The 576,716-nt window shown below is 45.9% G+C and overlaps 1 protein-coding gene across 1 annotated transcript; it reads left to right on the forward strand.

The window, feature by feature from the left end:
* The first annotated feature begins 16,632 nt into the window (after positions 1-16,632).
* LOC146868563 (dual specificity testis-specific protein kinase 1-like) lies at positions 16,633-355,715 on the forward strand. Its single transcript, XM_085611282.1, has 9 exons — positions 16,633-17,311; positions 210,484-210,683; positions 236,047-236,168; positions 239,738-239,786; positions 260,267-260,416; positions 306,629-306,802; positions 317,295-317,378; positions 326,538-326,624; positions 354,110-355,715. Exons 2-9 carry the CDS (start codon positions 210,495-210,497, stop codon positions 354,209-354,211), a joined length of 957 nt encoding a protein of 318 aa, XP_085467408.1. The 5' UTR covers positions 16,633-17,311; positions 210,484-210,494; the 3' UTR covers positions 354,212-355,715.
* Positions 355,716-576,716: the final 221,001 nt, after the last annotated feature.

Raw genomic sequence — 576,716 nt, forward strand, 5'->3', positions numbered from 1 at the left:
ATGGGAGAGTTTAATCCCTTAATGTTCCAAGTGACCAATTTCAATGACATAAGCAATTAAAAACAGATTGGACCAAAAATGTAAAACAGAAGTCCGATTCATTGTAACAACAATATAGAATTTGAAATAAGGAAATTAGAAAGAAAATTATATGTACAATATCAGAGGAAAGAAAAGCAAACAGATCAAATAGCCAAAACGAAGAATGGGAGTAAAATACGAGACTAAGAGAAAGGAAAAACCAGATAGATAGGTAACTAGAAGTCGAAGGAGTAAAGATATTCATAATTGTAATGACCGAAAAAGTGATAGAAATAGAAAGATAAGATGGAGTGAAAAATAGAAGACACCGGCAAGAGAAAAAATACGAACTAGCAAAGCAAGACAAAAAACAAAAGACACTACGATGAATAAACCAAAGAAAATACATGGAGATAACATACCTACAAAAAGAAGACTCAGGGATACACTGGAGGGGGGATGGAACCACACGGAATAGGCAACGCATCCGGGGAAAGCCAGACGGAGGATCGAGGAGAAACCACGATGTGGGGGTAAAAAATCTGTGAAGATGACAAATAATAAGGATATGGGTAAATATTAGAACCTATAATTGAAATATATATTGGATCAATCGGTAACAAGAATATCAACGATAAGATTAAGCACTTTTGAGCTGAAGTGTAACTTTGTGAGCACAGCAAGTATAACAAAAACTATATAGGAACATTTCTCAAATAGCCGGATACCATGGGAGAGAAAACAGAGTCAGAACAACATGTGAAAGAAATTACATTCATCATGTGTGGAAAGAAGACGAGGGCCCAGAAGATTAAATAACATCCGTTTTGCAAGAATTGATGAAGCTTTGTAAGCGCGTTGGATCTTCGTACGTCGTTGTTCTATTGTTATATGTGACTTTAAAAAGACACGGATGAAAGAGGCCATATCGGGCTCCCATGGAATGTAGATCAGCTCTCATGTTGAGGAAAGCCCTACGCCTGTTAGCAGTAGCTTTAGCGTAGTCCTGTGAGAAAAATAAAGACAAACCTGACCACGTAATTTTGGAGAAGCTCTGACCGCCGAGAGAACTTTCAACAAATCTGTATATTCCAAGAAGTATAAAATGACTCCTCTTGGTCTTTGTGAGGGATTAGCGTGAGATGGAGCACGCCCCAGCCTGTTAGCTCGTTGAATGTTAAGAGTGGTTCCTTCTGGCATGTGGAGTAGTTTAGGGAGAAATGATTTAAAGAAGGTGAGTGAGTCCGGTCCTTCAAGTCCTTCTCCTAGGCCATAAATCTCCTAGGCCATAAATACGTAAATTGTTCCGTCTGTTGCGATTTTCGAGATCTTCAACCTGTTTCTGAAGTGTAGAGACCTGAGAATGTAATTGAGAAACATTAACATATATGTCTCTTTTAATGAAGAAACTGTATTCTCGACAGCAGAGACCCTCGTGTCCAGTTGAGACCAATTATCTGTTAAGATTTGCAGCTTGGTGTTAGTCTCTTCCATAAAGGGTCGCAGGACCCTAATTTCCTCTAACAGCAGTTCCATAGATACAGGCGAGATTGACTAAGGTGGCGAGGGAGGGTCTTTCTTAAGATGTTTAGTGACAGATTTCCCAGAAGCACCAGAGGAAGGATCCATATTTGTCTTTAAGTGCTGAGGCGTGGAAAGAGAATCTTCAAATTTAGAAAATTCAATGAAAACTTTTGAATGCTGTATAAAGATAGGCTTCTTGGATGAAGACGGACAAATTATTTTTGTTCTGCCCATATAACATTAACCGAACAGTCTCTTTTCCAGTCAGCAGTAAAAAAATAAAAAATAAAAGAGAAGATTGTTCTCTAAAAGGGCTCGTTGAAGAACACAAAATGGCCGCTAGACACCTTCTTCACAAAACCCTCAGTAATCTTTTGATGACAATATATAGCGTTGTACCCCAAAATTCTGAAGAGAAATACTGCAATGCTGAGATGCTGGAGAATGCTGGGTACATCATGAGACACTTAGTGTAAATATTAGCTGACACATGATGCTCACTTCCAGTCAGCAAAATGAAAATGAAGGCAAATGTTCATTATGAGGGCTCACTGGATAACGTAAAATGGCCGCCAAACACCTTCTTCATAAATCTTGCAAAACTCATGCAGCAGCACTATTGAACAACATATCTCAGTGCTTTGAAGAAGATTCATGCAGTGTACAAGTGCTGGGATATACTGGAAATCAACCAAAATTGCTTTGTAGAAATTCGGTTCCAATTATATTATGACCGCGATCGCGGTAAAAAAATCTAAATTGCGGCCGTGAAAATACGCGACCGGTTCTGAGCGAAGTTTCTGAAAATAAAGCTACTTGCTGATTATGAAGAGGAGTGCCGAGAGTCTCATATTTTCCAACCGACCTTCATCTGCGCTAAAGTGTCTTCACTGCGTCGCGGCACGGTCTAGAAGCATGTTACCTCCGAAATCCACCGGAGAGCTTCACCCGAGCACCACCATCTCCGTTGGGCGCCAAGCCACGTCCCCGGCATTAGTCATTGTTAATGTATATTATATTAATAAACAGCTGTTGTTGTACTCGTACCTAAATTAGGCAGATAGAGTCACCATGTGGCAGACAGTCATATGTGCCCGGACCGAGCACCGCAAACCACTGGCTCAAATTAAACACTGGAAATTAAGCACGGGATAGGGGAATCCCAGAGCGTAAAAGGCCTGTGAGTGATGAACAGACAGATTCCTATCAGGAGAGATGAAAAATATTAGAAATCTAGCAAAATAACAGGAACAGAGATTGTCTACGGGGCTTACAAGCATGTTTCAGGCAAGTGAATGAATTACACAGCCTGCATGTTACTGAAAGCCAAGGGATACATTGTAGATTTGAACAGTGCCTTCTTTCAATGCAGCTGCTCCAGAATAGGGCATTAGATACAATTAAGACTCGGGGGGGTCGCCAACCTATACACCCACTGACTTATTGCAGCTTTGCTTCTCTTAGATGTAAAATGTCTCACATGCCGACAGATGAAGCACAATTGTGTTCTGCAACGCCACTGGTAACATATGGCTACATTCCATTTTCTGCAAATTTCCCTTTAGCTGCTGCCTTATATCTTGTTTAAATAAGAGAATTGTTCTGAAAATATATCTGACACTTTTAGAATTTACACTTATGTTTGATTTTCTTTACTTGATTTAATTTCCAAAGCAAGTAAATGTCTTCTCAAGACTACAGTGCATGATAGCACTAGGCAGGCAGTGAAGGAAAGGACCTCAGCCCTAGCTGTATGGTGCAACTGGAAAGGCTTTAACTCCTTTACCTCCACTTAACTCCTTTAAGCTGAGTTGCCTGGGTTAGTTATTCACAACATGTTCCTACTTCATTTGTGGCGGAGGGCCCTGGCGCTCATTTCTAGGGACCAGACGTTGACTCGGAGCAAGAGAGAGAAAAGCAGGAAGGGAGAAATAAGAATGCAAAAAGAGTGACAAGGGGTAAATCAGGGATGAAAAAGAACATTTATGTGTGATATAACGCAATAGGAAGTGTAGGGTGGTGGAAAAGAGAGGTATGCCGTGGAATAAAACTAGTCTGACTTGGAATTTTGCAAACTGGATTTAGCAGTGCCATGGCCGGGTCCTAAAAGATTCTTTGGGCCACTTATTTTGTTTTAACAACACAAAGGCTGGCTCCTAAACCCGACACTTAACTTCAACTCCAGCGATTGATACCTACTAAAACTTTCTCGACCGCTTCACAGAGCCAGCCGAGTGTGCATTGGTCCACCTTCATTTCAGGCCGCAAGCAGCAATGTAGTAATGTTCAGCAAATCCTATAACTCTGCCCTTTCTGACTGACGCCTCCACAAACAGCTTGTCGTATAGAGAAACCACGAGACTTCGGGGCAAACTGTTGCCTCTGAAAGCCAAGTCGGGCTAGGGGCAGTAAGTCAGATGCCTAGCTGCACCGGGGTATGGAATTGATACTGTGTCTGCTCAGTCATCTTTTTAGGAGGCTCCAACCCAACCTCATGGAAAATACTATCAAATGCCCCATTCTGCTTGTAAGTGCTACAGTTGTGGTCTCCAGACACTGTCTTCAGGCAGCGCTGGACTCACGGAGTTTAAATGGGAGAGACTCCACTTTTGTATCCTTTTTCAGTTAAATGTCATGAGTGAATATTTCCATTGGCTATTGTAAACACTGGAAAACACCGACTCTGGTAAAATGCTTGGTTGCCAAAATACCTAAACACTTAACCAATGTTCCTCTGAATTTAGGAAAACACAAAAAAAAAAGCCCTGGAAATCACAAAAAAATAGGCACCGAAAATCCTAGATATATGTTATTGGCCTTTCATTCATTAAATGCGCAGAAGAGACTTTTCGGGAGAGCGTTGAGCTTGCAGACTGATTCTTTTGTCATTGATTAGAGGGTAAGAGTGGAATGAAGCGGGGACAATTGCTGCCTTGGTGGTTGGAGTTGTTGGTGTCTCATGCATGTCTGGATGTGCTATTGATTCATCTAAGCAAAAATGACCTTGTTAAGCTCGCGGTTTTAGGTTTGTTGAAAGTGATGCAGTATTTGGACAGTATTGTGAGGGCATGGTCGGGGACTCCTGTAGCAATGACAGAGCTGGTGCCGAGGAGAGTGAGCTGTGGAGCTTTGAGGGACACTTCCAATGAAAAAGCCAGACAGATGGTGACCATGGAGATGTTGCATTTTTGTATAGAGAAAGGCATAGATATATTGCAGCACAGTAACATTGTTCAAGATGATTTTTCACTTTTCGGGTAAAATGGGGTGTACCTTTTTAGGTACTTGGAATCAGGGGTGTGTTGGCGAAACGTTAATAGTTTGTTCGTGGTGATGAAAGAAGGTTAAGAGTTGGTTATTGGAGCAACAGCTGAGGGAGGGAGTGGGGAAGAGTAGAGGAAGTGAGGGGTTTGATTTTTCAGTAGAAATCAAAAATGTAATGACAGAATTTTATGACAGCCGGTAGGACTAGAAAAACTTATTTTCTGGGTTTTTCTGGGTGGCAGGGAAGCACAGGCCTGAGCCACAAAGAGAGAAGGCTTGAGAGGTCGTCATGGGTGTTGAAGGATGTGTCACTTTGAAGCCAATGTTTGGGTCAGGTTGAAAGAACGGTGATTAAAAGGATATTTAGATGGGATGTTTCATTGGGGGAGTTTCCTAGTCTGTTGAAGGTTTAAGGGGGCGGGGGGGGGGGGGGGTAGGTTTTGTCAATGTATTAATGAGGTGGGGTTTTGCTGATTGTATTATTTTTGGAATCTCGATGCAGACCTGAACTAATAAAGCGGTATTTTGCTCTCTAACAGTAGTTCTGTTTCTTATGTACCATCTTGCCCGATATGGGATTTAGGCAGAGAGGAGCCCAGGGCATTACCCCCACCCCAGAGGTTTTTCAAGCCGGGGGCACATTCCAGGTGGGAATATAGAGGGATAGGATAGGCTGCCAGGCAATGGTAAAGACTGCTTGGCCTCTTTCCCCTGGTGCTGAGGTTCTTTGTGGAGGGGATCTCACCTGGCATTTCGGGGTGGAATGTTCCCATGAGGAGCAGTGTCAGTACTGATTTGGATAAGGCGGGCCTTTGTCTCGAGTGGTTTGGTGGGTATAGTATGATGAACTGCAATGCGGCCCGAGCGATTGCCAGTGGCTGAAATTAATTCAAGGAATCCATCATCACCGTGATTATTTTGCAGTGGTTACTCTTAAGTACAATGGGTATGCCCAGACGTGGGACCAGTGCTGACTGTACCATAGGGCTCACGCCATGTCCTACTGACGAGCCCCACGAAGGGTGAAACCTGTCTGGGGCTGCTTATGGTCCCTTCTGGAATGGGCCTTGTCTGGAAATTCGGGATGAACTGTTCTCATGATGCGCAGGGTGGTCCTTTGTCTAAAGTGGCATAGTGGGTGAAAAACGATCGATTGGTATGCGTTCCAAGCAAATGCCATCCATCACCTTGTTTTGTAGCTGTGATCCTGGATGGAGCAATTTTGGGACTGGCCCTCCCACTACAACCCCCCCCCCCCCCCCCCCCCCCGTTTTCAGGTTTTCGTTGTGGATCACAGTGGGACTTTAGTTTATCCGTCATGTTCAACGGGTGCTTTGTGGGGGTTTTACCCTCCAGGTGTGGGGCTGGTTTCCTCGTCACTGTCAGCACAGGTGCTAGGGAAGGACAGGCCTGGGCCATAAAGACGGAAGGCTTGGAGGTTCGACTGGTGATGGGGAAGCATTTGGAGGATATGACACTTTGAAGGCGATATGTGGGTGAGGTTGAAAGGATGTTTGAATGGGATTGGATATTGGGGTTATTTGATTGGGGGAAATTATATTTGGGCGGAGGTTTAAGGGTGGGAGAGGAAAGGTTTTGTCATTGTATTAATTAGGGAGGTGGGATTTTGCCGATTGTAATGTTTTTGGAATCCAGCTGCAGACCTATCCTAAAACGTGACCTTTTACTCTCTGAGAGTGCTCTTGGTTCTCATGCGCCATTTTACCCGATGGTCACTTGACACTTGTCAGATGATGTGTGTCTGTGTCTCCGTGGGCTCCTGTAGTATTGAGGAATTTAGTAGCTTTTCTTTTCCACTTACCACAGCGTCTGAACCATGGAGACCTCCTTTAGCACTGTTGCGTGCACGTTTCTCAAAATAACAACACAAAGCCCATAAAAGCAGTAACAATTGTTGTGACAACAAGAGTTGTTACATAGAGCTAATCTAACGTCTATAATTCCTTCGATTTCCCTAAACTCTATAACGCACTTTTTGGTCCTGCCACCAGGTGGCGGACATTAGCAAGATTTGGTGATGAGTGAGCGCAGAGTCTAAACCTATTTTTTTTCACCATGGAAGTGAAAATAATGTATGACAGTAGTGTATTATATCACTCCAGGGGAATGTGATGTTACTAGGTATTTGTATAGATGTTCCCCCGATTAACATAGCATTATGGGCTGTCTAGGGTGTGGTTGGAAGTAGGAATTCTTGTAGACGAGTTTTATTTTCATGAGCTCTCTTTCCTATTTCCAGGGCCTAGGCGTCTCTGTTGTTAGGTTACACAATGATTATCCCTGTGCCAATATGTCCCTGCCCACTTTTAGTGTCTCCCTGTCCAGTTTTGGGGCTGGCTTTGTGGACCGTCAGAGCCGCATCAGTGCTTACTTTCTGAAAGAGCCAGTGCTGGAGTGTTGCTCAGAAGCGACCGGCGCTAGGGGCGCCAAACACCAAGACTGTGCGGTCTCGATTCCATCTCACGCTGAAGGCCACTGGAATTACGCGACAGGGGAGGGCCAAATTATACTTCGGATTTGAGTAAATTATGCTGTAAGAAAAGGCTAATTATGTGGCATACCACATTTTTTGACAGTATTACTTCATTATTTTTTCATTTTTGTGGTCTGGCTTGGCAGCGCAGCGGTCGCCAGATAATTATGTGAGCATAATTAGAGAGGGCCTTTGGCCCACGCCCACACGTTGGGACCTAGGAGTACATGTTTTGATTGGGCAGAAGTTGTGTGCTTCCACAACAAATAGATTGCCCTCCACACATCTATGATAATTATGTTTATTTTTCTGGCTACCAAACTTGAACTTTAAGGGGCATCCACATGACATTGGAATGTCATTAAAGTGTATTAGATAACTAAATGATTTATGTTGTTTTTCTCTGGTAGCAGCACAGATGGGAGGCATGGATGTTGATTCATCAAAATGCCAGGGGTAGCGGAAGTGACATCACATGCCATGTAACCCCCCGCATTATGTCACAGGAAGTGACATCACATTAACTTTTGCCTGGTGACATCACAGGAAGTGACATCACCTGCCCTGTGACCCACCCTGACGATGTCACAGGACATGACATCTCAAGGCATTTGATCTGATGACATCAACGGAAGCTACATTGCATGACCTTTGGCTTGGTGCTATCGCAGGAAGTGATTCGATACTAACTCTTTGTTACTTACATCACATACAAGGGCAGGAAAATCTCTACAGATACAAAAGAAGAACCCTATAAACAGACAAACTTAAAATCCTATTGAAAATGGAGCTGCATACATTGTTTCAGGTACTATCTTCTGGTATTCAATTAAGATAATGTAGCATTGATTAAGAACCTATCACATAGTGTACAACAATGGAAAATACGCTAGTCAGATTGAAATCAGCCATTATCGATATAAAATAACTTATAAAGGGAGAAGGTTGATGACTCTACAATGTTCCAAACAAGTTCACTTTATCATTTGTTTTAGAAACCAAGATTTTCCATGTAATTAAATCTCAATCTTGGAACGTAAGTAACAGTGCTATATAATGCAAGTCAAGTTCTCCCAGCTACCTTCCGTCCCATGACATGGAATACATACGTCGAAACCTGTGGAGCCATTTTCCCTTTCCAGGTTTACTATCATTAATTTCTTCTACAGAAAACATGCACATCACTGGTATAGTACTTCTGTTGATCAATAATATGCTTGTTCTGCATTAGCACACCTTACCAGCAACACACATCTTATCCTACAGCCAGAATGCCCAAAGGCATGAATGCTTGCTTTACAGATGCAGATCTCACAGTCCGCATTTCAAAATGACTCAATTAATCACTGCTCCTAAAGCAAAACTTTCCACATTTTCAAAATCCATCACACACACACAGTGAATCATACATGTGTAAATCAGTGTATAGAAAATGTTACAGAAGGCAAAGGAGACTACAAGGTGTAGGATTCACAGGCCATCCATACTGGTAGGCGCTTTTTAAGAGTGCTTGGTCTGGAGAAGCACAAACTCAGGATTCAGAACGTAACACAGTGGTTGGGGTTGACTTTAATAATAAGAATTTATTCATATCCGAACAAACTTTTCTTAGCAACATCAGGCTAGAAAGACTGGGAACAAAACATAACTTTCTAACCTGTACCATGCATCTCTTGGATGGCAGTTCATAGTTCACTGTGCTAGATTACAAATGTAACTTATTAACTGCATAGTAACAACAGGATCTCTGTGACAAAAGCAGTAACCCACTATGCTATCCACATAAAATATTTTTCTTTGATATGCATGGTACACGTTCTTAGCAGCAGGCATATTAACACTCAGCGCTACCTTAGATAAGTGAAAACTGCCACTAGACAAAACTCCCCTTTGTCTCCTGCAGGAACATTAATAAATCACCAGAGTTAACATGACACTTTTATTGTTGCCAGAAAACATCTGACTATACAGGGAACTTTGCATTGCTTTTAAAACTGCTGCACTGCTATAAAACTGTCCCCCACTAACAAAACCTGCTCCCTACCCTTCCAGTCTCCTGGGGAAATACCCACGTGTTGCCCAGTAGGGCCAGTCCGGCCTTGGTAGTGTTCAAAACAGACAATGTCTTGTTGGCCTGTCCACCAGCACTGACCAGTGGGCCCCTGCCGTGGCTACACGGATGCAGTGTTTGACATACAAAATTGCAATTCATGTGTTATTCACAAAGGTTGAACCTGATATGAGTGCTTTTTAACAATCATTTCTGAAGTTTTACAGCAAGGCATTGGAAAATCTTGTGTCAACTCCAAAAATAGATAATCTTATCCTACTTGTTGCTCTTGTTAGAGGTTGGCCTAGGACCCGCAGCGCACAGGATTAAAAAAAACTCGCGCAACAAGGGGAGTCAAAGGGTCCAGATTCTAGTTGAGTCGATGTGATGACTCAATCAGTGTCACTCTTACACTACCTGCCCCGCGGTCGGCCGAGGTTCTACTGTCCGACTCAGTCAGAGAGTGACAACTAAGTGAAGCAAGTCACTCACTGCCCGGTTGGGACTGGGATTCTGTTCCCAAACTTGTGCTGAACCCAGTCATTCACTCTAGAGACTAGTGGCGCCCAGCACCCATGCCACACAGCAGGCACAAGTCTGACTCTGACTCCGAGGCCACGCCGCCTGTCACACGTTCTTTGCAGCAGACATATTAACCCTTTGCGCTACCTTAGATAAGTAAAAACTGCCACTAGACAGAACTCCCCTCCGTCTCTTGCAGGAACATTAATAAGTCACCAGAGTTAACCTGACACTTTTATTGTTGGCCGAAAACTGCTGAATATACAAGGAACTTTGCAGTCCTTTTAAAACTTGTGCACTGCTACAAAACCGTCTTCACTAACACAACCTTCCTTCCACTCTTCAAGCCTCCCGGCAAAACGCCCGCCCATCTCCCAATGTCCGCTATGGCCATTCCAGCCATGGTGATGTTCAAAACAGATAATGTCTTGTGGGCCAGTCCACCAGAGCTCACTGACCGGTGTGCACATGCTGTGGCTACATGGATGCAGTATTCCACATAAAAAACATTCCCTAAACGATGGCTAGACCACTAGGAGGGGTGAACCTGAAATGTGTCCGGTGTAGCAATCATTTCTGAAGTTTTGCAGCAAGGCATTGGAAAATCTTGTGTCAACTTCAAAAACAGATATTCTTATCTCACTTCACTTGTTACTTCTGTTAGAGGTTTGCCCAGGGCCCGCAGCTCAAAGTCACAACGACTGGTACCACAAGAGGAGTCAGAGAATCGAGACTCTAGTCGAGTCGATTTGAAGACTTGGTCAGTCTTACTCCTACATGACCTCACCTACCTTGCGGCCCACCCGAGGTCTAATCATCTGACTCAGTCACGGAGGGACAATTAAGTAAAGCAAGTCACTCATGGCCCGTCAAGAACTTGCGTTGATTCTAGTCATTCACTCTAGAATCTTCACACCCAGCACCCACGCAGCAGGCACAAGTCTGTCTTAACTCCAAGGCCAAGGCGTCAGCATGGCTTTTACTGCTGCCTGGGGGTTGGCCAATTATATATGCCAGGGCCGTCATATTTGGTAGAGCTTTCGCGCTACCAGATTGATGGCCTTGGGACCCGGTCAGTAGTCCCACACACTGTGGTACGCATACTGCACCAGGCACCACGTTTTCCGCTAGGCTAGAGTGCAGCAGGTGTGCGCTTGCACTTGCACACATGTGCTGGTAGCTGCAGCACGTGTAGTCACTGTCCAATCACGCACAGTCATGCTGCGTGCGCTTCTTGCTCATTCACTCAGCTACCTGGCCAAGGCCCGCAGCAGATACATACAATATATCAAATCAAGGACTATGCTGGCCAGCCCGGTATCACCATAGCAACGAGTGAGACAAGTTCTTTGCCCCACCCATGCCCAACTTGTAGGCCATCATGATGTCTCTTCAGGCAGAGCTTCTGCACAGCAGTGCTATCAAGCGCTGCTCACACTGCGCTCGATTTTATGCCACCAGAGTACTTTCCAAGACTGACAAACAGCTGGGGATCTTAAGCAAGGTGGCAAGGGTCACAAGAAGTGGCTTAGGGGGTCGCAGTTAGCACCGTTGGTGATCGTTAATTGATGTCTATGATGGGAGGAGGGCAGTCATTAACGTTAATGGATTTTTAGGTCCGGCTTGACGGTGCAACTTTCACCTGACCTTTAAACCTACACCAATATTATTAGATAGTTCCCTGCCTCTGCACAAATTCATACCTATTCCCAAGCTATTTATTTGTAAGGTTTCACCTTACCATACAACATTCCTTTAAAGACAGACTTAATGGCATTGTCAGTGCTTGTTATGCCTGCTAAGGCTGTATAGGCACTTCATTAGTACCAGTTTAACACCAAAATATAGCAATGAGTAACAGAAAGGTGACCAGTCAACCTCTGCAAATGGATTCTACTGTGCAGCAACATCTCACTGCATTTCTAGTAATGTTTCAACTGTTTGAGCTAGAAACACATTTTTTTTGTTGAAATCTGCAGTTTATGCAACAGTTGGTGGGTTATGTGGCAAATGAGTCAAATCTATAACTATGCACAAAACGCTGCAGTCACACATTTGCATAAATCCAGTGGCCCTGCTCATGCTTCGTTAATCTACCACCTTACACTTTTGCCTCTTTATCTCATTGTTGCAGGTTCTTTTTTTATCCCTGCTCCCCAGGGTCGGACTGGAAAAAAAATAATCCCAGGCAACAAAATAAAAGTGGCCCTCATTAGTGAACCAGATAGCTAAAAAAACAGGGATCCACATTTGAAAATTCGCCCAGTTTTTCACTTGTAAAGTCACGCTGTATGGATATTTTGCTCAGTATGAAAGTTTGCATACATTTCTGCTTGCTGTGGGCAATGCTGGTAGTAATATCAAGGATATCCACATAAAAAAAACAGCAAATCAGGGCACAAAACAGGCCCATAAACTGCTAGAAATTTAGCCCACACACTGACCTGTCAAACCATCCCCTCTGGCACTGCCTGATTACTCTATAGGCCAGTCTGACACAGCATCTCTCTCTTTGTCACTATTTTTCCTTCTTTATAATGAAAATTTATGACAAAGTCAGTAGGTCTGATGTACTTATTGGGAAAAGCATGGTACTCTTCCTGTTCCGGTAGTGGCGGCTAAAAACCTGGATGTGATTTTTGTTAACATCTTGACTTTTGACACCCCGATTAATACAACAGTGAGCTCTTGCTTCTGGATAATTATGATCTTGAAGACAATGTTGCCTTTTCTCCCAAAAGAGCATAGGGTGTCAGTGGTCATTGCATGTATCATTTCCCGCTTAGACTACTGTGATGCCCTGTAACTGAATACAAACCAGTACTTATTAAACAAGCTCCAAATCATCCAAAATGCATCACCATGTTTGTTTCTGGGTCTACCCAAATATTTTTCTGTTCGGGAAGGTTTAAGATCTCTAAATTGGCTGCCAGTACAGAAGCAGGTTTCTTTTAAAGTCCTTAGCTAGGTTCACAAGGCTCTCCATTCTCAGAGGTCAGCCTATCTCAAGATGACCTTTAATTGGTATGCTCCAACTAGGCCATTGAGATCAGTTGGATGCTGTAAGGTGGTAGTTTCTAGGTATAGGAAAGTTAGGTGGGGGGGAACGGGATATCACAGTGGCAGCCGCCTGGCATGGAACTCCCTCCCGGAATACATCAGGAGCGTAAACTGCAGAGCAGCGCTGGGATTGACTGAGCAGGCTGAAAAGACGGCCTGGTCAGACCAGGGAGTCTGTGGGGTTTCTACAGCCCGGCTGCTCAATGCAGCTGGGCTGGAGAAAATCCAAGTGCGCATGTGTGCTTTGATCGGCCTGAGACGACTGGTCAAACACACATGAGCACTTAGGGAGTAGAGTGCACGTAGCACTCCTCCTCCCCCCTCCCATGCCTAGGCCCCGCCCCTCCCTACAGGGCTGGCCAAGAGCTGGCAAATGCTAAATAAAATCATGCAAGAACATAGTTTTATTTTACATTTGCTGGCTCTGAGCCAGGCGGTGAGGTGACGCTCCTCCGCCATTGTGGAGGAGCCGCCGCTGCCAGTCTCTCTCACTTTCTCTCTGACCTAGTGTTTCCATGCCCCAGCCTATTTTGCAGTGTTGTTGTACCCTATCACAATGTCTGTACACTCCTACTGAAGTGCCAGGCGTGTCATTCCCATAAGCATCCTTCTTTACGTAAGTTTTGCGCAGATAGTTCTTGTCTCCCGCTTGAGTTGTGCTCTCTACAAATGTACATTGCAGAACAGGTCTCGTGCTGAGACACAAGGAAGATCTCGACATTCCTAATAGAAACTACCCTGGATAGCGTATCTCCATATCAAATTATTGAACATTTACCAACTTCTTGAAACCAACATTTTAACATACTTATATTTACCTTCAGATATGTTTTGTCTACATATGTTCTTTAAGATGATTTATTAACCAACTAACACTTAAAAATGTTTCTTTTCTTCAACAGGGTTAAGTGTTAGTCAGTCAGCATCAATGCATTTAGATGCTTACTTTTCTTCATCAGGTTCACTCTTTCCAAATGCCCTTTTTTTTCACAATTAGGATTTTTGTTTTGCAGTTTTGGGTGGTTACTCAGTATCCACGGGTTGACAGCTCAAAGGTAGGGGTCCAGTCCCAAGGCATTGAAGTTGTCTAGATTTAGGATGATCAGGGTGTTGTTACTGTCAAAACTCAACTCGAAATCGCAATCAGTGAGTGGTATGGGGATAAGGGATCATGGTTGGAATAGCATAGCCCCTTCAGCTCTGAAAGCAGCCTCTAGCAAGTTAGCTGGCAAATGCAGATTGCCAGATTGGAGAGTCCAGCACCGGCTAGCATAGTTGTAGCAGCATACATTGAGAAGATGCAGAGACCGAGAAGTGGGCTGAGCTAGGTGTTGACGGGAAGAGGTGCAATATTTGAGCCTTGACTGTCAGTGCTGAGCGGGGGTGATGTGACAGGCACAGGTAGATAATGCTGGATCTGAGAGGCAGGTCAGAGTGAATTCAGTCTAGAATGGTTTCTTTGATGCTAAGCCCCTCCAGTCTCAAAAGGAGCATTGATGGTGCACTGTGTTAGAAGCTGCGGCTAGATCCAGTCGAATGATAGCAAAAACTCCATTTCTGTCCACTGTGACCTTCAGGTCGTCCCAGGTGCAAATCTTCTTCTTCATTGATGACCTGGTGGACATCTTGAGGTTGGAGGAGTAGGTGCCTGAGGTTAAATAGTTGTTGAAAGCGGTCCTTGGACGAATGTCAACAGTTGTTTAAATTAGGATGTCCTTGAAGGGTTGAGAAGGGCAGTTGTCTGAGGATAGCCAGCTGGTCTGTTTGCTTTGATCACCTCATTGAATTCAGAGACTGCGAGTTTGTCAAACAGGAGTCCGATGTTTGTCAGTGGTTGGGCCTTCTTCATCTTGATGGGAATGGGTATGATGAGAGCATTTTTGCTTCTGAAATTAAGTGGTCTGCAATGGTGTTATGGAAGTACGAGAAATGGTGTGGGCTTCACAGTGCTGCACTCTGTGCTGGATTCGGCTCCTTGACTGCGCATATGCATAGGAATGTGTTTGGAATAGCGACAATAGACACAGTTTGTCATGTTTGCTGTAAGATTTCTTTCATCGATGTTCGAATACAAAAATATCTGATTTGATCTTTTTTATGTCTTTGGTTGATGATCTGGGCACATGGACATCTTGAAGTGAATACACATGCCCATGCCTGGGGCGAGCCTTTTGTAGAGCTCAGCTTATCTGTTATATTCTGGAGGTCGGATTGCTGGTAGACAGGAGTGGAGTGCTCAAGGGTTTGAGTTTGTCCCAATTCTATAGGAGGAATTGAGATTTACTGTTCATGTACCAGATGTTCTTGTGGGGATGCTGACAATGGCAGAGATGTGGTGGTGGTCACTCCAGCTAAGTCCACAGTTTCCTCCTGCTGTGATGAACCTAGAAGTTCTTTGATGGGAAGTTACACACGTGGACAGTATTCTCCAGAGGGGTTCCTCATGGACTACTTGTGGGTGATATGTCACCTCCCACAAGGATTTAGTAATGAACAACAGGTCCAGCCTTGAGTATGAGACCACGTTATAGATAATAACTTTGTTTTTGTTCATAAATGATGCATTGATCATGAGATGGCTCAGAAGAAGGGGGTAAGGACCCCAGGGGGGAGCGGTTAATGGAGAAGGAAGGACGCTGAAGAGATGTTGATGTGGTAATGGAAGAGAAGGTGAATGAGGAGACCTGAAGAGGAGCAGAGATCAAACATGTACAAATGGGGACACGTTAGGGATGAAATGCCAGCCTTTTTGCTCCAAGAGGTGGAGCAGAGTCTTAACAGGGCAAACGTGGCCTGAAGAGTCCTTGCGATGGGGTTGGTGAGTGAGGCAGGAGAGGTGGTTGCTGAAGAGGACAAAGCGTGTTGAGGTTGTGAAGAGGAGGGGAGGCGGTGGTGAAAGGAGAAGACCGGGTTCAGTTTGGGGTGGTGTGGGAATGATGGAATGACCCACACCTGCATTCGTTAGAACGGATTTGGAGGGGTGCAGTTTGAGTTGAGCTCGGGGGTGGGTTGGGGGGTACGAGTGAAAGGGGCGGTAATAAGAGGCTTAGGCAACACATGAACACTGAAGAATTGGTTAAAGAAGATGAGATTACTTGGTGAAATACTTTCACTACAATCCATCATTTGGGGAACTAGTCAGTTTGTGATTGCCTGACTTGATGGGTTCACCTCTCATGACTACAGGGCCTGCTCCTTGTTTCCCTCTTTGCTCCTGTTCTGTGTGCTATCTAACTTATGGGATGTTTCAGTAATATATTCATGTTTAACAACAAACCTGGGCGGAGTCTGACGAGAATGACAGTGGAACACCTGGAGACAGGTAAATATATGCGCTTTACACTTGTAAACAAGCAATCAAAATGACAATGTATTGAACAAACAAGTTAATATAATAAGACCCGCTGTCTTCCTGTGTATGAAAAGAAAGTACATAACTGAAAGTGCAATGAGACTGTAACTGCGAGCAGCTGGACCACGTGTACCAGAATGCACTGGTGGTCGGTGAAGTTGGATGTTATGTTGCTGCCTCAGAGGGCCTGGTGCTGGGCGTCTGCAGGGCACCAGTACCTCCTCGGGCCGTGGATGCTGGTGACAGCGCCCGGGCTGCTGGCCTCCTCTCTTCGCAGTGGAGGGGGTTTCTAGGACAACCCATCGGTGGAAGCTGAAGCAGGAAGACCCGGGAGCGGGAGGCAGCACAGCCGGGAGAGCGCCTTTCATCGGGAGGACCTAGCGGCTGAGCCGAGAGCACGAGGAGGACCCGACCTCACCTGCGGACACCGGAGCCGCCGAGGCAGCCAGAGGGGAGGAGGAGGCGGGGACCGGCACAACGGGAGCTAGGCAGGGCGTCGGGGAAGGACAGACAGCAGGCAGACACCGCTCCGTGCGCAGCGAAGAACATATCACAGGGGAGCAACTGAGGAGCCACGCTCACTGAGGGTGAATGAGCTGTCAGAGGGCGGGACAGAGGTACACAGACCTGCACAAGGAGCAATACTCCTTCTGGGTCCAAGTGCCACAGAGAGAGAGGAGGAAAGACAGACGGACGCAGTGTGGACTCCTACTGAGCCAAGAGCAGCAGTGGGACGGGGCAAAGGACAGACGGACAGGTGACTGGCCTCGTACTGAATCTCGACAGACCGGAGGAGAAGCCGGCGGACGGTAACCCCCCTAGTGAAGCTCACTAAGCAAGGGGACGGCGATCCGCAGGGGTCAAAACTCCTGCTGGTGTCAAGAGCAGCCGGGATAGGGCAGGAAGGGCAGGCGGGTGAGAGTGGGGCAGACTGACGCCGTCGACAGAACTCCCTCCGCGAGCTGGAATTTACCGGAACATCTGCGCTCCAGTCCGGCGCCCTCCGCTGCTACAGGAAGAGCAGGTGAGTGTATATTACTGCTGAGGTGTGTAATATTCCGCGGAGCGTCTGTGACCGTGTCTTGAACTCTGCTCAGCCTCCGTTACTCCGTACAGTACCACGAACAAGAGACGGTAACTATATTAATATGTTGCCTTTTGCGCACACCTGTTGCTACTGATGTCAACCTCAGTGGTGCAACAAAACCTTAGCCCCTCCCGCCCCCCCGCAAAGAATGGTGAGGGGGGCCGCACAATGCCCATTACCAGGCGGTCGCCACCCACCCTGTAGAAGTACTTGAAGGTAGCCGCCTGCACCCACCTGGCATTAGCAGGGGATTTCAATGGTACGTTTAGTGTCTAAGAGAAAAAAAGTTAGCCTTGTGGGATGAGCATGCTCTAGACACATGCGCACTAAAAACCGAGTTGTGTTCATATTTTTTATTATAATATTGCCAATATTTTTATTAAAATAAAAATTAACTTTAGGGACCGAATGTTTACCGCACTGACGGTTGAATAAGGGGGTAGGTGTGTAAAGGATGTGTGCCTACACATTGAATCCAACCACCAAAGGTTGAAGATGAACCTTGTTATTTATAGTTTGGCATGGCAGGTGACTCATCCATACATTTCAGAGCTCCCATTGTATGAGACTGGTAGTTCCTCTTTCCATTTAATGCCTTAGTCTGAGTATCAGTGTATCTGTGACTTAATGTCTTCCACCCTAATATTCCCTTCTAGGGACACTACTGATAGAGTGGCTAGTGGTATTTTAAACATTGCATATGGTAAAGACGCATAGAGAAAATAATGCAGAAGTATTTGATGGCCCATGCAGGCATGGGTAATATGGGTGTTTGCTGTTTTGAGTAATAAACAGGGCCACTGGAATTATGCGATTCTGTGGCCACATCGTTTTCTGTATTATTATGGATGTGCTGCATTTGCCACATAACTCATCATATGCTGCTTAAGCCACAGATTTTAGCAAAAAAAATTGCTTCTAACTCAAATGGATCAAAAGGTACTGAAATCTCAGTTACACGTGTTGCCGTGCAGGGGGAAAGTCCTAATCAAACGCGAAGTGGTCACCTTACTGTTGCTTTTTACTGTGTTAAACTGGTACAAATTAGGTCAACCCTTTGCCATGGCAGTGTTAATGTGTTAAAAATGTCAACATTCCGAAGGAATGCGATCAAAAAATGTGCCACATCACGCTGCATAGTCTGCTTTTTCTTGATGCATGATTTAGTCAACCCTGCGGCATCATTTGATCCTTTCTTGCCGCGTTTTTCTAATGGCCCTGGTAACACATTCAAATGACTTGTCGAGGGGTTCACGTTTAGTGTAAGGATTGCGGTTACCTTTTCAATGCATCTGCCTGGATTAAAATGAATCGCATGTCCATACAGAACTCGTCCCCTTAGTTTATTGCATATGCAGGGGACACCATGCCTACATTTAACTACGTTAAGTTGTAAATCTGCTTATGTGTGACTTTTTTTGTTTGCAGCAGCTAATGTGTGACATTTTCAGACCTTACATGTGACACTCTGAGTGACACCTTAGGAAAACGTTGTCTTTGACCAAAGCAGATCATTTTTATGCACACATAGTAGGAATTTTCCCTGAGGCATGTTCAAGGACCCTTTGCGGGTAGCTTACCCTAACTGCGTCAGAAATTGTACCTAGCAATCCAAATTGACTCCATTCAGACCTCTGAAACCAAACCCAGACCAGTAAAATCTTGCTTGGTCCCCTTCGTTGCAGACCCCTAGAGACTGCTTTGGTACCACCGACTGCCTTGTTCTGCACAAGAGAATGATTTTATATAGGAAACCCCAGAAATCTGAAATTGCCAGTGCTGCAGTACATTCCTGTTATAGGAGCTACCAGCATGAAACCACACATGCACTTTGTAGACGCAGCGAATGAAAAGGCGTCCATGCTTTATATGTGTACAAGAAATCATGCATTAGACCATACTCCGATTTTCCAATTTCAGTTGTGAGATGTTGAGACATTGTATTCTGGTGCTTTTAGTCCAGTCTAAAATGGGAAAAAGCAAAATAACAACAAATAGGTTGCCAAAAAAGACACATCTGACAAGAGAGAGGTTGAGATCTCTGCTTTACAATCCTTCAACTTAACCTAGTTATTTACATATTGAATTCACTGAATCTGTTCAAGTAAGACAGAGGCCATCTGCTTTGTTGACTTTACTTTGTTAAAAAGAAAACACACAAAGTGCTTTTAAATATTTCAGTAAAGCTGGTCACTTTCGTGTTTCAATGCCATGCTTGTATTGGAATATATTCGTCATTTATTTTTAACTATATGTATTGCATACAGCTTTTAACTTATGCCAGCGGGAAACAAGAATTCTGGGTTTCCTTCCAAAACCTTTAATAGAAACACTGTGAAATCACTTGCAATGACTAGCATTTAATGTCCTGGCGAGTATTGTTCCCCTAATCGGTACATACATTAAACAGATAATGTAAGATAAAACACTAAAATGTGTTCTACAGCAGCTGCAATGACCCCGAACTGATTACTTAAAATAACAAAGACAGAAAGACCATGTTAAAATAAATACAGATTATTTCATATAAAGTTCAATTTAACAATCGTGTGCAGTCCTTTGCAGAATCTTAAAACTTGAAGAGTGGGCAGGCATTCTTCTCTGGGAAAGGTGGCAACCCTACCTTTGCTACAGTCAGTTCTGTACTGCCTGTCCTCTCTAAGACAAGCAGTGCCCTATCAAAGATGGGGGCCCCACCCACTCTTGTAAGGTGCCTGTCAGGCTCAAAGAAACAAATAAGTTATTCTCTTTCTTTCAGTCCTGGGTCAGTGCTATGTCAGCTCAGAGCATGCTGCACACTGCAGCTGCTTTAACCCCTTGAGTGCCCCGCCCTTTCCACTCCCTGTGCCGGGCGTTTCATTAGCGGGCGGGACTCATGACGAGATAGTCTTGTCATGGGCACAGCGCAACCGCGGCCCATGACGAGACCATCTCGTCATGGGCACTCAAGAGGTTAAAGGGACATACATTGCACAGACCAGCTGAGGAGGACCCCCTTTGTGTAGAGAAGACTGCCCCCACAGGGGCTGCGGGTGTGTCCGTTACGCTACTGTCGACTCCACAATCTATGACTCCTTTATTAACGCCAAACTTGGTCTTGCCAAGTGCATCTAATATTATTGATGATCACCAGCTGACTCCCCCCCCCCCCCCCGCTCTTGTCCCCACCAATTGCTAGTTGGTGGCCTCAGTTATAAAGTTGAAATCTCTCCTGTGCTTTAAAACACCATTTCCCTGATGACGAGTGGCCTGACTCGGATGCAGTAATGCTTGCATCCAGTGGAGATCCAACACTGAGGTGTATGGAATTTATCAGATGCAATGCTTATCGCATAATCTGAGCTTTTGGGGACTCCCATTCCCATTGTGGCACGTAGTGCACTAAAATCTGTGTCATGGTAAATACTTTGCACTTTTCCCCTTTTACATTCTGACAGGTTTGACCTTTCAAAATTGAATGAAGGATAAGATCTTTATTGCCCCAGTAATTACCTGGTGTGGTAAATACTACATGACTTGGAAATCCAACCCCTGCTTATCAGGTCTCACCCCTGCCTAATTGAACAGACTGTGGCAACAGCCAATAAGTATGAGTTTTGAATACACGACGACACACAACGCCCATGGACACATTGAGCGGATTATAAGTTATTTTTTAATATAATTTATTTTTTAAACAGTGTCTCCTGCAATCATCCATTTCTAAAAGCTATATCGGGTGCTGCTTTACCCAACTTCTTAGTATTTGATTCACCAATTTCAGAAGGATGGAAGGCTGAAGCGACTTTGTCTGCTTTTGCACTTGTGAACTGCAGATCACCGTGAATGTCAATGTGGAGCATTTAACCCATGGAGCCATCCTGCTTCCGTGACACATACATGAAAACCTGCGGACAGAGCAACGTGCATAGAAATATACTTACACACGCACAGACTAACAATCCTCCAGTTATCCACACACAGAGGCCTACAATCAGGCATCTACGGACACATCAGTACACAGACACATGTCCATGCCCCTCCTAACATGCAGTGTCCCCTACACACAAAGCCATGTGACAGAAGTAATGTTATGTCGGGTGCTTGTCTAGTTTTTTATGCTGCTCGAAGGCCCTTTCAAAGGAAGCACTAGATGTGACAGGAGAGCAGAAAGGTTGGCTCAAAAGTCAGAATGAGGAAGTAGCCTTGTGAACTGAATGATCTTTCCCAAAACTGTACTGTGGTCAGTAGATGACTTGTGGTTCTGTTTGGTGAGGCGGCAGCAGGAGAGGAAACTAGGGAGAAGTAGAGGGTGGGATGTATACATCAAGAGGTGAGAATGGTTGTGGAATCAGGGCCTGTAGGAGGGTTGGGAATCATAGTATGCTGTTAAAAAGATGCCCTGGTCAGCCAGATACTCACGTCCACAAATCAGCATACTGATACTTGCACTCAGGGGAAACAACCATTGCAACGCAGTCATTACAACGCACTACCTTTACAATGCAGCTGTTACAACGCAACTGCCTTTACATCGCATGCCATTACAACGCATGCTATTACAACGCATGTCACTACAACACATGCCATTACAATGCATTCCATTACAACGCATTATAAGGTAAGTAATGGTGATTTTTTAGTTTTAGGGTGGGTATGAGATTTGGGGTACATGGGGATAGTATTTTTACCCCTACACTAACACTTACCCTACTGTTGCACTCACTGCAGTGGGAATAGTAATTTTTACCCCTACACTAACACTTACCCTACTGTTGCACTCCCTGGAGTGGGAATAGTAATGTTTACCCCTACACTATCCAACACTTACCCCACTGTTGCCCCAAAAGTATTATGCGTTGTAATGGTATGCGTTGTAATGCTAGTTTCTAAAAATGCGTTGTAATGGTGGTTGTGATGCAAAAAACGCTTTGTGAAGGCATGCGTTGTAATTGTTTGCGTGGTAACATCATATATTCGCACACAGTCGACAAACATACAGGCACAACTGCATTCCCACAGAGCATGGAGAAAGCCTACATGCAGACACACGTGGACAGACTGGGGCAAACTGACGGTAAGAGAGCTGGATGTGTGGAGAAAAGTTTCATGCCCACTTCGCCTTTAGAACTTTTGCTAATGAAATACAAACAAAGGTATAGAAATGATTGGTGTCTGTTTATTCAATCCTTGGCCTTTCCATTGAGAAATCTCTAATGCTGTATGATGGAATAGTTCACTCTCCATCCCATTCCAATCACTGCCTTCTTTTGAAGGTACCTCTGTTGGTAAAAACGCAGCACTCCCTGCATTTCCATTCCAAAAAAGACCGCTGGCATATTCCTAAATAAGACCACATATCCAGTCCTCCAGAAAGCACTTGTTTGTTAATTTTAAAGGCCACACTCCAGAACATGGTCCCTGGCATACACGGAGCAATCTAGCAAGTTTTTTTGTCTTTCTGTTTTTCCTTTCAAACAAAAATAAGGATTTGTTGCATCTAACAACAAGACGAAAACATTTAAGAACATGAAAGTAATTATTTTGAATTCTTTGAGTGTGTTAAATATAGTTTGTAGTTATAATGCTGCCTTCAAAGAATTTGAATGCTTTTGCCATTTTTAACAAAGCAAAAAAAAAAAACACCAGGTAGACATTCTATTTTTAATTTCGGTACTGTGTTTAGATGCCAGCATCTATTTATTTTTCTTGCTGAAAGTTTCCATGGAATAAACCATTGTAATGTGATGATAGGTTTAACACTGAGAGCCCTACTTTGAAATTTAGGATGTGTCCTTCAGTAAGTAGCCACTGATATGGATCACAAAGATATATTACAACAAAAGTCAAATACAGTATGTGTGCTGTACAGACACTGCCCTTTAGTTCTACCAGCAACGGTGGGTCACCAATGAAAACACCAACAATATACCAGCTTGTGAGAAATCTAAACTTCATTCCTGACCCATGATGCTTGCAGATGTGCTTCCCTCCACCAATCTCAGGGCAATTCTACATTCCAAATCTTTCATTCCTTCTCATTCTTTGCATGCAATAATTTGCTGTGAATGGTGCATGCACCATTACGTCCAACCCAAAAATGCCCTTCTACTTTAAAACTGGGTCGTATCATGGTGCCCTCCCTCTTCTGCACTGCACCAGTGCAGATAGTATATGTGCATTTCTTTTGCCACCATCAGTGCATGCATTCACTTGAAAAGTCTTCGAGTTAATGCATGTATTGCTGACAGCTGAGCTTGGAAACACAAAAAGGCAACTACTGCCTTGCGTTACCAAGCTCTGGTGTGAGCAAAATGTGCATTAACCTAAAGATTCTTCAAGTTCACTTATGCTCTGAAGGGGCCAACAAAGTGCACAGACCTCTTTTTGCACCAGCGCAGTGCAGAAAAGTACATTATGTTACTGTCATCTGCCCACCGTTTCTACCTCCAAGGCTGCTGGCAGGAACAACCACTGCCTCTCGTTTCTGGGCCCTATTCCCTAAAACTAACATGCTCTCACATCAAAACCCAGCTTTACTCTCCATCTGAAAGTCTAACAAAAGCCCTACTTTATGGATATTTCCATGAATGAGGGTTGGTCCTACGATGTCTGCATTCAAGGGATTGCACCTAGAAGCGATATAGTTTGCAGTGTTTGCATTACAAATTCTGTAAATAAAAAAAATAGGTGAAACATAACAGATCCCTGTCTATTATGGTCCGCTTTTGCCACGGAGGGGTTCTGGTTCAATAAACCACAAGGATGAAGTCTGAGTTGTGTGAATCGTTTAAATATAAGAAAAAAAATGTTTTTTATTTGGAAAGTTGAGTTTAGTGCAAACATTTTTGCCATTTTAAGAAACTTTTCTAAGGAGAACTGAAAGCTTTTTCAACTGCCCTTTGCAGTGATCACTTAAAAATGAGTCATGAGGGGTGCACATACGTACAGGAGATGGAGCACCAGAACCAGTGTGTGTTGATTTTCTGAAGACACTGCTATGCTTGGTGATGAAGAGCTTCATTTAATCTGTGACAGACAGCCGCCAGTCGGCCATTTCCTCCACTGCCCCAGTGAAGAGAAGCTAGCTCTAATTCATGATCCATGCCTGGCGGGAGCTCTCTGCCTTCAGTGCATTCAGCATTACGGACGCACTGAGGGCACAGGTGAGTGCCAAGGTGGCGCCATTTTTTTTTTCACCTGCTCAGCATTCTTTTTTAGGTCTTGTCTACCAGATAGCATAAGCTGTCTGGTTGTGTGAGACATTTTGAGGGCATGCCAAAAATGTATACTGGGCTTACAGCCCGCCCGTTGCTTATCATTGGTAACTTTATTGACACGCTTGTGTCTTTGCCTCTTATTCAATGGCTTGCCTTCCTCTTCTTGTGTTTGTCCATGCTCTCGAACATAGCCTCTTTACCAACCTTTTGATTGGCTGACTTGTATCATTCTTCTGCTCACTACTCACTTTTTGGGAGCTAATGCTTCGGCCTCAGTTAGCTGATTGAAGGAAATAAGTTGTGGAACCAAATTTCTGTGACGCCTATTGCATAAAACGTGCTGCTCATGAAAACTTTGTTCCTTCATATTATGGGAGAATGACTCCTAGCTGTACCATCATTCTGTGTAATGTGGGTTTGGAAACATGGCTAACTGCGCAATAACCATAGTCGCCATGTTATGCATTTCCGCCTCGGTATCCATTGCTCTGCCCCGCGCAGCTCACGGCTGCCATTGCTGTGCACGTTGCTCAAGTTGCATTCGATGCACGGACTCCGCCGGCTCTGGGAAAGTCTCGTCATGTATTATTCATCCACTTCATCTGCTCTCCGCGCGCCGCGTGAAGCCCGGGTGGATGTTTCCAGTTCAGACTCATCGCGTGCGTGTTGCCTGCACGTGCTGACGCTCCCGCTCGAATGCTGCTTCCTGGCCCGGTAATTCTGTTTCCCGGGCGGATGTCTGCCCTCGGGGCTGTGATAAGGAGAGAGTGAGGCATGCCGCGGACCTGATGTGGTATAATTGCCGGTGCTTGTTTTGCACCTGACTCCGAAAATCTGAAAGAAGGAACTAGGAATCAGCTGGCGGTGGGGCAAAGGAACACGCTGCAGACACCCCACGCCCACCATGTACATATGGCTGTCTCTCTTCACGCCCTCTCCCACTGTTCTAAAACCACGACAGAGCTGTTATTAGCAGAATACTGGGCTTAATTCCCGTACAGAATGTATTCTACGCCTAATGCTCCTATGACCACGCATACTGTACTCAATGCTTGGACAGCATGGTCACCGAAATTCACGTGCATACCCGCATGTCTATAGAGTGGTTAATGCCCATCTATATGTTAGTACTCTTCGCTGTCATACAGGACGCAAACTGTGCTTAACAGCGGCGCAGGCTCGAAGCAGTGGGCCCGGTTCCCATACCGGCTAGCCTGTGAAGCCTCATTATTGTATTTAATGCACATAAAAGTATACTGTGCTTAATGCCCGTATAGAACATTTAGTGTGCGTAATGCCCGTGCACGATCCGTTCGATGCTTGACCACATTATCTCTCTCTCTCTCTCTCTCCCTTCTTCCTCTCACTGCTTCCCTCTTCCCTTCTCCCCCTACCTCTCCTTCTCTTTCCCTCTCCCTTCCCCCTCTACCTCTCTCTCCCTCTCTCCATCTCCCCTTCTCCCTCTCTCACCTTTCCCCCTACCTCTCTCTCTCTCTCTCTCTCTCTCTCTCTCTCTCCCTCTCATTCCCTCTCCCCCTCTCCCCTCTCTCTCACCCCCCCTCTCTCCCCCTTCCCCCTCTCTCCCCCTTCCCCCTCTTCCTCTCTCTCCATCTCCCCTTCTACCTCTCGCCCCTTCTCCCCCTACCTCTCTCTTTCTCTCTCCCTCTCATTCCCTCTCCCCTTCTCCCTCTACGCCCTATCTCGCTCTTTCTCTCTCCCCTTCTACCCCACCTCTCTTTCTCTCTTCCTCCCCCTCTCTCTCCATTTCCCCCTCTCCCCTATTCTCTCTCTCTCTCTCTCTCTCTACCTCTCTCTACCCCCTTCTCCCTCGCTCCCCCCTTCTCCCTCTCGCGCTCTCTCGTGACGCATGGACATGATGGATGCATACATTTTGCTGGGGAGGTCGAGGCTCCGTTCTCAGTTAATCATTCTTGGACTCCTCGACACGCAGTTTGTGCACCAGTAGCAGTGCGATTACATGCATCTCTCTATGGCTCACATAGGTCACATGCAGGGTTGCCAGTTCGCTTCTGTGCCTCGAACAGAATTTATCCGGGCAAGAGTGCAGAGACATTTGTGTGCACTGAGGACAGGCCGTTCGTGCAGGCAGTACAGGCCTGTGATCACTCCAGGTAGTGCGCGAAGGGAGAGGAGGCATTGGTGCACAAGGACAGGCCGTGTGTTCAGGGTGAAGGTGCCCTGGAAGTGCACGCCCTGTGTGCAGGTCCTGCGGCCACTGCACAGCACAGCCCGTGGTGCGCACCATCGATAGCCCTAGCGTGCAGGAGGAATAGGCCACGTTCGTAGGTTGTGCAGGTCTTATGTGCAGATACAGGTGCATAGGCCTCTTGTGTCGGTAGAACAGGCCATGTGTGCTCAGGAAGCTCCGGTCCTGTATGCGCAGTAGGAACAGGTCCTTTGTGCCAGAAAGGATAGGCCCTTTGCTGCAGAACGGGCCCGTGTACAGGTGTGCGCAGCAAGGATAGGCCCAACGGGTCGGTGTACAGGTGTGCGCAGCAAGGATAGGTCCTGTGCTGCAGAACGGGCCCGTGTACAGGTGTGCGCAGCAAGGCTAGGCCCAACGGGCCGATGTACAGGTGTGCGCAGCAAGGATAGGCCCTGTACTGCAGAACGGGCCCCGTGTACAGGTGTGTGCAGCAAGGATAGGCCCTGTGATGCAGAACGGGCCCGTGTACAGGTGTGCGCAGGCCCCCATTTACAGGTGTGGTACCAAAGGGTTAGAGCAAATCAAACACTCACCCCCAGTCAACTGATCTGGGTTTAATCCATCATCATTCTTTAGCTCACTCCACCACCCCAGTTCAGACATGGCCATATGCAAATCAGTCTGACCCTGTGCATCATGGGAACAGTCCAGCCCGAACTGCCAAGCCATGTCTTCCCTGTACCGGAAACAAGAATCCTGGGTGAATGTATGACATTGTAATACATTCTGTCCATCAACTGTTGGTTTTCCATTTACAGGTGTGCGCAGCAAGAATGGGCCCTGTATACTGCAGAACATGTGTCCGCAGCAAGGATAGGCCCCGTGTGCTGCGGAACCAGCCCGTGTACAGGTGTGTGCAGCAAGGATACGCCCAGTGTGCTGCAGTACAGGGCCCGTGTACAGGTGTGCGCAGCCCCGTGAGCCGCAGGACAAGCCTGGTGTACTGCTGTGCGCAGCAAGAATAGGCCCCGTGTGCTGCAGAACAGGTCCAGTGTACAGGTATAGGCCTTGTGTGCAGGTAGAACAGGCCCTGTGTCCACAGCAAGAATCATCCCTACGTGCTGTAGCACGGGCTCTGTGAACCGGTCTTGTGTGCAGGTAGAACAGGCCCTGTGTGCGCAGGAAGGACTGACCTGACAGTGCGGGCCTGCTGATTCAGCCAGTTACATTATCCATCCATCTTGCTCTCCGCATCTATTCCCAGGCAGGCATCCGTTGCCCTGGAGCCCACCTCTGCTTTAATTGGCTGAAGGTGAAACGCCAGCCCTGGCACTGAGGTGAGACCAGCGAACCGGAACACGGCACAGCCTTCAACAGCAACCCTACCCGCTGCCTATTGTCACCTCCGGGACATCTAACGGCGCCCGCGCCGTGCTGCAGAAACCTCTGCCGGAGAGCGGATTCCTGCACGACTTGCTGGACACGTGTAGCCAAAACACCCATGAAGGTCACCCGATAAGTTTAGCGAGATCCCAACTTGAGGCGGCCATGTTTTTTATTCACACACACCATAATATACGGTGAATAAAACACTCCTCCGTCACCTGCGCCGTGCTGTGGAAAATAAATGGTCGGCGCACGCCGTCCCCGTGTTAGAAGTTTCCCCCAATTGTTTTTTGAAAGAGACAAGAAAGGTTAGTCGGCTGCTCTTCGGTTGCGGCCATGCGTGCATTCTGCCCAAACCGGCTAGAACTCTCCTGCTCCGACAGTCGACACAGCCTTTCAACCCACCCGGTGAAATATAGCGACGAGTTACCACAGCGGTCCTTACTATGTAATATCCAAGGGGCATATGTATCAAACTCCCCTTTAGCGAATCTCAAATTGCGAGAATTTGCGATTCGCAAAATCAGATTCGCTAAACGGGATGTATAAAATAAATCGCTAATCATTTGCGATTCCTTAAAAATCGCAAATAATTCGCAGAATCCCGTATTGCGATTTCTTAATAGCGAAATTCGCTAAATAAGAAATCGCAAAAACGGGAATCTGCAAGCCTGGTGCAGGCTGATGACATCACAAACAGGAAACTGTAGTGATTGCCTGCACCTGCTCACCTGAGCCACACCCAGAGGCTGCTTGTGGAGTGTGAGGAGGCTTTCCTGGAGACAGCAACCAGCAATGGATCCCAAACAAAACCAGCAGGGCAAAGATGCAGAAAAAAGAAAGAGAAAACACAAGTTTTCAGAAAAGGAGCAGGAGGTCCTCATTGAGGAGATGGTCTGCAGCCATGAGCTCCTGTTTGGGAAGAAGGCACTCAAAGTCCCAGAGGCCAGGAAGAGGAAAATCTGGCTGGAAATACAGAGCAAGGTGAATGCTGTTGGAGTCACCACACGCACCATCGAGGAGCTGCGCAAGCGGTGGTATGATATGCGCCAGAGGTCCAAGGAGAGGGTGGCAGCCAGACTCAAGGATGCCAGTCAGACTGGAGGAGGACCATCCACTGCAGAGCAGCCAACCCCCCATGAGGAGCTTGTGGAGTCAACCCTCCTGCCTGAGAGCGTTGGTGGTGTGGCTGCAATCGACAGCTCCGACCCCTCATCCAGCAGACAAGGTAAGATGCATGCCAAATCACCCTGCACTCCTCCCCATCCCTTGCACACTCCCCCAAATGCGCATAGTTAACTCCCAACATGCCAATCCAGCCCAGGTCTTACAGCACACCCAGCAATGCATCATGGTACTCGTAGTACTGTGTCTGACTGTGTGTCCATGACACCATCACAAGTAAATGCAACATATGTGTTTTGGGGATCATTGAATAGAAATGTGTCAGAGATTAGCCGTCAAAGATTTGTAACTTTATTGAGTGCCACATGCAGACAGTAACACAAACTCATATAGTCCCCTTTACATCCACAGCACACGCCATGCCACATGAAGACAGCGCTGAGGGAGAGGAGCCTGCAGACCCTGCGGACTCCAGCGATGAGACAGAGCAGCAGCCAATTCAGCGCAGGAAGCGCGCACATGTGCCCCCACTGCCTCCATTTGAGGATGAAGTCCCAGCAACAGGCGATGACACCGACAGGAGAGAGGGGAGTCAGGGTGTGACAGACATGCCCCGTCATGACGCACCAACACCAAGGCAAAGGGAACAGGCCATTTCCAGGTCAAGGCCCAGGAGCAGCACTGCAACAGAAGGAGAAGGCACCGTGTTCTCCGGCTTGGAACAGTGCATGTTGCAGGAACAGCGCCTGCAAAGCAAGGCAATGCGGTCAATGAGTCGCCAGCTAGGCCGCCTACATCAGGACAATCGCAGCATGGTAGCGGCAATACGAGAGCTCTGTGCCACTTTGAGGGACACCCAAGCTGCCAATGACAGGGCTGGACGACGTGCCAATGCACGGCTACACAATTACACCAAGGCAGTCAACCGCCTCTGCACCACCACCAGCGCACTCACACGCAGAAGCGTCACCATGCAGGTGGACATGGCACATTGCTGCCAGGACATAGCGCGAGGGCTGGCGCAGGTGACCACTGCTGTGGAACAGCTGCAGACAGCCAATGCAGGTGGCAGCGCACTAATGGCCTCTGCTGAGAGTGAGGACACATCGAGTCGCAGCAGCATCACTCCAACCTTGCCAGGTGAAAGACGCCGCAGTGGCAGACAGGTAGCAGGCCAAGGGCGCACCATGGGGGTCAACCACCCTGGACGGCACCGACGGAGGTGATCATCTGCGGGGACACTGACTGCAACACGGGTGCATTAACCCGCAAAAGGCTGTTTGCCCTATTTCTTGTGCCTTCTCTGCACTGTGTGTACAACATGTGCTGGGGACAATTACAATTTCTGTCATGTTAAGTGTGATTAAACACTTGACACATCATCAGGCTTTGTAGTCTCATTTCCTCAACACTCACCTAAAAGTAGTTTTGTGTGATCTCAGTCCGTCTCTGGCGTCCAGCAGCTGCCCCAACTCCTGGTGCTGGTCTGGCAGGGGGAGCAGGGCGCTCGTCATCTGATGTGTCTGTATCGCTCACATCAATTGTGGTGCCTTTCCTCATTGCCATGTTGTGTAGCATTGCACAGCTTGCCACGATTTTACAGCAGGTCTCAGGGCTGTATTGCAGTGCGCCTCCACTCTTATGCAGGCACCGGAAGCGGCTCTTCAGGATTCCGAAGGTTCGCTCAATGACACAGCGTGTAGATCTGTGTGCCCTGTTGTAGCTCCTCTCACTTGCATTTGCAGGATCCAGGTATGGGGTCAGGATGAAGTCGCGCACTGCATAGGCACTGTCACCTGCATGGAAAAAAACACAATAGGTGAGTCAATGTCCCCCCCCTCAAGTGATGTAGTGGATGTATTGATGTGTGCAATGTATTTACCGAGCAGGTACCCCTCCCCAAACTCTCCAGCACTCAGACGTCTGTGTATTCCACTGTGTCGGAAGATGAAGGAGTCATGTGTACTGCCGGGGTATTTGGCTACGATGTCGGTGATGTGATACTTAGCGTTGCACACAATCTGTATGTTGAGGGAATGGTAGCATTTCCGATTCCTGTAGACATATTCAGTTTCTGCTGGGGGTGTGATGGCCACATGGGTCCCGTCAATGCAGCCGATGACGTGGGGGAAACGTGCAATCTGGTAGAAGTCCAGTATCGTTTGTTGTAATGCCTGTTGGGTGGTGGGGAAGTAAATGTGATGTGGGAGCCTCAGTAGCATTGCATCTAGGAAGGCATGGAAGAAGCGCGAAAGTGCACTCTGTGACACACCACCAACCTCCGCTATGACCCGTTGAAAACTCCCTGACGCGAGGAGGTGCAGGGAGCACAGGACCTGCACATGTGTGGGAATTGTTTGTGTCCTGCGAGTAGGGTGCTCCAAGTGGGGTTTCAGCTCCTCAATCAGGTCCATTATGGTCTGTGGGTGCAGTCTGTACTTGTCATAGATCTCCTCTTCAGTGTTCTGTAACAGGGTCATGCGCAGCCTGAAGATACGTTCCTGTCTCATTCTCCTGTGTGCAAGGGCCCGAATACGCAGCCTCCTGGCTATCACGTACATTGCAGCCATTGTGGGTGTGTTTGTTGCATTGTGGGCTGGTTTTTGTACCTTGCACCAGTTTACCACCTGCAAGCAATTGGTGTTAATAGCGATTTCTTAATTAGCGAATTTCGTAAAATCGCAATTTGCAATTTTTTCATACATGTGTTTGCGATTTCTTAGCTAGCGATTTCTTGTTAGCGATATTCGCAACGCTAAGGAATCGCAAAATAGGTATTCGCTAGGAAATTCGCAGTTTTCTTGTTTCGCAGCCTAAGAAATCGCTAATTTAGCGATTTCTTATTTTTCAGTTTGGAAATGTGTCATACATATGAAATAGCGAAAAATCAGTCGCAAACGCTGTTTTTTGCGAATCGCAGCGTTTGCGACTAATTTTTGCTTTCATACATATGCCCCCAAGAGAGGACGCGGCCTGTGATGTGTGCTGTTAAATAGAAATGATCTCAATATCACGGGTGCCCATCTCTCGCTGATAGACGTTGTGTCTGCCTCGCATTTTAATCTCACCTCGTTGCTTTTTTAATCTCTTTGGCGTACATAGCTGGTAAATACCCTTTTAATCATCTCAAACACACGTGTTAAAAAAGTGCCCCTGCTTTTTCATGACTCTGCGTTCAGGATATATTATTATTTACAATGTGCCCTGATGGCTGCTATAACAAAGGACGTAGATACCGTTTATGCAGCAGGTGCAGTAGAACCGAGGCATAGAGGCCTGAGCGGCTTGCTGAACCCCGCTTATTGCTGTGTTTCACAGTTCAAACAGCAGCCGGGGTGTGTGTGTGTGTGTGTGGGGGGGGGGGGGGCAGACCCTTCCTTGCACTAGGGCACACCATACACTGACTTAAATCCTGGCTAAAGTCCGGTGCAAGTAGGATGTCCCAATAGTCGACTGTGAATTTTGTCAAATGTAGAAGCGCTCGAGTAAAGTGTGTACATGTTTCACATCTGAAGTTCACGGTATGTGGCAGAATTAAGACGTGAAGCCGTGTTGTGTTTTAGGTTTAACAATGACTGGGTCAGATATTTTTGATATCTGATCTCTTGTACTCCTGTCTGGGTTCTGTGTCCCTCTCGCAGGTATCTGATCCGTTTCACTCATCTGATTGTTTTATCTCTCAAGCTGCAGTTTGTTCCCCTCTATGATGTGGCGGATATCCATGCCTCTTTTGGCTGCTGTGCCTTTACTTGCTTATCAGTTGTGCAATGCGCCTTAAAGCTAGACCCTGGTACTCGGTGTGCTTTACAAATAATAAATATAAAACAAAGAGATCAAGAAACTGAAATTCTTTTGTCATAATCGACAACTGAGTGCGTGTTTGTGGGTCGATAATTGGCTCTGAATAAATGCCTTGATGACTTGCTGGCAATCTTCATCAGGACTGTAGTGAGGAAGAGCAGGACAAGGCGTGAACCAAATGAATGCTGAGTAATCCAGCGGTGCCTCGATGGCCCTCGCTCTCATCCATGTGTTTATTTATGAAGTGTGCCAGAGCGACCCCGAGGCTTAGGAGAAGCACAACTGAAAGAAAGAAAAGACAACGTGAAGAAACATCAGGCAATCCTGGTTTAACACAAATGACCCTGCACTCGGAGAATACAAATAAACTATTTGTAAAGGAGATTATTGTCCACAATTCGAAACAAAATAGATTATAAATGCATCGCTTCCCAAATGAAAGAGCACAGAGGTCGTGATTTTGACTGTAGAAAACGATGTCTTTATTCTTTTAATCCATAAACGCTTTCTTTAAAATACAGACGCACAATGGACAAGACTGGTTCATACCTCAGGTCTAAAATAGGTATTCCATTAGCCACTACCAGAAGGACTTCAAATGATTGTTTTTGCTTCTCAACCTGAAGGTAGTGGCGCTGGCCCAGGTGTGGAAACATGCCACATAATAAGATGTTTGCTTCAACTCCAGTGGCGGAGTTGGGGCATACCTCTGCTCCCATTGCCTTGGGTGCGTGAATAGGAATGGCCACTTTACGATCCCCTGTATCGAGTGGGAGAGTGTTTGTGTGTGCGGCTTCTTCCTCAAGGGAGTGGGGTAATGGTTGTGCACCCATAGAAACAGGAGGTAACAGGTTAAATTCCCTGGGAGGGCCAGATTATTGACATGCAAGGGGTATGAATGCCAGCAGTCAGGAGAGTGAGAGCAGTCTAGTGAGCGAAGAGGTGTAGGAGAGAAAACTCAGAAAGGAGAGATTTACTGCTTCACACTTAGGGGACACCTCACTGAGACTCCAGGTTAGGACTCACATCAAGGAGTCCAGAAGCTGGAGAGAGAAGACACAAGACTCTCATACGCCACTACCAGATGGTAACGGGCCGCACTGGGGAAACAAAAGCAGTCCTGGCAAAAATGTTCAAACCATCCCAAATCACTCCTTTTCAACCATCCATTCTTTCTTCTTCCTCTCTGATCATTTTCTCTCTGCCTCTCCCTTCCGCCTTCTCTTACTCTCTCTGGAAGCCCACGCCCCCATGCTTAGTGCATCCCCAGCCCTAAAAACGGGCCTCCAAGGGCTCCAGTCCATTGGGGAATTGGCCGGTGGAATAAAAGGCCCGTCCAGCCCTGGCCGAGGTTCTTGCCCTCACCCCAGTAAAATTCTTGTTCTCACTAGTCAACAGGTGCATGAGACCTGGCAAGAGCCATAGTAACCTGGCAGCAAGTTTGGTTCATCACATAAGGCTGGCAACCCATCCTTCAGTTAGGTTTCACAGTCACCTGCCTTAGTTATAGGACTTTGTGAGCCTCTAGAAATTACTGCATTATACCCTAAGTACACCAGGATATCTAGCAAGGACCCCTCACATCCTATTTAGTAGGATCGTCCTCACATTGAGAGTGAGAGTGGTGGTCCCCCTGGTATCCCACAGGCTCAGACTCGGTCACCGTTGACAATTCTTTCAGCTTTAGCGCTACTTTATGACTAAATAGGCGCACTTTAGGCCTGACGATAACCTAGGGGGAATTAAGCACACGTATCTTAGATATTTTACCATTTCTTTTGCAAATGGTCTTTTTTGCTCAGGTATATGTGTAGGTTGACTGCATTTTTATATGACAGGCTTCTCTGGTGGATCCAAATGGGTTCCACCCCATACCTCCAAACACAGCTCTGACTTATTCACAGTGGGGTTAGATTAAGGCTTCTAAATGCAGCTTCCTCATAGTAGCATCACAAGACACTAGAAGACGGTACCGGAGTGCAACAAATGGCCTGAAAATGTCATTTGTGCTAGAATAGGTGGAGCACAGAAAGGGCACATTGTCTTTTTGCTCAGGCTCGAATTTGTTTGCACAAAGACAGCCTTGATTCGTATGTAAATGTTGCTCATACTCATAGCAGTTGCATGCAACCTGCCTGAAAAGCTATATTCTGGGGAAAGCACTTGAAAGAACAAGCATTTGCAATGCAATAGTTCTCGCATTGACGCAAGTTTGAGCTATTGACATTGCAAATAACAATGCCTTTTATTTTTGTTTTCTTTTTTAAAACATAAATAAAAGGCATTGTTATTTACAATGCCAATAGCTTAAACTCGCCTAACTGTGAGACCTATTGCATTTAAAATGCTTGTTCATTATCCTAATAATGCAAAAATGGTTCATTTGGGTAGAAATCGATTCTTATTAGTGAAGACAACCCCCAGCCACAATGGTACATTTTAAATTCTGAGTTTGTGCTTCTCACAATCAATCACTCAAACTATACCCAGTATGAATGCCCTATGACTCCTTTCCCACACCTCTTATGTAACATTTGCTATACACTGATTTATACACGTGGGATTCATTGTCTCTGTGTGATGTAAAGTGCTTTGACACCCTACAATGATACGAGTAGGGCTATAAAACAAAACAAAAGCATGTAAGGGAGTGGTAATGGAGACTTGAGGGTCACTGTTAAAGGGTGGTAAATCTCACTTGTTTAAATTGCTTGATTTTGCTCGCAAGAAAGTGTCACTCGTAGTCATTGAAATGTCACTCATAATTACACCGATATTATGATAATGTCACACACAGCAATCTGAAGCCTTGGCAGCTATGGATTAGTGTTTTTATGTCTAAATTACTAAGTGCTCAAGTGGTATTGTAACCCATTAATGTTCGATCTTTGCCTTTTCCTGCTCGTTTGCACAGACAGTGTTATGAGCTTTGCGCGAGATGGGTACTTACTTTCACTTTCATTTCTTCAGCTCGCAAATCGATGGAACCATTTTATTTCAGTTCCGTAAACAAAAAGGAAACTTTAATGCGAGTGAAAACATGTTTAGCCACGCTTTCAAATACACAACCATTATACGAGCGATGATGTATGGCTTTTAGGTAACCAACAAATAATATTTTGTATGGTGTGATATTTGGAACACTGCAATTATCACATTATTACTGAAAAACGGCTGAAGGCAAAGGGCTCGTACAGGGGTCAAAGGCGTTTGGTTTGTGTCGGTGCTTGAAATGAGAATATAAAAGTGTTGGTACTTACAATCCTAGCGTACCTGCCCGCCATTCCAAGAAATGAAGGTAATCTCCTATTCACATGAAAGAAGCGCAGACTACTTATTCAAACCTGCCCATTTAAAACACTGCAGGGTATATTGAGATGTAAAACATGCCGTTATAACGCAGGTTCTCAAATGCCCCTATAACGTGTGGCAAATTCTAACTCCTTACGTGTTAGCATATAGTACTTTGCATGTACAGGCTTTGTGTCCCGTAACTAATAGGAGGGGCGGGGAGGGCGAAACTACAAGTCCCACAATATAAAGCGCTATTTTAATGATTACAGCTGCATGAAGAAGCCACCTATCTCACACACTTTACAAAGTAGCTCTTGGCTGCTACATACAGAGTAGTATGAAATGCAAGTACAGTTGAAGTAATGCTGGAGGCTCTGCGTTACGGTGAGGTATGGGTAATCTCTCCTGGGTGAGTACTGGGATGGAGTTGTGCAACAGGGGTACTAATAAGGTGAAACCCAGGCTTTACCTTTGGGAAGCAAAATCTGCTTGGCTCTGTCCTTTCTGCTCTCCGATGAGCGCAGTAGGGGTTAAACTGCGTGTGCCGGACTCGAACGAAGGGGGGCTTGGGGGGGGGTAGGCGACCGTAGGGAGTCCCCACCCCCGGGCAGTTTGGGAGGGGGCGTGTGGGGGGGGCGTGGCTGGCCTCGCGCGGCCTTTTTTCAAACTTGGGCTCCTTTTTAGCCCAAATGTAGCCGGAATGTAGCCCAAACATAGCCCAGGTATAAATGCCTTGGGCGCCTGCTCCCGGCCACCATTTTAGGTTTGGTGACCTGGTGGCCGGGAGCTTGGCGTGTGGAGTGTTTTTTGTCAGGGTTTTCTAGTGAAGAAATTGTCTTGTCTCAGCGTTGGCAGCCCACGATGCCGCGTGCGCTTCACCGAAGCGCTCAAAGATGTCGGTGAGTGAGCGGGGCCGCTCGCGTTTGCGAAAGCCGGCCCCCGCTCGTTATGGCAAAATGCGTCAATCGGAGGTGTCAGAGGAGGCGGAGGGGGGGTATTAGCGGAGAACGCGGCTGGGCCTGGGGCGGGATTCCCGTTATCTGCGGCGCGTCCTTGTCATCGTCCGCGGTGGGGGGTAAGCGCGGGGGCGGGCGCGGCTCGAAGAGGCGCTCTTCGTCAATGCCGGAGGTTTCTTTATCGAGCGCGAGGGAGGGGGGACGCGCAGTGTGTGAAGCTCGGTCTGCCGGCTTAGGAATGGCATTGTTTTCAGAGCGCGGGGAAGTTTTGCATGTACGGCCAGCGGGGAGTGGAGCTGTGGATGGTCGTTTTCTCGAGAGGAGTTTAAGTAGGCGGGAGACAGGAGGAGAGTTTGCAGGGGAACAGGTGGCAGGTGGTTTGGGTTTTGAAGGGACTCAGGAGGCGCACATGGTAGACGAGAGGCACCGGGTTCCAAGGGAGGCAGAGCCCAGTAGTTGTTGTTTTCTCCGGGTTCCTCTGTGGGGGCGCGTCTTTTTCTGTGGGGGCGAGCTCTTTAGGGGAAGGGGAATGGGCGCAAGTTGAGGGGTGGGGTTCTCAGCAGGGTTGGAGGTCTCATGGAGCACAGCGGGTTTTCGGAACGCCGCTATCTTCAGATGAGGGGGCTGGCGTTCATTGAGTAAGGAGGCTCTGGGGAGGGCTGGCGATAGGGGTGGCAGGGGCGAGGGTTGGTTTTTAGAGGGAGGGGATTCGGCTGGGGGGGGCCTGGAGGGAGAGGGCCTGGACATATTTCCTTCCTGGGCAGAAGGCGTTCGGGGCATTGATGGGGGGGATGCATCGGTTTTGTCAGGCTTTCGGAGGCAGGATGAGGTGGGGGCAGGTTCAGCGAGGGAGGTCTATGGGGCGAGTGGTCGCGAGCGGTTTGGGTCGGGAGTTTCGCGGGTTCATGAGGAATTTGGCGAGGGTCCTGCGTCTACTGTGGGACATGCTATGTTGGAGTGGAGTGGGGATGAGGAAGAGATGAATTCGCCATCTCATGTGGGGACGGGTTCAGTGGGTCTTTCTAGAGGTAATGTGTCAGGCGAGGGTTTGTTGAGTGGTCTCGGGCCACAGGTGTCGGGTGGTTACAAGTTCCCGGCACACCAGTCCAAATTTTCTCTTCACAGGTTAGGAAGGGTAGCAGAGCAGCGGACTCGGTAGGGCGAGGTGCGGCCCATTATCGCCGAGGAGAAGGGAGGATGAGGCCTTGCGCGGCACATTCCGTACCGGCGGGGGATCCCGTCGCGGCCAGCTCACGAAGGTCCGGCGCGACCTCGCTGGCCCCAACGTCACGACGCTCTTCGCAGGGTAGGACGTGTAGCAGAGCAGCAGACTCGGTAGGGCGAGGTGCGGCCCATCATCGCCGAGGAGAAGGGAGGATGAGGCCTTGCGCGGCACATTCCGTACCGGCGGGGGATCCCGTCGCGGCCTCGCTGGCCCCAACGTCACGACGCTCCAGGTGGACGGAGTTTTCTAATAAGGTGGAATTTTATGTAAATCAGCGAAAGGGGGAGGACCGGCGTGTACAGTCGGCTCCCCCGCAAGGTTTTCTAAGGCCGTGGAGGCCGGTGGTATTAATGCAGGGTCTAGTAAGGCCCGTGTGGTGGATTTTGCTGAGGAGATTTTGCAAGTGGAAGAGCCACTCTTGCTTGATTATGAGGAGGACAGCCCCGAGGACGGGGAAATACGGGGTTATGAAGGGGGGGGGTCACTCTCATGTCTCTCGTAGTTTTTTACAGGTCTCAGGTGAGGCACCCATTCAACAGGCTGTGGTGGCGAAATCTAAGGGAGAACACGGCCCGTCGGTGAGGGCTCATCCTCCAAGGGATTCTTCTGAGAGGTCGGCGAGGCGGCCGGAGTCGGTCCGCACACCCTCTTTAGAGCCAGGTGAGAGCGCTAAAACACAGGCCAGACCTATTATGGTGTCTGTGGGGTCTGGAGTGGATGGGGGTGGGGGTGTGTCGGAGGGGAGGTTGTATAAAGGAAAGTATGTTAAAGATACAGGGGTTTGGCACGAGTACAGAGCAGAGGCGGGGGATTTTAAAGACAAACCACAGAGTAAAGAGTTAAAGATTAAAAAGCTTCCTTATATGGGGGTGACTAAGCCTCTGGGGGCCCCCCTTAATGTTAGCAACAAAGGAGCGTATATGGAAGGGCGATTATGTGGAGATCTTGAAGCTATTACACAGGGAGGTGAGGTCTAAGGAGGGTTCTCGGGAGGAGGAGTTCGAACTTGCTAAGTGCCCTAAGGTGCCGCTGACAATTGAGAATTGGACGGCGGCATTTCTAATATACGCCAGTGTGTCATTTGAGAAGTTTCCCGAGTGCTGCGCGGCCATATTCAAATATATGGATGTAATTCGGAAGGCCCAGATTACAGGTAGCGGGTACGCTTGGGCACAGTATAACGAGGAATTTAGGGCACGCATGGCTGGGGACTGAGAGGCGAAATGGGGTGAGTTAGATAATTATTTGTGGCAACATACCATGGGGGCCGCGCCAAGGGGGTAAGACTAATTTTACGGCTAGTGGTCTGCCTCTAGTTTACCGGCCCTTTCAGGGAAAGCCCACCCGGGGTGGGGTGGGAGGCTCAGCCGCATCGCAGTCTGGGGTTGGGGCGTGTTGGGATTCTAACAAAGGCTTATGCACACGGGAATCTTGCTAATACCGACACGAGTGTTCCAAGTGCGGTAAGCGGCACCCTCTCGTCAACTGCTGGGGTGTTGGACCATCAGGCGGGCAGCAGGGGCACCAGGTGGGTGCAGGGATGTCTGGCAATGCGCAGCAGTCGCGGGGTGGACGGGGGGGCAGGGGCGCACATTGTTCTGGGCCAAAGGGCTCCTACGCCAATTAAATTGGCTCAGCGGGAGAAGGCATTGGAGGGCTACGGGGATCTGGTGGCAAAAAGAGACACTTCTGGATGGTTTTCAGTGGGGTTTTCAGTGGGGTTTTCATTTGGGGTACCACGGGCCCCGACTGAGGAGGTGGGCAGATAATTTGAAATCAGCTTCGGAGCACAAACTGGTGGTGCATGAGAAATTGAGTAAAGAAGTGCAGGAGGGGAGGATGGCAGGCCCCTTTTGGAGAGTGGCCAGTTCAAAACTTGATCATTTCCCCCATTGGTGTGGTGCCCAAAAAAGAGGTTGGGCAGTTTCGGCTGATTCAACATTTGTCATGGCCTTAAGGGTCGTCAGTCAATGATTTTATCGATGAGGACGCTGCTTCGGTGTCATACTCCTCAGTTGACGTCGCCATGTCACTTGTAGTGACCACGGGCGCAGCTGCAGGCAGGGCACAGTGTGAGATCAAATCGGCTTTTAGGTGCTCCCGGTTCAGCCGGACGATTGACCTTTGCTGGGGATTCAATTTGAAGGTAATGGTATGTAGACAAGGCCTTACCAATGGGTTGTTCGGTGTCATGTGCTCTGTTTGAACTTTTCAGCACTTTTTTGCAGTGGGTTTTTCACGATTCGCACTGGCCACACCTTGGTTACACATTAGCTGGATGACTTCTTTTCTGTGGGTTCCCCGGGTTCTTCGGAGTGCCAGCACGCTCTGGACTCTTTTCATGAGCTTATGGAAGAGCTGGGGGTGCCGTTAGCTCCGGAAAAGACAATGGGGCCTGATACGGTCATCTCCTTTCTGGGTATTGAGCTTGACTCAGTTGCAATGCAAGCTCGTTTGCCGGAAGATAAGAAATTCAAAATGTTGGAGTTGCTGGACTCGATGTTGGGTAGGTGGAAAGTGACAGCGAAGGACATCCAGGTTTTGTTAGGCCATTTGAATTTCGCTTGCAGAGTTGTAAGGGCGGGTCGGACTTTTGGCAGGCGCTTGGGCCGGGCTTTGACAGGTCAGCATTTACCGCACCATCATGTGCGCTTGTCGGCTGGTGTGAAGGAGGACCTGCGGATGTGGTCCTTTTTCTTGCGCTCCTTTAACGGAGTACCACTGGCCAGGGACGAGGATGTGCAGTGGGATGTGCAAATGTTTTCGGATGCAGCAGGCAGTGATGGTTTTGGTATTTACTGGCAAGGACGATGGTGTGCGGAGAAATGGCCGCTGGGTTGGAGGAATGGAGGGCGGAGCATTACCTTTTTTGGAATTTTTTCCACTACTTGTCGCTTTGACTATTTGGGGGCAAGGAACTAGGACATAAGTCTCGTTCGCAGTGGAGGAGATTCCGTGGACTGGCCAAGGAGGCGGACGGGACACCGACCCCGATGCCGGAACACCTCTGGTCTGTCGGAAACGTAGGGTATTTCAACTGGTGGTAGGTTCTTTGTCTGCTTCCACGCGTGCTGCGTATGCTTTGGCGTGGAAGGAATTTTTGTCCTCAGGAGCTTGTAGGCGGGAGGAGTCGCGGCACAGTGCAGATGATGTAATTCAATTTATCCTGGACCTCATTGAGAGAGGTTTGTCTAGAGTCACCATTGCTGGGAAGCTGGCTGGGTTTTCCTTTATGGGTAAGCTTGTTTGGGGTTATTCCCCTTCTGCTGGGGAAACCGGACGCGGGATGCTTGAAGGCTGGGCTGGGGAGCGGGGTGGAACCGTTATGTCCCGTTTACCTATCTCCTGGCAGACGTTAGCTCGTTTGTTGGCGGTTTTGCCTGCTGTTTGCAGGGAAGATTTTGAGGCTTCATTCTTTGCTAACCTTATGGTGTTCATGTTGTTTGGGGCTTGTCGGGTTTCTGAGCTCCTCGGGCCTAAGGTAAAGCAGGGCATTTGTTGGCAGGACGTTTTCATTTTGGACACAGGTGTGCACATTTGGCTGGCCAAGTCAAAAAACGGATCAGAGGGGTGTCGGGAAGGGGGTATGGTTGGAAGCAGCAACCCCCAGTACTTGCCCGCTGCGTTTGGCGAAGCAATGGAAGACACTATCAGGGGGAGATGGGGGCGGCTTGGATTTTACACATATGAATGGGTCACGCGCCACTGACTATCAGCTACGTATGGTTTTACGTAAGGGGTTACAGCACATGGGTTTGGACGGGGCCCAGTTTGGGACTCACTCTTTTAGGATTGGGGCAGCGACTGAAGCGCATAACCGTGGTTGGTCTCAGGGTGATATCATGCGCTTAGGGCGTTGGTCATCAGACTGTTTTCGCAAATATGTGAGAGCAAAGGCAACAGTGGCGCATGCGTCCACCTCTTTGGTATGAGTCTCATTCTTTTTTCTTTTCAGGTTCGGTGGCTGGACCCCACTCTACGGAATTGACGGTGTGGATTGTGGGGCATTCCTTCGTCAAGTGGGCACTTTTACAAGCGTGCAAAGTTATTTTGGGGGAAGTTTGGGGTTCAATGACAGCCTGTTTCGGTTGATCTGGAGAGGGAAAGGGGGTATGCTCTGGAAGGAGCTTATTCTAAGTTTAAATAAGGCCTTAGTGCGGGGACAATGCCCGGATATCCTTTTGAGACATTTGGGGGAGACCGAGCTTTGTAGTGTGAAAGGGGTGGTCTTATTGCGCGCCAAGAAAAGGGATTTGGCTGTGTTGAGGGAGCGCTGGTCGGGTTGCCATGTGCTGTGGTCGGAATTGGTCCCGCGGAGGGTGTGGAGAGGGGCTTTGAATCCCAGAGCTATTCACAGGGCTCGGAGGAAGGTGAATGCAGAGATTTCCCGGTTTTGCCGTGGTTTGGGTTTCGGGAGAGTGACACACAAGGATATTCGTTTTGAGACGGTAGAGTTTTTTCGGGGTGACGGGGTGCATTTGTCTAGGTTGGGCATGGACCTTTATTTGTTGGAAATTAGGGAGGTTTTGTCTCGGTGTATGAACGTGCAGAGTCATGCTCGAGGGGTTTAAAGCTCTCTGTTGAGGGGGGGGCAGAAAGAGGGGTAGGTGGTGGTTGCCCTCCCCCCCCTCTTTCTGGGTGGCGGGGGTTATGGTGAATTTTGGACAGTTTTACCGGAGGTTGGTGGAGTTATGTTGTTGAGTTGGGTTATCGACAGGGAAAGGATAGGTTGGTAAGTTTAGTTCGTTTCCACAGTTTGGGGGCCGATAGCTGTAAAGGGGCAGGCAGGGGAGTTTGGTTAACGGAAGGTTTGTATTTAGAGATTGTTGGGGGGGTTTATACAGGAATGTAATGTTTGATATTGTTGTAATGTTGTAATGTGCGGGCTCGAGGGAATTTAGGGGAGGGGGCGGGGGGCGGGGATAGGTATGTTATATTTAGTGAGGTCTAGTTTTGGAAGGCGTTCGGCCAAGGTTTTTAATTGTAATGTGCACCTGTTTCCAATAAAGCGGCCTTTTACACACAATACTTGGTCAGTGGCCTGCTTCCCCCCCTCACCCCTCCCTCCCAAGGGGGGCTTGGGGGGGGTAGGCGACCGTAGGGAGTCCCCACCCCCGGGCAGTTTGGGAGGGGGCGTGTGGGGGGGGCGTGGCTGGCCTCGCGCGGCCTTTTTTCAAACTTGGGCTCCTTTATAGCCCAAATGTAGCCGGAATGTAGCCCAAACATAGCCCAGGTATAAATGCCTTGGGCGCCTGCTCCCGGCCACCATTTTAGGTTTGGTGACCTGGTGGCCGGGAGCTTGGCGTGTGGAGTGTTTTTTGTCCCCACCCTTCCCTCCCACAAAAAACACTTTCTTATTTTGGCACTCTTTTCCTTGGTTTAAAATTTTTAGTTTAATTTTTTCCTCCTTTTTTCCTTTTTGTATTTTTCGGGCGGTTTTTCTTGGGACAGGTGTGCAGGGGGTTCTCAATGCTTGTATTTTTGTCGCTTGGAACAGGTGCTGTGCGGGGGTTATGGTGAATTTTGGACAGTTTTACCGGAGGTTGGTGGAGTTATGTTGTTGAGTTGGGTTATCGACAGGGAAAGGATAGGTTGGTAAGTTTAGTTCGTTTCCACAGTTTGGGGGCCGATAGCTGTAAAGGGGCAGGCAGGGGAGTTTGGTTAACGGAAGGTTTGTATTTAGAGATTGTTGGGGGGGTTTATACAGGAATGTAATGTTTGATATTGTTGTAATGTTGTAATGTGCGGGCTCGAGGGAATTTAGGGGAGGGGGCGGGGGGCGGGGATAGGTATGTTATATTTAGTGAGGTCTAGTTTTGGAAGGCGTTCGGCCAAGGTTTTTAATTGTAATGTGCACCTGTTTCCAATAAAGCGGCCTTTTACACACAATACTTGGTCAGTGGCCTGCTTCCCCCCCTCACCCCTCCCTCCCAAAGCCTAGCAGCTCGGTACTCCAGCACGTAGTGGCTGGCCACCACGATCTCCAGGTGGACGCTCACTATCTGATTCACCAATGTCTCCGCCCCTCACGGAAGAAGTTTCCGTTTCTCTGTGTCAGAGCACAGCTGATTGCCGTGAATGACAGGAGGGAAAATCCACAGTGTAGCGAATGATGTTTAGGGAAACCAGCCCAAACAACCTCGACCCACATAACGACGATATGCAGGCACAGAATAATATTAACATTTATTGTTCAACGCACATTGAAAAACAAGCTTTCGGCATTGTGTGTAAAATATAGTGCATGTGTAACGCCGCAGGTGATAGATTTAATCCCGGTGGGTGGGGCCAAAGGTGGGCAGGGTGGTAACCAGGAGGGACTAGTAAGCCTCCTTTTCAATCCGGAGCCAGTGTTTTTGACGCTAGCAAATGAAAAAGATGGGTGGGGCTTCAAGTCCACCTCTGTAAGCTTCGGAATCCGTATTGATTCCAAGAAGCCCTCTCATGCACGCTGCTAACGCCAGGTGAGACCTAAATACGAGGAACATGAAAACAGTATTGGAAACCTAATTGTACGTCAACACCAGCATTTATAGAAGTGGGTTTTGCTTCATAGATCCTCTCATGTATTATCCTTAAGGCCAATCCTTTAGGCCAGTTACCTATGTGAAGATATTTGAGATATTTCCCAACTAAAAATGTGGGGGGAAAGAACCACCCCAATGTGCTTTGCAAGAAAAAAATACACAAAATGGCAATGTTGCTGGCTCATTTCTTTCAGCAGAGTAACATCTTTAGACGTTTTAAATTATTTATCTAAACCTAAAACCTGTCTGATTTCGAAAAGAAGTTTGCAACTTCGCCAGGTACAAAGGTCACAAACTACGCCTAATTCTGAAAAGGAATAAAAACATGGTTCGCCCACTGATAAAATCAAAAGAAGTTGACGTATTGCCTATTAGGAATGCTGGCTGTGAAACACAATATATTGATCTGCCCAGCATGGATGTACTGTCTGTTTTTTATTGATTTCTTAATGGGTCATGACAATACAAGAAGCTTTTCCTTCCTCTGTATTCCTCCAATTTAATTATGATGTGTTAGAAAGTTGAGACACTTGGTGAGTAGTTATAATGTTAAGTAATGAGGTTAAGTAAAAAGCATCTATGGTATAGTAGTACAGTTTCGAAAAATATATTTCACTGAAAAAAGCAAAAGCAAAACTGTATGAGTAATTTTATGGGTTTCAGTCCAAGATGCTGCCCCAAACCCAACGTCCACTGTGATCTGCATGCAGATCACTCGTCCACCGACCATTAAACTAAGATGGAGAGCCTGGCTGCCGGGTTACACTTGAAGCTTTCCGCAGAAACACGAGTAAACCCAGGCATGTTTGATCTCCTGCACCTGAGAGTAGGTTTTGGACATTCATTTTATTACATTTATCCTGTTTTTTTTAACTTTACAATGATTTATGTCTCATTTGATAAAATTCATATCAAATTAATAATTTCAATAATATAAATGTGCTGCACTGCATCCCGTGTTATTTCTAACCCACAATAGCATTCAACTTCAGAGAATAAAAGTTTGACTACATAAAATGTGACATACTTGGTTCACCAAGAAACAAGACATTGAAAAGTCTTGAACTACGCCGTACCTCTCTTGGAGAAACTTTGGCAAACTTCGGAAAACGCTAGTTACTAGCCTTTAATCTAAGAAAGATTCTCCACCAAGGTACTCACCAAACCTTATAGCCTTCCATGGAACTGGCTCCTCCCACCTTTGTCGTAAGCATTTCCAGTTCAATCTTCATGGCCACCTTGCATCCTTCAAATCTCACCTGCTAATGATCATATCATATGAGTGCTGCTGTAGAGGCCATTGAAGTCTCTTCATACATGTAATCCATCTATGGATTTGTTTCTCAGAACAGCTCAGCTATATAAATTACCACACCTTTCGAAAAACCCTTTAAACCTCACAAAAATGCACAAGCAGGTCTGGGAAGCTGATCCATGAAAGACAAGTTGTATCTAGAGGTGATTCATTTTACAAAGTCCACATTACAAATATGTAATTGGTCAATCAAATGCCTTTGGTCCCAGTTATTGAGCAATCAAAATAGATGTTGGTGCCTTGTCCAACCCCTTCGCCTTTACCTTTACATATATATGTTTACATCTCTTTTTCTCCTGGAAAATCCTAATGTGTGCTGGAGTGTTTCTTTTTGGATGGGTCTAGGTTGGAGCGTAACCCAGATCTGCCTGCCTCTGTGCAAAGCATATGAATGCCAAAAAGGATCACAGAGTTGTCTTTTGCACTGTCCCCTCCCCCCCCCCATGTGTCTCCTGGATCTGAATGTCGTTGGCTGTGCAGTTGTTATTGTGGTTGAGCAGCGCACAAATTACAGCACTCTTTTTACCTAGTACTGAGATAATGGGCAGCAACCACAGACATGGGCGAGAAGAGTTGGCATTGGAAGTCTGGTAAATTATTGCATTTTAAGAAAAGTATTTGAATTGATGGTGTGTCTAAGTATGAGTGTAACTGATGATAGTTCGTCTTTTATATGTTCATTTGATTATCCTTAATAGTTGAAGAAGCAGCCTTATTATTGGTTGCATTAGGAAATTCTTGATATTCTTTTCACTTGTTTTTGTTGCCCTTTATATTTATTAAAAATAAAGCTCAAATTCATTTTTTGTGTGTAAAATATGTATATTGATTAATAAAGCTCAAATTCATATTGGGATTTTTTTTTTATGTGATCTTATGGAGTTTGTTTCACATGCATTCGGTCTAAAGATTTATATTGTTTTGCTCACAGCCCGTGGTACTATTCTGGATTAATTTTCCTTTTTCTGATTCGGAAGCGATGTTTCTACGTTTTTTTTAATGTGATAGTACAATACATCATTCAGTATGCGGACTATAGATTCAGGAATACAGTCGAAGTAATCCTAAAATATGTAAGGAATTCTTTTATGTTCTCCGAAAGGGGTGCATAGTTTATATTTTTCCTTTTAACACTGGGGAATTCAAAAGCATCATTTAGCTTTAAAAAAAAATATGATGTGGAATAGTCACTATGTGTGACTTGAATAACGAAAGATGGACGAGAAACATTTTCTATATGTACACATCCTGAGCCAGCCCTGATCTTTATTGAAATTGTCAATTGAATCACCCAACAGGATTTTCAGAACATCCAACAGTGAGGAAATGGCTAATCATGTTGGTATAATGCACATAGATAAGTCAAAGTTCACGCCTGTGCAAACTCTTCCCGCTAAATAGGTAGTTCAAATGTGTCCTGAGATTGTAGGCAAGATCTCGCTACCAGATGGTGGATAAATGTAGTGTGAATGGATAGTGTTTGTCTACATTCCAGCGTGTATTGCCTGCTGCATCTGACACGATGTAGGCTTCTCTTAAAGTTCAAGTAATGTATAGTCTTAGTTTATTTAGAAGAGGTCTGTTGGTAGAACTTTGTATTACATGAGATACATGCGCTGCTTCCTGTTTGACAGCCATTTGGACGGATAGAGACTTCACTTTTCGGAACCTCCAGATGTCTCATAATTTAATTAAAGGCAGGCACAAATTTGAGATTTTGTATTTGGAAACCGTTAATGCAGCATCGCTGAAGGTCATCTCAATAACAATCTCTAGATCAGGGCTGTCCGATGTTTGGCCTGGAGGAGTCAATTAATCCATTTAGTTGTATGTACATATAGCGTGTAGCAATTCTAAAAATCTGGCCTGCTTTCTCTTGTTCCTAGGTAATGAGCTCATAAAAAGGATGAAACTGGTCTTGGGTTGCTTATGTTCTGGTTCGGGGAAGACCTTCCCTGGCATTTCAGGCTGGACTGCTTCCAATGGAGCAGGATCAAGACTGAATTGCATATGGCTAGGTCCAAACTCTGTAGGCATGGTGTGCAAAATAATGATGAACTGGCCTGTGCTGACAAAGAATGGAACCTAAAGTTGGGCTGACAGGTTGAATGTGTGACTGCTGTCACCGCCTGTGCTGTAGAGGACTGACAGTGGTGGCAGTGATAACAATTTTTCTTGTAAGCGGGAAGGCCTTTTTACTTGACGCCTGCTAGGAGAGCACCCATCAACATCTCCTAATTTTCTTAGTTATGTGTTAGTCCCTATAAACTGGTCCTTTAGTCATCCAGTTGTGAGTCTAATAACAGGTGCGTGGCCATATATGTGAGGTACATTATATGAAGTATTTGTTGTATGCATGATCACTCTGACTTCCATTTTGGATGTGGTCAAATCCAGTGGTAGCTAAGAAGTGGAAGAGAGAGAGACCAGACTGCCTATATGAATTGGAGTGTCCTTTTCAGACAATACAGGGATCTTTGCAGTGGGTCAGATTTAAGAGGGTCTAGGAGAGGAGACAGTGGGTCCCATTGAAGTCGGGGAGTTTTCCCCAGTACTCCCCTGGCCCTTTGTTCTCTGGGAAGGCTCTTCCCCTGATTAACAGGTGGGCTCGTAGGACAGCCCACATTATTTAGGGGCCTTGCTTTGTGTCTCTCCTGAGAGAAGACTCCCAGCTCCACTACAACCCCCCCCACTCACACTTTTGACAAAGATCATAACGATACTAGTCTGCGTGGAGATCACGATTCCGAACTGCCCAGAATTGGTCACAGAACTAAACTACTGGATCACCTCATTTGTCTTCAACTTAAGTATGCCAGAAACTTCCAGTTAGTGTGCCAAGAGGTCCTTACCAGCAGCCTGGTGGCCCACAGTAGTGTGGACCAGGAAATTCATCTGAGCTCCTTGGTTGGAGTACTTATTGTGAACTCCCCTTGGCAGGTACGAGACCAGAACATGCGGAAAATCTGTTTAGCCTGCCCAGACATGATTCCAGCATCCAACTACCAAGGTGAGAGCTGATTGACTGCTCAGCAGGGGCACCAGAGCTGCACATGAACAAAGAAGATCCGACTCAGAAAGAGCTAGGACTGCAAAGGGCTCACTACTGCAATATGTGGCGCCGCCTGCACCAAGCTACATAAGTGTGAGGTCCAGAGCCTGGATGTTTCTTCCCAGTAGTAACTACAGCACACTCCTGTGGCCAAGGGTATCCTAAAGCTCAACCAAAGGAAAGTTCCACTGAAAGTGTAGCACCACCTGCGCAACGCAGTCGTACTCTAGAACCACCAAGTGCCCCCCAAAAAATCCAGTTTGAAGAGGGTCACTGCTGTGATCGGGGGTGGGCACCACTTTGTGTGTGTGTGTCGGGGGGGGGGGGGTTAGATTTGGGACCTAGAAAGACTCAAGCACCAAGATCCCTGTGACCTCAAGTCTACCGCTTCCAATGTACCCTCAACAGACTGGTGCTGCCGATACTTGGAGAAAGGGTGGGGGAGGGGGCATCGCTCTTTGCATGTTTCATTGGCTGGGCTGCAGTTGAAGCCTCGCTGCACGACGGGCAGTGCCCTGCATAGGGAATGGATCAGTCTAACTTTCACTGACAGCAACACAACCGGAATGGCCTGCGAAGAGAACACTCAAATGTACCTAGACAACGGGTACTGTTAACTTGAACCCCGAATGAGAGGGTAGTAAATGTAAGGGAACAATAACCAGTGACTGTGTGTGAGCTAAATAGCTGGATCAGTTCACCCTCCTGATATCAATGTATTCCTCCCTCACTGGGCAACGGGCCAAGGCATTTTACCTTCAGAAACTTTCCCTGTAATCCCTTCTGGTTCTTTCACCTCCCTCTTTCCACGGGATGCCCTTTGCCTGTTATGTTTAGGATAGCGCAACAAAGTACTTTTCGTTTGATAACTCCGATCACTGGCTGGACAACCATTTATTAACTGTTATTTGCTTTTTGTTGCATTCTGGCTCTGTAACCCCAATTCATGGCTTTTCTGGTTATTTTCTCTGTTATTTCTTCTTGCTTCCTATATTTCTTGATAATGCACGGAAGAGTATAGTCTCCTTATGATGTGCCCGCGCTACATTCTTATAACCAGGGAGGTGTGACATCAGAACCAGTGTGTTTATAGGACAATAATGTCACTGGTCGCCATCGATCAATGGGTGCAGTAGACTGGCTCAGATGGCACCTCCTACACACGGGTGCCCCCGCCTCCTCTCACTAACTGAACATGATATGAAAGGCATGTGAGGCTGAGCAGCTCTCCCAGGGACATCTTAAGGATTTGGGGGGCTCCGGGCCAAACATAATTTGGGGCCCCCTGCTTGGATAGCCTCTGAATTTATTTCCAGATTTCAGCTCATTCACGCCCTCCGCATCTACGAGCTGATCATTGACAACCTTCTTTGTTGGCCCCCAGTCATTTAGGGGACCAGTCCTTCAGGGGGCTTCATTCAGTGCAAAGCCTTTGAATATTTATGAAATATTGGAGACCTTTGAGCGCCTTTTCACATTGTGCAGGGTCCCCCTCATTTTCCTGTTATGCCACTGTCTGGAACTATCCTGAAACCTTAATGACGGGGCCCCTAGAAAGGTGGGGGCCCTGAGCCAGAGCCCGCTTTGGCCATACCTCAAAACATCTCTGGCTTTCCCCTGGTTTCTTGTTCCCCGAGGCTGCAAAGGGTGAAATAAACAATCACAGTAAAGAGAGATTGCTGCCAATGTTGAGCAAGATGCGGCCAGAGATGGCTGTGTTTCTCAGCTGCAACAGGACCTGACAGCGAATCTTCTTTTTTTTTTTTTTATTGAGCAGAGCAGGGATAAAAAAATAAAAAAAAAATAAAAAACAAATACAATCAAAAGAAGTCACTCTTCATATATGTCACATTCATATTCCAAATAAAACATAATTGAAAACTTTTTCTATACTATTAGATATGAAAACAGCTGATAAAACCACAACAACTTCAGGCCATATCAAAATAATCAAAAAACTGCCAGGTCTTCTTAAATTTACTCAATGCTCCCACCCTCATCGCATAAGCTTCTTCAAACGCCCTAGTACGCTTCATTTTATTGAACCATTTCATAAATGAGGGTATCTCAGGTGATCTCCAATTTTGCAAAATTAACGATCTTGCCATCAGTGAACAAATCATAACAAAAGCCTTTTCATATTTAGTCAAACCAGAGATAGTTCTAGAAATTCCAAATAAGGCTATCTTTTCTTGAGGATCTATCGATTTATGGATGGCCTGACTTATGGCTCGAAAAATATTTCGCCAAAATTAATTAAGCTCCGGACAGGTATAGAAAATATGAAGCCAGTTCCCTTCCTCTCCAGCTCGACAACGAAAGCATCTACTTTCTACGTCCGGAAATCGTTTACTCAGGGCCGCAGGGGTAAAATATGCTAGCCATCTACTTAGAAAAGCCATCCGTTTAAAATTAGCCGCTCTCAAAACCTTATGGCCTAGCTGAGCTTGAAGTTGCCATTCTTGACTTGAGAGAGCGCACCCCGTTTCCCGCTGAACCTTGACCAAAAAATTATTCAAGATCCGGAGCTCACTATCCTTCCGTAGAAAAAAATACCATTTTCCTATGTCTTTCACTTTAATTTCATATAAAAGGGAAGACAGATATATCGTCGCGGAAGGAGGGGGGAAATTGGCCGTTTGGAGAAAATGAGCAATCTGAGAGTAATCAAGAAAATTAAGCACACTTAGATCTGGAAATTTGTTTTGAATCTCCTGCCACGAGATAATCCTATTATCCATGAAAAAATGTCGCAATTCCACTAAGCCCATTTCATTCCATTTCAGAATACGTCCTGGATGTAGAGAAAAACCTAAAGCCTTGCATTCTTGAAGCTTTAAGTAAAGCCATCCTGGGAAACTATTTTGTTTAAATAAAGATAATAATCTAAAAGAAAAATCCTGTAATGTTTTATACCTAGTTTTTTTGGGCAATTTAATGATTTTCAAAAAAATAGGAAGTTGTACACCTGCCTCCTGAAGCATTTTGTTTAAAAAAAAAATGATCTTCTGAGTTATTAGTGTCTAAAAAACAAGCTATTTTATCGAGCATGACTGCCTCATAATAAGTTCGGATTTTTGGAAGGGCGAGCCCCCCATTTTCTACCTCAAGTTTAACCCTGGATGCCTTCTTGGCCCATATAAAGTTCCTGAATAAAGAATCGATTTCTTTAAAATAACTCGCATTAATTTTTAAAGGTACATTACTGAAAAGGAACAAAAAAAGCGGGAGAATCATCATTTTAATCTGGGACACCCGACCGATTATAGATAAAGGAAGTACAGACCATTTATCAAGAAGAGTTTTTATTTTAGTCAATGTGGCCCTATAATTCAGAGAGAATAATTGATCTATTGATTTAGAAATAAAAATACCTAGATAACGTACCGGGGCTAACTTAGCAGCTTGGATTTGTAAAGTGGGTGGTAAGAAGGAGTTGTCATTTAGATTTAATATAATGATCTCCGTTTTATTTTGATTAATTTTATATCCCCCTATAGATTCAAAATTAGTGACTTCCGCCAACAGATGATCTAAATTAGATTTATCCGGATGTAAATAAAGAATAACATCGTCGGCAAATAATTTCAGTTTCTCCATACCACTTATTGGAGGTCTTATTTCGGAATTTTCTCTAATTCTTATTGTCAGAGGCTCTATAAAAAACGTAAACAACAAAGGGGAAAGGGGACAACCCTGTCTGGTCCCACGTTTAATAGATACTGATCCAAGCTGCTCAGCATTCAAAACTACTCTAGCTTCGGCTCCCGAATAAATATTTCTTAACATATGTATTATTGGTAATGGGAATCCGAATTTATTTAGCCCGATAAATAATGCCTCCCAATTTACCAAATCGAAAGCCTTTTCGGCATCTAGCATCATAAACATTGATGGAATTTTATAACAAGTACAATAGTCAAGAGCTTGAATCAAATAATTGGTATTAGATGACATAAAACGACCGGCTATAAAACCTGATTGATTACTGTGTATTATTTCCTGGGCGGCAGGTGTAAAACGCTGAGCCCAGATTTTCATGAATAGTTTATAATCGACATTAAGCAAACTAATCGGGCGATAAGAGTTTACATCCTTTGGGTTTTTACCTTTTTTAACAAAGCTGACAATCAACGATTCTTTAAAACTCATGGGAATATCTGAGCCATTTTTGATAACATTAAAGAGCTTAGTCAAAAATGGAGTCAGCTCCTGGGAGAAGGTTTTATATAATTCTGCGGGAAAACCATCCGCTCCGGACGCCTTAGCCCCTGAAATGGATTTTATCGTTTGTGAAACCTCTAACTCAGTAATCTGTTGACTAATTAACTCACATCGATGTTCTGACAAGTGAGGGAATGAAACCGCATCAAAATATTCAGCTATTCTTTCCTGTGATATGTGATATTGTGTGGTATACAAATTAGAATAATGGTCCATAAAAATCTGGGCTATTTGTTCTTTTTCGTGCGTTATACTCTCCGTTCGGGGGTCGGTAATCTCATTTACCGATGCGGCTTCCTGCTTAAATTTAGTTGTCCCTGCCAGTAATTTGCCTACCATCTGGCTTTCTTCATACACCCTCTGCTGGAAGTTTTTTGCATGACTAATCTCTTCTAGTATAAAAAATTCTCGCAATGATTGTTTAGCCTTATCCAGGAGAAATCGGGAGTTAGGATTAGCAAAGCCTTGTAAATTATTTAGCGGATGTGAGGCTATTTCAACATCACGCTGAAGTTTAGCAATATTATCTCGCCGTATTTTATTCTGAGCTGATGAATAAGCTATTAATTGACCACGTAGTGTCGCGTCGCTTTAAATGCGCCCCAGACCGCAAATATCCCTGCTGAATCCAGATTGTGAGAAAAGAACTCAGATATCCACTGCTTAGTATTTGACACCCAGATAGGGTCTTGCGTTAAGCGCCGATCCATCTGCCACCTGGAGCGAGACTTTAATTGTTCAGATACCTCAACTTCTATTTTAATAAATGAGTGATCTGAAAAAGAATTGGCCCCTATCTCCGAACCCAAACACTTTAGTGACTGAGATAATAGAAAGAAATCGATTCGCGAGGCCGTAAAGAATTGTCGCGAAAAACAAGTATATTGATGGACGGAGAGGTGTAAATGCCACCAGGGATCATATAAGTGATGCTCCGATCTGAGGGCTTCCAGAGTTTTCTTAGTACGTGGTTTCAACTCTTTTTTATTTACATTAGAAGCATCATTTTTAATGTCTTGAATAAAGTTGAAGTCTCCTCCCATGATTATTTTTCCTGGGACCCCCCTTATTAGATTTGCAATAGTGGTCAAATGAAGGGTCTCGTCGACCACAGGGCCATAATAGTTTATGAAATTAAGTATTGCACCGTCCAATTTAGCGACTACCCAAATCCATCTCCCTTGCGGATCTCTCTCTATTTGAGAAAACTCCCATGAAAGGTTCCTAGAGAAATAAATGGCGACCCCTCTTTGTGCTAAACCAGAAGAGGCAAAAAACGCATGAGAAAAAAAAACAGGGAGAAATAATTTAGGAAAATTGGTTTTTAGATGAGTTTCTTGCATAAATAAAACATTGGGGGAGTAGGAGGCAAGCCATCTAATTAATCCACCATATTTCTGCTTATTTAAGATGCCATTTACGTTAACAGACATTATTATACCTGACAGCGAATCTTCGGCAGACGGCAGGAACTAAAGGAGGAAAAGAAGCAGCTATACTTTACTTTAACTACAGTACACGACTTCCTGTTCTTTTTTTATCCGAAAGGAGACACTATAGACACAAGCGCTACTTGTAGCTGCCATTCTAATTAGATGTTTATTTTGGAAAATGCTTTCCCATCCACTTTTTCACATCAGGGGAATGTGCAGTAGAAATATATCCACCTCTCTATAGCATGTTTTTAATGTAAGTTCGTTATTTTCTGTCTTTACGAGTGTCCACAGTCACTGAATCTTCATACTGCATCTAATAGATGTACATACAGAGTTATTGCATATCTTATTTTTGATAGTTCTCTGTACATGTGCACTTGTTGTATAATCGATGTTTTGTGGTACTTCTGGTTACCTTTATATTGAGCAATTAAGACATTGTGTAAGATCAACGTTTTGTGGTAATTCTCTTTACCTTTTATGTTCAGTATTTAGGGATTATTGTATTATAGAAGTTCTGTGGTATCTTTCCTTATATGTATATTCAGTATTTGAGGATGCGTTTATTATCGAAGATTTGTTGTACTTCGCCATACCTGTAAATTAAGTATTTGAGAATTTGTGGATTGTCAATGTTCTGTGGTACTTCTCTGCACTTGTATGTTCAGTTTTTGAGAATTCGTGTAGTATCAGTGTTTTGCGGTACTTCTCCATAAATGTTTATTCTGTTTTTAAGGAGTCATGCATTATTGAGGCTCTGTGGTACTTTTCTTTACCTGTATGTTCAGTATTTGACGAATCCTATATTATCAATGTTATGTGGTACTGCTATGTACCTTTATTTTCAGTATTTGAGGATCCGTAACCTTTTGATGTTGTGTGGTCTTTCTTTTTATCTGTGCATTCAGTATTTGAAGATGATATATTTACAATGTTTTGTGATACTTCTCCACACCAGTGTATTTAGTGTTTGACGATTTGTATCTTATTGATGTTCTTTGATGATCCTCCTTCCTTTATATTCAGAATTTGACATTTTGTAATCTGTAGTATAGATGTGTGTGGTACTTCTCTGTACCTGTCTAGTCAGTACTGAAGAATCCTCTATTATTTATGTTCTGTGTTACCCCTCTTTACTGGTATTTCAGGGTTTGTGTATTTGTGTATTATTAATGTTCTATGGAATATCTTTTCACCAGTATGTTTAGTATTTGAGCCTTGATGTTCTATTGTTCATGTATAGTCAATATCTGAAGAATCCTGTACTATGTATGTTCTGTTCTACTTCTCTTTATTGGTATGTTCAGTATTTTCGTATTCATGTATTATTAATGTTTTGTGGTATCTGTTTTATCTGTATATTCAGTATTTTAGGAATCCTGTATTCTTGATGTCCTGGTGTTCTCCTCTGTATATTCAGTATTTCAAACACACTATATTCTTGATGTTCTGTGATTATTTTTTTCTTACCTGTACAATTCAGTATCTGAGGATTAACATATGTTGGATGCTCTGTGGTGCTTCTCTTTACATGTATATCCAGTATTTGAGGATGTATATATGTTGGATGCTCTATGGTTCTTCTATTTACCTGTATGTTCAGTATTTGAAGATTCATATGTGTTGGATGTTCTGTGGTGCTTCACTTTACCCCTATATTTAACATTTGAGGAATCCTGTATTCTTGATGTCCTGTGGTACTTCTCTTTACCTGTATATTCAGTTTTTTTTTTTTTAAACGACATTATTGATGTTCTGTGATATTTTTTTGTGCCTGTACAATTCAGTATCTGAGGATTCACATATGTTGGATGCTCTGTGGTTCTTCTGTTTACCTGTATGTTCAGTATGTGAGGTTTCGTATATGTCAGATGCTCTGTGATTCTTCTCTTTATCTGTATGTTTAATATTTGAGGATTCATATATGTTGTATGTTCTGTGCTGCTTCTCTTTACCTGTATATTCAGTATTTTAGTATTCATATGTGTTGGATGTTCTGTTCTACTTCTCTTTATCTCTTTATTGGTGTGTTCAGTATTTTAGTATTCATGTATTATTAATGTTTTGTGGTATCTATTTTATCTGTATATTTAGATTTCAGGAATCCTGTATACTTGATGTCCTGTGGTCCTTCTCTTTACGTGTATTTTCAGTATTTAAAACATACTGTATTATGTCCTGTGATATTTCTTCTTACCTGTAGAAATCAGTATGTGCGGTCTCATTTATGTTGGCTGCCCTGTGGCGCTTCTCTTTACCTGTCTCTTGTATTTGAAGAATCCTGGAGTGTTGATGTTTGCTGGCCGGCATATTGCACAGGGTGAAAAGTGCACTGTAATTGGATTGCAGGCAGAACCTTTGACTGGCTCTTTTCTGACGGCACAGCACGCGCAGGCACATTAAAGGCCCGCTGGGATATCATAGCGCGGTGGTGTGGGGGGGGGGGGGGGGGGGGGGGGAGGGGTTTCGTTATTACAGTAATCCCCAGCCAGCGTCACTGAACTTTGATTAATAATCAGGGCTGAATGCAGTGGAAGTGAATATTGCGTCTCCAGGCTCATTATCTGGCAGGACCTGCGTTCAATCTTTGTGCAGAATGGGCTGCTGGATGCAATAAAAGCGCGAGATGATTGTAGGGAGGGGTTCAAAGCGACTGGCGGAGGGACATTGAATGAGCCCTTCTGTGATGCGGACCGTGCACTAAACCAAGCTGAGAATGATTCGTTACAACGGCCCCCTGAGAAAATAAATGCCCATTTCGCATTAAGGAATTGTATCCGGTTATCTGTGTGGCACCACTTTTGTCACTTTGAATCTAGATGTCACCGGAAATGTTAAACCAATTGACCCCTTCCCTGCTGGGCCTTTTTTGAAAACTTGTTTGTACGTCATCCCTACTTGGGCCCTAGATTTGGGATGTTAACCCCCTCATACCCGGAGGCCCTATTTATGTCCATATATATATCCATGTGGAAATATCATTTTGTTAAACCTCCTTAATATTATTTTTAGTTGTGCTCGTTGCTATCAGTATAATACAATACATGGCTAGAGCTCCAGCATAATTCAAGATGGCGCATGTCCCCTCGGAGGAAGCGGTGGTGGTGGTCTACAACAGACAGACAGGCAGGGAGGTGAGAGACTCGTCCAGTGACCGTAGAGGCACTTTGCAAGAAACACTCCACTCGCGCCAAGCCTTGAAAATGGGGTTCTTTTTTTAGATGGAACAGGTTGGGTGGCAGGAGTTGGTCCCATTAGACCAGGATAACAAAAGCTCTTCATCATGGTCTGTCCCAAAGAGGCCCATAGTTTCAAGGTGACTTTACATCTTGAAACCCAATGCTTCTCCTATGTCATAGCAACTTGAACAAAGTCAGTCGTTCCTTTTCAGAACACAGCTACAGTGTGGAATACATAACTGCTTTGCTATTCGTCATTGTTTCCTTGCGAACATTAATAATACCCTATTTCGTTGTTTTTGTCTTTCCATCACCCACGGACTCTTCAGTGTTGTGTTAACTTATTACAACCATCCTGGTTTTGGTCAATACATTATTTTTGCAACATTAGCATGCAAAAAAAGAAATGTCATGACCTAAACCATATATGCAGATACACCGAGTGTAATATGTTATTTATTACCATTACTGATGGAGGGGCATCATGAATCACGCTCTACGGTGGTAAAACATAGCATATTATACTCTGTGCATCTGCATATACTAAATATGCTGATGTGTAGTAGAGATCATGATCTTGAATTTAACAAACTGATTCATGGGACATTTTTACACATATCTGCTCACTCAGAGTTATTTGGGAGAAATTTGAGGTACCCGGCTCCAGGGTCCCTGTTTTGAGCACACCACTCTAAGGTGGACATATTGGAAAGACATTGCCGCAAGTCACCGCAGTCTTGTGCAGTGCCTGTTTCTGTGACCCAGCTAAATAGGCAAAAGGAGTTGACTCTTGAACAAAAGCCTTCGCCCCTTCTACACCCCCTTGAAAGAACGTGGGACAGAGACCAAAGAAGGAGAGATGGTCCAATCGGTGAAGCTATCTTTGGCCAAAACAATGGCTGACCAGCCTTGTGGGCGATCATGCAACCAAGTCCTAATTGCGTAGATTTATGCCCTGCTTTGCAGTCTGCAGCCAGGTTTAAAAATAAGGATTTAAAAGTGAAACTACTGGCACAAGCATGTTGTTTTCGCACCTTGGGTTCCTGCGCCGCAGCATGGACGTCACTTAGGGGTCGCCAGGGGCTGCAGCTGTGAACCCTTGTTTGCCTCCTGCTTACCTTGGGACTGCTTTTGTGGCCCCTGGCCTCAGAGGTGGCAAAATAAGTGCCTGGAAACCAGGCAGCTCTTCCTAATGGACGCTGGTTGTCGCTCCACTTGCCTGGTTTCTGTCATTGTTTTTATTATACAATTAGTGAGTATTGTTATTCACTATTACTGTAATAAAAATGGAGTACATTAGCTGGAATATGACCCTCTCTGGGAGCTAAGATAAGTAAAAAATGCTGTTAAATGAATGTTGTATGCTTTCTTGCGGGTGAAAGTGTGTGTAGCTGCGTGAGAGAGTGTAAATGTGTTAGTATGTGTAAACGTGTGTGTGAGTAAAGTAAAGGTCAATAGGAGTGCGATGTCACTTTTGCTATCCCTGGCATTTTGGTGAATTGACGTCCATGCACCGCAGACGTTTTTTAATGCAGACGGTAAAACACAAGCACTCATGGAAGGCACTGCAGGAGCCATGCCAGTAATGACCTTCCGGTCAGTTTGTTTTTGTTGTATCTGGGAACACAGATGCCACAAACGTGAGCACCTTTGGAACATTTGGCCTTGCTGCTTCCTGCAATATTAATAACTTTTCAAGATGCCCACGATAAAGTCTGTTTACAGTTTGTAAGACATTCCTATCTTGGCAAAACTGCCGCCTCCTACGAGCCAAGCATCTAGAAAGGTTTGTGTTGGAGCCCCTGGGAGTCTTGGTGCCAGCTGGAAGTCTTTCAAAGTATGCAGGGGGTTTCACTCCTCGGCCTAAGCTGACTCCGTGTCTGCCAAATGACTGCCACCAAGGACCCAGTGCTCTGGGCAGGCTTTTATTGAACAACCACGTGTATTTAGGTAGTTCAGCTCATGAAACATTATTCATTTTTTTTGTTAAAATCATAAAGGTGTACATCTCATACAGCAGCAATAAATATTAAAGAGTACAACTCTTCACATAGCAGCAAAATATCATAATACTAGACATCAGATACAAATACATCGAATAAAAGTTAATAAAGGCTTTAAATTTAAAAACAGTTTGTTGAAAGTGAGTAAAACAGACCATACCATCATGGTCCTAACAAAGGCTAGATCCTAACATCACAGTGCTTAATGGCTAGCAAATAGGGCACCAGAAAGAAAACGCGAAACAAAAAAAAGCACACTTTGCGTGTCGCTAGCAGCTGTAAAGAAGGATTAGCAGGTCTAATTTGCCCAAACTGTTCCAGAATCAAAAGAGGCCTGATGTACTTGTGGCGAAGATAAGAAAACTTAAGACACACAAGAACAATATACATGGTATCACAAGTCGGGGTGTTATCACAGCTACAAACACACAAGTTAGTCGTTTTGTACCAGGCCCTCTTCGGAAACTAAAGCTGATGAAAATTGTCCAACCTCAAAAATGTTAAAAAATGACGGTGACTATTAGAAATATTTAAAAGGAGATAGGGCTCTATTCCACTTACAGACCTAACCAAGACATGCGTGTGCACGGTCTGCTTTATGGGGGCAGAGGTCTCCCGTTCTGTGGTCACCCTTTGGAAGAAGGCCTGTTTAACCCATGCAAGGTCATTGTTCACTATGTCCGTGGGGTTAGAGTATATGCCTGATCTTCCGAATTCATTAAAAGATTTTTTGATATATTGTATCCATGGAATTCAGATTGCATTATGTAAAGCATACAATCCTGAAGTATGAGCCTATTTAAATGCAAATCTTCTTAACACCAGACAGAACACCACAACAGAAGAGGACGAACCTGAATAAAATCAGGAATGTAAGACATGCCTAATTCTTCATGAGTAATTACGGTGGGGGTTTCTTGACTGACGGCCAGTATATTTCTCAGGAATTTGTTTTCTATCACCTGGATACAATCAGTGTTGGCATACGCCAGGTTTCATTATCAAAGATGGCCATCAGGACACATTTAGCCTTATAGACCTCCAATAAAAGTTTGGAGGACTTATGCCCAATGTGCCTGGCAAAGACATGTAACCCAGGTAGTTGTAGTAAATATCCTTATCAGTTTATGATATATGGACTAAACTATTGCATCACAATTAAAAAAAAAAAAAATCAAAGCACCATATGTGCCTTTGGTATTATGGAATCATCTGTTTACCATACACAAAGGAAGATTTTCTTTTAATTTACTCTTTTAAATGTGAAAAGTCCCTAAACAGTTCATTGTTTTCGAGTCCTGGGGGTTTAATATACAATACTTGCAAAAGCCTTACTGCTGGTGGCCCCTATCTCCCTAGCTAGCCCCTCCTCTCTCCTTCTGAGTCCCTTTTACAGACCTGCTTTAAGCAAGCACTCTTTTCAATATCTGGGGCACATTCGTGTAATTTAACAAGATCCTTTAAGGTCGGCATGAGTTGCTCCATAATCTGGGGTTTCTGTGAAGTAACTTCAGAATTGGAAGGCAAAGCTGCTTTTTTAATGGTCCGACCAGCAAGAGCAATTGCACAGGGTAACCCTACTGCATGTGAAACTGGTGTTAAGCATTTTTACTTGCCCAGCTAACACACTAATTTGGTGTGCACTTTGCAGTTAAGGCCTGCCCATGGGAATGTCAGGGTCCAGAACTGGTTCTATGACCTATTGAGGTGCACCAAGGTTGTCCTTCTTTGTTGCTATAGGACTACTGCCCATGTCCAGGGTTGTTGATTTGAAGAAGTGTTGGTAGTGTAACAATCCTTATGAATTAATAGTACTGAGCCAACCTTTTGCTGTGTAAGACAGGAGTCTGGTCCACCAGTCGCACTCGGGTAAAATTTCTACTTTAGTGTGAAATCCATACACTTGCTCTGACATTTCAGTGTGCATGTTCAGTGCATGTGTACATTGTGTAAGCGTGGCACATACATGACAGCAAGACTTTGTGTGCAATGTGAGTATGTTTGCTGGTACAAGTGGGATCCATTTTGGATGGCCCCTGGTTTGGGGCCTCATGCAGCACTTTGATTAAATAGTAACCCTGTCCTGATGATGACGTGTATTGACATCCGGTCGAAACGTCAGTTGTTCCCTAGAGAAATTTTCAGGCGCATCTGTGTTTTGGTCTTTTGAATCCTATGAATTGGTTCCTAGTTATTGTTAAAAGAGATTGGACCATTACTAATGTTTATTGTATATTTTATATCACAGTTTTTTTGCGCCATCCCTCGCTGGTTCACACTTGTCACTTTGCACCGTTCTCTGTTTTCATGAGCACAAACTTGCACAAGTGGTACCGGTGACATGTCATTAAATGTAATACAGTGCTATTTTCCTTGTTTTCATCTAATTCTGAATATAAAATCGCTCTCAGCAATTCTTGTATAACCATTGATGTCTCCCTGTTTTCTTATCCCCTTCTGTTTCTCTTCAACTATTGTGTGCATATTTAACTTTCCCTTAATTGATACCTGTTATTTGTTGCATATCCCTGGTTTTGTATGGCAGAAGATGGAGGTGGGATGTAGCTTCCAGAGACCGTGGAATTCTATTTCTTGCATTACTGCGGCTGGAAAGTGAAGACCCAGAAACTGAAGTGAAGGGAGATGGAGACGGGGATACCCTTAGAAATGCTATGAGGACCTTTTAGCAAGGAATTGATGACTAGATGTTCCTGTGCAATACCATATTACGGATGATATGGGGGAGGGGGTGAGTCAGCACATTTGGTTAATGAGGGAGATGTATCAAGGCAAGGTCTGCCCCTTTATCTGTGTTTGATTGCTGATGACAGATAGGTGCAGCGTCTTCTGATGGTTGACCTGGGCTGGTGTCTTCATAACAGCCGGTCACCCAGAGTGCAGAGGTTACACCACCTGATGCCTGAAGTTTACGCAACTTGCTGGAGAAACTGGGGGTGTGCTTAGTGCCTAGATCACTGCCTGCTTAGAGAGAGAAGGAGAGTGTCTGGCCATGCAGGGGGAGAGACAGTCCAGAAGGAGAAGCCCATCGTGTTCAGTGTGTGGAAAACTCAGAAGGAGCTGACTGCTAGCAGAAGCAAAGCCTGACCTGACCCGTGTCATTATAGGTCTCCCGATGCAGCCAGTAGTGAACTTCATAAAGAAGCATTCAGTCAAAATGATCCTGTGCCACCTGGTTCTCCTCCGGTGAGTCTCAAAGCATTGTCCTGTCGCTGACTTCTGTGGTAAACCCCTGTGAGAAGCCATTGTCACTGCTAAAGTCATATCCGCAGTAAGAGGCTACAACTGTCGAAGATGATCACCCACTTGCAGCAGGCGATAGGCTGCAACACCCAAAGGTGAACACATATCTGCACCTGGCCAGGAAGCTGCAACTACTGAAATGAGCACTAGTCTGCACCCAGCCAAGATGCTGCAATTGACAAAGACAAGCCCCCACGTGGTGGGTCTGCCAATCTCTTCAACCCTATGTCCAGGTGAAGAACAAGACTACTGCCTGTGATCTAGCATCGCCAGAGCCGGTGTCATATGTGTGAGATCGGTAGGTAAGAGCCTCCATTTGACATCGTCCCCCCCCCACTTTTTGCCCTAGTACTCATGCTTTTCGACTGAAAGCGCACTATGGCCCTGCTAACCAGGTCCCAGTGGTTGTTTCCTAAAACACAGTACATGTCCAATTGTTAAACAAATTGGCAATGACTTTAGCATCCCTATAAGTCCCTAATAAATGGTACCCCAGGTACTAAACGGTTCTAAGGGCTGCAGCATGTAATATGCCAACCTGAGGGACCCACACACAAATTGCATGCAGGCTGCGTGAAAGAGTGCAAACTATTTTGAAAACACGACATGTAGCATTCCCTGGGTGCCATGTCCATGCACACTGAATATACTATATGTAAGTCACCCCACAGCAGGCCTTGGAGTCCTAAGGCAGGGTGAATTATATTATATGTGATGACATATATGCATGAGCAGATATGCCTCTGTGATGTCTGGTTTCATTGCCACGACACTGCAAGTGTTCAGGAAGCCAACTTAAGTATATGTACTAGGTACTGGCCATCACGAGTTACCCAGCTACATAAGAGTTTCACTCAAAATAATGGTGTTTGGTATCAAACACCTCATCTTGACAAATGATGCCAGTATCGGATTTGTCCAGACATGCACCCAGAGGTCACCTTAGAGGTTCCCCCTGAATCCTACTAGTCTCTTAGTGTGCTGGCTGACTGGTATCGTCCAGCCTGCTACCACAGGCCAGTTTCTGACTCCTGCTGGTGAAAGCCCGCACTCACTGAGGTCAAAAACCATGCCTGTTCTGGAGGAAGATGCTCACACCTCCTTCAGCAGGACGGCTAGTGTTTTCACATTTCAAGGCCAGAGGCTTCAAAGCCTCTACCGCCTTTAGTATGCAACCCTGGCTTCCCCAGATCCGGGAGATGCCACCCACTGCCCTGAAAAGAGACAACACTGCAGCAGAATGAAAGGAAGAAGTGGGGGAACACAAAGTGGGGAAGAATTCTCACCATTGCTATTATACTGTGTTTAGGCGGAACAATAAAAAGTCAGGTACAGGAGTACCCAGGCTTGAAAGTAGGCCTCCTAGTTCACAGCCCAGAAGTCATTAGTAAAACTGAGGCAGAGACAGTCTGAAATTTGCTGAAGGCTAATGTTTGGGTAAGATAGCCACCAAAGGTGCAACTCTGTGGGGTAGGGTTGAGCCCTCTTTCCCCACAAAAACAGTGTGATCATTCATTTACCTTTCTGATAGAAGGATCTCCCTCTCACTCTCCATCTCCCTCTCCCTCACCTGATGTACCTCCTTCCTCACCTACCAGTTTCAATAGGACATACTGGGTTTAGTTTTCTCCAACCTTCACTACATTTGGTGTGGAGTCATACAAGGTTCTCTGCCTCTCATGAAGAATGCATGTGACAACTTACTATACCGCTGTTTGTTGGCTACACTCAGCACTGCCACAGATCCATGTCATATAAACCAGTCTAGCTGCTCGTTAGCTATAAGAGTTTGCTCAAACTCCCTGGAAGGCAAACTGAAATATTGTATCTCAGTGCTGAATGCAGCATCAATCCCTCCATCCTCCAAGATGCATTTTTAAAGTTCCGTGAGCGCTGCAGCACTGAGATTACAGCATGAAGTCAGAACTGAAACGCATTTTGGATGTGTCATTTCAATACCAGTGTAATCTGCAATATAGTGGTGCATTGTGAATACTCTGTGGATGACTCGGCAAACGAACAGTTAATCTTGCAGGTCAGGATAAATATACCTGCAATAGTTTGGTGCAATGCAAAATAAAGGGGCACTGCGCATATATTTCATGGATTAAAGTTGTAGAGTAATAACTGTTGGTATGGTCAATCTGTGTGTGGGGAGGGGAGAGGAAAGGAGGAAGTTGGAGGTAGGACAGATATATCGCGAGGCACGCCTGATAGGTTCGAAGAGGATGTTTTTTGCCACTTCGTCTCTTTCTTGAGGAGGGAATTTCAGACAGGTGCTTGGCGACCAAGGTTATACAACAAAGGGAAAACGTTACTAAGGGTACAGATTATGTCCACAGTCTCTCCAGGTCCTCCTACTCGGGCTCTTAGACAATGGAACTTCTGGTTGCACTTGGCCTCTTCCACAGGTCCGGATTGGTCAGTCAGCATATGGGGAAAAGAAATTACCAAACCAGGAGGTTACCGATTACGCTGCGGTCTCTTTCTTTCCTGTGCTACCGTCACCAAAAATAAGGAAAGAAAATAGGTGGTGAGGGAAGGGTGTGAGGGGAAATAATTGACATGGTGCAAGCTCACACACAAACAAAAAATATATAGTGATGACCCACACGTGGTTTACTTCCCCGTACCTCCCCACCAACCCCACCAGAAAGCCCCTCCTAACGGTACTCGCCTTAAACCACGGTCCTAGTCCAGGACCGTGGTAAAGGGACCCGGGCGCCTTCTCTCCTTGTTGAGCAGCCGGGCTGGGTCACTATATATGCGGCTCTCTCCTCGGTCTTCTCTCTCTTTCCAGCGTTCTCCTCCCCGTCCTCTCGATCGCCTGCTCTCTCTCCCGATTCTTTGCTCGCCTTCTCTGGGTCAGCTCTCGACAACCCCGCCTCCATTGCAGCGTCTTTTCTTCCGTCCTCTGTTGCTGACGTCAGGTGGTTTTCCGGGTTCCTCCCTGCCGACGCTAGACCGCGCACTTCATCCGGTCTATGCAGTGAGCCGGCACCTTCCGTACTGCAGGTCCGGCGTACCTCCTCCTCACACTGTTGCTTTCTTGTAATGCGTTGCTTTCTTGTAATGCGTTACAGTCCAATATTGTTTTATTTTAAAGTACACCATAAATATAAAACTCTTGTACTCTTATTATAAGTGGCTTCTTAGCTACCATTGGACCAGAAACAGAAGATAGCGTCATCCTTGGAATTATGAGATCTGTGACATCTATAGTAACTCTGTGATTCTGTTCATTTACACTAAGAGATTTCAGCTGCTGGAAGAAGCCCAAGTCTCCAGATGAAAATCTACAGAGTAATGAGAAATTCCCATGGAACTGGACCTGGAATTACTGTTTTCTCCTGAGTTCCCGATTTTCTTTCGGGACCGTCGGGGAAACTAAGGAACCACTGGTACTCCTGAGGCGGAAGCCGGGAGCGGACTCGTATATTTTAAACATTTGAGTGTCACTTGTTATTTAATTGTGCTTTTAATAACCTACCTCATCTTGGGCAGTTCCTAGGACTGGAACCCTTACTTTGGCAACCCGCACAGCGGATCTTATCGCTGATCGCGGACTCTGTCAAAAACAAACATTGACCGACGCCATTGACGGCGTGCACCGAGGCCACGCCCCTTCGAGGCCACGCCCCCCCACCCACGTATAAAAGGCGCAGAGAACTAGCGCACTTTAGAACTGTACTCCTGAGGCGGAAGCCGGGAGCGGACTCGTATATTTTAAACATTTGAGTGTCACTTGTTATTTGATTGTGCTTTTAAAAACCTACCTCATCTTGGGCAGTTCCTAGGACTGGAACCCTTACTTTGGCAACCCGCACAGCGGATCTTATCGCTGATCGCGGACTCTGTCAAAAACAAACATTGACCGACGCCATTGACGGCGTGCACCGAGGCCCCTACTAATAAATATGTGCCTTTGGCGAAAGCGCAGCGGAGGAGCGCAACGGGCGCGCCGTCAGCGCGCCGTCCGCGCCAGGACGAGCCTAGGGCCAGGGACTCTGGAGCTCTCTACTCAAGTAAGGCTGTCATACTCCAGAGACTCCCTGCTCCAACTGAACCAGTCCCTACAGCCTTCCTGTACTAATATCCTTAAAGGTGAGAGCTCGTGTGCCCACTGCCCTCATTGCCCATTCAAACTTACTCCTGCTTCGAAGAACCAAGCACCCCTGACAATCACTAAAATGGCTTTGTTAAATTGCAGATCTCTTCCCAAACATGCGCAGGAAATCCATATGCTACTAGAAGAGGAGCAACTTGAGATTCCGTTTCTCACTGAAACATGGCTCACCCCAGACTCAGACTACGATATTGTACAGGCGCTACCTCAGGGCTACCTCCTGCAACACTTGGACCGAGCGAAGGGAAGGGGAGGAGGGATTGCTATTATCCACAAGGACCAATTTCCATGTAGATTTCACGATAGTCCCCTATTGGATTGTGAAAATGTACACTTTAGCATTCAACTGTCCCCATGTAACTCCCTCTCAGGAGTCCTCATCTACCGCCCACCAGGGCCCCTGGGCCAATTCTGTAGCTCCCTCCTGGAATTTTCTACGGCCCTGTCTAGCACTTTATCCAACATGATAATTTTAGGGGATCTTAATATCCATTTCGACAACAGCGATGACAATACCGCATCAGAACTACTTACAGACCTGGCTGCTCTTCATCTCCATCTTCAGAGCGACCAACCTACGCATACGCTTGGACATTTACTCGACCCCATCATATGCAATATTGATGATCTTAAAACTAATGCCCCGATCCCCCTGCCATGGTCGGATCACCTGCTCATCCCCTTTAGGTGGGAGATCCCTAATATCTCTCCTCCCAACAATCCCCCCGGCAAACCGACGTGTCCCTGGGCCAAACTAGACATCGATAAATGGAAGCAGGTTTTGGAACTCCTTAAACCAAACCATGAAATAGACCCTGTTACAGCAGATATGGAGTTTTCCTCTAGGATTGAAAACTCTCTCAACACGATCCTTCCTAAAAAACCATATTTGACCTCCCGTAAAAAAACTTCCTCCCCATGGTTCACCCAGGAGACTCGCCATCTGAAGAAGCTCTGTAAAAGGGCCGAAAGAGTGTGGCGGAAAGACTTCGACCCTAATAGCAAGAAGGACTATAGATTGTCCATTCTTAACTATAAAAAAGCCCTGAAAATTTCCCAAACCGCTTTTTTCCAAGAGAAAATCAGTGCGGCATCTTGCTCATCTAGGGAGACTTTCCAAATCGTAAAACAACTTCTAAAAACACTAGAACCCACAGGCTCGATTGATCCTTCGGACAACCACTGTGATAAGTTGGCTACGTTCTTTGATCAAAAGATACAAAATATTCTACAGCAACTTCCGCCCCTCTCCCCTACGGATCCCTCATCGCTGTCCGTAATGCAGGTCTACAACCTCAACACGGGACTTGACATACTCGCCCCCATAAGCCCGGACATTCTGTCCCCCCATCCTCCATTCACTCAAAAGTGGCTCACCGTCGGACCCCGCCCCAGTAAAAATTTTAAAGCAGGTAGCACCTACCATTCTCGCACCAATGGTAAACGTGATCAATGCCTCTCTGACAAACGGATTGGTACCCCCTAGCTGGAAGAAGGCGAAGGTTAGGGCCCTACTTAAAAAACCTAATTTAGATCCTCTCAACCTATCCAACTTCAGGCCAATCTCTCTTCTCCCGTGTATCAGCAAGATAACAGAAAAATTCATCAATTCCCAGCTGTCTAACTACCTCGAAATTAACGAACTACTCAAATTTTCACAGACAGGCTTTCGCCCGGGCCAGGGCACTGAAACTGCGATGGTGACGGTGGTCGAGGAGGCCAGGAAGATCATGGATGCAGAAGGATCAGTGGCAGTGATCCTCCTGGACCTGAGCGCGGCCTTCGACACGGTCAACCACCAGATCCTGGCCCAGCGACTTAAAGATCTTGGGATCACAGGCACTGCCCTGTCTTGGCTGAAATCGTTCCTTCAGGACCGTTCATTCCAGGTGATAGAGGGCAATTACACATCTAAAGAGACCCCTATACGTTGCGGAGTGCCACAGGGCTCTTCTTTGAGCCCCACGCTCTTCAATGTATATATGTCCCCCCTGGAAAAGATAGTCACCCCATATGGGATCAAACTCCTGACGTACGCAGATGACACGCAGCTGGTTGTCTCTCTTACTCAGCAGGAAAATCCCACCATCGACCTCTACTCCTGCTTAAGAGACATAGTCAGCTGGATGGACAGATCTCACTTGAAGCTTAATGGCGACAAGACGGAGATTCTGGTGATGGGGAATCAGGCCCACTTTCATCCAGACTCTCTCTGGCCCCCATGCATGGGCAAGCCCCCAACTCCCAAAACCGACATCAAAAGCCTCGGTCTATGGCTAGACCAAAATCTCACCATGCATACCCAAGCTAGAAAAACGGCTGGAGTCTGCTTTGGTCTCCTGCGCTCCACCCGGAAAATCCTACCACTGCTCCCTTTCCAATCAAGGAAACTTCTGATCCAGGGCCTCATTTTGTCAAGGCTGGATTACGGAAACGCACTGTACCTGGGCGCACCGCGGAAAGTTACAACTAAATTACAGGTAGTGCAGAATGCGGCCGCTGGGATTCTGACCAACACTAAGAGTCGCTGTTCGGCCAAACCAGCCATCAGAGCGCTGCACCGGCTACCCGTCGTGGAAAGAGTGCAGTTTAAGGCACTCTGTCTAACGCACAAAATTCTCAATGGAAAAGCACCCCCTATCCTCAAAGACCTGGTGACTCCCTACACCACCTCCAGAACCCTCCGATCCTCTAATGCCCACCTTACTCTGCCGCCTAAGATCAAGAGAGCACGTTCAGGAGGTCGACGTTTTTCATACAACGCTTCCAAACTGTGGAACTCCCTCCCCTCTGACCTCCGCGCACAACCCAACCTTCTGACATTCCGCAAATCTCTGAAGACCTGGCTGTTCCCGTAAGCTTCCCCTCTTGATTCCACCTGTACTTGTTCAGCGCTGGGACGCTCACGGGCAGCCATGCGCTTTAGAAATCCGGTAACATTTAACATTTAACATTTAACATCCCCTTCTGGGTAGTGGTTTGGAAATTCGCAGTAGACCATGGAACATTCATTGGAATGTGAAATGGATTAAACAGTCAGATTTCCCAGAAAAAAAACTTCCAGGCCTTCCAATCCAACTCTCTCAATTGGCACTTGTTGGTTTAGAGGGACAGGACAGTGAAGATGGTGACATAGTTGGCAAATGTGTGTGCTGATAGCATTGCTGACCTTGGTGTCGTTAATTAAGTTACTTATTGCACATTGCTTACCTCATTAGAGATGGGTGAGCCACTTAAGGCTCGAGCCAGAGGCCTGACTCAGATAGAGGTCCTCTTTGACCCTCGAGCCCAAAACGAGCAGAGCTTTAATGTGGCTTCTGCCTGTCACCCACAATCTACCATCATGCGTCAACATTAAAAACAAAGCTTAGTTTAAAGCTTCCGCTCGCGGGTTTGTTATTGATTTTGTCTCCAAGAAGAAGAAACGTTTCCTTCAGAAGCAGAAATCTATTTTAGCCCATATTAAATCTTTGGAGCATAAGTTCTATTCTTCCCCTAATAATTCTGTCTCTCTGGAGCTTATTCGGGCCAAGCTAGAATTCAATAAATCTACTACGGATAATGCTTCATCGATGCTTCTTCGTAGTAGTGCTCGTTACTATGGCGGTCATATCAGGGCGGGGAAGCTTCTAGCTAATTATCTTATGACACGTAAGGAGCGCTCTTTTATTGACTCTATTTATTCTTCAGACAACACTTTACTGCATAAAGCTCAGGATATTCTTGACCAGTTTCAGTTCTTTTATCGTACTCTTTACACACCGGAATCTTCTCCTTCTCCCTCTCTTATCCAAGCTTATTTTGACAACCTTCCTAAACCCTCAACTTCTCATCTTAGTTTCCCAGATCTGGAAGTTTCTCTCTCTTTGCATGAGCTTTCTGCGGCTTTGAATACTCTCACCAAAGGTAAAACTCCAGGTCCTGATGGTTTTTCAGTTGAATTTTATCTGCACTTTTCTGACCTTTTACTTCCCAAACTTCTTTCTCTCTTTCAATCGTTTTGTCTGGTGGGTAAGGCAGAAGGTACATTCCAAGAAGCCACCATATGTCTTATTCCCAAGGACGGTCGCGATCCCAAATTCTGTAAGAACTACCGCCCGATCTCTTTAGTAAATGTGGACTATAAGCTGTTTGCTAAAGTACTGGCTTTACGCTTAGATCCTCTAATGCCCCATCTCATTGGTAAAGAGCAATGTGGTTTTGTTAAAGGCCGGCTTACCTCTGATAATTCTCGCCTTTTCCTTAATGTTTTAAATAAAGTTTCTTCTCTTTCTATTCCCTTAGCGGCTATTTCTGTTGACGCAGAGAAAGCCTTTGATAGAGTTGATTGGTCTTTTCTATTTGCTTCTTTGCGTTGGCATGGTTTTGGCCCTCATTTCATCTCTTTTATTTCTTTGTTGTACTCTTCTCCTAAAGCTTCGGTTTTGGTCAATGGTCAGGTTTCCTCATATTTCCCTCTTCAGAGAGGTGTCCGTCAAGGTTGCCCCTTCTCTCCTTTACTTTTTGTTCTTGCCCTTGAACCCTTTTTGTCTTCTATCCGTAACAATACCTCCATTTTAGGTTTTCCTTATGGTGATGACCAATTGAAACTTTCTGCGTATGCAGATGATATTCTTCTATTCATCTCTGCTCCAGAAACTTCTATTCCTTCTCTACTGTCTGAGTTTGATTCTTTTTCACGGGTTTCAGGATATAAAATCAATTCGGATAAAACCGAAATTCTTCCTCTTACAAAATTTTGCACCCCTCATGCCTTTTCCTCTACTGGATTTGCTTGGAATAGTTCCAAAATTAAATATTTAGGAATATGGTTTTCCAACTCTATTTCCTCTTCAATTACCCTAAACATGTCTGCGGTTTTGTCTCGTATTGAACGATTATTTTCCTCGTGGAGCCCCCTCTTTCTCTCTTGGTTGGGGCGATTGGACTCAATTAGGATGATGATAGCTCCCATTTTAATTTATACTTTGTCTATGTTACCCGTTCACATCCCTGCAATTTATTTTAAACGTATTGATTCTTGTTTATCAGGATTTCTTTGGAACAAAAAGAAATCTAGAATCTCTTTGGCACAGCTTCGTAAACCCAAGTCCAATGGTGGCATCAATTTTCCAGACTTTCGTCTCTATCATAAATCATTTTCTTTTCGTCAGGCGTCCAGATGGCTTACGTCAGTTCCTTCTCCTCTGGCTCCTCTTTGGCTTCACATCGAACAATCATTGTTGCTGCCCTTTTCTTTTGGAGAGGTCATACGCTTCTCTGCCAAGGCTCCACACATGTCATTTCCTTTGTTTAAACATACCTCTTCTCTTTTAAAACCTCTTTTCACTTCTACACCTACTACTCTGGAATCGTTTATTTGTTCTACAGTTTGGTATAACTCGCTCATCCTTATAAATAATAGGCCCATCTTTTGGAATTCTTGGAGATCTAGGGGCATCATATGGGTTAACCAGTTTTTTGACGGAGTGTCTCCTTGTTCCTTTCCCCAATTTCAGATGTCCTTTCATTGTTCTCGTTCCTTTCTGCAAAAGTTTGTCACATTGATTACACTTATCCTTGATATTTTTTATTCTCTTCCTTCTTCCCCTTCCTCTGTTTCCCAAGCCCCTCTTCTCCAAATTCTTTTCACTCTTCCCAAAGCCTCTCTCATTTATAAATTCTTTTCATCTCCTAATCCTGATCGCCTTAAATCCAAACTGGAACTCTCTTGGGAGGTGGACATGGGTTGTGTTTGGTCCATTGCCCTATGGGATAAATTTTGGTCCAGATCTTTGAAAATTTCTCGTTCTGCTTCCCTCACTCAATCTTTGTTTTACCTGTACCACAGATTATATCTTTCTCCACTTTCTCTAGCTCGTTTTTCTTCCTCTTCGGAGTCTAATTGTTGGACGTGCTCTGCCCCCAACGCTAACCTCTTTCATCTTTTATTCTTATGTCCTTCTGTTTCTCAATTCTGGAATAATGTTTGGCTATACATCTCTCGTATTTTCACACTTCCCTGTCAGTATTCAATTTCTACTCTTTTTCTTGGCAGTTTATCTGATACTTTAGATCTTCCTCTACACTCTCGCGGCCTTTTTGACCTTATGCCTGCTCTGGCCTTTCAACACATCTCCTCTAACTGTAAATCCCTCACAAAACTCTCTACACGTTCTTGGTAGAATTCTCTCTGTCACTTTCATAGGCTTGATACTGCTTTTGCCTTTTCCTGTAATCCCACACACAATAGGGATCTCTTCTGGTTGCCTCTCACCTTATACTTAGATCGGATGGTTCGGAAGAGTGCATCACGTACCACTTCTGAAAATTTTGAACCGCCTTGAGGAAATTGTCTCTTCTTTTATTATATTAATAGTACATGATTTATTTACTGTGATAGTTGTTCTTCTAAGCTTTATTTGATTGGTATTCTGCTTTCAGCACTTATGTTTCGAATATACATTTATTTCTTCTCTTTTCATAATACGTTATCACCATTTTCCCTTTCTCCCCTTTTTATTTCTTTACCCTTCCTTTTTCTTCCCCTTTTTCCCTTTTCTCCTTAAAAACTGTATAAAATGCTTTTGCTCGTTTCTATATGATATTAGCCTGCCTATGTTATTTTACTTATATTTGCTTATTTCGTACGCCTATGCTAATGTCTTTGTATTAACATTTCCTTGAATAAAGCTTTTCAAACATAAAAAAAACCAAAGCTTAAGTCTTTGGTGTTAAAAAGGAGAGTAAGAGGTAGCCATCTAGTTGGTAAATTGCATAAAATGACAGCAGAATACCTGGGACCAATCCTGGCTTTCCCAATTGTGTGATCCAAACCAAATATTTTATTTTTAGAGTGTCCTTTTGCGTTGTTATTACATATGAGAGCGCCTTCAAATGCGAGGGTTCAAGGTGAGTACGGTAAAAAACAATCTGATATATGAAGGTGAAACGCTTCTGCATGTTAAAGAGAAATATACTTTTTTTTCAAAGAGACCATCATATTTTCATGTGATGCTAGTTGCATGATTTAGATACCAACTTTTTTCAGGGCTTGGCTCATGCACAGGCTCTTAGCAGTGCTTAATTTGTTAAAGAAAGAGTTCCGGCGCCCGAAGCTCTGCTCAGAATTCCACATTCAGTGAAATTAAATGTTGGTTGCTTCTAATACCGAGACTGGTAGTCTTATATCCTCCTTATACCACTTTAATCTACTTTCGTGTCTCGCGCCCAGGAAAGACACAGACACGGGCGGATCGGGAGGACACGTCTTTATTCCTTCATTCGTAATTCCCAAACTGCTGCTTCCACCTGCGGCTCCTCCCCTTCCTCCCACAACCCAGCCTGACCTTGGGGCGAAGCCACGCCAGGCATGAAGACACGACATCTACTATCAGACACTCCTTGTCTGTTGGGATGGACAAGTCCTCTACATGGCAATGGATGTGTACTCCTGCCCCGAGTGCCCAACTGTCCTGATGTCTGGATCCCTAATGCTGATTTCTGTTGTCATTGGCAAACACCCATCATGCGTGTGTGAGATGACATAGGCCTGTCTCAAATATTGCAGTCTTATTGGACTGGGGGGAGCACCCAAAACCCTGCCCTCATAGTGATCGAACTCTATTGCCCTCACCAGGAGCTAAGCAACATGAGTGCAGTGGTGGTAGGATATCGTCAGTGATCAGTAGTAGTGAACCCGTCCTTTTTAACCTGTGTCACTTGAGAGAGGCCTACCGGGTCACTAATTTTTTAAGTTTCCACTGCTGTGTGCTTAACTCATCCTTGCCCTACATCGGTTTGTTGTGAAGTGCTGCGCAGCGCAGGACGGTACAAATTAAGGATAATGTAGTGCATGCCGGTTAAATACATATGCTGGATGTATGTGTGCCTATGATTGGTACAATACATGAAGGATGTAGTGCTATGCAGTGTGTGCATATTGAATGCATGTGCTGGATGAATGTGTGCCTATGAGTGGTACAGTACATGAAAGATACAGTGCTGTCCAAAGTATGTGTATACTATGTATATGCACTAGGTGTATGTGTGCCTGTGAATGATGCAATACATGGAAGGCCCTGGGTTCCATGTTGGGAGACCCAGGCCAGCATGGTGAAACATGGAGTTGAGGTAGAGAAATCACCTAAACAGTAGGACTGGCGCCATGGGCTGAACGTTTGATCCACCTCTAACTGTGGCTCACCTACAGGTATGAACTCTGGTCACTCCCATGGCCTGTGTTCTGTGACTTTGGAGTTATTCCTGCTGTGACAGACTGCTTTCAAGGGGAAGAAGAGGGCAGAGGAGTGCACATGTCAAAAGAAGCAGTCCCCCAACAGAAACTTCAGAGACTCCGATTCTAATTCACATTTAATGTTTGGAAATGGACTATAAGTCGGAGAGTTTGAAACCCCAAAAATTGACATCTGCCAAGCAGCCAAACAGACTGTTTGAGGAGAGGAAGTTCTGCAAGAATTCTGCTTGTGACTAGGACTGGGAGGCCAATGCATGCTACTCTCCCTGCTGGGTGAGGGGGACATACCAGGGAATCCAAGACCACCTGCCCTGGAGCTGAAGCACCTGACTGCTTGCCCAAACCAGTGAGCCCTGTGATGAAGAGAGGGTTGGAGGGAGACCAGTCCAGTGGGAGCCCTGTCAGTGGACTCTCTCTGTGCGGAACGAAGTCAGTGACCTCCATATGCCAGAAGAGGACTGTTGTAAATTGAGCCGTGTGTATTGCTGCGCTGACTGGCCGGAGCTCTACATAGTGGAAAAGTGGCGACCCCGTGTCAGGAGGGGCCATAGTGAGACGATTGCTGTGTGGTAAGGGCCATCACCCAAGTGCGGTAGTGGACCATGACCCTGTATGCAAGGAGGGGCCACTGCCAAGGACTTCACAGTGTAGATGTGGCCGGATCATGTGTATTGCGAGGATACGGTGACTCCGTATGGCAGAGGGGCATCACCTGGACCAGCAATTCCTGTGACTGGCCAGAGTCTTCACTGTGAGGAGTGAGGTCACTATGGACCCTGCGCACCTGCCAAGGAGGAAGGATTTGTACTAGGAGATATGTATCGTCACTTCCCTTCCCTCTCCGCCCATATCGGGATGAACCAAACACTTTCCCAATGAAGAGAAGCCGTCGAGAATCTGTGGTTTCTACGGAGATGTAATCGAATGTGGAGACTCTGCGACTGCTGAGTGTAACCCGCTTGAAGCCACGTGCAGCTAACTAACCTGAATCGACTGCTGCTGCTGCAGCGCCTTTGGAATGGGCGTTCTGAGGAATGCTGGTCGCTCCGATCCTGGGAGGTGCAGCTAAGACCAATTTCTTTAAGAATAAAGTCATAGTGGACTCTTGAGACTGACTACTAGTGCAGCATACCCTGGCTGGTGGCAGTAGTGAATGGGGAATAACCACTATCACTAATGCAAAGGCTGGCGTTGGACAGGAAATCGCCAAGGGGGCACTAGAGCACTGACCTCAGGAGGATTGTGTACTTGTTTGTGAATGTTGTATTTTTCCTTTGTGTGGGTAGTGGTAGAAATAAAGTACTTCTTTCTTTTATAAAAGTGAGTATTTGTCTGGACAATGATCTATTGCTGCTGCTGTGCGCATTTTTAGTTGTGAGCCTGTGTTCCCCCCCTTTATCCATACCTTCCCCGTCGGGAGCCTTGGACTGCTCGGACCACGCTTACCCCGAGAGTCATGTGCAGAATAGGTACTTGGCCCAGTTGCTGAGAATCCATAGTAGGATGGGCCCTGGGACAGGAGGAGTAAAAGACCTCAACCTCCACGGTTTGGCCCAGTGACCCCTACGTGTCCCGCTGCCCTCTGAAAGGAGTTCCGACACTGCCCCTTTATCTAATTTTTGCATGTTCCTGCTTTCTCCCTTTTTGACGTTTTTTCAGTCTTCTCTTCTTTCATCTATCCAATTTGTTTGTTTTTCCTCTCTTCTTGTCAGTAAATATCCGTGGCCAAAAAATAAGTAACGGTCCTCCGTGAAAAGTACTGGTGGCCTCCACCGGCTCTAATTAAGTAGTGGCATAACAGTTGGCACGAAGTAGAGGCAAAAGGAGAGGGCAGCCACAGGTACACTGGCAAGTGGACCAACAATTGCCCAACACCCGCAGCAGGAAAGGTCCACCACAACCACAACCAGGGACCAGCACAGACACAACGATCTAGTCGTGAATTTGAGTACTAGGACTTTAACATCACTTGAATCACAGGTCCTAAACAAAGGTTTGGGTTATGTTCCAACCAACAAGGGAGATTTGTTCCAACTCAGAGTTGAAATGGCCAAGTTCTTTCGGAAAATCCGTTTACACTTTTTTTTCAAGGACAGGGAACTTACTACATCCCCGGATGATACTTCTGATAAGAATACTGGTCTCAAATTACCATCTACGTTCAACCCTCCGACTCACCTAATACCGGATCGAGTCAAAGTGTTTGAACAAGCAGTTATCCATGACATCACTGGCCTAGGGTCGAGAGAAGAGAAAATCTACCAGAATTTGTCTAAGAGTGAAAAACAAGCCCTCACTACGTTGGCCAATGATGAATCCATCATTATTAAACCGGCCGATAAGGGTGGGGCCATTGTCATTCTTGATACTGTGGACTACCGCAAGGAATGTCTTCGGCAACTTGACAACCCGAAATCATATAAACACTTGACTGTAGATCCCACTCCGAGACTAACAAGAGAAATTCTCGCCCTGGTTGAGGATGCGAAAACAGCTGGCTGGATCACAGAGCAGGAAGCTCGCTTTTTAACACCTACACACCCGGTGATGCCACATTTCTATGTATTACCGAAAATACATAAGAATCAAATACCCACTCCAGGACGACCCATCATCTCAGGGATAGGTTCCCTTCTGGAACCTCTCTCTACTTTTGTTGATTTTTTCCTTCGCCCACTTGTCAAGGAAATGCCAACTTACTTGCAAGACACCAAGGATGTCTTACGGTTGCTACCTGATGTCAACTATGACGTAGCAACCGATCTCCTAGTAAGTTTCGATGTGGAATCTTTGTATACCTCGATTCCACAGAGGGAAACCTTGCAGGCAATTGAGAGCCTACTGGATAATAGAGATTTGGACTCTATAACACCGGTACATTTCATCATGGACTTGGCCAGGCTGGCTATGATGGAAAACTTTTTCAAATTTGAGGAGACTATATACCTCCAAGTCTCAGGCACATCTATGGGGAGCATTTTTGCTCCCAGCCTGGCCAATCTGTATGTCCATCTCTTTGAGCAGAACAATATCCTCATTCAGACTAATCCTTTCCGTGATCGGATTAAAGTCTGGAAGAGGTATATTGATGATATTTTGGTGGTCTGGCAAGGTTCTCTATCCTCACTCCTTGACTTTCATGCTTGGCTGAACTCGAGGAATGACTAGCTGCGGTTCACAGTGACTTCTGACAAAAACCGTCTGCCCTTCTTAGATATAGTGATCTTCCCAAATGAGGGCACACTGGGTAGTGAACTTTATAGGAAACCCCTCTCTAAAAACTCACTTTTGAGTTTTAACAGCCATCATCCCAGATCACTTCGGGAAAACCTGCCTGTCGGACAGTTTCTGCGTATTCGCAGAAACTGTTCCGATACCAATACTTTCAATCAGCATGCAGAAGATCTCTCTAGTCAACTGAGAGATAGACATTATCCGAAGCGCCTGGTGAAAAGGGCTTGGAAAAGAGCCTCGAATAATAATCGAGGAGCTCTCATTGAACCCCCTGTGCCTAAGCCTCCGCTGTCCAGATTGACGTTTGTCAACACTTTTAGCACTTGGTCCAACCAAGTACAGAGAACGGTACGTAGACCTTGGCGGGTCCTCAATACAGGCAGTGAAAGTTTGCCTTATCCTCTTTTTTTCCTTTAAAAGAGGCACCAACCTCAGAGATAGTCTTGTTCACACTAGACCGAAAACCAAAGTCTCTACTAACATCAATACCCTATGGGAGCTGCCCCCTGTCCAGGGTCATTTCCCATGTGGCCAATGTGCAGCATGCCCACAGACACAGGTGACTAAGACGGTAGATATAGGGACTGGCATCCCTTGGGTCCTTAAAAAACATACCAACTGCAACACAGACAGGGTTATATATCTAATTACTTGTCCCTGCTCCTTGCGATATGTCGGCATGACCACACGCAAGGTGAAGACACGCATAAATGAACATAAGAGTACGATCAGACGTAACAAACAGGCCACAAAATTAACCAACCATTTTTTGTCATTCAAACACAAACCAGAAGAATTGAGATGGCTGGTTCTAGAACAACCATTTATTCCAGCCCATGTCACAGATTTCACCAAATTCCTGTTCCATAAAGAACAGAAGTGGGTTTTTAAACTTAAGAGTGACATTATTGGCCTGAACGATGAAATTCCGTGGTCATCATTATAGGTAGATGAGACACTTAATTTTCCATCTGTATTTATGTTTCACATCCATCTAAACCACATCATAATGAGGCATTTAGCATCATATTCAATCGGTAATCTTGTGTTGCACATATAGCGTAATAGCATTATTTTTTACTCTTTACACAACTTTCGTTGACAACTTAACATCTCAGGTCACCTATCTCCATTTGGGTGTTTCAAAATCCTCCTGCATATCAACTTTAGCTCTTTACACTCACTATTAGTGCATTTTTATGCTTGAGTAATGTTTAGATGATGTTAACTACCTGTTTGACTGCTTTGAACTACAACTCCCAGTCATTTCCGGTATTATACTGGATTGACTGACTAACGTGATGACACACTGACCCGGAAGTACCTCTAACGTCGTGACGTTTTCATGCAACCTAACGCGTTATTACGGAGTGAGCTATGCCCGCCGAGTACCTCCCCCTCAAGCTCAGACGACGGAGCGGGGTACCGACGGATAGGTGAGTGTTACATTCTCTTAGTTTCATTCTCTATGTCCGAGCATTCAAAATCTGAATGTTACGCGCCTGAGCGCGAACATCGGATGGTTGTGGTTACCCACTGTGCCGAATATTTACCTCAAAATTAATATCGAGTTAAATTTGGAAGAGGCTCTGTAAGCCCGATGTCTGACAGAGCTTGTACAACGGTTAATCCACATCGGGACTTCACGCTTTTGCATGCCAATGTTAATGTGTGCATGTGTAAATCTCCGTACTTGGTATTCAACTTTAGTTTTCACAAGACTGCACTTTTGCCTTAGGGAGCATCATATACGGCAACTCCTCAATACACTTACCTGATTTATGACAGTTCTCTCTTTAAGATGCACATCTGTGTTTCATCATTCATACAGGGGTGTATACTGTTGTGGCTGTCATCAATATACGGTCATTGCTCTTCATGTAAGATCTGACAGAGAGGTGCACTACTCGCTCTGTCTTCTGAGACCAATACTCTGCCTTGTTTTTACACGTGTCTCGCCCAAACGCTCTGTAGATTTTTTCTGGTAATTCCAGTGTTCTGAATACTTCATGCCCATTGGGATCTATCTCTAATGAGTTTACCTGAAATTTTCTTCTGTAGAGCGGGGCCTCAATATCCTGAGCAGATGCCAGGCGAGGTGAGGTGCATGCCCATAATTTTGTGGGTAAGTGCACAATTCAAGTACTATTTGACTTGTAGTCATATATACACTATGTTCATGACAAATGATAACTCACATTGTCTTTTTATACATATTGTTCTGTATTGCCACTAACACCTAGCTGAACCTCCTTCCATTTGATTCATACCTAGGTTTCCAACCTGTAACAGTTCCATTTGGACATACAGAGCAGATCAGGTTGTATGGTATACCTCTCTGGTGGAAATCTTGTCTTTAATTTACAATTTTCTTTGAATGTTCTGTTCTTCACTTTTTGCAGTAGCGTATTTGGGTCCTGATGAGAGCTTGGACTCTATGTCCATTAGCCGAAACATGTCGACCATCAATCCAACAGTTATCCTTTAAGCTGTTTACGCACAGGTTTTACTAATGGCATCTCGATAAGCGCCAGAATAAAATTGATAGCATCTAGATAGCCATTTTTAATAGCACTTTTTTGTTTAATTTTTTGCACTGCAACCATCACCCTACCGTTTGTTCTCACCACTGGGACAACTGATTGACCACCATTACCATCAGAGTGGTTGGTCTTTCCAGTTCAGTCCTCAATTCCCAGATGATGATAAGCCACCTCTGGTGGGTGATGGGAATTATACTTTTGATATGTTATTCACTGTAATTGATTTGGAGGTCTCATTGGTCTAGTTTGTTAGAGTTGTGTATATACAGAACATTAGACCCTCAGTATTTGTTGTTAAGTATAACAGTTGGCACGACCACCTGAATTCGTCAAGACCACTTGTCTGCCGCTGTGACATCTATTATTTTGTGGCATTCGCCAGCTATCTCCAAAGTGCTCTCTTTACCCACACTATAGCATGTGGTTCTGCTTATTACAGTCACCAAAAAGGTTTAATTTTCAAAATAACATCCTTCATTGCACTGGCACAGCTAACATTCCTTAAACACTCTGCCTCTTCAATAATGATGGTCGCACCAATTATTTTTGTTGCATACATGTGGTGATGTTCGGAAAATCTCAGCCTCATTCTCCCCCCTTTGACTGAGCATATAATCAGAGCCACAACATGGTGTTGAATTGCATTCACAGGAGTGCTGACGTATAACTAGAGCCGGCCATGCAGCCACCGCGTGCCGACTCAGCCGCTTGAGTGCTGACTCACAGCCGCAATAATGCTGACTTATAACCGAGTCCTGGAATGCAGTCTCCAGGAATATCCCAGTTTCAAGATTCATGACCTTGGAATACTGTAGAACCGGCTCTTGCTGTGTTTATAAAGATAACTGTCCATTAAATGATGTGTGCTGCGTGTTATACGTGTATTAACAACTGGTGACTAACTGAGCAGTGAGCACGTGGTGTTTGGTAACTACACAGTGGTGGAAACACCTCGTCTTCGACAGGCAAAGGTTTCTACAGGCGTGCACCTGTAAAAAGTCATATCGTAGTCACCAGCCCACAAGTTGGGGGTGGGTGCGTTTCACACCAGCGGCCCCCTATTTTTGGAATGGGGCCCCTTTGCCCTTAGCCGAGGCTGAGAGATGTCACCTTGTGCCCCTGGACCGCCGCTGCTTACATTTGAAAGCGCCATATGCTGGCAGCATCCATTTTATTGTCTGCGAAATGGGCCAGAAAGGGTTATGTTTTAATGTCGTATCTGAGGACAGAGAACTTCACACCATTAACCCTTTTATAGTTGACTGCAAATGTGAAGCACTTTGTGCTTTGAGGCAGGGTGAAAAACACCACCAGGAAACAAATGTGCATTAACTGCAAATTTAATGTTACAAAAAAACATATTTAGTCTGCTCAGTGGAAGTAGCTCAAACAGTGAGGATTATTTGAGGATTATTAAAAGGGCAAAACAAAGACTATTTGTGATCTCACTTCCTATGACGTATCTGCTAATTACATACAATAATTAGTCCTTCCCCACTATATAACTTATTAATTCTAGTGCCTTGCTAGGCATGTCCTGTTTACCTATGATTCTCAAAGATGTAGTACACGTCTGCATAGTATACAAACTCCTATGCACAGAACACATCAGCAGTTTGTACTTTGGTTTGGACAAGCATGTGTACCTACAAAAGGGTTAGGAACACAAACGTCGAGTGCAGTTGCCCCCCAACCAACGCAGCCTTAACGTCAGGAGAAGACTTAAACATTTTCAAAGCATTACTCACACTTATACATAGAATGTACACTTAAAAGCTTCACTGATGGCTTTCAATATGAATGTTAGAGTGCAGAAAACCGTGTACGATTCCTAAGACTCACAGTACGCAATAAGCGACATTCAAATAAAAAAATATAAATAATTAGAAGTCGGTCTAAAGAAAACAAATTAATCTTCACTGAATTTCTGATCCTGTATATGCACACTGTACGCTGTGCGTAACTGTACAGACATAGCGAAGGGGTAAATTGTATAGACATCGATTCACCAAAATACCAGGGGTAGCAGAACTGGCGATCTGTTGTAGGTAGAATACGGAGGAGTTACCCCACCCATATTTTTCACTGGCTTGTGTCTTTGTCTTTCGTAAAAGCTTGCGTTTGATTCCTTAATAGGCTTGTTAGTTCCTCCTTAGTACGGCCATGTCGTCATTTGTATACTCCCATGGCTACTGCCCCATTACTTGGTTGTTACATGGTATGTGTACTTTTGTTTCTTTAGTGAGCTTCTCCTACATTAGGCACAATGACGTGCTTTCCTTACATTCAGCGTGCCATGCCCGCTTTCACTTTTGAAGCAGGGACAATAGCGGCCGTTTATTTGCAATGCCATAGGTCTCGCATTTAAATGTGAGACCTATGGCATTGCAAATATTTATTTGTTTAAACATCTTTAGAGCAGAAAGGAAAGGAACGTGAAGGCAGGAGGCTCCGAGCGAGGTGTTCCTTCTCTCCACTCCTCGGTGAGTGCCGGGAAGCCGTAACACGGCGACATGGTGTCATTTGTGGGGTGCTACATCATTTGTCGGTTAGGAAGGGTGTGTGGAGAGGACAGAGCATCATCTTCAGGCACAGCTTCCCTAATGGCAGAGCAAAGCTTGACACAAAGCTTTAGGCAGGTATCTGAGGTGTAGAAACAAAAACCTCTCCGAAATGAGAGCTGTTCTAGGAGCCGGTGGGTGCCCCTTCACACGGCACAGCCCGTCTCTGAGCAAAGGAGCCCCCGCTTCCGTTGCATGTAGATTTCTTCCCCTCTTCGCATTTCAGGATTTTATTTTTAATGACCTTGGTATGTCAAAATTAAAATTCACCTGTGACATTCCTGTCCCAAACCCACACCACACACTTTCATCCCACCACATACTCAGAACGCAGACATTTTGATTTCTGCCAGAAGTGATTTATATAACCTTGGGGGTCCTCAGAACCTGCTTGTGTTTTTTTAAGCGGCACAGCCGTCACCCCCTAACAAAGGCGCCTGGTTTCAATCACTTCCTGGCATTATCTGCTGTCTGTTTCATCCCACCCCCCACACACACACAAGTAAAATTGATTTAGAAATGATTAGCAATTAAGTCCTGTGAATTCCAGGTCGCACATAATCCTGTGCTAATGGACTGAAGCTGACAACAGCATGTCTGTGTTACATGTCATATGTGCTAAAGTCACCTGACGGGTTGCTTTCAAAAGCCTGTTTTATTAAAAACAACACCACCAATACCACCACCGCCACCACCAATACCACTATCACCAATACCACCACCACAAATACCTCCAATACCACCACTACCACCACCACCACCACCACTACCACCACCACCAATATCAATACCACCACCACCATTATCAATACCATCATAAATACCACCACCACCACCAAGACCACCACCACCAATACCAATACCACCACCAATACCAATACCACCACCAATACCACCAGCACCAATACCACCACCACCACCAATACCACCACCACCAATACTGCCACCACCAATATAACCCCCACCACCAATACAACCACCACCACCAATACCACCACCACCAATACCAGTACCACCAATACCACCACCACCAATACCACCACCACCAATACAACCACCACCAATTCCACCACCACCAATACCACCAATACTAGTACTAACCCCACCAATGCCACCACCACCAATTACAGCACCACCAATACCACCACCAACAATACCATCACCACCACCATCAATACCACCAATACCACCGCCTCTGCACCTCTTGCTCACTGTAATAGCAGGGGTGCACTGGCGGCTGAGACGAGGCTCATGTTGCCGGGAATAACGAATGCCCAGAGGCTACAACGAGGCTGATGAAACTTAGAATCACAGCCAGTAATAAGACGTGGTCGAGCCGGTATGAGATGTTTTGGCTGACAACGGTCACAAATAAATCCAGCATAAAATTTGCTGAAATGGTGAATGAAGTCCTGTTGCCCTGAAGAATTTGCCGTACACGCAAGGCAATGAAACATGTTGGCGAATGACTTCGTGTCTGTTTAATCACAGCACTTTTTATTGTTGAAGTGGTCCATGAGCAGAGAATAAAGTTGTGGTAGTCATGGCCCGCTCTCAATTTTAAAATCAGGACTTGGGTGTACATTTGATCACTCTTTCTTTCACCGTTGTGTTTTCTTTATTTTTGTTGGTACAGTTTCCATTTTTGTTGAACAAGGTGGCAACCGATGATGAGAAACGTGGCAGTACTGGTAATCATCTAACCAGTGTCAGCCCGCTATGGTGTTGCGCACGTGAGGTGCTCCCTTGTTCCGCACACATTTTTTCTAATTCTTTGTTCTTTTCCTCCTCCCACTAAAGTCCACGGTGGGGGTTGCCACAGTCTTATAACTGATAACTGTAGCTCACAAGCTGAGGGTTCTTGCAATGGTCACTGCTTTTTAAACAAATAGTACAGATATTGGGCTATCAGGAATCCACCTCATAAATATAGATTATTGGGGGTGGATGTGACGAGATGAGTTTCCCCTCCCCATTCCTGGCAGTACATAATATAAAATAAATAAACACTGTACGCTTTCTAGTGGGTCTGTTGTGTTATATAGCGCACTGTAAGGGACCAGAGCTCCAGCCAAAACCATCCCTCCCTTCATCCCTCCCTCCATGCTTGCCATAAAGCACAGCCCGCCCTGCACCAGGAGGTGAAACCAGAGCTGGAGTGTTTTTTATTAAGCCAAAGATAGCAATGACATTACGCAATGCCACACTGCAAATCACGGAGAGGGCAGGAAAAAGTCCACCCCTCTCACTCTTCCTCCTTAGCCGCGACAGTGTAATCACAGAGCGAAATGTGTTGGAGTGCTTTGTTAGCGTTTATAGCTCGGATCATATGTAACTCTCACTTCACACTTTGTGTCTGTGTAATTCACAACACTTGCACATCTTCTTCACTGCACTATTTATCACTACTTTGAAGATGTCGCAGGCCGGTTTCTTCCTCTGCTATTTACAATCTAACAAGCGGTCGAGAAGGCCCTTTATTGCAATGCAATAGGTCTCGCTATTAGTATTGTAAATTGCAATGCCTTTTATTCATGTTTTAAAACTCAAAATGTAAATAAAAGGCATTGTGATTTACAATGCCAATAGCTCAAACTCGCTTGAATGCGAGACCTATTACATTGCAAATGCTTGTTTTCTCACCTCTCTGTTTTATCACCACACTCTCTCTCTCTTTCTCCCCCTGCTTCCCTTTGCCTCTGAGTTGTCTACCACTAGTTGTCTCTTTATCATTTTTCTCATACCTGTCTCTCCCTCTCTTTCTAGCTTATCCTTCTTTTTCTCTACATGTATTACACCATTTAAATGGTGATCCCCTCTCATCTGTCCTCTTCTAGCTCTACCTCTCGGCTGTCTCTGTCACCTGTTGATGTATCTACCACCTATCACTCTCCACTATCATATTTTACTCTCTGGATATCTTCCACACCTGTTACTTTTCTCTGTTGTCTTTTTAACCCCTTTCTCTGTTTCTATCTCTCTCACGCACACACACCTGCCTTTGTATTCCTTCTCTTCCTTTGATTATTTTCTCCTCCTAAACTTTCCCCTCTAACCTCTCTCTGTTATTCTCCTGTATTTCGTGGTCCTTTAACATGTTCAGGGGCTGTAGGAGACAGCCACATGCACAATGTAGCTGAGAAGCACTGAAAGTAAACCAGGCCCATTAGAGCCTTCTGTTTCTGACACTGCCCTTACCAGCTCCAAGGCCAGTGGGCGCAGGAGGCAAGCCACGAGTCGCAGCTGTGCGGCCTACATGACCTCCATGGAAAACAGGCTGAGTTCACAATTCTTTGTGAATTCCTTCACTTATGGGAATAATATATGTCACAAATCAATTAGACATATTTTAGAATCACCCAAACACTGAGATAGGTCACACATAAATAAGGCATGGCATTATCTGCGTCTTACTGTCTCAGCACATAACATTTTTCAAATAGTGGTGCATTACAAATGCAAATGAATCCACCATCTTCCCGACTCCAGTGTTTTTGCGCAGTCTGTATTCTAAATATGGGGTGTTTGCAATAACTTCACTCCTTCTTTAAATATGCAACCTCACTGGTTGAGTTTGACTGCAAGGGAATGTGGCAACCAGAGAGGGTAGCATTGCCGTAAATTTAGCACAACTAATAGCCAGTGGCGTAATGAAAGTTGAGGGGGACCCCTGCCAGGTACACAGAGGGGCCCCTGCTCCAGATTTAATCCGGAGCTCTCAGGCCTGAGTTCTGTGATGAGGAGGCCCCCTGTTGCTCTGGGGTCCCCCCGCACTGCGGGGGCTGCCGGGACCTGTGTTATGCCCCTGCTAATAGCTGCCTTACAGTTCTTTTGCCGTAATAAGAATACTAGCAGCGGCGGTGCGTCCATTGGGGCGCAGGGGCGGAGCCCCACTTACCGCGAACGCACGCGTCGCAGCTGAGACGGACCAGCAATGCATCAATCATCATGATGAAACTGAATAGCTTGCGAGGCAATGCGAGCCGCGATGAAGGGGGTGGGGCAGGGGGCGAGCACTGACAGTGAGTGAGTGACAGACAGTGCACAGTAACGGCAGCGGCTCGCATTTTATCTGCGCATGCTCGAGTTTGTCTCACGACAAGCACGAGCATGCGCATTCGCCGCACTGTAGCCATGTGTACTAGTAGTGAGAGGAGGGGGCCGAGAGGCTGAGGGTTGCCTCTGCAGCAGCCCCGTCTCTCGGTATCCGGGCGAGCCCTATCCGTGCTCTTTCGCCAATCCAGGGCAGGCGCTGCTAATGCAGCGTCTCTGGATTGGCTGAGAGAGCCTGAGACAGCCTAGGAGTAACTGCATTGGGTGCCGCGCAACTATGGCCAATCACTGTGGCTTAGTCTGAACACAGTGACAGTGATTGGCCATGAGGTGCGCTGCGCACTCTATGCAATTCTGTCGCGTCATCACGCACGCGGTGGTGCCACTGTCTGTCTCTGCGTACACACCTCGTGGCGGCGGTGCGTACAGGAGCCCCGTCGTGTGACAGTGTCGGTGACGGTGTGTGTTAATTGTTGACTTCTCTCCGACTGACTCGTCGTGGTGGTGACAATTTTCTTGTTGACTGCCTCAGTGCCCTGACTTGTCCATTGGTGAGTACTGTCGTTCTAAATCTAATTACTTACTTTTTATCAAGCTAATCTTCCCATGTAAAGCGCTCCAATACCTTCGCGTCGACTTCGCGCTGTATGAAACGACAAAGAAACACTCACTAACCACTCAGGTTCCCATCAAGACGCAGCCTCTTCCCACCACTCACCCCTCACAGTGTAACTTGCGGCCTAGGTGGGTAAAGCGTTCCCTCGCCCCACACGGGCAGTGCGTGCGTCCTGTATAAATGCGACATTGTGACATTACAGAGCCGATCCTGTCTAAGTACTTGCAGGTAGACAGGTTCACTCTGCACTCAAACACTCCCGCTCGTTAGGGTGGCGCAGTCTGTGAGGAATTTTACAACAGCATTCTGCTCATCGAGAAAGTACACTGAAAAATACCCGAAGGCACGCCATGGGCCGAGATGCGCAAACAGCCGCATGGACCACCCAAGGCCCTCCGGGCGCAAAACAAACATCTGAATGGACGGGTGACCACTGTCTGTTGCCATGGCACCCTGATCTAATTACATGATTTATCATGGCGGGAGTAAGTGTGCTGGAAACCTACAACGCTGCCATGCATCGACAAGATGGAAAGGGAGGCGGGAGAGGGGGGGAGTGAGAGGGTTCGGGGAGTCGGGGACATATCAGCCTTGGAGTTACCCACACACCCACCCCCAATCGTTTGCCGTCTTGAGTGCCACGGACGGCCATAAGACTCTCTCAGGTGGAGGACGCTAGCGCCTAGGGGCATACACTTCACAGCGGAGAGGTCTCAATTATTACACTATTTACAATAGCAGCTTCTGTATAGAGTGCATCGAAGACGAAATGCATGACAAGTTGGCTGAGCCATGATGCCACCGAAAACGGAAATGCTTCATGGAGTTGGCACCTTTCTCAGGGAAGCCTCTGCGGTGTAACTAACACAAAATGATAACCCCACCCTCACGAATGTGACGGGGTAACTGATTTTCCCATATATCACTGATATGCATTCGCCCCTTGAGCTGGACGGGCTCCCCCTAAGTACTGAGCCTTTTCCACGTTCTGAAATCCTGGAGAGACAGGAAACTTATACCTGAATAATAAATTAACAGTGTAAAATCCTCTGTATTTTTAAACATGGAATACTGCCTCTATTTGCTTTGATAATTATTGGTGAGTGGTGACTAGTTGACGTAACTCTCAAACACTTTTGAAGTGATGTCTTTGTATCTGCAGTTTCAATTTCGAATGGGGAAAATACTGCCTTTTACTGTTTCCTAACTTTCCTCCAATTTGCTTACTGGCTTTGACATAAAAATGCCCAAGTGTCGGTAAAATCCTGGACATATGGCACCCTGGGGCTCTAAATGGCCGGCGGCAGCACTGAATCGTATACAGAGCTGAGACCCTGGGGTTTTCCTGTTCTTATAACGTGGTTCTGGTATTCCCCAGCACCAACGAGAGATAAAAAGAAAACACGACCGAAGAAGCCAAAACAGAAACTGCCTTCAACCTCAGGAAAAGTAACCATTACTGCAGCTATACTGCGTCAACTGAGCTTAATTTTTCCAGAGCTGCCTCAAAAAAAAAAACTTATTGCGCAAAGCTATGATGGTGCGTCCGTAATGAGTGGAAGCCTTAGTGGAGTTCAGAAGAGAATTCGAGATGTGTACCCTAATGCTCATTATGTGCACTGTTACGCTCACCAACTTAATCTTATTATGCAACAGGCAGTATCAAAGATCACCGAGACACGAATTTTCTTTCAGGATATAGGAGGCATGGCAGCATTCTTCTCGCGTTCCCCCAAAAGAACAGAAGCACTTCATGACATTGTAGACAAAAGCGTTCCAAGGGGATCCTCAACTCGTTGGAACTTTAACATCCGTACAGTCAACCTAATCTATGAACATAGAGAGGACCTTCTGAAATGTTTTGAAGCCATAGAAGCCAATGATGAGTTTGATTACAAAAGTCAGATTGAAGCCCATGGCTTTGGTAGAACACTACAAGACAGAGAGTTTCAGTTCTTACTGTATTTATTTCATGATATAATGGTAGCTGTCGACCTGTTATACAATCAGTTACAAGCACGAGAGATAGATACTGTCAAAGTGCAAGTATATACTACTATGTTTGTACAAAGCATAAGCAAAGTGAGAGATGGGGTTGACAATTTAGACAGCAAACTGCCAGAGAAATCTTTTTTCACAAACCGCAGGAAAAACATCACCACTATGGTCCGAATTGCAAAGGAGATCTGTGACATTGTAATTGTGCAGGCACGAGAGCGTTTTTCTTTCACTAAACATTTGGTGAGTGCCACATTATTGCAAAGTCAACAGTTTGCCAAATATGATGAATCCTTCCCGGAGCGTGCTCTGAATGAGGCTGTGGGAGCTTATCCTATGCTCAATAAAGAAGAGCTGAGAACTGAGTTGACTGTACTGTACGGAATGCCTGTGTACCGGAAGGCCACAAGTGCCTTGTCTTTGCTGGCTTTAATCCATAAACTTAATATGGAAAAGTCACTTGGAGAGACAGTGGCTTTACTTAAAATTGTCATAACCACTCCTATGACAACAGTCGAGGCAGAACGATGTTTTTCAGCCTTAAAGAGGATTAAGACATTCCTGAGAAATACCATGCTTGAGGAAAGACTCAATGCTTTGGCAATGCTCTCTGTAGAGAGCAAGCTAGTTCAGAAAATCCCGGACTTTAACACTAAAGTTATTGAAAAGTTTGCTGCTCTTAGAGAGAGAAGTGCTGATTTCATTTACAAAAAGTAAACAATGTTGAATGCTGCTACTTTGCAACCAGTTTAGTTTGTTAAATAAAAAACATCTGTGAGTGAGGTACTCAGAAATGCATTGTATCTCGAAGTCTGTTATGAAGCTCTGTGGTTATACACTGAATAAGCAGCTACCTATGTTATATGACATCTCTTTATTAATGTTATAACTGCACTTTCACAATTGCTTTATTAACCTTCCTGCTTTCTCAAATTTGCTTGAAAATGCACCATTTCTCTTCTCTTTTTTCAAAATTTTCTCGGGGGGAGAACCCCCCCGAACCCTCCTTATAGGGGTTCGGGCTCGCTCGCTACGCTCGCTCGCAACGGTGAAGTATAACAATCATTTTACGCCCCACCACTTTAAAATGTCACCAGCCGCCCCTGAATACTAGCTGAAGTGGTCTGCAAGCTCTCCCTCCATTAAAGCTATGAGTCTGCCAGGAATGAGGAATTGGACTTTGACCAGGAGTTATTGGTGTCTTATATTTATTGGCCAGGAAGTGCCTCTGTGGCATCCTTCTCACCCTGGTGGTCAACACAAACGCATACCAACCTGGTTTACTGCTCACAATAATACTGCAAGAACTCGCAGGTGAGGAGGAAAAAGACTGGGGAGGTTTCTCCATTCGGGATCTAGGGTTGTGCCCCCCTGAAATTCCTACACATTCCTGTGCAAATATTAAATCGATTTTATTTACAGATACAATTGTATCTCTAAACAAATCGATGTATTTAAGTCTGGGCTGTCTGTCCCAGGCTGCCTGCCCCACTTTGCTTTGAAGAAAGCCACAAAAGCCAGGCAGTAAATCAACTTTCTGAACTGTGCCCCACAATGCAGGGCTTCTAAGACCCTTCATTGCCATTGCATTCTATTGCAATATCCACTATAGGCCGCTTTTAGTGTTATGGTTCGGGCGTTGGAATCTCCATCCCTGCATGAGCGCAGTCGTCCATCATTCACAAGCATAGATCCCACCCTTTCTCTTTCACACTACTAAAGGCCTTCCCTGTTCAAAGTTTGTTTCCGAACTGGCCCTTCTGATCCGGGACTTTGGGCTTAGTCTGACGTCATACGCCGACGATTCCCAGATTGTGGTGGCTGCATATAAACATCAAACCCCTCCTTTCCAACAGTTTCAAAACTGTATGTGTACAATAAACAGATGGATGAGTACACATTGCATCAAACTTAACTCCAAAAAACGGAGGTCTTGATTTTTGGAAACATGCAGCCAACTTGGGGTAATCTGTGGTGGCCGTCAGAAATGGGAGTACCATCTAAACAAGCAGCCAAAGCTAAGAACTTGGGTGTATGGATTGACAATAAATTAACACTCTCTCAGCAGACCAATGCTATTGTCTCTGCTTCACACTTTTGTATAAAGAAAATAAGGAAGATCCTTCCGAACATCCCTGCGGAGACTAGGAAAATGGCGGTAACATCTCTCATCCAGTCTAAACTGGATTACTGCAACGGGCTATATATGAATATTCAGAAGCAGTGCCTAAAGAAGCTTCAGATGGTCCAAAATACAGCAGTACGGCTATTGCTTAATATCCCTAGGCATAAATCGGTATCAAATGAGATTCGTAATCTGCACTGGCTCCCGGTACCCCAGCGTATTAAATTCAAGGCTTTGTGTCTGGCCTACAAAGCACTGAATCACACAGGCCCTTCCTTTCTCCAGAACCTTTTTGTATGGTATAAACATAAAGACACCTCCGTTCTGCGGGGACCAGACTCTTAACAGTTCCCAGAATTCGTACATCGCACTGGGGTGGCCACAGTTTCCATTATGGCACCTCCAAGCTCTGGAACACTCTTTTAAATGAACTCAGAAGTGCACGCTCCCTATCCATCTTCAGGAGAAGGCTAAAGACCTGGCTGTTCTAGGACTAGACGCTGCGTAGGCTTACTGTGTCCTTAGCGCCAAGACACCTCTGGGTATTCTTGCGCTTTTCTAAATCCCATTAACATTAACACACTTAGGAGTGTATGCAAGCACGTGTGTTTTGGTGCCTTGGTCTCTGTAATGGTGGGTGTTAACCCCTTCCCTGCTCATGACGGAACCGTTCCGTCATGAGCCACGGTTGTCGTGTGCTCATGACGGAACGGTTCCGTCATGACAATCCTGCCGGCGGCCGCTCCGCCTGCGCGGCGCTGTTTCCCCGCCTGTGCGGGGCGACAACGCAAATGGGCGGAGTCATGACGGAACCGTTCCGTCATGAGCACAGCTCAACTGTGGCTCATGACGGAGCGGCTCCGTCATGAGCACAGGCCCGCCGCGCTGCCCCCCTGCCCCCCCCAGCGCTGCAGCGGAATGTCCGCAGCAGCGAAGGGGTTAAAATAATAATCTTCTGTTATGTATATTGTGCTCTGACCCCCTCATTACACTAACCTCCCCCACTGTGACACCCCAGGCCCTGGTTGCATGTCGCTGTCCCCTTTAGAAGAGGAGCTTCTGTATTTGTTAGCCCGCGAAATTGATCCAAAAGATGAGCAAGCCAGGGTTCGTGTTCCCTTGTGAAGTTGATCCAGATATCCGAGTCAAGTGATAAGCGAAAGATATGTGCTTAAAGTAGACAGTTATCTGCTGTATGACATGAAAATTGGCCCTGTCTTCATGCCCCTAACAACATGAATTGATTTCCGAACAATGAATGTTAAAAACATTAAGACTATGCATGTCAGCAATTTAGCTCCTCTCTTATTTCATGTTTTATTTAATCTTGCTGTAGGAGGCTGGCTCAATATATAGTGTCCACCTATGGTTAGACACCATGCACTGAGTCCAGGCAACCCTTAGGGATGGTGTTTAGGTCTCTGATAGCCAAACTTTCAAAGGGTGGCTGTGGAGAGCAGCTTGGCTTTATCCAGGAGGGTGTAAAGCGGATTTACCACACATTCGGTCAGTAAGCTTTCACACAAGAAAGAACCACACAAGTATTTGTAAAAATACTTTAGTATTTATTAACCCAACACTAAGAACTAAGTTGGTATGTCTCCTACAGAGAGATATCAAATACACAAAATAAATACTTTAAAAACAGGAAAGTAGCGTATAGAAAAACACATGGTGCCCAATGGGGAGGGAAAAACATATACTAAGAAAGTGGTATGTGAGATAAGTACCAAAACAAGAAGGCCAAGGGAAGCACAGAACCACCAAATGTAAGTAGCTAGGGACTCCTAGGCGCCCAGGTGCAGAGTGCTTACACCGTGTCAAACGTCCCTGGGATATCAAGGGGAAAGTCACGGCTGGTATTTGATTGTTTCAGGACCCTTCCCAAAGGACCCAGAGGACACCAATTGGATCAAGGGTGGTTGGAGAGACACCCCACCTGTCGATACCCAGGGAACCAGGATACCTACACAAGGGAGCCTGGGTACATTGGTGCAAAATGGTGTTGGAACAGCCCATTGAAGCCAATGGAGGATTTTGGAAGTCTGGCGGCTGCATTGTCTTGTGGAACAGGACGGTGGAGCTCAAACATGGATTCTGGATGAGCAGTACCTGAAAGTATAGAAGATAGAGTCCAAACCACCCGGAGGTGTCCAGGAGGCGCTGGAGCATAATGCCACCCCTTGTCTGAGGTACTTGCTGTAGCAGGACTGTCTTTAAGCAGCTGTGGAGCCCAGGTGAAGATGCAGGAGCCCAGGAGCCATCCACATGGTCGAAGAATGCAGGAGGGTCAGTGGCTGGCAGGACTATCAACAAGCCTTGGCAACCGAAACAGTTGGGTCAAAGCAATAGATGCCTGCTTGCAAACCAACGAGGTCTATGGAACTAACCCAGCAAGGGTAAGTCGGGCCAGCCCTCAGCATGCAGGAGAGCCAGCAGAAATTGTTAGACCCCTCAAGGATCCTCTGGCAGCAGGTACAGGGAGTTGCAGAGAATCCTCAGCAGCACACTGAAGAAGGAGGCCCACGGTGCATAGAATGCAGGCAGGATGTTGTTCTTGGAGCTGTGCGATGCTTGAGGCTGGGAATGCTGGAAGGTCGAAGATCTTCAGTGAGGAAAGTCAACAAGCCTTGGCAACTGCAACAGACGCGGTGCACAGGGATGCAGTACAAGTCGGCTGTAGAGGGAGCAGTCTTCAAAGTTGCTGAGAAGACTGGTCTGGCCTCTGGAGAGCCAACAAACCACTACCTGTGTTTCAGACCCGGGAGGCGTCCATGGGACCGCAGGACCAGCAAACCTATCGTCGATGTGGAGGTGCCTGCGGATGCAGGAATGTTACTCCTTCACTCCAAGGGAGATGCTTTTTTGCTTGGACGCTATCAAAGTCCATGTTGAATCAGAGGATGCACGGCCATGGAGTTGTAGAAACCTGAAAGAACACGGAAACGAAGTTGCAGCAAGAGTCTTCCTACGAAGAGCAGTCTTGTCTTTGGTCCTGGCTGGATCCATCAGCAGAGTTCCAGTGTCCAACCGCAGAAGAGTCTTTAGATGATCTTCAGAAGACAGGCAGTCGGTTCTTGAAGATAGAACCCGTACTAATCTAAGGACCCACCCTCAGGGGATCCCTTAAGTAACCCTAAAAGGGGGAAGGACATCTGCTGTGACCCACCTATCAGGGGAGGACTGGGATGCTACTAAGCTGGCCTAGCCAGTCCAATTATCCCAGGGGCCAAGCTTCAAGATGGCATAATAATGTTGCCACCTGGAGGAGCTCTGGGCACCTCCCTAGGGAGGAGCTTGACGGGGGGAGGGACACTCCCCTGTCCTTTGTGTAGTTTCGCGCCAGAATGGGACCAAGTGCTCCTGAACTGTGCCAAACTAAGTTATGCAAGGAGGGCGCTAATCGTGCCCTTCAATGCAGTCTGGTGGTGCTCGACAGCACCCCCTGCCAACCTAATTCTAAGGGAGAGTTGACCACACCTCTTCTTTACAGGAAATCCTTGGTTCAGTGTCCCCTGCACAGTTAGGCTAATCAACAGGGGGATAGAACAGTGTCTGAGATCAGCAGCAACGCGGGCTGTCAGGCAGACCCTTTAATGTTACTCAGGGGGGTCATCTAAGGAGCCCTGCAGTACATGGTATCATGCAACTAACACTGGAATTGGTGCTGTTGTATGATTATAACATGTTTGATACCAAACTGGACTAGGTTCACGGTAGTCATTGTGTAGCTGAACATCTCGACTTGCCAGTGTCCACTACATACCTTAACATGGCTGCTCCGTACTTACAAAGCCCAGAGAAGGGAGTCTGGGGTTTGTAGGGGTGCCTCTGCTTGTGCAGGGTTACCAACACACTGTGAACCCTGCCCTTGGACGACAGGGCCTACCCTAGGGGTGACTTATAGGTTTAAAGTGCAGTGACAGGGATATAAGGGAAACCTTATATCTAAAGTGAAAGGTGCATGCACCATTTGACGCAGACTGTGATAGCAGCTCTGCAGACACAATTTGCATGGACTCCCATGGATGGCACACTACATGCTGCAGCCCATGGGAGACCCCTGATATACCAATGCCCTGGGTACCTCAGTATCATATACTAGGGGCTTACAGCGGTACCCCAGTATGCCCACTATGGAATATACAAAGTACTTACCATCAGATTTAGAGGAGAGCTCACGGCCACTATGGTCTTGGTTAGCAGGATCCCACGAAAGGACTGTCAAAAGCCACTGGCACCAGGCAAAAAGTGGGGATATCTATGCCAGAAAGATCCTACTTTCCTATACTTGTCTTCCTCAAGAGTTAGCTATTTTATCATGTTGTTTTTCTGTATTTTTTCCGTGAATATTTTTACCCGTGCCAGATATTTATGAGACACTTTTATTGAGAGCTCTGATGCTGAAAGTGTTTGAAAGTGGGTTGGCTGCTCTGCAGAGCACACAGAACAATGGTCATGTATTCCAGTTGCAATTGAAATTCTGTCGAAACGTGTGTGAAGGGACTACACAGATTGCAAAATATTTACAGTGCAAAAGCAAATAAATTACTTAAATGTGAGTGAAGTGAGGGAGATGCGAGGAAGGGCATTCGGGGAAGAGTGACAAGAGGAAAAAGGCAGTTGAGGATGTGAAGATGGACGAGATGTGCAGAGAAAAAGGGCATACATATCTAACATAACTGAAGGCCAAAACTCCTTCCACAGGCCTCAATACTATTCAAATTTCAGAACTGAAACATTTTCAAGGTTAATTATTGATAATAAATCCTTGTTGTTGCTAATTTATCTCAAACAGCTAACAACCATTGACTAATTCAATCATCCTGACAGGTTTTAGGTATAGGTCAGTTGCTGTGTTCTATATCGAGATTCAATGACATCCCAGAGAGAAACAAAAATACAGGTCGGGTAGCACACTATGGGAAACACAGAAACTTATTTTACATGTTCCTTTTTAGCGAGCCCCCTCGTTTTTTCATCCCACTTAAAGACCTGTCTTCACATATTTCTATATGGCTGATTGCAATCAGGAGCTCTAGGTGCTTCCCGAAGGCTGGTTAGAGCATTTTCTTCCAAAGTTGATGCCTAATGCAGTGCAAGACACTGGGAAGGCACACACTTTAAGAGGCTTAATTTGTCGCTTTGTACTGTTTGCACATTACATTAACTGTTACGCATATTAATACAGTAAGATATAGGGCAGTTTGTAATGTATTTAATATTTGAAGACTATACGTTCCCACAGCTTTATAAACCTTGATTTATCACTAAATTAATTAGCTTTAAAATGCACTATTTGCCGATCATTTTTCAATTCTTTTTGGAGGAAGACCCAGCCTGGACCCCACGCTGGTCCATTAGGCTTGCTCGGATCGTTCACTACATAAAAGTCATACCCAGCTTTTACCCCCACCCACTTTCCAATGTCACCAGCCGCCTCTGGAAAAGAAGGGAGCACAAGGCTAGCATAAGGTCCCACAAATTTTGAAAGTGTCTTGCCTTCTCTTTGTGGCTCTACTACCCAAAGGTGCACCAATCCCTGTCATATGGACTTGCCCTCGGTAAGAACTATAAGCAGGGCCACTAGAATTACATGGTTCTGCTGTGGTGGCTTTTTCCGCATAGTTATGAATCTGCTGCATTTGCCACATAATCCATGATCTGCTGCATAAACTGCAGGTTTTAACCCCAAAAATGTTGTTTCTAGATCAAGCAGATAACAAATATGTCACTGTGTCCATGCTCAGTGTAAGGTATTTTGCAAGGGTTGACTGCCCATCTTTCAGTTGCTTATTTCTGCATTTGGTTGGTAAATTGGTACTAATGAGGTGACATCTTTGCCAGTGTTACAGTGTGAAAAAAATGATAAAATAATGGAGTAATAATATCAAAAAATGTCCCACATTAATCTGCATAAATTTTGCTTTTCGTGCTGCATAATTTAGTAAACACTACTGCATAATTTGGTGCTTCCCTGACGCATAATATTAGTGGCCCTGACTATAAGGAATAAGATTTGGACAGCAGAGTAGAGGAGATTACCGTCAAGTAAACAGGCCACTCCCTTCCAGACATGCGGCAGAAGTGATGCCAGGGTATTTATTTAATGCTTCGCACCAAAGCAAACTTTATGGGATCCGGCCCACAATGGGTGATTTATTGCTAGTGCTCGTTTATTCACACACTAGTAATTACCGCTCAAGGTGTATCATCCACTCCTCAGTCTGGCACGCACTGCGGTTTTGTGCCTGTCAGCACAGCTCGGATCCCGAGGTGTTTACGTGGCGAAATGACAGGTTGTAATAATGTTTTCCCATGAGCTAAGCGAGAATGATTTTAAGAAACGATGTTGAATTTTTCTGTTTTGTTTTTTCAACTAATTCCCCAGTGTTCCCACGTGCAAAAATCACAGGTTGTCGTCCGATTGTTTGAAAGTGCCCAGAATTAGTTTAACAGTTTCACACAAGGTATATCACTGGTCTGATTTTGAGAACTGCCCTCTGCGCAGGTCGTTTACGGCGTGCTTAATGTGTGCCGGTGGTTGCAGGTGGTGGGCACTCGCACTGATTTTTTGGGGACTGGAACTAACTTTTCATCAATAGATTTGACACAGAGCAGAGCGAGAAAGGCATACAGGGAGGAATTTGAGTAACCGAAAAAAATAGGAAAACAGTGCTAGAGAAGAAAGCAGTGATGAAAAAAGCCTATAAGAGTCAGGGGCATCTTAAGGATTTTGGGGGCCCTGGGTCAAACATTATTTGGGGCCCCCCTGCTCAGAACAATTCTTAATCTATTATCCAGCCTGATTATCAACAACCCTCTTTGTTGGCTCAAAAAACCTTTAAGGGGACCCCAGTCCTTCAGGGGCCCCCCATTCAGTTCAAAAGCCTCTGAATATTTACGAGATATTGGAGACCTTGGGGACCCCTTTTCATATTGTGTAGGTGGCCCTATAATTTTTGTGTTATGCCACTGTCTGTGACTGTCCTGGATGCTTAATGATGGGGCCCCTAGGAAGGTGGAGGCCCTGGTCCAGAGCCCCCTTCGCCCATGCCTTAAAAAGTCTCTGATTAAGAGTCACAAAGAGTGAGGAAGAGTAGGGTGGTAGAAGTAAGACTTGAGGTGCAATCAAGGCCACCGGGGAATTCGGCGGCAGGCTGCTACAAACAAGACAGAGCACCAAGCAGTACTGGGTGAAGAGGTGCAGAACAATGACTCGCTTTTTGTGCGAAAAAGGGCGCTTTTATTTAAACGGATGCACATTGCATATAGTCATCTGGGTTACAAAACTAAAACCTCACTATGCAAGGTCATCTATTTTCCCTTCCCGCCACTTCTATGGTCCCACCACCCCCACATACTTAATCCTTCAAGCATCTACCTCCTCCCCTGCTGCGCTTCTGCAATTTTAACCTCTAACTTCCCCTTTAAGTTCTGGGTGCATCTATTAACATCTAACTAGCTTAACTTCCTATATGGTAACCTTTACCGTCCTGCCTCATCCAGGTGTGAGCTTGTTGACACCCTCCCAGGGCCGGCTTTAGGGCGGTGCGACCGGTGCCACCGCACCGGGTGCTGGCTTCCTGGGGGCGCCGCATTTGCAAGTTTAGTATGTTTTTGAAGCACCTGCTGCAGCGTTTCTTTCCTCCGGCAATTACCAGGCCTCACAAAAATGTCAAGATAATTCATGTGATTAATTATGTTCCTGGAGAGAGATCAGCGTTTTGTATAGTTGAGGTTTTGACCTCTGTGAAGTTAGTGCCGAGGGTTAATATGCCTGCTGCAAAGAACGTGTACCAAGTTGATTACAGAGTGCATATAATGTGAACAGATCAGCAGGTTACTGCTTTTAAAAGAGACATCCTTTTGTTACTTGCAATTTATAACTTAAAGTCCTAATATTCAACAGTGAGCTATTAACTTTCATCATAGAAATGCCTACACACTACAAAGCATACATTAGAACATTGATTAATGTTGCGTAAAGGGTTAATTTGACTAGAAATCGATTCTTCTTATTAAAGAAATTAATAATATTAATAAAGAAAACTCCCAACTATGCTGTTTCTTTTTCGAGTGTGTGCTTCTCCACACCAAGCACTCTTAAACTATACTGCCTACCTGTAAGGATGACATGTGACTCCTACACTTTTAGTCCTTTCGCTTACGTAAACATTTCCAACACGTATGATTGATTGTCTCTGTGTAATGTGTGTGTGATGCAAAGTGTTCTGACACCCTACACTGGTATGAGTGGCGCTATCTAACTAATTCAATGTATCTGAGAGAGTGTGGTTATGGATACTGTTAAAGGGTGCTAGTGAGAGAATCCGTGGTGGAGGTGGACAATGGGTGGGGCTCCAACAAACATTGCCGCAGAGGGCGCCACCAGCGCTAAAGCCGGCCCTGCACCCTCCCTTTCATCCTGGTTCACCGATGGCAGCAACAATCGAATGACCTAAACCCATGCAAACTTTCCAACCAACCGCCACTCCACCTGCCTCACGCGACAACAGTGCAACATTACAGCTTGTATTACCCTGAGCATCTGACCCAATCAAAGCCTGCCCAGGGCTGCATTGCGAAAAAAGCCACTTGCGGCCCATAACCAAATGCCTGGGAGGAATAGGGTAGGACAAAAATCTGCAAACTACGACCAGCCAACATGTCACCCACAAAATGGTGTTGTGGGTCGTAAAATGGGCGTATAGAAACACTGGGGTACACCCTAACGGTGCTATAGCGCCAAAAATCACCCTGCAGTCCTCTGGACCACACCACTCCCCTAAATAATCCCAGGGACAAAGCTCCCCCTGGTCGTCTGTCCCGCAGACACTATTTTCATTTTCTAATTCAACACTGCATGTCCATGCAACTATAAATGAAATCCAAGGCCACGCCTTTATATTTTTGCCAAGTACTAACTGGCATTGCATTTTACTCGTGCCATAGCAAGTCACTCAGAACTGTCCATATGAAGAAATATCCAAATTGTTAATGGTTATTAAAATATAATCAGACGTAGCAATCATTTTTGATATACTACGCTTAAGAATGCAGACAAACTTCTCAGCTCTTAAATTGGTGCTCTCTTCAGCGCCGAATGATATGCTTGCGACCTTTACGACGCTGTACCAAATTGATTTTTCAGCTCAGTCTCATTTTATTAAACTAGAAGTTATTTTGCAGGAAGTGGCTGGCAGTGTCTTCCTAATTATCTGTCTGTATTTCCACTCCCTCACATTCAGATGCATCGTGTGTCTGTAGAAAATCAATTAATGTCCTTGGAATAGTTACCTGCCCACTTAAATTCTCCCTTTTTCCCCTTTCTGCCCTTAGAGTTTAAGAATTTTTCAATTGCCTATGACTCCTCCGTCATTATCGCCTAAGGAAAGAGTGGAGGGGTAGCCCATATGGCAATCTTGGCCCAATCTTTCATCCGTAGAAGAATTCGAGGTGTTCTTTGGGGAACCGGAGGGTCTCTGGAATGGAATAGGGGCTGAAAGCTTCGTCACCTCTTTAAGCGACATAGTCTTCCTGGGGCTAGGTTGTACGTAGTTCAGTAGAACCCCCTCAGAAGTCCTGCAGGTGCTGACCTGTTTATGAGGAACGCTGCTGCAAAGCTTGAGTGATGCCGGAGTGAGCTAAGATCCTCTGGGAGTTGGATGTACACCATGGTTAGCAGTGGGAGACACACGGGTGAGGATCAGTACGCACTGGGTTCATTACTCTGTAGCGCTACTCGAAGCTGTGTGTCAATCTAGTGAGCTGGATAGACACTGAGGGTGCACCATTAGAGGGAGGCTATAGCTTCAAGAAGGTACAAGGCCTACTCGTCAGTTGTGCCACCATGGGCCAGGTTTTCCAAAGTGGAAGGTTGCCACCTACACACGAAGCTGGCGGGGGTCACAATCGCCTGCTGTGGTTTAGTGCTCAATTCTTCCTTGAAAGAGGAGGAAAAATGAGAATATTATCCAAGTCCTTTTAAAGTCCAGTTTCTCTTAGAATATATCGGCTAGTAGCAAGGACCTCGCTGTGTCCTTTCTTGTTCTTATCCATCCTTGAACCCTAAAGGGATTCAGTGAACCCGAATTAAAGTGCTCCAATCTTAATCAATTATCAACCAAGGTTGGCCGGTAGAATTCCTGAAGCAGAACAGAGGTTTTGCCAGGTTCAGGGTCAGCAAGCAAAACAGGAAAATGTGATTTTGCAATGTTTTATTCCAGTGATAAAGAGATGATGTATATTATCCAAGCCTCTGTGGAGTGCAGCAGTACACAAACGATGTGAAGACTGGCGAAAGGATCATTTAAATGTGTTTCAGCATCCATAGAGGGGAAGTTTCCATGTTTCCACGCACTGTCCAAGTTCAGACTTGTCCTTCAAGCACAACACCGAAGGGAGAATTTTCCAAATATCTCATTATTTCGAGAGCTGGCTGAATGCCACCCTCTCCAACTCGGCTCAGAGATGGCCTGACACTCCCTTGGTGAAGTGATACACACCCTAGATAGAGGAAGACTCAGAGGTGGAAGGTGGGGTGGGGGGCGTATGTTATCGCTCAAGCTACTCCTGGCAGCCTAGCTCTGGCAGAGACCTACCAGTTCCATAATTTATATATTTGGCTCTGTAAATTGCCAAAGGGTTGGAAACAAAGCGTAGTTCTCAGGAAAAAGGGCAGGTCCCAAGGATTTTCTTAGGAACAAAACCAAGGCTTTGTAACTTGATTGCACTTCATGCCTCTGGTGTGCACCGCCCACCTCAATCTCACTCCTGGTGTTTGAATCCCAAAATGAATGTTGGTGTGGTAGCAATTCAGTACCGAGGCACAGCTGTGGACAACAGCAGTGTTGAGGCATCCTGTTGGTGTGTATGGAGGCTGAATACCCTGTTTCAGCCGGGTCTGGTGGCTTAGTGGATGCATCCACTGTAGGGGACCTGTGTTTGACCTCATGGTCGCAGGTGGGTACAACTCAGCCTTTCATCCTTCTGAGATCGATAAAATAGGTGCCATTGAGCTGGGTAACAATAAACATATATTTTTCAGCACAAAGATACCCTTGGGTGAACATGTGCTTAACAAACACACGTTATGAAGAACAGTAGAAACGCGGGGCGCTGCAATGGTGCAGAAAGAATATTGCTAATGCCAATTACTTGAAGAGTTTAGTGAGCTTCAGCTTGGAAACCCCTAATCTTTGATGGATACTTTCCCTCACATGAAAAGGTACAATCCTGTTCTTCTCATGTCCCGAAGAGCTTAGTGCTTGCGAAAACAAAAGCATAATATGTGAAGGTGTCAAAGCTTTTATTTTTTTAATAAAGAGGTTGTTGTGGCGCTGCTTAATATTGGCTTTTCTCAATCAATCAATCAGTGGTTTGTAAAGCGCGCTACTCACCCGCGAGGGTCTCAAGGCGCTGGGGGCGGGGGGAGAAAGGCTGCTCCATTCAGTCGAAGAGCCAGGTCTTGAGGTCCCTCCTGAACGTGTGCAAGGTTGGAGAGCGTCTGATGCTTACAGGGAGTGCGTTCCATGTTATGGCTGCGGTGTAGGAGAAGGCCCTCTCGCCCGCTCTGCTTCTGTGGATGCCTGGGACCTCTTCCAGGGCGAGGTCAGCGGAGCGGAGGTTCCTCTTGGGTGCGCGGAAACATACTCGTTGTTGAGGTATTTGGGTACGATGTTGTTGAGGGATTTGTGGGCGTGGGTGAGGAGTTTGTAGGTGACCGTCTTCTTGATGGGGAGCCAGTGGAGTTCTTGCAGGTGTTGGGTCATATGTTCATGGTGCGGTGTCCCTAGGGTGAGCCTGGCGGCCGCGTTTTGGATGGTTTGGAGCTTGCGTAGAAGGGTTTTGTTGATTCCGGCGTAGAGGGTGTTGCCATAGTCAAGTCTGCTGGTGATGAGTGCGTGGGTGACGGTCTTTCTACAGTCAGGGGGGATCCATTTGAAGGTCTTTCGGAGGATCCGGAGGCAGTTGAAACTGGCGGAGGAGACAGCTTTGATTTGGCGGTTCATGGAGAGGGAGGAGTCGAGGATTACACAGAGGTTCTGTGCGTGGTCTGTCGGGGTGGGTGGTATCCCGAGGGCCACCAGGTGTTGTCCCAGGCGGAGGGGCAGGGTCCGAGGATGAGGACCTCGGTATTCTCGGAGTTGAGCTTCAGGCAGCTGTCATTCATCCAGGATACCACTTTTCTTATACCTTCCTGAAAGCTGAGTCTGGTGTTTTCTGGGTTCTTGGTGAGGGAGAGGATGAGCTGGGTGTTGTCAGCGTAGGATATGACGCTGAGCCCGTGCTGTCTGACGATGGCAGCGATGGGGGCCATGTAGATGTTGAAGAGTGTCAGGCTTAGTGAAGAACCTTGGGGCACTCCGCAGATGATGTCAGTGGGGTCGGAGAGGAAGGGGGGTGGGGGGGGAGTCTGACCCTCTGGGTTCTGCCCGAGAGGAAGGATCGGATCCAGTCGAGGGCGGACCCCTGTATTCTTGCGTTGTGGAGCCTGGCCGCTAGTCTGCAGGGAAGTCTAAAAGGATGAGGGCTGCCATGTGGCCCTGGTCGAGCAGCATGCGGATGCCGTCGGTGGCGGCAAGGAAGGCGGTCTCGGTGCTGTGGTTGCTGCGGAAGCCAGACTGGCACATTTCTTCGATGAAGGCGGTCAGTTGGGCGTTCACGAGCCTTTCGGTGACTTTGGCTGCAAAAGGGAGGAGAGAAATAGACCGGTAGTTCTTCAGGTCAGTAGGGTCGGCTGTTGGTTTCTTGAGGAGGGGTTTCACCTCAGCGAGTTTTCAGTCGCCGGGGCAGGTGCCGGATGCAAGGGAGGAGTTGATAGCATGGGCTAGTTCGGTAGCGATGGCAGTGGCGGCTCTGTGGAAGATGTGCAGGGGGCAAGGGTCCGTTGGGGCTCCTGAGTGTGTTTTCTTCTTGGTTGAGGAGATGAGTTAGACGGATGCGGTGTCCCAGGTGGTGATGGTTGGCTTCTCGTGGTGGTGGGTAGTGTGGTGCTGTCTCCTGTTGGCTCGCTGAAATTGTTGTAGAGGGCCTTGATCTTTAGGTGGAAATAGGAGCTGAGTTTGTTGCAGAGTTCCTGGGAGGGTGCGATATCGGTGGCTTCGCAGGAGGGTTTTGCTAACTGCTGAATGACGTTGAACAGTTCCTTCGTGTTGGATGCGTTGGTCTTGACTTTCTCACTGATGAAGGTTCTTTTGGTGTCCCTTATACGCTGGTGGTAGTCCTTCATGGTGATCTTGTGGTTGTTATGTGCTTCCGTGGTCTTAAGGTTCCACCAGGCTTTTTCAAGACGTCTGCAGGTGCGTCTGGCTTCTTGGAGTTCGGTGGTGAACCAGGCAGCCTTAGGCGGGCATTGTTTGGCAGTCTGTCGGAGAGGTACCAGCTTGTCGGCGCAGCAGGCGACCCAGTGGTGGAATTACCTGGCTGCAGCGTTGGGTCGTGGTGGCCTGGGGGGGGATTTGGAGGAGGGTGGTGTTCAGGTGTTCCTCAGTGACCTTACTCCAGTTCCGTCGAGGCGGGCGCAGGGCGGGTTTGGGTGCGGTGGTGGTGTTGAAAGTAAAATGGATGCAGTAGTGGTCTGTCCAGGAGGGCTGGTTGGTGTGGCTGAAGCGGATGTTTGATCCTTCCGCGAAGATGGGGTCGAGGTTGTGTCCTGCTCTGTGAGTGGGAGTGCTCATGAGCTGTTTCAGTCCCAAGTTGGTGAGGTTCTCGAGGAGAGCGGTGGAGTCGGGGTCCTGGCTGTTCTCGAGGTGGAAGTTCAGGTCTCCGAGCAGGATGTAGTCAGTGGAGGTGATGGCGTGGGGTGCGGCGAGCTCGGCGATGGTGGTAGTGGGCTGAGTACGGGGTCCTGGTGGTCTGTAGATGAGTGTGCCACGTAGCGTGGTCCTGGGGCTGGTCTGGAACTGGAAGTGGAGGTGTTCCGTGTTGGAGTGTGGGTTGCTCGAGCTGGAGGTGGAGAGTCGGAGGGAGGTCTTGTGTGCGATGGTGAGTACTCCACCCGGGCAGTGTGGGCGGTCCTTTCTCTGGAACTTGTAGCCGTCAGGGATAGCTGTGGCGATGTCGGGCCGGAGGTGACGTTGGTCCAGGTTTCAGTGAAGAATGCGACGTCTGGCGCGAGCGTGTCGATCATGTCCCAGATCTCTACGGCGTGTCGGAGAAGGATGTAGTTCAGGGTTTCAGTGGGTTGTATCATCGGTGATTCTTTGGTGGCTGTTGGCGTTGTGTAGACGGTGAAAGAGCTATGACAGTGTCCGCACGAGAACTGTCCTTGGGTGTTAACGGACGAGGCTCGTACGCAGTTGGCGAGGCGCCTGGGTTTGAGCGCGTGGAGGCTGGCGGAGTTGTAGCGGTGAGGTCCAGGAGAACCAGGGTTACTGGCGTTGGTCGCGGACGGGCGCAGACGGGCTGCGCTGCGCACATCCGCTGCGCGACCGCGCCATTATGGTGCTGAAAACCAAGTGTTAGAAAGTCATCCTTTTGCCCTGTTCACGCCAATATTTGGCTGAATGATACTGGTGGAAACAGACTCTGACTGTGCCGTGGGCTCTGCTGGCAGGCCCAGACCAGTGTTATGTTTAAAACACAACACATGTATAGAGTACACTAAGTATCAAGGTACACTTTCAATTGTCCTGACAAACCCTATAAGTCGCCCTAGTAGGTAATAGGGCATGGAGGTTTTAGAAGCACAGCAGATTTTATGCACTTTGCACTTTGCACATGTGCACTGCTGAGTGGTTGTCTGTCATTTTAAATGCAGCCTAGCCTTGTAGACTACCTTTAAATGTAAATTCCATGACATACCCTATAAGTCCTTAGTATATATTAGGGCATGGGGATTGAAACTACCTATAAGACCCTAGTGTATATTATAGGGCATGGAAGTTTAGAGGCCAGCAGCTTTTGTTTCACATGCATGCGTGCATGGCTGAGTGCCTGCGGTAATTTTAAAAGCAGCACCGCTCTACAGTACTGCTTTTAAAGGTAAATTGTATTCAAACATGACTTTTGTGGTATGGGCACTTAAAAAGTGACAATCTACTGTATTCTCACATATTAGGTATCCCAGGGTTGGGAGGGGGAATCATGTAACTATGAGCAGGGGGCCTTATAAAAGATGTGTTATTTGCTCTGGTGTGGGACAAACTGACCATTTAATTTCTCCCCGTTGTAGATACTTGGCTCCATAGGCTAGCATTGCAAGATTATATGTAGTTTATAAATGTTGCTAGGAAAGGAGTGAAATCATTGAAGGACTTAAACGATTGTTTTTGATAAATGCAACAACTTGCATGGGGAGGGTTGATTCTTTGATCTGAGCAGGGCCGTGCCTGGCAAGATGAATGATGGCTCTGCCTCCCACTGGACGTCTGATAGCAGACCCCCTGATTCTCAAAGAGCAGGATGTCGCCTCGTAAACCAAGTACTCCCCAACCCCACCAATCTGGTTCTGGCTGGATTCAGTGATTTGTGACTTTAGAGAACAAAGACTTTTTAGGTATAAAACGCTGCACTGAAACCTTTTGCAAGTGTGTTCCTTCTGGATGTCAAGACGAAACTCTGTCCGAGTGAACAGAGGAAAGGACTTTGAAACTTTCAACAAGCTTGCTGAAGAAACTACCCGAGGGCCTGAATTGAGAGCGCCTCCTGCTGAAGTCTCACGGATATTAAATTTCACCCCATCAGCCATCAGAATTCCTGTGCGAGGGATTCTACTTGCAGGTGAGGCCTCCGTCGAGTAATCTGGAGCCTCTAGTTCTACTGTAAGGAACGCGGACTGGTAACCCTTGTTAACTCTGTGTGGGCCGCCACAGCTAAGAGAGAGCTGCCGCCGCTGAGAGCCCGCCTTAATTTGAACCTTCCGAACCTTTGCCGAATCTGTGTGGGCCACCGCAGTTAAGAGACCACTGTAGCCGCTGAGTGCCCGCCGTTGTGCCAGCCTGGTCGAGATCATCCTTTGTCCTGTGGGCCGTTGCAGCTAAGAGAGAGCTGCTGCCGCTGAGTGCCCGCACTTTTGTCAGCTGTGCATCATCGTGATTCGCCCTGTGGGCCGCCGCAGCTAAGGGAGAGCTGCTGCCGCTGAGTGCCCGCACTTGTGCCAGCTGTGCATCATTGTGATTTGTCCTGTGGGCCACCGCAGCTAAGAGAGAGCTGCTGCCGCTGAGTGCCCGCACCTTTGCCAAATTTGCATCATCGTGATTTGTCCTGTGGGCCACCACAGCTAAGAAAGAGCTGCTGCCGCTCAGTGCCCGCACCTTTGCCAACTTTGCATCATCGTGAGTCGTCTTGTGGGCCGCCTCAGCTAAGAGAAAGAGCTGCTGCAGCTGTGAGCCCACCACGGAGCTGCACGACGAGAGTCATTGCCACCACCAGCCTGGGCCACCGCAGCCGCGTGCTGCTGCTGCTGAGAGCCCGCCTGTCCCTGAGTGCCCGAATCATTGTGAGTACACTTTGCGGACCACTGCAGTCAAGAATTGTGGTCGCTGGGAGTCTGCCTGTCACCGTCTCTGCTTTTTCGAGAAGCTGCGTGCTGTGTCCCAGTCCAACGGCAGGTATCTGGTGCGCAACTGGTCGCATAGACCCAGGCCTTGAACTCAGTCAGTGCCACGTTCTGGTGAATACGTTATTTCCTTTTAAAGTTCATACTGATTTACGTGCATTGTGGCTTGTTAAAACGCTTTGAGAGTCTTGTGTTAAACCTTAGATAAAGATATCATTTTTCTATACCTACATGAGTTGTGTCCTTTTGCGGTGTCGTTACTGCCTGTTAGACACGGGGTAGCGTGGTGCAGAGCAGGTGGGCTAAACTCCAGATTCGCGCAGCACACACAGGCAACACACAAGGCACACTACAAAAAGAGACTCCACACCAGGTTAGGTGAAAAATAACTTGTGTATTATAAAACACATTAAAAGGCAGAACACAGGTGGATATCTTCCGGGCCAGCCGGCACCGGGTAACCATTCACAGGGTATAATCAATAGTCAATGTGGAGTCTATCAATGAAAATGCAACTGCCAGTCGCTGCTGGAAACCCCGTGCACGTAGCATAAAACGCTTTAGGCCTATGTCAAATTAGCATTAGGCATGGAACGAAAACATCTCTGCCTCTCAGTAGGCATAAAACATATCGGGGTATGAGGCATTAACCATGAGCCTAGAAGGAAAATGTCAGGTCAGCATTTAAACACATTATGTGCAACCTTGGAAGGAAAACATTAGGCCCAGGAACGTATTAGTATGTGGCACCCCTTCCGCAGGAACACAATAGGCCTAAAATCAACACAGCAACTCTGAGGAGAAAAGCATTAGGCATGAATACACATCATCATGGCATGACATTAGGCCTTAAACATTTACATGAGGCATCTTTAGGGCATAAACCACACATCCTGCACTAGGCAACCTCGTTGGCATGGATGCATTAAACATGAATGATATTTAGGCATAAGGTCCATCCGCACCGGTACATCCTACCTAACATCAGCAGGGCCAACATGCTGCCACCTGGAACATGAAGGCATCATCTTTAGCAGCGGTCTAGGGACACAGTCGGCATGTATAAATACACTCCTCATAACACTAGCAGTAGGCATGGGCGGAAACCCTTATTGCATGACATTAAGCAAAGACATATAGCGTTAGGTCTAATCATATTAACATTGGCAGGAAACCATTATGCCTAATCTCATCATCGCAGTGCACACATGGTAACACCTACAGTCCTTACTTCCTACGCTGCAGATGAGTTTCTGGCGCTACTGCACAGTCATAAAGGGGCCTCTAAATTCATGAATACCCCAACACTTGGCAGCTGGCCACTGTCCGGTGGGGCAGCTGGGGGACAACCAACCACGGGCTCCACAGTCCACATATGTGAGCCCTCTCCGGGACTCTGGATACTCAAGTGCCCCCAACCGGTGCTGCGGCCTGCAACTGCGGTGCCGGGGTGTGGCCAACGTGAGTCTCAAAAAGAAAAAGATTGCGGCTGCCCTCCACCCCCCGGGCAGCCGGTTGAAGCACGAGACAGGCCGGGCTGCCCCGGCCTTCACGGAGCCCCTGCTACTAGCCGCAGTCTCCGAGGCCCTGCGAGGCTCCGGTCGTCTCCCGCAGCTTCTTCTTCCGCCAGCAGGTCCCCGGCACCGACAGTGTGCCGCGATTGGACCCGCTCCTCCGGTCTCCCGCAGACTTCACCCGGGCCCACCTCCTGGGACCGGGGACTTCAAAGAATATCCAGCTTGCTTCAGTCCGGCTCCTGATGTCGTCCCCGCCCTGCCCACAGTCCGGCAGAGGTGCCTGGCGTCCGTGTCGGGCAGTTTTCAAGCGCAGGGTGGGCTCCCGCTTTTAATTCAAAATAAGCCACCGTGTACACACAGGCCGGGTGGGCACCCGCGATAAAGGTGCACAGTGCGGGGTGGGCACCCGCTACTATAATATACACACAGCGGGGTGGGCACCTGCGACCGGCTGCTGTTACACGGGGTAGGCTCCCGCAGTATTTTTAAAACAAAAGCGCTGCAAAATGCGGGGTGGGCACCTGCTCTTCCTTGGAACGCGGGGCACCCCCTTGCACATGGGGGCCCTGCTGGGAATATGGATCCTCATCCTGGGGCGCAAACGCGGGGTGGGCTCCCGCTGCAATTTCAAGCACCTAGAAGTGGCACACACACGGGGTGGGCTCCCGCCGTTTCCAATAAGCACCAGACCGCAATAACGCGGGGCAGGCACCCGCCAACAAAATTAGGCAAACAAATGCAGGCAGTTGTGGGGGTTACTCAAATATAGCGGCTGGATAGCACAGCACTACAGGAATCAGCTCCTCTTTTCCTGGGCCGGGGCTGGAGGCAGTGCCCACGAGGCGCTAGGGGTGCAGGCAGGAAACAGTCAATTAAAGTATAGCGCCCACCAAATGTAGCGCTCCCCTAACCCTGGCAACTTGACTATAGCGCTCTCCTTACGCAGGGAATGCAGTCAGGGTCCCATGAGGCACTAGGGTGCAGGCAGGGAGTACAGTCATTTAAGTGTAGCGCCCACGCTCCTCACCTCCTGGCCAGTCGGGTGGACAAATTAGAGCGCTCACGAGGCGCTAGGGCGGGAGAGCAGGCCGGTAATGCTGGGTCAGATCAGCAGTCAGGGGGCACTCATCAGTATAGGACAGCTGTTCCTGGAAACAGGCAGCCCTCTTAGCGTGGCACTCCTCCTGGCATACAGTCTGCACTCCAGTACAGGCTCTCACTGGCCCTGTGGACAGCAGAGAGGGAACAGATGGGCACAGGGGCCAGCACACAGGCCCTTGCGGCGGTACCTCCTGGCAGTATGTCCCCTCACATTCAAGTCCACGCTCAGTCTGAGCACATGGTGGCACAGCCCCCCTATATATACACCCCTCCTCCCACCTACCAGAAAGGGCTAGAACCTTCCAGAAGGCTCCTGGCAGTCCCAGTCCCAACTGTCACTGTGGGGGAGGTGTAGGGCACCCTGTCACTTCAAACACTTCAAACACTAGACCGCCAACCCACCTCAGTCAGGCGGCACATGTGCAGACAGAAATGACGTCCATTTTAAAAGTGACATTCACACAATGGTCAAAATAAACCTGTGTACACCATTGCGCAGTATTTAACATCTCCCATCTTACACATCAAACGTACATCTTTATTGTGTTTCCTTTCAAACCACCAATTCCAAGTTAGCAAAAAACTAGGGGGAAAGGCAAAAAGTTTCAGGATGACCCTGCAAGCAGGGCCAAATCCAACACTGCCTTATTGTGTATGGTCATAAATGCTTCACACGCTGCCTCTGAGATAGGCCTAACTGCTCATGCTATGCTAGCACAGGGTTGAGCAGGGGTTATCAAAGGGGGTAGCCCACTTGCCCTGACATAGGAAAAAGGGTCCCTATTTGGACATTGGCGCCAGCCATTGCCAACTAGAGACCCCCATTTCTAACACAACCTGGCACCAGAATCGAAGAGCTGCCCCAGCGATAAGAACACACTTACTTGGATTTGAGTAGGTAAAGCTAGAAGTAAGGATCTGCAGATGCCATAATGATAGGAAAGCGAGTAGGTAAACCACATAGTGCACTCTACAGACGTCCCGTCGAATAATTGTATTTAATTTGATAATTATGTGGTTATTGGTTCGGTTGCGTAATTATGCTGTCCATTATTTCCTGAGTCGAGGCGCAAACGTACATGGGAACACGATTGACACCTGTTAGTCAACACTGATATGACACCTTATTAGCTCTGAATAAAGCTGTATTAAATGAAATGCTTTTGGATTCAACACGTATCATCACAAACGTATACACCCGACCTTCAGGTGAGAATGTCTTAGCTTGGAATTCACCACGTGGTCAAACCTTGTCTGAATCTTAGTTGTTATTGTAGAATGGGGTATCCTGATGACACTACTCAACAAATAGGTGCTGCCAGAGAGGCAGGATATTCTTCTATGTACAGTTGATACGTTGCTGGTTTTATTTGTTGGACTGACTTTTTTTTTTATAAAAAGACTGATTTAGAGTCCTGCGTTGAGTAATATGAGTCACCTCCGCTTGTACAATGGAATGTAATTTAATGTTGCTACCTGTCCAATTTTACCCAATTCTTCTCCTCTCAACAGGGTCAGACTGGCCTATAGGACAATCAGGCAGTGCCCCATGGGCTGTTCTCACAGATCAGTGTGTGGGCCGGTTGTGTAGTTGATTGTGGACCTATTTTATGGCCACGTGGGCCGGTTTTTACTGTTGATTTCTCTAATATTAAAAGAAGCATTTCCTGTAGCAAACACAAATGCATGCAGTCGCTCATATATTGCAAAATACTCATATAGTGTGTCTTCACAAGTTAAAAACTGGCCTGATTTAAAAATATGGGCCACTCTTTTAGCTATCTGGTTTGATAATGGACACCACTTTTATTTTGATGCAGGGGCCTATTTTTCATCTCAGTCCGACTCTGCCTCTCAACAGGCAACCCAGATGCTAATCTCTTAGCAGTACAGTTCAGGAAGTGGCTAGTCGGTGCATTAGACATGGTGACTCCTTAAAAAACATGTACCTCACATAGACTGATTCCTTTCACAACTTGAGATATGGAGGATCAAGCTGAGGCTACAAGATATTGTAAAACATATAGGATGGAATTGAAGGAAGAAAATGCATAACTTGATGCAGATAGAGGATGTGGTCCGTCGGCTAGACTGACGACTTTGGTGCTGGAAACCGGGGATTGAGCCTCGGGGTCGCGTCCACATCCTGTGATTCTGGACAAATCACTTAATCTTCCCGTGCCTGAATGTGTAATGTAAATACGGTGCTCATGTAAAGCGCTCCAATACCTTCGGGTTGAGTTCGCGCTATATTAATATGCAACAAAAACAAAAAAAAAGATAAACAGAAATATATTTTAGTAATCAAATCCTACTAAAAGAAGCTCGTACGAAATAAATTTCCCTGCGCATCAGCCTGACCACTCACTAATCGAAAGTCCTCATCCAAATAGATACTTCATAACTTCTAAACTGTGTATCACAACAATTGTCCCCTGTACATGGAACTTTGTTCGAAAATCCTTGCTTCTTTATTAAAGGCGGTGTCGCCCATTCAGGATCCCAACTTTCCTACATAACCCTCTACTCTTTTCTGGTTTTCATCTCCTCTATCACAGTGCAACAGCCAAAGCAATCAAGTCAAGATCTCCTCTGGACCCTTGCCCTGCAAGCATCCTTAACAAGGTTTTACACACCATAAATCATGAACTATCTAAAATTATCAATCTCTTTTGATACCGGAATTTGTCCAATATCTGGATAAAAACCTTAGTCAGTCCTCTCTTAAAAAGCCTGACTGAGACCCTTCTTTTCTTATCGGCTTTCAGCCTATCTCACTCCTTCCCCTTCCTGCTGGAGTGCTTGAATCTGAGCTTAACAAGCAACTCTCAGACTTCATCAAACTTAGCACCATTCTTGACTGCTCGCTCAGGCTTGTGCCCGCTACACGGAGCCGAGGCCGCTCTTCATGCCCTCACAGACGGTCTTTGTCTTTATCTGGATAAAGGAGGAAAGCACTTCTGATCCTCCTGAACCTCAGCTCTGCCTTTGACATGGTCTCAAATTAAATACTTAGCGACCATTTATTCCAATAAGGCATCCGTAACTTAGCCTTCCACTGCCTGAGTCAAATCCTTTCTCACCAATTTCTCACAATCCATTCAGTTTCCTTCATTTCGCCCCTCATTACCCCAAGCGACAGAATTCCAAGTGTGCAGTTCCTCAGGACTCCACTTTGAGCCCTACTCTCTTTAATCTATATGTGCTTCCCCTAGCTTAATGAATTCTATTTTTGAGTTCTTGATTATGGCATATGCAGATGAAGCCGTGGTTAGCGGTCAGTTTCAAAGGCAACTTTCTTGGGACCTAAACTAAATTTCGGCATGAGTCCAATACCCACTTAGATGAACGCTGTTTTATTGAAGCTGAATCGGGAAAAGGCTGAATGTCTGATTCACGAAGGTAAATGTACACGTTTATTTAAGTTTATACAATTTCAGTATTCACCAAACTGCATTTTAATGGTAATGATACAAGTACAGAGACTCTGCACTCGGAGAGGAGTAATCCGCCCTTAAAAAGATAGATCTGATTCATAAAGGTAAGCTTACACATTTGTGTAAGTCTATGCTTTTCCAGTATTCACCAAACTGCATTGTGCTACTAAGTTTACAAGTGCATGGACCCCCCATTCGGGCGCAGAACTCCACACATAAAAAGATAGGCCTGTCCTATCTTTATATTTGCGGAGTTCTCCACCTGACTGCTGAGTCTCCACACTTGTACACTTACTATTAAAAAGCAGTTTGGTGAGTACCGAAAAAGTGTAAACGTACACAAACCTATAGGTTTACCTTTGTGAATTAGGCCCTAAAATATTTGCCCTTAACAGTGACCCAATCATCTTGAACTCTGCGTAGTGGCCAATGAGAACTGGGCCTAACACCCTTGACTACTAGTTTGGCAGAAAAAATCCAGGAGTTCTTTTTTACGCTTCATTTTCATTTAAGAATCATGTCAAGGAAATCATATCAGCCTGTTTTTTTGTCATAAAAATATACATAAGAAAATTCTTCCTTCCAATCTGTATCAGCAATGGTGCAATCACTCTAATTTCCTGGCTAGATTACTGTAACTGTTTTCTCCTAGACTCTACCAACTTTATCCTGAAACGTCTTAAATTAAATTAGGTAAAAATACAGCAGCTCAAGTTATTGTCAATCTTCCGACAAGAACTCCCATTTCTAATCACTTAGACATTCTTCACTGGTTTCCAATTTCTAAACATTTTCTCTTTAGGAGCCTCTGCACCTACCTTTGTGCTAGTCACAGAGTATCCTTCTTATCTTCAGGATAAGTCAATATCCTAAACTCCAAATAAATTGCTACATTAAAAATTATTTGTCACTCCAACCTTTTCACATCTCACAAGCTCTCATTTAAGGGCGGTCGTTTTCGTTCCTGTCCAGAAAACACTGGAATGCCATACCTTTTTCATTGCACTCTATACGTGGTCCTCAAACCAAAACCTTTCTTTTGCAACTAGCAATTTATTAATTCTTTGGGAGTTCTGTGAGTCAAATGTGGACCCTCTCGTTTCTCATGATCCCGAAGCGCTGTGACACCTTTTGGAGTAGCCGCGCGCTTAGGGTACATTTAGATAAGTAAAAAAAAAAAAAAGAGGAAGATCATTTTTTTAGCTCTGTGCTCCAAGCATCTTGGTGTCTCTTTTTGAGGAAGGGCCTATGGTCAGAGAATCTCTTACTAATAAATCTTAACTCCTTTCACCTCAGCCCTTGCATAAGGCATGATATATGGGGTGCTAGGGCCCCTATGGTGCTTTTTCTTGGCTTAAGGACTCTTCACTAGATGATAAATAGATGCCTCAAGTATTCCGGAGGGGTCACTTAAGGTTCCGCTCCCTGTCTCTGGAACAATTCTTCATTTACAAACAAAAGGTAAATGAGGATGGAATTCAGACTTTGAAGTTGATTGATGCTATAATTACAGTTCCTCACGTGAACTCTGGAACTGGGATCTATTCCAGCATTTTACTCCTGTAGTGACTTGCTGCTTCTAGCCAGCGTAAGATCTCAAGGTTTCAAATTAGTTTCAACTTCACCAGCCCTAAAAGATCGTTACCTTGCAGTTCAGCATTGCTTTTGTCCGCCTGTCACATTTTTTGCAGTCGTTAACTTTAAGGATGTATATTTATATGCCCCAATTCATTAGAGTAATTACAATGTTTTAAAGTTTGCTGTGAACCAATGAGGTTCTCCTGCTAGTTGTCAGCAGCCGCATCTTCATCAACTGTACTGGCTCCATCGATGAGAGTTCAGCATGGAAGGGTACAAGTTTTTCCTTGAAAGTTTGCGAATTTGTGCCTGTTTCTTATAAAACAATAGCTGGAGCTTATCTTTTATGCACATCTCTCTTGGACTGACTTTATCACCAAATGGAATCGATCTCATCTATAGCCATGCTAGGAGACCTCGGGTTAGGCCGCTCTAAAAGGACTGTGGGCAAATGTGCTCACCAACACAGAGTGACCAAGCTATGGTCTTACCCTCCAGGTGAAGTCTGGTACGCAGTCTAGTTAGTGGTTGCACCTACATGGGCACATGGCTATCTCAACGCAGTAGGGGGTGTGGGCTTAGCTACAATAAAATTCCTTGCTTGTCATCTAATATCTACTTCTTCCTGATATGATAACAACATTTCCCAGCCTGAATGGTATGTGATGATTCTGGCGTACCAATTTGAACCAGGGCTGTGATCTCAGAAAGAGGTGGGCTAATCTTCCAATTGGCCAACACGAACACCCATTTTCCATTTCTTCTTTGCATTTGCTCTTCTGCTCCGTGCAGTGTTGGTAAGAACTAATTCAACTAGGTACCCGAGAGATACCTACATCTCTAGAGAGAAGAGGTGGTCAAAGTTAGCAGATGTTGCTCAGTTGGTTGATCTGGACTGTGAGCACCAGCAAACCTTTTTTTCCCCTGGTGGTAGCATATCTTCTGCGGAGAGGCCAGGGACATGAGGGCCTTCCCAGCTGGGTCTTCTGTTTGTTTTGCATTTTTTCTGTTCAGCTCGTGGACATTTGTAATGAGGCAGCTTGGATCCTTCCTATCGCTCTTGCTCAGCACTGTACATTATCAGTTTGGGCCTCAAAGACATTGTATTTTGAGCATAGTTTTGCAGTAACTGTTGTAAAAGTTTGCTTTTAGTAAAGGGGATGGGTGCTTGTAGATGACTTTGCTAGATATTCTTTTTAGCACCAAAGTTTAGCGTATAGTACAAATGATGGCTAGTTTTTGTGGGGCCTGGTACAAAAATTGATGTGGGGCCCCAGATGGGCCCACCTGACTCGTCTACTGTTTTTGTCAGAGAAATGGAAAACAAGGCATCTAGCTCAATCAGTGTCTACATACTCTGCCTCGTTATTAATGAATACATCAGGTTTCCCATCATATACAAATCTATAAATGCATTTTGTTGAAGGAGGGTGTGGTCCTTGAAAGCATGGGACTGTGGGAGCTTAATGCCTCCTCTGCCCCAGATTGTAGCAGTCCTTGCACTAAGTCCAGGTCTTTTTCATCACAGTCTTTGTTTTCCTGCTATTGCTTGAGGTCCTCTCTCTCTCTCTACCTTGTCCCCAGGGACTATAAGTGATTTTCTTACCCTGCATATGGTGCCTTGGTATATTGCATAGGACATCTTTGTGAGCACATATGGTAGTTCTATCCCAAAGATGGGCAGAAAATCCTAAAAAAAAAGAACTAAATTATTTAGATCAATGTAAAGGGGGGGTTAATATTTTACTTTAAAGTGACTAATGAGTTACCTGCCTCTGGGGTGAAGAATTCATTTTTTTCATTTAAAAATTGTGACGTGGTAAACCTAATCTTTGAGTGTAGATCACAACCAAATGCTACATGGCGCAAGTCGATGTTCGCTATTGTTTTTTTTAACATACCACTGCAAAAATATTCAAAATTATGAATGTCTATACAAAGGGGCTAAAAACTGAGCAGCTTTTAGAACGCCATACTCCTTTGTAGCAGTCGTCCTAAGTCTCTGCCTGTATTGGCAGTATACGAGCCGCGACTTAGGACTTGGAAGAATAGTGGACATCGACGTGTGCCATGTAGTTTGGATGTGATGATTTTTGCAATGCACCATTAAAGGGCTGTGAATATCACATATAAGGTCTGAAGACAATCAGTAGCTGACGAGGCATGCCAAATGCAAGAATTAAAGAGCCTGACACAAACTTCATATTTGCATATGTAAAAGGACACTGAAGAAGGAGTCCTGAAGAAGATGGTTTTGAATTACTGAGTTCACCGAAATGTGTGTTGTACTCCTGGCCAAGACACATTGATGGAAGACTGAAGAGGGGTCTGCTCGTTATGTTATTATGAGGATTTCTGGTGAGGAAGCAAGTAGTGATTGGAGTATATGGTATTGAGTGATTGGTAAGAATGTGTGATTGGTTGGGGTTTGTGGTTCTTTTCTGGTTTAATTCATTTTCTCTTGAATTTGATGAAATTGTTATGATGAAATATTTTATTTTTTATTACACTGAATGCACATATCAATGAAGCCAATTTACTTCATTGTCATGACTTTTCTATAAATAATCAAAGTTAATGTTTTTTTTTTAAATTATGGTGGGTTTAGTAATGATTAAAGATTGACTCTCTGTAAATAAATGAGCCAGTGGATTCTTGAGTGTTTATTTTGATGCCCAGACATAGGTCCCATGCACACTGTGACACTGGAACCAAGCTGTACCAAGTTGGTGAGCCCATAACTGGGGCTAAATGGGTTCAGGGTTGCTTGTGCTTCGGTTCAGAGAGTACCTGGTTTGGCAGTTCGGGCTGGACTGTTCCGCGTGAAACGGGGTCTTTACTGATTTGCATATAGCTGGGTAAAAACGGAGGTGACATGGTGTGCAAAATTACGATGGATTGATATGGGCCAGAGAAATTACCAGTGGCTTAGATTAATTAAAGCATTCCAAAAGGCTGATTTCCATGGTTGTAAGTGCACTTTAGACTTCAGAATTCTGCTCCTTGGGCTGTATCTTGGTCCCTTTTTGTGTGTTGCTGCAGAAGGGATATTTGTGCTAGTTTAACTTAAAACATGTTCTAGTTAGTGCATGGGTTCCCGACAGCAGACCTTACCTTTTCATTTTGGTCCTCCCCAGCTCCTGTCCGCACTTTTGAAAAGTTTGTCTCCTTTGACATACTACTTCCCCTTCGTCCACTTTCTTTTTCTATTATGCCAGAAAAGAGTACGTCCTTCCAGTTTGGGACCCCACTTCCCTACCAAACGTTCTGCTTTTTTCTTGGTTGTCCTACAGACTATGCTGGCAATCTGGAGAATGCCAGATTTTATAGCCAACTGGGAGGTGCAGCTGACCCTAGAGGGAGGGCCGCTGACTCCCCCCGTGGGTGGTAGACAAAGGGCATGGCAGCAGCAGGGAGCGAGAGTGCGCCAAAGAAAGGATCCGCAAATGACCAGGGGAGTTTGGGTTCAAAGGACCCAATCAAGGGAGAAGGGCGTGGTCACAAGCACAGCCATAAAGGCGATCGAGACAAACAGTCCCTCCCTAGCTTTGTTGCCAGAGGAACTTGATATCACCCACCCACACCAGAGAATGCGGGCGTCACAGCCGCAGTGAGACGAGGAGGCAAGGAGTCAGGAGGTTTAACAATAAATATCTTCACATAAGGATGTAAAAGGGCAATTGCCCGAACACAGTCCTTAGGATGCTTTACGGCAGGGACTCTGGAGACAAGTGCCCAGACAAGGTCCTTCGCATGCCTCAAAGCAGGGATACTTGAGGCATAAGGTAAAAATGGTCAGCGAGGGCCGACATGGCACTTGCAGCCAAGGCATGGACACAAGGCCACAAAAGCCACACATTCGGTAGCAAGTTGAAGCCTCAAAGCCACTACCCATTGTACCAAGTGACAGAAGCAGTTGGAAGCGGTTTATGACAACCTTGAAGAGACATCATGACTTTAAGGTTCATGCATTGCAGGATTAGGCAAATTATGTGTATTAAAATCGAATAAAGTATAGGACGTACACTGTATAACCTGTATGAGATTGTTTACGTTGTAATCCGAGATAAGCCAGACATGAGCATGTTGATGACCAATGCGATAATGACAAGTGTGCACCAACTTATGAGGTGAATAAACTGCGGCCGTTCTAACGCCACAAAGGTCTTGATGTTCATAATTGAGGGGAAAGAAGGAACAGTGGGAGGGCCCATAAAATGCTCGCACAGCTGGCGGAGCTTTAAACCTTTACATTATTCATGGTAGATTTGAGGGTGCGCTTGTGGTGCACGAGGTTCCTCTGACGGTCTTTTGCTTACTGTTGCGGTGTGAGGTGAGGTTCGCCAGCACTTAAGGAACATAAAGGCTGCCCCTACGGTGCAGGACAGCCTAATTTAAAAGATTACCAGAGCATCAGGCATGGTGCCCTCACGCAAGTGCCGCACAGGAGGTTTCTGCCTATGGGCGCGTAACACAAAAGTTGTGATGCAGTGTTCTGTGGTCACGCGTGAGTACATAGTGCAGGACGCTGCTTCCATTTTTTTTTTGTTTTACAGTGCCACATACAATCAAGTCCATACAATTGTTTTTAAAAAAGGACACAGAGAATTCTATCCAGTAGGGGCAGTTTTTTTCTGAGGACCCATATGCCCGGTAGGGACTAATTATGTTGCTCTGGACTCTTTATTCCTCATTATGACAATGGACTGTAAGAGAGCTTCCAAGAAAAGTCGCATGGAATTGTCTTCTTTTGTGGAAGTGGACGATGCTGCAGCAAATATCCCCCCTTGGAAAGGGATCTGTATGTTTCACAATTGAATTCACATTGATGAATCCTCCAGATCCAGATTTCATTCTTATTTCGTTCCTATGCCTGTTCCAAGGAATCACAGCAAGATGGGCTCTTTGTGGCAAGGAATTACAGGGCTTTTGGCAAAGAAGGCTATTGCTCCAGTGCCAGAACACTAGAAAGGACAGGGTACTTACTGGATTATTTTATTTGAGGAAAATACTTCCGATGGGTATTGTCTTGTCCTGGACTTAAAAAGGGTGAACAAGTGGGTAGATGCAATTCATTTAAAAATGGAATGTCTGCGAAAAATCATCCCTTTGGTCTAACCAGGCAAATGTATGGTAAAGATCGACCTTGGGGATGCTCACCTACAAACTCCAATAATAGTGGATCACTACAAGTAGTTGTATTTTGCAGAAGACAATCTCAAATTTCAAATTTTGTGAACTACTCTTCGGTCTGAATTCCTTTCCACTCTTATTTACCAAGGTGATGCCGCACATTCGCTGTTCACTCTTACCTGGATAAAATGCTAATGCGTGATGCCTCAGAAGAGACTGACCGTCATCTGAAGCTACTAATAGTTCTCTTATAGAAACATGGGTTTCTGATAAACTGGCAGAAATTGTCCCTCATTCCGGCATAAGATCTCGACTTTATTGGCAATGTCAGGAGGAAATAGTGTCTTCCAGACAGCAGAGTCCTCGAGATCCAAGAACATGTTTGAGCTATAATAATCCAAAAATCTCCATTGGCCAAAAGTTGGTTACCGGTACAAGCGGATATGTCATCAACTGTAGCTCTAATTTCATGGTGACCATTTCATTTGGGAATCTTAGTTTGCCATCTCCTTGCTCAATGGGCTCCATAACCTTCGCACCTTCAATCGCCAACCCTGTAACCCCAGGGAAGGATAGACAAGCTGGGCTAGTGGTCAATCTGATCCCACCTAAAAAAAGGTTACTCCACCTCCTCCCTCTGTTAGGGTTAATCACAACTTATGCTCATGGGTGGCGATTTGTAACGGATGCAGAAGAAGTTCAAGGCAATTGTTCACCTCTAGACCAAGTATGTTTCTTCAAACTGGAAGGAGCTAGCTGCGGTCACATTAGCTTTTAGATGTTTGTAAACAAAATCCATGTGGCATCAATCATGATCAGGACAGACAACAAATGACCAAGAGATATTTAAACAAACATGGAGTCACTCACTCTCAGTCTCCAGCGGCTCTTTCGATGGGCAGCCCTGAAGCTCTCGCCTTTGACTGCAATTCATATCGGGGCAGTAGAGAATGTGTTGAGGACAGGCTTCTTGGGCAGAAAGCCAGGCAGCTTCAATGAGAAATATGCAGTGCTTTAAATAGGCCGGTACTGCCCGGTACTAAGTACTGGCACTTTTTTATTTTGAGAGGGAGAGTACCGGCACTTTTCAAGAGTGACCTAATACATTTAATTTGAGAGTACCGGCACGTCTCAGAAACAAGCAGGTACTCTGGTTCAGAGTACCTGCACTTCTATTTTTCCATTTTAGGCACTGGAAATATGTAGAGCAGCAATATGAGCTTTACTGTCTACATTTGTGAATCACTATAGAATTCACTGTGATACTCCTAGTTTGGAGATTTGTGAAGCAAAAGTACTTTCAGCAGTAGTATAGTATAGTCGTAACCGTTGCTATTACTTAGAAAAGGAATACATTTTCCTGAGCATCAGTGCTGCGCATGAAGTGCTATTGTGTTCGGTGAGACAGAGGATTGGGTATGCCTCAACAATCAGGACTGAAGCAAGGAAGGAAACGAAGAGGCAATGTTCGAAGTGGTATTTTCATTACTTGGAGTTCTTTCTTCTTTGCTCAAGTTGTTTAGAAAGTGGCAGTTCGGGTTAGATAGCTTGGATATTACAGAACATTTGGTTGGGAGTAAGGGTCCTATATTGAAAGGACATACTCTTCTTTACCATATTAGAAAGAGAAAGAGGACTGTAGGAAAATAGTCTGTCTTTGGAGATAAGCTCATCAAATGTTAAGGAGCGGAGCGAGGAGGAAATGTAATTGCTTGTAAGTAATTAAACAGTAATTGCCTCTTTGTGTTTCCAAGCTGTGCTGTCTGCAGCACAAGTATACACTATGGTGAGATACGTATTTACAATAGATCTGGAAAAAGAAATGCATGGACCCCGTCTACATTAGCGTAGGATCATGAGAGGGTGGTCTGCATAAAAAGTTATCATTAAGGCCCAACGTCCCTGGATAAAAGCGCTTCTTTTAGTTCATTAAAATGTGTGTTTCTGACCAAACCGTCAGCCATTCATGTTTCTCCTCATTACAATCAGACCATCCAGCTTTTAGCGATTTTGAACATTGCCAATTAAGCGCAAAATTGTTAAATGGACGCAATGCCTGCAATTTGCTACAAATGGCCGCAACAAACGCAAGCATTTTCAATGCAATAGGTCTCCAATTTGCGAGAGTTAGAGCTATTGGCGTCGTAAGTGTACTTATATGTTTTGGAGTGGAGTGGATGTATGTGGTGTGTAGTGGAATTATGTGATTTAGTATGCAGTGGAATTATGTGGATAGTAATTATGTGATATTTAGTGTATTGGAATTATGTGGAGTGTTGTGACTGACAATAACAGACCAACTGATGAAGAAAGCTGCTGAAATCCTCTATAGGTAAGTATGTTCACACACAATTTTAGCAAAATCAAAAAAGCTGGATCTAAAAAGTGTGTATCTATCAAGTACAGACATCTGCAGTGCAACAGAAACAAGCATTTACAATGCAATGGTCTCTGCATTGGTAAAGTTAGAGCTATTGGCATTGCTCATGACATTATTTTAGTTTGTGTTTTTTGTTTTTAAAACATTTAAAGAAACGGCATTGTCATGAGCAATGCCAATAGCTCTAACTTTACCAATGCCGAGACCATTGCATTGTAAATGCTTGTTTCCAGACTGCAGTGACAGCAGGCACATCATGTGCGGTGCTGTCATGAGTCCTGACGTTATGCCAGATGAGCGTTGTAGAGGAAGGGAAATCCTTTAAATAGAGTCATGTTCTCTCTGGATTCCCCTTCTCTGTTTGAAACACATGGAGCAGCAACATTGTCGTGGTGTCAGCAGGGCTTTAAGCGGAAGCTTTTTCACTATTATATACAAGCCATAGTTGGTGCTTATTGATCTTATGCAACTAACAACCACCGATAAAGCCAATAGTCCTGACTTGCTGTAGGTGTAATGTTACTTGTTGTATTATATATATCTGGAAGCAATGAAAGAAACAGCAAACTACAAGTCGGGCGACACCCTAAGCTAAGCACAGATTTTTAGCATACGTGTTTTTAACCCACGTCCTTAAGCACAGATTTTTAGCATACGTGTTTTTAGCCCACGTCCTTAATTACATTGGCCACGCCCCTTTGAGAGATCCTCCCCCCCCCCCCCCCCAGTTTTTTCATCCCAATTAAAGCCCTGCCCACCCTCGAAGGTTATGTTTCATCCCTCCCTTTATCACGGTTTAACAACTTCCTGTTCCTTCTTTGTCACTTTCCTGTCTCTCATTTGCCCCTGGTGAAAGTCTGATCATGAAAAATAAGTTCTGGTCCCAAGATATGAATGCCAGTGTGACAGTGCCCACCATCTGCATCCAGGGACAAATTAAGCATTGCTTCCTTCCCCACACTTAAAAACACAAACTACATCCCATACGGCAAATATGCCAAATTAACGTACACGGGCGTGTATGGCTTGGAAGGTCGTATAACCGTGGTAGGGCGGGTCCGGAGGGTTGCCACTGGCGGGTCCGGTGTATTACGGGGGTCCGGAGGGTGGTGTGACTGGCGGATTTGGAGGGTTGTGACTGGCGTGTCCGGGGTAGTGCGGCGGGTAGTATGACTGGCGGCTCAGGGGTAGGGCGGCGGGCACGGAGGGCCGGGGTAACGCGGGTCTGGGGGGGGGGGTGACTGGCAGCTCCTTGGTATTACGGGGTCCGGAGGGTGGTGTGATCGGCGGCTCCGTTGTAGGGCGGGTCTGTAGGCGCGTGAGTGGTGGGTCCGTGGGGTTGTGACTGTCGGGATAGGGCGGAGGGCCGGGGTAGGGCGGGTCGGGAGAGTTGTGACCGGCGGCTCCGGGGTAAAGCAGAGGGCCGGTCCGTCGGGTCGTGTGACTGGCGGGTCCGTAGGGTTGTGACTGGCGGCTTCGGGGTAGGGTAGGGCAGTTCCTGGTGATCATGATCTAGCGGGCGGCGTTGTAAGATGGCGCCCGGTACACAAGGGAGTGGAGTGTAGGCGGGTGCTACAATCCGACTGCGGGCCTGACCTTCGCCGTGGTCCAGCGGGGACAGCTGCTCGTAAACTGGACCTTGCCTCAAGGGCGCATTGTGAATCGTCGCTGATGCACTGGATCTCCCGCAGCCTTGGCCAATGTGACTGATGGAGACGAACATGTTTAGGGATGCCGCCCTCTGGGTATTGGGGCATGTGGGTCGTTTACCCTCTCATTTCCGCCATTTGACATTACCGGACCTTGCATGGCATTGAAGGGGGGAGGGTTGGGGATCGCTTTCGAGGAAGATATTCACTTAACATTTGCTGTTTGCAGGGCTCTCAGCGTCATCTGGCACTGTTGGGAAACTGACTGCATCATCGTAGTGCAAGGTTGCCGCTAAGGACAGTGGTGAATCCTCGCGGAGGTGATTCCTCTAGCTCTCAGCCAAACACCGGAAGACACCACCGCCTTTCTCCGAGGCAGAGCAGAAATGCCTCGGAGAAAGGCAGCGTCCTTTTCGGATTCGGGGGCGCGTTTTGCTGTTGTCTCCTCCCTGAGACTTTTCGCAAAAAACACGCCCCCCGATCCGAAAAGGACGGGGCCTAATCGGAGTGACTGACCTCTTCTCCAGTGGCTGGCCAGCATTTACGAGGCCAGCCAATGGAGAACAGGGGAGAAGAGGGGCGGGTTCAAGCCCCTTTTCTCCAAGTCATTAAATCTCGCGAGCGAGACTGCGCAAGCGCAGCCTTCGCTAGCCGAGACCTAAAAAACGGTGGGCATTAGTAACTAAAGATGATATTAGTCAGCTGTACAGCTTAAATGAGACACATGATCAAACTCTCCTCTAGAATGATTTCTAGCTGAAAGAGTTTTTCGTAAAAAGAAAACATTTTAGTTTCCAAAATAAGGGTTGCTTGGCATTATGGGCACACGTACTGTATCCAAGTGTATTGGAAGTATGTTTGGTGGGATTGTGTGTTACGGAATGTAATTATGTGGAATGATATTTTGTGTTGTGGAGTGTTATGTAGTGGAGTTTAGTTATGTTGTGTTATGTAGAATTGTGTGGTATGTGTGATTATGTGGTGTGTATTGGATGTATGTGGTGTGTTATGTAATTTTTGTTGATTAGAATTATTTGGTTTGTTGTCGAATTATGTGGTGTGTAAGGGAAATGTGTTGAGTTGATTTGTGTGGCATGGAACTGTGTGGTGTGGAGTGAAATCATGCTGATGAAATGTTATGGTGTAGAGCGTTTTTATGTGGATTGTTATGTGCTATAGTTTGTTTTTATGTGGTATGTACTTATGTGCTAGTGCGTAGAGTGTTATTATGTGGAGTTGAATTATGTTGCGCTGAGTGGTATTATGTGGAGTGTAAATATGCTGGGTTGTGTTGATTTGGGTATTGGTGAATTGTGTGGTATTGAATTCTGTGCTATTGTGTGTTGAACTAAACATCCAGGTATGCCATATGGTACCCAGATGAGTGGAGTAAAAAATAAATCAAACTAGCTCTCCTGTTATATTTATGAAGTGTAATTTTATCCTTGAATGGAAATAGTATGAGTAAAAACCTTGGGACGGCAGGGTAAAGCACAAAGGAACATACTTCTCATGAGCGCAGGGAGCTATTGCAGCATAAGTACTAGACAGTATGTAGATACCTTTAATTTTAGGTTGATGCATTCAGCAATGTTCACCAGGATGGGCCTTACATTGTTTAATTCTGTTCATCATTCCCACGCAATTATTTTCACATAAACCCCTTGAACTGCTCCGGAGTTCCTGCCCTGGCACAGCTTGAAATTGCTTTAAAAGTGTTTCTGCTCCTTCTTTCTCTGAACAGAGCAGGGGAATGTTTGCATTCCTTTTAGATAAGAGTAGTTGGAACACCGGTTTTATTAATGAGGCAATAAAACTCATTTGGTAAGAAGCTTCTAACATTCTTCAGTGGGAAGAAGCAAATGTGGCTGCACAAGGATGCCAGCCAACATTATTCAAGTACTAGAAAAGCCGAAGTTTGATTATTGTCCCATGAATGAAATCAACATTTAACACTACTTTTAAACATTACACTTTGAAAAAGGAGGGGCTACTGCCACTTTTCTTTGTACATTCTATACTGTAGGTTTATATCTATTTTGGCAACGGATACATTAGTCTACTTAGCTAATTTTTGACATAAAAATTTGAGAGAGCAGGCATGTTCCAGTGTGTGCAAAAAGGACCTCCCTCAGGGTAAGCAATCACTGTTGCTTTAAGACGAGCCATAGGGACCAACAGCTGAAGTTTGAGGCATAAGCTTCCAACTACAGGTATTAGCACCAGTATTAGCATCTAACGGACAGAAGACAAAAGGGCACTAACCTCCAACCTACTGCCACATAGCTGTGACCCATTTCTGGGCCAGCATTGCCCCCTTTGCCAGGCCCAGGATGGGACGTTCGCAGTGTCGGATCCTCTGGAGATGGGGATGAGCAGGCAGCTAAAATATCTCGGCACACTGCAGGTTGGTTAGTCGATTTTAGTAGAACTATAAAAAACCTGCAACACAGCTGAAAAACACCTAGTGTTGTCTCTTCTTTATCCTCTCTCTTCGCTGTCTTCAGTGTCCACTCTTTCAACTCCTCTATTTACGAACTTTGTGCCCATAGCTGGACCAGATACTTTGGCTATACTCAAATCCCTCAAGTCGGGGTCTCCATCTGACCCCGTTCTTGCCAGAGTGCTCGCAGGGGTCGCTGAGGTGGTCCTTCCCGAGGTCAATAGGATTATTAACCTATCCCTACAGACTGCTGTCGTTCCGAGGAGCTGGAAACAGGCTAAGCTCCTACCACTCTTGAAAAAAACGTCCTTAGACCCGACACAGCTTGTTAGTTATCGCCCTATCTCTCTTTTACCAGCTATGTCAAAAGTCTGTGAGAAGGTGGTTTTTCGACAGCTGGAGACCTATGTGGAAATAGCTGGTCTTCTCCATCCGGCGCAGTCCGGGTTCAGGGCATCCTACAGTACCAAGACTGCACTGGTGGAAATGGCTGCGGCAATTAGAGAGTGCCTAGACGCGGGCAGTAGAGTGGCCCTGATTTTACTTGACCTCTCTGCTGCCTTCGATACGGTGCCCCACCAGTTGCTTCTTGCTCGCCTCCCTAATATTGGCATTGCTGGCCTTGCTTGGGACTGGTTGAAATCCTTCTTGGAAGAGCGGACCCAGCAGGTATGGATTCCTCCATTCTCCTCTATTGCCAAGAAGATGTCTACTGGGGTCCCTCAGGGCTCTACCTTAAGCCCTCTGTTTTTCAATATCTATCTGACCCCTCTGATTTTTCGGGCTGAGGAGATGGGTGCAAAAATAATTGCATTTGCTGATGACACCCAGCTTCTATTTACTTGGAGGGACTCCGAACTATCAACAGAGACTGCCCAGAACTGCCTCTCCGCTGTGTTTAGTTGGTTGGCCTCCACCCAATTGAAATGCAATGAGGATAAGTCTGAGGTCCTATTATATGGTCAATTTCCATCTGCCTTTAGAGAATCTTTATGGCCTCCCGACTTTCCTCGTCCTAAATCTGAGGGTGCCCCAGCAAACAACTTGGGGGTTTGGTTTGAAGAGGACCTACGGTTTCCACAACAAATCAAAAAACTCTCTGGAGTGTGTTTTGGCACCCTTAAGTCCTTAAGAAGGTTCTTCCCTTTGTTGCCGAGGTCGGCTAAGGAAATGGTTGTTCGTGGTTATTCGTGCTCTCATCCTCTCTCGTCTTGACTATGCCAATGCTCTGTATTTGGGGATTCCGGGATACCTACCTAAAAAACTACAGACTATACAGAATGCCGCTGCCAGACTTCTGTTTAACATCTCTGGAAGATTTGCATTGGCTACCTGTGGCCCAGAGAGTGCAATTCAAAGCTCTTACCCTGGCGCATAGAGCGCTGCATGATCTTGGACCTAAGTATATTCGGAAGCGATTTGCTTTCTATGTTCCGAACAGAGCGTTGCGGTCCGCCACCCATCGACAGATGGTGATTTCACGCTTCTGCAGGACTCGGCTGGGTGGCCAGTCTCGGTCTGTCAAAACAGCCATGGCATGGAACGCCTTGCTTCAGGAACTACGGAATATCCAGGATCTTAGACTTTTTAAAAAAACAATAAAAAACGTTCCTTTTTCCGGAGTCATGCTAAAGTTTTATGTCATTGGGTCACCTTTATTTTGCGTGCCAGGACACTCTTGAGTATTTGTGCGCGGTATAAGTCCATTATAACATAACATAACATTTGGATGTAGCTTTTATTTGCTTCCAGGGTGAAGCAGACTGACCTGGCTGGTGCTGGTGACTCTGCAGTGGCGGCCGGCTCAGGGAAGCACGATTCGGCGGTGGTGTGGGGCAGGGAGCGGCAGGGGGGAAGTCGACAGACGACGGAATAGGTATTATTTATTTAATTATACCTATTGCGTTGTCCCTCTGCTCCCCCCGACGTGCCCTGCCCTGCCCACCACGCTTTCCTGAGCGGCCGCCGCTGTGTCTCTGAAAGCCACAAGAGCAGTGGCAGACTCCGTTATGTCAGGTCAGTGCCCCTGAATATCTGAAAACTGAGGCAGAGTAAGCTACACGTCAAGTCAGTGTCCCTGATAGCCATCCAGGGCGGGGCAAAGTATTCACTCTTCTGGCCTTGTGACCTGTTCTTAGAAAGGTCTGCAGGTTTGGGTCCGAGGCAGTCACATGCCTGTGTCTCCTATAACCTGGCAGGCAGAGTCAAAGTAAGCCACATATCAGAACAATGCCCCTGGAAAGCCAGAAGAGATGTTAGATAGAAAGCTACAGTCAGGCTGGGGTCTGAAGGTCTGAGCCTGTGAAGGTCATCAGCACTGGGAATGAGACAGTCTTTTGTCAGGCTGGTACCTCATACAGTCAGCGCCTCTAATTGGCCTCCAGGACTGGGGCAGAGCAAGTCTCTTGACTGGACAGTGTCTAAGAAAGGCTCGTGAGGCGAGTGTGAAGTCAACAGCATGTCATAGCAGTGCCTCTGAAGGTCTGTTGATGTTGGGACAGAGCCAGTAACAATCCAAGCATTCTGCTGTTAAAGGCCGGTGATCGAAGTTGATCACACTTCACCGTAGAGAGCACTCTGTGGTGAATATTCATGGACTCCTGCTGTTCCATATAGGGAGGAACAGGTAGGGAGGGCTGTACAGCCATTTTCAGTCGAAAAGTACACTTCTAGAAAGGTAGATAACCAAGAAGCTGAGCTTGTCAAAACAAAGTGAAACGCAGCTTCCGTAGCGAATTAGGGCACATACTTTAATTCAAGCATCGTCATTTTCAAAGTAAACCAGGGTAGTACTACTGCTCACATCAATAACACACACTGAAAACTTAGAAAAAAAATAGTCAAAAGGCAAGAGAGATTTCAGGCTGCTATGTATAAGTACAAAGAGAAGCTTCCTGTGCATCCTACAAGCTTGAACCAGATGAGGTGTTGGTCTGTGGAGAATAAAACCATAATCCTACATCAGATTGGAAGCAGCTAATGTAGCCTCAATGGGCTGGAGAGATGAGCTGCGGGTATTAATCATGACAGGACACGTCGATGTGCGGACGAACATGCTCAGTGCTGGCTCAGACAGGAAAGAATTATCACAGACTGTGGCTCCATGAGAAAAGGACTGCAGACTGTGAAAAACATGGGATTTTTGCGGGTCCTCTCCATTTACCCCCACAGATAAGCATCTTCATTTACCCACGGCAGCCATTCAAATAAACAAGTGATGTAAATAGAGCTGGGGCTTGTTTCCGTGAAGCAGCCATTGTGAGGAGCCGGGTAGGCAAGACTTCGGCGGCATGCAATTTCCACAACTAGCGCGCACTGTACTCGGGGCTTCTCATACCGGAGTCCTTGAAGTGCTGCAGGCTGCATCTGCGACATTGTGCATTTCTTTAAATTGTCAATCTTGAGTGTTGTTTTTACTGTTATTTTGCAACGGATCCTGGCACGAGTCCCATCTAGTCAAGTGATTATAAGAAGAGCCAAGTGTTGTTTACATGAGGCAGCCAGCGTAAAGAGCCGGGGATGCAGGGTTTCGGCGGGCTGCGAATTTCACAAGTAGGCTGCAAAGGCCAGACCAGGAGGAGGGGCCATCGTGCGCTGTGCTTGAGGCTTCTCATACTGGAGTGCTGATGAGCTGCTGTGGGGCGTTGCGCTGAGTAAAATACAAGGCGCGCAATGGTGAACCATGAAAGCGGGGGTTGTTATGAGATTTACATCCCTGTTTTCACTCACACTCAAAGTGGAAAAGCAAAGGGAGCAGCTGTGCTGTAAGGAGAGCCTTCCTATGCCTCTTTGAAAATGAGGAAAATAAAACGATAGTGCGCAAAAGCTAACCCACATGGACAGGAGTGGAGGAGTACATGTAATAGGAGGGAACCAAATATACAGGAGAAGAGGTGTACATGTAATAGGAGTGAACCAAACACCACAAAGAGGGACAAATACAGCCAATGCACCAATGAAAAGCCAGATTTTCCAGAAGGGCCCAGAAAAGAATGAATGAAAAATGATGAGCGTGGTCGAAGCCCACGGAGTAAATACAGCATGTCTTGAAGAGACAGCGCATGCGCTGCCTAGGCAAGACCTAATAAACTGTCTACTCTTGAAGTTTGTTTTCTTTCCTTGTTTCTTGAAAGTAATGTCTGCTACTGGCTCTGCGCGCCACAGTCATAAACTACTTGTGCATGCCACCAGTGTTGTTAGGGAGCATTTTTAAGAAAAACAAGTAAGGAAAAAAAAACTATCACTTCGAGGAGACTGTTTAAATGTTTTCTTTTGCAGTGCAGCGCAGTCTGTGTCACCCTGCTCTACATCATCAATTAACCTGTCCCCCTAACAGAGGAGTCTGTGGACAGTTAGAGAATAATTATCAGGGAGGTATGTCTGCCCCATCTTCACCAACTCACATGTGGTAAATGCTTTTGAAAAAGGTAAAAAAGGATGGGCCAAGGCTGGAAACTGAACCAAAAGCAGCTGTAGCAAAGAAAGTTCAGAGAAACCGCCACACTAACCTGAGCACATTATTTTTTCTTAAAATGAAGGCCAAAAGCTACATTTTTCAGGCAACATCATCATTTAAGTATATAAGTTTAAATGGCATAGGTAGGTTTTACAGGCAGATCCACATTACCTCAAGGGGAATTTTACCATTATATTGCAATTTTCTACTTCATGGACTTCACATCTCCGGTAAGTACATTAGGAACTTTACATCGCAGGCAGGTTTTCAGTACTCTATTTTTCAGTTAGGAATATGTTAATTGTTAAGTTATTAGAGATGTGCATATGTTTATATTAATATATATATATATATATATCCTTCCAAAACACAGCTCCTACTGGAACGCTGGGACCCTCGAAGGGTGGCGTATGCTCCGGTGGAGCAAACCGGAAAATCAATCCAAGGTATGAAACCGTACATAAATACGCTCTCAGGAAGGAAAGGCAGACACGATCGTTCCCATCACCAGTTTAATGCACATGTGCATTAAACTGGTGATGGGAACGATCGTGTCTGCCTTTCCTTCCTGAGAGCGTATTTATGTACTGTTTCATACCTTATATATATTCACAGAAAAAAACAAAGGTTATAGTCAAGCATGCATCCACTGAGTCATCCATACATTCACTCATTCACCCACTCACCCACTGATTCACCAATACACCTTGGCATTATATATTTAGCACTCATACACTTTTTAGAAAACACTCAGTCACTAACTGATGTCATCAGTGATGTTACTGACCATGTCCTGAGTGATGTAATATGTGAGGTCATAAGCGGTGCATTGCGGGGGCGTGAGATATAGTTAGCTCAGCTAACTGTAACTGCTGGATTTTACTGGTTTTGTATGAGTGAAACCTGAGCCTAACTATAACGTCCCTGTAACCTTTGATTTTTTTCAGAGAATTTCTAAGGTTTTTTAAATGCTAATTCCTAACTATAATGTCCATGTAACCTTTGATGTTTCAGTAATTTTCTATATTTGTTTAAGTAGTAATGGCATTTGCAGAGTAGTGGAGAAAGGGGGAGGGGCCTCTGACCAGCTCTCAAGAATCCCGCTGTGTAGGACTTGCAGAACATACCAGGAGGGCTTCTTTGTCCCCAAGGTTCCTCAGCCTCCAAGAGGATTTCATTCACCAACCAGTGGTGCGCCAGGAGATGCGTTTGCAGACAGGTAAAGGAAGGGGGCGTGGCCTCCGAAGACCTCTAAAACAAACCTTCTGTGTGGGATTTACTGGCGCTTGCAGGAGGGGTTGGGGGAAGGGTGTTTCTACTCAGCCCCGCTTTTCATTATTTTTTAAAACCAATTTTGGTGGACTCAGTTCAGCCAAGTCACAAGATGGCTACCAGCACTTCCTGGTTGAAGTGTTGGCAGCCAATCAAATTTCAGTAGGTTTTAGTAGGCTGTTGGGCTCCCAGATATCTATATTTTTTAAACTTACATTTTTCTGAAACTTCTATATGAATTTACTACAAATCACAAAAAGCATGCTTTCTTAACCAACATCTAGCTTTCTGCCACACTTGCTGTAAATTCGTTCAGCTGTTCAGACTATAGTCGTGTTCAAAAACTGAAAAATCCCCACAGACATAACATGGAAAAAGCGCATTTTGGGACCCCCTTTGTTTGTGGCCCCTGCTTGACGGATCATCCCTAAACTTTCAACACAGCAGCTGAACCCAAAAGGGGAAGTTTTGTGAAGATTTCATGAAGATTCATCAAGCCGCGCCAAAGTTATTGGCAAAAAAACAATGCTTTTCCTATGGAAAATGTGGTCCTAACTGTAACTACCTTCTGGCGACCGCCAGTAAGTGTACATCTCCCATCCATTACCTGTTCATGGAGTATTGAACAGGCTCCAGCACAGCACAGGACGCAGTTTTAAACCACAATGTTTTTATTCCAATGGATAGCCAATGTAACGCGTACTGGCCGAGGACCGGCCTTTCTCACACATGCTGGGCACCATAATGCATTCATATTTATACAGAAAAAACAAAGCATGTGATGCATAGACATAAAGGAATGTATATATATATATATGTTTACACCTATACAACGAGAAAAAGTGAATTCAGAATTCTTAAAATAACTATTGTTCATTCATTTATCATTATTGTAAGAATTTTAATTATTATATAAAAGGTATATGTTATTAACACATATATTTTTTTAATTTTAATGTAAAGGTCGGGATTTAAGGGTAGTAAGGGAATTTTAGCGTACAAGGATGACTCTTTTTTTAGGGGTGGTTTGGTATTTTTAGGGGTCAGGCATGGGTATTTTTTATGAATGGGAAGATATTTTCCTCCTTACCAAATACTAGGCAAGGAAAAGCACATACATTTGTGACAGTAGAAACAGTTCTTATATGACAAAGTGTTTGGCAAGAGCGAAAAAATAACCCATTCAATTGTTTATGGGTGGAGAGGACTCTCAATATAGAAAAAATGACGCATGATATAGGTGTGTCATTAGCCAAGGTTGCCTTCATTAACAAAGTCAGGACCTAGACAAAAAGAGGTAGAAATCAATATAGGGATCAACACAGAATGAAATGATTCCTGATAATACCGAAGCACTGTTTGCTACTACATGGTTCACAGTAATGTTTTGAGAGTTTATTCTAATTAACCTTATCTAATTGTGTTTTTCCTCTATTCAGAGCACTTTACATCACACACACATTATGTACAAACAATGAATCATGCATGTGTAAATCAGTGTGCTTGAAATGTTACATAAGACAAAGAGGACTACAAGGCGAAAGCCCATATTGGTAGGCAGTATATATTAAGAGTGCTTAGTCTGAACGTTATGGTGAGGATTCTTTGATAAAAAAGAACTTTCTTTTTCTACCCAAATTAACCCATCTCAGCAACTTTAGGATAATGAAAGACTAGGAAGCAAACATAATGTTCTAACCTATACCTTGTAGTTTGCATACAGCTCTCTGATGACAATTCATAGCTCATTGCACTATATTAGGATTGCAATTTATGGACTGCAAGCAACAAACGGATCTCTGTGACAAAATCAGTAACCCACTGAGTTATCTACAGGGCTAGTTTATGATGTGTCAAAACTGCCAATAGACAAAACACTCTCTCTCTCCAGCAAGTACAATAATCACCAGAGTTATCTTGAAATGTTTATTGTCTGGATGTTGCTGGGCACACAAGAAACTCTGCAGCAGGTTCATTAAAAACCATAACACATTTCAAAGCACAGCAACCCGAGCTAGGCGCATAGTGCGGTGGCACTGGTTGCACCACCCCAAAGCCAGCCCTGGGAGGACCTGCTCGAAGTACCTCAAGTACATTCACACAAAGCACACTCTGATGATTGCCTCAAGTCAGGGTTGGTAGTGCTGACTTCAGCATGCTGTTTGATGTCAGATATTAGTTGTTTTAAACATCTCACATTTCAAGCTGATCAGAGCAGTCAGGCACAGGATAGATTATTTTTGTGTCCAGTCGTAATGGGCAATGCTTGGAATGGAAAAATAAAAGTGCATGTACTCTGTACCAGGGTACCTGCTAGTTTCTGAGAAAAGCTGGTCCTCTCCAATTACATGTATTACGTCTCTCTTGAGATGTGCCGGTACTGTCCCCCTCAAAATAAACAAGTGCCGGTACTCAGTACCGGACAGTACCGGCCCATTTAAAGCACTGGTAATGGGACCTTGCTTCGGTGCAGTTGGCCTTGGGGAGCAGAGACATACTGCTGGTCAGTCCTCTGGGCCATCATTCAGTGCTGGCATGCTCATCTTTGTATGCCAATGTATGCATACAGGACAAGTTAACTGCTTCCTGCCATCCTGGAAGCCTCATAGTAAACATGGCACCACTGTACATGTTTACACATTTTAAAATGGTACAGCATCCCTGGAGAGGCAGTGTGCTCCACGTGTCTATACGCTGGGAAGAACACAATGATGAGGGGGACGGGGAGCATGTCTCGAGCATACAAGCTCCCCAATTGTACATGTATATGAGAATCAGAAAACGAAACCGAAAAGCCAGTAGGTCGGGAGGGGTCTGGGCAAGCAAATTGTAACTTTAAAGAGTATAAAACATGTTGACCGAGGTTCTCACTTTCCTGTGAACTGTACCGGATCATTGTCTCCAACACGGCCACCCTTTTTGTATTTATAACAAGAGGTATTAAAAATTGTTTAGGGTCTCTCTTAGTTATTTTTTATAACACACTTACAGCAATCTACACACAGTGCATCTTCACTTACACTTCATCATGGTGTCTTATTTCAAAAGACTTCTGGCAAAGAGCCCCCTCGAAGGGCCTGTTGGGCATTGCAGTGCTGACCCAAAGAGGAGCTGCCCGTTGATGATGCATGGCACCCATCTGGGTGGGTGAGGACTCTTGCTTCAGAGCAGTCCGAGCCCCCTGACTTGCTTGTTCAGACCCCTCCTGACCTACTGCCTTTTCGGATTCCTTTTCTGATTCTTTTAGGAACTGCATGCTGAACTCGTATATATATATACTCTGGGAAGAACCACACAAGGTTTAATGTATGCTAATACCCACCATTCCTCCAAGCAGTGCCTATATACCTATACAGGCAGATGGTGCACATGCCACATTAGGGAACAGCTCCCTGGTGGTCCGGTACTGGGGGCCGGACAAGCAGGGATAGTCCAAACCTTATCATATGCTGCCGCCAATTACTGCGGGATGCTGGATTTTGTTGCAATCTGCACTTGAAATTCATTGTATTTTTTGAACAAGCCTCCCCTTTCATGTTGCTACTTGTGTCACAGTCATTTCTAGGTCACGTGTGCATGCCTATTATCTGCGACATGCATGAGTAACTGAGTCGACTCATTACAGAGGTGAGCGTTTATTGGCCCAGACACACACCAGGAGTACTAACTGCATTGCTGTTGCTTATGGTAACTCACTAGACAGAACTATGCAAACAAAAAAAATTGCTGTCCATAAAATACCATAAAGCAAAAATGCTTCAAAAAAAGCAAAGATTTGCCGCATAATTTTTGTTTTGATGCTGCTTAATTTCCAAATCCATGCGCCTTATTCTGGGGTGGCTTTTCAGTGAGACCGTGCTGCCTCTGTTTATTTGCTTCATGTGCTATATCTCTTGAAATTAGCGCTGAATAGAGTATTTTATTCTCCAAAAGTGTTGCCTCCGGCTCGCTCTGAGAGCGGGAAGGAGGGAAGTCTGCGAGTCTGACTGCGTGTGGTCGGAGAGTGTTAATTGCTCGTTTCCTCTGTTCCTTATTGATTAGGCTGCCAGTTTGTGGCTGACTGAGGCCTGTGATGCGCCCTGCTACAACCTCCGGCCTGCACTCCCTCGCCAGTCGGTCCCGCCCTCAGGACACCAGCCTCTGTTCAAGGGTGTAGCTTCACCAGGGGGTGTTTAGGGTATTACATCCCCCCCAATAAATGTATTATTTAGTAAATAGTTGAGTATAGGATCTTTCAGTAGGGTATGGTAGGGTGTTTGTTCAATGTCACCTGGGATTTTTAAATACTCATTCAGACAAAAAAAACACACACACACTTCTGTTTTGATGGTTTTAAAACTTGGGTATTTTACAAAATACTGTGTTTTTAGTACCCCTCACACTCCACACACTTTTCGCTTTCCATTGGCCTGTAAGACCCCCTCATGCGCTGCTTCTCATATGATGGTTATCATGACTTGCCGAAGTGATCGGCTGAAGCTCTCACCCCCCCAGTCTTACTGACCAAGCTACGCCCCGGCCTATGTTAGCGGTGACCATTGCATGTCAGGCTGCTTTGACATAACAAGCACTGGACGTGGGGCGCAGCGGCCCGTGACCTCCTGCACGGAGCAAATAATGCACACAGAAACTGAGCATTGTATTGTATAGCATTGTAATGATCTATTTATAGTGCCTCAAATCCTGTTGCTAGGAGCTACAGCACATCTTTAATTAATAGTCCTCACTGTAAAGTGCACCTAACTTTTTCCCCACTTCTTAAAAAAACACCCCTGCTCCTCCACATGGAGTTCTGCAATTCCGCAGCCTCAAGTATGGATTAACCACAGTTGCCATGTAATCAGCCATCTGCTGCATAATTGGCACATTTCAAAAACAACAAGCATTGTCACACCTAATAGGTCTGGTGTTGGCAAGCTGTGCAATGGCAATTGTTTTTATTGGAAGGATACACAACAACAATAAAAATTAGAACCTTAATGCGGCTGCCATATATGCTTGAAATAACAATTTTAAATTATAAAAAATACTGACTGACATGGCCAGTCTGCTGGTTATATTTTGTAAATAATTAGCATTTCAGTTGCTCCATGCGTTTTATTTATGAAGAAGTAAAGAATAAATAACCACATAATCAAACATTCACAGCACTGCCAGCTGTAATGTTACTTAAACCCGTTATAATTTTTTTAATAAATCGCCATCTAACTGGCCACCCAAAGTGCGGGCATTATTTACATAGTTGGTATTTAAAGTTAATATGCAGGCTTAGGAAAATAAAAACGACATTTTAAACCAGATTTGTTACTGAAGAATAAGAAAATATTTTAAAGCAGAAGTGTAAAATACGCACACGCTTTGTTCTGTCTCTCAAAGTGAAGGAAGCCAATGGGCAAAGTCGAAAAACCCATTGTTTGATGATGGATGCCGTGGTGGGTGGAACCAAAATTTGCTTTGCAATTTGACAAACCACTGGATAAAGACCTCTGAATACCCCTCTACATTTGTATATTATGTCTGTTGTTTTAAAAATAATAATAATAATAATAATCTGATGCATGGACAAAGCTGCCTCAAAGTTCAGACCTAAAAAATGTTTATTCTAGCACAAGTAGATCAAATATTACTGAAAATGACACTACATGTTGTGCTGTGCAGAGGTTGACCCAGTACAAAGGGTATCTGGCCATCTTTAAGTTGCTGATCAGGTAAAACCTTGGCCAAGACGGTTCAATGCCTTAAAATTACAAAACAGTGAAAAAAAGACCGACACTAAATTTGCCTTATTATACAGAATAATTTGCGTCTTCTTTGCCAGATAATTTACCCTACCACATAATTTTCTCTTGAATTGCTTCAAATTCCAGTGGCTTACAGCCTATGTAGCAACTCTGAGGAGTGGGGTGGAAGTAGTAAGCAGGACCATCAATCCGCAGTTCATATGAGAATTGTGCAGTTCTACCCTCATGATTTGACTAGAATCGTAACATTGATGCATCACAGAGGACTTTCATCTTATTGGAGAATTAGCAGTTTGAATAGAAGGATCTAGCAAGCAAGACATTTTTCTTGTGTATCATGAACACGCCTCAGCACTGCGTTTTCTGCTGTTGCTGATCTTAACACATTAGCCGGCTTCAATAAGAAAGTATTAGCCGAGACTTTCAGGCCATGGAAATGTTCATCCTTACTAGGTCTTTCAAGTTGTGTAGCTTTTTTTAAATTATTTTTTTGTTCGGTACAATATAGAATGCAGTTGGTAATATTGATATCCTGTCCACATCTTTAGATTGATGGACATTCACCACAGCCAACCCCACAGCATATGAAGAAATCCTCTTTATCAGAAACATCTTGGGCATTAGAGAGAGACAGCACTTTTCATCTTGTATAGTGCTGTTAAGGTTGGGCAGAACCGATTTTTATACCTTAACTCCTGTAGTTATACCCCTTACTCCTTGTGACTGTCTGTGTATAAGAGGTTAAGTCCTTTTCTTCAGACAGCTTCTTCCACATGGTTGTCTACCATACATTCACGAGATTATCTAGATCTGATGACCCACTGCAGCCAACAAGTTCTATAGTGAGATGATTGGACGACCCGCACGATCAAGGTCTACTGATATACAAAAGAAATAGAGAGTTATATATTAATGGGGTAACCCGGTAGACCACTGGACTCGGGTATAACTAGGTACACAAAAAACTGTCACAGTGGAAACACATTTAGAAATGTAAAAGAAACATACATCTGTTAGCAATCCAAACAAATTTTACGACAACACCTGTTGCTTGCATGTATGCACATCATTTAATATCCATTTTCTCAGTCCAAACAAGGATCAGTAATTAAACACAGCACAAAAAGCATCACAGTATCAGCATTTTCAAAAGTATCTTGGTGTAAGGTACGTGATAAGTGCAGGATTTTTGGGATTAGTGCAGGGCGTAGTGAGGGAGGGAGGTTGTGAAGGATTTAAGAACATCCACAATTCAATTGAAGAACCTGACCTGCCAAATAAATGGCCACAAAACTTAAATTAGATAACACAGATTTAAGACAGCAGTTTTACATTCACTGACAATCTCCTGTGTTGATTGAAGAAATGAAAAAGTCGACGTTTCGACCCCTGTTAGAGCCAGCAAATTGGTTTGCTTGGGGTTGGGGTCTTCATCAGGACCGGGGGAAGGGCTTACACCAGCAACAGCAGGAATAATCACGCTGGAAAAATTGGGAAGGGGCCAGTCAGTGCTCCCAAGGTGTAGTATTCCAATGTTCGAAAAACGAGACAAAGGAAGGCTGAATGTATCAGCATAAACACTCATCCAATAGTGTTAAGGGCTCGAGGGCCGCGAGAGTCGGTCTGACAGCGTGATTATTCCTGCTGTTGCTGGTGTAAGCCCTTCCCCCGGTCCTGATGAAGACCCCAACCCCAAGCAAACCAATTTGCTGGCTCTAACAGGGGTCGAAACGTCGACTTTTTCATTTCTTCAATCAACACAGGAGATTGTCAGTGAATGTAAAACTGCTGTCTTAAATCTGTGTTATCTAATTTAAGTTTTGTGGCCATTTATTTGGCAGGTCAGGTTCTTCAATTGAATTGTGGATGTTCTTAAATCCTTCACAACCTCCCTCCCTCACTACGCCCTGCACTAATCCCAAAAATCCTGCACTTATCACGTACCTTACACCAAGATACTTTTGAAAATGCTGATACTGTGATGCTTTTTGTGCTGTGTTTAATTACTGATCCTTGTTTGGACTGAGAAAATGGATATTAAATGATGTGCATACATGCAAGCAACAGGTGTTGTCGTAAAATTTGTTTGGATTGCTAACAGATGTATGTTTCTTTTACATTTCTAAATGTGTTTCCACTGTGACAGTTTTTTGTGTACCTATACAAAAGAAATAGGTCACGCGTGGCCCAGCCATGTCTGTCGCATGTGTCCCGAGCAGCTTTAAGCACCCTGCAATTTCACATAAATGAATCCGCTAATATTGAGCGATTCGGTCGGACCTGATTAAAAGCCCACATCCTTTGAGCCTTTTGTGTGTCTTGCTGAATCCAATACTATCCCGTGAGCAGCTAATCACACTTCATAGGGGGTCTCTTATTTGATGATTTTGGAAGAAACCTTTAACGCAGCCTCCTCCGCTGGCAATCCCTCGCGTGTTGCACGAGTTCCCTCTTCCACTCCCCTTCTCTCCACATTATCTACACAGCTGCTCTTGTCTTGCCGCAGCCAGTCGTTATGTCTTCAGTTCAACCTTCTGCTTTATAATGCACATTCCCTGTCCAACTCTCCGCGCCGGTTTGTGTTTCCATCTTTAGTACATTTTTATTTTTTTCCATTTTTTAAGAGTCATATTTTTTGCTGCTGCGCTGGCAGGGCATGTCTGAGTGCCAAGTGTGAATTGAAGAAACAGGGCAGGGGAAATGGAGGAAGACCGGGTGAGTGGGTTTGATAGCCTAGACTCCATAAGCCAAGCAGAACAGGTGGGTAGTCGGCACTCTTCCTGACATCACGTGGTCAAGTTCGGAGGGCATCTGCTGTAGGAGGGAGTTCTGGAAGAGGAGCCTGGATTTTGGTGGAATCTGACCAAAAGCTGCTGTCAAGGGCAAGCAGAAAGTTGAAGACTGACTTCAGACCTCTGCTTGACTGATGCTTCAGAAACACTTTCGCAGCGAGGGTCTGCATTTTTTATTACACTATCCGTGAACAATAAATGCATCCTTAGATCAGTGGTGGTCGAGCAGTGCTTGGCAGTGTCTGAGTAAGGTGCCCACCTGCATATCAGTAAAATGCGCAATTATAAAAGTCTTGAGAACCCTCGCTGCTCATTGCTGCTGCTTCACTTGTGTATCAAATGTAAGGAGATCAGAAACTGCTGAGAAGGGGGTTGGGGGGGCTCTCGCTCGTCCCTTTCTCACCCCTGTATCCAGTAATTACTAAGTTGAATATCCTATCTTGATTCTTGAACAGAGGCAAGCGCGTCATGCACGTGGGCACATTACTCCTATGCACTTTAAACAGTATGAATTGCAACTGCAGTGATTCAACACTATTCAGCATGGCGAAAGTACCACAGTGTAGCTCTAAGAAGTGTCGGAACATTATTGCTGCATTCTGGGAGATGTAGGAATTTACCACAGAATCTCGTGACGTTTGATTTAAAAGCACCCGTGTCTTGTAGAATGGGAACCACTCACCTGTGGTCAAGGTATAACTGCCGAAACGCGTCAGCACTATGTGCAAGCAGCCACTTCCACTGTGAATAAATACGTGGTGGTTTTCTGGAACTAGACCTGAGGGACGGGGGAGGGAGGTATGTGTGTGCATGCGTGCATGAACGTGTGTTTGTTTCTTTGTTTGAGACCCAAAAAAATGAAAAAGTTAAAAGCTTCTAGTGAAATGAGAAAGCCTAGAAAAGCCACACAGACATTGCATAATCGACTCAGGGCCCAGAGACACAAGGGCCTGCAGTCCCTGCCCCGGGTTCAGTTACTTGAAATGTATTTTCACTGCACACACTCTTTGTCTCAGCTACCAGAAGCCTTGATGGTAGAATTGTCAAATCGGTGCATGTGGGCAGGGCTCCATGTTTCTAGTCCTCACCTTTTTACAAATGATTTTATCAAGTGACTAAGGACCACATGTACCAAACGCAAGATGCAAATAGAAGTGGGTGTGCACCAACAAAATAGGGCGAGCCAGAGCTCAGCTATGGTTCTGGCTTGGCTCTAAGAGTCCATGTTCGAGCGAGGCAAGGCATGAAAATGTATGGCACGTAGAACGTGCAATAGACATAATATAAAGAAACAATACCCACTTTAAAGTTCAAACAGGTACATTTTTATCAGATTATATCACTGCACAGACAGACATTTATTAAATGTGAACTGAGAAACATTAATGGTTCGCGCCCCATGACATGCCAATAGTGAACTAAGAGGCAAGTTGGTCGGCATGTAAATCCTAAATGTGGTTCAGATAATGCAAACCTAGGAGGCGCTTGTACAGCGCACATCCTGAACTCAAGTATTTAAATGTGCTCTCATATCTGATATAAAAGAAAATGAGGGTCTGTGAAATAGTGTTTGTCTACTATCACACAATATGGCAAAGCAGGGTAGCAGATACTTATTCCATGTTGCCTGGTTTCACATTTTGAAATTCACCCACCAGATGTATATCTCAGACTCTCTTGTTCTCTCCTGTTTTACGTTAAAGGTCACTGTTTTGTCTTCTATTGCTGGAGCACGTTGAGACTCAAAGAAAGACAGTGAAGACCCGTCTCAGGGCCCCAAGACCAAAACTGCCAAGACATGAATGAATTTGTTTGGGGGGGCGTGTTACACCGCAAACCCCCTAAAGCTACGTTCCTGGCAATGAATTAATAAAAAATCCCTTTAGCTGCCTCTCACATTACCCACAGCCCTCTACCACTGGTGTTCACCCCAGAAGCAAGGCACAAGCAGCAGGGGTACTAATACTCACCAAAGCGGGCCTTTCCTTGCTTCAAAGCTGGTGCTGAGGCTGGGAGCAGTGCCGAACCAAAAGGGAGCTGTCCCATGGAGGCAAAGTAGTACCAATAAGGGCGAATGGTAACATCTATTATATACAGTGCTCATAAATGCCACAGGTGCGGTATGTAATACTATATGGAGTGCAGATTATTATTATTAAGAATGAATAAAGACAGAAGAGGAGAAGAGGTAGGTGAGGGAGAGTATATGTACCTCCTTTATTCTGACCTCCTTCCAGAGAACTAATCCGTGCTGCCTAGGCCAGTCCGCATTCGCCCTTCTCCCTTTCCACAGAGATTGGCCAGTCCAGCTTTTAAAAATAAATCTCTTTCTGGTTTTTAACAGGTTACAAAGACACAAGCACAGTGGCAAGAGGGTGTCACGTTAGCTCATAAGTGCTGAGACACACAATGAGACACACAGGTGTCCCTGTTACTTTACGCGGAGAGCGAGGCTGGAAGAGTACTGAATTGTAGTGTGTGTTTTGGTGTTGTGCGCGATGGCGTTGTTCGTGGTGCGTAAGCACGTAGCGGATGGCAGAAGAGTGAAGGACACAGTGTATACTGTTCACAGTAATTCAATACTTTTCTTGGTTTGAAGAAATCTATATGCCGAGTTTTGCAATGATCTATAGCCATGTTGTATTGCCGCGTGGCTGCTGTGCTTCTTCATAGCTCTTTTTAAAATTGGTTTTAGCCACACTTCAAAGCATCCGCGCTGCTGTACAGCTTGGCGAGCAAACATTGCAAAAGCCAATATGTCCCATAGGAGAGACCTATTTGCTTTGCCAGTGCTTGTCATTGAATGGGGGGTAAGCTTAACTTACACATTCCACACGCTTTGGCCTCCTTGCCTCTAAAACTAAACATCTGCCAATTAACATCAAGCTACACACGATGGCCATATAGTCCTTCCTTCTGTCCCGGCGAACCATACCCGTTGTAATGACATCAAAGTTAGATTCTTAACCTGGCAATGGCTGGTGCAGTCCAGCCAGGGCTGACACCATTGTCGTCACATCATTTCCCTTTAACCAGAAAGCTTAAAGCTGACAAAATCTGGTGACACTTCCGGGACACGTTCTGTGGCAGCCAGCCATCTCAACACTGGAGCATTTTTAAGGTCTCCCTCCCCTGATCACACAAATATGCCTTACTGTGTCATAGCGTACCCAGCAATCACTCAAACAAGCATTTACAATGCAATGGTCTCGGCAATATTATAGGTAAAGCTATTGGTATTGCTCATTATTTTTTTATCATTTTTGTATCCCTAAATAAATGGCATTGTCATTTCTATTGGCATTAGCTTTTTTGGAATATGTGATACCTATTGCATTAGCAGAGAGAGAGTGATGTAGTGAGATAGAGAGAGTGAGTGAGGTATTGAAATAGAGAGTGAGGTAGTGAGAGAGAGTGAGGTAGATAGAGTGAGGTAGTGAGATAGAGAGTGAGGTAGATAGAGAGTGAGGTAGTGAGATAGAGAGAGTGAGGTAGTGAAAGAGTGAGGTAGTGAGGGAGAGGGATGTTGTGAGGTACTGATATATAAGCATAGAGTGATGTTGTGATGTAGTGAGATAGAGAGAGAGGTAGTGAAAGAGAGAGTGAAAGTGAGTTAGTGAGATAGAAAGAATGAGGTAGTGAGATAGAGAGTGATTGAGGTAGTGAGTGGGATATTTAAAGTGGATAGAAATATGGTGGCATCATGTACATTCTTTGGAAAGGAGGATCCTCGGGAGACTTGGGGATACACAGTATACACAGTAATCTTAGCCTCTAGACTGGGATACAGGAAGTGTATTGTTTTGGTACTGGGCATGAAGAAAAATACAAAAGCTACATTCTTTATGCCGGCTCCGTTGAAACCAAATTCAAACTTTTAAAGAATGTTATCCCTAACAAATACCGTTACATTACTTGACAAGTAAAAGACTGGAAAATAAGGGTAATTAACTTCCTTCATAACACACCTTTCTGCAGTCTTGTCATTGTACTGCTCTGCATCTAAGAGAGGAGGAGAGAGGTCTGTGGGTACAGGAGGACGGAGAGAAGCCACTGTAGTACCCAACATCTAAGAGAGGAGAGAGATCTGTGGGTATAGGCGGCAGGAGAGAAGCCACTGTAGTAGGGTGACCAGACGTCCCGGTTTTGCCCGGACGGTCCCCGTTTTTTGTGAAATGTCCCCGTGTCCCGACACTGTACTCCAATGGAGTCAAATGTCCCCGTTTTAGAACAGTGTCCGGGTTGAACAAAGAAATGTCCCGGTTTTTCACTGTTCCGGTTGCGCGCATGCTCTGTTTTCACAGCTTGGTGACGTCACTGAGGTGAGCGCTGTAGCAGGAAGGGAAATCCTTTGAAGGGAGACATGTTCTCTCGGGATTTCCCTTCTCTTTGTCTACACAGCGCCACCTACGTCATCATGCAGCTGGTTAGAACCACCTGTGACCGGCATGACCCTGATTTTACAGCCTGCAGCAATCCACCGTGACCCTGCTCTGCCTTAAAGCGAGCGAGGGTCGGACAGTCTCAAACTACAGCAGAATCCAGCAGCAGCTTCGTGACGCCTCCCCAGCCCTACCAGCACCGTCGGGACACTGCCTTGCATCTGAGCTGCATCATCCAGGAATCCTTGCCCTCCCAGCCTGCAAGCCCGCAACGTGTATTTTAACCCTGAGAGTTTTATCCGCACCAGTGCTGGCTTCCTGGGGGCGCCGTGTAGCGTTTCTTCCCCCCAGCAATTACCAGGCCTCACATAAATGTCAAGAGTGTGATTAATTATCTTCCTGGAGAGAGATCAGCATTTTGTATAGTTGAGGTTTTGACTTGGCTGAAGTTAGTGCAGAGGGTTAATATGCCTGCTGCAAAGAACGTGTACCAAGTAGATTACAGAGTGCGTATGATGTAAACAGATCAGCAGGGTTACTGCTTTCACAAGAGACATTTTTTTGCTACTTGCAATTTATAACTTAAAGTCCTAATATAGAATAGTGAGCTATTAACTTTCATCCTAGAACTGCATACACACTGCAAGGTATACATTATTAGAACATTGATTAACGTTTCAAAAAGGGTTAATCTGGCTAGAAATCGATTCTTAATATTAAAGAAAACTCCCAACTATGCTGTTTCTTTTTCGACTCTGAGTTTGTGCTTCTCCACACCAAGCACTCTTAAACTATACTGCCTACCAGTATGGATGACATGTGACTCCTACACTTTCAGTCCTTTGGCTTATGTAACATTTCCTATACACTGATTTACACACGTATGATTGATTGTCTCTGTGTAATGTGTGTGTGATGCAAAGTGCTTGGACACCCTACACTGGTATGAGTGGCGCTATATATAATGCATCTGATAGAGTGTGGTTATGGTGACTTGGTCACTGTTAAAGGGTGCTAGTGAGAGAATCCGTGGTGGAGGTGGTCATTGGGGGGGGGCGCCAACAAACTTTGTCGCACAGGGCGCCACCAGCACTAAAGCCAGCCCTGTCTTATATGTTCTAAACTATTTACTATGCTAATGTGCGTAAATGTTTCCACGTAAATAAAGCAAACATTATTTATATTTCAGTCAACTGCGCTGAACGTAGGGGGAGTGCTTTATGGGAAGGAGTATTCTACAAACAGCAGTATCTGATTTTGACGATGACAGAATGTGTGTGTGTATGTGTGTATATATATATCTATCAAACTCGCTAGCGATGCACTCGTTCACTTCCTCGTGGCAAAAACAAGAGCACAAACTCCTCTTCGATTGTGCAATTTTCTTTATTGTTCAGTTAACAATCCCAATATATATACTTATCTAATAAGAAAACAAACTTGGACTAAAGCAAATGTTGAGGCAAAGTCTGTTTAAATGGAATTAATGCTTACTGCCGATAAAAGACCACTGATTTGTCATCTGTAATGCTTCATCTCGGTCTTGGAGGGAGCTGTCGTAGTCCTTTTTCTATGTTTATCACAGCTGTCAAATAGTCCTACTTTTATGTCGGTGGTTACTGCAAATCGTAGTCCTACTTCTATGTCTATGACCTGTCCCCGTTTTTTGTTTTGAGAATCTGGTCACCCTACACTGTAGTGCCCTGCATCTAGAGAGAGAAGAGAGGTCTGTGGGTACAAAGGGGCGGGAGAGGGGCCACTGTACTGCTTGCATCTAGAGAGAGGTCTGTGGGTACAGGGGACAAGGGAGACAACACCCTACTGCAGCATGCATCTAGAACGAACGGGGTCTGTGGGTACGGGCCAGTGAAACACCCTAGAGAGGGGAGTCCGAAGGACGGTGCAAGAGCAATTTTTAACGGGAATTGGGGTCGTGATTCAGAGGTTGCGAAAGTTACCATCGCACTGAGCAGAAACAAAGGGGGGGGGGGGTACAGTCTAGAGACAGGAGAGAGATATGTTCTCGCTACGTTGTTCTTCACAGGGAGGAGGGGTGCAGGCTGTAGGCTAAAGGTGGGGGGCATACTTGCAGACCGACCTCTGCCCCCACACCTGCCCTACCGTCACTGCGGTGCATGACAACAATAAAATTTTACTTACTTACACAACAGCCTGACAATCATGGCAGGCCAGGGGCTCCCGGCGACTGAAGACATAGTATAGTGCCCAGCAGGCGCGCAACACCCATTGGACTTACAGGGCTTCAGCCCCCCCGTCGTGTGTGGCAGCCCGGGATGAGACAGCTTCTCGGCGCGCACACAGCCGCACCCGAGCACTTCACAGGTCTTTAAAAGACCATTTGCATGTTAATGAGGCCTCGCTGTTGTTTCACCCCTTCTAAGAGCCCCTGCAGCTCCACTCTGCCTATGGCTTAAAAGATTCAGCCCCCCCCCCCCGAAATTTTTTCTTAGCCCCCCCCCCCCCGAAATTTGGCTCTAGTTGCGCCTCTGGTGCCCAGGAGTCGATTATTCTCTGAGGTCGGCGCTATATAGATCCGCCAGAGTCTGATTCCCAACAGGGCAAGGGTTCCGTTGGGCGTTTACAAAGATCCGCTTTACATTACGTCGTGGGGGAGTGGGTGAGGCGTACAGCTGGGTACGATATCTAGTGTCTTGGGCTGGGAGAGTGAGGAACTGTAGTGCTTGGGCGTGGCCTTGATCTATCCATAGCTTTGCAGTGTACGCAAGTTCACTTGGAAATGGTATATACATGTACTCGCTTGGTATCTATGGTACTCGGAAGCTGGACAAACGTGTGGCTTCTAGAAAGGTTCATATCCTACTTAGCGCCAGGGCACGGCAGGGCCTTGTAAGTAAGTAGGTGGCATACTAAGTACCCGGGAGCCTTTAATGTAGGTGCCCCAGGGAAGAGCAATGTGCGCTGTAGTGATGGCCTGCGAGGGGCTTCATTCACTTGTCCCTGCGCCCTCCTGCAGCTTAGGGCTTGCAGCCCCCCCCCCCCCCCCTTCCGGAGATAGGCTTCCCTCTTCATTCTGACTCCGCACTCCCCTGGCAGCTCGAGGCTCACAGTGCCCCCTCCCTGGCCGGGAGAGCCTGGACGGAGCTAAGCTTCCCTCTTCAGCCTCACCTCGGGCTGCACCATGCGTACTGATCCTCACGCCATCGGGGCTCTGGGCATCCCAAGCACACTGTAAGGGTCCAAGGGAGACCCTCCAAAAGGAGCAGGCCATGTGCTTGTCGCACGACTTGTTACGCTCACTTTACCTCAGAAGAAAGAAGCTGGCCTGTCCCCGATGGCAGAAGCTCCCCGCCCCCAGGTACCTGGTCAGGTCGCGATAGTCCAGGAAGGACAGGATGAGCAGCAAAGGGGCAGTGTGTCCAGGCTCAGCACCACGGACGCCGCCATCTTCAGACTGTCCAGGGCTCGCTCTCTCATGGAAACTGAAGACGGACTAGCTAACTTACAGGTCGGTTGTCCTGGGTCGGCTCTACGTCAGCCATCTTGTGAAGATGCGGTGTCTGCGGCTGCCCTCTGTTACTGCCGCGAGGTGCCTTGAGTGGGTAGTGCGTAACGTAAGCCGCAGCTACCTGCACACAGCAGTGCTTGGGTCTTGTGGGGCGGACGTTTGTCCCATTAACCGCCTGTGGTATGGCATGAAGGGGCTTGGCTGTTGCCGCACATCACCCCAGCTATTTGCAACGGTGAACGGCACACGAGGTCATAGGTCAACCGGGTGCGCTGGCAAGGCACCCGATCGGTCGGCAGCCGCGGATGGGGTCAGAGTAATCATGCCCTTCCGTTTGGCCACAGTGTGTGGCAGCGCACCGCCCCAGCAAATTGGCAAGGCTGGGGCGCCGTATTAGCTGAGGCAGTCTGAGGAACCTGATGTCTAGGCTAAGTACAGAGGACGGTTATTTCTCTCGCGCAAGCACACCACCACTGCCTTTCTCCGAGGCGAAGCAGAAATGCCTCGGAGAAACGCAGCGGCGGTTTCAGATTCGGGGGCGTGTTTCTTTTTCTCTCCTCTTGCCATTGGCTGGAGGAGAGAAAAACACGCCTGAGAATGGGCGTGGCTAAAAAGTAGAAAGAACCGCAAAAACACGCCCCCGAATCTGAAAAAGACGGAGCCTATTTGGAGGGACGGCTCTCTCCTCCAATGGCTGGCCTCCGTTTAGGAAGCCAGCCAATGGAGGAGAGGCAAAAAGAGAGGCGGGCTAAGGAGCCACTCTAGAAAACATTAAATCTCCGACTTCCGGTTCTGCCTTCGGCAGACCGGTAGTCCTCGACCTAAAAAGGTGAGTGTGTGACCCTGTAGCTCATGTGTTCATTCTTCAGCCAGTTGTATGAGACGAGATCCTAGCTGAATAGGAAAACTAGGAACAAACAAGGGAAAGTAGAGTGGGAGAGGCGAGAGGCATGTCACTGTGTTAAAAAAATTACTTCTCTCCACACAATGAATGCTGGAAAAAGAAAGGTGAGATAGGAGTATGATAAAATACTGGTTATTCAATCTGGTCATTCAAAGATAAGGGCTCATGTGGGGTTGGTGTTCTTGGGCTCTCCATCTACCACAGCTCAGTTGTCTCTACCTCACTCATTCTGATTGTAGAACTGCTGTGGCTACATTCCTATTGTAAAGGAATGGGTGATGTAAACCTTCGGGTTCAATCTTAACCCACGGGCTGCTCCTCTGTTATGGTGCTGAAAAGGAGCACATTAAAAATAAAATGATAAAATAGTTTTCTTTTTGACTTACTAGGCCGAGTCTGCTGAGTCTAAAGGGGGGCAGGGCCATGCTCTGTGTCAGGAGCAGCCAGGTCCAGGGAGGGGGAGGCGTAGGTGCATTGTAAGTGCACATGTCGGTTTGGCCGTCTGTCTTACGATGGCCGAACTGACATGCGCACTTACATTTCTCTAATCCAGCTGTCTTGCACATCCAGGTGGGGGGAAAAGGCACAGACTCCCTGTTCCTAAATGAGTGGCATTTCAGCTCATTCAGACCAATCCTTGCACTTCTCTCATGCGTAAGAGCAGCGTCTAGATTGAGTGGGGGAGCAGAGGAGCGTCGAGGCTGCTGGAGCAGAGAAGTATCATGGAGGCGCCTAGGTGGGGCAGGTAAGTTCTTTTTTTATTATTTCCCCCTCCCCCGCGCTGCCCCACCAAGGTTAAGTGGCATCAGCCACCACTGACTTAACCTCTTCAAAGGTTTTTCTGAATGAATGAAGGAAAAATGTGCATAGCGCTATTACCCCCAAAAACGGCGTCCTAGCGGTTCCAGTACTTTAATGCTGCACCTTTCATAAGTTAGAAGAGCAGTGTGCTGTCCCTTTGTTTCACTTCTAGAAGTCCCTACAGTGCCATGCCAGACACAAATCATTGTCTACTTCCTTTATAGTCCGTTTGCATCCCCTATGCATTCCATGTAGTCTGGCTTCTATGCCACCTCTCCCCACCTGAAAGCTGTTATCCACGGACCCAGTTGCCATGACAAATATTCTACCTAAGTTGGCAATAATTATTGATTCATCCTGCCTGGCAAAGGTGACCCAGGCAGGAATCTTTGCATCAGCCCCACTTAGCACCGAGCTCAAGGCTCTCTAGGGGCGGAGGCAGGGGTGCTCCTGCCAGGAGAAGTTTGAAAACATTCTAAAGCAAAGCACGTTTTTTAAGTAGGATGTCTAAAACGGCATGGGGTTTACTATCAGTTCTATGGGGGAACTGATGTAGTGCCAACCTGCTCCAGGGGCCTGGAGCATAATTTCTCAATGGCAACAAATCATTATTGTGCAATTGAGAAATTTGATTCACCCACTGGGTGAAAAGCACAAGCTACGTTTGCGCCACAGGCGAAACAGGGCCTCTCTGATATGCTGTACTTCACTGGAAGGAACAAGGTGTTCCTCTGTGGGCCTCTTTAATGGGCTGCACCATAGACTGCTATCGCAGCAGCCATTAGACAATCTAAGGGCGTCAGTTCACCAAAATACCAGGGGTAGCGCAAGTGACATCACACGCCATTTGACCTTTTTTTTCACTCACACACACACATGCTGTCACATACACATACATTCTCACATACAAACACGGTCTCTCACATAAACACACTCACCCACAAGCATGCACACAGCATACATTTAAAAGCATTTTTTGCTTACCTGAGCTGACCGTTATATTCCAGCTAATTGTACTACATTTTCTATTACACTAGTAGTGAATATTTACTATTAGTGTAAGAAAGAAAATGACAAAAACAAGGAAAGTGCAGCCCCAATGGACGTCCAAAAGGTGAACTACCTCTGTGTGCCTGTCACTGATTCAAAAAGGTAGTGCCTGGAGTCGCAACTCCGACCCCTAAATGACATTAATGCACTGGGCTCCGGAAGTGATCCTTTTTCTTCGACTCGCACCAGGCGCTGATATAAGAGTATTTGAAATATTCATAAAATATGGGGCGGCTTCTCCATTATGGCGGAGGAGCGTCACCCCACTGCTGAAAGGCAGCAAATGAAAAATAAGGGTGGGGCAGAGCCATGCTCTACGTCAGCAGCAGCCAGGCCCAGGGAGGAGGAGCGGTAGATGCACTGCAAGTGCGCGTGTCATGTCCGCCGGCCGGCGTAGGACGGCCAAACTGACATACTCACTTACATTTCTCCAACCCAGCTGTCTTTCAGAGCTGGGTGGGAGAAAAAGCTCAGGTTCCCTTCCCCTAACTAAGTGACATTTTAGCTCGCTCAGACCAATCCCGGCCCTTCTCATGCGTGAGACGGCATCTAGATTGGGTGAGGAGGGGAGCAGAGGAGCACCGAGGCAGCTGGAGCAGAGAAGTATCGCGAAGCGTCCTGGAGAGGCAGGTTCATTCTTATTTTTAATTCTAATTATTTCTTCCCGTTCTCCCCCACCGCGCTGCCCCACAAGGTTTTGTGGCAGCAGCCGCCACTGCAATTCTCTTAATGCACATCTATTCTGACCTGCACCAGCGACATTTTCCACTACAGACATCCACAGTCCTCTCACAAGTAGACTCTCCGCTGCAGTTCCTGAAAGTCCCATTCCGTCTGACTTCCAACATCATATAATATACATAAAGTTCTCCAGCTGAAGATATTTTGTGCCGATTAGGGCCTTTCCTCCGCACACCGAAACTTCTCAGTACACAAGTCCTAATAAACTGTCTTACCTAACAATCTCCAAGTCTGTTGCACAAGCGCAGCATGTCTTCGATCACTATCTGCATCTGATATAAATGGCCATGCGTCATTAAGATCTTGCAGGCAGAGGATCAATTAACCCTGCAAGTGCACATGCGAAGACTGGAGATCCACTGAGCACTTTACCCAGTGCAGGCTCCAGAACCAACCACTTCCTGGAGGCAAAGTGTATATCACTTCCAGGTGGGATCTCATCCCTGGATCCGTGCTTTAACGGCACAAACAATGGACACAGAAGCTCCTAGGATCTGCAGGATGGGGTACAAGCATGTACGGCTTTGAATGTTTTGTCTCTTGTTGAAGGGTAGGTAGTGCATGTTCTCTTAATCACTAAGCACATTGGCTGACGGATGATGCAATGATCTGTCCACCACCTGGTCCCAAAGGCAATCTTGACACAGACATCAGTCCTATCCAGGCACAGAGTTCCATAAAATCACCGCTGATTGAATGAACCACTTTTAACTTTGGAGCAATTACCGTAGTGGCTATTTTGGTAGGCTTTGAAAAGGAACCTACAGTCAATGGATTCATCAAAACCCGTGTAGGTGGTTAGCTGATCATTTGAAAAAGGTCCTGCTTCACCTTCTCCAAAAACATGGGAATAAAATATCAGTCCTCAATAACTACCATCTCACATCTATTTATTGTGACATATTAGAGAAGACCATGTCCACCCAGGGTCAGCGTTGACTTCAGGTGGTTGCTTTTAAATACCATACAATCAGCTTTAGGGCAGATCAGGAGAGAGTGTCCTGCCTCTTCAGTCTGGTTTACTGTTCACAACACATAATGGGCTGTAGATCAGCTCTGGATCTGGCGGGCTTCCACTGGACTTCAGTGGAATGGATTATGCAGTGCTGCCGTGGAGCCTGCAGCACCTTCAAGGATATAATGTGTTGATTATGCACCAGGGGTCCTTATTCCAGAAAGGGAGGGGGTGCACCCCAGGTGCCATCTGTGAATGAGCCCTCTTGGGGGCTTCTTTATAGTATGTATGTCGAAGGCAGTGCACTTGCTGTCCTACATACAGTCGTCAGTGCTATCCGTATGCTGACGTCACCAATTTTCATATCACATACTACGGGAACACAGAGAAAGCCATCGGGATCATAACAACTTCATCAGAGTACCAGGCTGGGTGGAGATGCGTTGGTTGATGCTCGGTCTATCTGGAATAGAACGGATTATTGCAAAACCGTAGAGTCGTCTTAAAAAGGGTCATGTGGAGCATACGTTGCTACTAGCTGGGTGGTCCACTCCTGTAAACACATGTGAAAACCTGCAACTCCTTTTCACCAGTAACCAAACTGATAAACATTAAAGGGTTTCTCCTCTCTTCGGGCGACTCTGTACCTAGATCTATTCGGTGCCATTGCATCGACTGTCTGAGAATGCCCTATAGGAGACTAGACAGTCAAGCCCATTGGAATTTTACAGCATACGTGGACCAAATTATGTCTTAGGGTCGATGAAGCCGTGCATCAAAGAATGACAAATTAAACTGAATATTATTAGATTAAACATTCTATGATAATATGTAGTAATTTTGACATTTGAGCACATGCAGGCATCGATACATAAAGGATCCCAACACTACTGAAAATGCAGTTTTCCCAAGGACAGAGATTCTACCAGTCTATTTCATCACTTTCTATATTCTTAAGAAAGAAAACTATACACATTCAGCAGATCTTATGTAAAATACAATTCACCACCAGTTAAAGCATATGTCTTGTATACAGTAGAACGCTCTTTTGTTGGCTTCCATCTCACAGAGAGAAATAATGTATGTAAAAGATGTCTGTGTTGCACTTGGCAGCAAACCTCCTGCAGGTTGATAAATATTGTTTCGGCCCCATCTGTTGCTATTTTATAGGACAATAAGCATTTCTCTCTTGCTTTTTGGTGTAGGTATTTACGTGGGTCATTGCTGGTTGATTTAGGTGTTTACAAGGGACTTGAAATCTGCAGAATTCACAACTGTTACTGTCACAAGAGTTAATGTTGCATAGGACAATGATCTGTGTGTGCATTAATGTAATGAACCATAATTAATTACAACGCTCGAATAAATTAATATGGTAATCAAGATCCTGTAAGTCTTACATACACCCCTGACTTTAAATGAGGACCTCTGTCTCACCATTGCAACAAGTCAGCAATCTGATTGCATCAAATATACTACTTGGTCAATCCAGAGTACAGAAAGTCATCTGTACGACTGTGATTTGTATCTGCGGAAGTCGTATAGTGGATCGAGCTAACTCTGACTGTTACGATACCTGGACAAGGGGCTCATTTAAGATACAATGGTTCTCCTTGGGGTTCACAGTCTGGTATGTACGGCTACTTTCCTGGTGGGGTTTGTCATCTTTCTTCGGGATGCTGCTTTTAGAGAAGGATGATCTGTACTATATGCCTTGGAGTACCACACTACTGTATGCTGAGATCCAGGGTATGTGCTCTGTACGGATTCATGGGAAACTCATATTGTATTAGACCAAAATGTTGATAGAGTAGACCGTGCAAGAAGTAATGATAATATAGTGCCCATAGGAGACAAAAATATTCAAAAGAAGATATGCTCTTGTGCGTTAAATTTTCGTTAGAACATCAGCTACGCCAGTGAATAATGACTGTATGCCTCCTTCCTGTAGATTCTTTAGAAAATTCCAATATTACCCTATACAATAATCTGAGCTTTCCTCAAAACCTACTTTCCAACTAGTTTGTTCCTGGAATTCTTCATTGGTAGAAGTTCGTTCCTACAGCCCTGTGTCCTGTTCTAGCACATTCTTCCCATGTCCTGCGCTGGAATCTCGTCATCCTCTTGAATATTCCAGAGACTACTCCTTCAGTTCTCGTGACAGTCTGTGTGACTCAAGCATTGCAGTCATTAATATGATGTGTCTCTGCTCACACAAGATAGTTCACTCAAGCGTCTTGAGAAGCCGTTGGCATTTTCAGGTTGCGTCTTCTTTCTAATCAAGTGTACCCCTGAAAGGAGAGACTCCACCATCTCTCTGATCCGGTTCGCCCACATTTGCACATGTAAATACCTATGCACATGTAAATACCTATGCTGATATTCATCCATAAGCCGGTCACTTCTCTGTAATCAATTCTTGTAACATTAGCCCCTTCGTACTTGCCACTTTGACATCTTCCGATGAATTGAAATGTTGCCAATAAGGAAAAGAGGATCAAGAATTTAAGTTCCTTCAAGCGTTGAGCTGAAGCAATCCAATCATGAGGTTTAGATTCAGTCTGGGGCATGGAAACCTCATTTGAATGCCTTGTGGGGTTTATGAGCCTACCAATTCCTTACAAATGTATGACTGCAGTGTCAAGGACAGAGGAATACTTACGCAGAAGAAGCTTGCAACCACTCGTCACCCGCACTTTTGTTCCAGCAGCTACGGACAAGACCATGTGGCAACCTGGCCAAAGCCCAAAGAGTGGTGAAGGGGTATAGGATGTAGACACCGGGGTGAAGGGATAGTCAAGGAACATCGGGAAATAGATCCTCTTGAAGATGAAGACCAATTAGATCAGTGCCACTTAGTGCTTCAGAGCATCTTTAAAAGAGGTGAGTTTCAGTATAGTCTAATTCCTTAACCTGTGGCGTTGGACCTCAAAGATCGACAGCGGGGACATACATCTCTGCACTGTTTACAGTGTGATGAGGGAAGGAGGACTGCCATTGTTCTGGTTTATTATGTTGAACTCGGCCGCTTCTTCTGGTCTGTAAAAGATTGATGGTCAAGTTATACTTACACACCTTAACATACACAATAATCAAGTATCATTTCTTACAAAAAGTAGACAAGAATCCCAATCATTTGAAATTTCAAAGGCATACCTGATTACATATTTTTATTGCATACACCGCGTGCCTTGGTTTCCTTTAGAGTCTTATAAATCAAGTTCAACTTCCTCTCTCTCTTAATCTCTTGCACATTTATTTGCTATTTCTTAGAATGTACTTATATAACTTGGCTAAGCTTCCTTCAAATCAGGTTCTCTGCATAAAAAAAAGTTTTGGGGGTTTTCTATGTGGTTCTCGGGTTAATATTACCGATAAAATTCTCTCTCACTGGAGTCTCATGCTTGAAAACAACAAGTAACTCTTAAAATTCATTGTACTGTCTTGACTATACAACCCTTAAATAAACATGACAACATTGGCAAAGATTTTGGTCTCAAGTTCACGGTTGGCCCCAGTATGATGTGGTCTGATGTGCGTTTAGATGCGGAGACTTGCCTTGGGTTTCCAAATGAGGACCGATTTCCTGTGTTTTGAGGTTCTCTTTTCCCGCTTGCTGTGTGCAGCTGCTTTCTGTGAAGAAGACTCAACAATTGAAGGTTGGCTCGAGGCGTGGATTCCTCTTATGGATACGCCTCACCCCAAACTGCTCCTGATCCCACAAGACCACACGGGATCCAAGATGGCAGCCGGGGCCCGTGTAGCAGGGCAGAGCTTAACAAAGCCTCTTCCCGTTCCTCCATAATGTTTTAACCTACACCGTGGCCTAAAGCAAATCACCACCGTGCGAGTTGTCTTTGCTTGCAGGTAGTTTCTGACAACGTTCAAACATTATTACATGGAGTCAGTGGTGGATGTAAAGGACACATTCCCTCATGCACAGCAGTGTCACCATAGTCCAACCTTGGGGTCGAGTTTGTGGTCCCCACTTGCAGCCACAGTTGGCTTTGTGGGTTGACCTTGAAAATAGGGGGCTGTTGTAAGTCTGATAGGGGCATGGTATTATCAGCTTCCCATTCCAGCAGAAGGTGAAGTTCATCAACTGAATGTGTTTCTAGACCAGAGTGTCACTATTAATGGTGGGTGTCCCTCGCTTCCAGACCTAAAATAAGAGAAAACCGAGAACTTGGAATGTTTAGAATATTCACAAGCCATATTGGAACGGTTAGGAAATGCAGAAGTTTATCCTTAATGTATCCTAAGAACATGGATACCGCCAAATGTACCTGTTGCATTACTTTCTGTGTTCCAAAAGGCTGTCTGAGAGAGTCTAGTCCCTTTTCCTTTGGTGGGTGGAGTTAGCTGACTATGTGGGGTCTCCTCTGCCACAGTTGACTGGAGAATGGTCAAGTGGGGCTAGATAACGCGGCTGCATAGATATGAGGCAATACAACTGTGCAATAGTAAGGGTAAGAACAAGTGTCAGACAGGCAGAATGTACATCATAGAATTACAATTTTTAATAAAGGAAAAAACAAGCATTTCTTTTAGAATATCACTAGTTGGATTCGTCAGAGATAAAAAAGAAGAAGAGGATAAAAACATTGTGGGACTGGAAAAAATTCAAGGATTCTTTTTAATGTGGGAACTCTAGGAGGCATGGGGTAACACAGATGCCAAACCTAGATAACGAGGTTAGTGCAGCTGTGACCTCATCAGAGGAGCAGGCTCTATGTACATTTTAACGCCACAGTCTATAGTGGAAGGGTTGTTAGGGGATTCAGTTTATTTATCTGAATTGAATAGCTTGTATTTGATAGCAGTATGTGTGTTATGGGAACGAACATGTTGATTCCTGTGGGCAAAAGAATTGCATTTCAAAATCTAATTAAACGTCTATCATTTATCATTCGGGGAACATATTGCTGATGCTGCTTCCTTGATGCCGAAGGGCGGTTCCTGCTTTTGCAGTTACTTCCTGATTCATGTTTGGGCATTTCATCACCTATATTTTATATATAACCTTTTTGGCTATCTGGCTCTGAACCTATGTGGGTTCCAGAACCTGAGCAATAGCACCTCTTCATGAAACTGTAATATCTATCTAGCTCTGTTGCCTGTGGCCTGAGATTGTGAGAACTATGCAACAATTTTATTTTTTCACCATGTCTCTTCGACGTAGAGCCTCATTCATAACATTTAACTGAGAATTTATTTGAAAGGAGAGTATGGAAGTATTAAGGGAAGTGCAATGTAGCAATGAAGATAAGGTTTTGTAAAACAATAGGTTGTGTGACGTTGCATATACAGATTTTTTTGACAAAATTTAATAAATATGTCTTTTTGGATTTCTTGTGATGCGGTGAACCCACATCATCCGTGGCTGGGTGTCCCTGTTACTTCGTAAACCATGAGAATATTTCATAAATGTCCTTTCAGAACCTGTGGAGCGTTGCACATTTAAAACTTGTGCTATAAAGTACATTTTTAGGTAGATTTGTTCAATGGCTTGCCTTCCTCTTGTCATTTTCCTCCCCCATAGAATAGCTTCTTTGCCAACCTTGTGTCTGGGTAATATGTAACCTTTCACTACATTTTTCTTTCAATACTCCATGGGAGTGCATTCAAATTCTTGCTCACTCCCTTGTGTGTTGCCTCCCCTCTTAAACACCCAATCTGCATGTTCTGTTTGGCTCCCCACTCATCTTATCTGATGCTTCCATCACCAGGATTTTTGTTTTGTATTATTTTTTTTATTTTCACCCTCCAGATTCTCCATTGCTCCCCTGCCACTCTCACTGCATTACAAAAAAAGCACTGGCATAGCCAATAGGTCTTGCCTTTGGGACCCTATAAACGTTTACGCATGCAGCACATAATCCTGGGTGCCACAACATCTACTATCACTTCTCGTGGGCGTGGTGTAAGCCCACAGAGTGAATACAACATGGGATGCCTAGGCTCTACCTAAGAAATAACTCTGGGGATGCCTGGCTGTAAAGGGACCTGCATGACTCACAATCTACTGCACGCAGTGAAGTGATGGAAGAAGAGGTGATCGGGAGTATCCTCGACAGCAGCATCTGCCTCATAGCAGCCCAAGGAAGGAGGCAGAAGGTCAGCATCTTTATCTACACTCCCAATGCCCAATAAAAAAATACATTTATTACATGCTGTGACAGCTAGAGTGCACATTGTGAAACAAAGTGTAAAACGCAATTGTAAAGCAAACTGACGGTGTGTTAGTTGCGTGCAGCTCAAGTCCACCATGCCGAAAGATGAAGCGCAGTGAGTGCGCTGAACGATGACAAGCTTGAAACAAATAGAAAGGGGCGCTGGTTCCCAAAGCGGCCCCTTGCTGAAACATGCTGAAACATGAAGCATGACGTCCGTGAAGCAGACACAGCGCTGATAAAGTTAAACACACAAGTAAAAATCATGTTGGCCATGCTGACCGATAACAAGCGTACAACATATAGAAAGGTGCTTGGCCCCCGAAACGTCCCCTTGCTGAATCATGAATCATGCTGTCCTTAAAGCGGGAGCCCCACTGATCAAGATAAACATACAAACACTTGTGTGAACTGCTGTTTCCAATTTTAAAACATAGTTCCTTGGCAGTAACTAAAATCCTAAAAAGTGGAAGGATACACCATGCCTCGAAGAGACAGCGCGTGCGCTGCCTATGCTCAACCTAAATTTTGTTTATTCTTTTCGAAGGGTCCAGCAACGGCAATTTGCTGCTCGGCTGCTCCTTTTACATAATGAATTTTCACACCTGTTTTTTTTGTGCTCCAAGATTGGTGTCTGCCATTTTGGAAAGGTAAATGAAAAATAAATGGTGGCCATGTGATGACGCGTGCATACATCATCAGGCTGTGTTGCTGCAGTGGTATGATGCACATGTGCAATCATGATATTGTATGTCTCCCTACACCTCACCACACTTTTCTTTAGGATGCTGCACAGCATTGGCAAAAGGCCTTTCTATCCGTCTATGCTGAACCGCATTGGTAAAAAACATTTGGAAAGGCTATATGGCTACATTTGCAGCCAAAAGGCAAGACCTGTTGGCTTTGCCAATACTTACTTTTAAATTCTTCTCTGGATGCAAATCCACACAGGGATGTCATTTAAGGGTCACCAGGGGTTGCACCTTCGAGTCCTGGCTGTCCCCTTGCAGCCCTGGTACTGTCTTTGAAATCTCTGGCCTCAGGTGTGTGAAAATCAGTGCCACCTTGGGTGTCAGGCCTGCACCCTCTTTTTTTCCTGTCCATTTTATGTTGTACTAATAATGAATATAGTCTATTATTCCCAATTAGTGTAATACAAAATGGATCAAGAGGAGCTGGAACTGGAATTGGACATTCCCTGGCAGCTTAGGGTATGAGAAAGAAAATATGCTGTGTGTTGAGTGCAGGTGAGAGTGATTCTGTGCAAGAGAAAGCATGTCTATATGAGCAAGTGTGTCTGTGGGTGAAAGTGAATGAGTAAGAGTGACTGATAGGTAGCAACTAGAATGAGTTAGTTTGACTGTCAGTAAATGAGCGTGAGTTCAAGAGTGACTTCAAGTGAGTGAGAATGAATGAGTAAAAAGAAGTGTGAGGGAGTATTAGAGAGTGAAAGTGAGTGTGAGTGACAGTGAGTAACTAACTGAGAATAAGTGATAAAGAGTGAGTGAGAGGTGAAAAAAAGTGTAAGAATGAGTGCAAGTGAGTGTAAGTTAGAAAGTATGAGTGACTCCGAGGTAGAATGAATGCAAATAAGTGAGAAGAAAATAGAGGAATAGTAAGTGCAGGAGAGTGAGTGAGTGAGAATGAATGAGTGAGTGCAAGTGAGTGAAAGTGAATAAGTGAGCATGAGTGAGGAAGAATGAGTGTGAGCGAATGTAAGTGAGGCTGAGTGAGAATGTGGAGTTTGGCTTGTGAGTCTGTTGTTTCTGGCATTCTGAAAGTAATTCTCGGCATGTATAGGCAATCATAGCAAAATGCAGGTGCAGGCATGTTGGAGGCAATTCTCAGCATGACAGACACCTATGTAAAAATACCGGTATTTTAGAGGTAATACTTCATAATGGCATACTATAGATAATACTTGGCATATGTGACACACATGACAAGATGCGGCTGCTAGCATACTGGAGGAACTTATTGGCATGGTGCACCAGTGTTAAAATGCTTGTGCAGGCACATTGGAGGTAATTCTTTGCACGCTAGAGGACAGCCATATGATATGGGAGGGTGCAACTAAGAAAAAAAATCCTTGCTCTGACATAATAGAGGTAATTTTTGACATAACGGTCACCCATGTTTTGTTGACAGAACTTATGGCAAAATTCTGGCACTGGTATTTTGTATAATTGGTTTTAGTCTAAGAGGGCACCCATGAGTTTTGGGGAAGACCCATGACAAATGCTGACCCTGGCACAATGGAGGCCATTTGTAACATTTGGGGGCACCCATCTCACATTTTTTTTTAAATGTGGTCCACTTCTTGGGAGCATCTGGTTTCATTGGTTTGAACAGCATAAAAGCATTTGAATGCTCCCCTTGCGGAGAATATGAATTTTGAGCACATTCGTGTGAACAAAGTGCTTTAAATTGCATTATTTGACCCTATTCTTTTCCAAACTTTTCTCAGGGGGAGGCACCCCATTAGCACTACTAGAAGAGGCCAGGATCACTCACTTTGCTCGCTCACTACAGTTCACAGCAAGTATTACACTCCACCCCTTTTAAAGATCATCTCTCGCCACTTCAAGAACAGACTGTAAACAGTGTCTTGATGAGAACTGGTTACTTTCTGCATCTTCCACCATTGTAAAATAAATTCTGAAGTGAAATGCACACTCTTCGGTTTAAATAAATAAAATAAACTAAAAACAAATACAATTTTAAATAGCTTGTGGACATGTTCCATTATTGTGAATATGTGTACAATTATGTGTTTGAATAAAAACTTCACATCTGGCCTTTGCTCTAATGTCAGTGCCATGCAAATGATCAAAACTCAAAATGTAATAAACAATAAGGAAATATTTAAGCCAATAATCTGCCCCCCCCTAGTCAGCAGCAGCACTGGGCTGCTGTTTACTTGAGAGAGCACTAACATACAGAAAGATTTTAAATTAACTGGCAAGCATTTATATACAGGTTAAGTGAAGTTAAATGAAAGAGTTACCACTTCACTTTAGGAACATTGTTAGACCTTCAGCCTTGAAGGGTAATCCCCTGAAAAAAAAATGTACTTCACCCTCCTATTTTTGGGAATTTGTTTTTATTGGCTTCAGTACTCTGTGCACTTTACCACTAGTAACCAGTGCTGAAGTGGTTGTGCCCACTCTCTAAAACATGGTAAAATTGGCTTGCAGCTGATTGGCATACATAATTCACTTATAAGTTTCTAGTAAAGTGGCATACAATACACCCAGGGCCTGATTATTACATGCTACTCATGGGCCAGCATCACTTATTGTTGCACCCACTTACGTAGCCCCTTAAAACATGTCCCAGGTCCATATTGCAGCCTGAATGCAGTTTTAAACTGCCAGTTTGACTTGGCAAAATAACCCAATTGCCAAGCCTTGAACTCCCCTTTTATTGTACCCTATGGTAGCTCATAGGTAGCCCGATGGGCTGGGTGCATTGTAATTAAAAGGTTGGACATGTACGTTTAAGTTTTACTGTCCTGGTAGTGAAAAACTCACAAATTTGTTTTTCACTATTGTGAGGCCTGCTTCTCCAATAAGATAACAGTGCGTTGCCTTATTACATATAATAAGTGCTAACGTTTGATTGGGAACAGGTAGAGATTTCATGTTTGGTATCTAATAAATAGTCATTTAAAATCCTCTTTAATGGCATAGTCGTATTTTAAGTTAACAGTTTGAAAATGCCGCTTTTAGAAAGTTGCCATGTTCCTTCCCTAACTGTTTTGTGCCTGTGGCCTGTTCCTAGGTCACTTGACTGAATGTAGTTGGCAGTTAGAATTTGTTTATTCCTTCCAGACAGCCACACAATAGAGGGTTTAGGTGGGCTTGATGGGCTATCACTAGCAGGATTGGTGGGCAGAGCTGGGCACAGCTCCATTTGCAAATCAATAGGCTGTGCCCTCCCTTCACACAAGGGACTTCACACCACTTCACAGTACAGGCAGCCATGATGGAGCAAGGGCAGGTGAGGCAGGAAACTCAAAACACTTCAAAGGGAATTCTCTAGAAACATCTCCTATTTCAAAGGAGGCACCAGGTATAAAAATAGAACCTTCAGACCCACTCTTTGGTTCACTTTCTGGATCTGTGGGAGGACTCTGAGGACTGCCTGCTGCTGTGGCATGCTGTGTAATTCAGAGGAGTGTTTTGCTGCACTTGGGGGGACTGCTCTGCTTCCTGAAGCCTATTTTGAACCATCCGAGACCTGTCCTACTGCTTGAGTTCTTTTCCATCTCTTGAACCCAGGACTACCAGAGTGTCTCCAAGGGCTAGTTGGCTTTTACGAGCTCAGGGACAGAAAAGGATCCAACCATCTTGACCCCACACCTGGACCCAGCCTGAGTGAGTCCCAAGCCTCCAAATGGTGCCTCACCAGTACTGGACCCTTGAAAGTGGTGCTAAAGGTGCCTAGATAGCCAAAATCCAAAACTTGAGATGTGGATATTTTTTGCCTAAAATCTGCTCAGAGAAACCAGAGAGGTGACCAGGACCAACTTGCTTGTCTATCCGCTCAAGTGCATCGCCAGTCGGCCTGAAAAAATGTTCAGCTAATAGCTGTTCTGAGGTGACCGAAATCAACCTGCTCATCTATACCTTTCCGCAGTCGCAAATCCTGTTCAGGAGTCCTTCCCAGAAGGGGTATCTGGCCTTGTTGAGCCTGTGTCGGCTACAGCCTCCAGCCTTGTCTCGCTGCAGATTTTTGACTTCCAAAAAAGAGACTAAGTCTGATTGATACTCGGTTTTCTGGTTTTACTTTGTCCAATTCAGCCACTAGATGTGTATGCTTCGCTTCTCCTATGTCCATGTACACCCCCCGATCACCACCCGATGCCCACGGTCACCACACAGGCCAAACACTTTGGTTCCTTGAAAAACATTTATGAATACCCAAGCTATATAGAGCACATGCCTATATCAATTTATACATGTGGACATAACTATTGTATTTTTTTTATCTATTTTTTCCTCTCCCTGTGATTTCTCAATTTGTTTCTCTTGTGATATACACTAGGGTAACTACTACATCATAACAGTTAAATGTGGTATAAATAAATTATGTTCCCAGTACCAAACACTTAAAGTTCATTGAATGCCACCAAGCATGAGCCCCACTGGGATTTTCTTCTATAGTGAGTTTTGCTTATTGTCTTTGCCTAGTACTAGACGAGGAAAGGAGGTAAATGTTGGTTCAATCCACTGTTTTTGGGATTGTGTGATCTTTATTTCCATGTAACCGCAGAGGGGAGGAATCCTTAAATATTCCTGTTCCTTACTATGACCAATCGCACAGTCTACACAGCGATCCCAGATTCTTCTGTAATGATGGGACCGCAGGATCTGTAAGCATAAGCACTTCTCTATTACTAGAAGTGCAGACTTTACATCTGTACCTGTGTAACGAGTGCTTAATTGGTACAATAATAAGTGCTGGTACCCAAAGTTTTTGTCAGAAGGCGACAGCTGGTGCTGACGCTGTCTGGAATGCAGAATAGTAAGGCTGCTGGCCTTCCCTCCTCCCAGTTTCTTTTTCTCCCGCCACAATACGCTCACTCCCGCTTTACCTCAGTCTTACAGTTTCGCTTTCAACCCAGCTTTCTTCCTTTGCTGCTGTTTTCAGTGCAGCGGCCAGGGCGGCTGATTCCGGAACGCGGGGGCTCACTGTTCGATTGCCGGCGGCAGGTTAGCACAGCACCTTGTGACTCTGAGCAATAGTTCGCCTAATCTTCCCGATGGCCCCCAGCGCCGGGACACCTCCCCTGAGGTAGCTGCGTGCTTTACAAACACTGGTATTATTGTTATTATTATTTATCTTTCTCTTGCTCCACTCGCGTTCTCTCTCTCTTGCTCTGGATCAATGTCTGATGAGAAAAAGGTAGTGCTGGTTGCCAAAATGAGTTTCGGTGGGCTCCATCTGCAACTACCAGTTCAAATTTGAGCAGTGTGCATAATATGCCTCCTGATGCACTTCCTGCTTTTGCAGTGATGTGTTTTATTACATTGGTAGGTGTATAGCATGTTGCTTTGGCTTAAGTTAATCTGCAGTGCTGTATGGTCCTTGTCTGAATTAGACGCTTGAGTACATGTTGCCTTTTCTTGTATGGTGTACGCTGGGCCTGCGTGCCAGGAAGTCTTGTCTGAATTAGTGGAAGCCAGAACTAGTGTGCACAGTTGCTTGTATGGTTTTTGCAAGCTGAAGCTTTACTTCTAGTAGAGTCTTGTCTGTTTTGGTGCATGCTGGAGTATACAGGTGTGCTCAGTGTAGTTCATAGTTGTAATATGGCCTTCAGTGTGAAGCACTGGGGTTGTGTGTGAGGCCATGAAAGATGCTCCAAACTTGTCCCATTGACTTGAGCAGGCTTGTGTTGTGTGAGGTTTGCATGTTTCAGGTTGAATAAATACATCACTGTCAGGTTCGTGTGTATGAACTGATTTAGTACGATTAGAGTATTATCTGCCTCTGTTTATAAGTCTTATCAAGTTATTAGTGAGTTCCAGGTGTGATGTCACCGGTCTCAGAGGTAACTGAAACATCATCACACTGTACTGTTTGTACCATATATGACCAGGCACACAAATGCATCTACAAACACAGATGCTCTCAATATTAACTTGTTTTTTATACTGCGCTAAAACCGCACTTATGCCGCTTCTAAGCGCTGTAAATAAGAGATGTGATTGTTAACCCGAACTCTGTTTTCCCATTTCAGAAAAATGGAAGGTGGAGTCTTCTTGTTAACACTTGAACTCTTTAACCCAGAACTTTTCATTTGTTGGCAGTGAGAATTCAGCCCACTGAGTCATCGTCCCTGCAGCAATACAACCTGTTAGAAAAAAACAAGTATGTGTTGTCGCAAACATTAGTGCATCTGATCAAAGAGAGTTCAATGCATATTCATCACTAGAAATTGCCTCACGAGTAATGCCACGTGCAGACAGAATGTGTGTATGTATGTGTGATGTATTTCTATAGCATAAACCTAGCCAAAGGCAGCAGAGCGCTGCACAGGGGCAAGGGCCGACGAGCTAATGTGGGTGGGCCCCACAGGGAACCCAACTGTACTTATAAACATACATTTAAACAGCCCCTATCGAGCCCTATGTTTATGTTGTTTACTTTACAGACAATTCCGGTAGAAGCAGCTCGTGAATTCAGTTACTTTAATTCACCAGCAAACAGTGGTGGAAGTGGGCGGGATCCGCCTGGCACGGCGTGCCCCTACTTCTTTCATTTATTGCAATCCGTTCCTCTGCTTTTTTATTTTAAAAATGCGCCCCAGGGCACCATAAATAGCCAAAGCCTATAGACAAGGCTTGGCTGTTCGGGGAAAGAAGGAAGGGTGGGCAGATAAAGAAAAGGACTCGTCTTCTCTGGGCAAGAAGGAAGATACAAGGACAGTGTCCTCTTCTGCTCTGTGGCTAGCAGTTGCCCCCTCTCTTTCTTCCACTTATTCCCTCTCTTTCTCTCTCTCTATCTCTCGCTTTTCCTCACTTGCTGTAAATCATGACTAACCCTCCCTTTCCTCCTTCCCTACATTGGTTCCCCAGTGAAATGGATTTTTTAAAAAGATACACTTTTGCTGGGTAGGTCCTCTTTTTCTGACTTTGTTCTGTTCTTAAGTGCAGCCTCGGGACAGAGAGAAATTAAAGGTTCAAAATACAAAAAATAAATAAATAACTAAACAAAGCTAGACAGAGCGGTCGAAAAGTGGCCCGGTGTGATTTTATTTACACCTGCACAGATTAGCGCCACTTTACAGAATTTGCCAGCAAAGCACTAATTTTGTTTTCTCGTCTTTCTTTGAACAGCATTGTTTCCACCGGGTGGGGAAGTGCACTATTCCTGGAGGGACTGCAATACCTGGTTAATATTTAGAGTGATAACGTTTACTGTGATCCTTATCACTTCATTGCCTTATTTTATTTTATAAAATGTGTACCATGCCTCTGTGTTCAGCGATGTGGTCTTCATCAACTACACTGCTTACGTTTTGTATGGATATAAGCAATGGACATTGAAACGGGTCCCTTTCGGGCCCTGTAGTCATGTCCTTAACTTTTCAGGCAAAAACACTCCTTGATTTCTGAATAATAAGAGTAAATGTGTTAAGGTAACCATGTTGTCTGTTGTTCCTGCTTACATTTCACATGCTTTACCTAATCTTGCATTCCTTATAAGTGTTTGCTTTTTCCAAGATGTTGTTACTTTTTTTTTCCAGGCAGCATATTACTCTTGTATAGTGCATAATATGAATTGGGTCGCATCCAGGTGTTTATAGCGGGGCACAGTTGGGGCAGTGTGAGTTTCTCTCAGTGGAGCAGTATGGTGTTCAGTGGGGGAGAGGATATGGCACTATGGCCAGAGCTGCCAAATTTGGAACTGAGGAACCAGGTTCAGCCTTCATGAGCAGTCCACCAAACCACTCTCCTGAGAGAGCACAGTCCCATGCTAGTACTTAGAAGGCCCACTAGACCGTAGAAGCCCTGATGTCATAGCACTAGCAGGTGAACCCGAGTGGTGGCAAGTGTGGTATAAACCTTAAAGGCCTGTCCACCACAATCCATACTGAAGTTCACCTCCAGTCTTGCAGGCAGGCCTATGAAGCAGCACACCCTAGAGCAACAGTGACTCTGTCACTGAGGTCACAGGACCCTTGAGGCCAGTCTGCCTCATCCATTGATACCTCCATTTGCCTTGTTCCAGCAGTAGTAGCTGCAACTCACCAGGGATCGACAATTCAGGGTTTGCACGTACACCATACTAAGTTCGAAAACTTCACAGTCTCTGTGCTTCATGCTCAAGCACTTTTAACATGTGCTGCCTGCTTTGGGGCCACTGGAATTATGCAACAATGGAGGACAAAATTATGCTGCAGTGTTGACTAATTATGCAGCAAAAAAAGGCTGCAGCGTATTGCAGTATATTTTCTGGTACTTTATTATTGTCACCTTTTTAACAGTTTTAAACATACTAACAGTCTCTGCAAAGATTTTGCCTCATTAGTTCCAGTGTAACATACAAACGCAGTAGTGAGAAAGGTGACCAGTCAACCTTTGCAAAGAGCCCTCCACTTAGCAGTTACACAAGTCACATTTTTTTGTAAATTTTGAACCGTTTGAGCTACAAACGATTTATTAGTTTAAATCGTCCAATTATGCAGCAGATGATGTATTATGTGGCAAATATGGCACAGCCATAATTATGTGGAATACATTTGCAAAATAGGATATTTTGCCATTCATGTTTGAACTGCTCTTGTGGAAAAGGGGAGGAGAAGTGCTGATGACAGAAACAGCATGGCTCAGAGGCAAATAGCTTGTGATTCCACTTTAAGCGCATTTGGGACACTCTGTGATTGGAAACATATCCCTCTTTGTGGATGTATTTTAATGTCAATAACTCATATTAAACGTTCAATAAACATGTGCATCCATGGTTGAATTAAATAATGTAATAAGTTGTAACTGGTCAGTGAAATACCAAACAAATTGCTAAAAATTGGGATGTGTTGCTCTTTCTGGATACATCTCTGACCCCGCCTACTGACCCAATCTGCAGGTTATTCCCGCCCTCTGATTCTCCGCCACAGTTCCCCTACTTTTGTTTCTCACTTCGACCACTGCCAGCAAACAAGCACTGGCTGTGCCAACACATAGTAAATAATCTATTTGTGAGTAACCTAAAGTGACTGCATTCGTGTACTGCATCAACCAGTGAGTGCATCTCGACGAACTAATACTGCCATGCAAATCAGCGTGCTTCCCTGCCCCTCCTTTGTCTGTGAACTCTTCCTTGCAGTTAGTAGCCGATACCGCCCACAGCCATTACAAAGCGGCATCCGCTAGTGCCGTGCGCGATGACGTCACCTTGGGTTTCCGCCTCTGTGTCGTACATTCCTGGCCTCTCGTTCTCGAGTGGAATGTGGCTCCCCTTCATTCCGTGGGAGACTGTGCTGCAGATGACAACAGACTTTATCAGCAAGATTTATAAACAGACCTGAACTCCGGAGAATGCCTACATCGCTGCCGCATATTTCCTCCGGGGGTTTGTTGCAATCCCAAAATAAAACGGTTCGCGTTTATATTGGTTCCATGTAAAATCCAACTATAATTCCTTTATTTTGTTCTTGCTTGTTTGAGGTGCAGTATAAAGTTGCAGTAATTTCGGGTCGAACCTGGGGTAGTTTATTTATTTTCTCTAGCTTTATAACTCCTTCAAGTCACAGAATGTTTAAAATCGTCCTAGCAGTATGAGCTAGAGATGGCAGGGTGCTAAAAGTAGACGAAAGGATAGAAGGAAATGTGAAAAGTCAAGAGCCATGCCAACCTTAGACTGTCAGCGATACCCGCCTTGGCATGTTTCCCCAGTGGCAGGATTGGACCATAGGGAGTGCAATCAGTGCATATCCGGATGACTGATGAACATAAGAAGTCCATGGTCTGCCCCTTCGTCACTTCTAGATATATCCTTGGAGCATGCATCCTGGTGACTCGTGAGCAGCTCATGTCCTACGCCGTGTCACTCCTCTCTCTAGGCCAGGCGGGCAACTACAGCCAAATTTCGGGGGGGGGGGGGGGCTGAAAAAGATTTCGGGGGGGCTAAGTCTTCCAGCCATAGGCAGAGTGGCTGTAAGAAGGGGTGAAAACACAACAAAAGCCTCATTAACAAGTAAATGGTCTTTTAAAGACCTGTGAAGTACTCGGGTCCGGCTGCAATTAGATGGACGCCAGCCCACGAGGCTGTCTCAGCCGGGCTGACACACATGACGGGGGGGGGGGGGGGGGTCTGAAGCCCGGTGAGCCCAATGGGTGTTGCGCGCCTGCTCTAGGCCTTACGCCCACTGTCGCGCACGAGTGTATGCTATAGAACACTTATCCAGGCTGCATTAACCTTGCATGTTTCCCCAGTGGCTTCAATGGACCATAGGGAGTGCAAATCCGGATGACTGATAAAACATTTTTAATGCATCTTTTTTATTTTGCATATGGTTATCATCGACTTGAATTCCTAAATGCCCAAGTCGCATTTAAGAAATGCTTTGTACATGTGCTTTAGGAATAACAAATAGGTGATCCCTGTGTACGATTCCTAAATTGTGGTTCTACTTTGCAATTTCTACAGTGTAGAAATCGTAAATTGTGACCGGTTTTGACCCTTTGTACATTTTGAAAAGGCCATTTAGTATTTCTTAATGGGCCGAAATAGTGATTTGGCCGGTTAAGAAATGCTAAATGGCTTAGTCCTCTGGGCCTTAGTGTATCGACCATGGCATACAATCCCAGCAAAATGAAGTAATATTGAACAGCTGATTTCACTGTCACATAACAGACAGTACATGGGGATCCTTGGTACGGGGTCCCCCCAGCTGCCCAACACAAAGTAAAATAGCATGTCTGGACACAAACCCCTACAATATAAAATAAACGGGAGGTGCACAAGTGGTACTTTATGTCATGAATGAGAATTAAACCAACAAGTGGCAGTAATTTGGGGTCTGATCAACAGTTACATGCCACTTAGTGTAACCGAAGGCAGTGAGGGGCTTACCAGGTGCTGTGTTCATGCTGTATGCTCTGAAATACAGCTCAAGCAGTCTCTAGCCAGACCTAAATAAAATGAAGAATGGTGCCTGATATTCACTCAAATGAAGTGGATATTGTATTTTGATGGGAAGAGGAGTCAGACCGCTAGTGGCAAGGGCCTGAAATCGAAAGCTACAGCTAATAAATTGCAAAAGTTTATATAGGCAACAATGAGTTTATCCTAAAAAAACAGACAGATAAAGACACCTTATATCAACGATTCTTAAGCTGTGGCCCACTCAGAGGGTCTGTGATTGTTTATAAAACGAAATAATAATTAGCAAAGTATATACATACGCATAACAAAGAAACGTAAAATGTTAAAATGGTCTGTATATGTGAAGGAATTTGACACTTAAGGCTAAGCATTAAATTGGCATCCTTAGTTGATTTGTGCCAGCATCTTAAGTACAGCAAACATTATACTTAAGGATTGGTGGCGTCAGTACCAGTAAGGCCCGAATAAAAAGAGACTACATTAGGAGCAAAAAATACAGTGATATGCTAAGGTCTAGTATATTGTCTTGTCTTTTAGCAATAAAATTACATTTTGAACCGTTCCAATCTTCCTTTTAAAATTTCAATTTTGTATAATTTTTTGTTTGTGAAGTAAAGCAAACATTTCATAATTTATGTATTTGTTTGATGTATACACTATTTTGTGTTTTTTGAAATTTACATCATAGAAATTGTTTAGGCCGGGGGCCCTCCCTTCCCATAGTGATTGATTGATTGGGGTATCCCCAGAAGTCAAAAGGTTGAGAACCACTGTCTTATATCATACAGTCAAAAGTGAGACATAAAATATCTTGGACCAAGTGATCCTGCTTCTAGTGTGCGTCACATCATCAGTGACATTCAGACAAGATTCACCCCCTGACCCCCAAAAGGCCTGAGTACAAGTGGCCCTGTGACTGGGCCTAAATTCTAGCAGCCCAGAATTGTTAATATCACAGGTACTGGTAATGCTAGGGTCGGGGGAATACTCTTGATTCTGATATTATGGGAAATAACTTGTATCCAACCCTGTGTAACTTCAAGATCTAAAACATTGCAGTAGTCAAGCCTTGACACAATCAAGGCCTGCAATACTGTCTTTCTAGCTGACTCTGGTAAGAATCACAAACGTTTCCTTAGCATTTTGAGGAGTCCGAAGCATTTTCCAGCAACTGCAGTGATTGACTGTCAAAAGACAGTTTTTCATCCACCCAAATGCTGTGATTGGATTGGGTACTGGACCCAGCTCCTTAGGCCACTATGTCGTAGACCAGATGTGCGACTGATTGCCCAGGGTCACAACCTCAGTCTTTCCTGCATTGAATTTGAGGCAATTCAGGTCCATCCATCTAGAAACCTCTGCCATCAGAGGCACAGGGAAGTAGCCTTGTGGGTGGAATTCCTTGACAGCGTGATGATAAGCTGAGTGTCATCTGGATATGACACAATTGTGAACACATAGCTTTCGATGATATCTGCCAGTGGTTGCAGGTATATGTTAAACAAGATTGGGCTCAAAGAAAACACCTTGATTCAGTTGGAACACCTTTGACTGGAGGGGTTTCTGTTACATCTGGAAGTTGCGACCCTGCAGAACGATCCATTGCAGTGCGTTATGTCCCACCCCACAGTTCCATAATCTCTCTATCAAGATATCGTGGGACACAGTGTTGAATGCGGCACTGAGATCCATTATCAACAGTGCCGCCAAATCACCAGCGTCCACGATTTGCTGAATTGACTCTGTCGCCAGCAGCAAGGCCGACTGAGTGCTGTATGAGGGGCGGAAACCCGATTGTATCCTCTGTAGGCCGCCATCGTCAGACAACATGGGCTCAGCATCGTATCCTATGCCGACGACACCCAGCTCATACTTTCCCTCACAAAGAATCCCGAGGACACCAGACTCTGCTTCCAGGAAGGAATGAAGAATGTGGCAGCCTGGATGAAGGACAGCTGTCTGAAGCTCAACTCAGAGAAGACCGAGGTCCTCATCCTCAGACCCTGCTCCACTGCCCGGGACAACACCTGGTGGCTATCCGCCCTCAATACCCCACCCACCCCCCACCGACCACGCCCGGAACCTCGGTATCATCCTCGACTCCTCCCTCTGCATGAACCGCCAGATCAACGCCGTCACCTCCACCAGTTTCAACTGCCTTTGGATCCTCCGTAAGACCTTCAAATGGATCCCCTCTGACTGCAGAAGGACTGTCACCCACGTACTCGTAACCAGCAGACTTGACTATGGCAACGCCCTCTACGCCGTATGAACTGACAAACAGATGTCCTAAAGAAAACCAATGTACGTCTGAACAACATTCCAAGGAACGTCTGATGGTATTCAGTGAGAATAGTTTGAACATCCGATGCATGATGATACACAATCATGTGCCATCCCCATCAAATCCCCTGCCTGTAGTTCTAGCTTCCCTCTCATGCTTCATACATGTAGAAACTGACGTTTTGTTGAATCTTGCTCCAAAAAACCATAGCCTTCAATCTGGACGTCAAACCTTTCCCAGCAGCTCATACTAAGCAGTTCTTTCCTATGTTGATGACTGACATCACTCATATGATTAATGCTTCCCTCCCTAGCAGATCCATTTCCCATCAACAATCAATCTTCACACCCCTCCTGATAAACCTCACAGTAAATTCAGAGGAACTCTAAAACTAAAGGGGAATTACCGATCTACATTACATAAGTAAAATGCATGAGAAAGATATCGCTAACCAACTAAAAAAAAATGTTGAGAGCAACCACATAATCCATGACCTACAATGAGGTTCAAGACCCTTAAGTAGAACAGAAACCCCAGTTGCTAGTATTAGGGAAGATCTCCTTTTCCACAGATACAGGGATTATAGTAAATTTACTATATTTCTCAGTGGTTTATGTTGTTAAGAACCTTAAGATCTTTAAAAAAAAGATGTAACTAGTGGCCGGAGGTATCTGGCATTCCTTTGCAGGGGATGAATTGTTTCATCTGTATCAAGTATGGAACAGTTCCTCCCGTAGACTTGTTCTTGGGCAGGTGTTCTAACACCTGAGATTTCTCAGTTCGAGGCAACCCCGGCTGAGACAATGTCGGGCCTCCCCATGGCTCTTTTGAAGACCTCCTTGTTGTGAAGTTTGAGAAACCCTGGGATCCACAGATCCAAGGATTCAAGGACAACTCCTATTTCTTTCCTCAGAAGTTATAAGTTACTTATTTCTGGTGACTGAGACTCCACCACTTTGATAGATCAGTGAATAGGTAGACATGGCCTCCATTACTGAATGGTGTGGTGTGTCAGAATGTTGAGTAAAGTAACTTATTCACTGGGTTTCTCCGGGTGACTACAGCCCACTACTCACCTGCATCAATACAAAAAATGGCTTGCAGACACATTTTCACCAGAGAACACAATCCTGGCTATTTTGACCTGCTCAATGGAGCTTCACTTGGCCAATAGGAATATCCTTTAGTGCTCAGTTATCAATCTAAATATTCTCCTTATGCTCAGTCACTTTACTATATTGTCTGCAACTCTGAAGGTGCACCCAGGACCAGTCAGAGCTTGTATCTCAGAGCAGTTGATCTTCACTGGTATAAGCTTTGCCACACACTTAGTGTGGAGTTTGTGCTCATCCTCCACAAAGCCACAATAGTCGCCCAAGTTAGCTGAATCCTCAATCTAAAAGTGTGTCTGCTTAATTTTTGTTTTACACTTATCGCGGACAGTCTCTGCAAAGGTGACCCAGCACACGAGTGATACACCCTCCCGGTAACCATCTGAGAAGATCCAGAGCCTCCCTTCACCGATGCAGTCGAGCCCACCACTGTCCTGGAATCCAGTGTCTGCACTGGTTTGTGATTGCTGCTACTGCTTGTAGTGGCCCTAGGGTGGATGTTGAGGCATGGAACATAGAAGGACACTGACTCCTTATTCTTCACAGTCCCCGCCTCCCTGGCACACCTCTTCTGATTGGCTCCTCTCCAAGGACGCAGCTTCCCTGTGCGGCTCTGCACCTCAGTCACTATAGTAACCCACATTTACCAAAAGCTTAACCCACCCAGAGGCCCGTTTCGAGACCCGTTCATGCACGAGAACAACGGAGCAAGCAAGGGAGGGTTTTTGTCTCAGGACACTGCTTTTCATCAGTTGAAATTAATTGATTGATTTGGCAATTAGTAAAGCGAGATCAAATGCTTGAAGGCGTCAAAGCGCTATTTTTTAAAATTTGTTGTGCCTAGTGTGCTTGGAGCAAGTAGCGAAAATGTAGAGTTTTGTAGCTGCTTGAACACGCCTCATCAGGTGTAGTAAGCACTATATAAATGCAATTTCCATACAATAGTGATTGTTTTAATACTAAGTGTATGTTCAGTGTTTTGTGCATGTTGTGCAGACGCAGAAAAAGTGAAGTTTTATTAGGCGATTCCCTGCACAGTAATTTCACTCTGCGATGACCTTATAGAGACTATCTCTGCACTACTCGCACTCTAGAATTAACACTGTAGGAAAAAATATGCATTAACCGACTAATCTTGGGTTTCGGAGTAGTGTGCTGCTCGCCGAAAAAGCGCTTCAGTTAGGCTGTACATCTGGCTACAGGGATATTTTTTACAAAACGTGTGTACATTCACTACACACTCCACAGTGACACATTCTTCAAATTGCTTTACACCTGCTTTACACTTCATGCAAACTCAACCTTGAACCAGTCTGTTCAAAACCTACACGTAATCGACCTTGGTGCAACCTCAAAACAAACTCTGCTGACGATCTTTGCACAATCTCTGCAGGCACACACACCGCAGACAAATTGCAAATGTCCTTCACGCAGTCCACACACAACCTAAACGTATTGTGCATAATCCACACAATTTATACCGCATGCATCCTTACAAACCTTTGCACACAGGTTTGTAAACAGGCCCTGGGCACAGCTGGTAGGTAAATTCTTTCCGTAAGTTACACACAGCTGGCACACAACATGCACCCAAGCTTTGCACGGAAGCTGTACTGAAATTGGGCAATCTGCAGACAATTTACACGCAAGCTTTAGACGCATTCTGCATAATTTACACACCTACTGTGCATGCAGCAACATAAGATCTGTGTTTAATCTGTACACAGGATCTGCATAGTCAACTTGTGCAGACTTGATTTACATGTTAAGCCCACGACCTGTCCTCTTCTGCACGTGCTCTGCATTTACCTTGTATTTTAGAAGTGCACTCAACATGCAGAAACATTCTGCAACCATGTTGCATTTGCATTCAGCATTTCTCTCAGTTACTTTTTTATAAAGCTGGGATAGAAAGTGAGTGTACTATATATATAACAGTTTGCTAATTGCTAATTCACCACTTATACTTTTTGGGTTCTGTAGTAGCGTGCTACTCACCGAAAAGCGCTTCAACACCTCATCAGGGGAAGCAAGCGCTATATAAATGCAGGCCCTTCCCTCTTCTATCCCTCTACTATCCCTTTCAATCCAAATAACAGACTAACATATCCCCTGCTCAGATTAACTTCATATTTCCCTATACTAATTCACCAATATTCCTTTTTGAGTTTTGGGTTCCAGAGTAGCCTGCTACTCGCCGCAAGGTACTTCAACGACTCATCAGTGGTAGCAAGCGCTATATAAATGCAAAGTCTTCCCTCTTCTTTCCCTCCACTATCCTTTTCCATCCAAATAACAGACTAACATGCCCACCGCTCAAATTAATTTCATATTTCCCTATAGTAATTCACCACTAATCCTTTTTGCTCACCGAAAAGCACTTTGACGCCTAATCAGGGGTAATAAGCACTATATAAATACAATTACAATGAAATGTGTAGAGGGCTTCAAGAGGACAATGAGAAGAATATGGCATTCTTTTGGCACCCTTTTTCAAATACACTTGCCACTTCGATGCATCTGAGCCTAGCTTTAATATTCGAGGCAATTTGAATGATTTTATATAGAGCATGCGCAGTGTCTTGTGGCTCCTAATCATAGCTGCTAATATCAGAGTACTCGATGGTACTCATTTAAGTGTGTGAAGGTGGAAATCGAATCAGGCCTTGCAGGGTTACAATGGGTCTCTGCAGCAGGTACAATACCAATCAGGCTATCTCGTTTCTAGTATCATGTTTCTCTCTTCCTGGTTTCCGAGGAGCTCACCCTGGCCTGCGTACTCTGCAGTATCAGTTCATGGGCACCATAGCTTGTGCAATCAGCACTTCTCATAAATCAACCACAGGACAGACGGAAAAAGCAGCTGAAAGTCAATCCATGCTCACACATAATACAGTAGAGCACAATGTGTTTCACAGAACAAGAAGCACACTCCAACAAGGTCTGTAGTGAAGGCTGGGGACATCGCCTAACTTTAAAATTGAAATTGACTCAGGGGGCTATGTGCTGGGCCGAGGGAGAGTGGAATGTCACTGGCCTCAACTCTTCGACATAAGACAAGTAACAAGAGTGTGCAAGAGGTGTGAGTGTCTCAATGTCTGGACACCCTCCCTGGATGGTGCAGTATCCGTGTACATGAGAGCTTGGCTCTCTCTGCTTCTCTACCTATCTTTTTCTCACATGGTTCTCTTCTTTGGAAAAGGGTTCCAGACATTACATAGGTCAGCGGTTCTTAATCTTTTGACTTCAGTGTACCCCCAGTGAATCCTTACTGGAATCTGGGGACCCTCACTGAGTCATTATTTGAAGCCGGGGACACCCAGCCTATGCAATTTCTATTATTCGAGCTTCTAAACAATATACAGAAACAAATATATACCAAACAAATCCTCATGCATTTAATCATTTTATTTAATTCACAATCAAATGTAAAGTTTTCACATTTTAAATTTTACTATATATGTATATAGTTTATTAATTTTAATGTATTAATTTTGTAACACAGTCGCGGACACACTGAGTAGGCCTCGCAGACCCTAGGTGTCCTTGGACCACAGGTTAAGAACCACTGACATAGGGGATTTAAGTGTGTTCTTACCCTCCCCCCCCCCAACCCCTCCCTCCCCCCCTAGGGGTCCTTTCAAACCATCTATGTTCCTTTAGAAAGTCGGAAGTGGAAAGGATAGCAGCAGACAAGAGAATGTGAGCCACTGGGCGGGCTACCCTACCCTACCCTACCCTACCCTACCCTTTTGCTGCTGTTTTATGCTAAGTTATGTTGCTGGGTATTTGTGTAGTGCGGCACCTACTGTCCAAGATCTTCTCAGGCTAGGCAGGTCTGGTAAAGGCAATTATTGTTCAATCTCCAGGGGGCTAGATTGGTCAGTAAGATTGGGGGGTTTGTACGCTCCATATTTCCCAACAATCACGCTGGCTTATCTTGTTGAAATCCATTACGAGCAGCAAGACACGGGGGTGATTAGGCAGTGGAAAGAGAGGAGTGCGAATTGTTAGGGGTGTTTAAAACACAATAGTTTTCAAACAAACCAAGTTTTAAACCTGAGATGAGAGATAGTGTGTGTGTGTGTGTGTGTTTGTGCCCTTTTGTCAGTGTGGGCATGTAATAAACCAGGGTGAAATCCGAGCAACACCGCGCCATATCCAACTGAAAGCACCTGTACCCAACTGTTTACCACAGAATACATATTTTAGGGGAGTGTAACACCCCCCACACACCCCCTGCAGCTACGCTCCTGTCAACCTCACTCACAAATGGGTATAGTAGAGCCAACAACAGTGTAGTGCAGCGAACCGCAGTACATGCTTCCCTAACACAAAAGCAGGTACAAAACATCACCCATAAGTGCGTAGACACTTGTCCTGAAGACAAACAGCTGCGTGCAAGCTTCCTCCACATACAGAACTGGTACAATAGTGAGGGCTACCGATTCTCAGACTATATAGCACTGGTGACAGCAGTGCACGCTGCCTTTATATGCAGAGAAGGCACCGTCCAAGAATGTGCAGAAAAGGCTTCCCTCAGCTCACACTCCAAACATGCACAGCAAGGACGTGGTTGCAAGCTTCCATTAGGCAAGGAGCAAAAGTACAGCACTCACAAGTATCAAGCATCACTTACACAGACCAAATACAATACAAACATCTGTTCTGCAAACTTTCCTCACACAAAGACCATTTACAGAGCAAGCATCAGCAATGCAAACTTCTCTATCAGACAGCAGTTACACAAGCAACGTTTTCACACAGACAGCTGGTAGGTACAGTGCACGCTTCATTCACACAGTACAGGTACATGACCTGGATTTTTGTCTAGCAGAAAGCACCTGCAGTACAAGCCTCCCTCGCGCACAGAACAAGTTCTAAAAGGCAAGCTTCAAGTTTTCACAGTGTAGTCCACTGCCACACAGACACAGAATATGTGCAGCAAATGCATGCAGAAACCAATTATACAGACTGTGTACAGCAGTGGTAAAAGACAAACAATTACAGTGCAGGCATACATAGTGCAAGATTCACTCTGCTTGCACGCATAACAGGCACAGCAAGAGCAGCAGCGGTTCAACTCACATTTTTAGGTGTCGAGCGTACAGCTCTTGTGCTGTTTGCAAGACTGTTATAGCTCCTCTGAGGGCTTTTGGCATGTCCACCATTGCCATTTGATATTTGTTGTGCCAATCAGAAATGCTGCCTTTTTATTGGTGGATTTGTTGTAATTGTCTCTCCTTTGTGTGCTTGGTCCCCCCCCAGGAGTTTTCACTTCTGGTTGTCCATATCTTCTTCTAAACAGCTGTGAACACCCGCTCTCTGAGAACCAGATAGGCAGTCGGAATATTGCTTCTCGCTGAATTGTGTTCAACATGTATTTTGCCTCTTAACTTGTCTGTTTTTGGTGAAACTTTACTTCTGCACAATTCTCAATAATACTAACCAATGCCTTGCTTTTGGTCTGCCTTTATCAACCTTTCATTGCAGCCAAGTTTTAAGGCTGCTTATGTATGGCATGTCTGAGCTTGGAATGCGCGCATATGTGACATTTACATGCCTTACGAGTGACACATTGTCAAGAGCAGGGACAAATATATGTATCTAATTCATCTCTCTCCCCGTTTGGTCTGCAAAGTACATTCTGTGACGTCCCAAAGTGCTTACCTATGTTACGCAACGGATGTGCTCGGATGGAGCAGTGAATCACTCAAGTCTGCACAGCCAGTCTGTGCAGACTGGCACAATTCGATGCAGATGATGAGTCAGTGCATGGGCACATGTGAACTATAGAGCTTGAGGACGTGCCTTACATGAGCCACGGCATTGCAGAGCATGCACCAGCTTGGAGTGAATCTATTATTATCACTGCAGGTGGTACTCACTGGCCATTTCAGCCTATCACAGTGAGACTTCGGGAGAGGCTCGAGGCAGCCCAGGACAGCAGGAATCGGTAGCCTAACAGAAGGCACCCTGAAAGAGGATTACCTGGCAAGGTCACAGTGAGAAACCGTCATGATTGCAGCTGCCCGTGTTCTTGGTGGCTGTGTGCGAGCGTGAGTCGGACTAGAACACACTGAAAGAGACAAGTGCTCAGTAAACATTCTGAGCCACTTTCATGACATCCTAGGACCTACCACCTCTAAAAGGCACATTAAAAACTCAAAACTGTAGAGTGGTTTTAACATTAACTGGGCGTGCCTAATAAATGAACCAACCTGTAATTACTACCAGTGGCATGTGCGCCGTTGTTTTTTGCTGCGTGCAACATTGTATATGTTTTACACAATCTATTTTACTGGCAAAGATTGGAAGGGGATTTTTAATAATATAGAACTCCTGTGTTTAAATGCAAATCAAAGTTATTACTTTTTATGAGATTGCATGTTGAATGGAGTCTGCTGAATGTGCATAGTGTTATTTAATGAAAATGTACATAACTTACATCACTGTGTCAAAATACCCAGATATAATAATAAAACACTGTTGCATAAATTGCATTATTTGCATATTATGCTGTAAGATGTGCCTTACCTCTGCACTTAAGTCAACTTTGCCTCTTAGTACCATCCACCATTGCGATTTAATCTATATAGCCCTGCAAAAAAACTTTACTTAAGACTACTTAATTGGTTTAGATTTTTAATGTGGATTTGTAGCAAAGAGAAACATTGCTGCATGAGCTATGGGGTTGCCCATTACTCAGATTTGGAATACTCTTGTAAAATTCATATCTTAGAGCAGTGGTCTTAACCTTTTTAATTTTTTCATGTACTCTTGAGTCACAACTGGAACCCAGGGATCCCCAAGCCATTTCTGCAGTTTGTACTTCCACAATCAAATACATAACTACACACTGGATGACCTCATCACATGTCCGTTCTGCTGCAGCTGCATATTCAAACATAGGAGAGCGACAACACACTGGTATGAGACCCAGTTTGTATTCTCTGGAGCTCTCAGCAGAAGTGGTAGGACTTAAGTAGTAACTGGATTGCCATTGAGCTCGGTATGAACAAAGCTGGAGACTGAGGAAAATAAAATATTATAAGGCCTATGTGTCCCCGTGTGTTCCCCACCACTCATGTGCACATACATGTAACCTATGTATTTCCCCTCCATGGCCTGTCTATCATGATGCTTATGCTATAACGTGGCCTGCCATCATCCAGTCTCCTATGAGAGAAACGGCAACTCTGCATTGAGGCCTACACGTTTTGCATCATGTTTTCCTGCATTTTCATGAAGCCCATTATTGTGGCTCAGCCAGAGCCGAAAAGAGGTTTCAGGCCTCAGAACGCCCTGAAAGCTGCAGCTGCGTATCCTTGGCCTCGCACACTTGGGCCTCATCCAAAGGGGCCCTGACCGAGGTGCCGAGACAGTATTGAGCACGGTTATCTGCTTACTCCTACCAAAACCACATTCCTGCCTGGAGAAGGAGGGATAAACACGACCCATCTGCAAAGGAGAAAGCCTAGCCTCTCTGTCTCTTTTTGTGCGATTACAAAGCTCACGTCAGTGAAAAACCCATAGCCCCCATGTAAGCCTTCAGCAGTAAACGAAGAAATAAATGCCACATTGGCTCTTGGTGATGGGCAACCTATGTCACAAATCAGTCCCTGCTCCAGACTTTAGATACCAGATAATACAAGATGTGCTGGTCGCCCTGACACTGAAGGCCTCACTTCTAGACTACAGACTCCCCGGTTGCATAGCAACCCTTTCACACGTCAGTTACACATCATGCTCGAGTTGAGCACAAGTAAGGCAAAGTTCCAGTAAAGTTCCAGCTGATCACGCAACCCCCTCCAGGTATCCACCCACCTATGACACTCACCTATGACTCATCAAGTGGACGCCCACATGGACGCCCACCTTCACGCCTACTTACACGCTCACATGCTCTTATCTCATTCTCTCTTGCTCCGCCTGAAGCACTCCTGCTTACGTATAATATAGAATGTATATATACTGTACTCTGTGAATAAAAGATTGAGAATATTCTGAGAATATTTTGAGAATTCTGACCCTTCCTGATCCCTTGTGGTGATGGAACTATTCTCCCTATAACTCGAGTTATTGGAATAAAGCCCTTTTGAACCTGATACCACAGACTCAGCCTCTTGCTTTATGCATGATCATATTGATAAAGAAATTCTGAGCGCGTAATACTTTATTTACGACAAGACCATGCAAGGTCCTTGTGTCAAAGGTCACAAAGACTGTGACAGTGATTGCATGTAATCTAGGAGACCATGTACTTCTGGTAAGTGGTACTCTGTCTTTGAAATATTTCAGCTCTGCTGAATATTCAGGCATGCCCCTTTCCATAAAAAGGAGTGTAGGTGCTGGAAGTCTGTACGCGCCTACTCATATCGTATCTAAGTTATCAAACCATTTCAACATCCTTCCTTAACAAACCTATCCCTAAGAAAATAGTAGCTGAAGGAAACCCACAAACTAATTTATCGTACATTAACATCTCAACTATGCGTCTGAATAGGGGGTGCTAGCATGTAAAGCTGAGATCTTAAGTGTGAGAACGCATCCATCACTCTTTACAGATTTGCATAGTTAGTGTGATCTGCTGGGAAACTTCTTGGAAAGCTCCTTGACAATAGAGAGGTGGGTTCTAGACAGCCAGATAGGAGATGGATGCTACTGCATAAAATGCATCTCTCTAGACAAGAAAGATGGAAACGTCATCTTTTGCCTGACCTTGTCTAAGACATTTACCTGTGTCTGGCTTTTCGACAAGGCCTGGCCCTCTGATCTTGAGGCTCCCAGCCTCGCTTTCCTATCTCTCTCCTCCACCACTTATTTCCCTTTTGCCTTTCAGCTCTCTTTTTACCTTCTCTAATTTTTGCTCTTCTGTTTTTATTTAGCTTTTCTCCCCACTTGTTACCGCTTAATCTTTGCACTCTCATTGTTGCTCACCTTTCAGTCTTTTTGTCTTAAATCGTTCTTTTACTTCTGATTTTGTCTCTCGCTCTTTGCACCCTCATTCCTGCTCAACTCTCTTGCCCTTACCTCGTTCTATTCTTAGTTAGTTTTTTCTCACACTCTGCAATCTCACTCTTTCGTTACTATTATAAGGGCACTGCCCACATTCTATGGTGTAGTGCCTGACCCTTGCAGCGTATTCACTCTCTTGTGCCCCATACAAGCCCTTCCTGTTTGATTGGCGGCTGTTGATCTCCTGTTCACCAGTGGCTAGTGAAGGATCAAGTAGAGGTTGTAGCACCCAGAATAATGTGCTACATAGCTAAAAACTTACAAGGTCCCAAAGGCGAGACCTATTCTGTATGCCAATGCTTATTAAAACTGATATGGCATTGGAAGCAGCCACACAACATTCACTCACAGAACAGGTACCGCAGTAGCTGAGCATTACTGTCTCTGCTTCTAGGTCTCCCTCAAAAACCCACACAGTTCTTCACAGGAGAGGCCAAACAGCCTCCAGCTGTGGGTTTAAACCTCACAAATGTTTTCTACCCCCAAATTGAATTGAATTGAAATTGAATTGAAATAGATTTATTGAGCGCGGTTGCTGCCCAAGGGCGTCCAAGCGCTGAGATAATTGGGGAGACATGCTGAGTGGCAGATTAGAACTCGGAGGCTTTGGTGAATAACCAGGTTTTCAATTTTTTTCTAAATGATAGTAGGTGCGGGTTGGAGCGGAGTGGGAGGGGGAGAGTATTCCAGAGTTTAGCTGTGTTCAATGAGAACAACCTGCCCCCGGATCTGGCTCTTTTCACTCTAGGGACCTTTGCCAGGAAAGCCTCAGTGGAACGGAGGTTCCTGTTAGGGTGGTAGGGGATGACAAGGTTGCTGTTAATTGCTGGCCCCGTTTTCCAAAAGGCCTGGTGCGCAATGCACAGTGCCTTAAATGTCACTCTGTATTTGACTGGTAGCCAGTGAAGACTTTTTAGCGCAGGTCTGGCTGACTGGGCTCGTGGGATCTGTAACAGGGTGCGTGCTGCGCAGTTTTGCACCACCTGGAGTTTCCGGAGAGTCATCTCGGGGGCCCCAACATACAGGGCATTATTTGAGTCCAGGCGGGACTGGATGAGGCCTTGTACTGCCACCTTCTTGGCTTCTAGGGGCAGAAGAGGGAGGACTTTCCTCAGAGTCTTGAGGATGCCAAAACAGGTGGCGGACAACTTAGTAGCCTGGGTGGAAAAGGAGAGCTTCCTGTCCAGCCATACTCCCAGGCTCTTGACGTTTTCCTTGGGGGTAGGGGGAGTGCCCAGAGCTTGGGGCCACAAGGAGGCGAAAGGAATTGGCGAGGCTGGGCCTAGAAGCAAGAGCTCAGTTTTATCTCCGTTTAGTTTAAGGGAGGAGTTGGTCATCCATTCCTTAACATCTTCTATAAGAATCTGAGTGCTGCCATCTTCCAATCACTGTTGGACACCGCCCAGAAGTAAATCCGAGTAGCTTACAGCGGCCAACAAGCATCAAATAATACTTTGACACTGTTAAGGACCACTGTCATGCCAGCCTTCTGATGTGACAGCTATCTTGGAACAGCAAAGCAATCAAAATGTAAGCCAAAGCACCGAAAGGTGGCCACTTGTGCCTGTGTAACCATGGCTGGTGACCTTTGAAGTGTCCACCACCTCTTTATTCTTGGTTTGGCATTCCAAAAGAACTCATTTAGAAGCAATGCGCCAGCCATCTTGAAATGGTGAAGATGACCGCTCTTGCCTGCCAAAGTATTGGCAAAACTAATCTCTTGGCCACGTCTTAGCACGCCAGGCTTATCGACTTTGTCAATGCTTATTTTTTTAGTAATAGTCTTCTTTTGTATATAGGTAAAAATGTATTGTTTACAAAATATTTACAATAGTTACGATATTTGCAATCGTTCAAACCTGTAAGTTCTTCTGTTCATGACTCTGTAACATAATAAAAAAAAAAGTATTGGTAAAATAAAAAGGCCTGGCCTTTGCAAGTGAGTATTGAAAACAATATTCAAGCACATGCTGTAACAATAAAACAAATGTATATCAAAAGTGTAAAAAGTAAGAATGCTTCTGGCTAAAGGTGGCAGGTCTAGGCTTTCAAACAAAAATAAGTAAAAACAAAACAAAAAATGAACCATCACAGCGTTTGGCCCACTAGTTCTGACACGAAACCAGAATATTCTTTAGGTGGATGTGCACATGTGATTAGTAAAAACATTACTCAAAGTGCAAAATGGCCACTGAATGAAGTGGGCTAACTGACTGGCCAACGCCTTATGCTGTTGTGGAAGTAAGCAAAATATAAATGACACCCGAACACAGCAATATTTGAAAAGGATTGACCCACAGCCCCGCCATCGTGGAATATGTATGTATATATTGTTCATTTATTTACTTAGTTTGGTGACGTGACTGGCGAGAAAGCTAAAACTGTCTGTAATCCAAACATAACAAGCATTGGCCATGCCAACATGTTGGCTTTAGGGAAAGATGTGTAGTTATGTGAAGCATTACAAGTAGATAGCATGGGAATGTATATGTATTTGTGTGGAAGCAAAGGACGGTAGAATAATATTGGTGTATGTATAAAGGTCAGGTGCACTGTCAAGCCAGATCTAAAAATCCATGCAGGTTCATGGCTGCCTAATGCGTGCTGCTGCCAGAGAAAAACACCATAAATAATTTAGTTAACTAAGATGCTTTAATAGCATGTCATATGTGTGCCCTTGAAAGTGTAAGCTCAGGCAGCTGGGTAAGTAAGCAAAGCAATCACAGCTATGTGGAGGGCAAACACTTTTTTGTGAACTCACACGATTTCCAACCAATCAAGACTGGTACTCCTGGCTCTCAACATGTGGGCGAAGCCAAAGCCCCTCTCCTGGTGATTCTCACATAATTGTCAGACGACTGCTGCACTGACAAGCCAGACCATAAAAATGGAGTAAAGGGGTAAATAATCAGTATGCTAACTCTACTAGTGTCACACTCAGATGAATGATCTTTAAAAACAACTTTAAAGACAAATGAATGGCAACTGGCTCCTCAGACCACTATTGGTTGATTATTTTAATAACACTCCATTTGTTTTATAGATTGCACTTCCTGTCACAGGTTTTCATTTCTATGCACATTAAATAATAGTGGTTACTGTTATGCAGTTAGTCAATCTATCAACCTTTGAGGGATTGAAACTAGAGCTGGCTTGCCTGGGTCTTGAACATGAGATCTACAGCTAACAACAGATTTTAAACAACAACTTACAGGTCTGACAAATATTCCTAACCTGTTTGCAGCGTGTTTGCTGAAACTTCATATTCTGTTCTTGCTTGCACCACTGTAGCGTATAGCAGAGCACTTCATGAATTTGCCTTTTTTTGTTTTTCCCTTTGTAGCTGTCATTTTTATTAATTTCTGGCTCCAAGTGAGAATATGCAGCAGTATTCTTATTACTCTTCCTTAAAGCATGTAAGGCTGGAACCAGCTCTCCCTGTCACAGCTTCACCCCCAGATCCACAATAGGGCGATAACAAGATGTAGAAACAGAAACAATAGACCTTGGCGGAGGTTCTAATGTTATTGTTATTGTACCCATACGAATATGAAAACAAACACAGTGCCTGCTGACTTGCTCCGCCTCCATGGAAATCGTAACACCCGAGGCTTAATTTAAGAACAATGTAAATATGACTGCATGGTTCTATCTGTGTACGGTCTTCAGCTTGTGTGCTTTTGCTGGATTCTTTTCACTTACATTCCATTTTACAAAACAAAAATCCCTGCGTAAATCGCGAAGCTGAAGACCTGATGTTTGTTTAAACAGATAGGGATAAGTAATGTGCTTGGGAAGGGATGACTTCCCTGTATTGTGAGGACCTATCCCAGCCAGCTTTGCATGTGGTGCACGGGTACCAAAGTGCTTTAAAGCGAGTGCAAGGCAGCACTTTGCACTTACGTTTTCTCAAAAATACCCGGATAAAGAACAAAAATTACTATGTGAGGGCAGGCCGACTTTAAAGCATTAATAAGCATTGTGTGCAGAATCAGAAGTGTATGAGAGAAATGGGTAAAAAAGACATAGTAAGTACTAGGAGTGAGGTTGCTGCAGAAGAGGACTGTTGGACCTGGCCCTTTTTGCAGGTTTATCCCCAAACCTTTTGCCTTCTCCCTTCTATTATTTTCTGACCTGTTTCTGTTGGCTTTAGGGCTCAAGGCACATTACCACTAGTGCTAAAGTGAATATGCTCTTTGTCTAAATTGTATTGGGGATTGGTTTATCCATGATTGGCATATTTGATTTACTAGTAATCCCCTAGTAGAGTACACCAGGTCTGCCCTGGGTCTATAAAACATATGCTACTAGTGGATCTGCAGCACTGATTATGCCATCCACATGAGTAGCCACTGCAGTGTCTCTCGTGTGCAGTTTTCAACTGTTGTTTCGACCTGGCAAGTGCACCCACTTGTCAGGGCCCCAACCTTCCCCTTACTACATGTTAGTCACCCCTAAGATAGGCCCAAGGCAGCCCCATGGACCAGGTGCAGTGTATTTAAAAGGTAGGACATGTACTGTGGGTTTTACATGTCCTGATAGTGAAATACTACTAATTTTGTTTTTCACTATTACAAGGCTATCTTTCCCATAGGGTAACATGGGAATTTCCTTGATATATATTTTAAGTGTAATTACACATTGGGAGCTAACAGAGAATTTAAAAATACATCTTTTAGTGAAGTTGGTTTTAAAAATTGAGTGTTTGAAAATTCCACTTATTGAAAGTGGGCATTTTCTTGCTGAACCCTTCTTTGCCTCTACCTGTCTGTAGAATCTACATCTGGGTTAGGATGACAGTTGGCCTCTTTTGCATACACTCTAGACAGTCACACAAAGGGAGCTGATTTGGGCCTTGCATACCCTGATGGGCCATCACCAGGCTGATGGGCCTTCCTGAGCTACAGTGATGGGAAGAGTTGTTACTGACATCTGAATAGGGATGTGTCTGTCCTCACACAAAGCTGTCTCCACCCTGCTGTAGTGTGGCTGGAGCCAAGTCAGCATAAAGCAGGGTCTTGTGCACTACAAAGATTTTCCTTTGAAGTTTGCCTACTTCAAAGGCAGAAAGGGGTATAAATATTAGACCTCCGACACTCTCAAATCACACAACACTTCTTGACTGGGGACAATCTGCCAGGAAGTAGAGGACATTCTGCCAGGACGAAGAGCTGTATGTTGTAGGAGGGACTGCCACTCTGCTTGTTTTTTTTGCACTGGCTTACTGCTTGCTGCTTGTGTCCTGGTAGTGAAACATCTGGACTTTGCTTTCTGTATCCTGCTTTCAAGGTACTCCAAAGGTTTGTGCATGCTTGTCTCTTGATAAGAAGTCTCAGGGCATTAAAAAGATTCACCTACCAGTGCCTGGGCTCTTCTGCTGGGAGTCCTGACTTGCCAATTGGTGCCAAATCCAGTCCCGGGGTCCTTAGAAGTGGAATCTGGTGAACTAATGGAGAAAATACACACATCGACTCCCAACGTCTGTTTTTATAAAAGCATCGCTACAAATTTCGATGCATCGCTGCTGCTGTAAGCACCGGAGTGTGGTTCCCTATCAGCGCATTGACCACGGTTTCCACTGCAGGTCCTAGCTTTCCATCTCATCACGTCACAAGAATCGACGAAGAGTGAGTTTCAAGCACTGCGTCACCGACGACTGTGACGCACCGCTCCAACTCCGACGCAGCGCCTGCTTCATTGAGGTGGAATCGACACAGCATGTCTGGATTTTCTGCACATTGTCCCTGGGCTCTGATTTTTTTCATCGACGTTGCCCAGCACTAAGGAACTGAGGCCACGCTTCCGGAGAGTGATGCATCACCTCCCCTTCCAGTAAGGAACCAACACATCACCTCCCGTGTGTAGGGGTAAGTAATTGACCCATCGCCTCCCCTAGCAGTGAGGAACCGACGCATCACCTCCCAAGGGAGTAAGGAACTGATGCTTCACTTTGCTTTTCTGGCACCTTACCTCCCCTGCGCCTGTTTTGTCTTTGTATTTTGACGTATCCAAGGTACTTTGTGGTAAGAGTGATGTATCCATCGATTTCTATCGACTGAACTGATTTAACCTTTTAAAAGTGAAAACATAACTTGTGCATATTGAATGTTTGTCGTTTTGGTCTTGTTTTATTCAGATAATATTGGTTATTTTTCTAAACTGGTGTGGACTCATTTTGTAGTGTTTTCACTGTATTACTGTGTGTGCCGTTACAAATGCTTTACCTATTGCCTCTGAGATAGGCCTGACTGATCATGCTAAGCTACCCAGGAGGTGAGCAGGGGTTATCTTAGCTGTGTGACTCCCTTACCCTGACTAGAGCGAGGGTCCCTACTTGGACTAACAACCCTGTTTCTAACGAGTACTCTCAACAGAATGTAGGTGCAATCAATCTTAACAACAAACTCTCTTTTGCGATTCACAAAATGTGTCAGTGATTCGATATGAGGAAGGGGCGTGCTAAGGTCGTCCCTCCCTATTAGCGACTTGCAGTGGTATGTGTGAATGTTTTGCGACCAAAATGCGGTCACTTATCATTCACATTCTACCACCTACTTCAAATAGGTGATAACCCACTCGCAAACAGGAAGGGGTACCGTAGGGACACCCCACCCACTTTGTGAATGGTTGTAAAAATGTGTTTTAAGAGCAGGCCGTGGTCTCACAGATTCTTAAAAAATGGAACTGAAAAGTTTAATGTTTCATTTTAAAATGCATCCCATTTTCCTTTAACAGGCTGCATTTAAATAAAACAAAGACTGGTTTATTAAAAAGCAATCACAGGCATGCTGGTCTGCTGACCTTAGCAGGCCACTATCCCTGTGATGGCTGCGATTCCTAATAGGTCACAAAGTGCGAACTACCTCATTAATATTCTTCAGGTAGATCTATTTGAGACCTACTAGGAATCACTTAGTTTGAACCATCACGTTGTGACAGACACATTTCCATTACGAAATATTAATGAGCTTCTCTTATCGCTCAAAGGAGGACGTTTTTTTTCAAAGCCTGATCTTAAAAGTGCGTACCATCAAATCAGTTTGCTCGAAGAGTCAAAGGATTTGATTGCTTTTATTACGATGGAAGGCACGCTACAGTTTACGAGAATGCCCTTTGGGTTATCCTCTGCTAGCGTATTCCAACATATGATGACTGAAGTGTTCAAGGGTTTATGGAACATAATTTACTTCCAGGATGACATTTTGGTGTTTGTGGAGTTGATACAAGAACACAATAACATCCTGAGGTCAAGGTCAGACAGGCTACGTGAGGCAGGGCTCTACCTGAGAAAGGACAAGTGTAAGTTCCTAGTCGATGAAATTGAATACCCAGGATCTACCACCTTGGGTGAGGGGGGTTAGAAACAATGATGATCTACTTAGAGCAATCAGATAGGTGCCCATTCCCCGAGACAAGGATCATTTGCAATCGTTTATGCGTCTTACCGAATAATATTCAAACTTTGTCAAGAATTTTGCAGTAAAAACTGAAGAGTTGAGAATGTTGTTGGGGACAGGGTGTACATTTAGGTGGGGAGAAGAACAGCAAGAGGCTTTTGATACGGTGAAGAAGGAAATGTGTGAGGCAGGTATCTTGGCGCTGTTTGACACTCAATGGAAATCCATCTTAACCGTGGATGCTAGCGCTTGTGTAGTGGGGGCTGTATTGTCCCAGATGCATCGAGGAGAAAGAACCATGGTGTTTGTTTCACGCTTGTTAATTGAAAGTTAGCAGACCTTTTCGGTAATAGAGCGCAAAGCCTTAGCCGCAGCATTGAGTGTGGAACATTTCAGAACATTCTTCTGGGACCTGGGATTTTGTATCTGCACAATCACAAACCTTTGATTAAGGTGCTGACTCCAGGAGGGGCAGGGAAAGAGTAAGCCAGATTGTCAAGACTAGACTTGAGGCTACAGGAGTACAGGTTTAGGATCGAGTACATTCCAGGTTGGAGGAATGCCCAAGTGGACTGTCTCTCATAGATGTCCTTAGATTGGACTGGCGTTGATAAACAATATGTCTTAGCCAAAGAGCAAGAAGGAGCTGTAGCATAGTTGTTACATGTTGAAGGATGTGCTGAAGGAGCTTTCACAGTGGGGGGAATGGAATAGGTGTATGTAAGATGACCAGGTGCTTAAGGGTGTAGAACAAAAGGTGGTGTGGGGAGGATGGAGGGAGAGTAAAATTGCTCCTTCCATGAAACCGTATATCAAAGTGTTGGATTAGTGTCACAAGGCAGTGATAATGAGGAATCACAAATTTGTACCACCCGAAGGATTGAAGGAGAGTATCATTTGCTTAGCTCATGAGGGCCACTTGGGACAAACCATATCTAAAAAAAAGAACAATGAAACATTTCTGGTGGCCAGGTATGGATGGCCAAATTACGTTGTGGTTGGAAAAGGTGGTTGGAAAAGTGTAAGAGTGAAAAGCGACTCAAAACAGGAGTCCAGGCTGCACAAGGCTATATTGAAGACCCAGGCAGACCATGGAGTGCAGTGTGTTTGCATTTATTGGACCCATGTATGGTGACAGAGATGAAATCAAGAACTCATTGGTAATGATGGACATACATTCCAAATGGTTAAAAGTTAGATTTTTGACAGAGGTGACCACCAGAAATACCATTAAAACTTTGCAGAGAGTATTTTTGGAAGAAGGATAACCCCGTCTGTTGAACACGGATAATGGCATTCAACACACTGCATAGGAGATGAGATCATACTTAAAAAGTTGTGGGATAAAACACCATCGCACTGCGCTATATAACCCTCAAGCTAATGGAATGGTGGAAAGGGCCAACCGCTTAGTTAAAGATGCGATACTAATTGCAAGTCAAGGTGGGAGTCATGTGCAAGAAATGGTGAATAACCTGGTTTGGGCCCATCGCACCACAGTGAACAGCATGACTAATATTTCACTGTTTGAAAGGATGAGGTGGAGGAAGCCAGGCACAAAGATGACACTGGCATGGTTGGCTAACAATGACAGTGAGGTAGAGAGGAAAGAAAAACTGGATGTGTCAAAAGGAGTAGTAAAGGCTGGAGATTGGGTGAAGAAGCGCATAGACAAATGAGTAGGGATTTAATCAAATTTTGGAGGCCTTTCAAAGTAAAGGAGGTACTTGAAGGGTATGTTGAGTTGGTGAATGGAAACAAATGAAATCATTGCAAAGTAGCACTTTACCAGAAGGGGAATAGTGCCAATGATAAGGAAGAACTCATTCAAGAGGGCATCAGCAGTTACATGTTGGTGAATGATGTGGAGTTGATAAGAAATTATGTAGCTGGTGTGACAGGAGTTGATGAGAATGGTGGGGCGATGTAAGAAAGGGGGTATGAGATAACATTGTACCTTCGGTAGGCCTAAGTGAGTTACAGTCCTCCTTGGTATTTAGAGGATTATGTACAAGTTCATTGAACACGCTTTTATATTCTTTACTAGCTTTTGTAGGAGTGGCATTTCTATTCATCTTTACCTTTGTGTTCTGCTCCGATTTTGTTCTTTTATCATATTTTATTTTAAGTAGAAAGATAGGGAATGTGGAATAATGTGTTCACGTAAAGTGAACGTGTACCTTTAAAGTCTTATAACCTTTATTTGTTACTTTTCTGTTTGAACCCTTGTGTTGTACTGTGAGAAGTGGAGATTCCCCTTAAGTCAGTTGATGTGTGTCTGGCGTTAGGAGGATCACGCGTCTCCAGGCTGTTAGAAATAAATATCTGAAGCCTTTGTGGTAGTCCTGGCTTTTATTTACTACACCCTCCTATTACAAATGCTAAAGACCTGGTTAGTCACAGCTGTCTCGTACAAAGTACAACAAAAACATGTTTAATAATCTTTAGTTTGCAGGCTCCAAAAGGAGTCAGCTAATCTCCCTTAATTGAGTTCAGTCTCTGCTCTGTCCGGTAAACCACCTTATGCAAGTACTTTGTTAAACAATCACTGGCTCTGTTTGAGGGCCCTTTAAAGTGTGCTTTAAATGCTGTGTCAGTGGTCCTGCAGGCAGCTCCCCTAAATAAAGGCCGAAGTCTTCTTTGTAAAATGCTTGTCCATGTTTAGCCCTTTACTGAGCTGATTAAAGCCTTGAAACTATTTAGATCAAACCTGCGCTAGAATTCAGAGCTCTCACAGTTCCAAGTGTGAGTAACTTATCCCGTCCAGGTTTTTTCTTTACATTCTAGAACTTGTAGCCAGGTTTATCCAATTTTAAAGACAGGACAGCGCGCATCGGAATGCACATTCGACTACTGCATGGATCTGGGAAACTTGAGAGTTTTGAGCGTTATTGCTAGATTCTGGGAGGGAAGTTGTATTTTAGGAATGCTCCTGTTGCCCCTGAGTCCTGGCCGCGGGTGCTGCTGTTTCAGAACCTCTTTTTTTTTTTTTTAAATACAAAAAGAGAGGGACCGAGGGGCTTTTTTCCACTCGCAGAGGAGTAGGAGGTCCAGCATAAACAAAGGCCCCAGATACAGGAATCACAAAGAATGGAGTTTATGCCGTTCCTCTATAATAGAGTCAGTAAAGTCAAAGAGAAGGCTGGATCCAACTAAGTCCACAGTGTGTCTATGGTTGGGAATCCACGTGTTGGATTATGGTGCCCTCACACACCCTTTCAGGTGTCATGCTTCATCATATGGGCTGCTCCTCGTCGGGTCGGCGGTGCAATACCCAACGGGCTCCCTAAAAAGGGGCGCTTTGTCGGAGATCTTCTATATACTCTACGTGGGTAGGTCACAAGGAGCAGCGTGAGGAAACCATATTCCTACTTACTGAGGAACTCAGACTCATGCGCATTCCACTGAGTACTGTTGATGTCTGGGTAGTTAATTAATAGGGTAGCTTCTGATCACAACAGGTACTGTAGATAAGAAATAATTAACCTGCTACACACTTCATTATCAGTAGCTTTTAGATGTAGATAGTTTTTTCCTTGTTTTTTGGTCCTGAAGAATCGCGAGTACATTCACTCTCTGCGAGAAACATGTCGACCCACATCCTTTAGCATAGGACACTCTAACACGAGACATTACACTTGGGCGAGTGCCATGCTCACACGTTTTTAATCAGGGTAGGAGACCCCCCAGAATTAAAATCAATTCCTGCTAGGTACTCCCAATCCTGTTTTAAAGCACCACCACACATCTACACTATCCTGGCCCCACACCTGCACTTCACCATACGGCAGTTGGATAGAAGATCTCCGACAAAGCGCCCCTTTATAGGGAGCCCGTTGGGTATTGCACCGCCGACCCGACGAGGAGCAGCCCATATGATGAAGCATGACACCTGAAAGGGTGTGTGAGGGCACCATAATCCAACACATGGATTCCCAACCATAGACACACTGTGGACTTAGTTGGACCCAGCCTTCTCTTTGACTTTACCGACTCTATTATAGAGGAACGGCATAAATTCCATTCTTAGTGATTCAAAACCTCTTTTCCCATTGACGTTTTCAGGAGTGCTCACTAGGCCTGTTGTTGAATCATAGTTACTCTATCAGGATCTGCTCTGGTACTCACAAATAGGATGCTCCATATATCCACCTCTTCAGCTGCTTCTCTTGGTCCATAGGAGCACTGACAGTATTTGGTTGCATGCCCACTTACATCAGCTTTTTAAACACACATATGCAAAAGAGAACCATCCACATTGGCCGTGTTCTTGGAGGAGCATCTTCCTCACCGCATAGAAGACTCTAGTGAGGTGATCTACGGCATCAATCTGTGCCTCAATAGAGGTGATAATAAAGCATATCCTTCAAAGAAAAGGACTTGTTGATTACCAACAGCAAATTCCAGTAATATGGAATGACATCACCCTAGGATATCGTTTCCAGTCCTGCACGTTTTTGTGAAAGCCTAATGCATTCTGGATGTTGTAGTCTTCTATTGCTTCTACTGAACTAGTTGGACGAACACATCTGAAATCAATGATTGTAGGTGAAAAGTTCAGGACTGTAGACGGGGTCTGTAATACCCTGAGTGAATTGGGCACCCAATATCAATCAGATTGCAATTGGCAATGGTACTCCTAATACCAGTGCAAATACATGCATGAAAATACCATGTCCATGATTTGTCCTGTGTAACTGTACCGCAGGTGTGACATTTTCACACAATTGTCCACACATTTTAAAGCATTCACTTGCGCAGCATGGCAGTAAAATCTAAATCCAGGGATAATATTGCGCACTCATAATTCAGTAACTGTACTGTTACAGATGAGTATTAGCTTCAAACTGCAAGTGAGTATTACTCATGGGGCAACCTATGAGTGCTGGATAAATAACACATGCCTGTGTACGTGAGCGAGAGAATGAGATTATTAGTATGAGTTGGCATGTATGGATGTCTGGTTGTGCATGGCGTGTGTGTGTGTGTGTGCGTGTGTGTGTGCATGTTTGTGATGCATGCATATGATTTTCAGCTACCGTGGTAGAATTACCATGACTCATTCTCTACATTCAGCTGATAACTGTGTTGCACAAGCCAGGAAGTAAACTAAATAGTTGTTTGGCTCAAACATATGTATATACGTTTAATACATACATACATATGTTTGCCCACATCTGTCCATCTGGTAGGCAGTCATCCTATCTAACTGTAGCCTTCTGTCTTCTCTCAGCCACCTTCTCTCTCTACGATCAGTGAAGGCCCCTTTAACATGGTCCTACTCATCCTCTGAAATGGCTCCCTATGGGCCTCCAATCTTTACCTTGTGAGTTTCTACTGCCGATTGGATGGTCACACCTGGATTGCACTGTTAATATGTATTTCATCTATTTACTATTGATTACCCACCTGAACTTTTTTCTATAGTTCTTCAATTTATGACGTATACTCAATGCATCCTGTTTAATGTAAAGCGCTCACATACTTCACAGCTCAGGAGTTAAATAAATAAAACAGATAAACTAAGGGCCATATCTACAAACTATTTTTGCAGTCGGAAACGGAGCAATCAAGCTTCGTTTCTGACCGCAAAAATGCTTTTACACATGTTCAAAATACAATTTGCGAGTAAGTAACAGGATTTGCTATTTGGAAGGGGTGCGTTAAGGGCGTCCCTTCCAAATACCGAATTTGAATGGGATGTATGAATGTTTTGCCACCGAATTACCGTAGCAAAACATTCATATTTTATCGACTCCTTCATGGAGGTGGTAGCCAATTTGCAAATGAGAAGGAGTGCCAGTGGAACCCATTCTCCTTGAAGAATGGAAAAAATATTTTCAGGGAGCAGGCAGTGTTCATATAGACCACTGCCTACTCTTAAAATAAATAAATGAATAAACCTCAAGGTTTCATTTTTTTCTATTTAAATGCATCCCATTTTCCTTTAAAGAAAGTGGCTCCAGTAAAAAAATAAAAAAAATAATTGTTTTATTAAAAAACAATCACAGTTATGGTAGTCTGCTGACCCAGCAGACCGCTGCAAAAAAACAGTTGATGGACAGAATGCAGAACAATGTCATACATTCACCCCAGTACAGAGATCTGGGCCTAAATCCATCTGTTTTTTGCTCACCATGCCGTTCCAGTTTGAACCCAGCCATATGCAAATCAGTCTTGACCCTGTGGCTCATGGGAACAGTCCAGCCCGAACTGCCAAGCCAGGTCCTCCCTGGACTGGAAACAAGCATCCTAGGACCGGTTTCGGGGTTTCACCCCTCTTCAGCCAAGATAGTTTGATTCCAGTGGCATGGAGAGCAAGGGACCCACGTCTGGGCATACCCTTCCCACTCGGGGTGACAAATGCAAAAAAACAGTTGATGGACAGAATGCAGAACAATGTCATACATTCACCCCAGTACAGAGATCTGGGCCTAAATCCATTGTTTTTTTGCTCACCATGCCGTTCCAGTTTGAACCCAGCCATATGCAAATCAGTCTTGACCCCAGCAGGCCACCATTCCTGTGATGGGTGCTATGCCCAATGGGTCGCCAACTGTGACATACCTCATTAATATTCATGAGGGAGGTCTATCTGTGACCCACTAGAAAATGCTAAATGAAACTATAAGAGTTTCATACATTAGGGATAGCGTTTTCCAAATTGCAATTCGCAGAGAATCGCAATTAGGAGATCGATATTCCTAAAATCTGTACATATGGCCAATAATGTGAAGTACCTAAGACACACCTGTACTGCGTATGGATTTTTTAACTTTCTCATACCACCAGACTCCTCCAAGTCATACTTCCCAGTCAAGGTGGATGAAAGGATTTTTGATACCCCTCCTGGCTCTCCGGCTGCTGGGTCATGTTTGCTACTTGTAACTAACGCAGTTGGCGTGTCATGCTGATGACATCCCCTACTCTTAGGCTTACTGCTATGTTTCCTAACTCGCTGACAGTGGTGTTAGGCAGTGGGACGCCTGGCCCTCTGTTTCACTGGACTCTTGGTTCAACACTAGATAAATTAGAGGGCCGAAAGCCCTATTTGCTGATATTCACATTATATAAATAGAAAATTGGGTTCCAGATCAGGTCATCTTTTTCAAGGCCCACCTTTTAAGAGACAAAAGCATCACTTAAGGTCCTTTGGGGGCAAGACTTTGGACCCCTCTTGGCACTCGATTCTGAGCTGATAATTGCAACCTTAAATACAGGGAATACATGAAAATCGAGTTATTCAGTTTGGCTTCGAGAAAGTTTCATCTTCACCGAGGGCAGTAACTGAAGAATGAACCCAAGATTATTCTACGTATCCGGCTTGGCTCTACCCCCTTAAATGAACTATCATGTTTGTTTCTCTCCTATATACTGCTTTGAAGCAGCCTAGGCATTGTGTGGCTCTATATAAAACTACTGATTGATAAATGAAAGAATGATCAACTAGAACTCCTTCACCCTAGACGGCGTAAACAGTGCTATGTTGTAGACATAAAAAGTCAGCATGGAAGACACAACCTTGCCAAATCCCTAAGCAACTAATTAAACATAGCTTTTGTGAACATCTAAAGCATCGTGCAGTATGTTATCGAAGATCCCAGATGCATAGGGAGTATGGAATGTGTGAGGGGAGAAATTCACACTACATGTCTCGCATTCGACAGGACTTGGCATGCAGCCTGCAAGAGCCTAGTATTTCAAAATGTCAGCCTATGATGTCAGCTCTGTTGTAGGCGCAGGGAGCCAACCATGTCTCGATCTATAAAAAGAGACAAAGGACTCCTACAGAGCTGGGTGCTGGAGGATGAAGGCCAGCAGCCATTCTCAGGACCTGCAGGCGGGATCCCTTCTGGACACAAAGAGGGGATTGAAGCAGTGGGCCAGGCCGTAAAGCTGCAGGACGTGGGAAAGGCGGCAACCCATTCTGCAAAGGTTTCCTCGTAACAGGGCCTTGTTGTCGATGCTCACCACCCCTCGGAAAAGACACTTTCAGCCATTCTGCTCCTGTTGACTTGGTGAACAGAGGAGCGGCCGCCCCGAGAATAACTGGAAATGACATGAATGGCCTCTAAAGACAAAGAGGGATTCTTCCTCTGCCTGCCAAAGGGCTATAGAATAAGGGGAAGTCTGGGGGTATTTAAAGGAACAGTGCCACATTCTTGAAGTGCTGCAGTGGACGTAGGCACCTCCCCCGCCATTCCCCTAACTCCATGTAAACACCAGACCCATTAACAAAATGCATCTATGTACAGTATGTTTGAACCGGTACCAGATCAGCACCCACCTAGCACATACTTGTCAGGCCACCCTCACGTGGAGGCTGTCACCCTCCTTGTACTCATCTTCATTCTCCTTCAGCACTTGAAACCGCCATCTCCCATCGATAAAATCCATCTTTACTGACTTCAGTGGGATCACCCTCCAAAGCTACTCCATCTCACCCTCCTTGACGGGTTGAGAGGAACAGTGTGTAGAGAGCAGCAGAATACATGATGTATAGAAAGTATGTGTACAGGTGCAGTGCCAACCTAGCTGGTGAGCAACATACTGCATGTGTGCACAGTGTATGAGTATTTGTACAGTGCAAACCTAACTAGAGAACAACAGAATGCATGAGTGTTCAGTGTATGTATACTTGTACAGCATGAACCTAGCTAGAGAGCAACAGAATACATGTATGTACAGTTAGTCACAGGGCCCGGGGCGCAGGGAGGGGGTCGCTCGAGGGTGAGGGGTGCTTACTTTAATAATAAAAAAAAATTCAACTTACCTTCGCCTAGAGTCCTGCGTCACGTCACGTTGCGTCTCCTCTCTCTGCTCACAGGAAGCAGAAGCAGGCAGCCTCCCTTGCCTCCCCTAAGCCAATCACAACACTGCAATTGCAGCATTGTGATTGGCCAGGACGCTGACCCCACAGGCATCTATGGGAGGCCATTTTCTCTATGTAGGCTGCATGCAGCCTACATAGAGAAAATGCAGCGTGCGTATGACTGGTCTGGTTGGCCCAGGGGCCAACCAAACAGTCAGCGCACTCAGAGTGGGCATGCCACTCCTCCCCTGGACTCCTGCAGGACCTCCCGCCCACCCCAACCTGGCATACCCTTCTGCTTTCTCGCAGTGCGAGAAGCAGAAACATAAAATGGTATTTAAAATACCATTTTATGTTTCTGCTTCTCGCACCAAGCTAACTTCAAACAGGCCCCAAACCACTACCACCTGCTCCTGAAAAAAGCCTAAAAAGACTCACCGCCCAGTTCGAAGCGAGCTCCAGTCACAGCATGGAACTCTTTAGCATTGGCAGAGAGTTCTCGAACCCCAAATAGACAAAAAACCCATCACCCCCTCCTAGAAACTCAGTGGCACACTAGCAGCCTTCTTCTACAGCAAAATCTCCGCCATCCACAAACAGTTTGATCACCAACCTGCAATCTCCAACTCCCACATCCTCTTCTTCCTCACTGACTCCCCACCCTCCCCAAGGAACACAGAATGGAAACCCCTCACCACACAACCACCACCATCATTTGATCTATCCACTCTGGTGCACCAGAGACCTCTGTTCCCATCACATGTTCAACCTGGAGACCAACACCATCAGCATAGATATCACCCTAATCCTGACACTTCCATCTCCGCTGCCACCTTTCCAGCACAATGGAAACATGCGTACGTCAAAACCCTGCTCAAGAAACCCTCACCAGATCCACAAGAACTACCGGCCTATCTCCGTTATGCCATGCCCGGCTAAAGCTCTGGAAAAAGCAATCAATCACCAACTCACCAACCACCAGCAGAACAATGAGAGGGTATGGCCTAATGGCTAGCGTGGTTGTTGGAAAACGAGGCAGCATCTGTGAGGCGTGCACAAATAACATGACTACATTTGTCCTTCACTGGGAACCAAACACCCAATTGTAGCGCCTGACTCTCAGAGGGTAGCGTTGCAGAGCAGTCTGAGGCTTACTCAAGGGAGGTGGTGTGGGCTAGTAATCGCCATTTGCAGGTGCGCAAAAATAACACTCAATAATTGATTGTCCAGTTTTTACTTTCCTTTATAAAAGTAAGAGTACATTTATTAAACACACACACTACACAATACTATGCACCAATTTACAAATATACATAAGCTGTTGGAATTACTTTGTGACATTGCATAACATCTCCACCCCTTCTGCGGGGGAGGGGTGGGGTCTAGTACCTCCACTCCCATGTATGCACATCATCTTGCCCCCAATGCAGGTAGTTGAACATAGGCTGGAGCGAGGGCCCTGCGCACTGGCACCATCCCAGTGGCGACCCACCCCATTACCTCATCAAGCCTTAAAAAGGGGTAAACCTGCCTTGGTGACACATGACCCTGACTGAGCATCTCCTACTGACCATACAGTATGCACCTCTATATCTTAAGGGCTAGCAGTCTGGGGTCTTCACCTAAGCGCATCAGCAAGAATCCATGTTTACGCACTCTTTGGAATGAAAGCACTCATCACCTTGGTTGATCATTTGAATGCATTACAATTACAGCCCCTAAAGGCATCACAGATGAAATCACAGGATTACGCATATACAACCAGACACCCTAGCAGGACTGTCTGGCAACATAACCCCTTTTGGCTTATGTCATCTCCTTACACCTGTGACTTACAGTCTCTTCAAAAGAAGTACTCCTGGCAACTACACTTCTCCTGCAGTGCGCCTCTTCACTTTAAAAGGAATCACAGGTAATTTCATGGGATTACATAAATACAGCCAGATCCCCTAGCAGGAAGGTCCAGCAACATAACTCCATTTAGCTTAACATCACCATACACATGTACTTCACTTTACACATGTGACTTTCAGTCCACCTAAAAAGAAATAACCAGGTTAAATGCATTTCTGGTGCAATTACACCTCTCCACCTCCAGGGGATGCCCTTCTCCAGGCATCCCTAACTCAGTCCTTCACTTCTTGATGCACTTCCTCTTTCACCTTCAGCTGTAGAAAAAAAATTCCAGCCTAGAAGGTGTTAAATGCTTGCTGAGCCCTTGAGGGGTTATTCTTGATAGTCCCCAGGACACCTAGGGTGGGACTTTTCTTCTTTGGGCTGGGGGAGTCTGCGTTGCTCCTGCAGCTTCCCCAGCCCCTCCTTCAACAAATGAGGGTGACCCCCCTCCTCTGGGGACCACCAGCACCCAAAACAGCCGATTTCCTAATGCCTTGCAAGCCATTCTGGGGCACTTCATGACGATTTCCACGCATATGAGATGAGCGGCTCTCCTGTTGTGCCGGGGAGAGCTGCGATGCGCCTCTGGCCGCTTCTTGGGCCTCGGTGGGGGGCCCGGTCCCACCCAGACCCCCAGGTGAGTACTACGGCTCGGGGAACCCAGCTCCGGCCGCTCATGGGCATTTTCGGGGGCCCAGTCCCACCCGGGCCCCTTGCCGCTTCCTCTGCTTTTCTGGGGCCCCGGTCCCACCCGGGACCCCCCGCATACCTTTTTGATGGAGGGCAGCCCGGAAGCCCACCTCCGGCTGCCCCCTGCCGGCTCCCCGTGCGGCCAGCACTCTCGTGTGCTGCTGTGGGAGCCGGCTGGGAACCTCTGGTCTGTCCGCTCCAGCGCGAGCAGACACGGCCTCGTCTGCCGGTCCAGCAGGACCGTGGGGGAGTGTGGCGGTACTCCCCCGGCCTCCTCCCATTCCTTCTGGGGCCATCTTCACGGGGGCGCGATGCCGCCCGCCACCCCCGGCTTTGCTCTGGGGCCCCTCCTCCTTCTCTTCACGGGAAGCGTGCCGGCGCTCCCCGTCTGGTCTCCTCTTCGGTGGGGGGCCAGGGTGGGCTCTTGGCACCCCGTATGGGACAGACTTCACGGGGGCACGACGGCACCCCAGGCTTTACTTCGGGGCCTGGGAATGGGGTCCCGGGCCCCTGGGGGCCTCTATCTTCGGTGGGGGCCAGGGTGGGCTCCTGGCCCCCTCTTGGGAACTTCGACAGGGAGCGCGATGGCGCTCCCAGTTTCCCTTCTTCTGGGGGCAACCCCCGGGGACCTGACCCACCCCGTGGGCATCTCTGAGCTCGGCCGTGGAGCCCCACGTGCTTCGTCGTCGGTCTTCTCAGGGGTCAAAGGTCGCCTACCTTCCGGGGGCCATATCTCAGCCCCTGGGTGTCCGATCTGCCCCATTCTCGCGTCTTCTTTCTCCTGGTGGCATCCCCTAGCCACTGGGAGCACTCTCCTTCGCCCTCCAGGTCTCCAAGAGGATGGATTCAGCAGGGAGCTGTCTTCACTGGCTCCCTGCCCCAGCCTTTCGCCTGCTCTTCTCCTGGGCCTCTCTTCTCCTTGCGCAGAGGCCCCTGCTTTTGCGCACTGGTCCTGGACTCTTCTTATGCCGCTTCTCAGGACCCCGTGGGCAGTCAGGGGGTTCTTCCTTCCAACTCCCCATTGCGCCAGGCTCCAGCACCTTCTGCTTCAGCAGACCACACCCCAGAGAGAGCTTCTCTTCCTGTGCAAGCACTTTTTAAAAGTTGAGTAGAGGGCTGGCAGGAAGTCTCTGTTGGTCCTATCAAACAGCTACACATCACTTCCCTGCCCCTGCTCCCTCCTTCTTGTCCAGCCTCTGCGCTTGTTCAAAATGGCGTCATCCAGGGTCTCTGGCCACATGTCTCTGAAGCCAATTCCCCCCACGCTGCCTTCCCTCCTTGGTGCAGCCTGGTGCCTGGCACCCAGTGACAGCTGCTAATGGATGAGCCTTTAGCCCTACCCATCTTCTCTTCGTGGAGAGGAGGCCCTAGCTTGTGGAAGAGAGGTTATCAATCCATCCAGCTGAGGTCAGCCCTCAGCCTAGGTCTGGTCATGGCTGGCTCAGAGAAATATGACAGTTCTGGATGACCCAAAAGTAGTACAAATATGACTTTGAACTCTGCAGAATACTTCTTTTCACAACCACTACAGTGGACTTAAGTGCGTGTCTGGAATCTGTAGGCCTAATGGAAGTTAATCTAGCCCATGGGCTCCACATTCCCATAGGGAATAATGAAGTAAAAAAACAGTAAGACACACTGACTTTCCCTGGCATGTTTCATTCCAGTGTATAAAGCCTATTCCATGTCACCACCCAATACTGCATAAGTCCTGCCACACCATTCACTTTGTAGCTGCTCCTGGACTGCGCACGCTAGGAATCTCCTCTGCGCAGCCCGTACATGTGTGCACACGCATGTACACATGTGTTTGCATGTAACCAGCCCGGTGTCCCTTACTCCAGCTGCTGTGCAGTGGCCTGGTCAAGCCAGGGGGACACCAGTAAAATCCCCATGCAGTCTTTTACATCCTGAGTTCACTGTGGGTGAGTCCCAACTTATGAGGCTCCCCCACAGTAAAACCTCAACAATTAGGTGCTCAAAAAGCGAAAAATCCGGGCGGCCCACAGTGTCAGAACCACCTTCATACACACGCCGCACCCAGCTGATTCCTACAGGGAAGAAGTAGCCACTCTACATGGGTACACTTCCCGTAGTCAGCGATAACTAGTTATAAGGGGTTCTGACCAGACCCCCCTTACTGACCAGTCATCCGCTCAGATCACCTACTCCTCCCGTCCATGAAATCTCCACCCATGACAGGGATCCCAGACTACCCTAAGAACCCTCCGGGCTCTAGGTTAGATACCTCTAGGTCACTCATGGTCTATATGGACTCTGCCTAACTAGGCCCACCTATGCCCTTGGGCATGCAACACTATGCCTACCACTTCTCTGGACAAGGGTACAGTGCCTCAGCACCGATGCAGTCTTCTGGGATAGGTCTACATCCCATCCCCTGGGTCACTAGCTGGTCTCCCTTCCAGAGTTTGTTCCAACCAGTACCCTCTCTCCGTTTGGTCCTTGCACCCCAAAGATGCAATCTCTCTGGACCTTCACCCTCAGCCTGCCGCTGAGGTCATTCTGCCCCCACCACCCTTTCGGGATGACTGGCTTCCCTAAAGAAAGCACAGCCACTTGTGCTTCCCCACACAGAAAGGCACCCTTTGGCCACTGGCCTGGCTCTCTGATAGGACCTCAGACCGGCCTCACCACCACACTGGCAGTGCCAGGAAGGAACACTGAGGGTGCCTCATCAGACATCCTACAGCTCATTCCCCCGTCAGTAGCTCCACACGGAAACTACCCCGGGTACCTATACCCCTTCCTTGTTCTCCACTGCGAGAACAGGGCCTATGCACTCTTTCCTCCGAGAGGCACGCTCTCCTCCCGGAGTACCCTTAGTGAGCCTTTGGGCCCCGAGTTAGCTAGACCCAGGCCCACCTCTCATGGCTCTCCCCGGTCTCCCTGCAGTGCCTTGGGAGACCGCCCAGGGACCTACATGGTCCCTGGATGGCCTTCACCAACCCTTCTGAAGAGCAGGGTCCCTTCACTTAAGATAGGCCCCACCTGCCTTCAGGGTAGTACTACCACTCTCAGCCCGGGACCCTAAAGATCCCGGCTAGGCCTGCACCACCCCTTCGCGAAACACAGGGTCCCTTCGCTTAAGATAGGTCCCACCTGTGTTCAGGGTGGTACTACCTGGCAGAAGTCCACCTCCTGCCTCGAGCGAGGGGATCACCCCCATGCTCCTGGTCCTGGGGTTCAAGTCCCACAGGGCCTACCAAACTGGTCACTGGCTAGGCATCGCCCCAGCCACCACTTCAGGTTCACACCACCAGCTCCTGGTCCTGGGGTTCAAGTCCCACAGGGCCTACCTGACTGGTCACCAGCCACCCGACCCTGACACCTCAGGGTCCACCACTAACCCTTCACCTGGAACTAGGGAGCACATCGCCCCCACTCAGATCTCCACTGGGTCAGTTACCTAGCCCACCTAGGGTACCTAGGGGCTACCACTACACACCATCACTCAAGACTTACCCTCCCTGGGGGCTACTCACTACCAGGGGCCACCCCTGGGTTGCTCACCTCCCCACCAGTTAACCTGGGGGACCTGCCGAACACCCAACTCTACCACACCCTCTTCCTACCGTGATGTACCAAGAGGATACCCACCAGCACCAAAAGCACTGTCACCCAGGCCCTCATTACCAGCCGCCTGGACTATGACAACACCCTCTACATGGGGATCACCACCCAGCTTCTAAACAGACTACAAACCATCCAGAATGCAGCAGCTAGGATCATCCTCGACCTCCTGAGGAGAGCCCACGTCACCCCTCACTTCAGAACTCTCCACTGGCTCCCCATTCACAAGTGATATTAGTTCAAAATGCTTACCCATGCCTACAAGGCCCTGCCCAACATGAGACCAGCCTACCTCAACCGCAGACTGAACTCCCACCAACCCACCAGACATCTGCTATTGACCTCCTTTGCCCTTGCCAACACCCCTGGGGTCCGCGAAGCAGGATTGGTGGCCGCTCTTTCTCCTGCCTGGCCGCCAGGACCTGGAACTCCCCCTCCACCTCAGGACCTCCCTCACACTGCAAGATTTCAGAAAAGGCCTCAAGAACTGGCTGTTCGACTGACGGCGCCCAGTAGTAAAAATCCCCCCCCCCGCACCTTGATATCCTCACGGGTGATAAGCAGCACTTAATAAATCCGGTTTGATTGATTGATTGATAGAATGCATGTATGTGCAGTGTGTATGTGTAATTGTACAGCACGATTCTTTGCTAGAGAGCAACAGAGTGCATGTTTGTACAATATGTGTGTACTCGTATAATGCCAACCTAGCTAGAGAGCAACAGAATGAATGTATGTACAGAATCTATGTGTACTTCTACAGTGCCAACCACCTAGCTAGAGAACAACAGAATGCATGTATGTTAAGACTGTATGTGTACTTGTATATTGCCAGCCTAATGTGTACATATACTGCACCAATCTTGCCAGAGAGCAGCAAGATGCATGTATGTACAGAATGTATGTGTACTTCTGCAATGATAGCCAAGCTAGAGAGCAGCAGAATGTATGTATGTACAGCACATGTGTATATATGGTTGTACAGCAGCAACACAGATTTACAGCAACAGAATGCATGTATGTAGATTATGCATGTACTTGTATACTGCCAACCTAGCTAGAAGGCAGCAAAGCACTGAACAACTGGGGCTAAGGTACGATTCCGGATCCTTTAAAGTGAGGCAATGTAATCCTGAGTGTTGGATAGGAACGAGGGAATGCCGCTACCATCCATTGTAGAACCCGGTGGGTGTTCCAACGGGGAGGAAGAGGCGGAGCTCGAGAGGTGGGTCATGAGAGAGGCTTGTATTGTAGCTTCCACTTAAGGGAACACTCGGAGGACCTCAGAGCCCGTTGCTTCTCGACCACGAACACCATGGAAAATTGAGCAGGGATTTGTCGCTGATACAATTATTCATTAGTTTGAAATGGTTAAGGCCGTTTATGGGCCTTTCTAATCTGCTGGATTTTGACAGGCCACAGTGGGATGTTTTGGTTCTCGTTTTTGGCTCCCCTTTACATACTTTGGGGTGTATCACATGAAGTGACACTGCAAGTGTTCATTTAAAGTGGGTCTCAGCCACAGTTTTGAGCTGACTCTTGTCTTAAACTGTCGGAGAGACAGAGCTGCACTATTTTACCATTTTAAACAGTGCTCAATAGGCTGCTTGACACAAGAACTTCAAAGGCATGTGCTGGTTCTGACTGGAAATGCAGCAGCTTTTATAGACCTTTAAAGTAAAAATAATATAATATACACAAAACAATCACAAAACAATTGAAACATAACGGGCACGAGCAAACAATGAAGACCGAACGCAGCACAACACCCACAGTAGAACACAGTATCACATTGCAGTAAAGCTGGACAGTAGCACAATCTGCAATAGAACACATCACCAACCCAACAAAATGTCACACAGCAAATATGAATAAATGCACTTGTCACACATTACCGCTTCCAGAAACTTGATTTTATAATACGGTGGTAAAGGGTGTTTATACCAAGCATTGCTTCAATTTACCACCAAGTCCACAAAAAAGCAGAAGCGAAAAATGTTGTATGCTTCAGCCCTTTGAGTTTTAGTGCTCGAATTCTGTTATTTTTCAGTTTCGATATGAACGTACAGACTGCAGAAGCTAATGGACAAGTGTTAGGTTTTTTAAAAATTCATCTATGAGGATTTTAAATGAAAATAGTTCTGGATGTGCAGGCACAATTAATTTTTAGACTAATATATAAATGGGTTATTGATAAACGCGACACGTTTAATCCTACTTTTATTTGATGGTGCCAGAGTCAGCCTTTGTTTCTCTCATGATCCTTTGACTTGCATGTAGCGACCAGTAAGCTTTTGTCTGTTAACCCTCGTTTTTATTCCTAAATGTATATGGGTAAAGTACCCCACCCTACATTATACGGATATTGGAAGTCACAGAGTAAAGTGATCATATAGAGGAACGAGGCCGAAGGGTGAGTTCCTTTATAAGGTCATGGAGATAGACTAGGGAAGAATTGCTTTTAAAATTTCATGAATTTCTTATGTCTAAGTTCAAAAAAAAAAAAAAAAAATCATCCTGAAAAAATCATCCTGTACTCTTTTTGATTCTTTCAGCTTCCGTCGCCATGATGTGCGAGACGGGGCAGCTCTCGCCGGAATCGATCAGCCCCACTCAGTTCTATGGCGAGTCCTCGGACACCTACTTCCAGGTGGACCGATGGCAGAAGCTCAGGACCGCGGTCAGGAAGCTGGAATTCTGGGAGAGTTTTAGCGCTGAATTGATCGGGAGCGGTTTCTTCTCCAAAGTTTATAAGGTAAATTTGAGAATTATCTAGTTACAATTAATGCAGTGCACACATGTGCATCTTAAAACCATCCAATCAGATGAAGAGTTTAGAACTCCTCTCCAGTGATGGAACCGACTGCTTTGTGGTGTTTGCAAGTCACACCTCTACCACCGTGGATCTCGAAGGATCCAGGGTTGCAGGTAAGCTCGGTGATCTTCTGATGCAAGTCCTCTCGCGCCATTTGAATGTTCTCTTCCAAGACAGTGGCCAATAGCAAAGGAGAGTTGCTACAGGACAGCTCTGTCTGTCCTGGCATTACATTTAGTGATGTCTATACACTAGTGATTTGTCTGTGGATGCTGACGCGCCTGCGGTCCACCTAGCAAAAGTCAGTCCTTGGAGTGCTGGTGAGTCCAGCAGAAGAGGGAGGGTTGGCTGCAGCTGAATGAGTCCCGCTCCCTTCTGTGATAAGCACACTGGTGAACTCTGAGCCGAGCACAGCCCAACACATTGCACAATTTATCCAGATAGGGATTCCATGGTGACAGCTTTGCTACAACATGCTGTCAACAACTACGAACAACTGCTTACTCCTTCTAGGAGCTTCGGTCATGTGGAATAAACTGCCAGGTATCACGTGTGAAGCATTATTTACCCTAAATAAGCAAACAGCCTCATTTTAAAACCGGATATTGACACGTTTATGTATAGAAGAAAGCTGAATTCGGCAAAAAGTCAGGACCCCCCTAGCACATCTGGTCTGCCACTCACTACCTCTGTGCGGCTGTTTGATCTTCATTTGTAACACTTCTCTTTCACTAATACTGCCCCATGTCGTTTCTCAGGACCGCTTTAGTTATCACTTAATCTGTTTCTTTCTGACTCACTTATTGCATCCATTAGGAAATTGTTCCCTACATCCACATCCTTTCCTAATGCACATTCGTACGTTCATTTTTCTGCCTTGCCCTGTCAGTCTCATACTGTGACTTGAGGTTCCTGGGATAGTGTCTGTTGGAATGTGCCTGTCTCTTGTGCCTGACTCATTGAGTTAGGCTGCCTGCTCTCATAAGAGGGGAGTAGTTAACTATAGAGTCCCCTATGAATGATTTTTCACACACAGGCAGAGATTTCTATGCTGCTGACACATGGTCAGGATTAGGTCTGACCCTGGAGTCTTACTGCACCTTCTCTCCAGTTTAGAGGATGTCCCTGGAGGCACTCAGGTTTACGGATAGCATTCTGTGGGGTTTATCTGTTGCCCCCCGCCCCAGATGGTCCTTTTCCGGTACAGTCTGGACCCCCATCAAGACGGGTTCGACGTATGGGACACGATTAACTCGTGCTTCCATCCACTTTTGATGGGAATATAGGACACTCCTGTTCCCTTATCTAAATTTCTCCTTTTCTCACTAAGGTCCTGACGAAGCGCTAAGGATCCATTAGGGACCACGGGCAGCGCGAAACATGTTGACCACCCTCTTTACATCCTCACTCTCACTCTGAAACTTCACACACGGGTTGAGAGCAGTGGGATTGTTAACTCTTTCCCCTACCCACTACAGTGCGACCTAGGCACTACTCCCCGTTAGATTTTACTCAGACCCTACGGACTCACTAATAAATCAGTTCAGGGTACCAGAGGGTCTTTTTAGACACACCACATCACACATTTCCCCACACACCCGCATGCACAACTACGGCTACTCCACTAAAAGATCTCCGACAGAGAGCCCTTTTGTAGGGCCCGTGAGGGACTGCAGCGCCACCCCCACGAGGAGCTTCGCCCGATGAAGATGCTTTGCACCCGCAAGGGTGTGTGAGGGCACTTTGAATACCACCTAGGAGTACCTGGCCTACACCACATCCTCAATCACGAACCTTTCCCTTACTTTCCCTGTTGCTATGTCCCTTACCCTTTAGGCAGCAGACCATACCGGCACACTCTCCCTTAGGAACTGTTACCCTATTGTACGTGTATAATATTGATGTCATCTAATTCCTTGCAGCTCATTACCTTTGACCTGAACGGGTATTCCCCATTCATAATTTGTGTCCTCAGATGGCTTTTAAGGTATGTAAAGGTATCTAAAGGTCTTGTTTTAACTTTGACTGCAGCAGTAAGCTCAGTTCTAGGGACCCATTTCTCTCAAACGACTAAACCTTGGCCCATCATTCTTCTGGAACAGAAGCCTTGCGCACTGACTGTGCACCGATAGTAGGCCCCGCTATCAACCGGTGTTTCGATTATTGTAATGCCTTTTTCTTTTGTTTACCCAAGGTGCTTATCCAGAAAATGCATTTGGCTACAAACACCTGATTCCAATTAATCTTTCATTTCAAAAATAATTTCCACATCTCTGGGGTGAGGAGATGTATCCACTGGCTTCCGTTTGCAGCCAAAATCAGTTTCAAATTTGTTTTTCTAGCTTTCAAGCGCTTTCATGAGACTTATGCGTCTGCCCAGGTACAGAAATATTTATTCTGATTTGCACTTAGCGTTGGCTTTCTTCGCTTTCTGGCATCGCCTTCTCTATAGCCACTGAAAATATTTCAACCAAAGGTGGGAAGAGTTTGCCAGTATAAGATTGCTACATTTGGAATAGTTTTCCTATAATGTTTATAAACACCCTCCATTGCGGTGGCTGTGTGGATGTTGTCTGCTTCATAGGGTTGACTTGATCAGGACTGACTATGTTATTGACGGAAGGCATCGACCGATCAGTGCTACCTCTCCACCGTGGAGGCAACCAGTTAGTATGCGCCTCAAATACATAGGAGCTGTGTGGAGAAATCTACCTCTGCCATCTTGTAGACTGGTCACCCTGCAGAAAGAGAAAAAGAAAGATACATAATGCTGGGAGCTTCCTCAAGGCAATTCTGGATATTTGAGTTGAAGAATATGTTTATTTTAATTCAAATCTTTTGCAGTGTGAATTAAAACACATAAAACCATTGAGATAGTTTGACCCTCTTCTCATTTGTCTGTAGATACCCCATCAATCAAAGGGATTTCTAGATGTTGTGTCTACTTGTTTCAAGAAATCACAATTGTAAATCAATTGTAACAGAAACTTTAAAACGCGATCTTTTCCATTCAAGTGCAAGGATTCGTTTCATGGACACGTTTTAAGAAAATGCCTGGCTCACATGGGCGTGAATGTTTTTGCTATGTTCACACACTATAGCCAAGTATACTTGTTGAGGCTTCCAGCCTGCCGAGGAACAATTGCAGATAACGATTCGTTTCAATGGTGTACTTTCTATTTCAATCCCATTCTATTCATTGGTAAACCTAATGCAAAGCTGTCAACTATTATGGAACAGATGAAAATATTCTGTTTCTTTGAAAACGGCCACCGGTTGCTTCACCCAGTAGTATCAAGCACTGAGGAGACACAGCTTAAATGAGCTGCTAGAAAAAACACAGCCTCAATGAACTATTGGTAGATGTTGTTGCGAGGAGAGGACCGCTCTAGAGCTACCACCGAGGTTAGTTTTGCCCTTGAGGTGAGATGTGAATAATGTAGATGAACTCTAGTGGGCATCTTCATACATGGACATAGTTAGGTGGGAAACTAATGCAAGGCTCTCTCTCATGTGATGACACGTTTCGATTCTTGCCAGGACCTGGGCTGTAGAATTCTGGTCCAGCTTTAACCGAGTCAGAAGACATATTGGGCATTTCAGCTGTGCACCCAACAGTCTCAGTTATCCATGCCACCTATGGACCCTGCTTACAGGCACGCACCTGTGAGTTTTTTCTCAGCTCTTGAAACTGCACAATCATGAATTCTGTGTTTGCTCATAGCTGTTTCACCTACAAAGATATTTGGACCATACAGTTTCTTTAGCATATTATCACCAACATACTCTATTGACAACTCAACAGTATTGCCAAACCAGTTGTAGAATGGCTATTCCGATGTCTTCTTTCCCATTCATATTCCTGAGCACCAACAGTTTCTTCAGATACTTATGAAAGAAATGGAAGGTGCACCAGAAAGAAGTCCAATTTCATATTTTTATTTTTTCAAAATATCTCCTTTATTCTTTTCTCTAAAATATGGTTAATACCAGGCAAGTTCATCGAATTCCATATGTATTTCCTCAATAGATCTTTGTATGTCATATTGGTTGCGGTCTGATTAACCATATTACAATATATAATCTGATGACCTATTGTGGAGAAATCCCTATGAAATAACACCGATGCTATATCGATCAATACTGTTACCAAAAACACATCGCCACACACGGCCTAAAGCCCTGATGAAGTTCCAAGTATTGAAACGAAACGCGTTGGCTGGATTTGAACATTTTATATTTTGGAGAAAGAATAAAGGAGATATTTTGAAAAATTAAAATTTGGAATTGGACTGGTGCACCTTCCGTTTCTTTCATAGGTCTTTGGATCTGCTGAACAGTGTCACCCAACAGTGGCAGGTGCTGGAAGATTTGTGCACAGATATACTTTTTAGGATTGGTGATTTGGATGCAGATCATATAGTCCGCCGCTGGTCCGTTTGGTTTCAAGTAGCTTCAGATAGTACCCTTTTTATTTAGATGAGCGTATCAGGCAGAAAACCCATTTGCTAATTATCTGTGTTCTTTCCTCTGTGGACTTTCGATAGTGGTATCCTTGCTTCCCTCTGTACAACATGTAACACATATACCTAGGTATCTATTAAAAGGGTTAGAGAATGGTGGGGAGGCACACTGTTGCTGGGGTTTGTAGTATTCTGGGAGCATAGAGACAAGCATGAGTCTCTGTCATGGGATCCTCCTGTCGATTGTTTGGGCCCAGTGAAGGATAGGTCCAGGGGAATGACCTTCACTTTACTGTACGGTGTTTCCACACTCAGTTTCCACACACACTACACCAATCTGCTCTGCACCACTGTACTTTATGCTACTTCACACTAGGCCACTCAACTCCATTCTATGGCACTCCACTCTGACACGCCACTCCATAATGCTCTACTCCATTAAACTCTGCACCACTCTGACACTCTTCTCCACTCTGTGCCAGCCTGACACTACTCCACTCTATGACGCTCCACAAAACTCCCTCTATGCCACACCATGCCACTTTACTCCACTATATTCTATGCCACACTCCACTTCAAGCCGCTCTAAGCCACTCTACTCTGACACTTTGTCACTCCACTCTATAACACACTACTTCATTCTATTCTATTCCATTCCACTCTACTACACTTCTCTATGCCACTCTATGACCATCTACCCAGCTCTATGCGACTCAACTATACAACACTCTACTCGACATTATGCAGTACAGTCTACACAACTCCACTGTGTTCTACAATGCTCCATGACACTCTATGGCAGTCGACTCTACGGCACTCTACTCTACTCTACTCTGACACTCTACTCCAATCTACAACACTCTACTCCAATTTACGACACTGAACTCTTAACACTGTACTCCCCTCTACGACACTCCACTTCACTCCAAGTTACTCAACTCTACTTAACACTACTCCACTACTCTCTATGCCACTTTCTTAACACTCCACTCTACTCCATGACACTCTACTTTAAGACACTCCACTCTCCTTTATGCCACTAACTTTTAGCCATGCTGAGCAGCAGCCACTCTGGTCTACAACATGGCTAACATATTGACAAAACCAACAGCTCTTGCATGGGCGAGACCTATTGGCTTTGCCAAAGTTCGATTATTTCAGGTGGTACAGCTGGTGCAAGCCCTGGAGCATCCATCAGTTACCCAAGCCACATTTTCTTTTATTGTTCAATTTATTGTGGAACCAGGCATGCTCACTTGAAATTAAAGTTAACTGTGACCAATACAATAAACATTAGTGCGCACAGCAGTTCACTCACTGTGTCCACACAGCAATCCTAGTACAGCAGCCTGCCACACAAAGATGGAAAAAACAAACATTGTGGGCAGGGTGCCCCCTCCTGCGCTGCCTTTAAACCCAGCCTCCGACCTGAGTCACAAGGAAAATATATTAAATGCAATTTGTACTCTTTTCGTTGTCTAACACGCTGCTTAAGACAGTGGTTTCTCTCGGAAGATGAGAAAGGTGAAGGCACCTAGTCAGAGTCTGACAAAGAATACAAATTATTCTAGTTTCACCAGGAAACACAGTATGGCTAACAAGGGGTCATGTTTGTATAATTATACTTTGACAAGTTTATGATAAAAACATTTAACACATCAGTATTTGACTATTTGTTACATAAGTCTGTGGCTACAGTGTTGCCGTACGTGCACTAGCACGGAGTGCTTCAATGAAAAGAAAAAGGTAGCTCTCAGAGCTCAACCAGTGCAAGGACACTCGCAAAGGAAGCCGTACTTGGCCATGCCTCAGGGGAGGGGCAAACACACGAAGAGAAAGTTAAGCCAGCGCACGCTGACTAAAAAAAAGCAAGGATGAAGCCCACCAATGATGAGCAGTGGGCAGCCTCTAAGCCCCCTGAAAGTAAACAAAATGTCTTGCAAGCGACCGCGCATGTGCTGTCTTAGGCGATACCGAAAAAGACCCAGTGCATAATGTATATGTGCGCATGCATTACCACACATAAGCAGACGTGTCATGATGCTAAGGCAACCTCATTGTAAAAAGATCTGAGCATAGGTATCACCAAAAATACCCGTACAAACATCATGATGCAGTGGACATTTGAGTTGTGGTGCCAGAGTGATGATGTATGCAAGCACATCATGACACAGCAGCCATTATTTTCCATTTACTATTTCAAGATAGCTGTTCCACCTCTGAGCAGTAAAATGACAAGTATAATGACACTAAAGTGTATTTATGGGTACAGGTGGCCTGGTAGCAAATTGCAGCTGCTAGACCTTTTTCCAAAGTAAAAAAAAAATGGAATGAAAGAAATGGGACATGGAGGAGTGGGGGAGTAACAGGTAAATCGGGGGGCTGTCAGAGGAGCAAATCAATGCCCGCTAACGAACTGCAGAGTGGTGAGGGACAACAGTGGAGGGGGTTATGAAAAATATATAGCGGAGTGTGACGGGGAGTTGTTGGGACGACAGAGCAGCATAGAGAATGCAGGGGGATGTGAAGAGGGAACTAGCACATGGGAGAGGAAAGAGATCCATAAAACCTGTGCACACCTGTTGATTGTTAAAAGCAAAAGAAAAAAATGGATCCTAAATGTAAGCACTGGAAGGATACAAGTCACTCAATCAAAACGAGATGTTAACAAAGCTACGCTCCGGGGGATGAAGAAGCTCAAAAGAGGAAAGACAACTTTCGAATAAATAGCAAGCAATTGAGATTGACAAGAAGGCCAACCAATGATGAGCTATGGGTTGACCCAAAGCCCTCTGTAAGTGTTGACATGGCACACAACAGGCCTTTAGTGAAATAGTCTTCACTTGTTTGCCTGGTTGTACTAAAAACCTGGTTGAGAGTTCTTCGTGGATCGCTGAAAAGTGTCAAGTGTGTACTTGTTCCTTTTGCTGCACTAAGGTCCTCATTGTGAGCTCAGGGCTGAATTCTGAAATTCCGATCCCTGTTCAAAACATGTTTACACAGGGATCAAAGTTGCACGTTGTGTGCTAATTATCACACTCTCGCCGGTTTTTCCAAGATAAATCTCAGCAGATGAAACATCCCGGAATTTCTCGGGGGACAAGGCCAGAAAAAGCCAAACCATGTGGAATTTGGTGGTTTTAAAAAGCAATTCGGCATGTTATGCCTTGTTTTCCTGTTGAAAATTCGAAATAAATCCCTCACCCTGGGGGAATGGTATTTACCACGTGTTGTAAATACCCCACCTTATTCTGACAACCTTGTAATAAGGGCCTTCGTGTGTTATTTTGCTGTGAAGTGCCTGGAGATCTTTTTGGCATCAAATAAGGGTGGCCCGTCATTCATACGCATTCCCCACTCTTTAGCAATGAGATTGGTAAAACGACCAACTCATCCACATAGTATTGGATGTTTATCTCGCTTGTAGGTGATACTTTTAAGGAACAGCATGGTATACTTAATATTTAAAAGGTGTAGACATTCTTTTTAGAACAACTAAAAGTGACAGAGATAAAACACTATTAGCATTTCATAATTCGTCAGGAGTTGCTTCTCTTCAAGTTAGCCACTTTTTATAGCTTCCTTTTGTTGAATACATGGGTTGAATGACAGATCCGGCTCTTTCATTTTCCCTACATTCCATTGACATAAAGGTTATTTGTCAAACCCCTTAATTAAAAATCACATTTCCTGAATGAAGTTTTAAATTCTCTTCCTTGACTTCATTAATGTGCACCAAAGGTGCGTAGGAGTCATTAACAACCCTGAACATACATGCTGGATGAGTGTGTTCCATCACTCCCTAATCATGGATGCCATTCTCTCATCTTCTCCAAGCCCCTGGTCCTTCCCATGATTAGAATGATCTCATGACGGAGCAGACAATTAGTTAACCTTCTGTGTCACTTGAGAAGCCCAAAAAGGGTTACCAAAGAGAACCAGAAAGGGGCATTCCCCATCCCTCGTGTGTCACTGATGTGTAGACTAGAGGTTTCTAGGTCCCCTGGATGTGTCAGCTGTGATGTTGTCTATCTCCATACGGTTCACATGCAACTGAGATTACGTAACGCATGACTTCTTGCAATCCTGGTGGCATGGAGGAGCAGGGGCATAGCTTGGTCAGTAAGATTGGGACGGTGTGAGCTTGAAATGTTCCGACAATCTGGTCGGCATATAGTGTTAAAATACATTATATGACAAGCAGCGTGCATAAGAGGGGCTTATGGGGCAATGGAAAGGGAGAGGAATGCGAATTGATTGGTGTACTAAGTGAGAGGAACACAATATTTTGTAAAATAATCAATATTTTTAGGAGTTTCAAAACAGATGACGCTGAACATCCTGTGATTCTGGGCAGATCACTTAATCTCCCCGTGCCTAACAAAAATGAATGTGTCCTCATGTAACGCAAGTGTTGCTATGTAAAACGCTCTGCACATATTTTTGCCATTGTCAAGCCGGGGGTGACAAGTGTCATCACTGAGAGGGGGTGACAAAATGGCAAAAATATGTGTTTAAAACACATATTTTTGCCATTTTGTCACTCCCCCTCAGTGATGACACCCGGGGCGGCCCGCACCCACTGCACCCCCTTTCCTATGCCCCTGATTAGAGGGGTGTAGCACCCCATTCACCCCTTCTGAAGCTACGCCCCTGAGGAGGAGACCTTTGTATGTGCAAAGTCACTGTACCCCTTCTTATCCCCTTATTTGTTCCTTTCTCCATCATCTAGTACTGCCAGTCTCCATGTCTGTGTTCATGAAGTCACTTTCTCTCCATTGCCGTCCTGAGGCCCATTCTCCTTATGCACAGTCTTACCCTACTGTGAGCCCCATCCCTGCCATACCATTGTGACACTTTTCCCAGCACTGTTTTCCCACCTGGTTGCCTTTTTAGGTCTCGGCTTGCGCAGGCTGCGCAGACATGCGCAGTCTCGCTGGCGAAATTTAATGTTTTGGTTAGATTTCTCTAGTGGACTTTAAGCCCCGCCCCTCCTTTCCATTGGCTGGCGTCACCGTTTATGCTAAACGGTGGCCAGCCATTGGAAAGGAGCGTCTCGTGACGTACACTTTTTGCTTTTAGAGCCGTCCCAGTTGGACTGGCTGCCCCGACTTACTGCTGGCGTAAAAGGTTTTCTTATCTTTATGGGGCCAAACACATGGCCCCATAAAGATAAGAAACCAGTCATGCGAGTCAGTCCAACTGGGACGGCTCGCGAGCCAGTCCAACTGGGATGGCTCTAAAAGAGGAAAGAGCACCGGCCGTTACGGGAGAGCAGTCCACAGATGTGATGCCTCTTTGGTAAACCGGAGTACGAGGTTGTTCTGGCAACCTCGTTCCTACCCCCGCCCTTCCACGGACTATATCACAGCCGAAGACCCAGGCAGCGGGCAGCTGTTCCCGAACTCTCCGCCAGTCTTAAAATGGCCGCTGTGCCGAGGACTCGCTGAGCAGTGCGCCCCCCTCTGCCGCCGCTGCCCCCTCCTTTCCAACTTCCTACCCCGCCCGCTGCTGCCAGAGCTGCCTTCCCTGGAAACCTAGCTCCGTATAGCGCTGCCCCGGAGCCTTGCGTGGCGCTCCGGCGAGGGCTGGGCGGCACCGTTAGCATAGCGACTGTCAAACGGCGGCCCATCCTCCCTAGGCCCAGCAGCAACCACACGAGCACTGGTGAAAGGTGAATGCGTCTCCCGCCACTATTGTCCTGAGGGTATCTGTTCAGGCTCTTCTCACCCCACTCAGGGCACGGGCACTAAATGAGGGCCTTTTTCGCAAACAAAGGGGGGTTGACAAGTTGCATTTTCTTCTGTCATTGTTTTTGTTTAACAAGCAGTTTTATTATTATTTTTATTTTTTCTCCTTTAATATTATTTCCCCCTCTGCCAGCAATGAAAAACAAATCCACCCATTCGCTTCTGTTACAGATGAAACTTCCTCTCCCGAGTGACATCCTTTACTGGATGAGCATGACCTGTGACTGGTTTATGCCCAATTCCTTTTAATTAACGATGCATGTTTCAGAGGCCCAGCAAAGTATGATCATGTCTAGCGGTGCGTTTTAAAAACTGAATCGCTAGGAGAAACAAGCCCACGGGATAAATGTTTTAATGCGTTGTTATTTTGTTGGTTAGGGTTTTCCATACAACAGACTTTTGTTGTGTTGTTATACGGTGCATTTGGGCAAATGGTAGTTGTATTTGTAATGCTTTTTGTGCGTAAGATGATGCCTCCCTCTCCCATTCTGTAAATACATGAATAATTTATATGTTGAATGGCTCTCGGTCTGCATGTGAAAATGGTGTCGTAGTACTAGGAAACACTGCCATCTCGAGCACCGAAACGCACATTAAGTATGCTGTTGTTGCTCTTATTCTATGGAGTGGACAGGGGCGCATTTATTCGAGAAGCTCACGTTTGACGGGGTAGATGGCGATGAATGCACCTTGCCTGCTTATTGGATACTCTGTTGATTTTTTTGTCTAGGGTTTTGTGCCACTATACGGCGCAGCTAAACTAGAGCAGGCTGCCTACAATGGCTTTCCGGCTGCCAGCAATGGAACAAGCGCTTTCACTTTACAGCTGCTTGGGGAGGTTGCATACGCGCGGAGCAAAAACAGAGCAGGCTGCCCAAAATGGCTCCTGCCCACTTCTGGCAACGATCAAGCGCTTTAGCTTTTAATTTCCAGACCCTCGTAGCAAGTGAGCCTACTTTTAGGGCAGACCCTTTATTTTACAGCCAAGAGGTCTGGCTGCAGCTACGCAGAGCAGGAAAGATTCTTAGGTAAGTGCCCTTGCTGCTCTTGTTGACTTTCACAGTGCTTGTTTTTAAAAGCTCCTGTGCCCCAGTTTCAATTTAAACAGCTACAATAGGTTCTTAAAGAAGTTGGATTAAAATAATGAAAACCTACATCTTTTACTTGTTTTAAACGATGCTTTACAGATATTGTCACAGTTAACAGATCAACATTCGTGTTTACCAATGCTTGTTTTTATTTTGTTTACCGAGCACACAGCCCATAACTGCTCCGTCACAATTTGGCTTTATGAGAGTGTAATAAAGGTGCGGGCGGGCGGGCGGATGTGACACTTAGCTGAAGGTGTTGCTGACGATACGAAGAGAAAGCAAGGGACCTTTTGGGGAGTGGCAAAAACAAATTTCGGACAAAAATCATACCTTAATTCGGTCAAACACTGTTATTATACATACTGTGAGATTTTTTGTTGCAGGCGAACTTGAAGTCAATGTGTGTAAGGAAGATGTGCAGCATTGTAGGGTGCACTACAAAAAAACGCGATTCAGTGGCTGCTGTAAAACACAATCAACACATCAATTGTGGTTTCATTGTTGCTTTTTGTGATTCAGTCAGCATGGCTGTTCAAAGTGGCGAGAGTACTGAACACCTTGATACTTGCACATAAAATGCTAGTGCACACAAGGCATCCTGTGCCGCACAAAAGAAATGGTAATGTGCTGGGCATTAGTTAAAGACAACCATAACAAGCCTTTTTTGATCAAAAGAGGTACAGTGGTAGCAAAGGCACGATCAAGTCTATGGTGGTGGCATAATAAATTCCAACAGGCATTGTATGAAATCTTTGAAGTATCTTTCCAATTGGGTGTGATTATCTGTAAGGAAATGGCTGTATACAAATCTATAAATTTAAGTACATTACATTGCACATTCCATATAGGTGAAGCACCACCCAAAAAAATATGGACAATCTCAAAGGGGTGGCCAGTAGCTAATATCTCGTTTAATTTTAGCCAAATACGAGACAAAAGGGATTTAAACAACGGGCAGTTAAAATACATATGAAAAAAATCGCTGTCAGTATAAGAGCAAGACCAGCACTTTTTGGAGTCAATTAATTTAAAATTATGTAGATCAGAAGGAGTAAAAAACAGTCTGTTGTAAAAAAAGAATAAAGTCTGTGTGGTACTGGCAGAGCGGGAGATAGTGTGTAACTTAGACCATAAGGCGTCCCAAACCTGAAGGGGAAATTCTTGAGCTAAATCCTTTTCCCATGAGAGTTCAGGTTTAGATTTGAGTCTATCAACAAGGGGACGGGAAAGCAATTTGTAGATAGAAGCAGCTTTGAGAGGAGTAGAAAAGTCTGGTAGAGGGGGAAGGATTGTGTCAGTAGTAGTCAGGGAAGCATCTTGAGAGATAATAGAGCCTAGGGAATTTTTAAGCAGGGGATACTGGGAAGAATATGTATTGGAGAGATGAAAAGAAGCACGAATGTCAGAAAAATCTCTCAAGGAATTGTCTTTAAGTAAGTGAACGTAAGTAATAATGCCTTTGTCAATCCATTCTTTCCAGAAAAGTGCTCTGTTATTTATCTTTAAGGATTTATTATACCAGATTGGAGTTAAGGAGTGAAGGTCTGATTGTGAAAGGGAGGAGCGAAACAATGAGAAAGCGAGTGCCTTGGAGTGTTTAAATATGGGAGTGAGAAAACGCTGCGGCGGTTGAGACTGGCGAGTAGCCATAAGAAATGAAAAAGGCGGAAGTTGCGCAAGCTCTATTGAGCTCCAGGCTGTTAGGGGAGGATCAGACGAATCAGTTAAAAAAGGCCAAATTTGTTTTAAAGTAAAAGCAGAGTGGAACCGAGTGAGGTTAGGGAAGTTGACTCCACCTAAATCTTTGGGTTGTTGGAAGACGAGAGAGAGAAATCCTAGCTTTGCGATTATTTCATAGGAATGTTGTTAAGATGCGATTGATTGATTTAAAAAAGTAGAGTGGGAGGGAAATTGGAAGCATTGAGAGATAAAAGTCAACAATAGGAAGAAGCATCATTTTAATAGTTGCCAGCCTCCCCCACCAAGATAAGAAAAGGGGAGACCAACTATGTATAGGTGAAGAGAGCTTTTTAAGTATAGCTTTATGATTGAGATTAATGGTTTCTCTAATAGTGATAGCGTAAAGAATGCCTAAGCATTGCATATTTCCAGAATTCCATTCGAAGCCAGAACCATGAAACACGTGAGGGAGGCAAAATTTGTTAAGAGGTAAAACCTCAGATTTGTCTATATTAAGTTTGTAACCTGAAACCAGGGAGTATTCTTGCAATAAAGAGAAGAGTGAAGGTAAAGAAGTAGTCGGGTTAGAGATGTAAAGTAAAATGTCATCTGCATAGGCAGTAAACTTGATATCAATGTTCTGAAATGTAAAGCCGGTATAGGATGGTGAACGTCGAATTTTTTCTAAAAGGGGTTCTAACGCAAGAATGAAAAGAAGAGGAGAGAGAGGACAACCTTGTCTCGTACCTCAGTGTAAAGAGAAATGGTGAGACTGAGATCCATAAACCCAGATAGAGGTAGAGGGGGCAGAGTATAACAGATGAATATATTGAATAATGGAAGGGCTAAAGCCATGCCACCTCAACGCACCAAACATGAAGTCCCAGCTAACTCTATCGAACGCTTTCTCAGCATCCAATGTAATAGCGGCGATTGGGGAATCCATCTTTGAGGCAAGGTGAATGATGTTGAGAAGGGTTCTCGAGTTATCAGTAATGGACCTACCTTTAACAAAACCAGATTGATAGATATTAGTGAGGTTAGGAATTACCTTATTAATGCGAGAGGCCAAAACTTTAGCATAGATTTTACAATCAGTGTTAATTAAGGAAATTGGTCGATAATTTTTACATAGAGAGGGGTCTTTATCTTTTTAGGGATTAGACATCGCATTGCCTGTGTAAAGGAACCTTTGGATTCTCCCTGAACGAGAAAATGGTTAATCAATTAAAGTAAATATGGTAATAGGATGTCCTTAAAGTGAAGGTAGAAGCGAACCGTAAAGCCATCTGGCCATCTTTGGGTAGAAGGGTGATGGCATTGATTAATTCCTTTTCAGAGATGGGAGTATCTAGGGAAAAAAGATCTCTAAAATTCTCAGAAGATTTAGGAATAGACTGAAAGAAAGAATCAATTTGTGCAAAAGAGGGATCTGTCTCGGGAGTATAGAAGGAAGAATAATATTGGACAAAACAGTCAAGAATTTTATTATCAGTATATTGACGATCTCCATGAGAATCAATAATGGTAATTATTTTGGATTTTTGTTTTTTAATTTTGAGATAGTTAGCTAGGGATTTGCCTGCCTTGTTGCGTTCCCCATACATTTTGGCATGAAATTTGAGAAGAATATTACATGCCGAGTCCCAGGAGTGTTTGTTATATTGCATTTTTGCCTTAATGAGAGAAGAGAGTGTGTCAGAGGAATTCGTGGTGAAGTAAAGATGTTCAAGGCCTTTAATTTGTTGAAGAAGTTGAGATGACTGTGACAAGGCTTTTTTCCTCTTTCGGGATGCAAAGTCAATAATATATCCTCGAGCAGCAGCCTTGAACGCATCCCAAATAAAATGAAATTGGGAAGTAGAGTGAATATTATTTGTGAAGAATTCCTTCAAAAAAGGTGTAAATTGTTCAGTAAACTGCGAATCAAGGAGAAGTGAGTTATTAAAATGCCAGCGCCGAGAGGTGGGAGTAGGTGAGGGAAAATCCATGTCCAGTATAACAGGGGCGTGATCGGAGATAACAATGGAACCTATTTCAGAGTTAGTCATAAATTGGAGGGCTTGTTGCGTAAGAAAAATATAATCGATGCGGGAATGTGAGGCATGCACTGGAGAAAAAAAGGAAAATTCTAGAGTGTCAGGGTGAGATAATCTCCATGAATCTATGAGACCTCGAAGAGATGGCTTTAAAAAAGGACTTTTGCATCTTATTTGGAACATATCTGGTGTGTGATTTCCGGTCTAGAATGGGATCCATAAGTTGGTTACAGTCACCACCTACAATTAAATCATCAGTCGCATGTGAAGAGAGAAGCATGGGAAAGTCATTCCAAAAGGTTAAATCTACACCATTAGGGCCATACACATTGCAAAAGGAAAATGTTGTATTATTAACAGTAACATCTAAAAACAACCATCTACCGCAGTTATCATGAAGCTCATTATGTAATTGAACAGTCAACGATTTGTGAAACAGAATAATAACACCATTTTTGTTAGTACCTGCCGGGGAGCAAAAGGCTTCCCCAACCCATTGTTTACGTAATGAAGACAAATCTTGTGAAGTAAGGTGAGTTTCTTGTAACAATGCAACGTGACATTTCAGCCTCGCTAAATGAGATAAAACACGTTGCTTTTTAACAGGATTTCGAATACCTTTAACATTCCAAGAAATGACACGAAGACCGTTCATTTCTGGAAGTGAAATAGGAGCAAGCAAAAGGAGGTATAGAATTCAAAGTAGAATAGAAAAAGAGAGAAAAAAAGAAGAGGTTGGATAAAGATAGATAACAAGGGAGAACATGAAGAGAAGAAACTAAAGCGCGTGACCACCAAAGCAGTAGAGAAGGAGATAGGTTAGGAGAACAGTAGAGTACCATAGGCTGAGATAAGAAAAAGAAAAATGTAGAGTGAAGTAGATAGTATAGACGTTGCCAAAAAAATAGAGAAGAATGGTATAAGAAAGAAGGGAGCAAGGAAAAGAAGGGAAGGAAAGAGGGAGAAAAGGGAGAGGAAAGAGAATAGAATATAGAAAAGGGTAAAGGGGGGCAGAATCCCCCAGAAGAAAATATCAAAATCAAAAGGAGGATGGCGAAAAGCCAAGAGGCTTTAGCCACGAAGGACAATTGAACAAAAAACATTAATGTGGGAGGGGGGCAGCGAAGAGCAAGACGACCGCACGAAGAAGAGACACTGAAAAGGATAGGTCACCATATAACATGAGGAAAGTATTGAAAGGAGAATCCAAGACTAAAGGCGACCAGATGGACCAAATGAAGGGAACTTACCAACCATCTAGGGTAAAACGGCAGCGGGATGGAATGCACAATACAAACACCAGGACGACATGGAAGGAGACCATCGACAACATGACCGCATAGGGGAGACCTGCAAAACATAAGAAAGGGTGAACAAAGGAAACATGAGAGCTACATTCTGCATATGGAATTAAAATTAAAACAAGACACAACAATAAGACATTAACAAAACAATTAGGGTTTTCTCAGTTCCATGAGTTCTTCTTTGTGTGTATGAATGAACTTCCGAAGGTCTGCAGGATCTTCAAAACTAAAGGTTCTATCTTTATAAGTCACTTTAAAAAAACAAGGATGAACTAAAACATAGCTTGCATTTATGGATCGCAACGCCGGTCTGCGGTCTAGAAATTCATTTCGACGGGAAGCAGTAGGCTTAGAAACATCTTGAGTGAAAAAAACTTTATGCCCAGACTAAATCATCTGCTTATGTTGCTTAGCAGCTTGGAGAATCGTCATAAGGTCTGAGTATAGGAGGAAGTAGGCAATTATACCTCTAGGTTTAGATGTAGGAGATGTAGTCTTAGGCCCTAGACGATGAGCTCGTTGGATGTTGAAGTCCGAAGATTTTGGAAGGCCAACAATTTGGAGAACTTGAGTTTTCAAAAATTGGATCATGTCAGACCCTTCAGAACCCTCTGGAATACCATATATGCGAAGGTTGTTGCGCCTGTTACGATTTTCCAAATCCTTCCTTGGCGAGTGTGTCGACCTTGGCAACAACATCTTGAGCATCACTGATCTTTTGCTCTACATCAGAAAGCCTTGTATCAAGGCTAGACCATTTGTCATCCAGCCTCTGAAGTGTGGCAACAGTATCAGTCATAAAGGGACGAATAAGACGCAGTTCCTCCATGATGTGGTCCAGAGTAAGAGGCAGCGGTGATTTAGACGGGGAAGGTGGATCTTTTTTGGTGCGTTTGCCAGAAGAAGCAGTAGGATCCTTTCGACCTCCCGAGGAGCTCCCATGAGGTTTATTTGAATGTGTGGAGTCCATGTTGAAAATGTCCCAGCAGAGAAAATTGCAAGTGGAGGTAAATTGAAGACAACAGGAGGAACAGTAGTAATATTAATGAAAAAGTGCTGAAAAAGGGTGTAACGTGACACCAACACTCCGTGAGGTAAAGAAATGACAATTCCACAACACGATACAGCGATGAAAGGCGTTGAAATATGAGGTGCTGGAGGCACGCACCAGAGGAACAGCAAGATATTAACGGAAAAAAAAACAGCAGCACCAGGAGCACTAGACCGACCAGTAACAGATAATTAGATCATGCAATCTGGGGGAGTTAAGTGAAGAATGTACGCAAGTCTCTCCTCTCCATATTTATTGGAGTATGTGATGCCAGAAAATACATGGGAGGAACTTTGAGGCAAAAGACATTAATAGAAAATAGCAGTAGAAGAAGAAGAAAAAAAAAAAGTCTCCTCTATAGTAGAAGTAAGTTGCCGCTAGAAGTGACCAGAAAACATTGTTGTAGCATGAGAAAAGAGATACGCTGCACAGGAGAAATCAAAATGGCGGCCGCTATCTGAGGAGAAGCAAAATCAGCCGATAAGTTGACAAAAAAGACCGCGGTTCGGTCTGATAACTTGCCATAATGATCTGTGCCACTTCTGACGTCTAAATATATTGTTATTGAAGAGTAGCGCCGCCGGGACAGGATCCCTTCGTCCGTGAGCCGGCTCGATCGAGTGGAGCTCTTTACGTAGCGGCCATCTTGCTTCGCCGCGCGCACCCTGCAGTGCTTAATTTGAACATGTGGTTTCCGGTGCCAAGTACCGGCACTCAATCATCAACACTGGCGCTTTTCATGAGCACCAGTAAACGACAGGTTCACATCTATCTATCTATCTATCTATCTATCTATCTATCTATCTATCTATCTATCTATCTATCTATCTATCTATCTATCTATCTATCTATCTATCTATCTACGTATCTATCTATCTATATCTATCTATCTATCTATCTCCATCCATCTATTTACGTATCTACCTATCTATATCTATCTATCTATCTATCTATCTATCTATCTATCTATCTATCTATCTATCTATCTATCTATCTATCTATCTATCTATCTATCTATCTATCTATCTATCTATCTATCTATCTATCTATCTATCTATCTATCTATCTATCTATCTATCTATCTATCTATCTATCTCCATCCATCTATCTACGTATCTATCTATATCTATCTATCTATCTATCTATCTCCATCCATCTATCTACGTATCTATATATCTCTATCTATCTCTACATGTCTATCTCTATCTATCTCTATCTACGTATCTATCTATCTCTCTCTCTCTTTCTCTCTCTATCTCTATCTCTCTATCTATATTTATCTCTCTCTATCTCTCTTATCTATCTTTTTGCTCTTTGTTGCCAGAGTACTTCTCCTCTCCCTATTCTTCTCACCTGTGTGCGTCTCTGCACTGCTTCCCCACACCCTTAGTGTTGCTTCTCCTAACCCGCATGTTCCTCCTTTTTCCTTGTTGTTCCTTCCCTCCACCTGTACGCTCTGTGTTGCTTTCCTTCAATCCTCGTGTTGCTTCTCTGGTCTTCCTGGCCTTCCTCATGCAGCTTTCGCCTATCTCATCTACCTTCACCTGTGTTGCTTTCACCTGTCTCCAGCCCTCCTGTGTTACGTCTGTGTTTTTTCCATCCTCCCCCTCCCTGTTAGTTCTGCTTCACCCATTTGCTTCTGTTCCTCACTTTACTGGCTGACTAAAATATAAACACTTTTGCATGTTTTGTTTCTTTTTAGTTACAGATTCAACGCGGTTTTGTAACTGAAAAGCACAAAAAGCGCAGGCATTAGTTTGCAGGTGCGCATGTGTTGTATGAGGGCCTACAAAATAACAGGCAGCCATATCACAGGCTTTTCTTTTTTTTTTGGTAACATTTCCCCACTCTGCATACCGTTGCTGAAAATCAGTGGCATAGCCAATAGATAAAGGTGAGAACTACTTTCTTTGCCAATGCTTGGTTGTCAATGTCTATGCTTTCATGTACTTCCAGTGAGCGAAAAAAAAACAAGCATTAAAAATGCAATAGGTCTCGCCTTTTATTAAGTTAAAGCCATTTGCTTTGCTATACAATACCATTAGTAAAGCAAATGGCTTTAACTTCACCAAAGGCGAGACCTGTTGCATTGTCAATGCTTGTTTCCAAGATGTCATCCCAGGCGGCTCTGTTGCAGCGTCAGACTGCCTGCTTTGAACCATTACGCAGAAATTGGTTGGAGTGAAGTTGATACAATAGTGATGATACACTCCAATTTTAAGATATCTGCAGGTCCACATTCATTTATATCAACTGTGACCTTCAGGTATTTGGCTGTTCACTGACTATTCAGTTCGCCCTTGTGGAATGTGTGACAAGCATGGGCAAATCCAATTGAACTGGCTTTTTTTTAATTAGGGGATATGTTTCGTAATAGTTGGGCGGCTTAGTGTACTTTTGTTGTTGCAATTTATATAGCAACGCAGCAGGGCATAGGAGCGCTGTACGTGAGCACCAAATTACATTACACATTTTTTTACACTGGGAGATAAAGTCATTCCCCCAGAATCATAAGTTGTTTAGCCAAGGGTGTGTCTGGAACCGGATCCCTCTGTTCCAGGGCCGACCACTTCGGCAGTTAGGCTACATCTCCTCCCACAGCTTTCTTGGAAAGTAAATCCCATGTGTGATAGGAACATGAGCCAGGAGATGAAGCTTGCATTGTAAGTGGTGGATTTAAAAGGCGCATGCTGCAAGATATGAAGCGCAGTAGACCGCTTTGAAAAACTGCCACTATTTTTGTTGCATCTTTAAGAAAGCATATGTGGACATCTCCTTACTTTGTGCTCAAAAAGGGCCCACATCCAACATAATCCCATAACAGCAAAGTAAAACAAATCAACTTGTGATAGCAATTTGCGAATATCACCGTGGCTTAATAGCAATATGGCATTCAAAGAATCAAGACCTTCCTAAACAAAAAAGCAAACACTTAGCAATTAAATTGTCATTTTGTCAGCAAAATGAATACATCAGAGCTCAGCCTCTCTATTACAAGCTACACGTCATATCACATTTGCACTCTGACTACTTGAAACCACAGCACCAAAATCTAAAGAGGACAAAAATGAGACAATGTCCTCATCTACAGACATGCATTGACATTGATAAACAGCCCAGCGAAGCGATGGCATAGTATGTACATACTTGTAATCCTATGGGTGCATGGGCTGACCCAAAACTCATGGCCTCTTTCGACACCGCTTCCTATTGTACTATGTTGTGTTTTAGTTCTTCATTACTGTATTTGAAAAAGTAGCATATATCACATGGTTAACAGTTTACAGTTTCTGCGGTAATAACAATGCATGCTCCTGGAATCCCCACGTGCAATACAACAAATTGTCCTAACCGGATGTAATGAAGCCCATACATACCGGTCTAGATATATATCCCCAAAACTTTTCTCCTATTCATATAAAGCCTCTAACCCCACCGTCTCACAAAGAAAAACAACGTGAAGAGCTTAGCTCATTGAATTATTGATTCATAAGCAGCTCCACTACTGTCTGTTAGCAACCAACTCTTCTCCAGGGGTTGTATGACAGAGGCAAGCATGGTACACAGCCCTACCAATGAATACGTCCAAACAATGGTTAAAGGATGTGTGGTAAACGTCTCACCGACCCCCCGTGATCCCTAAAAACTACTCTACCCCCACTGAGCCCTAAACTCTAACCAGACCCCCCCAGACCTCTAAACACTACCCTGAGCACTAAACACTACTCGACCCCCCCCGAACCCCAAACACTACCCTGACTCCCCTTAAGCCCTAAACACTACCCAGAGCACCCAAAGCCTTAAACACTACCCGACCTCCCCTGAGCCTTAAACACTACTGCTACTCCAACCCCCCCTGACTCCTAAACACTAGCCGACCCCCGAGCCCTACAAACTACCCTGACCGTAAACACTAGCCAACCCCCATGCCTACACACTACCCGACCCTCCTGAGCCCTAAACACTACCCTGATGCCCCCGAGCCCTGAAAACATCCCGACCCCCTCCTAAACCATAAAACCTACCCCGACCCACCCTGATCCCTAAAAACCACCCTCACCATTAAAAACTACCCCCAGTCCCCCACAACCCAGCCTAAGCCCCACTTCCCTCACTGTGTCCACTCCCGAGCCTTCCTGTTTATGGGCCCACCTATCCCAACATCTAGACCGTGCACTACCTTAACCACGCATATGCGTGGTTAAGGCATATGCATGGGTATGGCATGCCTAATTGAGCTTACGGGGAACGGCATCCGTGGCTCTGCCCGCATTGTAAAGGCTGTATCTTTTCTCTAGGTAGTACCCGGTAACTCGCATCACTTCAACCTCCAAATTGGTTGTGTTGGATATAAAACCGGCCATTCTCTATGGTATGCTCTCCTATAACCCTCGCAAGTGTGAATCTTCCCCCGTATGTTCCACCTTAATGCACCAATACAGTGTTGTATTATCTTTAATCACCAGATCATGCCCCCCCATCTACCTGCCCATCTACATTCAACCACATACTAAGTAGATACCTCATGGACTTGTTATTCAGGCATGATCCAAGACTGGTATCTGATTGGTAATTGTGTCTTTCTTTATGAATGTCCTCTAGAAGTTTTCGAATTGTGACATTTTGTCATTTACTTTGTAGAGCATTCTCTCATAGGATGCCATCTTATATATTCTCTCTAACCAGTCACTGTCCATTGGTGACTGCTAATGCTGTGCCCACCAGTCACTAAGTGTGGTGTGGTAATGTTGGAAGACCCCCAGTATCCTGTAGTAATGCTGTTCTGGTGGGCAGTGTTATATTGACATTTAGTTACGAAGTCCTTATTGACATATGAACTTCCTATACCTGGTTTCCCACATCTCCAGCAATTCGAATTGGGAGTCATTTTTGCATGAAGTAATCCTGCCAGGGACTAATGTCAGTGATGAAGAATTTTAAAGAGGCTGAATTTTAGCCTTACTTCCCTCAAGATTTTGTTATGTAACTCCATCGGCATTTTCCAGTCAAATCTGCAAATTTCGTGATCAGTTGATTTTCCCGCCACCTACTTAGGTAGCTGACTCAGTAACATTTTTCCTTTTAGGATTGAATTTAGACCAGAGACAGTTCCTTCAAGTTCTTTCCACACCAACAAAATTTGAAGCACCGGGGATTTTGGTGGGATGAATTGAACTTCTCCCCGGACTGACTTAATACAGTGGGAGAATTGCAGATACATTCAGTTTTGGGATTGTGACTATCCAAACTCCTGGAGTAGCTTGTGAAATGGTTTTATTTTTCCTCCTGATATAAGATCCGTAAAGGCCTGTATCCCTTTCTCCACTGCGTCCAATCAACCTCTTTCCTATCAATTAGTATTCCCCTATTTTGTCATGTGGGTGCGTTCGAAAGCAACTCCGGGCAAGCTGCATTCAACTTATGTGCACTTTGCCAAGTGTGCTGAGAGGAATGCAGTATAAGATATTTCTTGCGGTGATCAATGCAGGACACTGTCAAGTCTCCCACTGAGTTCAAGATAAGTTTTTTCACATGGCCCATATGGGGGTTTCTTTCTACGTTTTCACCATGTGCATGGCAGAGGCTAATTGATGAGTTATTAAATAAGATTCTATGTGTGGGAGATTTAGTCCTCAGCTCTTGAACTCTTCAACGTGGACCTGCTACCCTTGCTATAAAAGTCTTGATCTCGTTTTTAATTATCTTAATTAATTCTCGTGGTAATTTCAATGGCAGTAAGCCATACACATAATTGAACCTGGGAGTGATATTAATTTTTGTAATTGGTATTTTTCCCAACAGGGATATTTGTAATTTAGACCATGTTAAGAATCTAGATTTCATTTTATAGATCAATACTGGCAAGTTCTAGCATGCCATATATTCTAGTCTCTATTAATATATTGTCCCATGTATTTCAAATGTAAATGTGATTGGGTCAGCTCCTTGTACAAACAGTCATCGGCAAGGCTTTACAGTGCTCTTTTCATTCCTCATTCGGTGGTACCCCACTTCTGCTCAGTTCTCGCACATCACCTATTTAAATAAAAAAAAGTTACAGCAAGATTATTTTAAAAGTCTATTAAACATGAATTTGAATATTATTAATTAATGTATATTTGTTTAAAGATTTAGGTTTCAAAAACTTGTCTACAGTAAAATGTTTATTTTTATCTAATGTGTATTAAAAACACTAATATCTATGTATATAGTTAATTTTGTTTAATGTAACTTATTTTACAAAAAATAAGTTAATTTATGTTTTAATTTTTAAACTGTTAATTATAAAAAGCAAAATAATCTATATATATTTTTAACTATACATTCCCATTTTGCACATTAAATAAAATCTAAATATATGTTTCAAACATTGAAATAAGTGAATGTAATTTAACGTTATTTTTATGGGGTTTTATTTAAGTACCTGCCTCCATTCATTTCTATAGAAGTGTGTTGCAGTTCCAGTGATTGGCCATAAGTGATGCTGGACTTGTTCCAGATCTGAGCTACAGTACATTTATGACTCTTTTGGGTATTGTGGTAACTGTAGAAGTATAGTTTGTGAATATCAATGGGCTCATTCTTTTGGGTCTGGATGATCATCCCTCTTGACCCTCCTTTAGCCCCTCCTTACCACTGTTTTGTAGTCTACATTTTCCAGGTAGTCTCCCCTGCCCCTCCCACATTTACTACAATAACACTGGTGTACTAGTGCAGAGATGTTCACAACTGTGGGAGAGATCTCTGCACAGAAAAGATAGGAGTGCCAGCGGCTGAGGTGTCTAGGCTAGTGAACAGCATGTTGTAGTACTTTAGTAGTAGTAATGTAGAACTACTAAATGCACTACAAAGTCCAGCTTGTGAACAGGGCCCTACATATTTTGGAGCACAGCTCTCTGTATAATGCATAGTCTTTGGCCTGATGACAACGCTGAAGACTGATTCATGTTGTTTCAGGATTTCATACGAGTCAGGTGTGTTTAAAATGTTGTGTCAGGTTGTTTTTAATAGGGTTGTCCATTAAGGTCAGTTTCATAATTTTGTAAAAAAAAAACTAGTTAAATGTCAAATATCCATAACTTGAAACTTTGAACTAGGGCCATTTTAAAAATGGCATCTACTAGAGCAGTGACTTTGGAGCAAAAATGTGTTATAACAATATATTGTTGGTTACTGTACCTAGTATCCGGGAATCATGAGCTGCGCAATAATGAGTAAAAGTACTTCAATTTCATATGTGATCACTATTGTTACACCATAAAATATTTAACAGAGAACAAAAGTGATGCATAGTTAGTCCCTTACTTGCCTCTGTTTTGGTCCGTCCTGCTGCCGCTGGAATTTGAAGTGTCTTTAGCGTGCACGAAGCACTACACAAATAGTTAACATAATAAAGTGCACCATTCCTTCCATGCCATGTAGTAGGGAGCATCAACACATGTAATTGCATTATCCGTACACACCATGACATGCCTCCGCATGCACACGGTGAACTTCTGGCATGATCCACAAAGGGTGCCATGTGCTTTGCATTACTTAAAGCATGACTGAACCGCCATCTGTGTACTTGCAATACACCACGACATTCAGGGTGACTAGATGTTATAGGTCATTTGTCAGATGTCATGCACAAACTTCCTGTAATTTAGAAAATTAGAGTCCCTTGTTGAGACAGTGAAACACACACACACACACACACACACACCCACTCTCTCTCGTTCTCTCTCTCACTCTCATATCCACACGCATCATGGAGCAATACTAAATAATCAATAAAATAACAAATGTAGTCTTAACACGTCCTTTATCATCAATTCCACAACGCAGTACATGCCACAGTATGTTCAGGATGAGATTTTTATTTATTTATGTATTTGTGTGTGTTGTATTGCACTCATAAAAGAATGATGGCATCTCTCCTGTAGGTGACCAACAGTTCCACCTCCAAACCAATGGTAGTGAAAATTTACAAGAACGATGCGGACCAAGAGGTGATTGTTCGGGAGATCACCCTGCTGCAGAAACTGTCGCACCCCAACATCGTCAGGTGAGCTTCCAACTGACAGACCGACACCAGAGTCAGATCCCGGGTCTGCCTCCTGCTCACCTGTGCTCCGGGTACAAGGAGAGCACACGCGGGCTGGTTTCACAAGCAATTTCTCCTTGATTACGATTGCAAATATTTCATTTAGTCGAAATTTTTCAAAGGATAACCCCGATTTCATTATTTGGAGACATTTTGAATCAAATGAGACAATTATGAAAAGAACATGTCATGTGAAATTAAAGTATTTGTTATTTTTTCTATTGTTCTGAAGCTTATGTTTGTACAGTTGTGTTTATGTATTTCCTCATTACGGTGTTGCATGTGCTCCAGCATGATGTAAAGAGTTAGGGCCGAAACATCAGAAATCCGGGTACAGTTTCCATTTTGTGACTTGTCAAAATATCTTGGGTGGTTTTGGCCCAGCAAGATCTAGTTTAACCCCATATACTCTTGTTACGGAGAAAGAGTCGCCCAGAACTGTTTGCTAAAGGAAGGCACTGGTCCTTCAGCTGAGGGATGTTGGGTCTGGGGGGGTGCTTGGTATCTGGGAAGAGGTTTCCTGAAAGAGCAGAGTTGAGACCCTTTGTTAAATTCTTTTTTATTGAAGAAAGGCTTGACATTCACGCCAACAAACAAAAAAGAAAGCAGCAATAAAAAGGACATTCTGGTTTTGCAAAGGTAAGAAGATCACAGGTTTAACTAGTTTTCAAAGTCAACAATTAGCTTAAAAAGAGAAAGAAACCTGCAGACCTTGAATATGCCATTTAGGACAGGGATACTAAAAGTATGCTCATGGAGGCCGCTTAAAGCCCCCCGGATCTTACCAGCGCTGAGCTGCTGTCTACTTGACTGATCACTGAATATTCAGAAAGATGCTCAACAAACGAGCAAGCATTTATTTACAAATTAACTGAAGAAAAGTAAAAGAAGCAAAGAAGGTGTCCTACAGACCTTATCTTTACGAGCATGTTTATTTTCAAAGCCACCTTGTTACAAACATGTAAGAATATAACATCTTTTCAAAATTAAAAGAGTCTGTTTCTTTGACGTACAGAAGCCTTTTCAACTTTGTACATCAAATGATATCACTGCTTTGAGAAGCATTTATTAAAAGTGATCTTTTTCAAACATGAACTTAGAAATATTCATGCCCACCCCACCCCCGGCCCTTAAAACTATGCCATTAGTGAGTCAAGAGGCATGTCTGGTGCCCTGAGTGGCATAGACTGCTATTATACATGACCCAACATTATAATTCATGAAATCAAACACAAGAAAGGTTTTGTAGAGCGCACATCCTGAACTCGTGTATTTCAAGTTCCTCTCAGTTGGGATAATGAAGGAAAAGGAGGCAAAGTGAAATAAAACAATTGACTAGAATCACACAGTTTGGGTGAGTGGGGAAACCTGGATTGATACCAGGTTTTCTAGTTTCGCGTTGTGCCCTTCAGTCAGTAGATGGTTATTTCTATCCCCCTTTTTTACATAAAAAACGAATGCTTTGACTTTAATTCTTGGCACATGAGGTTAGAGCGTTGGTGGCAGATAGAAGCCACATGAAGGCTTCGTTCATTTTGTGCTCAACGATCCAAGAGAACGTCAAGATGAGCGGAGCCCGGCATCTGGCTTGAGCCTTCAGTGGCTCCGTCACCTACTGGCAGTTAATGGGACAAAGGCAGGGGAAGCAAATGATTTGGCCACCATCAAACAATTTGATGAAGCACGAGTGCCAACACCACAGTGCAGGACACCTTGTTTCAAAAATTCTCTCAACATGAGTACAATAAAATGATTGTTGGGTTAAAGTCCTGATTTTTTAATCCCATGCTAACAGTGTTTAGTTTTGTTTTGTTTTTTCCTATCTCTTTTAAATACAGGAGCAAAAAATATGTCCAGAAATTGATAACCAAAAAAGACACAATTTATCACAACGACAGGCAGAGATTACTAAAAAGAAAATGCCTTCTTGTTCCATAGATTCCATCTTGCTCAAGCCACGGCATCTGAGGGTGTAAGTGGTTCCAATGGTGAGACCGTAGGACTGCTCTCACCAAAGAAATGCCACTGGGCTGTGGAAGCGGCTCAGATTTTAAATATAAAGTTCACATACAGCATATTGCGGCAACATGGTAAAGTCTGCTAGTGAAATAGCTAATACGTCCCCACTGTCCATATCTAGTGGTGGAGGTTGGGTGTTTGTGTCTGCCCACCTCAGTGAACTGCACACTTTGTTGGTTGGGCTTTGTCGAGGACTTTTTATACCACACACTACCTTCACTGAGCCTGTTTCTAAGCACCACTAATGTTTACAGAGGAGCGACTGAATGCATAAGGAGACTGTCAAGCCTATGGTTATATTTTATTCCAGATCAGTAAATCAAATTACTTCCTTTTCACACTTGACTAGCCCAAGGTAGCAATAGGAAGCAGAGAAGGGTTACCCCAAGGCGTGGTACAGGGATAGCGACTCAGATGCCGCATAACACAGTATTTTAAAATTCATGACTCTAGATACTAGAGGATTAATTGAGAGGGGAGTATGGAATGAAACCCTCAAAATAACTCTAGGACTTACTGTCCACACCATATGCATGCTTGACCTCTACGTGCACCCTACACTGCACAAACCCTAATCCTGCTGGCATCAATGTGGGCTTCAGACACACCACTGGAAAAATGTTTGTGAGTACCCATGACCTAGAAGAAGAGGCACAAAAGTGTCAACAAAAAATCAAAAACTCATGTTCCAGTGCTCTAGGGGACCTGCTCCCAGCATCAACCAACCATCTTGTGCCACCAAAGGGAAGACTGTTGCTCGCTGTGAATGCTCTAATGATAACAATGTGTAACCCATAGCCACTGTAGCCGACTTCACATGAACCTCACACTAGAGTCAAATCGCCACCCTTAACATTAGACAGAAATCTCTAAGCTAACTCAATGTGAGTAAGTGACTTCTTCCGCCATGCTCTAACCTGTGCTTCAGAGGGTAGCCCTGAGGTGTAACAATGCTTAGGTTGTTTAGCTTTTCCTTAATTTCACTTCACTGTCTCGAGCTGAGGTAAATGTAAAGGATAGTGGGCGGAGGAGACCAAGCTGATGGTCCAGGACAATCCACAGGAGTCCATTTTGTGCTCCGGTAATTGCTACCTTAACAATGGTTTGCGGCTAATGTAGAGGCATGCATTTCAATATAAAAAAATGAAATGCAACCCACTGAATTTTTTTTTTTTTAAATCTTACTCTAGTAACTTAGTGACATTTGTACCTTCCTTTTGAATCAAGGAACTGATCCAGTGTTCTAGTATTTGCAATGAGGGTACAGCCTCTTATCGAGATTCGTCAAAATGCTTATCTCGTTTATGGGGAGAATGGGCCCCATTATTAAAGTGAAATGCTGTGCTGCTGAAGACTCCTCCTGTCAAACATGGTTTCTCAGTAAGATGTTTGCTCAGCCATTCACACCCTGGTTGCACTTTTGACAGTTTTAAATGTAGCACAACAGCAGTAAATGTGGACTGTACAGTGTTTAAACAAAACTAATTATATATATATATTTTTTTCTTCAGGTACCTTGGAATATGCGTTAAAGATGAGAAACTGTACCCTATTTTGGAGGTAAATTCCTGTCATAATTTAAGGTCTGACTGATTTCTTTTCTTGTAGCTATTAGCAAGATGGCGCAACCTGTTTTTAGAACAATAGAGTAACTGATGGTGGATTTATGGGAATGGTTTAACCATCAAATCTTTCTAAAAGGCACCAGTATATACAGGTTTGGCAGGCTGGTGTGTTTCCTAGGCCAAATGTAATAATCACTCTTTCCCGGTCCTATGGACTTGCCCAGTTCCAAACCGGTTCAACGTGTCAACCAAGATGTCTAACCTCTTGATTCAACCGCTGGACAATTTCCCATTCACCAAACTCCTGAACTTCAGATAAAGCCTTTTCTTGTCGGGTGTTGTCATCTTGGGTCCATCTGCCATTTAGGAATGTGTGATGTTTTGTATCTTCTGACCTTCATGTATATTTCTCGCAAAAAAGTTTTAAAAAACTGGAAAGGTTGCAAAGTTCTACTTAACTTGGTCTTTCCTATGAAAACCTGAACTTTTGCAAAACTTTAATACTGTACATTTGCTATTTTCATGATTTTGTATGCGAGTGTCATTTGACGTCCGTGAGTGTACTGGAACATACCTTTCATCTCAAGAGTGTTGAGCCACTTGCGAGGAAAAGGTGCGCAAGATAGACACTAGCATAACCCTACAAGAATGCAGAGTAACACAATTTCCCTATAGTCGCGAAAAGGCACATCCATTTTCAGCACCCACTTGCACTCAAGCTCAGGCACATGAGAAGGGAAAATTGGAAACTCTGGGAACCATGTGGAGGCCAGTAATTCGGAACTATGAAATACTTTGCTCGGGTAACAAAAAATGTGCCCGTCCCACTTCTCTCCATGTGCTACTTCCTTAATGCATTTTTGCAAGGACTTGAAAACTTCCATCATGATTGTGGTCTATTTGGTGTACTTTTAGGTACTGGGTCATTTGATCTCATTTACGTTTTAGGGTTTGTCATTTTTGTGTCCTTATTTTTTCTTAATATTTTGCTAATGCAGAACGATATGTGCAATAGACTCATTTTTATGAATTAAGGTGTGTTGTTTGCAAATCCTGTATGGAGAAAAAGATGTTCTTGGCTCTTAAAACCACTTTTTTGAAAAATGTGTTAACCTTAAAAAAAAGAAAAAAAGGACCCAAAAGTCAGAACATGTAATAAACGGAAAGATTCTAATTCATCGAACTCGTGATCTGCAATTTTTGAACTGGCATTCAAAAATGTACCTATGGCTGCCAGTAGATTAGAGGTCTGGCTTCATTGTTCAGTTAATTGGTTCCTCAAATAAGAAGCGCTATGCGAGTCCACACAATTGTCTAGTCATATAATTTATGTGTGAAACATTATTAATTGCGGACTGCAATTCAACAGAGTAGAAGAACGCTGTAGAAGAAGTGGTGTACAAAAACACAAAAGTAAAACATAAGGTGGGTGGGGGGGGGGGGGTCAGTCTCCTCACAGGGAGTCCTACTGCCTGAGGAACAAGAATACGCATTTGGAAGTCAGTCTCCCCAAAGGGGGTCTTAGTTCTTGAGGAGCAAGAGTACACATGGAGCAGTCACTCACCTAGGAGCAAGAATATACACATGGAAGTCAGCCGCCTCGTAGGGAGCCTTAGCGCTAAAGGAGCAATGATACACATGTGGACCATTCTCCTCTTATTCCCTGTGAAACCTGAATACACGTGTAGAAGTCAGTACCCCTCACGCAGGGAGCCTTTGAGTAGCAAGAATACACATGTAGAACAGTCTCCTCTTATTGCCTGAGCAGCCTGAATACACATGTTTAGGTTCGTTCTCCATAGGGTGCCTTAGTGCTTGAGTATCATGTATCCACGTGTAGAAGTCAGTCACCTTGCAGTGAGTCATTGTGCTAGGTATATATCAGGTATTAGTCGGCTCTAGGTGCTTGTTAAATGGGTGTGTGCTTTTTCAGGAAATGCTCAAGTGTAAAGGTAAATGGGACCTATCTTATCTCAGAGGGTACTGAAGTCCAGATTTTATTGGATTTATCTGAGATAGCTATGTCGTGAGTGGGACTTTTCATGAACCAAGGGCCTTTTAGCCTGTGGTATTATTTACTAATATACGGCTAAGACGGTCTGCTTGGGGCTAAATAGGTGGGGGAGTTTACGTCAGTCATGCTATTTTAAAGGAACACTTGTTCACCGTGGGAAATATCTAGTGATCCAAGTGGTTGGGTGTCCCGTCAAATTTGCACTTGTTACTGGATAGAGGGGGGCTGCATTAAGGATTGCCCTAAGAGGTGGCGTTAATTTTTTAGGGATACCATTTAAAAGTCCCTTTTCATTGTCCTTCTTGATAGCACTAAATATTGGACTATGTTTATGAGGTGGAATCACTTCTATCCACCAACAAATGCAAATACGACAGGACACCCACCCGCTTGCATCATTGAGATATCTCCCAAGATGAACAAGAGGTTCCTTCAAAATAGCATGAGAGACATAACATACCCCATCAGTTTAGCCCCCAGTTGAGTCTTAGATGCATTTTATTAAACAAAACCTCAGACTAGAAGAAGCCCCTTAGTTTATGGGGTCCTCTTTTGTAATGAATGATATACAGTGCCTGAGTAGTTTTAGTTGCTAGATGACACATCTAAATAGCTTCCTGATGTGCTATACCAGCTTATGTTTTTTTTAGAACATTAAGCCAGGTGGCTTTTAGCTGAGATTCATGGATTGCAGAGAGGAAGAGGAATTTACACCTTGTGTCTGCTTGGATTTTAATTCTGAATTTCTGCGAGGAGTTTAATCCAGGGAATGGGGTCCGATGCCTGGATTATTTGGATGTAGATTTTGGTTTATTGTATGAGATTTATGTCCAGATCTTTCATGTTCTTGTCCAGTGTTTGAATACATGTGAGGAACAGTAGGGCTACTAGTAGAGATCCCTGGGAACTCCATCTCATAAGTGTTTGCCTTACAGTAATGTGTTTGAGCAGACTGATGCAAGCTGTTTTAGAGCAGTCCCGTCTCTGCCTGTTCTTTCTTTGAGGCTGTAAAGGAAGGAGAGTGCCTTGGTTCAAGGTGACTAAAGCTAATGACCAGTCCAACAGTAGCAAATGGCAGCTTTTCATTTTGTCTAACATGCATAGTTGTTTTTTTTTAGCTCAGGGGTTTTATGAGACTTGCCTTTAGGATAACATAACCTATTGTTTGAGAAAGGTTTATGATCTTCATCCAGGTAGGGGTAAGTAGGAGTCAGATTTTTTGTGTCAGTATGGAGCGGCTGGGCGCCGGAATCTGAACTGAAACAGTCTCTAGAGTGGACCCTTCTTGTAAACCCTGTATCAAAACCAGAGAAGGGATTTCAGGCTTGATAGGAGGGTCCACTCTGTTCCCACATACAACCACTGCTCGAATTGGGATCACAGGTTTCAAATAAAAAGGTGAGCATTGTGTCTTCCATGCCACAGTGGGAAGTGGGGGGGGGGAGGGGGTGCCCTAAACAATTTCAAAAATAGCACCTTTCAAAGCTCAAGCTTCCAGTATTGTGCGGGCTGTGGGTCATAACCTCTAAGGTTAATGCCGCCATAATTCACTGTTACACAGAAAGCCTGGAACCAGCTGTGGCCCGTGCAGGTAAGAGCGGTGGGGTGGTGGGGGGGATTTCGACAGACGATGGCTAGGGTAAATTAAATAAATAATTACATTTCCCTCATCATCGTCTGTCGAAATCCCCCCCCACCCGGTCCCACCTTGCCTGCACAGGCCGCGGCTGCTTGGAACCATTCTTGAGACCATACATATGTGATGCAAGTGTTAGGACTTACCAGTGGTAGGCCCGGGCAGAATCTTCAGAGGAGCTACTGAGAACCTTCCATGTCAGACATTGTAGTCAACATTAGACCATTGCCGTGGCCTCCTGGGTAAAACTACCCATCTGAAATGTCTCCAAGGCAGGTGTTCAATAAGGTGATCTTTTTTTGCAGGATGATGTCAAGAAAAGCGATGGTGCAATACGATGACAGGTTTATTGGGGTCACTTTATCCTTGAAGTCAGAACATTCACTGCAGCTGAAGAGAAGAAGAGCCGAGACAAAGGAGGCAATTTCAACAAAGAGTGGAGTGAGACTGGACAATCCCCCACTTTAATCTCGCAGTAGAGGCTAGTTGCGAACGCGCCTGATATTGTACCATGATTTACTTTTATATCCTCCTGGTCTCAGAAACACTATTTTCCCATTGTTCATCTTTAGCCTCGTTTTGGAGCCTTGAGGTGAGTGAGGGCCCAATGTAGTCCTCCTGAGTGACATCCTGAATACTCAGGTTCACACCCTGCCCTATCCTTTGTCGTGAATGGAGTCTCGTGCATTGTGTGCCTCCACACTGTAGTGTACTCAGGGCCAGCTTTAGCAGTGTTGGCGCCCGGTACGACAATCATTTTTGGCGCCCTCCTATGACCTCCTCCTCTGAATCCCTCATGACCACCGGGCAAAAGTGCCCCTCATCTCTCCATAGACACTCTCTCACATTCAGTTAATTAAAGCACACGTAAAGACTGACTTTACTAATAAGAATGTATATTTACCCAAACAAACCCTTTTCGACAACATTAGGAATAGATAATGAAGGACTGGGGGGAAAAACATAATGTCCTAACCTATTTTATGTAGTTTGCATGCAGCTCTTTGATTACAGTTCGTAACAGTCATAGTTCTTTATTAGTGTTGTATCTTATGAACTGCGGTGACAAAAGGATATCTGTGACAAAAGTAGTAATCGACTCATCTATCCACATAAAATACAGATCTGTAATCTGCGCTGTACGAGTTATTTGCAGCAGGCATACAAACCCTTTGCGCTACTTTATGGCAGGTGAAAACTGCCACTAGACAAAACTCTAATCTCTCGCTCTAGCAGGAACATTAATCACAAGAGTTATCTGGACATCTTTTAATGCTGCCTGAAAACTGGATGCAAACGGAACAATTGATGGACGGAATGCTAAACAATGCAAACATTAACCCTCAGTCACAAAGTTCCGGGCTTAATCCATCGTTCTTTTGCTCACCACGCCACCCCGGTTTGGACCCAGCCATATGCAAATCAGTCTTGATCCTGTTTCTTATGGGAACAGTCCAGCTCGAACTGCCAAGCAAGATCCTCCCTGGACCGGAAACAGGCATCCTGGGACCTGTTTCAGGGCATCACCCTTCATCAGCCAGGCTAGCTTGAAGCCAGTGGTGCAGTGAGCACGGAACTCACTTCTGGGCATACCCTTCCCACTTAGGGCGACAAATGCAAAATTGAAACAAGCATTGGCATAGCCATTAGGTCTCGCGTTTGGGACCTTCTAAGTGTTTAGCCCTTGCAACATATTACCCTCGACTTTGGGAAATACAAGCACCAATTTGTCTGCTGTTCGCAGAGACGATCAATGAACGTAATGTTTCTGTCATTCCCTCGTCACGAGGACTGCCACTGTGATCAATGGCCTGGAACAGCAGTCTGCCTAAATCCTAAGCCACTTCCTACTTTGAGACCAAATTATCCTGCACTGGAAATAGCGGCTACTAGCGCATGCGCGCTGGTGTCAGAACCTAAATAACCGAGAAAGGAGTCGTATTAAGCAGAAGCAGTGGCGGTGCATCCATTGAGGGAGTTCAGGCGTTGCCCCACCAATGCCACGGGCCCACGGCCCCATTTAGAAATCGTTCTACTTCTGACGCTAATTCCAGCAATCAGGACTCCTGATTGAAATGGAATTAGCGTCAGAAGTAGAACGAGGGACACTGAAGGGGGTGGGGCTGCGGCAGCACTCAGGGTGAGTGACAGTGCAATAGAGCGCATGTTCGTTTTTGGGCTGGTCATTTTAAGACCAGCCCGAACATGCGCACTAAGCCTTACCCTTAAGAGAGCGAGGGTTGCTTCTTTCGCAGCCCCTAGTCTCCTAATGGGCAGTGAGTGACCCTGCTCCAGGCCAATCCTGGCGCTGCCGGACTCTGGAGCAGCGACTGGATTGGCTGAGAGCCTGAGAGGGCTTGCCAGCCACTCACGCAGAAGACCACGGTGAAGGCGCCAAACGCGGACCACAGCCCAGAGGCAGACAGCAGTGGCGGCGGACCCGGTCAGGTAAGTTTAAGCTTCTTTGTACTTTATTTTCAAACCTCCGCGGCCCCCCCCGCACGAGACCCCACCTCCCCCCGCACGAGACCCCACCTCCCCCATGCAAGACTCCCCCATGCAAGACCCTTCCCCGTGCAAGACCCCCCTCCCCCGTGCAAGACCCCCCTCACCCCTTGCAAGACCCCCCTCACCCCTTGCAAGACCCCCCCTCACCCCTTGCAAGACCCCCCCCCGCGCGAGTATTGCAAGCCGCGACTGTCTCGGAGCATACTTTTAGTACACATACTTGGGTGCAGTCTACATTTAAAGATGTGTAAGGGGACAGAAGACTGTGTGTGTACCCCTCTTTCACATGGTTGAACCCCAGAGAAGCAATACTTGCATCATATTCAGGTGACCTGTGTCTGCAGATTCTGTGTCCCTGAGGTCCGGTGATACTGTCAAGACTATGAACATACATGATGCTGGTAGAGACACCATGGGCAAAAACCGATGGACGTGTGGTGCTTCCATGTGTAGCATGCATGACGTCTCCCCGTTGCCTGGGTCCCATGGAAGGAATCCTGATCAATAACCTGACGTAACAAGCACCACTCGGTGCTTCTCCACAGCTGCCGTGTAAATACAGAAATATGAATCACACCCCTAAGGAGTCAAGGGGCAGTAACAGGAAGGGAACACTATTTAGGGTCCGACTGCAGCCTTTGGGGTCATAGGACAGTGAAATTCTCTATCACATAGCTCTTTATTCCCTACCCCACCCAGTACGGTACTCATTAATTGGTTTAAACTCGCCCAAACGTTGTGCTTGATTTAAAAATAAATCCATATGTCTCACACTTTGTTTTGTACTTCCAGCTGCGTGATGCTTTCTAATCCGTCTCGTTATCTATATACCATACACAAGTGGCAAGGATGTTTTTTTGTCTAAAGCTATAAGAGCCGACATTCAAAACTTAAGAGTAACTGAAGTAAGACACAGGTGTTTTAAACTGCGAAGAGAAAGACACCCGGTCTTTAACAGAGCCTTCTCAAAAGGAGTGTCCTTCTAGAACTAGTTTATTTTGTAATTATTTATAACGTGCAGGCATGCCAGAGTTTCTTGGCGCTGTGACAGAAACTTAACTAGCTAAAAATACAGCTGCTAAGAAGAAAGAGAAGGGGAGATCACGGCTGCCACCGCAAGTTTTAAGAATTTTCCACACTTTAGCAGGTGGAGTCCTGTCTTTACAGCTCTGGGAGAGAGAGAGCCCCAGTACTTACAGGCACACAAGGGAGAAGCTCTGCCTCCTTGATAAACTACTCTAGATGCAGAGGATTGCTCAGCGAGCTAAGCGCAAGGGGCGCGGCCTGAGACATTTGGTCATAAAAATAAGTTTAAAAGAAAATGTTACTTGCAGTTTGTAAGTTAAAATCCTAACATACAACAGTGAGCTATTAACTGTCATCTAAGAGCTGCATACAAACTGCATTAATGTAATAACTGCGCTTTTACAATTGCTTTATTAACCTTCCTGCTTTCTCAAATTTGCTTGAAAATGCACCATTTTTCCACTTTTTTTTCAAAATTTTCTCGGGGGAGAACCCCCTGGGAACCCACCTTAGGTTGTTCGGGCTGGCTCGCTACGGTGCAGTATGACCAGCATTTTACGCCCACCACTTTCAAATGTCACCATCCGCCACTGAGCAGAAGAGGCGATTATACGAGAGGAGACCCCGGCATGCACGCTATACCTGGTGCCCCCATATCCTTGCGCCGGCCTCAGCATGATAAAAGCCATACTTGTCTTCAACAACCACAGCAAACCGCGGCTCTACAAATTCTACGAGCATTACGTGAGTAAAAGACCGCTCCTCCCATCCCGAAACCATCGCCCAGAGCCATTGCACAGCACCGATATCATACCGGGGACTGACATCTCGCGAAGCAAACCTCACGCTGCCGACTACTCGGGCAGCTGGCACTGGCACTGCCGGAACCACAAGAAGGGAGGGGCAATGACACAAAACCAGCAGCCCTCAAGTAGGAGTGGAGTACTGTTAAAACCTGGGGGAGGGCATGTAAGCAAAAGGGCACAAGACGATGGGACTGCGACCCAGAAGACCCAGTGCACAGGAAGAGAACATTGCACATGGAGGGCTGCACGCTTACAACGCAACCTTTAATGCACACAAATAGGGACACCACATGAAGTGTGTATTGCCATTCCCCAAAGCATCACACATCTGGACGAAACTGACACAGTATCACCTAAATAACTGCCACTGGCAGCATTACACATGGCAGTGTGCTTAACAGCTCAGGAAGAACACAGCAGAATATATTCTACAACGTAGACCCACAGTACTTAATCAATCAACAGCACAAGAGTTTGGGCAGTAATACGTAACCGTGAGCAACAAACAGGGCAGAGGCATTTTATTGTGAGGGCATCATAAAGGTATGAATAGGACACACAGCATAACCTTGGACTACTGACGGCTGCAACCAGGAAGGGGTACTTTCAAGTCATCAGGAGGAATAGGTTTATAGGGAGTTAGAGCAGCACTAGTGCAGCATCAACTCACACGGATCACTGAAAGAGGCACGTACAGCACCATGTTTAATCATGAGCTATCGACTAGACTTCGTTATATAAAGTCTGCTAACTGATGGAAGCACAGATCTCGGCTTCTCGTGGCTACATGAGGCCAGGTCTATCAGACACTGCGCCTGCCCAGAGAGGCTGGATAGAGAGTAAGCCACCCTCTGCCCTTCTAATGGTAACCCCCATCGACCCCCTTCTACTGCCAGTTGGCACGGCCAGTCAAGCCTACTTCGTCAGTCTGGGTGTCTGTCCACTTTTGTAATTACACGGCTTGTCGCGCCATACACTTTTGTGGGTACATACTGATCCCATCAACCTTGAGACCTAGAGTGGCACCAGGCATGCACAGCCCAGGCATACACAGCTTTGTGGTCAGGGTGTTTCACAAAGATGCACAAAGAACGGAATCGCACCCACCCACTCTTCAGGGGCTTGGGCGGTTAATTCACCCACGGTCTCGCAGCTCCTTCCCAAAAGCAGCATCCCGAAGTCCTGTGCCCAAAGCTCAGCATTACCTCTGGATTCAGTGTCGCGGCGCCCGCTCCACGCTTCTGTGACGCATCTGTAAAAGAGTGGAGCACAGCGGCGGCTGTGAGGTGAGAATGTGTATTCAAAGCGGTGCACACACCCTCCGGCTCTGCGCTAGCGTGTATGTGTTTTGAGAGGGGTGCACACAGCCTCGGGCTCTGCGCTACAGTGAATGTGTTTTCAGAGCAGTGCACACACCCTCGGCCCTCCGCTAGAGTGAATGTGTTTACAAAAGGGTGCACACATCCACGGGCTCTGCGCTGGCGTGAATGAGTTTTGTGAGCCATGCGCACAGCCTCTAGGTATTAGCTCGTATGAATGTGCTTTGAGAGGATCACTCACAGCCTGGGTACCTGTGCAGCGTGAGGGTGTTGTGCAACAAGCCTCTTGTCTCGTTGCTTCTTTGATGTATCTATATAGTTGGTGGCGCACAGACACTGGCTCTACCTTCGGTGAATGCCCCTTACTCGACCGCCATCTGTTTACAATTAACGCGAGCGTGAGACGCGGGTGCGATAATTGGAAACAGATGGCGCTGCTGCTCCACAGACAGCGCGTTCCTGCTCGTAACCGCAAGCATAGGCCATGGTCAGATACACGCAGACGCCTTTGACCAATTGCGTGATGTCTTTTTTAGAAAGACACACACAAAGACCAATGAAAAAAGGAAGGGGTGGACCATCTGAAAGAGTAGGAGCTGTGACGAGGAAGGAGTGGACCATCTGAGAGAGTAGGAGCTGTGGCGAGGAAGGGTGCACCTTCTGAAAGAGTAGGAGCTGTCCCGGGGAAGGAGTGGACCATATGAAAGAGTAGGAACTGTGGCGAGGAAGGGTGCACCATCTAAAACAGTAGGAGCTGTGGCGAGGAAGGGTGCATCATCTGAAAGAGTAGGAGCCGTGGCGAGGAAGGGGTGGACCTTCTGAAAGAGTAGGGGCTCTGGCGAGGAAGAGGAGGACCATCTGAAAGAATAGGGGGTCTGGCAAGGAAGGAGTGCACCATCTAAAACAGTAGGAGATGTGGTGAGGAAGGGTGCACCATTTGAAAGAGTAGGAGCTGTGGCGAGGAAGGGGTGGACCATCTGAAAGAGTAGGAGCTGTGCCGATGAAGGAGTAGACCATCTGAAAGAGTAGGAGCTGTGGCGAGGAAGGGTGCACCATCTGAAAGAGTAGGAGCTGTGGTGAGGAAGGAGTGGACCATCTGAAAGAGTAGGAGCTGTGGCGAGGAAAGGTGCACCTTCTGAAAGAGTCAGAGCTGTGGCGTAGAAGGTGTGGACCATCTGAAAGAGTAGAAGCTGTCGCGGGGAAGGAGTGGACCATCTGAAAGAGTAGGAACTGTGGCGAGGAAGGGTGGACCATCTAAAACAGTAGGAGCTGTGGCGAGGAAGGGTGCATCATCTGAAAGAGTAGGAGCTGTGGCGAGGAAGGGTGGACCATCTGAAAGAGTAGGAGCCATGGTGAGGAAGGGATGGGCCATCTGAAAGAGTAGGCCCTGTGGCGAGGAAGGGGTGGACCTTCTGAAAGAGTAGGAGCTGTGGTGAGGAAGGGATGGGCCATCTGAAAGAGTAGGCACTGTGGTGAGGAAGGGGTGGACCTTCTGAAAGTGTAGGGGCTGTGGCGAGACAGGGGGTGAGGAGGGAGTGAGCGATATTGTAAGTAATGAGGTGGTATCATCTGAAACAACTCCTCTGATGCCTTTTATTTGGACACTGTGACGTTTGGATGATGTGCTGTCATCCACTGCTCTGGTAGTTCTCTCTTGATACCTGATCAAGTAAGAACTGGTTACAAACGGGTTAAAAACGTGAAGTGTATGGTCAAAAAGTAGCTAACGAGGGGCACTCGCGGCGCTGCCCACCCTCGAGTTTAGGTAGAACCGACGAACTGATGGTTTCAAACAAGACAAGGTCACTGCGGCTCAGCAGCGTCATTAGAAGTGCTTAGTAAGGCCCCAGCATCATTTTCAGCACGTTGCTCTATCCCATCTCATTGCAGATGGTCTGATAAGAACTACAAGTTAAAAAAAATGCGCATCAAATGTCGCCGGTCAGCAGAATGTTCCTGCAGCGTCATCACTTTCTGCGAAATCCCGGATTCTGGATAATCGATGCTCGTCAAGCCTTCTGCACAGAAGTGCTCTAAAGCTCGGTCATCGATACTTCCGATTTAGGGGGTCTCTATCTATAGGTTTACAGGCTCCTGAGGGCTGGACACCTCCAGGCAATATTCAGCCTTTGTACCGAGGCGGATGTGTGAATGGAGATTCCTGACGGGGACGGCGGAGGGAGAAAACTCACGTGTTCTTTAATGTAATCACGTCCGGAACCTTCAATTGACTTATGCTTGTTTACTGGCATCTTCCTTCCTGCCATTAGTTTCTGCAATGATCATATAAGCGTCTTGCCCCTAGTGTAACCTCTCCTCCATCAAGCTGGCAGCCAGGCTCTGTTTGCGCCATCTCAGACTCTCTGGACTCTGAATTACAGATTCAAAGGTGGGGTTTATTTATATTCGCTTATCAGCTTATCTGCTTAGTTCGGTGCGGGTCCAACAATAAATAAATCTAGGACCTAGGAATCACGTACATATATTCCTTTTTTGACAGTCACCCAAAAACCCTCTAAGAGAGGATCCTAGATGTCCAGGGTTATCCTGTTTTCTCCTTCCCAAAAGCCTATTGTGAGCATGTTTAGTGCTAGTGAAAATGTGCGTTTACACTCCACACACTTTTTTCTGCTCCGCACTTTTCCAATTTTGTTAATTAAGGAGTTTTATAAAAATTGCTGTCTAAAGCCCTTTCATTACTTCAGAGCTCTTGACAAGCGAATGTATTACTTGCTCATGGGGTAGGTTGGAGTTCGCTTGGGTGGGTATGTGAATCGCGCTGGTAATTCTTTGCTTGTGACCCCTCTCTTGTGTTGAGCTCAGGTAAGGATCTTTATGAATTGGTTATTTTTCAAACCTTCCCTGTGCTGGGCTCACTTCTCCGGTGCTGCTAAGAGCATCCCCTAGTCTAGGTCCTTGCAGGCCAAGGGATCTGCCTCAGTGTGTCATCCTTTTGTCGGGTGATTGGTTAAACCAGCGCGAAGAACGGTGAGTGAAAGATGAGAGTTGGGTATTGGGGAGGTGCCAGTTCCTGCAGGTTTTTAGGGACTTTGCCCGTGTATGATTTATGGGCGATGCACAAGGCCTTGAATGTAGTCATGTTATGACTGGGAGTCAAAGGAGGGTTTTAAGGATGGGTTTAGTGTGGTCCTGCTCTTATTCAGGTTAAGGCACCTTCTGGTTCTCGATTCTTTTAAGCCTGGTGAAGTGTTGTTTAGGGAGATCCCAGTAGATTATAGTATAACAGTTGAGGGGTGCCGGGACAAGGGCTTCTGTCAGTTCCATTCTTTCGTCTCTATGTAATCTATGGCATCCCTGACACGCACCTGAGGGAATGCACATAAACACACTGCAGATGTACATTCTAGGCACACACGGCCAACACAGTCCCTCACAAAGATGGCTGGCAGTATAGACATAAAGACAGCAACTCCACAGGACATGCACAAAGGAAAAATGCTCAATTGGGTGCCATCCGGTTCTCTGGTGGTGTTGCAGTGGTGATTCTGTGGCAGTTCACCAAACCTCCCATCGAAGCCACGGACGTACGTCCATCCCAGGACCTCTGCAACAAGCTCAGCTCCTACTTCAACATGAAAAGCAAGGCCCTCTAAGACAACTTCAGCGAACCGACTCCAGACACCACCACCCTCACCACCAACCATAACCAGCCGATCATCACGTCCTGGAAACCTGCCACCACGGAAGACACCACTAAGACCATGAAGAACACCCACTCAGGAGCTCCCACGGGCCCCTGCTCACCACACATCTACCACAGAGCTGCTTCAGCCATAGCTCCCCAACGAGGATGGATCATCAACACTTCCCTCGAATCCGGCATCTTCCCGACGACTTGAAACAGGCAGAAGTCAAGCCCCTCCTCAAGAAACTGTCGGCCGACCCAAAGGACCTGAAAAACTACCGGCCCATCTCTCTCCTTCCCTTCGCACCCAAAGTCACTGAGAGATTTGTCAATGCCCAGCTGACCACCTTCATAGAGGAGAACGCCATCCTCGACTCCTCCCAGTCCAGATTTCACAGCAACCACAGCACCGAGACTGCCCTCCTCGCCGCCACCGATGAAATCCGCATGCCTCTCGACCAGGGCCACACCCCGGCCCTCATCCTACTAGACCTCTCAGCAGCCTTCAACACTGTCTCACACCGCACCCTCACAGCCAGACTCCACGACGCCGGAGTACGAGGAACAGCCCTCAAATGGATCTGCTCCTTTCTCGCCTGCAGAACCCAAAGGATCAGACTCGGTAAAGCCCCCCCCCCCCCCCTTCGTCTCCGAACCAACAGAGATCAATTGTGGAGTACTCCAAGGATCCTCGTTCAGCCTCACTCTTTTCAACATCTACATGGCCCCCCTCGCCGACCATAGTCATTCAGCATGGGCTCTGCATAGTATCCTACGTCGATGACACCCAGCTCATCCTTTCCCTCACGAAGAACCCCGAGGATACCAGACTCCGCTTTCAAGAAGGAATGAAAGATGTCACAACCTGGATGAGGGACAGCTGCTTGAAGCTGAACTTGGAGAAGACCGAGGTCCTCGTCCTAGGACCCTCCCCCATGGCGTGGGACAGATCCTGGTGTCCCCTTGCTCTCGGAAACCCTTCCACACCGATGGACCACGCCCGGAACCTTGGCATTTTCCTGGACTCCTCCCTCACCATGACCCGCCAGATCAACGCCGTCGCCTCGACCTGCTTCAACTCCCTCCGCATCCTCGGTAAGACCTTCAAGTGGATCCCCCACAAATGCAGAAAGACCGTCACCCATGCACTCGTAACCACCAGACTGGAGTACGACAACGCCCTCTACGCCAGAATCAACAAAACCCTGCTACACAAGCTCCAAACCATCCAGAGCAACGCGGCCATACTCGTCCTCGGAACCCCACGACATGAGGACATGACCCAGCACCTTCGAGACCTCTACTGGCTCCCCATCGAGAAGAGAGTAACCTTCAAGCTACTCACCCACACCTACAAATCCCTCCACAACATCGGGCCCAAATACCTCCACGAAAGAGTCTCCTTCTACATACCCAAGAGGAACCTCCGCTCCACCGACCTCGCCCTAGCAGAAACCCCCCCCGCATATGCAGAACCAGAGCAGGCGGAAGAGCCTTCTCCTACATCGCAGCAAGGACCTGGAATGAGCTCCCAGTCAACATCAGATGCGCCCCCACTCTGAACACCTTCAGAAAGAGTCTCAAGACCTGGCTCTTCGACTGACCCGGAGCGGCACCCCCCTCTTGCCCCCAGCGCCTTGAGACCCTCACGGGTGAGTAGCGCGCTTTATAAACCCCTGATTGATTGATTGATTGATTGATTGTACTAGTGATGATTAATGCTTCAGGGACAGCAAGGTGCAGGTCAACACTGCAGGGCTTGTCAATTAAAGCTGTAGAGCAAGTGAAGGATGATAGAAGAGAGACTGGCAAGTAAGAGACCCAGCAGGTCCCAACCGGGCTTGGTTCTGGACAGTTGGCAAGAGGCCCTCAGCTCCTGGTCTTCAGGTGCATCCAGGGTATGGGGCAACTTGGACTAGCAGTTTAGGACAGGGGCGGTAGCTTCATGAGTAGAAAACCAGGAGCCTCCGCATTTCTTGAGATGATGACTCTTGGGGCAAAAAAGATCCAAAATGTTTTGTGTTGACGTTTCAGCCTCTCAAGCAATGGTTAAGGAAGGTCGGCTTAAGGATAAGTGAAGAAAGTAAGGCTGAGTAAAGTATCACTATGGAGCAAGAAGTAACTACTTAGCAGTTCTTGAAGAACAGCCAGTGTAGTTCTTGAAGAGCTGACATCAGTTAACGGATCATCCTTGCTTGTAGGTAACGGCTTTATTAAACAGAACTGCTTGAATGCAGCAGATTAGGGCCCTGTTAGGAGTGGCCCAGTTAATTCTAGCGGGTCAGAATTCTACGTTTTCCTGCCATTATCTCAACCCCTGCACTTTCGCCTGGTAAATTGTGGCAGGTAAAACCTGCTGAAATTTATTGGGTGAAAAATGCCTGTTAAAACCTGCATTTCATTCCTTATTTCTTTAGGGAGCCTCAACAGAGTATTGTACTGGGTAAATTATGAGCCCTGGTTTATCGGATTTCACCTGGTGCGATAAATACCTCAACTTTACTAGGGGCAATTGTAAAGAGGGCAAATAGTTTTTCTGTCTCCGGAAGGACAGTGAACTGGAACCTCGGCCTAATGCTCTGTCCGGCCCAGCTGCCACAATGAGCCATACACTCACGGATCCCAATATCGAGATTGCATATTGAGGTTCGAAATTATTTACACACACTGTATAAACAAAGAAATACAAAGATACCTATAGAAACATCAGATCTACAATAGACGTTTAATAGTCTGATGGAGTGCATCTGCATGACGTGACTGACTTTACCCAGCCCTTGCTGCCTTTTCAAGGTACCAGCATTTCGACGTATGTGGTGATTGCCCTGTAGCTGGCATCTAACAGACTGGGATCAGACCCACTCATTTTCCTGAGACAATGTCCTGTCAGAAAATGTTCTAATGGAAATAGATAATGTTATTTGTGAGGCGTCAGCTGCCAAGAGATCTCACAGTTCCTCCGAGTTAATGCATGAATTTTGGGCAGCACAATACAGAAAAACCTTGCGCACTGTTTCAAATTCGTGCAGTCTGCATTTCAAGTATTAAGTCCGAGAAATCCCGAGAAATATGTATGAACTTAAAACACCTTAAATACAAAAACACAGGTGCTTGGCTTGGGTTTAGCCAGCGCAGCTCTTCATGACACGCCCCAAACTTTGTAGCCAAATGCACTTTGCATTTTAAAACTATTAGCAATATGTGGGCAAAAACTTAATTCCCAGCACGCAATGTGCTGCTGGCTAAAAATCCGGAATGTTTCAAGGCGTCACACATGTTGTCAGTTGTAAAATATCCTGATTTCCCTACAGGCAAGTTCGTCAGGTTTCCCTTAACCGGAAGCAGTATCCCTTCCGGGGTTTCCTGTATGGATGTTCTACTTCAGCTGTAGGAGAGGGGAGCCTTGAACTTTGGAAACACCCAGCTCCATGACTGCCAAGATGCTGGGATGTAGGCGGAGAGGCCTCGGCCTTAAGCCCGTTGCTCACACTAGGGAGTCCAGCATGCTGACCTCCTGTCATCTTTGGCAGTTCCCAGTATCCCTGTGCGAAACGTGCTGATTTCCCCTGGAGTGGACGTGTTGTACTTCAAAAATAACACATTCAGTGACATAGCGCCAACTTAGCTACAAGAGGGCTGTCATGCGCTATTATTGTCCCTAGCAACACACAGAATACTAACTGCTACACCTATGTAATATTACGCATTATATGATCTGAATATTTCCCAGCAGTGATAGCAGGTAGGTGTTATTACCCAGATTACTGTCATGCATTGTATCGATCTCGGAAGGATGAGTGGTTGAGATCGTCAAGCAGGATTCTAATGTAAATCCTCCTGGTCCCACACGGGTCTTTACACATGGGCGACTATAGCACCTGCATAAAGTCATGTGTACATATATCAACACAAGCATACACAAGTGACATAAAGGCACACATGTCCACCTCCTTTGATGCCAGCAGCTGAGATGTTCATATCTATCTATCTATCTATCTATCTATCTATCTATCTATCTATCTATCTATCTATCTATCTATCTATCTATCTATCTATCTATCTATCTATCTATCTATCTATCTATCTATCTATCTATCTATCCCTATATATATATATATATATATATATATATATATATATATGTGTGTGTTCTGATAAAAAAGAATATTATAACCCTCGAAATTCTGAGTATTATTGACCCAGAACTTGCTGGTGTGTTGCACATTCCTTGAGCCGAGTGGCAGCTGTGAGATGCCCAAAAGCACTCATCGAAGAAGTTGTCGAAGAAGGAACATACATGTGGACTTTTAGATATAAAGAATTTGACTTTCTCTTGCGTGCTTTTAAGGGACAGACTATGTGTATGTTCAGATAGTAATTACAAAATGCTGTTAACATTTTCTGCTATTTCTCTGCCTTTCAATCTCAACAAACAGGTGCATAAATGTCATCAGCATTTTTTTAAATATGAATTGTCTTGCTTGTGGTAACATTTCTCTGCTGCTAATGGAATAACATTTTATAATAGCGACCAAGGATACGTGTTAGTGTGAGCCAGCGCAATGATACTGTTATTAAAACACACACATGCTTCTACAGCGTTTACTTCTCCTATGCACTGCCCATGCTGACGACACTCACCTGCTGGACCTTCTCAGCAGCATCCAAGCAGACTCTACTGCATCCTTTCCGTCTTGCCTAATCTTGATCGCGGACTGGATCTCTGCCAACACTTTAAAACCTGACTATGACATGATGATGGTGCTTGTCTTCCCCTTCGATCTCAACCATTGCTTGGTGGCTAATTCAACAAGGGTCCTTGCCTAGTAGTACTCGGCTCTCCAGTGCCCTCAACATGGGCGTTCTGATGACCCAATCCTTTCCTTTACCTTCTATCATCAGTAAGTTTACTTCAACTTGTTATCTCCTTCTCAGTGAAAAACTCTCCCTTCCCTGCTCCTAGAGGGATATAATCTTATCATCAACTCGCCATATCTTTTTGACTTGATTATAACAACGTCCCATATAAATCTACGCTTGCCCAAATTTCCATCTTGACAGGTACCATGTTGGCCAGAAGATGATGTCCTGTCTCCTCCTGGGCCTGAGGAATTTGGTCCTGGTCTCCTCTCGCCTTGCTAATTTTCATTGGCTAACTACATTGAAAAGATCTTTTTTTTAAATTTGTTTATTACCATTTCAGAAAGAAACAGCATCGACAAGGTAAAGCTCACAGGGACACAGGGATAAAACAGGGAAGGGAAGGAGGGGTGAAAGTTTACATGCCCTACACAACAAATCACTTCCTCTTGTATTGTAGATAAGGGTGAGGAAACACCATGAAGGATGGGACATCAAAATTGAACAGTATTTCAGTGAGCAAAGATTGTACGGCATACAGACCCAAGAGTGAAGACAGGAAGGTCAATCAATCATTCGGACAGGGTCTATTGTCGGAGGGGGGAGTAGTCTCTGACCGGTGAGGTCACTGCAGTGGACAAAGTTCCATTTGTTTATCCCTGTCTCAAATAAAGCTTTAAAGGTTCCCAGATGTCCTTCGGGCGGGATCCCAGTAGTTGGAGAGCTGCTCTTGGCAGTATGCAGCATCCCATAGCCAGGAATACGTCTTTAGGTGCTGGCCGTCTGCCCCAGTGAATGGGCACTTGCCGTTTAGCAAGGACCAGTAGTAGTAAAGGATCTTTTTTTAACTACTTTTCATGGTACACACAGCCATCCACTTTAACAGTCCTCTTTACCGCCACTGGAAATTCATGCACAATCTTTTTGCATTCCCGACAAAGCACTCCTGCAAATTCCCTACTTTAGACTCATCTACACTGGCAGACATTCTGATACTGCACCACTGTTCAATGGAATTACCTCCCTCTTCGATTCAGCTCACTTAAAACCATCTTTTTTTTCACAAGGAACATGGGGCCAGGCATATCTTTGCACTGGTTGTAAAAGTGGCTGCAATTTGTGACCAGTGTGTAATTTTGGGAAATTACTTAAGTAATAATAGGTCAATCAACAAAGATCTGAATCAAATTCAGTCGCAATGCAAGCTACCTAAATAATTTTACTTTGGCAAGACACAAATTCCTCCTCAGTTTGATTGGTCACAATCACAGAGATTATGTCCTGCAAGGGTCAGCAGACAACATGTCTGTTATTTTATTTTACAGCTGAATGTTTTCCTTAAAGGAAACAAGGCTGATTTAAAAAAAAATATATATGTATATATATGTATATGTGTATATACATGTATGTATGTATGTATGTATGTGTGTATATATATATATATATATATCTTCTCATAGACGGCTCCTTCCAGATTTGAATAGACCCATGGAGAGTGGCACGCACACCGGCGGAGAAAACCGGCTAATTTAATCCACAAAACGCTATTTCAATCAGCGCGCTCTCAGAAATCAAGGACCCAGTGCTAGCACTGGGTCCTTGATTTTTGAGAACGCGCTGATTGAAATAGCGTTTTGTGGTTATATATATACATATATATATATATATATATATATATATATATATATATATATATATATATATATATATATATATATATATTTCTATGAGAGTTGGAAGTGACCCCTTTTCCAAATGAGCTACAATTTCAACTTGGGGGTTAGTAACTATTCAATGATTTGGACTGGAATTCTGTTTGCAAACCACTGGCACAAATGATACTGATTCGATATTTTGAAGGGACACCAAAAAAAGCAGTTCCAAATACCAAATCTTTATCCTCTTACAAACCTATTGTAGCAGTCGGTACTGACTCCAAAATGTGATTCTGTACACGGCCAGAAATGTTTTCTCGGTTGCAAACTCTAAATCAGAGTGTTAGCAAGTGCAAAAATGTTTCATACTTCTTGCCCTTAAATCCTACCTCTTCTCACTCCAGTGCTGTTTGTGTTGATTATTTAGCTCCAAGGTGCAGGATATCTTCAGGTCACCAAGCACATAACACGTTCATTCATTGGTCCGTCAACTTAGGATCGTCTCAATGATGACTCTTTCATGTAATCTCTTTACTGTCACAGTACCGTATTTATTCAAGGTTTGTGCATCACTTTCAAGATGCTTGGCATCTGCTAGCCTGTTCAGCTGACTGATGAGATACACATTTCTGGGGTTAGAGGATAATTCCTTGGTGAGTTGTTGGGGAGGTTGGGGCTGCGCAGAGACATCCGTTCTAGCTTGTTCTGCAGAGGCACTTCTGTGAACTAGGATTTCCCTTGCCATTTACATTTGTGTTTCCCCCACCTTTTTGAGGCATAAGACCTATTTGAAAGGCTTACTAAGCTTATCCTTTAGTTTGTGTGTAAGATATCAGTGCTAGCCTTAAAGAAATTGATCTTTTTTGGAATACATTTTTACTGCTGTGAAATGATCTGTTCTCCACTTCTTTATATTGTATGGTGCCCTATCACAGTTTGGTGTTAAGGGTGTGGTCTATGAAATGCTCAAAATAAACATATTTCTGTTTGGATGCTTCTCCACAGTACATGAACGGCGGTTGCATGGAAGAACTCCTGGCAAGTAAAGAGGTTGCACTGAGCTGGAAGGATAAAGTTGACCTGGCTTCAGACATCACAAGAGGGATGATCTACCTCCACTCAAAGAACATTTACCATCGTGACCTCAACTCCAAGGTACAGTTCGGAAATACGGGCTGACGGGGTTTAAGTTTACTTGAAACTAACGTATATCACCTCCACAGTTGTTTGGACAGCATTTGTTGCTTGCATTACAAATTTGGCGACCAATCATGGTTTCATACTAGGTTGCAGCCTAATACTGCCTTCATGGCTGACTCCCTATTAAGATGACCCTAGACAGCCTTCTAAGGTGTGCCAGAAGAGGCTACGTTGCAGCTCCATATTACAGCAAGTGGTCTAAAAGTGGTCTTGTTTTAAGGGGTGGGGATAACGACAAAAGAACAAAAAGTAATTTTTCTTGGGGTTCTAGAAAGCCTTGCACAGAAGCTGATTGCCTTTCTCTACACAGAGATCATGTTACAATAAAGAGAAATGGCAGTTCAGTAATGAGGTAGATTGGACAAGATGCCACTATAGTGTAGTGAAATGTTTCTAAGTTTAGTTAAGCAGTGAGTAAAGTCAAAGTAACTTTGGCAGTAATTGATTGCAATCTTATTTCTCCTGCTTCTCCACAATGATCACTTTCTATTTGCTTCGACTTCTGAAGCTGCCACTTGCCAGAAAATCGTTTTGCTTACAGTTGTCACCAAACCAAATGTGTGGGTGATGGGTGGTAGGTGAGGAGCTGCTGAAGAGGGCAATGTCCATGTCCAATGTGCCCCGGAGGGAAGAAAAAGCATCGTTGGCCAAACCAATCGGCCTGGCTTGAATCTGCTTACACATGTAAACATAATTTCTGCATGTTTGTATTTTCATTCATTAGCACATTATAGCCAGACCCATTGTCTTTGAAAATAGTAAAAAAGTGTGAAACAGATCAGATCATTTAAATGGATTTTAAAGGACATTTATTAGCTTTATTGATAAACATAAACCTAGCACTGTATAATATTTTAAAGTAGAGCTCATAAAAAAAATGATTCATATTTGTTGTGCTTCAAGCAGGGTCCAAGTATGCTACAAAATCAAAGATATTAATTGGACAAAACCAAATATGAAAAGCTTTATAACAAAATAGAAGAAGGCATATCCATACCTGGTAAAACCATAGGTGAAGAGAGGCAAAGGCTACAGGCACAGGCTGCCCCACTGACCCACCCTTAAGCACCGCAGCGGAGCGGACAACAGTTCCCCCAGTATGGCCAAGACCTTTCTCAATCGCCCTCCCGATCCACTGCCCAACACCGTGTGACCCACACAGGCCACCTCACTGATATTTACCACCTCATATTAGGTGGGAAACATCAGCAGAATAGTCCCCAAAACATGCAGGTTTTCACCCACTATTTCTGGGTCTGCATTTAGATGAGGTAATAAGGAGAGGAAAAAAGAGTTTAACCGACTCAGACACTGACCTGTTAGACGCGCCCTTTTGGGACTGGCTGGAAGATTGCCCAAAAGACCGGTCCGGCCCAGATTTAGGGTAAAGGTGTCTGTGAGGGTTAGGGAAATGGGTAGAGTTATTTATAATCTTAAGCCAGGGATAGGGTGATGGTCATCGTGTAATTTAGTGGTGTGGTTGTGGTACACAGAGAGCATGGGGTTGATGATGGGATTAGTGTTAGGGTGGCAGTTAGGGGTACCTTAAAGCATGGGCGAGTGATTGTAAGGCATAATATATATGTTTGAGAAATTAATCAATATACAAGTTTTTGCTTTTAAAATAATTGTCAATTACTCAGACTGTATTAAATTATTTAGCATATTTCTTTAACTTTTTGATTTAAACTTTTCGCCTGTATAACTGAAAATTTGACCATTAAGCCTACATGCATGTAGTGAAGTTGTTTGTAGCGCGAGGGGTGTTCCTGTTTTTGAGTTTTGTAGGAGGAAGGGAACTTTAAACCCTCTGAGCGGGAGTTATGTAGTTATGGCATGGTTTATACTTGCAAAAGACTCTGCTGTGGAAGTGGGGTTTGGGTACAACTCTACACCTAAAGCACATCAGCTATGGCAGTGTTACCTTTTACAAGCACTAGATGAGTATTGTGAAATATACATTTTCTGATGAGTATTTCTAACCACTGATTCCTCACCTTAGAATGCTCTTCAGGCGCCAGACTGGATATGGAAACTTTTTCATAGCAGTGCTCCAGCGTGCCGGTAGGTGGCATCGTGTGGTTCCACGCTTAAGTCCACACCACTGTGGCAGTGGTGGAGTGAAGCCGCACATAAACACCATTCCTGCACCCTGACATCTGTTCTTTTCTTTCTGCACCTTCTGACGTGGATCTGGAGCTCTGCTCACAACTTTGTTGGTATTCGGTTGACTTTTCGAATGATTTCGCCATAGTGCTAGGGAACGATGACCTAATTCAAGACAGCAGTTTTTAAGCCACACATGTCGATCATGAATCCATGCAAGGTGTGTCTCTGCTTTCTGGGCTTGGGTCACGATTCAAAGTCGTGCGATAAGTCACAATTCACTCATGCACCTGATGGTGATCTGAGACTACGATGCAAAGTTGTATGTCGCCTAAAATAGGAAGAAGTCATGGCTTCTAAGGTAAGTCCAACTCTGGTTCCAAGTCATAGACTCACACCGCAGTCCTGAGGTTGTTGCTGCATTGCTCCATTTAGCCATGCACGCTCTTTGTGACTGTTGACCCCTGCCAAACAGTTTCCATATCAGTTCAGGCAGTTTCGAGGCCATTCCAGAGAGCTGATGTATAGGCAGAGGCAGCTTCCTTAACCTATGCAGTAGACACACCCCTGTCCTTTTGAGGCCGTGAACATAGATCTGGCAGACAGCGTGCGGGCCATCAGGGCATCAGTTTTCCAATTCCTCTCCTAATGCTACAAAGGCCACCAAACCAATTTAGTTTGTCCTTAGTGACACATGCCTAACTGGTGGAGGGCAACATTTGACATTTCCTGTCCGGCCCAGATTTAGGGTAAAGGTGTCTGTGAGGGTTAGGGAAATGGGTAGAGTTATTTATAATCTTAAGCCAGGGATAGGGTGATGGTCATCGTGTAATTTAGTGTTGTGGTTGTGGTACACAGAGAGCATGGGGTTGATGATGGGATTAGTGTTAGGGTGGCAGTTAGGGGTACCTTAAAGCATGGGCGAGTGATTGTAAGGCATAATATATATGTTTGAGAAATTTAACAAATATACAAGTTTTTGCTTTTAAAATAATTGTCAATTACTCAGACTGTATTAAATTATTTAGCATATTTCTTTAACTTTTTGATTTAAACTTTTCGCCTGTATAACTGAAAATTTGACCATTAAGCCTACATGCATGTAGTGAAGTTGTTTGTAGCGCGAGGGGTGTTCCTGTTTTTGAGTTTTGTAGGAGGAAGGGAACTTTAAACCCTCTGAGCGGGAGTTATGTAGTTATGGCATGGTTTATACTTGCAAAAGACTCTGCTGTGGAAGTGGGGTTTGGGTACAACTCTACACCTAAAGCACATCAGCTATGGCAGTGTTACCTTTTACAAGCACTAGATGAGTATTGTGAAATATACATTTTCTGATGAGTATTTCTAACCACTGATTCCTCACCTTAGAATGCTCTTCAGGCGCCAGACTGGATATGGAAACTTTTTCATAGCAGTGCTCCAGCGTGCCGGTAGGTGGCATCGTGTGGTTCCACGCTTAAGTCCACACCACTGTGGCAGTGGTGGAGTGAAGCCGCACATAAACACCATTCCTGCACCCTGACATCTGTTCTTTTCTTTCTGCACCTTCTGACGTGGATCTGGAGCTCTGCTCACAACTTTGTTGGTATTCGGTTGACTTTTCGAATGATTTCGCCATAGTGCTAGGGAACGATGACCTAATTCAAGACAGCAGTTTTTAAGCCACACATGTCGATCATGAATCCATGCAAGGTGTGTCTCTGCTTTCTGGGCTTGGGTCACGATTCAAAGTCGTGCGATAAGTCACAATTCACTCATGCACCTGATGGTGATCTGAGACTACGATGCAAAGTTGTATGTCGCCTAAAATAGGAAGAAGTCATGGCTTCTAAGGTAAGTCCAACTCTGGTTCCAAGTCATAGACTCACACCGCAGTCCTGAGGTTGTTGCTGCATTGCTCCATTTAGCCATGCACGCTCTTTGTGACTGTTGACCCCTGCCAAACAGTTTCCATATCAGTTCAGGCAGTTTCGAGGCCATTCCAGAGAGCTGATGTATAGGCAGAGGCAGCTTCCTTAACCTATGCAGTAGACACACCCCTGTCCTTTTGAGGCCGTGAACATAGATCTGGCAGACAGCGTGCGGGCCATCAGGGCATCAGTTTTCCAATTCCTCTCCTAATGCTACAAAGGCCACCAAACCAATTTAGTTTGTCCTTAGTGACACATGCCTAACTGGTGGAGGGCAACATTTGACATTTCCTCTCACGTTGGCGACCCATCATGTCCAACAAAATAATCATACATATCATTCAAAATGGACATGCTCTACCATTTCTTTCTTCCCTACCTGCTATTCCTCTCACACAAGAACAGATTCCATTCTGTTCTGAGGTGAGGCTGTTGCTCTCCAGCAGGGCCAGATTGGGAACCAAAACCAGCCCTGGCAAAGTGCTCAGCCGCCCCCCCACCGGGGGGGTTGGGGGTGCCGCAGAGCTCTTTGCCAGGGCCGGTTTTCGGTCGATTTTGTTACAGGGCCGATTTTGCAGCTATGCTGTAAAAACGGCCCGGTAACAAAAACGGCCTCCAGGGGCTCAAAACCGGCCCCCACCCATGCGGCGCACCGGGGGATTGCCCGGTGCCCGCTATGGCCAGTCTGGCCCTGCTCTCCAGTGGTGCCATCAAGAGGGTTCTAGACTTCGAAAGAGGAGGCAGTTGTTACTCTCACTATCTCTTCGTTCTGAAGAAGGACTTTAGCCTCACAAGGATTCTGGACCTTGGGCTTCTGATGGCCCTCCTGCGGAAGGACAAAGTCAAAATACTCATGCTGGACCAGATTCTATCTAGTCTTGACTTGGGTAACTGGATGCTGCCCTTGGACCTGTGGGGCTCGTATTTTCATATACCTGTCCTGCAGTCCCACAGATGTTACCTGTGGTTCAAGGTAGGCCAGGAGCCTTTTCAGTATGCTGTGCTCGCTTTTGACTTCAGAAGGACTCCTTGGGTGTTCACGAAAGTGATAGCTGTGGTTGCTGCCCATCTTTGGAAGTTGGGGATACCAGTATTCCCGTAGCTTGATGACTGGCTGTTGACTTCAGTTTCAGCAGTAACACTCTTTGGGAGATGAGTTTCATATGGAATGAACATGGGACTCCTGGACACCTCCCCACCCGTGCCTTTCCGGCTTGCATTATAGCCCTTGAAACCTCTGCTATACCTTTGACTAGCTAGTGACTGTAGAACATGCCAGTTACCCGTACAGCACAGATTTTCATAATAATCCTGTTTATGTTTAAATGAAGAAGCCATTTTTACGTTGACCTTTTTCTTCTCTCACTCTGTACTTTATCACAGACACTGGGAGGAGTGCTGAGGGAACCACACTCCCTCCGTACATATTACCACCTGCCTAGAAAGGCTGTTTTTTGCCAAAATATTGAACACATACTGAACCGTATGGCAAACATTACCCAGTACTCTTCATTTCACGTGTAGACACCTTGGCCAGCACCCAGCACTGGCTCATGAACAGCTGTCCTTCTAATGCAAGGTTCAAGAATCATTAAATGATGTGTTTGTGCTGAACAGCCCCTGCGCTGCTGCTTGGTGCTCCTCTGTGAAAAGTGTTGCTAGGGAAGTTATTTCCTGACAGACCACTTCTTCAACTACACTCACTTTGCTGCATTGACAGACAGTACTTAAAAATAGACAGTAAATCTCTGGAGGTGTCTACTTCATTTGCCAATTGCAATTATATGCCAGTGTTTATATTGAGTGGTTGGAAAAATGAAGGCTTGCGTCAGCAGCAGAGCAGTGCATTTCTTCCGCGTTGGCGGGAGACTCCGTAGGGGGAGCAGGTGGGAGACGGCTCCCAACCATCAAATGATTCTTATAACTTGGGATGTTGTAACAAATATGCACCAAAAATCTTGTTTTGAGATTCAGGTTTGATATCTAGCAGTACAGAAAGAGGCATTCGGTCTAAACAGAGTCAGCCTGCTGTGGTGAGAATGCTGAAGGCGGTCTCAACTAAAAATGTGTTCTTATGCTGTCCTCGTGTCATGCAATCATTGCGAGTTATATGTTTTAACTTTAGACGCCTCAAACGCAAAAAAACAGGCGGTGGGCTCTGCTTGGGGACAGGACAACTCAGCATGATACAGCCCCTGATGTTACCTTTTATTAACCTTCATGACCAATAGCTCCTCAGTGTAAAGAGTATATCTATTAATGTACCTCTTCCCACCCCGAAGAGTGTTGCTCCCCAAACAAAACACACAGCTCAATAGGGCAACAGACCCACAGGAGACTGAGCATAAATATGAACACACAAAAAATGCCCTGAAGGGAAAACATATTTTATACCAAGTTCTTTGTTTGAAGAAAAGCAGTGTAAAGTATATCTGCTGTCCTTATTACCACATGCCATCACATAGTCAGCTGACTGAGTGTGTGATGCTTGCACCTCTCTAATTGCGGATCTACCGATACGAGGACCATTTCATAAGGCGGTTTACTCACTAAATACCTCATGACTGTGCAATGGCTCGTTGCATATGGTGGTTTACTGACTGATTGCTCCGTGACTCATTTACTATGATATTCTGGATCTATTGACCAGAATCAAATTGATAATTTCATCTTTTTGGATAATTACATTCACTGTGGTAATATCTGACAAGGCTCTACATAATTGTTAATAATTTGACACTTTGTCCTGAGGATGGTCCCTTGCCTTCATCTGGCATTTGGAGACCGAAACGTCGATGTGATGATCACCGCAATAGCTTAATCATAAGGAATTGGAAATGCCTGACTTTAAAGAAATTAATTTTCTTCTAAGGTGGACTTCTATTATTGGGTGATGACCGTGTTACCCAGAATCACTGTTTCGGACTTTTTGTTATGATCTGAAAATTATAACGAGAAAATGTGATTTATTTGCTTTTTTTGAAAACTTTCTGTGTAATTGATGTTTTTCTCCTTCTTTTGCTTAAATTTTCATTTGTAACTAATAAACTGTATTTGATATTTGTACCTGAATAATCACGCTGCATACATTGGTAAATTGTTATTCATTACGTGTGGTAATACGGAGAGCAGATATACTTTATACTGCTTTCCATCAAACAAAGGACTTGGTATAAAATCATTTTTTTCTTCAGGGGATTCCATTGTGTGTTCCTCAAACGAAGAATGCATACACAGGCAGATATCGTCTTCTGTATGATTGTTTGGAAGGTTGTGGCCTGCTTGCTGCTGCTGGACATGAGTTATCAATAGGCCGTCCTTCTATGCATTGCTCTTGAACATCTCAGGCATGTGAGCAAGTCAGCATCTTTGAATAATAATTGGATTAGAGGAGCAGGGGCATAGCTTCGGAAGAAGGGTTGGGGGGTGGGGGTGACACCTCCTAATAAGTGGATTCTGATGCGAGTAGTTGGGTCCAGGGGCCTCTAGTCAGGCTAGCAGTGCTTGTAGTGGGGTTTCCACTACAATTAGCATCCCTCACAGCATTGACACACACATCTATGAAACTTTGCCGAGCTTGCATACACCCGCTCTTCCTCTTCCCTCTCACACAGAACAGGCCAGGAATAAACAAAGGAATGGGTGGCTCTTCTGTAGTGCAGTGAAATCTTTTAAATGTTGCAATATTTGTATGCATTTTTCTCTAAAAATGTACAGTTTATTTTTCTCGAGGTGAAAATGACAACAAGTTTTTGATGTGATGGGAACGAGGAAAGTAGGGTAATTAACAGTGGTTAACTGGCAACGCTTTTCTTCAGAGGAAGATGGACTAGAAGACAAACATGTGCATCCCTCCCTGTATTTATGTTTTATAGGGGAGATGTAGGACCAAGGACATCTTTCTATCACTCACCTTCTTTTCATGTTCTGTCTTTTTCGTAGTCTGATTTCAAATACACACGACATGCAGAATTATGTACTGCACTTAAAGTTTGAAGGCTCCCATTGTACCTAAATATGCTTTCAATAGTGCTCCATATCTCTTCTGAGTTGGATTCATGCTATTTTAATATATATCATATAAAGTAGCCACAACTTTGAGGTCACACACATACAAACACTTAGGGCCTGATTTAGATTTCAGCGGTCGGGTTACTCCGTCACAACGGGGACGGATTTCCCGTCCGCTGAAATCTAAATCCCATAGGATAATATAGAAATTTATATTTAGGTGGACGGTATAGCCATCACCGTTGTGACAGAGTAACCCATCCGCTGAAATCTAAATCGGGCCCTTAGATACATAAGTGCGTTAGCCAGCAAAGCTATCTCATTGCCATTGAAACAAGAGCGATGGTTGGGAAATCTGTTTCATTCCCCCTGAATCAAAATGACTAAACTACGGAGACTAAATCATTGTGAATTCTTTTTCAGTCCCTGCTCTGTTGTGCAAGATTTTCTCCACCCCTAGCATCAGCCATAACTTGTCATACTAATGCAGCATCTTTACGAAATCTAACCTTCTCCATCTTTCCAACAGTCTCTGCTTCGTGCTTAGACCAAGAGATTAGCCAACGTCTGTGTAAAGTGCTTGATTTGTTAAAGTATAAGTGCTGGGACCCAACGTTTTGCTCAGAAACCCACAGCAAGTGCTATTGAATTTCGAAAGTGCCTAATACCAATGTTGCCTAGCTTTGATTCCACCTCATGACTTTTATCGACCACCAGATACTCCTGCGTCTTTTTCTCACTCTTGCTGCTTCTTTTTCACCCCTCCTTTCTCCATTTGTCACTGCTCTTCCATGTTTGTCTTCCTCCTTGCCCTTTTGCATTTTTCTTTCTCCTGAATTGGATCAAAATCTTTTTTGGAAAAATAAGTGCTGGTCACCAAAAGTGAGTGCTGGTGGACCGGCTGCAACCACCGCCTCAAATTAACCACTGTTTATGCCCCTCAGGTGCCTTATAGTCAAGTGCTAGTGCCCATCACAGCAGGATGCTCGATGTCTGATCAGAGTATCACACGCCAGTGGCCTGGTATATTTTATTGGGGACCAGGAGTCAATGGTCTCGGATCTTTGGGAATTGACACTGGATGTGAATTAGTATACCCTTTGCTCCACGATCCCTCCAACAGACGTCCGGCTGGCGCATGTCAAAAGAATGTAGATTTTAAGGGGCGGCTTGCAATCTATATGGGATTTTAAGGCTGGTCTCATTTCCCTCTTTACTAATGGCTTCTCAGTTTACGTGCTTATTATGTGTCCCAGTCCTCACCTAAGAATAAAATTCCACTGTGGCAGGGTTTCCGCTAATTGGAGGATTTGGTAGATCGTCATCATCAGGTGGCTCCGCTGTCCACCCACCCACCAATCCATCCTCTCACCTCTCTCTCTTGTTTGATCACTTTGCTCACTTTCGGTACCTCTCTCTGCCTCTCTTGCTCTCTCTTTTGAATCCCCCTGTGTCTGCTGCAGTAAACCACGGTGAGCTGCGGAAAGCGGGAGAGGTACCACCAACTGCCCTGGGCTTTCAAAACTGGCCTCCAGTGGTTCCAGTCCACTGTGGAAATGACCGATGGAACAAAAGGCCAGTCTGGTCCTGGAACAGTACTGTGCCACCATGCTTCTGGTTGCTCTGAATTCGTACCTAAGCAACAGTCGTGACCGGCATGACTTGTGTGTGTGTTGGGGGGGGGGGGTGGGGGGGGGTGTCACAAAGGGGGAAGGTTTAGTTTAAAATAAAAAACTTACCTTTGCCGGCCCGGTCCAGCATTGTATTCTGCAACAGGAAGCAGGCAGCTTCCCTCTCCTCCCCTAAGCCAATCACAACGCTGCAATGGCAGCGTTGTGATTAGCTGGGACGCCGAACGCACAGGTGTCTATGGGGAAGCCATTTTCTCCATGTAGGCTGCATGCAGCCTACATGGAGAAAATTGAGAGTGCGCAAGACTTGTTTGGTCTGTGCCAGAGGGCCGACCAAACAGTCATGGCCCACAGCATTAGGCTAGCCACTCCTCCCCTGCCCTTGAGCAGGCCCGCCGACCCCCAACCAAACCCTTCTGCTTTCTAGCAGTGCGAGAAGCAGAAACATAAAATGGTATTTATAATACCATTTTATGTTTCTGCTTCTCGCACTCTGAGAAAGCAGTGGGGCGACGCTCCGCCACCCACATGGAGGAGCCGCCCCTTGCTAAGCAAGATGAACACCTTGAACCAACTCCAGGGACTACTAGCAGCCTGCCAATCATTGTATTGAGGACAGTCAGGTCCAGGATGCTTGTTGCATAGCTCCAGATAAGCAGCAGGTCAGATCAATCATTGGAATTTTTCCCAAGCCGAAGTCAAAGGCTACATGAACCCAGGTGTAGTCATTACATGTGTTCCCGTTCCCAGTCGTGTTTGCAGATTTGACTTTCAGAATCCAAATTTAGCTTGAAAGCAGTAAATTGGAACTAGCGCCCCCAAGTGTCTGAGAACAGAGTGACATGGCTTTTGCATTATTTTTCTTTTAATTTATATTTGCAGAGCTTTATCTCTGCTGCTGAAACAAACCGCCCAAAACCGTCTGCAATGAACTGGTCGGAGCAAGAGCTGCTGACAGCAGCATCCGATAACTCAGTTTGTGTTGCCAGAGGTGTGTCCTGCTTCCACACCCTGCAAATACTTAGTTAAAGTTGACTCCTGTAAATCAAATAAAATCATCTCCAGTACTAAAAGAAATTGTTTGTTTGAGTTCTCAATCTGATGATGGGGTCGAACACCTAATTCATACTTCCCAACTATTTTAGAACCACAACCCACTTTTTAGAACGACAGCCTCTTGCAATGCACCTAGCATTAATGGGCATGATGTAGGCGATTTTTAGGTCTCGCCTGACCCAGCGCATGCGCTGGTCTGGCGAGACTTATTGAGAGGGCTTCAAAAAGTGCTACCAGGCCAGCCTAGAGCTACAGTGCATGTGCACGGGCGCGCGCGCCGTGCTTTACCGCGATTACTTTAACTTTCGTGGCCGCTTTGCATAGCCAATAGGTCTCGCTTTTGGGACCTTATAAGTATTTAGTTATGCAACTGTTGCATGGCTAAACACTTATAAGGTCCCAAAGGCGAGACCTATTGCCTATGCCAATGCTTGTTATTTAATGTAACCATAGCATAGGACTGTAGCGCACTGTCATTTACAGACAGCACATTTTCCTTTAAAATGGCCACTAAATTTGCACAGAAATCAGTTTTACTGCTAAAACTATACTGCACGTAAATAATAATGTGTGAAAATCGGGTTTTGGTGACTATTTATAATTTGTGCATCACCAAGTAGTGTCTTGATTTGTTTTGATCTTGCTAAAAACTTTGTTTCCATCACACTTCAGAATTACACAAATATGTCCTTAGCGTTTGCTTTCCTAACTTCTTTGTGTGTACAGCTCATTTACAGGTATTTATACATATTGACATCCTACAGCCTTTGCATTCACACTCCCTGTCCCCTCAGCAAGATTGTCGCATAATTCCCTTTATTTTTCTTTAATTGCAAAGGGGCTGGGTGGCAGATATATATGAAGACTCCATAGAAGGGTAGAGAAGTTGTTGTCCATTGTGGACACCATGGTTAGAGCTCCAGAGAGTATTTGGTGTGCTCATAAATATAGTTGTAAGGCCATCAGTGTCCGTCATGACCCTGCACACAGTGTATAGCTGGAAATGGGCCATCCCTTCCCAGACCTCTGAATATAAAAACCTGATAATTAAATCCCAAACTGTTTTCTTTTGAAATGGGATCTGTGGTATGTGATGCTTGGGAGATTCCTTTAATGGTTATAAGGCTATTGATGTAGCTCGTGAGTGAAAATAAAGTATTACGAATGGGGCCCATGACTGTGGCACTACTAACATCTCATTACATTAAAGTGAGACTTACAAAGCACGCAATGTAATGAAGATGGTCAGGCTCAACTACAGCGCTGAAGATGATGTTGTTACAGAAGTGCCCTTTGTCTATCCATGCTTCATCCTAAGCTGGACAGGAAAGGGGCCGGATCACAAAACCTTTTTTTAATGGTGCTAATATTTCTCCTTGGCGGTAAATAGGACAGGCTTGGCACATACTCCTTTTACCACCGTAATATGAAAGCAGATTAGTAGAGGTGGTAGTGTGTGACAATAATGCATGTGTATATTTGTTGTATTGCATTTTGTTGTGGTGCTATGTTATGTTGTTTTTTGTGCTATTGTGTTTTTGTCCTGTATTATTGCATTGTGTAGGTTTGTGGGCTTTATTTTGACTGTTTTGTTGTGTTTTGCCCTGTTATATTTTTGTGTTATTTTGCTTTGTGTTTTGTTTTGTTTGTTTGCGCCCTGTGATTCCCAGTCTTAAGTTGCACATTCCTTTAAAGTTCCAGTGACAAACCACCATTTATCACTAAAGTGGGAAAATACAGTTGTTTCAGCTCTTCTATGGTTCAACACCAATCAGCCCAAATCTGTGTCCAAGAGCTTATCTTATATTAGCACAGTCAGTGCCATGTACTGCCCTGGGTGTAGGTCTGTGCACACGGTGATTTCAATACCCAAGCTTGTAGTGTCTCTTGAATCTGGTCATGACCAGGGCACAAGTCCTATAAAAACAGAAGTGGGGGGACTAACCTAGTTATGCAGTATGCCAGTGACATCACGGTACACGACATCACGGCACGCAACATCAGAGCGCACAACATATGTAGAAGCTGCAACACAAAGGCGCAAATGAACCGATGCTCAATAAAATTTTAAAAGACACAACAGCGGAATACTGGAAAATTCATGTGTCACATTTACTTCAGACTTTGTAAAGAGTCCTGCGCCGTGTGCTTTAAATTAAACAACTCGGTAGGTGGCTGCCTGAGCGACGGAGTCCTTCGTGCTCATCGCGGCGTCCTCCAAATCGGAATGCCGATTACGTGAAGCCGAGGGACGCTCGCCTACATACTAATGAGGGCGGAAAATAGACATCGAGTACGAACTACACGGTCCTCTACTTTAGATTAATAAAAATAGAGAAAGGACCATTGGAGCACATAACTAAACAGTGGACCGCTCCAGCTTCAAAGCATGCGGGCCTGACATCACAGAGAGAGGCATCCATTGCGATTGTGCCTCACTCTGGTGAAAGTAAAAGGGAAAAAAAGAAAACTTGTGCCACTCCAGGATTGCAAAAAAAAGGCCTGACGCTATCGAGAGAGGACTCCATTGAGGTCGAGCCTCTTGCCCTAATTATTATAAGAAAAATACGGAACTGAACTCTGTAAGAAAAATCATGTGCCCGCATTTCAAACAAGCATTGGCATAGCCAATAGGTCTCGCTTTTGGGACCTTATAAGTATTTAGTTATGCAGCACAATATCCTTGGTGCAACAACATCAACTGTTGCATGGCTAAACACTTATAAGGTCCCATAGGCGAGACCTATTGGCTATGCCAATGCTTATTTTTACTTGAATTGAGCTGTTTTTTTGGGTTAAATAGTGTATTGTATTGTAATTGCATTTATATAGCGCTTACTATCCCTGACGAGGCGTCGAAGCGCCTTTTCGGCTAGTAGCACTCTACTTCAGTACCCATAAAGGATTAGAGTTGAATTAGTTTACTGAAATATGAAAGCAATTTGAGTGGTGAGTAGGTTAGTCAGTTATATGGATTCAGAAGGATAGCAACAACAAATATGTTGATTTTCAGGGTGTCTACTTGTATGGGTGATGCACATACACCGGTAATGTGCATACGAGAATTGATAGGCAGCCTGCAGAGCTGGTGTGAACGATACTGGAGTGTTTTGTGTGTCTTAAGCCACAAGACTACGGTTAAAGCGCCAGCAAATTCTTCTGCAATCAGACCTGCAGCATTTGAGGAGTTATATACTTCTGAACGTGCTGTAATCTCTTGTGTACTCTCACTCACCTGAGCATTTTTTTTAATGAATTTGTAGTCTTTGGTATGCAATAGGTGTGTCCTCGCTTCTGGGATCAGAAAATGGATTTTGTTTATCTAGCCGACACTGCCTAATAAACAAACTATTCTGAAAAGGCACTAAAACTCTCCTCTGTTCATTCCAGCTCATATGCTTTCATTGGACGTTTGGTGCGCATAGTACATGTATGGAAAGCATCAATACAAGATGCAGTGTCACTCAGCACAGCTGATAACAAGAGCAAGCCAAAATATTGAGCAGCATTTCTTTTTGGTTATGCTCACAATGGTTTGTGGTTTTTCGGAAACATTTGTGTTCAGTTTTTCAGAGGTTTCTCTCTTGCAGTTGCATTTTAAACATTTAAATGGCGCTTGATAACCAGAATAGAATCCCCTTTTATTTGCCAAAAATTCGTACAGTCACATAGCAACCTATGCAGGAATAACCTACCTGTCACACAGATTTCATCTGAAACCCTATTTCAGCAGACAAACCTTATCTTTGTGCCAACAGCCTCCTAACGCGGAGAGAGAACGGGAAAACGAGGACCCAATAGGGATGGCCGCAGGCGCGAATCGTCCATTGGGGCGTTGGGGCGTAGCCCCCCCGCCCGCGCCCGCAGCTCCCTCGGTGTCTCTGAACTTAGTTTACTTAAGTTCAGAGACGCCGAGAGGGTGGGGGAGAACTAACTGACAATGCATGTCAGTCAGCATGACGTCGGACCGTGGGCGGTCCGACATCATGTTGACTGACATGCATTGTCACAAGCCAGGGAAAGGCAGCACAAGTGCGCATGAGTGGGCATGGAGATTAATTTTTACTCCGTGCCCAGTCATGCGTACTTGTGATTTTACTGTCTTGCGCATGCCCATTAGGAGCCCCTCGGTCTCCTAATGGGCAGGCGGCGGGCGTAGCGTAAGCTGTGCCGTCAGCCAATCCTGGCGCTGCTGGCAGCGCCAGGATTGGCTGAGAGGGGTTGGCAGGCCCCTCCTCCAGTACCGTTACTAGTGAAGGCTCCCAGGGGATCAGAGGTCTGAGAGCGAGGTGGCGTGGACGGGACCGGCTGTGAGGTAAGTTTTTAATTTTTTAATTAAATATTTCATTTCCCCCCCCCGTGCGCGACCCCAACCCCCCCCCCCCCTCCCCCCCCCCTGCGAGCCGCAACTGCCCCTTATTTGTAAAGTCTATTGGGACATCTTGAGATCATGGTCTTTTTGTGAGAGGGTTTGGTTCCCATGTCGCATGTCGGGTTTATTCAGGTTTGCTTCAGAATTCTCAGTGCCTGGGTCGGGATTCTGTGTTTTGTATTTGTTATCTTTACAAACAAGTGCTGTGAAAACAATTTGCTCTCTTGTAGTTCTGTTCCACATCAGTCTCATTGTTTTGAGATATGCACTCCTATTTCACTCCGGTACAGACACCCACTCGAATCACCGTCCCAACAACCCTAGACCAGCCACTGGGGGGGAAAACTCAAGCATACTGTCCCCACAGTACAGGCCTACTTTCACGTATGATAGTGCGATATGAGCATACAGGGCATTTTCTAATAATATGTGGAAGTGCAGTTCAGGAAATAGGCTCATCTCATATCACTATTCATATTCAGTGTAATGACAATTGAAATGTGTGGGTAAAAACGATGGAATGCTTTAGCAGTGAAAGGACTGCTCAATAGTATGCCACTAACATATTTAAAAAATAATATCAGAAAAAGAGACATAAAATTAATTTAATTTATTGAGAATGAGACTTTCTGATGGCATATCTGATAACTTATGCTCTTAAAACTGCAAACCCCTAACGGAGAAAATGGAATGCAAGTATTTTTCTAAATTGTCATTTTCATATACATGTGCAGATGTAAAAATAACTATATAGCAGGCAAATGTCTCACTTTTTAATATCTGTATGATCTGTTGAAAAAGAAACGCATGAATCCATGCCTGGTTTTCGATTACCTTCCCTGATGTACTCATGTCCGTTCCTGGGCCCGAGCGATCATGAGTCACGGATTCTTGTAATCTGGTTTCTTTTAGTGTACAGCTCTGACTTTTAAGGGGTATATACATTTGCAGTCTGATGTGAATAAACAATTAACTTTGAAGAACAACAGTACAATACCGCGGTACATAAGATGTGTATAGATTGAATAAGCAGCAATTGGGAAAACGGATGGGGTGAGGTGTGGTTAGTAAATGGATGAGACATGCACATCATCTCAACCTCTGTGTGGTGATAAAACAAATTGACAATGTGTCTAGTACTGGTGGAACTGGCAGGATTTATACATTACATTGCTTTCTCAAATTTGCTTTATAATGCACCATTTGCCCACTCTTTTTTCAAAATTTTCTTGGAGGGGGAACCCTCCCCCCGAGCCTCTTTAGGCCCTACCACTTTCAAATGTCACCAGCCGCCACTGGATGGCCGCTATTACGAGTGCCAAACGGAACAGAGTTGACCCTGCCAAACCTGCCAGCTAATATATGTGGGTGGTACTTGTTTGGTGCCAGTGCCACTGACGGTACAAAGCAAAGGCTAATTCAATCTCCGCAGGAGTCTACTTTGTGAGAAGCATAATTTTCTAAACAAATATCCTGGCTTTCAACATAAGACCTCTGGGAAGGCAGCAGCACTGTCTCTAATTTAGAGTGAGCACAAAAGTACAACAAGCATTTTCAATGCAATCCCGGCGCTCATGCTTTAGCTGTAAACATCTTAAGCTAAAGCGCGGGTGTCCAGTGATTGCTTAAATTGTACAGAAATAGAAAAAAACTTGTTTTCCCATTTCTTTACTTTTAAAGCAATCGAGGCACCTGCGCTTTTACTTGAAATGTTTACAGCTAAAGCACGAGTGCCGCAATTGAAAGCAAAGTAAATAAAGGGAAAAAATGGTGGATGAATGGTTTTTTATCTTAAGAAAAAGCGTGTGCCGCAAATGGTTGAAAAGTAAAGAAATTGAAAAAAAAAGTTTTCTCTATTTCTTTACTTTTAAAGCAATCTTGGCACCGCGCTTTAGCTTAAAATGTTTACAGCTAAAGCACGAGTGCCGTGATTGCATTGCAAATGGGGGGTGACGACACTGAAGGTGGGTGGCGGTGGGGGGGACAACACAGTCATGCATGGAGCAGTGAGAACTGACACAAGCATGAATTAAACAAGTGGGAGGGGTGGGGGGAGTGCACACGCGCGCTAAGCAGCAGCTGTTTGCTCTTTTTCAAAACACACACTCGTGCTTGTGGCGCGCCGCTGCACACTCCCGTATGCTGTATCACACCACAAGCACGAGTATGTGCTTGGAAAAAGAGCTGTACGACGGCTAAAGGTCTCCTATGCACCGCAAGCGCGCTGCGTAGGCGAGACCTGAAACGGGGTGGGTAGCAACACTCAACCTGAAACAAGCATTGGCATAGCCAATAAGTCTCGCCTTTGGGGCCTTATAAGTATTTAGTTATGCAGCACAATACCGTTCGTGCAACAACATCAAGTGTTGCATGGCTAAACATTTATAAGGTCCCAAAGGCGAGACCTATTGGCTTGTTTGATATGTCCCGGAAGCAGTTAGGCTATAACAGAAATTGTGTTTTCTAGCCTTTGTATAGAATACATGCACTATTCAAACTAATAGGTGCACATTATGTCCTAAAATAGCACATCTTGACTGTGTATGTTTCTTAATCTTTTTATATTGCATGTTCCGGTTCAAGTGTAAAAGAAAATGCCTCTCATTTTTACCATGTAAACATCTTTTGTTTAATTGTACAAAAAAGTTAAATTAAAAAGTGCCGAAGAACTGTTTGCATCTTAGAAACTGCTGGACGCGTCTGGTAGAAACACTGGCGTAGCTAGGGGGGGGCGGTGGGGGCGGTCCGCCCCAGGCGGCACTATTTTGGGGGCGGTGGACACATGTGCGGCAGCAGTTTCTGAGCAGCCAGTCCGTCACTGCATAATCTGTTCACAGCGATAGTATGCGTAAAAATCTATTTGTGCATCTCGACTCTAAAGAAGTGATCTTTAATTGTCAAACTCGAGCGTTCTGAACGCCCGAATTTGACAATTAAAGAGCACTTCTTTAGAGTCGAGATGCACAAATTGATTTTTACGCATCCCTACGGAGAGGAGCTGCGTGTAACAACTTGGCCTTGGTGCCGGAAGGGGGGAGTGGGGACGTAAGGGCACGTCCTGTTGCCAGGGCGCAGAGAGTTACATTGTGTAGGGAAATTGGAGGTAGAGGCTGGCTGCAGGGCTCACTGGTTTGCGGGCTGCACCAGAATCATGGTGCTCGGCTGGCTGGCAACACTACTGATTGCACCGGCTGCCAGGCCGCCTGTTGCTGTGGGGCTAAATTATCTATGGCCGCCCCCCCCTGCCAGCAAATAATTATTTCCGAGCCGGGCCGGTCGAAGGAGAGTGCTGGAGCCTGTGACGGGAGCCGGAGATACAGGCAGAGTGAGGCTGCTTCTCTTCGCAGCTGTCCAGCTCTCTGTTCGATGACAGAAAAAGGGACTATTAGTCCTGCAGACTCGAGCCTTAAAAAAACGGAGTAAAATCGAGACAACACCCTCAGAGAGAAGCAAAGAGCAGGACGAGCTGGGTGAGTCCGCCCCCTCCCCGTCCCACTCACAGAGTTACCGGCAGCAGGTGTGCTGACCTCATTATACCCCCTTTAGTTGGTAGATATGATTATTTTTATAATAAAAATGCCTATTTGTTTAACAATAACCCCCTCCCATTGCAGGCTCAGGCCTCCTTCTGCATTTTCAATAACGTGTTATTGTGGAGCTTCTCCCATTAGGGGTCGGATTTAACGGTGTCTTGTTTCTTCCGCTATTAAAAAGGTTGTGCTGCTGTGGATGGGTGTTTTTGGAGGGGGCACACGTGGGTCTGCGAGTGTCACTATTTTATTACTATCTGTCTAGGCCTGCAGAAACTGGATAATTAACACTAATTCACACTTCCCAGCGAGGAGAGATCACACTGCCAGTGATTCTCTGTCCATTTCGACCAGAGTCAGACTGGGACAGACATTAGGCACAGGCACCAAAGTAAAAGTGCTTTAATAAGTGAACGAGACCCAAATAGTGCCAGGTTTCACTCATACACGTCATACAAGTATTTTGCAAGGAATAGAAAACCTAATGAATTTAAACATTGCTATGTTTGTTTTAATAACCAGCAAATCAACAGTGAAAACCGGCACAGCAGACCACAAAACAGGCCACAAACAGACAAAAAACCAGCGCACACACTGACCTGGCAGACCAGGCCTTCAGCACTGGCTAACTGCCCCTGTAGAACAGTCCGATCTTGGCTCGGAACACATCTTTCAATTCCTGCATGCTTCTGCAGCCCGTGACCCTCCTTCCCAGCCTGGCCAAAGAACACACAGCTCAAGCAAAATAAATGAGAAAGGCATTCTTATACATTAATCTCATTCAATTTTCGATTGATTAATACAATCTCTAAATTTTGTCCTTTTGGCGCAGTGGTGGATAGTGACTTCTGTATTCTACAGCTCCAATGTCCCATCTGCGACTCCGACCACTAGAATATGCACATTGCAAGTCTGACGCAGGTAAAAATTGGAGCCTTGCAAGTTCTGAGAAAGAGGTGTGTGCATGGTTGAGAGGGGCAAGTGCCGTGGCCATTTTTGCCTCTTTATTTGATTTTGCTCGCGAAAAAGTGTTACTCATAGTCGTTGAATGTCACTCATAATTACACTGAAATTATAAAAATGCCACACATAAGCAATCTGAAATCTTGGCAGCTATGTGTCGGGGCAGAGGAGCAGCGCGTGCTGCAGGGGACCCTGTTCCTCAGACTGCACTGTCATCTTCTGACACACCGGGCCTCCTGAGCCCAAGGGGTCTCCGGCCTCTTGCCCCTATCGCACCGCTTCGGGCACTCCCCTCAATGTGCCCCCGAGTGCTGAGACCGTGGCCTGCCCTGCAGGAATCCGCACCATGCTGAAGCTGCCCTTCCAGGAGTTACCGAAGGGCTTGGACGCTGATTTCATCGGTGCACCCCTGGACATCGGCACCTCCAACCACCCGGGACCCAGGTATCAGCGAGCAAGGGTGTGGGGGCCTAGCTTCACTTAACACATGGGACATGTCTAAAGTATGAGATGTCATTTCACTTTATTGCACATCTAATTCTTCCACGCATGCAATTTGGCAAGCAGTGACTACGTCCCATGACAAATTCGAATTGGAAGCCAATACTTGAGGTAACATGCTAGTGAGAAACTTTATGGGTTTCCAATTCTGAAAGCAGAAAGACAGGCACCCAAAGGGATTTGTACAAAAGCGAATGAAGGGCATGATCCACCAGAGCGACATCAAAGGGCAATAAATGTGGACCTGGCTAGATGAATACTTTTGAGAATACGCCTGAGACTCCAATAAAGAATAATGCATTTTAAAAATGAGCATTGGCAAAACCAATACGTCCCGCCTATAAGAGCTATTGGCTTTGGCAATGTGTTTTAGCCATGTTGTACACCAGTTTGGCTGCTGTTCAGCCAGGGGTGTAACACAGGCCCCTGCAGCCTCCACGGTGCGGGGGGCCCTCGTGCTCCAGGGGCCTCCTCCGCGGCCGTGGCACAGTCACCAACCACTTAGCACTCCACGCATCTGAACCTTCTCGGATGCATTGCTGGGAGTTACGTAACTTATGTTACGCTCGCCATAGTTGCAAGCGCGGCCGCCTCATCATAAATTAATTGATGTGCGGCCTTCACCCTTAGTGTGGAGCATACTATGGTTGGGCTCAGCTGAATCGAAGTCTGGTGACGTTCTGCCCCTGGCCCGTGAATGCCACTTCGCTCTCCCCGCTCTGGGCGCCCCTGGCGTACCTACACTCCAGGAATCCCACCTCACATGTTCTCCCCAGGCTGGCCGGTCCCATTAGCATGTCATGACTGGCGCTGACCGTCCGCCCCTCACGCTCCCTCCGCTTAAAGCCTCGGTATTTGCAAACTTTGTAGCAGAAGGCGCGCAACCAGGAAGCAGCCCGCAGAAGGAATATCCCTCTTGGCGCTGCCGGAGCTGCTTTCATGGTCGGTCGTAAACTCAGAGAAAGGAGTTTGTGGAGCTCATGGGGTTGTGGCTTTCAACACCATGGATAAGGACTGTCCATTGTCACTATTAATGGAAATATTGAACGATTATGCAGCGTATCACGCAATCTGTATCATGTTACTTCAGTATTAGGTGACATTGTTACCGATCACATCCACTTCGAAGGTTAAAGAGCCGAGTTGGTCCTGCCTGTTAAACATTACAACCCAGTGTTTGCTACAGGTGCACGCATAACCCACCAGGGCGCAGCTTCGGGTGGGGGGGTGTTACCCCCCAATAAATGTATTCTATAAATAGTTGGGTACAGGTACTTTCAGTTGGGTATGGTGAGGTGTCTGTCGAATTTCACCTAGGATTTTTTACTATGGCACAAAGAGAAAAACATACACAAACACTCTCTCTCTCTCCTCTCTGTTTTGAAGTTCTTGAAAATGTTTTTACTTTACAACATATTGTGCTTTGAGTATCCCTAACAATCTGCAATGCTCTCCTTTTCCACTTCCCCCAGGGGTGTAACGGGACCCTGCAGCCCCCGCGCTCCAGGGGCCCACTTCGCGGCTGCGGCGCAGCCAGCAACCACTTAGCACTCCACACATCCGAATCTTCTCGAATGCTGGGAGTTACATAACTTACATTATGCTCCCTGTAGTTACAAGCACGGCCGCCTCATCATAAATTAGGGTGGAGCATACTATGGTTGGGCTGGTCATTCTTATGCACATGTCACTTTGCGCAATTTAAAGTGAGCGTGAGGTTAGGCGGCTGAGAGGGACTGTGTGGCCCAGGACGAACGGGTGCGGCCCTAATTTAATTATTGCCAATGCTAACGTTTCCCTGTCTTCTGCTGCCTGCTCGCGCCTGCCACTGAAGCTGCAGGCCAGGCCTCAGGTGAATCAGTCTGTCGTCTACACATTCTCAAGTTTGAAAAGTTGATTGTCTCACACAGCATAATTTTTAACCTCCATGTCTTCAATGGAACCCATTTCCTCCACTGCCATCAGCATGGGCTGGGACACGTGACCGTCATAGCTCGACCATCCATGCAGTGTTTAACAGATGAATCTTTTCTGGAATCAATTATTACTGGCAGTTTCAAAAGTCAACCCTGGAGATTAACATTTTTATTTACAACATCCGACCTCATAACAAATCTCTACCTTATTATGAAGTTCGTACAGAAGCTAATGCTCCTCCAATCGCTACACCGTCTTGAGGTCCCGACAACCTCCCCTCCCTTAATTCCTGGATCCACCTCTAGGCATGGCACATACAGCACATGCACTGATGCACCACTACCCAAAAGTGCAGTGGCATAGAGTAGAGTGGCGTAAAGTCAGGCCATCAGCGCAGTAGTTGTAACTCGCAGCTGCAGCATGGTTGCACCAGTTGCCTCAAATCAGTCCTGCGGCCAGGCGGCCTACCTCATAAATTAAATGATGCACTTCTGAGCCTCTCAGTAGTGAAGATGGGTTGGCCCTCTCTCTCCAGTTTACCAGCCCAGCATCATCGTCTTTGTTGTAGCACAATCTGATGACCAAGTTATAGATAGAGCTACACAACTATAGGGGGAGCAATTACATTTTATGGTACGTTATTTATGTTCATATAAAGCATTCTATGGAAAATATGGCCCACGGCCCAAATGCCATGCTTAGTTAGATGTAAGCAAAATGTTCTATTTAATGTGTTGTGTTGGAAGTTTGTGTGTGTTCCATGCTATTGAAAAGTGCTCTTCGGGGCCACATTGCAGCCAGCTGAATAGCATATCTGCGCTATGTGGGGTGTATGCAAGGTCTGGCCAGAGCGTTCTGTTCGATGCTTGCGTGTGCTTGCGTGTGTTTTAAACTACTTACAATGCTCTTGGGAGCTGTGTGCCATCCATCTATATGGTATTTCTGAGCTATGTGCTATATAAGCTCTACCCAGTGTGCGCTATTCCATGTCTGCATGTGATGTACATTATCGAAAAGTGTTGTTGAGTGCTACAGTGCACCACAACAGTCAGCTGTACGCTATATCTGAGGTGCACAGTCAACATACCTTTGTGAACTGGTTACCAAGGCTAAGTTTTTTCCTGGTTCCAGTACCCCCTGGCCCCCCACTCTGCTTATTCCTTGCATTTGAAATTTACATTTACTGCTGTAGTGTGAGAATGCATTTCATGAAAAGGAATATAGAGTAGGGTTGCCAAAAGAAAAATGCCAGCCATGTGTTTAAAGAGCCTGAAAAGACCTTGTCTTGGCACTAAATAGTGTTATAAATAAAAAAGTATGTATTCATTTGTAATGTGACTTTTCTGTCTTTGTTTCCTTTAATTATCAGTCATGGATCTCATCATTCATGCAGCCCTAGAACACAATTAAAGTGCATTCTATTTATATTTGCTGTTCGAAGTATGCACAGATAAGTGCTGAAAATACGGTTTTAGGTTACTGCTTATTTTTGTCGGTGGAGCAAAGTGGTAGGTGGTGGGCTGGGCCACTGGGGGGCCCCCTCATTGTGCTTTGCAGGGGGGCCCCCTCAAGTTTCGTTACGCCACTGGCTGTAGTGCTATGAAGTGACACCACATACCATCATGACTATTAAAATTCAGTTGTGGAATGTCTTTTCCTATAGTAAAGTACAATGGGGCACGTGCATCAATGTAAGGAATTGCGATTCCTTAAAAGCTATTTTTAAGGAATCGCTTTTAAGGACTCGCAATTCCCTACGCATGTAGGAATCGCTAAATAAATTGCGATTACTACACATTCCCTATTAGCGAATCACAAATTATGATTCGGTAATTGGGAATGTGTTCCCATCCATTCCTATGGGCCTAGAGGCCCATAGGAATGAATGGGAAGCCACTTGCAATTTCCGATTACCAAAAATGTAATTGCAAATTGCGCATGCAATTTCAAGGGTGATAGGAGGTCAAAAGGTCACCCTGATTTATCCACAAAACTGGCAAAGCGCCACATGGCACTTAGAAAAATGCAATTTCTAGCATTTTTCTAAGGAATTGCAGATTACTACCAACTTGAAGTTAGTGGTTATTTGCGATTCCTTAATGCTAAGTCGCAATCTCAGATCACTTCTTGCATTGCATTTAAGGAATCGCAAATTGCGATACCCTAAATGCATTCGCAAAATAGGTAATCGCAAATTTAGCAATTACCTATTTTGCAATTGGGTTTGGGCTTGATGCATCCCAAATGGCTAATTACCAGTCGCAAAGGGGCCGATTCTGCGAATCAGCCCCTTTGCCACCAGCAATTAGCTTGATGCATATGCCCCAATGCATCTTAAAATGTGATGTTTAAGCCTTGATGTGATTCGCTTCTAATTTGATTTGATTTTGATTTGATTGATTTGGTAGAGCGCAACAGCTACCCCGGCAAAGGGGTGTCCCGGCGCTAAGAACAGACAAACTAATCTGAGGTGGAGGGGGAGGGGTAACTAGGCAGCAGGGAAGAGATGAGTCTTAATTGCTTTGCGAAAAGCAGGGAGGGAGTCAATAGTGCGAATGCTGAGGGGGAGATCGTTCCACAGTTTGGGGCCAAGGACCCCAAAGGAGCGGCCTCCAGTTCGGCAAAGTCGAAACCTAGGGATTGACAGGAGGAGTTGGTTGGTAGAGCGAAGAGCACGGCCAGGGGCGTAGGGTTGGACAAGGCTTCGGAGCAGAGGGGGGCTTCCCAGTTTCACGATCTTAAAGATCATGACTAAGGCCTTGAATTGGATTCTGTGGTCCACGGGTAGCCAGTGGAGCTTGCGGATGGTGGCTCTGGCTGAGCACCTCCGTGGGAGGCCAACCAGCGTTCTAGCTGCCGCATTTTGAATGCGTTGGAATCTGGCTGTTTCCGCTTTATTAGCTCCCAACAGGAGGACATTAGCGTAGTCCAGGCGTGATAGAATGGTGGCCTGGATAATGAGCTGGCGGGCCTTGGCATCGAAGAGCCCAAGTATGGGCCTGAGGTTCCTTAAAAGGCCTATGCAGGTGGCTGCCACCTTTTTTGTGTGGGATTGGAAACTAAGGTTGGCATCAACCCAGACTCCCAGATTTTTCACACAGCTTTTGGGGAGTGGGGTGTTGCCTAAGGATGACGGCCACCAGTGCTCGTTCCAAAGGCTGATGTTACGGCCCAGGAGGAGCACCTCGGTTTTTCCGGCGTTGAGTTGGAGGTAGTTGTCCGTCATCCAGCGAGCCACAGCAGACATACCCTCTTTGAAGTTGGATGCCATGGCGGACGGGCTTTCCGAGAGGGTGACAACCAACTGGGTGTCGTCCGCGTATGATACAAGCGTGAGCCCCCATTCTCTAGCTACGTCCGTGAGTGGCTGGACGTATAGGTTGAAGAGGGAGGGGCTCAGCGCTGAACCCTGTGGAACCCCCTGAGCGATGGGGTGAGGTTTAGAGAGGTAAGGAGGGGCAGACACCTTGAATGATCTATCCTTGAAAAAGGATCGGAACCATGCAAGTGCCGGGCCAGTCACACCGGTAGTCATCACATATTGGCTGTGTTCAGTGGCGTAGCTAGGGAGGGGCGGTGGTGGCGGTCCGCCCCAGGCGGCACTATTTTGGGGGCGGACAAAGGCATTCAGATAAGGCTCGGCTTGCTTTCGTGTACGTTCGGGGACGGGCAGAGAAGGAATAGGACTCGGGCAATGTCCTCTTCTTTTTTGTGCCGGCAGCTGCCCCCCTCTCTTCCTATTATTCCCTCTCTTTTTGTCTTGCTCCTCACTTACTGAAAACCGTAACTTGAAGAAACGGTTCACAACCTCTCTTTCCTTCTTTCATTTAGTTGCTTCCCTGTGAAATGGATCCAAAAAAGAAAAACACTCTTCTGAGAAATGCCCCTTTTCTGACATTTTTCTATTCCAAAGTGCAGCGGGATGGAGAGAAATAGAAGGTTTTAAATATGAAAAATAAATATATAACTAAATAAAGCAAGACAGAGTGGTTGTAAAGTGGCCAGATTGGTTTTATTCACATCCAAATACATCAGCCTCACTTTACAGAGTTTGCCAGTGAAGCGCTACTTTTGTTTTCTCGTCTTTCTTTGAACAGCATTGTTGTTCCCAGGTGGGAAAGTGTACCATTGCTGGAGGTACTGCAATACCTGGTTAATGGGTGGATTGGAAATAAAATGTGTACCATGGCTCTGTGTTTATGGATGTGGTCTTTGTAAACCATACTGCTTACGTTTAGTAAGGATATAAGCAATGGACATTGAAACGGTTACCTTCAGGGCCCTGTAGTCATGTCCTTAACTTTTCAGGTAAAATCACTCGCTGATTTCTGAATAGTGAGTGAGAGATCGTTAAGGTAACCATGTTGTTTCTGCTTACATTTCACATGCTTTACTTAATCTTGCATTCCCTATGAGTGTTTGCTTTTACTTTTTCTTTTTAGGCAGCATATTACTCTTATCAAGTGCATAATTTGAATTGAGCAACATCCAAGTGTTTATAGCGGGCACAAATAGGTTATAGCTGAAGGCAGTGTGAGTTTCTCTCAGTGGGCAAATATGGTGTTCAGTGGGGGAGAGGATGTGGCACTAGGGCCAGAGCTGTCGAATTTGGAACTGGGGAACTGGGTTCAGCCTTCATGACCAGTCCACCAGACCACTCTACTGAGGGAGCATATTCCCATGCTAGACATTAGAAGGCTCCACAAGACCTTAGAAGGCTTGATGTCTTAGCACAAGCAGGTGTACCCTAGTGGTGTCAATTGTGAGTTAACCTTGAAGGCCTGTCCACCACAATCCATACTGAAGTTCATCTCCAGTCTTGCGGGCAAGCCTACGAAGCAGCACACCCTAGAGCAACAGTGATCCAGTCACTGTGACTCTGTCACTGAGGTCGCATGAACCTTGAGCAGGTTAGGGCAGTGTGAACGGTGTGACCTCACTGGGAACCTATTTCGGATGGGTGCGTAGTATTTGCAAGTATATTATGGTTTAAAAAAAACTTGCTGCCTCCTTCCTGGCCTCCAGCAATTTTCAGAAACAATAAAAATGTCATGATAACTTAGGTGATTAATGTTCTTCCTAGAGAGAGATCTGAGTTTTGTCTAGTGGAAGGGTTGACTCCTGGAAAGGTAGCACAGAGGGTGAATGTGCCTGCTGCAAAGAACATGTACCATGCAGATCACAAAGTGCACTGCTTTAATGGGGGGACCATGATGAATGGTCATTTAATGTTAGCCGTAGATGATGGATCCCTGAACAGTGTCATGCATGTGCATGTTTGCATTGTGCTGAGGGGATTACCAGGTAATTGTTCACGCAGCTCTCTGATGGATGTCACATGCGGTTTTTCTGAGTCCCCAGATAGATCATGCAGTCTGTGTGTTCCTTTTTGTACTGCCAGTCACCGGTGTATTCAACTCTGTAGCCTTGGACCATGTCATGTATGTATGTGCATGTAACTTGCATGATCGAGGTAACTATTAGCAGCAATACTACGCGTCTCTCGGTCCTCTTTCAAGTGCTTGCTGTCCTTTTTCCCCAACAACCCCCCCCCCCCCCTCCAGGGGCGGCAATCTGAGGGATAGCCCTGGGCGCCACAAGCTCTAGCTACGCCTCTGGGTAGAAAGTACATTTTCTCTTGTAATATATTTACAACTTTCGTATTTCGAAGACAGTTCGTATGGGTCGAACCTGATGATAAAACAATATTTTCTCGTCTTGTGGAAAATAAATCCACTAAACGAGAACCTGTGTGAAAGAAACTACTTTTTTGTACAATTTCTTCGTCCCTTTCTCATTCCTACAAAGGTCTGGTGAATCGAGCCCCACTTGAACCTGTGTAATAACAAATATGGCTGTAGTTAGTGTACATGCAATCCCGTGTTTGTACACAAAAATTATCTCGCAATCTTTAATATGGTTCTTGATTAACGATATTTAGGATCCAACCAGAAATGATGGTATCGTATGCATAAGGACCACGGATTGCATTAAAACTTGAGAACGAATATTATTTTAGGATAGTTTATGCAAACTATAAATAGACTGGGCATGCATTGTCTCTCCCTTGTGTCGGAACTTAGGTTTTGTGAAATAGTGAATGTTCAGGTTTTTTTTTTCCGCAAACGTTTAAAACTTTAACCAGAAACACAATAGACACAATCAGGAACATTAAGACATATCATTTCAGACAGATGCACTGCATTCACTTTAAAAAAATTGCGACGTAGCTAAACCAACTGTAAATCACGCCAATTGTATGTGAAAAACAATTCAGATATGTAGATCAAATTCTGTCCTTTACTTCGAAGTCCTGCACTGCCTCACAAGCCTTGAACTGCTCTTGGAAGACAGAAATGCCATGGAAAGAAATCACCTGATCTAGGTGCGCTGTGAAATATGCCAAATGAATTCTGCTTACAAAATAAGTCATAAAATCATGTTTGAACAATAACAGATTCAAATTACAGACGCGGGAAAATGAGTCGATGAATTCCAAAAGGTTAGAAAAGTGTGTGTCTTTCTACACCTTAATAAAAAAAGAATCTTGTGCGCTGAAAGTATAACTCAGTTAAGCATCAGTGTGATTTCAGGGGTAGCTGAAGGGACAGGTAGATAGGTAAGAAGGAACTTGTGAATAGGGGATTGTAGAGGACAGGGAATGCGTGGGGGAAGGGGAGCAACACGGTGGGTGGAGGGAAAGGAAGCAAACTAACAGGGAGAGAGTAACATGGAGCAAGCTGGCGGCTGCACGTGTGCACGCTCGCGTGAACGCAAGCGCTAGGCCAGCAGAAGCCTGGGGTAGCACTTTTAAAAGCATACTACAAAATGTCTCGCAGAGCAGGGCATGTGCTGACTCAGCGAGACCTAAAAAGAAATAAGAAAGAATCAAGGGAAAGGCAAAGACCACTTAAAAGAAAAACCATAATACACTCCAGTGATCCTATCACCCCATCATGTCACCCGAGGTGAATGGTCTCATACATATAAATGGAAAATAGGCTATCTAATAAAAAAATTCAAAAACACAAATGAAAAAAAACAAGTACAAAGAATAAACCCCCCGATATTTTACATATTGTACAAGCTCTGTAAACAGTGCAGTGATATTTAGCAAGGCAAGCAAATGATTTTTACAATACATCATAGCTGTTTTAACAATGAAGGAGAATTATTGAAGAAAATTATTACATACATAATCAATGTGAGAAGTTGGCCTGGTATATGCTGTCCACTAGTTATAGTGGGCACCCTGTACCAGTCCAAACAACCCCTTATTGATGATAGGTTAAAGACAACCTTTATTGAAAGCTATCCTAGTGGTAGCTATGGAGAGCAGCCTTCGGGCTAAGTCTTGAAGGAATGTAAAGAAGCTTGTTTTACCAGTCTATAATCTCTTAAATGGCTAAATAAAAGGCAACCACACCAGATATATTATATGTATTTATTACTCAACACACCCTGCTAGTCTCTTTATGAAGCTAGAGGTCCAAACACATAAGTTACACTTCAAATATTGCAGTAAAATAGCACAAATACACGTCAGGCCCTAGGGGCAAGCCAAACCATATACTAAAATAGTGGTATAAGAACCTCGACTTAACTAGACACAAGGCCTAGAGCCTGTAGAATCACCGGGACCCCAAGGAACCATCCAAGGTAGTGACACAGGGGATCCACGGGGGCCCTGTGCAGTGTGAGAACACAGCTGATAGGCTCCCGTTAGCTTCTATGGGGAAAGTCGCGGTTAGATTTTTAAAGATTAGGGACACTTAGAAACGAGTCAGGACCAAACCCTTTGGGACTTGGGAAGTTCCAGGGTCAACACCCACGGGAGCACCGGAGTACTTGTTACCTCACCCAGGGAAGCCGGGTGCATAGGTGTCAAATGGTGTCGGGTCGCGTCGACGATTTCAGTGGGAGCTGGCAAAGAAGTGCTGTCGCCGGGAAGATGCGATGTGTCCGAAGAGATCCAAGCCTGGACCGAAGTCGAGAAGAACCTGAAAGCAGAGGGGACAGAGCCCGGGTCACTAGCCAGTGACCAGGAGGACGATAGGCGGATGCCCACCGATGTCGGGTGATTTCAGGTGAAGCTTGACTCTTCAGCCACGAGGACCAGGATGTGTCAAGGACAACCAGGAGCTGAATTCGAGCTGTTCCATGAACTTTAGGACTCCTAAATGCCTTCTGTGAATACCGAAAGTCTTAAAGTTAGGATTTTTCTCAGTTTAAGAGTCCTAAAGTTATTTTTCTCAGTTTAGGAGTCCTAAAGTTAGGAGTCCTAACTTTACTACTCCTAAACTGAGAAAAATCCTAACTTTAAGACTTTCGGTATTCACAGAAGGCATTTAGGAGTCCTAAAGTTAGGACTCCTAACTTCTGTGAATACCGAAATGAGTAAGTGCCTTCTGTGAATACCAAAATGGCAGTAAGGTTAGGATTTTGTCTTAAGTTAGTTCTGTGAATCGGGCCCGATCTGTTTAGACTCAGCAGTCATCTGGCAGGCTGTGCATCATTACATTTAAAGTGGCCAACCACTGGAGGGAGTCCAAGCATTCCCCTCAGATCTTTTTTAACCGTTTGGGCAGGTTGTGCCACTTTAACCAATTGTTGTGGCAAATTTCTTCCGTTATGGAAGGAAAACAGTGGTTTAGGAATTCCCAAGTGGCTAACCAATCTCCAATTTTGCAAAATGTTCTTTTTAATTTTGTTAGCCTTCGGATTATATGCAAGGACACAGGTCAGAAAGTGGCATCATCAGAAGTGACATCAGATCTAAAGCCCTCACATATATGTCTATCAGGTCTATTGTGTACGTTTGAGCGCTTTGTGAGGATAATAGCACAGTGAGCTATGGATGATATGCGACTTCTTCACCTTGCAATCCCCCAGTTATATGTAACCGGTCCTGTACATTTATTTACAAACTTATATAATGTATTGTACATCTAATATGCGTGTGTTGATGTAAAGTGCTCTGCATTGCAATGAGTAGGGCTATACAAGAAAAAATAGTGGTACTAAAATGATTTCAACGCCGTATAGTAATCTCTATATAAATGCAATTTGCTGTGTGTAGATACTGGGAAAGACCAACACATCTGAAATTCTTACAGTGCATGCAGATCTCTTAAACAGGGACTGAACCCAATGAAAAGCTTCCTTTCTTAAGTATGTGTGAAGGGCTAACCTTTGTTTCCCCTCCGCTTCATTTGCATCTAGGTGTGAGGCTCCTGACTGCTCCCAGCCAAGAGACTGAACAAAAGGAGGCCTGATGACCCTCGAATTCGACCTTTGTTATGGGCCTTAAATAAGAAAGCCCTGTCCCCGCCTGCACGTTGTTGCTTGTTGCAGATGGAAAGCAGACAACTTGCAGGCCTGCTGAAAGCGTCCCGGTGTTTGGAAATTACACCGGGGCGAGTTCAGCACATTGTTCAGTGGGCCCCAAATTCTTGGCAGGGTGGGCGGCGTTCACCCTGTGTAAATAGTGGGTGGATGCCGTCTACCCGTGTATACCACCGACTCGTGCCCTAGTCATGACATTGTGCAATGTCCAGTAATGGTGCAAGGGTAGAGTAGTGATGAGTAGAGCACTTACCTGTAGTACCTTTCAAGCAGTGCATTCTCTTCCAATGAAAAAGTGGTCAGGTGTCTTGAGGGGCTAGCGTCTGCTTCACCTGAATGCCATTTGCTACCCCTTGCTTTGTTACTGCTACCCTTGTCTCAGTGGGTTGAAGGCCTTGGCGGAAATCTAAAGTAAGCAATTCACAAAATCCCATGTTTATTATATATATATTTGCCATTATTTGCCTTTTTCCAGCCTCTGAACAACAAAGAAAAGGATATACAAGAGCGATGTGTGGGACAAGGTGTCAAACTTGTAATGTCAAGCAGCTAAAAGGTGTTTGACGTCACTTCCCCTGATCATTTTTGTGAAATGACTTCCACGAGAGCCGTATTTGATCTGGTATCCTTGGTGCGATTCAAGCGCTGCTCCGAATGTGCAGTGCAACCACCCCCTAACTGTGTTTACCAACCCCTGTTGGCTGAATGTCGTCAGTGCAACCAACCCTTAACTGTGTTCCAACCCCTGCTTGCTGAATGGCGTCGTCTCTCCTTCCGCCGCAGGTGCAGGACTTCAAACACTCGCCTCCTCGCGCCGATCAATGGGGCGGCATTAATGCCACCGATGCTGCCACCGAGAGTTCTCGCCTGAATGACAATGTCACCCAGGACACGAGAGCGAGTGGAATCTGATTTCCTGCCTTATAAGTGATCGCTGCTTTATCATCACGACTAAAAGGTTCTCTGACGCAGTGTATTTGATCTGCCGCTTCTAACGTCATGAAGTAGGGCAGGGCTGCAGGCGGCACACAGGTCACCTTGGCTTTGCCCAGTCCGGGTTACCTTTTAAACGTATGTTTGCGTAGCTTGATTTGTTTTAATCACAAACTAAAATGCTGTTTACACACTGAGCTTGTTCACTCAGAATTCTCTCTCTCTCTCTGTACTGCTTTGCTTCAGGTGCGAGGGCCCCCTACCTTTCACTCGGTCTCCCGCATTCAATGCGACACTTAACATCTTTGTGCCATCATCACTATCGTTTTCCGTCAACCCTTTCCCACTAAAATAGTCACATGGAAAGTAACCAGGTGACGGATCCATTCCATAGCAGAGAGGAGCAGTATGTGTGTGGACAATAAATTGCAAGAATGGAAGGTGCGGACTCAAGATCCAGGTGTTGGATGCGTAAAGGTCCGCGTGTGTCCACCTTTGGTTGTGTACCGGCTGTTTTGACTTTACGGACTGTTTGAACACCACTCCGCCCAAGAATCTCGGAAATCAGAGGCACTTCGCAATATCGGGAGGCCCAGGGCTTTAAGTGGGATGAAAAAACTGGAGGGTCTCTCAAAGGGGCGTGGCCAATGTAATTAAGGGCGTGGCTTATAACACTTAAAGTAAAAAATCTGTACTTAGCATAGTGTGCCGCCCGATTTGCATTTTGCGGTTTGTCAGTGCATCTAGATATAATTCAACAAGTAACATCATTCCTACAACAAGTAAGGACTATTGGCTTTGTCAATCGTTGTTAGTTGCATTAGATAAATAAGCAGCAACAATGGCTTGTTGTATATAATATTGAAAAAGCTTCCACTTAGAGCCTTTTGACACCAGGACAGTGTTGCTGCTCCCTAGTTTCAAAAGAAGGGAAATCCAGAGAATGACTAAGGGATTTCCCTTCCCCTCGAACGCTCACCTGGCATGATGTCATGCCGTAACTTCTCCACTAGTGAGAAGAGAGCAGTGTGAGCACACACACACGATGTGCCTGCTGTCGCTGTAGTCCGCAAAAAAACGGATGGCAGTGACAACGGGCACAAAACAGAGCCCGAAAGAGACCCGTTTCGAGGCCCCCTTTAAAAAACTGCCGGTGCTCAGACCCGGTGAGACCCGGCCCACTTAAAGCTCTGGGGAGGCCTATTCTTTTATATCCTGAACAAAACCTATTGGCCACCCCATGCCCTTTGATAGCATGTCCGAGGGCAGCACGCCCACGAATTAAGTGGCTTCGTCATCCCATTTGTATCCATAATTGAATATGAAAAGAAGAAGTTTTCATGGATTTCAAACAGTGGCCTACGATTTGAATTTATCTACGCATAAAATAGTTTCTAACTACAACTATTACCAGATACTCCCCGTCCTACTCTACATTTGCACTGTATACATTTTGGTCCTGAAGAAGGTGGTGTAAGCTTTTTCCTTTCCACCGAAACGTATGTCGACCATTGTCTCTAAGGAACCGATCTACTGAAAAAATCCAATAAGAAAAGAAAGGAGACTATAATCTCTAGATCAGACAACAAAGAAGAGTAAACAGTGTTTGTCTGATTCTGATAAAGTTGGAAATGTTTTGACACGTTTACAACACAAATTGGTTGTTGATACATTTCATGCACGGTTCCTTCTCAAGTGCTATACAAGCTGCAATTTTAATTTTACACTTTTGGGTGACAGGATGAATGATTGGTATGCTTTGGAGTGAGTATGTTGTTTTTAATGGTTGAGTATGCAGGGGTATGATTTTTCCATAACAATAATATATATTTTTGAATTTCCTCACTAGTCATATTATGCCGATTTATTGATTCTTCGTACTGAATTATGAGCATTTATAAACTTATGCATTTCGTGAATGAACTTTAAAAATGAGTAAATATAAAAAAATAAAAATTATGTTTTTTATAAAAATGGTTGTATCTAATCTAAGATTGCTCCAGAACAACTGTTTTGTTGTGTTTTGTAGAAGGGGCCCAGCATATTTCGTATGAGAAACTAAAGAAATATAGGACAGATAGAAGTTTTGTATATTTTTTGCTTTGTTTCTTCCCCCTCCTGTATGGACCTCAAATTATATTAGGGGGTACCTTTTCTTTATTTATGCACCTTTGGTCATGTTTCATCAGTCTGCACGAAGGAACCAGCAGTGCTTAAATCGAACCTTTAAAGTGCAAGTATATCCCATCACACTCGACCTGCTTGTGAGTTTAGAAGTGTTGGTACTCGCCCATTAAACAAATTGCCCCCTTGCTGTGAAATGCTAGTGCTCTTCCATTAAAAGGATTGTGCCCATGCTGAGAAGTGCTGGTAGTCCACCTTATTTAATAAATAAAAAGTGCGCAAACTCAGGACCTGTGAGCACCTGCCCACTTAAAGCATGGGGGGGGGGGAGGGGTTCACAACATCTGTCTTGGGTGAAGTCATGTATGCCTTCATTCCCAATGTTCTCTGTTTCTTCATTCTGCCATTTGTACCTACAGGGAATCTCATGCACATCCAAGAGGAGCCCTCAGGAACTTGACCAGCTCAGGCTCCTTGTATGGAAGATTTGTGAGGCATCCTCTGATGCTGTACTGTCCTTATGCAGTCCCAGGATAAGAGCTCTAGATCCAGCCCTGCTTGGAGCCCCATCCCCAGCAGGCTGGACCAACTCAGGCTCCTCCTGTGAACAGTCTAGGAGGTATCCTCTGATGCTGTCCTGTCCTAATGCAGTCCCAGGATAAGAGCTCTAGATCCAGCCCTGCTTGGAGCCCCATCCCCAGCAGGCTGGACCAACTCAGGCTCCTCCTGTGGACAGTCTAGGAGGTATCCTCTGATGCTGTCCTGTCCTTATGCAGTCCCAGGATAAGAGCTCTAGATCCAGCCCTGCTTGGAGCCCCATCCCCAGCAGGCTGGACCAACTCAGGCTCCTCCTCTGGACAATCTGGGAGGCATGCTTTGTTGCTGTACCGTCCTTATGCAGACCCAGGACAGGAGCTTCAGATCAATCCCTGCTTGCATTCCCATCCCCAGCAGGCTGGACCAACCCAGGCTCCTCCTGTGGACAGTCTGGGAGGTAGCCTCTCATGTTCTACTGTCCTAATGCAGTCCCAGGATAAGATCTCCAGATCCAGCCCTGCTTGAAGCCCCATCTTCAGCACTTGGACCAACTCATGCTCCTCTTCTGCACAGTCTGAGAGACATCCTTTGTTGCTGTACTGCTCTTTGTCAGTACCAGGATAGGAGGTTCAGATCCATCCCTACTTGCAGCCTCATCCTCAGCACCTGGACCAACTCAGGCTCCTGCCCTGGACAGTGTGGGAGGCATCCTTTGTTGCTGTGCTGCCCTAATGCAGTCCCAGGATAGGAGCTCCATATTCATCCCTGCTTGCAGCCTCATCCTCAGCACCTGGACCACCTCATGCTCCTCCTCTGGACAGTGTGGGAGGCATCCTTTGTTGCTGTACTGTCCTAATGCAGTCCCAGGACAGGAGCTCCAGATCCAGTCCTGCTTGCATCCCCATCCTCAGCTGGCTGAGTCATCTCAGGCTCCTCCTCTGGAAAGTGTGGGAGGCATCCTGTGTTGCTGTACTGTCCTAATGCAGTCCTAGGACAGGAGCTCCAGATCCATCCTTGCTTGCATTCCCAAGCCCAGCAGGCTGGACCAACTCAGGCTACTCTGCACAGTCTGGGAGATCAGATTAATTCATGCTTGCAGCCCTATCCCTAGCAAGCTGCACCAACTCTGGCTCCTCCTCTGGACAGTGTGGGAGGCATCCTTTGTTGCTGTACTGTCCTAATGCAGTCCCAGGACAGGAGCTCCAGATCCAGCCCTGCTTGCATCCCCATCCTCAGCTGGCTGAGTCATCTCAGGCTCCTCCTCTGGAAAGTGTGGGAGGCATCCTGTGTTGCTGTACTGTCCTAATGCAGTCCTAGGACAGGAGCTCCAGATCCATCCTTGCTTGCATTCCCAAGCCCAGCAGGCTGGACCAACTCAGGCTCCTCTGCACAGTCTGGGAGATCAGATTAATTCATGCTTGCAGCCCTATCCCTAGCAAGCTGCACCAACTCTGGCTCCTCCTCTGGACAGTCTGGGAGGCATCCTTTGTTGCTGTACTGCCCTTATACAGTCCCAGGACAGGAGCACCAGATCCATCCCTGCTTGCATCCCCAGAAGGCTGTACCAACTCAGGCTCCTCCTCTGCACAGTCTGGGAGGCATCCTTTGTTGCTGTACTGCCCTTATTCAGTCCCAGGATAGGAGCTTCAGATCCATCTCTGCTTCCATCCCCATCCGTCTGGCCAACAATTGAGTGACGTAAAAGAAAAGTATTGTGATTTCATTTGCAATCTGGAAGGAACATATCCTCCAATTTCTGGACTACACGCTCCATACGCAGTACAATCTGCCAGCTGAATCCCCTCAACTGTGATGGTGCCACAGTGGTGGAAATTTACTCTGCAGATACCACTCCCTGTTTAAAGAATCCTCCAGATATGTGAGCATTAGATTCAGAGGCATAACACAAGGGGGCGGGGCAATCCTTGAGGGGCCCCCAAACCTTTTGGGGGGGGCATTCCGGCCCAAAGATAATTAATATTTGCAAGGCCTGGGAGACTCCGAGTCCCTTCTTCACATTCTGCAGGGGCGCCCCGTCATTTCATGTTACGTCTCTGTTTAGTTCCATCTAAAAACCCTAAACGAGGCCTTCTGCCTACTTCACTATCTTTGAACCTATGCCGCTTGTCTTGTTTGGGAAAACATCAAAGCATGAGCTACTCACACCATATTGGTATTTGGGCTTTAAAGGAATGAATGGGAACATTCAACTAGTATAAACACAGTAAAGGCAAAAACAAACATGGAGCATCAAAGACCTTAGGGAATAGTTTGTTTTTCAGGTAGAGGAGAAGTTGAGACTCATTTTAAGGAAGGGATCAAGTACAGAAGTAACTTAAACTTCAACCTTATTCTAGGCTTCGATTTAGGCCCTAACAGAAAAAGTCATTAGCCACCCTCTGGCAATGGTCTTCCATCCAACCAGAATATGGATATTAAAAGACGGGAGCAAAGGTGAGGATTCCACAAATTGGATATCACAAATTCCCCTCTGCCAGCAGCTTGACAAACTCCTGGTATTTTGGAATTGCATTGTGGTTCTCTTTGGTCAGTTCCCACAAGGCCAGGTGGTGATGCAGGAAGGCAGGGAAGTGACGCTGGTGATCCCTGAGATGGTGGCAGCATCCTATGTCCTCAAAGTATCGCCAAACTTGTCCCTGGTCGATTGTAGATTTGTGGCAGGGTAAGGATTCTCAAGGAGGAGGAAGACACAAGTCCCAGATATCCTGAGTAAGTCCTAGGATTACCCTTCTCAGGGTTGCCCAAGTAGCACTTTTTAGGTCTCGCCTGGCTATCGCGTAAGCGATCGCCCAGCGAGACTCATGTGGGGGGCTTCCGAAAATGCTCCCAAAGGCTTCCCAGGCGCATCGGGTGGCGGTTACGCGCACAACCACGCGCATTCCATTTGCCACCAGCTACTTCCTGCGCGTGCGCCGCCTCACGCATTCATAGAGATTTAGTAAGGGGCACAAGACCTTAGGAATGCGGTTTATGGCCAGTGCATGTGAGGCATTCAAGCGCGAAGCTTGCATCTGGCATCGGACTTGAAAGCAGCAGACTGCTTTCGCCAGAACTTTCGTTATAACTCACACCCCATATGCTCGTTTCGCTCCCACCCTTCCTTTGATGTCCGCTTTTCTTGTTGTTTACAAACCATGCCACACACTGCTGCACGCCACACACTGCTGCACGCCACACACTGCTGCACACCGCACACTGCTGCATGCCGCACACTACCGCACGCCACACACTGCTGCATTACACACTGCTGCATTACACACTGCTGCATTACACACTGCTGCACGCCGCACACTGCTGCACGCCTCACACTGCTACACGAAACACTGCTGCACGCCTCACACTGCTGCACGCCTCACACTGCTGCACGCCTCACACTGCTGCACGCCACACACTGCTGCACGCCACACACTGCTGCACGCCACACACTGCTGCACGCCTCACACTGCTGCACGCCTCACACTGCTGCACGCCGCACACTGCTGCATGCCACACACTGCTGCACGCCACACACTGCTGCATGCCACACACTGCTGCACACCGCACAATGCTACACGAAACACTGCTGCACGCCACACACTGCTGCACGGCACATACTGCTGCACGCCGCACACTGCTGCACGCCACACACTGCTGCACACTGCTGCATTACTCACTGCTGCATGCTGCACGACACTGCTGCACGCAGCACACTGCTGCACGCCGCACACTGCTGCACGCCGCTGCACGCCACACACTGCTGCACGCCTCACACTGCTGCACGCCGCACACTGCTGGATGCCGCACAGTGCTGGATGCCGCACAGTGCTGGACGCCGCACAGTGCTGGACGCCTCACACTGCTGCACGCCTCACACTGCTGCACGCCTCACACTGCTGCACGCCGCACACTGCTGCACGCCGCACACTGCTGCACGCCGCACACTGCTGCACGCCGCACACTGCTGCACGCCAAACACTGCTACACGCCACACACTGCTACACGCCACACACTGCTGCACGCCACACACTGCTGCACACCTCACACTGCTGCACGCCTCAAACTGCTGCACGCTGCACACTGCTACACAAAACACTGCTGCACGCCTCACACTGCTGCATGCCTCACACTGCTGCACGCCACACACTGACGCATGCCGCTGCACGCCACACACTGCTGCATGCCACACATTGCTGCATGCCGCACACTGCTGCACGCCGCACACTGCTGCACGCCGCACACTGCTGCACGCCACACACTGCTGCACGCCACACACTGCTGCACGCTGCACACTGCTGCACGCCGCACACTGCTGCACGCCGCACACTACTGCACGCCACACACTGCTGCGCACACTGCTGCATTACACACTGCTGCATTACACACTGCTGCACGCCGCACACTGCTGCATGCCTCACACTGCTGCACGCCTTACACTGCTGCACGCCACACACTGCTGCACGCCACACACTGCTGCACGCCACACACTGCTGCACGCCACACACTGCTGCACACCTCACACTGCTGCACACCTCACACTGCTGCACACCACACACTGCTGCACGCCTCACACTGCTGCACGCCTCACACTGCTGCACGCTGCACACTGCTACACAAAACACTGCTGCACGCCTCACACTGCTGCATGCCTCACACTGCTGCACGCCACACACTGCTGCACGCCACACACTGCTGCACGCCACACACTGCTGCACGCCTCACACTGCTGCACGCCTCACACTGCTGCACGCCGCACACTGCTGGACGCCGCACACTGCTGCACGCCTCACACTGCTGCACGCCTCACACTGCTGCACGCCGCACACTGCTGCACGCCGCACACTGCTGCACGCCACACACTGCTGCACGCCACAAACTGCTGCACGCCACACACTGCTGCATGCCGCTGCATGCCACACACTGCTGCATGCCACACATTGCTGCACGCCACACACTGCTGCATGCCGCACACTGCTGCACGCCGCACACTGCTGCATGCCGCACACAGCTGCATGCCGCACACTACTGCACGCCACACACTGCTGCACGCCACACACTGCTGCACGCCACACACTGCTGCACACTGCTGCATTCCTCACTGGTGCATCATGCTGCACGACACTGCTGCACGCAGCACACTGCTGCGTACTGCTGCATGCCGCTGCACGCCACACAGTGCTGCATGCCTCACACTGCTACACGAAACACTGCTGCACGCCACACACTGCTGCACGCCTCACACTGCTGCACGCCTCACACTGCTGCACACCACACACTGCTGCACGCCACACACTGCTGCACGCCTCACACTGCTGCACGCCTCACACTGCTGCACGCCTCACACTGCTGCACGCCTCACACTGCTGCATGCTGCACACTACCGCACGGCACACACTGCTGCGCACACTGCTGCATTACACACTGCTGCATTACACACTGCTGCACGCCGCACACTGCTGCATGCCTCACACTGCTACACAAAACACTGCTGCACACCTCACACTGCTGCGCGCCTCACACTGCTGCACGCCTCACACTGCTGCACGCCACACACTGCTGCATGCCTCACACTGCTATACGCCGCACACTGCTGCATGCCGCACACTGCTGCACGCCGCACACTGCTGCACGCCGCACACTGCTGCACACCGCACACTGCTGCACGCCACACACTGCTGCATGCCGCTGCACGCCACACACTTCTGCACGCCACACACTGCTGCACGCCTCACACTGCTGCACGCCTCACACTGCTGCATGCCACACACTGCTGCACGCCGCACACTGCTGCACGCCGCTCACTGCTGCACGCCGCACACTGCTGCACGCCACACACTGCTGCACGCCACACACTGCTGCACGCCGCACATTGCTGCACGCCGCACACTGCTACACACCGCACACTGCTACACGCCGCACAATGCTACACGAAACACTGCTGCACGCCACACACTGCTGCACGGCACACACTGCTGCACGCCACACACTGCTGCACACTGCTGCATTACTCACTGCTGCATGCTGCACGACACTGCTGCACGCCGCACACTGCTGCACGCCGCACACTGCTGCACGCCACTGCACGCCACACAGTGCTGCATGCCTCACACTGCTGCACGCCGCACACTGCTGCACGCCGCACACTGCTGCATGCCAGACACTGATGCACGCCACACACTGCTGCACGCCACACACTGCTGCACGCCGCACACTGCTGCACGCCTCACACTACCGCACGCCACACACTGCTGCGCACACTGCTACATTGCACACTGCTGCATTACACACTGCTGCACGCCGCACACTGCTGCACGCCGCACACTGCTGCACGCCGCACACTGCTGCACGCCTCACACTGATGCACGCCTCACACTGCTGCACGCCACACACTGCTGCACGTCACACACTGCTGCATGCCGCTGCACGCCATACACTGCTGCACGCCACACACTGCTACACGCCGCACACTGCTGCACGCCGCACACTGCTGCACGCCACACACTGCTGCACGCCGCACATTGCTGCATGCCGCACAATGCTACACAAAACACTGCTGCACGGCACACACTGCTGCACGGCACACACTGCTGCATGCTACACACTGCTGCACACTGCTGCATTACTCACTGCTGCATGCTGCACGACACTGCTGCACGCAGCACACTGCTGCACACCACACACTGCTGCACGCCGCACACTGCTGCACACTGCTGCATGCCGCACTATGCTGCATGCCGCTGCACGGCACACAGTGCTGCATGCCTCACACTGCTACACGAAACAGTGCTGCACACCACACACTGCTGCACGCCGCACACTTCTGCACGCCACACACTGCTGCACGCCGCACACTGCTGCACGCCTCACACTGCTGCACGCCGCACACTGCTGCACGCCGCACACTGCTGCACGCCGCACACTGCTGCACGCTGCACACTGCTGCACTCCACACACTGCTTTTATGCGAGTTTATGCTACTGACATTGTAAATGACAATGCCTTTTATTTGTTTTAAAACCAAAACATAAATAAAAGGCATTGTAATTTTACAATGCCAATAGCTCAAACTCTTATAAATGCGAGACCTATTGCATTGCAAATGCTTGTTAAAATGGAAATCAATCCATCATAAAACAACATTTGTAAAGTGCACACTTTAACCCCTATTGGTATCTGGGCGCTGTGTCTTCATCAAAGAGTCAGTTCTTGAGTCTCTTTCTGAAGTCTACCAGCGAGGGGGCTGTCGGGAAATGGAGGGGAAGGATAATCCTAGGTCTTGGCGGTAATGTAGGAAAAGGAGCGGCCACCATCTCTGCTGCGACGGATGCAGGGTGTGTGTGCTAGGGCGAGTGAGGAGGAGTGCACTTCTCTAAAGGGTTGGTGGAAGTTCAGTTGATAGTTTATGTAGGCAAGTTCTAGGTCATGGGGGGGCTTTTTATGCGTGTGAGAGCATCTTAGGCAGGCCTCTCTTCTGGAAGGGGAGCCAGTGGAGGTGTCTCATGTGCGGGGAGATGTGGGTTCATTTGGGGAGGTCCAGAATGAGTCTGGCTGTGGCGTTCTGTATGGTCTGTATATAGTTTTTAAAAAATTGAAATCTTTAGCATTCCAATTGTGTGGGGTACATGTGCATTCATGGGAACATCAGCCTGATGATTGCCATGGTCAGTGGGTGAAACTCCTGTGCGGTAAGCAAAATGCTGCAAATGTGTCTGTATCTTTTCTTCCCTTAGCTGGGAATTGGGGATGATCTGCAGCTTCGTGGGTGGAAAAAATAAGACAAAGGCACATGCACTTTTAGAAGCACATTGAGAGGCCGGGCAATGCTAACGGCAGTCATCATTAAGATAATTCATTACCTTATACCTGGCAGTGCACTTTAAAGCAACTCTCTCAGCAGGGACATCTGTATGGCACACCAGCCTGCTCTGCAGGGACCTCCTGGTGCTCCAGCAGGCAGGCACCACACAAAGGCTCCCCTGTTTCGAATGAGTGCTGTGAGGGCCAGTCAGTGTAATTAATTTAGTGTAAGTACCATTAGGTTTATTTGTCAGGCCTCTGACAGACTGGGTGGCACAATAATTCCTCATTCTGTGCAATTCTCACTGGGCGGAGCAAAGAATTCTTATTCTGCCGGAGGCATTTCACCATCTGCGTTCCTCCGTTTTTTCAATCTGGCGTGGGCAGATGTGGAAAGGGCGGAATTGCCAGAAGTTTCGCAACCACTTACTACAGATTTAAATGAAAAAACACTTTTGCCCATCCCTAATCAAGTGTGTGGTGTGCCAGGTGGTCTTAGTCTTAGTATTGCAGCGCCGACCCGACGAGGAGCAGGTCCATATGATGAAGCAAGACACCTAGCTTGTTGGGTGTGTGAGGACTCTAGTTCCGACAAGGAGGATCCCCCTCCTGCCACCCCTTAATTGTTTTATCCACCTTGAGGAACTGCATACCTATTGTCACTAGGGTCTTAGATGGCAGCCATCCCCCAAACACACTCCCTCCACACCTTGGACGCTTGTGATCGAAGGGGATAAACTAGCATGCGTGCGAGGTGGAAGAGTGGCTCTCTGTGGCAGGGTTTAGCTTGAGTGGTGACTTTGCCTTGGCCTGGTCTAAAGATTGGGCATAAATGCATACCTGCCAACTTGAAGAATAATGTCACAATGTCGACAAGATGGCCGACTGCTAAGGAGCTCCTGGGCTCGGGATCGTTGTTCCTGCATGGATCCCAGCGGAGCCCCTCCATCTAGCCACTGTGTGTTCGGGAGTCGAGCGAGACGATCGCTTGATCTCACATGGCGGACAGTGGAGCCCAGGATCATGGAACGGAGCGACAAGGCGAGAACTGCCCAGCAACAACGGAGAGGAGAAATGCGAGAGACCATCTTGGTGGTGAAGCCCACTCCAGCAGGAGAGCTGTGTGCTTTGTGGCCCGGCCCAGGCTTGCCCGATATGTTGTCCCTGGTCCCCTGATGTGCTCTGCCATGGCCAGTGACCAGTGCTAGGGAGACTGCCGTGCACCATCTGGTGTTTGGGAGGCTGCTGCTGATCTTTGCCGTGTGGTCCCGGGTCCACTCCCGTTGCCCGGCTGTGCCCAGCAGACTGGTAGTAGGGAGGCAACAGCTGCCAATATGGAGGCACCAACTCAGCACCAAAGGTGAGCCCATGGCCTCGTCTGACTTGGACATCCCCTTGGACCGTCCCACTCGGCCACCCCTCCTCCCCCATCTTAAGCGTGTTCTGGGTTCACAAAACATAGAAGTGTTCTGTGTTCACAAACATGGAAGTGAACTTCCCTATCGACACCCTGCAGGCCCCTGGGATCTCTGCTGCTGCCTTGGAGTTGTTGAGGCAACTGCGTCAATGGGCTTGGGGGACAACTGGACGTCATCAGCTCGAGGATCCCTATAGGCCCTAGATCACCGCCTCTGAGTGTAACAGCATCCTGAAGGCCTGATTGAACATGCGTAGCAAGAACCCCAGCAATGGCAAGAAGACATGCTCTGTAAATATGTAATATATATTTGTCCAACCCTAATCACTTTAACTCTTTTTCAAAGGTAAACTTGGGTGAATTTGCAACTTGTATATATGTAACTCTGACTGCTAGTATCTGTAGTAGACAGATGTACTTACAACCAATCTTATGTTACTTTAGAGTTTATTTGTTTCGTATAGTTTGTTATTTATGTACTCTGAAGTCCATATGAAATGTAACTGCCTCTATTGTAAAGCGCTCTGACACCTTCGGGTAAAGTTTGCGCTATATCAAAATGCATAAATAAATAAAGTGTGAGGACGTGGTTGGGGGTCTCATGCCGAGAAGTATCTACGGGGCATGTTCGAACCCCCCTCCGCCCCCAAACACCCTTCTCCCCCCCCCAAAAAAAAAAGCTTGCTGAGGCTGGTGCTGACGACCTGGGGTGTTTTTACACCCATTAATGGACGTCGGCAGTTCGAAACCGCAGAAAACGAGCTGGAAAACCATTATTTACAGTGGTTTTCAATTCGTTTTCCTTCCACAGTGTGATGTCGGCTCCTCAGTGGGTGGCTGTCTGATGGCAGCCCATATTGTGTGTCAGACTGTGGCACCGTGTGAGTTGGCAGGTATGTAAATGCCTTCCAGAGTGACCTAAAGCGTCAAAACTTAAGGCAGATGGTATATTAAACCCATGACCAGGGCCAGTGGGTTATGCGATTCTGTGGCAGCAGCGATTTTTGCATATTTCTGGATTTGCCGCATAATCCATCATCTTCTGCATGATCTGCAGACTTTAACAAAAACATGTTTGTTTCTAGATCAATCAGATCAAAAGGTACAAAAAAATGTGGCGACTCGGGTTCCAGCCCAGAGGAAGGCTTTTTCCAAAGGTTTACTTATCATCTTTCCGTTGCTTATTGCTGTATTTGAGTCTTAAATTGGTACTAATTAGGATGAATTCTTTTCTCAGACGCCTCTACAGGTGTAAAAATGACAACGTTGTGAAGCAATACTGTCTTAAAATGTGGTTCATTATGCTGCGTAATTTGACTTTTCTTGTCACATAATCTGGTTAACCCTGCTGCATAATTTGGTACTCCTCTGCCACATAATTCCAATGGCCCTGACCATGACCAAGATCCTCATCATAGGCGAAGCAAAATGCAAATGCTCGTTGCCCGTTCACTAGGTATAGATTGCTTTGATAACGTATTGCCGCCCTCTAGTGGGCACTTCAACATATTTATCTTAACCGTTAGGTGAGAGTGCATGATACGTGTGAGTTTATTATATTGGTGAATGACGTTTTGGGTACAATCTGCTGAATGTACATAGTTTTTTGGGTTAAGAAACCTATATTTAATTGACCTTCGGATCCTTGTTTTAATCATTGTGTATTAAATTGGTACTCTGGTTAGATGATAATGGCACCGAATGTGCCACATAATTTGTCTTTCCTTCAGGCTTAATTGCCACCTGCGCTATCACATAATTTATTCAGCCATGCATCATAATTTGGTCTCCCATTGCCGCACAATTTCAGTGGCACTGAATGTACAGGTACAGAGATGTTATACAGTACATACACTTGCATTGTTTCCTTTTTAAATGCAATTTATGGCCCGCTAATCCAATGTGAATTCTGATTTCGGCAAGGAATGCTTTTATAAAATAATAAACGAATAAACCTACAGAGCGCTTTTGCATTGTTTTTCTCTGTGCAGCTAAGGTTTTCCTTTCCCTTTATTCGCAGAACTGCCTCATTCGGGAGACACCCAGGGGGCGCGAGGCCCTTGTGACGGACTTTGGCCTGGCCCGGGAAGTTGTTGAAGTGCCGGTGAAGGATGCAGAGCGCAAACTCTCCCTTGTGGGGTCTGCCTTCTGGATGGCACCAGAGATGCTGAGGGGAGAGCCCTATGACCGAAAGGTATTTATTTGCACTCTGTTGATCGGAGGGTGGCGAGGAAAAGTATCACGGATCTGAAATCTAGCTAGAAGTTAGACTGGATCAGACTTTCCAGGTAGGTGATAAACATTTTAGATAAACTAATCTTTCACTGAACTCTGTGCTTCAAACTGGAGGACTTTTCCTTCCTTGCTTGGTTCTACCCCAAACCGAGTCTAGAAGACACCCTGGTGCTCTGCTGCCCCCCAGAAGCTGTCTAATCGTAGTAGTCAAGAAGAATGACATTAATCTGGATGTGCTGAGGTAGTGCTTTTGTTTCTGATAGCCCTCTGTGTCACAGTTCTGGATCAGAGGGAGTTATGGAGATGCTGTTGCTCTATGACCCGTCCAGTGAGATGGAATTACATTTCTTATTCACTTGCATTATCAAAGGCAAGAGTCAGTGGCTGTGGTATTGCTAGAGAGTGTGGGAACAACAACCGTACCCCAATTTGTATGGCACCTTAAATTTCAGTTACCTGAAATTTTTACCTCTGACGGTTCTCCCACTAAAAATAACTGCCTGAAAAGGCTCCCTCCTGACATCAGTCTGCAGGGCCTTGAATAGAAGTAATTAGGACCACTCAATAATTGAGTTCCAGATCGAAGAAAAGTTAAAGGGTTTTATAACAAAAATCTCAAAATCGAGTGGTATAGAACGCATGCCACGAAGGCTTCAATGCAGAGTTCTACAGAGTAGTCAACATATGAAGCATGGTAATTTCCAAATTAGCAGCAAAATCAAATAGAAATCTCTAGTAGAAAATAAAAAGTTCCCTAACAATCTGGCTCACCCCCAGAATCAAGGGGTTCTTATTCATAATTTTTGAATAACAAATCAATAAACTAGCACAATGACAATGGCATGACCAAAGTATCGACTCTTTGGCGAATCAGAATTACGAATGTCATTACATGAACATCTTCCACGCGACTGCCACACGGAGTTGCTCGAACAATATATGAACCACTTAACAGTGAAATGAATAGGACCAGGCTCAGCAAGAGAACTGCAGTGTAAGGCCCCCGGAAGTTGAAGAATCGCAGGTTTAGGGGAAAGTTAATAGAAAGTTATGTTTCACATCAGTCAAAAAACAAACAATACATCAGTTTCATTTAGCGAGTGAATGACATACACCATCCATCTTGTCCAAGATGGTGTTTGAGTACGCTTCTATACATTATATTAAACTTGTTTTAGCTGTTATAATATTCACTCATCATATGCATACTGGAGCCAACATAAAAGCATCATTATGTATTGTTATTTATTGCACACAAATATAAACCGAAAAAAATAGATCACTGGAGCAAAATTACCCTGTGTTGTACTCCTGTAATCTTATGTGCAAAGGTATGGTTTAAGAACATGTATGCATGGGTATTTGTATAGCGTGAACTAGATGAACAAGCAGTGCTGTACAGGATAAAAAGCAAGCGCACAATGGACGGATGATAGGAGAGGTAGCTGGTATTGCAAGTGTCAGTGCATTGCCATGCAGTGTTCTTTAAAGAGGTGCGTCTTCAACACTTTCCTGAAATGTAGCAGATTGCTTCTTCTGCTCTTTCCTGAACTGGAGCAGGGTTGGGCAGGTCCTGGTGGATACAGGGATGTGGTTCTAGATCCTTGGGGATAGAATGGAGACGGGCTGTTGCCTTGTTTTTTGTTTTACACTTCTTAGTCTGCAGTCTGCTGTTTTACTAGTTGCTGGTGTGCCAAGAACCACCAGCAATGGTCAGCTTGTCTGTAAGATAAGCAGGGATTTTAGTTCTGATGGCTTGTAAATGAAGCAGCTGTTGTGAAGATTGTGCCAGGACTATCCATTAAAATAAGACTTTATGTAAAATATACTGAATTTAGTTTTTACGTGACAATTCTGCCACTGTTTACAATAATTATCAGTCATGAATCATTTAGTCAGCTCTCAAATACTTTTCAAGTGATTGTCCAATATTTACTTTTTCAAATACACATCAAAAGGGTGAAAAAATACCAGTTTTGACTGATTTCCCAATTCTTGCCAGTCTTGACATAAACATACTGGTTATGCCAGTAAAAACACAAATGGCAACCTTAATCTCCAATGCAAGTGGCCATCTTGCCACACTCTTGGCCTTACCACGCTGAGCCTTCATCTCCTCTCTCCTCCTGTCCTAATCTTTTCCCACATGCATCGGGCCTTTCTGCCTCCCTTAAGGACCACTCTGACAGGGATGACAGACTGCCTGCATCGGATGGAGTCTGATGTCTGTAGGCCAAAGGCCAGGAGAGACTGCACGCTTCACACTATGCTGGCCCAGGCCACGCCCCAATAACTACTTCTTAAAAATGAAGGTGCCCAGTTCCTTACAAAATTGCAACAGACTATGATAATTATGTACATATTGTAAGGTAGGGTGCACTGGCACTATACAGCCACTCCAGTGCATTGGATGCTTATTTTTGATAATCAAGATATATTAAACTTGTGCATACAAGTGTAGCCAGTGGCAGCTGGTGGCATTTGAAAGTGGTAAGGCGTAAAAGTTGTGGCTGGCTGCACTGTGGCGAGCGAGCATGCCTGTACCGGCATATGGGGCATTTGTGTCTATGTGTGGGGGGGAAGGAGGGGTTCTCACTTTGAGAAAACTTTGAAAAAAGAGTGGGCAAATGGTGCATTTTCAATCAAATTTGAGAAAGCAAGATGATTAATAAAGCAATTGTGAAAGTGTAGTCATGACATCAATAGAGAGACTTCATATGATAATAACATGGGTAGCTGCTTATTCAGTATAACCACAGAACTTCATTGGAAGTAAAAAACACCGTTTCCAGGCAAAGCAGTACTGGGCCCACTGGTTGCAACAAGCGTCCTTGCATGCCATGACCCATTAGTTTTCCCTTCAGCACTAACCCTGGCTAGAGCCTACCCTGGTATAGCATCTATTTGCTACACAGCTCTGTGGATTTTCAAGTTGTTTCCTAGGCACACATACACATAGTCACAAACAGTCCGACTGGCCCCGTGGAGGAGAAACCTTGCAGCAAAGTGCTGTCTCCCTCCTCTCAGCGTCCGCGACAACACTGGACTCGTGTCATTGATCGAAAAACAGCATTTCAGTCAGTCGACAGATCCCTTTTCTGCACAACACTGACATTGCCATTTCACGTAACACAAACAAAACCAAGCACATTGAATAGTAAAAGCGGTTCTATGCATGTCAGATGGCCCTCAATGCACTGTGGCTGTTGGGTTTTCTTAGCCCACCTGTTGTGTTATATACATAGTAAAAGGACAACTTTGAGTACAACTCACACTGGAATACTGCAAAAGAACACAATGGAAATGGTTCGGAGGGGAGGGGGAACTCTGCAAAACCAAAATAAGTAGTTATTTAAAAAGCAGCCTGCTTGTTGTGTGTCCCACCGAGGGTCAGTTCTTGGACAGCTTGGAAGCTGGTTACAGCGCCCAGGCCAACCAGGGGGTGAAAGTGGTGCAAGACATTCAAGCTTGAACACAGTAAACACCTGACCGATCAAGCATCCTATCATATCATAACTTCACTTAACATGGATAGGAGGATCGGCGTGAGCGAGCTTTCATTCCAATACAAATCATTAACTGCGCTCTACAGCAGGTCAGGATGTCGTGTGTTAGCATCACATTCTGGAATGAAAGCACATTAGCTCCGTACACAGACGTGATACCAAAGACGCAGATTTGTTTCCAATAAGACACCACTTTTGGGCAATCCAAAAACAACTAACAGATGAGGTAAAACGAGGAATTGAAATTTATAACAATCGTGTTCTCAAATGCCACTGTGCTAAATCTGTTCACAAACTCTTTATAGTCACTGCGTGATGACCCGAGACGACGAATTGAAAGTCATTCCCACACATAACACTCAGGTACTTAGCTTTCACCACTCATTTTTTTTCACCTTGGTCTAGGTTTACTCTTTTCCCGCAGCTCTGCTGTGCCGTCTCTTGCCTCCAGACCCCGACCTCCTCCTTGGGAGGTTCGAGACTGCTGGCCGCTCCTGCGCCTGCTGCCCACTCCAACTGGGACCAGACTGCCTGCAACCACCGAAACCTTTTTCAGCCATTTTTTTCGTAATTTTTCCCTGTTGTGCCACTGTTATTGTGCCGTCCTGTGTCTTGCTCTAATTCCACCACTGTTTTTATTTTCTTGTGCCTGCCTGTTCCTTTTGCCACTACTGCTACTGCGCCTGCTCCTGCGGCCCCTCCCCCCCCCCCCCCCCTGGAATTCACCCCAGGAATTTCCCCCCCGGAAATTGCCCGCTCCCGCCTCCCAGACTCTCCTCCATCCCACCTCCCCTACTTAATGGCGGCCGCTGCGTGGTCACGCCACCAGCGGGCCGAAGGCTCGCCAAAGGCCAGCCCGTCTGCGCCCGTCCGCGACCCGACCACGGCCAGCGCCAGGAACCCAGGAACTCACACTACCCATCGCTACGACACCACCACCCTCCTCGCACTCAACCCTGGAAGACTTAGAGAATGCCAACAGGCCTCACCGAACACGACCCACGGCCAGTTCTCCTGCCTCCACTGCTGCCAGACCCTCACCGCCACCATGGCCTCCAACACCGCCGACGCCAGCACCAGCGACACCCTAAAATGCATCCTCCTCAACGTACGCTCTGTACACAAATATGTCATGGAAATCTGGAACCTACTCGACTTTCTCTCACCCGACATCGCCTTCTTCACAGAGACCTGGACCAACGCATCCTCCGCCCCCGACATCAGCATCGCCATCCCAGAGGGATACAAGATCCAGAGGAAAGACTGCCCCAACCACCCAGGAGGGGGCGTCGCCATCACCCACAAGAGCACCCTCCGCCTCACCACCTCCAGCGAAACCTTCCCCTCCGCCGAACACCGGCACTTCCAGATCCAGACCACCCTTAAAGCCATACTCCGAGGAACCCTCGTCTACAGACCCCCCGGCCCCCAAACACCCTCCGCCACTACCATCACCGACTTCATCGCACATCACGCCATCGCACCAACAAACTACATACTAAGTGGAGACCTGAACTTCCACCTCGACAACCCCAGCGACCCCAAATCCACTATCCTTCGTGACAACCTCACCAGCATCGGATTTAAACAACTCGTCAACACACCGACCCACAGAGCAGGACACACCCTCGACCCCATCTTCGCGGCAGGAGACAGCGTCCAATTCAGCCACACAACGCAGTCGCCATGGACCGACCACCACTGCGTACACTTCGCTATCATCAAACCCAAGGCACCCAAACCAGCCCCACGCGCACCACAAAGGAACTGGAGCAAGGTTACCAATGAGCAACTTAACTCCACCCTCACCCGAGACAGCCACACCTGGGCACACAACGCAAACAATGCAGCCAGAGAACTCCACACCTGGATCTCCGACTGCACAGACGAGCTCGCCCCTCTACGCAACCCCGACAGACAACGCCCCAGGAAAGCCGCCGGGTTCACCACCGCTCTCCAAGAAGCCAGACGCACCTGCAGACGCCTGGAGAAGAACTGGAGAAACACCAAGACAACCGAAAACCACACCATCTACAAGGACGCCATGACAGACTACCACAACCAGATCAGAGCCACCAAGAGAAACTTCATCCACAACAAAATCTTGGCCAACTCCACCAACTCCAAGGAACTTTTCAGTGTCATTCAAGAATTCACCAACCCACGCAGCAAAGCCACAGACATCACCCCATCCCAAGACCTCTGCGACAAGCTTGGAACCTATTTCCACCTCAAGATCAAAAACCTCTACAAACACCAGCCAGCCCACCATCTCCAACTGGACACCGATCACGGCCGAAGACACCGTCTCTACCATGAAAAGCATCCACACAGGGGCCCCCACTGACCCCTGCCCCCTCACATCTACCACAGAGCCGTGGCCGCCATTGCACCCGAACTACAACGCACCATCAACACCACCTTCAAAACAGGCACCTTCCCAGATGACTGGAAGCGCGCAGAAGTCAGACCTCTGCTCAAGAAGCCCACAGCTGACCCCACCAACCTCAAGAACTATCGGCCCATCTCGCTCCTCCCCTTCGCAGCCAAAGTTGCAAAGAAAACAGTCAACAGGAAACTGATAAGTTTCATTGAAGAGAAGGTCGTCCTCAACCCGCCTCAATCCAGATTCCGAATAACCACAGCACAGAGACCGCCCTACTCGCGGCCACAGATGACATCCGCACCCTCCTGGACCAAGACCACTCCGCAGCCCTCATCCTACTCGACCTATCAGCGGCCTTCGACACCGTCTCCCACCGCACACTAGTCGCCAGACTACACAACGCAGGCATACAAGGAACAGCCCTGGACTGGATTCAATCATTCCTCACCGGAAGAAGCCAAAGGATCAGACTCCCACCCTTCCTCTCCGACCCCACGAAAATCACCTGCGGAGTCCCACAGGGTTCATCCATGAGCCCTACCCTCTTGAACATCTACATGGCCCCCCTCGCAGCCATCGTCCGACAACACGTCCTCAACATCGTATCCTATGCTGATGACATCCAGCTCATCCTCTCCCTCACCAAAGACCCCACCACTGTCAAACTCAACTTCCAGAAAGGAATGCAAGACGTTGCAGTCTGGATGATCAACAGCTGCCTGAAGCTCAACACCGATAAGACAGAAGTCCTCGTCCTCGGTACCACCCCTTCAGCATGGGACATCACCTGGTGGCAGACCACCCTCAGAAGCCCACCTACCCCATCAGACCACGCCAAGAACCTCGGCATCGTACTCGACTCATCACTCACCATGAACCGACAGGTCAACGCCGTCACCTCCAGCTGCTTCAACACCATCCGCATCCTCCACAAGACCTTCAAGTGGATCCCCCCTGAGTCAAGGAAGGCAGTCACCCACGCACTCATCACCAGAAGACTGGACTATGGAAACACACTCCACGCCAGCATCAACAAGTCCCTACTCCGCAAACCCCAGACAATACAGAACACCACCGCCAGACTCGTCCTCGGCATCCCCCGTCACGAACACATGAGTCAACACCTACGAAATCTCCACTGGCTCCCCGGGGAGAAAAGAGTCACTTTCAAAATCCTCACTCATGCCTACAAATACCTACACAACAACGGACCCAAATACCTCAACGACAGAATCAACTTCACGTACCCAAAAGAAACCTCCGATCTTCCAACCTCGCACTGGCCGAAACCCCGTGCATCCACAGAGCCAGAGCAGGTGGAAGATCCTTCTTTCACAGTGCAGCCAAGACCTGGAACGAGCTACCGGCAGACATCAGACGCGCCCCCTCCCTGAACACCTTCAGGAAGACCCTCAAGACCTGGCTCTTCGGCTAAACAGATCTGCGGACCCCCCTCAGCACCTTGAGACCCTCATGGGTGAGTAGTGCACTTACAACTTCCCGATTGATTGATTGATTGATTGACCTTTACAGTTGAATTATCGCAATAATACTCTAATTGAATTTTATATATATATGTAATTATATTTAGGCCAAACACACTCACCGTTCGGTCCGGCTCTCAGCACCGAACACAATGATTTTATCTTAAGCTCCACTCCACTCCAGTCGTGTAATGGTGCGTACCTCACCTCCCTGGCCCAGTCCCACCCCCACGACTCCAGCAGCACGAGAATTGGCTGCGTCAGGGACTGCCAACGCTTCTTAGGATCCCTGGGGGCCTGCAGCAATAATCTTCCGGTCTCCTGCATTACAGATTCTGGCGAGGGTTCAGGTGCGCATGTCTGCCTGGTCGGAGCAAGGCACTCATCCAAACCGGCATGCACACTTCACCCCAAGAAGGCCCGGCACCTGCCAATCAACAAGCAGGCTCGGAGTGGAGGCTCCTCTCCCTCTTCTCCCCCAATGTAACTTCTTTGTCCGGGTCATGCTACGCACTGCTGCTGCAAAAAAAGATGGAATATTAATTATTAAACATTTATAATATCATAGCAAACAAACAGGGAAGGCGACACCCCTGTGTCCTCCTAAAGAAACCGCCACAGAGTATAGCTAATCTAAAAATGAAAAGCCAAAGATTTGGAGCTAGCGAAGGGGCAATACTATCAACTGCAGGCTACTTCACGGAGCCAAATAGGATTGTGGCAATTTAGAGGAGACAGGAGAAGATTGCTTTTGACATGTTTAAAAAAAATTTCAAAGCAGTGTTAAAAGTGCAGTTTGTTCTAACACCCTGAGATATTCTTGAGTGAGTGCCTTGTGTTTACTGGTCAGCGATTGTGACTCCATCTATAATCAAAGATCATGGAAATATATTCAAGTCTTCGAAAACTGACAGGACAGAGGAACAGGCGATGACACAGACTGGCCACTAAAAGGCAAAGGATCTTTATCTCTATTACTTTGATAGAAAAGACGATTAAAATGTCAACCTGACTGGTAACAGCTTTCACCTTTCTGCAAGATCAAACATGATCAGACATTGATATAACTTACAAGGCTCTAACTTCCGAATCACAGTTGATGGCCTTGTCCTTTCTCACAGTGGAGGACAAAACTCCATCATTCATAAGCTTCCCTTTGGAATGAATCCCTCTTGTCTTCTGACTCCTGATCAGTCCCACATTTGTCCTCTTTATCCTCCCACCAAAAGAAAAAGTTACATTGCATTCCCTTGTCAAGGGGACGCTGCATTCCCTTGTCAAGGGGACGCTGCATTCCCTTGTCAAGGGGGACACCCCTCAAAAGGTCCATTGCAGCATCTTCAACACTGCCACGCAAAAAAAAACAGGTTACTTTGCGAATCCCCCAGGATGTTTCCTAGCCGAGCCACATTACAGGAATATTGTATAGAAAAGATACATAGAACATATTTGCCTAGAATATGCCCCACGCCATTACCCCAGGCTCCCAGACTGGTCCCTTTTCTTCTGCAATTCCACAACGAATTGAGCTATCTATGCAGAAAATTCCATCCCCAGATAATTCCATCCCTAGCCTATCTAGAGCTGACCGGACCATGAGAATAATTCTTGGATGTTCATCCGTCAGCCTATCAAGGAAGAGCGCTTCCTGATTTGTTTAACAATTGTTGGGTTACCTGACAGAATTTGCCCAAGGATGGATTTAGCTGGTACCTTGTCAATTCCTTTGTTTGTGACATATCACTCCCCATAATAGCGCCTCTCAGGACTGTGTCTAGAATGAATACATTTTCCATGTGCATTCTTGAAATGTATTTGTGACCATCTTACTATGGAGATCCTTCTGAAGTTTGTTGGATCTTTGCCTTCTAAGACCACACTGTCATAGGGACCGTTTCCAAGTCAGTCTCCCTTCACTTTTTGGTGAGTGATATAGGATGGGATTGTCATCTGTGAACTGAACCTGTGGATGCTGTTTGTGCAAAACTGTCCCTTAATACAGATGCAGTCTTTTTGTGAGCCAGCCATGAAGTGTGTTATCCCATGGACTATTCAAAGCTCAAAACCTTTCTGGACAAAAAGCTATACATCAATTATCGATGGAAACCGTGGGAAAAATAGGTGTGCACCAAATTGACAGATGAAAATATGGGCTTACTGTAGGCTGTAGCTTTAGCACAACCCTTATTGGAAGACAGAAGACTAAAATAACTGGATTTAGCCAGCCAATGGTCATGAGTGCCCTGGCTCTGAAGCACCCCAGAAAAGCAAATAACATCGATGCCAAAAGTCAATGGAATTACTTATCGAGTGAATTTGGAACAACTAAACTAGTTAATAAATGATCATGAAAATGTAAGCCTGTATGTATATATGTATGTATATGGTACTTCTATCCGAGGAACCTAACCAAAATGCAGCGGAATACTGTACATGGTCAAAGGCAAGCTTAAAGTCATGCTATCTTAGTCTGCAGTCTGATGGACTCCTGGCGTTCCGAGAACCACTGGAGAGATTGAGTTGTCTACACGATAAGTGGGGGCACTGGTTGTGATGGCTTTGTAAAGGATGCAGCGAGTGGCAAGGGAAGCCAATGGCGTTTCATTAGGGTGGGGGGTGATGTAATCATATTTCACCAGGCCCTGAATGAGACGTGATGTGATGCGTACCATGCCCTGGTCCCAGAGACTATGGTGTAGGGCATTACCACCATCCAGATGCAAGATTTAGAGAATGGTCCTGGAAAGTGTAAAGACAAAATGTACTTTCAAACACCAGCACTCAAATGGAGCACAACAATGTAAGTACTGTTCTTAAATGCTCTATAAAATATTAATAAAATGTCAGTATAAAATAAGTAACCAATGTATACTGTCTTATCACGATTTGGTAATTTTATTAGAGAATTGCTTTAAATGTATTGCTCTGTCTATTTATATTGTATATGCACCTTCGTTGAAAGAGTGCACGTATGAATGAGAAGGGCGAAGGCACTAGAATTTGTATTCATTACTTATTCCCTTTTGCTCACTGCATAAACCCAGCATAAACTCCCTTATTCTCCTCTTCCTACAGGTTGATGTCTTCTCCTTTGGAATAGTCCTCTGTGAAATACTTGGTCGAATCCCGGCTGATCCAGAGGTTCTGCCCAGGACTAAGGTGAGTGAAAGTCTGTTCTAGTAATCAATTTCTTCAACTCCCAGCCTCTATTCAGTTCACAGGAGAGTTCTAAGCCCCCACTAGTCTCCAAAAATCTCCCATGGATATATTACATTCTTTACTACTTTCAATATCAAACCCTTTTCCAGGCCTGATCTGTCTAAACCCTGGGAACAAACTTGGTCACGTAGGTGACATGAATGTGATGTGGGGTGAGATTGCACAAAATGCTTTATTTCCTCCTACCTTATTCTTTGTGACCACCAGCTTGGAACTTCCAACCTCAACGTTGGAGGGACACAGAGCAACATGGTTGTTCACTCTGGTGATCTGGTTAGAAAATAAAATTTACAAAGAATGTCTATTGTGTGCAAACAGCTGAACACCTGAGGTGATATTTGGTGAATTCAAAGCCTCCATTCCTCGTCTACTTACAAGACTTGTTTTTCATGGCCGAATTATCGTTCTCTTATGCCCCAATGAGGATTGCTGATGAAGAAAGACTTCAGTAGCCCATAAGTAAACCACACATTCCTTCCCAGTGGTTACTTTTCGAGCGTTGTGATTTTAGAAAATGACTGGATGATACTTCACTTCTCATCATGTCTCCCTCCCGCATCATGTCTACTGCATGTCTGCTCGGAGTTTAGCATATCCAGGATTCAAAGAATCTGACATTGTTTTCCAAAACACAGAAAGAACAGTTTCACAAATCCTGATTCTCGCTTGCGCAGTCTCGCTCGCGAGATTTAATGTTTTAGGAGTGGGGCTTTAACCCGCCCCTTTTTTTCCCCTCTTCTCCATTGGCTGGCCTCTTAAATGCTGGTCAGCCATTGGAGAAGAGCTTTGTCGCTCCAAACAAGCCCCGTCGGGGGCGTGTTTTTTCGATTCTTTCTCTCCTCTGGAATGTAAACATTCCAGCCAATGGCAAGAGGAGAGAAAGAAAAACACGCCCCCGAAACCGAAAACGCCGCTGCCTTTCTCTGCGGCATTTCTGCTTCACCTCGGAGAAAGGCAGTGGTGTGCTTTTTAGGTCTCGGCTAGCGAACAGGTTTGTGAATCCAGCCGGGCGCCTCCTCCGCAGTGCAAAGCTGCGATTGGCACAGCGCTGGCTGGCTGCCACCTGGCTGCTCAGAGCCGCTGCCTCTAATCCCCGGGAGCCTTCTTCCCAAGGAAAGAAACAACTTTATTGTTAGATTATCAGTAAACCTAATGGCGTGCTTGTTTATCTTGTACTCCCATGACTGCGTTGACGCCTTTGTAGACTAGGCTGCGCACGATTTTTGGTGGTCGGAGGCCATTGCGTCAACAATTGACCTAGCGAGGTACGTCTTTAACTGTAACCCACACACTGCGTTGCCCCGCTGATTCCTGCCCAAAACTTAGTTTGTGTGTGCAGCGCCATTATGACAATAATTCATCTGCGGTGCTAGCTAATTTAACGTTACCCCGCATTATAGCTTTTTCTCACTGATACGTGACGAAGACTTCGGTCCTGTTTCTTTTTTCGTGTGCGCGGCGGCCATGTTTGTTTAAGGTGTATCAATTTAAGACTACGAACATGGCGTCCTACTCGTACGGCCATTCGGAGATCGGTTTACAGAAACGAGCTTCAAGAAAATAGGCAAGAGATTCTATTCATGTTAAAATAAAATAAAATATAATAAAATTAAAAAAAGTACGATAGCATATAGGCAGTTTAGTAGGCAGCAGCACTGTCCTAAAATAACGAATACCAGATATAGACCGATTACCCGTCATCTAATCAAAACAGTTTTTGCTGTGAGACCGGGTGAGCTGACCTGTGAGTTCAATGTTTAAATGCACCCTATAATCTTTGTCTAGATATACATAAATTACATTTTCCTTTTTATTGTTAAAGGGAATCAGCCTTGTTAACTTGAACGAATCCTCTTATCTATCTAGATCGAGTATTTCGGGGCTGTTTGAGATGGTATTTGAATTTTGACAGTAAAGGGTGTAAGCATGTATTATGTACTTTTAAACCACGTTCTTTTCATTTAATCCCAAATGGTTATTTTACCTGCTACGCATACATGCCAACATTTCTGAAGAGCAAAGTGGGAGTTTTTTTAGAAAAAAATCGGGAGAATGGGGCCTTGAATCGGGTTACTGGCATGTATGGGCTATCGAAGTGTGCTGTTGCAGGATCGGACATTTGAAACGCAGGCAGAGGGGGGGTGATGCAAGCAAGTGTTGTGCACTGGCCTTGCAGTGCATACACCAACACCCCCCCCCCCCCACCCCGTGTGTGGCAGCCCGGGCTGAAAGAGCTCCCGGGCACCACACAGCGCCCCTGGGTACTTCACAGGTCTTTTGAAGACCATTCGCTTGTTAATGAGGCTTTGTTGGTTTTTAACCCCTTCTAGAGCCCCTGCACCCCACTCTAACTATTGCTGGAAGAATTAGCACCTTACACAACACCAAGCCCTGTCAGCTGAAACCCCGAGGAATCGGGTTTCTGGACACTTGAATCGGGACGCGGGAGACTAGCCTTGAAATCGGTAGTCTCCCGCCTGAATCGGGAGGGTTGGCATGTCTGCTGCTACGGGCCTACGACAGAGTTGAGCAGGATACGCAGTGTGATAACGTCTTAACTTGGGCTGAAAGGTGTAGGCCACGCTTACTGGGGGGAAACCTCTTGGGTGTACTGCAATCTTTTTCTTTATGTGAATCATGTCTTTGAGTCCCAGTGAGTGACAGACGCATACATCGCACACTGTAGAACAGATATTTATTCTTTGAAGCATGCTCCATTGGTTAGTCACTTGCTCAGCTAGCTCAACGCTCGAGGATGAGACTTTTGTGGTGGCATACCTGTGGGTTATTGTTCTCAGTCATGGTACCATATTATGTCCTGTCACTATCAGTTGCATGTAGATTGAGGTATTTACACATTATGAGTGCTTGTCTGATGTAGATGGGGTGAATACATTGTCTGTAGTTAAAGGCATAGTAATGCTCAGAAAGCAGCTTGCAGCTACAGCTGAGATATTAATTGACCCACAATAGTTTTTTTTCGATCAAGCCCTGTTTGTGGAGCAGTCTTAGGCTACTGTTTGAGAGTTGATGCTGTGTGGTTGTGTCTACTGTTCATCATTGCTGTCTCAGTGAATTGTTGGGGCTGTCCGTGGTTCCTTGGCAGTATCAATGCTGTGTACTGTTGTTTGTCACTGGTGTCTCAAGTATTCAAGTATGGTTGTGCTTCAAATTATTAACTCCAGTTTCTCCATGTAAGTATTTGACTCTCTCATGGTAGCGAGTTTGAGCAGTGAAGGCTTTATGTTCAGAGGTTAATTGATTAGAAATGTAGATTGAAACGAAGCAATAAATAACACACTCAAAATGGAATGTCCAGTCCAAACTATCAGCTTATGAAGAGCAGCTTTACAGTTGAGTAAAATCTATCAGTTAAAATTAAGTACTGTGGAAGAAATTTGCTCCTTAAGTACTTGATATTTTAAATAACAAAAGTTTGTCTCGCTCATATTATCTTCCCCTCCCCCCGCCCCCACAGGAACCCTTATCCTGCCTCAGAAACCTTTCAGATAATCTGTCAATTGTTATTAGTCATTTATTTTTTAAATGCTTAATTTTTAGTGATAAATACAAAGATCTAGAAACAACGGTGCCACTTCTGCTTTGGCTCCCAAGATCAATGTGTATGTGTCTAGATCTATGTGTGTGTTTGTGGTTCTGTATGTGTGTGCGTGTGGCTGTGTGTGTATGTGGCTCTGTGTATGTATGTGTGGCTCTGTGTGTGTGGCTTTGTGTGTGTGGCTCTGTGTAAGTGTGGGGGGCTGTGTGTGTGTGTGGGAGGCTCTATGTGTGTGTGTGCCTCTGTGTGTGTTGCTCTGTGTGGGTGGCTCTTTTTGTAGGTGGCTCTATGCGTGGGTGGCTCTGTCTGTGTGTGGGTGGCTCTGTGTGGGTGGCTCTATTTGTGTGTGGGTTGCTCTATGTGAATAGCTCTGTGTAGGTGGCTCTGTGTGTGTGGGTGGCTTTGTGTGTGTGGCTCTGTGTGTGGGTGCAAATGCAATAGGTCTCGCATTTGAGAGAGATTAAGCTATTGACATTGTAAATAACAATGGCGTTTCTTTAAATGTTTTAAAAATAAAAACATAAACAAAAATAATGTCATGAGCAGTGCCAATAGCTCTAACTTTAACAATGCCGAGACCATTGCATTGTAAATGCTTGTTGAGTAAGTTAGTGGGATTTCCTGCCTAGCACACATGCAAACCACATTGTCGCTTGATGCTGAATGTGAACTGTTGGACTTGGCCCTTCTGGCAGGTTCACCCCCAAAACTTTTTGCAATTATCCTAGCTTTTTCCCTATGTTGTGTGAGTGGTTTTAGGCCTCTAGGCGCTTTTACACTGTGCCCCAGTGGAGAGTGCGTGTGCGCTGTGTATGTCTTTAGTGAGACTGACCTGCCCTCCCATAGCAATGCATGGGGAATGTGTGTGTCCATTGCAGTTCCTGGTGCGTGGGGAGTGCAGGGTCGAGTTTGGTATGTGCGAACTCGTGAGATTGAATGCTGCGCGATGATGTGTGCGGCGTTACTGTGTCTAGTGTGGAAGTGCCACTTCTAGAAGCGGGCATGTCTGTGTAGTAAATGTGAAGGGACTGTCTGGCTTGTGATTGGCTGGTGTGCCTGGCTCCAGGAGTCAGGATGGGTCTGCCCCAGTGGTGAACAGGGAGATCTGCATGTTGATGAGTGGGAGGAGTACACCTGGGACCTGAATAGGGCTGGGCTTTCCCCACCCAATGCTGGCTCCGCCCCCTGTGGTGCGACTGATGACCCTGGCCTGTTCTGTGAATAGGGAGAGGGGCTGAGCAAAACAAAGTGCTCAGGAACCAGTTGCATCTGGTTGGCCCCTTCTCTGCACCTTGAGACAAAGGAAACCTGTGTATAAAAAGGGGCTGTGACCCCATGTAAAATGTTCTTCTTCTGATCCTAACTAGAGGGGGGCCTGCTGCTGCTGCTGGGCGCCAGGAGGACCGCCACTGGGGACTGCCTCCCTGCCTGGAGGGCCCTGTGAGCTGGCCCCTGGGCCCAGCCCTTGCCCCCTGCCTTCCTAAAGGACTTTGTTCCTGGACCTTGCCTCCAAGCGCCTGGGGAGCGCTATATCTTTGTTGCCTGGTGAGCGCTCTGTTTGGTGGCCCAAGAGGAACAGCGCTGCTGGTTTTCCACTGCAGCCGAAGGCTGCGATCATTTTTGTAAGGGAATCCCGGGTGTGGAGATTCCCCGCAATTTTACTTATTTACGGAGCCCACCACTGCATTTGTGCCTCTCGAGCGGGAGCCCACCCCACTCTGTCTTTTTAATTTCCAGAGGGAGCCTACCCTTCGTTTGCCCACTTCACTTTATTTTTACTTGCGGGAGCCCACCCCGCTTAGTAATCTTAATTACGAGGGAGCCTACCCCTCATTTGCCGTTTCACCGCCGCGACCCGGCGACCAGGAAGTCAGGCAGTCCTCGCCGAGACGTGGGCGGGGCCTCGTCACGAAACCAGGAAGCGGACGGGAGCCTACCCCGTGCTCCTGTGCCTGGAGGAATAGCCGGAAGCCGACGGGAGGCCACCCCGCGCTCCGGTGCAGCCAGGAGAAGCGAGCCAGAAGAAGAGTCCCGGCGGGAGCCCACCCCGCACTGGACTGCGACAAAGGAAGGCGGGGCCTCCCGGCAGAAGCGGAGTCCGGCCGGAGCAGGGCTGCCACGGCGCGACCGAGAGGGAAGACAGAATCGCCGTGTCTGCCCCCAGCCCCCGCCGCGAGAGAAGTGCCCACGGCAGTGAAGGAAGCAGACAAGTGCTGCCGGTGAGTAGAACTCCCGCATTACCGTGGTTGGGGGAGGCAGAGTCAGAGTGGCCCAGTCTTGCAGCGGGCCGCTCCCACGTTGTTGAGCAGCCTCGGAGTGCTCCCCCACTTGTGAGGTGCAGGTGCTATACTTGTGGTAGCGGAGGCACAGAGTCAGGGCGGCCCCGCAGGCAGCGGGCCGCCCCCCCCCCCCCCAAGAGGAGCATGGCTGTTTAGAGCCCTTGTGTGGATCCCACGTTGTGCATTGTTGCTTCCAGAGCCTGTGAGGCTCCAACGTTTGGGACAAGTTCTTTCTTTTGTTTTCCCTCCTAATTGGCGCAGGAGTATTTCAGGAGCCAGTGCGCTCCGTGGGGGCATGATTATATACGGAGCCCGTGTGGCCCCAACGCGCTGCATATTTGATCTAAAGGCACAGTGGTGCCCGGCCTTATCTGATTCACAGCTGCCCAGCACTTAGTGGGCAACTGCAACGTTTAGGCCTAATTCTTTGGCGCCTTCTGCCTTGGCTGCGTGCGCAGCCCAGCCTTGACACTCTGGACAAAGGGCGGTTGAGCCCCTGAAAGGCCAAGTTGGCCTGGGGACAGTTTTCCTGTGTGTGCCCTCACCTAGGGCACATGGTGATTTTTGCATGTGTACTTTTGCGCAATGTGCATTGCCTGTATGCTTATTTTTTATTCCTAACTGTGTCCATGCGTAGGAGACTGTTTTCCAAGTATAGGTTATGCTAGTGTGTTCATGGTTCCCTGCGTGATATATGCCTAAGGTGTTTAGGATTGCGTAGGGTGTACTTACCTTTTACCAGTGTTTACTGGTTGTGCGCTACATTTATTATTTGTTCTACATTTCTACATTTACAAGTGATGATTCTGACAGTGGTCCATGTGGCCCTGTCTTGTGTAAATAGTCCCCTGTAAATTCCGCCCAGTGCCAGTTGGCACAGTGTAAATTGTGTGAATATTATCTAATGTGTTTTGGTATAATACAAAGGCTATTTTTATATATAACCTTGTGTGGAGTTTCTTTTGTGATGGGCCTTGGGTGTTGTTGCTGGGTGCGCGCGCAAACGCTTTACACATCGCCTCCGGGATAAGCCTGACTGCTCGTGCCAAGCTACCAAGGGGGTGAGCAGGGGTTATCTTTGGCGTGTAACTTCCCAGCCCTGACTTAGAGCGGTGGTTTCTGCCTGGCTTTGGCGCAAGCCTTAGCCAACCAGAAATCCCATTTCTAACATGAACTTAGAGCTTCAGGGCCTACACATGGTAGATTGACCGGCCAACACTTGAAAACTAATTTTATTGAAAAGTTAATTCCTAGCACGGTCTCTTGATCTCTAGTCATTGATGGAGTGTCTTCAAAATAGTAAACAATAGTGATCTCCTCTTTAGGCACGCCGAGAGCGCTGATGCTTCTCTGTCTCCTTTCTTTAAAGTCACCGCATACCCCATGTCACACCCTTCTTAGGAGGTATGAATAGTCAGAAGATCTCAGAAACTGAAATCTTCTACTCGGTGTCTGTTGACCATTTCTAAGTAAAGACACTTCCATATAGGAGTAGCACTCTCTGGTCACTTGGTAGAATTCAGTTCCCTCGCCCCTGTGAAAAACGATCTTGTTGAGGTGTTGAAACACGTTAACAACTTGTCTTCATCTGCACTGACATTGACACATTTCGTAATCAGCATCCGAAGCACTTGTTTCAATAGTACCAAGAAGTCCCCGGGTGAAAGATGGATCTTTCTAAAGACCTGCCAATGCAAGGGCTTCATTTTGGCACTCGGGGTTCATAGTTAGTGGGAATCTCAACTTAAGGTCATCATGGTGTCCTCCTCACAAGACCAAGAAACTGCTGTGAAGAGATGAAAACACTTCACAAATGTATGCATGGATATTGTGAAGTTGTAGACATTGCCCAAACAAATAAAAGCCCCTCCTGCTGGTAAAGCTAAAGAGGTTCACTTCTGCTCTGGTGCTTCCGCTCAGTATCTGTGATATACATTTATAACATTATCTTGCAAGTGCCTTTATCCTGCTATTGCAGAAGTCAAAATATTCTGCTGCCTAGCAACGACGCCGGAGTCCCACTGCTTCCTGCGGGTGGTGCAGAATGTTCTGTTCGTGGTGTTTTGACTGCTGCAGTTGCTTTGCTTTCCAATTCTGCCATGTTTCTTAAAATTATGAAAAATCAGGGATTGCCTTTGAAGAAATATAAAGTACCCCTTAGAGCATATTCATTGAATTAGAGGAAAAACACGTGCATATTGGAAAGAAGGACGATGGTGGTATTTCACTTGTTAGAAATTATCCAATCGATACCCTCATTCTTAGGGTTTCATTAACCAAGATGTTATGGGGACCTCAGGAATCTTCTGACAGAGTCCCTCCAATTCATAATACTGGCCGGCGGAACCCCGCTTTTACCACCTTCATAGCAGCAGCATGTAGTGTAAACGCAGCACACTCGCCATCCATCACCAACACAGATGTAGCAAAGGACTTGGGTGAAAAGCCACACTCAGACCTATTTAAATAGGAGAGGCCAGTATGCCCTGTCCCACATAAGGTAACCGCAAAAAGACCCGCCCTTCCGCTTATCATCAAAACTCCTGCCACCACTGCCAGCCTTTCCCAACCTGGGGAGATGGCAGACGTCCATCTCCAGAAAGGAGGGGTGCCCTGGAGGCGCCCCCCTGGTTCAGGGAGCTCTGCTCTTCATCTCTAGCCATGTTCCACTTTTTGCGGAATTGTTATGCATGCATATGGAATATTTTATAATATCTTACTCCCTGTCTCGTGGGAGGCCCTGGTGCATTTATGTACAGTATTTGTACCATGCCAAACGTGTTGCCGTCCTAGGTACTGCTTGAGATCTTCTCACGTGCAGCAATTTTGAGCGTTCCCAGCATTTTGTTCCCAGAAGTTATTCTACACCAATCCTTTTCTAAAACGTCCAAATGAGATACATGGTTTGGAACTCTTTTATTTGATGAATTGGCTGTCACTTGGGATTCCAAGGACATTCTATTTAAGGTATTTGACCTCCTTTCTGCATCATACATGCTTCAACCTCTTTAGAAGTGACTAATCTTATTAAACACAAAAAACCCATGCTCAATAATTTGGTTCTGCCTTGTTTCGATTTTTGGTGTTCTATTCTACGTGTTCACTGTCCTGTGAGTGCTGCTATAGAATTCATTTATATTTGTACTATAGTTTTACTTCTTTAGATATTTTTTTCGTTAGCTTCATTTCGGCAATTAAAAAAAAAATCTAATGTAAATATGCATAGAAAAGTATGAAATTGAAACCCTATTTAATTTTCAGGACTTTGGACTGGACGTGGTTGCTTTTCGTGCAATGGTTGGAGAATGCCCCATAAAGATCTTGGATTTAGCGGCCAGCTGTTGCAGGGTGAGTTTTTAAGGTCTTTCTTTTTAAACCTAGTCCTTTGTTGTTAAAGCAAGATTGGATTACCTTTCTAGGTAGGTAGGTAGGGGTACACAATATTTAACGTTATTATTGTCTGTCCCCTTCTTGGCACATACTGTATTCCTTTGACTGCAGAAGACAAGCACTGGCAATGCAGTTCGTTTTAGCTTTTATGCAGATAAAAGTTGCAAGGTTCACTGGCGGCAGCAGTGGACGCTTCCCTGAAAGGATATAGCACAGGGCAGCAGCAGCAGCGCAAACTTTTATCACATCCAGAGATCAGGTACAGCATGCACAGCTGCAGCAGAAGTGCAAGCTTCCATCACATACAGAGAGCAGGTACAGCATGCACAGCAGGAGCAGTGCAAGCGTCTATCATTTAGAGAGACCAAGTACGGCATGCACAGCTGCAGCAGAAGTGCAAGCTTCCATCACATAGAGAGACCAGGTACAGCATCCACAGCAGGAGCAGTGCAAGGGTCCATCACATAGAGAGACCAAATACAGCATGCACAGCTGAAGCAGAATTGCAAGCTTCCATCACATACAGAGACCAGGTACAGCATGCACAGCTGCAGCAGAAGTGCACGCTTCCATCACATAGAGAGACAAGGTACAGCATGCACAGCTGCAGCAGAAGTGCAAGCTTCCATCACATCCAGAGACCAGGTACAGCATGCACAGCTGCAGCAATAGTGCACGCGTCCATCACATAGAGAGAGCAGGTACAGCATGCACAGCAGCAGCAGTGCAAGCGTCTATCACTTGGAGAGACAAAGTACGGCATGCACAACTGCAGCAGAAGTGCACGCTTCCATCACATAGAGAGACAAGGTACAGCATTCACAGCTGCAGCAGAAGTGCACGCTTCCATCACATAGAGAGACAAGGTACAGCATGCACAGCTGCAGCAGAAGTGCAAGCTTCCATCAAGTCGAGAGACCAAGTACGGCATGCACAGCTGCAGCAGAAGTGCAAGCTTCCATCACATAGAGAGAGAGCAGGTACAGCAGCAGCAGTGCAAGCGTCTATCACTTGGAGAGACAAAGTACGGCATGCACAGCTGCAGCAGAAGTGCAAGCTTCCATCACATAGAGAGACTAAATACAGCATGCATAGCTGCAGCAGAAGTGCAAGCTTCCATCACTTAGAGAGAGCAGGTACAGCATGCACAGCAGCAGCAGAAGTGCAAGCGTTCATCACATAGCAAGACCACGCACAGCATACCCTGCAGCAACAGTACAAGCCCTCATCGCATAGAAAGACCAAGTACAGTATGCCCAACAGCAGTGCAAGCTTCGATCACATAGAGAGACCAGGCAGAGCATGTGCAGCAACAGTGCAAGCTTTTCCACTTAGAGAGACCAGGTACAGAATGCCCAGCAGCAGTGCAATCCCTCATCGCATAGAGAGACCATGCACAGCAGCAGCAGTGCAAGCTTTCATCACATAGAGAGAGACCAGGTACAGTATGCCCGCAGCAACAGCAGTGCAATCCCTCATCACATAGAGACCAGGCACAGCATGTACAACAGCATGTACAGCAGAAGTGCAAGCCCTCATCGCATAGAGAGACCAGGCACAGCATGCCCTGCCGCAGCAGTGCAAGCCCTCATCGCATAGAGAGATGAAGTAGAGTATGCCCGGCAGCAGCAGTGCAAGCTTTCATCACCTACAGAGAGACCAAGCACAGCATGTACAGCAGCGGTAGTCCAAGCTTCCATCACATAGAGAGACCAGGCACAGCATGTGCAGCAGCAGTGCAGGCCCTCATTGCATAGGGAGACCAAGTACAGCATGTGCAGCAGCAGTGCAAGCTTCCATCACATAGAGAGACCAGGCACAGCATGTGCAGCAGCAGTGCAGGCCCTCATTGCAAAGAGAGACCAAGTACAGCAGCAGTGCAAGCTTCCACCACATAAAGAGACCAGGCGCAGCATACCCTGCTGCAGCAGTGCAAGCCCTCATCACCTAGAGGGACGATGTACATTATGCCCGGCAGCAGAAGTGCAAGCTTTCATCACCTACAGAGAGACCAGGCACAGCATGTGCAGCAGCAGTAGTGCAAGCTTCCATCACATAGAGAGACCAGGCACAGCATGTGCAGTAGCAGTGCAGGCCCTCATCGCATAGAGAGACCAGGCAAAGCATGTGCAGCAGCAGTGCAAGCTTCCGTCACATAGAGAGACCAGGCACAGCATGTGAAGCAGCAGTGCAAGCTTCCATCACATAGAAAGACCAGGCACAGCATATGCAGCAGCAGTGCAAGCTTCCATCACGTAGGGAGACCAGGCACAGCATGCCCAGCAGAAGATATTCCTCACATGCACAGGGCAGCTGAAGCCCCAAACAAAGTCAAGTCCATACGACCATTGTACTTTAGCTAAAACACAAGCAACAGCAAAGTAAACTTTCCTCACACCCACCAGTTATAGAACAAACTCAACGCCAGTGAGATGCCCTGATAATAACAGAGTGACATTGTATCAGTGTGGAGAGCTGGGTGTGGAGCAGGACAATGCGTGAGGGCTTGTATCAGCCTGGCACTCCTGTACTGTGTGTTACCATAGCTAGGTCTTACGTCAGCTACAAGTGTAATCAGAAGGTCTAGTTTAGCTGATAATCTGCAAACGTTAACAAAAGGGATTGATTATTTCAGTCTCCCTACATTCTAGCCTCCTTGCTTTCATTCCTGGGCTCTGCCATGCCCGCAGACTATGGCCATGTTTCAGCATCCCCTCTGCAACATGTCACCTGCCAGGAACAGTACAGCATATTCAGCTGCAGTGAAGCATAAGGTGTCTTTGAGTGGGGAAATGAAATAAAACTTGGCAAACAATGTTGAAAAGACCTGTGCTTGCTGACTTATCGGGGGTAAAGCTACAAACTAGAAACAAGTAGGGTGTGCATGTGAAGAAGAAGTTTGGAACAGCCGGCTGGCACTCCCAGAAAAGTAGGTACTCAGGTGTGCGGCTGGTATTTCCATTCCTTTAATGAACGAAAGACCCCATGACAGCTCTTTAGAGCAAACCTTCCTTCAGAACGTTTCCTATCCTGCCAAGCACTTACCATCCTCACCCCGGATCAACGTCTTCCAGTAGCCGGGCTCGTGAAATGACGGAATGTCAGAGCCATTAAAAAGCAATGCAGACAAAAGAAGGATTTCATGAATAAAGGTTTGAATAAATAAATAGTTGAGTGAGTGATTGAACGAACAAGTTGATGTTATATAGTTAACATCAACGACTCAGTCGCCTCTTGGCGTTGGGTTGTCAAGAGATGCCGCAGCTCCATTCTTTGAGTGATTGGATGCTGTGCATGCCACTACGCCTCGGCGTAGGATGTCCGGATGAATCCTTTCTATGCAGGTTCTCTTTGCTGTCACTCGAGAGACCTAGGCAGTCTGTCCAGCATGTATGTATGAGTAGCTCAGGCAAAGCTCCGTGACAGTGGTATCTGGTGGGTCTCCCACTAGTGGGCGCAGTACCCTAGAAAGTGCGAGCATTCGTCTTACATGCACGCTGTGGAGGCTCCCATTGGGTTTGCGTAGAAGTGGGCAAGCCAGAGAATCCATGGGTAGAGAGCCAAGCCAGAGCCGACTCGATCTGGCTGGGGTCTGAGAGCCGAAGCATGAGCCGAGCCAGAAAAAAACATAAGTGTGTAAATCCTGAGAAAATATTTGGTAAATATCAAATTACATCTGTAGTGCTACATTGCTGTGCTTTATTGGTCACTGAATATAATATCGCAATAAACGGTGTATTCTAGGAGTGTAGTTCCATTACTTTTAATTCTAAAAGCAAAACTACAAGCCCCAGAATGCAAAGTGCAGCTTGGTTAAGGCCAAGCCAAGCTGAAGGTATCACGTGCCTGCTGTGTCTCTTTGAGCTGTTGTCTTTGTTTTCAGGCCTGGTTCTGACCTTTGCCAGCTTCCAATTCACTAATGAGCGTGCCTGAGTATATATTCTCAGCCCTTTAGGATTTGAGTGCAGCAAACAAAAGTTTAAAGTTAATTCTAAATACTCCATCCCTTCGTTTGCTCTTAGTTGTGACATCCAACTGGTCACCCCACCACCACACCCACTCTCCACACACCACTGCCTGTGCCTGGAAGTACTCCCCCAGCCCCCCATGTAGCTAAGGGGCTTCATTCAGTGTGCACCAGGCCGGGTTGCTTTAAGCACGAGTTTAGTCGTTCTTATTGGTGCACTGTTGGAAACCGGGCAACCGGGTTAGCAGTCACCAGGTTCCCAGCACAGTGGTAGCTTGGCTCGAGCGGTTGGGGTCAGGCACCGTGTTAAGCGTACGTCACACCCTCACAATAACCATGCGTTCATCCGTTCCAAAAACGACACTACACCGTAAAAATTATTGGAGACAAGTTAAAAATATATATGTCTTTATCTTATTTTCTCTTAGTTGCAGGTTTCATTACATAAATACAAGACAATAAGATTTTCCTTAAAAGAGCAGGTCAAATAAATAATACTACATTGGAATTTCAATAAATAGGTTCAGGTCCTCATAAAGCAAAGAATAAATAGTTGTGCAATAAATACAGATGGCAAATAAATACAGTCAGACAATAAATATAGTGCAGGAATAAATTAGTGGATGACAATAAATAAAGCACCTCCAATAAATAAGGTAAAACAATCAATGACAGTTACAGTTCAAATCATTTACATGAGGTCACTTGGTCTTACTTTGCCCATACACAGCTTAAGGACACTTGGATGGCATGGGGGTGTCCCACCTAGATTGATCAAGGCTGGGGCCTAAGCTGAGGCAGAACAAGAGTAATCTAAAGATCTGGCCCTCCAAACTACACAGCCCTTCACAGATGTCACTGCACCAGTCTCAGCTCACCCCTGGCACTCTCAGGCTGGTTCTAACACCCCTTTAGCCCCTAGAATGGTCTTTTAGGGCTCCACGGGACCTCAGACGCCCCCTCTACCACTTACTGCCCTTTTCACGATGATCGGCTCCGCTCGGCACCATGTCGACGCCGTGTGGCGGCTCCGGTTCGATGTCGTTGGGCGGTCTCGACTCGATGTCGCTGGGCGGTCTCGACTCGATGTCGCTGGGCGGCCTCGGCTCGATGTCGCTGGGCGGTCTTGACTCGATGTCGCTGGGCGGCCTCGACTCGATGTCGCTGGGCGGCTTCGGCTCGATGTCGCTGGGCGGCTTCGGCTCGATGTCGCTGGGCGGCTTCGGCTCGATGTCGCTGGGCGGCCCCGGCTCGATGTCGCTGGGCGGCCCCGGCTCGATGTCGCTGGGCGGCCCCGGCTCGATGTCGCCTTCCGGCGTCGCAGGAACTCGGACTCCCCACTTCCTGGTGTCTCCGGAGTGCGATCTCCACTCCCGACCTCCGGCGCGCTTCACCTCAGTTTCCGGCGACTCCGGTGGGCGGACTTCACTCCCCCGTCGACGCCTCACCTCGACCTCAGGTGACTCCCGACTCGACCTCACTCGACCTCGGGTTACTCCTTACTCGACCTCTGGCGGCTCCGGGTACGACGTCTGTTTTCTGTCAGCGCCGCTTCTCCACCTCAGGCCCCAGGTCTCCAGGCTTCTCGACGTCAGGACTCCAGGAGGACACTGCTGAACAGGTCAGGAACTTGCTGTTCTTCTTCTTTAAGGCCTGTTTCAAATGTTCAGTCCTTTAAGATGGTTCTTCTGGTCTTGATCCCACACAGGGCTCTAGGCTGGGCTTGGTCAGTAGAGACTAGCATCAAGGGTGGGTTTCTGGACCCCACTCCAAGCACTGGTTTCCACCTCTGCTGCCTTACTCCGACCTCCTTCTATCTCTGTCCTCTCTCTTCTCCAGTCAGTTGCCAACTGCCACTCTGAGATGGCCTCCCAACATTCTAAACTGCCTCTCACTGTCACAGGGTTCTAGAATGTTCCAGGAGGTTCTGGTGATGTCACAGGTGACAATGGGTGGCCACCATTTTGTGTCTCAGGCCCTCAGACAGAAGTTCCAGGGTTAGGGAAAATGGCTCCCTGACCCTGCATCAACACTAAAAAGTCTGGTGGTTCCCAAAAAGGAAAAATTATAACAGGGTTTGAGGCAGAATTGGGACAAAATAAATAATGATGAGGAGGGACCACCCAAAGGGCTGACAGGTCTAACATGCACATATGTGAAAAGGAAGGCTTTGATATAACTCGCCTCGCGCCCACGTCATCGGGTTGGCCAGTGTAAGGAGCACAGGGTAGGAAGTGGCAGTGCAAGCTTCCTCGAGTTCCTCCTCACATTGTGCTCACATCTTATTGTATTAAAACTCAATATAAAGACGAGGAAGATGACAATGGAGTTTGGATCTTTTTTCTATGACTTCCAACAATTTCGATGCTGGTTTCTAACCACCAGGGCGTGTGGCCTACTGCAGAGAAAAGAACAAGTGTATAGCCCTACATACACAGGCGTTATTCTGAACCTGAAGAGTATTGTTGCCAATGGCAACTTACCATCATGGGAAGGTCACAGAAACAGAAGGGATTATTGTAATTATCTGAAAGTGACGGCCCTATTTAAAACCATACACAACAAGGAGGCCGTGGTGATTGGCTCCTCCCCCTCTGTTGATGGCGACTTTGCTGGATTGGCGTGGTGTGAGCGGATGCCGAGTAGCTGCGGGCTGAAAACTTAGATCGCGCACCCTAGAGCCAGTGCTGCCTCCACGGAGCGGCTGCTGTCCTGGCCGCTTCCCGGCGGTATTCGGCGACGGAGAACGCAGTTGATGGTGCAGGGTTTAAATGCATGGCGCTGGATATTGACTTTCGTCGGCTCCGGTGATAGAGATCAGGGTACCTAAAATAAACCCACTACCACGGATAGAGTAATTTCACAGTTACACGCACATACATTCTTCATACGCTAGGGCCCATTTCACTAACATACGCTCAAATACTCTACCAGCATAAGACCTGTAGGAAGAAAAACCCTGCATCTATATCTAGGACGATAGGATCTGATTATAGTGGTTATCCTTAATCATACTCTATACAATCTATACAACAATAATCAAAATGTACACAATAATTGACAAGAAAGAATATTCAACCATGTTTTAAAGTTATATTGCTTTATCTAAAATTAGTCAAAGTTAAATCAATCAGAATAAATCATTTCTCATAATTACCTATTCTAACTAAGTGTCAGAACGGGTCAGGACCAGTCTCTCGGTAAAGTCTCTCAGGATAATGTCCTCAGCATCGAACCTCAGCAACGCGTGAAGGCGGCCAAAAGAGTGGGGAGAGCCCTCCCTAAACTAACAGTTTTTATAATGGAAAATACAATAGAAACACACATAAAGTTGGCTGAATAAACTGTATCACCGAGCAGAACGAGAAGGAAGAAATGTAGCTTTGCTACATCTGGAAATCTCCGCTCAGGAAAAGTCACAAGGCATAAACTACGGAACAGGAACCAAGGAAATAAAACATGTAACACTTTTAATCCGATTCCTCCTCGGCCATCGAGCCACAGTTCAGAGTTTCCCTCTAAGGCTCCTTTGTCCTTTGAGAAAGCCAAGGACACTTTCATTTTTCTTGGAGTACACCCAAAGCTGCTGCCGTCCTCATGGAAATTTTCATAGAAGGACTATGGTCAGTTGTCTTCGACCTTTCTCCAGCAGGGGTCCTTCTTGCCACATCACAGAAATATTCACTCGAGGCCAGGCTCTCAAATCAGCCATCATAGATTAGGCCTCCATAGGCCACAATAGAGCATCTCAATTTAAAAGAAATAAAACAACATTAATACAACATAATGATTAAACAGTGTTAACCCCACTAATACCCTTATGTGTATGCATTTATCTAGCTTTGCGACATAAAAAGCATTAATTCTGACAGCGTTTTGTGCTCAAAATAAATAGCACACAGCAACGTTTAAACATGAAAACTTGCACGTTATTGTAAATACATGAACAGCACACATAAGCTAACCCTCATGTAACTTTCTCTTATGTTAGGACAAACGGGTTGATTATTGAAACATACCTTCACAAGACAAATAATTAATTGTTAATTATTAATAAAATTAATAAAACGCATAGACATGCCAGAGCTTCAAAAGCCCCAGAATTTTCTAAAAGAAAACTCTGCTCCAGCAATCCCCCCTTTGGTGATTTTATCACCAAATAAACCCAAAAAAAAAATTAGTGAAAATTTAGTCCCATCTCAGGAAATCAGAAATGTCTCTTCCCTTTAGACAACATTAAACACCAGTCACTCTTTCATCATCTCTCTTTGTCTCTAAATAAACACTCTCCCTCAATTCTTCTAGTTCAATCTCTTCTGGTTCTCTTTTTGAAAGTTTCGAATTCTTGTTTTTCTTTTCATTTTTCAATTTCTCTTTCCCTCTCCTGTTTTTACAACACACACACACCAATCTTAGTATCGGTAACGCAACAATTATACAAGACAAAGGAAACAATATTCTACCTATAATAGTACTACCTATTTTTGCAATAAAATCCTTAACAGCTATCATTTTATTAGCTAGTTTAGTCCATAAACTCCCAGTTTCAAGTGGTACTAAATCTTCATGCAAATCAGTAATATTTTTAATATAGACCTTCAAGTCTTTACTTTCATCAGGAATGTAAGTGCAACAATGTTGAACTTTCAAAATTCCACAAACTCCACCCTCTTTAGCCAAAAGAATATCAAGGGCAAGTCGATTTTGCATAGACATGGCACGTACGGCACTTAATTCCGTATTCACCAAAAGAAATCCTCCTGCGGTATTTGTCGATAAGCGATCAACCATTGTGGACAGTTTCCGAATTCCATAAGCATTTAAAGAAATTCCCACTGCTGGAATTAAAACCCCAAAAATGTCACCCACAATTTCAGACCAGGTTTCTCTCTTAAAACGTGTTAATAGATTAATGTCTTCTACATCTTTTACTTTATCCGTATGAAAAATCTTAGGAAAAACCAGGCCCACATAACATGTGCCATACCAATGGTCAGGCAACTTGTAATAAGCCTTGTTTCCACAAACATAGTACACTCCTGGAAAAATCGTACCCTCTCCACCTCTGAAACCCCAACCTGTCGCAATGAAGTATGTATCATGGCACTCACTAGTTCCCACAAAATATGTATCATATTGGGATTTCCTTCTGGTAATGCATAGTTTACCCTTCTGCGGTGCATCTAGAGCCAAAGTTGGACTAGCCCCATTCCTCAACTCCTTTCCCATCTCAATGTCCCAAATTGTCTCACTCACTTCATATTTTCCCCCTTTCTCATGCATGTTCATTCTCCTTTCCTCAACCATATCCAGGAAAGCTTTCTCCTCTCCTTTCAAATTGCAAGTTAAATTATTCTTAAAAATGTAATCTAATGTTAGTCCTTTTTCTTCAATAAAAATTTCACCAAAAGTGTTAGCTTCTTTAGCTGGATTCAACTCTTTGTTCATTGGCAAGTGCCCAAAAATACTATCTCTGTTAGACATCTTATAATCTATTTTCCCTAACAAATAAAAAACACTACTTAAAATACTACAAGAAATACCATATGTAGCTGGCAAATGGTGATAAGTAACACCCTCAGAGACGGATGCAGGTAATTGCATGCAGACATAGCAATCCCTTACTTCCATTGTCTTCACATATTCATATAACAGTTTAGAAAAAACATTACTAGAAAAATTATTAATTGACCTGTCTTTGTGTATGTAACTACTACTTCTAATTGGAACTACTTTTTGTGAATTCTTCTCTATATTAGTCATGTTTTCTGTGTCCATTCCAAATTCTACTCTAAAAGTAACTAATAAAATTAAAATACCCCATAGAAGCATTAATAATCCAGTACAACAGCAGCACATTTTGCACCACCTCTTTAAAAAGGCACATCTATTTCTATTCTCCTCTATGTTAGCCATTTTAGTTTATCTTCTACTACTCCACTACTGTTTGAACTTCTTCAATTCTTCAGCAACTCTTCAGCTTTCAGTTTATCCAAACGATCTCCTTATTCACTTGATCCAAGTGAATCCTTCTTTCACTCAGTTTTGATACTTGTCATTTTTCACTTCAATTTCTTCAACATCAAACTGTATCAGATCTCCAACGTCGGAATCCTCAGTACTCGACTCTTCTCCAATGTCAGTCAAGAGTACTTTCAGAATTTCACCAGTATCTTCCTCAACCACTTTTCTCAAGACCACTTCCGGATTATCTCGAGTCACTGTTTCTTCTTTTCCTTCTTCAGACAGTGTCACATAAGACCATTCCGGTGATCTGTACTTTTGGTTGGGTCTTTTAACTCTCCTTATTTCTACTGGTTCTTTTGATTTCTTTGATTCTTTTTCTTCAGCTTTTGAAGTTTGACTTGATACTTCATTCACTTGTTCAGCTTTTGATGAATTTGCTCTTATTATTCTGTATCTCACCCTTTTTACTCGGTTGTTAGGCCAACGATCTCCTTTCACAACCTTTTTCGGCCTCAATTGTTTAACACTCTTTCCTCCAATCGAAGTTCTCTTTCTCAGAACTCGACCTTCTGTTTGTTCATCTTCATCATCTGTTTCAAGTGCTTCTTGTTTCCGTTTCCCAGTAGCTTTTCTTTTTTCCACAGATTTTTTCACCACTGTTTGAGACTTCCCTACTTCTGTCCCTCCTCGGGTCTCCGACACGCAATCTTCTTGCTGTCTACTTGTCCCTTCACCTAGCTCCTCATCAATGTTCCCTACACCTCCTCGGGGGTCTTCCGCAATCAGTCCCTCTCTATCTTCTTCTGACCCTGTTTCTTCAAGGATAATCTCAAGTGGTTCTTCAATCTCCTCCTCTTCTGATTCAGGAGTGGGCTCAATGTGTTTTCTCTTTTCTTTTCTTTTACTCCCACTGCTACTTGAAACTTCAGGCTCTGTAACAGAATTCGATTCTCCCTCTGATACTCGCAGTGAATCTCTTGAAGCTCTCTCTGCTTTTTTTCTCACTGATTCTGTATCTTCAGGATCTTCACCATCACTGGAATCTGACTCTTCATAATACTCTTTACCAGTTCCCTCTCTCGGGCTTGGAACTCTCAGAGTATGACTTGCATGTACCCAGTGCTTCACTCCAGCACACTTTACTGCAGTCGTTGTAGTCAGAATGACTTGTCTCGGCCTTCCCCACCTTGGAATCAAGCAATTTCTTCTTCTGTGCACCTTAATCCTTACCCAGTCACCTGGACTCAGATCATGGGCTTGCTTCTTTTCAAGTGTGGTAGCTTCTTCTCCAATCTGGTGAAACACAGAATGAACTGCGTCAGCCAGGCCTTTACAGTAATCCAAAATCATGTCATCAGTTATTGACACCAATTTATTCACAGGCACGAATGCATGGCGCATAGCACGTCCCATGATTATTTCATGCGGGCTCAAACCAGTAGTTCTATCTGGAGTAGATCTCATTGTCATCAGGACAAGAGGTAACACATCTGGCCATTTCATGCCAGTGGCTAAACACATTTTTCCAATCCTATTCTTGATTGTGCCATTGATCTGCTCAACCACACCAGAAGCCTCTGGTCGGTATGCACAATGTAACTTCTGCTGTATTTTCAATGCTTCACAAATCAAACCAATGAGTTCATTTTGAAAGTGTCCACCTCTGTCAGACTCAACTGTAACTGGAAACCCGTACCTAGGAATCAACTCCCTTAACAGTAACTTTGCCACTGTTAATCCATCATTTCTTCTGGTCGGGTAAGCTTCCACCCACCTTGAAAATAAACAGACTACCACTAGAACATACCTCAGTCTGTTCACTTGGGGCATTTCAATGAAATCAATCTGCATTCTTGTAAAAGGACCTCCTTCTCTGCCTATTGTCCCCAAACTCACCACTGTCTTTTTCCCAGTGTTAAATTGCTGACAAATCAAACACCTTTGACAGATGCTCTCCGCAATTGTCCTAAACTTCGCATTGTACCAGGTTTGTTTAAAGGACCTTACCATCGCGTCCCTCCCCAGATGCCCCTGGCCATGATACATCCTTGCCATGGACGACAAAATTGAGTTTGGCATCACTGGTCTGCCATCTCTGTAGACCCAAACATGGTCTGTTTCTCTTGGAGCACAACCTGCTTTAACCCAATCTTGTTTTTCTTCCTCTCCTGCCTCATCTTGTAACTGCTTTACCTCATCCCACGTTTCTAGGACATTAGTAAACATCACAGAAAGGAGAGACATTTCCTCCATCCTACTCCTGTTAATAGATTGGTTGGTTTTAGCGCAATATTGCGCCACATCGTTGGCAAACCTGTTACCAACAGTGATAAAATCGTCTCCTGAACCATGTGCGGCACATTTTACAACCGCTAACTCCTTAGGCAGCTGTATCGCCTCAAGCAATTTTCCAATCAACTCAGCATTCTTTATCGGAGTTCCACCCGATGTCAAGAAACCTCTTTGTAGCCACAGTTGGCCAAAGTCATGCACCACTCCAAATCCATACTGACTATCAGTCAACACGGTTGTTCTCATGTCTTTCCCAATCTCACAAGCTTTTGTCAATGCCACTAATTCAGCAACTTGCGCAGATCTCACTCCTTTCCATGGTGATGCTTCCATGACCTCCGAAACTTTGCACACTGCATATGCTGCACATAGCACACCATTATCATTTCTCAGGCATGAACCATCCACAAACAACACATGGTCATTCTCAGGTAAGGGAATATCCCTTATGTCTGGTCTCGGTTTTGTACAGTACTCAAGCACATCCAAACAATCATGATCATCTTCCATCTTTATACCCACATTTTCAATATCCGGCAAGAGTGTCGCTGGATTCACATTCACACATCTCTCAAGAGTCACATTTGATGCTCCCAGAATCACTTTTTCATACTTAGTCAGCCGACTATGTGACATATGCTGAGTTCTGCTTCTTGTCAAAAGAATTGCCACATTGTGAGGTACGAATACCCTTACAGGATACCCCATTATGATCCCCTCACTCTGTTCCAGGCTTCTGCATGTCGCAGCTACAGCCTTCAGACAACCTGGTAACCCCACGGCTACAGTGTCAAGTGTCGATGAGAAGTATGCAATAGGCCTTCTCAATTGCCCATGTTTCTGGATTAACACTGAAAGTGCACATCCATTCCTCTCACTGCAGTACAGTTCGAATTCTTTTTCATAGTCTGGCATACCCAAAGCTGGAGCCTCACACATTTTAGTTTTGAGCTCCTCAAATGCTGCCAGTTGTTCTGCATCCAGAACTAATGGATCTGTCATTTCACTTTTTGTCAGCTTAATCAGTGGCTTTGCTATCAGGGAAAAATTAATTATCCACTGACGACAATATCCCACCATTCCCAGGAACATCCTCACTTCTCTCTGGGTTTTCGGGGCTTTCATTTCTTTGATTATTTTGATCCTGTCAGTAGTCACTTTTCTCAGACCTTTTTCAATATTATGTCCGAGATAATGCACCTCTTTCTTGCAAAATTGCAATTTGGCTGGAGATACCTTTAACCCTCCATCTGCCAGATGATTCAGTAAAGCTATGGTATCCACTTCACAAGCTTCACGTGTCTTTGATGCCACAAGTAGGTCATCAATATATTGTACTAGCACTGAGCTTTCAGGCATGATCAAACTTTCCAACGATTTCTTCAATAACTGATTGAATATCGAAGGACTCTCCGTATACCCCTGTGGGATACGACACCATGCTAAGATACGCTGGCCAAACCTAAATGCAAAAACCGGCTGGCTGTCATGATGCAATGGAATTGAAAAGAACGCATGACACAAATCAATCACTGTATACCACTCAGCATCATGTGGAATTTGATACAGAATCACTGATGGATTTGGCACAATGGGACAACATGCCACCACAATTTGATTAACTTTTCTCAGATCTTGCACGATCCTGAACTTGCCATTGGGCTTTTTCAGTCCCATTATCGGCGAATTACACGGACTACTCAGTAGTTCTCTCAGAACTCCCTGCTGAATCATTTTCTCAATTATAGGAGTTATCCCTTCAATTATTTCTGGTGTCATTTTGTACTGAAGAATGTTAGGATATGTAATTCCCTCTTTCACTGCAATTTTCACTGGATCTACATTATTCATCAATCCCACATCCTTTCCTGTAAAATCCCAAACTGCTCTTTTCACTGTGTCTCTCAACACTTGAGGCTAATCCTCCGGATTGAACACTGGAAATGCACCAATTAACTCATTTTCTCTATTCTCTAGAGTCATTCGGTAGAAAACATCATCATCTGGTGTCTCAAAAGCTATTCCATCTGGTGTACAAAAAATTGTACAATTCATTTTACACAATAGGTCCCTACCTAACAGGTTCACTGGACTCGTGTCACAGACAATAAATCTGTGCATGTCTGAGAATTTCCCTATCTGTACTCTTACTGGTTCAGTAAGACGTGTTCTGATCTGTGTATTGGCTACACCAACTACTTGGATTGCTTCATCCGAGAGAGGAAGATTTTTAACATCTGTTGACCTGACAGTTGATCTTGTCGCACCTGTGTCTACCAAAAAAGTAACACCTTCTTCATTTATTTTCCCATCCACAAATGGTCCTGCCTGGTCTATTTCTAGAGTTGCACCAAGTATGCACTCTTCTTCCTCTCCTCGGCACCGTCAATAATCACCCTCAGACTCACTCCCTTCACTCTTTAACAAGTACTGCTGTACTTTGTTAGTACGTTTCGGTTTGTTTACCTGCTCATCATTGAAGAATCCTGAGTCCTGATTGTACTTTTGTACCCCTCTATTCTGCGGTAAGGCGGTTTTGGCTCTTGATTCTGCTGTCTCACAACTTTCTGCTGTTGTTGCTGCTGGTTATTCCCATCATTCTGCACCTGTTGATTTAAGGATTTACCCTCATTATTCACTAATGGTGGATTAGGACATTCAGATCTCCAATGTCCCAGTTGGCCACAGTTGTGACAAGGGAACTTCTTTTTGGCTTCCTCAAGACTTCCCCTTCCTTTTCCTGCAAATCTCGGTCTATTTCCTCCATTATTTCCTGGATTATTTGCCTGTTCCACCAACTGTGCTTCCTGTCTTTCTGCAACTTTCACTTGTGCCCACATTGCTTTCTCTTTCAGCTTTCTTTGTTTTGCTTCAATTTCATCACTGAAATATTTTGCATGTCTCAAAATCTCATCTACTTTTTTACTCTGCCAATCCACTGTGTGTTCACGAATTCTCTCACCAATTTCAGGTCTAAGACCATATACAAACCTGTATACAAAATGACTCAAATCCTTGTCACCCAGGTGTTCATCTCCACTGAATTGTTTAAATGCCAGTATCAGCCTTTCGTAAAAAGCATGAACTGATTCTTTTGCTTCCTGTTGTGTTCGATCTATCTTAACCCAGTCTGTCTCTTTTGGAGGAACTTTACTCTTCAGGTATACCATCACCTGATCATACTTCCTCATCACTTCTGGATCTGGTGCCCCTGTTCTTGAGTCTCTTGGATATTCCTCAGTAGGCCAACTCACAACTATTTTACACTCAGTCCACAAGTCTGCTGGAACAATTATATCAAACAGACTATTCAGGTCAACCCACAGCACTTTTGACAATTTCACAAACCTATCTACCTGCCTATACCACTCGACGGGCTTTTCTCTCAATCGAGGGAAATCATTCGTAAATGATAAAATATCCTGTCTGGTCCATGGAACATGTACATATCCTCCTCCAGGTATTTCTCTCATGGGATAATTCTCCACTGGTTTCTCTTTTTCTCTCACTGGAAATGCTGAATAAGTTGTTCTATCCTCAGATTCCTCTCTTTTCTTATACCACCTATCCTTCCACTTTTCAACATCACCCCATCTACGCAGTAATGCCACCATTTCTTTAATCTGTCCTGTTCTACCAGAAGTATTCAAATTCTCAATGTCTTTTTCAGTGAAATCCATCCTGTACGTTTTCTGCAAAGCCTTTACTCTATCAATGTCAACTCCTTGCTCATTTGCTATTACTCTTAGTCTATCATGAGTATTTCTTGCTCTCCATGTTATGCTCTTGCACATAAACATTAATTCACCATCATGATGACTCTTCAGGATTTCTGTTGGAACTGTTCCTGTCACAAGCTCTTCTAATTCTATACGTAACTTAACCACATCAATAACTTGTGAATCCTTGTCCTTTTTCTGTAGAACCTTCATCCAATCATTTAAATCGTCAACTGTTATTTCAGCAGTTTTTCTTACTGGAACCACTTTTTTCTGCGGTTCTAAAATCGGCATCCCTGAACAACTAGGTTCACTGACATCCAATAGTTCACTACATGTTTCATGTCTGGTTTGTCTCAGGTCACTTCTCCCTGTCCTTTTTTCTGAATCTCCTGAAGGACCAACTGAATTTGTCGATTCATTTGCAATATATGGAATTACCAGTCCATTCTCACCTGCTCTCTGTTTGTCAAACACAGGCATAACTGGACCTATTGTTACAGGCACCGTAACAGCTTCCAGATTCTTCGTTAACTCCCTAATTTTCTCAGCCAGTTCTGTTGTCGTCTTTGCTAATTTTCTAGCATTTTCCTCACTACCTCGATTCTCTCTCTCCCTGAACGAACTACTACCTCTTGATTCAGGTGTCATTTTTTCTTTCTCAACTGTATCTCTTATCGGAGAAACAACTGGTGTACTCTCATCTGGTTCTGTTCTATATGGAGGTGGTCTCTTGTAAATCATGTCATTTAAGACCTCATCCTCATACTCTCCATACCTTCTCATATCTGACTCAGAAGCTCTTTCTGTCGAAGGAGCAGAAGCTTCAACTGTTCTCATTGGATATAATCCCTCTGACATACAAGCATCTCGCCATCTTTTCATTCGATCCTGATGTGTTTCACGATCATGTCTCCTCCCAAACATGTACCTATAATACCCTCCAGACCTTTGCTTTTCTCGGTCATGAACTTCCTCTTCCCATTCCACTAAAGCCTCGAACTGTGTAGGTCTCGGCTTCGGGTCTAAGCATAACATCTTTTCCCGTAAGTTTCTCAACACGGCCAAATTAAATGAACCATGTTCTGGAAATGCTAGAACACCATCTTCTTTAGTATACTTAACCCAATTCTGCAACCATATACAGGTATGCAATCCATATTTCACAGCCATGACGGATGCAGATGTTTTCGCTGGAGGTAACAACTCACCCTCTCTCGTTTTAACCTCTTTATCCTTGCTAAACCACTTTTTAACTTTTCCAAAAAAGGTCTTTTTCTTTTTCTCTTCTTGGTAATACATTTTAGCAAGCGCTTATCAAACTCTCTACTCTCTCCGTATTATAAATATACAATACGAGTTTCTCAACCAATAGCAGCGCGACTCACACTAACGCACCAATCCTGGAGCGTCTACGTCACTAAACAGCTCTTCCAATCCCTGCGCGACCCACACTAACGCACCAATCCCAGCGCGAACCCTATTCTGATTCACTATCCAATCAGTGCGCGGACCTTCTGACGTCAACAGTCGCTGCAGTCTCTGTCTCCCGTCTCTGTCACTCGTCTACCCCTCCTTTACAAAACTCTCAGTAGACTTCGTGTGTCAAAATTTCTACAAAATCTATTAATTACAACATAAAAACATCTCCATTGTCTGCTTCGCTAACCACAGAATAGTAAAAGAGAGTCTATTTTTCAAGAATCAGCAACTTTCATACAACGCATAACTGTTTCCTCTAGGACTTATCCAAAGAGTCTTACAGTCAATAAATGTATATGCATTCACGCACATTTACACGAGAAAATATATAGTACATGCACACAGAATCCTGCTTGTCGAGAACAGCACAACCTGTCTCTGTACAGAATTATAACTCAACAACTAAGCAGCTTACCTCTGCCCAGTTCCTCAAACAAGCTCAGAGAATACCTATTACTCCTCCCGCGATAAGCTTTAACGGCAATCCTTACGGATCCCTGGGACTTAAGACCAGAGTTTCATAGATAACCTTCACTATCATACACACTCCTTATATACCAGAAATGTCTAATAGTAACATACGACGATGTCACTGATTCCGAACCCAGACAATGTGAACGCGCAACTTCAATTGTCACACGTAATTCCTTACAATCCCGTCTTTCCCGAGAGCAGCATACACCTTCTTCTGCCCTACTACGGAACTGCTTCCACAGCTTCCAAATTCCAGAAGCACTACATATAACTCAACATTACGACCTCAACATATAGTATTAGTACATATACCAACAACATGGAAATAAATCAATAATCAATAAGCCAATATACAAGCAATCTTATCTTATCAGATCAAGACAACCATCTACAACCATCCTCTGCTACCAGAGAAATTGATAGAGATCAGGGTACCTAAAATAAACCCACTACCACGGATAGAGTAATTTCACAGTTACACGCACATACATTCTTCATACGCTAGGGCCCATTTCACTAACATACGCTCAAATACTCTACCAGCATAAGACCTGTAGGAAGAAAAACCCTGCATCTATATCTAGGACGATAGGATCTGATTATAGTGGTTATCCTTAATCATACTCTATACAATCTATACAACAATAATCAAAATGTACACAATAATTGACAAGAAAGAATATTCAACCATGTTTTAAAGTTATATTGCTTTATCTAAAATTAGTCAAAGTTAAATCAATCAGAATAAATCATTTCTCATAATTACCTATTCTAACTAAGTGTCAGAACGGGTCAGGACCAGTCTCTCGGTAAAGTCTTTCAGGATAATGTCCTCAGCATCGAACCTCAGCAACGCGTGAAGGCGGCCAAAAGAGTGGGGAGAGCCCTCCCTAAACTAACAGTTTTTATAATGGAAAATACAATAGAAACACACATAAAGTTGGCTGAATAAACTGTATCACCGAGCAGAACGAGAAGGAAGAAATGTAGCTTTGCTACATCTGGAAATCTCCGCTCAGGAAAAGTCACAAGGCATAAACTACGGAACAGGAACCAAGGAAATAAAACATGTAACACTTTTAATCCGATTCCTCCTCGGCCATCGAGCCACAGTTCAGAGTTTCCCTCTAAGGCTCCTTTGTCCTTTGAGAAAGCCAAGGACACTTTCATTTTTCTTGGAGTACACCCAAAGCTGCTGCCGTCCTCATGGAAATTTTCATAGAAGGACTATGGTCAGTTGTCTTCGACCTTTCTCCAGCAGGGGTCCCTCTTGCCACATCACAGAAATATTCACTCGAGGCCAGGCTCTCAAATCAGCCATCATAGATTAGGCCTCCATAGGCCACAATAGAGCATCTCAATTTAAAAGAAATAAAACAACATTAATACAACATAATGATTAAACAGTGTTAACCCCACTAATACCCTTATGTGTATGCATTTATCTAGCTTTGCGACATAAAAAGCATTAATTCTGACAGCGTTTTGTGCTCAAAATAAATAGCACACAGCAACGTTTAAACATGAAAACTTGCACGTTATTGTAAATACATGAACAGCACACATAAGCTAACCCTCATGTAACTTTCTCTTATGTTAGGACAAACGGGTTGATTATTGAAACATACCTTCACAAGACAAATAATTAATTGTTAATTATTAATAAAATTAATAAAACGCATAGACATGCCAGAGCTTCAAAAGCCCCAGAATTTTCTAAAAGAAAACTCTGCTCCAGCACCGGTCTCAATATCCCTCACAGCTGACCGCTGAGTGCTGAGAGCTGTACGGAGTGTGGAGGCTTCATCCGCCCCTTTTTTCATCTTTTCTGCTTAACAGCAGCTGCTGAGTGGAGGCTCTGTGCTTCGTGCACAGAGAGGTGGTCAAGTGCAGAGAAGTGCAGCAGCGTGGTTCCAACAAGCAGGATGGGCAGTGAATCCTAGAAGCACTGAAGCACTGAAGGCCAAGTGATTCGAGTGTGGATTAAGGCAGGAGAGTGGCAGCAGGGCAGGAGGGCGGCATTACCGGTGAGTCTGATATTGTTTGAAACGCAAGACCTCACAAGAGAACCGCACAGAAGCTTACCCGTGCCGTGTACCTGCTGAGCTGGGTGCTCCAAATCTCCTTGGGTGTCCCTCCCGCCGCCGCATCGACAATCCCTCGCGGCCGCAGTGCGGAGGGACTCCATTGCTCAGACTGCCCAACGCTCAGGGGGCTGCACCAAGAAACGACGCCTATGCGCCTGGCGGCGCTATTTAAAACTGCCTTCCTCCCGCGTCGCGGGACAGCGCGCGGGCTGCGCCGGGCTAAGCCCGGGCAAAGGGCGGGCCGTTGTGTGGCCGTTGTGTGGCCGTTGTGTGGCCGTTGTGTGGCCGTTGTGTGGCCGTTGTGTGGCCGTTAGGGGGCCGGAAGGGGTCGGGTTGGGCCACCCCCAAGCCTCGAGGAAACATTCCATGCGGCAAGTAATTTCTGTGAGACATTGTGTGACTTATTGTGGGCTCAAATCAATCGAGATTGGACCATCTTGTCTAGACCACTGCTTTTAGATTGTTGTGGTGTATATATCTTGTGAGACTGACTATAGTTAGTTTTACTTTTTAATTTACTGTTACCTATATTTGTCTAGTATGCCACGATCCAATAATGAAATATATGCTATCGGCCAGGGAACTATTGATAATTATCTGGTGAAGAGAGTAAGCCAGATTAAAAGTGACCGGCGTGCTTCGCTAGGGAGGGAGAGCCCAGCACCGGCATTGGTGGAGTTGCACTTACCAGTGGTGGATTCTGAGTGTGAGGCTTCAACGAATAACACAGCCACTGAAAATGTAATGACGCCAATGGTGGTGAATGTTGAGGTTCACTCAGACGAACATAACATGGTAAATGAGGTAATAAAGGAAATGCCATTAGTCTCAAGGCCAGTGCGAAACTGTAGGAAAGCGCTGCCTAAACGGGGGGCAAAACACAACAAAAAAAGATGTGAGCTGGATCAGTCAACTTGTACTGGTCCAACTTTAAACCCTTTCGTCTTTGCTGGAAACACTGAAAGTGGTCCGATTATGAATACTGACCAGATTGCCATTCTTATCAAAAACCTAGAGGCAAAGTTAGAGGAGAGGTTAGAGGAGATGATCAGACCTCTGACCACCAAGATAGACACCCTGACGACGGAGGTGGCTAGGCTTGGTGGTCTTGTATCTATACACTTGGCAGCGGTCACAAGCGAAAGGGCTAAGGATAAGGTTACGGTAGAAGGGCTGAGAGACGTGACGAGTGATAAAGGTTATCAGAATACTTGTAATACTGGCAATACTGTTGAAGGAGCCACTTCAGTGAACAAGACATTAATTACCCCAGATACTTTAGTAACACCTGCCCCGCTGACGCAACATAATATAGCCCCTAATATAGCCCTGAGGTCTAGATTAGATCATAGACCTTCCAGCACCAATCGCTATCTCAACTTGCCACCTGACTGTGCACCGTATGTGGTAGTCCTCACTAATGTTCCACCTTGCGGCTCCCATCCTGCCTCACCGTATGGTGAATCGCATGATTCACTTAAAAACAAGACAGTCGCATGGCTCAATAAAAACTGTGGCTTCCGAATTCCATACCTTGATCAGATAATGGCAGTGAAGAGGGTGGACTGGGTAGGTCCGTCTAAAAAGCAAGGAAATGGAGATTGTGTCGTTGTGAATTTTAAACATCCCCAACATGTGGCAACTGTACTCTTAAGAGCGTCCACACTTATATATAACGAGAATAGTATATGTGTTCGCCCACTGGGGTATTTTTATACGCATTTGTGCAAAAATTCACCACCGCAAATGTTAATCAGCCCTGCGGTTGAATCTCAGACCCCGATGACGAATACCCAATCTGTATATAACACTGTAAAATCACGTGGGTTTGGTAATGTTGTCAAGGCTCAGAACGGGACTAATTTTGTTGGCAACTTTCACCATGGGTCTAATGTTAATACACAGAATAGGTATGAAGTGCTATCTGGACTTGAGATGTGCGACTGACATAAAGCACCTACGGGACAGGGTACTGAAGTAATAGGCGACTTAGCACCTGCTGTAAATTTACAGGGAACAGCAATGACCAGTAATGTTGTCTCGTGGAATATCGCGGGACTGGCTGCTAAGATGGCGGATGCTAATTGGGTTAATTATATCAAACAATTCAAGGTAATTTGTCTACAGGAGACCTGGTCGGTAGAGTGCGACATGTTCATAGAAGGATATAAGGCCTTTTATGTGCCAGCTACACCATCATTTAGAGGTAGATCAAAGGGGGGACTGGTGACCTTTGTCTCTATTACACTCCCCTGCAACACCCGTAGAATCGCAACACATCATTCTGGAATGATGGGCCTAGTTTTAACTGGTGAAAACTGTTCGGCTGGTCTGGTGAATTTTTATAACGCCCCTAATGTTAGCTCAACGTCTAGTTCAATAACTGCGTTGCATGTTTTTATTACTACTTCTATGAAGGATTTTACTCATAACCTCATGATCATGGGTGACTTTAATGTACACCCGTGTGGTGACCCTTTGAGGAAATGTCTAACAGATCTGCAGTGTGAGCGCCTGGGTGGTTTACATCTGGAACATACGGTAGATGGGGAACTTTGTAACGACTTATTGAACAATGTAGATCTTGTTTTGGCAATGACACTTAGGGATCCTTCAAAATGCTTTGATATCCCTACTTTCAAAGGGCATGGCAGGGGCACCATTATTGACTATATGCTTTTGTCAGTACCAATGCAGACCTTCTTGGATTCGTTCAAAATAGTTCAGAGTGAATTTAGTGATCATAACCCCCTGACAATTCGCCTAAAGGGCCCCTGGATTAATATGGAAAAACAGATCTGCAGTTCAGGCAGGCTGGGTACAACTGATGGGAGGAGGCAACTTAAATGGTCAATGGTCACACAAGACCAACTATATAAAAATATTATAGATAAATGCACTGAAGATATAAAGACCTGTATATGTGAGGGGGGAGACCCAAGGCAGGTTCTTATTGCATATCATAACCTGACGGAGAAGGTGTCTAAGCTGTTGTTGGTCCCCGCAAATAATATGGAGAAATGTGGGCCAAGATGGTTTAATCATGACTGCTCCAAAGCCGCTCGCAATCTCAGGAGAGCCCTGGCAGTTAAACAGAGAATCCAGGAGGATGTAAAACTATGTAGGAGAGAATATAAATCCAGATTCCAGATTCTGGGCGCTAGTTAAAAAACCATTTTTGGTAGAAGATCCTGGTGATGGTTTAGTTTGTTGCATAACCAAAGAGGAGTGGGAACACCATTTTAAACAACTGTATTACTCAGCTCTCCCTGTAAAAACTAATTTAAAACTGTGTGTTAGGGGAGATACCATTAAGTTCAGCAGAAGTGAGGTTATGGAGGCCATAGAGGGATTGACAGCTAGGAAAGCTCCAGGACCTGACGGGATCCCCCCAGACCTGTATAAGTCTGACCCGAGTTTCTGGGGCCCCATCTTGGTTGCAGTTTTTAATGCAGCTGCTAAATTGGGTTGTCCTTTGGCATGGGGGTTATCAACGATTGTTCCGGTGTTTAAGAAAGGAGACAAGGGCAGCCCTCTTTGCTACCGACCAATTTCATTGATCGATTCTATGGTCAAGATCATGGGGAGAATCCTGCTGCAGAGATTGTCATGTTGGGCGAATGACAATGATATTATGTCAATCTCTCAGTATGGATTCTGCAGTGGACGCTCTACCATAACTCAGTGCCTTAATCTCTTTCTGGTTCTGAGTAAATATACGGTTGTTCAGAAGGGGACTGTCCACCTGGCCTTCGTGGATCTGTCATCAGCCTTCGACTGTGTTAACAGGGGAAGGCTGTGGCAGACCATGAGGGAGAAGGGGGTGGACAGGGGGATTGTTGATTTTCTGGTGGACCTGCACAGTAATACCAGTGCAAACGTTAGGTACTCTGCAAATGGGGATACTACTGGTAACTTTGACTTTAAGAAGGGAGTACGGCAGGGCTGTATTCTCGCCCCATTTCTTTTTAACTTTTATATTAATGATCTAGATGTTGTTCTACAGGAGGTTCAGGCAGACTGCCCTAGAGTTGGCAGGCAGAGTATTCCAGTTCTCTTATACGCAGATGATGCGGTTTTAATCTCTAGAACGGAGAAGGGGCTCCAGGCTCTCCTAAACGCTTTTAATATTTTTATGTCGGATAGAGACTTAATGGTCAATAATGCCAAATCATATATTATGCATGTTGGCCGTCAACCAAAAAAGAACTTTGTTTTTAAACTAGATGACGCTTTAATCCCCACTACACAATCATTTTCATATCTCAGTGTCTTATTTGACTCCAAGCTTAGTTGGGGTCCTCATCTGGCTAAAAAAAAGGGGGAAATGTTAAGGGCAAATGCCTCTATTTTTAATTTTGCTACAAAATTGGGGAAGAAGCCAACTAATGCAATGATTAAACTTTATAATGCTAAATCAGTAGCTACCGCTGTATACGGTAGCGAATTATGGGGTTACGTAAATGGAGAACACTTGCAGGTCGCAGAAAATAATTTTCTTAAACGTCTACTTTGCGTTCCCAGTAGTACACCGAATATGGCAGTGCATGAAGAATTGGGGATAAAGTATTTATGTGATATATTTGCCCTAAGGCCGCTGATCTGTTGGGTAAATCTGTGGTTAAACAAAGATATACCGCTTACCCATCTAATTGTGAAAGACCTTGTATCCCAGGATAACTCAATGTGCGTCCCCTGGATGAAATATTTGAAATCTTGCTTTTTCAGGCTTGGCCGTCTGAATCTGTTTGAAAACCCAGGCGTGATTGTAAAGGGGGACGTGGTTGCAATCAAGCAAGCTTTTTTTATGGATAGGGTGGCCCAAAGAGAAGGGGTGGAGCTTATGAAACCCAGTATCAGAAAATACGTGATTCTTAAAACCTGTGATACAATGGAACCGTATTTAATGGGCAGTTTCACTTCGCATGAAAAAGTTTTACTGACAAGGTTCAGGCTCAATATTTTTCACCACCTTTTAATCAGACCAAAACTAGATATTTTTAATAAGACTGCTGCTCCCTGTGGCTGCGACGGATTGTCTCCACAGGATATGCTGCATTTTATATTTTTATGTAAATTTTATGAATACCCGCGTAGACGTTATCTCGTTGCCCTTTTAAAAAAACTTAATTTTAATCAAATTAGACCAGCCCTTGTGTATCTTCAGCTCCTGTATAGTGATAGTGTTTTACATGTAATAAAATATTTAAAATTAACTGTCAAAATGAGAAATTGTCTGGATCAATGACGTTCCACTGTTCAGTTTATGATCAGTTTATCCTCTGGAAGATTTTTTTTAAAAACACCTACCAAACCTGACATTATTTGCACTTTACTCTTAATCTGTTATTTGCCTCATGTACTATGAATGTTTTTTAAGTATGATTAATGTTAATATTTAATGTGTTGTATATGTGTACTTTTATGGTGTGAAATAATACCGAAATGAAGTCTCGATTGATTGATTGATTGAGTTAGGTTTCGCCAATAGGCTCTCCCCATTATCTTCTCCAAATCCCAACTGATGTATAGTCTCTCCTATACGACAAATCACTGAAATCAACCTGCAAAAATGTGCCATATGTGCTAATCTAGTAGGTTGAACGTTCAGGAAACGTTACAACTATTCTCACGCACTGAAAAGTGCACCCACTCCCACATGCCAAGTGATGTTTCAGCTACAGTGTGTTGTTTGTACAAGATACATAATTCCCACGATAGGTAAATGTTGGTTCTATGCTTCCTGTTGTATAATCAATCAAACACCGTGTCACTTATGACACTTGTTAATTACAATCACAATATGTTAGTGAGCGAACACTGTAAAGTGTAGAAGTGTGGCTCAATGATTAGAGCGGCAGACCCTGATGCAGAGGTCTAGCCCGGGACCAGGGTTCAATTCCCCGCCTCGGGGGTCTTGGGCTCAAAAATTCCACGGACCTGATAATTCTCGCACCGGTGCCATTCCAATCATGGAGTCCCACTCTGCAACTCTGGGCAATAGCTTGCTTAATCTCCACAACGGCCCCCACAACGCTAAAGGATGCCTGGCCTCCACCTTGGGGGTGCCCAGGAGTGGACGCCTCACAGGGAAAGCCAGGATGGGTTCCACAGCGGTATTCGTACAAGCGCCTTGAGACCCTTGCGGGTGAGTAGTGCGCTATACAAGTATCAATTTACAATTTAAATACATGCGAAGATTTACGAGCTGTTGCCAGGACTGATTGTCCAAATCATGCATCGCTTAATCATTCTGAAGTGTTCTAATGTGAAACCTTTCTAGAACTTTCCTGCTTAATCCCAAACAATGCTACCACTTGCTCTGACGTGCGCGTTAGTAAAGAAGCATTTAAAACAAATGTGAGGATTTACGAGGTATTACACGTGACCGCTGTTATTAAAAAGTAACATAAAAATCCTGCGTCACTTGAATGTGCCAATTTCAAACATGTCGATGCGTTGTGACACAAAAAACACTTCCTAATTTTACCGGCTCAAGGCAATGTTATCACTTGTATCTGGAGTCCACAATGCGCGCCATGCTAGTTTTGCCTCATATAAACACCCCGTGTACAGGTAAACATACAAAATGCACTATGCTGGTGCATGCCACTAGATTATGCAATATCAGTCGGTCATATTGTGAGTGAATTGATGTAACAGTCCATTCACCCATTGTACTGTTATTACCAGTATAGTGTACACCCGACCCAACCATATGCAAATCAGTCTTGACCCTGTGCCTCAACAGTCCAGCCCGAACTGCCATGCCAGGTCTCTCCTGTACTGGAAACAAGCATCCTGGGACTGGTTTCGGGGTAACATCCCTCATCAGCCAGCCTAGCTTGAATCCCAGTGACAAAGTGAGCAAGGGACCCACGTCTGTGCATACCCTGGGTCTGAACTGGGGTGGCGAAGTGAGCTAAAGAACGATGATGGATTCAATCCAGATCTGTAATTGGGGATGAGTGTCTAAAAAGTTTCAGTGTTCCGTCCGTCATCTCCTTGTGTTTGCTTCGTTCGCCCTAAGTTGTCAGGGTATGCACAGACGTGGGTCCCTTGCTCTCTTTGCCAATGGATTCAGGCTAGCCTGGCTGATGAGGGGTGTTAAAGTGGCAAACACAGGAACCAATGAAAAGCAAGGGGGCTGGATTTAAGCTCCTTTTAAGATATATTTAATACGCTAGATTTCACAAGCACAGTGCAAGCGCTGTGTAGGCGACACCTAAAAAGGGAGGGTGCTGTATTTCCCTATATTCCACCTTGTACCAGCTGCCTTATGATGGCATTTTTGCACAGTGGTTTGGGAGGACTCAATAGGGCACTGTCACTGCATCTGCCCACAGGATTCGTCTCCCTGGCTGTTGTTGATGCTGGTGTCGCTGCTGTACCTGCTTGGTGTTGACGGTGTTGAGGCTGACATTTTGCTCTGATTGCTTTCTGTTCTCTTTCCAGCTCGAGGCCTTCAAGAGACCATCTTTCTCGGAGCTCCTCGATGACCTGGAAGATCTTGCCGAAAGTTTGGACTCTCAACTGGACAACCAGAGTTCGGACTGATTCTACCTCTGAAGCCCACACATCAGAAGTAACCTGTAAATAAACTGTACAGAGGAGCTGTAAAAAGCAAACCCACAAAAACAATACCCTGATATTTATTGAACTATATTTTGATGGTGTAATTCCTAGTCAGGAAAAGATATAAGAACATTTTTGCAATTACATATTTTTTGTAGTATGCCTTTTTGACATATTTAACTATATTAAAAATTAAGGATCAATAATAATCCACAGTGAAAATAGTGACTATTGTCGAATTTTAGAAGAAGAATTTCCAACTTGTCTGCAGTTTCCAGCACAGACTGACGAGTTCACACATCACTGAGAGGCTTCTAGTGGCTCGACATTAGCTCCTTCATTTACAGGCTCTTATCAATGCGCTAGCCCATACTGCCCAGCTGTGGCCGCAGAAAAACAACCTGGATTCGGAAGATCACAAGGGATGGAAGGACACAGAATATTCCTGCCTGATGTGAAATTGCTGTTTTGAAAACTGAGAAGTTCTTTTAATTTCTGTATGGTGCACAAAAATACACATATGGCTATTGACTCATGTAGAATAACCTAGCTTTGAAGCAGTCACTTGGAGAACATTACTGACTTGATCTTTTCCGTCCTTGAAATACAACATTTTTAACGGAAAAAAAATGATTTGGGATATGTTATATTACCAGATTTTGTAGCGTGTGGTCGGTTACCAGCATCTAACATAAACTACAGGATAACTGCGCGACAGAGTATGTGGTGTGGTTATTTGTTTGCGAGGGTGTTTGGAAGATCATTGTTTAGGAAGCTCTTATGTATTGCAATTTTTATACGCTGTGTCGTCGTTGGCAAGAACAATGTTCTGTAGTCGTGCCTCTATATGAGAAAAAAATCTGGATTTTTGGTTTGCTTGGTTTCTGGTTTCAGTAGAGTGATCATGTCTGATAATGCTGTGCGATGCAGTTTGCAGCTTGGAAGAGACTTGCCTTGAGTCCATTGTTTTTCTAAGCGTGAAGCTCTTTTACTTTAAAGCACTAAATTGTCATTATGTTATTTGTGGTCATTATAATTTGAGAACCTTTATTTCCGAGGAGAAATAACATGCTTGGTCTTTTATAGCAGTATCTCGATGATTGGCACGGAGGAGATCATAATGTAGATTTGAGTTTTAAGTGTGATGTGGATGTAATTTTTTATTTTAGTTTGGATTCCATGTTGTTTGTTCTGAGGGAAAAAAGTGTTTGTTGTTTTTTCAGTATTAGTTTACTCTCATTTTGTTTTGTATTGAGAAACTTTGTAAATTGTTCTTATCCCATTTTCTCTTTGCTAGAAGAAAAATCCGTCCATCTAGAGAAAGCCAGTCCCCCGCACGAATTTCACCAAATTTGATATTCAAGATTAATTTAAAAATGCCTGTATAATTTTGTGCAGATTTGTCAAATGGTGCTAAACTATAGGCAAATCAAAATATGCCTTTTCTCTGTAAATATGTACATAAAGATAACACTTTGCAACTCGCCTGGTGCCTTTTCATATAGCAAATATCTTAAAAAGTACTGAATGGAGCTACTTAATCCTTTGCATTTTGACCGACACTTAATTTGCTTAGGGATTCTGTTGTCATACATGAATTAAGTACCCATGCGCTTTGCCATAAAGCAATCTATGTGCTTCCTTCTTGTTTGTTGTAAAATAATTGTACGTTTTGGGATAACCTGTAAATGCTGCAAACCATAATTTACAGGGGAAAGGACTGTGACCTGCAAAAATCATACTGAGACTATATTTCACTAAATGATGCTCTGGTGATGCATACTGCAGCGGACATTACACCACTTCCATTAAACCGGGTGAACTGGAATGGCATCAGGGGCATGGTTGGGAACCAGAAGTAGCCCTGGCAACAATGTTCATACCAGCCCACCCACTCCCTTTCTCCTCTTTCATCTTTCTCTCATTTTCTCTCTCCCTTTCCCCTCTGTCACCTAAAGCACCCTCTGTGCCTGCTGTAATAACCTGTCGAAGCTGGAGAAAGTGGCAGAGGCTTCCAATGGCCCCAGCCCATCGGGGAAATGCCCGATGGAATACACGGGAAGTCCGGCCCTGATCATGGGTTGAGCTGGAACAGCATTTGGGCTGCCTCGATTTTGCCCGATGCAGCACTTTGGAGAGGTGAGCCAGAAGCTGAACTGAATTAGTTTTTGTTATAAACAAGAAACCAGGAGATTTGTCACTGTTGGTGCAGAAGGTTTACTCATTCATGGTTGAGTTTTATTTAATTCCCAAATTTGAGACATGCTGTACAGGATATTTGACCTGCTGGCCAATTTCACGATTGTAACGTAGGAAAACATATTGATCCAAATGTCAGAGGCATGCATGTGAACACATATTATTCATATTCATTTCTGGTCCAGCGTTTTCCGGTCCCAAACACACTTGACTTTTACCTATCACTTACCCTTGGTCCTCCGACGGACCTTGCTTACCGCACTGAGGAGTGAGACAAATTAGGGTGCCCGGTCATGCAATAAATTAACAATGCAACCATTTGGCTACACAATGAGACCCAGGAATCTGTAGCCAAGTTCAAGGGTGTTCATTACAAATTAGTAGTCAAATTCAAATAGATCACTCTCAAGACCATACTATAGAGATACAAGATAATCACAGGGAGACCGAATCTCCTGAAGAAGTTTAGATGCACCAAACTTAATGCAGACCAATAACTCAGTAAGTGTAACAAAAGTTAGCAACATCAAGATCTAGTGTTCAGAAAACAATCCTATTTTTTCATTTAAGAGTTTTATGTAGTGCTGGTCAGACCCTAAGGTATCGGAGCGCTTTACAATTATAATGACGATAACAGAAAAACATTAGTTCAGCAAACAGCAGTATCGTTTGTTGAATCAAGTTAAGGTCTGTGGGGGAGCGTGGAAGGGGAGCAAAAGACGGGGTGTAGGAACCCTCTTGCGATGGGCGATTGTTTATCATCTCAATGAGATGCCTGTAGCAGAGGCACTCTTTCGCACTGGGTGGTTGCTTGCGAGTTGAGATGTTGGTTGCCTTGAGCTGTCTTTTGAAGGTTGTGACGGAAGGATTAGTCCTGATAGGGACTGGGATGGAATTCCAGATTTTAGGTTATCTTGTCTATATAGTAGCCATGTAAAGCACAATGATTCAGTCTCAGGTAAGGGTTTTAGAAAGCAAAGCGTTCCATGTAGGGAACAGGACAAAATGAGCCAGGGAAGGGAATCCAGTATTAGAATTTAGAAGCTCGCTAAAGATTCTTCAATAGGTTGGAGGAAGTGTTGGACACAGCTACACTTTTAGGAGAGAATAGGAAGGGGAGCCTGGTGGATAAACTTCTCAGAGTCCATTCATGTAGTGGAGAATCAGGAAAGGGGTCAGTGAAGACTCTAATGGCAATTCTGAATAGGGTCTTCAGAAGGGGTTCAGCAAAGAAGTCTAAGGATAGTCCAAGAGAGTCAGTGGCGTAGCTTCAAGGATGAGGTGTTTGGGGAGTTACACCCCTCTAAAAAAAATGTATGTTCTGGTGAATAGTTGGGTACAGGTTCTTTCAGTCGGGTAGGGTGCGGTGTCTGGGGAATTTGGCATGCGCACACTGACAAAAACACACACACATTCACTCATCTCTGTTTTGAGAGTCCTAAAAAATGATTGATTACTTTACAAAATATTGTGTTTCTCTCACTTTGTACCCATACCAATCTGCATTTCTCTCACTTTCCACTGTCCGTTAAGCCCCTCTCATGTGCCTTGCTTGTCATATATGTCATATATTGTATTTTAACATTATATGACAACGTGATTGTCGGGAAATTTGAAGCTCACTCCCCCATTATCTTACTGACCAAGCTATGCCCCTGAAGAGAGATCAGCGACAAGGAGTCCTGCAAAGTTTGAGAAAAGCATCTACATCTGCTGTGCATTAGCAGCATCTGCCGCCATCACGAGGTCGCAAGTAGGTTATAATCCGTTAAGTCCATTGATGACAACCACTTGTTCACCTCATTATCGTACGATTATTGTTTGAAAGTCTCTCACATTTTGTACTACAACATTGATAGAAAATCTCACGCTAAACATGGGAACAGAAGTCCTTTCTTATGCACATATCGGCCGTCATTGGTCCTTTCATTAGCACTCTGGGTTCCCATGTGCTCTCGTCACGGTCCTTTTCCCAAGGTATTTAATTAATTCGAATACAGAAATGCATCTATTCTAAACTAACAATGAATGAGAACACCTGCAAGAATGTCAAGTTAGCAGAAGCTGAAATATGATTTATGAAAGGTAGTAGAGTGAAAATCAGCCCTAGAGATGACAACATAAACATTGATACAATGGTTCACATTTAATATGCGTGTACACATTCAACATAAGCAAATATAATTTCTTTAGTACATTTAATTCACATACTGTAAGTGTCATGCAATTAATCACCAAATTACTCAATGATGACTATGGTTAAGAACTACATTTGAGAAAGTACATACATTCAAAATATGTGCATACATTACTTAATTCATTTAGTTTTAGGCACTGAAGGAGCCGGGTTTCATGTTCAAGAGTTACTCTGGAACCCACAGTCGAAGGCTCTTTGATGCCTGCTTGTAAGTGTGGAGGGGAGAGAAAATCATTAGTCAATTATACATTACCATCACAATAGCCCGTGTTGCTAAAGGAACACAGACTCCAGATTCACAGTTTAGTAAGTTTATTACAAAGCCAAGAAAAGTTAGACATACAAACACCTCAAGACGAGGGTGTAAAATATATGGGCACTACTACAGAGCCATATCTACGTGTGACGTTAAGATGGTGCAACATGCACAGGGCAACCAATTCCAGAATCAGTACACAGAATATACCTGAACCGACATCAATAGCCCTCTTCATTGGTGGTTCGTAAGTGAAAAGCATTGGTCTGTCACAACACTGCCACAAACGTGACATCCCTACTTTGTATTTCCCAGGCAAGTTTCAGAATAGGTGTCAGAATGTGAAGGCTTCCTAAGAAGTACACTCACGTTGAATGGGTCAAGTAGCATAAAGCTACAGAGCTTATTCTAAGACGATCTCTCCTCTCAAGGCACGGCAGAAGTCCTCGGACTCTGTCCCAAACCCCAATAGAAGAATCGATTCATACTATCCCATCAGGCCTTGCGACATCACCCCATCCACTGAAGACACCTCCTTGTAGGTAACTTTCCATCCAGCAGCGATGCTCCCAGGCTTTTGCTCAATGACCTTGTTTCCCAGGCACTCTCTGGTGAGAAAGAACACCATCCCACATCAGCATCACTGTTCAAATGTATCTTCTCCTCCCTAAGTCTAGCTCCTAAAACAAAAGAGTTATTCTAACTAGCAAGGATGAATTTCTCCACCTGCAACAGAAACGTGAGAGACAAATTCCACATACACCTGAATTTTTTTTTTCACATTGAAAATCAGGTATGTACATAGTTACATGAAATTATTACAAAACCATTTCATTGTCTTTACATTTTAAACAATAGTCACAAAGATATTTTGCCTGAAACATTTCATATTTAAAAGTTTACTAGTTCTTTCCTATCCTCCAATTATTTAACCGGCTCATCAGGAGCTCCCATATTTTCAATCCCTTCATCTTTGCTTTCCGTCCTTTACATTTATATAGAGAGATTTCCTGCTGGCTAATATTCAATAGCCGGTGCAACCATTGGTGGTATGAACGGGGCTCCCTATCTTTCCATGCAGTGGCAATCAGTAGACGCGCTACTGCTAGTGTTATAAATACAAAGTCTCTATGTGATGTTTCAAGCTTTGCCCTACCATCATAGCCTAGTAACATCATAACTGGAGTAATCTTTATTTATTTTTTCATTGTCTGTAGTCAGAGGTCCTCTATATCTCTTTTTAGCGAAGTCAATTTCGTACAAGCATAAAACATATGGATCATGTCCGCTGGTCCATTTAGGCATCTTGGACAATTATCCAACTCCCTCTTCCCCCATCCAAAAATCTTAGCTGGTGTATAATACAAATCGTACAAAATGTTATAATGCTGAGCTTTTAGGTTGGTCGACAGAAATATCTTTATCCCTAGTTCAAGTGCCGTGTCCAAATCAACTTCCCCATCACCCATTTTTTCTACCCATTTTGATTTCGTTTTATCCATATGATCTGGGAGAGTCTTTAATAATTCCTGATAATAATCTCCAATCCTGGCCTCCTGTCGCTTCATCATTCCCAGTATTGAAATTTCTTCCAAATTGATAGAACCCCTGGGGATACTTCTTATACAACTTTGTATCTGCATATACTTCAGGTACAAGCTGTTGTTAAGACCAAATCTCTGAACAAGTTCTGGGGATGTTGAATATTTATTGTTGTGGAATAGATCTGCCACCCGCTCTATCCCCTCCCGTTCCCAGTATCTAGCCATACCATCATATAATACCTGCGATAGCAGATCTGAATGCCATAGCAGGGTATATATATTATATCTGAAGATACTAAAAAGTTTATTTATCTTTTTCTATACTTTCCATGCACCTTTGATACACTTAAAGCGCGTTTTTTTAATATAATAGCTTGGTTCCAATTGTCTTAGAAAAAGCCCTTCTGCATCCTTACCAATAGTCAATTGATAGATTGTAGGTAGGCTCGGACCCTCATCTCTACTTTGTTCTGGAAAAAGTAAAATACCTATCTGGTGGATGGCAGTGGCTCAGTAGTACAATAAAATATTGGGGGCATCCACCCACCGCGCTCTCTTGGTAATGTCAGAAATTGCAGTGCACGGCGTGTCTTCTGATAGCCCCAGATGAAATTAGAGAATAAGGCAATAATTTTGTTTATTTTAGTCTCCGCTAATTCTAAAGATATTGCTCGGAGTAGATATAGTGTCTTCGGGAATATTTTCATTTTTATTACATTGGTTCTACCTACTATTGTGAGATGCAATTTATCCAGCCGCTTAAGTTCCTCATTTATTTTCCCCATAATCTGATCAATATTTACCGACCAAAGATTATCTATCTTGGAAGTTATATTAATTCCTACATAGGTAGCCACCACATTTGCGCGGATCTTGTAACTGGCACTGGGAAGAGCATATAATTTGCGTTTTACTTTTGTTTAGATGATATCCAGATTTTCTGCCAAATCTCTCTGCCATCCTTTCTATCTCCCTCACTACCATCTGTGGATCTGGTGTACCAATTGCTATGTCATCTGCGTACGCAAAAATCTTGCTTTCATAGCCTTTAGTGTTTACAGGTTTAATTGCTTGATTATTTAGAATTTGATTGATAAATGGGTCAGGATAAAAAGCAAATAATATGGGAGAGCAAGGACAGCAAGGACAACCTTGCTGTGTCTCTCCAGCAATCTCAATCCTCTTTGAAGTACTACCCATTATTTGTATGGTTTATTATACATAGCTTGAATGGCTCTGACAAAGCCTAACCCAAGCCCTCTCCCTGCCAAAGTACCCCATAGGTATTGCCAAGATACCCGATCAAAGGCGTTCTCCGTGTCTAGGAGGACCACAGCCAACTCTCTAGATTCTACCTCTGCTATATCCAGCAGTGCGATGACCCTTCTAGTATGGTCTGTGGATCCCCTGCCAGGGATAAATCCATGTTGCCAGGGTGATATCAGCGCCACTATTATCTTTTGTAGTCGCTTGGCTATTATCTTTGAGTATATCTTGGCGTCCGAGTTCCTAAGCGATATTGGCAGATATGAGGTAGGTAGTTCTACTGATTTACCTTTTTTTGGAAATACTACCACATCTGAGCCGTGCCATGATGGGGGCGGAATCCCGTTATATTGTACTCCCAAGAATAGATCATGTATAATTGGGAGAATCTCATGTGAGAGCATTCTATAAACTTCTACTGGTATTTTATACGGACCTTCTGCCTTCCCAGCAGAGAGAGACCCTAGTGCCTCCTGAACCTCTGCCACAGTATTTTCTTCATCTAATTCCTGAGCTATATATTCATCTACTTTGGGTAATGCGAGACTTATGAAGTCAGGGTCTATCTGGCTTATTCCCGGAGTGTCAGATTGATATAGCTTTCTGTAGAACTCCTCAAACAACTCCATAATCTTTTCTGGGCCCGCCAATAATTGATCGCTGCTATTCTTAATTTTAAGGATGTTATTCCTAGTGCTTTTTTACCTCGTTCTTACAGCTAAAAGCCTCCCTGTTGCCTCACAGTATCCATAGATTTCCCCCTGATTGGTTTGGAACATTTGGGCGACCCTTTCCTGGAAAAAGCTATTAATTTCTGCCTTTGCAAGTGCTAATTTTATCATATGCTCCCGTATTGAGTCTTCCTGATCTCCTTTAAATATTAATTTAATATGTTTTGCCTCTAATTCCGCCAATTTCCCTATTAGTTGATCAATCTCTACCTTTCGAAGTTTCCGATATCTGCCCGTTAAACCAATAATTTCTCCTCTCAGGGTAGCATTAAAATCCCTCGAGTAGCGCTATACCTATTATTGTTAAAGAATTCTGTTACCCATTGCTTAATATGGGCACAGAACTCCTCATCAGCAAGCAGCTTTCTGTCAAATGTCCAAGTGCTCTGTTTATAAGTGCCCCGCATTCCCAGTATCTCCAAAATCAGCGGATTGTGATCCGAAAAGAGTTGTGGTAGTTTTTTGATACCTAGCTTATCCACCATATTGCTAGAGGCTAGAAAGTAGTCCAAACATACACATTTTCTGTGGGGATGAGAGTAGTAAGTGTATCCAGGATCTTTTGAAGTTTTTTCTACCCAAACATCCACCAGTCCATGTCTTACTTTAACGACATTGATTGCCCTATATACTTTGGGTTTCCTCCCTTCATATTTCTGGGACTGAGTGTGGACCTTTGTGACCTCTAGGTGTATGTTAAAGTCACCACAAACTAATAATGGCTCTGGCCAGGAGGCAAGCTCGACTTCAAGTTCTTCCCAGATTTTGGGATCATCTTGGTTAGATTCATAGATGTTCACCAGTGTCCCTCCTATAGGTAACCCCACGATTGCCCAACGCCCCCACTTATCCGCTAGTGTCCACACAGCCATACCAATATATAGGTGCCGATTACGATCCTGGAAAAACCGGGTACGAACCGTCGGTCGGAGCGTTTTCTCCGTCCGACTCGTACCCGGTCGTAAAACTTTACAAACATGGAATTACGATTCGCACGGAAACACCATTTACGTACGAATCGTAAAAAACACCGACCGACGAAAATATGCATACGAATGTGATCCGGGAATGCTGCGACGTGACGTCGGGACGCTTTCAGGCAGCGTTTCATGACCCAGGAAGTACGATTCGAACCGACAGAAGTCCGGACGGCGATATTTTCACGGCACCCAAAAAGTGCCGGAAAAGCGAAGTACGGCGCGAAACGACCAGCGTAGGTGGCCCGGTACGCGCCGTACCCCCCCCAGCCCCCGTATGTACGTGTCGAACCCCCCTGTGAATGTACACCCGTGTACGTGTCGAACCCCCGTGTATGTACACCCGTGTACGTGTCGAACCCCCCCGTGTATGTACACCCGTGTACGTGTCGATCCCCCCGTGTATGTACACCCGTGTACGTGTCGAACCCCCGTGTATGTACACCCGTGTACGTGTCGAACCCCCCCGTGTATGTACACCCGTGTACGTGTCGAACCCCCCGTGTATGTACACCCGTGTACGTGTCGAACCCCCCATGTATGTACACCCGTGTACGTGTCGAACCCCCCTGTGTATGTACACCCGTGTACGTGTCGAACCCCCCGTGTATGTACACCCGTGTACGTGTCAAACCCCCGTGTATGTACACCCGTGTACGTGTCGAACCCCCCCGTGTATGTACACCCGTGTACGTGTCGAACCCCCCCCGTGTATGTACACCCGTGTACATGTCGAACCCCCCATGTATGTACACCCGTGTACGTGTCAAACCCCCCCGTGTATGTACACCCGTGTACGTGTCGAACCCCCGTGTATGTACACCCGTGTACACGGGTGTACATACACGGGGGGTTCGACACGTACACGGGTGTACATACACGGGGGGGTACGACACGTACACAGGTGTACATACACGGGGGGTTCGACACGTACACGGGTGTACATACACGGGGGGGTTCGACACGTACACGGGTGTACATACACAGGGGGGTTCGACTCGAACGTACGGGGGCTGGGGGGGGTCGGCGCGTACATACGGGGGCTGGGAGGGGGTCGGCGCGTATGCGGGCACATGTCTCCATGGTTGCTATGGGAGTTCGGTGCGGACGGTGTTTTTACCATACGGTTGTAACATCGGACGCACGGGATGGATCGTAATTCCGCGGTCGGACTTCACTTTTCACATTTGTACGGTAAATCGTCCGTGGCCATGTCGGACACATTTTCCGACCCGAGGACGTGTGGGGGAATAATTCCTAATGCGATTCGTATGGACTTTTTCCCATGCGAATCGTAATTGGCAGTTTGTACGGCACATGTACGATTCGTACGGTAAAAAGACCCGATACGAGTCGTACGGGGAATTTTTTTACCGGATCGTGATCGGCACCATAGTTTGGTATATACGGCGACTCCTTTGATCATAGTAGTTTGGGAGGAGCATACTGCCAAATTATGGCCCCTAATCTCCAGAGTGCTTTTATTGCTCCAAGCTATATGTGTCTCCTGCAAACAAATTACGTCTGCATTAATGGTTTCAAGTATTTCAAAAACCCTATCTCTCTTCTTTTTATCATTTAGGCCACCCACGTTAACTGAGCGTATCTTCAGACTATCCATAGTGTCCTGCAGTTTTCCTCATTAATTGCCACTGTTTAACACATTTTTCAGTTACATCTTTTCCTTCATTGCTATATACACCTGACTTTCCTTTTTCTTTTTTCACCCCACCCCTCCCTCCCCCTCCCTTCCCTGTCCCTCCACCCTGCTCCCCTCTCTCCTCCCAACCTCCCTACCCCCTGGCACACCCTCCACCATAGAAGCTTCCAGACCGAAGGTCTGTGTGTGTGATGACGTAGTGCAACACCATGATCAGTGACACCCCCTATGTAATCCTAAAAAGGAGAATAAGAAAGAAAGAGAACAATATTTTAAGACCATGTAGAGAGATACATAGTCGTAAAATACAGTTTCGCTAAGCGGAGAGCGGGTCATAAGAGGAAGGAGAAAAGAATTTAAAAAAAGAAAAGGGAAATGTTGTCTGAAACTTATTGAAGTTCGGTCCACATATTGCTTCTATACAGGTAAAAGTGTATTGGTGATGTCCAGAAATATTTTTGTGTAGATCATGCAAATTGTTGATGCCTTATGTTATTAATAAAAATAATTTAAAAAAAAGAAAATAAAAAAGAAAAGGAGATAAATCACATTGTCATTTTATACATCTAAAGCATGGTAAGGTTGTAATAGCTACTCACTTCCCTCCTTGCTCTTGCTTCCCTTTTTAAAAAAAAAAGGCAAATCCCCTACTACCACATTCACCACACCCCATTAGTAAGATATTTGCTAGGTATTTTCCCCTCAAATTATCTTCCCAAGTTAGCAATTTTTACCCAAACAGTGAGAGAGAAACCTTGCCCTCTTATGTTCTTTTAATACCTTAGCCCTGCCAAAGCTTCCTGTGCTTTGATCTCTGAGTTATAGTAGTGAGTACGCCCCCCCACTACTATCTTTGGCTTGGCAGGATTAATTAAATAAGCCTGTGCGTCCTTCGCTTGAAATGGAGTAATCAATTGTCGCAATCTCCATCGCCTTTCAACTGTTGCATGGCAAAAGTCTGGTCTTGCAAAGAAGACAACGTCCTCAACTTTCCGTTTAGTTGCCAGCTTGGCCTTTTCCCAAATGTTCTGTCGTAATAAAAAGTTCCCAAAATCAACAAGAATAGCTCTTTGTTTTGTGTCTGGCCCGGTTGGAGCTTTCAGATTGAAAGGGATTCGATCAGCACGTTGAACTTCTTGCTGCCAATTCCACCCTTGCAGATCAGGAAATGCCTTCTCAAGCAGGTTAATCATATACTGGTGCACATCAGTGCCTTCCCGCCCCTCCAGAATGTCTAAGAAGCGTAGGTTGTTACGTCGTTGGCGATTTTCTTGTTCCTCTAGCTTCCATTGGATATCTGTCGGTCTAGCCTCTTGGGCCACTGATTTCACCTGCACGCCTGTAACATCATCCTCCAGAACTCTAGTTCTTGTTTCTAGCTCAGTTAATCGATCACTAATAGTTTCTCAGACTTTTGCCAATTTCCGAACTGTTCCCTGCATTTTTCGAAGAGCCAGCTGTGATCGTTTATTATCTAGCCTTGTCTCTTCCCGATGAGGCATAATTGCTTGCAGTATAACATCCAGTGTTGAAACCGAGCTGTTCTGAGAACCTTGAGGATTTGGAGAAACAGTATCTGGGCTCCCCGCAGTACCCCCCAACAGTAGTGACGTAGGAGAATAGTCCCAGTTCAGATCTTCTTTTCTCATATTTGCTTTTCTCTCTGCCCGACTTGATCTTCTGCGTGCCATGCGGAGGGTTGCAGCGGAGCCTACCGCACTAATATCGCTATCGCTCGAGCCTATCCAAGAGCTAGAATCATCCACTGAAGCAGTACCATCAGACAAGGAGTAAAAGCAATCTGTTACTTCTGATTTGTTCCCTTTCCCTTTTTTCCCAGTTCGGATCTCATTAGTGTTTTGTAGTCCTAAATCATCCAAGGTAGTGGAGGGGTATTGTAAAGAGAGCGTGTCCTTCTGTGCTTTCTTTTTTTTGTTTTTGAGTCCTCATGTTCGATTTGGCAGGTCCTAGTGCTGTTGCTACTTGCAGTTGTATCTTTTGTGTAGCTAGTACTTGTGGGGGATCATTAGGTATATCCATTGTACCATTGCTATTGTTGTCTGCCTCTATCTGTGTCTCATTAGCCCCCTTTGCCATAGCCGTAGCCATATTTTGTGCTTCGTTCCCCTTGTGTAGAAGCTGTTGCCTAATATCGAACACAAGAGTGCTAGTATCTATTTTTGTAGCCACCTTATTGTCATCAGTCTCCAATGTAGTTATTGTAGTCGATTGCTCCCCCACCTCTGATCCCTCCATATTTTTAGAGTTTCTTACTGGTGTACCCGTCGCGGAGTCTCCGGCTCGTTCGGTGATTACTGGGCTCTTCTTTCCGGATCCCCTCAGGATATCCACCACAGTGTGGCCGGGCAGACGTTGCTGGCGCGTGGCTCCGCCTTTTCCTTTCACCTCCGGGTTAGTCTCGCTCCGGGTCACTGTCTGATCTCTGCATTCCAGGTGCCTTGCTGTTCCAGGTTCGCTCTCCACCGCGCTGCTCTGTGATGTCGCTTCGATGCCATTCTCCGTCCCTGTGCCGTCAGTCCTCAGCTGAGTCCTGCTCCGTGCGGGCTTCAGCTTAATCGCAAACGGGGAGTAAGCACTGGGGAGTGTAGAATCTCCTAATGCGATGCTCAATTCGTTACATGCAGCTATTGTCTCCAGTTGACCCATGGTTGTTGAGCCCAATGATGAATAGCTGTGCTGCCACTTTGTCAGGGCTCTTTTTAGGGTGTCAAGGATTGCTTGTAGGGATATCAGCATCCTCTTGTTTGTCGCTCCGCTCCATACATTGTTACCGAGGTGCCCTGATGATGGTGTTTGCGAGCTGCTGCAGTCGGCTCAGAAGACCGCCATCTTGCTTCTCCTGTACACCTGATAGCAAACTTTAACGTGAGCGTGAGCAGGGAGAAATACACGTTAGGCCTACCGAATTTGGCCAACATAAGAACAATACACAAGTTTAAAAGACATATGCATACGTAAATCATCAAATACGTTATGTTACATAAACACATTAATATCGAAAATGCTCATTAGTTAGGAATGCGCTTTTACACCGTAAGATTCATCTAAACACAAATAACTGTAAAGTTAATCTTCGTTTTACATGAATGAATACTTAACACTTCACTTTGCACGTTATTACAGTACCTGATCTAATGACCAAATGTTAATACAATAAAGGAATGTATGTGCATGCGAACTACCCATGATTATAATGCACTCCTACAAATGAAAAAGCAAAACTTGCACTCTGTCAGTCCCCCCCCCCTCTGATGACTAGTGTCATCACAATAATTTTCATCTCCCTGTATAAAGAATCGGCCTAAATGGAAGTTATATCCAGTCTTCCCAGTTGAAACTTCTCTAGGTTCTTGAGATTTTCATAGTGACTGTCCTGCAGTCTCTCCATCCTCCTCTCCTGTTGCCTAAGAGAATTCTCAGCTTGTCTTGATCCATGCCACTTGTAAGCTCCTATCGCTCCCAGCAAAAGGATGACATAAATCACAACTATTATGATTGGCTTTAAGATATAACCAAGAAATCTGTTCCCAAGATTTTCAAACCAATTTCCAATCTTTCCAAATCCTTTGTCAACCGTATCCCAAACTCCCTCTGCAGCCAAATCCTGTACCTTAGACCAAATAGGGACCCTTGCTTCTAGTCAGGGTACAGGGACACACACGGTAGATAACCCCCGCTCACACTCTAGGTAGCTTGGCTCGAGCAGACAGGCTTATCCCCCAAGGCAATGTGTAAAGTATTTGCACGTAACAACCACAATGACCCCCCCAGTACACCAGAAATGTAGACCACACAGGTGAGTATATTGAAAATATAACTTTATCTAGTTTCAGCAGTAAAAATCAATTACCATAGCGTTTGTAGGCTCTCAGTACTTAAGGCACGTTCTACAGTTGTGCCCCCACGCTTATGACTGAAGCGCTCCTTCTTCGGCTGCTCTTCCTTTAGTAATCAAGCGATGGCAGACTGGGCGGCAGTCCCCGGGCCCCCACACGCTACGCGGGACGTTCGGGGATGGAAAGGAACACCCCTGCAATTGACGAGGTTCTCCCTCCCGATTCAGACTCACCAGAATGCGGGCCGGGTTCCTGCAACTCTCGAGCATTGGACCAATCCGGTCGCGGCTCCCTCGACGAGCCCCCAGTGACGATGGCAGCTGTCACCGGAAGTCAGCCACTCGCAGCACGGCTCCGTCGGCCAAGCCTCCACCAACAACCAATCAGGTCGCGGCCTCCTTGCTTCCTTCTCCGCGGCTTTTGCGGAACGGGGAGACACAGCTTCGAATCGATTTCGGGCCCCAGGGCTGTGGCGGTGAATTGCGGGCAGGATGTTTCGAGGCGCCCCAAGTCAGCGGGTCGATCGAGACACCGCCAAGCTTCACAGCAGCTCAGGGGACGCCCACCATCTCTTGGCCACAGCAATACACGTGCCGATGAGCACGTTGATCTTTTCCTCACGGCAGCCGGTTTCAGGCAAGAATCAGCGCGGCGCTCTCAAGCAAAGCGGAGAGCAGCCAAGCACTTCACGGGGCAGAACAAAGTCTTGCAGTCTCGGCAACCTTTATGTCCCTGGGTTGCCAAACAGGAGGCCAGCTCTTCTCAGGCCCTTGGAGATTCAGAGTTGAAGGCACAGCACACAACAAAGTCTTATTTAGGTCAAGTAGGCAGGGTCACAGCACACAGCAAGGTCCCTTCTCCTCCTCAGCTTCAGTTGTACAGCAGGACAGGTCAGCCCTTAGAGCACACAGCAAGGCAATCTTCCTTCAGTCCTTCAGTGGTCCGTCTTTCAGCAGAGGTTCCTCTTGATTGTAGAATCTAAAAATCTGTTGTCAGGGGTCCTGTACTTATACCCCTAAAAGTCTTTGAAGTCTTTGTGCAAGTGGGTCCTGAGCCCGGTCTGATCCAGTTCTGGGTGTTGCTGGAGCACTTGGTTTTCCTGGCTTCTGCTTTCCTTTCAGAGTGAGGGGCAGAGTCGTCAGCCGCCCAGCAGGAGGTGGAGCCAGCAGTGTGGCAGGCAGGCACGGCCCTATTCACTCCCAGGTGCTATCTCCTCCCTCCACTCTACTTGCAAATGCAGTCATTCAGCAAAGGGCTGACTCATCCAACCTCCTGGGGGCTCCCCAGCCCCTGTCACTCTCAAACCAGACAGTCAATCCACAAGGATCCCCAGGCACACAGAAGGGTCAGACAAAAGAACAGCTACTCTCTAAAAAGTACTGTTCTCCAACTCAGGATTTAAAAACAACCTCTCCTAAAAGATGTGTTATTAAATGCTGAGCTCAGGGATATCAAACACTCATGCCCTATCTTGTTCCTATGAGAAGATAGGCTGATGGCCATTGGCACCAGCCTCCCCCATGTTAGCCTATGGAGCAAGATAACCTTGCAGCAGTGAACACACAAAATGGCCGCTGTTCACTACCAGAGCATGATACCTGCACTAGTACATGCTCTACCTTTTACATACACTGCACCCTGCCCAGGGGGGTACCTTGGGCCTTCCATAGGGATGACTGATGTGCACAAAAAGGGAAGGGTTAGGCCCGGCCAGTGTGGACACTGGCCAGGAGGACATGGCAGTCCAGGGACTGCAGGCAGGCCTGCGGTGGCAGGCCTCAGGCACCATTTAGGGCTACTCGTGTGGGTGGCGCAATCAGCGCTGCAGGCCCACTAGTAGCATCTGTCATCACCAGCTCTGGCACACACAGTGCACTTTACTAGGGACTTCATGGTGATACAAATATGCCAATCAGGTATATCCAATCAATATGATATTTTACACAGGGAGCACTTACACTCTGGCACTGATTAGCAGTGGCAGAGTGTCCAAAGCATCTAAACCAGCAAAAACGAAATTCAGCACAGCATCAAAAATCCGGGTAGCAGAGGCAAAAGATAGGGGAAAAACCCATGCCAAGGATGTCAGGTCTAACACTTACTATGGTCTGGGATATAAGTGCAGCACTGTTGAACCCTCAGCATTTTACCAAGTCTGCCTTCTTTTGCTAACAGTACATCTAAAGCAAGATGGTTTTGCAGCACCATAGCTCTTACTGAGACCATCTCTCCATCCACAAATAATAAAGACTGAGCTGTATTTACTGACAATGTATGCACAATAGTTGATAACCTTCATCTTTATATCATTCAGCACCACTCCCAAACTCTGTATCATTGCTCCAAACACATCTTCAACAACCTCTACTGCACTCGTACCACGTCTCTCCCTATGGGGCGACTTCGCTTCCAAAGTTCCTGAATCCTTCAAGTGGTATATCTTGGGAGACACAACAGCCACATGACATGTGTCATACCAATTCAGTGTCAATCGAACATACACATTTTTTCCACACACAAAGTACACATAAGGCACCACTTGTACCGCATCCTGCAAGAATTTCTTTGCAGTGGCCTCAATTGTGAAAATATGATTGTACACATTCTGTCCCACAACAATCTTATCATAATATGTTTGTACCTGTCTGATGCAAAGCTTACCTCGCTGGTCTAAATCTAAAGCTATTGGACCACAACTATCCTTGACTTTATGTGCTAACTCCTCTTTGGTCCACTCACATTTTCCTTCTCTTTATTGTTAAGTTTAACTGCTAATTGCTTATTTCTATCTTCTACTTGATCAACAAATGTCTTTTCTATGTCAGTCAATATGCATGTCAAATTATGTCTATGCGCATAAGACGTATCAAATGTGACAATTGTAAAATACTTTCCCATTCTCTCCTCTTGCTTGTAATAATGATACTTGTTCAGGTGCTTGTAAGCTAGAACATCTGAAAGCACTACATCATAATTCGAGGAGTGGTACTCATAATGCCCCTTGCCATAGAACATGCCAACGCAATAAGCTTCAAGTGATACCATACGTCAGAGGCAAGTGGTGGTACCTGATACCCTCCTCAACAGATGCTGGCAACTGCATACACACATAACAATCTTTTACATCAATCGTATTCACATACTTGTATAGCAACTTTGCATAAGTATTCAATGTATAATCACCTTTAGACAAATATATATGCAATACACGACTAGTTTGATCAATCATGGCACTGCCAGCTCCTAATATACCCTCTGTTGGGCTAGAAGTGGTAGGTGTGGATATCCCTTGTACCTCCACCCCACCAGCTTCTGCTTCATGTGAACTTATAACGGACATAGTAATGACTACTACTATAACTATGATTGCTCCTACTATAAGTGTGCCTATTGCACACTTTGTTCTACGATTCGAATTTCTTCAATCAGGTTCGCATTGTAACTTGTAAGATGATCAATACAAAGTCTTTCTCTAGCTCTCACTTGTTGCAGAACAAAGTCCATATGCTGTTCCTTGAAATCATGGAAATAGTTCGTAATACAGTTATTTACACAGTTCAAAGACTTCCCAATCCTTCTTTCTTCTTCTACGGAAAAGTCCCTATTTTTTTCTTCTTCCACTTGGGCCTAGGTTATCTTCTTGCAACAACAACTTTTTATTCACATTTCAATTTACATCCCTTATGAGATCGGAGCCAATTTCCTCAACGACACCCTGTAAAAGTTCCATACGAAATGTTGCAATCTCCTGAGCTGGTGGCTGATACCCAAAAGTTGAGAAAGAAAGATCTTCTAGAATCAAGCTTTACAAGCCATTCAGTCTCGCAGGATCTGGTACAGTCAATGTCAAAACTTCATTAGCTTCTACTCAGGGGACCAACAGTTCAATTTCAATTATCAGCACTGATGTTCCACACCTCATTTGTCTGGATCTCAATCTCCGGTCTTCACTGTTCCGGGCATCAGTACTCAGATAAGTCCACTCTGGGACAGAGTATCTTTGGCACAGTACTCTTGCTCTGTCACTGTGTTCTGATTCAGACGTTTCAGATACAGGAGCAAGATCTCTTTCAGGTGCATGTCTCAAGTTCTGCCTTCGCTGTCTCGCCTGCCTGGACTCTCTTGCAGCTTCAGTTCTCCTCTGCAGCACTCCTTCAGAGTCTGTACCTGGGTCTTGTGTAGCGTGACCCCGCTCAACTCGACATGGTGGGTAACCAGCCTCCTTAAGATCCCCCACAGCTTGGCGTGCCCTCTCCAGAGGCCGTGCAACCATGGCTGGATTTTCTTCAGGGAGAGGAGCTGTTTCTTCTAAGGGTCCTGGAATTCTGCGGGTATGGGATGCGTGAATCCAGTTCGGTAAGCCTCCATACTTCACGGCAGTGTTTGTCACCAAAATCACTTTTGTATGGACCTCACCAACGCACATCGAGGCAGCTCTTCCTCAAATGCTTCCGGACTAAGACCCAGTTCCCCGGACATAGGTCATGACAGAGGTCCTTCAAGGTAGGTGCGGTCGCAGCTTTAACCTGGTGAGATACAGAACATACCACATCAGCCAACCCTTTACAGTAATCAAGGATCAAATCATCGGTGATGTTTATCAGCACTGTGGATGGCACTGCATCGCCCTCCCCATCAATGTTTCATGTGGTTAGAGTCCTGTTCTCCTATTTAGAATGCTACGCAAACTCATCAGCACCAAGGGCAGTGCATCAGGCCAATTCAAAGATGTAGAAGTGCACACTTTTGCCATTCTCATCTTGAGAGTCCCATTGATCTGCTCCACCATTCTGGCCTCTGGCCTGTAGCTACAGTGCAATCTCTGATCAGCTTGTAAGGCAGTACACAACAGCTTCATGATCTCGTGTGGAAATGCTTTCCTTTATCCGACTCCGATGAAGTTGGAAATACGAAATGAGGTATCAGCTCTCTGAGTAGCAACTTCGCTACTGTAAGACTATCACACCTTCTAGTTGGATATACCTCAGCCCATTGTGAAAAGACACCACAACCAAGATGTATCTCAGCCAGCTGCACCTGGGCATCTCTATGGAGTCAAGCGGAATTCTCTTGAAAGGACCCGACTTCCCAATGTGACTCAAGGCAACCAAGTTTTCTTTCCAGCACTCATCTGTTGACATGTAACACACCTGTGGGACACTTCTTCAGCAAACACACAAAACTTTGGGTTAAACCATGTTTTCCTGAACACTCGTCCCATGGCATCTCTCCCAATGTGGACTGCTCCATGAATCTGCCTCGCCAAAGGACTCAGCAAACAATCCAGTAGCACTACTCTACCATCTGTTGAGACCCAAATGCCATCATCTCTTTTCTCACAACCTGCTTTAATCCAACCAGCTTCTTCTTGGTCCCTGTAGATGCTTGACCTCATCCCAAGTGTCCGCTATGGGCAAAATAATGCTGAGCTCGGTTCTCTGTGTTCTCTCCTGAATAATCCCCATTGAAAAGCCAAGCATGAATGGCACAAAAGCGTGCAACTTCGTTGGCATACCGGTTACCCATTGTAACAAAATCTTTCCCCTTCCCATGTGCAGCACATTTCACCACGGCCACTTACTTTGGCCGCTGTAAAACTTCAAACAGTTGTCTCACATATTCCCCATTTCTGATAGGAGATCCTGATGACGTTAAGAACCCCCTCTGTGACCATAGCTGTCCGAAGTCATGAACTACACCGAATCCATACTGGCTGTCAGTTTAGATGGTGGCTCGTTTCTGATCAGAAACAAGACATGCATGTGTCAAAGCAATGATTTCAGCTACTTTTGCGGAGTGTACTCCCTTTTAAACAAGCAGATTCCACGACTCCAGAAATGGTACAGATAGCAAACGCTGCTCTCAAATGACCCCCATTGTCTCCTAAACATGAACCATTGACAAAAAGGACTTGGTCTGATTCAGGCAGAGGTACATCAACAATGCCGGGAATCGGTTTAGTACAAAGTTCAGTCACATCCAGACAGTCTTGGTCCTCACAATCTTCCCCTTCAACATTTGGAATCGGCATCAAGGTAGCAGGATTTAACACAGAGCATCTTTTCAAGGTGACGTTTTCTGAGGCCACAAAGATCTGCTCATAACGCATGAGCCTATTGTTGGTCAAGTGCTGTGTTTTGGTTCTCGTCATCAGGAGCTCAACTGAGTGTGGAACATAAACAGTAAGACTTTCACATCTTTCAATGCTGACACAAGCTGCAGCAACGGATCTCGGACATCCAGGCAAAGTGGGACCCATGATTAGAATAGGCACCGAGGCGAGAATTTTTGGGTCCGGGGAAATTGAGCCCAAGACCCGCCGAGGCGGGAATTGAACCCTGGTCCGGGCCAGACCTCTGCATCAGGGTCTGCCGCTCTAACCATTGAGCCACACTTCTCCACTAACAGAACAAGGAGAATGCTTACAGGCATACCCAGAGCCGGAGCATGACACATGCTCTCAGTTCCAAGAAAGCGACAAAGCTATCCCATGATACCGGAACGCTCACATCCTTGTGTGTCAATCTCTGTAAGGGCTTCGTCTTCAATGAGAAATTGGGTATTCACCGTCGACAATAGCCACCCATCCCAGAAACATCCAGACTTCCCTTTGAGTGGTAGGTGGATTCATTTGCATGATTGCATCAATGCGGTCTGGTGACACCTTTCTCTTACCTTTCTCAATACGATGACCCAAATACTGGACCTCAGGCAAACAGTACTGAAGTTTGCTCGGGGACACATTGTGCCCATTTTCTGCCAGGTGGTTTAACAGAGCAATGGTATCAACTCTACAAGCCTCCTCTGTCTCTGAAGCAATCAGGAGTTCATTGATATATTGCATGAGTATGGAACTCTGCGGCTGCACGAAACTCTCAGGATTCTTCTTCAAGATCTGGTTTAAGATAGATGGACTTTCAGTATACCCATGTGGGATACAACACCATTTTAACACCCGCTTCTCTAGTTGAAAAGAGAATAAAAATTGGCTTTCCTCGTGCAAGGGTATGGAAAAGAATGCTTGACTCAAGTCAATCACAATATACCACTCTGCTTCACAAGGGATTTGGAATAGGATCACAGGTGGATTCGGTACCACAGGACAACATGGAATCACAATCGCATTGACCTTCCTCAGGTCCTGAACAATGAGATACTTGCCACTCGGCTTCTGCAACCCCATAATAGGTGAATTGCACGGACTTCCTATGATCTCTTTTAGAATGCCTTGCGACGACATGGACTCAATCACAGGTGTAATTCCCAACACCGTTTCTGGGGTCAGGTTGAATTGAGGCGTTCTTGGGAATTTAGAATTTGGCTTAATTTGTATCTTAACTGGCTCAACTCCTCAAATCAGTCCTATCTCTTCTCCCGTAAAGTCTCATTCCACTGGAGGGGCAGTGTCTCTCAGGTCACATGGTATGTCATCCCCTGTTAATATGGGGAACATCTCTACACAGAGATTTTGGTTCACCTGTTTGAATGCAATGTCATCATCCTTAGTCTGCAACTCTGCTCCCTTGGGCTTGCAATATATGGTACAGTTTAATTTACAGAAAAGGTCACGTCTCAACAAACAGACTGGACTCAAATCGCACAACACGAACTGGTGTAGAACCTAGAATAGTCCTATTCTCACAGGTATCTCATCTGTCATTGTATTTATTATTCTCCTATTGGCAACACCTACAACTTGGATCGATTGTCCAGAGAGGGGGGAGATTATCAAGACCTGCATCACCTGTTGTCTAGCCTGAAAGGAGAGGAGATGAAAGAATTTCCTAAGAACACGAAGGAGAGCAAAGCCCGTGCCCACCACAGAGTTGATTTAAGTGTGAACAGCCCAGGTTTTTTACCTCTTGACGGAAAAAGAGCTTCACCACACCTCTTGTCCTCTGTCTTCTATAAAAGAGGCAAGCCACTGCCAAGCCGAGCCTGTGATCCCCCAAAGAGTGTATACGAGCTAGGAGGATGGAATGAGATATGGTATCCAACACTGCCGATAGATCGAGTAACATCAGCAGCGCTCTGTCGCCTCTGTCTGTACGAAGGCGGATGGAATCGAGAACTTCCAGCAACGCTCAGTCCTATAGTTGGGCTGGAAGCCAGATTGACTTGCATGGAGCACATTATTGCTTTCTAAATGTGCAGAAATCTGTTGATTTACATGTTTCTTGGGTACTCTTGCTAGGGCTGGGAGAAGGGAGATGGATTGAAAGTTTATTGGATCATTTGGATCTGCCTGTGTTTTTTTCAGCAGTGTTAGAATTTTAGCTTGTTTCCAAACCATGGGCATCTTAGCTGATGACATGGACGTATTAAACAACTGATGCACTAGTGGGGTGATGGCCTTTGACCCGCGAGCTAAGAGAGAGGCAAGGCCTGAATTTGAGGGGGAGCCTGATTTTAGGCGACTCATGGCTAGAAAGGTGTCTTCCACTGGAGTGGGTGTGAAAGAGTCTAAAAAACTGACTGTGCCACTGAAGGTAGGCATTGAAAGAGTCCGCTCCATCTCCTTCCTCTCCCTTATGCCTGTGAGTTCCTTCCTACTATCTTTATCCAAGCAGTTGTTAGCATTTGGAGGTGGGAGGCTAAGTTGAGTGGAGGTTATTTTGTTCTGAAAGGTGCTAGCAAGTTGTTCACACCATTTTTGCGAAGATGGTTTAGATTTAGTCTCTGCTACAGGCTTGGTGAAGGATTTGACCATTTTAAAGATCTCCTTAGAGCAGTTACCAGCAGTTGAAAATTTAGCCTCAAAGTATGCTTTTTTGCTAATTTAATCTCTTTATGATATTTTACGAGACTTTTTTATAATCTGATTTTGTTGTTGTTGTACAGTCTGAAATTCTCCACTGGCTTTTTAAACATTTGCATTCTAGCTTTAGACTTTTTAATGCCTGGGTGTACCAGGGACTAGACTTTTTAAGGCGATGTTGCTGAGGCATCCTTACTGGAGCAAGAGCTAGGATTGTGGTCTCTAACCAACTATTCATTCGGGTGTGTCCACCTCCAGATTACCTGATAAGGTGGGTTTGTCCACTTTAAGTGAGGAACATAGGTCCTCTGACTGAATTTTGTGAAAGGCCCTTACCGAACCGGATAAGTTATCTTTCATAGCCGGAGAGTTCATATGTTTAGGCTGTTTAAACCTAAGCAAATAGTGGTTGGACCAGACCAGTGGCAGTGGGGATCCATTTTGAGATGGCAGGAGGTGAAAATTTGGTTCAGGGCGTGACCGACCAAATGTGTACGGGCAAAAACGGACTGGGCCAGGCCCATGACAGCAAGATTCTCCAGAAGTATTGTAGAATCTCTTGCCTCGGTACAATCCATGTGAAGGTTAAAACCACCCAGCACTAAGCAGTGTGCGAACTTGAGTTATTGGGGTCAGGACGTTGTAGAGAGAGGCTAAAAACCCTCCTCAAGGGCAAGGAAGCCTACAAATGAGTGCCCCAGATATCGATTGTTTCAGTGAGAGAGAGAGTGTGAAGCCCAGAATCTCAGCCCCAACTAGATCTACTGGGGGCAGAGAGGTGAGCGTATGACACTCCTTGTAAATAATTGCAAGGCCTCCCCCTCTACCTAAAACGCTGTCTTTTCTAATAATCTTAAAGCCTTTCGGGATGGCTGACCAAATGTCTGGGCCTGAGGTATCTGAAAGCCACGTTTCTGTTACGAATAGCACATCAAAGTGTTCATCACTCAGTAGGTCATAAATATTGGTGGCGTGTTTTGAAAGAAAACGAATATTAATCAGGCCTGCCATAATGTGGAGACTAGTATGTAATTGCTCCCTTAGGGATTGCTTCCTGCTTTTAATACAGAAATTGCATGAACTGCAATGGGTAACAGAGAGACCAAAGGTATGGGGGTCAAGACTGGTGCGTGTGAAACTTTGAGCCAGCACCCCAGTTGTTGAGGGCTACAAAAAATGCGAGCCGTCTTCGCCCTAATAGTACCGGCATAGTTGCAGATAGACAGTTATTCTGTCTATCCTCCAATTCCATATGTGCTCTCGTTCTTTTCACTCACTTTTTCACCTGTGCACGTTTATACACTTTGATTATAACTCACTGTTAGAAGGTGGTTCTGACACTATGGGCCGCCCGGATTTTTCGCTTTTTGAGCATCTAATTGTTGAGCTTTTACTGTGGGGGAGCCTCATAAGTTGGGACTCACCCACAGTGGACTCAGGATGTAAGAGACTGCATGGGGATTTTACTGGTGTTCCCCTGGCTCGACCAGGCCACGGCACAGCAGCTGGAGTAAGGGACACCGGGCTGGTTACATGCAGACACATGTGTACATGTGTGTGCACACGTGTACGGGCTGCGCAGGGGAGATTCCTAGCGTGCGCAGTCCAGGAGCAGCTCCAAAGTGAATGGTGTGGCAGAACTTATGCAGTATTGGGTGGTGACATGGAATAGGCTTTATACACTGGAAAGAAACATGCCAGGGAAAGTCAGTGTGTGTTACTGTGTTTTCACTTCATTATTCCCCTATGGGGATGTGGGGCCCATGGCTAGATTAACTTCCATTAGGCCTACAGATTCCAGACACGCACTTAAGTCCAATGTAGCGAATGAGAAAATAAGTATTCTGCAGAGTCCAAAGTCATATTTGTACTGCTTTTGGGTCATCTAGAACTGTCATATTTCTCTGAGCCAGCCAGGACCAGACCCAGGCTGAGGGCTCACCTCAGCTGGATGGATTGATAACCTTTCTTCCACAAGCTAGGGCCTCCTCTCCACGAAGAGAAGATGGGAGGGGCTACAGGCTCATCCATTAGCAGTTGTCACTGGGTGCCAGGCACCAGGCTGCACCAAGGAGGGAAGGCAGCGTGGGGGAAGAGGCTTCAGAGACATGTGGCCAGAAACCCTGGACGACGCCATTTTGAACAAGCCCAGAGGCTGGACAAGAAGGAGGGAGCAGGGGCAGGGACGTGATGTGTCGCTGTTTGATAGGACCAACAGAGACTTCCTGCCAGCCCCCTACTCAACTGTTAAAAAGTGCTTACACAGGAAGAGAAGCTCTCTCTGGGGTGTGGTCTGCTGAGGCTGAAGGTGCTGGAGCCTGGCGCAATGGGCAGTTGGAAGGAGAGACCCCCTGACTGCCCCCAGGACCCTAACAGCACCAGAAGAAGAGCCCAGGACTGGAGCGCAGGAGCAGTGGCATCTGCGCAGGGAGAAGAGAGGCCAAGGAGGAGAGCCAGGCAAAAGGCTAGCGCAGGGAGCCAGTGAAGACAGCACCCTGTTGAATCTACCCTCTTAGAGACTCAGAGGGCGGAGGAGAGTGTTCCCAGTGGCTGGGGCTGGTAAAGAGGAGCATGAAGCGCCCCATAATGCCTCGCCAGGCATTTGGAATCTGCCGTTTTGGTGCTTTGTGACCCATAGAGGAGGGGGGTCACCCTCACTTGTGAAAAGGTGCTGGGGGAGCTGCTGGAGAAGCGCAGTCTTCCCTCCCCCAGCACGAAGAAAAGTCCCACCCTCAGTGTCATGGGGACCTAAAGGAAACTACCCCTCAAGGGCTCAGCTAGCATTTAAACACATTCTAGGCTGGAACTTTTGTTCTACAGCTGAGGGTGTGTGGAGAAGTGCATCATGAAGTGGAGGGCTGCGTTGGGGATGTGTGAAGAAGTGCATCCCCTGCAGGTGAAGTAGTGTAATTGCATCGAAATGCATTTACTAGTGGTTATTTCTTTTTAGGTGGACTGAAAGTCCCATGTGTAAAGTGAAGGACCTGTATAAGGTGATGTTAAGCTAAATGGAGTTATGTTGCTGGACCTTCCTGCTAGGGGGTCTGGCTGTATTTACGTAATCCCATGCTTTTACCTTTGATTCCTTTTAAAGTGAAGAGGCGCTCTGCAGGAGAAGTGTAGTTGCCAGGAGTACTTCTTTTGAAGGTACTGTAAGTCACCTGTGTAAGGAGATGTCATAAGCCAAGTGGGGTTATGTTGCCAGACAGTCCTGCTAGGGTGTCTGGCTGTATATGCGCAACCCTGTGATTTCATCTGTGATGCCTTTAGGGGCTGTAATTGCAATGCATTCAAATGATCAACCAATGTGATGAGTACTGTCATTCTAAAGTGTGCGTAAACCTGGATTCTTGCTGCTGCGCTTAGGTGGAGACCCCAGACTGCTAGCCCTTAAGATATTGAGGCGCATACTTTATGGTCAGTAGGAGATGCTCAGTCAGGGTCATGTGTCACCAAGGCAGGTTTATCCCTTTTTAATGCTTGTTGAGGTAATGGGGTGGGTCGCCACTGGGATGGTGCCAGTGCACAGGGCCCTCGCTCCAGGTTATGTTCAACTATCTGCATTGGGGGCAAGTTGATGTGCATACATGGGAGTGGTGGTACTAGACCCCACCCCCCCTGCGGGAGGGGTGGAGATGTTATGCAATGTCACAAAGTGATTCCAACAGCTTATGTATATTTGTAAATTGGTGCATAGTATTGAGTAGTGTGTGTGTTTAATAAATGTACTCTTACTTTTATAAAGCAAAGTACAGACTGGACAATCAATTATTGAGTGTTATTTTTGTGCACCTGCAAATGGCGATTACTAGCCCACACCACCTCCCTTGAGTAAGCCTCAGACTGCTCTGCAACGCTACCCTCTGAGAGTCAGGCGCTACAATTGGGTGTTTGGTTCCCAGTGAAGTACAAATGTAGTCATGTTATTTGTGCAGGCCTCACAGATGCTGCCTCATTTTCCAACACTAACCATAACACTGCACAAAGAGCAATTATCACTAAGGGTCTCAAGATGCTTCCAAAAAGTCCACTCCCTAAGCTACCAAACCGTATGCTTATAACAGGAAATCCATTCCCTATTGCTTCCCAAGCACATGTTGCTGTTAACAATTTCAAATCTTTCTTCAGGTCAGTGATGTTACTAATGTATTTCTTCAGATCTTTACTCACATCTGGAATGTAGGTTCAATATTGTTGAACCTTTAACATCCAGCAGACTCCACCCTATTTCTGAAGAAGGACGTCTAAAGCAAGTTGATTCTGCAAAACCGTCGATCTGATGGCAACCATTTTGGTGTCAATAACTAAAAATCCTCCAGATCTACTGGTAGACAATTTGTCAACAACATTAGAAAGCTTTCGAATCTTGTGTGAGTTAAGTATCGCTCCTACAGATGTTATCAGAGCACCAAAAATGTCTCCTATTATTTCTCTAGGAATTGCACTACTCTATTTTCTCTTATGTAGTACATTTTATGAATCGTCAATTTGTCCCACATGGTAAATGTTTCGGTAAAATACTACCATACTCCCAACATGTACCATACCATCTCTTAGGTAACCTGTAAAAAGCATGTTTCCCACAAATGTGCTACACTCAAGGGAACACAGGATCTCCTCCATCTAGGTATAAACCCCAATTTCCTTGAGCTCCAAATGTATGGTCACATTCACTAGTCCCTTTGAAATTGATGCCAGTGGTGAATTTCTGTATGTGAATGCATAATCTCCCTTTATGTTGTCTATCTAGAGCTAATGCAGCCATGTTTCCAATTATTCTATGTTCACTTTCCTCTTTGGCCCATGGTGGCACTTTTGAATGAATTACAGCTTTAGTTAGAAATGTTCTTCATCTATCCTCTACCGAATCATTACATTTATTTTTTACATCTGCCAAAGAACACGTTAAATTGTGTCTATGTGCATAGCAGTGACCAGGTCTAAATAAATGTCCCATTATCTCCTCATTTTTAGCATCTTGCAATCGGTTCAAGTGCTTCAGTACAGGAACCTCTGAAAGAACCAAGTCATGATATGAGTACTGATATTGGAAATGATCTTTCCCATAGAATAAGGTCAGCAATAAAATACAGGTAATGCCATATGTCAAAGGGAGATGATAAATAATCTCCTCGGCAACAGATGCAGGCAATTGCATACACACGTAGCAATCCCTAGCATCCATGATGTCAACATATTCGTAAAGCAGCTATGTATACACATTTAGGGCCATATGTAGGTAATTAATTTTACCGATTCATAAATACCGAATTTTACCGAATCGGTATTTATGAATGGTAAGTTATATGTAGGTAAACATTCGGTAATCATTACCGAATCGGTAATATTCGGTAATCATGAATCGGAATTTACCGAATCGGTAAATACCGAGTGGTATTTACCGATTCGGAATTTACCGAATCGGTAATTCAAATACACATGACTTGATGAATCAGCCAATCCTGTGCAACCTAAACCCCACCCAACCAGGAAGTGGCCACACCCAGGCAGGTGCACACAATCCACAGACTCTGGAGAGGCTGGGAGTGCAGAGGAGAGGAACAGAGCAACTGCCTGATTCAGCTTTGGAAACTGCAACAATGGCCAGCCAGGACACAGAGAGGGATGGAGGGGAGAGGAAGAGAAAGCTGAAATTCAGCCAAAAGGAGCTGCAGGTACTGGTGGAGGAGGTTGTGAAGCAGCACCAGAAGCTTTTTGGCAAACAGTCACTGCAAGTGGCTGAGTCAGAGAAACGGAAGATCTGGCTTGGAATCCAGGCACAGGTGAATGCCATGGGAGTGACCCCCCGGGACATTGATGTCCTCAAGAAGTGGTGGTACGACATCCGTATCATCACGAAGAGGAAGGTGGCAGAATTGAAAAAAGAGGCCAGCCTGACAGGAGGTGGACGCAACAGGCACCAGCCCTGACAGAACTGGAGGAGCTTGTGGAGACCACTATTGAGCCAGAAAGCATCGTGGGGATTGGGGACGCTGACAGCTCCGGCAGAGGCACCTCCAAACAAGGTAAGACGCTTGCACAGCAATGTGTCTCCCCCTACCCCTATCCCAATTCCCTAATGTGCAATGAGAATCCCACTCCAGTACAGGTGTTAGTGCATGCTAGCAATGCATCATGGGAGATGTAGTCCCTGAAAGCCCAAACATGATACGTACGATTTGCACAGATTAACAAGGCATGTAACACACAGTAGCGAGAAGCAGGCAGAGGACATTGAGATACTGTTTAAAAAATGTATTGTCATGGCAGCAAATCTATGCTTCAGGTACACTTAGCTGATGTTGCATTTCTGTCCACAGGCACTACTGCGCACAGAACTGCCCATGACAAGGGAGAGAGGGCACACCACAAAGACAGCGCGGAGAAGGCCACCACCAGTTCCGTCCAGGGAACGGCACCACAGGCAGTCACACCACCCCAGCCAGCATCGCCACTCCAGCCAGCATCCCCACTCCTGCAGGTGTCACCACCATCTTCACCACCTGCATTGCACAGGTCGAGGAGGCGTGCTGCTGCCAGGTTGTATGTAACAGACTCATCCTCTGAAGACTCGAGGGGGGCGGAAACGTCCACTGTACCCCTGGATGTAACCCATGCCAGTGTGCCTTCCGACTCTGAGGGAGCACACACAGGTGGCAGACGGCACCGCAGGGCTCGGCCGCAGAGTCCACCTCCCCTAGGGGTGGGCCATGGAGTCTCCTCAGGGCTTGAGGCCACCATGGTGAAAATTCAACGCATCCAGGCAAGGGTAATGGTGTCCGTACAGCGCCAAATGCGTGGCCTCAATGAGACATTTGTTAACATTGACAAGGGCATCAGCGCCATGGCAGGGGGAATGGCTGAGATGGCAGCGGGCATGCGGGACATGTCCCAGTCCATCATGCTGCTGTGCTCAAAGTATGATGAGGACAGGGCAGCACGGCGCAGGGGACATCAGAAAAAGGATCAGAACTCAAGGGCAGTGAACCGGCTGGCAACTGCCACTTCGCTGCTCTGCAGGCGCTCTGTGGCGATGCAGGAGGGCCTTGCGCACTGCAGCACAGATGTGTCAAGGGGGATGGTGAGGGTCACGAGTGCACTAGAAGTGCTGCTCACCAGCCAGTCTGCCACAACTGGCGCTGTGGATGCTGGGGACACCGAAGACACGACCAGCAGGAGCAGCATAACCCCCCCTGTCCCAGACACACGTCGGAGCAGCAGGCGGCAAGGTGGTGCCACTAGTCCCACAGCCAGTGAGGACGCTCACTCAATGCCATCCCACACTGGTGCGCGTGGGCGCAAACACTAATGCGTTAAGACAAACAAAGACACTATTGGGTGAAGTAACCCTTGACTGACATATGTTTATTCCACAATGTTGATGGAACAGGTTTCCCTTTGTGTTGTGGCGTAGTGCTGCCTGATTAAACTACGTTATGGCATCCAACTACTGGCTGTGTCCCCTTACTCACTCAGAAATAGTTGCATGTGATCTCTGCCCGTCTCACTCTCCCATCTGTTGCTGTTGCCACTCCTGCTGCGTTGGCCTCTGGCTGTGCAGACTCATCATCATTGTCCTCAATATATGTCATTTCGACCTCTGTACCTCTCTTCGTGGCAAGGTTGTGCAGCATTGCACAAGTGGCAATTATCTTGCAGCAGAGGATGGGTGTGTACTGGCGTGCACCTCCGCTTTTATGGAGGCAGCGGAACCTGCTTTTCAATAGTCCGAACGTGCGCTCCACCACATTGCGTGTAGATTTGTGTGCCACATTATATCGTCTCTCACTCTGGGTTGATGGGTGTAGGTAGGGAGTGAGGATGAATGACCGCACGGCATATGCACTGTCGCCTAGGTGAGTAAAAGGGAACCATCAGTCACATGCCTCAATACACTATGATTTGCACTAAGTATTATGGAGCGTCACTGTTACTTACCTAGCAGGTATCCTTCTCCAAATTCTCCGGCAAGCAGTCGTGTGTAAGATCCCACTGTTCTGGAAGATGTAGGAGTCGTGGGTGCTCCCAGGAAACTTCGCAACAATATCAGTGATGATGTTCCCTGCATCGCAGATTACCTGCACATTGATGGAGTGGGTGGACTTTCTGTTCCTGTAGATGTGCTCAGTGGCAGCTGGTGGGCAGATTGGGATGTGTGTGCCATCAATACAGCCAATGACATGGGGGAACTGTGCCATGTGATAAAAGTCAGTTTTAGTTTTCTGCAGTTCAGCCTGTGTGTTTGGGAAGCTGATGTAGTGGTGCATTCTCTGCATCATGGCATCCAGGAACTTCCTGAAGAAACGGGACAGGCAACTCTGGGATACACCGCCCACCGCAGCTATCACCCCCTGGTAACTGCCAGATGCGAGTAGATGTAGGCTGCAGAGAACCTGCACATGTGGTGGTATGGCATGCGCCCTTCTTGTTGGCTGGTCCAGGAGTGGGTGCAGGTCCCTTATCAGGTCCATGATGGTTTGTGGGTGTAGCCTGTACCTTTCATGTATCTCTTCGTCAGTCTGTTGAAAGAGTGTGATGCGCTGTCTGTAAATGCGTTCCTCCCGTCTCCAAATCCTCAGACCTGCTGCCTGTAAACGTAGGCGCCTTGCAATGACATACAGAGCGGCCATGTTGTCCACGCTGTTGCATTTTGGGATTGCTTATATGCACTGTTGATGCTTACCACCTGCTTTCAATCTGTGTTAATTACCGACTCTTAATAACCGAATTTCATGGATTTATTAATTACCGAATTTACCTACATATCTTTTCCTGGTTTACCACTTCATATTTACCACTTCATATTTACCGATTCGGAAAATATGTATTCGGTAAATATGAATCGGTATTTTAGAATTCGGTAAATATGACTCGGTATTTACCGATTCATATTTACCGAAAACTGGTTTTTGGCCTCCTACATCTCACTTGACTAAATACCGGTCGGTAACGGGATATTTACCGAATTTCGGCCGTTACCGACCGGTATTTAGCTACCTACATATGGCCCTTAGTGAATAATCTCCTTTAGAAGCATCTAAATGTATCTCTTTCGCATCACTGGGGGGTTGGGGACGTGTAGATCTAGGCATTTCCTCATGTGGATGATGGGGTAAATTAAGGATAATCTGTAAGCCAACTAATACTATTGTTGCAAAGGCAAACACTCCTGCACATATGCATTTGTGTCTAAGAGATCTATCAGCTGAGAACATGAGTTCTTTAGTGACTGACCATTTATCTTAAAAGATTAGCAGCACAGTTCTTTCAGTTTTCACTTGCACAAGCAACAAAGCAAAGCAAAGTTAAGATCCCTCTTTCAGCAAAATAGGTACAGTGATCTTTGGGAGACTTCCTTAGCCCTACTCCATGTTCGTCTAAGGGACAATCTTCCGCTCCTTCACCAACTCAGGCCTTAGTATTCTTTGTAGTTTGGGCAAAGCTACAAAGTTCAATCTCTCATAAATGCACAACCCAAATTTACTAATGAACACTTCCAAAATGAGTCGAGTCAGTCTGTTTAGTGACAATGCAAATTCAAATCTCAGTTCATCCTCAAAGTTCAATTCAAGGAGGTTCAGGTGGATGCTAATTGTTATAGCAAAAGGTTCAAAACGCTCTCTCCCAGTCATTGACTGCCAAGTAAGTCCATTCAGGTGAGGAGTACCTTTGACAGGGTACCTTTGCTCGCCTCATTTGTAGGCCCTTCAGCTCTCTCTGGGATAGTGTGAGGTACATGAACTTCAGTCAAACAGCGTCTCCCTCTTTCTTGTCTTTGGGGCCACCGGTCTCCAGGTACAACTCGTGTTACTATTGCACTAGGACCTTTGTCACGATCTGAATCTGGTGCAGTCAACCCTACTGTATGGGACCCTTCTGTACCAATAACTGTTGACTCTCTCACACCCCCCTCAGGCCGTTGAAGTGCTGTCCCAGCTGCTTGCTGATCCCCAACAGCCTGACTAACCTGCTCCCTCTGTCTCCCTGTAACCACTGATACATCAGGAGCAGGTGCTGTTATATCATCAAGGGGACACGTACTCTGGGAGTATGGGCAGCGCGTACCCAGTTGGGGAGAACACACTTCACAGTAGTTGTGGTAACCAGTATTACCTGGTATGGTACAGGCTAACGAGGCTCCAAGCATGACCTGCACACGTGCTTCTTCACCATAACCCAGTCACCGGGACTGATGTCATGGCGCTGCTTCTGTTGAGGAGAAGCTGTAACCTCTCTGACCTGGTGAGACACAGAAGGCAGTGATGTAGTTCAAAAATACACCAAATCAATGATGAGCCGAATTAAGTTTATTGCTAGTCAACATCCATGTCCAATCTCTTCATCTAGAACAACAAAGTAGGTCAGAGTCAAGTGAACTGTTAAGTAGGAGATGTGGTAAGAGTAGAGCTGCCTAGATTATACCTTTCCTTTTCAAGATGTTTTACTTGTTTCATTTTGTTTTTACTTCTGATACTTTTATATGGCCTTTTTCTATTTCATTCACTACTTGTTCATTAGGTACCTTCATCTCCCTAATACAATCTATTGTACACGTTTTGCACTATCTATGGTATCCTTTAAATGAGGATTTCCCACTAAATGTTTCTCTTGAATCTTTGAATTGTTAGTACAATGCACCAACTGATCCCTGATGAGAGAATAAGTTAGTTCTCCAAATTTGTATGTGTTGGCCAACCCTCTTAGATTAGCAATGTAATTACCTACTTTTTCCCTTGCCTTGAGATCTTACATAAAATGTGTTGTTCCAAATTTTTGATTATACACACGTCTACATCACTGTCCCCCGAATCTTCATCACAATATTCTACTTCATGAAGATCTACAAACACTTTCTTGCCCTCAGTCCCTAGGTTGTGTAACAATATGTGCTGTTATCTCACAGGTGAGAATCCCCTATCTCCAAGACTCAAATAATTGTACCCACCATCTCCATGGTAATATAGGTTCACCTGTGTCAGACAAAAAGGGAAGTGGTTGATTCATACTTGCTATTACCATTCCAGTAATATCAGAATGGTGCAGTTTGTGAAATGGACTGATCTGTCACTTCCGATGGTCAGGTAAGAGTAACTCTTTCATGAATTCCTTTGTACAGTGTGTGCCAATCAACAATTAGATTACAGCTGTCTGTAGAGATTGGCTTCACAACTTCTGGGGAAATGTTGATATAGTTGTCCCCTTCACAACTAATCATCACCAGTGTTGAAGTCCCAAAATACACCAAACCAGTGATGAGCAGAGTGAAGTTCTGGCACTTCCCAATAGCGTTATCAGGCGTGGGTTAATACACGTGCTACCCAAACACACGGTTGTTATTGATTGGTCACACCTTATTTCAAGTGTTACTGTTGATGCAAAATTGGATTTCATCTACAAGTTTCAAGAACACTGCCATATAATTGTTTTGGAGTTCATGTGACGCTTCCTTAGACATTATGGAGATATCTCATTAATTTGACATCTCGTGATTTACGTCGTTTTTTGGAGTTTGGAAGTAATAACACCAATCTCTAGCTTTGAGAAAGTCATTGTGTATATCAAGCACGGACGAAACACGTGTTGGCTGCTTTGGATATTTGATGGCTATTGTGAATACTGAATATGGGTTTCAAAACCAATAAAAAGAACATTTGTTTGAAGCTGTGACGAGTACTTTATCCCATCCAGTGGAACTGTGGAACCGTGGAATATTTTGAGTCCTCCAAGAACTCTTTTTGAAACTGGTTATTTACTTATGAATAAAATTGGTCTATATACAATGTACTGTTTCTAGACCCACTGTACTTGAGAAAAGGGTGTGCGTTACTAACTGATTTGTTTTTGATAATTTTCCCAAAATACACAAACCAGTGATGAGCAGAGGGAAGTTTATTGCAGTGGTGGCTGGAGCTGGTGTAGTGGCACAACGTGGAATTCCGCGGAGTTGTCTAAAAACTCAGTGGAATTCCGCTCAGCCCTAGGCAGACAATTTACCTCTGCACGGGCGTTGTTCCCTCGACAAAGAGCGTCCTTCCTGACTCTGGTGCAGGATTCTTCTTCCAGTCCTCCTGGCCGGCTGTAAAATGGGAACCCCTTCCTGCAGAACTCGTGAGGACTGCGCATGCGCGCACGTGGAGAGTGGAGACGCATGCACGCACATACGGAGTCCTTGCGAGTCCTGCAGGAAGGATTTTCATTTTCAAAGCCCACTGGAGGACAAGAAGAATCCTCCTGCACCGAGGAGGCAGCAACAACGCCTCACTGAGATCCTGGTAATAGGACTCAAGCAGGGGGTAGATGCAGTAGTGTTACTCCGTAACCGTGGCCCGCATGAAGAGCTCCAGTGAAAGGCAGCAGGATGTGTGCAAGCACAGCAGCAACTAAACTCCTTTGAAAATGATCTTGTGTAGGGAGAAAGCACCGCAGACCCCCTCCACCCACTCTGATTATTATAAGAGGCACATCCGCATATGCAGAGGAATGAAGACACATGACAAGCGTCTCAGCTAATTGAGCTAGTTAAGGTTCGCCCACATATATGTACTTCATTACCAAAGCCTACATGTTCTCCAGCTGTCAAAGGTTACGCTGTCTTTCGTGATTTAGAAGTGACACCAGCTTCTGACAAGCGGCCAATGCATCAAGCTCATAAAATAGGGATGCGTGCCCCAAAATCGACTACGTGGCGGAGTCGGAGTTTTTTTTGCCAACTTCGCACTCCCAGCAGAGTATGGACTTGGCAAAACTCTGCCAACACCGCTGTCGGCGCAGAATGTTCCAATAAAATAGGATAGGAAATAAGTATGTACAATAAGACACAGAGGCAAAAGCTAATGCTTTATTACATAATATCTGCAGACCGAGATATTACAACACACACCACATCAGCCAGTCCTTTGCAATAATCAAGAATCATATCATCGGTAATATTCACAAGTGCATTCACAGGCACTGCTCGCTGATTCGTAGCCCTCCCCATGATAATTTCATGGGGGGACACTACTTTCCTTCTGTCTGGTGTACTGCACAGACTCATCAATACAAAAGGCAATGCATCAGGCCACTTCAGGGACATTGAAACACACACCTTAGCCAAATTGGATTTCAATGTGCCATTGACTAGCGCCACAATTCCGGAAGCCTGAGGACGGTAACTGCAATGTCTCTGCTCAACTTGTAATGCTGCGCATAACATCTTCAGGACCTCATTGTTAAAATGGGTTCTTTGGTCTGACTCCAAAGAAGTCGGGAAGCTGAACCACGGTGTTAGAAATGGGGTCTCTAGTTGGCAGAGGTAGGTACCTTTGACCAAGTAGGGGCCTGTGACGGGGCGGGGGCAGTCCCGGGAGACCCCGGGGGCACCGTGGAGGACACACTGCTGGCTGTCAGGAGGCACAGAGGCAACCAGGAAGGGCTTGCAAGGAGAAAAGAGGCGGGGCATAGCAACGCAGTGTGCGGCGTGGGAGAGGCAGCAGTCGCCGCGGAGAGAGGTGGAGCAGTGGCCCTCGCGGAGACGAGAGGAACAGCGGACGCCGAAGAGGCAGGAGGGGCAGCGGACACTGCCGGGATGGGAGGAACAGTGGACGCCGCCAGTTGGGAGAGAAGAACACAAGCGCCAGGAGACGGAAGAAGTGGAGACCAGCCAAGGGAGAGAGAGGTCACCCTTCGGGAAGGCGCTGAGCAGTGGTGGCTGGATCTACCGGGCGACAGGGGCTGCTGCCCTACTACCATCCGGGAAAAGAGAGAGAATGATGAACACCATTGAGCAGCTTTAAATTAAGCGCTCACTGCTTCCTGCTAATTCCAATAAAAATTCTAGTTTTTTTTTTTTTTGAAGGAAGGAGTGAGGTCCGAGAGGAGTCCTCCAGCGCATGTGCTGGCCGGTGCGAGGGCTATTGCTCGCCCTTGAGATACACACAAGGAGAGAGATGTCAGCATGATGGGAGTGGCCGGAGGAAGCGGTAATGGTTTACTTTTCAATGGGGAGCTTATGCTGAAGCCCAGAAGTTTTCAGCAGAGCGCCATTGAACTAAATGGTAAGGGGCAGGGCTGGCCTACATGGACAAAGTGAAGTGGGTGGCAACAACTGAAGCATTCCCTTCATGTTTGTACTGCTGTTTAAGTCTCCTGATTGGATGTTGAAAGCTCGGGGAGTGGGCTGTGGAAGAGTTCGTCTACGCAGCTCCGATTTAATTTCCGGGGGAAACGAGCACTGGCGCAAAGTATATACAGACGGGGACGGGAATGCTCAGACGTGAGTCCCGTGCTCTCCATGCCACTGGACTCAAGCTATCCTGGCTGAAGAGGGGTGAAACCCCGAAACCGGTCCTAGGATGCTTGTTTCCAGTCCAGGGAGGACCTGGCCTGGCAGTTCGGGCTGAACTGTTCCCATTGGGCACAGGGTCAAGACTGATTTGCATATGGCTGGGTCCAAACTGGAATGGCATGGTGAGCAAAAAAACGAAGGATTTAAGCCCAGATCTCTGTACTGGGGTGAATGTATGACATTGTTCCGCATTCTGTCCATCAATAGTTCTTTTTGCAAAGTATATACTGCAGTCACAGCGGATTGTTGCCCGGCTGGGGTGAGAGCACTTTTGTTTTATATTATACAACTATGTGCACCTGTGCCATCTTCGTCAAAGAAATGGCGTGCCTTGACCTATGTTGATTTATGTGTGACATGAATAATCCGGCTAGAATGTGTTTCATTTCACAGATGTCATGATTCATGAAAGGTGGCGAGGCGATTACGTCTTTTTAGACTTTAATACATTGAAGTTTGTTAAATAAGTTTAAACGCGTCGCCAATTTTGTCAGCTTCGTGAGAATTGGAGTGCACTGGATCACTCAATTGGTTGAGTGGGAAACCTTGATTAAAACTACAGGCTCATTGTCCCACCTTTGTTAATTTTGCCACCAGTCCCATTGTGCTTAATTTGTCTGTGTGGTGTGAGAACCGGCAGGTGCAATGAACCTAGAAATCAGGAGAGCCTGCTTGTGAGCCCCTGGATGTTATGATACACTCTGGATGAATGGCCTGCATTGTAAACTGCGATACCGGTTGTCAGCACGTGTATTAAAGTCAAAATTTGGCTCTTGAAACCCTCCACGGCTTAGTCACAACGCAAAGGCTACAGTACATTTTTTCCTTTTTAAGCATAGAGGGAAAGCAATTTGCCCGAAATTACATGATTATGACTTATGAGCCAAGGCCACAATTTGAACTTGGTACATTTAAAAGTAGGTAGTACTGTGGGCTGTGGCGCTTATATGATGTGAAGAGAAGGCCTTTGGCTGCGCCCTAATGCTCAATTACTGTTTAAAAAGCTGATTTAGGGCCATATGTAGGTAGCCTCACATTTACCGATTCATAAATACCGAATTTTACCGATTCGGTATTTATGAATCGGTAAATGTGATGTAGGTAATGATTCGGTAATGTTTACCGAATCGGTAAAATTCGGAAATTATGAATCGGTATTTACGGTATTTACCGATTCGGTAATGAGGCATACCTTCCCATTGGGATTCCTATGGGCCTGGAGGCCCATAGGAATCAATGGGAAGGTATGCCTCATTACCGAATCGGTAAATACCGATTCGGTAATGGGGGGAGCATATACAAGGGTGGCAGGGTGTCACATTGACACCCTGTTGCACCCCTGAATCTTGCATGTGTGCACATGTGGCGCACATACATGCCCTAAGGGCATGTATGTCTGCCACATGGCACTCTTAAATCAGCAAAATATTGCTTTTTGCAAGGTATTCGTTATTTATCACCAACCTGTATTTGGTGGTAAATAACAAATTCTTAATACTGATTTGCACTCTTTAGAGTGCTCCCTACATTGCATTTCTGGATTCGGTATTTACCGAAACGGTATTTTACCGATTTCTTAATTTCCGATTCGGTAAATACCGAATCCAGAAATGAGCCCCCTACATAGCAAATGCCTAAATACCGGTCGGTAACGGGATATTTACCGAATTTCGGCCGTTACCGACCGGTATTTGGCTTCCTACATGAGGCCCTTAGTGAGCTTTCGAAAGTCTAAAAGATGTCACGGTTGTCCGAGGTTGTGCATGTGTTTACCTCACAATGCGCTGTCTGCATTTCGAAATTGGCGCTTTTATAGAATAGATCGGATTATAGTAGCTGTTGGACTCCTCTTTCCATTGTAGTCGCTCTGCTACAGATGCCAGTGCAATTGTGCACCACGTGTCAACCAGGAATGCATGGGGTAAACACAGGAAGTCGAACTATTCAAAAGATATATATAATTATTTTTGCAGTTTTATATAGCGTATATTTTGACTCGAAAGTATTGGAGCACTTTACATGAACAAGCTACATTACACATGGACACATTCACCTATTTAGATGATGCTAAATTCTAGTCTAGAGCAATGTATCAGAACCTTTACACTGGACAGGAGCATTACTGTAGCGCTTAAATGTCACATAGGCAGTGCAAGGACAGATGTAAAACCAGCTTAGTGCAGACTTGGCGTGGGCGTGCATGTTCATTCTGTTAACCACCCTGCCTGGGCCTCACTTTACAGGACTCACTTGTTAATTACAGATAATAAAGCGGAATTGCACACCACAGTAACCTAACTGTTGAACATATTTAATGCAGAAGGAAATGGGGTATTTTGTTATGTGTTTAACTATTTCAAGTCTACAGATTCACAATTTCTTTATAATCCTTCTTGCTCTCACAATTTTGCCTTAAATGCTCTATTTGCCCATTCTTTTTTTCAAACACGTATTGCGACGTAGCACTCATCCACGACTTTTACGCCCTACCACTTTCAAATGTCACCAGCCGCCACTGGCGCTGAGGACGAGACAGCCGTGACCCCGTTGCAGTGTCACGGATTCAGGCAAGTGACTGCGGTCACCAGAGGGTTGTTAAGGGGTTTGGTGTTTTACCAAGTGGTGATTTTGGGCTACTGAGGGGCTGCACTGAGAGAGGTCCCCCAAGGTGTTGTCCTGTGAGGCTGTAACAGGGCACGCAGCCATAAAACCCCAACAATAGGAAGCACAGCTGACGGGCGTACGGGGCACATAGGGAATAAAAGTAAACAGCCACCTAGGAACCAAGAGAGGAGTTATCTCTTGGTTCATCTCCCTTCCCTCACGGGGCGGGTTCCCCTCACAGCCCCTGCATCGTGTGGAGCAAACACGACGAACTTGCAGAAGCAAACCCTACTGCACAACAGAGGGCGGGAGTAGCAGCCCTTTCACAAGTGAATGGTTAATAGCAGGATTGTTGTTCACAGCCTCTCCCTTCTGTTTCCTGAGGGGGAAGACCTATAGAGGAACAGACGAAGTCCCGGAAAAGACCCCAGAGAAGAAGCCGGATCATTACACTAAAGCAACGAAACACCCCTCCTCAGTGACTGGGCTTAATAAAGCTGTTAACTCAGTGATACCCCGACCCCCATGTCATTCTTGGTGCGTGACAAGTGGTGTCAGAAGTGGGACCTCCCCCTTCCAGTCCAGTCAAGCAGGAAGACCATGACCCAGCCGATCAGCCTTGACGATATGCTGAAGCAGCTAGCCGAGGGCCAACGCCACCTCCAGCTAGTGGTGGAGGGGCAAGCCACTGAGGCAAAAACTAATTGGGAGCACCTACAGGAGGCCCTCCAGGCCCAAGCGGGCCTGATTGCGCAGAACTAGGCGGTGCAGGACACTGCCATACAGCGGTTGACAGACACCATAGCCAGCAGCAAAGTCCACCCCAATGTGCCCAGTTCGGTCCTGCAGAAATACCAGCCTGGTGAGGACCCTGACTTTTTCTTCTCAAACTTCGAGTGCGTTGCGGGGACCGCCGGCTGAACGTTGGGGTCAGTACATTGCGCCCCTTTTGTCCGGACAATTACAAACAGCATACCAGGCTGCTAACCCTGCGGGTACTACCCCATACATGGTCATTAAGAAGGCTATCTTGGAAAGGTTCGGATGTGACCAGGAACACTACAGAATACATTTCAGAAAGGAAAAATGGCTTCCCCAAGATTACCCCAGGGCTCTGTTCTACAGGGTACAGGACCTGGGTACCTGATGGCTACAGCCCCACACCTCCAGCTTGGAGGAGGTGATGGACAAGATTCTATTGGAGCAGTACCTGGATGGCCTACCCAGTGCTACTCGCGCATGGGTAAAACAACACGCCAATGTAACCATCACTGGCGCTATTGAACTGGCCTGCCCCCATCAAAGAGCCCCGGAAGTACGGCCACTCATGCCCAGACCACCCATGCCCGTTACGCCAAGTTGGAGACACCCGGCCCCCCCTACTCTCCTACTCCGGCCTCTTATCGATCCCTCTTTCCTTCCCAGTCCAGCCCCAAAGTAGGGGGGACCAGGGCCTCAGTGCTTCGCTGTGCATAGTGGGTTCACATAGCGTGTTTATGTCCCCAGAGGCACAATACAACAGAGCCCATGGAGATAGGGTACACAAAAGGGAGGGTAGTACTAATGGGTGACAAGAATAGGGCTTACCACTTGAGCCTGGTCATAAACGCCCTTATTGATTCCTGATGTCACCCTTCGGTGCTCACACAGGAACGCATCTTAGGACATCAGTGGAAAAAAGGGGAGAAAGTGGCCATTACGTGTGTCCACGGAGACGAAAAAGTATACCCGGTGGCTGAAGTGGCACTAGGGGAAAAAGGAGAGGAGAAGGGAATGAGGGTAGGTGTGATACCCAAGTTGGTCGAAGAACTCACTATAGGGACAGACTTTGTCAGCTTTCCCGCATTCCTATCCAGGGCTATTAAGGAAGAGGAGGAACGCGACTCACTGAGGGAAACCTCCTTCTATTCAGAGGACGTTACAGAGGGTAGGTGTAGGGACCGAAACACGCAGCGCTAACAGAAAACAGAATTGGGAGGTAGTACTAAATGGGCTGTCTAACATCCCTTCTACCTCCTCCTCTGTTACAGACCGTGCAAAGGGGACTCCACATAGCTTCAGAGCAGCTGAAGCCAAAGATCCCGCTTTGGGGAATGCCTGGGCCCGGACAGTACTCGAAGATGATGACCAGGTAGGCCTCTATCAGTCGAAGGGATTGCTGTACAAGCGTGTGAAAAAGGACACAGAGACAATAAGGCAGTTACTGGTTCCCATCTCCTTTCGGCAACAGGTCCTCCACTTAGCGCACAACCAAGCGTGGGGGGGGGGCACTACGAAAGGGAAAAGACCGAGGAATACCTTTTATGTCGGTTTTATTGGCCGGGGGTGTTCTCTGATATCAGACTCTACTGCGCTGCATGCCCCTTATGCCAGTGGGTTAATCCCCCTCATGTACCTCTGGCACCCCTATCATCGACAAACTATTCTCCAGGGTCGGTATGGACCTCGTAGGGCCTTTGGTCGCTTCCGCACGAGGGTACCAGTACATACTGGTATTGGTGGACTACGCGACCAGATATCCAGAGGCCATACCCATCTCCAGTATGACGACCAGCAATGTAGCCCAAGCAATGTTGGGGTTTTTCAGCCGGGTGGGCTTCCCAAAAGAACTCCTGACGGACCAGGGAACCCCCTTTAGATCTAAGCTCATGGCCCAAATCTGTAAGCTGTTGGGTGTACAACAGATATGCATGTCTGTATATCACTCACAGACAGACGGACTGGTAGAGTGCTACAACCACACCATTAAGAACATCCTAAAGAAGACCGTGTCCGCCTCTGGTAGGGACTGGGACAGACAACTCCCCCTCACCCTATTTGCCATCTGTACCCACACTCAATCTTCAACGGGTATAGTCCCTTTGAGCTGGTGTTCAGACGGAAACCCTGCACCCTGTTGGACATGGCCGCAGAGAAGTGGGAGGACGAGGGACAGGGGCTCTTAAAGTACGCTGCCCATCTCAAAGACAGGCTAGCTACCCTGTGGGGTAAGGTGAGAGAGAACCTAGAGGCAGCTCAAGAAAGACAAAAAAAGGCATATGACTGACAGGCAAAACTAAGAACCTTTCAGGTGGGAGATAAGGTCCTTCTTCTCCTACCGTCATCCGATAACAAGCTACTAGCCAAGTGGAGAGGTCCCTTTAGCATCACACACCAGGTAACGCCCGTCACCTGCCGAGTAGCGGTACCACACATGAGGAGGGCGGGGCAGATCTATCACGGTAACCTCCTGAAGAAGTGGGAGGAAGACACGACCCTCGAGACAGCTCCATCCACTGCTCCGCTGGTGACCGATAGCCAACCTCTGACCATCTCTTTTCCACCCAGGGAACAGAACCCCGGTCCCTTGGAGGTCCCTATGGGATCCCAACTGGACGCAATGCAAAGGGACACTCTTCTCGCACTGGTCGACCGGTACAGGGACGTGTTCCCCAAACAACCAGGCCGGACACCCCTAATCCAACACCACATCAGGACCGACGGGGCTAAGACCGTTCGGTTACACCCCTATCGCATCCCAGAAGCCCGTTGAAGTGTGGTAGAGAAGGAGCTGGAGGACATGCTACGTGAAGGCATAATAGAAAACTCCCACAGTCCCTGTTGCTCCCCAATAATCTTGGTAACGAAACCAGATGGTTCGGTGCGGTTCTGTGTAGACTTTAAACAATTGAATTCCATTTCCCACTTCGATTCTTACCCCATGCCTCGAGTGGACGAAATGATCGAACAGTTGGGAACGGCCCGGTACCTCACTACCCTGGACCTGACAAAAGGGTATTGCCAGATAGCCCTGGCTCCGGAAGCCAGGAAGAAGATAGCATTTTCGTCTCCTGCAGGGTGCAGAACAATTCAGGATCCTGCCTTTGGGCCTCCATGGAGCACCAGTCACATTTCAAAGACTAATGAACATAGTCCTGCAGATCTACCATGAGTATGCGGCTGCATACTTGGATGATATTGTTATCCTGGGAACAACATATCGTTCACCTGCGAGCAGTACTGGACAGTTTAAGGCAGGCGGGCCTCACCGCGAATCCTGCCAAGTGTATGCTTGTGACTGACTCCATACGGTTTTTGGGCTACCACATACAGGGGGACTTATTAGGCCACAGGTGGATAAGGTGGACGCCATCAGAAGCCAATCCACACCCAACACCAAGAAAGGGATAAGAGCCTTCCTAGGCCTCGTAGGCTATTACCAAAGATGTATTCCCCATTTCTCCGAGGTCGCAGCCCCGCTTACTGACATGGTATCAAAAGCCCATCTGAACACCGTTAAAGAGTGGTCTTACGAGCAGCGACAGAGCCTCACCCTAATGAAAGACGTGTTATCCCACGAACCTGTGTTACAATGCCCCGACTACTCCAAGGAATTCACCCTCCAAACCGACGCCTCAGATCGCGGTTTGGGGGCAGTCCTCTCACAACCTGATACCACTGGCATTATGCACCCCGTCATCTACCTGAGCCGGAAACTGTAACCCGGGAGACCCGCTATTCCACAGTAGAAAAGGAGTGCCAGACCATCAAGTGAGCTGTCCAGTCTCTCCAGTATTACCTGCTGGGTCGGTCCTTCCATCTGATCACTGATCACACCCCTTTGGTATGGTTAGCCGGGAATAAAGACCCCAATGTTCAGGTTCTGTGTTGTTTTTGGCTCTACAACCTTTCTCGTTCCAGGTGTCTCTTCGACCGGGTGCTCTACAGACCAATGTGGACTACCTCTCCAGATCTGCGGCTGTCTCGTGGCCCGATCGGCCATGCTTGATGGGGAGGCAGTGTGAAGGAGCGGTGGCGGGGGCGGTCCCAGGAAACCCCAGGGGCACAGTGGAGGACACACTGCCAGCTGTCAGGAGGTAGAGCGGCAACCCGGAAGGGCTCGCGAGGAGAAAATAGGCGGGGCACTGCAATGCTGTGTGCGGTGTGGGAGAGACAGGAGACACAGTGGTCGCCGCGGAGAGAGGTGGAGCAGTGGCCCTCGCGGAGACAAGAGGAACAGCGGATGCCAAAGAGGCAGGAGGGGCAGCGGACTCTGCCGGGATGGGAGGAACAGCAGACGCCGCCGGTTGGGAGAGGAGAACACCAGCGCCAGGAGATGGAAGCAGTGGAGACCAGCCAAGGGAGAGAGAGGTCACCCTTCGGGAAGGCGCTGAGGACGAGACAGCCATGACCCCGTTGCAGGGTCATGGCTTCAGGCAAGTGACTGCAGTCGCCAGAGGGTTGTTAAGGGGTTTGGTGTTTTGCCAAGTGGTGGTTTTGGGCTACTGACTGGCTGCACTGAGAGAGGTCCCCCTAACGTGTTGTCCTGTGAGGCCGTAACAGGGCACGGGGACATAAAACCCAGACAATAGGAAGCACAGCCGAGGGGTGTACGGGCCACATAGGGAATAAAAGTAAACAGCCACCTAGGAACCAATAGAGGAGTTATCTCTTGGTTCATTTCTTTTCCCTCACGGGGCGGGTTTCCCTCACAGCCCCTGCATCGTGTGGAGCAACACGATGAACTTGCAGAAGCAAACTCTACTGCACAATAGAGGGCAGGAGTAGCAGCCCTTTCACAAGTGAATGGTTAATAGCAGGATTGTTGTTAACAGCCTCTCCCTTCTGTTTCCTGAGGGGGAAGACCTATAGAGGAACAGACCGAAGACTCGGACAAGACCCCAGAGAAGAAGCCGGATCGGGACACTAAAGCAACGAAACACCCCTCCTCAGTGACTGTGCTTAATAAAGCTGTTAACTCAGTGATACCCCGAGCCCTGTGTTGTTCTTGGTGCCTGAGAAGGCCCTTGCTTCTAGTAAGGGTATGGGGGATACACTTCTAAAATAACCCCTGCTCACCCTCTTGGTAGCTTGGCACGAGCAGACAGGCTTATCTCAGAGGCAGTGTGTAAAGCATTTGTGAACACATACAGTAATACAGTGAAAACACTACAAATGGACACCATACCAGTTTAGAAAAATAAGTAATCTTTACTAGATAACACAAGGCCAAATGACAAAAATCCACAATACAGTAAAAAATAAGACTTTAAGATGGTAGAAATAACTTAGTTCAATGTAGATGGTAAATGCACACTTTACTCTCAAAGTACCTTGGATGCGTAACTCAATACAAACAAAAGGGTCCCAGGGAAGGTGATGCGTCGGTTCCTTACACGCAAGAATGGTGATGCGTCGGTTCCTTGCTTCGTGGGAGGTCATGCGTCGGTTCATTACTGCAGGGCAGGGGAGGTGATGCGTCGGTTCCTTAATGGAGAGAAGGTGATGCGTCGGGTTCTTTGCCACGTGGGGAGGTGATGCATTGGTTTCTTACTGGGCTCCGGTTATGATGCGACATGATGGCGCCTCGATGTGATGCGATGATCTGGTGCGATGCGACAAAATGGCGTGTCTGATGCATTGCGATATCGTAGGATGCGATGCGTGCACGCCCGACGGCCGTGCTGTGAAATTGATGTTCTGGAGCCGCGACAGGCCCTGCAACACCCTTCTCCGGTGACGCGACGGTGACATCTGCGGCGGCGGCAGGCTTCTCCAGTGATGCAACACGCTTCCTCGTCGATGCAATGGCAAAAGGCTGTGGTGGCGACACGCTTCTTCGGCGATGCGATGGCAACTGCTGCGACAGGGGCTACACGCTTCTTCCTTTGTGTGTCGTGCTTCCAGCTCCCAGCGACATGGTCTTCTCAGAGGGCCCAAACAACAGCAGGCACCTCTCTGCAGGTAGAATTCCCTGCAAGGGAATTTAGGGGGGAGCTGGTGGTCAAGTCTTTGTGCCCCTGAAACTTCAGAACAGGAGGCAAGCTCAGTCACAAGCCCTTCGAAATCCTCCTCAAGATGATAAAGTAAACACAACAAAGTCCTTTTCTGCTTTCCTTGGCAATTAAGTAATCACTGCAGGCCAACCCCAACAGCAAACGGCACAGGGGCAGTAACCTTCTTTCAGCTTCTCCGGTTCTTCTCCTTGGCAAAGGTTTGTCTTGATTTCCAGAAGTGATCTAAAGTTCTGGGGTCTGGGCCCCAATATTTATACTGCAAAATCCTTTGTTCTCTGAAGGCAGAGAGTGTCTGTACCTAGTCAAAACCAGTTCTGTCCTCCTTGGTGCAGCTCCCTGGCAGGAGGTGGAGACAGCATTGTTGAAAGCAGACCAGGCCCAGGTAGCTGAGGGGAAATCTCCTTTCTTCCCCTCAACTCTCTATTCTATGAGGGCTCAGGTCAGTGAAAGGAAATCTTCTCCCCCTACTCTCTATTCAATGCAGGTCCTATTCAGCCCAGCCCTGACCCATCAGACTGCTGAAGCCAAGGCCCTCTCCAGCCCCTGTCACTCACAAACCAGACATGGAATGCACAAACCTAGCAGAGGCATACTGGATGGTTCGGCCAGAAAATATCTACTTTCTAAAAGTGGTATTTTCAAACACAGAATGTAAAAATCACCCACACTAAAAGATGTATTTTAACATTCTGAGTTTAGGCATACTAAACTTTATTTTCCCATCTTGTTCTCTGGGTCAGTTATGATTATAAGATGTTACAATCAAACTGCCCATTCTGGCCTACGGGAACAGCTAGCCTTGCAATAGTGAAAAGCAAAATTGCCTGTAATTCACTATCAGGACATGCCACACACATCAAGCCATGTCCTACCTCTCACATACAACGCACCCTGCCCATGGGGGTACCTTGGGCCTCCCTTAGGGGTGACTGACATGTAGAAAAGGGAAGGTTTAGGGACTGGCAAGTGTGTGCACTTGCCAAGTCGACATGGCAGTCTCAGACTGCACACAGGCTCTGCAATGGCAGGCCTGAGCCACATTTTACAAGCCATTTCTGTGGGTGGCACAACCAATGCTGCAAGCCCACCAGCAGAATTTGATTTACAGGCCCTGGGCACACATGCTGCACTGTACTAGGGTCTGACAAGTAAATCAAATAGCCAATCATGGAGTCACACATTCATTACAACAATTTACAAAAGAGAGCATATGCACTTTAGCACTGATCAGCAGTGAAAAAGTGCCCAGAGTCATAAAACCTCCAACAACAGGTCAGAAACAATACAGGAGGAAGGCAAAAAGTTCAGGGATGACCCCGCAAAAAGGGCCAAGTCCAACACACTGCATTTTGTCCTCTGTAACAACTTAGCTACTGTGAGACTGTCATTTCTCGTAGTCAAGTAAACTTCCACCCACTGTGAAAAGATGTACACAATCACCAGGACATATCTCAACCCATTACAAATGGGCATCTCAATGAACTTCATTTGCATCCTGTTAAATTGACCTCCTGTTCTCATTGTTACTGGGGTTCTTATCCCTGCATTTGTTGCTGGCACACTACACATCTGTGACACAAACTCTCAGCCATCAATCTGAATCTGGGATTAAACCGTGTCAGTCAGAAGAGGCGCACCATTGTGTCTTTTCCCACATGTGCAGGACTATGGTAGTGTCTAGTCATAGGTGGTAAAAAGCTGTCTGGCAGGACAAATCTTCCATCTCCTGAAACCCAAATGCCATCCTCAGCTCTTTTCATGCATCATGTTCAGATCCAACCTTGCTGTTTTGCTTCAGGCACTTCTTCCTTTAACCGCTTAACCTCCTCCCACATATTAACAGCCGACAACAACAAATTGCAACTTGTGACATCTGAGCTTCCATTGACATATTCCCCATTAAATGATAATGAATTTAAGATGCAATGTCATACGGTATTGTCCACATATCTATTCCCAACCGTCACGTAGTCAGTAGTACCTTGTCCATGGGCGGCACACTTCACCACTGCAATTTAGGCAGATAGTTGCAAAGCTTGCTAAAGGTTTCTTACACTTTCACTTTTGCATATAGGTGAACCGTAGGTAACCACAACTGCCCAAAGTCATGAACGACACCGAAGCCATATAGACTATCAGTCAAAATTGTCACTCTCAGCTGGTCTGAAACATAGCATGCTCTAGTAAGAGCAACCAATTCTGCCACTTGTGCTGAAAAGGCTCCTTGGAGCCAGGAGGCTTTGACCACACCTGCAACTGTACAAACTGCATAGGTAGCTTTCAGATTTCCCTCATGATCTTGCAAGAAGTAGCCATCAACAAACCGCACATGATCTGACTCAGGTAGTGGCACAACTTGTATGCCTGGTCATGGCTTGGTGGACTGCTCAGTGATATCAAGGCAGTCATGCTCCACTTCATCTTCGACTGTCTCACTTCCAGGAAGAGGCGATAGGTTGGCAGTGTTAAGTACAGTACATGTCTTAAGCAATACATTTTCTTCTCCCAGGATGACTTTTTCATACCTGGTGAGTCGGTTATTGGTACGGTGTTGAGTTTGAGTAAGGGTTTACAACACCCCCACTGAATGGGGCACGAATACAGTCGAGGGGTGACCCATAACAATGCTCTCACATTGCTCGATACTGAACGTGGTTGAGGCAACCGCTTTTAGGCAACCAGGCAAAGCGGCGGCTACACGGTCAAGTGTGGCAGAAAAATATGCCACTGGCCTGTATGCATTGCCATGCATTTGAGAAAGTGCAACCCTCTCTCTCACTGCAAAATACCACAAAACATTTATTATAATCAGGCATTCCCAGGGCTCGGTGGCGGCAGAGAGATTATCGCAGCTCTGAGAAGGCACGCATTAAGCTGTCATCCAATAGTACCGAATGGAACACATTCTTGTGTGTCAGACAATTACTATTAATAGTAATATATGGGAATAAATTAATACAGAAGTACTTTCCACCATGAAAATTTAAATTAGTCACTGGGGATATATATGATTAAACAAATCCTTATTTATTCAAATTTCTTGACATGCTTAGTAATCTTCACTCCGGGTACATGTCCCTAAGGTGTACATATAAATTCACTTCTAAAATACAATTATACATAGATGCACTCAGTGAATAAACAAAAAACATAAAGAACAAAATGACCTAAAGGAAAACATTTCTGCACTGTATAAGGATGGATTTAGGAAAACTAGAATCTTTTATTCAGTCTTCCAGTTGTTTGGACATATTATGGCTGTTCTTCTTAATTATCACACAGTAGGAGGTAGTCATTAGCAGGAACAACACACAGAGAATGAATTTTCCCATTGTTATATATACACCTCCGGGACATATACCCGGAGTGAAGATTACTAAGCTTTTCAAGAACTCAGAATAAATAATGATTTGTATAATCCTATACATCCCCAGTGACTAATTTAAATTTTCATGCTGGGAAGTCCTTCTGTATTAATTTATTCCCATATAATACAATGTTTTCTAGTTTAGTCTGTTCCTTGTCAAGGTATTATGGGGGCATTGGGGCAAACCCCTATATGTGAGTACAAACATCCCTGTGTGCCAGCCTCTGGAAAGGCTTGGCTATCAGGGAAAAGTTGGAAATCCACTGTCGACATTAGCCAACCATTGGCAGGAACATTAGGACCTGTTCTGTGTGGTTGGCGGATTCATTTTGAGAACTGCAGAAATTCTCTCTTGTGACACCTTCCTCACTCCTTTCTCAATGTGGTGTCCTAGGTACATGACCTCTTTCTTGCAGAACTGTAATTTGGTTGGGGACACTTTATGTCCATTCTCAGCTATGTGATTCAGCAAAACAATAGTGTCATGTTTGCAGGTCTCTTGCGTATTTGACGCCACCAGTAGGACGTCAATATATTTGACTAGAACTGAATAATAGGCATCACTAAGGATTCTAGATTCTTCTTGATTATCTGATTATAGATAGAGGGGATCTAGGCTCTACCCTTGTAGGATTCCGCACCATGCCAAGACACAGCTGCCGAAACAGAAAGCAAAAACAGGAACTGGCTATCCTCATGCACTGGTATTGAAAAAAAAGGCTTGGCACAAATCAAGGGCAGAGAACCACTAAGCCTCATATGGAAACAGGAATAATATCACAGCTGGATTCAGTACCACAGGACAACATGGAACAACTGTGAAGTTTACCCATCGAAAATCTTAGACAATGCAGTACTTGCTGTTGGGTTTCTGCAAACCCATGATGGGTGAGTTACATGGACTCCCCATAATCTCTTTGAGGATGCCTTGCTCAATCATTGAGTCAATCACAGGAGCAATCCCAGCAATAGTTTCAGTGGTCAGATTGTATTGTGGGATTCTCTGGAACACAATGTGGTTTTACAGTAATGCGGACTGGTGCAACACCTTTAAAAAGTAAAATGTCTTTACCTAAAAAGTCCCAGACATCAGGCAACACTGTGTCTCTCAGATCCAGGGGCAAATCATCTTTGGTTAACAGTGGGTATATTCGGATCTCTGATCTCTGTCGAGAAAGTTTGAAGACGATGTCTTCATCAGGAGTACGAAACTCAATGCCATTTGTGGGTACAAAAAATGGATTTAGCTTACATACAAGGTCTTGTCCATGTAAGTTCACAGGACTTGAGTCACACACCACAAATCGGTGATGATCCTCAAAGGATCGTATTTTGACAGGTACCGCTTTTGATACTCAGCTAGTCAATTGTTTATTTGCAACTCCTACAACTTTAATTCATTCTCTCACGAGGGGTAGTTTAGGAACTTCTGCTGTTCTCTCAGTAGAGCGGGTAGCACCAGTGTCGACAAGGAATGAGACAGGATTCCCATTTACCTCGGCATTCACAAATGGACAACTCTGGTCTACCTCTGAGGCTGCACCAAGGGCGTAATCCTCCTCCACTCTCAGGCCCTGTATTTGCAACAGGTCTGAACAAATTGTCTGTTTGAGTCATAGAATATTGGTGGGACATGTCTTGATTCACAAAGGGATTCGTGTTTACATTGGGGACCTGATTCACATTGTATTTTGGAACATTTGCAACATTTACATTTTGTTGTGGCATCGAAGCTTGTGGAACCTGCATCACTTGGGCTTGAGGTACATTGGGATTTTGAACTTTTTGTCTCTGTCGCTGCTGTGTCTGAACCATATTATTTCCTTGAGACTAAACAAATGCCCCATTCTGAACCTGTTTCCCATTAACCTTGTTACCAGTATTACACCAACACTTGTGCTTCCAATGCCTCTACTTGCCGCACATGTGACATGGGTTACTTTTCTTCAAAGTCATCACATCAATATCTGTTCTTGGATCAATTGAGACACCTCATCCCCTACCTTGCGGTTGAAACCTTTTGCTGCTGGAAACCATTGACACCTTGCATCATAAGAAATCCCTGGTGATACCCTCCTTGCACTGGACCTGTATTCTCAACAAATGGCAAATAAATTCTGGCCTCTCTGTGCATCTTTTACCTGTGCAGTTGTCAACTTCTCTTATAGTGTCTTGTGTTTTATCTCTAACTCGTCAATGCAGTGCTTCGCATATCACAGGATTTCATCAATGGGTTTATTCTGCCAACAAATCAAATGATGCTGGATCCTGGAATTATCCTCAGGCTTCAATCCATATACAAATCTGTAAACAAAATGTCCCATAGCCTTTGCTGCAACAGTCTCCGTTCCATTAAATTGTTTAAAATCACCTGATACCACAATTTCAAATAAGGTATCCAATTATTTCCACAAATTCTTTGAAATTCCCGAAAATCAAATTGAATAACTTGTCTGTACTATTCCATTGGATTATTTGTCAATTTTGGAAAATCAATTGTGAAGGATGCAAGATCGGACCTGTTCCAGGCTATGTGAATATACCCTAAACCAGGCACTTCTCTCATGGGAAGCATGCGTATGTCCTCATCGTCAGTACCAGGGGGCGACATTTGTATTCTAACTTTCTTTGACTCCTTTTTCTATGACCAGCTACCTTCTACTTTTCCAGCTCACTCCACTTTTGCACATAAGGATTAGTTCTTTAATTTGCAATTTTATTCCAGGTGGGTGCATATGTGCCATGTCTTGATCACTGAAGCTCAACCTCTAATTTTTCTGTAGGGCTTTACATTTTTGTAAATCAATTCCATGTTTCTGAGCTAATTCTAAAAAGTATTTTTCATGAGCCAATCCTTTATGCCTAGTAATGTCTTTACACAAAAATAACAGTTCATCATCATGGTAAGCATCTATCCGAGTCAAATTAAGATTTCAAATTACAATTTCTCCTAATTCGACTTTTAGTTTGGCCACATCCATAACCTTTTCTTTCTCAGGAATCTGAACTGTAGCTCCCTCACTTATTCCAAGGTTTCCACTATTTGTTGGGTGTCTATACCTCTAAGCCAATCATCAAATTCTTGGGCAGTAAGACCTGGTTGTTCTACTGGGGTATTAAGAATTATCTCTTCACTGTAAGTACCACTACTTAGACCAGTCAGTGAATTTAGCAGGGACATGTCAGAAGTCAGCGTTCCCATAGGCACTTCTGCCCTAGGGGTACTGTAATTTACATTTGGGAGTTCATTCATTCTAAGCATAAAGAATGTTGAGGGTCTCTGAGGAAACTTTCTGGACCAGTCAATCTGGGTCTGACTTAATACAGGGTCTGTACTTGGAACACCTGGGGTATTCGCTTGAATCGGAAACATAGGAGTTTGAGGGATCTGCCTCATTTTATTTTATTTAGAAATCTGTTTATTGAGTTTGCAGGTAGCATCACATATTACATCATACGAAATCAACGAGCATCGTAACATATATCATGGGGCGAAGTTTCAGTGCACAACACATGTATTCTGGCCATAGTACATCATCCGGAAAGGGAGTAACAGCGCCCGACTTTACAGCCGGCGGGGCTCTGAACACATCTATCTCCACACGTGATGCTATGGCTACAGACCTAGCGGAGAGCATCTGCTCACCAACTCCTGTACTTGTTACGTGCTAATCCCGGTGCATCCCCAAACAGTTATACAAACAGTGCTAAACTCCCCGTTCAATAACCGGGTGGCCGTCTTCTCAACAGCCTAGCAGCTAAAACAACTACCAACAGCAGCTCGCAGGTTCTAATCTAGACGGCCCTCCCCTGTTGATCCCCTGCCCCGGCAAGTTCCGACCCCCCCAGCCCCCCCCCCACCAGGACCGGTTCAAGCACTAAGATTCGATCCTTGGCATGCTCTGTCCTCACTTTAAGGCCTGCCTAACACACTAGCGCAGTTTGAGGGATCTGCCTCATTATTGAGTTCAGAATTTTTGGTGGTTGCATTCATCCCAGTAGGAACAGCCAAAGCATGTGTAGTATTTCCTAATGATGGGGGCATGGCCAACCGCCGAACATGGCGGTCGTCTGCTTGTAGAGCTCCAGACCCGGGTTCCATAATCCTGCATCAATAACCCGTGTATGGGCAACAACTGGTGTCGACGTGAGCCGTACCGCCACTACACGAGGAGCCCATCAGCGTAGATGTCCTCAACCGCTTCATGATCGAGTGGAACGGCCCTGTGCGCAGAGCGGTCGTGCAGAGGCGCAGAAAACGAAACCGGAAGTGAGGCCGTAAGCCCTGCCGTCCTCCACTACGTAAGCCCCACTGGTGGATCGGAGCGAGGGTGCGGTCGGAACGGGACCTCCGCACTGGGACCCGACACAGCGGTGGTGGCGCTGCGCTCGGACCGGACCTGAGGCGAGGCTGTGGGTGTCTGTCTGCCTGCTGCGAACACCCGCACATCTCCCATGCATGCAATCGGGCGTCCCGCGACCTGCTTTGAGAATTGAGACAGAGGTGAGCCTTATATACGGGGCAAGAGGCTGACACATAACGTGATCAGGCGTGCCATACGGACACTCCGCATCGGTCCTATTAGTCCTGCATTCCAGGCTGGGATAATCTGTCCCATATACGATCATTCTCAGTATCTTTGGGGGAATGGTGCACCCTCTCTGCATCACACATGGAGAACATGCCAAACACTGACTCCTGAGTTGGAGCAGCATAAACAACTACTGCAGCCTTCTGGGAGAAAAGGGACCTGCTAGATACTCATCAATAGCATCCCCGTTTATGTTAGATTATAAACCTGAAGAACTAACATCCTGCCACAGGGAGTTCTACGGGATCTGGGAACTCCTTGCTGGTATACTTGTTGCAGGGAAACTTGACTTGAGCACTGCCAAAGAGCTTAAAAACATTTCACCTTTTTGACCGGATGAGGGCACAGGGGGGATAGCGACTGTATGATGCCCATTTGTGGATCTCTTCTTTTGTTTTTTTTTTTGAATCTTTACCAGTCTAGTGACAGTAGGCGAGGACACTACCATGTTCATTATTAGCCAGGCGCACTAAGTTATAAAGTACAGATCGGCCCTACGGCCTGCCAGAGACACGGCAATGCAAGCAAGCGCGCCCCGCCGGCGACTCACAGTGCAGCAATACGACTTACGCATTACTCATCAAGCACAACCATGGGACGCACGAAGGGGAAGCAGCAGGAAACTGCCTCCAGTGCTGATCCAACCCTGGACGATGCGGAACACACTTCGATCACACTAACACGCAGTTGCATACCGCCTACCAACGAGGAAAGCCCAGTGGACAAGCTGGACTTAAATTTACAGGAAGTACGAGAATCCAGGAAAGTAATTGAACAGCAAATTGGCACATTCACAACCGGGCTCACGTTGTTGAAGGCATACCATGCCAAACTGGCAGACAAGGTAAAAACTAATACTCTTGCACTAGAGGAGATGTCCCCGCAGCATAAGCAACACTCAACGCAGACCCAAGACTTACAGAAGCAAGTGAACAGTCTTATAGACCGAGTCGAGGATGCAGAAGGGAGGGCGAGACGCAATAATATTTGCGTTATTGGCCTGCCAGAAAGAAGTGAGTGATCCGACGCAACCCGGTATATGGAACAATGGTTTAAAGACAATGTCACGTCCGAGGGACTCTCAAATCAATTCTGTGTGGAAAGAGCGCACATAATACCTACCGGAAGGCCGAAACCAGGCGCCCCTCCTCTGCCTCTTATAGCCAGGATGTTAAATTACGGAGACAGACCTGTTACTTCAGAAGGCCAGAGAACTTTCTCAGATTCGATTTGAGAACAGCTGAATCTCATTGGACCGCGAGTATAAGCTCCTGGTGCAAAGACAACGATCTTCTTTCATGACAGTCAAAAAGAAATTACAAGGTCTGAAACTGAAGTACGCACTCCTGTTCCCGGCACAATTGAAAATTATATATGAACAGAAGACGCATTTCTTTGAGAGCCCGGAAGATGTGGAGGAATGGTTGGAGGTGATGGAACCGACAGGAGCTCCCTCACAGAGCCCATCCCATAATCCCAGGCGGGAGAGAGACGTTCTCTTTAGGCGCAGCGCACGGACAGCCAGGACAACACAGTCGACTAACCCGATACAACAACAGATGCAACAGGACACAAAGCAAGCATGGGTGTTGGCTTCCACCTTTCGAGACACTACAAATGCTGACGACACAGCCTCATCTGACAACAACGCAAACAAGTCGGACTCTGAGTGCAGCATGACGCTCTTCCCTACTGTGACGCCGCAGATGGCGGATGGCTTGTTCGGCTGAGAAGCAATGACTGCTGGTGGTTTCAATGCATGAACTCCAAGTAGACAACATATCCTTTTTGGTGTTTGGCTAAGTGATTATTCACGGCATATCTCTTTATTGTTTTTACTAAGTCCGGTTCTGTTAGAGCTCAAATGCATGCGGTCGTGCTGAAATGAACGGCGTTGGCGCTGACCCCCTAAATGCGAATGCACTTGTTATACTTCATATAGTTTATGTAGTTGTGTTTAGTAGTATGGTCCGGAGCAGTTCCCAACTCGGGCCTAGTTTTGGGAGTTATAGGGAATTTGTCAAATTAGTAAGAAGCAGCGGCTCCTGTTCACTACAGACAGAGCAGACGCCTATTTTACACTGTGATGCATACACATAATACATATGACATACTAACGTGGAACGTTCGGGATTGGGATCCGTTCATAAAAGGCACAGGGTACATGCACAGTTGTTACGACGCAAAGCGCAAATAGTTTATCTGCAAGATTCTCACATTATGGAACAGGAAGCGGTGAAACTCCACAAGAAATGGAGAGGCCAGATCTTCTCCACCAATTACTCAGGCTTCGCAAGGGGAGTTACAGTTACAGGAGACTTCTCAAGACCTGGCTGTTCGATCAATAGCTGCTCCCCAGCGCCTTGAGACCCTCACGGGTGAGTACCGTGCTTTACAAATGTTTGATTGATTGACAGTGTGGATCAGACACGGGGTACCCTTCACAACATTGGAACAGAGGGTGATAAACAGTGTCGCTATATCCTTATACGGTAAGTGTTAGATGGTCAGCAGGTGGTCCTCGGTAATGTCTATGCTCCTAATTTTGACAAGGACAAATTTCTACCTAACCTTAATTTGGCGTTGGTGGGGTGGGAGATGCACCCCTGGATTATAGGTGGCGACTGTAACGCAGTAATGGATGTTGTGCTGGATCGCTCCCATCCCCCCCTCCACGGTACGGGAGTGATTACGCAGATGAAGGCACTGTGTGGATGGACGGATGGTTAGGCCCTGTGTGATGTATGGAGAATGCGCCACCCAACGCATAGAGAATACTCCTACTATTCCCCAGTCCATTTGTTGCAAACAAGAATAGATAGAATCTATTGCTCAAAAACCATAGCAATGCAGGTGACACATGCAACGTACCTGGCTAAGACCTTTTCAGACCACAACCCACTGTAAACACCGACAAACTGGGGTAGAGTTCCCACCCCGGGACCCACCTGGAGGATGTGGCCGCAGACACTGGAAGACACAGTGTTTCGCACCACAATCGCAGACACAATTACCCGGTACTTCACTGAGAACGCTGACACGGCCTCCGACACTTTGATAGAATGGGATGCCTTTAAGGCAGTACTACGGGGCAAGGCAATTAGTGCGATAGTGGGTGCTAGGCAGGAGATAAATAGGAACCTCATAGACATAAAAAATAAAATGAACACACTGGAGCAGGAGGCCGCACATGACACAAGTAAACAAGCCCCACTACAAGAATCGTGAATCCAACATGCAGAGCTTTTAGAGACTCTCTGGGTAATAGACTATCAGCGATACACGCAGGTACGTCATGCTGAGGTGGACAAATCAGGGACACTATTGGCCAAACAGTTGCGGGATGACCCACCCACTAATATCATCAACAAAGTCACTACCCCCACGGGGGTAACTGCCCACACTCAACATGACATTAATGCAGCTTTTAGGCAATATTATGCCTCATTATATAGTGGCCCAGCTAGCATAGTAAACACTCACACTGAAGAATTCCTAGCTGACCTGCCATACCCCCGACTTACAGCAGCAGCCCAAAAAGGATTAATAGGCCCCATCACCAAGACCGAAATTAAAATTGCAATAAAAAGACTCCCGTGTAATAAAACCCCTGGGCTCGATGGTCTCCCGGCAGAATTTCACGATGTATACGCGGACTCCCTAGTCCCCCAAATAGAAGCATTATATAATAAAGCGCTAGAATTGGGCAGACTACTTACTACTGCGCAGGCGCTGGTGGTATCGCTCCCAAAACCTGGTAGGGACTCTACAGACATGGAGAACTACCGTCCATTGTCTTTGCTGGCGACGGAATATAAAATACTTAGAAAGGTACTAGCAAACAGACTCCTACCGACTTTAAATAAACTCATACACACTGACCAAAACGGGTTTCTTCCAGCCCATAGCACTTCACTGAACACAAGACGGTTGCACCATATCATAACGTTTGCCCCTGACCGCAACGAACATGCAGGTTGTCTATCTTTAGACTTAAGACAAGCGTTTGATACGATCAATTGGGACTACATGTTTGAAGCACTGGGGAAGTTTGGTTTACCTGGAGATTATCTTAAATGGCTCTATTGCTCTATGACGCCCCTACAGCTTGTGCACGCACAGGAGGACACATCTCGGCTGAATACTCGATACACAGGGGTACGAGACAGTTATTCAATTTCAATTTCAATTTCAAATGATCTTTATTTTCGATCATTTAGATCATCAAAGATATAAATACTTGACAATTACTAAAATTTAAAAATTTCCAATGTTCTAAACATTTACATGTAAACAATAACTTTCAAAAATTTCATAAAACAGACGTTTAAAAACATGGGAAAGGGTGTTCTAAAATCAATTCACATTATACGCCCCCCCCCCTCTTTTAAAAGACTAGATCGGACATGCCACATGGCCATTAGAAACTTTGCCACTGCAAAGACAATCGGAGGTGACAAATCAGATTTTAATATTCTAAACGCAGGCAAGAATTTCCTAAACCCCATATTTTTAAGAATGGGTAGAAGCCAATGCTTCCTCGCTCTTCGATAGGCTTTACAGAAAAGGACCACATGTAAATCGCTTTCCCGAGGATATGTACAGGCTGGGCATTGCTCACTTGTTGGAGGTTGGGACCAAGTGGTGGTGAAAGCCCTCAAGGGTAGAGAGCCATATCTCCACTGTAGGTAGAGCTTTCTTGCCAGCACAGGTGCCATGCAATCCAAAACACTTTCCATTAGATAGGAATCTTTTGATTGTGTGAATAAATTAGTCAGTGAGCCCACCCGTGTGTTGTCTAAAGCGGTGTTCAACTTCGCCTGATAGTAAAGTTTAGAAAGTGCCTTTCGAGGGATCCTCGTGCTTGAGTTTGCGGGGTCGGTCCATAATTCCGTTAGACCTAAACTTTCACAAGATCTTTTTATGTAAGTTAGCCATGGGATATTACTAATGTTCGGTAAGGCCAGGAACTCCTGTAGCTCGCTTCTATAATCGCTTAGATCCTCGCTACTCCATAATCGTTGCCAAAAAGATAATGGTTTTAGGCCAAGTTCCTCGGCGATGGGCCTAAGTCCTAGGTCCAATCTCAGAGGGAGCAATGGCGTGCTGGGAGGGAGAGCCACCAACTGCCTGAGAAATTTGTTCTCTGTGCTTGTTAGGTTTTTAGCAGGAGTGTGACCCCATAATTCGCCGCCGTATGTAACTGAGCCCCGAGCTTGGGATTTATAAATCTGTATCATGGGGCCCAGTGGGCGGTATATAGATTTGCCCACCATTCTGGAAATACCACCCACTTTCTGTGAAAGCTTCATGTTTGCCTTGATGATATGTGTCCCCCATGTCATTTTCTCATTCAGGGTTAAATATTCAAAAGTGGAAACCCTCTCCAAGCGCACTGTACCCAACAATGGGTTAGGACGTGTTGAGGGGGTAGGGTTCAAAATCATATATTTTGTCTTGGAGGCAATAATTTCAAGGCCCCTCTCAGTACACAATTGCAAGAACCCATCCACTATCCGTTGAATTCCCATAGGGGATTTAGACAGCAGCAGGGTGTCATCCGCAAACATTATGGCGGGCACCCTGCTGCCATTCAATCTGGGGGCGTCAATGTCTTCTATCCTGGACAGGTGGGCAATTACCCCGTTGACAAAGAGATAGAACAGGGTAGGTGCGAGTACGCATCCCTGCCTCACCCCCCTGTCAACGGGGAATCTTTCTGTTAGGCCCCCCATCCTGCCGCACCTGACCCGCGCGTAATTGTCCTGGTGTAATTTAATCAGGATGGCCAGGATGTCTGGCGGGACTCCCAGATCCTCAAGGACATTCCAGAGTTTGGATCTAGGCACCAAGTCGAAGGCGGCACGCAAGTCCACGAACACCGTGAACAAGCTGCCCCCCTCGACGTGTGCCGTCCTCCAATAAATAAGGTTGAGGCGAAAAATTTGGTCCATGGTGGATACCCCCTTTCTGAACCCGGCCTGATATGGGCTCAGGGTGGCGGTTTCCTCTATCCAATTCTGGAGACGATCTAAAATGAGCCTCCCAAAAAGTTTTTGGGACACATCTATCAAGCTGATGGGCCTGTAGTTGGATGGGAGCAGAGGCGAGCCTTTCTTGAAAATCGGAACCACCTCTGCGCCCAGCCAAGTACAGGGCACCTCCATCCCCTTTAAAACCGCATTACCAGGAGATAAGGGGCCCATATATCTGGCTCCTGTTTGAAAAGGTCACCAGGGAGACCATCCAGACCGGGTGCCTTGCCAGTTGCCAGGCCTAATATGGCAACCCGGACCTCCTTTTCGGTGAATGGGTCCCCTTCCGGGTAGTTATATACGGGTGGGGTTTTACAGTCTCCATGCCCTACTTCCACTGTATAAAGAGACTTGAAGTGCTCCTGCCATAACTTAGGGGAGATATTCGGTTCTATTGCCGAGACGAGTTCCTCAGAACCTGTATTAACAATTCTCCAAAACCTCCATGAGTCCATGGAGGCTAAAGAGCTAGCGAGTTCTTCCCATTTGTTCTGGTCCCACTCAATCTTGGCATTAAAGACCAGCTTCTTGTATTCACATCTCCTAGCTTGAATCTCAGGCCTACTTTTACGATTCTTGATACTCGACAGAAGATCCCTCCTTGCCCTGCGGCACGCTGCATTATACCATGAGCGCTGGGTCTTACCACCCGCCCTCCTTGGTCCATTATTGAATAAATCTGCAGTCAGAGTCTTAACGACTTCTTCATGCATCAACCAGATTTGATTATTTTTCTCCCTTGAGCTAGGTTCATCATTTAGGCTACCCATTTTTTCCAATATAGGGATAGAATTATTGTAGAACCAAGGGAGCTTAACTGTGCTTGCAGCTAATTTCTCCCACTTGATTCTCCTCCTATTGCTTTCTAGGGCTAGGTCCGGGTTTATCTTCGGCAATTCTACTTCCCCATGATCCCGGCCAGGAAGGAGAAAGTCCAATTCCAAAGCATTGTGGTCGCTATCTTCTCTGTCTATTACCCTAAAGTCGATGACATGCGACCACGAGGATAATTGAACTAAAATGTAATCTAATCTTGACTCCCTTCCCTTCCGGTTGAACGTGGGTCTGCTCGGGATAGCCGATTTAACACGCCCATTACAGGCCCTCACCCCATGTTTCAGAGTTAGGGCAGTGATCTGGAGTGCAAGAGGGGTCCAAGCTTTGGGGGATACAGATACTGTCGGTGGTACTCGCCAACTTGCATCTTCCCCCAGGGAAGCCCATCCAGGAGACCTGCTAGGGGCTCGAAGTGTGAGTTCAAGTCCCCACCCACTACAAAAGGGGTCCCCTTGGGGAGTTCACCCAGAACATCCGACAGTTCTTCAATGGTAGGGGACTCCTGCGATATAGTAACCGGCCTCGAATATACATTTACCACCGCTAGTCTGCAGCAGTTGGACCATTCCAGTATAACCACAAGTATGTCCTCTGATGCCACTGGGAAACGTGTGACCTGACATCCCAAATGGACTGCGACCCAAGTTTCAAGGCCTCCCGATGGACGACCCCTACCCCCCCATTTCGCAGGAATGGAGAAAACTGCGAAACCCTGCCTTAGGTGTTCCTCCCTCTCCCAAGTTTCTTGGAACATGGATAAATCTTTAGAGTTGATATATTCAATCCATTCCTGGCAATTGGACTTATTTCCCAGGCCTGCCACATTCCATGACAGTATTTTTAGTGGGAGGGGCCTGTTGTTTGCAATAGTGGTATGGATGGAATCGTTCCCTTTGTCACTGGCCATGGTCTCTGTATATACTAGGGGGTAGCTTGTTTCTTCCCCGACATTGTTTCGTGTCTCACCAGTAAAATTACCCAAATCGCCGTGGTGTGCTTGGGCATCGTCCAGCTCTATCTCTGATCTATTTCCCACCACCACCCCCACCGATGGTATATAATTGCACTGGCTGCTTCTACGTGTGGATAGTCAGTCTACCATATCCAGTTGGCTATACCTGTTCTGCATTGGGAGATAAAATGGCTGGGCAAATCTCTGGGGGTGATAATCTTGCTCATTAGAGCCCCAGTTGCCTCCCCTCCTATGGCAAGTTTCCCATCCCTCGTCATCCATGTTCGTGGTGTAGTGGGTTTGCTGGTGTCTTCTGGAATTGGGGAATTCTCTCCATCCACTTGTCAGCCCCCCACCCCCTCTCTCTACATTGGTGCACTGAGCATTGATTTCAGGGGATCCTTGATATTGGCTTCTGGGATAATAGAAAACTCCCCTTCTATTCCTATCTTTCCAGCCAGCCAGTGTTTGTATCCGAGGGCCCCAAATCTCGTCCTCTCTATCATAAACCCGAGGGGGATAAAAAAAAGAAAGAGGTAAGGATTGAATGGTGCTCCCCTCATCCTCTGATATCCATCCGCATATATGCTGGACTGTCCTATGATATCTAAAACTAACTATAACACAATCACCATTTATGGATTTAGTTGAGCTACCCAGCCAAGGCACCCTTCGAACCATGAGGACTATGCTCGATATGCCTTCTGGGAGTGGTCTGTGTGTAGATAGCCAGTTTATCACCTTGTTCTTCAGTGAAGCGGTGGATTCTTTTGAGAAAATATTCAATTCTGGTATCCATGCTAGAACTACAGTATATGGTGCTGCCTCTGGGGGAAGATGTACTAATCTAGGCTTCGTCCTCTTATTAACATCCTCAACCATTTGTTCTGCAGCATTCGGTGGTTTGTTTGGGGCGGGGTTATTATCCCTGGATTGTTTAGCACTAGTTGGGGAAGGGGATGAGTGATTATACTGTTCTGCAGGATTTTGAGGGACAATAGCCTCAGGAAGTATATTAGTGCTTATGGGCGGGGTAGATTTTGCCTGCTGCGCTGTGTAAATAACACTTTTGGCCTGGTTGGTAGCCTGGGAAGGTCCCTCTTTTGTCTCTCTGGCGGAAACCTTGGCCCTACCACTGCTAGTTGCTTTAAAACTATCAGCTAGTTGCACTGTCGACTTTTCTATGGCCACTAACCTGGCCTCAATTTTGGTTAGCCTTTCTTCCAGGGGGCTTAAAAGGTTTCTTATAAGTACGCCTATATCAGCAAGGGTGACATCCTCCTCAGTGGACTCGGGAGAATTCTGATTGGGATGAGTGCTTTTCACCCCCGGTAAATTTGAAGGCGAGGCCTGAGCTCTAGCAGTTTGCGTTCTTCCCCTTGTGTTTGAACATGGACTATTTGATAGCGGGTGCAGGGGGGAGATATTCAGCTTCCGACCACCCTTGTTCTTGGTCCCTCCTCTCTTTTTCGGAATTGCACCTTCTCTAATCCCCTTCCGCTTATTCACGTTAGGGCCTGTAGAATTAACCTTTTCAGGGTCAGAATTAAGGGTGGTAGTAAGTATGGGGTGGGGTTGAGCTGGCGGGAGAGTTAGCATACTAAGATCTACAGAATCACTAAGGTCTTTCATGCTTAAGTGGGAGGTACAATTTAAAATGTCCAACGTCCCGGAGGGGTCATTTGTGCCTTCTACCCCCATATCCAACACGATGAGCTCTGGGCTTACCTCAGGAGACTTTGCCTGAGCTAAGGGACCCATTGACGATCTCCTCACCCGGTCTAATTCCTGGGATATTCGCCTCTCGAGAAGCGTAATATCCTCAATTAGTAGGGAGCCAGCTTTCACAAAGTAATTATCCAATGTTCCCTTTGTTGAAGCAGCAACAGCCGATACGCTTTTGCTCCTTGTTTCCCTGGTCGTCATCTCTGAAGTAAGTCAGCAAAAATTACCCTTTAAATCCAGATACAGTCCCGAAGTGGGTCAGGGGGACTGGCCCAGGCCCAGTCTCTCCCGTCCTCTAACGGCCTCAAACGGCCCGCTCTTTGCCCGGTCTTCGCCCCGGGCTACGACCCGCGCGCGTCCCGCTTGCGCGCGGAAGCAGAGCTGCGCAATGAGGACAGGGGGTCGGAAAGGGAGGGGCCGGGAAGAGGAGACAGCTGCGAACACCGCCAAGCAGCCTGGTCCTCGCAGTCCCGGTTAGGAATAATCCAAGATGTTAACAGCCCCCAAACAGCATAGCGTCCTCAGGCGGAGCCCACAATGACCCACGGAGTCCAGCAACAGCTGCCCAAGTAACGTGCAAGCAGCGACAAGCCTACGAGCGGCTCCCGCGAAGCGGGGGCCGCGAGGCGTTAAGAGCCTGCAGAGGGAGGGGCCGGGAAGAGGAGACAGCTGCGAACACCGCCAAGCAGCCTGGTCCTCGCAGTCCCGGTTAGGAATAATCCAAGATGTTAACAGCCCCCAAACAGCATAGCGTCCTCAGGCGGAGCCCACAATGACCCACGGAGTCCAGCAACAGCTGCCCAAGTAACGTTCAAGCAGCGACAAGCCTACGAGCGGCCCCCGCGAAGCGGGGGCCGCGAGGCGTTAAGAGCCTGCAGAGGGAGGGGCCGGGAAGAGGAGACAGCTGCGAACACCGCCAAGCAGCCTGGTCCTCGCAGTCCCGGTTAGGAATAATCCAAGATGTTAACAGCCCCCAAACAGCATAGCGTCCTCAGGCGGAGCCCACAATGACCCACGGAGTCCAGCAACAGCTGCCCAAGTAACGTGCAAGCAGCGACAAGCCTACGAGCGGCTCCCGCGAAGCGGGGGCCGCGAGGCGTTAAGAGCCTGCAGAGGGAGGGGCCGGGAAGAGGAGACAGCTGCGAACACCGCCAAGCAGCCTGGTCCTCGCAGTCCCGGTTAGGAATAATCCAAGATGTTAACAGCCCCCAAACAGCATAGCGTCCCAGGCGGAGCCCACAATGACCCACGGAGTCCAGCAACAGCTGCCCAAGTAACGTGCAAGCAGCGACAAGCCTACGAGCGGCTCCCGCGAAGCGGGGGCCGCGAGGCGTTAAGAGCCTGCAGAGGGAGGGGCCGGGAAGAGGACACAGCTGCGAACACCGCCAAGCAGCCTGGTCCTCGCAGTCCCGGTTAGGAATAATCCAAGATGTTAACAGCCCCCAAACAGCATAGCGTCCTCAGGCGGAGCCCACAATGACCCACGGAGTCCAGCAACAGCTGCCCAAGTAACGTGCAAGCAGCGACAAGCCTACGAGCGGCACTTGTTATACTTCATATAGTTTATGTAGTTGTGTTTAGTAGTATTGTCCGGAGCAGTTCCCAACTCGGGCCTAGTTTTGGGAGTTATAGGGAATTTGTCAAATTAGTAAGAAGCAGCGGCTCCTGTTCACTACAGACAGAGCAGACGCCTATTTTACACTGTGATGCATACACATAATACATATGACATACTAACGTGGAACGTTCGGGGATTGGGATCCGTTCATAAAAGGCACAGGGTACATGCACAGTTGTTACGACGCAAAGCGCAAATAGTTTATCTGCAAGAATCTCACATTATGGAACAGGAAGCGGTGAAACTCCACAAGAAATGGAGAGGCCAGATCTTCTCCACCAATTACTCAGGCTTCGCAAGGGGAGTTACAGTTACAGGAGACTTCTCAAGACCTGGCTGTTCGATCAATAGCTGCTCCCCAGCGCCTTGAGACCCTCACGGGTGAGTACCGTGCTTTACAAATGTTTGATTGATTGACAGTGTGGATCAGACACGGGGTACCCTTCACAACATTGGAACAGAGGGTGATAAACAGTGTCGCTATATCCTTATACGGTAAGTGTTAGATGGTCAGCAGGTGGTCCTCGGTAATGTCTATGCTCCTAATTTTGACAAGGACAAATTTCTACCTAACCTTAATTTGGCGTTGGTGGGGTGGGAGATGCACCCCTGGATTATAGGTGGCGACTGCAACGCAGTAATGGATGTTGTGCTGGATCGCTCCCATCCCCCCCTCCACGGTATGGGAGTGATTACGCAGATGAAGGCACTGTGTGGATGGACGGATGGTTAGGCCCTGTGTGATGTATGGAGAATGCGCCACCCAACGCATAGAGAATACTCCTACTATTCCCCAGTCCATTTGTTGCAAACAAGAATAGATAGAATCTATTGCTCAAAAACCATAGCAATGCAGGTGACACATGCAACGTACCTGGCTAAGACCTTTTCAGACCACAACCCACTGTAAACACCGACAAACTGGGGTAGAGTTCCCACCCCGGGACCCACCTGGAGGATGTGGCCGCAGACACTGGAAGACACAGTGTTTCGCACCACAATCGCAGACACAATTACCCGGTACTTCACTGAGAACGCTGACACGGCCTCCGACACTTTGATAGAATGGGATGCCTTTAAGGCAGTACTACGGGGCAAGGCAATTAGTGCGATAGTGGGTGCTAGGCAGGAGATAAATAGGAACCTCATAGACATAAAAAATAAAATGAACACACTGGAGCAGGAGGCCGCACATGACACAAGTAAACAAGCCCCACTACAAGAATCGTGAATCCAACATGCGGAGCTTTTAGAGACTCTCTGGGTAATAGACTATCAGCGATACACGCAGGTACGTCATGCTGAGGTGGACAAATCAGGGACACTATTGGCCAAACAGTTGCGGGATGACCCACCCACTAATATCATCAACAAAGTCACTACCCCCACGGGGGTAACTGCCCACACTCAACATGACATTAATGCAGCTTTTAGGCAATATTATGCCTCATTATATAGTGGCCCAGCTAGCATAGTAAACACTCACACTGAAGAATTCCTAGCTGACCTGCCATACCCCCGACTTACAGCAGCAGCCCAAAAAGGATTAATAGGCCCCATCACCAAGACCGAAATTAAAATTGCAATAAAAAGACTCCCGTGTAATAAAACCCCTGGGCTCGATGGTCTCCCGGCAGAATTTCACGATGTATACGCGGACTCCCTAGTCCCCCAAATAGAAGCATTATATAATAAAGCGCTAGAATTGGGCAGACTACTTACTACTGCGCAGGCGCTGGTGGTATCGCTCCCAAAACCTGGTAGGGACTCTACAGACATGGAGAACTACCGTCCATTGTCTTTGCTGGCGACGGAATATAAAATACTTAGAAAGGTACTAGCAAACAGACTCCTACCGACTTTAAATAAACTCATACACACTGACCAAAACGGGTTTCTTCCAGCCCATAGCACTTCACTGAACACAAGACGGTTGCACCATATCATAACGTTTGCCCCTGACCGCAACGAACATGCAGGTTGTCTATCTTTAGACTTAAGACAAGCGTTTGATACGATCAATTGGGACTACATGTTTGAAGCACTGGGGAAGTTTGGTTTACCTGGAGATTATCTTAAATGGGTATATTGCTCTATGACGCCTCTACAGCTTGTGCACGCACAGGAGGACACATCTCGGCTGAATACTCGATACACAGGGGTACGAGACAGTTATTCATATTAGCGTTAGAGCCATTAGCGCTTAAATTACGTACTGAAGCACATCATTTGGGCATAACGATTGGAACCAAAACGCATCTATTCTCCACGTATGCGGATAATATTATTCTTTACATACGAGACCTTCGGGCCGCCCTGGACCCTATTCCTGATATTTTTCGGACTTTTGAACAAATCTCGGGACTGGCTATTAATGCAACGAAGTCACATGCCGTTTTCTTTCTTGAGGCTGAACACCCTGTAGACGTTACATTTGGAGTACAAGTGCTTCCAGTAGCACAACACACATTCAAGTACTTGGGGATACAGGTATATCGGGCGCACACAGAAATGCTAGAGGGCAATCTCAATAGAGCTATCAGATCTATTCATTTGAGCATTGCCTTCTGGACTACGTTACCACTTTCGGTTCCTGGCAGGGCAGCCATTCCAAAATGGTGATCCTTCCAAGACTGATCTACTACGTCACCAATTTACCGATTCTAATACCACTCAACACCTTCAAATTATTGAATACCATGCTTATAGATCTTATATGGGGGTCAAGCAGATGCAGAATAAGTCTCAAAAAGTTACAACTCGGAACAGACAGGGGAGGCCTGGGAGTCCCCGACCTTAAAGCATATTACTATGCATGCCAACTACAATGGCTTTCATATTGGACTGCTTGATGAAACTGGTATGAAATGGGATATACCATACAGGACATAGATAGGGGCGCACTGCACACTCTACTACTCCCGCGCTGCAAACTCCCCCAAAGACTCCCCACCTTATTGCGCATGGCACTGCAGTGCTTGAGAGCGACATTGCACTACACGGCCAGACGTCCTCCATATGCCGGGAACATCCCATTATTGGGGGTACCACTGACAAGTGCAATCATCACAAAGCGCGGTATTGCACCTTGGTTTGAAGTGGGGATTAGCACAATGTCTGACTTATTTAATAATGAAATACTCATGGATCACAACAATTTCGTGAGGGAATCAGGGGCGTCGGATCACTTATACCTATTACATGCGGCATTGCTGCAATACATCAAGAATTGATTGATTGATTCATTTGATTGAAAGGCATTTCTAGAGCACATGGCTACCCGAAAGCATCCCAGCGCTAGTGCGACCCCTAGAGCAGGTAAAAGATTAAGGTAATAAAAAGGTCTTTAAGAGCTTACGGAAGGTAAGGTAGTTCGATTCACAACAGATCGACAAAGGCAAGTTGTTCCACAGTTTAGCAGCATTATACACGAAACGGCGTCCTCCACTTTGTGCTCTCTTTATTATTGGAACTATAGCTAGCTGCTTATTGTCATATCTGAGTGACCTGGAAGGATGGTAGGGCTGAATAAGGGATCTGATAATGGGGGGACCTTTATCAGAAAGGGCTTTGTGTGTAATACACAATGCCTTAAAATGAACTCTTTGATAAATCGGCAACCAATGAAGCGCCAAGAGCGAAGGTTTAGCTGACGTGCGCTTAGAAGAGTTGGTGAGTAACCGTGCTGCACAGTTTTGAATGACCTGAAGCTTTTTTGATAGTAGAGAGGGGAGCTCCTAGATAGAGAACGTTAGCATAGTCCAGGCGAGAGAGGATGAGTGCCCGGACCAGCACTCTTCTTACAGTTAGTGGGAGCAGGGGAAGGATCTTTCTGAGCATTCTTAGTATTCCATAACAGCAGGCTGCTACCTTGCCTGCCTGCTTCTTAAAGTCCAGGTTATGATCCACCCACACTCCAAGACTCTTAATTTCGGCTTTGGGAGAGGGCTGGGGGCCGAGACAGTTGGGCCAGGAAGGGGCTATTGTGCGAGAAGAATAGTTTCCTAACAGCATTAGTTCAGTCTTTTCTCCGTTGAGTTTCAAATAAGAATTGTCCATCCATCCGGAGACTTTTTGCAAACATAGAGCCAGATTTGGAGCTGAGTTATCCTCTTGACTAAGTGATACCACTAACTGGGTATCATCCGCATACGTAACAATCTGGATGCCGAAAGGTGTAACTAATTCCGCCAAGGAGCTCATGTACACATTAAAAAGAGTGGGGTTCAGAGATAAAGTTTTCTTCAAAGACTACAAAAGAACGGTCTTCTAAGAAGGATTGTAGCCATTTCAGTGCAGATCCGGTGATTCCAGCCTTCCTAAGCCTTTGAATAAGTAGCTGGTGGTTAACCGAATCAAAGGCTGCGCTAAGATCAAGGAGGATTAGTGCAGCGCAGCCCCCACTATCCAGAATTTTCCTTACATTTTCCACCACTACCACAAGTGCGGTCTCAGTACTCTGTTGGGCTCTAAATCCAGTTTGAGTAGGGTGAAAGCAATTATTATTTGCCAGAAATGTAGAAATAGTGGTGTTTACATGCTTCTCTGCCAATTTCCCTATTCCTGGGAGCAATGAAATAGAGCAATAGTTGGCTAATATCTCTGGGTCAAGGTGTTTTTTTTTTAAAAGAGCTCTGACCATAGCCTGTTTCCATAGGGGAGGTACTATTCCCTTTTCTAAAGAAGCGTTGATTACTTCTAGAATCACTGGGTCTACAGTCTCAGAGACTCGATTTAAAACACTTGGAGGGGCAACATCGGAAGGTGCTCCAGATTTCAGTTGGTTCAGAATGCCCTGAAGAGAGGCAAAATTCAGAAGGGGAATTGATTCCAACAGATAGGTGGCGGGACATATGGGGGGTACTGTCTGTGGATCAGGAGCTGAGGGGAAAGATTTAGAAATAGACTGTATTTTGTAATTAAAAAATGTTGCAATTAAGTTGCACCATAAAGGAATGTTACTAATAACAATAGGGGGGGGCGGGGGCGGTGGAATAAAAAGCGATTTAGCAATTTAAGAAATTTCACGAGGGCGGGTTGCTGCTGAAGTAATTCTCTTTTCAAAGTAGGCAGATTTAGCCAATTAGCCAAGAAGCGGTGGGCCCCACTACGACAGGAACCCCCCACACACGAAGTAGTTAAAACCTTGTACTATATGGGCAGAGGCAGCCGCCTTATCAATTGGCTGTATGTTGGAATACGGGCTTATTCAGCGATTGAACTTACTACGCTACGTAATACTTGGGTGTGGGACATGGGGCGGGATCTGGAGGAGAAGGAATGGGAGAAAATTGTGGAACACCCCAAGAAGGAATCCAGAAATGCGAAATTTAAATTTATACAGACCATGTTGCTCCACAGAGCCTATCTCACCCCCAAACGACTAGACCGCATGTTTCCACAGACACAACATCACTGCCCCAGATGTCAATTGGAGGGAGCTGATTTACTACACATGATATGGGCATGCCCCCACTTGCAAGGGTTCTGGGACGCCATCAGACGGCATATACAGGCTATTACACAGAGGGAGATAGTAATAATGTAGACAAGTGTATTCTGGGTTTGTACAAACAACCGTCTAAATATAAGGTGCAATACAGATTTACGTGTCTGGCCCTCATCTTAGGTACTCCATTAAGACCTAAGTCAACCTTCTGCCCCATGAACCATCAAATCCCTATAGAGATTCAGGCCTTTCAGCAAGCAATCATGAAGGAAATCAACGAGCTTGATAACCAAGTCAGAAAACCCTTTATGAATACCACACTTGCAGAAAAGAAAGCCCTGGAAGAACAGACTACATAAGGACATCATCATCAAACCTGTGGACAAGGGCGGCGGCATAGTTATTCTAAACAAAGAATGTTACTATGTACAATGCCTCGAGTTATTATCTGACAGGAAATTCTACCGAGTAATAAAAGAAGACCCAACACTGAGATTACAAAGAACCATTAACCTAATGGCAGAGGAAGCAGAGACCAACAGATGGATCTCCAAGAACGAGGCCGCATTCTTACGAACTGACTCCACATGGATACTTTACTTTTACTCTCTTCCGAAGGTACATAAGGCCAGACAACCTCCACCAGGACGTCCCATCGTATCTGGTATTGGGTCAGTCCTCGAACCACTCTCCCAGTTTGCTGACCAATACCACAGACCAATGGTACAACGTACACCTACTTACCTGAAAGACACTCGTGACCATCTCAATTTATTGAAAGATCAGGCCTTTACGAGCGAAACCATGCTACTGGTGGGATTAGACGTGGAAAGTCTGTACACCAGTTTACCGCAACAAGCAACTTTAAACACCCTTGAAGACCTATTATTTGAGCAAAACTGGCCATATCACACACCTAGACACTTCGTGTTGGAATGTTGCAGACTGGCCCTTACTGAAAATTATTTTGAATATGATGGCACACTTTACCAGCAATGCCACTGTACTTCCATGGGAAGTACCTTTGCCCCAAGTGTGGCGGGTCTTTATGTGAGCAATTTTGAAAGCACCAACATACAAAACAACAGGAACCCATTCTTTTCCAAAATTTGTTTTTGGAAAAGATACATAGATGATGTAATCATGTTCTGGGAAGTCTCAGAAGAAATCCTACAAGACTTTCATAATTGGATCAATACACAAGACCAGTGCCTCAAGTTCACTTACAATGCTAACAAGGAACGATTAGACTTCTTGGACCTGAATATCTATGTAGTGAACAATGTCATCAAGACCAAAAGCTTCTTCAAACCCACTGCCAAGAATAGCCTTCTTTCATACAATAGCTTTCATCCACGCCCCCTTAGAGAAAATCTGACATATGGCCAATTTCTCCGTTTAAAAAGGAATTGCAGTGAACTCAAAGAGTATAAGATACAAGCACAAGACCTCTGCACAAAACTTTCCAAACATGACTACCCTATCAAAACAATCAACAAGTGCCGGAAAAGAACAAGAAATCAACTGAGAGAGAGCCTTCTAGACACAACACCAAAAACTACCGCACCTGACAAATTGACTTGCGTCACTACATATAGTATAGTTAGTAACGCAGTCAAAAAAATCATCCACAAAAACTGGCGCATACTGACATCAGGCTCTCTGGACTGGCCAAAACCCCTGTTTGCCAACAAAAGATCAAGAAACCTCAAGGATATGTTGGTCCATACACGGCCACCAGAACCGAAAACAAGCCCCGTCACGAACACTTTATGGGCCATGCCACCAGTGATCGGTCACTTTCCTTGCGGACACTGCTCTGTGTGCAACTTGACAGAAATCACCAAAACCATAGAGCTGACACCTAAATTGACCTGGACAATGAGACAACATACTAATTGCAATACGACCCAAACAATTTACATGATTACCTGTCCCTGCAAGCTCAGGTACATCGGCATGACCTGTCGTAAAGTCAAACAAAGAATTTGCGAACACAGGAGCAATGTGAAGTGTAAACGAGGAACCACCAAAATGAGTAGCCACTATATTGACCACCCACATACTCTCAACAATCTCAAATGGATCGTATTTGAAACTCTAACCTCCAACCCACCAAATGCAGAGAAATTACTCTTTGAAAAGGAACAAAGATGGGTGCACCGTCTTAAGACCAACCTAAAAGGACTCAACGATGATATTCCTTGGCTTAGTGTCTTGTAAGAATCGACACCTCACCATAACATACGAACATAAGCCTTTCTTTCACACCCCCTCTTTTGTGCAGCAGATGTATCTCTTCTATATGCAGTACAGACAACCACACTTACTGCCACACAGTTTATTTTTATTTTTAGTGGAAAATATCCTAGCACGATATTTTTCCTATATTCATTACTCCCACTAGTCTGTCACTCTAATACGATTTAATTCACCAAATTGCAATTATAGCCCCTCTTTTGTGCAAAATCACCGACATCATTGCGGTAGCAATTTCCATTTACATACTTTCCCCAATGCACTCACTACGAGTCTTTTTTCCATACACATACTGCGATATTTAATTCCATCCGCCCGGTTCCCCCCGGGAACAGGAAGAAGGCGTCAGCACAAGTCGTGCACTCTACGGAATCGCGGTAGGAAGAAACAACTACTCGGAGACTCCAAAGAAGACACGTAACGTTGAATTCTACCATTCCTTATTTCTATAATGTTGTTTATGTTTCTCCTCGTTTCGCTCTTCCCTCTCTACAGTATATACGCACCCCCGTCTCCTTACCGAAGCCTTGACTCTGAGTCTTCGAAGGTACGCACATTGCGCTGCTGCTTGCTCCACACTGAATTAACTAATATTACTATTTATCAGAACCCAGGTTCCGTTTATGAATATATTTCCATGTTTTTTAGCGTTATGATGAACACCCGCATAGGCAGCAATGTCACTGTACTGTATGGAGTGTGCTGCATGCAACTTTTGAATATTCACGTGCTATTAACCATTCAAGACGTGTCTTTCTTTCCATAGACACGCCGCATTTAGCATGATTTTCATAGACTATCATCACTTTGTTTGTCATATTATCACTAGAATACAACACAATATACACTCAAACCTTTTTCTGACAAACTCTTACGATATCATTTGCAAAAGACTTGCCATGATTATACTTGTTCTTTGTGCTTCTCATTCCCTTTACTTGCTGTGTGTTCGAACTCCACTTGCACAACTATACAACAATGCTGTATCTAAAGACGTGCCTTTTTTATTTGCTTCTGTATTGAACTATTAGTACAGTTTTCTCATACGACGACCTCGGTCCTTCTAAACTAATTAGGACACTTTCGTCTATTTTCTTTCTCCTCTCCCCCCATAGGTATTATCCTACTTGAAGTTCAACAGAGTAGTACTCGAACTTTCACCCTGGTTTTGGATATTTTCCATTTCCTTCACACACTACACCTTTCTGAGGTCCTGAAGAAAGCCCCCCGACCCTTCCGGGCACCCTAGGGGCTGAACATGTCGACCAACCACTCAGATTAAAAGTGCAGTGGACTCATTACATGCCCTTCCTGCACACCTCTGTTTTTTATCCTTTTCCCACGCACTGGACTGAATAAAATTGAGTCCAGGTAGCATGAGGAACTTTGAACTACTTTTTTACATCACACGAGCACTTCACAATTTTGTTTCTTGTATTTTATCTCTGATCACTACTGTAACATCCAGTGGTTCCCTCCAGGCGGAGGAAGCATGAAAGAAAACCCTATAATGATGCTGTCACGTAGTTAAAATCTAGGCGGAGAATCAAGATATGCCGCCCCTGAACCGCTTTACGTGAATGAGGGTTTTTTATCGAATGTCTGAAACAACTACCTGAACCCTGGTGACAGGTACAAGTGGTCCATTCTACTTGATTATTAACTACTAGCTGGAGCCGAATGGATCACAGCTTCTTCTATCTCCCTCTACACTGATTTAAATATAAATATGGCCCTCATCTTAGCAAAGAAAGCCATCACAATGCGTTGGAAATCAAAGAAACCCCCCACGACATACACTTGGCATGGTGAGCTGATCCGATGGGGCAGTGCTGAAAGCGCTGCAATACGCAGAGAGGAAGCAAAAGGTATGCATAAAATCCCCATCGCTATGGAATGGGATATGATGTTGGAAACCCTTAAAAATATTGATGTGGATTCAAATGATAACCCAGTTACCCCACAGTCGCAATAAGGTCCAATATTACCCCGAACGAATTATGCAAGTGTGAAGAGGCAGATTGCACATGAAAAGATGTAATCCTTAGCTGCTGCTATAATGTACTGTGATGTTGATGTGAACTGTGAATACAATGCTTTAAGTATGTGTTATTACAGGACTAGAGGGTGGGGGGTGGGAGACGGGAGGGTTGTTGTTATGATAACAGACTGTGGGACACTAGTTCTAGATACTGCTTCATAGATCCGAATAGAGAACGGACCTTTGCAGAAATGGTGGTTTTATTTGCTAGGCTGCCGAGGAGACAAGGCAAACATGTAAAGTTATTGAATGTGAATCCATCCCAATCTGGGAAACACATACTTGTATGTTGTTCCGACCAGTGCTGCAAACTGTGCTGAAGTATTGTTCTAGATTACATTGAAAAATTAAATGTGTTTTAAAAAAAATAGTATTTCCTACTGATCGGGGCTTTCACAGCGGGACCACAGGACCAATAGTGACAGGAACTGTCAATGCATCTGGAGTGTTCAGAGCAAGTGAATTTGAAGGGGCTGTCATTGCTGAATTATCTCCATTTGGATTCAAATTTATATTTACATGTGCCAAAGGCACATCAAATGCCCGACCAATGGGTGCATTGCCCATTCCACCCATCTGCATCTCATTATATGGAGGTGGATATTTAGCAATGATTCAGTCACAAAATCCTCATCTAGGTCACTGTCACTATCCTCAAGCTTATTCTCGGTGTCTTCTGTCTCTTTATTCTTTTTCTTCACCTTGTGTTTCTCTTTCCCCTCTTCTTCACTTGCCAGAACAGGGTAAATCTAGTTCCCTCGATCATGTCATTTCTCCAAGTTTTCTGCCCTGTATTCCATCTAGCATCCGCACAAATGAGTATGATCTTCTTATCCCTTCCGTGAAATTTCTCTTTCTGTCTGAGATGAGCTCTATGTTCCCAAGCATTAAGTGCTTCATATTGGGTAGGTCTAGGAGGTAGCTTAATTTCATTCAATGTTCTCCTTAAGGGTCAAATTTAGAAAGGCCGCAGCGTGACACCGCAAGCCCTTTGGCTGCGCCACACTGTGGCACTTTCAAAGCACAGGCATGTGACATATCTACTGCTCTCCTCTGCGCTGGCGCGCAATTAGCTGCCATGCGCTCACGTAGGCACCCTTGTACCCTTGCACCATGGTACAAGGATGCCTGTGTCACATGGATGATTGTTTATGTGCAGGAATGTGTCCCTTCCTGCACATAAACAATTTGAAATGGCGTTTTACAACTCCTATGCTGCATTAGCACACATAGAACTTGCACAACATCATTTATTTTAATGATTGTTTATGTGCAGGTAGGTGTACCTTCCTGCACGTAAACAATCAGAAGAGCTGATTTCGTCTTTCTATGTGTGCTGGAACATCCATAGCAACACCCATGGAACGCCCATTTCTTGCAAAGTACTGCGTGTAAAGGGGCCGTATTTACAAGGACAGGAAAAACCATGTAGGGTGGCTTTTCCTATCCTTGTAAATATGGGGCAGCAAAATGCATCGGTGGCGCAAGGGGCTTGTAAATAAGCCCCTAAGTTCTTAATAATATTCACATTAAATGACCCATAATGTGTAAATGCTATCGGTTCGTCTTTCTCAGTGAGCTTATGCCACTGTACAAGCCTAAGACGTGTAGAACCCTACATCTGTCCCCATAATATGATTTGGCCTGGCGTACCGTCAGGTGGTACCTCTTCTCCCTTTTTAACAGGCACAGTCACAGTCACATTGTTCTTTATTAAGTTACGCATGGCTTTAAAGCATGTCAGTTTTTGATCGCATATGCAGTATTCACAAATGACTTTTTGTTGAAACCAGAAAATGAGTCTCTCCCACACTCTTTTTGTTTGGCGAACACAACCAATATCAGCACGGCTCTATATGACTTATTCGACCAATCCCAGCCCGGCTCTATACAAACCGACCTATAGCATTGTGGCACATTGTGACGCCAGTCTCACTCCAGCAGCAGCTCACCCTCCTTTTTCTAGAGCGCGTTCTATAAGCAAAATACGCAAAACAAGTGCATGAAAGGAGTGCCAGGATTGGAGGGAGTGGTCTCTCTCGCCACTCCCGAGGGCACTGGGGCCCTATGCTGTCTCTAACCCAACTGTCCTAGACAGCTGGGTTAGAGAGGTTTATACTGTGCATGCTGTTGCAGTTAGCGCTCTAGCGTCTGACGCTAGAGCGCGGGTAGCGAGGATATTATGCGTACGCCATGACGGTGGCGTACGCCACTGGTTAAATAAAGGGGGCGTGCCCTGCGTGGGTAGTTGCGCCGACACCGGAGTAGTGTGTGGTGTCCATTATTTGCAGCGCGCTCCGCTAGGCCAGCGAGACCACAACACTGGTGACGAGGACTGAAACGCACCTCCGCGTGCAACGCTGTGTCCCGCACTTCAGCCCACGGAAGCCCCGCGCGTGCGCACGTGGTGCCGTCGCCAGACTGCCTTAGTCTCGCTCCGCTGTGACCGGAGCTGGAGCCCCGACGAGCCTCTCTGCATTACGGTGAGCGCACGTGTGCACCCAACACTGCTGGCACCGATCGGCGGATGAATATTCCCGCCCTTTCTCATGTAAACCTGCCGCTGGCTGAGACCACCCTCTGCCCTGCATCCTCTAACCAAGTCTTAAGCTGGGCCGCCCTCTACTGCCTCCCACACCTGCTGCCATGTGCCCAGTTTGTGCATCCTCCCGCCTTGGGGGCCACGCAGATCCCCGTGCCAGCATCTTTCAGCCAAGTCGCTCTCCCTAAGCCATGGGGGACGACGAGCGTCCAGCGCCTGCTGTGCCCCTCCACACACCGTCCGGTGTTCTGCCGCCCTTCAGTGAGACTGCTGACCCTGCCACAGCCGCCCCACGCTGGCAGACGTGGATTGGCCGGCTCAACAACTATTTCATTGGCATGAGGGAGACTGATGGGGCAGTGAAGAGGTCGTTGTTGCTCCACTACGCGGGGGAAGAAGTCTACCTACTCTTCAAGCACCTCCCCAACACGGGGAGAGCAGACGACTATGACGCGGCGGTGGCGGCCCTCAACACGCATTTCGACCCCCAGATGAACCCAGATTTTGAGCACTTTAAGCTGCGTCAAGCACGGCAAAGAGAGGGGGAGTCAGTAGACGCATTCCACGCACGCTTGAGGGTGTTGGCGGACACACACCTTGTCGGAGACAGGGCCAAGGAAGAGATCAGAGCGCAGCTAATTTGTGGCATCCGGAGTAAGAAGCTGAGGAGCCTCATCCTCCGCCAACCAAACATCCCGATGGCGGACATCCTAGTGCTCGCACGGTCCCATGATCTGTCCGACGCCCGTGCGGAAGAGATGGAACAAGCATTCACACGAGGCACAGGGTCAGGTGTGACGGTCAAGACGGAACGGACAGACGCAGTGCAGGCGCACGAGAAAGCTCCCCGTCCCACCGCCAGGAAAACGACTCCAGCCCAGTGTGGGTACTGCGGGTATGATGAACACCAAGGCAGGACATGCCCGGCGAGAGGGAAGACGTGCACCAACTGTGGCACGGTGAATCACTTCGCGTCAGTCTGCCGGAAGAGGTCCACGAGGAAAGACCAACGGGGGAAGAGGCCCGCAAGAAACATGGTGAGACAACTATCACAACTATCCCTGTCCTCCCACACCGATACAGGCAACAGACAGGCGCAAGCCTTGCGAGACGACGACTCCGGATCCGATGATGAAGGGGAGACGTATCTCATTTCGTTCACCAGAGCCCTCAAAAGCGCGAAAAGACCACAGCCTCGGTGTGACATCATGGTCGCAGGGTCCAGAGTAAACACTGTGATCGACACGGGCGCATCAGTCACCGTTATGGGAGTGCAACAATATAACCGCCTCCGACCAAAACCAGAACTCAGGCGGTCGAAGGCCCAAATCTACGCCTACGGGAGCGATGTACCCCTGCCCCTTGCAGGAAAAATGACAGTGCCGGTGAGGACAGAAGATACGGAGATAACGATCGACATACACATCATTGATCAGGAAGTGGACACACTCCTGAGCGGACATGCAGCCGAAGACCTAGGACTACTAGCCTTCCTCCGGAAAGTGCAAGACACCCAAACGGCTAACCTGCTCGACCAATTCCCTGAGCTGTTCACTGGCCTCGGGAACATCAAACGCCCGCCAGTCAAACTCCACATTGATCGCTCTGTTGCACCCACAGCGCTGAAGCACAGACGGATTCCGTTCCACTTACGCCCACTGTTGGAAGAGGAGCTGAGGAAACTGGAAGAACAAGGGGTCATAGAAGCAGTAACTGGACCCACCCCGTGGGTATCCCCAATGGTGATAGCGGAGAAGCCCCGCCAACCGGGCAAAATCCGTGTGTGCATTGACATGAGGCTGCCCAACAAGGCCATCAAAAGGGAGAGACATATGACGCCCACCATGGATGATATAATTGCCGACCTCAATGGGGCCCGGTGGTTTTCCAAGCTAGACTTAAATGCGGGCTACCACCAGCTGACACTAGCCGAGGAAAGTAGATATATCACCACGTTCAGCACACATCTGGGGCTGCGAAGATACCTACGCCTCAACTTTGGAATCTCGTTTGCGGCGGAAATCTTCCAGAACGCCGTCCGAGACATATTGCAAGGGCTGCCTGGAGTGTTGAACGTCAGTGACGATATACTAATCCACTCCACAACGGTGGATGAGCACTATCGGCGGGTCCGAGCCACGCTGACACGGCTCAAGGAGTACGGGGTCACACTGCACAGAGAAAAGTGCCAGTTTTTCCAGCAACGGATCGAATTCTTTGGCTACACATTCACCAACCAAGGCATCCAGGTAGACCCGAGAAAGTCTCAGGCCATCGAAGACGCCCCAGCACCAGCTTCCGCCTCCGAAGTACGCAGTTTCCTTGGGATGGCTACCTACTGCGGGCGCTTCATCCCGAACCTGGCTACAATTGCTGAGCCACTCAGGCGCCTCACGAAGAACGACACTCTATGGCAGTGGGGTCACCGGGAAGAAGACGCGTTTCAGGCCATTAAAACCGCACTCCTTGACCAGGCCACACTAGTCTACTTCGACCCAACAAGGAAGACCGAGCTACTCGTCGACGCCAGCCCGGTGGGGCTGGGAGCGGTTCTCACCCAGGAGCAAGAACCAGGGAGATGGGCGACCCTGGCATACGCCAGCAAGGCGCTCACAGCAACGGAACAGAGGTACTCTCAAATTGAACGAGAAGCACTGGCTATACGATGGGGCTGTCGGCACTTCCACCTGTACGTCTGTGGGCACCCGTTCACAGTCGTGACGGACCACCAGCCGCTAGTGCCCCTCTTCAAAGGGACCGCACCTCACCCCCCACCGAGGATTGAGAGGTGGGCCATTGGGCTGCAGCAATATCAGATGGACGTAACATATCGGCCCGGCGCCAAGAATCCGGCGGACTTCCTGTCAAGGCACCCAGAGAAGAGTGAGCCTACCCCTACCGGAAAGGAAGATGAGGATGACGCCGAGGCACACCTTGACCTCCTGGCCGCCCTGACATGCCCCCAGGTGTTGACGATCCAGGAGATCCTACAAGCACCGGAGCATGACACCGTGATGGCCAGGACCCGAGAAGCCCTCCAAAAAGGATCGTGGGCCGACTTCATACAATCCGCCAACTCGTGGACAGATGACGAGAGGAGAGACCTGCAACAAGTCTGGCGGATACGGAACGAGCTCAGTGCGACCCGAGACGGGATCATCCTGAGAGGGTCCCGGATTAACAGCAATGCGCCGCCAGGCCACACTCATCGCCCACAAGGGTCATCAGGGAACAGAAAAAATGAAGGCCCGGATGAGGGCGAAGATATGGTTCCCGGGGATGGACAGCCTGGTAGAGGACGTGGTGAAGAGCTGCCCGGCCTGCCAGGTGACGAGCGGCCCCGAACCTCCGGCTCCCATCGTGACGGAGGAACCAGGAACTCACCCGTGGGACAAGGTCAGCATAGATTTCGGAAGCCTCCCGGACGGGAGAGTGACACTGGTCATCATCGACAACTTCTCCAAGTACCCCCTGGTGGAGGCGTTACCATCTACAGCATTAACCTTTGTAGGGCCCGCTCTGGAGAAGACATTCAATATGTTTGGGCGCCCCTCAGAACTGAAGAGCGATAATGGCCCGCCGTTCCAAGGCCACGAGTTCCGGGAGTTCCTCAGACTCCAGGGCATACGACACCGGCGGATCACCCCTCAATGGCCTCAAGCCAACGGCGAGGTCGAACGTTTTATGCGCACATTGAATAAAGTTATACGAATAGCCGGTGCTGAACATCAAGACCCTGAACGGGAGATTCAACGATTCCTAGGGGAATATCGGAGCACACCACACTGCTCCACCAAGCAAGCGCCCTGGACTCTCATGCTGAAGGGGACGCGACGCGACGGTATACCTACGGCCCCTGGGTGGGCCCCCCCACCTTTCGAAGCGGAGCGGGCCCTCCAACGACGAGCGCACCGGAACCAACAAGTGAGCCGGTCAAGAGGCAGTCGGGAACGCGACATCAGGCCAGGAGACAATGTCCTCGTAAGGAACAGAAGACCCGGAGGGAAGTTCAAGCCATGGTATGAGCCCGGGAGCTGGACAGTGGAACAGAGACGGGGTACAATGGTTACCGCAAAGAGGGGGACGGAATCGGCCACATGGAACATCTCGTGGTTCAAGCGAATTCCGGACGCCACCGAACACCACCACGGAGGGGTGAACGAAGAGGAAGAAGATGCCCCGATCCCAGGCCTGGAACCCCTGCCAACACCCGTCAGACACGGGTCAGCACCAGAGCCGGGTCACCCTGCCCCCGAGGGCGGCGAGGCGGAAAGTGATCACCCATCCAGTCCCAACACCCGAGCCACCGCAAGGTATGGACTGAGGGGGAACCCCCCGCCGAGCAGCCGCCTCAGAGACTTTGCTTGCCAAGTAAGTGAGTGACTGTCGGTGACTATATTTAAGTTTGTTATCCAAGTTGGAGAGGGATGTTGCAGTTAGCGCTCTAGCGTCTGACGCTAGAGCGCGGGTAGCGAGGACGTATGCGTACGCCACGACGGTGGCGTACGCCACTGGTTAAATAAAGGGGGCGTGCCCTGCATGGGTAGTTGCGCCGACACCGGAGTAGTGTGTGGTGTCCATTATTTGCAGCGCGCTCCGCTAGGCCAGCGAGACCACAACACATGCCTGGCTGGCCGTCTCAAGACAGCCAGCCAAAAAGACATGGCACTTTGAATTTAAAGTGTCCTGTCTATCACTGCTTTCTGCTGCTGGAAAGCCCCGCCTCCCCGTTCTGACACTCAGCTCAGGACGGGGTTTTTGAAAAATAAAATGGTAATAAATGAACTTTAACTTTTTACCATTTTATTTTTCAATATCTGGGGGCAATTTGGTTAGTGAGGGGACGCTGCTCTGCATTAACGGAGAAGCCGCCCCTGTATAAGGGACCCATTGATGTTGGGCAGTCAATTAGTTATACTCAAAGCTAGCTGAAGTAAGCCCCCCTGCCTCCACCAGTAGCCAGAAATTAGCCGGGACGAAGTCGAAGTCCAGAATAGGTCTTCCAGCATCACTTCCTGTCCGTGAAAGACCCTTCTTGGTGGCATCAAGGGAGGGTTCTAGGATGCATGATCATTTTTGCCATGCAATCCTGCTCATGACCAACAAGAGAAGCGTCCTCCAGAATGCAGCCTGGCATCTTTATGCAGTCTCTGCTGTAGTCAGATTACCGCCTAGCAGGTCTTGTTCAGAATGATACATCTTAACTACAATTATCAAAAGGTGTTAGTTTCCCATTTGAATAGCCCACCTTCCATTTATATTTATTGGTGGTGCTTACTGCACGTTTCGGGACAATTAACTCCAAGTCCTGAGACTTACTTAACAGTTTGTAGGGTCTGGGTAATACAGAAGTGTCCTCCTATATATCTTTTACGTATAAGTGCATGTTGTCAGCGTAAAGTGACACCTCCCTCGACGGGATGCCCCAGTTGTGTCTTTCCATGCGCTGTTTTTCACACTATGGGCTGCACAGCAAGCTCCAATAATATGGGCCATAATGGACACCCCTGTCGGATTCCCCTAATGGTCCTGAGAGGAGTCCAAAGCAGTTTGCCTTCACTCACTCTCATAGTCAGTCCAGCACTGAGGAATCGGATCCACCACACTGTTTGTTGACCCAACCTGAGTGAAGCTCACATTGGGGACATATATTAACACCTCGGGGTGTCAAATGCTTTTTCTAGTTCAAAGACTAGGCAGCTGGCTTGCGGCCCTGTGCAGGGGGCAGCTCCAGTGTTGTGAACAGACTTCTGATGTTCAGAGGGGTACCGCCACACAGAGCCATATTGATCAGAACAGTTTTGCCCACTTGGTATTACTGTCCACAGCTGCCAGGGTAGGGCTTTTGTCTGCAGCGGGAAACAGGCCCCGACGAATCGAACTGTAACTGAAACAGGCTGTGAAAATGTTTTCAGTCGGTCGTACAAATGGTTCGTTTACTTATCCGTGGGAGCTTACATTTTATATCACTGTGCTCGAAGCAGCAGGTCTATATTTTCTTCATAGCAATAGAACTTTAGAAGAGACCAACACATTTTGTATGTCTTTTTATGGACCTGTGTCTGGAATCTTAAACAGCCCCCGTTGATGTACTTAGTTATAAAATGTGTGATGCACAATACTGTTCTGCATGACTTTCTGTCTGCTTCTGCTCCTGAGGCCTTCATACTGCAAACAGAGAGTATTTCCTAGTCTAAGCATAGCTTGGAAGCACTGAATGGTAGAGGTGCATTTTCTGTTACATGCAATATGTTTATGTTGGTTTGTTTTCTGCTCATGGCAACAGTGCATGTTTTACATAAATTACATTATTTTGTGAGTTAGAAAGGGCAATGCTAATATAAATCAATACTTGTTGCTGAATAACATTTTGGATTAGATTTGCCAGAATGTGTATAGTTTTGTTTTGAATAAACCCCACGCCTGTTGCATACTATGTTAATGCATTCTTTGTTCAATGTGTGGAAGTTGATTAATAGCTCGATGGTAATGCAACAGAATGGGCTGCATCGTTTCTTTAGTCGCATACTATGCGTGTCATTTTTATTTCCATAAATGTCTTTTCCTAATTTCGGTTACCATGCCACATATCTTTGTCCTCTTTTCCCCGCACAATTCCAGTGTCCTTGGGAATATGCCAGCTCTTGAAGGAAACCGCATGTTAACTATATGTCCTATGGAAATCAGAAACACTGCAAACATTTTCCAGGTAGAATTCTATATGGCTATTTGTGAAACATTTCCCGATGGACGTCACTGCTTTTGATGCATCTTGGTCGGTCGAGGCTACAGGTTAGCTTTTCAGATAGTGAATCTATCCCACTCATGCTAGACACGACTGTCAGCCACATTGCAGCAAACCTGTGACGCGGGTTACAGAAGCACTACAGGCCTCACGCACAGGACCAGCCATCAGGTCCCACAGTTCTCAAAGGCCCAATCTCCAGCACGGCCATTCCTCTAAGAGCAGTCCTCTTACCGGTTCACTTGAGGGACAGCAACGCTGTCTCTCGATTGAGCCTGTTACAGACTAAGATATCCGACACCGGAGATTTTCATCAGGTTACGTGGAATTTACATGCACAGATCTATCTTACGAAACTGAACTTGTCATAAAGTGTCAGAAAACCTACAGGCTTAGGTATCTCAGCAAAGCTACCAACCAGGTTATACGGATTGTACAGGTGCATACCTCTGACAGCAGAGCAAATATCTTAGATTAGAGAGAGCTCTCTCAAATTTATACAGCAGATCTATCTCTCAGTTTACATACAGCTTTCAGTCTCACAACTCTGGGAGTAAGCTTATATCTTGCAGACTCAGACATTTGACTGCACATCTATTCCCTAGTACACAGAAATATTACACGCTAAGGCCTCAGTTTGAAGAACTATACATCAGATTCCAAGAACCTTACAGGTTGAGCTTTCAGACCTAAAGGCATCCTTTGGATAGACATATTTTGAAGGCTTAGACACCTGGCAGCAGAGCAGTTCGAACAAATGTGTCTCTAAGGTTGTGCAGATTGGCGAATTGTAACAGAGCTACCTTGTAGGTTATAAATCCATGAAATAAACCAGTCTCCTAAAGGTATATTTTTAAGCTGGGTTGTGGCATAATATTTTGGATGCAAGTTTCTAAAGACAACAAAACATGTGACAAACAGTGCAACTGTTCCATTTCCAAAATACCCCTCTAAAGAAATGTGAACAAAAAACAAATGGCGCCCAATACATTTGGAGAATCATATATTTAGGGGGCACATGCTTGGCATGGGCCCAAAGTGCCCTACGGAATCTGGCCACCAGCGGCTCAAGGCCAGCCTGATACTCACTTGTAAAGCCTTTTTGGTCACAAAGGGTCGTGTCGATTATTCCTGCAAGGTCCTATTTCTTGTAGAGACCTCTCAGCTCACCTCTCAGCTACTATCTCTGTGGCTCGCTACCTCTCTTCCCACATCAGTGTGCGGGTCGGATTTCGAGCCCTGATGTCTCTCCTTGAGAGGAAGCCTGGAAGTACTCACCTTTGAACAGTATCCCTTACATGCACCTAGACAAGCCACACCTCCAGCCAGGCACCTAAGCAAGCTGCCACTCATGGTCTCCTAGGTCCATACAGACTGCCGGCAGCGCCACCTTCGTAAAGCGCCGGGGGCCAGATTTACTAACATTTGACGCAACATAGCAAGACAATTTGCTGTGTCAAATGGAGAGGGTAAGAGTCAGGGCTCGAGTCGGGGTACCACGCGGGTGGACGGCGTCCCCCCACTTATTTTACTGGGTTGTTACCGGGTGGACGCCGTCCCCCCTGCCCAAAAGATGTAGCCGGTATCCGAGTCTGCACCTACGTGCGAATGAATGCCTTTCAAATGCACCCGAGGCTCAGAATAATCTCCCCTTCCACCTCGCGCCCTCCCCTTGCCAGCCTTTCTCAGAGCCAAGCCGAGGCGCCAAGGCTTCAAGGAGCTGCGCTATCAACACGCCGAGCATGTCACTTCTAGGGACCCCGACAGATGCCCGTACTGCCTACGGCCCGAGTCTGTAATAACCGTGTAATCCGAGGAATGGGTCCTGTGTATAGTGTGTTCTTGTGTTTTGAGTGACTGCCACTTATTGAAGTATTATACTTCTACTTGTATCTTGTATGTATTCACGCATTTCAGACGGCGACCAGCAAATTTCGTGACAATTCCTGTTGTGACGTCACTTCCGTTGACACAACCTAACTCGAGCGTCCCCCCACTTCTTTTTTAGGACTTGTGCCCTGGTAAGAGTGTGCCATATCTACTAAGCTATGGAGCATTCCTGCTCTCTTACTGCACTGGTGCACCATGCATTGCCTACTGCCAACCCAAGCACCCTTGCGTTAGGCTGCAAGGGTACCTGCTTTGCACGCAGGATTGTCTTTGTGTAGCAGGGGATGCCTTTTTGCACAAAAGCAATCCTTAGAGGCTGTTTCCTCTTTCTAAGTATGCTGCAGATTGCAGCAGACTTGAAAAGTGCTACACTCACTTAGAGGCGTAACGAGGAGAAATATATTTATTTCTCTTGGTTGTTTCCTCTTTTTATCGGGAAGGCATACAATCTTGATGCATTCCCAAGTTTACTACTCTTAGTAAATCTGGGAATGTGCCATAGCTCACAGGTAGATGCGTGGGAACACCCACGCTCCACCCATGTGACACCTTCCCATAGCAGATTACACTAGCATTACCAAGCCATGCAGTGCCCTGCAAGGTGATTTGACCTAAGGATTCCATTGCCCTTGCGTTACTTTGAGTGACGCAAGGGCAACGCAATCCTTTCGTAAATCTGGCCACTTGTCACTGCACTCCTACTCTTGCATACAATCTGCGGCCTTGTCTCACTTCATCTGGGCAATCGTGAACAGTATTAGGCCTTTCCATCTGGTCTGGGTTTAAATACTATCCCTCTTCCTTCAAGGATCTCTTCAGCAGCGTAAATCTCTGGACCTAGCATCCTCTAATATATTCAAATAATGCTCCCACTCCATGCCCTATACCGCAGTTTACCTCTGGGTACAATGGATGTATATTTGCATACACAAAATAGGTTTCAGAGCATCAAAGGGTTTCTCCCTATCAATAAACAGTATTTCAGTTGTGAGAATGGTTTTTAAAGTGCAGTAACACACAAAAGACTAAATTAAAGCAAATGAAAAAAGATACTTAGGAGAAATATCAACCATGGTCCTTTTGTCTCTTTTTTCAGATATGTATGATGAAAATCATGCATTTAAATCAGAAGTGCTTTAGCTTGTGAGGCAAGTTCTGCAGGCAGATGTATAGCGACCAGCTTGACATGAGGGGGCTGATTTACTAAATTTTGACACATCGTAGTGAAGCAAGACAATTTCCAGCACTGCGTCAAATGGAGAGAGCAGGAATGGGCCATATCTTCTAAGATTTGGGGCATTCCTGCTATCTATCTGTGCTGGTGCACTAAGTGCATGTTTGCGCCAACACACGCACCCTTGCACCATCCTGTGTTACAGCCAGGCTTGTTTTCGTGCAGGAAGGGACACTTTCTGCACATAAACAATGCTCTGAGGCATTTTCTGCTTTCTCTTTCACACATAGAAAGAGATAAAAACAGGGTGAAATAAACATATTTCACCTCGTTACGCCTCATCTGGGAAGGTGTAGCATTTTGAGGCATTCCCAGGTTTGCTAGTGTAAGTAATTCTGGGAATATGCTGAATACCATAGGCCGATGCGTGGGAACACCCATGCTCCACCCATGGAAGGCCTTCATTACTCCAGATTTACTATGCTAATCAAAGCCACACAAGCTGGCTCTGTGTGGGATAGTAGATCTTACTTACTGGCTTGCCTGACCCTACAGCAACGCAAGCCCTTCCTAAATCTGGTCCCACCAGATGAGCAGAAGACATGCTCGGAGGTCTCCTGATGCTCAAGAACTATACCAATATGATTTTCCATGTTGACCGCTGCGTTTGACTTTACTGCCATCTAGTGGTTCAAATTGTGAATAACGTTTTTAATGTAAAATGGAAATACATCCCGAGCTGAACACAAAACGATATCGCCCAGGATTGGGATGATATGTGAGGGTCGCTTCAGGATTTTTTGGGCGCTTGGCTAGATCAGGGTCATAGTTTTGGATTGTGCAGCAGGTGCAGTGGCACTGGGGCCCAGTGTCTGCACCCTAATAATGACTTTATTTCACTACCTAACCAAGGGCTGGAGCGAATTTTACGTCCTTTGCTCTGTGCTAAGACCTGTTTGTTAAGCAGTGCACCCCCAGCCACCATTTTGTGTTAAGAAGTCAGTGAAACCAGCCCCCTCCCCTCCCCGCCCCACAGCAACAGGGATATTCTACATCAGAGGGTGCTCTGAGACAGCAGTAATCTGCTGTGTGCTGTTTGAACTGTATTTAACCCCTTCAGCGCTCATGACGGCACCACGCAGTCATGAGTCACGGTAGCCATGTGCTCATGACGGCGTGGTGCCGTCATGCCTCTAACGCTCCGCCCACGCGGCATTAATTCCCTGCCTATGCGGACGAATTAATGAGCGGGCGGAGTCATGACGGCACCACGCCGTCATGAGCCCACGCCGCCCATGACTCATGATGGCGTGGTGCCGTCATGAGCACTGAAGCACCGCGCCCGCCCCCTAGCCCCCCCGTGCTGATGCAGAATTCGTGCCGCGGCGAAGGGGTTAATAGGGACTGTGCACTTCGTTTTTTGGCCAGGAGAGGGAGTAAAGTTTTATTCAAACAGTATTATTAAAGCACAAGTTTGTTAGGCACTTACCTGCAGAAGTCCAAAGTGTGGATTGAGCCTGTCTGTCTCCTAGGAGATTTCTGAGTAGAGCAGCAGCTTCCAACTCCCTGGCCAGCAAACCTTGTCTGAGGTAGCTGGGACCTTATATAGTCTGCTATTGTTTGGTACATGTGTACACTGATTGGTGGTTGTATCTGGTGTTTCTATTGGATTAGGGTTAGTGTCCTCATTGGTTGGGTACTTGAGGGTTCTGATTGGTTTCTGGGTCTGTGATTCAATCAATGTAGGGTTGGGACTAGGGCTAGGATTTCTATTGCAAGTAGGGACTAGGGCTTCCCGTATTATTGGTTGTTGGGACGAGGGCTAGGGTTAGGCCTTTAATTGGAAGTAGCGATTAGGGCTTCTGGTGTGATTGGTTGCTGGACTAGGTGTGGGACTAAGAGTAGGGTTAGGCTTTCTACTGGAAGTAGGGATTAGGGTTTCCTGTGCCATTGGCTGCTTGGCCTTAGGGGTTCTCGGCCTCCACTACGCACTTTATGCTGATTGCTGCTAATGTGCTGAGTTTGCACTGATTTTACCTTCTGCACTCATACCTGCATCTCAACAAAAAAAAAAATCTTGTTTGCATATATTTTACCTTGTCTGTGGCCGATTCTAACGGTAGCTGCTGCTGTTGCTGCCCACTTCCTGGTCACCTGTGGTGCCACGAGGAACCGCCATCTTGGGGAGTTGGCGTTCTAGTTCCTCTGGCACACAAAGCTATTTTAACGCGCGCTGCGCGGATGCGCCGCTGGCACGCCGAAGGCGCGCCTAAGGCAAGCCCGTCTGCGCCCATCAGCGTCCCTGAAGTGGCCAGCACCAGCCATGCTACCCCCGTGACTCTTCTGATATCAGACAGTGCTACACTGCAGCCGCTTTACGGGCCCTTGACTCCACTCCTCATTGCCATTCTGGGAGCTGGGATGTGGCTGGGGTTCCAAAACAGGCTTGTCAATCCTGTGGTTTTAAGCTGTCCCTGGGTACTGCTCCTATGGATATCAATGGTAATCCCCCTGGCCAGCTGTCCAGGCTCCCTCCTATTCAGGCTGCCATTATTAACGCTCGTTCTCTTAGGAAACATCATGCGGATGTCTTCGACCTTTTAGAGGACAACTCACTTGACCTGCTGTTTCTAACTGAAACCTGGCTGGATCCCTCCTCAGATCCAATTGTAACTCTTGCCACACCAATGGCCTACAAGATTTCTGGAGCTAATCGCACGGAGGGGAGAGGGGGTGGAGTTGCTATTATTTATAAAAACAAGTGGGATCTCCGCAAGGGGGATGCCACTTCGTGGGGTGGATGCGAGGCCCTTGACTTCAGTATCCGCTTCTCAGCCCATTTTACACTAGCAGCCTCTCTGATCTATAGGCCCCCCGGCCCAATGGGACCTTTTTTCCAGGCCTGGGGAGACGCTGTTATCACCAGGGCAGTCAGATTTACTCACTATGTGGTCCTGGGTGACCTTAATATCCATCTAGATCAAGCGGACAGCAAGAATGTACGTGACCTGCTGGATATTCTACACCTGGCTCAGCTTGCCCAGCATGTCAGCCTTCATACTCATCAAGCTGGACATATACTTGACCCTATCTGTACCAACTTTCCTATTTTATTAAGGGACCCTTCCCCTGTCACCTGGTTGAGTTTTGAATGCTGAGCCTTTAACGTGTTCAGGCTACAAATCGGCCTTTGGCAAAATTGACCCACCTGAACTTAATATAGCCTTGGAATCTTCCAGGCCTAGCCTGGTAGAGGAGCTTGAGGAACGGTTAGCTGGGTTTTCTAGCTGGATATCAAAAGCAGTAGCTACGGTGGCCCCACAACGCCCAACTAGGCTGGCTAGGGAATCTCCGTCCAAACCCTGGTTCAACCCCACCCTTAAAGCTTTGAAGCATGACTGTAAGACCCTTGAGTGGGCCTGGCGGATGAGTGGTTATTGCCCGGCAGACAAGCGGAAGCTCAGAGATAAGCAGAAAATATACTATGCAGCCATTACGCTGGCTAAAGGGCAATTTTACTCGGCCCGTATTGAATTAGCCAGTAACAGCCCTAAGGAAATTTTTGCTATTGTTCAGAGCTTCACGTCCCCTCTGGCCCAAGCAAGTGTATCGTCATCTTCACCTACCTGGTGTAACACTCTCTCTTGATGTTTTAGGGATAAGATCCGGGCTATCCAAGCGGAATTTACTCCCTGTGACATCATAATGGAGGCATTTTTGGAGTGTCAATCTGCTGGTCCAGCTCATTCCTTGTCTGTATTTAGGGCAGTTGACCCATTGGAATGCCTTAAAATTCTTAAGGGTCTAAAGTCTGGCTCGCCCTCGGACCCCTGTCTTGCGGGGAGACTGGCAGTAGTTGCAGGGGTCGCAAATACAGAAGTGAATACCATCATTAACATGTCTCTCCAGAAAGTAGTGGTACCAGAGGCTTGGAAGGAGGCTAAGATCTTGCCACTCCTAAAAAAGCCGTCATTGGACCCCCTTTGTCCAGGGAATTACCGGCCTATCTCCCTTTTGCCTGCTTTGGCGAAGGTGTGTGAGAAGGTGGTTAATAAACAGCTCACAGATTTTGTGGAAAGGGAGGCGCTCCTGCATACAGCCCAATCAGGGTTCCAGGCGTCCCAATGTACAGAAACAGTGCTGGTGGAGGCCATCCAGGAGTGTTTGGATGCCGGCGGGAGAGCTGCTTTAATTTTGGTCAACCTCTCGGCGGCGTTTGACACTGTCCCGCACTCACTTCTCCTGTCACGCCTGGCCAAGATTGGTCTGCCGGGTGCCGTGTGGGGCTGGCTCCGGTCCTTCTTGGAAGAGCGGGTGGAGCAGATCTGGATTCTACCGTCCTCCTCCTCCCCTCAGCCTGTAACAACGGGAGTCCCCCAGGGATCCTCTCTTAGCACCCTTCTTTTTAATATCTATGTTACTCCTCTGATATATTTGGCGGAGGAGCTAGGGGCTAAGGTGATGGCTTACGCTGACGACACTCAGCTGCTTTTTACCTGGGACTAAGATGCGGACTTTGTACTACCAGTTCAACACTGCCTATCTTCTATCTTCAAATGGCTGGCAGAGGCGCAGCTTAAGTGCAATGAAGAAAAGTCAGAGGTCCTGCTATTTAGTAAATTCCCCCTTAACTTTAGAGAGCAGCCCTGGCGTCCTGAGTTTCCATCGCCTATCTCGTCAGGGAAGCCAGCTAAAAACCTGGGGGTATGGTTTGACGAATGTCTTTCCTTCTCGCTACACATCAGGAAGCTGGCTGGATGCTGTTTCGGCCTGCTTAAAACTCTCAGAAGATTCTTCCCCCTCTTACCTCAGGGGCAAAGAAAACGGTCACCTGTGTGCTGATTCTGTCACGGTTGGACTATGCCAATGCCCTTTATGCTGGTATTCCTGATTACCTGCTGAAGAAGTTGCAGGTGGTTCAAAACACGGCAGCCAGACTCGTATTGGGCATTTTGGCTAGGAACAGTGTTCATTAACAGTTGCGTTCTCTCCACTGGCTCCCCATGGTGGATAGAGTTAAATTTAAACTATTGGTTTTGACCCACCGTGCTCTTCATGGTTGTGGTCCTCTTTACTTGCAGAGGCATCTCTCCTTCTATGTTCCCGCGCACCCTCCGCGATCTTTGTCCCTTTGTTACGCTCAGGTCCCGCGTTTCGAATTTTAGAGAATAGGGGGCAGCTCATTTACAGTGAATGCGGCGATTGACTGGAATGCCCTTCCTCTTGCCCTGCGTACCATCCAGGACCCAGTTGCATTCAAGAGGAAATTAAAAACACACCTATTTTCCTGAAGCTCACTGCCCTTACCCCGCTAGGCACCACGACGGGACACTCATGAGTAGCTGTGCGCGTTATAAACTCATATGACATAACATAACTTGGGTTGGGACTACTGGTAGGGCTAGGGCCTCTATTGGACGTAGAGATCAGGGTTTTTTAAACTGATTGGTTGCTTGGACTAAGGCTAAGATTGCCTGTAAGGTCCTGGTCTCCTACTGGTTCCAGAGTTTAGGGATAGTGTTTTGATTGGGTAGTGTTAGGGATAGGGTTCCCATTGGCTGGAGGGGTCACCTGATTACTAGGGCTATAAAAGTCCAGGGTTAGGGCATCTCGGCCCGGGCGTCGAGGCTAACGGTAGAGAGGACAAGGGCAGTTGCCTGTTTGAGCCTGTTCGGTCAAAAATGCTGCCCCAGGTGTATAGATGTGTGCGTGGGTAGTATGTACGATGCAGAGGTTGTATTGCAGTGAACCAGCATCCTATCTAGTTCAACTATAAGAAGGTGTGGCCCTGAACTGTTTAATGAAGCCACCTTGCGGATGATCCGTAGTATTTGTTGTATATTTGTTCTGCTGTAATGTTTCTTGTTAGTGACCATGTACTCATCTGGGAGCCCTGAGTGTTTCCACTGTAATGTTACTGGTGTGCAAATTAAGGTAACTGTGTACTACGAATGGTCAATTGAGCAAAGGTTAATAAAAAGATCTAAAAAAGAAAAGAAAAATCATCTTTGGTCTACATGTACTTGCTTCCATTGTGCATCTATGTACCTCCATATACTTGGGTCTGTGTGTCTGTCACTTTTCTCCTGAAAAAGCATATCCGATGCACTACCCTATTTCTCATCCTGTACCTCTATCAATATCTTTAATGTACATATACTTACCTACTTTATGCATCTATATACTTTCAATGCACTTATGGCTCTATATATTTATCACTTTCTTCTAATTTAGCATTTCTAATGCACTACCCTATTTCTCAACCTATACTTCTCTCAATATATCTTCTAACCCAACTTTCTGACTTAGCTCAAACTTCTTTCTACAACTCTTTCCAAAACACTACCCTATCTCTCACCCTATATATCTATAAATATACCCTCTACATCCACTCTCTCATTTATCTCAACCCCATACCACTACTATGATCCCCAAAATAACCCTTTCTAGCCTCTCTCCTACTCTAACCCTCCTTGCATCATCTGACACCTCTTTTACTATACCAATCCCCCAAAACAGACCTCTATAAACTCTTCCCTCTGACCCTTCCCCTCCAAAACCCTTTTTACTCATCCAAAAGCCTTCTTGTACTGCTATGACTTAAAAAAAGAAATACAAATAATAATACAAAAAGTCCTTCACTCTTCTATCCCTCCACTATCCCTTTCAATCAAAATAACAGACTAACATGTTCACTTCTCAAATCCCATATTCCACTATACTAACTCACCACTAATCCTTTATGGGTTCCAGAGTAGCAAGCTACTTGCTAATAAAGCATTTCAACACCCATCAGGGTTACAGGCGCTATATAAATGCAGACCGTTTTCCCTTTCCTACCCCTCCCCAACCCTTCTCAATCCAAATAACTGACTAATATATCCACCACTCAAAGTAATTTCATTTTTCACCATACTAATTCAACACTAATCCTTATGGGTTCCGTTGTAGCGTGCTACTCGCCAGAAAAGCGCTTCAAACCCCATCAGGGGTAGCAAGCGTTATATAAATACAAATCTCTTTCCCTCCTCTATCCCGCCACCTACCCTTCTCTATCCAAATAACTGAATAACATATCCACCACTTAAATTACTTCATATTTCACTATACTAATTTTCAACACTAATCCTTTATGGGTTCTCTCTGGAGTAGCGCGCTACTCGCCAGAAAGGCGCTTTAACACCCATCAGGGGTAACAGGTGCTATAGGAATGCAAACCTTTCTTCCCCTTCTATCCCTCCGCTATCCTTCTTCCTCCAAATAACTGACTAATATCCACCACTCAAATTACATTCATATTTCACCATACTAATTCACCACTAATCCTTTATGGATTTTCGGAGTAGCGTGCTTCAACACCCCATCAGGGGTAACAAGCGCTATATAAATACAAACCTTTTTTCCTCTTCTATCCTTCTGCTATCCTTCCGAATCCAAATAACTGACTAACCTATCCACCACTTAAAATTTACTTGCATGTTTCACTATACTAATTCAACACTAATCCTCTATGGGTCCCGCAGTAGCGTGCTACTCGCCCAGAAAAGCGCTTCAACACCTCGTCAGAGGTAGTAAGCGCTTTACAAATGCAATTACAATACAATACATAGAAAGAGATAAAAACAAGGTGAAATAAACATATTTCGCCTTGTTAAGCCTCATCTGGGAAGGTGTAGCATTTTGAGGCATTCCCAAGTGTGCTAGTGTAAGTAATTCTGGGAATATGCTGAATACCATAGGTCGATGCGTGGGAACACCCACGCTCCACCCGTGGAAGGCCTTCAGTACTCCAGATTTACTATGCTAGGCAAAGCCACACAAGCTGGATCTGCGTGGCATAGTAGACCTCACTTACAGGCTTGCCTGACCCTACAGCAACGCAAGCCCTTCCTAAATCTGGTCCCTCCAGATGGGCAGAAGAGAAGACATGCTCGGAGGTTTCCTGATGCTCAAGAACTATACCAATATGATTTTCCATGTTGACCGACGCGGTTGACTTTACTGCCATCTAGTGGTCCAAATTGTGAAAAACGTTTTGAATGTAAAATGGAAATACATCCTGAGCTGAACACAAAACGATATCGCCTAGGATTTGGATGATATTAGAGGGTCGCTTCGGGATTTTTGGGGCGCTGGGCTAGATCAGGGACGTAGTTCCAAATTGTTCAGCAGGTGCAGTGGCACTGGGGCCCAGGATCTGCACCATAATAATGACTTTATTTCACTACCTAACCAAGGGCTGGAGCGAATTTTACATGCTTGCTTCGGGACCTCTGGCATCCTTGATACACCTTTTGACTAGACCGCTGCTTCACAATCTTTTTAGAACCACAACCCAATTTTGACAAACTTTCGCGACCCACCTACCTTTAATGAGTGTGAGGGTGGGTTTTGAATGTAACTAAAGCATCGTGTGGTAGCGCATTGTCATTTACAGACAGCAGGTTACTACTATATATGCACAGGCATACAGTTGTATTGAGAAAACTCTAAAGCACACATATGATAATGTGTGGAAGTCAGGTTTCTGTGAATATTTATCACTGTTCATCACCAAATAAAGTGTCTTGATTTGTTTTGATTCTAATAAAATCTTTCATTACAGCACATTTCAGAATTACAAAAAAATATTTTTCATTCTTGCTTTCCTAACTGCTGAATGCATACAGTTTATTTACAGGTATTTACATGTTGTTGTATGTTGTAAAAACAATCCTGCAGCCTTTCCTTCCTCACTCCATGTGACCCGGCAACACATATTTCACTCGCCCTTTGTTTGGAACAACTTTAAATTTACTACCCATTTTCAGAAAAATTCAAGCCTGCCTGATAACAAACAATATTGAATTACATGTTATATTTTCAGAAACTGGGGTAAAGCACAAGCTATCTGGTGTCCAGCACCAGCCATATTGTTAAAAGAAAGCTTAAACAAGAATTGATAAAGCCATTTCTTTTTGTGTTTAGATCTAATTTTATTCATTTCCCAAAACATTTTATGTGTGACTTCAGGCCCAGATTTGAAGGGCTTGCGTTGCCATGGCGTCATGTAAGGTGATGCACAGCGAATCAAGCCCTTAGTGAGATTTACTATACCACGCAGAGCCACCTTATGTGGCTCTGAGTAGCAAAGTAAATCTGGAGGACTGCAAGGAAGGTAAAGTCACTGCCTTGCTTTACTCTGCCCTGGGAAGGCATTCCATGGGTGGAGCGTGGGTGTTCCTAAGCATTCACCCATGGTTTTTGGCGCATTCCCAGATTTACTTACCCAAGTAAACCTGAAAATGCATCAAAATGCTACACCTTCCCAGGTGAGGCATAACAAGGAGAAATAGGGTTATTTATACTTGTTTTCTGCAGCACTAATAAAAAGTGGAAAATGCCTCAGAGGATTGTTTTTGTGCACAAAGGTGTCCCATCCTGCACAAAAACATTCCTGGCAGTAAGGCAGGTACCCTTACACCATGTGGTAGGATGCCTGCGTTGGCACTAGGCTGCACTTAGTGCCAGCGGCGGCTCCTCCACAATGGCGGAGGAGCATCGCCCCACTGGCTCAGCCATAGTAAGGAAGACAAGGGTACCCCGATATGTGAACCTGGGGTAGTATAATGTTTAGGAAAACAGTGGTTCTGTTGTGACCCAGAGGTCCAAAGAAAATAGTGACACCCTCGGGGGGCACTGCAATAGAATTAGGGAAGGCAGGTAATGTTAATGGGAGTGGCAAGTAGTATTCAAAAGAGACATATAGGTCGACTTAAGACTGTAGTTTATTTATGAGATCAATTAGTTGTAATAGTATTCAGGTGCTCACACAGGTAAGTGACAACAAGCGTGACGTGAAAAAGTGAGAGTGACTTTAAAACAAAGACATCGCATTGACAACAATACTGGAACTCCTCAAGAGTTTACAGAGTGTAAGGAGTTCCTGTTGTAGGCGGTCGACAGCGTTTCGATCTCAGCTAATCAAGATCATCTTCAGGACTTATAGTTTGTCCAGGAGAAATCGTCTGCCTGATGATTAAGCTCCACAAAGTGTCTGGTGAGTCTCGTATTCTCTTTCCTGCATCTGAAAGTGCTTTTATGTTCGAGCATCCTTGTTTTAACCTTACGCGTCGTCATGCCAACATACTTCAGATGGCATGGACATTGTAATAGATAGATAAGGTTATCACTATTGCAGTTGGAGTAATTCTTCTGTATCCAAGATCTGGTCAAGCCTAGATCTAAAGTTTTGGTATGCTTGGTTTGTGGGCATACTGTACAGTTACCGCACGGGAGCTTAATCATCAGGCAGACGATTTCTCCTGGACTGTCTTGGAGAAACCATTCATACCGTCCCACAATAGTAATAAGGCCAAATTCTTATTCACTAAAGAGCAACGCTGGGTTTTTAAACTCCAAAGTGACACAAAAGGCCTGAATGATTCTATTCCATGGACTCTTCTGTAAAGGGGTCGGACTCTGACCCATGATTTGATAAAGAGATCACAACGAGTTTAACATTTCCCCCACAAGGTGTATTACCTGTTCTGCGTAATATAGGAATTGTCTTGGGGATTTCTGTCTTGATTCCTGGATTCCTTAGCATTATACTCGTAATATCTAGTAGTGCAACGGACACATTGATTATGTCCCTTTCTCAAGCGATTACACTTGTTGCCAATCCACCCGCATACTATACATCCACATGAATGTGTAAGAACTACCATTTCTGGGTTCAGTGACGTCATCTTGTAGTTCTCCATCGTCATCACCCCGAGTCATTTGCAAAACGTAGCGTGAAGCGTCACATGACTCACTCACGCTTTATACTCTCGTCACACTAAGCCTCGGTACCTCCCACAAACACAGGAAGGACCGAGGCACCGACGGAGAGGTGAGTTTGTCTGCTTGCATGCGCTTCTATCTTCGTTTGACTCTGGGTTTTTAATGTAGCTATTAAGACATGCTCCCAGGTATATTTTTTCCTAAACAAAGGGCGATTTCCAAAGTAGCTTTGTTACGCTGTCTGCCCCCGGTTTACTTACAGCCATACCGGGGATTTATATAAATTGACGCGATAGGCATCGCGAAACGATAAAACAGATTTGGCTTTCCTCCTGTTAGAGACAGGTCTAAACCATACTTAGTCGGCCGGAGAGATTCCGAATCGTGTGTGCCATACTAAGTAGTGACCGGCTAGTTACACAGTCTGATACGCTTGAAAATCTACATTAGACCTTAATACTGAAGTATTCATATACATATAGGTACACGATGCCGACAAAATAACCCCTATTAACTACCTTTGGGGTTCTGCTGTACATGTTGTGAGTGTGCCATTTTTCATAGTTAATCGGTTCTTTTTATTTTAACAGCTGTAATATAATACCGATTATTGCGGTACACACGTAATACTCCTGGTGATTTATTCTTACTGGACACAAGACTGGGATTCTGTCCCTAAACCGCATTTTAACAATTGCTAAACAATTTTTAACACTACCTTTGGTTTGTTGAATAATTCGCCCTACATGATTCATACTTACAGGGCGGGGTCTCAATTACCTGAGTTGTAACCGGGTGAGGTGAGGTCTGACGCTCACGCAAGTAAGGTGAGTTGGCATTTTTTCTCATAGATGATACACTGGTTGGTACTGTTATGAGATTTATTTTCTAACTTTGTATACAATGAGGAACATTGAAACAGAACACAACCTATCGTTTGTATTTTCTTTCAACAGGAGTGAAATACACCCTACTTGCCGTGAGGTCGATAGGTACCAGGTTGTATTGTTGGACAACTTGTCACTTTTTCTTGTTTTTCTTAATCACTTGCAGTAGCAATTATGTATCGGTCCTGAAGAAAGCCGGGAACCCATTCCCATCTGGCTGAAACTAGTCGACCCCTATATGACGCAACCTATTAGTTGAAAGTTGCCGCTACACGCCTTTTAAACAGGATTGGTACAGAGATATTCATTAAACATAGTTTCTTCTGTCCAACTCCCTTTTTAAATTTTCACTTGCACTGCACTTACTACACATAGTATCCATCAATAGAAATATATATGGCCACTCTTGGTCGATTTCTCTCTCCAACTTGTACTCTACTCTGATCTTGGCTACTACATCTGCCTCTTGGTTTGGAGGAGTAGTAACAAGATGGAAGGATTACCAAGTGATGACACTGGCCTCCCTTGGCAGTTGATGGGAATCCGTATCTAGAGTTCAATGTTCTATCTCTATCAACAACACTTTGATCAGTTGATCATAGTAACACTCTATACTTGGTCTGTTCTAGTTTCTTTATGTTCAGTTCCTCATTTTGCACGACCACCAGTTCACTAGTGTTTTTCATATGTAAGGATATAGGGGATTTGAACTGTTGTTTTGGTCATTAAACTTTTCCCTTAGACCCTTTTCCCTTCGGGAATTATTGTTGATGAACACCAACACCCATACCCGCCTGGAACCCTAAAATTACCCCCCGGTGCTCCAAAACCCATACCCAACCTGAACCCTAAAATTACCCCCTGGGACCCCAAAACCCATACCCACACTGAACCCTAAAATTACCCCCTGGCACACTAACACTCATACCTGCCTGGAACCCTAAAATTACCCCCTGGCACCCTAAAACCCATACCCACCCAGAACCCTAAAATTACCCCCTGGCACCCCAATCCCTAACCCACCCTGAACCCTAAAATTACTCCCATGTGTGAACGCATTGCCCCGAAGTGAGCTCACCAGTTAATATAGGGTGACCAACTGGCATGGTTGCAAATTCAGGACGGTATCTGTAAACATTCAGGACAAAGGGTCAAAATTCAAGACGAAAATTCAGGACAGAAGGTCAAAATTCAGGACAAATCTTCGGAACAAAAGGTACGTTTTACAGACACATCAGAGGAAGTTGCGCGATAGTATAAAAGTAAGTAAATAGACAACCACTTAAGTACATGTCAAAATAAGTTTATATTAGGTTGAGACAATCGTGCACGTCACGGTTTTTCGGTATGCATACAGCTTTGAGCAACTATGCAGGTCTTTTTGAGGTATTTCATATGATAATCTATTTATATGGTTACTGCACTGGGTTGTCCAGTCTGATATTTTGTTTACAACTCATGGTCATGAACAGACATGTATGGTGAGAGAAGTGCTCAGGAAGATATGCTCGGATAGACTTTGTTACTAGCATCTCATATCTGAGTGCCATTGTGAGATGTAACGCGGCAAGCATAGGTGAAGTAAAGGGAGGATTGCTGTGATGAACCCACTATAGGGAACGCACTATGGGTGTTTCAGCAAGTGGAACTTACACTATGGAATCTGACTTTGCTTATGGGGGCTTCACAGAGAGTTGCACTAGCTGACGGAAGTCACAAAGGTGCTTTTCCCTGCAGCTTGCTTAAAGAAGGCACTGTCAATACACTGTTACATAGTTTACTTTTGACACCTTGCCTATTGTTACAAACACAATATACATCTCAAGCGCAGCTCATGGCACTATGAGGCTCTCCCTAAAACCTTACACCTAAAACAAAGCATGCAAACATTTAAAATGACTAGTGTAACATTCAAGAAGCAGTTGGGTGTCACTCAAAATGTTGTATGCATGATTTATGGATCCCACACATAAGCACAAAGCAAATACAGAATAGTAATACATTGGCAAGGGAGTAGCCATAAAATTGAAATACCTCCCACGTTGAACCAAAGCTCTTATGGCACCAAGAAAGCAAAGTAAGTCATCACAACCCTCCCCAGGAGAGCTCTCTTGTCAAGGATCTAGCCATTCATCCTTCCACCAAATCCCTGACATCCACCATTCCAAATGTACTTTCTGTTATCTATTAATTTTTTCATCCACCATTCAGTCTTTCACCATTCATTCTGTCCTTCCATCTGTGTTCCCATCCATATCCAAACCTTTTCAATCATTTGCAAAGCTATCCAATTCTATTCATCCATCCATCATTTCACTTATCCATCCCTCCATCCAACCTTTCACCCAATCCATTCACCCTTTCACCGAATCCATCCTTTCACTCATCCATCCACTCTTCCACCCATCCATCCACTCCTCCATCCAACCACTTACCCTTTCAACCATCCAGCCACCCTTTCACTTATCCATCCATCAACCATCCATCCTTTCCCCCAATCCATCCTTTCATTCATCCATCATCCATCCACCCTTTCACCCAATCCATCATCTCACTCATCCACCCACTCTTCCACCCATTAATTCCATTCACTCATCCATCCAACCATTTACCTTTTCACCCAAGCCACCCTTTCACTCATCCATCCACTCTTCCACCCATCCATCCATTCAGTCATCCATCCATCCATTCATTCACCCTTTCACTTATTAATTCATCAATCCATCCATAATTTCTTGCATCCATCCACCCATTCACTCGTCCATCATCCACCCTTTCAGTCATCAATCCCTCCTTTTACTGATCTATCTTTCATAATTGGTGGTGTGAAGGGTGGGAACCCCAGGACAGCGCACACATGGGCACACTACTGTTCCTAAACATCCCCTACTGCTCACCTTTACTGGCACGATCAAATCTTTTCTACTGCTGCCTGCAGTCAGTCTGGCATTTATCTAAATGGCCCTTGTATGTTTATTGGAGCTGTTTGTGCTTATTCTTGTATACAGACAGACATGCACACATATTTTCTATCTCTCTCTTTCATTACAGACAATTAAAACAACAGATTGATTTACATTTCTTTAACAGTTTCATAGCGAGATAAAGCATCGTCCGTTCCTTTCACACTACAAAATGAAATGGCACTGGAGAGTAACAAGACCTCACAATTTATGGAACACAAGCAGGTACATTTGTTAGAAGATACCTGTCTTCTTATGAGAGAAGGGCGAGATTATGCTTTCAACTGCACGGATCCCCTACTTGCATTTTTTCCAGGACCGAAACTCCCCAGGGTACCCCCACTGCCTTGGCTGTGTGCCCCAACTGCAAGAGGAGACTTCTTTTAACCCCACAGTGCTCTTCTGCTTCTCCTACTATTTGTGTCATATTTAAACTTCAACTTTGAACTTTACCTTCCGCTGGGCTCCTCTGTGATTTTAAGCTAAGGCGCTTTAGAGGTTCAGGGTGGGATGTATGCTTTAGCAGCTCAAACTGGCCATTGTTATTCTGTATGTGATAATCAGCCACAAACAGAATGACAATGGGCGGAGGGGCTGCGAGGAGGAGTGCGAGGCGCCCCATCAGGGAGTTGAGGCCTCTGGCAGGGAACAGCTCTGCTCCCAGCAAGGCCCAGAATTACGGACAAAAGGCGTCCGTAAAAGCATGGTCATCCGCAGGGGGGGCAAGGAGGGGCGCTCCGGGTGGGGGGGGGGGGGCAAGCGCCCCTCCTTGCCCCCCCCCCCCCCCACGGACGCCCATGGTTGAGCTAGAGGGTGATTCTAACCTACTTGATAAGCAGAGTTCAGTTGTTAACGTCAGGGTGAACACCTGAGGGTGTTTAACTCGTGGAGCGATGAGTCGGGCGTGGATTTACTGGAAGTGAGCAAGTACTTGATTAATAAGGGGATTTCAAAGTCTCTTGAAAATTAAGTGAGAGCAAACGCAAATGCATACACTTACTTAATAGCAGATAGAATCTGGAATTCAGAGGGCGAAATAGCAAATAATGATCCTGCGGTGGCGTGCAGGCCGGGTATCTAATAGGAGAGGCAAGGTAGGAGGCAAGGTGAAAAACAAAACAATATAGTTTTATTTTTCAGCTGCTGCCTGAGCCAGCGTGTGTGGGGAGGGGCCGGACAGGCCATGGGAGGGGGCGGAGTGATGGTCACTACTAACTGCATTGTGTGTGGCCGGCCGTCTTAGACCAACCAAACAGACATGTGCAGTTAGGTTTCTCCAACCTGGCTGTATTACACAGCCGAATTGGAGAAAGAGCACATATGCCTGTGCGAGCTTTGAACAAGCCTGCTCAGGCCAATCCCCGCGCTGCTCTCATGCAGCATGAGAGCAGTGCGGGGATTGCACAGGGAGTTTCTGATGCTGTCCCAGGGGCTGCTGGACCTGGAAGCAGAGGAGTTTCGAGGCGGCGGCAGCAGCAGCGTCAAGTTTTTTCCCCATTTTTTTTATTCCCCCCGGCGCCTCACCCCCTCCACACCTATACCCCCTCTAAGCATCCCATTCACTCGCCCCACCATTGTTAGTATGCGTCCACCGTTACTGCTTAGTGCACCAACACAGCTAGAGAACCGAATCACCACGGATCAACTCGCATCAACCCTCTCTCAGAACCCACCCACCAGCACTACAGACCCCAACGAAGCCGCCAACAACCTCACGAGCTGGATCTCAGACTGCACCAACCTCCTGGCCCCCCTGAAGACCCAAGCAAATAAAAACAACCACAAGAAAAACTCCTGGTTCACCTCCGACCTCAAGGACTCCAAAAAAGAATGCCGCACCCTCGAGAAGGCCTGGCGCCTCAACCAAACCGACGAGAACATGTCTGCCCTCAAGAACGCCACCCGCAAACACCACCAACTCCTCCGCGCCGCACGAAAATCAGCCTTCCAGAACAGACTAGACAACAACGCCCACAACAGCAAGGAACTATTTGGCATCGTCAAAGAGCTCTCCAACCCCGACGCCGAAAACAACTCCATCCCTCCCTCACAGGACCTCTGCGACTCCCTCGCAGCCTTCTTCCACCACAAGATCACCGACATCTACAACAGCTTCACCACAACCAACACGAGCCCTCCATCGGAACCCGCCACCGTCAACACCACCATCCACACCTGGAACCCAACCACCACCGAGGAAACCACCCGCGTCATGAACTCCATCCACTCAGGATCACCATCCGACCCCTGCCCGCACCACATCTTCAACAAAGCCGACAACATCATCGCACCCCACCTCCGAGACGTCATCAACACATCTTTTACCACCGCCACCTTCCCGGAGAACTGGAAACACGCCGAACTGAACGCCCTCCTAAAGAAACCAACAGCAGACCCCACCGAACTCAAAAACTTCCGGCCCATCTCGCTCCTACCGTTCCCCGCCAAAGTGATTGAGAAAATCGTCAACGCTCAACTCACCACCGCCCTGGAAACCAACGATTCACTCGGCCCCTCACAGTTCGGCTTCAGAGCTAACCACAGCACCGAGACCGCCCTCATCGCAGCCACGGACGACATCAGATCCCTGACCGACAAAGGAGAAACCGTGGCCCTCATACTCCTGGACCTCTCTGCAGCATTCGACACGGTCTGCCACCGTACCCTGACACGTCGCCTCAACAACGCCGGCATCAGAGGCAAGGCCCTGGAATGGATCATCTCCTTCCTCTCCGGAAGAACTCAGAGAGTCCGCCTCCCCCCCTTCAGATCCACAGCTACGGAGATCATCTGCGGCGTCCCCCAAGGATCCTCCCTCAGCCCCACCCTCTTCAACATCTACATGACCCCCCTGGCGAACATCGCACATAAACACGGACTCAACCTCATATGCTACGCAGACGACACCCAGCTCATCCTATCCCTCACAATCAACAACCCCACCTCAGCAAGAACCAGACTACACGAAGGCATGAAGGAAGTAGCGAACTGGATGTCAGACAGCCGGCTTAAACTGAACACAGAGAAGACGGAGGTCCTCATCCTCGGCCCTACACCCACCGCCTGGGACGACTCCTGGTGGCCCCCGCCCTAGGCAGCACTCCCCAACCCACCGACCACGCACGCAACCTCGGCTTCATCCTGGACTCATCCCTCTCCATGACCAGACAGGTCAACGCGGTGACCTCGGCATGCTTCAACACTCTCCGCATGCTCCGCAAGATCTTCCGCTGGATCCCCACCGATACCAGGAAGACCGTCACCCACGCCCTCGTCACCAGTCGCTTGGACTATGGGAACACTCTGTACGCCGGCATCACCACCAAGCTGCAGAGGAAACTTCAACGAATCCAGTACGCGGCCGCACGACTCATCCTGAACATACCCCGCCACCACCACATCTCCGGACACCTGAAGAAACTCCACTGGCTCCCAGTCAACAAGAGGATCACCTTCAGACTCCTCACCCACGCACACAAAGCCCTGCACAACCTCGGACCAAAACTCATCAACCACCGCGTCTCCTTCTACACTCCTCCTCGCACCCTACGCTTGAGCGGACAAGCCCTGGCAGCCGTACCTCGCATTCGCAAAGCCACCGCCGGAGGCAGGTCTTTCTCTTACCTAGCAGCGAAGACCTGGAACTCTCTTCCCAGCCACCTTCGCGCCATACAAGACCACCTCCCCTTCAGAAGGCAGCTCAAGACCTGGCTCTTCGAGCACTGACCCCCCCCCCCCCCCCCCCCCCCCAGCGCCTTGAGACCCTTACGGGTGAGTAGCGCGCTTTATAAATGCAATTGATTGATTGATTGATTGAGAGCAGGGATGTGCCATATTTTAGCAGATATGGCGCATTCCTGATCTCTCCATTTGAAGTAGCGCAGCACTGCAAGTTGTCTTGCTGCATTGTACTGCATCAAATATTAGTAAATCTGCCCCTCAGTGTCTAACTAAAATGTTCGTGCCATTGTAGGAAGGGCATTGTAACCTGGTGACTTAGTGAACAATCAGTGGACTACTCCATAATATGAAAATAAGACATAAGTTTATATAATTTCAAATTGTAGGTTTAGTTGACAGAACTTCTTAGTCACAAATAAATCTCCCTTCCATCCCATCCCAATTAGCCCCGCTCCATTCCAAAATAATCTGCCCCAGTCGAACCCGCCCCACTCCAATCCCCAAAGATCTGCTCCACTCTAATCTGTCCCACTCCAATCCAAAACAATCTGACCGCTCCAATCTGCCCTGATCCAATCCAAACAATTGGCTCCACTCCAATCCATCTCACTCCAATCTTCCCCACTCTAAATAGAACAATCTGCCCCACTCCAATCCACCTCACCCAAATCAACCCATTCATTCCAATTCACCCCACTCTAATCTACCACAATCCACCCCATTCCAATCCAATCCACCCTTGACCAATCTAATCCAACTCAATTCAGCCCAATCAAATATACCCCACTCCAATCCAATCCAACTCACCCTATCCAATCCACCCCACCCTAACACACTCCCTCTCCACTCCAATCCAATCAACTCCAATCCAATCGACCACAAACCATGCCACTCCAATCCAAAACAATCTGCCCGCTCTAATCTGCCCCACTCTAATCTGCCCCACACCAATCTGCCCCACACCAATCCAAAACAATCTGCCCCACTCCAATCCAAAACTATCGGCCCCACTCCAATCCAAAACAATCTGCTCTGCTCCAATGCAATACAATCTGCCCACTCCAACCTACCCTGCTCCAATCCAAAACAATCTGCCCCACTCCAATGCAAAACAATCTGCCCCACTCCAATCAAAAACAATGTGTCCCACTCTAATCTGACCCGACCCAATCCAATGTGTTCCACTCCAATCAGTCCCACTACAATCCAAATTAATCTGACACACTCTAATCCAATTCAGTCTGCCCCACTGCAATCCAAAACAATTTGCCCCACTACAATCCGCACCACTCCAATCCAATTCACTTCACCCCAATCTAATCCCCCCACCCCACTCCAATCCAATCCACCCCACACCAATCCAATCCACCCCAATCCAGCCAAATCAATCAACCCCACCCGAATCCGCCCCACCCAAACCCCATCCACCCACCCCAATCCAGTCCATCCCAATCCAATCCACCCCACACCAATCTATTTCACCCCACCACACTCCAATCCTCCCCACTGTAGTTCACCCTACTCCAGTCTACCCCACTCCAATCCAATCCACCCAATCAATTTCACCCCACTCCAATCCACCCCACCTCAATGCAATCCACCCCACCCCACTCCAATCCACCCCACTCCTCAACCCAATCAAACCCACCCCACCACACCGCACCTCAATCCAATCCAATCACCACCACCACCACCCCATTTCAGTCCACCCTACCATAATCCATTCCACCCCACCCATTCCATTCCATTTCAATCCAACCCACCCCACTCCAATTTTATCCACTCCTGCTACTCCACCTCACTCCAACCCACCCCACTCCACCACTATCCAATCCACCCCACTCCACTCCAATCAAGTCTGCTCTACCCCAATCAACTCTACCCCAATCCAATCCACTCCACCCCAGCCATTCCAAATCCATCCAGCCCACCACACTCCAATCCAACCCACTCCAATCCACCCCACCCCAGTCCAGTCCATTCCACTTCTGTCCAATCCACCCCACCGCACTCTAATCCACCCCACTCCAATCCAATCCAACCCACTTCAGAATAGTTCAATCCACCCCACTCCAGTCCAGTCCAGCCTAATCCACCGCACTCCACTCTAATTCACCCCACTCCAAACCACCCTACTCTAATCCAATCCACCCCACTCCACCCCAATACAATCCACCACAGTCCTATCACTCCAATTCAATCCAACCAACCACCCACCCACCCAAAACCAATCTAATCCACCACTCTACACTCCACCCCACTGCAATCTGTATAAATCCCTTCAGTAGTTTTGTACTTATTAAAGAGAAAAGATTTATAGATATCTAGGGATGCGTATTTGACAGATCTCTGTTGGGGGGGGACTACAGTTCCCAGCAAGCCTTGTGCCAACATCCTGTCCCGCCCACCCACTTCCAGGACCAGCGCGCCCGGAGGCGCATAAATTGCGGCAGCTCCCACTAAGGAGTGGGAAACTTTTCCAAAGCTAAACGGGCCGAGGAGGGGATTAGGTGGACACACCTTCTTTCACCTGCAGCTGGGGCCCTGACGCTGTTTGTTCCTCCCGCCGCCGGTGATTGCCAGCTTCACAGCCGCTGTGGGGGGGGACTACAGTTCCCAGCTAGCCCTGTGCCAACATCCTGTCCCGCCCACCCACTTCCAGGACCAGCGCGCCCGGAGGCGCATAAATTGCGGCAGCTCCCACTAAGAAGTGGGAAACTTTTCCAAAGCTAAACGGGCCGAGGAGGGGATTAGGCGGACACACCTTCTTTCACCTGCAGCTGGGGCCCTGACGCTGTTTGTTCCTCCCGCCGCCGGTGATTGCCAGCTTCACAGCCGCTGTGGGGGGGGACTACAGTTCCCAGCTAGCCCTGTGCCAACATCCTGTCCCGCCCACCCACTTCCAGGACCAGCGCGCCCGGAGGCGCATAAATTGCGGCAGCTCCCACTAAGAAGTGGGAAACTTTTCCAAAGCTAAACGGGCCGAGGAGGGGATTAGGCGGACACACCTTCTTTCACCTGCAGCTGGGGCCCTGACGCTGTTTGTTCCTCCCGCCGCCGGTGATTGCCAGCTTCACGGCCGCTGTGGGGGGGGACTACAGTTCCCAGCAAGTCCTGTGCCAACATCCTGTCCCGCCCACCCACTTCCAGGACCAGCGCGCCCGGAGGCGCATAAATTGCGGTAGCTCCCTCCGCGTCGCGAACGCGCACGGACGCCGGGCTAAGCCCGGGCAAAGGGCGGGCTGTCTGTGGCTCTCGGGGGCCAGAAGAGGCCGGACTGGGCCACCCCCCTTCAAACGTCAATTCAGGTTGTACTTGTTGGACGTAAGACACTATCATTACCCTGTTTACCATTTCAGGAAATTGCAATCAAACTCCTGTTGCCAGTTACGGTACTTTGTTTTTTCATATAAGCGGGAGATATACTTGTTCTTCGGCCATATATCTTGAGCCACCTATGTACATTTATTGTCATTATTGACGTGGTTCTAATTGTTTCATTACATATATACGTTATACCGAATCATGGCAACCTCCTTAAGGTCTGGGAGAAGAATTGCTCAGGATAGCGCAGGGGGTTCAGTGTCTGGCACGTTAGATGATTTTATTTCCAGAACAGCTTGTGTTCTGGAACATGAAATCATTTTCATTGAAAAAAGATTGTCCTTAGACCTATCAGCTAAGAGATCCTCATTGGGAAAAATAATGTCTGTAGAGTCCCCAGAGCATTTACCAATTGATATTGATTCCAATCTGGCACTCAGCACTGAGGCTCTGGGGTCGGATATAACCAACTTGAGTCCCTTGGCTTCTAGTATTGATAGTATATCTATCCTAGAGAATAGACCTCCCTTGGGGAAACACAGTACTAGCCCCTCAGTGTCCTATGTAGAAAAACCATTGGGAGTCATGAAGGAAAAGGGGAGTACGATCCATCCTAAAAATACAAAAAGGAAACGTATGGGAGGGACAAATAAGGGTAGACGTGCCAAAGTGTCAAAACCCCACACATCTCCTAATCTAATCTACCCCCCAGTTCATAGTAACTCACCCCCAGCTAAATCAATCTCTACGGTTACCAAGACCTTACCTTGCCAGTTTTGTGCAACTTCACTCCCTACTGGTGTCTTGGATACTCTGGAACGACTGTTAAAATCTTTGTTGCTCCCTATATTAGAGAGAGTTAAGCAACTAAGCACAAATGTAGAGAGCATTGAAAATCTTATGATTGCCAATACGGCCATTTTGGAAAGAACACTAGAGCGCTATCCTGGTCCTGGGATCTCACTACCAGTTGATAATGTTACACAAGATAAGAATATCTTAAATGACACAAATCATCCTACAATACATAGTAAATCACCTGATTGTCCTACACATTCTGCATCCATAGTGCCGGTAAATATTCCTGCTTTGGATCCCGCAAAGGAAGATGCCCCTAATCAAACTAGAGCTGGTAGCAATAAGTTGGCAAACATTGACTCTAACCCTGATCATAATTCTGGTAGGACCTTTGTCCCTTTGAATGCTGGTTCGCTCTCCAAACCCCCTTTTATTAACTTACCTCCAGAGTCATGTCCATACACGGTAATTCTGGCAGGTGTCCCAGGGATCGCACAGGATAAGACAGAGTCTTATAGAGAGCTTAAGAACAAGGTTGTACACTGGCTCAATGGAAATAGGCCTCTCCCCCCCAACCTGCGTGCTGAAATCTTGTTTGTGCGCAGGGTGAGCTGGTTAGGTACTAAACCTAAGGATGTGGAGGGTGATTGTATCATTATAAATTTTAGGGACCCCAGAGTAGTGAGGCACATATGTTGCCATTTTAACACTAAGTGGTTTAGAGGAATACTCACTTTTGATTTGCGGTATTTTTATCCCATCACCCCCAGTGACATACATCATGCCCAGCCAGTTCGGTGTGAAAGGGTTCATAGTGGCCATCAAGGCCCACCTAGACTGGATTTTAATCTCCCTTTGTACAATCGTTTTGGACCTTTGAGCAGTATGGATGGGGTGGATTGACTGGCCCAAAACAGTTTAGGTCTCGATTGCACCGATAAAAATGGCCAAGGTAGTATTACCAGGACGGGTAAAGTACCCGATAGTTGCCTGTTGGGGGGCTCTATAGAAACTGGTGGTGAGTGACCAAATACTGAAACTTTTCCATCTTCAGTACATTGTAGTGATTTATATTTTTTTCCGTCAGACCTTGTTCCTTCTTTGTATTCACAGGGAAAAAATTATTCTCATCCTTTGCCCACTGACCTAGTGATAGTTCCTTACGTTAGTGAGGCTGAATCAACCCAGGGGAACCATATGCGCTTGGAACGATACTCTGGGGAGAAAGAATGTTCAGCCCCTTCCTGTAGAATTATGAGCTGGAACGTAGCGGGTATAAGGGCCAAAATGGGTGATACAAGATGGCAGGGGTTTTTAAAAACATTTGATGTAATATCCCTTCAAGAGACTTGGGATACCCAAAACTGTTTTTCTCTGGATGGTTATTGTCATTTCTATATTTCAGCCAAACAAGGTGCTGCAGGGAGAGCGAAGGGAGGATTGATTACTTTGTTCTCCTTAGAGATAAAGGGCTCTCTCACGCAGCTCGAAGCAGGATGCCATAATTGTCTAGTTGTGGAACTTTCAGTCTCTGATACAAATAAAGTACTATTTATTAATTTTTACAACTCTATGGAAACAGACAATAATCTGGATTTGTTAGAACAGTTTCTTTTAACCTATAGTCTATCAAATTCTTTTGAGATTCTTTTGATGGGGGACCTAAACATCCACCCCTGTGATAAACTGTGCGGGGGAAATGCCCACGAGGGCCCACCATTTTCTGCATTTTCTCATTTTGAACATACAAAACAGGGTGAGAAATTGGAACTTCTTTTAGCAAATTGGAACCTTTACGAGTCAGGTTGTGGGGAGGTTGAAAACAGGATCCCAACATTTAAGGGGAAAGACAAAGGTACAATCATTGATTACATATTTTTGAGTTCTTTAATGCTAGCCCAAGTTTTACGACATTTTACGGAGGTCTCTATTTTTAGTGACCACAACCCGGTGATTCTTGAACTGATCCCGGGGGATCGATTATTATCCTTTAGGCACACTTTACAAAAGGCGGTGAAAGAGGTCACCTTAACGGACCAGGGGAGAAAACTGAAGTGGACAAAAGTGGTCCCAGAGACCTTTTTGTCTGAGATTCTATCCAAAGCTGAGGTAGAGTTCAATACTTGTTTAGATGCCGAAGCTCAAGGCCCTGACATTATTAATGCTTTTAATAGCATTTGTGTACAAATAAACCATAGTTTACTAGTTAAAGGGAAACAAAAACCCCAGATTGGTAAAAGATAGTTTAACAAAAAATGCTCACAGTCCCATGCTGCCCTTTTAAAGGCCTTGAAGACCATCCCTAGGGATAGGGGACTTATAGCCACTTGTAGGTTAGTAAACAAACAGGCTCTATCCGAAAGAAAACAGGAGTTGCGGGATGAAGCTTGGACAAAACTTTTGTCAAATGAAGTATTGAAAGACAGTGGGAAATTCTGGGCAACTGTAAATCAGCCTCTGTTTTCAAACGACGATGAAAATAACCCCTTGGACTGTAATATTATGGAGGAGGTTTGGATAGCCCATTTTGAAAAGATATACAGCCTCCCTGCAGATGGTAAATGTGTTTTACTTAATCTGCCCAAAAATGTTCTGTCCCCCTTGAATTTTCAGGTCTCTGAAGTTGAAAGGGCCATAGGGGAAATGTCAAAAAATAAAGCTCCTGGACCGGATGGGGTCCCCGCGGATCTGTTCAGAGCTGACCCATATATTTGGTCAAAAATGTTAACTAATGTTTTTAATATGATTGGGCCAAATAGTTTTCCAGCATCATGGGCCACCTCAATTATCATCCCGGTATTCAAAAAAGGTGCTAGGCAGGATCCCTCTTGCTATAGACCTATTTCTTTAATTGATTCCTCAGTAAAAATACTAGGTAGAGTGGTCCTGCATAGACTGAGTGAGTGGTTGGAGGAGAGAGGGATACCCAATATGGTTTTAGACCACAGCGGAGCACTATCGATCAGTGTCTGAACTTGCATCTTTTAATCAGTAAGTATACGGTGGCCAAGGAGGGGTCCCTATATATGGGGTTTATGGACCTCTCCTCTGCCTTTGATCTTGTAAATAGATCAAAGCTTTGGAATATTCTTTTAGACATGGGAATTGAAGTATCCCTTGTACAATTTTTAGCAGACTTACACTCGAACCTCTCGGCTAAAATCAGAGTTAATACTGAGGGGCGATGCACTAGACACTTTAGGTCAGAAAGGGGTGTCAGACAGGGTTGCATTCTGGCACCCCTGCTGTTCACATTATATATAAACGCTCTTGAATCCCAATTGGGAGAGGTCTCTTTGGATATTCCACGTACAGGGTAACTGGTTATACCGGTTCTCCTCTACGCGGACGATGCTGTCCTCCTGGCTCTTACTGGGGTAGGACTACAAAAGTTGTTGGATGCCTTTGGAAATTTTATGGAGAATCTGGATCTAAAAATAAATGCAAAAAAATCCCAGATTCTGATCGCAGGGAGGGGAAAGCGGAAAACTAAGGTTAAAACCTTTTTCTGTTGTGGGGAAGTGGTCTGTAGGGTATCCACATTCCCCTATTTGGGGGTTGTCTTCGATGAAAAGGGAACTTGGTGTGCACAAAACAACAGCCGAAGTGTGGCGTTTGCAAGGACCGTTTCAGGACTTAGGGGGTTCACCAAAAGGTTGGGGGCCAGACCAGTTGAAGCTCTCTTAAAGGTTTTCAAAGCAAAATGTTTGGCCGTTGCAACGTATGGTTGTCAAATATGGGGTTATACCAACCACAACAAAATTCAGCTAATAGAGAACAAGTTTTGAGAGATGTTCTCTCTGTTCCTCAGTCCACCCCCACTTTTTCTATACATACAGAAGTGGGGTTTGGATTTGTTACTGATCAAATCAAAATTGCACCTTTGATATATTGGCTAAAGATTTGGTTGAATGAAGAAATTACCCTAAACCATACAATACTGAAAAACTGCCTAAAACTGGATAACGCTAACAAAATCCCATGGCTGGCTTATATAAAATCTGGTTTCCAAAAAATAGGGCGCGAGGCCCTTTTCTCCTCACCTGAAACTATAACAAGAAAGGACCTTGCACTGACAAGAAATGCCCTACTGGGTTTGTTATCTTTAGTGCGAGAGGAGACAGAACTGAAAAAACCAAAAGTAAGAGCCAATTACGCCTTGGTTAGCTGTCAAGGCCATGAGCCATACTTGACCATTGTGAATGCCCCATACCACCGGTATCTTTTAATTAGATTTAGGTTTAACCTGATACATTTTTCTCTGGGTTTTTTCCGAACATGGTGTAATATGGAATGTGCTGACCCTTGTAAATGTGATAATTTTTCTACACAGGATACCCTTCACTTTTTCATGTTTTGTAATTTTTATAATGATTGTAGAAGGAAGTTTTTGTTCCCAATTCTGAGGGAGGCAGGATTTATACAGGTTAGGCCAGCACTTGTGTACCTACAGCAACTAAATTCTCCACGAATAATGTTTCATGTTGCTAGTTTTCTGGTTGCTGCTATTCGTGTTAGAAAAAAAATAAATATCTCACCGCCGGATTTAAGTGGTTTGAATTAGAATATTTCTTGCATTTTAAGATGTCCTTGATGCATAATTTTATGATTGTGGTTTTTAGATTATATTTATTTATGTTCGTGTTAGAATGGGTCAAATAGTCCATGACAAGTATAATATGAACTTTTTATATATTAAGACTTTTTTAATTATGAAATTAATTGTGGTTGTTTATGATTGTATAAATGTCTTTTATGATATTGATTTATCGAATAAAGGAATTTGACTGACTGACAGATCTCTTAGTGAGATATCATTGTCTGCCTACACTTCAACCAGGTTTATTCCACAGGCCTGTGGTGTTAAGTAGGAGCCAAAAGAGTTCAGTTGTTCTTTATTTACAAGACATTACATCTTCCCCTTTTTTAAATAAAAAGGTACAACTTTTTATAATAAATAAATACATTAGTAAATACATAGACGGTTACAAATACATATGCAATTATAACTCTTCACCTAGTCTACCTGGCGCCTGGTTCACACTTCCTGATCAGGTCATCGGAAACCAGGGGCTGGCAATCGAAGTTTCAGTGATCTGCACAGGTGAGGTGGAATCAACAGCAGTCAAAGGGTCATCAACAATCTGTCTGGACCCAGTCTCTACAATGACATCGATGTTTGGTGAGTGATGAACCACATGCCTGAAGTGAGAGAAATCTCTTGTAAGGGACTTCCCAGGACCCTGGGCAGTCACCATGTGTCCTTTGGTGGTTATAACATTCAATGGTTCAGCCTCAAAAGTAGAATAATATTTTCTTTTTCTGGATTGTCTACCAAGCACTCGATCTCCTCTCTTGAAAGCAACATCTTTCACATGATGTTGCTTGTCAGCATAGACTTTCATCTTTCATTTACAACCAGCATTATCTGTACAAATCTCTTCCTTATTCTTTGATCTAATATTGGTCCATTGAGGCAGCTTGGTCGTCATGGCTCTTCTAAACATTAAAGTTGCTGGGGCTTTCTCTCTTGTTGAGTGAGGTGTTGAACGGTAAGCTCGAAGAATGGTGTTTAAAACAACCCTTAGGTCGAGCTTCTCTAATGCAGCACGCTGAACAGCTTTCTTTGGAGTACTCTTGAACCGTTGTACAAGGCCATCGGCCTGTGGCCAAGGAGAAGTGGGCTGTTGTCAGGCTTCAAGATCGAAGTGACACCCCATGTCACAAAATGGCATCTAATCTTTTATTTTAATTTTAATTTTACTATTATGTATATTAGATTTTTCAAAGCATACAAAACAGTTGCAACTTGAATTCCACTACATGATTGATCAATGCATACATTATCTTCATTTCACTACACCCCATAGTCCACACCTTACCATTGTGTAGTCTTGCTGTGTATATTGGGGTAAAGATCAGTTAAACCAGTTTAACTTTCACCCGCTGTCATCAACAGGTATGCAATAAAAGGGCCCCATATATCTTTGGGCTTCGAGGACTGTGGGAGTTCCTCAGCATAATAGTCCAAATTGGTTCCTACAGTATGCTACATCTTCCATCTGGGAAACATCCCGAACTCGTGGCTCTGGCCTCGTAGTTAGGCAAGTGTAACCACGCTTGCCCGAATAAACAAACTTGCCTTAACCATGCACACGCGTGATTAAGGCAAATACGCTCTAGTGTTCGGACTGGGCGGGGAAAGAGAAGCATCGGATAGCGGAAACGAACAGGTAAGTGGGGTTAGGGCTGGGTCTAGAGGTCGGGTTTGTGGTAGTTTTAAGGGGTGGTGGGGATTCAGGGTATTTTTAAGTGGTGGTGGGGGTTTGGGGTAGTTTTCAGGGGTGGTGGGTGTTCGGGGAAGTTTTCAGGGGTGGTGGTGATTCGGGGTAGTGTTCAGGGGTGGTGAGGGTTCGGGGTAGTTTTTATGAGTGGGGTTTTGAGGTAGTGTTCAGGGGAGGTGGGGGTTTAAGGTAGTTTTTAGGAGTGGGGGTTTGGGGTAGTTTTAAAGGGGTGATGGGGGTTCGGGGTAGTTTTCAGGTGTGGTGGGGTTTGGGGTAGTTTTCAGAGGTGGTGGGGGTTCAGGGTAGTTTTCAGGGTTGGAGGGGGTTTGGGGTAGTTTTCTGGGGTGGTGTGGATTTGGGGTAGTTTTCCAAGGGGTAGGGGGTTTGGGTTCGTTTTCAGGGGTGGGAGGGTTTGTCGTAGTTTTCAGGGATGGGGGGTTAGGGGTAGTTTTCAGGGGGTTTGGGTATTTTTCAGGGATAGTTTTTAGGGCTCAGGGAGGGCGGTGGGGGTAGTATTTAGGGCTTAAGGGATGGCAGGGTCGTTTTTAGAGCTCAGGGGGAGGAGGTCTGTTAAATTTTTAGGGCTTAAGGGAGGGCGGGGTTGTATTTAGGACTGGAGGCAGGGACGTTTTTAGAGCTCGGGGGAGGCTGTTGGTTTACAGGAGGGAGGGGGTTAATTTTAGGACTCAGGGCGGGGGCAGGGGTCAAGTCATAACCATGGAAATGTGTTTACCATAGATGCTTTGCAAACGCATAAATCGTTTAAAGGCATATTCGTGGTTAAGACTTGCGTAGTACAGTCTCCGTGGAACCGGCATGCGTGGTAAACGCATGCATGATTCCATCACACAACCCTTTCACCCTCGCAACAAGTGTGGGGATCGGTCTCCCAGCCCTGTGAATAGCCACCCTCATTTTTGCAAGCAGCCATGCTACCACTACAATTTTCCTGTTTGCCGGCTGGAGAGATTTAACAAGGCCAAGCAGACACAGTTGGGGAGTGAATGCCACCTGTTCCATCACCATAGTTGAGAGGGCCTGTGCACCTCCATCCAGTAGTGATGAACGCTTTTGCAAGACTAGGCCAAGTGAAGGAAGTCTGCTTCCAGTGAACAGTAGCGAATTCACTGCGCATCCGTTCGAAGCCCATATCTTTACAGTTGGATGGGAGAGTAATACATTTGCTGCAAAGACTTGAAATGTATGATCCTTAAGTTGCAATTGGATGTCAATCTATACATTAGAGTCCCAATCTGCTAGCTTTAGTTGGTCGTCTAAGAGAGTGTTCCACATATCTAGCGCAGTGGTCATATTCGCTGTCCTGTCATGCTGGAATGCTTTGTACAGTCTGGCAATGAGACTCACGTGCATTACAGATGAGTAGAACCTGTAGTGCCCCTAGTGATATCGGCTCATTCAGGAACTGTGGGTAAAGAACCCCTATGGCTGCCTAAAAGTGGTGATACATGAAAGTCAAGAGTCGGGTCTGTCTCTTAGTGTTCAGGCAGTCTTCGAATGCTATGAAGCTCCCTCCCGGGTAGGCATCCCCCATCATCCCAAACCCTGCCTTCTCTAGTATGGACAATGCCCTGGGTTCCTGTGTGACCGAAATCGGAGGATGACGTAAAAGCGGCACTGCCGGAGCATACAACAGGGATTTGCTCGCCTGTATGCTAAGTGCCTGCCAGGAATCATAGTATGGTGTTTAGTTCTGCCGATATCATATCTGTGCATGCGTGGGGCAATATCGCCTTGAGAGGTGTGGGATAGGCATTGTCCCTCTTTATCGCTATGTGCGGTGCATATTTAGGGGGTAGTACCAATAGTGTACGAAGTGCTCTTGTACAGATAGGTAGTATAGATGTAGATCTGGGGATCCAACCCCCCCTTGCACATATGGACGAGTGAGTGTGCTCAAGCTAATTTTTGTCTGTTTCCCTGCCCAGGCAAGGTTTATCATGTAGGATCTGAGGTTTTGAAGAAGGCCTGTTTCAGTGCATGGGGGATATTTATGAACATGTAAAGGAACTTGGGAAGCACACCCATCTTCATAAGGGCTACTCTATCAGTGAGCAAAAAGGGTTGCTGTGCTCACCGGGACACTTGCTTCCTCTAGCCTCGAGATGGCGGTGCTGTAGTTGCGTCGGATAACTATCTCCATGTCTATGTGCCCCAACACACCCAGATATTTATTAGGGTATGTACACCATTCCAGCGGGAAGTCCTGGGCATGTGGCCAAGTGAAAATAGTTGACTTGGTCCAATTAATACTCACGCATAATTAATGTATTTACCGACAACTGATGTCAGTCAGATATACAGCCGAGTCTCAGACATAGAGCACCATATTGTCCGCATAGAGACATATGGTAATGGATGCTGGCGAAATCACAGGGTGGTGGCAGTATGCCACTGTCCTATCACACAGGCCAGGGGTTCCAGTGCCAAGGCAAATAAAATTGGTGACAGCGTGCACTCCTGCCACGGCTCCCTGTATATTCTATGCACATCTGATGTGTTACTATTGACTCGAACCCGCACCACCAGATCCCTGTATAGCAGGCAAATCCATCGTTGGAAACAACTGCTGCCTACCCATATGGTGTACGACCATGAACATGTATGGCTATTGTATAAAGGCGAACGCCTTTGCGGCGTCAAGTAAAACCGCAGCTGCCTGGATCGAAGGGTCTAGCTGGTGGAGTATTGCAAAGAATATGTGCAGGTTCTGTGCAGTGGAGCGGGCAGGGACAAATCCTGACTGGTCTGGCTGGACCAGTGTGGTAAGCAGCGGCCGGAGCCGAGCAGACAGGAGTTTCAGGAGGATCTTGGCATCAGTGTTGGTTAATGACAATGGGCGATAAGATTCGCATCTTTTGTGCGGCTTACCAGGTTTAGGGGCGTTATTATTAGAGCTTACCTTAAAATCGATTCAGTGTGTGTCTGCCATAAGCCCCTGTGTACTTGTCTTGAAGATGGGGTGTAAGTAGAGCTGCATATATCATGTAGAATTCACTTGGGAGCCCGTCACTCCCAGAGGCCTTCCCATTTGGGAGTGTCCGTATAGGGTCTTTCATCTCACCCCCAGTGATGGGCTGCACTAAAAATTCCCTTTGTCCTGGTGAGAGCCAGGCGAGTGCCACATCGTTTAAGCATGATGATCACCTGTTCCATTTCAGAAGCATGGGCCCCATAGAGTTGTGTATAAAACTCCACGGTCTGAGCCACAATAGTTGGCATGTCATGATGGGTATCCCCACCCTGAAATTCTAGGCTCACTATGAATATGTACCCATGGCTCTTTGATTTTGGCAGCTAAACTGTGGCCAGGACAGCCTCCCTCATCATACACTCATGCAACCCAATGTCAGGATCGGTGCAGAACCTGTTGTTCAGCAGTTTTGTCATATTCTGTGATCTGTACTCTAAGGTCTGCTAAGGTTGCTGGTTTGGGGCAGCCTTCATAGTCCTGTTCTAGATTTTGCAAAGTAGCTTCTATTGACTGTAAGTGAGAGTCGTGGGACTTTAGTATTCCAGCCTGTAGCCCAATACAGGTACCCCTGATAGTAATTTTAAATGCTTCCCATGGGGTATCAGCCTCCTCTATGTAGTATCGCGAGAGGCTATGGGACAGCCCACGTCTCTCGCTACGATAGGGGTGGATTTGCTAACGAGCAACCCCCCAGGTTAAGTGTTTGTAAGTGGGCTCAACGAAGGTCGAGACCACGTGTGGATGGTAATAAAAAGCCCAGGGCGTTGGGCAGAGTTTAGTTCCTAGCTAACGACCAACATCACACCTGTGTACTGCGTGATTATTTAGCAGCGTGGGCCCAGTCCTCCACGATACTACACTGGCGACGAGGTGGTGTCAGCAAGTTGCTGCCCTACCTCTGACCCACTGTGCCACCTACCTGCCATCGCCGCGCACCCACCTGCTGCCGTGCTGCCCCTCCCGCTGGTGTGCCTCGCTCGGCGCGAGCGTTGCCAGGAGTACCCGCCCGTCGCTGAGGCCTCGCGGCGGCCCTACTGCACCATTGATGATTGCCTGCAGTGATACCCAAACACGGAGGGCTGGAGCGCGTGTGCCGGTGCCCCGCGAGACGTTTGAAACGCGGTGAACTGCTTCCCGCCTCAAGCAACGCGACCCTCGGCTGTGGGACAGTCCCAGCCACCTGTAGTGTGCACGCCCCATCGAGGCCCCGGACGCCACTTCCTGCTGGTCAACCACCAGTGAAAACACTGCCGCCTAACATCTATACTGGGTTCCTCCTGCCGTCGACGCTCTGGTGCCACACAGATGCCGCGGTATAGCCTTCCTGCGCCCCAGGGGTCGCCCACAGCAGTGCCACCATGACCACCGTCCCGTCATTGGAGCCCTTTTCCGTAACAGGTCTGCCGCCTTCCTAAGCTGCGCGATGGAAGGAATGGGTAGAGCGGCTGGAGACGTTCTTTGAAGCTGCGGAGATTAAAGAGCGACGACAGCGGTCCATGCTCCTTCATCTGGGTGGCGCGGAAATCCACAAAATCACGAAGACAGTCCATGAAGCCGGACCCCCGAAGACCTACGCCACGTTGCGGGATGCCATCACTGCCCACTTTGAGCTATATGCAAACCCAGACTACGAACGTTTCCTTCTCCGCCAAGCGAAACAGCTCCCAGAAGAATCTGTCGATGTATTCTATGCTCGGCTCAAGGAGTTAGCAAGCACGTGCACCCTGCCTGATGAAGACGATGAGGTACGAGCACAATTCATACAGGGGTGCGCTTCCTCAAAACTGTGTGAATGCTTCCTGGAAGAGCACAACATGGCAATGAAGGACATTCTGACCCTAGGACGCTCCAAAGAATTGTCCAAGGCCAGGGCAGCCGATATGGAACTTAAAGCTCCGGTGTCTATCAAAGAGGAACCGGTCTGTGCTATTCAACCCAATCCGCGAGGTCCACGGCAGAGACCCAGAAAACCCTCGGCCCAGGGACCCGGACAAAATCCTAAGATCCGCCTCTGTGGATGGTGTGGAAACCCGCTCCCACACGACGGCGCGTGCCCAGCTCAAGGGAAAGCATGCAGTGCCTGTGGAAAAATCAACCACTTCTCCAAAGTCTGTCGCTCAAAGCCCTCAAGGCTGTCGCAAGGCCCAACGCGACCAGTACGCGTGCTGGAGCCTATCCCTGGTGATTCCTCGAGCGGAGACATGGACGATGACGAAGCCGCCACTGTGCACGTGGTGCATATGCTACATGCCCTCTCGGCACCACCGCAAGCTGCACTCATGTGCACTGTTAATGTGCAAGGGCATTCAGTAACAATGCTCATTGACACCGGCGCCACAATCAATCTCATGGCCATCTGTGCCTACAGACTGCTGCCCAACCCGCCGGCGCTCCGCAACACCAACGTCCAAGTGTACGCTTTTGGGACCCACACCCCACTCCGAATGTGCAGTGTTCCAAGCGGAAATCTCGTACAATGACATCCGTCAGTCGGCCAAAGTCTACGTTTCCAGAGAGGGTTCAGGATTTCTACTCGGCTGTCGCACAGCCCAAGAACTGCGCCTCATCCAGTTTGCTTTTGCGGTGCAAGCACATGATCTAGACAGGCTGGTATCTGAGTTCGCACCCCTCTTCGACGGGATCGGATGCCTCAAAGGCCCAGCAGTTCGCCTACACATCGACAAGTCAGTCGCCCTGGTGGCTCTCAGACACAGGAGAATTGCCTTTCATCTCCGACCAAAAGTGGAACCAGAACTCCGCATGCTGGAGGCGGCCGGGATCATTGAACGGGTGAGAGGTCCCACCCCATGGGTGTCTCCCATCATGGTCACGAAAAAACCGGAGCAGCCTGACGCTGTCCGCATATGCATTGACATGCGGATCCCGAATCTCGCCATCAAACGGGAACGCCACCTAACGCCCACGGTGGATGACATCATAGGCGAGCTGGTTCTCGAAGATGGACCTTCGGTCGGGGTATCATCAAGTCCCGCTCGACCCGGACTCGCGTCCAATCACGACCTTCTCCATTACAAGCGCCTTAACTTCGGGATCTCCAGCGCAGCCAAAGTGTTCCAAAATATCATCAAAACGGTCCTGCAGGGGCTAGAAGGGGTGCTCAATGTGAGCGATGACATCCTGGTCCACGCCTCTTATCTAGAAGAACACATCGTCCGCCTCAGCGCAGTGTTCACACGCCTGAGAGACCGCGGCCTAACACTCCACAGGGAGAAATGCAAATTCCTCCGCCGAGACATAAGCTTCTTTGGGTATCGATTTTCAGACAGAGGCGTCGGGCCTGATCCCGCCAAAGTCAAAGACGTGCAAGAAGCGCCAGCCCCCACATCGGTAACCGGAGTCCGCAGCTTTCTGGGCATGGTCACGTATTGTGGCCCGTTCATCAAGAACCTATCGGATCTGACAGGCTCCCTGCGAGAGCTCACAAAGACCACCGCCCACTGGACCTGGGGCCCAGCACAGGAGCAAGCGTTCCAGCAGACCAAGGCCGCATTGTCCGCGGACACAACCCTCGTATACTGTGACCCGCGCCATGACTCCCGGCTAGTCATAGACGCCAGCCCCACCGGTCTTGGTGCCGTCTTAGCGCAACGCCAGGGTTGTGGTGACTGGGCGCCAGTAGCCTATGCGAGTAGAACTCTAATGCCTACTGAGAAGTGTGGCTCAGGGGTTAGAGGCGGCAGACCCGGAAGCTGAGATCGGTCCTGGACCAGGGTTCAATTCCCCGCCTCGGCGGGTCTTGGGCTAAAAATTCCACGGACTCGATAATTCTCGCCCCGGTGCCTCCTCGACTCATGGGTTCACACTCTGCGACTCTGGGCAATAGCTTGCTTAATCTCCACAACGGCCCCTCGCGGCGGGATGCCTGACTTTCACCTTGTGGATACCCTGCTATCTCACAGGGGAATACCAGGACGGGTTCCCTAAGCAAGCGCCGGGAAACCCACTGCGGGTAGCTGTGCGCTATATAAGCTCAACTACATTTACATACATTTACATTTTACTGAACAGCGCTACTCACAAATTGAAAGAGAGGCCATCGCTATTTTGTGGGGGTGCCGCCATTTCCACATCTATCTGTACGGTCACCCGTTCACAGTCATCACTGATCACAAGCCACTCATTCCGCTGTTCCTAGGCTCATCGTCCTGCCCCCCTCCACGGATTGAAAAGTGGATACTGCAGCTACAGGAGTTCCAGCTGAAGGTGGAATACCGACCTGGCACGCGTAACCCAGCCGATTTCCTGTCGCGGCATGCCCGGCCAGTGACCCCTCCCGAAGCCGAGGATGCAGCTGCCACAGAAGACTACGTACAGATTGTTGTTGAGCGGTCCCGACCCCGCCCGATGTCACTGCAAGAAGTCATAACCGCTACCCAGGACGACGACTGCCTTCAATTGGCGATACAAGCGGTCGCCTCCGGAGACTGGCAGCATCTCCAAAACCCGTCACCCAGGCGTACAGCAACAGCTCAAGCCACGCTAAGATCATTACACCAAGTCCGTCACGAGTTGTCGGTGTCGGCTGAAGGATGTCTCCTGCGCGGCCCGCGTCTAGTCCTACCTGCGAGCCTCACCAGACAAGCGGCACTCCTTGCCCATGGAGCGCATCTAGGGATCGTCAAGTCCAAGAACCGGCTTCGGAGCAAAGTGTGGTTTCCGGGCCTAGACCACCAAATTGAGTCACTCATACAGCACTATCCCGCCTGCCTCGCCACGAGTCTCCCAAGCAGACCAGCACCAGTGGTCACCGAAGCAAGCCCCCGCGGCCCAAGGGATAGAGTCAGCGCGGATTTCGGCAGTCTCCCTGGAGGACAACACATGCTAGTAGTGGTCGACGACTTCTCCCGATACCCAGAGGTAGAGTTCGTTTCCTCCACGTCCGCAGCAGAAGTCATCCCCAAACTCGAAAAGGTGATAGCCACTCACGGACTGTTTGGAGAACTCAGGACTGACAACGGGCCACTGTTCACCAGCATGGAACTCGTTGAATACCTAGCATCCCATCGGATAAAGCGCCGTAAAATTATGCCTAGGTGGCCCCAGGCCAACGGCGAAGTAGTGCGCCTGATGCGAACTTTGAACAAAACCATACAGATCGCGTTGTCAGAGGGGCTAAACCTAGAGCGGGCCGTGTATCAGTTTCTCTGAGAATACTGACTCACCTCTCACTGTTTTTCACACATGGAGAGTGAGAGAATAACAACACAGTTGCGTTCTCCCAAAATAAACTTTTTTTCACAATCAGCAACTGTTGTTGGAGGAATAGAACCTCATAATCTTCAGCTGTAATGGAGTATTTATTCCAATACCTAGTTGTCAGGTGGAATATCAAAGATATTGAAGTAAAAGCCTCACTCACATAATAGTGACATGCTTCATCATAGGCAAATACTCCACACCCAGAGTAGATGGTACTCTCTGGGCGGACTCAACCAAGGATATAATGGGAGTGCTTAGATAAATGAGTAACTGGTTAAGCAGGGAACCAGGTTGAAATTAAAAATACCTACGAGTATACCCCTGTTTAATCCTTTATTCTAGGGTACTCTTGGTATCGTTAAAAACTGTATGTTGGGGTTATTTTGAACCTAATTTCATTCAAATATACCCTCAATTGTATGCCAACATGTTTCGGCCCATATAGGTAGCCCAGTCGGGTCTGGGGGCCTTCGTCAGGGCGATATATTTCTGTTCTGTATCTGTTATGTCCCTGCCGTGTATCAGTGCATGTGTTACATGCCACCCAGAAGTGAGGCCTAATGCACTCACCTGTACGTATTAGTACTCCAACTCCAGTAGATTTTCTATTAGAGATATCAAAAAGAGACAGTAAAACATCTACACTTTATAAACATTTATAAGTTTCGAAATTGCGACTGTGCCTATATAGTGCTCTTATTTGCTACAATAAAGGTGGAGTGTAGGTGCACCACCTGACTACGTGCTCACTATTTAGGGCTTAGTGGACTAAATCGCTCAATCCATCAAGGGTGCCAATTCACTGAAATCCAATCACCGCACTACGTGCTCTCTAAAAAGATTATTGGACTCTAGATGTAGGTGCCAAAACCGTTTCGTTGTTAAAGACAACATACGTCGCGATCTGTATTGTCTCAAGAAATATGCTCAACGTGATGTTATAGGTTCATTCATTAGGATTCTTTAAGTGCTGTGCTATATAGTGCTTGCTAGAACGTCTCTAGACACGATCTATTCAATAATCTGTTTTTAGAAAAAAGGGGAGAAATATTTCCGACCATAATGCTTAATAAAGCATAGTCATATTGATTCTCACCTACTGGTAGATGCCTACTAGCACCATGCAGCTCTCATATGTAGGGGTGATGTCCTGTAGTCAAACACTGAATTAAATAAACAGTATAAGTCACATACTATCTGATTTGTTAGGAGACTCATGACGACTTTATTGATTATATATCTAACATTCAAGTTGTCAACATACATGGAGAATCATATCTCTATTTTTTATCGATGTGTGCCTGCCCCATCACTCATGATGGTACTCCCCAGCACACGTAACACTCCTTCGCTACAACAACGTTCCCAAGTGTGCTTTGAATTTTGCTGTATGTTGAATTAGCTCTCAGTGCAGTTTCTATTAAAAAAAAAATATATATATATATATATACCCTGGAGCCTCTAAGGAATTGTTCAGCTGCTCTTATCCGCCACCCGATCGTTACTGTGTTCCGATCGCGCGAACGACGGGCATCTTTTCCTCCCCCTAAATCTATCGAGGCATCAACATCTATGCTATCTTCCATGTGTCCAGTGTAGTTATATCACAGAACACCGTGATGGACAAGACTCTCTCCCCACTTACTTCGTCAAAGAAATCACCCTCTGTTCCACCTCTCGGGACACATCGTCTGCCGCCGATAGTTGCTCTATCCAATCCCGGGTGTTCTCTATGGTTAGGTAGGTGGATGCTGGGGTGTTTAGTGACGTGTGTCTAGTGACTGCACAGGATTTCTGGGTAGTGTAGTTCTCTTGTGTCGCGTGTTAGGTGTTCCGTTGTGTCAGCGTGTGGCTGATTCTTTTTTATTTCAATGCGTGCAACTTTATTGTGCCGCGAGATTTGTGAGTGCCCCGTGGTAATTACGGAACATCATGTCTTTATCTCCTGCATGTGAGCGAATTCGTGGTGAGTTTAATAGCAGCAAGAGCTAGTGGCGATTATTTCACTTCCCACAGGCTCTCCTGACACTCGGGTGTGTCATGTATTCATGCGCCCTGTTGATGGAGCTCTACAGTTTCAGCCCCTGCTCATGTGTTCAGTGATGTCAGTGTTATTCGTGGACCAAATTCTTTTTTATATATATATTAATTATGATGTTGTTAATTGTTGGTTCCTTCAATATAGGCGAACACGTGTTAGTACCCAGAGTTGTCTATTGTCCCACTTTTGTGTTTTTCTGCAGTCTCTTGTGATTATGATATTTCAACACACTACAACAATATTGTATGTTATCTGCCCTTGGCTCATGGGCTCGACCTTTATTCTTGTTTGGAGGGAATCTATTTGTATAGATGCATCTTTATATGTTTCACCAATCTGTTCTCTTATCTTGGTGTTTGTGGAACTGTCAGTTGTTTCCACGTACTAGAGGGTCGTTCTATGTCGTGATGTGGTAAATGTTTTTGCTAACTATGATACATGGGATTCGTATAAGGCCAGTGTTTGGAGCTATGTTGTAGTTGCTTATATTAATTTTTATTTTCTGCATTTCCCCAAGTACAATAGCCTGAAGTACATAATGAATGTATATTGGTGCATTCTGTTATGTATTACGTCAAAGAGGTCCACGGAATTTCCTCATTTAGGCCTAGCGTTGTACTTGACAAACGGTAGATCCATCTCTGTTCCAATTTTAGTAGTTGTCCTTCGTTGCAGCTATTGGGTAATTTTTCAATCACAGTCCAAGTGAAGTCATTCTCATTAGGCTTCTGGGTTTGGAAGTGGCGCATCATTTTGGTAATTGTTTTTCCACATCTAAACGTGCTCCGATGTTCGTTTATTCTAGTCTTTACTTTCCGTGTGGTCATGCCAATGTATATCTTCTTACATATGCATGTTATCAAGTAGACTACATTTTGGCTATTGCAATTGCTGAAGGTACGTTGTTGCCAGGGAGTTCTTAGGCCCACGTCAATCTCCTTGCTGGCTGTTGTTAATCTGCATACACTGCAGGACCCACATGGGAAGTGTCCAACCACTTCTGGTAGATTCCATAGAGTGTTTTGATGTCCTGTTTTGATTTGTGTCTTATTCGGACGAGTATGAACAACAGCGTCCTTAATTGATTTTCCTCTCTTGAAGGCAAATAATGGTTTTTCCAATCTCAGGCCCCCAGAGTTTAATGTTCTCCAATGTCGTAGGACAATTCCTTTTATTTTATTGGATTCTGTTCCAAAGGTGGTAACACAAACCATTCTTTTATTCTCAGTTTTGGTTTTTGGTTCCAACAGTCCCTCTCGATTGCTGTTCTTTGCCCTTTTGTATGCTTGTTTAATCAATCTTTTTGGGTAGGATTCTGTCTTTAGTTTTTGTACTAGTTTTTCAGCATGGATTTCATATTTCACCTTGTCTGTACAATTCCTTCTTAATCTTAGAAATTGGCCTACTGGCAAGTTGTCTTTTAGGGCCCTGGGGTGAAAGCTATCATATCTGAGTAAGTTGTTAACATCAGTGGGTTTATAGAACACCTCTGTTTTCAGTGTACCCTCTGTTGGCCAGATCTTCAGATCCAAGAAGTTAATTGAATCTCTTGCCAAGGTCATCGTGAACTTCAGGTACTCATCCCTAGAGTTCAACCAAGACAGAAAATCATGAGCTCTGTCTGCATCTCCTTTCCAGATGACGAAGATGTCATCTATAAAGCGCTTCCACACCCACAGGTTGGTTTGATACGGGTTTGTCTCATTATAGATGAAGGTCATTTCGAAGTCGTGGACGTAGAGGCAAGCTACGCTAGGTGAGCAGGTCATGCCCATAGATGTACCATGGGTTTGTAGAAAGTACTCTCCTTCGAATTCGAAATAATTTCTAGTCAGAGCTAATCTTACACAGTCGACAACAAACTTTATTGGTGTTATTGATGTCCAGTTCTCTGATCTCAACAGTTTCTCTATTACCGTTAGGGAAGCTTCTTGTGGGATGCTGGTGTAAAGTGCTTCCACATCAAGAGTCATCAAATAATCGGTAGTTGGATCAAACCTCAGTGGTTGGAGTTTTAACAAGATGTCCTGTGTATCTTTTAGGTACGAGGGCATTTTTTGTACCATAGGTCTTAGGAAGTGGTCAGCAAATTTTGAGAGTGGTTCAAGTGCCGAACCAATGCCTGATACGATTGGTCTTCCCGGTGGTGGATGTATGTTCTTATGTACTTTCGGGAGAATGTAGAAGTATGGTGTCTTTGGGTCCATTTCTTTAAAAAAATTCTCCTCTGCGGTAGTAATCCATCCCCCTTCTGTTGCTTTCGTTACCATCTCATGTATTTCTGATTTTAGATTTTCTGTTGGATCTCTCTGCAGCCGTGAGTAATTTCGGGGGTCATTTAATAGTTTCAAACATTCCTTCTTGTACATTTCGATGGGTAGGATCACTGTTGCTCCTCCCTTGTCCGCCGGTTTAATGATGACGTCCTGCATCTTGTCGAATTCCGCCAGTGTACGCCGTTCCATAGATGTAAAATTGTTAAACGATCTATTGTTGTTACCTTTTAGTTGATCGACTTCCAATGTTACTGCCTTTTCGAAGGCTAGTAGTGCTGGTGGCATGGTGTGGTTAGGAGGGATGAATTTTGATTTCTTTCTTAGGCCAGTATTTTTGTCTCCAGTGTCAACCAATTCTTCAGGTCCCTCTGCTTCCGAAAAAAACACAGAAAGTCGAAGTCGACGGAAAAATTACGCTAGTTCAATTCTTAAATTGAAGAGGTTGGACCTATTCGTTGGGACAAAGCCAATTCCTTTCTTTAGCACTTCTTCTTGTGTTTTAGAGAGGACTCTAGTGCTCAGGTTTAATATTCCCGAGTGTTCTTGCTCGTGCTGGGTCTGGGTTCCTGTCCTGTTGGGTCTTCTCTGTTCGTTTATTGTAGCAAATAAGAGCACTATATAGGCACAGTAGCAATTTCGAAACTTATAAATGTTTATAAAGTGTAGATGTTTTACTGTCTCTTTTTGATATCTCTAATAGAAAATCTACTGGAGTTGGAGTACTAATACGTACAGGTGAGTGCATTAGGCCTCACTTCTGGGTTGCATGTAACACATGCACTGATACACGGCAGGGACATAAAAGATACAGAACAGAAATATATCGCCCTGACGAAGGCCCCCAGACCCGATTGGGCTACCTATATGGGCCGAAACATGTTGGCATACAATTGAGGGTATATTTGAATGAAATTAGGTTCAAAATAACCCCAACATACAGTTTTTAACGATATCAAGAGTACCCTAGAATAAAGGATTAAACAGGGGTATACTCGTAGGTATTTTTAATTTCAACCTGGTTCCCTGCTTAACCAGTTACTCATTTATCTAAGCACTCCCATTATATCCTTGGTTGAGTCCGCCCAGAGAGTACCATCTACTCTGGGTGTGGAGTATTTGCCTATGATGAAGCATGTCACTATTATGTGAGTGAGGCTTTTACTTCAATATCTTTGTTATTCCACCTGACAACTAGGTATTGGAATAAATACTCCATTACAGCTCACCTCTCACTGTACCACAGGTATTTCCCCGAGCCGCCTATGCTTTGGCCGAGCAGTCACGGACACCATTCCCCATCACTCCACATGGGAAAACGCCGCGAATCCTCCGAACCTATTAGACCTCAGGCGAACAAAAACCAACGAGGCGGCATCTCAAAGGAGACGCACCATAGAGAGCCCCATCGCCGTGGGCGACCAGGTACTTGTACAAGATCGACATCCCGGAGGGAAGTTCCGGACACCGTTTGAACTGAATCCATGGACTGTCGTTGCCATCAAGGGTACCATGGTGACCGGTCTGAGAGGTTCGGAGACAGTTAATCGAAATGTGTAATTCTTTAAAAAGGTCCCTCCCACAGAAGATTGCGACCTAGTGGATACCCCTGAACAAGACGGGACGCCCCAAAGGAGACCTGAAAATACGAAGAACAGAACGGCTGGACAAGGACAGCCAAGCCCCACTGATCACTCCACCAACCGGCAGTCTTCACCACCATCAGCCCGGGAATCGGAGGGAGAGCAGAGTGGGGCTTCCATCCACGATCCAGCTGACCTGCCTCCAGACTCGCAACTGCGGGGCAGTCAAGGCCGCTATCACCTCCGGCCCTGCCCCAAGCTCTCCCAGAGGTACAAAGACTACATAACTAGTGGCTAGTCGACGACCAGATGTCGGGTCACAGCCAGGGTGACCAGTAACTGTCAACTCCCAAGTAAGACTGTTTCATTTTATCATAACATGACCGGTAGCCAACGGTCAGGACTAGAATTGAATGCTTATGATGTTTATAAGTATTTCATTTTGTCTCCTGGTTGAGGAGGAATGTAGAATCGCGAGAGGCGATGGGACAGCCCACGTCTCTCGCTATGATAGAGGTGGATTTGCTAACGAGCAACCCCCCAGGTTAAGTGTTTGTAAGTGGGCTCGACGGAGGTCGAGACCACGTGTGGATGGTAATAAGAAGCCCAGGGCGCTGGGCGGAGTTTAGTTCCTAGCTAACGACCAACACCACACCTGTGTACTGCGTGATTATTTAGCAGCGTGGGCCCAGTCCCCCACGATACTACACTCTACAGAGCCTTTATTTTCTGCAAAATTTTGCTTGAAACTGTGTGTGTCCTGTCTTGGAATACTATGTCAAGAAGGGCTAATGCCTGTAGCCTCCACTGAAATTGCACAGGCATGTGTGTCGAAATTTTAACTGTTAAGAGCACCCGGGCATGGTCAGAGAGTGTTTTCAGCATCTGGCCGACATCTTTTGTCCATGTGCTTCCCTCCCTCGTCACCAGCTAGAAGACGAGTCGGGCCCATATTTTATATCCGGTAGATGTGTAGGTGGCCTCTCTGCCCCCTGGGTGGCATGCCCTCCATATGTCTACAAGACAATAATCTTCCATACCTTCTCAGAGAATTTTGGTGGACTGTTTACCCTGCCAGTCTGTTGTAGCAGACCTATCTAGTGCTGGATCTAAATATACATTGAGCCCCCCCCCCCAAAATGACAGCAGCAGAGATTAATGCATGTAAACAACACCAAATGTTAGTATAGAAGTCATAGGTTCATCGACATTGGGACCGTATAGGTTTATAAGGGTGACAGCTCTGCCACATAGACTTCCCTGCACAATAGCATACCTCCGCTGATCATCTGTTTCAGAATGTGTGAATGGAGTTCCTTTCTTAATCAGGAGTATGACGTGCCTAGAATAGGATGAACAGGAGGAAGCTATCCGGAAACCAGTCCATTTCGACCCCAATGTCTGTGCCGTGTGCGGTGTGATATGTGTTTCTTGGAGCAGTGCAACTTGCACATTGTGTCAGTCCAGATAGGTGAATATTTGTCTGACTTTTTGGGGGTTATTGAGGCCACGCATGTTCCATGTGATGAAATTAATGCATCCTGTACCTAGGGTCATTGGGACTGAGTGTGTCTATGGAGTTGAATATACACTATAATCGGCTTATTGTGGCATGGCAACATACATATAGTGTCTGTGGTATAGTGATGGAATTGCAGACAATGAACATATTTCTCACCCCCCCAACCACTTCAGCATCCCAACCATGCTAAAGCCATTCCTGTACGTAACAAACGGTAACAGCAAGTAAACAAACCAAAAACGACTGTAGGCAAAAACATTCAGGAGCTGCCTCAGATCTGAATGCTCTTCCCACTATTAACACCACAGATAGTTGCTCACTGCCAAAAATCTGCCATATCACGACCTCTACGTAGTTCTCTGGCCGGCTGGTGCTGGCAAACTCAGGAATGCCCGAAATGTGCAGATAACTGCGGCACCATTGGGCTTCTAAATCTTCATTTTTGGCTTGAATGACTGCCAACACTTTTTGATGCTGAAGCATTTGGTTATAATCGTGCGCATATTGTTTGTTCATTATCTTTATTTCAGTCACAAAACCCATAAAAGTACATTTAAAAAAAAAAAAACACAACACAGGTTTAAATACCATATGAATATCCCAGTTAAAAAGACATAAAATAGTAAAAATGTATAATTATAATTTATAATTGATTATAAATACTTACGATCCTAATATCAGTAATTTAGTGTCTATTTATGTAGTGGTCAAGGCATCCAGCTAGTGGCTTTAATCACTCATAACAACTGCAAAAATAACAATTGATTGACAGCGCTCCGTCCATCGTCTCCTTGTGTTTGCTTTGTTCGCCCTAGTTTGGCAGGGTATGCCCAGACGTGGGTCCCTTGCTCAGTTCGCCACTGGATTCAAGCTAGCCTGGCTGATGAAGGGTGTTGTCCCGAAACCAGTCCCAGGATGCTTGTTTCCGGTCCAGGGAAGAGCTGGCTTCACAGTTCGGGCTGGACTGTTCCCATGAGGCACAGGGTCAAGACTTATTTGCATATAGCTGGGTCTGAGCTAGGGTGGTGAAGTGAGCTAAAGAACGATGATGGATTCAACCGAGATCTGTGACTGGGGGTGAGTGTCTGAAAAGTTTCAGAGCTCTGTCCATCGTCTTCTTGTGTTTGCTTTGTTCGCCTTAAGTTGGCAGGGTATGCCCAGACGTGGGTCCCTTGCTCAGTTTGCCACTGGATTCAAGCTAGCCTGGCTGATGAGGGGTGTTACCCCGAAACCGGTCCCAGGATGCTTCTTTCCAGTCCAGGGAAGACCTGGCTTGGCAGTACAGGCTGGACTGTTCCCATGAGGCACAGGGTCAAGACTGATTTGCATATAGCTGGGTCTGAACTGGGGTGGCGAAGTGAGCTAAAGAACGAGGATGGATTCAACCCAGATCTGTCACTGGGGGTGTTTCTGCGCTTTGTCCACCATCTTCTTGTGTTTGCTATGATCACTCATTGTCATACAAAGAAAGAAAATATTTAATGTAAATCTTTTCCTTACACACCAGATGGTAAACTAATACCTTGATACAGCAAATACGATAGGCTGGTGGGTATCGTATTTTATAATTATAATAGCCATTTGGCAGCTGGAAGTCACTAAATTTCTACAGATCTGCACTATCCATTTAGAGCTATATTTTTATAGGATGGGCAGAAACAAAGGGCATGTGTCTCAGTTTCTTCTGCTGCGCCACAGGATGGACACTTCTGAGTTGAGTCCCCACTCCAATTGTTGGTAAACGAGTGCAAGGGAAGGGATCCATGCCTAAACTGTATATAACGTTTTCTGACCATTGCTGGCTGGATCTCATTGAGAAAAGCCTCAGGGCTATAAATGTCTTTAACCTGAGTCAATCTATCTGTCAGAGTGACCATGGTTGTATCCGTCAGCATAGAGGAGAGTTTGTACCCCTTGTACCCATTCACAAGTTCCTTCCTCGATATTGAAAAGCATGCTGCTGCAGTTTCTTAACCTCGGAGAGGTCTAAAATCTCATCCATAGCAAGTCTATATGATGTCAGCTCTGGGGTAACCCATATTCTTCCCCAAAAGAGGAGTGGTTTTAGGCCAGTTGCTTCTAGGATAGGCCTAATTCTAATGTCAAAACGAAGTGCAACTAGCAGAGTACTTGGGGGGGGGGGGGGAAACTCGCTTTTCCTCCAGCACTATTTCTTTCACAGATTTATGCCCCCATAACTCTGCCCAGTAAGTGATAGCCCCGAGGGCTTGGGTTTCATAGATCTCAATTGTTGGATTTATAGACTATCCATAAGCTCATTAAAAGTAAGCCCTAGGTAAACGAAAGTGGTAACCCTCTTGAGAGGGATTCCATTCATAGATGGATTAGGTCGTGTAGAATTTAAAGGATTGAACACCATAAATGTTGTCTTGGTGACATTTATTTCTAACCCCTTCTTTTTACAAAATGTGCTGAACCAATCTAAAATCCTTTGCATTCCCATTGGAGATTTAGATAAAAGAAAGGTATCATGGGCAAACATCAATGCTTGAATATTGGTCGAAGAAATCTTGGGAGCATCGTTGTTTCTAACCCCAGTTAATAAGTCCACCTAGCCAGTTATATAGAGGCAAAATAAAGTGGGGGCCAGCACACAACCCTGGCATACTCCTCTACTCACAGGGAATGGTTCTGAGAGCTCCTCCAGTTTCCCACAGCAAAGTTCTTCTTTTGTACTCTTATGCTATAGCAGAGGTAGAAAGGAACCCACAAGTCATGCATTTCAGACCAGAGTTTTATTCTCAGAGCTAAATTGAAAGCTGACTTCAGGTCTACGATTGTTACATAAAGGCTACCACCCTTCGATACAACTGTTCTCCAGTATAGGAGTTGGAGTCTAAAAACCTGATCGATGGTAGAGGTTCGCTTCCTGAAGCCTGCTTGCAGTGGACTAAGTATTCTGTTATTCTCCATCCATTCATGAATTTGTTCCGGGAATACCCTTGAGAAGACATTCTGCATGACATCGATCAGGCTAATGGGTCTATAATTCTCTGGTAGCAGAGAATTATATTTCTATAAGTCTCTGGTAGCAGAGAGGTTTCCTTTTTCATAAAAGGAAATTATTTCCGCTCCAGCCCAGGATTGTGGAATGGGTATATCAATGCCAAGCGCCTTATGAGATGCTATTTTGTGAATGGCATTATGTACTTCTGTAAGGGTTATCGAAGGAAAGTCCTTCAAGTCATACCCAATCAATCTGTTGTTAGGGTTTCCGGTAATAGTGTTCACCCATTCCTCCAGGCCCCCCTCAACTACATAAAGGGACCATTCTACATTTCGGCCACTATATTAGTCTCGATGTTGGACCTACCCTCGTTGTTCCCAAAGGTCTTTGCCCAGGTGCCCCCTGCGCAGTGGGAGTGTCATTGGGAACTTGTAGGCGCCTCCGGGCGCGAGGGAGCAACGTTGGCAGCTTCCTGCCACAAAGAGGACTGGGGCTTGTGGTCTAGTCCCCACTGTAGGAGAGTAGGATCTGCTTCACATGGGTACCCCCACTTTTTGCTGGTGTTTCACTGTTTTTCGACTTTAGTCTGGCTGTGGTCCTGCTAATCAGGACCCCAACCTAGCTGCTTCCTCTCTAAAATGGTTTCCATGTACATTAGGTACATATCTAATTGGATTTTGGAGTGCCTTATAAGCCCCTAGTATATGGTATACTATGTACCTAGGGCATGGGTACCTCAGAGGCCTTCCAGGGGCTGCTGCATGTATTATGCCACCCCTGGGAAGCATTCCAAAATGACACCACAGGTCTGCTACTGCAACCTGGGTAAGGGTGTGCTTGCACCCTTTACTGTGGTATAGGCTACCTATATCACTACCTTATACAGATACATATAAACCTATAAGCCACTCCTATGGCAGGCCTTGACAATCCTGAAGGCAGAGTGCTTGGTTTAATGTGAGAGGGTGCCCAAGCATGAGCTGAGCCCCTCTGCAGCATTCGGGAATACTTCCTTATGCCTGTTCTGTAGCATTCCACCCTTCTAGAGGGAGAGACATATTCACACTGGCTAAACCCGGTTAAATCCTTTCAAAGCCATGGCATCACAAAATGGATGCCACTGCCACAGACGCGGGTCTGGCCTCCTGCTGCTGGGGGAAACTCCGGCAGGGGAAGCCTGGACAATAGGTATCCTGTCACAGGGAGGTGTAACCACCTCCCCAGACAGGCTGATGTGTATTGGGGCAGGGTGGGTGCATTCACAGAATGCATTTGAGACACTGCCTGGGGCACACAAGGTGTCCCTGTGCATAGCCCAGTTCAAACCGGTTGCAGGGGCACTCAGCCCCTGCTCTGGCGTGAAACTGGACAAAGGGGAATGGGTGTAACCACCCCCAGCCCAGGCCTACCCATAGGTGGGGCCTTAGAGTTAGTCCATCCCCTACACTTAGTATAAGTATAGGAATCCAGTCCCTAGGACTTTAGATTACCCTGGACGAACCTCTGAAACATATATCCTGGACCTTCGACTTTCTATCTCGACTAGAAGATGGAACAAATCTCCCCTGGGGTCAAGGAGTGACTCCCCTGCTTGGCAAGCACCAAAGAAGCAACTGACCAGTCTGCATTGCTGAAGCTCCCGCTGGACACCGATGGCTCTGCATCACCAGAAGTGGATTTCCAGACTTCCCCGAGGCTACCCTGAGTCCACAGCAAAGCTGAGGCCCGTGGCTATCGTGGGTAACGTGGATCCATGACCCCTTGACACCGTGAACTTTTGCAGCAACAACACCTTCCTGGTCATCCTTGAAGTTGTGTTTTGGGCTCCGAGTAGCCCCAACCTTGAGCACCTCTTGCACCAAAGATTGTTGGCCTCCACTCTACGAGTGACCCGTGGGCCAGCTCCAAGTGTGACTGCTCGAGGCTCCTTCGCGCTCACTAGCCCGTTGACTAGCAGGTCCCCACGAAGGCAACTCCACTTCTACTTGTGCTTTTCTGGTTGCTCCAGACTTGCTCCTACTTACCGTTGCTGGGTGAGTCCATCAGACCTTGCTGGTCTGCACCGCAGTCCTTTCTCTGATTTCCTGAGACTTGCCGTTGTCAAGGCTTGTTGGGTCCTTCCTGGTCGCCGACACCGCAGCACTCGACAGACTTTGTGGGACAGCTTGAATCCGGCTTGTGGACTTCGTTGACGCCTCCTGGACCTCGTGGCTGAAGAGTCAAGACACTCGACAACTCACCTGAACCACCCGACATCTGTGGGCATTGGTCCATCCTGCCCCAGTTCACTGGCAAGGGACCCAGACTCTGTCCCCACTGCTTTCAGGTTCCTTACATCCAAGATCCAGGCTTGGATCTCTCCGGACACTTCTTCTCTTCTCGGCAGCAGCAGTTCTTTGCAGGCTTCCATTGGAATCGACGACGCGACCCGACACCAAGAGACACCTATGCACCCGGCTTCCCTGTGTGAGGTAACTCAAGTACTCCTGTACTCTCGAGGGTGCTAGCCCTAGAACTGTCTAAGTCCAAAAGGGTTTGGCCCTAGTTCGATTTGAAGTGTCCCTAATCTTTAAAATTCCAACCCCGACATTCCTCATAGAAAGTAATAGGAACCCGCGGTTGTGTTTCCACACTGCATACGGCTCCCGTGGGTCCCCGACGTCCCTACCTTGGGTGGTTCCTTGGGGTCCCAGCGATTCTAGAGGTAATAGGCACACTGCCTATTTCAGTCGTGGTTCTTATACCACTTTTTTAGTATATGGTTTGGTACGCCCCTAGGGCCCAAACGTGTATTTGTGCTTTTATTGATGCTTAAACACTTGTAACTAAAGTACTTCAAACTCCAGCCTCATAAAGAGACTAGAGGGGTGTGATTTATCTTAAATACCATTATATTTTGAATATATACCTGGTGTGGTTGTCTTTTCATTTGATCATTCAAGAGATTATAGACTGGTAAAACAAGCTGCTTTACATTCCTTCAAGACTTAACCTGAAGGCTGCTCTCCATAGCTACCACTAGGATAGCTTTCATATAAGGTTGTCTTTAACCTATCACCATAAGGGGTTGTTTGGACTGATACAAGGTGCCCACTAGAACTAGTGGACAGCATATATCAGGCCACCTTCTCACATTGGTGTGCAGCGTGTGGGATTCCAGCTTGCTATTGTTTTACCAGATAATCTCAATTGAATTGATCAACTGAAAACCACTAAAGGTACCTGAGGTACATATAATATCAAGTTTAGCTAAAGTAAGTTCTACTGAACTTAGAGTTGTGTGCTAAGGGATAGCACACCCTTTCTACAACTCAAGAGAGTTTAGTAGGCCACACTAGTGTAGGTAGTGCAATACACCACACCATATTAGTAATGTCTAACCAGCCAGGAACCACTGATTCCCTACCAGGGAACAGTGAGCTCCTTCCCTACAAGTATGAGGATCTCTCCTTTGCTAGACTTAGGGCCTTATGCACCATTAGGAAGCTGAAGACAGGCAAACGTCCATCCACACAGCATCTTATACAGATACTGAAACTGGATGACATTACAAGTCCTAGTGGGTCTGTAGATGGAGACAGTGTGGGTGGGGCAGCACTTGAGACTGGGTCCAGAGGTGGAAACACCCCTGACCCTAACTCTGATGCTGACCAGACTGGTGACAATGACCAGACTCTGGTGGACACAGACCATCAGGATGAGGATGAGAATGAGGACAATAATGCTCCTTCCTTCATTCCTCCTGGTAGGCCTGAACACAGGGCTAGAAGGGATAGGTCTCTGTCAAGGGGATCTATTCAGTCTAACTCCTCTATTGGAACCGCTATTTCTTCTCACAGAGGGAGAGAAAACTCACAGGAAAGGAGAGAGAGACTGCTGAAGTATGAGCAAGACAAGTTCAACCTCAGAAAGCAGCAGATGGCCTTAGATAGGGAATCCCTGGAGCTCTACAGAGCTACTAAAAAGGAGGGACTAGAGTCCCTTGGTGGCAGCAATTTCCCTAGAGATAGGGAGAGGTCTTGTGACCATAGAAACCTAAGTAAGATTGTCCCTCCCTACCAGAGTGGGGATGACATCCACAAATGGATACCTGCCTTGGAGAGGGCCTGTGAAGTACAGAAGGTCCCTCAAGGTCAGTGGGCAGCAATCTTATGGCTCTCCTTTGCAGACAAAGGTAGAGACAAGCTCCTCACTGTAAGAGAAGAGGATGCTGATGATTACAAAGTCTTGAAAAGTGCTCTGATAGATGGGTTTGGCCTAACCACTGAACAATACAGGTTAAAGTTCAGAGATACCAAAAAGGCACAGAATCAGGACTGGGTTGACTTTGTTGACTGTGCTGCTAAGGCTCTGGAAGATTGGTTATTGGGCAGTAAAGTGTGTGACTTCAAAGGATTGTATAATCTGATAATGAGGGAGCAGATTCTTAATAACTGTCAAAATCAGCTGTTGCACCAGTACCAGGTAGACTCTGATCTGACCTCTCCCCAAGAATTGGGAAAGAAGGCAGACACATGGGTCAGAACCAGGGTGAGGCAGAAAGTACAGAACCAAGGTGGTGACCCTAAGAAGCAAGATTCTAAAAACTCTGATAAGGGTGGGGACAAGGGTAAAGACCAGAAGTCTTCACAAGGGCCCCAAAAATCTTCCTCAGGGGTGATTCCCAGTCAGGAAAGGGAAAAGGCCAAAAGAAGCCCTGGTGCAAAATCTGTAAGCAGAAAACTGCCTGGACCAGTGACTGCACCAAGGCTAAAGAAAATACTCCAACCACCACCAATGCCCCTAAGGCGCCTGTTCCCCCTAGTACAGTTACAATTGGTGGTGGGAATACACAGAATAAGGGTGTAGTAGGGTTGACCCTGGTTTCTGAGATGGACTCTGGCCTAGTCAGAGTACCAACTCAGGCTGTGCTTGTCAGTGATGAGGGCATGGATATGTCCCCCTTTGTGAGCCCCAGTAACCTGGGCAAATACAGACAGCAGCCATTAATTAATGGAGTAGAAGCTTGGGCATTCAGGGACACAGGAGCAAGTGTCACTGTGGTGACAAAAGATCTTGTGAGTCCTGGGCAGATTATACTTGGTGAAATGTGCCAAGTGACCAATGCTAGCAATGTCAGAACAGACCATTCTCTGGCAGTTGTTAACTTCTCCTGGGGAGGGGTAACTGGCCTTGAGAAGGCTGTGGTAAATGCAGACCTACCAGTACAGTGCTTGCATGGAAATGATCTGGAAACTTCAGCTTGGGCTGAAGTGGAACTCAGGACTCATGCAGAAATGTTAGGGATCCTGCACGTCTTTGCTGTGACTAGGTCACAGGCTAAAATGTCAAAAGCTGAACAGGCCCTGGATTCTGGAATAATGGACCAGGTGCCTCACAAGAGGAGGAGCAGTAGGGTTAAGGCAGAGCTTTCCCACCTGTCTCAGGAAACTGATCAGTATCCTCAGGGAGATGATCTTGAACCTGACGAAGGAACTGTCCCAGAGGAGCTTGAACCTGATCAGGTTGAGTTCTTGGGGACAGGGGGCCCTTCCAGGTCTGATCTGAGCCAGCAACAGAAAACCTGCCCCTCTCTTGAAACCCTCAGACAGCAAGCTGCTGATGAGGCTGCTGGGAATGCTAGTGGCACCCATAAAGTTTATTGGGATGATGGACTACTTTACTAAGAGACTAGAGATCCCTAGCCTGGTGCATCCAGGAGGTTGGTTATACCTCTGAAGTTTAGGGGTTTCCTATTGACACTAGCCCATGATATTCCCCTAGCAGGACACTTAGGCCCGAACAAGACTTGGGACAGAGTTGTTCCTCACTTTCACTGGCCACACATGTCTGAAGACACAAAGGAGTTTTGTCGCTCCTGTGTAACCTGCCAAGCCAGTGGCAAAGCAGGTGGCACTACAACGGCCCCCCTGATACCACTATCTGTGGTGGGGGTTCCCTTTGAGAGGGTTGGGATTTTCATTGTTGGTCCCATGGATCCTCAAACAGCATCTGGGCACAGGTTTATACTGGTGGTAGTGGATCATGCCACCAGGTATCCAGAAGCTATACACCTAAGGACCACTACAGCCCCTGTAGTGGCAAGAGCTCTCGAGTGTGTTCTCAAGAGTAGGTTTTCCAAAGGAGGTTGTATCCGACAGAGGTGCAAACTTTATGTCAAGTTACTTAACTGCTATGTGGAAAGAGTGTGGAGTGAATTACAAATTCACCACACCCTATCACCCACAATGCAATGGTTTAGTTGAAAGGTTCAACAAAACCTGAAAGGGCATGATTAAAGGACTCCCAGAGAAGCTTAGGCGAAAATGGGACCTTCTCTTGCCCTGCCTTTTATTTGCATACAGGGAGGTGCCTCAGAAGGGGGTTGGCTACAGCCCTTTTGAACTTCTGTTTGGTCACCCTGTCAGGGGTCCGTTGTGTTTGGTGAAGGAAGGATGGGAGTTACCTCTCAAGCCCCCAAAGCAAGACATAGTGGACTGTGTACTTGGTCTCCGCTCCAGGATGGCTGAGTACATGAAAAAGGCAAACAAAAACCTTGAGGCTAGCCAGGAACTGCAAAGGCCTGGCATGACCAAAAGGCTGTACTGACTGTGATTCATCCAGGACAGAAAGTGTGGGTGTTGGAGCCTTTGGCCCCAGCAGCTCTCCAGGACAAGTAGAGTGGACCCCACACTATTGTTGAACAGAAAGGGGAGGTTACCTACTTGGTAGACCTTGGAACCCCTAGGAGTCCCCATAGGGTTCTCCATGTCAACAGGCTGAAGCCATATGTGAACAGGGCTGACATGGGCTTGTTCATGGCAACTGATGAGGGACAGGAGGAAGAGAGTGACCCACTCCCTGACCTCCTCTCACAGAACCCTGATGATGGGTCAGTTGATGGTGTAGCCTTGGCAGGCAGCCTCACTGCCCAGCAGCAAACTGATCGCAGACATGTTCTCAATCAGTATAGACATATGTTTTCACTGACTCCAAGTCAGACTACCTGGTGCACTCATGAAGTGGACACTGGGGACATTCTGCCTATTAAAAATAAGATTTATAGGCAACCTGACCATGTCAGGGGCTGTATCAGGACAGAAGTCCAGAAAATATTGGATCTGGGTGTGATTGAGCCCTCAGATAGCCCTTGGGCTAGTCCAGTGGTCCTTGTGCCAAAACCTCACACCAGTGGTGGAAAAAGAGAGATGAGGTTTTGTGTGGACTACAGAGGCCTCAATGCAGTCACTAGGACTGATGCCCATCCTATACCAAGGGCAGATGAGCTTATAGACACGTTGGCCTCAGCCAAGTACCTTAGCACATTTTACTTGTCAGCTGGCTACTGGCAGATCAGGCAAGCTGATGATGCAAAGCCAAAAACAGCATTTTCTACCCCTAGTGGGCATTATCAATTTGTGGTGATGCCCTTTGGTTTGAAGAATGCACCTGCCACTTTCCAAAGGTTGGTGAATACAGTTCTCACAGGCCTGGGAGCCTTTAGTGCAGCATATCTAGATGATATTGCTGTCTTTAGCTCCACCTGGGAGGATCACCTGGTCCACCTAAGGAATATTTTGGAGGCCCTGCAAAAAGCAGGCCTAACTATCAAGGCTACTAAGTGCCAGATAGGGCAGAGTCAAGTTGTGTACCTGGGCCACCTTGTAGGTGGAGGCCAGGTTCAACCATTGCAGAGCAAGATCCAGACCATAATGGAATGGACTGCTCCAACTACCCAGACTCAGGTGAGAGCCTTCTTAGGCCTGACTGGGTACTATAGGAGATTTGTCAAGGGGTATGGATCAATAGTGACACCCTTGAATGACTTAACTTCCAAGAAAATGCCCAAAAAGGTTCATTGTACAGCTAGCTTTCAAAAGGCATTTGATTACCTGAAGCAGGCCATGTGTACTGCTCCCATTCTGCAGAGTCCTGACTACTCCAAAAGGTTCATTGTTCAGACTGATGCCTCTGAATTGGGGGTTGGGGCTGTACTGTCACAATTGAATGAAGAAGGTCAGGATCAGCCAGTAGCTTTTATAAGCAGAAGGCTGACCCCTAGAGAGAAACTGTGGTCAGCCATTGAGAGGGAGGCCTTTGCTGTGGTTTGGGCTCTGGAGAAATTGAGGCCCTACTTGTTTGGTACTCACTTCCTTGTTCAGACAGACCATAAGTCCCTCTTATGGCTAAAACAGATGAAGGGTGAAAATCCCAAACTGCTTAGGTGGTCCATTTCCCTACAGGGGATGGACTTTACAGTGGAACATAGACCTGGGAGTAACCATGCCAATGCAGATGGAATCTCTATGTATTTCCACTTAGAACATGAAGACTCAACTGGTCAAGGTTAGTTTAATGTCCCTGCGTTTGGGGGGGGGGGGGGTTTGTGTAGGAGAGTAGGATCTGCTTCACATGGGTACCCCCACTTTTTGCTGGTGTTTCACTGTTTTTCGACTTTAGTCTAGCTGTGGCCCTGCTAATCAGGACCCCAACCTAGCTGCTTCCTCTCTAAAATGGTTTCCATGTACATTAGGTACATATCTAATTGGATTCTGGAGTTCCTTATAAGCCCCTGGTATATGGTATACTATGTACCTAGGGCATAGGTACCTCAGAGGCCTACCAGGGGCTGCAGCATGTATTATGCCACCCCTGGGAAGCACTCCAAAATGACACCACAGGTCTGCTACTGCAACCTGGGTAAGGGTGTGCTTGCACCCCTTACTGTGGTATAGGCTACCTATATCACTACCTTATACAGACACATATAAACCTATAAGCCACTCCTATGGCAGGCCTCGACAATCCTGAAGGCAGAGTGCTTGGTTTTATGTGAGAGGGTGCCCAAGCATGAGGTGAGCCCATCTGCAGCATTCGGGAATACTTCATTATGCCTGTTCTGTGATACAGCCATACCACATACTCTTAAGTGCATTATCACCTCACAGTAAATGCTAACTTTGGGATGGCTGCATCAAAACATGTCGTGTTTGGTGTCAAACGCTTTGGAATACTACCCCCCGCCAATTCTGGTGGCAGGGGTAGCATTCCACCCTTCTAGAGGGAGAGACATGTTCACACAGGCTAAACCCGGTTAAATCCTTTCAAAGCCCTGGCATCACAGAATGAATGCCACTGCCATAGACACGGGTCTGGCCTCCTGCTGCTGGGGGAAACTCCGGCAGGGGAAGCCTGGACAATAGGTTTCCTGTCACAGGGAGGTGTAACTACCTCCCCAGACAGGCTGATGTGTATTGGGGCAGGGTGGGTGCATTCACAGAGTGCTTTTGAGACACTGCCTGGGGCACACAAGGTGTCCCTGTGCATAGCCCAGTTCAAACCAGTTGCAGGGGCACTCAGCTCCTGCTGTGGTGCAAAACTGGACAAAGGAGAAGGGGTGTAACCACCCCACCACAGGCCCACCCATAGGTGGGGCCTTAGAGTTAGTCCATCCCCTACACTTAGTATAAGTATAGGAATCCAGTCCCTAGGACTTTAGATTACCCTGGACGAACCTCTGAAACATATATCCTGGACTTTCGACTTTCTATCTCGACTAGAAGACGGAAGAAATCTCCCTTGGGGTCAAGGAGTGACTTTCCTGCTTGGCAGGCACCAAAGAAGCAACTGACCGGTCTGCATTGCTGAAGCTCCCGCCGGACACTGAAGTCTCTGCATCACCAGAGGTAGCTTTCCAGACTTCTCCGAGGCTACTCTGAGTCCACAGTAAAGTTGAGGCCCGTGGCTATCGTGGGTAAAGTGGAACCGAGACCCCTGGACACCGTGAACTTTTGCAGCAACAACACCTTCCTGGTCATCCTTGAAGTTGTGCTTTGGGCTCCGAGTAGCCTCAGCCTTGAGCACCTCCTGCACCAAAGATTGTTGGCCTCCACTCTACGAGTGACCCGTGGGCCAGCTCCAAGTGCGACCGCTCAAGGCTCCTTCGCGATCACTAGCCCGTTGGCTAGCAGGTCCCCACGAAGGCAACTCCACTTCTACTTGTGCTTTTCTGGTTGCTCCAGACTTGCTGCTACTTACCGTTGCTGGGTGAGTCCATCAGACCTTGCTGGTCTGCACCGCAGTCCTTTCTCTGATTTCCTGAGACTTGCCGTTGCCAAGGCTTGTTAGGTCTTTCCTGGTCGCCGACACTGCAGCACTCTACAGACTTTGTGGGACAGCTCGAATCCAGCTTGTGGACTTAGTCGATGCCTCCTGGACCTCGTGGCTGAAGAGTCAAGACACTCGACAACTCACCTGAAGCACCCAACATCTGTGGGCATTGGTCCATCCTGCCCTAGGTCACTGGCAAGTGACCCAGACTCTGTCCCCACTGCTTTCTGGTTCCTTACATCCTAGATCCAGGCTTGGATCTCTCCGGACACTTCTCCTCTTCTCAGCAGCAGCAGTTCTTTGCAGGCTTCCATTGGAATCGACGACGCGACCCGACACCAAAAGACACCTATGCACCCGGCTTCCCTGGGTGAGGTAACTCAAGTACTCCGGCACTCTCATGGGTGCTAGTCCTAGAACTGTCTAAGTCCAAAAGGGTTTGGTCCTAGTTCGATTTGAAGTGTCCCTAATCTTTAAAATTCCAACCGCGACATTCCCCATAGAAAGTAATAGGAACCCGTGGTTGTGTTTCCACACTGCATACGGCTCCCGTGGGTCCCCGACATCCCTACCTTGGGTGGTTCCTTGGGGTCCCAGCGATTCTAGAGGTAATAGGCACACTGCCTATATCAGTCGTGGTTCTTATACCACTTCTTTAGTATATGGTTTGGTACGCCCCTAGGGCCCAAATGTGTATTTGTGCTTTTACTGATGCTTTAACACTTGTAACTAAAGTACTTCAAACTCCAGCCTCATAAAGAGACTAGAGGGGTGTGATTTATCTTAAATACATATATTTTGAATATATACCTGGTGTGGTTGTCTTTTTATTTGATCATTCAAGAGATTATAGACTGGTAAAACAAGCTGCTTTATATTCCTTCAAGACTTAGCCTGAAGGCTGCTCCCCATAGCTACCACTAGGATAGCTTTCATATAAGGTTGTCTTTAACCTATCACCATAAGGGGTTGTTTGGACTGATACAAGGTGCCCACTAGAACTAGTGGACAGCATATATCAGGCCACCTTCTCACTCCCACCACCACCACCACTGGCAACAGGCTCACATCCCAAGCAGAGGGAGCCCCAGCGGGAATTTGTAGCCGCCTCTGGTCGCAAGGGAGTAACGTTGGGCCCTTCCTCCCGCAAAGAGGACTGGGGCTTGTGGTCCAGCCCCCAGCACCACCAGCAACAGGCTCACAGCCATCCTCTGCAGTTAATATTCTTTGCTCCGTGGCTGTGAGTCGCGTCACCTGCTTGTCAAGTGTTGTCACCATATTGTCCATTCTAAGATTTAAGGTATTTATTTTCCCATCGATTGACTGCAGGCTTTGCTGCATGGCTAGTAACATGGCCTCCAAGATGTAGTGCTCTGTGGTTATAGTTCGGAGTCTGATAATGCATGGTGTTGAGGTCTGGACGTGCGGTTGGCCTCAAAGGTAAGCCGGGTTTGCTGCCTGTCCGTTTTCACCATGATGGTCTACTCTATGTGGCAGCTTCAGTGCAGGTAAGCATGCATGGGCCTGTGTAGCCACCTCTCAGTAGTGTGCTGGTGCCGACTGGGGCCTAGTGCACTGTGCCCTTCAAGTGTCACTATGTGGGGTGCCAATTTGCCACCCGGCCAGCAGTTGCATTACGTAGTTATAGGGGCTGCAGACCCGGGGATGCAGCTGCTGCAAATCTTGCTGGATAATCGGGCGTCAGGACTCATAGCCACTTAGCAAGGCAGTGTGTACTCACCACACATGGCCCTTCAGCCGATCAGCGCGGACCATACCTCTCCCAGCAAGAAGCCTTCATGGCCAGTTGGCCGAGCCCTCAGATGGCAGGCATGCTGGCCCAGCGCACCGACATGCCATGCCTCCAGCTCTTCACCGTGTCTTTTCGTGTTGGGCGGTCATCCAGGCACCCCCGATGCCACAATCACCGGCACTGCATGGGGAGGCTTCAATTGGTTCAGCCAGGTAGGGACTTGCCAGATAAGGACAGCTTCATCTGCCAGCCAGTGGCGCCCACAACCTTTGCCCGCCGTGATCCGCCGCAGGCCTCAGCCAACACACGCTGTCCTCTCCCTCACTGCAGCCTGACAGAGACACGGCATCCAGACAGTCCACCCCAAGCGGCAGGAGCAATCCCGTGGTCACAGGCACCATAGCCTCACCTGTACTGGCTTCAGTTGTTAGGATCTATTTTCGTACCTCTCCTGCTCCTAGGCCACACTCACCATGTCTCACAGGTATGCTCCCCGCGTCCTGGGTAGCTGGGTGCCACTGATTTCTCCACCTGGGAAACCCAGGTCACGCAGTCAGTGTCATGTATATTTTCAGCTCCGCAGGCACTTAGGTGTTATTGGAAGTACAGGGTAGTGCTAAGAGTATCGCAGATGACTTGCCCCCACTTTAAAGAACAGATTTCATGCAGATAGGTGGATGAATATTGGACTGGAGTTCACGGCCAGCAGAGCTACGCTAAAGTGTGCCTATCTCGCCATCGGATCTCTAGCGCCCCTCAGATGCAAATCTAATCTTTGAATAACCTTTTCATGAGTGATGGATTAAAGGTCTTTTACTGTTTGAAAATGGGAGTATTCATCAACAATAACCATGAGATGATGTCCATTCTCAAGGGGACCAAAGAAATCAATCTCTTACATTTCTGAACTTTAAATACTCACTGTCACTAGTGAGAGGTCTAGAGTGCTGGTTCCACGACTGGTGAGCAATAATGTCTTTTCATTCCAGCATCACTATCTTGGCTTGTGGCAGTGACAATTTGTTCTAGTGATACGGCAGCTAGTGTGCTCGATTTTACAATTAAATGTATGTAGGCCTCAGCGTTCTTTGATGGGGTGTCAGGGCATTGTGATGGCACTCTTGAAAAATAATCAGCAGGAGTTTGATCTTTCCATGGATGATGAATGATTATATAGTTGTATTCTTGTAATCTCAGACCCGAATGTTCAGTTTGGGGAGGTATTTGGGCTCTTGGATTGGCAAATATTGTCAACAGTACTTGATGATCTGCCAGCACTGTGAAAGGCTTTCCATATAAGAGCATGTGGAACTATTCACAAGCCCAGACTGCAGGCAAGCTTTCTTACTTAGGTTGTGAGTAACCACGTTCCATTTGTGACAGGCTTTTACTGGCGTATGCCACGATATTCCTTTGTAGGAGAGGTTCTGAAGTGGTCAGAGCCTACGTGAATCACAGCTCGGACCCTCAGGTCTCAACAAAGTAAACCCAAAACATATACAAGCTTTGCGAAAAATTTACAGTGAAGGTGAATACTAATAATAAAATATGAAAGACAACAAACGCGTTCAATTTAGCCGTTTTTTGTATTGAAAAACAAGCTTAATGGGTATTGTTATCACCACAATACATTCAATAAAGATTCTGTGTTTCAATTCGCAGTAAAAAAATAACATTCAACAATTACAAAGATTCGATCCCAATGCATTTCGGGTTAAACTCTAACCCTTCGTCAGGGGATACATTTGTTCACTAAACCATCTTAGCAAATGTTGTGGTTCTTTTGAACTTCTTTTCAGTCTCACACCGGAGCTGCAACAAAAGCCACATAAATCCAATTAAGGAAATTACATGTACATGGGTACAATAGGATTTGCACTCGACAGTAGGTCAAAAAGGTGAAAGACCGTAACCTCGAAGTCAGAGAGTAACAGTGTTTAAAAAGAACGAGGGAAGCGAAAAACGTGAAGTCTCATTGTGATGTGTTTGAAAGAAACTGTGCTGTAATCATGAGATATATAACCAGCCGAATGAAGTGAAATCGTGCGTTGCGAGAGACGTAAAAGGCATGCATATTAAAGCTAAACCGCCACCAGTATTCCGACAGAGAAGACTGTCTAGCCTAGACTCACCTAGCTGTAACGCCAGGAGTGTGCGAAACAGAGTCGGAGTGTCTGCCGGTCAAGAAAATCTGTAAAAAACGAAGACTGAGATTTAACAAAACAACCCGAGGGTTGTAATACGATCTATGTGATAAACGGGAGTCAACGAGGCTTACCGTACTAGAGAATGTGTTCTTGTGTTTCCGCGAAGTTTCCACTTCCAGCAAGTCTGCTACTAGCGCATGCGTGTATGTGAACGCTGTGTCAGTTATAACGGGAGGGTGAAAGACATAAACAAAGGACCACGTCTATAACGATAGGTCAGGAAAATGGAAAGAGGACTGTCTAAAAATGGACTCAGTTAACCATAGTGCCCTACATTTGAGAAATGAAAAAAGGTCACCGTATGTGTATGTGCCGTAAAGAAAGATATAAGAATTAAAGGCGAGTGCGAGTGCAAAATCCTTTACAATAGAATATATGATCTGACAGTTTCAAATAAAACATAACATTTCGTAGTGGTCATTGAGGCCACCTGGGATCACTGTTCCTAAGAATTTGATCCAATGTGTTTCTCTGCGTGCTAAAACTGTATTCATGTCTCTGTCTGACATGGTGGGGAGATGTTCCAGAATTGTAAAACGAAGTTGAGGAATGGTATGTGGTGTATTGATCCAGTGTGTTACAAGGGAGGAGGTCATGTTCTTATTTCGAATTCTACTTTTGTGTTCGATGATTCTAGTCTTAATTTTGCGACTAGTTCTCCCAACATATACCAAGCCACAAGGGCATTTAATGGCATAAATAACCCATTCAGTATTACAGTCAGATGTGTGTTGTAATGTTATGTTTTTGCCTGTGTGTGGGTGGGTGAAAATTTTGCCTACAATGACATTGCCACATTGGCCACAGTTGTAACATTTTTTCATCCCACTGTATTTCACTGCTTGCGGTTGGATTTTATTTTTGAGGAGTTCCCTCAAGTTCTTCGATCTAGTGTGCGCAAACAGAGGGGGGTCCGTAAACAACTCTTGAAAATCAGCTTCTTGAGAGATTATATCCCATCGTTTATGAATGATGGTTTTGATGGTTTTAGATTGCATCGAGTGTCTTAATACAAAAACTTCACGTTTCGGGGAAACCTTTGGGATGGTCAGAAGCAAATCTTCTCGTTTTTTTTGTGCTACCTTATGTTCAGCCTCTGCAAGAATGTTATCAGGGTAGCCTCTGTTTTTGTATTTCACCAGTTGCTCGTTGATGTTCAATTCGCATTGTCGATCGTTTGAGGTAATCCTTTTTATTCTCGTGAGTTGGGACACCGGTAGATGTTTCTTCAAGGAGTATGGGTGGGCACTGCTAAAGTGCAGTGCGTTGTTAACATCTGTAGGCTTTCTGTAAATGGTGGTGATGAGACCTTGAGTAGATTTGAGGATCTCAATGTCCAAAAAATGGATCTTGTCATCTTGTATATCATGGGTGAATTGTATTCGCGGATTGCATGCATTGAGCTCAGTGATGCTGTGTTCCAAAAGAATCCTGGAACCCTTCCAAATGACCAAGATATCGTCAATGTATCTCAAGAAGAGAATTGTATTGGCGCGCCAAACCGGGTTTTGTAAAATGAATTGGTGCTCGAAGTAGGCCATGAAGGTATTCGCGTACGATGGGGCTCCTGGAAAGCCCATCGATGTGCCAGTGATTTGAAGGTAGTGTCTGTCTTTCCATGAAAAGTAGCTGTGGAACAGTGCGAAATGTAATAGTTCCAAAAGGAAAATGCTTTTTTCTTTTGCAATGGATGAGTTAAGGAGTCTCCATTCTACAGCCTCGAGACCTTCTTCGTGGGCAATAGATGTATAGAGGGCCACAACGTCAATTGTGCAGAGAAGATAGTTGGTGTCTAGATGTGCTTTGATCGATTCTAGTTTAAGAAGACAATCAGTGGTGTCTCTGATGTATGTTTCCCAAGATTGAACCAAAGGTTGCAAGTGGTGGTCCAAATATTGGCCTGTTGCCTCATGTATCGATCCGCAGCCTGCTACTATGGGTCTGAACGGGGGGTTCATTCTGTTTTTGTGTATCTTTGGCAACATGTATATATGCGGAACCTTTGGGGTGGATTGAAAAAGAAATTTGCGTGTGCTTACATCGATGATACCATCTTCCTCTGCTTTCTGTAGAATGCCGTTAAGAATAATCAACAAATCCTTAGTGGGATCTGAATCCATGGCGATGTATGTATTGAGGTCGTTCACATGCTCATCAACTTTTTTTGCGTAGAACTCGGTGTCCATTACCACCAGGGCTCCACCTTTGTCGGCTGGTTGAAATGTGATAGATGTATCTTGTCGTAAGGCGTTGAGGATCCGTGCTTCTTTTTGTGAAAGATTCGAATGTTTTGGTTTAGTGTACTTTATACTCTCCAGGTCCTTTTTGACCAAGATTTCAAAGGTGTCAAGGGTTTTGTGTGTCAATGGGGACACAAATTTGCTTTTTGGACGAAATTTCTGGGTGATAGTTGTCTCATCTTCAGTTCTGGGGTTAGTCGTGAAGAACCATTTCAGTCGTAATTTACGCATAAATTTGAAGAATGCGATCTCAGTTTCCAGACTATTTGATGTGTAGGTTGGTACAAACGATATTCCTCTATTCAATACTTGAAGTTGATCGGTATTGAGTTGTTTGTTAGAGATGTTTACTACTAGGGAATTGTCTTCTTGGTACTCCGCTGAGGTCTGCCTGTTTCGATGTTTTTTTTGGATTTGTCCCCTGCGGGTACGTTGTCTCCTGGTGTGATGGTTTTGTCCGGGGGGGATTTGGATGAGTGGCCCTCGGCTAAAAAAGACGGTTTGGTAGTAGAAGTGGTTGCTTGTTCTTCCCTTAGGTTATCAGATTGAGTATGTGACCCAACTGTCGGTCTGTGAAGTAGCACGTCTTGTTCAGTAGCGACGCTTTCCTCAGATGATGAGTTACCGGTCTTTTTAAAGGGACGTCTTTGTGCGTAAACTTCTGCCCAAGAGTAAACTTCGTCAAGTTTGTAATCGATTGTGTCCCTTTTAAATTTTCTAATTTTGCGCTCGTGTACTTCCTTTGCATGGGCATCCAGTCTAATATTGATGTCTTCTAAAACTTTATTCCAGTCTTCTTCTACCATGGTTTCAATTAGTTCTTCTTTCAATTTGTTGATGTCTTGGTCCAATTCCTGAAGTATAGACGAGATTTCTTCCACAATAAGTAGTATGAGATCAAGCGAACATTTGTTCAAAATGGCATACCACCGGGACATAAAGTGTTTGTTAAATTTAAAGAGCATAGGTTTTAACGCTATTCTTAGACCTCTTGGAATTCTTTTGACTTTGTGGTACTCGATGAGCGTTGTAGCGTGGAGACGTTGGTTAATTTCCTTCCTCATAATGTATTCCAGTTGTCGTAGCTGTTGCGCTGTAGTTCTGGTGGAGGAACTGAAAGTGCGTGTTTCTTTTACAAGAGAATAAATAGATGTGGCTTCATCAGATGTGTAAGCTTTCGTGGTTGCCTGATTAGTAGTCAAATCTGCAATATCTTTCCATGACATGATGATTGCCGGGTGCTGGACCACTGGGACTCAATGGTGACAAGTTAATGTGTGGTTGAGTGGGCCTGCACACCTATTTGTGTGTACTTATATTCCTTATGTAACAAAGGTCTTTAGTGTATTTTTAGCGTGCTTTCACGTGAAGGGATGTGAGTCAACGTCCCTGACAGTAACAATAAGTAGGAGAGGTTCTGAAGTGGTCAGAGCCTACGTGAATCACAGCTCGGACCCTCAGGTCTCAACAAAGTAAACCCAAAACATATACAAGCTTTGCGAAAAATTTACAGTGAAGGTGAATACTAATAATAAAATATGAAAGACAACAAACGCGTTCAATTTAGCCGTTTTTTGTATTGAAAAACAAGCTTAATGGGTATTGTTATCACCACAATACATTCAATAAAGATTCTGTGTTTCAATTCGCAGTAAAAAAATAACATTCAACAATTACAAAGATTCGATCCCAATGCATTTCGGGTTAAACTCTAACCCTTCGTCAGGGGATACATTTGTTCACTAAACCATCTTAGCAAATGTTGTGGTTCTTTTGAACTTCTTTTCAGTCTCACACCGGAGCTGCAACAAAAGCCACATAAATCCAATTAAGGAAATTACATGTACATGGGTACAATAGGATTTGCACTCGACAGTAGGTCAAAAAGGTGAAAGACCGTAACCTCGAAGTCAGAGAGTAACAGTGTTTAAAAAGAACGAGGGAAGCGAAAAACGTGAAGTCTCATTGTGATGTGTTTGAAAGAAACTGTGCTGTAATCATGAGATATATAACCAGCCGAATGAAGTGAAATCGTGCGTTGCGAGAGACGTAAAAGACATGCATATTAAAGCTAAACCGCCACCAGTATTCCGACAGAGAAGACTGTCTAGCCTAGACTCACCTAGCTGTAATGCCAGGAGTGTGCGAAACAGAGTCGGAGTGTCTGCCGGTCAAGAAAATCTGTAAAAAACGAAGACTGAGATTTAACAAAACAACCCGAGGGTTGTAATACGATCTATGTGATAAACGGGAGTCAACGAGGCTTACCGTACTAGAGAATGTGTTCTTGTGTTTCCGCGAAGTTTCCACTTCCAGCAAGTCTGCTACTAGCGCATGCGTGTATGTGAACGCTGTGTCAGTTATAACGGGAGGGTGAAAGACATAAACAAAGGACCACGTCTATAACGATAGGTCAGGAAAATGGAAAGAGGACTGTCTAAAAATGGACTCAGTTAACCATAGTGCCCTACATTTGAGAAATGAAAAAAGGTCACCGTATGTGTATGTGCCGTAAAGAAAGATATAAGAATTAAAGGCGAGTGCGAGTGCAAAATCCTTTACAATAGAATATATGATCTGGCAGTTATTTATGCCATTAAATGCCCTTGTGGCTTGGTATATGTTGGGAGAACTAGTCGCAAAATTAAGACTAGAATCATCGAACACAAAAGTAGAATTCGAAATAAGAACATGACCTCCTCCCTTGTAACACACTGGATCAATACACCACATACCATTCCTCAACTTCGTTTTACAATTCTGGAACATCTCCCCACCATGTCAGACAGAGACATGAATACAGTTTTAGCACGCAGAGAAACACATTGGATCAAATTCTTAGGAACAGTGATCCCAGGTGGCCTCAATGACCACTACGAAATGTTATGTTTTATTTGAAACTGTCAGATCATATATTCTATTGTAAAGGATTTTGCACTCGCACTCGCCTTTAATTCTTATATCTTTCTTTACGGCACATACACATACGGTGACCTTTTTTCATTTCTCAAATGTAGGGCACTATGGTTAACTGAGTCCATTTTTAGACAGTCCTCTTTCCATTTTCCTGACCTATCGTTATAGACGTGGTCCTTTGTTTATGTCTTTCACCCTCCCGTTATAACTGACACAGCGTTCACATACACGCATGCGCTAGTAGCAGACTTGCTGGAAGTGGAAACTTCGCGGAAACACAAGAACACATTCTCTAGTACGGTAAGCCTCGTTGACTCCCGTTTATCACATAGATCGTATTACAACCCTCGGGTTGTTTTGTTAAATCTCAGTCTTCGTTTTTTACAGATTTTCTTGACCGGCAGACACTCCGACTCTGTTTCGCACACTCCTGGCGTTACAGCTAGGTGAGTCTAGGCTAGACAGTCTTCTCTGTCGGAATACTGGTGGCGGTTTAGCTTTAATATGCATGTCTTTTACGTCTCTCGCAACGCACGATTTCACTTCATTCGGCTGGTTATATATCTCATGATTACAGCACAGTTTCTTTCAAACACATCACAATGAGACTTCACGTTTTTCGCTTCCCTCGTTCTTTTTAAACACTGTTACTCTCTGACTTCGAGGTTACGGTCTTTCACCTTTTTGACCTACTGTCGAGTGCAAATCCTATTGTACCCATGTACATGTAATTTCCTTAATTGGATTTATGTGGCTTTTGTTGCAGCTCCGGTGTGAGACTGAAAAGAAGTTCAAAAGAACCACAACATTTGCTAAGATGGTTTAGTGAACAAATGTATCCCCTGACGAAGGGTTAGAGTTTAACCCGAAATGCATTGGGATCGAATCTTTGTAATTGTTGAATGTTATTTTTTTACTGCGAATTGAAACACAGAATCTTTATTGAATGTATTGTGGTGATAACAATACCCATTAAGCTTGTTTTTCAATACAAAAAACGGCTAAATTGAACGCGTTTGTTGTCTTTCATATTTTATTATTAGTATTCACCTTCACTGTAAATTTTTCGCAAAGCTTGTATATGTTTTGGGTTTACTTTGTTGAGACCTGAGGGTCCGAGCTGTGATTCACGTAGGCTCTGACCACTTCAGAACCTCTCCTACTTATTGTTACTGTCAGGGACGTTGACTCACATCCCTTCACGTGAAAGCACGCTAAAAATACACTAAAGACCTTTGTTACATAAGGAATATAAGTACACACAAATAGGTGTGCAGGCCCACTCAACCACACATTAACGATATTCCTTTGGGCATTTGGCTGTCCATTGTGGTGTGCAAGGATTGCGCCTAACCCAACAGGGCTAGCGTTAACTACAACATCTGTATGAAGCTTGGGATGAAAGTGAAGGTTGGGATGAAAGTCGGCCATTACAGTGGCATTCTCAATGGCATGTTAGATTCTCTGTAAGCGTATCTCGCATTCACAAGAGAAATGAAATGACACATTCTTTTTTGTCAGTTCTTGTAACGGTGAACTGACCATAGCAAAGTTTCGTATGTATCTAGACCAGTACCTGGCCACTCCAAGGAATGGACGTGACATGGAAATGTCATGTGGGGAACTTGCAGTAGATAGCGCTTGTACTTTAGCTGGATCAAATTTCATACCGCCATCAGAAAAGATATGGCCAAAGACTTCCAAACTTTTCTTATGGAATTCACATTTGTCAGCATTCAAAGTCAAGCCTTTATCATTTAGTAAACAACATACTCGTATGAAAGCTTTGTCATGCTCTTTCTGAGTAGTTCTGAAAACCAATATGTCATCACTAGTTAAAGGCATTTACAGCTGGCTGTATGATACGTCAAATGACATCTTGGAAACGTTCTGCAGCAGAGAACATACCAAAACTCAGTCGCTTATCGTGAAACAGACCAAGGTATGTAGAAAATGTTGTAATGTACCAGCAATTCTCTTAATGTGTCAATTGGTAATATCCTTTTTTACAGCAGGAAATTAACTAGGGAGAGGGGGAGGAAGGGGGAGAGAAGGGAGGGGGGAACAGAGAAGTCATGTTCAATTAACATCGTAGCATCACACCAGATTGCATATCCTGAGCTACACTGTTTATCAGTAACATTATGCAAAAAGAAAAATTGATGGACAGAATGCAGAACACGCCAGTACAGAGATCTGGGCCTAAATCCATTGTTTTTTGCTCACCATGCCTTTCTAGTTTGAACCCAGCCATACTTAAATCAGTCTTGACCGTGTGCAGAATGGGAACAGTCCAGCTCGAACTGCCAGCCAGGTCCTCCCTTGACTGTAAAACAAGCATCCTAGGGCCGGTTTCGGGGTTTCACCCCTCAGCAGCCAGGATAACTTGACTCCAGTGGCATGCAGAGCACAGGACCCACGTCTGGGCATACCCGTCCCACTCAGGGTGACAAATGCAAAAAGAACAATTGATGGACAGAATGCAGAACAATGTCATATATTCACCCAGTACAGAGATTTGTGCCTAAATCCATCGTTGTTTTGCTCACCAAGCTATTCCAGTTTGAACCCAGCCATATGCAAATCAGTGTTGACCCTGTGCCCAATGGGAACAGTCCAACCCGAACTGCCAAGCCAGGTCCTCCCTGGAATGGAAACAAGCACCCTAAAAATGGTTTTGGGGTTTCACCCCTCATCAGCCGTGATAGCTTGACAACAGCGGCATGGAGAGCACGGGACCCACGTCTGGGCATACCCGTCCCACTCAGAGTGAAAAATGCAATAAGACCAATTGATGGACAGAATGCATGACAATGTCATACATTCACCCCAGTACAGAGATCTGCCATTCCAGTTTGAACTCAGCCATATGCAAATCAGTCTTGACCCTGTGCCCAATGGGAACAGTCCAGCCCAAACTGCCAAGCCAGGTCCTTCCTGGACTGGAAACAAGCATCCTAGGACTGGTCTCGGGGTTTCACCTCTCATCAGCCAGGATAGCTTGACTCCAGTGGCATGGAGAGCACGGGACCCACGTCTGGGCATACCCGTCCCGCTCAGGGTGACAAATGCAAAAAGACCAATTGATGGACAGAATACAGAACAATGTCATACATTCACCCCAGTACAGAGATCTGGGCCTAAATCCTTCGATTTTTTGCTCACCATGCCATTCCAGTTTGAACCCAGCCATATGCAAATCAGTCTTGAACCTGTGCCCAATGGGAACAGTTCAGCCCGAACTGACGAGCTATGTCACACCCTGGACTGGAAACAAGCATCCTAGGACTGATTTTGGGGTTTCACCCCTCATCAGCCAAGATAGCTTAACTCCAGTGGCATGGAGAGCACGGAACCCACGTCTGGGCATCCCCGTCCCACCCAGAGTGAAAAATGCAAAAAGACCAATTGATGGACAGAATGCAGAACAATGTCATACATTCACCCCAGTACAGAAATCTGCGCCTAAAACCATTGTTTTTTTGCTCACATGACATTCCAGTTTGAACCCAGGCATATGCAAATCAGTCTGGACCCTGTGCCCAATGGGAACAGTCCAGCCTGAACTGTCAAGCCAGGTCCTCCCTGGACAGGAAACAAGCATCCTAGGACTGGTTTCGGGGTTTCACCCCTCATCAGCCAGGATAGCTTGAATCCAGTGGCATGGAGAGCACGGCACCCATGTCTGGGCATATTTGTCCCACTCTGGGTGACAAGTGCAAAAAGAACAATTTATGGATAGAATGCAGAACAATGTCATACATTCACACCAGTACAGTGATCTGGGCCTAAATCCATTGTTTCTTTTGCTCACCATGCCATTCCAGTTTGAACCCAGCCATATGCAAATCAGTGTTGACCCTGTGCCCAATGGGAGCAGTCCAGCCTGAACTGCCAAGCCAGGTCCTCCCTGGACTGGAAACAAGCATCCTAGGACCGGTTTTGGGGTTTCATCCCTCATCAGCCAGGATAGCTTGACTCTAGTGGCATAAAGAGCATGGGACCCACGTCTGGGCATACACGTTCCACTCGGGGTGACAAATGCAAAAAGAACAATTGATGGACAGAATGCAGAACAATGTCATACATTCACCCCAAGTGGGAAGGGTATGCCCAGACGTGGGTCCCGTGCTCACTACACCACTTGATTCAAGCTAGCCTGGTTGATGAAGGGTGATGCCCTGAAACCGGTCACAGGATACTTGTTTGAGGTCCATAGAGGACCTGGCTTTGGAGTTTAGACTGCACTGTTCCCACAATGAACAGGGTCAAGGCTGATTTGCATATGGCTGGGTCCAAACTGTGGTGGTGCGCAAAAGAATGATGGATTTAACCCAGATCCTTGTGGCTGGGGGTGAATGTTTGCATTGACCAACATTCCGTCCATTAATTGTTTCTTTTCCATATGTCCCTTAAGTGGAAAGGGTAGGCCCAGAAGTGGGTCCCGTGCTCACTACACCACTGGATTCAAGCTAGCCTGGCTGATGAAGGGTGATGCCCTGAAACCGGTCCCAGGGAGGACCTGGCTTGGCAGTTCGGGCTGGACTGTTCCCACAAGGAACAGGGTCAAGGCTGATTTGAATATGGCTGGATCCAAACTGAGGTATTGTGGTGAGCAAAAGAATGATGGATTTATCCTAGATCCTTGTGGCTGGGACTGAATGTTTGCATTGTCCAACATTTCGTCCATCCATTGTTTCTTTTGCATACATCAGTAACATTACACAGATCACGTTTAATGCCTATAAAGTGCCATTTTCAAGGGTACACTAAGAAGGGATTTATTACACTTGACACCACGTCAAAGTAACAGAACGTGCATTGCAACCTAATGCTAAACTCCTCATCCCAATGCCTCCACTGGACCATATCTACTGAGTACTGTCAGGTTGCGTATGTGGTGTGAGGGAATCCCGCAATTTCAGGTATTCTAAAAGTGGTTCCCATAAATCTTTGTGTCGGGCCATTGTTGGCATCAATTCCCAGTAGGCAGCTAGTTGTTCATGACAGTAACCTGCATCTTGCAGTCAGAGTGCAGCCCGAGGCATGGCCTTTCTCCCCCAGTGTTTGGCAAGTTGGTGTTTGGCTAATAATTGCATAGCAGTCAGGCGTGTGTGTTCCGGCATATCTAAAGGCTCACCACTGGTGTCTGTGGTATGGGGTGAACAGTGGGGTGACCAGTGATCTGTTGGAGAATATTGTGTATTGTATGCCAGTAGTTTGCGATTTTAGGACATTACCAAGCAAGATATAGAAAAGATGCCTCGGGCATCACGCATCACTCACATTTCGCCTCCTCCCTTAAGCCCATGTGGTGCAATTGTATGGGTGTGCAGTATAATCTATGGAGACATTTAAAATGTATAAGACGTAATCTATAATTAGATGATAGACCCGCTGTTTGTTCGCAGCAATACGCCCACTGCTCTGTTGTTTTGGGCGGGTCTGTGTCCATCATCCACTGGGCATGGGCTTTAGGAGTACATATTGGCATCTTGTCTTGCATAATGGTATAAAGATGTGTGACCAGCTTATGGTGTAAGGCATTGGTTAACAAATGTCCCAATGTGGGTGGAGACTTGGGAAATGTACTGTGTTGTGTGTGTCATGCGGTAAGCAGCTGATGATATAGAAGTACATCCATCCCTGTAGGTCGAGGGGTATTGGACTGAGTAGGTGAAGGAAGGAATTAGCCTTTGGGGTATAAGTCGGTAAGTGTGAAATGCTTCCACTCATGTGCTCTGGAATTTGCTACCGTCTTCTGCAGTGCCGGTATCATTAGGTTGTTAGCTATAGGAATGGATGGAGCGTATTTACATCGAAGCTTGGCACAACATCTCAGTCCATCGCATGGCTTCTTACACAGTCGACCGTGGTGACCTCCGCGTGTGTGTGCTTGTATGATTGGTATAGTGCAACGGAAAGAGGAGTAGGGAGAGTTAAGTCGGCCTCTATGTTCACGTGTGGTTGAAACTTGGTAGGATATAGCCAGAAATTGACATATTGGGTTTGGACACACAGTGCATATAATGCCATGTCAGGTGCATTGAGCCCGCCTTGGCGCAAGGGGAGCGTAGGAATCTCCCACACATTTCTGCGCTGTTTACCAGCCTGTGCAAGTGAGATTAAATGCGATTTTAGATGGTAGAAGAAATGTGCAGGGAGTGGCAGTGGGAGGTTTAGGATTAAATATAGAAATCTGGGCAAAACCACAAATTTTATCTTTTTCTAATTCCCCCGTTAATGATATGGGAAGGCGGTTCCATACTGGAATTCTATCTACAAGCCAGGACATTATTCTACAGTAATTAGGGCTCCACAGTTCGTCTGTGTCTCAACTGAGCCATATGCCCAGGTACCTAACTGGCTCAGTTGCCCATGTCAAGGAGAACTCCAATCCAAACTGTGGTGTATTGTGCGTGAGGGGGAAAATTATAGATTTAGCTCAATTAATTTTGATACCCAGCAGCCCCTCAAAGCGAATGACCTCACGAATAACAGTGTCTAAATTGGTTTGGGGTTCGCAGATGTACAATGCCACATCATCTGAATACATGGAAACTAATATCCTTCTCATTCTAAAGTTAAGCCCTCAAAGGGCATGATGTTGGTGCAATCGGGTTGTAAGGAGCTCCATGGTAATGGCAAATAAAACTGAAGATAAGGGACAGCCCTGACAGAATGATATCAAATCTGGATTTGATATCATTCCTTTTACAGGAAACCTTGCAGTCGGAGAGCTATATAACAAGTTTATGAGGCGAATGAAATGAGGACTTAAGCGCCGGAGGAGGGTGAATAGAAAGGTCCCTTCTAACGAATAGAACACCTTAGTGGCATCTAATAGAGTGGTGATTGCAGCCAAGCCAGGCTCTACACTTTGCATGATCGCGAACAGCGTGCAGAGATTATGTGCCTTTGAACGGTCAGGTACAAAGGGGCAGAAGTCAGTTGGCAATGATAATACTTTGTTGTCCACATTTATCATTGACAGTGGCCTCTAGGAACTGCATGAGTGTGCAGGTTTACCTGGCTTTAGTATGGAAATGATTACCGCTTTGCAAAGTGACGGGGGCAACACGTGGTCTTATAGAGATGACTGGTACATGGCTAGTAAGTGGGGAGTTAGTAGGGTAGCATATACTTTATAGAAGGAAGTTGTGAGTCTGTCAAGACACGGTGCTTTATCATTTGGGAGGCTACGTATAACTTTTAAAACTTCCTCCTCCGTGAACGGCGGGTGTAAATAAAGGTGATGTGCATCTTCAAGCCACAATAGCTGAATCGTATCGAGATACTCATTCAGTTCTCTCATAAGTGACTCTGCATTGGTCTGGTATAATCAAGAGTAGAAGGAAGTCATTGTGTTAAGTATAGATGTTGGGGCAGTTTGACTTACCGGCTTTTCATCCAGTAGCTCCACTACATAGTCATGGGCCCTGGGAGTGTGATGCATATTGGCCACGGTCCTGCTAGCTCAGTCCCCCTCACCATACTGTCACGCTGTAGATTCATGGGACAGATATTGTAGTTCGCGAGCTGACTCCTCATTATACTCGGTGAGTTTTTTGCGTATAGACATTAAGGTGGCAGGTGATTGAGAGTTGTAGTATTGAAGTTCGAGTGTGCGCAGGTCCTGTTCGAGTTGAGCTAGCCTCGTCCTTATTGCCCTCAGTACACCTGCCTATTTTACAATGCAGGGCCCTCTTATCACAACTTTAAAGACCTCCCAGAGAGTCTGTGGGGAGCTTACAGAGCCTTCAATTGTTGCAATATAATCTATGACAGTGTGAATCTAAGCACAAAACACCTGGTCCCAAAGTGCGCCGGGAGAAAACACCAAGTGAAGGCACGCGATATGGCCCGTGGAAAAGTGACCTGGAAAAGCCCAGGAGCGTGATCTGAAAATGTGTGGGGAAGTTGCATTGCACTGACTGTCCAAGTGAGGACGCCGCGAGTATTCAGCCTTAGTCTATACGCGACCAGGTTCCGTTAGCCGATTTGACACATATCCCTTCCTTGCGGTCCCTGTTTAGGTGCCTCCAGACATCAACTAAGTTAAAATCTTGCAGTAGGGTGTGAAGTTGTGCTGCCGCCCTGGGGTGGGGGTGTCAACAGGTGCCCAATCTATCTAACTTGCGATCAAGCACGATGTTGAAGTCCCCAGCCCAGATGATTGCCCCAGGACCAAGGTTTGCTATCTGGCGCCATACCTCTCTAAAGAAGTTGGGACAGCCAACATTTAACCCATATACGCAGGCCAAAAAGATTGGACGTTGGTGTAGTTGACCAGCCAGCAGGACATATCAATCCTCCGAGTTGCACTTAACTTGTGTGAGTTTCTATGGGATGCCTTTTTGTATTAGTATAGCTGTGCGCCGGGCAAAATTGGACTAAAAGTAGGAGTGTACTTCCGCGCACCAGCACGCTTTGAGGCAGGAGGAGGTAGAGGGGTTCAGTGGAGTTCTTGTAAAAAGCAAATGTCTATGTGGTGTCTCGTGAGATAGTTGTGAACCAGGCAAGTTTTTCTTGGGTAATTAAGCCCACCAATGTTCCAAGTCTGCCACCATTTCTGTTGAACCATGAATGTATATAACATAGGAGCAATGACAGTGTAGCGGGGTGTTGTGCACATACTAGGGGCAATAAGTGACCTGCTCGAATGGAGCGTAGTATACAATGAGGTGCAAGGTGAAGGTCTGATGTACCAGCTATGTGGCCGGGGCAGAAAGTGTGTGTGGACATGACATGGGCCTGCTCTAAAATGGGACACTTAATAAACAAGAAAAACACGATAAACCAATACAACTCCCCCTCACCCTCACCCCCACCCCCATCCACACCAACCCCCAAACTTGGTTGAGTGTCCTCCCCCAGTCAAATGTAGCAAATGTGGGACTCCTGGATGGTGAAGTAGAGCCGTTGCAAACTTCCTAGCCTGTCTTAGGCTGGGTGGTGGATATGGTGGACACCACCCTTGAAGTAATCCCATCAGCCCAGAATCTGGAGTACAGTAACAGTTAGCTTAACTTTCAGAACTCAGGTTACATCATGTTATGTTATGTTATGTTATGTTATCCGGATTTGTAGAGCGCACAGCTGCCCCAGCAAAGGGGCGTCCCGGCGCTATAATGGACAAAAGAAACCGGACAACAAGCAGTATCAGGGAACACGGTCATAACAGCTCTTACAAGTCCAAAGGAAAGAGGAAGGTTTTGATGGCCTTCCTGAAGACCATCAGTTCATCAATGGCACGGATATGAACAGGAAGAGAGTTCCATAGCCTAGCAGCAAGTACTCTAAAAGAGCGCCCACCGGCTCTGGCCCTCTTAAAACGCAGAACTGTGACCAGGTGAAGCCCTGAAGATCTTAGAGACCGTGGAGGTACATACGGTAAAATAAAATGATCCAATATCTGGGGAGAAGAATGCTTCAAGATTTTAAACGAAAGACAAAGAGATTTGAACTGAATCCTCTAAACAACGGGGAGCCAATGAAGTTTATGGATAGTTTTTTTGGCCGCACAAAATCTCGGCAAACCAACCAGAGCCCTGGCGGCAGCGTTTTGAACACGTTGGAGTCTGGAAAGTTCTGCCACATTGGCTCCCAGCAAAAGAGAACTCACATAATCCAACCTAGACAAGATTGTGGCTTGTACAATAAGCTGTCTGGTTGGAGCATCAAAAAATTTGAGAATGGGTCTAAGTCTACGAAGAGTCCCAAAACACATGGCAGCGGTTTTCTTCGTGTGGGAGACAAAACTAAGTTTTGAATCCAGCCAAACCCCTAGATTTTTTACCTCGGTGACAGGAAGAGGAGTTGGGCCAAGGTCAGACGGCCACCAATGATCGCCCCAAAGATGACTCTGCCTGCCAACAATGAGAACCTCAGTTTTTTTGGCATTCAATTGTAGGCAGTTATCAGTCATCCACCGGGCCACTGAGTTAATTCCCTCACGAAACTTAGCAGCCTCAAGGTCGGATGCCCCACTTATTGCAACCGCCAGCTGCGTGTCGTCAGCGTAGGACACCATAGTCAGGTTCCAACGCTTGGCGTCAGCAGACAGCGGCTGCACATAGAGATTGAAAAGTGTGGGGCTGAGAGCCGACCCCTGTGGAACGCCCTGTGCAATAGGTTAGGGTTTAGATTGGAAAGGAGGAGTGACAACCCTAAAAAGTACGACCAGATAGAAACGATCGAAACCATTCAAGAGCAATGTTGTCGACACCAGCCTCAACCAGACGATTTAATAAAATGGCGTGGGAGACGGTGTCGAACGCGGCGCTGAGATCCAAAAGCACCAAAGCCGCCGTTTGACCAGAGTCGACCAGAGTACGTAGATGATCGACCATTGAAAGCAGCGCAGTCTCAGTACTATGGCCAGATCGAAAGCCGTTCTGTGAAGGATCTAAAATATTAGCAGAGTGGAGATGAGTGGAAAGGATAGCGTTGACATGGGCCTCGGTCAACTTTGCCACCCACGGAAGAAGAGATATGGGACGGTAGTTCTCCAGCTTTAATGGATCCAGGGCAGGTTTTTTTAAAATAGGCATCACCTGGGCCTGTTTCCAGCTGCCAGGAACAGAACCTGACGTCAGAGATAGATTGACGAGGTCACGTAGAGGAGGGAGACACAGTGACGCAGATTCTCTAAATTGGGCAGGTCGAAGAGGGTCCATTGGCGAGCCTGATTTGACTTTCGCCACAATTCTGTTAAACTCCTCCATTGATAGCTCTGGGAGAGAGCACAAAGACATAAGGGTCTTCGGGCTGGATTTCAGCTTCTCCTGAGGTACAGACGAGCCAGGCAAAGAGCGGTAAATAGCCTCCACCTTTTCTACAAAGAAGACGGCCAAGTCCTCACAATGCGAAACAGAGCAGATCTCAGCGACTGGGGCTCTACTGGCTGTAAGATCCTTAAGCACCTTAAATATTAATTTAGTGGGATTGGTGCTGATGTTAAATTCACGAGAGTAATAAGCGGCCCGAGCTTGACATACCGCTCTATGATACTTCTTGATCTTAACAAGATACAGCTTTTTCCTAGCAGGCAGATATGACTTACGCCAGGCTCTTTCAGCTTGTTTACATGAGTTTTTTAGGAGCCGGAGTGAATCATCATACCATGGGCTAGGTTCAGCACGGCGACATTTACTCTCGGCAATTGGGATCAGACAGTCTAAGGCTCTAGTCAGCCAGCTACAAAAAAGATCATAGCCCGACTCAACATCAGAAAAAGGGCCAAGCGGATAGAGCCCAAGAAGCCGATGAAAATCTGCAAGCTTTAGTTTTTTCCATGGGCGTCGAAAGGACACAGGCGCAATTGCTCTATGAGGGAAATCCTCAATTGTAAGATCCTCATGCAACAGGATACATCTATGTCACACAGAGGGCCATGAGCATGATACAGGGAGTCGCTAATGTTCAGATGTTAATCATTGTCGTCCAGGTGGGCCACCTCCTGGCCTCTCGTGGAGCCCCAAGGTGACCTTGTGGTTATTTCACTGGAATATGTGAGGGCTGCTTTGGCATCGGTAAAGTGATGTGCTCTACCCTCATGCATAACTCATAGCTTAGTGGGGTAGAGGAGGGCGTGTTTGATCTATGATTTTTGGTGGACAAATATTTCCTGCAGGCGGCCTGAGCGGTGATGGTGAAGTCCGGATAGAATGAAATCACTTCCCCCTGATACAGTATTTCTCCGCGTTCTCTGGAGAGACGTAGCACCGTGTCCCTGTCTTTGTTGTTCAAGATGCATGCATTAATGGGGTGGGCCGGTGTGCCCGGAGGCTTCCTAGGCATGAGGGTATGGTGGGCACGCCCAACGATGAACACCAGGGATAGGGCCTTTCCCGAACAGCTCCTGGAGCATCTTTGTTACGTAGTCTTCTATAGTGTCTATAGCCGTGGACTCCGGGACTGCAATGAACCACAGGTTGTTACAACTCGAGTGTGCCTCTAAGTCTTCGTTCTTGACCTTGATTATTTTGAGGACTTTGTCCATCTTTCGTAAGTTTCACTGGTTTTAGACTGTGTATTGTCTATATCAGAGACTCTAGTCTCAAGGTGGTCCAGGCGATCATCATGTTCATCCATTCTAGGCAGCTGACCAGGAGGTCTAGCTTGGCATTAATAGTGCATAGACTGGATTTCAAATCCACCAGGATTTCTTTAATGTCATCATCTTGAGTGACATTCTCTATGGAGACAGCATGAGGGACCCCCTGTTGCTGTTCCAGGTCAGGCTGTCTAGAAGTTTTCTTACTTTCAAAGGGGAGCCAAGATTGCCGTGTGTCGTGTTTGCTCATCCTCTCAGTAGTGCCCCCATGGGTGATCAGTGCATGTGTTTAGATGGTTCGGCAGGCTGGCACAGAGCTGCGGCCAGTATTTGTCAACCCAGTGTAAGCGGAGCTACCCACAATGTAGGTAGAGAATCTCAGTCCACAAGTATGCCACCTCCCCTCACCATTCATGGACATGTGTAGGTGCGGCAGTAGCAAGTGCAGGGCGAACAGTGATCTCTCGCGAGCCACCGCTAGGTCCTCGCAGGTAGTAAGGTAGGCTTCAGCAGTGAACAGCAGAAAGTCCAAGTATCCAGGGTCTGTCAGCAGCACCCGCCGCAGCCCCCACCCTTCCCCTGGGAAAGCAGCAGACACTGGAGGGGCACACGCAGGTCCAAGGAAATGTCATCCAGATAGATCGAGCCGGTGGCTCTGGTAGTGCTACCCCCAGTTCAGATACCCAACCAGAGAGGCCCACAGAGCAGAGCCCAGAGCCCTCGAGGCACCCACGCCCAGGGAGATGGAAAGGAGAGGCCGCTTTCAGCCGCATTTATCCGCAGCGTCCACCGGGCTCCCCGGTCTACATGCAGGACTGCTAATAAATCTTACCGCCAGGCACCGCAGACAGCCGACCTCGCAGGATGGGCCCAGGAGGTGTCCCTCCGCCTGCCCACACCAAGGAGTGGGCGAGGATCAGATTGCCATCCAGCAGTCTTGGGCAACATAGAAAACGGGCCACCACCTCTGCTTCCTGCCTCTCATATGGCCTCGCCAGGCACAACACGGCAGCCCCGGCTACCGCCACCCAGCAGAGCACTGCAAGGCCCAGGCGGTGAGAACAAGCTCCCAGTCAAGCCCGGTGCCACGTAAGTCAGCCATGGCTCTCGCATTCCATTTCCCACTCCCCAAGGGCTCCGGGGAACTGCAGCACCCGTAGATAAGTGGTGCACTGTTCAGTGCTAAATGAGAGTTAGTTAGCTGTCATGTTGATGGCAGATGGGTCAGGTTATCGCCGGATTGTTTCTTTTAGCTGGTTGAGCCTCTCTACCAAGCAGCCATCTTGCTGCACAATTAGTCTCCGCTCCTCGGTCATATCCTTTGTTTGAGTCGAGAGAAGAACTTCACACCATTTAATTGAGTTATCATATCAGAAATGTGAGGACCTGGATGTCGCTCTCTCACAATTCCCTTTTTTAGCGTGACGCATGTTAACGCAGATGCATACAGCTCCTTCACTGCCTCTCTTAGCCACTACTACAATGGGAGAAACCCATGGTGTTGGACTAGTGGAGTGTTCAATAACATTGAGTTTAAGCAAATAATGAAGTTATTTTTAAACAGCTTCCTGCAGATGAATTGCAATTCATCTGTGTTTTTGGGCAACAGGACCAACATCCTCGTTTATGTGTAACATTACTTTCATAGTCTTGAGTTTTCCTGACCCATGAAATAATCAAGGAAATTGACTTTCTATTTCATGATGGGAATTCATATTGTAGTTCACCAATATTAGTCATATTTCAGCATTTCCTTGGGTAACAATTATAACTATGATATATGTAACAAAGCAAAATGTAACATAGTGTCACTGAGAATGTACATAAAAACCTTTGTATTTCGAGGCTAGTTCCGTGTCATAACTCATGGGCCTCTAATTTTCATGTGTCTATCTGGAACCCAATTGTGTGTAAAAGTGTGCAAACATGAATCTCTTAAGAGAGAAAAAAGGACAAATGAGGAAAGAGGGGTGGTTGACTGAGAGAGAAAACTGTGCTAATAAATATGTACTGCAAGTTTCTCTTCAGAATTAAGTCCATCAGGGGCCCCCTTTTTGTGTGTCGATTATGCATTCTGACTCTAGTATCCAGAATCCCTGAACCTGTCACTACTTTGTTCTTTCAGTGGAATCCTGTTTATACCGACAACCTCTATAAGTCTCTATTACTATGATGCATTTCTTTGAAATGCCTCTCCACCTGATGAGTACGGTCCATACATTTTTTAGAGGGTGAATGTTACTACTAACATATTGTTTTTTACAAGGGCAGGCCAAGGTGTAGATGTTACAATCTGTACAGCAAGTTATCAGTTCATCAGTCCTCCTGGTCCCACCATATAGGACTTTATATTTTTTAACACTGTAGCTATTCTCATTTGCCTTGCATTTTGTGAGCATAAAAAAACACACCTTTTTTCTTATTTTCAAGCCAGGTGCCCCCTTCTTATTTGTAGTGATTTTTTAAGAGATAATCTTTTAGTGCTGGTGCTCTTCCGTGTTCGGGTAGATGATTCTATATAGTAGGACCACTTTTGAGAATGTCCCAAATCTTTACAAATGGGAAAATATTCTTATGGGATACAACATGGAAAATGACACTTTTGGGACACCTCCCTTTTTCATGGTGCCCTCTTTACGGACTAACACAGAACTCTCCATGAAAGTGCTGGGGTGGATAAACATTTTTTTAGAAAGGTCTGTGCAAATTCAAAATCAAACCGCACCAAAGTTATTAGTGAAACACATAACGCTCTTCTATGGAAATTCTTGATTTCTAACACTGATGAGTACATTTGATATATCCTATATTTTACAAATTTTTTAACATATCTTAATTTTATAATATAACATTTGCCTAGCTTTTAGATAGCATTTCTAATAACTTATGTATTTCATGTATGTATTGTGTTGTAGAATTCTTCGAACATTATTAGGGAAAATACACTTCACCATTTGGGGAAATGTTGGAGCAGCCACTGGAGTCCGAGGGAGGTGCTAGACCAATTGAAAGACTGAGTGGCACAGAGGCTTAGACTCCAGGCATTGAGGGCAGCTTAAGGTATGGCAACAACGCTGAGTCAGATGACTTAGAAGACCCCAGCCAACACCTTGTACTGACAGCAGAAACGTTGCCATCTTGGATTGGAGCTGCAACCAGCACCATCATGCTCCAACACTCCCTGGAGAGACCCAACCCCTAGCCAGGAGACATCTGGCCGGGATCTCTGCTCCAGGTACCTCCTCTCCCTGCCCCCCGTGCCTATTTCGATAGCTGTAATCAATTTTCTGAATGGAATGAAATCCACCACCATTAACAATTTTGTATATCCCTTTATAGGAGGTCATGCAACAATGACTAACACAGAAATCATATTTCAGGTTTGATTTATTCCAGGCAGAGTTTGCAGCAAACCAGCTATAAGTAGATGTGATGTTCCAATATCGATTTATTTTGGTGAAGGCACCAAAAACATTGACCGACCAGTTCTAACATCTTTCTTAGTCAGCGCTGGCTCCTAGGCTATGGAGGAGGAGCGTCCCCCCCCCACCCCCCTCTAGCAGTGAAAATAAAATACAAATAAAACGATAGTAAACCGTGGTTTATTATCGTTTTATTTTGCGTCCTGGAATCTTGGGGGTGGGGTAGGGGGATAACAGGCACCCACAGGACTGGTATGCACTATTATCAGTGTACATGAGTCTCAGGCCGGCCAAACCGTCATGCGCACTTTGCATGTTCTCCACGCTGGCTACATTACAGCCTGGGTGGAGAACATGCCCAGGCTCCAAGTCCCTGGCTGAGCTCACGGCACCTAGACCAATCACAACGCAGCAATGCAGCATTGTGATTGGCTCAGGGGAGCCTGAGTGCTTCCTGCTTCGGGCTGGAGCAGAGCAATGAGGAGGACGGCAGAGAAGAGATGCAGCAGCGGCGGCAAGGAGGTAAGTTTCTCCTTGATAGACTAAATTATCTTTGTAGATCTCTTCTCTGATTCCTGTTATATCCACTACTGAGCACTGATCGCGTGCTGTTTCTCCTTTATGATATCTAAAATGTTTACTAGTTTTCTAGTTTTCTAACCTTAAGGGTGATTGTCGCCTGGATACATAGTGGAGTAACGTCTATCCCATCCTACCCCATCTGATGTGACTGAAAATCACCTTTCCGTGCCGATTTTCTGGCCTATAAGTGATTCAATGGTTGAATCAGAAGGAATAATGAGAGACCCTAAAATATTTCTGCCATTGGCACATTTCAAAGATGTGAAACACAGTAAGTGTTTGTGGTCAGTCCATAAAGTAATCTTCCTTCAAATAGTGTCTCCAATGTGAGAAAGATTTTTTTATTGGCAGTAATTCTCTGTTGTAGACTGGTAGCTCTGTTCTGTTTCTGAATGAGTGCATGTAAAACACACCATTGGATTCAATGCTTGGGCCTTAGGACCACTTTGTGACAGAACTGTCCGAATTGCAAAATATGATGCATCAGCTTCTATTACGAAGGGTAAAAGAACATCGGATACCTATACTAAATATGTGCTTTGATGTGGAGCTGACTTTGGTCTTTGGAATGTTCCATCTTGTTGCTCTTTCCAGCAAAAGCATGTATCTTTTTGGTCAGCTGAGTGATTGGTAAGTCCTGCATGAACTGTTGCTAGAAGTGAGCAAAGTAGATGAATCATTGTGCTTCTTTCACTGTTCAAGGAATGGGCCATTCCAGCACTGCTTAGACTTCGAAGCATCCATACTGATGCCTCGTCCTGAAATCTCAATGCTCAAAGAGTGTATCTTGGATACTTCGGACAGGCGTTTCTCAACCTTTGCGTATAACAAATGTTTCTCAGTCCAGTCAAAATGTTCTTAATGTGGGCACAATGTTGTTCCAAGGTCTCTGAGTAGATCAAGATGTAAAAATAAATCATTATGCAGACACTCGAAAGAATATAGAAAAGATAATTGACAAAATGTTAAAAATGCATGCGAGGCACTGTAAAAGCCATTGGGCATTGACTGGTATTCATAGTGGCCATAATGGGTATTAAAGGCCATCTTCTAATCGCCTCCTCACATTCTCGCCGATTTGTTACTACCATACAGATTGAGTTTAGTAAAGCTCTATGGGCCTCATTTATGAGGTTTTGCCATAGGGCAGCGCAGCAGTCCTTCCTGCTGCGCTTCCCACGGCAAAAGAAAAGGGCAGGAATGCGCTGTATCTATAAGATATGGCGCATTTCTCTCCTTTTCCCCGTGCGCCAACGCACAATGGGCTGCAGTGCGCCAACGCAGACACCTTTGCAGGGGGGCCTGCGTTGCAGGATGATTACTTTTGCACAGGAAAGAAAACCTTTCTGTACAAAAATAATGACTAGAGGCTTTTCCTCTTTCTATGTGTACTGCAGAATGAAATAAAGATACTTCTCCTCATTGCGCCTCCCTTACGCCTCCCCTGGGAGGCTTAAGCTTTTGGCGCTGCCTCAGATTTACAATTTCTCGTAAATCTGGGGCAGTGTGAAAAGGCCATGGATGTTGCTGGGAACGTCCCCAGCAACACCCATTGCACACCCCTTTAACGCAGAACACTGTGTTAAAGGGACGGATATTTATCAGGCAGCAGTAAGCCCCAAAAAGTAGCTTAGTGCTACCTGATAAATATCACGCAGGCTTCTGCGCCACGGAACGTCAAACAAAGGGATGTTCCGGAGGTGCAAGGAGTCTCATAAATGAGGTCCTTTCGCATTTTTTACTTGCTCCAGAAAGACAGAATAGGGAAAGATAATTCCAGTTCCTGATCATGATGGCATTTAGTTCTCTGTGATCTATGCAAGGCTGTTACTCCCCATTAGGTTTGAATATGAAGAAGATGGGGTCCTCCTGGTGTTGTGGAGTGCCTAATAAACTGCTTTTTCAAGTTTTCCTTCTAGTATTGCTGTAAGATTTCATTTTCCTTGACTGTTAGGAGATATATTCTTCCATGAGGAAACTCTTTACCAGGTATCTGTACATTAATACGGGTGTATTCTTGATGTGGAGGAACAGTGTTGCTCCCTTTTTGCTAAAGATGTCATGAAATTATTGATAAGGCAGAGAAATTGCATTGCTACCTTCATAGAACAGGAATTGGATTGATACATGTATTAATTTTCATCCTGTGCTGCAGTGTAGGTTTTTGTACACAGGGATTGCATTTTTTCATTGGATGGGACTTGATGGCAATTGTCTGAGCAAGTCTGATGAAAATGTGATGAAAATATGAACTTTCCGGTCAATTTAAGGGTTAACAAGTCAAAGTCATGTTCCTGAAACAATAGGAAATGTTGGGTCATCAATTAAATCAAAACCGATCATCTTTTCATGGCCAGTCTAAGTTTCCACCAGTAAGAGTTTTGTTTTGCTATGGACAGGCCCAGAATATAGTGGTATTCCATGTTCAACTTGGATCTCCTTATGAGGTTTTTTCTTGCAGGCAGGTACCTGTAAAGTGTGATGGACAATTCTGTTATTCAGGGGCAAGCCGATCTGTATCCCAGCAGCTGTGAGCAATTTCTGACAAAGTGACCCATCCTTCCACAATAAAGACAGAGCGCTGTCTTTCTCTTCTTTTCTTTTACTTCAGCTGTCAATGATTTTCCTGCACCTTTGACCTGCACATGTTCTTCTAGACTGGTCAGCTATTGTATGGATTCTGATACATTAGAAACCCAGTTATAGCTAAATAATTTCTTCTTCCGGCCTTGTGAGTCTTTTGTTGTGCCTCAATCTGTAACATTAAAGTGATGAGGGCTGTAGGAAAGTAGGATTTGCTTCTTATGGTTAACCCCACTTTTTGCTGAATGTAATACAGTTTTTGACTAGTTGGACTGGGATTCTGCTAATCAGGACCCCAGTCTATCTGCTTTCTCCCTAAACTGTAATGCCATGTACTTAGGTACACACCAGATTGGATACTTGGGTACCCTTGTAAGTCCCTAATATATGGTACACATGTACCCAGGGCATAGGTACCCCAGAGGCCTCTCTGGGGCTGAAGCATGTATTATGCCACCCCTGGGAGGTCATGCAAAATGGACTACAGGCCTGCCATTGCAGTCTGTGTAAGTTGGTGCATGCGCCACTTACTTAAGATATAGATTCCCTATATATAAGGGTCACTGCACTTAAAGTCACCCCTATAGCAGGCCTTAACCATCTTGAAGGCAGGGTGCTTGGTTCTAAGTGAGAGGGTGCCACTGCATGAGCAGGACACCCCTGCAGCCTACGGAGTCCATTCTCCCGGGTGGTCAGTAATACAGCCATATATGATATATAGAGTGGCATTATGCGACCGCGTACTGACTAACTCTAAAGTGGTTGAATCAACCCCTATCATGTTTGGTATCAAACATATTGGAATCATACCCCCACACCGGTAACCGGTGTGAGAGGTATGATTCCACCCCTCAGAAGCGAGCTTCGTGGGGTCCCTGGTGTTCCTGGTACCAGCCTTCTAGTCCCGGACAGCACAAAATGGTGGCTGCCGAGCAGAAACACATTTCTGCCCTCCTGCTGCTGAGCCAAACTTGTGCAGGGGAAGGCAGAACAATAGGCATCTTGTCACAGGGAGGTGTCACCACCTCTCAGACAGGATTTAGTGTATTAGGCCTGGGTGGTTGCGCTTGCCACTGACTGAAAGTCTGCATGAAGGGCACATTTTGTGTCCCTGTGCATAATCCAGTTCAAACCAGTCCTGGGAGCCGGTGGCTCTCGCTCTGGCACGAAACTGGACAAAGGACATGGGAGTAACCTCCCCACTGTCCAGACTCTCTCCTGGGAGGGTCTCCTGTATCTTTCCAACCCTCTTCCATGAGTACTTAAGGGCTTACCTGGCTGTAGGACCCTATTTCGACGTGGACAATATTCTAAACCAGAAACCACTGAACTTCGACCGTCTGGACACCCTGGACTTCGTTTGGGCCCGACTTCATCTCCCTCTCAGTCTGAAGCATCGTCTGTGCCCATGCACCATACAGGATCCGTGTAGGACTTGTGGAGCATCTAAGACACGGTTACTCATAGTACGGCCCGCCAGCGGCCCGGCAAGCCTTCCTTGGCGGCCCGCGGACCTTGCAGACATCCTACCTGTGTTTTAAAAGAAAAAAATTAAATATTGTTAGCAAACACTGCCAGGTGAAGCAGCCCGGGCTCTGAGACTCTGCTCTGTGGGGTCCGGGGGATTCCAGTGATTGTCAAAGTGGATGTTGGACTTGGCCCTTTTTGCAGGGTCATCCCTAAACTTTTTGCCTTCCTCCTGCATTTTTTCTGACCTGTTGTTGGCTGTTTTATGACTCTGGGAACTTTACCACTGCTGTTCAGTGCTGAAGTGCATATGCTCTCCCCATTGTAAATGTATATGTTGGTTGGATTCCATGATTGGCTTATTTGGTTAACTATCAGACCCCAGTAAAGTGCACCAGGAGTGCCAGGGCGTGTAAATACAAATGCCGCTGGTGGGCTTGCAGCACTGGTTGTGCCACCCACAGAAGCTGCCTGGTAAAATGTGTCTAGGTCTGCCATTGCAGAACCTGCGTGCAGTCTGGTACTGACATGCTGACTGGCAAGTGCACCCACTTGCCAGTTCCTAAACCTTCCCTTAACTTCATGTTAGTCACCCCTATGGTAGGCCCAAGGGCAGGTTGCATTGTAGCATAAGGTAGGACAAGCCCTGATGTGTGTGGCATGTCCTAATAGTGAATTACAGCCATTTCCGTTTTTCACTATTGTAAGGCTACCCTGTTCCCATAGGCCAGAATGGGCTGTTAAGATTGTTACATCCTATGATCCTAGCAGGCCCAGGGAACATGGTAGAAAATCGAGTTTAGTATGCCTGAACTCAGAATAATAAGGTACATCTTTTAGCAAGGTTTATTTTAATATTCTGCATTTGCAAATGCCACTTTTAGAAAGTGGTCTTTGCTTGCCTAACCATTTCAGCCCGCCTCTGCGTGATGTGTATCTGTTGTCTGGCTAGTGTGAGTAACAGGGCTGGGGAAACCCAGATGGGTAGGGCTAGGTAGCCTGGTGGTGAATAGGAAGATTGACATATAGATGAGTGGGAGGAGTACACCTGGACTCTGAATAGGGCTGTGCTTTGCCACCACAATGCTGGCTCTGCCCCCTGTGGAGCGTCTGATGGCACTGCCCTGCACCCTTAAAGAAGAAGCGTGCATCGCATCAACAAAGTGCCCCTGGGAGAACAAAGGATTTGTGGTATAAATGTAGGAGCCCTGCTCCTAAGAAACTAGATCCTGTCCTGCCAAGAAGAAACCTCTGTCCGACCTGAAGGAACTGGAAAAGCTGCATGGAGGAGTACTGTCCCTGACCTGGGGGATTGGCCTGCAGTGGTTGCCTTGCTGCTGCTGAGAAGAGGAAGAAGAGACTCAAGAAACTTTTATTTGACTTGTGCTGAGAGATCTCCAAGGGCTTGTGAGTGAGCTTGCCCCCTGAACGAAGTCCCAGGACCAGTGGACTTCACCGCCGTGAGATCGCCTTGGAAAACGGACCGTTTTCCCCGCATCTTCGACTCAAACTGCTGCGTACGTCTCGCTGATCGCAGTGTACCCCCTGAAAGCTGGTATCCCGCTGTCCGGCCCGAACAATGTGACTAAGGCCCAGCTACGAGCCATAGCTCGCACCGCAAAGGAAGGTATCGTCCGGCCTGAGCAACGTGACTAACAGTCCCCTACGAACCGTAGCTCGCACCTTAACGGAAGGACTGTGAACCGTACTTGCTACTATCCCCTACGAACCGTACTGCTGGCGTACGCTCCTTTCCCCTGCTTTGGAAAGGCTGCGGTGCGTACTGTAGTTGCGTACGTCTCCCCTGTGCGGAGCGTACTGTTCGCTTGTATCCAGCGCTTCGAATCAAGATTGCTGATCTCATGGTACGGCACGAACGCCGCAACGAACTTTGAACGCACCGTACCTACGCACCGTCCCCTGAAGCCCTGCACTCCCAAGGTCTAACGTACCGTAGTACGCATCGCACCAGGAGGACAACGCACCGTACATCGCGCTTGATGTCAGCGCAGCATCCGTGACAAACTCACCAAGTAAAGGTACTGTGCCTGTTGGCACCGTAGGGTGTACGCTTCATCGTGAAGCGCCTACAGTGCGTGAGACCCATTCCCAAGCAGTTTTTACTGCGTATGAAGCGTACGGACAGGAACGAAGCGCACAGAACTTTAAAACTACGCTAAAACCAAGAACTCTTTGTTTAATAAGTATTGTGGGCTGTTCTTACGTTATCTGGTCTTGTGCTAAGCCTAAACTACATATATAAAGTATTATTTTTCTATATCCCAGTGTGGAGTCCATTTGTGGGGTTATCACTGAGCTACTGTGTGTGTGTTCACAAATGCTTAACCTAAACGCTCTGAGATAGGCCTTGTCTGCTCGCGTCAAGCTACCTAGAGGGTGAGCAGGGGTTATTGTTGGAGTGTACCCCCCTACCCTGACTAGAGGAAAGGTTCCCTGCTTGACACAAAGTACCTACCTGTGCCAACCAGAGAACCCGGATTCTAACAGTGGAGATGCAGGCCTAAGAGGTGAAATACAACAAAGCTTTATTAACATGTAAATGGTCTTTTAAAGACCTGTGAAGTACTCGGGTGCGGCTGTGTGTGCGCGCTGGGAAGCTGTCTCAGCCCGGGCTGAGGGCTGACACACACACACGGGGTGAGATGATGGAGGGAGGGAGAGGGAGACAGAGGTTGACAGAGGGTGACAGAGAGAGGGAGACAGAGAGGCGCAGTCTCGGGGAGACAGAGGGAGGGAGACAGAGGGAGAGGGAGGGAGAGGAAGGGAGACAGAGGGAGGGAGATGGAGGGAGAGAGACGGAGGGTGACAGAGGGAGGGAGACAGAGGAAGACAGAGGGAGAGAGCCAGAGGGAGGGAGACTGAGGGAGACAGAGGGAGGAAGAGAGACAGGGAGAGATAGAGGGAGTGAGACAGAGAGAGAGACAGAGGGTGGGAGACAGAGGGAGGGAGGGAGAAGGAGGAAGGGAGAGAGGGAGACGGAGGGAGACAGAGGAAGACGGAGGGAGACGGAGGGAGAGAGACAGAGGGAGAGAGAGGGAGACAGGGAGAGAGACGGAGGGAGAGGGAGGGAGACAGAGGGAGGGAGAGAGACAGGGAGAGAGACAGGAAGAGATAGAGGGAGGGAGAGAGAGAGACAGAGGGAGGGAGACAGAGGGAGGGAGACGGAGGGAGGGAGACGGAGGGAGACAGAGGGAGAGAGGGAGATGGAGGGAGAGGGAGGGAGGGAGAGGGAGACGGAGGGAGAGAGACAGAGGGAGAGAGACAGAGGGAGAGAGACAGAGGGAGAGGAAGGGGGACAGAGGGAGAGAGACAGAGGAAGAGGGAGGGAGACAGAGGGAGGGAGAGAGACAGGAAGGGCGACAGAGGGAGGGAGACGGAGACAGGGAGGGAGACGGAGACAGGGAGGGAGACGGAGACAGGGAGGGAGATGGAGACAGGGAGGGAGACGGAGACAGGGAGGGAGATGGAGGGAGAGGGAGGGAGAGGGAGGGAGAGGGAGGGAGACGGAGGGAGAGAGACGGACGGAGAGGGAGGGAGACGGCGGAGAGAGACGGAGGGAGAGGGAGGGAGACAGAAGGAGGGAGATAGAGGGAGACAGAGAGGGAGACAGAGAGGGAGACAGAGGGAGGAGGCGACAGAGGGAGGGCGACAGAGGGGTAGACACAGAGGGAGGAGGAAGACAGAGGGAGCAGGGAGACGGAGGGAGGAGGGCAACGTGGGAGGGCAACGGAGGGAGGGCGACGGAGGGAGGGAGACAGGGAGAGAGAGACAGGGAGAGAGAGACAGGGGGAGAGAGACAGGGAGGGAGAGGGAGGGAGAGGGAGGGGGAGCGAGGGAGAGGGAGGGGGAGGGGGAGAGAGAGAGGGGGATGGGGAGGGAGAGGGGAGGGAGGGGGAGAGGGAGAGAGAGAGAGAGAGAGAGAGAGAGAGAGAGAGAGAGAGATGTGTGTATGCCGGGTCTGGTGGCTCAGTGGATGAAGGCGTCTGCTGCAGGGACTTGTGTTCAACCTCATGGTCACAATTATTTTTTGCTTTAGCCCTGCACCTCCCCCTCTGACCCCGCCCCCACCGGTGCGGCCCTCGGCCACAAACCACTCTGTAAATTTGGCCCCCGAGAGAAAGTTTGTGAGTACCCATGATCTAAGACAACCAAAGATATCTCCCTTGGAGTGAAGGAGTCCCTCCCCTGCATCCGCAGGCACCACATCACTACTGACCAATCTGCTGACCCCGAGCTCCTATAGACTCCAAAGGCTTCAGCAACACAGGAGGTGGGTTTCTATGTCCCTCGAGGACCGAGATGTCCTCTCACCAAGTTTGAGGTCAGAATACCTCATGGGGGCTGCAATACCTGTACCCCTGTGCATCGCGTTCATTTGCAAGTGCATATGCTTGTTGGCATTTTCCGAACAAGTGCATTGGGCTCTGAGCAGCCCCAACCTCTGGCACCATTTCCTACAAAGAACTTTGACCTCCTAGCACTGAATGCACCGTAGGCTATTGCTTTGTGAAATCTCGAGGTCCTCTTGCGACTCCTGTGCTTCTGGCCTGTGTGTCTAATTGAGGGTCAACTTTGTTTTTCTTGGGCTCCTCTGCTTGCTCCAGGCTCAGCCTGACTCCCCTGTGTTTGGTGTGTCTCCTGAACCTTGCTGGTCCGAACAGTAACCTTTCTTGACCTCCTGCCTTGGTTGCCGTTGCCAAGGCTTGTTGGTGCCCCTGCCAGACACCGACTCCTCAGCAGTCTACATCCTTTGTGGGACATCTTTCATCCAGCTCCTGGTTGTCCTCGACATCTCCTGGTCCCCGCAGCTGCAGAGTCAAGGACTCTATCAACCAATCTGAAGCACCCGACATCGGTGGGCATTCCTCTACCGAGCCCCTGGTCACTCTGAAGTGACCTAGACTCTGTCCGCTCTGCTTTCAGGTACCCTTCAACAAGAATCCACCTTTGGATTCCAATGGACACTTTTCTTCCTTCCAGCAGCGGCTCTTCTTCAAAGTCCTCCAGTAAATTTGACAGCAGTTTCCGAAGCCACTTCAGACCTATGTACCTGGCTCCTCTGGGATAGGTAACTCGGTTAATTTGGTATCCACAAGTGGGATGGCTCTCCAACCTCCTAACTTCAACAGGGTTTCTTCAAAGTTCTCTGGGAAGGGTACTTAAACTCTAAAACTTCCACCGCGACTTCCCCTTAGAATTGTAAGGAGCCCGAGGTCATCTTCTCACACTGCACCTGTTCTCCGTTCTACTCACCTTGGGTGGTTCCTTGGGGTTTCAGCGATTCTATGACCTATAGATACTGTCTTGGCTCGAGTCGTGGTTCTTATGTCACTATTTTAGTATATGGTTTGGTTCCCCCCTGGGGCCCACGGTGTATTCGTACTATTTACTATTGTTTCAATGCTACAGTATTGTGTACTTTGTGAATATCTTCATGTAGAAGATACTGTGTCATACTAGAGAGAGTTATATTAATAAATACACATTTTTATAACTTCTGTGTGGTTCTCCTTTCATTTAATCAATACTATAAGAGTGCATTCTGGTAAAACAAGCTGCTTAACACTCCTTCAAGACTAAGCCTGAAGGCTACTCTCCACAGCTACCACTTGGATAACTTTCTAAAGATTGTCCTTGAGACCTCTAAATCATTATAAGGGTTGTCTGGAATGGTGCAGGGTGCCCACTTTAATTAGTGGCCAGCCTCTCACAAGGGCTGTGGAAGCATTCAGCAGATTCACTAGCAAAGCAAAAGTATCCTGTAGTTGTCTCTGAAATCTATTTAAAATGCTTGGGGTAGCCACCTCATTGGTAAATGCAGTGGCTGAAACCAGTTGCTGAAAATTATTTATGTAACTTACAAGTTACTGATTTTGGTGCTATTTCCCAAAATTGCCTTAAACTGAGATACACATTATCAGCACAGTGGTTTCTCAGTGGGCTAATTTGTTAGTCATTAGCATATTTTCTGGTCAAATAATCCAGTCATACAATGAATGTGAAGAGAAAAACAGGAATAGCAGACATTCATAGCTATCCAATATCGAAAACATTGCATAAATAGACTGTATTCACCAAAAACGATCAATGCAGTGCTCAAGAGTGAACATACAGTGCATAAAAGTGACAAAATAAAATGTGTGTATACAAATTTAAAACAACCAATTCAGTGATTATACAGTAAAGAATATGGTCCAATAATCTAATGTGGCTAAAATAGTCATCATCAGGACTAGAAAGGATGGGAGCACTAATAAATATGAGCCGATGGCTCTCAGGAGAAAGAACATTGAGCCTATTCACAAAGGTAAACGAACACATGACTAAATCTACATTTGTAAGTTTACTCTTATACTTTTGAGTCATTTTACAACTTTTGGCTATTGACCATTTCCAAGTGTAAAGTTACTCAAAAGTGTAGACTTGCATGTCCCTACTCCTGAAGCTGTGGGTAGAGTCAGTCGAGGTATCAAATATGACTGCGTAATTTGTCCCTCAACTGTATTAATTGTGCCCCTGGGCCAGTCATTGAGTACAGAGGAGAGATATCCAAGCCTGATAATAGTGACTATCGTCATATCCCCGTATAGCATCTACTGTAGCCACAACCACAGATCCAATTAACGGACCTGTGGGAGGAAATTTGAGGTTTGCAACATGGAATGTTAACGGTCTCATGAATGAAATAGGGGACCCTGGCTGGAATAATTTTATATCAGAATTCAATATAATATGCATGCAAGAAACGTGGTCTACAAAACGTGTATATGTCAAGGAGTTCTCCTCCTCTGTTTAGAAGCAATAGCATCACATGCAGGGTGGGCTTAAAGGGGGGCTTCTGACCCTTATGTCTAATAACATTACAATGAATGTAAAAAAGATTTAAAAGCCAGAACCACACTTCCAATACTGTGGTTGAAGAAAAAGGGGGTGAAAGATTTGTTATAATAAATTAGTATAATAATGTCGTAGTAGGGTGGCAACGGCACTTGATTATTGTTTGGAATCTTTTTTAATCTCTATACATACAAATTATATTTTATCATGAGCAGGAGAATTTAATATTCAGGCCTGTGCTTTATCTGATAGACGGGCATGTGACGGTAATTTTCAGGATGGGATGGGAAATTACCATTTCTGCCACAATGAGTATGGTGAAGCCTTCAACTTCATAATTGCCAAATCTGATTTATAGCTCTTGAGGTGTGACGGTGATACCAATGGAGAGATAGTTACAACATTTATTGATAGGAATTCGATTTCCATTATTGATCACGTACTGATATCTGCATCAGTAAATGTTATGTGCTGCACACCCATCTCAGTAATGGCGGCCCTAAGTGATCATAATTTGATTTTATTGTTATTTTATTTTTGGGGCAAAAGGTACAATTCATTCTCTATAGCAAATAACATTACCGCAAGCACGCCAAATGGTGTAAGAGTTAAATGGGAAGGCATTGACCCCAACATTATGGCACAAAAAATAGTCGAGAAAAACCTCAGGGAAATTGATTACTGTCTTCAGGAGGCAATTGTACCCAACTTGCTAGTCACATTTTTTTTATTATATTACTAGCTCCATAAAACTACTCCTTACTTGTCATCCTAGTAGAGCAGGTAATAACTAAAGGGGAAGGCTTGATACCGCCTGCACTAAAGCACATCGGTCTCTTAAACATGTTTTGGGTAGCTCTCCGAGGGATACTATAGTCATTAAGACCCTGCGCATCCAATACAAACAGGCTCAGGACACAAGGATAAAAACACTCCAGAATACTGCATGGGATAACCTCGCCCTTGAGGCGGGGATTAGGAACACTAAATTATTCTGAGATACTGTAAATGCACCATATAAAAAAATGATGGTAACCCTGAGTTTAGTTACTTGGTCCACTGTGATAGCTGGGTGGCACATTTTTCTGATATTTTTAGACAGAAAACTGAGGATGAAGAAAGGGATACATGGAGGTCGGAATGGGAATGGGGTCATGCAAAGTTAGGAATTACTCTTGAAGAAGTCAAGCTGGCCAGTCAAATTAGCGCAGGGGGAAGGGCTCCTGGTCCAGAAGGGGTGCCAGTTGATGTATTTATCTGCCCCGACCTCTGGGGGCCTATCTTGACCAGGGTTTTTAATGCAGCGTTGACTGATAGTATTCCATCCTCCTGGACATCAATTATTATACCTATATACAAAAAGGGGAATAAAGCAGATCCTAAAAACTATTGCCCAATTTCACTCTTAGACTCCTCAATGAAGGTAATGAGTAGAGCATTATTGTTAAGGTTGGAGGAATGGGCATATGAACAATTGATTCGGACCCCGGTACAGAATGGTTTCAGGAAGCAGTTGGGGACTGTCGGAAAATGCATTAATCTTGAGCTCCAAATTGTTAAATATACTAGGGCCAAGATGGGCACTCTCTGTTTTTGTTTTGCAGATCTGAGCAGCGCTTTTGATCTAGTCGATCATAATTTATTATGGGCATCACTGATTTTCCTAGGTGCACCCAGACCAATTGTGAGGTTTCTTTCACATCTTTACGAGAAGCTATCTAGTCAGGTAGGTTTTGGCCCCCAAGGAGAATGCATGCCAAACTTTAAAGCAGGGCGTGATATCCACCAGGGTTGTGTACTGGCACCACTGCTCTTCTCACTTTTCATTTACAGGGTGGCCATTCGTTTACAGTCCCTACAGGCCAATGTCCCTATGGATGCAGGATACCCAATACCAGTGCTGCTTTATGCAGATAACACAATACTCCTTGCTAGAACACAGGTGGACCTGCAGAAACTGATTAATGCATTCAGTGAATATATGGCTGCCAGGAAAATGGTTATTAATAAAACCAAAACATTCACCATGGTTTGTGGCCAAATACGGGAACCTTGTAGAACTTTTTTTATTGATAGTACCGCAATAGTTCCAGGGAATTCTTTTTGCTATTTGGGATTCTGTTTGCGGGCAACAGCTCATGGACACAGCATGCATTCAATACTAGAGCTAAAATGAGCAGGGTATCCTAGGAGATTTTTAAGTTCGCCTCTAAATTGGGTAGTCGTCCAATCAAGGAAATGGTAGCTGTATACAAAGCCAAAGCCTTGACTACTTCTACGTATGGGGCCACACTATTGGCTATGCCTTGCAAATAGAGGAAAACACATTTTTAAAATGGCTTCAACGTTTGCCACATGGTGCAGTAAATACCATAGTTCATAATGAGGTTGACCTGCAGTTTATAGAAGACCTCCTCTTGGTGAGACCCTTGCTTTCATGGATATCGCTCTGGGCCAAGGAAGAAACAAGTTTTACTAGAACTATTATCCTTGACTGTCTAGCCCTGGATAAAGCTTTAAATATACCTTGGCTATCCTACATTAACTCTCTTCTTGGTAAACTGTTGGATTTGTCCATCTGGTCTGACAGTACCCAATTTACATCATTAACCAAGAAGAGGGTCAAAAGTATATTTTTCCAATCTAGGTTGGACATATGGGAGCTAGATAATGGGGACAAATTGTCAGTAATATTCTACAAGTCCTTGGGTAATGAGGAGGGGGACAACCACTATCTGGTATATATAACTATTATGCAGCACTGTTTTGTATTGATTAGGCTGAGATGTGGTATTGAAAAAAGAACGTGAAACAGGATTAAACCCGTTTACCCAGTTGAGACCGGGTGAGTTATAATAACAAAACAACAATGTCTCAACCAGTAATTACAAAGGCAATTTTAGATAAATGCATAAATCATAAAGAAAGGGAAACGAGAGACCAAGATAAGAAAAATAGCATTATTATTATGCAAATAGTTGTAACAGCACTATATTACAATTGAATTAAAGTAGCCAAGAAACACACCAATTGTGTACTGACCGTGCTCAGTGCAAGTGATAAGTGCAGTGACACAAGTGATATATACAGCGTGAAGCGGCGCAAAATGGAAACAAACAATAATCATAATCAAATAACATAAATACAATAAATAATTTGTTTTAAGGTTTTAATCCTAAGGTGGCCGTAAATTACACTGGAATGTCGACGGCGTTTCGACCTTATTCAATTAAGGTCATCATCAGGACAATGGCTACAATTTGGAAAGTGCTGTTAGAAAATAAAGAAAAAGATAGAAGCTATAAAAGCACGTAGACCATATGTTGAAACATAAGAATTGTCAAGTCACAAAGAGGGAAGTGGAGGGGGTCGGGGGGGGGGGTGGTTGTAGGGTTGTTGGTGTGGGATTAGGGAGGTTTTTGGTAAGGAGAGGTGGATAATTGGATCACCTGAGATCATGCAGTAAATAAGTCCACAGGAAATCACAGGGAACGCTGACAGGCGATCGTTATCCATAATCATTGCAGGCACATTAAATTGAAAATATGTTCCAAAACTGCAAGGTAAAAGGATATATGTAAAACAGGGAAAGGCCAAACCTCATAAAAACTACCAAAGGAGGGATGGGTTCACAACGGCAAACAAACATACCAGGAAGTGCCCTTGGAAGGCTCTCCGTAATGTAAACCGGTTAAGGTCGTAAGTGCAAGGTGCAATTAGTTCGGATAATGTCAACCAATTCGTAGTGTACAGAAAACCAAATTCCACGGGTCTATCAAACAAAGGAAGAATGAATGAAGGCCAAGACTAAGAATAAGACAAGGCACATGGCTCAAGAGCAACATCGTTTAAAAAGATAATGATACCGAGGTGTAACCTTACCGAAGAACGAATATTTTCCGAATGGAACCCAAACGCCAGTAAATTAAATTAAATGCGTGGGAGTGACCTAATCGCACACCAGGATGGGGCGGTAACCGTCAATGGAACCGGATATCTTAAGACCGCAATTCCGGACGATTAATCACCAGAGACAAGCGAAGTGAATGCGCAGGTACGACTTGATTACCAGCACCGATGTGTAGGTGGCCGTAAATAAAACAGAACCGGAGGTCCATCACGCGCATGTCAACCTGACGACAAAACCACTAGAATGTGAACCCTGTCAGGAGTACGTGCCCCGGGGGGACTAAAGATACCGTAGGTGACAAATAAACCAATGGGCAATAACGGGAAAAAACTAGGGGTGAGAAGGGCGGGGAAGGAAGGCGATTGGATTAAGGGAGGGACAGAAGGGAAGGGGAAGGAAAGAAAGAAAAAGGGTAGAAGGAGATAAGATAAAATGATACACCAGAGGGACGAGGTGTCATCAAACCATCAAATAAGAAAGGAAAAAAGAGAAGAACAAATCCGCAAAATATGTAATGATACATCGTTGACTCATAAGTAAACAAAAAATTGAGAACTTACTTGAAAGAACATACTTGAAAAAACACATATATATACATAGATACATAAATATACATGTACACTTATTTCTAATTACATCAAATTCGATGAAGCTTTTTTACAAATTTGAACAAATTTGAACATGCATCAGACTAGTCATCAGTTGGAAGGAGAAGGAGGAGGGGGAGGGGAAGAAGGAGAGAGGGCAGACTATACATGCCACTTAGACAATCAATTGAGGTAATCTTAGTTAAGGTAAAGAAGGTGTTATTCGATACATAGGAAGGCATTAGAGGTATATACTTGTGAACGAGTACACGTAAGTTTTTCTCAACCTACATTAAACCACAACAAAAAGTAGGAAAAAAGTACTATACCCTCAAGGCTTTTCGGATCAAAAGGTTAGAATATGTACAATTAAAATTCTTATGATGTCATGATGACAGAGTTCCATTCATCAAGAGAATTAAGGCCACAGTTTACAGAATTACAGCGTGTGATCCAACGACACTCACATCTATTAAGTAGAAGTTGTAGATCACCGCCTCGAGTTGGCAACTGTGGCCGATCAATCACCTGCCACGTGAAATCAGTTTCTGTATGATTAAATTGCTTGAAGTGTGTAACCAATGGAGCCGTATCAACATTACATCTGATACGGCTCTTGTGCTCACTGATCCGTTGTTTTATCATTTTTGTGGTTTGGCCAATATACAACAAATTGCAAGGACAACGTATAGCATAAATCACGTTAGTAGTGCGACAGTTTAAAAACTGTTTCAACTGATAGGTACGGTCAGTTGTGACAAAAACCTTGGTGTTAAAGGTAAGGTCACATGCAATGCATGTCTGGCATTTAAAATGGCCCATAACAGGGGACAAACCCCACATGGATGTCACTGATGGAGTAGTCGTTTCTTTTATGGGCCATGCGATCGCGTGAACCAATTTGTCAGAAAGGTTGTCCCCTCTTTTATAGGAGAACAAAGGAGGATCCTTGTATAGACCAGAGGTTCGAAGAATCGTCCAATTCTTCTTGATTATTTTCCCAACGTTGTTACTCGAGGGACTGTATGTAGAGACAAAGGGAATACGTTGATTCAGGGTTCTTTCTGGGGAAGACAAAAGTGTTTCCCTATGGCAATACCAAGCTCTCTTAGAGGCCCTACGTACCAGATGTTTTGGGTACCCTCTACTTGTAAGTTTTTCAGTCAAAATGGCTGCTTCACGGAAATAATCTTTTCGCCATTTGCAGTTCCTCCTGATCCGGAGGAACTGTCCATACGGTAAGCCATCACGTAAGCCTCGCGGATGGTAACTATTATACATTAGCAAGGTGTTACGCTCAGTAGGTTTTACGGTAAAGTTTGGTACCAATCATGCCCTCTTCACAATGTAACATCAAATCTAGAAAGGGAAAATCATTCGCTCTGATATCTGACGTGAATGTCAAATGATTATGACAACTATTTAGCCAAATGATGAATGATTTCAGTTCATCGTGTGTACCGTGCCAAAAAAGAAGAACGTCATCAGTATAGCGACGCCAAAGCTTAACATTTGTCAAGAAAGGATTCTGAGCAGATAGAACATGTGTAATTTCAAGGTGGTAAACATACAGTACTGCAAAATTTGGAGCAAAACAAGCTCCCATTGAAACTCCCTTTACTTGAAGATGAAAAGTGTCTTTGTAAAGAAAGTAATTATTTGTCAAAGCAATGTGTAACAACTCTAAAATGAACTCACTCGGGATACGAAAAGGCCTTTGTCTGGTGTCCAAAAGATGTTTAATAACAGAGAGTCCATCACTATGGGGAATATTAGTATATAGGGATTCAATGTCGAGACCGACCATAAGGTCTGATCCGACATGAAATGGAAAATCCTCTATAATATTGATCAAATGTGTACTGTCACGTACAAACGTAGTGGTCAGTGGAACAAATTCCTTGAGAAAGTGATCAATGTATTTACCGAGTGGCTCCAAGATTGAGCCACAGCCAGAAACAATAGGCCTACCAGGTGGTTCAGAGGAATTTTTATGAACTTTGGGAAGCACATATAAAACCGGTGTCCTGGGGTGAGGCTTATTAAGAAAAGCATGTTCCTTTTTGGTTATAATGTCCAGAAAAAGAGCCTGATTCGTTACTGTCAGAATTTTGTCACGAATTTTGGACACTGGATCAGAAGGCAGAGCTAGATAGTGAGTAGGGTTACTTAGTTGTCGTATGATTTCTGCGTCATATTTATCCTGATCCATAATGACCATTCCCCCTGATGCATGTTCAAATTTGTTCAAATTTGTAATAAAGCTTCATCGAATTTGATGTAATTAGAAATAAGTGTACATGTATATTTATGTATCTATGTATATATATGTGTGTTTTCAAGTATGTTCTTTCAAGTATGTTCTCAATTATTTGTTTACTTATGAGTCAACGATGTATCATTATATATATTGCGGATTTGTTCTTCTCTTTTTTCCTTTCTTATTTGATGGTTTGATGACACCTCGTCCCTCTGGTGTATCATTTTATCTTATCTCCTTCTTCCCTTTTCTTTCCTTCCCCTTCCCTTCTGTCCCTCCCTTAATCCAATCGCCTTCCTTCCCCGCCCTTCTCACCCCTAGTTTTTCCCCGTTATTGCCCATTGGTTTATTTGTCACCTACGGTATCTTTAGTCCCCCCGGGGCACGTAGTCCTGACAGGGTTCACATTCTAGTGGTTTTGTCGTCGGGTTGACATGCGCGTGATGGACCTCCGGTTTTGTTTTATTTACGGCCACCTACACATCGGTGCTGGTAATCAAGTCGTACCTGCGCATTCACTTCGCTTGTCTCTGGTGATTAATCGTCCGGAATTGCGGGCTTAAGATATCCGGTTCCATTGACAGTTACCGCCCCATCCTGGTGTGCGATTAGGTCACTCCCACGCATTTAATTTAATTTACTGGCGTTTGGGTTCCATTCGGAACATATTCGTTCTTCGGTAAGTTTACACCTCGGTATCATTATCTTTTTAAACGATGTTGCTCTTGAGCCATGCGCCTTGTCTTATTCTTAGTATTGGCCTTCATTCATTCTTCCTTTGTTTGATAGATCCGTGGAATTTGGTTTTCTGTACACTACGAATTGGTACAGTTGACATTATCCGGACTAATTGCACCTTGCACTTACGACCTTAACCGGTTTACATTACAGAGAGCCTTCCAAGGGCACTTCCTGGTATGTTTGTTTGCCATTGTGAACCCATCCCTCCTTTGGTAGTTTTTATGAGGTTTGGCCTTTCCCTGTTTTACATATATCCTTTTACCTTGCAGTTTTGGAACATATTTTCAATTTAATGTGCCTGCAATGGTTATGGATAATGATCGCCTGTCAGCGTTCCCTGTGATTTCCTGTGGACTTATTTACTGCATGATCTCAGGTGATACAATTATCCACCTCTCCTCACCAAAAACCTCCATAATCCCACACCAACAACCCTACAACCACCCCCCCAACCCCCTCCACTTCCCTCTTTGTGACTTGACAATTCTTATGTTTCAACATATGGTCTACGTGCTTTTATAGCTTCTATCTTTTTCTTTATTTTCTAACAGCACTTTCCAAATTGTAGCCATTGTCCTGATGATGACCTTAATTGAATAAGGTCGAAACGCCGTCGACATGCCAGTGTAATTTACGGCCACCTTAGGATTAAAACCTTAAAACAAATTATTTATTGTATTTATGTTATTTGATTATGATTATTGTTTGTTTCCATTTTGCGCCGCTTCACGCTGTATATATCACTTGTGTCACTGCACTTATCACTTGCACTGAGCACGGTCAGTACACATTTGGTGTGCTTCTTGGCTACTTTAATTCAATTGTAATATATTGCTTTACAACTATTTGCATATATAATAATGCTATTTTTCTTATCTTGGTCTCTCGTTTCCCTTTCTTTATGATTTATGCATTTATCTAAAATTGCCTTTGTAATTACTGGTTGAGACATTGTTGTTTTGTTATTATAACTCACCCGGTCTTAACTGGGTAAACGGGTTTACTCCTGTTTCACGTTCTTTGACATTGAGCAACCGCTGGGTTGCGAGAGTACAATCTCTACATTACATATTAAATGAGGTCTATTATGTACGAATAATTGTCATAATATGTCTTCCAGAGAGACCCCCACCTATACGGATGATTATATCTTACGTATTCTTAGTGGACCTTCTTTATTGTCACACTCTTCTACCCCTTTACTTTCAGCCCCAAATTCTTCTAGGGCCTTGATAGAAAAACTTGAAAATCTCAAGAAAAAACAGATCCGCACTGACTTGCATGCACGCATGCTTACAGAATATCTGAAATCGGACACCATTCCATTAGGCTTACAAATACGTAACGTTCCGGCAATCTTTACCCAGGATCCTAAATTTCGTCAGGGCTTTAGTCACCTAGCCACTACTTGTTCAAGACATTGGATGGTCTTGGGCATTGACACTGCAATAGAGCATAGCAAGAAGGAACTTGAAGAAATCGCAGAACTTGAGAAAATTATTCTGGCCGATACAACTATTTCTGATGCTAAAGGTCTTTTGGAAAAGGTTAACGCTACTATTGCCACCTTCAATACCTTTGAACAAAATAAAAAGGTTAATAAGATTCAACGAGATATTAAGAACTATAAAAAAGATCAGACCTACCCTTACTTACACAACATATTCTACAATACCCCTTACCAACCTCCTAGAAGTAGGAATTGGGGCAGAAATAGAAACAAACAGATTATAACTTTCTCAGATTCTTCTAATACTTCTATTGAAGACTCAGATCCAGGGGAAGGTTCTAGTTCTGACCATTCACAAAACAGAGCCCACCCTCCACCACTCCTACCTACTGGTTTTTTAGGAACCAACCGAGGACGTGGTCCAGGCCGACAAAGACAGAATTATCATTATCAATACCCCGGCGAACGTCAAACTCGCCGCAAGTTCTACCAATGGGGTCCACCTCAGTGAATGTTGAAACACAAGTCATTCTTTCACAGACATCTTTGACTGATTCTATAGTGGAATGCACACCATTACAGTCATCACAAGGTCTTCCTCTTTCCATTCGGTCTATGACGAATTCCATAGTGACTTCAATTATAGCAGCGGCAATTGAAGAAGTCTCTAATCATCCTACATCAGGTCCCAACATGACCATCCCTATTTTCAATTTATCTAGACATATATTGTCTACTGAGGAAACATCGTTTCTCTCTAAGGGTCTCTCCTTTGTACCAACAGATCACAGTAATTTTTTCAAATTGCAGGAAGATCTTCTTTTATTTTTCATACGTATTCGTCTGAAATACTTCTTTGCAGATAAATCGAGCATAGATAGACCTTTTGAGAAACAATTTCACTTGCCCTCTTCCTTTGTTCCCCCCACGTCTATGATGCCGCCTGATATTCTTACCTTTGAGAGACTTGTGTTACATGAGGTAATGGAACTAAAAAAACAATTTGAATTTGTTCCTTATAATCTGTCACTTTTGGAGAAAGGTGCTATCAATAGTCTGAGTAACAACAAGGATATAACAATAAAGCCAGCCGATAAGGGTGGGGGAATAGTCATTATGGATCAGGATAAATATGACGCAGAAATCATATGACAACTAAGTAACCCTACTCACTATCTAGCTCTGCCTTCTGATCCAGTGTCCAAAATTCGTGACAAAATTCTGACAGTAACGAATCAGGCTCTTTTTCTGGACATTATAACCAAAAAGGAACATGCTTTTCTTAATAAGCTTCACCCCAGGACACCGGTTTTATATGTGCTTCCCAAAGTTCATAAAAATTCCTCTGAACCACCTGGTAGGCCTATTGTTTCTGGCTGTGGCTCAATCTTGGAGCCACTTGGTAAATACATTGATCACTTTCTCAAGGAATTTGTTCCACTGACCACTACGTTTGTACGTGACAGTACACATTTGATCAATATTATAGAGGATTTTCCATTTCATGTCGGATCTGACCTTATGGTCGGTCTCGACATTGAATCCCTATATACTAATATTCCCCATAGTGATGGACTCTCTGTTATTAAACATCTTTTGGACACCAGACAAAGGCCTTTTCGTATCCCGAGTGAGTTCATTTTAGAGTTGTTACACATTGCTTTGACAAATAATTACTTTCTTTACAAAGACACTTTTTATCTTCAAGTAAAGGGAGTTTCAATGTGAGCTTGTTTTGCTCCAAATTTTGCAGTACTGTATGTTTACCACCTTGAAATTACACATGTTCTATCTGCTCAGAATCCTTTCTTGACAAATGTTAAGCTTTGGCGTCGCTATATTGATGACGGTTTTCTTTTTTGGCACGGTACACACGATGAACTGAAATCATTCATCATTTGGCTAAATAGTTGTCAGAATATTTGACATTCACGTCAGATATCAGAGCGAATGATTTACCCTTTCTAGATTTGACGTTACATTGTGAAGAGGGCATGATTGGTACCAAACTTTACCGAAAACCTACTGAGCGTAACACATTGCTAATGTATAATAGTTACCATCCGCAAGGCTTACGTGATGGCTTACCGTATGGACAGTTCCTCCGGATCAGGAGGAACTGCAAATGGCGAAAAGATTATTTCCGTGAAGCAGCCATTTTGACTGAAAAACTTACAAGTAGAGGGTACCCAAAACATCTGGTACGTAGGGCCTCTAAGAGAGCTTGGTATTGCCATAGGAAAACACTTTTGTCTTCTTCAGAAAGAACCCTGAATGAACGTATTCCCTTTGTCTCTACATACAGTCCCTCGAGTAACAACGTTGGGAAAATAATCAAGAAGAATTGGACGATTCTTCGAACCTCTGGTCTATACAAGGATCCTCCTTTGTTCTCCTATAAAAGAGGGGACAACCTTTCTGACAAATTGGTTCACGCGATCACATGGCCCATAAAAGAAACGACTACTCCATCAGTGACATCCATGTGGGGTTTGTCCCCTGTTATGGGCCATTTTAAATGCCAGACATGCATTGCATGTGACCTTACCTTTAACACCAAGGTTTTTGTCACAACTGACCGTACATAAACTAACAGGCACGCAAACACTGTATGGCAATCCAAACATATTCACGGAGAGGCAAAAATATATTTTATGCACTTTCTGTGCATGAGATCGTCTGACCTTTTTTTGAGCTTCAAACCCGGTGACAAATTCACCCTCCCAGTCTACAGTTACCGTGTCGGGCACCTGGAGTGAGTGCCATTGCCTCACAAGTCCTGAAGCATCAGAGGAGGGGTACCTACCACCAGGTACAACTGAAACAAAATCAGTCCAACTGCACTATTCTCTATTCTGAACTGTTTCTCCTTCACCATACACACAAACACAGAAATACGGACAGCGATACTGTCATACAGAGGAAGGTGAAACACTAACCTTTACAGCCGGATACAGCAGGAACGATGGTTGAGGCTAATTAATCCATTCCCCTATATGGAGATACCCGTGAGTATATATATGTCACACTCAACAGATAATACCACCATAGGAGAAAGGGAAAAAAGGGACAAAAGAAACAATAACGTTGCCGCTGCTTAACACAGAATAGGGATGTCTTCGGGAGATGTAGACCTCTCTCCTACGATCCACCCTGTCTGCCCTGTAAGTTAGACACAATACACACATATGAAGTTCCCCCCATATGTTTAACCACAATATTCCTCTATTTGTCATGTACTTACTCATATTGCAGCTGCACATCTCCCAACAGAAAAGGCACGAAAGGAAAAAATATAGAATAACAAAATTAAATTTCTGTTCCACGTGGGAGTTGTCTGGAGTGTGCTTGTAACAAGGAAGCAACCCTTATTTATATAGTCAAGGTGAGAGGTACTTATCTTACTGCAGATAATCCTCTGGTAATGGAAAGTGTTCTCTGATGTCCCAAGGAATCCTCTTCCTGTTTTGCGTCAGCTCCTGGATGTCCTGGTTGCGTTCAGAATTCTAAATAATCATAATATTTCCAAACGGCTGCTCAGAGCCTCGAAATAGTTCTGGGAGACAATTGTTCTTCAAGAGGACTTATTCCCCGCTCTCCCGATCTCCTGAGCGGATCTGGCAAGGCTGAGGCAGGAAAACTAAAGCGCTTCGCCAGCGCTGAATTAACCTCACTCGGGAGGCTTCCAGGAAGTGAGGTGTAGCCCCACTACGATAAGGCTGCTCCGAGTCTGCAGCATTTCTCCTGTACTTGGTTACCGAGCGTAAGACGCCCGCTATCAGCTGCAGTTCATTCCATGGTGCTCAATCCTATCAAGCGTGTCACGGACGCGCCTACCGAGTACCTCATATGGCGTTTCACTGCTCCGGGGGATTTTAACATCACCAGGGCACTTGAGGCGCGATACGGCGATGCTTCTCTGGGGAAATGTCTTGAACAACAAAAAAGGCTGCTGTCCTTAAGGCGGAAGCCACAGATACTCCAAAGTCCAAAGGTCAGCTGCTTGTCTGACACTGCTGCTCCACGCAGTTTCTCCAACACCGAAAATACTCGAGTGACAAGCCAGAGCAAAACAAAGGCAGGGCTTTCGCGCAATAACCACTCCACACCAACTGGCTAGCGTAAAAGGCCATTTATTAGGACAGGGTAGACACCAAATATAACAACAACATCAACAACTCCAAACAATCCCCCCCAACATCCTGTCATCCATTCCTCCATTCACTCTCACACTCCAACTACTCACACCCACATCACCCATCGACCTCTTCACTTATCCCATTTGCTTCGTCACTTCTCTTTCCAACCTCTTCCAGCATCACCAGCCATCGCACTCCTGCATGACGTACCCCCACCTTGCACCTGTATCCCCCTCCCCGGAAGGGTGAGTATGCCCGTCATGGACTCCCCCCCCCTCCCAAATACCGCCACACGCTACCTCAACCCGTCCTAACCTGGCACGCTGTAACAATTACCCCCTTTCCCACTCCTGAACAAGTAGGGTGGGCGGGTGGTCAAATTTACTAAAACCCTATCCTGACGGCGCTGGGAGGCAGGAAGAGGAAGAGCTTCCTCCCCTGCCCCCTTTTATGCCTACCTAGTTCCCACCCCCTCCCACTAACTAACCCCACCTGTCACGTGGTTTTAGGCCACTCCCTATTTACAGTGCTAAGTTAGCTCAATCACGTTAGCTGTTAGACAACCATCTTGCTGCTTTTGCTGCCTTTGCACCCGACACTGTTGTTACATGTTATTCATTTGAGAAATGCAGACTCGCTCTTGTCTCAAGTGAATGTTATTTATAAATCCTTAACAGTTGCTAGTGCCCTTGGTCTGTACATCGAGTAAAGAACTGTTCTAGGACACTAGACGGTGCCGGCTGATTGTGTTCAGGGTGATCGTACCACTGTTTAGTCATAACATGCACGCAGCTGCAAATACCAGAAAGTCGTAGGCTTTAATATTACAGCGCAGCATTTTGTTAGAGCATTCGATAGAAGAGCTGAAGCAGAGAACACTGAGCTGATCCTGTGATGTGATACACCTAAGCTGATCTATACGGTATGGGGTCCCCTATGCAAGCCTATGAGACCTTCTAATAGTCTAATAATATTTTATTAGTTGCTAGAGAAAGGAGGGTGGTTATTTTCCACTGTCATTATTACTATGATCGCTCCTTTCATTTTCTATGGTATTGTAACAATGCTAATGGTAATGATCTTAACCATTTGTCTGCTTATGTTAGCCAAAGTACTGTATAACAGGACTCGAGGTTTATGAATAAATTCTTTAAACTTTACTGTGTCTTAGTTATTCTGTTGTGGACTGATATATATGTGCAAACTGGTATTTCGGGTTCCCACCATTCCTGAGAATAACTAAGTAGCATGTTCTGGGTTGTCTATACATTGGGACCGCCGAGCTAAATCTCGGATAACGAATGTGACACTAAGCTAGTCGGATAAGGGGTTCTTAGTTCTGAGGGGAGTTTCTGGTACACCACAATTCTCTAAGGTTCTGGTTTCCTGCGCATAGTTCTGTGCATACGCAGAATCCCTACAACACACCCTGTCCCGTGGTCTCGCGCGAATACACCGGGGGAAGACTGGTCTGCCGACCTTGCTTCCCCCGGGGCCCGCATCACGCAATAACCACTCCACACCAACTGGCTAGCGTAAAAGGCCATTTATTAGGACAGGGTTGACACCAAATATAACAACAACATCAACAACTCCAAACAATCACCCCCAACATCCTGTCATCCATTCCTCCATTCACTCTCACACTCCAACTACTCACACCCACATCACCCATTGACCTCTTCACTTATCCCATTTGCTTCGTCACTTCTCTTTCCAACCTCTTCCAGCATCACCAGCCATCGCACTCCTGCATGACGTACCCCCACCTTGCACCTGTATCCCCCTCCCCGGAAGGGTGAGTATGCCCGTCATGGACTCCCCCCCTCCCAAATACCGCCAACCAGGAAACCCCCGTAGGGTGGTTACCTGCCCCACCCATCTCAAGTGCACCTTTCGCCCTAAATCCGCCTGCACCAGATCGACTCATTCCACAGTCCACTGATAACATCCCTCATTTCCATCATGTAATATGCGTTACCCATGTGCGAAAGGTGCACTCCATCATCTCGAAAGAGAAGGGGCTCCTCGAGCCATATCCCCCTGTGAGAAATCACTTTGACCCCAGCATTACCACAGAAAACTCTCATAGCCTTATTCAGCTTACGGCGAGCCCTCTCAACCGCTGCAGGCTTCAATGCTCTCCGCCAAATCCGACGTGGGATGAATTCAGTCCACACATGTATCACAATCATATCCGGGCATCCTCTCTGTGATACTTTTTTAGTCAGCCAGGGCAATAGCGCCCCCCAGCGCATCCCGCTCTTGCCCCACCAATGCACTTCGTGGTGACTGCTCCTTAGGCCGAGGCCCCGGCCGTAAACCTGTCTGTCCGCGTATTTGGAAGCCCAGTGTACGAACGAATGTCCCACAATCCAGGTAACCGTCTTGGCTCCTGGCCCCGCAACACAGCCTACGAAAGAAACATAGATTAGAACAACGAAACCCAACCGTTCCTTTGCCAGAACACTACTGCCGCTCTCGCCTGCCATAATTTACGCACATAGCATTCCCCACAACGCGACCTCCACCTGCCGATCCGCCTTAGCTCCTCCCCAGACCAGACCATCCCAGCCGCGCCGCCACCGCGCCGATGCAGAAAGAATGATTCCCATATCTCGCCGGATCTCTACCTATCCGTCTCAACGCCATGCACAGCACCCCCAGTAACTGGAAAGCTGTAACTCGCCCCCTAGGGGCGCGGTAAAATATTTCTCCCCCCCACCTGGTGCCTGTCGACAAAATTCTCTCCATTCTTGCACTGGGCAGGCTCCCCCGCACCCATTCTCCTTCAACCATACCCACCTATCCCTTCCTGCCTGGTCCGTTTTCGAACAACCCAAGCATATACCCAGCCTCGCCTCCTCCAACCTCATATCCTCAAACAACCTACCCGCGGACCCCCTGGCCCCGACCAACTCCGACACCCGATATGCCCCATAGAACATCCACACCATACACAGCCGAAACAAAGCTAACTCTGATACATCATAACAACAGTGTGGCAATGCCACCAGCAGTTCTTCCAACAATTCAAACGTAATGGCCTCCCTTAGGGCCCCCCCCCCAACCTTCCCTCTTTCCCGTCCCCAACCTTTCAACATTTTGCTCAGCAACTCGCTTCTTGCGGGGTCAAAACCCAAATACAGCAAGATATAAAAAGAAATTCCAGCCAACTTCCCCGCAATCGTGACCTGTGACAGCCCCCTATCCATGCAATGCAACACAAACTGCACGACTCCCCGTTCGCAGCCAGTCTGCGACAGATGCCCAGACACACTTCTCCCGCCCATAAAAACTCCGAACTCAGACCATGCCAGCCGGTAGGAGCATCGAGTGGAATCCGCAACTACCTTCTCCACCAAATTCACCACTCTCACTCCCCCCAGGCCCAGACACCCTCCGGCACCTTGGTCTTGCAAGCTTCTGCTCCCGGCGCCAGCCTCCTGAAACGCTGCTACTGCGAACGAGACAACGCATCCACAATGTCATTGCTTGCCCCTGGTATATGGTGCGCGCGGAAAAGCACATTAAATCGCAGACATAGCAGCATGAAACTGCGCAGCAGGCGCAGCACTCGCAGGTCCCTTGCCTTTTGCTTATTCACCAGGTCCACCACTGTCTTGTTATCCACATGAAACAGCACCAACCTATTCTGAAATTCCCTGCCCCACAGCTCCAGTGCGGCCAGCAAAGGAAAAAACTCCAGGAACGCAATACTCCTGCCTTGCTGCAGCCAATGTTCCGGCCACGGCTCGGCGCACCACCGGCCGTCCCAGAAAACGCCAAACCCTGCCGCCCCAGCCGCGTCCGAAAACAACTGCACCTGCCACACCATCTTGTCATACGGGAAGTCCAAGGACACACCATTGAAATCCGCCAAGAAACAATGCCAGATCCGTAAATCTGCCCTCACCCCCAGGGAGATGCGCACCCGGTGATGAGGCAGCACCACCCCAGACGTGGCCAAGCCCAGGCGCCGGCAGAAAGTCCTTCCCGCCCTCACCACGTGACACGCAAAATTCAACAACCCCAACCGCCGCTGCACCTCACGCAAGTAATCCTCTGCTCCCCCATCACGTGCAGCAAAAATTCCTGAATCTCCCCCACCTTCTGTTCCGGCAACCGGGCCGACCAAGCCACGGAGTCCAGTTCAATGCCAAGGAAAGTCAGACAACAGCTGGGCCCAGCCGTCTTTTCCGGCGCCAAAGGCACCCCAAATTCCAGGGCCAGACGCTGAAACTGCCCCAATGCCTCCGCACATTCGCCCGTCTGCCCTTTCCCAATGAAGAGAAAGTCGTCCAGATAGTGCGACACCAGCCGGTGCCCACTTCTAACCGTGAAGGCCCACTGCAGGAATGAACTGAACGTCTCAAACAGCGCACAGGAAATCGTACAGCCCATAGGCAACACCCTGTCCACAAAAATGGCACCCCCAAACTGCATGCCCAGCAATGAGAAATCCGCCGGATGAATGGGAAGGAGACGAAACGCCGATTTAATGTCACACTTCGCCAATTCTGCCCCTCGGACCCCGCCCGGACCAACCCGATCGCGTCATCCACCGAGGCGTACAATACCCTAGAATCCTCCGCCGCAATAAAAAAAATGATGAATCAGACGAAACTCGCCCTGCTCTTTCTTGGGTACCACCCCCAACGGAGAAAGGATGAGATCCGGCAACGGCCATGACACAAAAGGACCTGCAATTCTACCCTCCAAGACCTCCTTCCGCAACTTAGCTTCCACCACCTCCGGCAACTCCCTTGCAGACTTCAAATTTTCCACCCACCTCCGTTCCCTGGGACCCTGATACCCCACATGAAACCCCTCCGAAAAACCCCAGTAGAGCTTCAGCGCCGCTTCCGTATCAGGGTACCGTGAGAGCCATGGCCCCATAGCTCCCACATCAACCGGCGTAGGAGCCCTTTGGCCCAGCCTGCCCTCGACTTTTTGTTATCCGCCACTGCTTTGAGGGAGTGGCCAGTGTAAAGCATTGCGTGACCGGATGTCGCCCATCGCACTTGGAACACTCGTGCTTGAATTTGCGCGGGTAGCGGGTGCAAGAGCCCTTATTGAAGTTCCAACACGCTCCCACGGTAACTCCCCCAGGCTTAGACTGCTGTCCCCCTGTCCCTGCAGGCCCATTCTGCCCTCCCCCCGAACCGCCGGAACCTTCGTGACCCCCCGCCCCAGACTGGGTGGGACGCGACTGAAAAGGCCGATGAGAAACCGGGAGCCCACTAGCCGTATGAGTGGATGCCGCCGACTGCGTAGAAGACATCCATTGCACCCACAACTCCTGATCCACTTCACCCCAAGGCTTGTCCGTATTAACACTAACCCGTGCCCGGAACTCCTCATCGTAGCTCAACCATGCAAAGCCCCCGAAATGCATCTGAGCTTTGCAAATAATGTCCATGTACTTCAGGAGCGCAATCGCCCTATCCTGATGTTTTTCACAGTAAATACTTGCGTAAATCAAAAAGGCGGACGTCCAATTCTCCATGTTAACCGGCACCCTCGGCCGTCTGGTCAATTCCCATTCCTCCTCCTTCGAACCTTCCTTAGCCTGAATTTCCCTGTGCAAGAGCTTGAAAACATCTACATATTCATGCTTCCAAATGCGGGACCGCGTCTTCTCTGACAAATGCGTCCCCAACGGCATCGCCAGGCCCATATACGGCAATTTCTTCTTATGCTTGTCCCCCGATTCCTCCTTCCCCTCCTTCTCCCCTGGCTTATCCGTCTGAACCCCTGCACCCACCAGGTGCTTCCCTCCGCCTACTGCCTCCGCCACGTTGGCCGGTGCACCCCCATCCCGCACAGACCCCTCCCTCACCCCCACTGACCTGCAGGTTTTCTTCCTCCCTTTCGATCCCTCACCCCACGCATCCCACCATGCCTTCTCACCCGCCAGTTTCAAGGGGGCCACCTGGTCCTGTCCTCCTGCGACCGCAGACTGCAGGCTTTCCTTCCTGGTCCGCTACCACTGGCCCGCGGCGCCTGTAAAACACCAAACTTTCCGGTTGCTGCCGTCTCCCGTCCCCAACCCATTCACGCACTTCGCCTACCTCCAACTCCTCACTGTCCGAGTCATAATCCAGTTGTTCCTCTTGCGCCTCCTCAGCACACTCCGTACGCACTTCACGCACTACCAGCTTCGCACCTTTCCCTTTCATACCAGGCAGAAACTTGCACTCCGGCGCCGACGATGCCCGCTCCCTCGATGGAGGGCAGCTCGCCGCGGACCCCCCTGCTGCTTCGCCCCGGCGTCTGGAGGCCATCTTGCGCCCCGCCGGCCCACCCTTGCCTCTGCCAGCATCCACCACTGGCTTGTCCCCCCCTCCCTCGGAACGTCAGAGCCCGGGGAGCCCCTGCGCCACAGCAGTCCTAACCTCGTCAACCCAGACCCAGCGGCCTCATGCCCTAGCCTCCTTGACCTGCTCCGCTTCCGCATAAACAACCGGGCATCGCGCCGGCGGCACCGCTCCCCCCCCGGCGCCCTTCCCCACCCCGTCTCCCTGGCATCACATAGCGCCTGCCACCTCAGTTCGGTGTCCTCAATAATCTGGCGCTGTTCCAGAATCCACTCCTCCAGAGACATGGCATCCCAATGCTCCGCCCATCCCCCTCTGGTCCCCGGAACCAAGCCCACCGCCCCGCCACCGGACGTGCCCACCCCGCTGCTCACCCGCCGCTCAGAGCCACCACGCGCCCCACTCAGGGGGCCTTTGCCCTTGCCCCCCGCCCCCCCACCCTTCGCGCCTCCAGAACCCACAGGTGATTGCTTTCCCCCCCACCCCTCCTCACCCCCAGCCGAGTCACTGCCTGATAACACGAGCTCGAATTCATCCCCCACCTGCCCTTCGCCCCCACTCAGCTGTCCCCCTTCCTCCCCACTGCCCTCGCTGTCCTCCACCAAAATCCTAGCCTCTCCTTTAACTGCCCTGCTCCCCACCTGCTTGCTGGCCCCTCCTTCCACCTCCACCGAGTGTGCGCTCATCGCCGTCACGGGGAGGCTCATATGCCGCCCTCCGTGCTTCGACCCCTCCGCAAGGCCCCTGCCCTGCCCCCTCGCGGCAACACCCGACCTCGGCGGTGGGGGCTCCTCTATGCATGCCGCCACCGCCGCTGCAACCCCCGCCGACGCGGACCTAGGTGCCCGGGTCATCCCGACCCACGCCTGGTCCAGAACGCCGGGCCGCAGGAGATCTGACCTCCCGGCCCGGCCCAATACCTCCAGTGCTGCTTTCACCGCCGTCGCATCCGGGACCGCCATGCCACGTACGCTGCCCGACGACCGTCGATTCCGCCTCCGGCTGCCTCGCAGCTTCCCAACCGGCCGACTGCCGGGTCAACCAGGCCTACCCTAACTCCTCTCCAAATTTACTAAAAGCCTATCCTGACGGCGCTGGGAGGCAGGAAAAGGAAGAGCTTCCTCCCCTGCCCCCTTTTATGCCTCCCTAGTTCCCACTCCCTCCCACTAACTAACCCCACCCTGTCCCGTGGTCTCACGCGAATACCCCGGGGGAAGACTGGTCTGCCGACCTTGCTTCCCCCGGGGCCCGAAATGTGCCAGTAGTCAGGTGCGACAGCCAGCCTTCCCTGGGAGTTATGGGAGCTGTGGTTCGGTACCCATTCATTCATACAGTGTCCTGTGCGTGTGCCCCATGTACCTATCTCCACCTAGCCATGACAGATACACACACACAGGCATGTGCACACACACGCACACGCGTGGAGGGTAAGAGACGGATGGATGGACAGACAGACGGAGGTACAAAATATGAAAGATCGAATTGATTGATGTTGAGAAGGAAGGACAGACAGACAGACAGACAGAGAGAATAGATAGATAGATAGATAGATAGATAGATAGATAGATAGATAGATAGATAGATAGATAGATAGATAGATAGATAGATAGATAGATAGATAGCACTGCGTCCAAAATAAAAGCCCTCAGAACAGAAGTGTTCCAGATAGAAGCGTAATAGTTAATCGCTGCTATCTGAGGCATTGCAGTGTTTACTCTTCATTCGGAGGGGGCGACAACACATTATCGTTCTCCTGGGCATAGAGTCAAACCAGGCACACGGGGATTGAAAGCGTTCACATGGGCAGCTTTTGGAAGAGGGCTGGGCGGGCAGAAGGGCACTGCCCTCAGAACCGCGGCTCCCCTCCCGGCGCGCGGCCGCTGAAGCTTTTAACTATCAGCAGCGCTGCTCTTGGCTGAGCAGCGGACGGAGGCTCCTTCCTTGTGGCGTAGCGGATCAATAAAAGTGAACTGGCACCTTCGAGATTTGATTGAGCAGGAGGAGAGCATCTGAACGCGATTCTCAGCCATTATCAATCCCCCAAGTAACTAGAAATGGAAGAATCATTAACTTTACAATGGCATTAAAAGGAAAAGGGGAAAAAGATCCTGGCTGCGCACAACAAGATACAACACTCAGGCATCAGGGGGCTTCCAGGGAGCGCTAATAGAATGTCTATCTGCTGCTGTCTTTTAACGCTAAAGAGCAGAATTCAATTCATACAGAATGTCATTAGCCACGTAATTACAATCACACTGAAAAGACATGCTCCGCATTGACAAAAATGGGATAGGCTTTCATTTTTGGGCTGGGAGCCAACCGTCCCCAACCCACGCCCACGGCTCTATGGCAGTGCCCAGTTACTGTGCCCGGCAGTGGGGCGTGCCATGCGGGCACTCGTGTTAAATGTCTGCAAGCCGGGAAAGCAGCATGGTGCCTGGAGCCTCCGCAGCCTCCGCAGTCATTAAACCAGCCTCTGGGGGGAGCGAGCGAGTGGAGCTAAGCGCCCACCATGATCCACCCTCCCCGCTTTTCATGGTGCTTTGGCCGGTCACGAACCGAGTCCCAAACACGTCCCCCACCACCCCCCCAGGGGGCAGGGGATCTATATTCGTTGTGGGTCTAATGATTTCAGAGTGCTGAGATCCAGGAACGAAATATGTCCAAAGCAATTCGTGCACGTGTGGAGGGCGCGGGGTTTACTGTAAAGAGAGCGCAAAGGGTCACATTTCCAAAAACAATGGAACTGGCCACGGGAGGGGGGCCCACGCGGCCCCCTTCCGTTCAACTTTTTTTAAAATAAAAAAAATGGGTAAGGCCCTGGGGGATGGGGTCCCCAGGGCCCAAAAAAAGTAAAATGAAGGGGGGGCCACACAGCCTTATAGCGGCACTTGGCAAACGCGCCCTGTTGCGCATTTTACAATGTGGAATTAATTCCCCTTCAATACTGGGGGTCCCTCGGGGGCTAACTAGCCCACCAGGTACCTCCAGTAAGTGCCACAGGGCTGCGTTGCAGAGAGGTGGTCCAGGCCACGTCCCTTTTTACACCTCTCTGCAACGCAGCTCTGTGGCGCTTACTGTAGGTACCTGGTGGGCTCGTTGGACCCCAGGGACAATCAGGATTCGAGGGCACTTCATCCCCCAACTTAAAACACGCCACGGGGCACGTTAGCACAGTGGTGAAGGGAGGGGGCGGGGCCTGAGGTGACATGTGTGCAAACACGCCCTGTGGCGCATTTTAAGTTGGGGAATTAATTCCCCTACAATCCTGAGGTCCCCTGGGGGCCAACTACCCCATCAGGTACCTCAAAAAGCTCCAGAGCCCTGCGTTGCAGAGAGGTGGTCCAGGCCATGCCCCTTTTTACACCTCTCTGCAATGCAGCTCTGTGGTGCTTACTGGAGGTACATGGTGGGCTAGTTGGACCCCAGGGACCCTCAGGATTTAAGGGGACTTAAACCCCCAACTTAAAACGTGCCACGGGGCGTGTTTGCACAGTGGGGAAGGGAGGGGGCGGGGCCTGATGTGACATGTGTGCAAACACACCCTGTGGCGCGTTTTAAGTTGGGGAATTAATTCCCCTTCAATCCTGAGGGCCCTTGGGGTCGAACTAGCCCATCCTGCACTTTTCTTCGTCTTTGTGGACTTTTGTTGCTTCTTTCTGCATTTCTTTTGCTTCTTTCTGTGCGTTTTTTCTTCTTTCTTCACATGTTCTCCTTCTGTAGGCATAGTTAGAAACTAGCATTTGAAAAACCTTTGAAATTCACTGAAAAAACCATAGGTTTCAGGCATGTTATAGTTAGAAATAAGCATTTTAAAAAAACCATTGAAATTCACTGAAAAAACCATAGGTTTCAGGCACGTTACAGTTAGAAATTCGCATTTAAAAAACCATAGAAATTCACTGAAAAAACCATAGGTTTCAAGGGCGTTATGGTTAGTTGGACATTTCACTCGTACAAAACCATAGAAATTCCCCCGTTATAGTTAGTTTAGCTAACTATAACTCGCACCCCTGCAATGCACTGCTGATGACTAACCCTGGGCAGACAACTACGCTACGCTCGCGAAGTTTGCGTAGTTTGTGCTACTTCGCGCTACGCGAATTGCATGTAGCACAATGCAAAATTGCGTAGCGTAGTTGACATTTTTTGCTCGCTCGCGGTCCTCAACATCAAGTTGGCGATCGCGAGCGTGGAAAATAGACCTCCCGGCGAGATTCTCAACGCGGGGAGGTCAGGTTTCTCATTGCGAGTGGTCGCGTATGCTCGCGATGAGACACTACCAGTCCACGTTGAGAAAGCTGCCGCTCAAGTAAAAATCTACTCGTGTGGCAGAAAACGACAGCTTGCACTGTGCAAGATGCCGTTTTCAATTATTGCACAGTGCGGACAAGCATCCGGCACTGTGCAATCATCGCGAACAGCGCACTGCGCAGCTCGTGTAGTACTACGCGTATCTCGCGTAGTGCGAAGGGCACTTCGCGTAGCTACGCGTAGGGCTACTACGTGAATTACGCCCAGGGTTACTGATGACGTCACATATTTCATCACTCATGACATGGTCAGTGACATCACTCATGACATCATCCTTGTGATAGAGTAGCAGACCTCCTCTCACCCTAATATAACCTTTGATATACACACTCTAAAATACAAAATACCATTTTCAAAACAATGGACACACCAATACCAGTTACAACATACCTATTCACTAATTCCAAGTTCCACACACACATCTACTCATTCACCAAAAGTCCTATACAGTCACTCAGACATGCACTCACTCATATGTACTCATACACCTTTACATACACTTACACACCACCACTCATCCATAGAGTTACTCACACACATAGTCACACATGCAAAGAAAGTATCAAACATCCATTTACTTACGTATACAGTTATACACACACCACCGCACTTACTTCTACAGAAACTAACACATACTTACTGTCTTAAACAGTCACTTATAGAAACACATACTCATTTATACAGGTACTCTTCCAATCTCTCACTCTCACATATACTCACTTACATACATCAAAACTCACATATACTAGTTTAAAACATATGTAGTTACTCATAAAGACACTACTGAGACAGTCATTCACTCACGAACACACCCATACACACACTCATCCACCCATACAGTCCTGCACACATGCTATCTTCAACACATACAAACAGTGACTCACTCATTCATGCATCTATGCACAAAGTAATACCCCCAATGATCCACACAGACACTCAGACACTCATACTGATACTAAACAAAAACAACTAATAACCCATATAGACACACATGTAGCTACTCACCAACCCATGCTGCCACTTATACACAAAGTGAGAGACTGATACAGATATTTACACATTTAAAGATTACTCACTAACCCCATTTATTCACTAAGATACACTTAATCAGTCAGTTATACAATCAGTTTCACACAAACAAAATCATCCATTTAGACACTTACATGCCCACTTATTCTTCCATCGACCTCGACATATAAATATATAAAACATATTTAAATTTCACAAAAACACACATTCACTGGATGATGTCATCAGTGATGTCATGAGTGATGCCACTGACCATGTCATGAGTGATGTAATATGTGACGTCATCAGCAGTGCATTGCGGGGGCACGAGTTATCGTTAGCTGAACTAACTATAACGGGGGAATTTCTATGGTTTTGTACGAGTGAAATGTCCAACTAACTATAACGCCCCTGAAACCTATGGTTTTCTCAGTGAATATATATATATTTATATAGATACACACATATATATATATTTACTGAAAATACCATAGGTTTTAGGGACATTATAGTTAGAAATTAGCATTTAAAATTTTTTTTGTTTAAAGGAGGGCTCTGTGGCCCCCCTTCTCTTAACATTTTTTGGGCCCTGGGGACCCCATCTCCCAGGGCCTGACCTATGTTTTAATTTATTTTTTATTTTAAACGGTAAGGGGGCCGCATGGCCCCCCTTACCTTGGACACTTTTGACCCCGGGGACTCCATACCCCGGGCCTGACCTCGTTTATTTTTTTTTTAATTACGGGAGGAGGACGCATAGACCATCTTCCCTGGGCCACTTCTGGCCCAGGGGTCCCCATCTCCCGGGGACTGGCCAGCCTTTCTTTTTTATTTTGGAGGGGGGCCACATGGCCCCCCTCCTGAGGCCAATTAGGGCCTCCGGGACCCCATCCCCCGGGGCATGGCCAGCCTTGTTTTTTTTTTAGGGGCTGCGTCACCACCTTCCCGAGGCCAACTATGGCCCCGGGGACCCCATCCCCCGGTGCCTGGCCTTACGTTGGGGACCGTGGGGAGGAGCCCCAATGCACTTGCAGTCCCAGCCGGCTCCCCTCCTCCTGTGGGAGCCGGCATTGCTTTTGGACAAGGGGAGCTGCTGAAATGCAGCTCCCCTTGTCCAAAAGCAATACTAATTTGCATCACGGAAGCTAGAGCAGGTTTCCTGCTCTCGCTTCCATGAAGTAAAGTGGAGTTTGCAATGACGGCTTCAGCCCCTGCCATTGCAAACTGCAATGTCCCAGGAGTAGGCACCCCGGAACATTGCTGGAGCCGGCCCTGCACGGTGGCGGTCCCCAGAGCCATGGAGGGTTCTAGGAGGGGAGGCTGTGGGGCCCCCTCCCAACGTGCACATTGCCCCGGGGAGGTAGTGGCCCTGGGGCTGGAGGTCCACAATGGAAACCCGTATTTCCATACAAAGTGCCCTGGGGAGGTGGTGGTCCCCGGGGCAGTGTGGGGGGCTCGAGCCCCCCACACTAATTATTTCTGAAAGCCCCAGGGAGCTGGCGGTCCCTGGGCTTGGAGGCCTGCAAGGCCCCCACCCATATTTTCATGCAGCCCCGGGGAGCTGGCGGTCCCCAGGGCTTGGGGGGACCCGTGAGGCCCCTTGCCCTAAAATAAATAAAGCCCTGGGGAGGTGGCGGTCCCTGTGGCTGCAGGGGGGCTGGCGGGGGGGCTGCGTGCCCCCACACATTATTTATAAAACCCCAGGGAGGTGGCGGTTGCCGGGGCTTGGGGGGCCCACAAGGCCCCCAGCCCTAAAATAAATAAAGCCCCGGGGAGATGGTGGTCCCCAGGACAGCGAGGGGCCGCGTGCCCCGCACATTATTGATGAAACCCTAGGGAGATGGCGGTCCCCGGAGCTGCGGGGGCCACTGCAGGCCCCTGCTAATTAATTGGACATTGCCCCCAGGGCCTGGCCCACCTGGGGGCTTAAAGAAACAAAGCATGGGAGGCCGCGCTTCATTTTTCTTTTTTTTGGCCAGATTCGCGCACCCAGTGCGACTCCGGCCAAAAAAATTAAATAAAAATGTTTTTTTTGGCCCTGGGTGTCCCTGTGGGACCCTCTGAGCAGGCCTAGGGGGTCAGGGTGTTTCTACCCCTTGTTTTTATCTTTTTTTTGGGCTGCTAATACTTCTTGGTTTGGAGTGTTGACAGCCAATAAAAACGAAGCTCGTGCTCGGGAGGGTTCGCAAATCCACCTCGGCCACCAGGTATCAATATACATATTTTTTTATTTCTCAGGAACTACTGAACGGATTTACATCATTTTTAAAAAAGGTCGCTTTCTGAACCAAGAGCTACATTTTTGCCAAATTTGATGTAATTCCTTTCAGCAGTTCAGGCTGTAGCTTTGTCTAAAGTTCCTATGGAAATTAACATAGAGAAAACACGTTTTGGGAACCCCCTTTTTTCTCAGCTCCCACTCAATGAATCACCCCTAAACTTTCAAGACAGGAGCTGACCTGAGTGAACCATTAGTTTTGAAAATTTCGCGAAGATTCGTCAAATAGCGCCAAAGATATTGGCAAAAGAAAAAACGCTTTTTGAATAGAAACAAGGTCCTATCTTTAACTACCTACTGGCGATCACCAGTAGGTAATATATATATATATATATTCACTGAAAAAAACATAGGTGTTACAGACGTAATAGTTAGGAATTAGCATTTGAAAAACCTTAGAAATTCACTGAAAAAACCATAGGTTTCTGGGACGTTATAGTTAGTTGGACATTTGACTCATATAAAACCAGAGAAATTTGCCCATTATAGTTAGTTGAGCTAACTATAACTCACGCGCCCGCAATGCACTGGTGATGACGTCACATATTAAATCACTCATGACAAGGTCAGTGACATCACTGATGACATCTCAAATGACATCACTGATGTTTTCTAGATGTAGAGGTATATATACCAAACAACAGTATACAAACACGATTACATCGCAAACCCACATATGGGAACACTGTATTGCATAGTAGCAGCTTCCACCCAAAACATACAATTGAAAGTATTCCATACGGTGAGATGTTGCGTATACGCAGGATATGCAGCAACGATGACAACCTAAACATAGCACAGCAAGAATGTAAATCTAGATTTTTAGCTAGAGGCTATGGTCAAAAGGTGTTAGATCATGCAATTGCCCGTACTAAAACAATTACTAGAAGTGACCTACTGTTCAAACCCTCACGCAGTAAGATCAGACAAGTAAACATCAGTGAAAATACAGTTAATAATCCCAGGTTAATTCTAACATACAATAACCAAAAAAATTGTATTAGGAATAAAATCAAAAGTAATTGGCACCTTGTTCTAAGTGATCCAGTCATTGGTGAAAAAATGCCAGCTTTCCCCACTATCACTTTCAGAAAAGCATGTAGTACCAGTGATCACCTAGTCAGTAGCAGCCCTGAAGTTCCTACCATCCCCAACTGGCTGACCAAACGCAAAGGTTTTGTGAGGTGTGTAATATGCAAGGCATGTAAATACGGGGAAAGTAAAACCACGTACCACTCACCTTTCAATGACAAAGCTATTCTCATCAGTAAGTTCTAAACGTGCAAATCGGAGTTTGCTGTTTACATATTACAATGCTCTTGTGGATTGAGATATATTGGCAGCACACGTCTCCAGGTCCACAAGAGGATACTACAACATCTACGGGCAATTACCAACAACACTAGCTCCTATCCGGTAGACCGTCACTTCAACGAAACACACAACAAAGACTTGAATCAGTTGAAGTACTATGTAATAGATAATGTCCCCCCATTAAGACGGGGAGGCAATAGGGAAGCAATACTCAGGCGTCCGGAAACAAAATACATTCTAGAACTAGATAGTAAGAGTCCGCACGGTTTGAACACTACTGAAGATTTGTACACCTGGCTTTAATATGAATACTCTGAACATTGAATATAACCCTGTAAATACATTATGATATTTTAATCTGCTCCTCCTCCTTGTTATAATACCTGGTGTTTTTACTAGTAGTGCCATGGGCTCATGGTACACAGAAAAAACAAAAAAACAATTCTTTGCACTAAAGCACGGTGTCACTTTAATATTCGAATGAAGAGTAACAAGGTTTGTTAAAACCAGCACATTAGCACTTTTATAGCATACTTTGCACATGTCATGTACTGTACTATGAACTTCATCATAACTATATAAGTGGGTTCTAACATAAGCACAGGTTTATTATAGTGATCATAATATGCAGATATGGATTAGCCAGCAATAATAAAACAGTGGTGTCAACAGCTAGTAGTGACCTAATTGGAATTTTAATTATGTGTCAATTGTATGTTATTTTTTATAAAAGAAATATGTATTTTACAATTATATTGTTTTTAGGACAATAGCAAATTTGCACATCATTGAATGATATAACCAGCAGGAAGGTTCTGACATCCGTAGATATGTGGCTTTTTAACTTGTGTTTTCATGGTTGTAACGACCCAGAGTGATAACTATTAATATTTATAAATGTTCCGTAAAAGTATTTATTTATTTATGTATGTTGATGAAGTTTCCAAGAATATATACCAAGACTAATGAAAAATGCAAAGTATAACAAACAGAGAACAACATGTTAGTCTGTCTGTTATATTTATAAGCACTAGTAAGCACTGTGTCACTTTAAAAATCTGGGAAAATGTGAGCATGTAATGTAATCAAGGGCTCTGGGTAGCCCAAAACGCGTTATGGCGGCAAGAAGCAGCAAATAAATAATTGTAAGCACTAAATAATTGGAGTCCGTTCCGTTCTTCTATGAGGAAACACAAGAAGGAGTATCGCAATATCTATCTATCTATCTATCTATATATATATATATATATATATATATATATATATATGTATATATATATATATATATATGTGTGTGTGTGTATATATATATATAATTATATAATATATATATATATATGTATTTGAAATTAGTAAAAGTGTTCTATGGAATTTGTTAGACCTGTCAGCCTTATCTTCCCCCTAACCTTTTGCCTTCCTCCTCCACATTTGCTGATCTCATTTTCGCTGGCCTAAAGTGCATGTGTTCACTCCTGAAATCCTGGTAACATTGGCTTAGCCCCAATTGACATATTTAATTTACCTAGAGATCCCTAGTAAAGTGGTACTACATGAACCCAGGGCCTATAAATTAAATGCTACTAGTGGTCCTGCAATAATTAAATGCTACTAGTGACCATGCAACACTTATTGTACCAACCACTTAGTAGCCCTCTAAACACATTTCAGGCCTGTCATTGCAGTTTTATATGTTCTGGTAGTGAAAACTCTTAAATTAGTTTTTCACTGCTGCAAGGATCACCACTCCCATAAGATAACATTGGAGTTACCTTATTACATGTAATAAGCTGTAAGCAGGTAACCAGTTTGTGTTTAGTGTCTTTGGAATTGTAATGAAAAGTCCTAATCTAACATATGGTGAAGTAGGATTTTAAATTACAATTTTTAAAAAGCCACTTCAAGAAAGTTAACTGTCAGGTAATGACACCAACATTCCACCCTGAGGATGGTCTTATAGATGTTAGCACAAGACAAGATCGAAACGTCGACAACCCGGCCCATTTTTGCTCTAAGTGTCATTTCAGGAATTGTTCATTGCATGTCCAATGATCATTTCCCTAGCTTTTTAATTTTTTGTAATTTTATATATCATGTTTTTCAAACATAGAAACAAACCATTATATCATCAATAATCGGACATTGCATGGTACATGAAGGTATCAAAATGAAGTTACATGCATTAAGATCTTGTGTATAAATCTGCCTTGTACATTTTTGTCTATATGACTCAGTACCCCTCTTACATAGATGTCCAGTGACTTGTGCAACCAAGGTGTAATCCAGATATATACAATGCTCTCTGTAGGTAAGTTACATACATCAAGTTACTATATTATACTTCAGAGATACCCCCTGCTCAACCAGCGAGGGAGGCACATAGGTTCACTCACTATGTTCCCGTAGGAATGATACGGGGAACAACCTTTACAACGCAACTTTTACAACGCACTACACTTACAACGCATTTTTTACAACGCAAAATCCATTACAACGCATTCCATTACATAACATGACACTACAACGCATTTTTAAAAACTACCTTTACAACGCATTCCATTACAACGCATACTACCTTTACAACGCATACCATTACAACGCATAATATTACACTACACTATCCAACACTTACCCTACTGTTGCACCCCCTGGAGTTAGAATAGTAATTTTTACCCCTATACTATCCAACACTTACCCTACTGTTGCATCCCCTGGAGTTAGAATAGTAATTTTTACCCCTATACTATCCAACACTTACCCTACTGTTGCACCCCCTGGAGTTAGAATAGTAATTTTTACCCCTATACTATCCAACACTTACCCTACTGTTGCACCCCCTGGAGTTAGAATAGTAATTTATACCCCTATACTATCCAACACTTACCCTACTGTTGCACCCCCTGGAGTTAGAATAGTAATTTTTACCCCTATACTATCCAACACTTACCCTACTGTTGCACCCCCTGGAGTTAGAATAGCAATTTTTACCCCTATACTATCCAACACTTACCCTACTGTTGCACCCCCTGGAGTTAGAATAGTAATTTTTACCCCTATACTATCCAACACTTACCCTACTGTTGCACCCCCTGGAGTTAGAATAGTAATTTTTACCCCTATACTATCCAACACTTACCCTACTGTTGCACCCCCTGGAGTTAGAATAGTAATTTTTACCCCTATACTATCCAACACTTTCCCTACTGTTGCACCCCCTGGAGTTAGAATAGTAATTTTTACCCCTATACTATCCAACACTTACCCTACTGTTGCACCCCCTGGAGTTAGAATAGTAATTTTTACCCCTATACTATCCAACACTTACCCTACTGTTGCACCCCCTGGAGTTAGAATAGTAATTTTTACCCCTATACTATCCAACACTTTCCCTACTGTTGCACCCCCTGGAGTTAGAATAGTAATTTTTACCCCTATACTATCCAACACTTACCCTACTGTTGCACCCCCTGGAGTTAGAATAGTAATTTTTACCCCTATACTATCCAACACTTACCCTACTGTTGCACCCCCTGGAGTTAGAAAAGTAATTTTTACCCCTATACTATCTAATACTTACCTTAAATGCAATTTAATATTATGCGTTGTAATGGTATGCATTGTAAAGGTAGAATGCGTTGTAATGGAATGCGTTGTAAAGGTAGTTTTTAAAAATGCGTTGTAGTGTCATGCTATGTATTGGAATGCGTTGTAATGGATTTTGCGTTGTAAAAAATGCGTTGTAAGTGCATGCGTTGTAAAAGTGTGCATTGTAACGACATACATCCAATGATACCAGTGGTTCCCAAATGTCTCTGGGGCGGGATGTAGCCAGCAGCTGTTCTGCATAGGTCGTGAGCTGGTCTTTACCATAGATAAAGTCATTGAGCCAGTCTTTGAATTTGGGGACTCTCCCCCTACCCCATCTGCAGGCCACCTTAAGTTTGGCCCGAAGCAAGCCCATGGCAGTGAATTTTCTGTGCGTTTTAGGAATGTCTGCTGTGTACCCTAGCAGCACAAGTAGGGGGGAACATGGTAGGGGGGTTGCGATCATCTCAGATAGTGCATCTAGTACCTCCCGCCAGTAACACTGGACCTTGTTGCAATTCCATGCCAGGTGTAAGAAGTCAGCACCCTCCTGGCGGCATCTCATGCAATGGTCGTCTTCTTGCAGCTTGTATTTGCACGGCAATGTGCCTGTGTATAGTAGGTTCTATGTAGAAACTTAAAGTGTATTATTCGCTGTCTGCTGCTAGTCGAGATTTCTGCAGTCTGCGTGCAGCAATAATTCCACTGCTCGTCAGTCAGGGGAGATTCCAGGTCCTGATCCAATGCAATTCTGGCACCTGGTGGTGTGTGTGGTCTTTCTAACAGCGCAGCCCGGTATATACGAGACACAGCATGTGAAGTACCAGTCATTTTTAGCGTGGTGTGTAAAACCTCTAGTGGGGTAGGTTCCTGTGGGAAACTCAGTGTGTTGGCCCGTATTTCATGTTTTAGCCTTATATAAAGGAACATCTCCAGGGGAGTAATACCTTCCCCGGTCAGTAGCTCCTTTTGATCTTTGAACCTCCCCCCATGATATAGATCACCTCATGTGTGCAGATTCCTTTTGTGTAACATTTCCCGAAATACAGCTTCTTGTGTGACGGGGGCCTACGGAAGGTGCGGTAGTGGCACAAGAGGGGAGTAGAGTAAGGTCTTACCCATTCTTTAGCCAGGCTCTTCCATGCATTGTTGGTACAGGAAACTGTATGATGTGACACTCTCTCAACTGGGATTTGCGCCCCCAGCAGGGAGTTTAGTGTGACACATACCATGGTTCAATGGCAAGGTGTAGCATGAAGGGATCAAGCCAGTATATTGTGCAGTGGGCCCGAGCACGAAGGTAGTATAATTCCATGTCCGGTGCTTTAAAAAGAAAAACTGGAGAATGGCTGTGTCATACGTTTCCAACCTATCCGGGGTTGCCTCCCGCCCCAGGCTAGTTTGATGAGTAAGGAACGTGCGCCCTGGGAAGTAAGGTATATTAATAAATAGGTAGAGGAGCTTGGGCAGGATATTCATCTTCATAAGAGCCACTCTGCCAGCTAATGAAAGTGGAAGGGTAATCCTGCGGTCTATCCAAGTGCTTATTGTTTAAATCGCAGCCCCATAGTTTGACCTAAGTGTCTCCTCAGGATTTCTGGTGATGGTTACTCCCAGATATTTTATTTTGTCATCACACCAGCTCAGCGGGTACTCAGGGACAAATCTGGGGGTGTTAGGGGTGAGCGGGAAGATCTGCGATTTGCTCCAATTCAACTTTATCCCAGATAAATGGCCAAATCTAATGAATTCCCTCAGGATGAGGTTAATACTTGTGCTGGGCTCTCGGAGGTAAAGAGTGATATCGTCGGCATACAGCGATATTAATATTTGGCGGGAGGGACATATTATGTCATCCTCTCTATGATGCTGCCTGATTTTGGCTGCTAGGGGCTCGATGGCCAAAGCATAAAGTAATGGGATAGTGGATATCCTAGGCGAGTACCTCGCTTAATATGGATTGGATCAGAATATAACCCGTTGATCTGGACCACCGCCTCTGGCTTAGAATAGAGCAAATGGATCCAAGCTAAAAAAGGACGAGGCAGTCCCATTTGGCTCAAGATGGCAAGCATATAATCCCATTCCAGGGAATCAAAGGCCTTTGTGGTGTCTAAAAATATCCCAATGGCTGAACTATCTGGATCGATGTCGTGGAGGATTGCAAATGCGGTGCGCAAATTGTGTGAGGTGGCCCTGCCCGGGAAAAAGCCGGCTTGATCTGGCAGGACCAACCCTTCCATTAGCAAGGTCAGTCGGTTAGCTATGACTTTGGCAAGTATCTTCGTATCGCAATTAATTAAAGATAAGGGCCTGTAAGCTTCACATTTATCAGTTGCCTTTCCTGGTTTAAGCAGGGATATAATAGGAGCTTGCTGCATGGAAAGAGCTAGGTTCCCAGAGTCACGTGCCTCTTCAAATACTTGTTTGAGGATGGGGACCAATTGTTCACTGTAACATTTATAAAATTTGGCTGGTAGGCCATCTGGTCCTGGGGTCTTACTGGAGCCCAGTCCCATTATTGCAGCCAGGATCTCATTTGCCTCAATATCAGCCGATAAGAACTCTCTTTGGGAGTCACTGATCCAGCCCAAGGCTATATCTTCAAAATACGTAGCTATATCTGGGGGAGCATGGCCAGTAGTGTGGTAGAGTGTGTCGTAATATTTGGTGAAAGTGTTGAGTTTCTCCCGTGAATCTATATGCCTGTATCCCTCTTCGTCTGTGATTTCCAGAATTTGATTAGCAAACCTGGAGACTCTGCTAACTTCCACCAGGACCCTGCCAGGGCATTCGCCCTCGCCATAGGATCTGGCAGTGTAGTATTTCGATCGGAATTTGGCCTCACATTCTGCTTCCTCAGAGAACTCCGCTAGTAGCTCTTTAAGCCGAGCTTGTGGTAGTGTGTCAGGCAAAGATGTGGCTCTTGTCTATTACTAATCTGTGTAAAGTGCCCCTAATGGAACGCAAAATCCCCCCACTCTTAGCTATGCATAGGCCTCTAAATGTGACTTTCAAAACTTTCCCAGACATATGTGAGGGTGGATACGCTGTTTATGTTGCATGGGAAGAAAATCATTTCCCTGTCTTTGAATATGAGAAATGAGCTATAACAAAAGTGTTCATGAGAAAATATTTGTTGTCAAGAATGTCCATCTCAGTTGCTTTTTTTATATATGTGAATTATATTCTGTACCCTTCTTTGTAATACAGTTTTTTACATAAATGTGTACTCAGAAAGTATACACCCTCCTTGTTTTCTTTTCTTTCCCTGTCTCTGATAGACTCGTTTTGAAATAATATAATTAACTTTGAAAATTCATTTGCTAAAAGCCACTAATTAGGGCTTTACAAATTCGTTTTTTTTTATTATATAAGATTTGTATGTTTAAAAAAATCCCTTGTAGGCATCATTACCTGATAAGTAGCTCAAATTACCCAAGCCTCCAAGGGTAAATTGTGTTGCCCATTTCCTTGTTGGGTAACTTTCAGAAAGTTAGCATTTTCCTGCATTAGCCATTTAGAGTTGGTAGCCTGTCTCTGGATCACATGACTGGGTGTAGCTGACAGTTGATCTTTGTGTATTCCTCCTAGACAGCCATACATAATAGAGAGATTTTGTGTGCCTGGATGGGCCATCACTGGCAGGATAGGGGGGCGGAGCTGGGCACAGCCCTACTTACACTTGGATAGGTAGTGTTCTGCCTCTACAAAAAGGACTGCATACCCCCTGTAGTTAGTCTGGAGCCAGGACAGTGAAAGCAGGATGCCTGCGGATTTCAAAGTGAAACCTCCTCTAGAAGCTTCTCCCCCACTTCAGAGGCACAACTGTGTATAAATACTAGACCTCAGACATCAACTCTGCAGTACACTTCTGGACCTGTGGATACTCTGCCAGGAAGAAAGTCTGCTGTGCTTCTAAAAAGACTTCCACTCTGCTGCACTGCAGACCTGCTGGACTGACCTGCTGCTCTCTTGCCTGGGTGAAAAGGACTGGACCTGCATCTGTTGAACCCAGGATCCAAATGTGACTCCAAGGGCTAGCTGGATGGCCTCCTGACTTGAGCCTCAGGCAGAGAAGACTCCAACAACCTTGAACCCAGCACCTAGACTCTACCATCTGTGAGTCTACCCTGCGAAGTGGTGCCACCCCAGTCCTGGACCCTTGGAGTGAGCCTAAGGTGCTCTGCTAGTCTCTGCTGATCCAGCAGAATGACACATTTTTTCTGCTGCGCGGCACATTCTGAGCAAAACCAATGCATTGCTGCATGGCAAATGTACTGCCGCTAAGACTCGCATTGAACCACATCCCGTCACACCATCGGAATCCTCACTCCACAACACATCCTAGGAGCAGAACTTTGTATCCCTTGTCAAAAGCAGCCTCGATGCCACCAGACTCTGCATCGTAGCCTTGCAGCTCCTCGGAACCGATTCATCACGCTAACTGAGTGCATCATACTTGACTTTGGAATTTGCATTGTAAGCCCTCATCGACAGGATCCTTGATACACAAAGAGGGCATGAACAGATGTCCACAATTGGCGTTTTGGCACTATTTTTCTTAACAGTTTTAAATATGTATATTTCCCGTTTACTGATTGGATTTCGGTTGTTTTGGTCTTGTTTTTTTTGTTTTTTTAAATACTCTTTTTATAAACTGGTGTGGGATCCTTTTGTGGTATGTTTTCAATGTGTTACTGTTTGAAGTATTGCACAAATACTTTACACATTACCTCAGCAGCAAACTACCCAAGTGTTGAGCACAGGTTAATATTATTATTTGCAAACTTGTAAACCGCAGAGCTATCCTGAGGGGTTTCCCGTCGCAGGACAGATGTAGATAACAATAACCCCAAAAAAGCTAGAACAGCCAAGTTTTCAGATTTTAGGAAATACCAGTAAGGAGTTGCAGTTCCTGAGAGTGGCAGGAAGAGTGTTCTACAGCGGGGGGCCAAGATTGGAAAATTAGTGTCCCTTCATTGTGGAAATTTAGCTCGTAACTGAACATTATCTGCGCCATCTTGCCTCTCCCCAGCGCCACGCACAGCGAACGCACGATCGCCATTTTAGGCACCCCACTCTCTCCCCGCTCATTGTCGATCGCCAGCGCTTTCCCCTGGCGCTGCGAGCATCCCCCGCGCGCCGGCCACCCCCGCTCTCTCATACACGGGCCATAAACCCTCTCCTTCTGCGCGACCCTGCCATGGAACCACATCCTACGCCCGACCGACATCCCATACATGGTCATGCATCTCTTTGATAACCCCCTTCCTCTGCGCCCCATTATCCGAACCAGTCCCAGGCCATCACCTAGCCCTGCGGATGCAGTTTATTGCCCCTACTGTAAGGGAAACACCCCACATCAAAGGGATTACAGTGGATCAAAGCCCCTACCCCCTGAGACCCGGCCGGTTGCACACACCCACGGGAATTGGCGGAATGTCCAGCTGCGTGATAGCCATCTCCTACTGTAGATGGGGTGGGGACTTCTACTGTAGATATGTGTGGGAACGAGCTTGAAGTGGGGGTTCCAAGGATGTCATTCCGTACATCAAAGTCTCAAAAAGAATGTACCATGTGTAATAAAGCAATAAACCTGTGTATAAGAGACCAGGTCTCAGAGATGCAGTTAGAGCACCTCGTGACGATACCTTGCTGTCTGATCTGATGTGTTCTGCTCCGACGGAATAAAACTTTGTTTCCTGCCTTCCAGTCTCCGGCGACTGCCTCTTGCATTGGTAAATTATCGAATGGTATGAGAGGCGATTAACGCCGGGCAATACTTGAAAGGTTATCGACTGAAACTGCCGCTACCATTTAACAATTGGCGTCCCAAGCGTGGGGCCCATCAGAGACACGTGGATCCAGTGGGAGAGGTCCTGACGACAGAGTGAACGACTGCAACGATCGGGAGAGCTCCTGCCCAATAGACCCTCGTCTGGCAGCCGATCATCCGAACTTCACTGGTTCCGAGCAGACCTCTCTCAAGTGATCTACGGTCCTGACTGGGAACCATCAGGAGTGCCGCAGCAATAACGGAGAGTAGAGGACGATCGGGCGCTGGAGGCGGAAGACGAGAAACTGTCCACGCGGTCCGGGTAAGGTCGTGATACACGACAAATTGCGAAATAATTGATTGATTGTTTGAAGTTTTGAAAATACTAGTATTGCTCATTGATTGTTCTCTTTGAGATATTCGCTGTCTACAAACGGGGAGGAGTAGAAATACTCTCTCTCTCTCTCCCTTTGCAGATAGTGAAGGGTAGGTAACGCAGACTTTTGTCCCCGTTGAAACCCGTCGTGCCTATCTTTATCTCCCCACTGATTGATTGTCCGAACATTGATTGTTTTGAAGAATAGTGCTCTTTGAGATATTCTCTGTTTGCAAATAACGTAGAATAGAAATATTCTGTCTAGTCTTTGCAAATAGTGAAGGGTAGGTAACGCAGACTTTTGTCCCCGTTGAAACCCGTCGTGCCTATCTTTATCTCCCCATTGATTGATTGATTGATTGTCCGAACACTAGTTGTTCGATATTGGTTCTTTGGAGGTATTCTCTGCTTACAAATAACGAGGAATAGAGATATTCTGTCTAGTCTTTGCAAGCAGTGAAAAGATAGGTAGTGCTGACTTTTGTCCCCGTTGAAACCCGTCATGCCTATCTTCTCCCCACTGATTGGTAGTTGGTTCTGCCCGGACCGCTTATTAGAGGTGGACCATCCGGCTCCACTGGAAGGCACCCCTAATAAGGACATGTTCACTAAATATGGACTAATCGCCGTAGCTTATAGCAAGCTATGGCATAAATATACAAGGAAGGACCCCGAGAGTCAGTGGCCACTGATGGGATCCTTCGACGACCATAAGATAGAAGTGCTAGAAATAGCTCTGCGTAGCAATAAGACGACGCCTACTATGCTTGACAGTATCGGCATGTGGCGCAAAGAAGCAACGCAACGGAAAAAGAGGGAAGAAGTAAAAGCAGAAAAGGAATTACGAAAGGCAGCTCACCTTGCCGCTAGAAAGTTAGAAGAAGAAATAAAGGAGAGAAGGGAAACTAAACTAAGACAGGAGCCCGAAACCTCAGGCCAGTACGCTGTTAGGACCCCCTCTATGCTCTACCCTGAGTTGTCCTCTAAGCAACGAACGAATGATGAATTACTGTTAGGTCCCCCGATCATTTACATGCCCCCTCCATACGCACCCTCCCAATCGGTAGTGCAACACCCACAACCCCCAAACACGAGCGACAGCAGTACAGGGGCCTCGGTCCTCACGGCCTCCGCGCCGGCTGAGCCTCTTGTACTGAACCCGACGTCGGCTATAACGTTGGATGACCCTGAGATAAGAAAGAAAGATTCCACCAGAATGAATCGACTAACAAAGGACGAACGAGCAGGAATCGACAAGATAGTAGGGACACTGGTGGAGCGAAAGGAAAGTGAGGAGTATATAACAGATGTGTATAACTCGTATGCCGACAGCCGTAGACGACACTTTGTCATACGACTTTGTTACCACGCCCTGAATGCATATGAGGATAGGTACCGCGATAAAGGTCCCGAAGGCTTAGCGGCCCTATATAGGAAGGTAGACATTGGGGAAGAAGGAGAGGGCGATGTGACGAACCTCTTCACTCGTACACTCGAGGTCTATCGACACCTTAAAGAACACAGGCAGACAACCAAAACAGAAACCCCCATAGCGGCTAAGCCCCAGGAAGGAAGGACTGATACCATGATGCCCATCAAAGAGGCCGCCCCCTACTGGGTCCCCCCACGAGGTCAGGGAACACATGACGACATCAACCACCAAGATGCGAAGGGGAGGGTTGTATATAATTGGGTCTACCAGCCATGGGACCGACAAGATATTTTGACCTTTAGAAAAACTCTACCCGACTTAAGAAAGAACCCGACTGCCTTCTACACCGAACTAGGTACAGCCTTAGGCTCAACAATAATGACTTTAGCAGATATCGACTTGTTCTTCGGATTATGTCTGTCGGCTGATGTGTGGAAACAAATCCGGAAAGTTGACCACGCTGAGCCGTTCGGATATACCTGGGTACAACTCGATACCATAGATAAACAGCGAGAACCGGGACAGAAACCCCCGAAAGCCATATTAGAGCTCCCAGACAAGATTGTACTTAAGTTGAAGACTCTAATCCCAGAAAGAAAGGTAGATTGGTCAACAGTGATGGCCTGTCGGCAGAAACCCCAGGAGGATGTGTATGAATACTTCTCTCGGTTCGAGACTGTGTTTTCCGATTATAGTGGCCAGGACATGACCACTGCAACCGAACATCACCTCTTTGTCCAGAATTATGTGAAGGGTCTATCACAAGAAGTTTCTCAGAAGCTGCAGACCAGCGAGAGTAGTTGGGCAGCCTCCAAACCCGCAGCTATCCTCCAGATGGCCCAATACTACGAAAACCAAAAGAATGAGAACGATAGGGCGTCAGAAAGGAAGAAAAAGGAACTAAAGGAGAGGGTAATGATAGCACAGTTGCAAGGGGTGACCATAGGAAGAGAACCCCCGAAAGGGAATTACCAACCAACCGCCCCTAGAAAGCTACCCCCTAGAGACCATACCCCTGCACCCTACAACGGACGGAGAGACTTAGATGGGAATCAATGTGCGTTCTGTAGAGGGTTCGGACACTGGAAATCCCAGTGCCCGGTCCTTCTGGAAATGAACAAAAATAGGGACCCCAGAGACAC

This window comes from Triturus cristatus, chromosome 1_2, assembly GCF_964204655.1.
Source record: "Triturus cristatus chromosome 1_2, aTriCri1.1, whole genome shotgun sequence".
NCBI lineage: Eukaryota > Metazoa > Chordata > Amphibia > Caudata > Salamandridae > Triturus > Triturus cristatus.

Bases quoted from the DNA above. Each gene is read 5' to 3' on its own strand.
- LOC146868563 (XM_085611282.1), top strand. From the start codon at position 210,495: ATGATGTGCGAGACGGGGCAGCTCTCGCCGGAATCGATCAGCCCCACT. The intron at 210,684-236,046 runs GTAAATTTGAGA...TCTCTCCTGTAG, and splicing joins TCTTCTCCAAAGTTTATAAG to GTGACCAACAGTTCCACCTC. The intron at 326,625-354,109 runs GTGAGTTTTTAA...TTCTCTTTCCAG, and splicing joins TAGCGGCCAGCTGTTGCAGG to CTCGAGGCCTTCAAGAGACC.